Source organism: Rhinolophus sinicus, linkage group LG04 (assembly GCF_036562045.2).
Source record: "Rhinolophus sinicus isolate RSC01 linkage group LG04, ASM3656204v1, whole genome shotgun sequence".
Lineage (NCBI taxonomy): Eukaryota > Metazoa > Chordata > Mammalia > Chiroptera > Rhinolophidae > Rhinolophus > Rhinolophus sinicus.
The window spans coordinates 173,068,687-173,645,402 of record NC_133754.1 but is presented as its reverse complement, the minus strand read 5'-3'; the positions used below and the strand labels follow the sequence as shown (position 1 = coordinate 173,645,402).

At 45.1% G+C, this 576,716-nt stretch overlaps 3 protein-coding genes across 9 annotated transcripts in view; 1 reads left to right on the top strand and 2 right to left on the bottom strand.

Moving 5' to 3' along the window:
• Positions 1 to 307,462, top strand: part of ASTN2 (astrotactin 2) — an 839,920-nt gene extending 532,458 nt beyond the window's left edge. For all 4 annotated transcript variants that reach the window (XM_074330925.1, XM_074330926.1, XM_019731189.2 and 1 more), the window contains 11 exons: positions 899 to 1,087; positions 61,691 to 61,815; positions 65,712 to 65,816; positions 68,760 to 68,939; positions 125,545 to 125,810; positions 155,248 to 155,381; positions 156,840 to 156,988; positions 250,119 to 250,260; positions 292,027 to 292,127; positions 293,780 to 293,963; positions 306,635 to 307,462. In XM_074330925.1, the coding sequence (XP_074187026.1) occupies positions 899 to 1,087; positions 61,691 to 61,815; positions 65,712 to 65,816; positions 68,760 to 68,939; positions 125,545 to 125,810; positions 155,248 to 155,381; positions 156,840 to 156,988; positions 250,119 to 250,260; positions 292,027 to 292,127; positions 293,780 to 293,963; positions 306,635 to 306,872 (1,813 nt within the window). In that variant the 3' untranslated portion in view covers positions 306,873 to 307,462. The remainder of the gene's footprint in view (positions 1 to 898; positions 1,088 to 61,690; positions 61,816 to 65,711; positions 65,817 to 68,759; positions 68,940 to 125,544; positions 125,811 to 155,247; positions 155,382 to 156,839; positions 156,989 to 250,118; positions 250,261 to 292,026; positions 292,128 to 293,779; positions 293,964 to 306,634) is intronic.
• Positions 91,738 to 104,209, bottom strand: TRIM32 (tripartite motif containing 32). Of its 4 annotated transcripts, none has more exons than XM_019731191.2 (2): positions 104,132 to 104,209; positions 91,738 to 94,794 (listed from the first exon to the last, which is right to left on the bottom strand). In XM_019731191.2, exon 2 carries the CDS (start codon positions 94,715 to 94,717, stop codon positions 92,759 to 92,761), a length of 1,959 nt encoding a protein of 652 aa, XP_019586750.1. In that variant the 5' UTR covers positions 94,718 to 94,794; positions 104,132 to 104,209; the 3' UTR covers positions 91,738 to 92,758. The 4 variants fall into 4 exon arrangements, with proteins under 4 accessions (XP_019586750.1, XP_019586751.1, XP_019586752.1 ...); XM_019731192.2 differs by lacking the exon at positions 104,132 to 104,209 and adding an exon at positions 103,852 to 103,984; XM_019731193.2 differs by lacking the exon at positions 104,132 to 104,209 and adding an exon at positions 103,859 to 103,932.
• A 24,308-nt stretch (positions 307,463 to 331,770) lies between the features above and the next one.
• On the bottom strand, positions 331,771 to 566,964 carry PAPPA (pappalysin 1). The gene is made up of 22 exons (XM_019731188.2): positions 566,165 to 566,964; positions 533,647 to 534,709; positions 513,607 to 513,752; positions 509,210 to 509,503; positions 501,635 to 501,827; positions 495,780 to 495,901; positions 486,865 to 487,363; positions 458,624 to 458,752; positions 453,557 to 453,648; positions 426,153 to 426,346; positions 400,394 to 400,507; positions 399,350 to 399,485; positions 396,895 to 397,108; positions 388,320 to 388,488; positions 385,887 to 386,070; positions 379,347 to 379,557; positions 378,514 to 378,685; positions 369,915 to 370,062; positions 364,639 to 364,748; positions 355,480 to 355,551; positions 350,647 to 350,745; positions 331,771 to 337,818 (listed from the first exon to the last, which is right to left on the bottom strand). The coding sequence occupies exons 1-22, from the start codon at positions 566,574 to 566,576 to the stop codon at positions 337,711 to 337,713; spliced, it is 4,881 nt and encodes a 1,626-aa protein (XP_019586747.2). The 5' UTR covers positions 566,577 to 566,964; the 3' UTR covers positions 331,771 to 337,710.
• Positions 566,965 to 576,716: the final 9,752 nt, after the last annotated feature.

Genomic DNA, 576,716 nt, shown 5'->3' with positions numbered 1-576,716 from the left:
TCGTTGTACAGATGAGGAAACTGGAGACTGCTTCCCGGGGTTCAGAGAGGTCCAAAGGATCAAAAAAGATATTTATGCAGGTCTCTCCAATTGAGCAGCCTGCTATCTTGCGGGTCTTATTTATGATGTGCACCCTATCCCTAGTGCCTAGCAAAGGACCATGAACAGGTAGACACTCAAAGAATCCCAGTGTCTGGGTTGATTGTTTTCAACGGGGCTGAGACACTTGCTTCCCTCCTCCCTCTATGCCTCTCCAAGAAATTTCTTTTCCTCTGCAAACCCCAAAATTGCAAATATTGTTTCCACATCCCATTCAGATGCCTGTTTGGTCCATAGAGGAGCCTGCCCTGCCTCAAAGGGATGCCAAGGGCCCTGTTGTTGTCAAGATTGGGTGGTGAGAGACCATCAGAGGCTGCTAAGATGGCTAATTGCTCTGCGTGCTGCCCGTGTTCCTAAAAGGATCTCCTCTGAGCTACAAGGGCAATCAAAACCTTGTGTTTGCAATAGTCTTCAACCTTGGTAGACAGATACACTGGGAATAGATTCCGGTTTGAGAAACTAGTTGGTAATTCCCCGTGAATTGGTCTGTCATGCTTTTTAAAGTCTGTGTGTTCATGGAAAACAGTTTCTAAATGTGCTCTGTGCGTGGATGTGCACTCTGGTTTCCCCCTCGACTCCTCCAAAATGTCACAAATGACTTTCCTTGAATTTACCAATTTGCAGAATTAATGTCCTTCTCTCAAGACACCTGTGCCTTAGGTAGACTCCAGCCAGAATAGCTGTCTCCATTCCTAAACTCTGACCTGTTTTGCGAGCAAAGGGGGCCTTGGGTTTAGGTCGCCCCCGGTGGGGGCCTCCAGCTTGTGGAGCTAACTCTCAGCTCTGTTTTATCACGCAGTTGTGTGGAGGAATACAAGCTGGCTCCTGACGGAAAATCCTGCCTGATGCTCTCAGATGTCTGTGAGGGCCCCAAGTGCCTCAAACCTGACTCCAAATTCAACGACACCCTCTTTGGAGAGATGCTACATGGTTACAACAACCGGACCCAGCATGTGAACCACGGCCAAGTGTTCCAGATGACCTTTAGGTATGGAGCAGACCCTTATCCTTCATTGGCTCAGTCACTGACCCAACATATGGGGTGGGGGAGGGGCCATGGGTACCATGGAATGGTCCTGCTGTCCGGGTCAGCATCCCGCCAAGCTCACTGATGCCTAGCCATGAGGTGCTGGAAGTCAGGAAAAGCTTTTCCATGGACCCACCCCTTATCTATGCCACCCTCCCATTTTTCTAACTCCATCCACATATTTTAAATTCAATCTTAAAATCATCCTGTAAGTACAGTTGATGGAATTTTTAAAATCGTAAATTGATCTTTCAGTCTATAACAAAATGTGTCCTATGTAGGCTATTCAAGCAGTTCAAACATAAAGACATTTAATGAAGTAGAAAGTAAAATTACCATCACCCAGAAATACGCAGAATGAACATTTTCTTGAACACCTCTCTCTCCCTCTTTCTCTGTGTGTGTGCACATACACACACATGCACACACTCTCACACACACACCAAATCTCAGTAAAGCTATGTAGAAATTCATTTTTTTGCTCAACAATATGCCAAAGACCTCTTTCTCTGTTAATGAATACGGAAGTACATGAGAAATTAGAAGATGAGACTATTATCATATAAGAGAGAGAACAGAACAGAGACTGGGTTGGCCAAATTATATGAAGGTTAGACACGCAGTCTAATTGTGAAAGGCTTTTTGGAAGAGTTGAAGAAACTGGATCCATCTGCAGAAGAGGGATTTGGGGTGGGATGTATTCATGCCTCCAAATCTGAAGAACCATAAGATGGTACAGTGAGAAGAATTGTTCCACTTATAGGAAATGAATCTCTTAAACAAAAACAACAACACTATATTGTTAGACACTTTTGCATGAAAATGTGATAGGATGTTATCACAAAGCAGGGTTTTCCCTACTGCTTGAGTTTGTCAATGAAAGTCAGAGCTAGTAAGAAACATCACCAATGTAATCGTCATCATCCTATACCATCATCTAATTAATAATAATGGTGATTGTAGTTGCAATGGTAATAGTGGCTGCTATCTATTAAGGCTTACTATGTACCGAGCTCTTTACTAAATAATAATAATAATAGGCACTAACATTAATTCAGCACACACTGAGGGCCTTCTAAGCACTTTCAATCCGTTAATTCATGTAATCCTCACAAGGGTCCTATGAAGCAGGAGCTATTATTATCTCCTTTATATGGATGAGAAATGGAAATGTTAAGTGACTTTCCCAATTCCCCCTTCTAGGAAGCGAGAGAGCGGAATGAATGCCATTTTAGCTTCATTATTAAAACCCTTTGTGGCACTGTGGCCTTCGTTTTACAATTGAAAAGTCAACACCAGAGAGGTATAGTGAGTTTCCCAAGGTCACCATCTAGTAAGAGAGAGAGAGAGCATTCAGATGTTAAGTCTTGCTGACTCCAAAGCCTGGCTCTTGACCTCTAATCCAACACACCTCATCATTTTCCATTTTATGGAGCTAGAGTGGAAATGTGAATTCCCTAGAACTATTCACCTACATTGTTAGCACATGCTCTTTGAGTACCTAATATGTCCCGGGTACCATGCTGGTTACTTGAGATACAATGGAAAATGAGATAAAAATGGCCCCGTCCCTTGTGGTGCTTAGGTAGGGTGTGTGTGTGTGTGTGTGTGTGATCTTATGTATTTACTTAATTTGTGGTAGTTACTATGGAGTAAAGATACAGGAGAGCAATTAACAGTGGGATCTAATTTAGTTGGATTTAATTTACAGTGGTGGGAGCATACCTGTTGGTTTAGAAAGCAATAATAAGGCTTTTACTTTTGCACGTGAAGTGTTATTTAACTAATACCTGGAAGATGAATGGGAGATAGTACTGAAAAGGGTTTCAAGCAGAGACAGATAGTCTAGCAAGAAAAAAAAAAAAAAGCAAAGCAAGAAGCTTGGTTGGCTTCAGGAAATGAAGAATGGTGAGGTCGAAGCTGAGTAAGTGAGAGGATGGTGGGAGGTGAAGCCAGATCAGTAAGCAGAAGCCGATCATGGGGGTCTCTCAGGCCTAGTCTTTGTTCTAACAGCAGATGGGAGAACTCGTAAGCAGCGAAAGGAGGGAGCCTGTCATGATTGCATTGCCTCTTTCAACCTCATGGGGGCTGCCTGGGAAGTAGATTGTGATGAGGGTGGCATGGGAAAGAATGGCATGGGGGCCGATTAGGTGTCTCTTGTGGAGCCACATGAGTCTGTTGATGACTTCGACCAGGATGATGGGAATAATATTGAAGATAAAAGGGAATATTGGGAGATAGTTGTGAGATATAATGGACAAAGTCCGGAGAACAGTTGCAGGCAAAGGATGAGGGGAGGGAGGGGGCAAAGGTGGGAGGAGTGACTGGCAGCCACACAGCAATTTAGTGGCTGAATCAAGTCCTCCAATTCTCAGCAAATCTTTTTCTGCTACTCAGATGGTTAAAGCAGAGGCCGAATGCTACTTTGCTGGAAAAACTCTGGGAGAAATTTAAGGACAGTCTGGATGAAGTACCCAATACTGAGATTCCGCAAGGCGGGCTTTCTATGGTGTTAAGTCTATGAAGTCCTGTCTTGAGCATCATGATGGATAGAATAATGCTACATGGAATCTGAAAGAACAAAGTAAAGAAAGTGCCCCTTACCTTTGAGAAGGGAATTTACAAGCTTGCAAATGAAACATGTGCAATTGAAAACAATACATGAAACATTTAGTTTGCAGAGTGGTGTTCTGAGGAATGCCAGTGGTTTCCAAAGAGTTTCCTCTGAAGCCTTTTGAGAGGAATTACAAGGAATGATAAAGGGCTTCTCAGAGGACGAGGCTGGTGAACTGGAGTTTGAGCTGCTAGCAAAGAACAGTGCCTCTTGGAGGGATAAGAGCCATAGAGGCATTTTTCTGTCCAGGAAGGAGGCTGCGGAAACCCAGACATATGGATTAGCAGGACCGGGAGTCAGGAAAGCAGATCTCCAGACAGACCTGACTCCAAATGCTATCCCCCACCCCCACCCGCCCAACCCCCCGCATGACAAGCATAGTCCTACTGCCTCCTCGGTGAAAAGGGATGTTTCACCAGACACCAGCCACTGTGGAAGGCACAGTGTATGTTTCATGTAGGTTGATTTCTCACAACAACTGTCAGAGTGGCTGTCATGCGACGAATGATCAAAGGTACTAGTTTCCATTCTCTTGTGCGACAATTAGCTTGGTCCAAAAGAAGGATGCAAAGCGGGTAGTAAATGCTGGATCTCCAAGGGGCTTCATGGAATCCCAGGATCTCATCTTACATATGGAGAAGGGCGTTGACTCAGGTCACAAAGCAAGTCATTGCACAGCTGGTCCATGATCTCAGATCTAGCGATGGCTCCCAGAGCTTGTCTTCCCACTCCCAGAAGACTGGTCAGTAAGAGAGAGCATCGTGCCTTAAAGGCTGGGCTGGGAGTCTCTAGGCTCAGAGAGAACATTAACCCCCTCAGGAGCTTTTGTTCTGCCCCAAGCGCTTTGTTCATTGTTCCCAACCATTCAATTTCAGGTTGTCTCTGAATAGCCAGACTCTGTCGGCCCTGATGCACTCATGGATGGGAGTATAGTGAACAGACCACACTTACTCTTTTGACAACGGCCTCAAGATTTAGAGAACGCCTCAGACTACCATTATATTAGAGTCGCCCATTTCACTTAACCTCTCTCATCCTTGGCTTCAGTTAAACTTTCTTTGTAATCATTTCCATCTCCAGAACATGTCACCTCTTGGAGGCACTTGCCAAAGCAGTTGACTTCCCACCGTGCGAAAGCCAGCAGCTTCTGATGAGTCTAAATTTATCTCTTTCACGTCTCCCTCCCTGAGCCCCAGACAGGGCAGCACTCCGGTGGGGGGAGCTGGTGGAGGCGACTGCTATAGCTCTTTTGTCCTCCAAGTTCCAAAAGGCAGGGCTGCAAAATTTTTAGCATCAAAGGCAGTTGTCATTTTTCACCTCATTTTCCTCCCTCCTCCAAGTAATCTCCTGTCCAGCCCTCCAGAGTAGCCAGCAGGCACCCCACCAGCCATCCTGCCATATGCTACATTTCCTGACAACTGCCTTCCCGTGGATTTGAAGCTCTGCCACCTAAACAGTCTCCTGTGTCACAGTTACAGCTCTGCTTTGTTCTCCTCCCTGGCCCTACCCACAGCCTCCACTTGATAACAGCTGATGGGAGACAGGTCTGCATTCTCACAATCCTCTCTTGAATCTCCAAAAGAGCGACCTGGATTTCTGCGATACAAAAAGCCCCGCATTCCAAGTCTCCAAACTTGATAAGCACTTAAAGATTTACTAGCTCAGACATAACTCCTGGGGGTACAGATGGAGAAACGGAGCCCCAAGAAGGGTTACAACTTGCCCGATGCTCACTGTGGTTTAGGGTCCCTCTGAGACTAAAAGTTAGAGTTTTGACTCCCAAGCAGTGCTCTGTTGTAAGAGATATTCTCCTAGGGAACTTCTGAATGTCCCCCCTCAGCGTGTGGTGAGAAGAGCCACCATCCCTGCTCTCAGCAGAGAGGGAGGACCCTCGTGCCCCAGTGGGATGCCCGATTCACAACTAAGGAGGGACCAGAGGCAAAGGCCACGCCCGTTTGCATGATTCTGCAGGAACTTGCTGCCATTCAGGGCTACCTCCTCAGGTTGCCTCCTGGAGGCTACAGCCTGTCTCTGGGAGATGAGTGTGTGCAGACCTCTAGGACCCTGACAAGTCCAGAAGTTATTAACCAGCCACTGTGTGTGAAGATTAAGTGTGGTCCACGCTAAGAGACCCACACAGAAAGAGAGACAGGGTGAGAGTGATAAAGAGAAGCAGTCAGAAAGACAAAGCAGAGACATGGAGAGAGGGGCCGAGATAGAAGACACATTCAGCAAGAGTCGGCGTGACAGAAGTAGGGAAGGACAAGCACGGGAAGAATTAAAGGGATGTGGAACAGGGACAAGAGCAAAGGACACAGGAGACAGATGGTGAAAGGTTTGGAAAGGAGTGAAAGATGGAAGGGCTAAAGGAGAGACCTACAGCGATAAAGAAAAAAAGGCCGAGTTCATACTAAAGTCACAAGATAATTGGTTTCCAGGAGGGAATAAGGGTTCTTCTAAGAGACCGCGTGGTGCCGGGAGAGAGCTCTGGATTAGGAAGCGGGTGCAGATGGCCGTGAATGGCTATAAAAGCCAGTGGTAAACTGTTAAGTTCTGTGGAAACATGGAGAGTCAAAGATCTCACTTCCGCATTGCCCCCAACCCAGTAAGTGACGCCAAGCTCTGCTGGTTCTAACCCCTTTGGGTGCATCGTGTTGGTCTTAAAGACCCTTGCAGGGTCACCATCAGAATCCCCTCCTCTTAGCTCTTGATCAGTGTGGGAATTACCAGACTGTTGGAGTGAGAGAAAGTCATCAAAGCTCGGTGGTATTTGATGTTTTGTTGATTTGTTTGATTTTTACTTCCTTCCCTCTCCCGTCCTCATCCATCCTACCTCATTCCTATGAGAAAGAAAGGTCAACTTAAGTTATAGATTGCATGGATTTAGAAAAACATCAGTCAGGAACTATTATTGAGCCATGGAGCCTCCGAAATCACAGCGAGGAGAAGTTGCTTAGGACTGGGGGCTGAACAAATGACAGTGGTAGATTTTGCAAAAGCCTCCTCAAAACCAAGACAGTTCTGCTAGCGGGAGGTATGTGTTTATAAGCCCTGAGGAAAGACCTATGAAGAGCGTGGGAAGCTCATGAAAGATTTGCTGGAAACGCACTTTTCAATCTGGTCTGTTTATCAGATATACCTACTGTACAGCAGCGGAGGATGTTTAAGGGTAAGATGTGGGATTTCATGATAGCCACCACCAGCCCATGCCTGGCAAGACACAAGGGCTCTCCATAAGGATCTGAGGAAAGCTAGCTTTTGGTAGTGGCACCCGTTTGGTCCCCAGCTGAAGGTCCTGAGTCACACTTCATTAAGTGGTCTCCAAAACTTTGTGTTTTTCTAGTGCCTTCCTGGGAGATGGTCAGTTGTACATGCTGCTTCTGGATCCTTCCTTTCCCTGTCTTCCTCCTCTCATTCCCCCTCCCCCCTTAACCATGTGTGCATTGTTTAATATGCCAGATCCTGTACCACGTGCTTTATATATTTTCTCATTTAATCTTTCCAGTATCTATTGCAAAATAGCCCTTAACAACTTGGTTTTACAAAAACAAACAAACAAAAAAAAAACCAGGAAATGGGCATGTCAGCCAGAATGCACTAGGTTGTTCCTGATAACAAACAACTTCAACCCCTCAGTGGCATCACAGGAAAGTGTGTGTGTGTGTTGCTCATACCACACACTCCGCACAGAACTGGGAACCTGGACTCACAGAAGTGTCATCTTCATGTGCTTCCATGAATGTTATAGGAGTGAGAAAGAAACTTGGCTGTTACGGGTAGTACTTTCTCCTAGAAGTGACATTCTGCACACATTGCATTTGTTAAATCAGGTCCCATGATCACAGCGCCCCTCGAAAGACTGAGCAGGGACATTCATTCCTATCACGTCCTGAGAAGCAGAGAATCAGAACTACGTGAGACGTCATGGTGTTTACTCCACTGAGGCCCAGAGGTGTTACACTAACTAGCCTAATAGTCAGACTGCTGAAATCCGATAGCAGGTGGGTCTAACCACAAAGCCCATTTGGCAGCGTGCCTCCCTGGCTCCCAGCATTCTCCCACTTCATGTGGCCACCTTCGAGAACTGTAGTAAGACTTTCTATTATCTTTTTGTCAATTCCCTTCATTTAATTCCCAAAGAGCCATAGATTTTATAGATGGAAGAATCTTGAGCCCTCCTGGCCCCCAATTTGTAGGTGAGATGCCTGAGGCACACAGCATTTAAGTGAATTACCTAAAATCATACAATTAGTAAATGAATGAGCAAGGATTTCAATCCCCCAGTCTGTTGGGCTGCTCTATATCGACTCTGAAGGCTTAGAGACATAGGACCCAACTCCTACACTGTACAGATGGTAACGCCAAGGCCAAGCTTTCATAAAGAATTAATGACAGAGCCAGGCCTAGAAGCTGCTTTTCTGCACCCTCAGGCCTGAGTGTTTTGTATAATAATATAGTACCATGATCTTATAGTAATGAGAGAAAGCAAAGGGTGCTGGTGATGGACAGGTTATTAATTAAAACTGGCCTTAGCTTTTGATTTTCCAAGCCATTCCCAAGCCTCTCTTTGCAGTAATATTCCAGCCCTTGGCAAAATCCTCAACCTACCACCTGGAGCCACAGCTATATGTTACCTTTCGGGAAGGCTGTTGGTGAGATCTGAGAAGTGTACTGAGGACAGAAGTTGGAAGCTGGATCATAGGAGTTAAGGCGTGATTTTCCCTGGGGTCCTGACTTTTGGACTGGCTGCAGAAGAGTCTGTATCTCCATCTTTCCAAGGTTCCCTGACATCTTCTGCATAAATCAAGGCTGATGTGTCTGGTGTATCATGGGCCCTGGAATGAGGAAGCTGGGTTTCCATTCCTGTTCTGCCACTTCCTGCTATAATCACCCTTGACCATTCTCCCTTTCTGGATTCTGTTGCCTTTTCTATATATTAAGGTTTGGGCAGAACTTAGATGAAGACTGAGGGCTTCTAACCTGGAATGCAGCACTCTTTCTACTCACCCCCCAGGGCCAGGGGCTTAGTAAAGCCTTTCCTACTCACCTGATCATAAAAATCTCCTACGGCTGTGCCAAGACCTGTCAATCATCTTTTCCCCTAGAGAACGGGCCTGGGAAATTGAACGTTCACTGTCTTCCCAGGTGGCTCACATTGTCCAGCAATTCGGAGATACATTGGCCTTGTGTCTAAAATACCCAGCTCTAGAATTCGAGTCCTAGCTTGTTACTTGTCCACTCTGTGACCTTATGCATGTTAGTTCCTTAAGCCTCAATTTCCTCATCTCTGAATTAGGGAACATAACAATAATTCCCAATTGCTTGTGTGTTGTGATGATTACTTGAGATTGACAGCAGTTCCATCCCTGTTTTCAGCAGCCAGGAAGGATGCAGGTGCCATAGGAGGCAGCCAGATCAATAACTGAGGAGGACTCTTAGGGAAAGGCCATCCCCATGTGCATGGTTCTGCAAGAACCTGATCCCCTTCATGACTGGGATCCAACTCAGAGTATCAGGGCGCTGCCGTGAGAAGTAACAGGTCCAAGTTACACAGCTACCATTTCCTAGCTGTGACTCTTTGGACAGATCTCTTAACTCTCTGAACCTAAAGATCCTCAATAGTAAAGTTGGCTTCTACCTCAAAATAGCCTCAAAAGGTTGTGGTGAAGATTTAACACGCTAATAAGCAAAGGTCCTAGACACAGTCGGCTCTCAGTCAATACTGTTCTCTCTTCCTTCAGTTATATGTCTTTCCCCCCAATTCCAGAAGCATGCAACAGAGTTTTGGTGATATGGTTGCATTCCCCAAAAACTCATCTTTGGACTGGTGCCATGGTCATCTTCCCAACTTCCTCTAACCATGACATGTTTTGGTGGATACCATGCGTTGGTGAAATGCCCAAGGTAGGGGCAGAAATGCAGTCTTCTGTGCTCTGTGGTCTGTGGGTGGTGGACAGCCCAGCCAGCAGGGTGGCCTGGACAGCAGCCCGGGGTCCCTTCTTGTGAGGTGTTCACTCCAGCCTTTGGAGAGATGTATTCTCACTGATGTGTTACATTACCTGTGTCCTAGAGGGTAGCCCTGTTTCTGTCTGAATGGCCTACAGTGAAATACACCTAAAATTAAGGATGTGGGATTTAGATGCTTGTGTGTCCTGTGTGGTTTGATATTGGGTCTGGGCCCTGATCCAAGTTTCCGAAATGTGTTAATCTCCTGCATCTGAGATAATGTTTATTGATTAGCTTAGAAGTGGCATATCCAAATGGCCAGAATGAAGTTTAGCCGGTAAGCCCTGGCGGTCTGCACGTCAGTCTGGCTCACCTCTCCTTCCTTTCCTGATTTCCTTCCTCTTTGATGAACTTATTACATCCTGGTGCATTTCTCCATATCCTTACAAATGGATATTGCAAAACTGTTTTTTCTTTAATTTTCAGAGTCTGTCTTCGAGGAGTGTAGGCAAATGTTTTTCCCAGGGCACATGGAGATAGAGCAGGTTAACTATCTTGTATTTTACATGAGAAAACTGACTCAGAGAGGTGAGGTGCGTCATCCAAGGTCACACGGCCAGTATGTGAGGAGCTGGATTCAAGTCCCTCTTCACTCTGCAGCCTGCAGACAATGTGCACACATGCTTGTGTGTATGGTCTCAAATGAGCTGCTCCTCAAAGATTAGGAAAGCAGATAACAACTCATCATTACCATGCACGAAAACCCTATCTAGAAGTACGATTCTCCATATGTCTGCTTATTGCTAGGACCCAATACACATGAAATGCACCAGTGCCTCTCAAACTCTCACGTGCATAGAAATAGACAAGGGATCCTGCTGAAATACAGACTCTGGGTCAGTGCGTGTGGGGAAGGCCTGAGACTCTGCATTTCAAATGAGCGTCTGGGTCTGAGGATCAGCTTTGTATAGTGAGCTGTTAAGCTCAACTTTATGCGAGATGTGAGCCCAGGGTCTGGCTAAGCCTGGAGAAGGATTGCCACTCCTTCACTTGCCTGTAACGTGGGAATCTCATCTCTAGACCAAGGGCATTAGAGGGCCATGGAGTCCCAGAGGAGGCTCCTTCCAGAGTGACCCAGTGCAGAGACTGTGTTTGCGGTTCGTAGCAGCCGGGGTGGGCAGTGCTCCCCTGCAATCCAGGTACATGATGTAGCACATTTTATTCTCCACGCCCATCTGTCCACACACTCTGCTCACTGACACCTATAGGGACTCTGCTCTGAGGATAGTGCCCGAGATGGAAGCACGTGTCCTGGCAGCATTGTCTCCCAGCCACGTTTGGCTGCCAGATCAGTCTTCTCTTTGTGCCCTGGGTGCAATTCCAGCCATCACTGGGTGCAGCAGAAAGCACTTTTCAGTGGAGAGCTGGGCTGCAGTCTGCTGCAGGCACAGGTGGAAGACAAACTCCTGGAAAAGTAGTGAGAAATACATTTGGGAGGGGACAGTGGTGTGGGTAAGAAGCTTTATAATTCTCAGGTGCTGAGACAAAACTCTCATACCATCAAGTCCCATTAGTTTAATTGGAGACAAAAATAAAGTAGTAAAATTACGACTTAAGACTTAGTGAAAGGCGACTTCTTTTTTTTTTTTTTTTTGTGGATGGGGAGCAGGGAATTGCAACCCATTTAAAAACAAGGCCTCTCTATTGGTTCACCCTAATTACAGTAAGAAAGAAAAACACCCAATTATTTTTTAAAAATTTTATTCTCAATTTCACATCTCTAAATATACCAAGCATGGTCATTTTATGGGGAAAACAGATTATACATAGGCTATTTTGAACGTTCTCCAACTAATATAAAAATGTGTCTCTCATCTGCAAAAGGTACTGAACCAATAAAAGCAACAAGGTCCATTTCCATTGTACTTCTCTTCCCAGTTTCCCTCTCCCCACCCCCTTTTGTTTTGGATTTTATTTTAAATTTTCTGGCTTCAAAATCCCCGACTACGGTTTTTCCTAGGAGGGGAAGCCTATCTGAACCATTGAGGCATCTGAAGCAGAGACAATGTTTAAAGACCTCGATTTCATTACACTCAAATGCAGGCAGTAACTCAGACTGGTCAAAGTACTCAGAAGGCAGAGTCCAAGGGGAAACCTACCCAACAGATAAGGATAGGTTGTAATTAGCACAGTCACTGTAATTAGCAGAGCAATTGTAATTAGCACAGTGATTGTTCATTATGGGTGCTTCTGAAGTGACTCCAGGCAGTTTGTTCTCCTTAGTATCTTCTGCCATTTCCCCAGTGATGGTGATCTTGTTTACACTGATAATTCACTAATGTGCTTAGCAATCTCTTCTACAAATAAACACTCCCAACAAACAAGCCAGCCCAGCCCCTGGCCAAGCATTATGCATCCTTAATTAATGGAGTCCAGGCAGCACTGAAATTTTACTACATTTGCATTATTCTAAGGTGACACCAGTATATTTCTCTCTGAAGAAATGCACCTCAGAAGTCATTTGTTATTGTTATTGTTTTGTTAATTACAGGAGGGAGTGGGGTGACGCCAAAGGACTGCACTTGAGGTCAGAGACTCCAGTCCTGGCTTTAACCACTTATTCTCCTCTGTTATTTAACATGTTTTTGTCCAGTGCCTGTGAAGCACTGGGGATGAAAAGATGGAGATAGTCATGGTCCTTACTCTTGTGCAAATGTGTGGGTAAGAAACAGGGAAGACTTCCTGAAAGAGATGCTGGCTGACACCTGGAGGGTCTAACATTCAGCGAGGTGAGAGAGTGTGTCAGGCAAGTGAGAGCATGGAACATCTGCAGACATGAGCATCCAGGTGGATCAAAAAGGGGTGAGGGGATGGGATTGTAGATATAAACCATGGCGGAGGATGGCCATTCAATCAGGAAGGATTACTTAAGCGCCACAGTAATGGGGTCATTTATGGCTCTAAGATGTTTTGCACAGTCTTATAACCCAGTTTTTTCACCGCTAAATCAGGGGACATAATCATAACGGTCTCAAAGGAGACTTACCATGGGGAGAGAGAGGTGATGAGAAAAGTCAGGGAAAAATGCTTCATAAAGTGTAAAACCGTGTGCAAATGTTAGTGCCATTTTCCTAACCAGAACCCGAGGATCTGTGAGATACCACTTACTTTGAAATGTTGTGCTGGAGTGCGCTGCCTGGCACACTTGAGAGCAAGCACGTGGGTGCAAATTCATCAGCGTTGCTTTCTTTATATTCGTTCCAGAGAAATGAAAAAGTATGTCTATTCTAAGCTCACAATTAATCAGCCTTCGCATGTGTATCAAGAAAATTAATTTTTAGGGAAATATTTCCATTTCAGGGAGAAACCCTGAATAGAGATGTATTTAGTAACAAATCTAATGAAAGATATGATCACAGTTTATTGGATATGAATTAATACAGAAAGCTCTAAGGGTAGTGGCTGGGGGTTTATGTAACATCACCACTGAATAATTACCATTAATGGTAATATAGTGGAACACCTCAAAGGTGGTTCTTAGGAGTCCAACATGTGCGTTTATTTTTATGTCTCATAAGATTCTCAAAGGAGCCCATTAAGTGTGCAATTAATTAGCAGGCACAAGTTAGGAGCTGAAGACACGGCATTTGGGTAGCCCAGTCCTGAGTAATTCAGTATATCCCTGATCACTTTTAAAGAACCTTTACCCTCAAATCAGACCACTGCCTGTTCATTCTCTGTGAGGGTCCTGGTGCCCGCTGTGACCTTGAAGCTGTTTCAGCTTGTTTGGGATGCTTTCAAGAGTAAGAGGAAAGAAATAGGATAAAGGGATTGGTCTTCCTTGCCATCTCATAGTTCAGAGAACTAAAGTTACACCAAGAGATACCCCTCCAAATTTCTATAAATTCCCAAACTACTTCTATTGAGTTAATGAGGACACAACTACAGGGAATATACAAGCCCCGAGGCCATACAGGCATCTTGCAGCTGTATTTGCAAAGGAAATGGAAACCTAGCTTGAAATTAAACTGAATTGCAATTAAATTATCCTTCCGCCTTGTGATTCAGCCAATAAATATACACTGAGTACTTATTTTGTGCCAAATTCTGGAGATGCAAGCTGAACAAGACTCGCAGAATCAAACACTGGTGTAAAGGGCAAAAGAATATATTTCCTTTTGGTATTATCTAAGTCTATTAGATTGGAATAGCCCTGTTGCAATAGCCTTGACTACAGTCAGTTATTCAGATCACCTTCGTTTTTACCTAATGTCCTTTTTTTCTGATCCAGGATCTTTTTCAGTGCTATGATTATCAAAGCAAAAATTGCACCGAATGATGTTGAACAGGCAAGGAGGACTTTATTCAGGACTATTGCAATGGAGGAGAGAGGTCTGAACTCAATTCCATAGAAACAAAGTGCAGGAAGGTTTGCAAGGCTTGTGGTGAAGGAGTGGAAAAGTAGCGGAGGACTTCAGGGGGAGGTTGACCGAGGGGATATATCTTGCACGTTGCAGTTATTTCTGAATGTGCAAATTGTATTTTTCTACTATTTTCCTTGATGATTACATTTCAAAGAGTTGACTCCCAGGTCCTTGAGAAAGACATTGCTGGGTTGTAAAACTCACAAGAGGCTTTTAAAAAGACTTACATGTTAAAGTGGCAGAGAAAGAATTTACAGTGAGGCATTGCTAAAGAAAATGCTCTAAAAATAGGGAGGTCAGGGACCTACTCTGTTTCCCCGAAAATAAGACCTAGCCGGACAATCAGCTCTAATGCGTCTTTTAGAGCAAAAATTAATATAAGACCCAGTATTATATTGTATTATATTATATTATATTATATTATATTATATTATATTATATTATATTATATTATATTATACCGGGTCTTATATTACAGTAAAATAAGACTGGGTCTTATATTAATTTTTGCTCCAAAAGACACATTAGAACTGATTGTCTGGCTAGGTCTTATTTTCAGGGAAACACAGTAGATTCGAAAAGAAGCCTGTCTGAGGTATGGTCAAGCTGAGGGAAGCTTAGTCACTCCCTTATCTTTATTTGTCTGTCTTCTTGGGTTCCTCTTGGCTGTGACAATTTGCTAGGCCATTTAATATATATATATATATATATATATATATATATATATATATATATTAAATTCACAGGGTTCAAAAACAAAAATCGTATAAGACATCCAATGAAGAGTGTAACTTATTTCCCTCTTTTCTTCCATTGCTTCCCCCGCCCCCCCCATCTTCACACACTTTTATTAGTTTCCTGGGTCTCTTTCTACTTTTTTTCTGTATGTCAATCCAAGCAAACAAGATTAAATGTTACCCCCCCATTATTTTACAAAAGGTACATAAATATGTTGTTTTTCACCTCCCCCAACTTAGTGACATTTCTTTTTTTTTTTTTCTTTTTCTTTTTTAATTAAAGTTTATTGGGGTGACAATTGTTAGTAAAATTACATAGATTTCAGGTGTACAATTCTGTATTACATCATCTATAAATCCCATTGTGTGTTCACCACCCAGAGTCAGTTCTCCTTCCATCACCGTATATTTGATCCCTCTTACCCTCATCTCCCACCCCCCACCCCCCTTAAAGATCTTCTTATTGACACAGAGAACATTCTAATATTCTAACATTCTAATATAGGGATCCCACTAGTGAATGCCATGCCCTGTAGAAAAAGTATTGGGCCCCAGGGAGGGGAGATGGGTGATTCTGCCTCTTGGGCTATTGGGCCTCACACAGGCGATTTCAACCTTCTCAGCCAAGTCTCCTCGTAGGTAAAATAAGGGTGCTTGCATCTCACTGTGTTGCTGTAAGACAACTGAGATAAAAATGTAAGGAGCTTAGTCCCAGTAAAAGTAACAGTAGTGGTGGTAGCAATGGTAATAAAATTCGAGCAATGACAAACATACATACAGTACTTATCTTGTACCAGGCACCACTGTACCTTCATTCAATCGAGAACATTTATTGAGTACCTATTACACACCACTCGCTATTCTAGGAAACAGGGAATACAACAAAGCATAGAAACTCTGCCGTCATGATTTAGATTCTAGTGGAGGAGACAATCAGCAATTAACTATATATATATATATATATATGTAAAGTATACACAGTATGGAGGCAAATAATATGGGGCATAGGGTGTGCTAGGCAGGGGTTTCTGTTTAACATAGGCTGGACAGGGAAGACCTCTTTGATTAGGTGATGTTTGTGCAGGGATTTTACTGGGTGAGTCAGTGAGCCTTGAAGATATCCAGGGAAGAGCTTTCAGGCTGATGGCACAGCAAGTTCACAGACTCGTGGCATGTTCCGTGAACAGAGAGGAACCAGGATGGATGGAACATTGTGAAAGAGAGGGGGCAGGAAGTAGGAGAAAAGGTTATAAATAGAAAGGTGATGGATGTTGAGTAGGGCAGTTTGGTAATGTGTTTAGAGTCCCGTGAGTCACACAAGTTCAGTACTTCAGTTTTTACACTGAGCGAGAAGAAGCCAGTGCATGGTTTAAGCAGAAGAGGGCTATGACCTCACTCATATTATTAAAAGACCACTCCATCTGGGGTGTGAAGAATAGACGATAGGGGGCCGGGTGGAAACAAGGAAAGACGTCCCAAGGCTTTTGCAGTGGTCTGGGTGAAAGACAATGGAGCACGATCCTAGGAGTGGACACAGAGAGAGGTGGGCAGCTCCTGGGTGTGTTCTCAAGATCGCGCAACATTTTTCTGATGGGGGGGAGGCGAGGTTGGCTCCCAGCTTTTAGCCTGAGCAACTACACAGATGGAAGTGCCATTGGTGGAGACAGGGAAGACCACCGAGGAATAGGCAGAATGGAGGGGAGTAGAAACAGAGGTTCAGTTTTGACCAGGTTGAAAAACGAATTTGTTTGTGGAAAACTCCAGTCCTTTATAAAAGTAGACCATACTGTAACAAAACCCCAGGCACTCATCACCTTGCTTCCATCACCATCATCTGGACATGTTGAATATATGTCCTCATGGAGCTGTCAGGAAGCCAGTTGCGTATACCCATCCAGAAGAGAGGCCAGACTTGAAATGCAAATTTCAGATTGTTTAGCATATAGATGATACAAGAGAAATGAAGGAGAGGAACTCACCAGGGCGTAGAGGAGAGCCCAAGCCCTGAGCCCAGTGGTTCCCAGCTGATAGGTCAGAGATGTGAAGAACTCGCAGCAAAGGATGAGAAGGAGTCACCAGTGACAGAGAGGAGAGCACAGGGAGTAGCTTCACCTGCTTGAACCTGTTTATTTCTTACAACAGTGTCACCGGGAGGTCTGACACTGATTTTTTTCAACGGCGTTCAGTTTATCAACGCTGGAGCCAGGATGGGAATTGAGGCAGTCTGGCTCCAAACCCATAATCCAATATCCATTCCTCCCCACTCTTCTTCCACACAGTTGCACGTTGCACTCCACTCATACCACTGTGCTAAGCTGAGGGACTTGAGGCGAGTGGGAGAATATTATTAAAAATATGCCCACGTTAAAAGTTAACTCACAAAGCAGGGCATTATGTGTGTGATGGACCACCAAATTACCTCAGTCAGTAATTCAGTACTGGCTAATATAATGATGATAATAATTGCTACTTACGAGCACGTGTCCATGGGTCAGGGACCTGCAAAGTGCTTCAAATGCTTCAATCCTCACAACAAGTCTATGGAGATAATCAGTTATGTCTGTTCTACAAATAAAGACATTGAGGCCGCAGAATTTAGAAAGTGGCGGCGAGGGATTTGCTCTGTTCCACCAATGGTTTTATGATCACGTTGTCCAGAAGGAAAGGGGGAAAGGAAGAACTACATAGGCTTTGGGGTCGAGTAGGTGTGGGTTCAAATCGTAGGTCTCTGAAAGTGGTCTTGATCATTTATCTACCCAGCCTCAGTTTCCTTCTCCATGAAAATAACAATGAAAAAAATCCTATGTCTGGTCTTCGTACTATTCCTCAGAAATACTTGTAAAAATTTAAATTAAATTAATATGTGTGTGATTCTTTAATGTCTACCTTTCCTCCTGAAATGAGACCTGGGACCATCTTGGAATGTTCATTGGAAATCGCCAAGACCTAGCTAAGTGTCTATCCAATAAGTTCTCGATGATTGGTAGCTGTGATTTTTTTAGAGGGTGATTTTTTGTTTTGTTTTGTTTTGTTTTTTTAGGTTTCTGTATAAAGTGTATGAGATTTGTGGGTTAGAGCAGCTTTTATATCCATCTACAGACTTGGGCCCTCTCTCAGTTATGGGACTTTACACCAGACACTACTTTATATTACAGTTTCCCTCTGGGAAGCTGAGATAGTTATCATGGTTTCATGATGAGGCCATGGCTTGGACTCAGGCAGACCTGGAATTGAATTCAACCTCTGCTTCTATTAGCTGTGTGACCTTGATGAAGTCACCTGACCTCTCTGAACTTCATTGTCCTAATTTGCATAAGGTGAATAATGAACTACCATTGGTCACGTGGCTAAATAATACACAGAGTTTAAATTAATTGACCCATAATAGAAGCTCAGTATATTCTACTTGTTTTCTCTATCTATCCTCCAGGCAGGAAGTACATTTATTTGTATGCCCAGTGATCAAAGTAAATAGGGCTTGAGGCATTGAAGGTGACTTAACAAGATGGCAGGCAGGAGCAAAGAAAAGGAAGAAAGGAAAGAAGGAAGACAGAAAAAGTTTACGTATTAATTTATCTTTAGGACTAGTAAAGAAAAGAAACCATTACGTTGATTAATAGAACAAACATTCTCTACTGACTGAATCTTAATCACCATGCAAAGGGATAGATACAAAGAGAACCAGACAGTTGCAGACTATGCCCATATTTATAGGGTGACCATGTGTCCCAGTTGGACTAGAACAATCCTAGTTTGTGCCTATTGTCCCACAGTTCCATCCAGCTTAGCATTTATCCCAGATAAAAGTCACCTGGATTACATGACAAATGAGTCACTCCGCCCACTGAGCTCATAGATAACAAAAGAAAGATGCTTATTCAAGGGAAATTTCATCAAGTGAGCTGCGCAGTGTGACATGTGGAAGGCAAGGCTCTCTGGAAGCAAACGTCAGGGACCCACGGGGGTTTAGAAGTCCAGGTAGGTGCTCCTCAGTACTGTCTAAGCTGAGGTGTAAAGGATGAGGAAGGAGTTATTATACTGTGACTGCCAGTTTGTACTTTCTAATCCCTTCACCTTCTCCCCATCCCTCCAGCCTCCCATCTCACGTTGGTAGTCACAATATAGTCACAGGCATATGAAGTACAGTCTGGGGGATATAATCAATGATGCTGTAAAGATTACGTAGGGGGTCAGATGGGTACTGGACTTATCAGGGGGATCACCTCATAGGCTGGGATCACTTCATAACATGATCACTGCACTGTACACCTGAAGCTGAAGTAGAATAAGATTGAACGTCAACTATAATTAAATCTATTCCTTATGCTGTACTATATATATATAGTACAGCATAAGGAATATAGTCAATGGTATTGTAACAGCTGTATACGATGTCAGAGGGGTAGGAGAATGAGGGGATTATCACTTTATGAGGGGTGTAAATGTCTAACTCTTACGTTGCTTTGTACACCTGAAGCTAATAAAAAAAAAATTTAAACAGAATTACCATGTGAAAAAAAGAAGTTACGAGCTGAAGGGAAAGAAGAGGACAGACTATAGTGAGCTGATAAGAGTTGGCACAGAGAACATATTGCTCCAAATGTAAGATGAAAGGGAACACATGTCAGTGTAAGGAAGTGGCAGATGTGGGGGTCTCTTTCCCGGTCTTCACTCATTCAATAGGTCCCTAAAAGGGAGAAGCATGTCTCTGACTCACTTTGTCATCCAGCCGTGGGTAGAAAATCCCCAGGGAGGTAGAAGAATGGAAGTTTATGAAGCACGCACTCCTGGATTGGCCCAAAGGGACCTGTCACAGAGATACCAAAAAGGCAGAGAGCAGAATGTCTGGCGCCCCAAAATTAGCTTCTCTTGGAAAGACAGAGGGGAAGATTTTGTTCCAACAAAGTTATGTTAATGTTGTCAAGTTGGTGTGCTGGGTCGCTGCACTGGTACTTGGGGACTGTCACAATATTGATGGGGAATTTGGCAAGTTAATTTTAAATCCGTCACTTCACTCGTCTATGACTGTTGCTCCTTAATAAAACTCCACAATGATTGTGGGCTCAGCTGACAGCTGGAGAATGATCTTTGAGTTTGAAACTAGCAGGGAATGGTTCTTTCTCCTCCCACCCCCTCCTTTCTCCCTTCCCCAAATCCTAGGTTGCCAATCTGAAGCCAGAACCCCCCCCCCTTCACAAAAGAGATCCCATTATTGGGGGCAGCATGGGGCCCTGGAAAAGGTATAGGCTTGGCAGTTAAATCAACTGGGGTTTGAGTGCTGATTCTGCCGCTAACTAGCTGTGTGACCTTGTAACATCCACGTGAGGCACCGTGTATCCCCAAAAATAAGACCTAACTGGAAAATATGCCCTAGCATGATTTTTCAGGATGACATCCCCTGAACATAAGCCCTAATGCGTCTTTTGGAGCAAAAATTAATATAAGACCTGGTCTTATTTTCAGGGAAACACAGTATCTGTTCCTCTGGATCCTCTGTTTGTTGCGATATAAAATAATACTTGTCAAAGCACTTGTTATAATTCACCACCTGCCAGGTCTCTTTCTTCCTTTCAACAGTATGTGGGACAATGGACTTGCAGGTATTTGGCCATGAACTGAAATGACAAGTGAGCCAGAAGCTATCCCTCCCCATATACCTTTAATAGATCCAGTTGATAAAAGTGAACGAGCATCTTACGATACTTAACCTGGGAGGACTTTGGGTGGAGCTAGGCCCCTCGTTAACTCTCTAGTCTTGACTTCCTGTGGAACTTTCTGGTAACTTCCAGGGGAGGGACGCGAATAAAGGGGGAAGCCATGTTGGTCTCGGGACCTTTATGCACGTGGACGGCCAGTTGGAACACCCGTTGTTGAGTGTGTGTATACACACTCCTTGGTGGCTTTGTTTCTTTTTTCTTCTCTGGAATAAACCATTCTTTTGGGGGATTTTCTGGAGAGTTATTTTTTGCTGGTCAACACAGTGCTCAGCCTCAAGAGACCCGTGAAAGAATCAAGCAATGCGATTCTAAACACTGCGCGACACTTTTGAGAGCCCCAATGAGTTTCTAATGAGTTTCTGCTTGACAGACGAAACAATTCTAAAACCCACCCCTCTGAAGCTAATACCTTCATGTTCTCCTTACCCTACGATTGTTTACTCTGCTGGGGCTCCTGAACCAATGCAGATTTCCAGGAAATTCTGCAAACAGTAGGCATGTGCCATTTGTTCCTTGGGTCTCTTTTCTATGGCCAGTGTCCTGTCTACTCTAAGGTGATCCTACACACCTACTCAAGTTCCCAACTTTGATCCTTTCCCTTGCTTACGCATGCATTCATCTTTCATCCTGTGTTTGACTCTATACTTTCCTTACCAGCTTTGACTGCACTTATTTTTCTAGGTTTTACATGTCACCCCCTCTGTATCATCAGCCTTCCAGGACTTCGTTGGTTATACTGGCTGCTTGGTGGGCAGCCCCACTCAGCCAACCTACTCCTCCCTCCTGTCTATAAAGAGTGATTTGGGGCGCTGCATGAATTTGTTGTATGCATTTGACATTCATTCTATAGGTGTGTTTATTTGGCGACTCCATTATGGCAGGCTCTGCTTAAGTCCCAGTATTTACAGAAGTAAATGAAACAGCTCACAGTCATAGTGGGGCAAAAGAAATGAAAACAACCAAGGGAAGAGCAATGGAAGAGCCCTGCAATGACAGACATGCCTCTCCTTACTCATGAGACGCTTCTAATGGCTCAGATGTCTACGACTCAGACCTGAGCCCGTCTTCAGTTACTGCCCTCTTTCTCCGTCCTTGGAAGGACACGCTCCTCGGTAGAAACGTGTAATCTCCACTTCTTCACTTTCCAATCGCTTCTCACACCTTTCTCATTGGGTTCCTCGCATATTCCTCCCCAGAAACACTAGTCTAAACTAAGGTCACTCAAGATATTACCAGTGAGTACAGCACAGTGGTTAAGAGCTTAGGGAATGGAAAGAGAAAGTCTATTTATGAAGTAAATTTGGTTTCATCATCCATTACAAGGAAAGGAGCATTTAAATCAGATATGGGGACTGAGGACATAGTAGTAGGTACTACTTGTCATTATTTACTTTTCTATTCAACGTCCTTCCCTCCTCTGCTCTGCCCTGACCACACAGCAGTTGCAATTATTTGTTTGTTTCTTTGTCTTTTTGACTGGCTTGTGAATTTCTTAAAAGCAGAGGCCACACCTTTTATGAATCAGTGTCTTAAGTCAGATCACCCAGTGAGCATCACGGATGTTCAATGAATGAATGAGTGAATGAATGAATGTATGAATGAGAGAATTGATGGGAATGAAAAATGGAATATAGTATTCAGTAGATGAGTATACACATGAATATATATGACTACATATCCATATATAATTAATATACAGATGAATATGTGTGAGAATATGCATGGACCTATGAATAGAAACGTAACAAATGAATGAATGGTAGGATAGATTAGAGACTCCTGAGGGCAGGAATGTTATTGAGGGAATGAAAAAAATGGCGGAATAAAAAGGTAAATGAATGAATAAATGAATTATTGACCCCAAGTGGACGTGGGAGTAACTTGAGCCTGATGTTAACCAAGGAAAGCCATAAAAGGCATGTGGCTTTGGGGGGAATTTGTGTCACTTTGGGAAAATGGATAAAAAGAGGCTGGGCAATGAGAAAAACTAGTGATATTTTTCCCTGGCACTGAGGAACATTAAGAAATAAATCAATATTTAGAATTTGCTGTTGTGCGCCGTGGTCAGGGAATGCTTCACAAAACAAGAAGTGGGTGGGAAGGGCGCACAGATCATGGGGAGAACGGTAGGAATTAACTGAGGCTGGGAACGTGGGGTGGAGATCTGTTTGTTTCAAGTACCTCAAGTATCAAGTTTAAAGTGTAACTGGCTTTTTGGTGGCTAGTAATCACAACAATAATGAGTCATTACATCCCTACCGTCCCTAACAGTCGAGAACAGTCCCCTCTTTGATGTCTCTGTCTTGAGTTTCCCAAATGCTTCCACAGGAGGCGTCACTCCTTCCATGTCCATTAGCTTAATCCATAGGTCAGGTTTAGCCCTTTCTGCTCTCCTGAAGGAGTTTAGACAAGAAGCAATATATCGTATACATATAGCGAGATATTTAAAGCAGAGGGGTATATTTTCAGTTTGAAAATGAGTGACTCTCGAACTCTAATAAAAGCATTATTGATGGGTCCAGGGAAAATCTCAACCATAGGGAGTATACTGAGTTCCGCTTGTGTGTGGAAGGACTTATAGCCAGTCATCAGAGTGAAATTGGAGGCCACATGAGTCTGGGGCTCGTGCTGCCTGCGCCGCTCAGCCAATAGACTGACACAGGAGTTGGGCCATAGAATAAGCGTTTATTATCAGAGCACCGGTGATCTGAGAAGGCAGCAGGTTAACACCTCCAAAAACTGCCTTCTCATTCTCAGACCAGCCTGGGGTATTTAAGGGGAAAATCTGGGCTTTCCTCTAAAGGCTACATGAGGGCTCCAGGGGTCTACACGGAGCCTTCCCTTTGGCCACGTGATTCTCTGGTGGCGTCAGCAACCCAGGAACAATGATGGGATTAGCCCTGAACAGAGCATAGAGATTGTGATCAAAGCCTAAGGATATTAGGCATAAGTTTCAGGGTAATTTTCTAAAACAGGGAACTGGATGGGACAGGGGACATCCTGAGCTCAACCCACAGAGGGATGGTCTATTGTTAAGCTCTAGGTGAAGGAAAGGTGAGGTCAGGGACATTGCAAGGCCTTTATTACGGGGATCCCAACCGGGCCCTGTTTCAAGAGGAGAGATGAGTTAGCCCTACATCCTGGGAACAGTTTTACTCAAGGTCCCCCACACAAGAATGTTGGTACCATGGAGCATTTTTTCAGCAATCATTTTGAGAAGTCCCCAAATATTTTTCGTATGGACATTTTTTAATTGACTGTCAAATATAAGTCTTGCATTAAAGAATAATCGTTATAAGAAGAAGAATAAGTACTGCATACTTTGAAACCAAACAAATGGATCCTTAATGAAGTTAAAGAAATTCCTCTCACCGTAAAGAAAAAAAAAGTAAAGCAAGGGCAACTTTGAACTCAGATCTGCCAAACGGTGTCCTTCTTGCAGCTCATGTTTCTCTTTGTTCTCAAATCCGCGTCCTCCACTTTGGATTCTTGAATAGATGCTTCCGTTGTGGTGCTACCTATCTAGATTTCTCATTTCCCAACATCAAGGCGTAGGTGTTGGCTGCCCAAGGTGTGGTAGCAAGCTAGCAGCGTGACCATCACCTGGGAGCTTATTCGAAGTCCTGAACCCCCCATGTCCCAGAAGATCCACGGACTGAATCCGCATCTGTGTTTGCACAAGATCTCCAGGTGAGTCCTATGCAAATGAACATCCAAGAATAACGGGACTACAGCCGTGCTTCTCACAGTGTGGTCCCTGGACCAGCAGCGTTGGCATCACCGGGGACTTGCTGGACATGCAGATCCTCAGGCCACGCTCCCAACCTCCTGAATCAGAAAACCTGGGAGGGAGACCCAGTGATGTGTGCTTCAAGAACCCTCCCTTACCCCATCCTTCACCCCACCCCGGCGCCTTGTGATTCTGGTGCACGTAACGTTTGGAGAAGACTGGGCGTAGAGAAGAGTACACCAGTCGTTAGAATCAGACACACTCGGGTTGGAACCTAGACTCCTCCACTGCCTAACTGTGTGGTCGCCAGTCCCTCGCGGCCCTTCTGTTCCTTCTAAGCAAAATTATGATGATGCCGAAGAGGCTGATAATAATGAGACCTGCCCCCTAGGGAGACTGTGATAATCACGGTTATCTCTACAACCTCCTTTACCGCCCGATGCTCTGTTCTTCAGCCAGATTCAGTAACAGCTCTAATCCACCCCGCACAGTGGGAATCACAGGCAACGTGGATTCATTTGGCAAGTTGAACATCACATGTGACCCCATGCGATATTTTGCTGGAGCTCAGATCCATAACCTTTACTATATCCCCTTCAACCACTAATTTCATAATTTTGTCAGGAACAGCTATCAAGTTGTCCAGGATGATTTGTTCTGCATGAACCTCCAGTGTTCCTTATCACTCACTACTCCATTATGTCTCCAATGCTTACAGAGTGTCTCTGGGCACGTTTGTGCAATTATATTACTAACTATTGACACCGGGCTTACTGGACAGTGATTTTCAAGATTGGCTCTCATTAACCTCCTTGGAAAACCAGTTCTGCATTTGGTCAGTTTCCTGTCACCTCTCCCTGACCTGCTGTCTCCTTCACAGACCCATCAACTCCTACCAGGTGATATCCCCTGTTGTTTTTCTTGGAGAGTAATCCTCAGCCTTCGCACCCCCAGTGAGTGTTCTAATAACCAAGGCCGTTTTACGTATAGAATCACAGGAAACTAGAGGTGGAAACAGCCTTCAAGAGGAGGCAGACTAGGAAAAGAGGCCAGACACACTTGGACTGCAAACCTGGCTTCTCCACCCAAGTGTTTTGTTACCTGGGGCAGGTGACCACATCTCTCTGAGTCTCACTTTTCTTTTTATCCATCTGTAAAATGGGACTAAGAAAACCTCCAGAGGGTTACGGAAGGGGTTACATAAAACAGATGTTTCATACTTTCAGCCCTGTGCCCACTGAGAATTCCATGTCTTGTTACTGGTGGTCTCCTCTCCTTATTTAATGTACCTTATTTAACGCCCTCCCCTTACAAAGAAGGGAACAGGTCTCGGAAACGTTTATGCAAAAGGTGGCATGAATGTGAACCCCACACAGAAGGCACGTCTCTGAGTCTTTGTTCAGTGTAACTCCCTAGATCTAGCTTCGGCCCCTCCCTGTTACATGGAGGTGTATGTAACCCCATGCAAGGACCAGTTGTCCACTAAAGTGTGGGCTACGTGTCAGCCCCCCCCCTCACCCTCAGGGGGACATTCTTGTACAGTGCACAAGCTGCACAAGTGGATGTACAAATCCTGCATCTCTCCCTATGCCACGAAAGATGAGATTTTAAAGCTTCTTTCAGCCCTGGGATCCAACGATCTGTTTCCCTTCTTTGAGCTATTGTGGACACATATGCCCGCAGTCTTGGCTTTTTTCCCCCTTTTGCTCTTGTGGGTAAAAATAATGGGGGACGAAAGATGGGCAGGTCTACAGGAACGCCTGCATTGACGCACTGGCCGCCTGCATAGACCCAGGACACCTCTCATACAATGGCTGTAGCAAACAAACATAAAGAATGGGCCCACGTTAAATTAATTTCATTGATTTTTGTTGTTGTTGTTTTTTCTTCTTCTCCTTTGAAACCTCCGAGTGTGGAGGTTGTAATTAGGCCGTTTATTATCCTCTGCTGAGGGACTCGGCTGAACTGCCATCTCAGGGGGCCTGGGGCCGGTTGTTTACATATCACCCTTCAGGACCTAATAACGGATAGTCCTCCTTTCCGGCCTGAGTCCCATTCCATTCCTTTTTATTATGTGTCCCCGCAATTCTATTACCTTTTCCAGGTCTCAGTGACTCAGCCACAGCGGCTGCAATAATGATGGCTTTCAGAGCTCAGCTAATGACGCAGGCACTGAGGTGTCTCCAGACCCAACAGCCGGCAGAATCTCAGTTTAGCAGGATTTGAGACCAGGGTGTCATGTATTATGCATAAGCACGTGCCCACCAGTGTGGACCGGTGCATGTGGGTTTGTCAAAGGGAGGCTCGGGGGTACACATTTACACCCAAGACCCTGCATATCTGTGGTTACCAGGAGGAAAATGAGGTGTCTCATCGTGCAGAGCATTTGCTGGGAGATTGGCAGGAGGGGAGGGAAGGATATGTTGGTAAATATGGACAAATCTAGCTTTCACTAGGAAGCTAGAGTGGCTGGCTGGTGAAGAGCTGGGCTCTGGAGCAAGATGGTGGGATCAAATGCGACCGCAGCTGCTTGCTAGCTGGGTAGCCTCATGCTGAGGGATAAGACTCAGCTTCCTTATCTCCATAATGGAACTTGAATCTGCCGAGGGGTGAAATGGAATTATGCAACCACACCTCTTTGCCCTGCACCCAGCACCATGGAACGTGCTCAGTTAATGTGGGCCACTATTATTAATGCTGACCTCCCTGCCAGAAGGAGATCTCTATCTTCAGATGGCACTCCCACACAGGCTGCCTGCACAGACCCAGGACACCTCCTCCATGCTGATGGATATGGCGCAGCCACTGTGTAGAACAGAGCGCACTCAGAGCAACAGATGGGGATTCTTGTCTCGAGGTAATTGGGTAGCCTTGAGTGAGCCCCTTGCTGACCTTGGTCCCCAGTCTCCTCAACCACAAATGAGGGGTCAGAGCCAATCAGACTGTGTTTCATGGAGGGCATGGGGTCTTCTGAAAAGTGTCAGGAGTCCCTTCCAGAAGGGCACAGATTGGGGGGCAGGGCTGGAGAGTATGCCATGTAATATTCGTTCCAAGTGTGGGAGATCCAAACCTAGATGCTGCTACAAGTAAATAAAAGAAATTTGAAAACCACTGCTCCAGCGGATCACGAATGTGCTTATAGTGTTGAAGGCCTGTGATTCTACAGCTTCTTCGTGGAAGGAGCAAGACAAGCAGAGGAGACAGTGACCACCGCTCTCTTAAACTGTAAAAACTAGTTATGCTGGGGGTGTGGGGCTAGTTTGGGGACATCCTGAGTCTGTCTAGGCTAGCGATTTGATTCTATAGGAAGGGAAAATGGCTTTATAGTTCGACAGAGCTGATTCAGTTCTGCACTGTACATGTCCCTTGCTTGGTGGTATTGAATAATGTTCTTAACTTCTCTGAACCTGAGTTTTCCCGTCTGTGAAATAGCGGCAATGGCTCCTTCCTCAATGCATGTTTTCTCGTATTCTGTTCTCCACCTAAACTCTGAATTCTGTGTTTATACCTCATCTGCAGGCCTGTCCTTAAGTGAAGTCCTCCCTTAGGAAAGAGACATGGTCCCACCTACCTTCCCTGTCATTAGCCATTTTCTCTGTGTCCCCTGTTCTTCCTCGTGACCTCTGCACTTGGCTACAGCATTTCCTCCTTCGAATCCACATACTGCTGGGGCAAAGCCTTGACAGGAGACTTCCAGAAAGGGAGAAACTACTATAGCAGGCTAGGAAGTCCAATACAGAGCAAGTACATGTTGGCTCAGAGTCTGGGCCCAGGACTTGGCAGGGGAAACTAGGTACATTCCAAAGACGCAAGGCCCCAGATGTGGGGAAAACATTTAGAGGCAGAGTTGTAGCTTCTAGAGGGAAAGCACCAAGGATCAAAAGAGCATGGCCCTCTGGGCAGGTTATCAAGACAGTTATGAGGAAAATATGATGGAGGCTCAGAGTCCGCACCTGGTTTCTAAAGTGAGAGTAAACACAGAAGCCAGCTGAATTTCTTTCTCTTCCATTCCCCTCTTTATTTCTCCCTCCATTCGTTCATTTTATTTTATTTTTTTTGAAGTTTTGTACTTCTAGGAAAGCCTCAGGCTAGCAGGAAAGACATGTCTTTAAAGAAATAATGACTGTATCATTCCGTGCATGCTTAACATATGTCAGTACCAAGTGCTAACATGAAGCTAAGTCCCCTGAGCTCTGACCTGGAGGTTTCTAAATTTTCTTCCACTGAAATCAGGTCTTGGTGACTACAGCCAAGATGAGACTGCTGGCTGGAGTCACATGCCCAGGTGGAGGGAAAAGCGAGCTGGGGGGGTGGGGGGTGGGGGCGGAGGGGGCGGAGGTCCAGGGGGAAGGCAGTTTCCTGGGAACGGGACTGATCATTTTAACCCATGGTGAACTTCTGGCTGACAGCCTTCTGAGGGGTAGCTTATATAGCAGAGCTCAGACTTCTAATTCACTGACTTAACTAGATGGCTGGCTGGCCTTTGCCTGACCTGAACTCTGCTTCTCTGCTGTTAGCTTGTGGCCACCTGAAGTCTAATCTTTGGGATTGCAATCCTCTAATTGTGTTCTTCATCATTTTCCCCAGACCTGCTGAGAACCTAGCATCCCGATGTTTCAGAGAAAGGGTAACATTGAATGTATTTCATAAGTATAAGGGCAAAGATGCCAAACTATCAGAACGGATCCTGGAGCTATCAGATTGGCTGTCAGCCGTAAACACCAAGAAAGGTCCTATTCATTGGGACCAGTGGAATGTTAGCCCTGAAGCAAGACCCCCGGCACGCCCTGTGACTTAGCTCTCTCCTTGCCTGCCAGCCCTCTTGGCTGCCTGGTCTCTTGGTCTTTACCACTTGTGAATGGATGTGACTGTGTTCCAGTTGGGAATGGCCACCACCACTGTCCATGGTCCTGCCTGGGGGCTGGCACTCAACCCGTAATTCTCCCTGTCATCTAGTCAGTTCTAGGGGAGGCTTCCTGCCCTTTGAAGGAAGAAGATGTACCTTATCGCTCATCTTCTCTCAAAACATCTGGGAACAAAATAGGTAATTTCAGATAATACGATTACAAGGACAATCTGGGGCAACTTAGATTTATGCCTCCATTTATTCATGAGTCTTCACCATGTGCTAGTCTCTGAGCAAGGTGCTAGAGATGGAAACATGAATAAGATGCTGTCTCTGCCCTCGTGGTTACTCATGGGAGGATGGGAAGATCTGAGCATAAATTAAAGTAGTGTTTGACAAGTGTTATAGGAATAGCTATCATTTCTTATGTGCTGAGCGCTATGCCAAGAGCTTTAAATGGATTAGCTCAGTTCTTCTTCACAACAACCCTACGAGGTAGGTATACACCATCCCCATTCTACAGGTGACAAAATGGCAACATGGAGAAGTTAAGTGACGCAAGTAGCAAGTGCCTTTAACCAGGTCTTATCTATTCCGACTAGCAAGCTCACGAGCCCATTTGCTTAATCACTGTCCTCTGCTTGTTCTGTGTCATCACAGAAGAAGCACAAAAGCCAGAGGGCACGTGATGTGGCCAAATCACCTGAAAAGTTTCTAAAAGCGGATCCTGAGTTGAATCTTGAAGGGTGAGTTGTTGTTAGGAAAAGGTAGAGAAATGGTATTTTAGGCAGAGAAATCAACAGATGGAGACACACTCAACTTGGAAAGAAAGCACGTAAGACTGCAAATGGTTCGGTCTTTTGGAAACATGGGAGTCAATGTTTGGAGAGAAGGTTAGAGAGGTGATCACGGCCATGGAATGCTGGGTTCTCCACCCTTGGTTGCTTGAAGGACATCTTACTGGACAGATTGGCTTAGGGAGGAAACTAGATTGAAGCACGTGAAAGTGTCCATGGGAAAAACCCTTCAGAGGGGCCTTCTCAAGAGCTTTTTACTGAGGAGTCTTGGCTTTCCCATAAGGACCTCATTACTGCCTTGAAATAAATGCATGCAAGTACACGTGTGTTTGGGAATGGGAAACTAACAACCTGAAGGGAAGATGGGAGAGTGAGGGTACTGCAAACAAGCACCCATAGGGAAGTGCTCAAAGCCTGGAGTTGTTTATCCTAGAGAAGCTGAAAGTCAAGACTGAAAGTCAAGGGAAAATGAGAGCTGAAGTCAAGTCTGAAAAATTGGGACAAAGTAGAGCGTAAGGGAAAGAGCCCCAGCTTAGGAGTCAGACAGGATTATGAAATCTTGGGAAATGACATCACTTCTCTGGGACCTGAGTTCCTCATGGTAAAAGGGAAAATAATAGGTAGATTTGCAGCATTCTCCTAAGAAGTAGAGATACTGTATGTAAGGCACTTGGCGCGTAACCAAGACTCAACACAATGGCAGCCACTATTGCGGTAGTTATTGCCTCATGGAAGATGCAGGTGAGGGAAGGACTAGTCTTGCGTACACGTAGATCCTCAGCACTGAATCAACCAGTCAGCTGTCTTCCTTCCAGCCTGGGCACAGCCTCATGCAGTTTGCATAATCTACACTGCAATGCAGATTGGCACCAATACCCATGCACGGCCTCCAGTATCAGCTGGGTCCTTAGCACTGGTAGGCAATTCTCTTGCTATTCTCCTCCTCTCCACCCTTTGTAATGGCTGTTTTAAACCTTCAGAGCCCTTATTTAAGCCTCTCTCACGACCTCAGCCTTTCTTTCTCTTCTACTGTTTTAAAGAAAAAATGTGAAACCATCAGGCAAGAAAGGACATAACTCCTTCACACATACCTACATGCGCACCCACTCTTGTCTTAGGGGAAGAGGTGTTTCTTCAACTGCCTACCCCTCCAATCTTGTAAGAAAGCTGATGTTATAAGTAACCCCCTCCCCCATTTGCTTAAATGTCTCCATCTTTCCTATCTTTCCCTTCAACCCATAAATGTGTTCACTTTTCCCCTCCCTGCCTCTCCCTACACTTTGAGTTGCCTTTAGCTACCACCGTATGTCTTCCATTCACAGCCAGCCTTCTCTAAAGAGAAGTCTGTGCAAATGGTCTGCACTTCCTCACTTCCCACTTGCTTTTCCACCCACCATAGCCCGGCTTCTGCACCTGCCACAAACAGCACATGCTTCACCCAAGGCCAAAAGTGCACTTGTTCATGCTTATAACAGGTTCCACTTTTCTCCTCACACAGGCACCATGGTTCACTGTCTCTTGAGGACGTCTTCCCTGGCTTCTGTGTCCAATACGTCCCTGGTTTTCTTCTTACCTCCATAGACACATCCCAGCCTTCTTGGGCTTGATCCTCAGCACTTGTATCTTTTTTACTTACACTCTCTATGTATCCTTTCCTCAGAACCAGTCAGGTATTTCCAACCACCCAAGTATAAGTCTATGGGATAAGCAAACATACCCCAGGGTTGAGTTCTAAACTGACCCATTTACTAGTCCCAAACAGGCAGGTAATTTTTTTAATTTTTTTTATTTTTTTGTAAAAAATCATTGTCTGGAGAAAGGACAGAGAGTGAAAAGAGCCGGGACAAATTATTTAGTGGTGGGAACAAGAGAAGAGTCCAGCCACGGTGACAGAGAATGAGTGGCTAGGGAGGCAAGGGGGGAGGCAACACCTGAGTGTGGGCTGCGCAGAGTCTCCAGAACACACTTCATGAAGAGAATTTGTCATCTGTGTCACATGCTGCTCAGAGGTCCCCTGAGATGAAGATGGACACCTTCGGGTTAGGCAAATTGCAGTGTTCAGTAACCGTGGGAAGGGTGGGAATGGGAATGGGTGTGATAAAAGGCTGGTCACAATGGATTGAGTGAGGATGAGAGGTGAGAAATGGGGATCAACAGAACAACCCCTTTCAAAGAGGAATTTTGCTAGAAAGGGGAGACAGAACATTGGATTTGAGGTGTTCACAATTTACTATAATTGTTATTTTGCCTGTATGACTCCCCTACTAGACTGCTATGTGCTCGAAAACAGGACCATGATTTTTTTCTTTTTCTTTTTAAAAATTTTTAAGTATAGTTGACATTCAGTATTATTTTGTATTAGTTTCAGGTGTACAGCATAATGGTTAGACATTTATATAATTTGTGAAGTGATCCCAGACAAGTCTAGTACCCACCCAGCATTACACATAACTATTACAATATTATTGACTATATTCCCCATACCATCCTTGACATCCCCATGACTATTTTGTAACTACCAATTTGTATTTCTTAATCCCTTCACCTTTTTCACCCTGTTCCCCAACCCCCCTCCTATCTGGCAACTATCAGTTTGTTCTCTGTATCTATGAGTCTGTTTCTGTTTTGTTTGTTCATTTATTTTGTTCTGGAGTTTCCACATGTAAGTGAGACCATATGGTATTTGTCTCTCCCAGTCTGACTTAATTCACTCAGCATAATACCCTCTAGGTCCATCCATGTTGTCTCAAAGGTAAGGTTTCATTTTTTTGTGCTGAGTAATATTTCATTGTATATAAGTACCACGTCTTTATCCAATCGTCTACTGATGGGCACTTAGGTTGCTTCCATATCTTGGCTATTGTAAGTAGCACTGCAGTGAACACAGGGGTGCGTATATCTTTTTGAATTAGTGTTTTGGATTTCTCTGGATAAATACCAAGAAGTGGAATTGCTGGGCCATAGGTAGTTCTAGTTTTAATTTTGGGGGGAACCTCCAAGCCTTTTTCCATAGTAGCTACACCATTTTGCAATCCCACCAACAGTGCACAAGCGTTCGACAGGGTCATGGTTTTTCCGCTTTGTTTTAATTTATTTTTTTCATTTTCAATACATAGGGTTTGACACAAAGTAGGTGTTTAGTAACTTTTGTCTTGAAAAGAGAACTAGAACTATCAACGTGAACACAGGTTGTTTATGGAGGCAATGAACTCTCTTTTACTGTAGATGCGCAGACAAGAAATGGAGGGTGTTTGCCTTCCTTCTCTCCTTCCCTCCCGCCCTTCTTTCCTTGCTTCCAGAGACATTTACTACATGGGCTGTGCTCCCCATCTTTGAACCCCAGAGAGCTCTCAAGGATATATCCCACAGCACCAGCTGCAGGAACCCTGCTTACAGAGGCAGTCTGAGCACAATTTACCAGGAGTCTCTGTCCCTCTAGTGCAGGGGTGTCCAAACTGCGGCCCACGGGCCAACTGTGGCCTACTATCCATTTTTAATTGTCCTGCAGCAAATTCCAAAAATATATTTAGTTTACTTAAATAAACCAGGTGAGGCAATACGTACTTCACCTCGAGTGAGTGGCCCGGATGTTTGTGTATTTTACCGCATATGGCCCCTGGTGAAAAACGTTGAAAAAAGTTTGGGCATCCCTGCTCTAGTGGGACAGAAGATGCCAGAAAAAAGGCCCATGCATTGTCAATATGCCTTTGAAGAAACATGGTCATCTCTGTCTCCGGAGCTGTTCAGCTCACAGACGCACTCTTTATTAGTGTCTCCTTGTTACTGTGCTATTAGAAGCTGTCAGCTCTTCTGTGCCTACTTCTTTCCTCGGCTTTGAAATGTTTTGTCAGGCCTTCATATGCCTAGAGAACAGGGGGCCCAGTTCAGTAGAATGTCTCTTACAGTGCGTCCTCCAAGCCTGTCCCTGGGCATCATTTTTAATTAAACCTGAACAATCCCCCTCACGTCTCCCAAGCCTCCCCTCCCTCTCTTGCAGGAGACAAGGTCTGAGAGCCTGATAGAGCATCCAGAGTCTGTGCAGAGAGGGCAGGGGGCATGCGTGGGCTTGGGAGCAGGGAGAAGGCCGGATGCCAGCTCAACTCTGCAAGCTTGGTTCTCTCCATCTCCTGGCCATGTGTGCTACTGCGTGTGTGTTTGTATGTAAATATGTGTGAATGTGTGTATGTCTGCATGTGCCTGCATGTGCCTAAGTACGTGAGTGTATGCCGAAGTGCATGTGGGTGTGAACGTGTAACTTGTGTGTACATTTCTGTGTATGTGTGTTGGTGTGTGTGTTTATGTGTATTTGAGTATATATTGTGTGTGAGTACCTGAGCATGTGCCTGTGGGTGTGGGAGGGATAACATTTGGCCCATTTGGTTGACATCTCTTTGTCATAACTCTAGGCCATTTGTCCAGATGTCTGCCCTGTGCCTCCTCCTTTACAATCACTATTACCAGTGACCATTGATTGAGACTTGCAGTGTATCAGGTTCTGTTTAAACCACTGAGATACCTTTTTATTTATTACTGAGTAGCCTTGTTAATAGGTAATATTAGTCCTCTTTTCACAAGGAATGAAGGGGAAAATTATTTGCTCAAGGCCACACATTCTTTATCTGACCCCCCTAAAGCTAACAGATATTTCTGTAGAAAATCCAAGCAATATTTTTAACTGATAAGAAGTTAAAAATCCCATAAAGTCTCATCTGCGTATGAGACCCCCTTCACATTTTCGTGAACCTCATTCCAAATATTCCCCCTTGCTTGTAGTCACATATTATGTATAGAAAATGTATATAACTAAGATGACATGTTATATGCTTGTCTTTTTTTTACTTAAAATATCCCCTAGAGACCTCTCTCCTCTGATTTATAAAGATCAGCCATATGTTTTTTAATGCCTGCACAGTGTTCCATTGGCCAGATTTAGAATTCATTTCATCAATGCCCTATTGATAGACATTTGAATATTTTCCACCTTTTCACTGTCATAAACTATATTGCGATGAACATCTTTGTAAATGCAGCTGTGCACGTTTGATTGATTGTCTCCTTAGGATAAATCCAGAAAGTGAAACCTCTAGGGCAACAGGAATGAACATTTAACAGTTGCTACCCAATGCCACATAGCCTCCAGAAAGGTCAGGTCGTTTTCACTTTAAGTCCCTCATATCCCGGGTTGGCAAGGCACTGAGCTAGCCAGAGTGCGTGCAGCTGGAGTTGTTCAGGGCCTGTTGAAGGGAGGAGGCTTTTCACTGCCTCAGGACCTGGCTTGGTCCAGGACTCAGGGGCCAGGAGCTGTCTAGAGATTCTGCTGCAGGGCTCCTGGAAGATGAATGCAGGGACAGCAGGAAAATGGGGCTTTCTCTGCAAGGAAAGTTTCATTAGGCTGCTCTGTCACATCAGATGGTACTCTCAGGTAGAACTTGGCCTCCACTCGGAAGGGACCCTCTTGGGCTGAATTATCCTAATTCAGCCCCATGCTGTCTTGGTCCTCGAATTTATCATTAGCAAGCATGCTCTAGAGCAGGGGTGTCCAAACTGTGGCCTGCAGGCCAACTGCGGCCCACAATCCATTTTTAATTGGCCCGCAGCAAATTCCAAAAATATAGTTAGTTTACTTAAATAAACCAGGTGAGACAATACGTACTTTACCTTGAGTGAGTGGCCCTGCTGTTTGTGTATTTTACCTCATATGGCCCTTGGTGACAAACCTTGAAAAAAGTTTGGACACCCCTGCTCTAGAGGCACTGCATTTCACACTGTGTCGAGAAGATAAGCGGATTGTTCCAGGACTAAATGAGGGGAAAACGGCAGACAAAGCCAGAGTGGTGGGGCTGAGGATGGTGGCACCGGTACATACAGAGGTACAGAGGACTTTCAGAAGAATTGAGGGTCAGATGGATGCCTTCATTAGATTATTATTATTATTGTTGTTAAATTTATACTGCCCTGAGCTTTCAACTAAAATAATAGGAGGCAGTTAAAATGTTCAGATACCTGAACTCACATAAAGGTGGGGAGATTATGGTATCAGAAACAATACATGTAAGTTCCTTTACTCCATGCTTCTGGAAGGCAGGGACGAAAAAGGGCATCACAATCTTGGAAGAGTCAGTGCATAACTGAAGACATGAATAAATGAAAGAATGAATGAATGGATGGATGGATGGATGGATGGCTTGAGTTGTGAATTATCCACAGCAAAGTTACAATTGAGAACCAAGTAGAAGTGATTCGAGTGTCAGCTCCATTACTTACTGGCTCTCATTGCAAGTAGGGTTCACTAAGGCTGCAGAATCTGAGTTCAGCAAGCAGAATGTGTATTAGGGCGTGGCTTTGGGATTAACTTGTGTGGAAGCTGGACCATGGAGAAGTCATGCTTCCCTGCAGGTGCAGAGACAGGCTTAACTGACCCCAGGGGGAGCTCTGGGCTGAAATGGCTCGTCAGTATTGGCCGGAGTTGGGCCACGATGTCTGGGCCTGTGTGCCCATGTAATGGGCAGTCATGCTGTGGCTGCCGGGCAGGGGCTGGATCTTGGGCAAGGCGGCTCTCTGGCTGCCAGCTAGCTGAACTCTGCATGCAACCAGCCTCCCCAGGGTCTGGGATGCCATGTCCTTACCTGGAGGGGGATCTGGGTGGAGCATCACAGCATGTGCCACACTAGCGTTGTGACCTTGGACCAGTCACATAATTTTCCTGACCAGCTTTCTTACCCATGTCATGAAGGGAGTACTCCTCATATAATAGGCATGCTGAAAAGATGAGGAGGTTCTCTCAACGATGTGCCCAGCACAATACTTGGCCCCCAAGGGATCCACAGTGACAGTTCCATGTTCATTTCCCTTCCTCTGCAGCCTCTTACCTTGGCTGGTGCTGTTGTTACCTGGTGTATTTCTCTCCGTCACCCCACCCCAGGCCCCCACTCCCCACTTCGCACGTTGCAGAACAGGGAATGATAGTAGAGCTCACTGACTATCTACTGTTAGCCAGACGCTACGAGGCACTTTCTCTACCTATTACATCCTGTTTAATCATTGCTAGAACCCTGACAGTTGGGCTTTAGGAGCCCCACTTTATATAAAGGAAACTGAAACTCAGAAAGGTAAAGGATCTTGCCCTGGATCACACGGCACATCCGAGCTAGACTTGGGATGAGCTGAGAATCCAGGTCCCCCTGCCTAACCCCACACCCCCAGGCAAACACCGCAGTCCTTCCTCTCAGCGCTCCATCCTCCGTGAGCATTCTCTTGCCCGTTTTCAGGAAGTCTCAGGAACAAGGGTTGCCTGGAGAGGTAGAAATTCAGGATATTTGAAGGTGGCCTGCAGGGGCCCTGAGCCGCTTTGCTGCCACAGGAAGAGGCGGGTCAGTATTGATCTCAGGAGCTGCGTACAATGAAACAGCAGATGCTGACTGCTGGACTCCTGTCCAGAGACGGAACAGAGGGTACGCGGACGTCTCCAAAATCACAGCACTCAGGGGCAGATTTACATTCATTTTCAAAACAGGAAAGGAGTGCATTTTATAAATTTACGACTGATACCTATGGATGCTGGGTGGGAGGAAATGTGATGGAACAGAATGACGACCTCCAGCTACATGTGTCCTCAGTAGCAACAATTATTGACCTACTGCGTGTCAACACCATGATGGACACTGCAAAGAGCATTGAGCAAGGCCCTCTCAGTCTCTGCTCCCTAGTTTACAGTCTGGTGGGGAAGGCAGTCCCTGGACCCATGATTATTGGGTGTTTTCAGAGAAGGAGCAAAATTGGCCCCTTATGGGAGGATTGGATTGAGGTTAAAAAGAGAACGGGCTTTCAAGTAAAGTAGTCATGAAATTGAAACAATTTTCATTCTGTGTGTTTGGGGAAGTGATCCAATTTCTCTAAGCCTCTCTAAGTTTCATCATCTGTAACTAGAGATAAACAAACAAACAAAGAAAAACCACCTCACTGGGTTGCAAGAATCAAATAAGTCAATACATCTAAAGTAGGAGTCAGAAAACTTTTTTCTGTCCATATCCAGAGAGTAAATGTCTTGAGCTTCTCGGCCTCGTAATCTTTGCTGCAAATAACCGACTCTGCTGTGACAGTGGGAAAGCAACCATAAGACAACATGCAAATGACTCCATCTCTCCATCCATCTTCTCAGTGTGTTGTGGATGCATCCCGATCAAACTTTATTTAAGGACACTTAACTTTTGAATTTCATATGACTTTGATGTCACACACAAAATAATATTCTCTTTTTTATATTTTCATTTTTTTTCCCCCAGCCATTTAAGAATGTGAAAACTATTCTTAGCCTACGGTCTTTACAAAAATAGGCAGGGGCTAGATTTGGCCTGTGGATGGGAGGTTGTCACCTGCAAATAGGAAATATGGAGCCCATGGCGGTGCTCCGTAGGTTTGGGTTCACACCCTCTTTCCGTTCAAGTTGCTAAAGATTTATGTTTTCCAAAGCACTTGAATGTCAGCCATCCAGATTTGCCCTCCTGGGAGCCCTGAAAAATAAACAAAGAAAAGCGTAGTATCCCCATTTCAGAGGTGCAGAAACTGAAGCACAGAGATTCAGGGCACTTTCCAAGCTCAGAGAGTAAGTGGAAAAACCAGAGCCTTGAGGCTCCAATATTATACCATTTCCTGTTTCTGGATACTAGCAAAGGGAATGAAAGATAGCAGTCTGCAGACCCACTAGTGCCGCTGTGATTAAATAACTGATAACTAATGTTTCTCCAGTGCCGTAGGCCCTGTAGATCACCCTGACACACGTTATCTCATTTGTTCTTCACTGAAACTCCATGAAGGAGCTGTTATTATTAGCATCTCCTGGTGCTCTGCGAAGTCACAGAGCTGGCTAACTGGCAAAGTCACAGGTCTGCACCTGCCAGGCCCTGGAGAAAAAGCCCTTCTGAGTATTGCATAAGAGCCAGGCTACCTGGAACTGGAATCCTCAACAGCCCTCTACTTACCTCTCAGGCATCCTTCTGAATCCATTCTCAATTGTGCAGCAGAATGATCCTCATGCAATGCAGTTCAGATCATGTTACTCCTCAGCTTAAAACTCTCTGCAGTTCCCCACGCTGCCCGGGATAAAGTCCAGCCTCCTTAGCTTGGTGGAGCAGGCTCCGCTTAGCTGGACGCAAGCCTCCCTCTCAAGCTTCCTCAGTCGCTGCTCCTGACCCTTGCCTTGCCTGGCATCATCCATTTCTACCGAGCTGCTTGTGGTTCTCGGAGATCTCTGGGGTTCCTCTTGCCTCTCACTTTGCATATGCTGTTCCCTCTGTATGGAATGCTCTTCCACGATCTGCCTAAAATACTCTAATTCATCCTTAATTTACATCAGAGGTCTGTCACCTTCTCCAGGTGTCTTCCTTGAACACCTCTTCTCCAGAAGCAGTAGTCCTCTTCTCCTCTTCTCCGCTAGAACCTTCCTTCAACAGGGGGCCAGCTCACATGCCTGTCTCTGCAAGTGTCTGGTGAGTGCCCAGCACACAGTACATGCTTCATGAATAGGTGTTTCACAATTAGGTGAAGAGAGGAATGAATGAGCTTCTCGAGGGCAAAGGATGACTTATTTACCTCTACCCCCTACAGCCTAGGTTTCTGCCTGACACACAGTGCGGTTCAGTAAATGTCTGTGGAATAGATAAGTGGGAGGGTGAGAGGTCGGGGAGACAGATGCAGGTGAAGGAGGATAGATCAATGGGGGTGAACAAAGTCCGTCCAGGACCATGAGTTCACCCTGAATGAGCAGCGTGTGTCAGTTGTAGTGGGTCACTATCTATTTCCCTCCTGTGCTGAGAACAGCAGGTACCTGGCAGAGCTCCCAGCTACCCCTCCAGTGTGTCAGCGCATCTCTTGCCTAAAATTGCTGAGAAGCTGCGTTTCCCCACCTCCTCGCCCTCCCTTCCTCCCCCCACCCCTGAGAGTAGGCTTGGTGTTCCTACAGATGTTTGTATTCTCTGCAGCTGATGAAAATATTCATTATCTTGTTAGCTGCCTCAGGGAAGGAAGTGTGGATTTGCATTTTCCCAGCTAATCAGGGTGGCACAAGTAGTGCCTGTCACCCAGGCCCGTCCCCGCTACCCCCACTCCTTTCTGCATGCCAGGAAGGGGGATTCCCTACCCTACAGACACTACCTCTCTCCTCTCCCCTCCCCCAGGCACAATCTAGAAGGGAAAAAAGAAACCCGGAGGCCCAGCCTGTTTGTACACACTCCCAGCTTCACTCCCTAAAGGCGATTACTCTGTGTCTAGTCCCTGCTCCAACTCTTCCCTGGCTCCCAGTTCTCAGTCAGGTCCGAACTGCTCAGCCCAGCTTTTACCTCCTCAGGTCAGGGCCTTCCATCTGTATGAAGCTTTATGCTTCACAAAGTGTTTTCAAATTAGCTCATTGCACTCTAGCGAGGGCCCTCACAGAGTGGTGTTGTCATTACTTTGGTTTCATGTAAGAGGCAACTGAGTAGAATGACATACTCACTAAATGGTACTGCCCCAAAAGCTGTCCTCTGTGTCCCCATTTAAAAAATGTCTGAACTCTACCTGACAGCCACTTATCTTAGTGGAGGCCCTCATCCTTGGCGTGGCAACAGCTGGGGTTTTGAGGTCAGCCCCAGCCCCTGGCAAGGTGGGGAGACTTGGGCAGTGACCTGGGCTTTTTCGATTGAGCAGGACAAAAGATCCGGGTCCACAAAATGTGTGCACAGGGGTTTTATAATGTTGATGACTTCTATTTCGGTGAGCTCGTGAACTTGTCCTGATAGCCTTTCTCATACAATCCGGGAGGCATCCGGTCTGAAGTCTGTATCTTGTCTGACCGGTGCAGAAACCAGAGGAAGGGAATGGAAAGAGAATGTCAGACATTAAACAGACATTTAAATAACAGACCCAAGGTTATCCGACCATCCTTCCCTTCATTTCATAAATACATGTCAAGTACTTTTATGTGTCAGGTGCCATTCTGGATGTTGGTAATAGCAGTTTGTAAGACTGATAAGGTCCTTGACTTTGTAGAGGTAACGCTCTGGAAAAGGATGGGGAGGTGGAGGCAGCCAAGAGAAAACCAACATATATTTTTGGTGGTAGTAAGGGATATGAAGAAAAATAAAGCAGGGTAAGGAATTGTGTAGTTTTACTGTATGCAAGGTGGTCATGGCAGGCTTCTAGGAGGAGGTGACAGTAATGCGAGGCCTGAATAAACTGAAGGCATGAGCACTATGCAAGTAGAGTGAAATAGCATAGCAGACAGGGAATGGGGGTCTCCTGATGTCTCCCTAGCCAGCTCAACTACCCAGTAGAGAAGTGCATGGTGGGTAAAAAGGGCACTGCAGGCAATGAAACTCCAATTCTAATGTCAGCATTGCTCCTTTGCCAGGCAACCACAGGCAAACCCCTGAGCCTTGTGAAGCCTCAGTGCCCATTATTTCTACATTGCAAATGATCTTCGAACGTTCCTTACAAAGCTGTTGTGAGATTTTCGGGGATAATACACATACAGCTCTTTATACTATGCTTGGATGGAGTCACCGGTCAATGAATTAGCTACTAATACTGTATAGGGCTAAGGGTCTAGGAAGTCACTGTTTTTCTTATACACACGTCTGCTATTTCAGTCATATACTCATCTGGCACGTGCTGAGCCCATACCACACAGTAGGTCCTGTGATGGATATTAAAAATATGATGGTTCCTTTATTCAATCTATATTTGCTTGAGCGTCCACTGGGTTAGATACTGTTCTAGGAACTAGGGATAGAGAGATGAGTAAGACCAACTTTGAGCCTGCTCTAACGAACGTCTGCCCCAATGTGCTGAGGTTTCTGCTCCCAAACTGTCCAGTGACCCCAGAGGGAGCCCCAAGGCCACAGCTGCCAACCGAGCACCTGTGAAGGAATGAGAAAAAGGAGACTTCTCTGCGCAGGTACACCCCGGCGTGGGCACTGAGCGTGGCTTGCAGAGCAAGGCTGGATTTCACCCTCCGTTTGTCCTCACAGCAATGGCACAATCTAGAAAAACATATGTGGGCGTCCATGAGAGCCCCCCAATCGACAAGACTCTTCTGTTCACCTGGGTCAAAGTATCCCTTGACCCTGACTTACTTCTTAGTCTGATGATCCCCAAAGTGGGGGGTCTGTTTCCCTCATGATACCAGTGACCCTGGGGAGCTGGCACACACCCGTCCTGTGAGCCCTGGGACTCAGGGCGGAGCAGCACGAGCTGAGAGGAGGACCCCTGGATTACAATCCAGGAGATACCATAAACGGATTTGTTTGTTGAAGGCCCTGCCCTCGCTAGCAGGAAGCGTCCCCATTTCAATGTAATTCACAACCGCAGCAGCCATGTTTGCTGGGAGCTCACTCCATTCCAGGCCCTCGTGTAAACAATCTATGTAAGTTATTTCTTGTAATCCTCAAGCAACCCAAAAAGTAGGTGATTTTATTGCCCCCATTTTAAGGAGAAAAACTGAGGCACAGTGGGAGGGCAGGACAGATTCTGATCTCTCAGGCTTCTAATAGTACTGACATTCAGTGGCTCTGATTCTATTAAATGGTATAATATAACTTTTGTGATCCATTCTACAGATGAGGAAACAAAGGCTCAGAGTGGTTTGTTCGTTCATGGGGCCAGTAAGCCTCCTTTATTGGATACCTTCTGTGTTACAGGTCCTATCCCTTGTTCTGTGGAAACAGTGCTATGTGCCGAGGAGACAGATATTTGGGGAAGTAACTAAGAGTAGAATTTGAAGGGCAGTGGGTAACCAGAGAAGGAAGCCTGCATTCCACCCTGCAGGGAGGTTGGCCTCTTTTTGTGGATGCTTGCCAGCATTCACAGGTGGGGGACCTGTGACATCGTGTCCCAGGCTCAGGGCAACCACTATCAACATCCCATCCTCTGCTGGCCAAACACGGCCCTCTCCAGCCTCCATTTCTCAACCCTCAACCACCCACACATCCCACTGCCTGAGCCGTGGGTATGGCCAGCAACCCCCATGCCCACCCCACTCCCAGTGGGCCAAGGGCTTCCCATGGCTTCAGTAATTAAGTTCACACATGCCAAAAAGAGAAATAGCATCACAGATGCAGTTGCAAATTTTAGCTAATTAACCATATGGTCTGGATTGCTGACAGTGGGAAGGCATTCTGAGTAAGTGCTAGTTTCCTGGTTTCCTGTGTGTATGTGTGTGTGTGGGGGGGTCGTGAGGGGGATATTAGGTGTGTCACCACATTCTCCAACATAAGGGCTTCCCACCACCTGCCTGGAGCAGTTCCATCTGTCTCCTCACTAGGAGCTGCCCTGGAGAAGGATGTCCCCAAAAGATGGAAGGAGGAAGTCTGGCCTTCTGGACAAGAAACATCGGCACCAGTTCAGGAAGTGTGGAAAGTGCAGAAAGTCTGTTTTAGGTACAGAATTTGGAGAGATGGGCCTAGCCCTGGAAGCACTACAGTGGCATAGTGGATGGCACAGGCCCCAGAGTTGTCACTTATTAGCTGTGTGACCTTGGGCAAGTGGCTTAGCCTCTCTGAAGTTAAGCCACTCAGTCTCCCTTAAGTGCTAAACAGCAGGACTGGCATTAATGATGACCATGCATTTTTTTGTTGTTGTTTTTTGTTTTTATTTTTTTGTTTTTGGATGCCAACTTCTCACAGAGAGTCAGACATACTGGTGAGTGAGAGAAGGAGGTAATTGGCACAAATTCATTGCATTTGTGTCAGAGCTCAACCCCAAAATCATGGTTTACACAGTCCCTTATTGGCTTTGAAAAAAGGAAGTCACATGCACTCGAAACTGTTAGAGAACCTAACACAGTTCATGAGAGCAGCCATTACTATGACTTACTGAGGATATTACACACCTGCTTTATTCTAGAATATGTGGTTTTCCTTTCACCTGTACCCTTGCAAACCCTCACCACCACCCCAGGAGGTGGATACGCTGATCCCCATTCACTAACTACTGGGAAATTGAGGTTTAGGTTGTTGCAGAAAAATGACGAGGACTGAGAGACTCAAGCGGCATGCAGAGATCAGGGAGAACGCAGCTTTATTACGTCGGCGGGCTCAGCGGATTGTTCCCAAAGACTGAGCACTTCCTCGGGTCGGGCGCTTTGTTTTATAGGGTTAGGCCTCCGGGTTGGGGGGAAACCTGGCCAGGGTGCAGGGGAGGTCCGTCCCTAGCAGCTGTGATCGCTCAACATTGTTTTGACAGGGAGGCCTCTAACCATAGTGACCACGGGAGACAGCTCCCATAAGGGGATGGAGCTCTTAGCGGGGCCTGCAGGAAAAAACCGTCCCTACAAGGTGAGCTAAGTAATATGCCCAAGATCACCTAGACTAATACATTTTGGAGTGGGGATTCAGACTTACACCGGCTGCCACCAAAGCCTGTGTTCCTCGGAGTTCCTAGAAATGCATGTCCCATGAACACGCTGCTCTTATTGGGGCAGGACAGGGGTTAAAGGGCTGTCTGGCCCCTGCTTGAGAGGAGGGTGGCTGTGGACCCAAACCAAACCCCACATGGTAGTTATCTGAGAAAATGCACGTATTTGTTTCATACGGCTGCTATGACATAGTACCACATACTTAGTGGTTAAAACAACATGCATTTATTTTCTCACTGATCTGGAGAGCAGAAATTTCAACTCAGTCTTATGGGGCTAAAATCAAAGTGGGAGTAGAAATTCCTTCTAGAGGCGTTGGGGGTGAATCTGTTGCTTGTCTCTTCCAGCTGCTGGCATTCGTTGGTGTGTGGCCCCTTCACTGCAATTTCTCCTCCTGTCTTCACATGCCCTTCTGCCCCCTCTATAGGCACATCCCTCTGTTCCTCTCTTGATAGGCACACAGGTGATGACACTGAGGGCTCGCCCAGAGAATCCAAGATAACCTCCCCACTGTAAGATGCTTAATGGAATGTGGACAGAGCCGTTACACGAGGGTACTATTCCTCTGGAAAGTTCCTTTTGCTTTATAAGGTGTAGAAGTTTTCTAGGGCTTCCATAACAACACTCCACAGACTGGGTGACTTATACAGTAAATAGATAGGTATTTGCTCACAGTTCTGGAGACCGAAGTCCAAGATGAAGGTTTCAGAGAGCTTTCTTCCGAGGCCGCTCTCCCTGGCTTGTAGATGGCCGCTGGTCTTTCTCGTATATCCTGCTGTCTCTGTGTGTCCAGATTTCCTCTTCTTATAAGGATGCCAGTCAGATTGGATCAGAGTCCACCCTAACGTCTCCGTTTTTACTGCATCCCCTCTTTGAAGGTCATATCTCCAAATACAGACATATTCTGAGGTGCTAGGGGGTATTGTAAGGACTTCAATCTATGAATTTGGGGAGAGACACAATTCCGTCCTTAAAATAACAGATTTTAGGATTTGGGACCTGGATATCTCCAGGGGTCAATATCTAGCCTATCACAGCAGTTTTCAGAGCCAGGGCCATCGTTAGGACACCTGAGCCTGGCATTGAAGGTAACAGTTAAAAGCAAGGGCTGAGGGCATTGTCATGAACAGCAAGGCCAGTTACCAGGAAGTTGAGAAGCAGGATGAGATGGGCTCAGGAATTGTGTGGTTCAGAATGAAGGCACTGAGTGACGAGTGCATGCCCAAGTTCAACTCGTGTGCAGTCTCCAGACCGGAAAGAGTGGGCTTGGTGACACAACGGAAGAGCAGAGGGAGGAAGAGGGGCTGATTTCTTATGTCAAATTAGTCTAAGGAGCTGTTCCTCCTGGGATGATACGGAAGCAAGGATGCCAGCATTTATTAAGTAATTGAACTGGACAACTTCTAAATGTATTTCCCAGCCCAAAAGTCTGTGCTCTAATCAGAAATCAGCAAACTATTTTTCTGTGAAGGGCTGGATGGCAAATAGTTTCAGCTCTGTGGGCCACGTGAGCTCTATCACAATGGCTCAGCTTTGCCATTTAATAGGAATGCAGGCAGAGAGGATATATAAAGGAATGGGTGTGACCTTGTTCCAGTTAAATGTTATTTACAAAGGTAGGTGGGGGCCAGATTGACTAGAGAGCTATAGTTTGTCACCTCTATAACAATAAAGTTTAATTCAATAACTTGCCTATGCATATTATTATTATTTTTGCTAATAGACTGTTTTCGAGCAGTTTAGATTTACAGAAAAATTAAGCCGAGTAGTTTCATACACCCTCAATGCTCCCAAACATACAATTCCTACTGTTAGTAACACCTTGCATTAGTGTAGTATATTTCTTAACAACTGATGATCTAATAGTGATACAATGTTATTAACTAAAGTGCATAGTTTACACGTTCTGTTATACAGCTCTTTGGGTTTTAACAAATCTATAATGCCATGTATCTATCATTACAGTATCATACAGAATAATTTCACTGTCCTGAAAATCTCCTCTGCCACCTTTTCATCCCTCCCTGAACTCCTGGCAACCACCGATGTTTTCACTGTCTCCACAACTTTGCTTTTCCCAGAATGTTATGTAGTTGGAATCCTACAGTATGTAGAATTTTCAAAATGCTCCTTTCACTTAGCCACATACGTTTCAATGTCATCCCTGTCTTTCTGTGGTTTGATAGCTCATCTCCTTTTATTGCTGACACATATCCCATTGTATGTTATCTCCTACAATTTGTTTATCCAATCATCTACTGAAGCATAACTTGGCTGCTTCCAAGTTTTGGCAAGTAGGAATAAGGTCACCATAACCATTCCTGTGCAGGATTTTGTGTAGACAGTAGTTTTTCATTTATTTGGGTAAATATCAAGGAGCACAATTACTGAATTGTGTGGTAAGACTATGTTTAACTTTGTAACCACCAAACTATCTTCCAAAGTGGCTGTACCATCTTGCATTCCCACCTGCAATAAACTCTTCCAGGTTCTCCCCATTCTTACCAGCCTTTGGTGTTGTTCGTGTTTTGAATTTTAGCCATTCTAATCATTATGTAGTGGTATCTAATTGTTGTTTGATTTGCATTTCCAGAATAACAACTGTTGTGCATCTGTTCATATGCTTATTTGCTGTGTATCTTCTTTGAGGATGTGTATGTTCAGCTCTTTTGTTCCTTTTTCAACCTGGTTGTTTTCCTATTGTGGAATTTTAAGTGCTCTCTGTACAATGTGAATACAAGTCTTCTTCATCAGATACGTGTTTAGAAAATATTTTCTCCCAATCTGAGGCTTATCTTTTCATTTTCTTAATGATGTCTTTCACAGAGCAGTTTTTTATTTTAATTATCTTTTTTTTTTCTTTAATATGAGTATGTTTTGTTTTTGTTGTGTGGTATCTAAAAATGCATCACCAAGCCCAATATCACCAAGATTTTCTCCTTTTATCTTCTACAAGTTTTATTGTTTTGTATTTTATATTTAGGTCTATGACCATTTGGGGTTCATTTTTGTGAAAAGTATAGGGCCTGTGTTTAAATTATTCTTGTGTGGGTTTTTTTTTCTTTGTTTGTTTCTGTTTTGTTTTGCCATGTGGCTGTCTAGTTGTTCCAGCACCATTTGTCGACAAGACTAACCTCTCTCCATTGAATTGCCTTTGCTCTTTTGTCAAAAATTAGTTGACTGGTTTCTGGGCTTTATACTCTGTTCCATTGAACTATTTGTCTGTTATTGTACTAGTACGGTGGTGTCCTGATTACTGTAGCTTTCCAGTAAGTCAACATCGGGTAGTGTCCATTTTCTGACCTATTTTTTCTCCTTCAATTTTCTGTCGGCTATTCTGGGTCTTTTGCTTTTTCATATTAAATTTTAGAATGAGTATGTTGATCTTGATCAAATAACTTACTGAGATTTTGATTGGGATTACATTGAATCTATAGATCAAATTGAGAAGAACTGACAGTTTAGCAATATTGAACATGAACATGGAATATCTTTCCATTTAGTTAGATTTTTGGTTTCTTTTATCAAAGTTTTGTAGTCTTTCTTATCTAGATTTTGTATGTATTTACCTACGTATATCAAAATTGTTGGTGCCGGTGCCAATGTACATGGTGTTGTGTTTTTAATTTCAAAGTCCACTTGTTCGTTGCTGGCAAATAGGAAAGAATTAGACTTTCATATATTAACCTTGTATCATGCCACATTGCCATATCATTTATTAGTTCCAGGAGGTTTGTTGTTACTGTTGTGAATTCTTTGGGATTTTCTAATGCATATTATATTTTTAAAACCTAAATTGCATCCCAAATAATAATAATGATGATGAAAATAATAATGAGCATTCAGAGCACATACTATGCTGGGCCAGATGTCACCTGCCTGTATCATCTCATTTAACTCCACAACACTTATAATCACCACTGTTTGTTATTTTGCCCCTATCACAAACGAGAAAACTGAAGCTTGGTCAGATATGGCAACTTATCCAAAGTTGCAAAAGGCAGGAGCAAGACTTATGCCATGTCCTTCTTCCTTCCTTTCCTTCCTTCCTTCCTTCCTTCCTTCCTTCTTTCCTTCTTTCTTAATCCCAGTTTCCCATAGTTCTAACAAATAGAGTTTCTGTTACATTTATTGTATACAGGCTCTCTACCGCATACATAGTCTCCATATCCAATTTCTGCTTACTGACAATAAGCCCTGTCCTTCATCCTAGGAAATGCATGACAGCCAAAGTACAGTAACCACCACACAGTTAAATATATGCCAATCTTCATAATTGAGTCTATAGAAGTAGATACTATGAAGAGCCTCATTTTACAAATAGGGTAACTGAGGCTCCTGAAATTACATGCGAGGTAACTTGCTCAGAATCAGGCCCCTAGGAAGAGGTGGAGTTCAAGATCCATTCTCAGGGTGTGGTTGGGGTTAATAACAAATAAACCAGAGGCTCAGCATGACAATCGCCTTGCATATGACAACATGACCAGTAACCAACAAGGCTGGAAGCTAGGAGCAGGGTCTTAGAACCTGGGTTAAATTGCATTTTGGTGTCAAGTTTTGAAAAGACCGAAAATTGTGTTCATTAATTGGATTTTTGTTTTCCTGGCCCTTTTTAAGTCTTGATGTCATTTCAAGGAGCACTTACAAACCATTTCCAACTGTCCTGTAACAATGTACACACTTCACCTTGGCTATGATGTAAACTAATGATGTGAACTAGCGTGGCTAATGCCCACACACTGACTGGGTTTTGGGTTTGGCTGCAACTGATATCAGGTCTGTGGGAACTGAAAAGAAGGGAAATGAGAGACGGTCAGGGCACCTCATGTTGCAGAAGGCACGTGCAAATATTGCTGCCTTTCTCCTGCCTTTGGGGTTTTCTTTCTCCATTGCTAATGACCAATAAAAAAGAGAGAAAAAGAGAGAGAGAATGCAAACAAGAAAGCAATTGCTATTAGAGTTTCTTTCACTGCAGCAGGTTTTTCATTTTGCAGAGCTCATTAGAAGTGGCTATATGGAAAGATTTCCAAGGTGCCCTGGGGAGGATGGGAAAGACAGAAGGGAAGAAACTTTCAGAGATGTGATCCCAGTGACACATTTAGAAAAGAACCACCAGTCCTTAGGTCACGAGTTCTGATTCTAAAATGCACCTCATGGCTTGGTTTTCAATGTTAACATTAAAAAAAAGAGAAAAAAGTTCTTCCTGTCTAACTGCTACCAGGAATGAAGTAACTATAAATGTGTAGACGCTGTGTGGTCAGTTAAACGGTGGCTTGGATTTTTCCTAGTTGTTGCTTTAAGTTAGGAATTTTGAAACATCTTTTTTTTTCTTTTAATTTGGAGTCTGACCTACTGGAGGTTCAATTTCCCAAATATTTTTGAGCATCTTCTGTGTGTCCAAAGCTTTGTTGGGAGCTGGAAAGGAAAGGAGAGAGAGGACACAGCCCGTTCCCAACGTGGGGGACACAGACACACCCACACTGATTTTAGTGCGTGCTGTGGTAGGAAGAGAGCCATTCCACATTTGGTACTGGGATATCGCCTTTAGCATTAATGATTCTCCTAGAGGTCAGGAGTCGTGTATGAAGTAGGAAAGAATCAAACCCACCAGAAAAAAAGAATTCCCATGATATAAAGAAACGAAGTCCAAATTAACAGCCACCTGTCCTAGATTCTCATTATAACTCTAGCATGTGACTTGGATAAGCTGTATATTCTTTCTAGAAAAGGGTAAAAGAAGAGAATTTGAGGTTCATTCAAGCTCTAAAATTTGTATCTTTCTTATTCCTGCTCAAGATGACTTTTTGAGAATCAAGTAAATAAACGTGCTAGAACAGTGCTCTCGACAACAGCAATATGTGTCATTGACGGAGAGTCTGCTATTTACAGCCTCTGCTAAGCAACTCCTATTGCAGACTCTGTTTTTTTTTTTTTCTTTATTAAATTTATTGAGGTGACAATTGTTAGTAAAATTACATAGATTTCAGGTGTACAATTCTGTACTATGCGAGGCAAGAGTGATTAGTATTCAGATTGTTCTGATGAGCAAACAGAGACCCAGAAAAAGTTCAATGTTCAAAGTTCAACCAGAACCACACAGGGAATGAGAGGTGGACCCAGCGTGCAAATCCAGGTGTGTCTGGCTGCGAGGGTGGCTCCAGAAAAGGTAAGAAAGCGGGCACAAAGTGCCCATGGGAACAGGCCTCCCGCCTTGATGACTTCTTCTTCGGCTTCTGTGTTAGAGACATTTGGGGACATCTGGGCTAGTTACAGAAATAACCCCAGGCTGAAAAGGTCCCCAGAGCTGGGACAGGACTTGCTCAAGGCCACACAGAAGGTTAGTGGCACAGCTTCACAGAACTGGCTCCCCATCCGGGGCAGGACTGAGGGTGCATGAGGAGTGGTGAGAACACTCACCAGGATTCAGGGGGAGTTGATAGCCCCAGGCCTTGCACCCATTTGGCGAATGCCTTTTGTGCCCCGACTCTGCAACAACTGTTATGCTAGACCCTTGAGACACAGACACGAATGGCATGTGAGATGGAGGTGCCCTGAGAAGAGACAATGCCCTGGACACCAGAATACGACCATCCTAATTGGGCTTGAAGCATTTTTAAAGGTCTGGGGATATTGGCTTCTGCTCTGGGTTGTGTTAAAATGAGCAGCTAGAGCCCTCAGGGAACAAGGGAGGTAAACTGGAGCCTGCAGGTAGGAGCTGGGGCTGGGTAGAGATTTGGGCCAAGCAGTAACCCTCCATCTGAGGCTCAGCTGCCACCTCAGGCCTGAGGATTCTTCCTGCAGACCCTGCAGATCTGTGTACAGAGGCTTTAAACTGGAATCTCTGTTCGGCTGCATCTGGGCTGTGTGATCCGGGCAAGACTAACTTCCCTCTTCAGATCTCACGTATAGCATCTGAAAAACAGAAATGATAGTACTTAGGAAAATGCAGAGGTTGGACCTAGTAAGTCGAGCTTCCCCCCACCTCCAGCTCTCAAGTTTTATGTCCAGGCCTTTGATACTTTCCCTTGAGAACAAGAAGAAAAGTTCAGGAAGCAGCTCCAGTGACAGCCGCTCAGCCTGTTCCTGGTATTATGACAGGACGACGAATTCCAGTGCTGACACACTCAGGCGAGGCGATGGAGAACGAAGTGGCTGGGGAGAAGACCATGTTTCTCTAGACTGCAATTTCTTTCAATTCCAGGGATCACAATTTCCAGGGCAGGAGTTAGTAGCAGCCATGCCTGGAATGCTTAGTGAGTTTTGGTGGCACTGGTGAAAGCTGTTTTGCATTTAGAGAGGGAAAGCATGTGCAACGTGTAACCCAGACATCACAGTGTGTGTGTGTGTGTGTGTGTGTGTGTGTGTGTATGTGTACCAGTGTATGAATGAGGGTGGGGCAGGAGAGCGAAAAACAGGTCTGAGCATGCTCAGAGAGATGAGTGGTGGAGGGAAGCTGACGACCCTGCTTTCATCGAACATGACCCTAGGAAAGTGATCTCACCTCTCTGAGCCCCCGTTTCCTCACCTTAGTCTGTTCGGGCTGCTCTAACAGAATAGCAGAGACTGGGTGGCTTAAACAACAAACATGTATTTCTCACAGTTCTGGGGACTGGAAGTCTCAGATGAAGGCACTGGACGATTCCGTGTCTCCTGAGAGGCACTTCCTGGCTCCTCGATGGTGCCTTCTTGCTGAGTCCCCACACGGCTGAAGGGACAAGGAGCTCTCGGGGTATTTTATAAGGGTGCTAACCCCGTTCATGAGGCTCCACCTCACGAGCCACGCATTTCCCAAAAGCCCCATTTCCAAGTACTACCACACTGAGAGCTAGGTTTCAACATGTACATTCTGGGGGGACTCAAACAAACATTCAGTTTATAGCAAGAAGGGTAGAAAGAAAAAGCCTGCGCAACCATGTATGGCGTGCATTCAGTAAAGAACAGCGGCCATCGTCTGTGTGGGCATCCGTCTGGGACCGTCTCCCAGCACTGGTGTTTGCAATGAGTCAACCTTCACTTTTCAGCATTTCACTTAGGGGCAACATTGTAATCAAACATTACTAGCATGTTTTCGCATAGTTTTTTTTTTTTTAAGAACATGGTGTTAGACTTTTCAAAGTCCAGCTTACTAGCTTGCACATTTAACTTCTTTATACTTCTGTTCCCTCACTTAAAAAAAATTAGAATAAGCGTACTTACTGTGTTTCCCCGAAAATAAGACCTAGCCAGACCATCAGCTCTAATGCGTCTTTTGGAGCAAAAATTAATATAAGACCTGGTATTATATTATATTATATTATATTATATTATATTATATTATATTACATTACATTACATTACATTACATTATATTATATTATATTATATTAAATAAGACCCGGTCTTATATTATATTTAAAATAAGACTGGGTCTTATATTAATTTTTGCTCCAAAAGATGCATTAGAGCTGATGGTCTGGCTAGGTCTTATTTTCGGGGAAACACGGTACCATGCAGGGTCATTGTAAGTCTGAAATGAGGTACGTTCAAAGCCCTTAGGATAATGTCCAGCCCATTGTAAACAATCAGTACATATTACCTTTAAAAATGATACTTGCTCTGTGTGCTATATGTCTAAGGAAGAAAGGGAGAATTGGGAAGGGAGGCTGACGTGCAAAAGGCAGTGACCCAGGCCCCACAGATGGTCTTCCCTACATTTCCATTCAGCGAAGCAGCATCCATTCATCCACTGAATAAGCATTTATTGAGTCCCTAGTATGTACGTCAGCCGCTGTGTCAGGGCTGGACGCACAGTAGTGAATAAAACAGACATGTTCATTGCCTTCTGTGCCTTTTGTCCAGTGAGTGACCAGGAACAGCAGTCCAGTGTGAAAATGCTGAGGTAGGGGAAGGATGGGGGCTGCAGAAACCCAGAGGAGGGGCATTAAGTCCCAAGTGAAGGGAGAGCCATTGACAAAACCCTACTGGAGGTTGGGGGTGGGGGGTGAGAGACACTAGAGTTTGGCAGGCAGAATGATGGCCTCTAAGATGTCCATGTTTTAATTCCTGGACCCCATGAATAAATGACCTTACCTGACAAAGGGAGATCAAGGGTACAGGTGGAAATAAATGGCTAGTCACCTGAATCTGAGATAAAGAGGTTATCCTGGATTGTCCCAAGTGGACCCAGTGCAGTGCCAAGGACCCTTGAAGTAGAAGAGGGAGACAAGAGAGGAGGTCAGAATGAAGTGGTTCCAGAAGGACTTGACTTGCCTTGACCAGCTTTGAAAGATTCTCAAAGATTCTTCTCTGAAGAATGGATTCTCTTCTGGTGCCTCCAGGAAACATGCAACCCTGCTGATACTTTGATTTTAGCCCTGAAACTCATGTCAGACATCTAACCTACAGAATCATGAGGTAATAAGTTTATGTTGTTGTAAGCCACTTAGGTTTCGGTGATTTTTTTTTTTTTTTATGGCAGCAACAGAACACTAACATATGGAGCTAGTGATGTCTTTGAATTTGGACCATCCTTTTAGAAGATCATTCTGGCCAGGGGATGATAAACGTCAGGGTCAAAGCGGAAGGCGGGCTGCTGTGGTGGTCCCCGGGAGAGGGGATGGTGGCAAAATCAGAAGAGACAGGTGTTATGTGCTGCATCTGTACCAGAACGTGCAATCGGGATGTGTAGATGAGGCGGGTTAGAGGAGAATCAAAGAGCTCCCAGAGAGCTCTGGTGCTTAGTGATAAAGTATTCCGGGGGAGGTGGGGTCCTGCGGGCAGCACTGCCTGACATATCCCATGACTCCGTCTTCTACTCCCGCCATGTCCAACTGATGACGGAGCCCAGCAGCTTCTACTCCCCAAGTCTATCACATCTGCACCTCTCCATGTTCCGCCTTATGCCTACTCCATCACGTCTTGTCTGGGTTGTTGCAAAACTTCAGAACTGGGCTCCCTTCCTCCCATCTTGTTCCTTTTCCAGTCCAGCCCCCACCCTGTCTCCAGGCAATCTTTCTAAAGCTCCAGTTAGATTGCATCGCTCTTCTGCTTAATACCATATAATGGGTCTCCTTGCCCTCAGAATAAAACCCACATTTCTCAGCATCCCTTAAAAGATCTGATCTCTACCTGCTCTTCTCCAGCCCATCTCACCTTTTTCTTTCAAAGCTTATACATCTTAAAGCTTAGCTTCTTTCAGCTTCCATAATGCGCCATTTCTGTAATGCGCCATCTAAGTGTACTAGCTTCAATCTCTCTCTCTCTCTCTCTCTCTCTCTCTCTCTCTCTCACGCACACAGACACCCCTTTGGACATTTGCACATCTTATTCTTCCTGCCTAGACACCCCCCCCATAGCCCCCTTCCTTGCTCTTTCTCTGGGTAGCCCCTCCCAATCTGCCAAGGCCCACCTCCTCCAGGGAGCCTTCCTGCCCTCCCCAGTCTGTGTTAAGTGTCCCTCCTCTACACTCCCTTGGTCTATGAACCTCCCGTGAGTTATCACTCTGCCTTATAACCATCTGTTTGGTAAGTAAACTGTTCACACACTCCTCCACTACAACTCAGTTACGCATGACACTGTAGTCTTTATAATTTTCTACAGGCTGACGTAATTTTCCCCTTAAGCTTCTGTTCCACTGATAGCAACAAAGTACTTCAACTTGGCAATTAAGGCTATGGAGCATCCTCTTTAGGGTAACTGTTTAGTCCATTCAGAGTTGAACTTCCCAGCAATCAACCCTGCCTTTTCCTTACCAGGCCATCTCCCCTCACCTCCACTTGGCCTCAGGGTACAGGTGGGTGCAGATAGGAGGACGTTGGCACAAACGTGGTCTAGTAATCCTTCCTGAGAGTCACTCTGGACCTTATCGTTTGAACGGGACTCTGGGCCCTGGCAGTGGCATCCATTGTAAACATGGCGGTCTTGGAGGTCTTGGGCAGTCTTTTGAGAAGGGCGACATACTGGAATCCACGGTGAAGTCCAAAGTCCCCACACTCTGAAGCCCCCATGTTCTAATCCCACACTCCTTCCTCATCCCTGTCTCCATGAGCACAGGGATATGCCAGGAAGTATTATCAGCTTTAGTCCATCTACCCGGTGGGTACCAGGCTGGGGGGCTGAATTCTGCCGTCTTTTACTCACCTGTTGCTATCCACTCACTGGAGCTCCCATTGGCTTGTGAGATAAAGGGGCTCACAACGCCTCCCCCAAAACTATAACTGATCTGGGGGAACAAGCTGCATCGATCCTGTTCACCTGCCCTGAAATTTCCCCCAAACCCTTGTTACTATCTTAGGAATTTGTTGACATGGCCCTCAAGGTTGGGGTGAGTGGGGAATGGGGGTTGATTTCCAAAAGGCCAGAAGGGAGGTTGCTGATTCGCAGGTCTGAACTCTTGGTGCCTTGGGCTTCTCTCTTCAGCAATCCCACCCAACACTCATGGCAAAAAGAAGGGTTTTTTCATTCCTTTTCTTGTCTGGTGGAACTCCTCTGAGGTCACAGTCTGCGCCGTCTGTGCATTAAAATAAGAGCGCGCTCTGAATCAGTCGGTTTGGCTTTGATGTGTCATGGAACCTTCACTCCCAGCACAGGCTGGCTTCTGAAACTGTTCTATAGCTCAAGACACTACAAAGTCAGCTTTGAGATTCAAAGCTGAGCGATGACCCTCTTTTTTTCTGGATGGCGTCCGCTTTTCTACTGAAGGGATGGATGCCTTTGATTCGTGTGTGAGACGCCATGAACAAATATGATTTATGAGGAATGAAAAATGCTTCCTGTTCATGTTTTCAAAACCATATTCACCTTGCACACTTTCGCATATACATAAGAAGCATTTGGGCATGGGTCTCCTACCAGGCTCTGGGCAACGTGAGGACAGAGAATATCTGTTTTATCATTGTATTCCCAAGGCCTGCCACATCAGAGTCAAGACGTGTTAAAGGGATGAATGGATAAACACTTGAATGAAAGAATGACTAAGTCTGGAGTCTTTGACTATAGAACTTAAAGCTAGACCGTAATTAAGAAGCAGATCACATGAAAACGAACTTTCTATCTGGTCCCCAAGAAGGGTGGAGCTTGGGGGGGCGAGGGGCAGGGGGCTTGGTTTAAACACCATGGAGACCCCAGCACCTACAGACTAGGTAAAATCTAGCCCAATACCTCTCAATCTTGGGAGAAACAAATATTGTATACTAGCCTTTCACCGTCCTAGTTCCAGAGGCAAAGAGTGACTTTCCCAAACCACCCAGCCAGACAGTGACGGAGCCACAATGAGAATAGGTGTCCCAACTGCTTGATCACAGAGGAAGTCACATCTCAGCCAGTCTGTTCCTGTACCTGGCAGAAAGGCTCATTTTCAGTTGGGGGAGAGAGACAGGGCACAGTTTAAACCAGGGGAGATGTCTGCACTGGATTGAGTGTTTGATGCCAGTCTTTTAGGCAGCTTTGGGCAGCCTAGGGAGAGCCAGGGAGAGTGGTCCCCTCCCCACCCCCCCAACACTGCCACCACCAACTAACAGCTCCTAGGTCAAGGCTCTGAGCCTTCCTTCCACTAAAAAAACGCTGCAGACAGTGCTGGCTTCTCTGGTGTGATTCACTTCCCTGAAATACCTCAATTTAAATGCTAATTTCCCCAGAACCAGGGGTGACGGGCTCTTTCATGCTGGTGGCTGTGTATTAATGTATCCAAAACACTCACACATATTCTTAAAAGACAGCTAGTGGCAGGGAAATCCTGGGGAAGGGTGGGGGAAGGTTGCCGAGGAGCCCAGCTTTCCTTTCTTGTGACTCTTGTCAGCCTGGCTGATGGGAGGGACTGGACAAGGTGCATCTCCCGTGGAAATGCTCTGTAGGTGTGTGCCACTTAGAGGCCATACGCAGGGGCCATGGAAGGTGAAGGGACCTGCCCCTCACCTCTACACACCATCAAACATATGCTTCGGGGGGTTATACGGTGAACAGGCTCTGTGCTGGGCTCTCTGAGGCTCTCAAGAGATTCAGAATCTAGAATGGGATTCAGGAAAAAGACTGAACATTAAAGATAATTTGATATGAATCCTCTTCCCAACCCCTTGATGTTCAACTCATTACCCCCATTTTACAGATGAAATCACTAAGGCTTATCAAGTGTAAGTGACCTCTCCAAGGTCACACAGCCAGATTTGGGATCCGTGTCTGTTTGACCTCTGAGCCCATGCCATTTCCACCACTTCTGGAATCCATTCACGAAACAAGATGCATAAGAGAGAAGTGATAGGAAAGATGTATTCCAACTGGGGAAAATTGAAATGGTTTCATGCAAGAGGTAGTTTTGCAATGCGGACTCTTGCATCCTGCTGGACTTCCTCACCCCACCTCTCCCTTCACCTCCACCCCAGGTGGAGGCACACCTTTGCACAGGTACACACCAAGAGGGCGGGGGGAGAGATCACCTTTCCCATCTGGGCCCCACTCGCTCAGAGGGGCCTCTGGCTACTCTCTGAGCTCCCCAGGAGCCAGAATGCCTATGCACATAAGAAAGTTAAAGGAAGACATTAGATTTTTAAAGCTTCTTGTGGAAGAGTTGTAATTGTAGACGCACACCCCTAATGTCCTTGGATTCTGAAGCATGCTAGAACCATGTGCTAAAACATCAGAAAGGACTCTATCCAAGGATGTAGGTCATACACACATTACTTTCACTTCCGCGTTTCCTCCCTTTGTTTCCTCAACACATATTCATTGAACACCCAGTTTGTAGGTCATTCACACTGTGCTAGGCCCTGGGGCGCGGGAGGGGGTCAGCACGACATGGTACAGGCATCGCGTGGTCCCGTGGAGCTCAGAGTCCAGTGGGAGAGGGAGGTATCAGACAAGGCCCCCACGAGCCCATCTAGGCTTAGGAACTATGGAGCCCTTCATGGAACAAAAGAGCAAGAGGCTATGAGAGAAAGGAACAGACCCGCTCCTGGGAAGATTTCTCAAAGGCAGGGAAATAACGTGTGGTCTGAATGATAAGTAGGAATGGGTCAGGTGCACTGGGGGGACAACAGCTTCTCAGAGCGCGGGCAAAGCCTCAATGGGGTCCTTTGTAGGAAGCATGCAGCCTCCATTAGAAGGATGCAGGGACATTGGAGCAGCAGGAGAGCAGTGGGCAGGTGGCCATGGCTCATACGCTGAGGCAGGAGGAGCAGGCAGGGGCTGGCCTGTGAAAGCCTTGGAGACCTTCCTGCAGTGCTTGCGTTTGCTCCTGGTCTTGGTGAATGGAGACACCTCCCCTGACTTCCCGCCGCTGTATCCCTGTGTGCAGAGCCGTCCCGGAACGTGAGAGACCCCACTAAATGTGAGGTGAATGAGGCCTCTCACTCCCGGAACTGTCCTGAGTTCATGGGGCCCAGGATCCACCTACTATCTTACAAATCTGATGAATCGTTTCTATATAATATCAACCGAGACTGAACTGTTTTCATAGGGAGGGAAATGTTTACCTAAAGAAACAGTGGCTCTGTCTGTTTGAAGCACAACATCCATTTATGTGTGTGTGTGCACGCACGCACGAGCATACGTGTGCACACACACAGACACACACAGCCATGGGCACAAAAGCACGTTCCACTCTGCCTATAAACAACAGAACTGCCAGGTCTCAGGTTATCTCAGTGACGAAGGGTCCGTGCTCTGGGTTGACTCCCTGAACCTGTGCTTACAGAGCCCAACTGGTTACAGTGGCGTCTTGGCTACTGTCACTTCCTAACTTTGGACCTCGGTTGGACAAGTTCCATAACCTCTGTGAGCATCCATGACTTCATCTACAAAATGGGACTAACAACAGTAGTTGTCTCAAGGAGTTCTCGTGCAGTTACCATGACACACACACTCATATCTCGGCACACGATAGAACACAGCTGATGATTTATAAATATGATCAGTCAAGATATACCACTCATTCTTCTTCCTATCCTCCTCCTATTATTAGGACTAGATAGTTGCCTGGTAGCTTGTTCTACACACACACACACACACACACACACGCACACACACGCACACGCATGAGCTCTTAGAATCTGAATTGGGTTTCTGACCAACTGAGTTTAAGCCAGCACCCCGCCAGCCTCCCTGTCACCTTTCCCAGGTGAACTGAAGCTGCGCGGCCTGGGTTCCCTCTGAGGATCTGAGCCCAGAGGAACTTTCTGCTAGGCTGTGGTTCCCAACAAGTTTTGCCTCCTGAGAGAGCCCATTGATGCAAAGGCCCTGGGCGCCCCCTGCTGGCAGAGGCCACGCAGAACTGCCATCACCCACGTGGCCTTTGAAGGGCCCTGGTCCTGAAGGAACACCCTTGGTCTTTGCTGTTGCTGTCTTGCCATCCTCTGCTTCATCCTTGCCACCCTCGCAGCCTCCCACACTGGCCTGAGAACTCCCTCCCTTCCATCTTCTCCCTCTTTCTGAGGTGCTTCCTCAAGACCCTCCTTGATTGCTGGAATGTCAGAGGTGAAACCTTCCTCCATGAAGGGGCACCAGGAGCTCCCAGCCCTCCTGACACATTGTCCCTTTGAGGTTGGATTTACCCCCCAGAGGCAGGGGGAATGGAGGACAGAGAAATGGGGGTGGAGACGGTCTCCCTTCCTCTTCGATTACAGAAACACTGCCAGAGAAGATCTGAAATGGGGACTCAGGTTTGCAGACAAATCAAAGGCCAACCACACACACACACCTAGGCAACCACCACAACCACAGGCACATGCGGAGATGAACAAGTAGGGCTCCGCCGACGGACAGGTCACGCCCCCCGAGGCACACACGCTTAATGTACGGGTATTAACAGGCACGCTGACTATAGCGTGCTTCAGGTACAGGTGTGGACCTGCAAACTCACGCACACAGTCCCAGGCCCGGTCCTTACCTCATCAGGTGTGCTGTCACACAGACCTGGGTTCAAATCCCAACTCTGCCATCTCGTCCTTCTGAACGTCGTTTTCTGTCATCTGTGAAATGAAGATAATAACGACCTTGAAGGCTGCTGTGAGAATTGAGGGACAAAATGGATGCAAAGCGCTTAGCCAGATCCTAGCAGATTCTAAGACTTCAATAAAGAAATAGTCAGAGATGACGATGACGATGATGATAAAACGCTGAAGATAGGATTGTGTCGCCTCTTCTGGACTCTGACCTGCTCAGGGGTCAGACACAGAGAAGGTGTTGACTGAATAAAGGAATTGATGGTGAACTTCGCAGGTGCCTGGGGTGGGGAGTGCGGGGATGTGGAATACAGGTGGGAAGGTGACCAGGCTCCCTGACAGCTGGCACAGCTGCTTGTGAACTGCCTGAGATCCAGGCTGCAAAGGCATTGCTTGGCAGCACATGTTTTAGTTTTCCTCTTTCTGATTTTCATTTCAAGTTTGCAAATTCCAGGTGGCAAATGAAGTGATAAGCGTCGCCCTCCCAGATTGTCACTGTGCTTAGTATGTCTAACTCTGAGGGCCTCTGAGTCTGAAGGGACCTCAATACCATCCATGCCAATCAGCTACCAGGTTTCCTACCTGCACGCTCACAGAAACAGGAAGCTCACCACCTCCGTTGGCAGGCTGTTCTGTTTCTCGACAGGTCTGCTATCTAGAAGATTAAAGCCTGCCTCCTTGGGATGCACTATTGCCCACCCCACTTACGACTGCCTTTATTCAGGGTTCAGTTCCCGGAAGCCCCCCTGAGTTCTGTCTTCTGTAGAGGCCCCCAGAGAAGTTAGGGCAAGAAGAGGATCACTAGCCTGCAGGTTGGGAGACGTAGGTTTTGAGTACGACCCACCAGTTGTTGTTGAGCAAGTCACTGCCCTTCTCCAGGCCTTGGTTTCCCCATCTGTAAAAGGGGCAGTTGGATCCAAATGATCTCTTAGGACCCTTCCATGTAAACAAACAAACACCCCTTCTTTCATACCTGCCTTTCTCCAGCTCAACCTTGCCCCCGTTTTCTGCAAGCCTTGCATGCTGTCCTAAGTTCTCTCACAGCCTGGTTCACCATCGTCATTGCTAATACAAGGGGACGTCAGCAGCCACGTATGTAGTTTATAGAGCATCAGACTGTGTCTCAAGCAATTGGCAGTTTTAGTCCATTCAGAATTTACAACTACCCTGAGATCTCACTTTAACGACAAGGAAACTGAGGTTCTAAGTGGACCAGTAGCGTGCGCAGCTCGTAAGTGGTGGGCCAGAATGGGTGGGCCCCAGCTGGTCAGGCTCTAGAGCCTGTCATTAGCACTGTATTCTCAGAGCTGGGATTCAGGGAGCCAGCGGTAATGCCGCAGAGCCGCCTACCCACTCTGAGTCTCTATTCTGACAACAAGCTTCCTGCCCTCTTGCCGCCCAGCTCCCAGCAGCCTTCACTTCCTGGATTTCGCAGTCTCTCTGCTCCTCTCCACAGGGAGAACAACTTCATCAAGGACTTTCCTCAGCTGGCCGACGGGCTGTTGGTGATCCCGCTGCCTGTGGAGGAACAATGCCGGGGGGTCCTCTCCGAGCCCCTCCCGGACCTCCAGCTGCTCACTGGTAAGACATACCTGCGGCCCCTTCCCAGCCTCCCTGACCACACACCTGGTCTCCAGGTGCGTATCAGTCCTCAGCACCTCCACGATGGGCCCCGCCAGGCCTGCCCCTTTGTGAGGGATGGGGTTCAAACGGGACCTGCCATTTCTTGGGCTCCGATTATGTGCTGTGACGTGCAGAGCTAGGGGCTTGCCTGAGACGGCAGACTCGGAGCCCAGGCCAGATCTACTCTCTTAGCAAATTTCAAGCATCCACTAGAGTATCGTTAACTGTAGTCACCATGCTGTAGATTAAATCTCCAGGATTTATTCATCCTGTAGAACTGAACCTTTGTACCCTTTGACTAACATCTCCCCATTTCCCCCACCCCCCAAGCAGTGTACTCTCTGCTTTTACAAGTGCAACATTTTTAGATTCCACATGTAAGTGAGGTCATGTAGTATTTGTCCTTCTGTGTCTGGCTGATTGCTCGAGGTCGTTTTTAAATCATTCTGAGGTAAAATCAGTGGGTCCATACCCAACCAGACGCCTCTCTCATTTGAAAGCACTTCAGTTACACAGCTTATTTTTGAATGTGGGTGCTGAGCCATCCTGCAGGGGTCGGTATTATTTTTTTCCCATTTTATAGATGAGAAATCTAGGTTCCGAGAGGTGAAGGACTGTCCCAAGGTCACACAGAAAATCGGCCAGGACTGGACCCAGGTGCCGTGGCTCCAGGTCTTCTGCCCTTTTCACTCCGCTCTGCAGCTCACTCTCTCCCATACTGAGAAGCTTTTGCAGGCCCTCCGGAGGCTCCGCCGTTTCTACCCCACCCCACGATGCCCTTCTCTCCCAGTTCCTCTCCTGCCCTTTCCTTGGGGACTTTCCTAAGATGTAAGGACTCTGGCTTTGCCTCTGTGGCGTAGTAGTTGGGTATCTTAACCACTTGCCCAGGGAGAATGGTCCGCCTGACGGACGATCGAGCCATCTCACTGGGAGGGGCATTGTCTCCCAGGGAAGACCCTGAAACATCACTGACTGAGGTTCCATTCCCCTCTACCACTTGCAAGCTCTTGGAAACCTTGCACAAGTCATCTGATCTCCGACGGGAGAACCCGCCTGTGTCGCGAGTCTCCTAGGGACCAGGCACTGGGCATGTGTGCATCCGTGTAACCCTGAAAGGGTGTTATTGTCCCCTTTTAAACTGGTTAAAGACATCATTGAACTTGTCCAGGGCCACATGGCTAGCCCAAAGTCGAGTCAGGATTGAAACCCAGTTGGTCTTGCCTCCAAAGCTGATGCTGTGTCCCCTGTCCTATAGCATCACCTCCCTGACCTGTCCTACTTCAAAGAGGGGCCCAGATGTAGATCACAGGAAATCATGGGTGTAGAAGTGCTTTGTAAAACATGTCTAAAATCTGCTGTGCCTTCCTTCATTTTCATTTTTCTTAAGATCATAGAATTGCAGAGCCTACATGGACTGTGAAGGGCATCAGTCTCCTCCTTACTGAGGAGGAAATCAGGTCTACAGCTTCCCTGTTGAGTGATTATTCCTCTTGCATACCCCGAGTGACGGGGAGTTCACCACCTCCTAAAGCCACATTGCTGTGGTCTGGTGATCAATATTGTGCTCTAATGGGAAGGACCCAGGACCTGTCACTGACTGTTGTGTGTGCTTAAGCAGTTCCCCTCTCTGAGCCTCAGTTTGTCCTTCTGAAAAATGGGACATAACAATTATTTTTCTGGATTATGGTGACAGTTGGGGATCGTGGATGTAAAATGCTTGGTACATTGTGGTTCCACGTGAGTGGTAGGAATTGTTAGGATTATTTGTTTTGGTTTGGAGATCTTTGGAGGTGTCCTAATAAAGCAGCTGTTACATTTCAAGAGTTATTTATTTATTTATTTTTTTGTAATTACCAGAAAAAATACCTTCCCCCATCCCAGAGCTTTACTCTACCCCTAATCCCTGGGTGGAGATCTAGGATAGAGTAGGGTAAGATGGGGGTCAGGGATGGGTTATGAAAGTGAGTGAGTGAACCAGTAAATAGTTATTTATTGAGAGCCTGCTACCTACCAGGCTCTGTTCTAGGCTCTGCAGAAGTGGGAAAATACAGACCATGGCCTCAACCTCAAGAAGCTGACATAGCACTGGAATCCAGGAAGGACCACAGATGGAGGGAGTGGGGGTGCAGTGATGAGATATGGGGAGAGGCAGAGAGGATGGTTTGGGAAATTTCTTGACAGCCAGAAGAAGTCGTACTTTTTTTTCTTTTGGATGTCATGCCCCCAAGTGGATGAGCTGCGTGAATAGCCTGCATTCATATGTTGTGCCTCGCCCCTCTGGGGAGCAGTGCTGCTTGCTGGTGCCCCTTCCAAGCCTGCTCTGAATTAGGACAAGCGGGAATAGATGGGCAGAGGCTGCCTGGGCACTGCTGTCTAATCTTCCTGTGTAGACTGTTGTCTCTGCCTTGACTCAACACAGAGCCCTCTCCCTGCTCCCCCAGCCACCCTCCTCCTCTCCCCGGCCTGTGCAGAGGAAAGACAGGCCAGGCAGAGCAGATAAACCCAGAGGACATATTTAGAACAAAACAACCTCCCTCCATTGGACGTGTCTTTGGGGATCATGAATATTTTACTTTAAATGAAAACTTCTCAAAAAATTATATTATTCCTGGAAAGGCTAAGGAAGGGAAAAAAAAATTGACAGTAATGGACAACTTTAATACTGCAATAATGTCCAGGAAGAAATCACTTGTTCCAATGAGATTCTCATTTTAATCTCGGTATCAAATATCTCTTTAAGCGCTTCCTCACCAGGGGGCAAAAGAAAAGCATAGGAAATGTGCCTGCCATTTGCAGAGGAATCATACCAATAATAATAATAACTGTGGATGTGACTAGCCTTTCTTTTTCATGTATTTTTTTTTCCCCTGATTATAAAAAAGAGAATTTGAAACGCTCGGGGTAGGAAATTTAGAAAATGGAGATGAATATAAATCAGAAAACAAAAATCTTTTATACACTCACATCCCTCCCCCAAAGTTAACCACTGGCTAACATTTCATTGTGTTTTTTTTTCTTCGTTTATTTTTTTCTCTATACTTTCGTTTCCCAAAAAATCATTCTATGGAATGTGAGTTGCCGTGGACACTCTGTACAAAATGGGTTCCATGGTCAAAGAAGTTTGCAAAATTCTGCACACTAAAAAAATTGTGTTTAGAGTTGTTCAGCCAGTGTTTCTCCATCCTACTTGAAATGAGAACCTGTTACATATGTGATAGGCATTTTATGTCATGCCTATTGTCATCTCATGTTTCCGTGTTACAAAACAATAGTCTATATACAAGCGTCAGCAAACATAAAGCATCAGATAATAAATGTGTTAGGCTTTGCCTGTGGTCTCTGTGTCATCCTACGAAAGCAGCCAGAGACGACATGTGATAAACAGGCTGTGGTTTGCTGACCCCAGTCTCCACGTGCAGCGTTTCTAGTTACCAAAGGGCTTCCACTTCTATTACCTTCCTCGAGTCTCACCCCCTGCCTATGGGAATAAATTCAGCATAGGTCACCGCAGAGTCAGATGGGGAAACTGAGGCACTGAGATGCCTAGTTTCCTGCGAGAACGTGTCAACGGGGACAGATGGGACCACAAACCCACTCTTGTGTGTAGAGAAAAGTGATCTTGCAAGCTGTTGGGCAGAGAGGAAAATCAGGGGTGGGGTTCATCAGAGGGCAGGAAGAGACCTGGAGTTGGGGTCCAGATAAAGTGCTCGGACCGAGTGAGAGCCCACACTCTAAGGCCGAGCCTCTGTCTACTTAGAAGAGGTGGCCATTACCCAGAGTTCAAGGCTGCAGGGAGGGGCGTGATTCAAAGCCTGAATGCTGGGCTCACATGACCTTCTTATTCCCTCCCCCAGGAGACGTCAGGTATGACGAGGCCATGGGCTACCCCATGGCACAGCAGTGGAGGGTCCGGAGTAACCTCTACCGTGTGAAGCTCAGCACCATCACACTGTCAGCAGGTGAGGACACCTCCTGGGCAGCCAGGGGACTTGGGGAATTCAGCACATGTTCCCAAGGACCGATGGCGTAGCCAGGCCCTGTGCTGGCACTGGGGACACTGCCATCAAGGAGCTTACAGGGAATGCAGATGGACAAGCAGACAGTGACAGCTGCACCCCGCTGTAGGGGCAACACACTGGGACAGCGGTGACACAGAAGAAGGAACTATCCATTCTGGGGAGTCAGAGCAGCTTCCTGGAAGAAAGGGTACCTGAGTAGGGTGCAAAAGGATGGATAGGAGAGAGGGGATACAAGACAACCCAAGTCACATTTATGTCCTTGAAATATGTCAGGTTTGTGGATTGTAGACTCTCAGGCACTGATTCTTCTGGTCTCTCCTGGCTGATATTTTCCCCTGCCCATCTCCTCTATAACAATAACACATCACCTCTCCCAACACACACACACACACACACACACACACGCACGCACGCACGCACGCACGCACATCACCCATACTTAACCACATGAAGCCTGAGCCCCAACAGATGGCGACAGTTTGTAGTTCTCAACATAGGACATGTTCTTTCATGCCCCTGTGACTTTGCACACGCTGTTCCCTCTGTCTGGATCTCCTTGCCCAGGGAACACATGCTGAAATACTCAGACACACCCGCCGCATTCTCCATTCGCCTCAGGATAACTCAAGAAATTCCCTGCGGGCAATGACCTATCGTAAAGCACTAACAAGTGCCTGGTTCGTATCTGAATCTTCTCTGTCAACCCAGCACTGACCTGAGACTGTGGGTAGGGCTTGGGTCCTCTATTCCTGTTTTCTCTACAACTAACAAAGAATCAGCACATTGTTGGTGCTCTTGTTTGATGAAGGGATGGCAACACAGAAATGAAAACTGGAAACAAAGGAACGAGTGAAGGCCTCTGGAAAGATGGAGCCTGGCCCAGGTTTGCTACCCTTACTCATAGCACTCCTGCCATGGAGTAATTGTCCCAGTGTCTCCTAATAATGCACCAGCTCTTTTCTTTTTCAATATCACTTTGCTCATGAGCATCATGGAGTTCTGTTAACCTGGGAAAGGGAGGACTTCACCTTCTGAGAAGTCCAAATAGTAATTATTGCTGACATCAGTCAGCACTTTATAACGTTTTATATCTTAGGACTTATGTCAGTCCTTCAAGGAAGGTATGATTTAGTCCATCTTTTTTTTTTTTTTTTTCTTCAGATTAGGAAATTGAGGGTCAGAGAGGTTAGCTAACTTGCCCAAGATCACACAGCTAATGAGTGGCAGGACAGGAACAGAGCCAGGATTTGATTGCAGTTTTGTCTGCCTGGGTAAAGAGCCACTGGGCATGTCCATGACGCTATTATTTATTACTTACCAGACACCATCTCATCATTAACACTGCTGTATTAATTACCCAGTTGCATGAGTTAACAGGTTGATGGAGAGAGGTTCAAGCGCACGTGCTTTGAGCCCTGTTTCTGTTTCCCCACCGTCCACACTTGTGAATAAGACTATGATGTTCCTATTAGAACTACAAAGGTAGATCCGCTTTAATTAATCAATAACGATGCTCCCGGGAACCCTCTTATAAATCAAATGTTGGCAAATTGGAGCTCGTTTTTAATGTTGAAAAAGAGTTTGCTCTTTTACAATTTACTTTGATGTGGCGCAGAATTGGTTGTCTCGAATAATGGTGATGGTGTGCCTGCCGTGTCCCTGGCTGGGGTGAGGGGGAAGGAGGCCTGTGCAGATAGGGCTTGTGCTTTCAGGGTGGTGAGTGTTACAGTTGCAGAGACCCGGATGGTGAAAGAAGGGCTTCTTGGGGGAGGGGTAGCTTCTAGGGGCCAAAGCATGGGTGGGACTTTGGCAGGAAGTGGAGAGGCCATTTCAGATGAGTGTGTGTGTGTGTGTGTGTGTGTGTGTGTGTGTGTATGTTGAGAAAAGTAAAGAAAGAATGACATAAATGCTATGTCCCATTCAGGAGAAATAAGAAAACTGCCTTAGCTGGAGGTAAAGCCTGATGCAAGTGGTGCATGGGAGATGACCTTGAAGGCCTGGAATGCTCAGATAAGGTCACCGGGCTTTAGCCAGTAGCAGGGAGCTGCCCGGAAAGGTCTTCAGCCTCCTGGAAGAATAGCTTGGTGACCTGTGTGTCTGAGGAAGGAGAATCAAGGGGAGCAGCTGTTGTTGAGAGATTGCTGTGCAGACACTATGCTTGGCAGTGAAGACTAAGGACCACAGAGCTGCAAAGAGGCCCCTGGTGATGTAGGGAGAGAGAAGCTAGGAGTGTGTAGGGCGGCCAGGCTGAGATGGAAAGGCAAGCGGTGTTACAGGGAGCTAAGCCAGGGGTCTGGTCTGAGGACACAATACCTGCTGAGCTGGGGCCAGTGTAGCCCCAGGGCTCCAGCGTGGACAGAACCAGCCCCGGGTCATTGGGGGCAGTGGACAGGGGAGTGACAGCACACTCACGTGGGTTGGAATCCTGGCTCCTCCGGCTGGAGGACAAAGGCAAGTCGTTGACGGTCTCTGAGCCTTGACTTTCTCACCTGCACGGGGGGTTGTTGTGGGGGTTACAGTGTTGGGGCTGAGGTTGGACTAGACAAAGTGGGCAAGACGGTCAGCGGGGTGCCTGGTACTCATCAGTGTCTCAGGAGACACCAGCTTTGATGTCTGAGTTGTGACTTTCGGGTCCTGGTGATCTAGATGACCGAGCATTAGGCCTTCCTCTGCTACCAATTCCTCTGGGTTGTCATGTCCTGTGCGTCCACCAGAGAGAACGGTTCTTGCTGTGTATGTTCCGACTCGTGCAGCCATGAGGCTGACACTATGGTGAGGAATAAGGCACCAAATCCACTCTGGAAAGAGCCCCCTGCCACTTACAACCTGCCAGCCACCAGCCTCCCAAGTCTCACCCCCTCCTCGTGTTCCTCGTCTGTCCAGGCTTCACCAACGTCCTCAAGATCCTGAGTAAGGAGAGCAGCCGGGAGGAGCTGCTGACCTTCATCCAGCACTATGGCTCCCACTACATCGCAGAGGCTCTCTATGGCTCCGAGCTCACCTGCATCATCCACTTCCCCAGCAAGAAGGTCCAGCAGCAGCTGTGGCTCCAGTACCAGAAAGGTAAGCCTGGAGCACTTCTCGGAGGTGGCGGCCAGGTGGGGCGTGGAGGTAAGTCTGCTGGGGAGACACTGAGCTCCTTGGAGCCAAATCCTCGCTCTGTCGAGTATAAACTACGTGGCGTTAGGCAAGTCCCTGCCCTTCTCTGGGCTTGATTTTCACCATGGACAAAATGATGATTTCTGTGATGATTTCTCAGGATTCTTTCAATCGGGAACTTTCTGAAGCCCCAAGGTGGCATTCTGGATTCCAGGACTCTGACCATCTACTGGGGGCTCCTTCTTCCCCACTTTCTCTCCTTGAAACAACTGCTAGGAAGAGGGTGGTGGGGAGGGCAGGGGTGTCTCCCTGACACCTTCTTCTGTGCAGGCTTCTTGGAAGAGCCCCAGCTCCTCAGAGAGTGACCACCTCATGTCTGAGGGGACAGCTTAAACTGTCTCCCAAGGGGAAGCTTTTATCCTCTGGGAGGGTCACCTGATCTTATTTTCCTCAGAGTCTCAGCTACTATCAGACCAGATAGAGACCAGTCTCTGCCACTCACCTTGGGAGACTCATTTCCTCCCCACCTCAGTTTTCCCTTCCCGTGAAATGGGTCCTTAGGTAGCTATGCTCATCTACCTCCACATTAAGGGGAAATGGCGTGCGTAATAGCATTTTGAGAAAGATAGAATTATTGCATGCGTGCATTATGCATTTTAAGGGGTTCATGTGTTCATATCCCATTTTGTAGATGACAGAATGAGTGTCAGCTACACCAAGCCAAGTGCCCATGGACACACAGCTCATAAGTAACAGGGCAAGGATTTCTTCCTGTTATCATTGTTACTGTTACTACCAGTTAACTTAAAAAAAAGGCTCTAGATTGATGGAAAGGGTGAGCAGTGATGTTATAAACATGCTTGCACCTTCTTCATGTGGCTCAACTGTAACTCTTAAACCACCGAATGCGGAGCCAGAGAAGACCTTGCTATTCTCACTGGCCTCAGCCCTCCAGTGTCACAGCTGGGGAAACCAAGGCCCACAGGAAGGGGGAAGCTTGGTCAGAGCCGCATGGCTCCACCCCACCGGGCAGGCTGAGACAGAGTGGGGCGCCCACACTCCCTGGCTAGCACTTCTCCTGCTGCCCCTGGTCCCCAACAGGGTGAAGCCCTGTCCACCTGCCTTTGCCACCTCCAGAAACCCTCCCTTTGGTCCTGGGGGGCTCACACGCCTTGTTGTGGTCTTACCCCTCCCTGCCTCCTGTGAGCAGCTGTGTGGGGCTCGGGGTGGTTTAAAGGTGCAGAGGACGTAATTGAGTTGTCTAGGAATCGCTCCGTTTTATGGCTGTGACAATGATGGTCTTTAAGGAAGTGCATTAAATCACTAGCAGTCTCGTCATGCTACCTTATAAATAATGTGACACATCATTAAGCAGGGCAGTAAGCTTCAGGACTTTGAAGTAATACAATTAGGTTATGTTTATAAAAACCTTCGCTCACTGTGGCCACGACACTCATTTGCCTCGCGTCCTGTATTTGGGGCCTGGGACACCATTCTGATGCTGGATTATCCCATCTCCATCCATGGCTGCTTCCAGGCCCTGGACTTTTGCACTCCAGAAAAATCCTTTTTTTTTTTTTTAATCAAGGATGCGTGGAATTTGGTTGCAAGTAAGATGGGGAGGGGGGCAGACAGAGCGCTACAACAACAGCTGGGGGCCCCCTGCAAGACTCACACCCTTCAAGTTTGCCACAAAGTTGCTGAGTGAACCTGGTGTGGTAGCTTTTCTCTCTGGGCTTCTGGACTCAGAAATAGTTGGTAACCCTTCTCTTCCCAGCCATCAACTCTGTCATTGACATGTGCTAAGCAAGGGCCCACTGGGAACCAGGTCAGGATGCATCTGGGTTGGAAGCTCCTAAGTCTGGGAGCAGAGCTTTGGGAAGAGGACAGATAGTGGAGCCATGTTGAAATGGGACAGATAGGATTTCACGTCCCGATGCCTCTGCTTACATCCCTGCCAGGTAACCTCAGTTAAAGTAACTTCAAAGTAGCCTTTTCCCCATGTGTTAAGTGAGGGATAGTATTTCCCTTGCCTGGCTTTTGGGAGAATGAAATGAGATAATACAGGTAAGATGCCTGGATATAATAGGTACATAAAAACAGTAGCTTAAAACAAAACAAAACCTGTGGGCATCAGCCGAGGGTCCTAGTCCTGGATGCAGCTCTTATTTCTCCCTGTGAAGCACGTACATCACTAGAAGGGACAAGCCTTGCAAATATCCTTTCGATCAGAGAGGGTGGCGTGGAAGGATTCCAGGATTCATTGAAATCTGTGTTTAGCCCCAGTCGGTGGTCTCTCCTTGACTAAAAGGGCCAAAGCTGGTAGAGGAGGTGGGGAGAAGAGACCAAACAGAGCACGGATCATAACCAGAGACAAGTGCACAGCACTTTACAGTTTACAGACGGCCTTTTCCTTTGGTCCTCCCACCGACCCCTTGAGACGCAGAAGACAAGGGTACTCACCCTTCATCCTAGAGAAGGGCAACCTGAAGCTGAGAGAAGAACAGAGGTTTGTGGGGCCACACAGTTTGTTAGTGAATGAGGTGTTGTTTGTAGGAGATGGTGTTTGTATTTCAACCCGAGCCCAGCGCTTCCTTCACCCTGAGCCCAGTGTCCCCAGACACTAGAAACCAATGTCCCAGCCTTTCCATGCTGATGAATGATGGGACTGTGGCCACTGTTGTGGCAACCCCTGCAAAGCCAAGGGAGTTGGGGTGAATGTGCCTGATTAAAATATCTGCCATGAGAGGTGTACTTAGAAGTACTCTCACATGTCTAATGCTTCTAAGAGTGCATTCCACGGGAGGGGGGAAATAAGTCACATTTATCATCCAGTAACTCTCTAGTTCAATGATATTATTTCCTAAGTGCTTCCTCTCTACAGACCTTGCTCCCACTGCTGGGGCACCAGTGGCCGAGAGTGAGCACTGTTCTCACATTGTTCATTACCAGCCTGTCTCCGCCTTCCAACATCTCATCAGTTTTGTCACAGACTTTTATTTTACTCCACTGATAGACAGCTGGAAAGAGGGAAGGGGCTGGCACATGGTAGAGAAATACTCACTATCATATGATGGCTCCTGGCTTTCATTTCACGTACCGATTCTGATCAATTAGGGGTGGCTTGTCTAGTCCATTATGTGGAGGTAATTGGGATCATTGGGAAGAAAGCTATGATCAATTAGCAATGTCTGCTCTAGATACAGAAAACAGGCGTAGTGGTCCATACCCGAGGTACCGTGTTTCCCCGAAAATAAGACCTATCCTGAAAATAAGCCCCAATTAAGACTGTCAGCCAGAGGGACGCATTTAGTATGTTATGACCATGTTTCAGAAGAAAATGACATGACTGTATTTTAATAAATGTAGATTGTTGTACATGAAACAATAAGACAGCCCCTGAAAATACTCCCTAACGCGTCTTTTGAAGCAAAAATTAATATAAGATCCAGTCTTATTTTCGGGGAAACATGGTATTATTTTCCCTGTAATAGAGCAAAATGAAAGTTAGAATAACAGACCCAGCTTCTGACGCTGATTCAAGAGGGGCACTGGGCATGGCAGGGTGGTGGAGTGTTCTACCACCAAGTGGTGTCCTGGACATTCTACCCGTCTGGAGGGGAGGGAGCACTGGGCAAGCCAATGAGATAGCACCTGGCAGAAGCCAGGAAGACCTGGGCCTTAAAAGGCAAGTAGATTAGTGTGGAAGCTGTTGGGTCTGTCGGGTTCTTTTAACCATCACCTCTGGGGCCAGGGCATACCCCAAGTGCCATGTGACGTTGTGAGTCTCTTGCCCCAGCTTAACCCTTTCGTTACATTCTACTGTGCTCCGGATATACCTATATTCTGAAAAGTTACCTTTCTCCCAGTCGCGGCTCCGTTTCACTCTTTGACTGGATAGTCATATGTTCTCCCTAGCTGAGATCTTGATACATGAAGCTTATATCATGATTAAAAGTCTCTGGCGACCTTGGATAAAGACTTCCTCATTTTTAGATAAAGCACAGGTTTTGCAGTTAGGTGGATGCTGGTTCAAATCCCAGCTCTGCCTCTTATCATCAGCTGTGTGATCTTGGACAAACTGATTGACTAAAGTCAGTTTCCTCATATGCAAAATCAGGATCCAATGAGTGAATAGACGGATCGATAATGAGTTCATCTAGTACCGAACAGGACACCTAATCACTGTCTTGATCCAAGCCATTCATTCCACCGATAAGTTGCCATATCTACTCAGGTAACCGTGTTGCCCAGTGTGTGTGTGTGTGTGTGTGTGTGTGTGTGTGTGTGAGTAGGAGAAGCTAGGACTGCTAATCCACTCCCACTCCTTGTTAGTTGACTCAGGACTAAGGACAGGTAGACGGGCCTGGGATTCAGAGGAGCCTGGATCAGTGCAGCTGCAGGGTTGACCATGGAGGGCGGGAGTGTGGAGCTCTGCTGGGGAGGTGTCAGAAGGTCTCTGTGACCTGCACGTTTGTCGTCCCTGTCATTCTCTATTCTGGGTGGGTAGTGATGGATGCAGACATTTCTAGTCTGATAGGTTTCCTGAATTTTCAGCTGCCTGCTCTTTCATGAAGAAAGTGACTATGGAAGGTGAAAGATGTGTGTATATGAAGAAATTGGTCATTCTGGTGAGAGAGAGAGAGAGAGAGAGAGAGAGAGATCAACTGAGGGAGAGACGAAGAGATAGAAACACAAAGAGAGATAAACACAGGGAAACCGAAATTCACGAAGAGAAACAAAGAGAACATGTGTAGAAGAAAAAATGTGTGCAGTTAATATGACTTTTCCAAGTTTAGAGGCTCACTGACCCTGGTGAAAGGATATTCTCCATGTGAAGGTTGTACCGCGCTAAAGTTTAGATTGGGAGAGTCCATAGTATAGAGATGTCCCCACAGATAAATGCCTGTTGCCACCTTTAAAAGATGTTTTATCTCTATTGTAATTTCCTAAGACTGTCCACCAGAATGAATTACTGCATTTCCATTTGAATTACAATGCCCTTTTGAATGTCAGCTAAAACATTCCTAGACTACTCTTTAAAGGAGTTTTGGCTCTTTGAAAGGTACCCCAGGGGTTGGGGTGGGAGGAGGAGAAGGTAGTCAAATGTCACCTCCTTTTGTGAGGACAGGTGTGGCCAAGGGGCTGATGTGAGCTGGAGAACTTTCCAAGGCTTTCCTTTTCCTGAGGGAGCATGTTTCCAAGATGGCAACCCGACACGAAAGGAGTCCATCTCAGAGCTGAGACCTGCATGGGTACTGGCTTATTTCCCCAGCGATTTCATCATCCAGGGACAGTTTTCAGTTCCCATTTGCTTGACCTTCCATTACTATAGGAGGGAGTGGACCGCTTCCTGCTTGAGGCACTTTCTGTGTTTCCTTCTGGGGTGCAGCTCTTCCTGGCTGCCCACTTGCCCTCCTGCCTGTTCCTGCTCTGTGTCCTTTGCAGACTCATCCTCCTCGGCCAGCCCAGTCCGTATGGTTTCACAGGCTCTGTCCCAGAGGCCCTTCCTGCTGGACTGCAGTCTCTCCGTGGGGAATCTCAGCCACACCCCTCTCATCCTACACTGATGACTCCGCCTCCACACTTGTCTCTGATATTTGCTATCATGCTAGCTCCCCTGCCTGCCCAAACTCTGCCCCGTACTCCCTAGTTCTTTTCCGGGGTTCTCCTGAAAATCACCATTATCAGCTCAGAAACCGAGGCATCCCTCTCACCATCTCCCTCTCCCCCATTGCCCCCATTTCCAAACCATCCCAAGTCTTATTAATTTTCACTTCCAAGTAGCTTTGGAATTTACCCACTTCTTTCCACCTCACTCTGCCACCCTGTCCCAAGCCACCATCATGGCTTACCTTGATTCCAGTGTTGGCTTACCTGGTCTGCCTGCATCCCAGCTTGTCTCCCATCAACCCAAACCACACAACAGCCCTGAGGACATGGGTCAGTCAGGTTCTCCAGAGAAGCAGAACCAACCTGATGAGGAGGTAGATACATAGATTAAAAAATATATCTTTATTATATATAATGTTAATAAATATATCTTTATTATATATAATGTTTATATATATATATATAAATCCAGAAAGAGAGAGACATTGATTTATTATGAGGCATTGGCTCATGTGATTATGGAGGCCGAGAAGTTCCGAGCCAAGATGTGCTCAGCAAACTGGACATATATGGCATATTCATATAACATATGCATGAGAGCCAATGATATATAAGTTCCATTTCCAAAGCTGGCAGGCTCAAGACTGAATAAAAACCAATGTTTCAGTTCAAATCCAAAGGCAGGAAGAGACCAATGTCCCAGCTGAAACAGTCAGGCAGAAGGAGTTCCTTCTTTCTGCCAGAAGTCAGCCTTTTTGTTCTATTCGGGCCTTCAACTGATTGACTGAGGCCCACCCACGTTAGGGAGGACAGTCTGCTTTATTCAGTGTGCTAATTATGTTGTCTCAAACATCCTCACTGACACTCTCACAGACACATCCAGAATACTGTTTGACCAAATATCTGGACATCCCGTTGCCCGGTCAAGTTTACACATAAAATAAACCATCATAGGATATTTCTAAAACAGTTATCCCATCATGCCATTCTTTGGGTGAAAACTCCTGGGTGCCTTGTCATTGCCAGGAGGCTAATTTCCAAACTCCTCCCCATGGCACTCTCAGCTCTGATGTGTCCCCAGTCAATCTCTTGAGCCTCACCTGCCCCCATGCTCTCTGCCTTTCAGTCACACCGAGCCTCGTACTCTTTAACTATAACGTGGGTCCAAGATCTCAGCCTGGCTGCATTCGAGTATGCCAGGTCCCAGTATGGTGGCGGGAGGTGGCTGAATACGGCCTTCCCCTCCCCTCACACCTTGGCTTCTGTGCAGCTGCTTGTAGGACCAGTCTAGCTCTGGGGTAATGTTTTGTTTTATTTTTGTTTTGTTTTTTCTTGGAGGGAGCAGGAAGACCAAAAGAGGTTAAATACGGCTGGACACACTCTAGCCTGCAGTGCATCAGAGGAGAGAGCCAACTTATTTCTCCTCAGAACTGTGCAAAAAGACAATACAGGATGTGTTTCATTAAACACAAATGGGCCCATGAGACTGCTGCTTCTCCCAGATGAAATTACCAAAAAAAGAAAAAAAGCAGTTGTTCTCCGGTTTAGATTGAGTCCGTCTGGAACAGAACACCTAGTCTCTTTCCTGTTGGTGCAGACCCAGAATAACGATCCTTTGCCTGTGTTTAGCGCAGTGCATCTCACAAAGCACTCTCACATGCAGTAGTTCATCCAGTGTACTCCTCATCACGAGCCTGTACAGTAGGCGTTGTTATCTGCCTTTCGTGCTTGAGGAAACTGAGGCTCACACGGGTGAGAGGAGTTGTGAGACTTTACCCCAGGGAATTTGGCAGAGCAAGGATTTGAACCCAGGCTGTTGCAGTCACAAAGACCGTGTTCGTCCAACTGCACACCATGGCAGACTCAGAACTCTTTACAAGTTGGCATCAGACCCATGGGAACCATTTGCACTTCTGTTTCTGTTATCCACAGGGGAAAGACTCAGAGTTTACACCCTCAGCTTGGGCACAGGTGAAAATACTCTCTTTACTCATGGATAACCCTCTGCACAACTTGCTTCTCTATCCTAACTTTAGGTAAAGTCAAACTCTAAAATGTCAGACCTGGAAGAGGCCTTAGCATTCATCTAGCCAGGCCTGAGCCTCTCTTTATCTGCCAGTTATGATCAAATGGTAGCAACTGCCTGAAACATTGTATTGAAAGAGATTTGGGGTCAGGACCAGGCTTGGTGGGAAAGAATGCAGTGATCATTTAGCAATGTCTGTCATGAGTGTGAGAGTAAGAAATAGTGACTCATGTGTAAGGTGTTTTCCATTCCCATCTAGTCTAGTTATTCCCATTCTACAGATGGGGAAATTGAGGTCAGTTTACGTAATCAATTAGATTACGTAAACTGACCTCAATTTCCCCATACCTGCATTTGCAAAGGAGGGTATTTCATAACCAGCTAGAAGCATTGCTTGGTCTTCCCCCTCCTGAAAACTTAGAGCAAATTCAAAGACGCCTGGTTGCCAAAGCCCCACACATGCTCATCGATAGCAGAGACATTGGTTGTCAGACTGTCCATTTGCATATTTCCGGGTACATGCGCACATACAAACACATACTCAAAGACAGCTGATCCTTGAACAACATGGGTGTGAAGCATGCAGGTCCACTTATACGTGGCTTTTTTTCAATAAGTACTGTAAATGTATTTTTTCTTCCTTATGATTTTCTTAACATTTTATTTTCTCTAGTTGACTTTATTGTGAGAATACAGTATATAGTGCATATAGCATACAAAAGATGTGTTCATTGATATGTTATTGATAAGGTCAACAGTGGGCTACACGTAGTTAAGCTTTGGGGGAGGCCGAGTTATCCATGGATTTTCAACTGCATGGGGGCAGGGGCGGTGCTCCTGTCCCTGGGATGTTCAAGGGTCAGCTGCACAGCATTACGGAAGCCCTGGAGGCTGTCCCCATTGTCCTTTTACTTAGGGGAAGCAATAAGAGATGGACAGTGTTGTCATCTAGCCACCCTGATTCCATTCGACTGGGGCCAAGTCTCACTGGCCCCCCTATCTCAGTCCCATGCCCAGGCCGGCCGTGCAGGGACTGAGGGAGCAGAGTCGTTAGGCAGGGCCCTTCTCCCTCGTCAGTCTTGCACTCACAGCGTGGACTTTCCCTGGATGTGGATGCGAGGCTGTTGTTCTCTCCATGCCTTCCTCCCCTTAGTGGGAACAGAAGGGGCTGCCGGGCACACAGATACACTGATGGAAACTATTACCTTCCCCAGGTCATTACCCACAGGTTAAACCTACCAACCTGAGAGCAGCCTCACTCACAAACCCCCCGCAAGGGCGCTTTTCCTCTCCCTCTGCCTCACGCCTCCCTCTGGTCCTTTTCACCCCTTGGTAACCCCACAATAGTGCTTCAAGCCCCCAGCGTGTGCCAGGCCCTGTATCAGCTGCTGAGGATGCCGAGGTGAATGAGACACACTCCCTGCTCTCAGGGAATTCACAGCCAAATGGGAAACATTTTCAATGGGTGGACAGATAATTACGAGTCTTTTGCTCCTCTGACAGCAAACCCTATGGTGTGTGTATGTATATGGGGGGTCTTGGGTAGAGGAGACGCGGCTGGGAGAGGGGCCCCTACCCCCCTACACTGGGCTGGGAATGTCCCTGGAGGAGAGATGCCTAAGCAGAGCCTTGGCAGGGGAGGGCATTTGCCAACCGGAAGACTGGAGAGGGCTTCCAGGGGAAAGGATGCAAAGCTGGATGTGTGGGAAAGCCTGGTGAATGTGATTTGTCTCAGACCAGTTGGAAGCCATAGTGGCTGAGTCCCCTGAGGTGTTGCTCAGGGAGGCCATTGGCTTGTGTGTTAGAGCATCACGGGTCTTTGTGCCTCCATCTCCCGAGTAGTTAGAGAATCTGCCACTGCCTCTGTCCACAGCTGGGAACTCGCACGAACGAGAGAGGCTGCATCTCCAAAGTAAGTGAAAACAAGGGCTCGGTTTGGGAGGTACCAGGGGACTTGTTGGAAAGACATCTGGACTTTTTAAGGTTGTTTTAAAGATGATATGAGATCACGTGGTTAATTCATTGGCCTGTAGTAGGCTCTCAATGTAAATCAGTCTTTGTTGCTTGTTCCTTACCAAAGGTGAACCTTTCAACATGTAACAACATACAAATCAAGCTGTGTGGGAGTCATCTGTCCCATCTTCCAGATGTGTGACTTAGGGTTTTCTGAGCCTCAGTTTGTCTGTAAATGGGTATAATAAATGCTTGCCTTACGGTCTCATTATGAGGATTAAGTGAAACAATGTTTATAAAGTGATTATTACTGCACCTGGCATGTAAGCAAAGATCAGGAAATGCTACCTATTATTGTTATCAGTTATTATTACGAAATACATTTAAGTCTTCTTGTATTAGTATTCCAAAAAAAAAAAAAAAAAAAAAGGCCTAATGATGTAGCTCTTGCCAGTCTTGAGTATCGCAGACTGAGATAGGAATGTGCTTCCTTTCAGAACTCCTAAAGCCACGGCTGTTGCTCTCCGGCTAATCTGCCAACCTGTGAGTCTGAGTCCGGCCTGAATTTGAAGGTGTGAGTAGAAGGCAGAGTTAGCAGCAAGCACAGCCTGGAGTCCAGCAGTGGGGCACAGGGGAGCATGTTGACACAGCTGAATGCCAAGCATATAGCAGTCAAGGAGAATGTGTAGGGGTGTTTGTGTGTTGGGGGAGGGGTGAGAGAAGAGCAGGCAGGCAACAATGACTGACTTGTGTGGAGTTCCTGCTATGAGCCAAGGAATCACATGACCCCATTTGTCTTCATAACAACCCTGTGAGGTCTACATTAGTATCCCCATCTTCCACGTGAGAAAACTCATCTGCTCCAGGTCATAGGGCTGGTAATAGGCAGAGGCAGGATCCTATCCCAGGCCTGTCTGGCTGTGAAGTCCACATGGCCAACTGCCTCCCTATAATGACGTGCGTTGTACTGAGAACCACTGTATGCCAGGAGGTCCTCTGGGCACTTCACAGTACATGCTCTCATCTGATCCTCACAGCAGCCCTCTAAAGCGGGTACCTTTATGCCTAGAAAACCGAGACTCGGGGTGGTGTAGCATATATAACTGAAAGGCATAGCTGGCAAAAGATTCTCTCTTGCCTTCTCTTCCATCTTTTCTTTCCCCAGTCGTCTCGCCATCTACAGTTTGCTATTCCCTAACCACAGTGGGCACTCCCAAAGGAGTGTTCTCTCTGAGAGGCGTCTCTCTTTCTCCTGAAGTGATGGCAATCCTTGGTCAGAAAGAATGAGCAAAGAGGCAGACAGACCAGCATGATTCCAGGTTGTGTGATGTTGGCCAGCTGGCTCCAGATCTTGTTTCCTAGCAACACCTGGGCCGTGATTCAGAGTGCAGGCTTTGAGCCAGGACTTAGATTGAGTTGACCCTTGATCCATGGGGTTGGAGCTGGCCTTGATTGTCTTCATGTGACACACCAGCCCGGGACCCCAGGCGTTTCTCCTTAGGGTCCTTGGAGTTCAGACTTCTGTTTTCTCCCATTCCACAGGCGCCCAGGGAGATGGAAGGCTCCTTTTGGAGAACTTGGTCCAAGAAGTCCCTGAGGTCTAGGGCACCAGAATCATTGAAACTTACAACAGGAAAGATCCTTAATTTAATAAATCTATGAATATAGATAGTGAAACATAGTCCCAGGGAGAAGAAGCAACTTGCTCAAAGGGAACCATAAAGTAGTGACAGGATTAGGATTCAAAGTAGCTTCCTCTCCTTCCTCTTCCATCAAGAAAGCGTGTTGAGAGGCAATTCAAGAGACCACGTGCCCAAAGGTATCTCTTTGCTTTGTAGCAACTTGATTGAGATATACGTGTTTCCCTGAAAATAAGACCTAGCCAGACCATCTGGCTCTAATGCGTCTTTTGGAACAAAAATTAATATAAGACCCGGTCTTATATAATATATTATAATATAATAATGTGTCTTATATTAATTTTTGCTTCAAAAGATGCATTAGAGTTGAGTGCCCGGCTAAGTCTTATTTGCGGGGAAACATGGTCGTTTACATACCAAACAATCAAAAAGTATCTCTTTGAGCCTTGTCTTCCAGTGGTGAATTCGTCCCAAGACAAAGTTTTGATTGAGTTTCCAGAAGGGAACACAGCTTTTAACTCTTGTATAGTTGAGCAGCTTCTCTAAGGAAAATGAAATCTGAGGGAAGGACTCTTCCTGCCTTGTAACCACCTCCCATTTGGTGTTGTAGCTACTCTCTGTGATTCAGGGAGGCAGCTGGTGGGAGGGGCCGGAGGTGGCATACCCAGCTGGTGCTAAATGCCACCCAAAGTGTTTATCTTTATCTATATATGAGCTCCGCTGACCCCTGCCCTGGTTTTATCCAGCAACAATTTCAGTGCCTAATGTTCTGGCCACTGTGCTGTGTGTTGCAAGTGCAACAGTAAGTTGAACGTTGCTCTGCCTTTACAGAGCTCCACCTCCTCAGGGGAAAGATAGGTAATGAGGCCATCACAACGCAATGTGATATGGAGGAAATCCAAAGTGTGGCGTGGCCACCTGACTCAGACTGCAGGATGGTTCAGGAAGGGCACCCTGAAGACCTGGAGGGTGAGGTTTAGGTGATATAGATGGGCAGAGAGAGGGCAAGTGTCGCAGGTGGCAAGAAAAGCAAGTGCAAAAAAAGGCCCGGCAATAAGGAGAAAAAAAAAGTGTGTTGAGCAGATTGCCAGGGAGGGGGTGGTAGCAGTGATGAGATAAATTAAGCAAGACAGCCCAATAGGGGGGAACCAGATCCCAGGGCATTGCAGACCATGGTTAAGGAATGTGTGCTTTTGCTAGGAGCAACTTAAGGCCAATTAAGGAGCAATTTAAAGGTTTTAGATGTTATGGTTAACATTTGCATTTTAGAATTTGACTCTGGCTTATGTGTAATAGGACTTGATTTTGGATTGGGAGGACGTGGATGTGGGTTGCTAGAATAAGGGTGGGAAGATCCGTCAGGAAGTTATAGCAACGTTTCAGGAGAGAAATAAGAGCAGCATAGGGTTTAGTAGTCCTGAGGATGAGGAAAGGAACAAGTCGCTGTGGGAAGTATTAAGTTGCAAATCTGATGAGAACTTTCTGATTGAATGGTAGGAGGTGGGAGGTGCGGAAATGATTAGCAATGGGGCCAAGCTTTCTGGCTTAAGCGCCTGAGTCGATGCTGGCCTCCTGGGGTGGAACAGAACTACAGGTAGTGGAGAGCTGAGTTCAGCCTTGAATACCCAGAGTAGAAGGCTCCTAAGGGACATCTCCATCTAACACAGCGACCCCCAGTTAGCACCCCAACTGGCAAAAGAAAGTGGGCGGTTGATATACACTTGTGATCAAAAGAAAGGTAAGACCTGAAAAATGCAGGTTTGGGACCCAGTTGCTTAGACAGTGGAAGTCATAGGAGAAGACGATATTTTCCAGCATAAAAATAAAGTCCCCTTCCTCTCCTTAGGGAGCTACTTGTCTCCTGCCACACCCAGTATTGTCTCTGCTGTTTTATTTAAGAGAGGCTGCCCTGCTGCTCACGTTTGGCCTACTTGTACCAGTGTAAGATGCTGTGGGACACTGAAGACCAGTGCTAGAACATATCGAGTAGGTTGGAATTAATACTCCCATTTCACTGAGGAGAAAAACAGGCATCGCTGGCCACAGTTACCAGAGCGGAAGGGAGTAACACATACTTTGAGTATCATGGCTTCATTGTTTGTACCTTTCATTTCGCTAACAATTAGTCTTCTGTGCAGGGTCTGGGATATGTGTGCCCCTTTGTAGGTATCATTTCTTCCAGTGTTTCAATCGGTGCAAGTTTTATTCTCCCAGATCCAGCCCCTGAGCCTTGGATCAGGTGAGGTAATATGCATGCCTGCTCCCTCCACCCTTTGAGCCAGGCAATTTTTAATTTAACTTTATTTCTAACACTTTTACAGAATCGTTAAGTCTGTCAAACACGTTTCATATCCTGGGGCCTAAGAGATGGAGAGCTTGATTGTTAGGTTTAAATATGAAATGGCATTTCACAGAAACACATGATTTTATTCATGAGGTTGCTCAGAAATTAAGCGAACGCAGTGTCTATTTATCATGTCCTGAAGTTGTTTTCGATATTTAACTCTAAACATTTGTTGTCACTCTGAAGTTGTGGGATGGGCTCCCACCTTATACGTGGTTCAGATGAGACTGGTGATCCCATACTCACACCAAGAGGATATAAAAAGATGTATCACTCATATAGAGACGCTTTCAGAGGAGAGCAGAGATGGAGCCCGAGCAGGTCCAAAAGTGGCATGAGAGCAGGGGAGGAGGCTGGCTAGGCTTTAGTGTAATGGCTAGTGGGGGTGGGTGGGTCCCCACGTGTTGGCTGGGGCTTGCATGGTTTGAACCTCTCTCTCTGGCACCTAAGGTGAGAGCACCTAGGCTTTCTTATCAGTTTGCCCAGAAATGAGGCTGAAGGAGGGGCAGTAAAGGGGTTTGAAAGCTGTTAGCAGTCAAACATCCAAAATGGAGTCAGAATCTTGATTACACTCCTCCCTGAATGTTCAATAACTGAAATGCGCTATGTCTGGTCTGATTGAACTTGAACTTGTTTAAGTAAGCCATTATGTCACTCTCTGAGGCCTGCAGTCTGAGGGTGGTAAAGGGGCTGAAAATTCCCCTAAATGCCTGCACAAGAGCCCAATGTTGTGTATTTTCAGAAGTGAAACGAGTAATTTGGTCACTATCAGCAATGTCTGAGCTCTGACAGGGGTAAGGATTCTCCTCTTCTCGTGGATTTATTCTGCGGGGGGACATGTGTGATCTTGGTTTATATTTTGGGTATTTGTGAGACAAGAGATGCCCAGAGTGCTTTACCCCAAAGCGGCAAACTTGGATCGGGAACGGTTCTGTCTTTGACTATCCAGGATGAGAGGGTGACTGGCATTGGCGCCCGAGCCTGTAGAAAGGTGCAGATGGGAACGACTGCCGCCCAAAGCATCCAGTGCAAAGAGGACTGTACGAAGTTTGCCCGGTTGTGCTGCCTTGGGCCCCGTCCCATTATCAGGAACACCCCAGTAAAGGACAGAAAAGCAGCAGCTCTCCAGCAAACTCCATTGCATAGGATGGTGGAGATGATGCCATCTCTGAAGTATTCTATGTAAAATCCCCATGCTGTGCACTTGGTGGATCTCAAGGGACTCCCCAGATAGCCCCGAAGTGGGGGTCACCTTGTCCAGCACCGTAGCCTTTGACAAACGACTGAGGATGGAAGGAACAGCCCTCCCTACAGATGGGAAATGCCAGAGGCCCCGGGTTTGGCTCTTTTCTGCAGCAAGGAGGCCTCAGTGGCTGTGCTGTTTTCAGGGTATCACTTCCATGATCCAAGGCATAATGGGCAGCTGGCTATGGAGGGTCACAGGCTCAGGGGCAGCACAGTATGCATCCAGGAATCGCTCTGTAATGGCACATAGCATGGACCCGAGGAGGGCGGTTTCTTGCGCCAGAGCCCATGGGCAAATTCTGGCTATCATGCATGTGCCAGAGACTCCGGGAGGCATGGAAGGACCTTGCTGAAGCCTCTACAGTGAAGGAGTCTCTGGGGGCATGAACAGGAGTGCTTTCGGTTTTGCAATTTGGGCAGCTCCTAAAGCCTTTTGTGGCACAGGATCCCCGGTAAGGTGGGCTGATTTGTAACAGCATAAATGGGCTTAATTAGAATTTGTAAATGAGAAATACATTGTCTCTAAAACCCAAAAGGCCTAAGAGAAGTTGGACTTATTGTAACATGGAAGATACTGATTTTTGACAGAGATGGAATGGTCCTTAGCTAAATACTTTTTTTTAGGAATCTAACCAAGGAAGCAGGACCTCGCACTATATGTAGGGCAACGGCCATCCCTTTTTGTGAGCCCTTTTGCGAATGTCAGTATGTCTTCAATGAGTGTGTCAAATGTATCTCTTTGGAAGGGATGCAATACATGTGCTGTCATTACTGTGCTCCTGGAGAAAGTTGAATGCGGTTAAGATCACGTCTGTAAAGATGGTGTATGAAGACATAAGTACCCGTGGGTAACTGGGTAAAAGAGTATTGTGTCCCTTTGAAGAGGAAGGCAAATTGGCTGAGGGGCTGTGGAATTGGGAATGAACATAACGTATTCGCCAAACCTCTGACTGCAAAGTATTTACCAGTTGTTGATTAGATGGAACTAGTCATTTCAGTATTCGGTGTGGGTGCCTCCATGGGTGGGACCTCAGCATTAAGGTTGCAGTAATCCATTGCGACGTCTTATTCATTCTGTCCAGCTTTAAGCACAGGCTAAACTGGGCTATTACATGATGACGCAGACTGGATAACCGCTGTTTTTCCTAAGTAGGTCTTTTATATGGGTTTCACACCTTGAAGGTCCTATTCAAACGGGCCATATTAACTATTTTAACTAATGGGAGGGGGAGGTCCATATGGTCCTATTTTGGCAAGCCAATTCCAAGTGATAGAAACTTATTTCAAACTTATTACTCATTGGGTCCGAGCATCCATGCCCAGTATGGGATATTTTAGGGTAATGGGTGCCATGGCTATGGGGAATGTAGGCAAGGCAGTAGTTCTGATGTTTAAGATGAGCCGTAATACCTATTTATCGTCCTTACGTGTCCTGAAATGTCTTCAGTAACCCCCTCATATTAGAGGGGGTACCTTGTATAAATTTAGGGGAATTCCCACGTATAACTCTGATGTGTTTCAGTGTAGATTAAGGCCATACAAGCTTGAAAATTGGTGCATTTCAGTAGATGTTAAGAGTTCATTCAGAGCCCAGGTGGTAGAGGTGCAAAATCCAATGAGCAACCTTGTGTCTTTTTTGTTGTATAAATTATTTTAGTAAATTTTGGACTTCTAATAGGGTCAAATTGTGGAACTCTGCTTCAGTGTTTTTGTTTGCTGGGTGGGAAGGAGTCGTCTCTACCCTGTTCCTATTTATAAGTTCCTCCCTCCAGAGAGTTGCAAAACCATATCGTCAGGACTAGAGTCTCCTTGATGGCAGTGGTTGCTTTATAGATTTTAAGGACCACGGACTGAAGTCCAGCTAGAATGAACCCCTTAGATATGCCACGGGGGAACCATGGATGCTTTCCCCTGTAACCCTCAAGATCAGGTTCTTTCTGTGGCCAACAGTGACATAGCAGCAATAAGGCATTTTGTAGAATCCGAGTCAGCCATCTGCTTTTACAGGGTGGACCACAGCGTTCCACCTGGTGACCATTCCTCCTGCCCATGTGCAACGACCAGTGAACTCACATTTTACCCAAGGCATCAGGGTTTCCCGAGCGCACACAACCAGTAGTCACAGGGTAAGAGTCATTCAGCCTTGTGTTAGTCACAGCTTGTGCTGGAGTCTAGACCCGCGGTTCAATCTGAGACACACTGATCTGGACTGAGCCTGACCCAGGGCGATGCTTTATTCCTGTTCTTAAATGCCAGTTATCCAAACTTCCAACTTAGTGCGGTTCAATCTGTAACAGACACTTGGGAGGGCTCAGCAAATGTAGCAAATGCAGCACAGCTCAAAGCACAAGCTTGCAGACAGGCAGTGACTCAAGAAACAAGCTAGCCAGCAGCAGCGCCAGGGAGCAAACCCAGGCAAGAGAAGACCCCCCAGAAGCGGTGGCCATTGCCTAAATGCCCTGCTTGTTATACACATCGTTGTGGGCATTCCACAGAGAAGAGGGGGACCCACCCAAGACTGGGTGCAGATGTTGAGACTGATGATGCTATCCACACACCAAGTGGGTATGAAAAGATTTATAATTCACGTAACAAGGCTTTCTGGGGAGAGCAATGTGGGCTCCCAAGGAGGTCCAGAGATGGCTTGAGAGCAGGACAAGGAGACCAGCTTTTTTATGGTGGCTTGGAGGTGGGGCTGGGATGTTTCTTTCCATGCACGGGCTGGGGCGTATGTGGTTTGAACTTCCCACTGGCCTCAAAGGTGGAAGTACTCAAGCTTTCCTCTCAACATGTCCAGATGTGGGGCAGACAATGAAGGGGGAATGGTGGGTCTTGAAAACTGTCAGCGTCAAACATCAAAAAGGGAGTAAGATTATTACAAAGCTATATCGAGATTACAAGACTCATTTGGGTGACGGGAAGCAATTTGATATTATTCCAGGATTTTCAAAAGGCAGAAAATTTATTTCTGAGAAAATGTCATCAGGGATTCCCAGTGAGAAGATATATGAGAATAAGGGGAAGGTGCGTTTTCAAACTTCACTTTCTTCCTCCACCTCTGCCCACCTCGGATCTCCAAGGAGACTGATTCACACCCTGCCACCTCCATAAAAATGAAACCTCATTGAGCCATGGTTACTGATAGGAGTAAGTGATATGGCTTAGGTCAGGAAAAAGAGAAACCCTTGCATTAGTAAAGGCAGGGCTGTGGACAAATGGAGCACTTCAGACCCTTGGATTCCTGTAATGCCCCCTCACTCTTGTGTGATCTGAACTTCCTGCAGGTACCAACTTCTCACTCTCCCCTGTAATGTTGTGCCTCTGTTTCTGATGCTCCCTCTACTTGCAGGGTCCTTCAGCAGCCAGATCTTGTCAACTAGAAGTAATCTTTTCTCAAACACTTGGCACTCCATTTCTCTCTTGTACCCTTTCTTACATTCTTCAGTATATTTGTATTATTTTTTACATACCTGACCTCTCCAGCCAGACCATAAGCTACCTGACTGCAAGATTCGTGATTGATTCATCTTTGCATTCATTACTCATATAATTACTGCTAATAATAATAAACAAGAGATATCTTATACATGTTTAATGAGTGAGTGAATGAATAAATGAACAGAATCTCAGATCTTAACATTCTGTGATGATTTACAATGACTGATTACAGTTATAACCAGGTAAACTGAGTAAATCACCAAAAGAAATTCCTGGTTTTATCTATACAGGAAAGACGTGCATTTGACTTACATACATGCTCATACAAACTCTTCATGTTTTCAGTCAGGATTTCAGTGAGTTACTAAATAATTTTCCTTTTTCCTCGCCAGTTACATATAATCCTATCACAGAAATGTGGGTAACCTTGAGATACATTTAGTTTACTATAAGATAAAAATATTTACCACTACTGAGTCTGTGAAATGCCTGGCAGTCTGCTAAGTGTTCCGCATGCATCGTTTCTTCAGAATAATGCAGTAAGCAGTATTATTTTATTACTAATGAGGAAACTGAGGCTGAGAGGCTAAATGACTCAGTGGTCATAGAACTAACAAGCGGGGGGGCCAGGAGTGAACTCAGGACTTAAGAAAATTTTGGATTTGTAAGTGGGTCGAATCGTGGACCTCTGTGTCAGTAGTTTGTTTTTTGTTTCCTCTTCCTGTACTCATTTTTTTTCTTTTGGTGGTTACTGTATATAGTTTGTTGGTGCGGAAGGAGTCCTTTTTGTCATATTTATAAGTCTTTTCCTCCAAGAGTTGCACATTTTTAACTACTGTATATTACCTCCACCTAATATTGACATTTATGGCCCATTTTAATTTTGGTAATTGTTTGAGTTAATGAATGTTGACCTGAAGGAAAAAATCCTCTTATTGTAGCCATTGACAGTAATAGCTAAACATGCATGTTTCCATATATATATAAAATCTTCTCTTCATTAACATCTCAGTCAAGATGCCATCTTAATTAATTCAGTCAAATAACGCGCCTGAGGTTTGATGTGCAGTCTGCCTTGTGGGATACATCCTTGTGAATGAGTTTCCCTCTGCCCTTCCAGCAATCCCCCTCGTCCTCCAATAGGCTTTTAAATTAAGAAGCTCAGCAGCGCTGTTGCACGTCTGAAATCTCCTCCAGTGTTATCTTGAAAAATGTGTATCAGTTCTCCAGTGGAAATCACGTTTTCCGAGCACCTCACATTTTCTGAATTAGGTTCTTTTACATATACTCTCCCCATTATCTTTTAATTCTCATACGAGCCCTTGAAAACATAAACTGCCATTTCATTTTACCAGGTGAGGAGACTGTAGCTCAACAGAGTGACAACAGCTAGTTCAAGTGACCCAAGGACACATGAGTTGGGGCAGAGGAAGCACCTGGACCAAGGCAGGGCTCATCACCAAGTGTAGGTCCTTTCTGCTACTCTAATGTAAACACAAAATCATAGCAGTCATGCAAAAACATGGGTGAAGCCTCAACCACAAGTCTAGATGATTGAAAAAATGCACTAAAATCATGGAGCCGGAAGGGATGCTAGTGATGATCCAGCCCAACCTCCTTATTTTATGGATAAGGAAACTGACCCAGAGGAACGGGGGTCACCTGAGGCCACATAGCTAGTGAAGAGGCAGAGCTGTGATGCAGACCCACACCGAGTCCAGTGACTTGCCCACCACAGTACATGGTCGGTCCCGGAGCTGCCTCGCCCACTCCGGTCAGCCAGAGTACTATGAATATTAATGATATTGACGAGTTCGGTCTAAGTGTATATGTTGCCAAACAGCCTCGCACCTCACCCCTGCTGTGCTTGGAAAACTCAGCCAGGCATCTCCTGTTTCCTGTGTTTGGAGATCCCTTGAGGGGCCACATGTCCTGAGTGTCAATCAGCTGCCTACTCAGGCAAAATAGAGTTTCATACTAGGCTCTGCCTTCCATTTCCCTCCTACAGAGCTGGGTAACACTTTCCTTTGAGGAGGCCGTTACTGAGGAGTAGATTCCAAGTGCAAGGAGTTAAGCATTTCTCGCCTTACCCACAGGAACACTGTAAGACGGAAGCCAAGGGGGTCCTACTGACTGGAGGAAGGTAGTGCCCTCTGTGGACTGTCCGGCTGGAGTGGACATTGGTCCAACCCTCACAGTCACGCAGGCCTTTGAGGAAGTCCAGGGGCAATGGGACACAAGATTTCAAATACTTCAGACAGGAAAGACTGTGCAAGTAGACGGACACATTCATACCATTTATCATTAAATTATTATTTTCTGAGTACCTGGCACAGTGCCTGCCTGGCTCACAGTAGGTACTCAATAAATACTGAATAAATCATTGCTCCAAAACTTTAAGTTCTCTGTAATTACTCAGAATGATAAAGGAAAGCAGGGCCTTAACCAACCTGTAAGTTATTTGTTTGCCTTTAGTTTATATATATATATATATACCTTATAAAAGGGCTTGCCCGAGCATATCTCTTTATCCAATCAATGGACGGGTGTTAGGAAGACTCAGGTTATGGGCGGGCCCATCATCACCGTGAAGTAAAGTAGACAAACAGCCAATTAAAAACTGAGGATGTACTCGGTATTAGGCACCATAGTACGTGCTCGTAGCTAGGTATTAAAGTTAGCCCTCAATAAAGCTCAGATGTGTGGACCTATAATTTGCAATATAGTTCCTCATACAGTAATAGAAACATGAAATAGGCAGTGAGATGGTAAAAAGGAACAGGTGATCAGATTTACTTGGAGACTTGTGGCTTGGGGGGAGAAAATGTCTGAGAAAGGTTTTGGTTGCCAACTAGAAATCTGTAAAATAAGAAAGAGGGAAGGTATTGTTTGGAGTGGTTGGGCAGCCTCATGCCACTCTTTTGAACAACTCAATAAGGAAGATAGTCTAGCTATTGCTTATTGATTATGCCATGACCCACACTGGGTATTTTCACATCTGTGATCGCACATCTTACACCCTTCCCGGGGGCAGGGGTCACTTTCATCATTTCCCAGAAGGGGAAGGTTAAAGACTTGCCCACGGTCACATGGCTAATGTGATGGAACTGGAAGATAAGCAGCGCCATAGTTCAGTGGTTTTCAGAAAATGTTCTGTAGGTTTGCAAGCGTTTTGCAGTGTTGCATAGGTTAGTGAGGGTTGCTAATGCCTGTTCTCCAGGCCCACAAACTGCTTCAACCAGAGCAGCTGCCCTTTGCTCTGTTTTACATATTGACCCGCACGTAAGACTTTATCTGAATAAAGGTACTGCTACTTCAAAGAAATGCTGCAACTGAGCAAATTAGTTGCTCAGGTTTATACTCTGCAATTTAGACAACATGGTAGATAACTGAAATTTGACTGTACTGAAGGCAGCTTAAGAGTCACATCAAAGAAATGAAACATTCAGAAAAGAAACATCGTTATTTCCATGTTGAGCCGGCAGGTACCTGCCATACTTGCGGGCCGACGCACGAGTGGACTTCAGAGAGGCGGCAGATCTAAATGCTAAATGTCAACAGTGATAGCATTTCCTTCCAAAAGCATCAGCAGCTAGAGGATCCTAGGCCTCGTTTCCATCAAGCCAGCCCGTAATATTCATTCCCCTGCTGAAAACCATGTGCCAAAGGCCTCAGCCACTGTTATTGCTTCAGGAAGTCCCCCACTGACAGCAAAGACAGATCTCCTGCTGCCAGCTGCTAACACAGATAAAGTGGCTCTAATAACTAACAGAGTCATCTGTGATGCACTTTTAATTGGATAAATTTCCTCTCAAGTACACAATCTTTAAAAATCGGATGCAATTTCATAATCAGAACATGGGGCTTTTTCCAGGTGGAAAGCATAAAGACAAACTAGTTCAATATCACGTTAATTGTCTCTTTTCCTATCCTTTGGCAACGATTACAACAGAAGCCAAAAAAAAGTGTGTCGGCTACCACCACCAAAAAAACCCCCAAAACCAAAAAACCAAAAAAAACAATTTTGAGTTAGCTCAAGCTTAGCAAATTTTGTTTCTGTGAAAGCAGGTAACTTTCCTCTGGCTTGCCGTCAGCCCTGCACCTAAAGAGCAAGATATGTTTCTTAGTAAACACCAAAGCTTGAAGACTGTTGTCACAAAGTCCCTCACCCACTTCTGGTTGTAAAAACACAAGGCTTCTTCCTTTTTCTGAACGATAATCATAAAGACAAAAGAGAGACAGTGGAAGACTCAGTTTAGAACTGGGTGCTGGTGACTCTAGAGCTTGGGAGCTGGTTCTCTACACGTTCACGAATATGTGGGAATGAGAGTTGCATCATTGTCACATGATCGTGCTTTTGGCTGAATTTTCACCTGGGGGGATCCTTAATGCTCTCCAAGAATGCCCTGTCAGACATGGAAGCAAACCAGTGTGGTGTAACTTACCCTCTCCTCACCTCCCAAATCCCGCATTTAATTAAAAGATGAACGCCAGTGACGAAGAAACAGTTATGCATCGTTTAATACAGGAATGGAAATTAACCCCAAAACCAAATACTACACACTCACTTGAGGAAAATACAGAATCAGGACCTGACAGTTTTGTTTCACTAACGAAATGAGATGTGTCCACCTCCCCACTTTGCTGGCCCTGGCCTGTGTTGGATAATTCCACAGACCACGCTCCGCACAGGTCAGTGGAGAGAGGCAGTATGAAAAACGATGCGCTCTGGAGACTGTCCAAGAGTGTTCGCTGACTGTGTTAGCATTTGTGTTTCTTTTTTCCCATCTTCCTATGCTTTGGCATAATTCCGACCCATATGCTCCTTCAGAAGGCAAGCAATTTCCAGACTGCAGTCTTCAATACCAACCAACTGGGGTCGATTCATTCTCTGTCACACTGCGATTAGAGACCAATCCAAGATGGCACAAAAGCCCCAGAGCCGAGAGGGACTCCTTCCCAAAGGGACTGTGTAACTCCCTTGGTGGCATTAAATGAATGAGCTTCCACACTGGAAAAGGTGATCAGATGTGAGACATCAGGCCACAAGGATGTCATGTCTACAATGTCACTGAAAGATGGAGCAGGCCCCACTGAAGCATGTACACCGAATGCAGCAGAGCTGAAGAGAAAGTGTCACAGATGAAACACGTTATAATAGGAAGGAAATAATGGAGCAGGGTCATCAAAGCCAAAAGAGAGGAACACCAGCGAGGGTTCAACACGAGGGCAAATTCCAAATTTGGGGCAAAGGTTCTCTCCTGAAGCCTTGGAAGTGCCTTAAGTTCTAGTCAGGCTTCAGCTACTCCACCGTGGGTCTTGTTTGCAAGTCATCTGTTACAGCTCTAAATTTGGGGTGGGGGGAGAGAACGCAAATAAAATACTAAAAGAGCTTCTAAACTTCTAGGACTAGCCAGCTGGAATGCGGACCTAGGCCAGGTCTACTCTACAGTACCGCCAACAACCGAGGGATCAGGGAAGGGAAGTTGGCTGGGGAACAGAAGAAACCGCTATTCCCCAGGCCCTACGGGGTGGAATATCTTCTCAGGTGGTAGCTGTAAATCTTGATGCAGTGATCCCAACAGTCCAAGACCAGCAGCTGCCCCTTCGGAGTGAGGGCGATGCCCACTGGACACGTGAGCCCCTCTCGAATAAGGACGCTGTAGCCCCCACCCTTGGGAAAGTGGAGAATTTCCTTGCGGCTACTATCCGCCACGATGAGGTCACCACGGGCATCCACGCACATGCCGGCAATGCAGCGGAAATCCTCGTTCTCCGAGAAGAAGTGGCTGATCTGGCGACCCAGCTGCCCATCGGGGCCCACGGAGCCAATGGAGAAGCCGCCTTCTAGGTGGTGCTCATTCTGCCGATTCTCCAAATTAAGGCCCAAGCCCTGGGTGAAGTAGACGGTGCCCTCGGCATCACAGGTGACAAACTTGGGGCGCACAGCACTGCAGAGGCAGGTGTATTTGACCACCCCTTCTCCGCGGTCCACGGTAAAGCACCAGAGCTTTCCCCCTTCCACATCGGTTACCACGAACTGGCCAGACGGAAGGGCTGTGATGCCCCAGGGTTTGCTCAGCTGGCTCCTGTGACATGCCACGCAGTGGCCATCCAAGGTGTACACTTTGAGGGAGTTGTCATAGCTGTCAGTCACGCCAATCAGCCCATGGCAGTTCATGGCCACCGAGAGGGGAGTGAGATTGGGCAGGTCAGCCCCCAGGAAGCTCAGCACAAAGCTATCGATGCCGCTAGGGCTGCGACGAATCTCTTTCAAAAAGCCTTTGCGGGTGAAGACCTGGATCCGGTAGTTGCCCCGGTCGGCCACCAGCACCTCCCCCTGACTGGTCACGTAGAGGCTGACGGGAAGGTTGAACATGCCCGGAGTGCTGCCTTTGGCCCCCATCTTCTTGAGAAAGAGACACTGCTGGACGTTCGCCGCTGTCTCGGAACCCCGCTGCTTAGCCGGGGAGGACCTGGGGCTGGCGGCCACTTCCTCGGGGCTCATGTCCATCTCTCTAAACGTAACAGAGCTGGAGGCAGCAGACGCCGCAGCCTCCATCGCCCAGGAGTCTTCCATGTTGACCGTGCGAGGCTTCTTCACAGCCTGCCCGATCTGCAGGGGCCCGACGTGGCCGACCTTCAGGAGCTCCACGTCCTGCAGCGTGAGCTCCCGGGGCAGGCTGGCCGTGAGCTCCGGCTCCTCCTCGTCGGCCGTCTCCTCCAGGAGGGCGACGTCTGCCTGCTTCATCTTGGCCAGGAAGTAGTCGCAGCGAGACACAGCCTGCACCTCCGCGATGTTTAGCAGGTAACTCTGCTCCTCCACCACCTGACTGTTGCATTTCTCCGCCTCGGCCAAGGAGCCCGTGAAGAACTTGCGAGAGCGGGCCAGCTCCTCCTGGACCCGGCGCTCCTCGTGGCCGTACTCCTGCAGAACCGCCTTGTACCTGGCCTGCAGGTCCTTGGAGACGCCCTCCAAGGCGACCTTCCGCCGCTGCAGCTCGCCCATGAGCTCCCGCAGGTGGGCCAACTTCTCGCCAAAGTCACGGCGCCGCTCGTCGGCCGCCTCCTTCACGGGCAGCGTGCAGTGGCCGGGAGGCTGGTGCTCCGCCTCCCGGCACGGCTCGCACAGCACCAGGCCGCAGGTCCGGCAGAAGCGCCGCGGCAGGCGCCGCCCGCACGCCCGGCACATGAGCAGCCCCACCGCCTCGCTGAGCCCGGCCGTGTCGATGATCTTCAGCACGGTCAGGTTGTCTGTCAGCTGCGACAGGCTGGTGATGCGCGTGATCTTGCTGCAGAAGGGACAGCGGACGCCGTTGATGCTGCTGGCCAGGAGCTTCTCCAGGCACTGGCGGCAGATGGTGTGGCCGCAGTGCAGGAGCTTGGGCCGCAGCTGCTCCTCCGTGAAGGACTCCATGCAAATGGGGCATTCCAGCACCTCGCGGAGGGCATCCAGGTTCAGGTGAGATGCCGCCGCCGCCATGGCTCTTCCTGGGAAGGGTCCTGCTAGCACAGCCGGGAACCGAACACCTCAGGGGTCATGCTCCAGAAGGTGAGACTCTGCCAAAGAGAAGTGGAAGCCGTTATTCCATTGCCTGTGTGAGTTACTTTACTCAAGAAGCAGTGAGACAATAGCTACCGTCCCTCGTCCCTCATCCCTCATTCACGTCTTGAACGGACATTTATTGAAGTCTGCTTTTGTTAGGGAACCAAAATAGATGAGGCATCACACGGTGGATACAAATCCAGGGTCTGGAGTGTCCTGATACTTCCTGAGTTGTGTGACTTGAAGGAAATCACCTAAACTTCCCAAAGCTCAGTTTCCCCGTCACCCAGCTATACAATTGGAACAATAACGGTGTCTCCTTTTGATGGTTTTTAGGGGTGTTAAATAACATGAGTACCATGCGCTTAGTATAGCACGTGACAGGTAGTATGCTTGGTCAATGCTACTGATTATTTTTATATTTTGTGAAGTGTACAACTCATGATTTATATTAGGAGACAAGCACAGAAAAAATTACGTACAGGAAGAAATTACACACGGAATTCTGCAGGAATGCAGTGGATGGAGTAAGGGATTCTATCTAGAGGAAGTGGGGAAGGCTTCCCAGAAGTAGTGACACTCCTGAGATATGTCTTGAAAGAAACAAGGCAATGAGGGATAAAGGTATTTTAAGCAAAGAAAACTGTGTGAGCAAAAGCATGGAGGCTTTTTTTTATCGTGTCTGTAGTTTCTTTTGTCATGTCGAGGAATCATCCAAATAGAAAATTATGATGATTAGCAAAACATTAGATCAGAAAAATGTATGTATTTTCCATTCATCTAGCCTCCTAACTACCTACCCATCCCCTCATCTAAGACTAGGTACCATGTACTGTACTAGACACTCAGGTTTTCAGGATACAAATTCTGCCCTTCAGTTGCTAAAACTTTAGGACAGCAGACAAGGCACATAGGTAAATAATAATCAAGGCAGAAAGTGGTATCGTAAGTGACATAGAAACGAAGTTTGATGGAGGCTAAGAGGGATTCACTCGAATGTGAAGGGAAAATGGATTTTCCTGGGGGGCGATGGCATTTTACAGGGACCTGGAAGGATGAACAGATAGGTGGAGATGGGGGACAAGGTGTCCAGGCAAAGAGCACAGCCTTAACAGAGCATAGAAAGGACAGGCAAGGGCAGAACTTCAGTGAATCAGGAAGAGCACAGAGCACACATAGCCTCTCTGGGTTTGTTTCCTCATCTGTACAGTGAGGACAACACTGCCTTCTCAAGGCCACGTAAGCCTTAGATGAGATATGTGTGCTGTATTACATACTAAGGTTTGGATCAGGACCCAAAAGGTCTTAAAGAAAAGTGTTTTATTTCCTCTCATCCTTAGGTAAAAGTGTGGGAGAACATTGGGGGGGTGGGGTGGGTATACTAACTGGTTGGGAAATTGGGGAATGGTGAATGAGACCTTTGAACTGCTGGACATAGTGAGGCAATGCATGATTTGGAGCAGGGAACTGATGTGAGCACCGCTTGAATGGAGTGGGGGAAAGGGCAGAGAAACTAGTTTGGAGGCCACTGCGGAAGTGCTTGGTGCACGTACCGGGGAGCCTGAATAGGGAACAGGGGGTGGGAATGGGAAGAAGATGCATGTGAGCAATACACTTCCAGAAGTATAATCACTCAGAATTATACACTGCGTGGATTAGGGTGGTAGAGCTCAGATAGCCAAAGACTCAAGGCCAGATGATTTTAAAAATGGGAGTGCTTTATCAGGACACTGTATTTTAGGCCTGGAACACCCCCTGCTTCACAGTACATACCGAGAATGCTCCCACCCTCCTCAATTCGCACATGCTCATGAAGTAGAACCACAGAGATTACAGCGCTCTGCAGCCTTATGTCATTGTCAATCTACTCCCCAAATTAGAATGAATCGATTTAGCAAGGTGAGGCACGTGGATAAATTCAGCTCTCCTTGAATGCAAACCCTACAGCTGCATCTGTGCCATCTCGTGATACGCAGATGGTCAACCACCGAGGAGGAGGAGGTGGAGAGTAACTTTGCTTGGTTTTAAAGGCAGTGCAGCCATCTGAGGGAAGCTTTGCAAATGTCATCAACTCTTTTTCCCGGCAGAGAAGAAGGGCAGTCAATGCAGAGATACATATCACAAATTTCCCCCATATTTAGCTTCGGATGGCAATCTGACAAATAGTCAGCAGCAGACATGCACAATTTAACACCAGTCCCACCTCCCTGAAATCTATCCCTTTCACTGGACAGGAAATAGTATACATCTAGTACCTACGACCCATCTAGTGCTGGGTGCCATGCTAAATGCTTCCTCTAATCTCATTTAATCCTCCTAATGACCCTTTGAAGTCGGCACTACTTCTGTTATCCTATTTTACAGATGAGGAAACTAAGGCTCAAAAGAACAAGCTCCAGGTCACACAGCTTGAACATGGTACAACCCTGCAAAACATGTATCTTGAACTTTGCTTAACCCAACATTACTTCAAGCTATTTTTTTTTAACTGTCATATAACACTTATTAACAAATGCTCTCCAAACTGTACTCTGGGAAATGCAGCCTTATAGCTAGAATTTCCTCCAAGTGGAAGGAACTCCACGATAAGATTGTTACGAGATTTAGCTGTTATAACGAGTTACATTGATTTATTAGCTGAGTGACCCACGCCCACACAGCTACTGGTTCTCACTCAAATCCATGCCTCAGCAACGTAAGACATGACCACACATCATGAACCTATGAGATCTCACGTAAATGTCTGAAACTGTGAATACCGAATTCTTAAATGCCAGGGGTCTGCGGGCAATAGTACAGAAAAACTGACAGCAGCCGAACTCAGGATCCACGCAAACATTCTCAGTTCAAAACCAATAGCATAGCTTCAGCCCTCCCATCATCCCAACAGGCTGAGGGTGACATTTGGTGTTTGGATCCAGAGCACGTCACCTTACAACGCGTAGGGACATCTGTTCTTCCCAGAACTGCCACTGCAGATCAGCTCATTACACAAGTCTGCCAACTTGTAAAAATACCAACAGAATTTTTTCCCCAGCTTTCTGCAATATCATACTACTTCCTCCCTTAAAAAGCTTCTTGCCTCCCTGTCCAAGCTGCCCCCTTTAAAAATGAACTTCCTATGCCCACAGCCATAGCCCCAAGTTATCTCAGCTGCCTGCAGCTTCACTAGGCTCTCTGAGGCAGAACACAATGTCGAGGATCCTGCCTCAAAGCTGCCAGGCTTTGCTACGCAAACAGGAGCTCCCATCACTAAAGCATCAGGCATGGAGATAGCCTCAGACCTGGATAAAGCCCGAACCATGACTCCCATTTTTCTGACCTGGGAATACAGGACCCTAGCCTGATACAGAGCTACGTGACAGACGGGGACAGTCCCTCTCCCCCAGAAGGGTGCATCTGGTCGTTACTGTTAATGCTGAGAATGATTCAGATGGAAAGTCAGTTCGAACTCAGTTTCCTTGAAAAGACCAGATGGGTGAAAGGAATTGTCTTACCATCCCAAGTCGCTAAGTTAGTTAGCTGCCCATTTTCTGCCAGCCATATAATTGAAAACCACTCAGAATGAACCTCCAACATGCTGTTTATAATCTTGGCTGCCCTCATGACACTTTGAACATGTTTCCTGTTCATTCTGTGTTATGAACTCCTGACCCCTCACCTTACCTCACATCAGTTTATCCCCCACTCCTTTGATCTCACATTGCACAGGACACCAGACCAGCTTTTCAGCTCCAGATGAGAAGCTACCCCTTGAGCTGTGTTTGTTTCAGCTGCCCTAAGACTCGGGAAAATTTTATAGTCGTACTCTAGCCTAATCTAGTTACTTCTGGCAACACCAGGCTTTCCCTAGTCCATGACAAAAATAACCAGAGTAGCAGAAAAACCAAACCAAAACAAAACAACCATGAACCTTGAAGCCGGACAGAACTAGGATCAAATCTGCATTATCATGTATAAGTTGTGGGACAGGAGGCAAGTTATTTAACTATACGTGTTTTTTTTTTTTTTTTTTTTTTTTACTTTATAAAAAGGCTACTGTGACAACTAGGCATGTCATGCTGATAAAATGCTTAGCCTGGAAACTGGTAGGTGTGCAATGAAAGGCTGTTACTAAAATTAGAATAACCAGCAATCAGGAACAGAGCTAACAATCCCTGGTCCCGGTATTAAGCATTCAGTTTACAAACTGCATTTTGAAAGGATGAAGAATCTTTCTTTTCGTGGCATATAAAGATTAATGCAAGGGACTGGTCAGCTCTGAAGGAACCTGACTGAGAACACTAGAAAGCCATTACTAGAAACTGACACATGGATTCACCACTTCTCTTGCTCCGAAAATAAGCTGCTTCAGCTCCTTGCAGGGACTCAATATGGAATGCTGCAATCAGTAGTGCTCTCCAAGGGTAATGTACATGCGTAAACGAAGAACGGGAGAGACAGCAAGCCCTCCCTAATCATGTGGCAGAACTAGGACTCGCAGGCGAGAACGGCGTGGGCGGTGTTCCCCAGATTAAGACCCTGGGCTCTGGAATCAGGCTTTTTAGATCTCTACCATTTACTGTGGAGACGTGGGCAAGTCATCGAACCTGTCTAGTTCTGTTTATTTAAGGAAAAAGGCTTTAGAATAGTGTCTTCCTCACAAGGTTATTGTAAAAATTAAAAGGCATTATGTGTATGAAGCCCTTAGTACAGCACCAAGCAAGGTATATACACTTAACTGTGCAGTAAGTAATAGTTCTCAGTGGCAGTGGCAGCAGTGGTGGTGGCCACGACCTAGCCAATGAGAAGAAATGAGCAGGCACTTGTCAAAGGGCAGACCCTACCCAAGCCATCAGATACATACATACGTTTCAAAAATAAAAATTCTGAGCCTTTCCTGAACATTATCTCACCTGATCTCAGAATCAAAGGATTGGAGATGACCTAAGGCTTCATCCATCCGATGCTTGAATCCCCACCGCAGGGCAGTTCTCTAGATGCCTCTATTTCCTACACAGGCTTAGGCCATGAGCAAAACTGGAGAACTTCAGGCAATTAAATATTTACTGAGCACCTACTGAGTCAAACCCTGGGGCTATAACTTGGAACAAAAACAGACATGAACAGATCTCTTTTCACCTAAAAACTGGAACACATGTAAAGCGGTACCACATTTCCTTTTCACAAGACACAAAGGTCTGTCCTACAAGTGACACACTGCCCTGGTTTGACACTTCTGCAAGGTTTCTCAGATTTCCTTTCAGGATAGCTTTGTCAACTGCATTTCTTCCTCCTGCATCGGAATGGAATGCTAATTGAGTGCATCCCCCTCTCCAGGCACCAGTGATGGGGGGGGGGGCGCTAGCAGGGCAGAAGTTAAGAAAGTCAGTGAGGCCCCCACCTGACACCCAGTCCCATGTGTAGCAGAAGATTCTGAAGTTTACTCGGGGTGCTTTTAAGGCACCTGCCAACAGCTAGAAGGGGCTCATCAAGTGGGGGTTTATAGGGAAACAGGACTGACCCCAAAGCTGTACAGTCTAGGACACGTGAAACAGCCACGGAGGAAATGCTTGTGGGAAAGGAAACTTGAGCTCAACTATGTCAAGGACAGTTTAAATCAATAATGGAGTTTGCTGGGAAAGCGCGCGTCTGTTCCGTCTTTCCTCTAAAACTGAAGGACCTAGGAAGGTTCCCTTGCATCTTCCACAAATGTTTGGGTAATAGCAATCCTGCCAATGTGACAAGAAATATAGGACAAGGGAAAAACATCTTTTCTCAGGGGCCTTCCAACTCATCTCTTTCAGTTCCTTTCTCTGCATATACAGCACACGTTCATTTAATCGCGAAACACTGCTGAAAGGGTCAGGAAGCGATCCTGGGAAAGGTACAAGAGCGGATGGGAGTCTGGGGGAGCCTAACTGCTCAGGGTCACTAAAAATTGCCAAACCAACACCTAGTTCCCTTCCAGCACCCCTTTCCTCTCGTACCTCTCAGAAAACTACCATTTATTGAATGCCAGGCACCTTTTATACATGATCTCTTCTTCTCAGAACTATGTGACGTGTGTGTTATTCCGCTTTATAAATAAGGAAAGCAAGGCTCAGAGAAAAGCAACCTGGCCAAGGTTTCAAAGCTGGGACGTGGTAGACCTGAGGTTCAAATCCAGGTGTGTCCGCTCCCAGCCATGAAGCCACATGCACTGAAAGGACGTCACAGCTCCCCAGCGGTCTGGCTGAGGGGCTGGTAAAGGCCCCTAGGAAGGAGATTTAAATCCGATTGTTTTCCCAGTAGCCCCTCACGGAGAGTGTCACAGAGGCAGCACAGCACATTGGTGTGCATGGACAGGGAGCCCCTGCAAGGGCCTTGTCAACTTTGGACGACCAGCCACTCTCCAGACATGAGTATGGGTTCTGTAGCATTGGAAAAGGCTCTCTAACAACACTAGTATAATGTCACTTGGGAGTCAGACAGAACCGCGGCTGTATCCCTGCTTTGCCACTTTGCCTCGCTGTACCCTCTGACTTCATAGTTTTCTCGTCTGTAAAATGGGACTGACACCTAGATTGTCGCAGAATCACTGTCAGGATTAACAGAGATAATGCATGATAAGTATGCAATAGGTGGTAGCTATCTGTATTTTGAGTAGATTGAGGCTGATAAGGGCAAGCACTCGTCCAAGATCACTTAGCAAATTAGCAGCAGAGGAAGGATTTTGGACCGCAAGCCTCTGATTCCCAGGCTGATTCAATTTCTATTACATACTGTCCTTAAGGGTGTGTGTGACTATTGCAGCTGTCTCTTGCCTTCTCATCGTCCTGTGATGTTTCTGAACTGGCTTCAGCAATGCCATAGCTAGTCCTGGAGCTGAGAGAGCAAAGACTGTTACTCTGTCCCAGGGGAAAGAAGCCCGAGGTAGATCATTCAGAACAAGTTATGAATGTCTTCAGCCTCAGTCCCTGCTATGACGGAGTTTTTCAAGCCAACGGCCTCCGTACCACACCTTCTAGTCTCTTATACTTCATCCTGTCAGCCAACCTAAAGCTCCTTCCCTTATCTAACCACTGGTCCTGGTCTAAGAGCAAATCAAGAACAAAGTCCGGGGCTCCTCCCTATCTAATCAGACAGATTTATCCCCTTTACAGTTCAGTTCGATATTCAGCAATACTCACTAGGCAATCCTTCCATGAGAGGGGAATCAGCTGAGATAAGACTGCACAGGTCTAGCAGGGACGAAGCAAGGGAAGAGGGAATACATAGGGTTACAGAGATCAGAATATGAGCCTCGCTCTGCCATTCTTAGCTATGGAAACTTAGGCAAGTCACTTCCTACGCCTTAGTTTCCTTACGTGTAAAAACGGAGCCTGCTTAGTAGAGCTGTTATGAAAACTAAGAAAGCAGATATAAAAATTTTAAAAATACTAAATTGGGAGCACCCGCTAGGCACTCTTGATTTACTTCACTGAATCTTCACAATAATCCTCTAAGGGAGTCCTGTTATTAACCCCATTTTACAGATGAAGAGCCAAGGTACTTGGAGGTTAAGGAACTCATTCAAGATCACAAAGGCAGGAAGAGCTAGAGCCAGGGTTTGAATCCAGGATAGCTGTCGTGAGAGCAGGGTTCCTCAACTTGGGCACGATTCACATTCTGGAGCAGACAAGTCTTTATTGTGAGGGCTGTCCGGTGCACCCTGGTGTCTACCCACTGAGGCTAGTAGTACCCCACAGCCTAACTGTGACAACCAAAAATGTCTCCAGACAAAATCGCCCCCAGTTAGGAACCATCGCTTCAGAACTTGGTACAGGAAGAGATGCTCAATACATGTGCGTTCCCCTTTTCTTGTCTGTCTCAGCCCACACACGTCATTCACAGAGCTTCCTGCCTCTTTGAGCTGTAATGGGCCTTGTATAGCATGCGTGCAATCCACTTGTTTAACTGACGAGGGAAATACGGCCTGAGGTCATGCTCCGTGCATTCCCTGGAGGTCTTACATGTCATTTGCTATCCCAGCTTGGAGAGACGGGCAAACAGGAGCTTAGGCAGATGACCTTGAATAGTTTCCTGCTCCATGCCCCCTTTGGCCCCTCTCTCGTCCCCTCAATCCTGCCACGTTCAGCAGGCCTCGGTTCACAGTCAGGTTAGTGGCAGGTACCATGGCTGCCTCGTGACAAGGAATCTTTGATTAATACGGGAGGGAGATTCAGCCTCTCACAAAGGCAGGCTCCCTTCAGGAGCCCTGACCGCTGAAGATGTATGACTTTGTTGCTGAACCCCTGAACTCTGCTGAACTTCATACACTCACAGTGTCATACATTCCTTCTAGGTCCTTGGGTCCCCGGAACTCTCTTTGCTTCCTATGCAGAGACTTCAGGAAAATTCCTTTGGCCACCTATGACACCAACCTACAAATCTATCCGGGGTATTTAATTCTTGCCCCATTATGACATCCCCACCCCACCATTCAAACCACCCCAAATCCAGTTTTCCCAACCCTCTTACACAACAGAATTCAAACCTTTTGGGCTATTCTCACCGATTCTTCACTCATGTGAATCCCTCTGACACCCATCCTCTAACCTGTTTCCAAATCTCTGCAGCCTTCAACCCTGCGTCCCAGTTTAACAGCCCAATCTCGCACCTCAGATCCTTGCCCTCCCTCAGTTCCAGCCCCCAGCTCCTGCATTCCTTCAGGCACTGTGCATCCCTCCAACCCTGAGCCTGCCTCTTTTGCCCACCCCCACAGCATGTGTTGCCATCAAACCTGAGCCAGGTCCCTTTTTGCTAACAAAATACTGCTTCCCACTGAGTCCAGGAACTCACCCTCTCAATTCTCCCCAGATCCCATCTGCAAGATGCCTCCTCGTTAGCAATCAGGATGGCCCCAGACCCTGCTCCCTGATATTGCAGCCCCAAATGCCTAGCGCCCCTTGATTCCCTCAAATCTTACATTATGCATCCCAAATCTCATCAGGGCCCCCAGATTCCTTCACATTTCTGAAACCCTGCGCCCCGATCCCTTAAGGGCCTTCATATCCCCTCCTATCTTCCAGATGCTGCACCCCCGTCTCTCCGCAGGGACCCCACATTACCTCATACCTCCTGAGATGCTGCACCGCCAAGCTTCTCAGAGCCCCTAGCTCCCCTCCCCGAGCTGCAAGTCCTCCAAGCTCCTCAGTCCCATCGAATCCCTCCCGAGCATGCCCCTCACAGCCCCACCCCCACCCCGTCCCTTGGATCCTGTCCCCAAACCCTGCCATTCGGGCGTGAGCTGGCAGCTGCACGCTGGCTCAGCCCCCCGCCCGCCACTCGGCCATGGCCCGCGACTCCTGCCGCGATCCCGCGTCCCCGACCCTCCTTCCCGCCCCTTACCTGACGGCCCGCGGCTCCAACGCGTCGACCGCCACCAGCCCACCCGCCTGCTTACAGCTGCGCAGGCGCCGCCGCGAGCTCCTTGGTGGGCTCCAATTCGCAGAACCACCTGTCGGTCACTAGGCCCCGCCCCTAAGGCATGCTGGGGCTTGTAGTCCTCTAGGCCCAAGCGCTTCGGGCCCAGTGGCCGGTTAGGGAGGGACACGCTCTCAGCTGAGAATGCTGGGCCTTAGCAACAAGTAGTTCAGCTTTCTGTCTCCATTGTAAAAAGAAACTGAAATGAAAGGGAGCTGCCTAAGTTCACTGCCTGTAATGCAGGGACTCAGCTCCCGCTGTCCGCACAAGAACACAGGATACGGTGAGGCCAAATAGGAACAACAACTAGAGCCATCGATAGGGGAGTCATACCACTGTATTCTCCATGGCTGCCAGGCGAGATACAGGAAGTAGGATCAACAAGATCAGCAATCCACAATCTGCTTGCTAACTGCACTTGCTAACCGCAATCCATGCTTGCTAGCATAGCCATGGCAGTTATATACAAAACAATAGTGGCTAATGGCCAAATGGTCACAGCTGATGGCCGTCTGATCACAGCTGATGGCCATCCACTACCTGAGCCAGCACCTTTCCACGTGAGGTCGAGAGCCTGGAAACTGCTCTCTGGGACTCCGTCCCTACACTGCCCTAGTCAGGAGCTAAACCCAACTGCAGTCTGTGTCTTAACCCTTTCTCTAAACCATGACCTCCAGGAGTGGTCCTCAACCAAGCCATGGCACCTCTCTGAGCTTCAGCTTGTCCATCTGAGAAATGGACCGAGGAAAGAATACAATTTCTACTCTGGGGCAAGCACTGAACCTGGACTCACTTAAAAAGGTAGTACTTTGGGGCCCCTCTTTCTCCTTGCGACATACCACCGCTTGGAAACAAGTTTATCTGAACAAATTACTCGTTTGAAGGAGTCTTTTGCCTCCTTGGCTGAGAGGCACCGACGGCAGAGGTCGATATGGGAACACACCGCAACTCTAGTCCCTGAAGATAGAAGGTACCCAGGAACCCAAATCCAAGTCTAGCTCTGGGGGAGCAGAGAAAGGGTAGTCTTCCCAGGTGGAAGGTGGCCTAGCCTACTGGGTAGCTGGACCCAGGGCCCCTTAGGTAGTTTGCGGCCAATTACTGTTTCCTGCATGTGACCATACAGTTTAGCTTAAGAGCAGGAAGAGGTCTGAAGCAGAATGGACTTGGACTAGAAATCTCATGTAGGTATGTGACCCTGCACAGTGAAAAAACAACAAACAAAAACAGTAACAAAAGCGCCGTCTTTGAGCACTATCTGGCTATAGCTAAATACATCACATACATCGCTCACTTCATCCTCATAAAGACCCGATGAGAGAAACAACTGATGCCCAGGTGACTAAATAACAAAGTCACATGTTCATAAATATAAAGCCCACATTGGAACCTAATTCTACCTGAGAACCCACCCTCTTAACCTTGTGTAATCTCTCTGCCCATTTCTTTGTCTAAATGGAAATGGGGTTTGCTATAAGGTCTAAGATTATTAATATAATATATAATGAATTGCATTTAATTAATGGTAACTTATTATAAGTAGCTCTTATACTCTCCAGACTGATGGTTCCAGAAGCCCCAGCTCCCAGCATTTCAGATATTGAGGGCAACGGGAGGCTGGGTTGGTATACTTCATGGAACCCCTTGCACGGGCCTGGGGGCTCTGGGCACCTGGGTTGGCATAGAGCTCTGGGGCTATCTGAGACTTCAAGGATACGCTTGCAGTCCAGGACCAGCCAGGGTTTGATTGAACAGGCTGAAAAGGGAGCTCTGTCAGGGACTGAAAGGCCCTGGGGCAGGTTTTGCTCAAAATTGGCAGATAGTAAGTGTACATAGAACCTTGCAGGCCAGGAGAGCAGGGGTGCTTGCTTCTCCCACTTTTCTGGGCTCCTGGGAACTCCAAGGTGCTCACTGCATGCTTAGCGAGTACTAAGACTTGTACTTCGACGATTTCTCACAAAGCACATACCAGGTTGGAGTTTTTATCCACGTCCTTGCGATCTTCACCAGTGGGCTGTGAAATCCCTGAAGGACAATGCTCATTTGTTGTCACATCTGTTAGCACAGTGCCCAGCACATAACAGTTGCTGAGGAGGTGAGTCAGACTCAGAAGTGTGACCTTAGACACATCACATTCCCCTCTGACCTAGATTCTGCCAAGGCAAAGACACTAGAGTTATTCTAGCTGCAGAAGGACTCAATAGCATCACTTGAATAAGGACCAACCATTTTTTCGACACCAGCAATATACCAGGCACCTCATAGATATTGTTCCAAGTCACAATGAATCCCCTCAACAGTGATTCACGTAGATATCAGTAGTTCCACCTTACAAAAGAGGCAACTGAGGCTCAGCAACTTTACGGTTGCCTCCTGGGAAGTGGTAGGGCAGGGGTACAAACCTAGGCCAGTCAGGCCCACGATCTGCTTTGAACTACTACGTACAGACTACGCACATTTTACGATACCAGCTCTCTTTCTGTTTTATCAAGGTTTGTTTGTAAGAATCAAAAGAGAATAGGAGAGATGGCAAGGCTTAAGAAGTCAGGGACTATGGGTCAAATGATGACTGTCATTGTGAACAGAGCGTGATTCTGCCAAGGTAAAGACACTTACATGAGCTGTTCTGAGTGGTATCACCAAAGAAGAGCAGGGATTGCCCTCCACCCTGGGTTTCTACCATGGTGGAGACTTAGTGTGGCCTGTTTCACCAGAATGGCAAGGAACCTCTCTGGACAGGGGTCTGTACCAGCCCCTGTGTTGCAGGTAGGGGAGATGGGAGAATTGCTGTGAAATAGTTTCTCACCAGCCTTGAGACCTCACTTACACCCTCTTCTCAGGCCAGGTAGGGAGTTTGCACCGTTTGCTGAAAACCACAGTTACCAGCCCAAAGTCTCAATTCAGAACTGATCATATTTTTATGTTGATATTTCCGCAATCATGGAGAGGAGTTCATGGTACTCCTAATAGTCTGGGGATGTAGTCCAAGCATGGCCTTAAACAACAATGACGACAACAACACTTTTCTTAAAAAAAATTTGCCTTTGACTACTTTTTTTTTTTTAAATGTTTGAATTACTTACCAGTTAATTACCGTACTTTGCACAAAATCTCAGAGTAAAATAAACACCCTACGAAAATACTCTCATTGTAATTGTGTAGCTTTGCATACCCTGGCACCATATTAGCATCCCTCATACACAGAGACCATTTAAAAATATTCTTTGTGCAGCACTTTAGATATAGGCATACCTCGCCTCGGAGATGCTGTGGGTTCCGTTGCAGACCACCGCAATAAAGCAAATGTCTCAGTAGAGTGAATCACACACATTTTTTGGTTTCCCAGGACATAAAAGTTATGTTTACACTATACTGTAGTCTATTCAGTGTGCAATAGCATCATGTCTAAAAGAACAATGTACATACCTCAATTAAAAAATACTTTATTGCTAAAAAATGCTAACCATCATCTGAGCCTTCAGTGAGTTTTAATTAGAATAGTAACATCAAAGATCACTATCACAAATATAATAATAATGAAAAAGTTGAAATACTGTGAGCATTACCCAAATGTGGCACAGAACCGCAAAGCAAATGCTGTTGGAAAAATGACACTAAAAAGCTTGCTTGATGCAGGGTGGCTACAAACCTTCAATTTGTAAAAAAAAATGAAAATAAAAACACAGCATCTGAGTAGTACAATAAAGCAAAGCTCCATAAAAGAAAATATGTCTGTATTCAGCATTTTGATGTCATGTTTTCATTTAACATTTAAACCACCTGTATCAGTTTCTTAGAGCTGTCCTACCCAAGTATCACAAACTGGGTGGCTGCAAACAAAAGAAATTTATTCTCTCAAAGTTCTGGATGCTAGAAGTCTGAAGTCAAAGTGTCAGTGGGGCCATGCTTTCTCTGAAATCTCTAAGTGAGGATCCTGCCTTGCCTCTTTCAGCTTCTGGTGACCCATCATTCCTTGGCTTGTGGTGGCATAATGCCAGGTCTGCTTCTGTCTTTACATAGACTTTTTTTTTTACTATGTGTTTCCGTCTTCACGTGGCATTCTTTTCTCTGTGTGTGTGTGTCTTCTTCAGTCAGATTAGATTAAGTATGATCTTCATCTTATTAAAACTCCAGTATGACCTCATCTTAACTAATGATATCAACAATGACCCTATTTCCAAATAAAGTTACATTCTGTTGTCCTGGGGGTTAGGATTTCGACATATATTTTGGTGGAACACAATTTAACAGATAACATCACCCTATAAGCTAAGTATCGTCTTATTTCCAAAGAGGACCTTCAGTTTAACCGCTTTCATTCTCTTTAAAGTGGGAATAACAATAGCTAACTCACAGGATTTGGGGGAGCAACATAAGATTTTGGATGTTAAGCACTTGCATTGTAGGGTGTTGCCTAACAGGTAGTAATGTTCTCTGTGCTGTATTTAGTATTATTGTAAATAAGCTTGTTACATTCTCCATTATGGAGAAGGAAGAGCAGTGGCTTTGGAGTCAGACCCAGGTAGGAACTCCAGTCCCACCCACCTGGAAGATTCTTTTAGAGAATAGATTAGAAGGTAATTTGAAGTAACGCTTGATAACTGGTTGAAAGACAAGCTGTGTAGCCTTGGACAACTCACTTAGCCTCTCTGTACTTTACTTTCTACCTCTGCAAAATAGGAATAATAGTAGTTATCTACCACATGGGAATGTTGTGAATTAGATGACTTAATAGATCTGAAGCTTTCAGAGCTCTGCTTGATGAAGTATAAGTGCTCTATGAATATTAGCTACTATTGTGTTGTTATTGTTACTATCACTATTCTTGACAAAATAGTGTCCCTTTCTTCCCTTATTAGCAACTGAATTCTAAGGAGGAAGGACAATTTTTTGTTTATAAGTTGTAAGGGAGAAAATTCAAATTCAAATTCATCCTAACCAAATTTGTCTAAGCCTACAGGTTTATAATTGCTAAAAATTTCATGAAATAACATAAAATTATATCTGTCTGCCTGTATTACTTATCTATCATTGTATAACAAATTGCCCCCAAAAGTTCACAGTTTAAAACAGCATGCGTTTTTTTCTTACAGTTTCTGTGAGTTAGGACTCTGAGTACAGCGTAGCTAGACCCTCTGCTTCACGGTGTCTCACATTCTGCAGTGAAATTCTTGGCCAGGGCTGTGGTCTCATTTGAAGGTCTGACTAGGGAAGGATTGTTTTCCAACATCACTTATGTAGTTGTTGGCAGGATTCCGTTCTTAAGGGGTTTGGGGGTCTCAGCCTTGATTATTTTTGGCTGGGGACTGTCTTCCGTTCCTTGCCACATGAGTCTCTTCATGACAGTTTGTTTCCTCAAAGCCAGCAAGAGTCTGTGAGCAAGACAGAAGTCACAGTCTTTTGTAACCTAATGACAGAAGTGACATCGTTTCAATGTTGCCATATTCTGTTGTTTAAAAGCAAGTTACTCCTGTGGAAGAGATTATAACAAGCAATGTATATCAGGAGGTGAGATCATTGCAGGCCATTTTAGAGGCTCCTTCCCTCCCAATCACTCCTTCCTCCCTTCCCCTGTCCTCCGTACTCCCTCCCTCCATTCCTCTTTTCTTTTCTCCCTCCCTCAATTTCTTATTCTGTGTATGTATGTATGTATGTATGTATGTATGTATGTATGTATCCATTTATCTGTCTGTCTGTTATTAGTCTACTGAAAGTATTCTGCTGAAACTCTGACTCTAACCTCCATATTCCATACTCAGTCTCTTGTGTTTCTCAATCTAGCCTACATCTGGCACATGGTAAGTGTTTGATAGATGTTTGAATTCAAGTTCAATTTACAGCATAAAAGAGCATTTAAAAACAGTGAATTTTCTCCACCACCTTAATATCACCATTATGTTGGTTATTTTTGTACAAATACAAACATTTAAAAAATTCCCCCTTTAATCTGTTCATGTAGACTTTGATGATGCTGAATAGCCAATAAGTATTTTTCCAATAAATATAAGTTTTTATAGTTTATGTGCTTACTATGGGAAAATATTTGAAAAAAAATTTCCCTGGCCTTCCTAAGTTGTCATGCTAAGTTTATCAAGTTGACAGGCCCATCTTTGAGCACTTAACCATCACAAATGAGACTGCTTAAATGTCCTTGTGCAGGGAAGTTTTGGGTTTGACCTTGTCATTTTGTTCTGTTTTTTATTTCATTGAGCTGATATGCAAACAGCTAGTTCAAAATTTTGAAACTTTATTTTAATTTCACACACGTGTGTGCATTGGCCAGACCCAATTTATAATGGTCAAAGGTCAGCAGGAATCCAACATTGGCCAAGTAGGTGCTTGAAAAATGCTAATAGCACGGAAGGTGTGCCCAGAGAATATCCCATGTGTAGTGACCTCAACTTCAACCCGACTCAGTCCTAAATGAGGACGGCTGGAAATTTTCCCGTGTGCCTTATTTCTGCGAAGCCCCACATCTCAACCTCAAGCCAGACTTCCCATCCTCTTAGCTCCGGGATTTCAGCCAGCCTTCTCTTTATGGGGGCTACCATTACCCTCTCCATCAGTTGGCATCTGTAAGATTGGCTGGCAGCAGACAAAGAAACTGTCTCTTTTCCCCAAACCCCCCACCTCTCCCATACATATTCTCCTCACTTCACTGCTATCCATTATTCCAATTTATTTTTCTAAAAATAGGAACATTTTATTGTTATTCTTAAACTTTTAACCAGAATACAAGTGAAAATGCATTTAAAAGATTCAGAACAGCACATAATGTAGATGTGGAAAATCCTTTCTCATTCTACTCCCCAGCAATAATTGTCTTTAGTGATTTTATGTAATCCTTTTGGCAGCCCTCTTTCCTTAGTGTTTTGCTGAGAAAAGTACCCCTACAAGGAGAGAAAACAGTATAGTGAACCTGTGTGTACTCATTACCTTGCAGTAAATGTTGTCAATATTTTGCCAGTTTTGCTTCAGCTACCCCTCACCCCCAATTTGTTTTCTGTTGCTGGAGTCTTTGAAAGTAAATTCCAGATAACATATCCTTCTTCCTATAAATACCTCAGTATGTATCGCTAACAGATAAATATTTTTTAACATAATCTCAACATCAGTATCACATCTAGCAATTCATATTCAAATCTCCTTAATTGCTTCAAAATATCTTTCTATAGTAGGTGTGTTTAAATAAGGATCAAAATGTCTACCTGTTTCACTTTGTCTCCTTTAATCTTTAATAGTGTCACCTATAATGTTGCCAATGCCAGTATTTGTTGAACACATTGACTTCTTTGTTTTTGTAGAAATTTCCACTTTGCAGATTTAACTAATTGCTCTTCTCTTGGTGTTTTGTAACTTGTTGCTCTCCCCTAGAGATTCATCACTTCTTTCTTTTTAAAAATTTTTTTTTTGTCCCATGGACCCGTTTTGTAGAGTGACGAAGGCTATAGATCCCCTTCTCAGAAGGTTTTTAAATGCATAAAATTAAAGACATGGGGACTACATGAGAAAGAAACTCTATCACAATATAGTTAGCAAAATATAAAAAAAAATGTAAAGGAGTAATATATGTGTTCCTATATTAATGACTAGATCTAGTGGAGAGTCTAATAGCTAAAATAACATCTAAGTGATGTTCAACATAAATAATTAAAATATTTGTGGCAACTGTAATGTGATAGAAATATATGTGAATTTGTGTCAAAGTCACAGGAAGTGCTATACTACTATAGTTTGTTGCCTCAATTCGTAATTTCAGGAAATGCTAAATTGCATTAGAGGATATTGAAAATAAAGATGTATTTTTCTCTACACAAATTCACAGACCCTTGAATTCTATCCAGGGGCCCAAGGAGTGCCAGCTAAAGTATACAGACCATGCCATGCACTTCCTATGGCATCATAACAAATCACTCAATGTCTGGTTTTACTAGCATTAGTGACATTAAGATTGAACAGCTGGTCAGCTGCTATAAGTCTGGTCCATTGATTAGAAATTTTCCTATCAGCCTTTCTCTAAATGGTTTTAGGATTCATTGATGATGACTGTCTAAATCTATTATTTTGTTAGATTGCAAAATAGTAATTTTCTAATTCTATCATTTTTGCTGCTTTTGTAACCTGTGATATTTTCATCAAGAAAAATGTGGTTACCCTGAAATCCAGTTCATATGATGAAAGATTGACTAATACTCGATTCTTTTATTAATTTTCAGAATAATAGCTGGTCTCCTAGCCATCTCCAATGAGCTTTGGTCATTTGTTTTTTGGTTTGGGTTTCAGGAACATTCTGAATTACCGGAAATGTATTTATTTGATCTGTTGCAATCAATTACAGTTATTGCTTACTTTGATGTTCAATTTGTGCAATGTTAGGCCAGTGTGAGCCCCTCTAAATTGGCTTCTATGTTCTTTTGAAATGACCACTTTAATGTTTGGCAGCTATCTTGCTTTTTGGCACAGCAAGGTATCCTAGGCGCAGCTTGTACCATACCTATTCCAGACTTGGGGTAGGGACGTTTTCCAAGAATCTTTTGTTCCTTTTACTGGGAACTGATATTTAAAAACAAGAGTCTGGTCATTAAGGGTAGTTACTGCTATTAGGTTGCTATTACTGCTAGGCCTTTTTTGGTGGCCAGAGCTATGATATTTTATTTTTTTAAAACAGAGAAATAAATTATAAGTTTATGTGATTTCCAGTTGAAATTTCAATGTACATAATTTTTTTCCAATCTCTTTGACTTTATACCTGCTTTGGTTGCTTCTTATGCTGATAATTTTATTTCCTAATGACAAAAACATAATGGCTTGTTTGCTATAGCCCACGATATTCACATAATAGTTTCCAAATAAATGATGCCAATATTACAACTAGCAATAAGTCCAGTTCATCTCCTTTAAGATTTATTTGCAGATTATATTTTTCTTTGGAATACTTCTTACTAAAGCACGTAAAAGCAAAATACTGCCTTTGAAAGGCACTCAAAATAATGATTTTTCTCTGTGTGGTTATGCCAATACATTGATATATAGCTAGTTGTTTTCGTGGTTTTTTTTTCAGTTTGCATAGAATTTGTAGAGATTTTTTTGTCTTTCATGATGTAAAAAATGTATGATAATTTTATGTGGTTCTAAATATAAAACCTATAAAACAAGACACACTGAAAAAATTCTGGCTTGTCCCCTTGTCCCCTTGACTCTGTTCTCTTACTCCCTTTGTGAGTAACCATTTGTATTTGTTTTGGTTAATTGTTTCAGTGTTTCTTAGTGAAAAATTCTAGCTAGCTAGCTAGCTATCTAATCTCTGTATAGGTATGTTTTATATATATATAAATCTCATATATATTTATCTAACATGCATATATATATATATATATATATATATATATATATATATATATATTTATATTGTTTCTTACACACACGAAAGCACTATAAACTAGCAGATTGAGGCAGTTTAAGACAGTGGAAAAGTGCTTCTAAGTAAGACAGGTCGAAGTGGAAGCCTACTTCTCCTCAGCCCCTGATTTCCCCTCTGTGATCTTCCATTTGCTCATCTTTGAAAAGCAAGAATGAAACCTACCTCTCATTGTTAGCTTTGTACAGACCAAATGAGACAATGCATGTGAAGCAAAGAGCAGAACATCTGGCCTGGAATACGTGCATGTAAAGTCATAGCTATTATTATTATTATTAATTTTACTGAGTTCCTCAGCAATAAGACAGGGAATCCATGATGGGTGCTAGCCCTTGGTTTTTGTTTTATTTTAAATTTTAGGCAGGTGGGCTTCTTAGTCCTTCTCCCCGTCCCTAGCAGCACAGCTACAGGGAAGTGGGAAGCTGATGGGAGAAGTAACTCACCTTGGATGTGTTCTCCAGAAGTATTGCCTGTCAACACAGTTAAAGATGATATTTTTTAAATTTAAGTTATTGGGTTGATAATTGTTAGTAAAGTTACAGGTGTACAATTCTGTAATACATCATCTCTATATCACATTGTGTGTTCACCACCGAGCGTCAGTTCTCCTTCCATCACCATATATTGGATCCCCTTTTACCCTCATAAAGATGATCTTTCCACTTGAGTGTTGTTACGATGTTGGTGAAAATAATTATAAGTGTGACAGCAAGACTGGAGCCTCCTAGGAAAGCGGTCAGAGGGTGGCAGTTTGTTTTCTGATGGCTTTTCACACCAATGCCTGCAACTGACCCCACCCCAGGTTTGTACCTGCCTCAATGCTTGACTGTGGTAACCTCCCACCAGCCCCAGGTGGCCTGGTGTGCCTTGTTGTCCTGCTCTCCTGCCCCAAGATCATGTCCAAGCAGGAGAGTCAAGAGTCTCCATGTAAAGCAGGTCATTAACATCTCAGCCGCTCCATCCAGGAATGATTCTTTTGGGGGCATTTCCTCCATGACCCCTAGCCTAAAAAGCTGCTGGAAGGAGGAGGTGGGAGTTGAGGAGGAACTAATTTTGGAACTGTTCCTTAAAGGGATAAGTTTTGAGCAGAGTTTTTAAGAAAGGAGGAATGGGATCCCAGGGAGGAGAAGGCGGGCCTTCCATTGGACAGAAAAGGGGCTTTGGAGTCAGACCCTGAATGTCTAATGGCCTTTGGGCTGCAGCCTGTCACCTCTCAGAACCTCTGTTTTCTCAGTTGTAAAATACAGTTATAAAAATTGTAATATGAGGATAATTAAGTTCGCGAACTCATCCTAGTGAAACTGCTCCATACCTCATTGCTGAATATCACCATGGTCACCTTTGAAGTACTCCCCCTGGGAAACTATGCACTGAGGCCAGCGCCTAGTCCACCCTTCAAAGCAATTCTGGAACTCTCTTTCTGGAATGGTCATCAGAGCTGTCGTCATATTACCCTTGATGTCCTGAATGTCATCAAAATGTCTTCCTTTCAATATTTCCTTTATCTTCGGGTAAAGAAAGAAGTCACTGGGGGCCAGATCAGGTGAATAGGGAGGGTGTTCCAATACAGTTATTTGTTTACTAAAAGGGGCTAAAAACTCCCTTTGCTTTTGTTAATCAGTGAGCTCCTTGGGGACAATTTTTGCACACACCTTTCTCATGCAAATATTTTCAGTTAAGATTTTCCTAACTGTTTCTCTATCAAAGTTTACTTGGTCTGCTATGCTTCTCACAGTCAGCTGACAATTTTGACGTACATCGATGAATTTTTGCAATGTTTTCATCAGTTCTGCTCGTTACTGGCTGTCCTGACCTCTCTTCATCCGTGATGCGTTCTCTCCCCTCAATAGAACATTTAATCCATTTGTACACTGCCGTTTTCTTCATGGCATTATCCCCATAAACTTGGATTAACATGTTGCAGATTTCACTTCCATTCTTGCCAAGTTTAATAAGAAATTTAATGTTTGTTCGTTGCTCTAATTCAAGCCCAGACATTCTCGTGATGACACAAAAAACACACAACAACAATAATGAGCACCACTCAGCAAGACACCGCCACACGTCCACATGAACACAGCAGTGAGACACTGACAGACCAAGGTTATGAAACCTTCCTGAGCTGTTTGTCCAGTGCCGCCACTGTAAGCGCATGGCGGCAAGTTCGCGAACTTAATGGTCACACCTCATCTGCCTGGTATACATCACAGTTATGAGGATTCAGTCTATGAGATCCATAATGTCTTGTGCTTGGCAAAGAAAAGTAGACGCTTAGGAAAGGTAATTTTTCTTTCTACCGTCTCTCTTTTCAAAAGACTTATCCCACCTCATCTTAAAAATAAAACTAGGTTGTTATGACAATACTAGTAATAATAAGAACTAAAATTTCTTGGGTGGCATGGGCATACATTATCTTAAATCCGAACAACAACTTTGTACTGTCAGTGATATTACCATTGCTTTCTGCATAAAAGAGCAGAGGCTCTGAGAGAGGATGTCTGTCAAGCTTGTCCAGGGTTGTGTGCAGAGCCTCAGCTAGCCCAGGCGTCACCTTTTCTATGAATTAGGAAATGGTGCTCTTCCACTTGGATTAAACCCCATGGGCGCAGTAATGGCTCGTGGAGCTAAAGGCTGGATTCCGTCCCCGCTCACCCTCTTGCCTCGTCACAGCTGTGCAGTATGCAACTTGCATAACTACACCCAGAAGCCGTGGTTGCACACATAGAAATTCAAACCCAGACATCTTTGACATTCAGACCACATCCTTTCCGTTGCTACCTGGGAGTTCATCTGTTCCTAGTTCCTTCAGGATCCTGCTCCACCGATTATGTCTTCTCTCTGCCTGGTCTCCAGCCTTTTCCCTCTCCTCCTCTTCTGGCTTCTCCTTCTTAGCTGATACACTCAGTCAAATCTCTACACTTGGGCACCCCTAGGATTGGAAATCATTATTCATAATTTCACCACCACCATCCCCCTCCAATGCATAGCTCTAAACTTGGCACTGAATAGGTCTTCTAAGCAGATGCTTCAGGACCCTTGTACATCACACTAGGCTTCCTTGTGTCATCGCCAAGCCTTTACTGTCTTCCCTGATATCCGCAGCGCCTAGCAAGTTGCTTTGCTCACTGTTAACCATGCTTTGGCATGGAAGAACCAACACATTTTTTCCCAAGAGCAATCATCTTAAGCAGGCACTAGAGGGCAGCAGGAGATCACACACGGGCTTTTTCCAGCCTCCTGTAGGACTGGCTATAGCCCACCTTCTCCCAAGAGGTGGGAGGGAACTTCAATGCTGACTGCTCAGTGAACAGCAAAAGGGATGAAAAGGCTGGGGGCAGACGGGAGGGGAGGGGCGGGGACGGGCGGCGGTCAGGTAAGGAAGACTGAGCACGCCTTAGTCTGTGATGAGAAGGCCCACTTTGCACTCCAATGAGATGCCCTGGAATTCTTCATTCTGCCCCTTAGCTTTCTGTAGGACAAATAAATAACACAGCAGAACTACGTGGGTATTTTAGTACTTTAAAAAATATGTCCATTAAAAGAATTCTTATCTGCAAACAAACAAAAGACATCACCCACTACTGGACTGCTGGGCGATGCCCAGGGGTCCTTCTCTCTGCACCTCAGAGAGTAAGTATGGCCTTTCTCAGAGATTTAACTGCTTTCGCTCGAAACAAGGGTCCTCTTATCAAGTACCCCTCACCTGTAAAAGGGAGCAACAGTCTCCACTTTGTAGGGTGATCGTGAGGACCATATGTGAGCAAAGGTGTAAATCAGCTAGGGCTGCAACTCTCATTTGATGCTCAGAGCAGTTCAGTGAGGACCAGAATCCCCATGTTACAAACGAGGAGACTACGGCTGAAGAAGTCAGGTTAACTTGGCCAGGATTCAAAACCAGGTGGTCTGACTCAATGGCTTTGGATTCAAAGCTATTGTGTCAATTCTACACTTGTCTGCTGTATTCCACTAGGTAGCAAGCAGGTAGCTTAAGGAGAAATTCCTGGCAGTGTGGTTAAAGCACCATCAGGTTACAAGGAGAGATTTACAGGTTCAGACATGCACAAGAATTGAAGAATGCTGAGGTGATGGCCAAGGGCTGGAACAAATAACTCTGATGCTTCTCTTGATGCCCTAGACTTTGTAAATTCCCCACTGGGTTCTGTTTCTCATGAACCCTCCTAATATAACAAGACTTAGATACTAACATCACTGACATCTTATAGATGCGAAACAGTGCCTCAGAGAAGTGAAGGGACTTGTCCAAGGTCACCCTGCTGGAAATGGAAGAGCTGGAGTTCAAACCCAAGCAAGTCACTGGGCTGTCGCTGCCCCTCTGTGATTGGGCTTGTTACTTGTATATCTAAGGAAGAAGCTGTGAATTAGGTTAGATCAGTTGTCTTAGAATTTGGCAGTTGCAGGTCTGTCTTCTTTTTAGTCTCCACTATTGCTTCCCCTTCCACTCTTCAAATATGCAACACACACACACACACACACACACACACACACACACACACACACACACACCTTATCAGAAGCCCCCACAGTCAGTTCCTGGTATGGAGTGTTCATGCACCTTGTTCGTTAATTTTAGCATGACCTCCCAGTAGGGGGCAGGCTTGAGCACTTTAGCTAGGGTGTCCAAATAGCTTCAAGTACGTAACTCTGGGTCTGGGTCCGATGCTTCGGCTGAGAAATGCAGTTCCTGGACGGGAAGCAATCCAAGTGCAACAGAGCTGTCCCCTGATGGAACTAGAGGCCTAAAGAGGTACTGAGTTCTGCATCATTAGAAGTGTCCAAAAAGAAGCTGGAGGATGATTTGGTGGTGAATGAGACATGAGATGGAGTTTCTGACTAAGTGACCTCTAAAGTGCCTTTTACTCATGAGATCCTTTAGCCCATGGAAAGGGGTGGGGAGCTTGGGGGTGTTAAGTGGGGGGTGGCAGGAACAGGGAAGGCTCAAGCGTTTGCAAAAGAGGTGACTCACTGTGTAAAAGTGAAAATCAATGCTGCAAATTTTGGGGAGAGGAAATACGAACAATGGAAGGAATAGTGGGACCAGGTACAAGAAGCTAGACTAGTTATTAGCTGTGTGGCCTTGGACAAATTACCTTACCTCTCTGAGCTACCATTTATACATCAATAAAGTAAGGTTAAGACCAGCTTTTGAGGCTGTAGTGATAAATTGAGATGATGAGTTTGAAGTCTGATAAGTGTTACATGAGCAGAAAGGTTTCAAGGAAAAAGAGGTCAGATCACATTCATCTATTCAGTTATTCAGATATTTACCTGCAAACTGTCTACAGGATATCAGGCAGGGAACTCTGTGTTCAGGATGCAAATGGTCATTAAAACCACCATGGTCCTCACTTTGATGGAGCTCACAGTTCAGTTGGGGAGACAGATATGAATTTAACTAGCACATTAACTGAAACTAAAAATGGGATAAGCGCTATAATGATGATGGTGTAAATGGTTCCATTGACAATACAAACTGAGAAAAATCAAACTACAGTTTATGAATATGCTCAGATGATGTTCAAAAGTGCAGGCAGACCTTGGAGATACCGGGCTTCAGTTCCATACCACCGCAATAAAGGGAACGTTGCAATAAAACGAGCCACACAATGTTTTCCAATTTCCCAGTGTATCGGAGAAGTTATGTTCACACAATAGCCTATTAAGTGTGCAACAGCGTTTGTCTAAACAAACAATGCATGTACCTTAATTAAAAAAAATACTTCATTACTGAAAAATGTTAACCATCCTCTGAACCTTCAATGAGTCATCATCTGTTTACTGGTGGAGGGTCTTAGCTTCAATTTGGAAAACAACACCATATCTGCAGAGTACACTAAAGGGAAGCCCAATAAAACGAGATATTCCTCTGTATATGTGAGTGTTCCCACACTGCTTTTAATGTATTCACTGGGCTAATCTTCCTCTGCTCCTAGATAAAAGTGTTAGCAGGGCACATCTAATCTATTATCACTTTTATGGATCAGACAGTGCTATAGGCATTTTTACACAGTTTCAAATCAGGAACTAGGACGTCCAGTGCAGGATTTTAATCAAATTCCTAAATTTGACAAATCACATCTCTTTGTCCTCCTCAGTGGGGGCATTAAGAGTAGGGCAAGGTTTGCCTTTGTTCTGTTTCTCCACCTGGCCCCTCTTCCTCTCCCTCCAAGATCGAAGCAGAAGGAGAGAGAAGTGGTAAGGCTTAGAAAGGTCTCACTTGCCCTGGTGCCCTTGTACCTGGCTCTGTGTTCTCTGGTCCTGACAGATTTTTAAAGCGAGCCCTTTCTCTTGGGAGCTTTTTCAGGGGCTTTTCTGCAAAACCCATTGCTGGAGACTTCTTCCAAGACCTGAGACAATGTAATTTCTCATTGTCTGGCTGTTGCTGGTCCCCATTCACCTTCTCTGGCTTCCCGCCTCATGGACATTTTCACTGTGGGGACCCCCTCCCCAAACCTCTGTTAGAATTCCTCCCGGTAGGACTCCTAACAGTTCCAGGCCAGCTCTTTCTCCTGTGTGCCTCCCCTCTGGTCCAGGGGACAATCCTGAAGCATTTGTCACCCTGGCTGCCTCTGGCTGTTGGGCTGATCCCCAGGCAGCCCCTCCCGTGAGTGGCCACCGGCCACTAGAACTTTTGCAGGTGGAGTAAGATCCCAGTCCACTATCTTCCCAGGTGCTGAAAACACCGAGAGGCACACTTGGGAAAAGAAGGCAGCATCCTCTACGTGTCGCCCACGGGGCGCTGGGAACGCTGAACGCGAAGTAATAGCTCTGCGAAATAAATCTCCCCCAAATCGGCCCCTTCTACTCTCTGACCTTGTTTTATTTTCTAGTTCTGGCTGAGATTTTCTAGCGTTATGAAACAAGTTAGGATCCATCCCCTTTGTAAATTCTGCAGAGAGGGGCTTGGCCTTGGATTTTCACTTCTGTTTCGTCTTGGTGCCTCAGTAGACATTTTCATGTTAACATCCCCTGACAACAACAGCACTCATAATTACAAGCACAGAAACGACAATAAGAGCAGCTGATACTGACTGAAAGCTTAACCTTTGCCGGGCACCGTATTTCATCGTCACACTAACGCTTTCAGGTTGGTACTATTATGGATCAAGGGTGCTGAGCTATGACTGCTGGGCTGAGACGTTCAGATTGCACGACACACAAGTGCACACCTCGCCGGTGGCCTTTCAGCGAGCTCCTTCCCTTTTGTCCAGGAGGTATTTGTGTGGGTCCTTGAGTCAGGCCTCAGAGCAATCGCCTTCCTCCAACAGGAGACAGAAACTCCTCCTAAGAAATGATCCCATTTCAGCAATTCCTGGGAGGCCACTGCTGCAATAAAGGCCATTCTTTATGATATAAAAGTCTCACCCTCTTCCCCACCCTTAACGTTTCTAATTTGAGCCCCTCTGGTCCCTGTGGAGTCTTTAAATGCTTCAATTGCAAGCCTACTGCCAAGCAAGCCTGTCTGACTCGGAAGGCAGCGCCCTGAGCTGTGGCTGAATATTGAACAAACATTCGCACAGCCTTGGCTCTCCCAGAAGCCCTTAGTCTAATGCCTTTGTTTTGTTTTCTAGATGAGGGCAAGCAGTGCCTTCACCTCCTGCCGAAAAGCCCTGGCTGCCCTCCCAACAAGGAGTTGTCACTTCAACTGAGGCTTTTTTTTTTTTTTTTTTTTTTTGGTGGCAACAAAATAATACCCAGCAGGAATTTGGGAGGAGAAAAAAGAGAGTTCAGTTGGCAGGTTCTCAAATGAATGGGTTGTAGTGTCATTGGAACTGAATTGGGCTTAAAACCAGATATGATCCTATTTTGGAAGCATTGTTCAGAGGGATGGGAAATGTGAACAGAGGATAAGTCTCTTCAAAAGCCCTCTTTATCCTTGCCTGTTAGAGACAGCCTGTTTTAACTGAACTCTCCCATCCCTTCAATGGCAAGGGCTTATGTGAAAACCTAGAGAAGGTCGGAACAACTGGCAAATTGATCAGCTATTCATCTATTAACCTTTCAATGGAGAGAGCTCATTTTACTTTGGGAAGAGGTTGTCACTTGATTGCGAGCCATCCATTTAGTGTCAGTCTTGACACGCACACATCATGGCTCTTAGACCCCGCAATGCTTTGATAAGATAGCACAGGGGTCAGGGTATATAAATATATATTCAGCAAATGTTTATGGAAAGCCTACTGTCTTCCAGGCACTGTGTGAAGTGGATGTGGGGAGCAGCAAGACTAATCCTGTTTTTGCCCGCATGGAACTTACAGCCTGGAAACATTAGCAGGTGACACACAGACCAGGATGCTGTGAGGATCTTCAATGTGAAACCGTAATATAGACTGGTGGCGTGGGATGGACTTCAGGGAAGGCACTGCTGAGGACCTGGCACTTGAACTAACATCTGAAGGACGATCGGGAGTTAGCCAGGAGAAGCCAGGGACTGGGGGGTAATGGGGGAAAGCATTCTGTACAGAGAGAAGAGCACATGCCCAGACTGAGAAAGAAAGGCACAGGGTGCGATGTGTGTAAGGAACTCAAAGCCAGTGTAGCTGAAAGTAAGAGAGTGAAGAGGAACAGGGTAAGAGATCCGACTGGAGAGGCAGACAGGTTGCCTAGATCCCACATTACTTCGCCGCCATCTCACAGATTTTGGTGTTTATCCTAAGAGCATGACATTTTAAGCAGGCAAAGAATATAGGGTTAGCCTTTTCAAAAGATGTCTTTAGCCACAGCGTGAAGCAATTAGCTTTGGCAATTGTAATATCTACAGCGGAATAATTAATGGAATGGCTAATGGTCTTTCCTGTTGCAACTTTCATCCAGATCATAACTTAGGCATGACACAATCTTTAAAAAAAAGGATCATTGCTCATAAATGTGCATGGAACGTAGAGGTAAATTCCTTTCTCCATTGGAGGTCTTGGGCTCCTCACTTGTTAAGCATTGGGGCTGGACCAGATGATACCCAAGATGATACTTTTGCAAAATCAGCCCTTAGGTTTGATTGTGAATTCAATACTGCGACTGCAGGGCAGGTTTCAGCCTGGACTATAGGCTTTTAACCCCACTTGTTGGCCTGACAGATTGAGAAAGCTGAAGATTTATTGGACAAAAGCAAACCAGCCAAATCTATAGCTTGTTTTGCTATTAAATGGGTAGTTATATCTTTAACCCAATAGCTATGAATGTTTGTTTGATCAAGAGGCTTTTTACTCCCAGTACCATGTTACATTCCTCCCCAATTAAATTGTGTGCTTACAGCATGGTGCTCCGAAAAGCAGGCCATCTGTGTTTTAAAATAAGCTATAAAAACAATAGGTGAAGAGATGAATTAATTATCAGCAGACTGGGGCTGTGTGCTGAAAGGATCACTAACTTACCGTGTGACCCTGGAAAGTCATTTTCCTTCATTGGGGTACAATTTCCTCTTGTTTAAAATGGGGGAGTTGCACAAGGTTAGTGTTTTCAAAGGTGTGCTTTTTCAATCGTTTTTGAAAGACTTCTATGGAGAAAAGATGCCCCACTTGACCTTTTCTCCTCGGTGCCTTACAATCCAGGTGTATTAGTGGTCTAATTGATTCTATACTTTTTACTTTAACTGTTCCATCATTGTGCCACATCGCTGTGTAACTATAAGTGGATCCTCAATCTGAGACTCAGTTTCCCCATGTATAATCTAGTGCTAGAGCAGAGGTTTCCAAAATTTTTCTGTAAAGAATCAGACAGTAGATGTTTTAGGCTCTGTGGGCCATGGAGTCTTTGTTGCAACTACTCAATTCTGCCACTGTAGCCAAACACAGTAAAATGAATTAGGGTGGTTGTGTTCCAATAAAACTTTATTCACAAAAACAGGCAGAGGGCTAGACTTGACCCATGGGCCATAGCTTAGACCTCGGGGTGAGAGTGTGGGCTAAGTATGCCCTAATGTCCTTGCAGCATTGACTCCCCCTTCCTCTTCTTTCTCTAATGGTTATTCTCCCCTGAGTTTGAAGTCTTTCTTCTCCAAAACTAGCCCTCTGGCTTGTGCTTCTAAAAGTCATCATCTTCTCTCGATGTGTCTGTATATAGACTGTCTCCATCTCCCCAGCTGCTGAGATGTCTTCTTCACAGCTTTGTTTTGTTTATCTTAGTAACTACCCTTCTTTAATCCCTCTGAAGGGTTGGTTAGCTGGAATTCGCCTGTCTTCCTCCCCCAGAGCCTTTGATCTGATGCTCATAAGCGTTTGCTGACAGCCAGACAGAAAAGGTGGAGCCCAGATCCTGGGCTCGAGGGCCCAGAAAATAATGAATGAAGGCTGCATTTATTTGTATTCCTAATTGGCAAGTCCATTTCCAGATCAGCTGCATGTCATTGCAAGCCGAGGGCAAGAGCAGGAGACAACACTCCTTTTTCTCCCAGGCCTGGGTGCCCAGGGTCCCTGGTTCCACTGAGGCAGGAGCCTTCCTTGGAAGACTCTGTCACCTGGAGCAAGCTCTGCCCCTTAGTCCAGGGCCCCCCTGTTTTGCCACTCAAGCTGTGCATTGTACAACTTTGAAGATACCATTCACTGTAGTATGTGATATAAATGGAAACCTCTGTGTCATACAAATCACTTTGCTTCTTCAAGTTTTTTAATATAACCCAAAACCCCTCTCTTCTTATGAAATCTTATGTAGAAGGCCAGTCTCAAACAGACAGAAGCAGAACCCCTCTATTTGAAGTTGAGGTGTGGGTTTCGAGTTCTGCCTGCTTGGTGTTCCTCTTGCCCCCGGCAAGCAGCTACTGAGATGCTTCTTGGGATTCCTAGAGTTCCTCAGAAAGATTTTAGATCCTTTAGACTTGACCATGATCGTCATTCTAGCTATTTAGAGTTCCATAATCTTCCTCTTTGATTAAGTCTCACATATATTCCTAGCACCATGCTAGGCACTGAAGAGGTGGGGACAAGAGTGGAAGACCTGGCCCCTGGTCTCCAAGAGCTGAGCATATGGTTGAAGAGGCCAGCAGGAAATGGGATGAGAAAATGAGCTTAACAAGAGAAGGTCTTCTAAGCAGAAATGCTTATTCGGCAAGGAAGGAATGGGGCCAGGAGGAAAGACTTCCTGCGTAGGGTCACCTTGGCATGGAGTAGGGATAGGTGGTAAAGACCTGAAGAGGCAGAGGCGGAAAAGCAGGACAGGCAGAGCGAAGGCACAGAAGTGGGAGGTACGAGTCGTAGGGATCAAGAGAGAGCACAGAATGGAGCATGCGTGACTCAGATCTCGGTGTGCACGTGAAGAATGAGGCAGGAAAGGAAGTTTGAACAAGGGGACAGATGAGCACATAAAGAAAGGGAAAATTATATTTTTTCCAGACGGGTCCACCGCCTTCTATCTCATTTATCACTCATAACTATTTAACTCAGTATCATTAACTACATTTTACAGAATTAATCACAACAGGCTCTTCGACGTTAAGATACTTTTTTGTAAGGTTGCATTGCTGTTATCGCACAGAATTGAGATTTCAACTGAAATTGACTTGACTCCAAAACTTGTGTTTTCCCTATTACATGGGACTTCCTGAAAAATAGGGACTGGAGTGAGTTTCTAAAAGAAAGATAGAATTTGTGTAAATTGACAGTAGACAGAAAGGACTTTCTGGTTGGGGGACAAAACCCTTAAACATTTACATCTTGTATAGTCCTTGGAGAATCCTCTGGTCCCCCTACCGTCTTTGAATACGGAGAAAGTGAGAACAAAGCGAGAAAGGGGACTATTTCACGTAGATGGTAGCATAAGGTTCCATTCTGGACTCCACACCTTCAGGCCAGTCCTCTTTCCAAAAAGCTTCTCTAGCATCTTTTTCCCTTTCCAACAGATACCAGCTCCTTAGCACACTGGATTCTTAAATTGATTAAATTCAACAATACTGAATTTATTTCTCCCTCCCCAGAGACCACAGAGCTGGGCAGCAAGAAGGAGCTCAAGTCCATGCCCTTCATCACCTACCTCTCAGGTCTGCTGACTGCCCAGATGCTCTCGGATGACCAGCTCATCTCAGGTGTAGAGATCCGCTGTGAGGAGAAAGGCCGCTGTCCATCTACCTGCCACCTTTGCCGCCGACCAGGAAAGGAGCAGCTGAGCCCCACTCCGGTGCTGCTGGAAATCAACCGTGTGGTGCCCCTTTATACCCTCATTCAAGACAACGGGACCAAGGAGGTGAGCTCCCCTGACACATGCACTAAGTCGAATCTAAGTACCAACCCTCCTACCTCCTGCCCTAAGGGCCCTTTGTCCATTGGGATTGTCCTGTCGTCATCGTCATCATCATCACCATCACAACTAGCATTTGTTGATGTCTCACCATGTTTTAAGTACACAGATAGCTTCATAACAGGAGCTGGTAAAACCGACAAACTTTCGAATCTCAATGGCTTAATTCCATACAGGTTATTTCTGGGTTGTACAGAGTCCCAAATAGATATTTCTGATTGATGAGTGGCTTTACTCTGAGAAGGAGTTCAGGGATCCAGCCTATTCTATCTTGTGCTCCTTCAACCTGATGCTTCCACGCAGGTTGAGAAAAGAATGAACATGGAGGGTTGCACATGAGAAGTGCAGTGGGCCAAGCCTGAAAGTGGCAACTGTCATTTCAGCTCCCATTCCATTGGCTAGAACTCAGCCGCTGGGCACACCTGTCTGCAAGGAGATGGGGGAATGTATTCTATCTATGTGCTCAGGAGAAGAAGATACGGGTTTTGTGAAAACCTAGCAGTATCTAATCAGTACTGTACTTGGATTATCTCTTTCAATCGACCCTTCAAAGCTATGATCTCCTTATAAATATTGGGTTGATTCATTTGAAATTGCTGACCTTTGACCATCTTTTATATATAAAAATGGCAATTCTGTATGGTTTATTTTAATGTCATTCCCACTTTACAAGTGAGGAAACCTCAAAGATGTTTAGTGGTTTGCTGAAAGTTGGTCTGTTTCAGAGACGACATGTTTAATCATGAAATTATATCCTCTCTTTTTCCTCTTTCTGTGTCTCTCACTTTCAATTACAGTAGGTCATGTGCACGATTTGATTCACTGGTTTTCAAACTTGTGTATTCGGCACACTTTTTCCAAACACAGTCTTCAGGAACCCCAGTCCCTAAAATCAGGAGGAGTGATGCTATCCCTTCAGTGAGGAAGAGGAAGGTGGATAAAGCATCTCTATTTGGTCCCCTCTCTTCCTTCCACAGAAACTCCCACACAGCCCTGGACGTCTCAAGGAGACCAAGTCCAGTAGGAAGCTATGGATTCTGTGCCCCTCCCATAGCATTCCACTGGACTAAGTGCCCGTGGGTGGTGAGTGGTCAGGTAGGGCCTCACAGAGGACCGAGAGGGATGAGGATAAGAAAGCAGGAAGAGTATCAGGGAGATGATCTCAGGCAGAAAAGAACAGTCTGTACAAAGACAGGAATAAATTCCCCATGACTAAGATGAAGAGATGGAGAGAGAGCAGAGATGAGGCCGAGGGGTCAAAAGGAGCCTGATCGTTTAGGGTATTGTAAGCTAGGTCATAGCGTTTGGACACTATCTAGAGAGCAGTGGGAGGCTGTGGGTAATAGGATTAGCAGGAGGCCGAGAGGATTCGATTTATGTGGCAGAAGGAGGCTTCTGCACACCATCCAGGTGGCCATCAGTGGGAGAGCAGTGACGATGTGGAACGTGCACCCAACAGAATACTGCACCACAGCCAGGACGAGTGAACTATAGTGACACTGTGAGATGCGTGAACTTAATATAAATGAAAAAAATAAGTGTCAAAGATACGTTTTCAATAGCATGATACCTTTTCCACTGTTTGAAGCTAACACACATACACACACACACGCACGCACACACACCCCTAACACACTACCTTGTAGGGATACATACAGATGCAATAAACCACTTAAACGTGGAATCAAGGAAACAGTGACCGTAGGACGCAGGATGATGGTAATCCTGAGTCAGGGGAGGCAGGGTGATGGCATGAGGGCATTGGTTACACTTACGTACTCCGGTTCCTCGCTGGTGTTCTGGGTGATGGATTTGTGGGAGTTTATCAAAGTGTTAAAAGTCGCTAACTCCCTGACCACTCGTCACCCACTGGCTAACTGGATGAGTGCGTAAAGCCTCACCATGCTGCTACAACAAGGAGCTTGAGTCATGGACCACGCATGGCGGATAGTCTAATTCTATGCGTCCAAGTTCCCCGAAGTAACAATAGCAGAAAAGCCAAATGCGTATATATCTCCACTCCTCTGGCTTCAGGGTGAGAGTCCACTGTGGAAATGTGACAGTGGAAGGAGGGAGGTGTGTGAGGAGGCTGCTGAAGCTTCCAGTGGATACCAGGCTGGGCCTGACCAGTGCCGTGCCAGTGAGGACGAGCATAGTAGCACCTTGGTAGCTGCGTAGGACTGAGCTATGCCTCCAAAGCTACCAAAGTGAGTGACGCTGTTAACATTGCCACTCACTGCTCTGCGGACGTGCCCCAACAACTGTCATTCGGGGCCTCCCTCTCCTCAGCAGTACTGTGGCACAATACCAAGTCCTGGGACTTTTGTGACGTGTTCCTGGCTCATGTGTGGTAGCAGAGGACTGGTGCTTCCTCTCCTCTTTGCTTAGGAGTCAGACGACCCCATGTCTGAATTCTGTGCCAGCTTCCCTGAGAGTCACCACGATATTCAATTCTTTGGCGATCCAGTGAGGGCTTCCTGAGGCCCGTTGATGACGTGTTTAGCAGAGAGGCCCAAGGGTGTGAAAGCAGCCACTAGATGTCACTGTTCTCCTTACGGTAGATCTGGAGCTCCTGAAGCTCTGGTCGTCGCGTCATTAATTCAGTATTTTTCAGTCCTACTATATGCCAAGTACTGTGTCACACACCCTGAGAAGTGAAGCGTATGTCAGGTGGATACGATCTTTATCTACATGGAGTTTACAGACTTGTGGAGAAAACATATTCATGAAACAATCATATAGATAAAGGAAGACAGACTGCTAAGTCCCGGGAGAAGTCGAGGGCGGTGGATTCAAAGCATGTAACAGGAGGCCCTGAGGAAGTCATATGGAAACCGAGTCTTTAGGGGCCAGGTCCATGGGGCAGGGGAGGAGCCTGCACACATGCCAGGTGAAGGTCCCGCTGCTGCAAAGGCCTGAAGAATGAGCGAACATGGCCCATTTCCGTGAAGAACTGAGTGAGAACCTGTGTGGTCGGGGCCTGGACTAAGGGGTAGTTCCCTGGGCAATGCTGAGGAGAGGTGGCAGGACCAGGCCAGGCAGAGTGGTGAAGGCTGTGTTGGTGAGACATTGGGTCCCTGGGGTGGGGAGCCAGGGAGGAGTTAAGGCAGACAGCAGGGACATTGCTGTCGCCTCAGCTCTAAACTCTGCTCCTTGTGGTAATTCCTGCACAGATACGTTAGAGCTGGTTGACCAGAGCTGGCTTCCTCCAAGTCTCCAGTTTCTTTTCCCCCTTTCCTAAACCCCAAGCCAGGCCTGTTTAAAGTTTCCTAGCAATCTAGGGGCTGCAGGGTGTGTTAGGCTTTTCCAAGGGTTCCAGGTGGTAGGAGTGGGTAGGACAGCCTCACTGCAAGTCTGGAAATGATCCTGGAGAAGGGGATGTGGCCACGGAGCCAGGCTGGTGTGATGAGAAAGCAGCCATGCTCATTGTTTCCATCACTTGTTTTTCGACCTTTTCTCAACAACCATCACTCCTTTTCCCAGGGTGTCTCCAGCTCTCTGCCCTTCTCTGCAGCTGGAGACGGAGACTATATGCATAAAGCACACGCACACACAAAGCCCTAGTCTCTGACACTGAGTCATAGCAAGCATGGGGCAAGCCCTTTTCCTTTCTGGGCCTTTCTTCTCCTACCTGAAAAAAAAAAAAAAGAAAAAAAAAGCTGATAGGAGGAGTGAGTTTCTGAGTTCCCTGCAGGAGATATTGTCTAAGTGCAATCAGAGAGTGTAGGCTCTGTGCTATACCCCCGTTGGGTTGGAATCCTGTCTCAATCCCCTGTTCACTGTGTGATGCTGTATGACCTCTCCAAACCTCAGTTTCCACATCTGTAAACTGTGATCTCACGATCCCGATTTCATGGAGATCCCATGAGGTAATGCGCATAGAGCCTGGCTCCTAGCATGTCATGGGCAGACTTTTTCTATGATAATAATAAAAAAGAGTATTTGTCTAAACTGGCCCCTTTCTTTGGTACCTTCTCTTCTAGGTAGTACTTGATAACTTTGCAGATGTCCAAAGTGCTAGGGATGTGACGTTTAGAGTAGGATCTAAATGTTTTGTATGGGAAGGGTCATTGGTTCACCCAAATGGCAGATTACAAATGGAGGGATTTTCAGAGCAGCTCCTCACTTTATAAACATTTCTGGAGCTCATACTCTGTAGGTAAAAGATACCGTTATATGAATAAAATAATGTCCTCTCCTATAGACTTTCCAAAGCAGAATGGAACCATTCTTCTGAGTGAGAACTCCTGACTCCCTGAGTTATTTGAGGTGCCACCTCAACTCCTGAGTCCCATTGCATGATACAGTCAGGAGTATCAGAGAGGGGGTGTGACTCGCTTGAAGTTTGTGGAGGCAGTTCTGGTCTCTGATCCTGTACCAGGGAAAGGGTGTGTTCTGGATAGCCTTGGAGACCATGGGGCCCTAGCTCCTTCGGTGTTTGGGTTCTCCTTGGGTCCATGTCTGTGAATGCACGGGAAAGGATGATGCCTTCTACCCAGGCTGGAAAGGAACCCTTCATTACACTCTGTGCGCCTGGTTTTGAACAAGTAAAGCAGGAAAAAAGTCTTTACAATGGAGAGTTTGAGTAATATGCAAATCTCCTTCCTCCCCCTGGTAAATGATCCATACGCCGCCCAAAGCCATAGAGCTTGGCTAAGCATCACTAGTGCTTCATGTACAAGACTTTGTGTGGCCGTTAATTTAGACTTTGGGTGAAGAAGAAGAGGAGCCCAAGGGGGAGAAAGGGCGGTGTCTCAGTGAAGAGCCGGATTCGAATCCCAACTCTGCCACTGGCTGCCGGGGTGACCTTGTTTTTACTCATTTGTAAAGCAGGCATTACAGTATCTCTCCCTATCCATGTGGCGCTGAGGTGGTTTCTGTGGAAGGACTAGAGAACTGGGGCACCTGGAATCCGAGCCAGGCTCCACCCTTGATTGTTATATGGCCTTGGACATGAATGCTTCTGTTTCGGCCTTTGTTTCTTTATCTGTGAGGTGAGAAATACAGGTTAACCTTACCCATGGTGCCTTCTGGCGCTGTGATAGGGTCAGGTCTAACTCTACCCTGAATAAGGGAAGTATTTTGAGATGGGAGAGGCATGCTGGGCCCTGCAAATTATTTTTTCTCCAGAGTGTTTCCAGTTTTACTCCTTAAATTCATATGGGAAAGAGAAAGATATACATGTCTTATCCTCTATCCCAATGTCGCAGTATATATGCCTAGAGAGGGATATTAAAATTATATCCTGTTTATATTACAGATCAACCTCTTTATTTTACAAATAGTTAAAACTGAGACCCAGAAATGAAGAATGACTTGTCCTAGCTCACACAGCTAAGTCTGAAGGCTACGTAGTCAGGCTTCTGACCTCAGAAATGTCTGTCCTCGCTCTGAGACTTAGTTTCCTCATCTATGGAACTATAAAATGGGTGTTGCTAGCTTTCCTCACAGGGCCCTCATCTAGAAACATTAGGAGATTGCTTGCTATAGTTTTGAAGACTGTAAAATACTCTCTAGATCTGGATAATGCTTTTCTAGTGTTCAGGTCCCCTGGCTTCTGATGATGTGAGAATTTTTTTTTTTCTTTTCATTCTGCCCTAGGAAGAGCCATGTATAATTTTGGTCTTGTTGTGGTTGTGTGACCTTCCAGAAGATTCTCCCTCTCTGCCAGAAAGACTTGTTTTCTCTATTTACACTTCTTGGCTCCAAGTGAGAAGAGAATTCCAAATAACTGCTCTTTGAAAAGAAATTAACAGCCAAGATTTTGCCCCCCCCCCACATTATCATCACCGCCATTATCACCACCACCGTCACCACCACCATAACCCCATCCCCTTGCATCGGTGCTTATGTATACCAGATCCTGTGCTGGAAATATGATACAGAGGGGAATAAGACATAGATTGTGCCTTCAAGGAGCTCATAGTCAACTGGATGAGGCAAAAGAGCAACCTAAGTAACTATAATGACTTGCACATGCTGCATTAATGCGTGATTTATTTTCAAATACTACAATACACATTCCAACCATGTTAGGAAAGAGGGAGAAAGAAACTCTTGAAAGGGAGAATCTGGAAAGGATTTTTGGGTAGAGAAGGTAGATATGGGTAGATAGTAAAATAGCTGGAGGCAAGTCCACTGATGATGAAGAAACTATTGTGTGCCAAAAACTGTGCCAAGGGCTTTAGTGCTTTATCTCATTTAATCATCCAACAACTTACGAGGGAAGTACTATTATTATCCCTATTTAATAGGTGAGGAGACTGAGGCTCAGAGAAGCTTGAACCCAGGTTTGTAGAATTCCAAAGCTAGTCTAGGCCAGAGTCAGAAAACTATGAGTGGCCCATTGGTGAAATCCAGCCTTCCACCTGTTTTTATAAATAAAGCTTATGAACCATAGCCATACTCGTCTGTATGCATGCCTCCTATGGTGCTTTCCTGTAACAGTGGCATTGTTGAGTCGTAGCCACAGAAGATGGTATAACATGCAAAGCCAAAAATGTTTACTGTCTAGTCCTTTACGAAAAAAGTTTGACAAGCCTTGGTCTAGACTAAGATATACTGGAAAAGAAGGGGAAAGAAAGTTACGTCAAATACTATGTGACAAGCATAGAGAATAGAAGAATGAAACCCAAGAACTTTTAAATGTATTTTGTATTATTAAATTTATTGGGGTAACATTTGTTAATAACATTACATAAATTTCAGGTGTCCAACTTTATAATATAACATCTGTGTACTTTTTTAAGCGCTCACCACTAAAGTCTGGTCTCTTTTCATCACCGTGACCCCCATTATCCTCCTCATCCATCCCCCATTACCCTTGCTCTGTGGTAACCGTTATTTTGTTGTCTGCAACTGAGTTTGTTTGTTTATTTTGTTTTGTTTGTTATTTTATTGCTTTTTATTTTACGTCCCACATGTGAGTGAAATCATACGGAAATCCAGCAATGATTGAGTGCCAGCTATACCCCTGGCATTTTTAAGTGTTTTATGTGTATTAATATGTGTATTGGGGGTGCCAAAAATGTATACAAGTGGACACTTTGCTCAGTGTTGCTCAAGCAGTAGTTTGCCGTAATGAGAAGTGTCTGGACGCTGAGGGTAACCACTTTGGGCACCTCTTGTAGTTGCAGAAGTCAAATGTGACTTGTATTCATCTTTTGTTATCAGTATATATTGAGTATTATAATTTTAATACAGGTTTCCTTTCTTAAAATGTGTATACATTTTTTTTTTTTTGGCATCCTCTGTATAAGTACTCTTTGTCTGTCCTGCTACAATGCATTTGATGTATACACACTTATGCCCATTTCACAAATTAAAAAGCAAAACCTGAGGCTTTTAAGAGATAGATAATTTATCTAAGATCACACAGCTGATGACCTGGGGGCTCAGAATTCAAATCCAGATGTGTGTGTCTAAAGTTTACGCGTTTGTCACTCTAGTGACAGGCCTGCAAGATTTGGGAGAGAGAAAACTGGAGAAGTGATATGCGGAAGGCTGACATGTGGGCAACTTTGAATGCCGTGCTGAAGGATTTGGGTACCATGTAGACTGTAATAAGTCCTGCAAGATTTGGGGTCAAGGGAAAGACTTGTCTAGATGTGAGTTTTTGGCTAACAACTACAGCAACAGTTGAAGGTTCAATTGCAGGGACCAGGGCTGCTTCATGGCAAAGGTTATTCATTTGGGGTCTTCAAATCCCTAATGTTAAAGGGTCTTTGGATCTCCATCTCCAGAAAGTTTATGCAGAATTATACATAATTGTGATTTTTTTTTTCCCCTGGGAAAAAGGTACATGGCATCAGCACGTTTTCTAAATGTTCTTGACCCAAATGTTGTAGAACACTAAAATCGCAGGACCAGTTAGTACCTGCAGAAGCCCATACATAAGATGGCTGGGAGACTTCAATTCAAATAATTCTAACAAATATTTACCAAGGGTCTTCTCTGGACCAGGCTCTGTTCTGGCCATTTGGGATACATCAGGGAGCAAAACAGGCATATATTTCACCATCTGGACACGTCATTCTACTGGAGCACGTGTGAGAGACATAAACAATCAGAATAGTAAATAATATAGTACATTAGAAAATGACGGGGATGGGGGAAAGTGAAGAAGTGTAATAGAGGCCAGGGGTGCCTAGTGGGGTGTGGATGCCTGGATCTCAGAGTGACTCAAAGCCCGTCAGAATCACTTGGGGTGGTTATGGCGGAGGCGTTTGTTAGAAATGCAGATCCTTGCTTTCTTCCTACTGATTGGGATTCTCTGGGTGGGGTGGGGGGAGATGCTGGAATCTACATCTTCACAAGCGTCCCACATGATTCTCATACACCTGAGCTTGAGAACCACGACCCCAAATCACGCTTAGTATGTCTTTCGTCTTTCTCATTCTGGAAATCCTTCAGGGGTTAATCCCATGCTAGGGATTAAGAAAGTCAAGCACTTCTTAAAATCCGGTGTAAATCCTCTGTGCTCTTGTGGGCACTTCCTCTTCATCTCTTGTGCGTTCTGAGAAGGAGGTGAGCTGGCCAGGGCCGAGACTATCATGCAATCCTTGGCAAGAGGGGAGATCAAAGAAGAGAGAGGGAAATAATCCACATGTTACTCAACATGCTCACCTCACGGTCCATTACACAAGAGGAACTTAATGCTTGGCTTGCCTACTTGCAAAACTGGAAAACGGAGCGATTTCATGGGACCAGAAGACTCCCAGATTGAATAAAATATACAAGACATGCAGACTTAGCAAATGAAACATTTTTGCATGTCCAAGAGTAGAGCACTTATGGTTCCTGCCCCCACGCCATGGGACATTGAATTCAGTTAGCAAATGTAATAAAAAAAGAGAACAGCAGAATGTCTCCCCCCCCACCCCGTGGCCTTTCAATAACAACCATTGACTGAGCACTTCAGTTGTGCCAGGAGCTCAGCTCAAGCCCTTTCCGTACTGAGCTCACCAAATCCTCTCATCGCCTGGTGGGTACTAACCTCGCATGGTGGGCACTATTATTATCTTGCTTTTCCCAGTATGAAAACTGAGGCAAGGAAAAGTTAGATCACCTTGTCTCAAGGTCTTACAAATAGGAACTGCCAGAACCAGGGTTTGACCTGGGTACCTGAGCTTTTCCAACTTCGCTATACACTCTCCCTACGAGCTACCTCCTTCAACTTCTTAAATGAAGTGTAATAAATGGAAGTCTAATGTGTACTATAGACACTATTGCTGCATGATATTATCTTCTTCTCCAGTTGTCGTATCTTGATGTCTTTACTTAACGCCCAACATTTTTGAAAAATGTCTGCAGTCTGCACTGATTGACCCTCATTCATTACAGGGTTGATTCCTTCCATCCAACGGAAAGATGGTGGCTTCTCCTCATTTGCCATAAATGACTTTGCCAGTCTCCTGATGGTGTTTTCTATCTCAGTTCTTGTAATCCTGAAACCTATAAGACATCTTCGGTACCTCTCATTCTTTCCTGTCTGCACCCAAACGCCCAACACTACAACCCATTAACAAATCCTATAGAATTTTCTTCTGAAGGATTTCTCAAATGTGCTCACTTTTGCCCAGTCTGCTCCAATCTTGCCTGGACTACTGCAGTAGCCTCCAAACTGGCTAACAATGAACGTTGCCCCTCTAATCCATTCTTTTCCTTGTAGCCAGAATGATATTTTCAAAACTACAATTTGTTCACTTCACTCTCCTGATTAAAACCCTTAACTGGCTTCCAGTTACTCTTAGGATCAAAACCAAGGTGCTTACCAAGGGCTGCTTGGACTGGCTCTTCCGACTCCTTCAAACTCATCTTGTACCTCTACTGTCCTGGATCTCTGTGCTGTAGTCACAGTGACCCTCCAGTTTCTTAAAACACTATCTTTTATCATGCCAAAGCATCCTGGCACATGTTCGTCTCTCTATGTGGCATGTGTTTCACCCCTCCCCTCACGTCTTTCCACTGAGTTGACTAACGCTACTCACCTATAGACTGCTATGGCTTCTGGATTTGATAAGGCCCCCGTGTTTGCTTATTTGTTTACTTACTTGCTTGAATCTTATTTTATCCTAGTTTTTCATTGTGCTTTGATGTTTTATCATCGGTTGGTTAATGTCTGTCTGTCCTCCTTCTCATCCTCCACATTTTATTATTTTATTTTGTAATGACTACAGTGCCTGTGAGGAAGAAAGAGCAGGTCAATTCAGGAATGCAGACACTGTACAAACATCTAGTCCAATCCTATTCTACGTCTTGATTCCTTTCCACCGCACCTTGCAAAGTTTATGGAGCCTGTGTTTGAACATTCCCCGTAACAGAGTGCTCAGTGACCCCTAAGCATCCTGGTTCCCTCACTTCTAGAATGTCCATCCTTATACCGAGTCAGAATATTTTCCCATTCTTTAGGGGGTAAACTCCATGGGACCAGGGTCTGGTCAAACTTACTAAGTATGGTACCAACAGCTCCTAGTATGCTACACTATAGTAAGACATACAATAAATATAATTTTAATGAGAGTAAATGAATGAGTGAGAAGCAAATGAGTTACCATCTTGCATGGGTATGTTTACATGCTGCTTTCACATGCCCTGGCTCCTTGAATCCTCTCAATAGGCCTATGCAGGTATCAGTGTTTATCATTTTGCAGATAAAGAAACTGAGTCTCAGAAAAGGTAGGTACCACCCTCTGAACCCCCACAGGGATCCCACATGTCAGAGCCAGGGCTGGAATCCACAACCGCTCACTTATCACCGAGCCATCATTTATCTCAGGGTGTTCTGCAAAGGCGGCTCCAGCCAAAATGGTGCTGGGCTTCCAGGAACAGAGTGAGCTGCAGGCCTTGTCCCTGTTGGAGCTCAGCCCTGCTCACAGGGGGCTCTTCTTGGGTCATTAGGCAACTTCAGTCAGCAGCGATGCTGAAGGCCCAGAGAGAATTCACAAACAATTCAACTCCCTCTGTCTAGTTCTCTCTAGTCGGAGAAGAAAGAAGAGTCGTTCCAGATGTGCCTCGCAATTCACCGGGCAGCTCCAGTGAAAGCAGCATCAGTTCGTACCATTACACAGCCCGTCAATCTGGGCAGTGCCTTCTCTGCTCAACAGAGTCATGCCGCCCCTGTCATTTCGGAGCAGTAACAATTCCAGGCCATACACTCAGGTCCTGAGAGGAGGAGAAACCCTCGACGAGTGTGGCTTGTCCTTGGCCTCTGTGCTTCTTTCCATTTTTAGCTTCACCTGCAGATTTTCCTGTTTGGGGGAGCACTGTTCATCCCTGGGTCTTCTCCTACCCAACGCCCAAACAATTTAGTTTGGAAAAGTATAACAGATGTGAAGATAGAGAGAACAGTGTAATGAATGCCATGTACCTCCCAACCTTCTAGTTTCCACAATGATCATCTCACGCCCAGCCTACATCACCTGCTCTCTCACCTTAAACATTATATAATGTTATATGTAAATATGCAAGTTTGTATTTCTAATAGCTAAGGACTCAAAACATACCCTTTGTACCATCACCTTGTTCTCCAGATTAACGATTCTTCTGTGCCGCCCTACCCAAAAGCCTGTTTGAATACTCCCAATAATACGTGGCATGCTCAGTGACCCCCTAGCAGCCTGTTCTCTCACTACTAAGACATCCTTCTTTGGTGTTGAGTCAATGTTTTCCTATACATTTCCTATTCTTGTCATTTCTAGCTCTATCCAGCAGCGCTATACTGGAAGACACTTATCTATTATTGGTTTCCTAGACAGAGCATGTGTTTTAGAATCAGAGAAATGAGGGCTCGCGTATCAGCTTAACCACAACATTTCTGTGTGCCTTTGGGCACATTACTGAAGTTTTTCAGCTTCTGTTTTCTCCTCAATGAAACGGGATCAACAATGTGTACCTTTTGGAATTGTGTTGCAAATTAACTGAGATAATCCCTGGAAGGTACTTAGCAGCAGTGCTTGGCACACAGATGCAGCTCACTAAACGTGAGTCCTCCCTCCTGCTTCTGCGTGACAGTCTTTCAGGTACTTGAAGGTGTCTTCCTCGTAAGTTTTGGTTGGACTTCTCTTCTGGTAAATATCCGCAGCTCCTTCAATAGCGTTTCATCGTATCAGTCTGATTCTTACCTCAGACTGTCTTATCCCAGCCCTCCCTATTATCCCAGCCTCTGAAAGAACGCAATATATCTGTGGTCTTCTATCATGTGTGATTTATGAAGAAAGAAATTAGAACACACAGAGGCTCCTTCACTTGCCTGCAGAATTAAAGGTAGAATCCAAGTCTTTTGCTTCTAGACTTTTGTGTTTATCTTGAGTCACCATAGTTTCTATCTTTAGTGCACATAGTAGGTATTCAAACATAGCCTTTGGGTGGCTCAAGGAGATATCTCTTCTCAAAGTCACACAGCCAGTAGTTATAGACGCAGGATTGACACACATGCTTTCCTGGTTTCATAGCCTGTGGTCTCAGCCTGTGCAAGTTCTAGAGATTACCTCACCATAGGCTCTCTCCTGTGCACTTGGACATGGGCGAGCCCTTCTACCATCAAGTAGCCTTCCTTGGATTCTAGAGTCCCTTCTGTCACTAGCTTTTTGTTTACCTTTCCTTGATGGCAAAACATCTTGCTCTGTTCTCACTTCTTAGTCACCTCTCAGCCCGTTGAAAGCTGGGTTCTGTTCCACCATCTAATCAGAGTTCTTGTCTCAAAACACAACAGAGGCCTCCTGTTAACTCAATCCAAAACCCCCTTTTCAACCTTTTTTTGGGGGGTGTCAGTCCATCCTTAAAAGAGCTTGGTCTTGGCCACTTCAACTTTAACTTGCCCAGGCTGTATCCTTTTCCAGAAATTATTGCTTCCCTTCAAAAAATCAAGGGGCATACCAGGAAGTGGAAGCATGGTAGCTGCTTGTGCACGTTAGTGAAGCTCCGTCCATCCCTCCATGGTGCTTCTTTCATAGTTGTTGTTTCTCAAATGTGCAGGTATCCGTTTTTAATGGAGTTGGATAAAATAGAGATACAAATATATACCTATAGGTAGATGTACTGTTATACAGTAAGTCCTCATTTAATGCCATCAATAGGTTCTGCACCATTAAACGAAATGACGTATAATGAAGCTAATTTTACCATAGCCTAATTGATATAAACAACAATTAAGTTCCTACGGCATCTCATCAATGCTACAATGTAACGGCATTGCATGAAATGATGTTCTTTGACTACCTGCTTTACTTACATACTTACGTACATTTATACAGAGATACGTAGATTTGTCTACTTTTTTTTATTTTCAGGAGGTTGTTAGTTACATTCAAGGTGAACAGACTTATTAGTGAGATTTTGAAATTTTTGAGTTTTAATGAGATGTCATTTACAGGGCCCAAGTTTTGATGTCAACGAGAAATAGATTTGAATTCCAGATTTTATTCTTACCTTTTGGATGGCATTGTACATGTGACTTAGCCTACGTGAGCGCCATTTTCTTATCTGTGTGATGGGGATAATAAGACCTGCTTTCTAAGATAGTTATGGATACTCTATAAGATGATAGTTGTAAAGAAAAGGAGGTATAAGAATCAGATAGACCTAGACTTACATTCTTATTTTGCCACATACTATGGAAATATAACTTAATCACTCAATCTCCGTGAGGGTAACATGAGGATGGTTTAACTCATAGAGTTTCTGTTCGGTTAAGTAAGGTTACGTATGAAAGGCACTTAGCAATGCCTAGGATGATTTAAAACTTGATCAATATTAGCTGCGGTTTGTTTCCTCTTCCGCCATCTTTTTCATCTTCCCTCTCCTTTTGTTTTTCCTCCTTTTCTCTTCTGCTCCTGCTCTTGCTTCTAATTAAAGCATCTGGCACAGAGTAGGTGTACAATAAATAGGAAATGCCTTGCCCTCACACACCCATTGATTAGAAAAACAAAAAGGTAGTCAGTTCACAGATACTTACCCCAAAGCAAAGCATCTTGTTATCTGATATTTGGTTCTAATGATACATTTTCCCCATTGGAAAAATACAAAAAATAATCAAAATAATTATGAACACAAACGTGTCTACATTTACTTTTGTCTATAAATAATTACAAATTACAACTTGATTACATTCATTAATTTGCTTCCATCTAGAGAACACACAAGTTCAGGGCCTTGTCACTCATTTAATTATCAAATATATGTATCTGTGTGGGTACATATATGGACCTGGCATTATATTAGGTACTTTAATGATCCTTATAGCATTACTTACCGATGTAGGTATTAATATATCCGCATTTTACACATGTGGAAAGTGAAACATAGAGAGTTGGAGTCGCTTTGTCAGTTTGCTTAGTGATAGCACCAAGATTTGAATCCACAGTTTGGTTCCAAAGACCATACTCTTCACCTTCATGTTCTTCCATCCCTCCAGCATGTGTAACACCCTTTGCTGGGTTAAGGGATCTAGACTTCTCAGCAGCCAATTTGCCTTCATGGAAATGTGCCTGCAATGGACCTGATCGAAATCTCCCTTCTCACAACTCCCTCAACCAAACATCTAAACCTCCGTTGCAAAGGCAAAGATAAGCTCAGTCTGGGTCTAAGTTAAGCCTGTCCCCTCCTGTCCTCTGACCTTTCTTTTCCTGCCCCCACCCACAGACCCAACCATGAAAGCCCACCATCTGGAGAGCCTGCCTCCCTCGGATGCCTCTTCAGGGAAAATGGGTGTACTAGAAAAATGAGGTCACCAGTGGCCACAAAGGGAAATTTTGCAGTCCTTGACTCAGGAACTCACCATTAACTTAAGCTAGCATTTAGCGACATGAACTCCACAATCTTGGACAAATCTTCCTCTTGAAATCTTCCCACCCGCCTCTCATCACCAGATGTTCTTACCACAGGGGAGAAGAGTTGTTATCTGTCAAAGACAGGTCTTGTGGATTGGGTGGGGCAGGATCCTTGGCTAAAGGCTTCCCCTGAGAAAAGTGTGTGAGTTCCATCCAGGTTTCCCCTTCCAGGACGGAGTGAGCCAGGAACAATGCCTTGTAGGAGACAGGCTGAGAGAGGGAGCCATTCTCTGAAGAACTTGGATTTGTGTGAAACTAAGAAGCCCTTGGCAGTTCAAGGTCACAGGGCAAGATGCCTTGGGAAGATGACTCACAAATAGATGGATGAGGCTACTGATATGGCTGTGTCTTCTCTCTGGAGTTATAACTGATGTTTCCTATTGCTCATAATTGGTCTGCTATTCATCACTTTCACAATTGCTATCAGCTCAGTGACAGCCAGGACAAATGGTCTGGAGATAGTTTGGAATAACGTAAGCACAATCTATTGTCCTCAGGACTGAGCAGGTCGACTAGGATAACCTAGATTAGACATCCAAAGAGCACCCAGTCTTCTGTTCTGCAGCATTTGCCACTCATCCATGCAACACTTATTCGTGCAACAAACATTTCTGGAGTACCTACTTTGGGTCAGGCCTTGTGCAAGGAGCTTGTGATACAACAAGGCAAAGAACTCCAAGTTCAGTTGAGAGGACAAACATCCAGATAAATAATTCAATAAAAAATATTGCAGTTCACTAACAGATGTGTTGTCCAAAGTGCAAGGGGGCCTTCAGTTCTGCTGGGAAATCAGAAAAGCGTTTCCAAAACAGATTGTAGTGGTAGTGGGTCTTACAGAATGGGTGCTAGATCAATGGCAGAATGCAGGAAAGGCATTATAGGCCGAGGGAAACCACGTGCAAAGATACAGTGGCATAAAAGTGTGTTGCCTGGCTGGTCCATAAGTGGTTCAAGGTAGCTGGTATGTAAGACTGAGGCCCACGGCAGTGCTGGGACAGGAGGTCAGGGAGAGCATTTGGCATCAGCGTGAAGGGCCTTGGGTGCTGGGCTAAGAAGCAGAACATTTATACTTGTTTTAGTTGAAGCCTTTTAGTGGTAAAAAGAGAAACCCTGGAAACCCACTGAAACTTTCAAAATGAGAAAGGGAGAAATGATTACAATGATACAGTGATTCCTCATGTAACTGAAGAACAGAGAGTATAGCTGAGCTACCAGCATCCAGGAGGCCACTCTTAGCAGTAATCCTGGAGCTTGTCTTCTCCCCTTCTCCCTGCACTTAAGCTGGCTGGGTAGTGCTCCCTCTCCCTCTCTCTCTCCCTCTTCTTCTCCCTGTCCCTGTCCCTCTTCCTCTCCCTCTCCCTCTCCCTCCTCCCCCTCCCCCTCCCCCTCCCCCTCGCCCTCACTTTTGTCCTCTCCCTCTCCCTCTCCCTCTCCCTCTCCCTCTCCCTCTCCCTCTCCCTCTCCTTCTCCCTCTCCCTCTCCCTCTCTGTATCTCTCTGCTCCCTTCCACTCTCCTCCCCCTCCCCTCCCCTTCTCTGGCCTCCATGCAGCCCCACAACAGGACAAGCCCACCCTAGCCAAGTCCAGCTTTGTATCTCATACTAGTTGAAGCACTCAGAGTTGCCAATGAATGTGTGAATCTAAATTTCCAAGAAAAAAACAATCAGATTTGCCCAGTTTGTGTCAAATAATCAATTTTGGTAGGGATATTTAGTTCAAATATGATCACCAAGCTGTCCCTTATATCTTACATCCTAAAGGTATCTATTAAAATTCTGTAGGTTTTTATTCTCAAACTGGAGTTCCCTAACCCATGGGGGAATATACTGTGATATGCTAGGACATATCCAAAGCCACAGGATAAAGAGATCTGAGATTCTTGAAAGTGGTAGTACATACGAATCAGCTGGGAGTGTATTAAATCACAGATTCTGGGGCACCTCTCCCAGGATTCCTACTCAGTAGGTCTGACTTTAGCCTCAAAATTCTGAATTTCTAACAAGTGCTTCACGTCATTAATGAGGCAAGAGGTCCAGGGATCACACTGTGAGAAACCTTTTTTTGGGGAAAATATCTATTGTTTTAATATTAAAAGCAGCCCACACCTATTGTGGAATAGAATATGCAATTTGCATAAACATTGAAGAAAGAGACTTCAGAGAAATTTTGCACTTGTCCTCTCTGATATTTGGATGCTTCATATGAAAAGCTTGAAAACCTTTTCATATTTTACTGGAGGATGTTGGAGATTTTTCAGTCCAGAGCTTTGGCTCTTAGAGCTCCTGGGCTGTTCTCAGGAATGAGCTTGGCATCTGGTAGGAGCATGTACAGGTTAAAAGACTCCAAGAAATCTTCATGCGAAGGCCTACACGGGGTGAAGGAACAGAGATATGACATAATTGGGGTTCTTAATGTTAATTAATTTATGATAGACAAATGGATTAATCAATTACTGAGCCCCTACTCTATGTCAGGCACTAAGGATTAAATAGTAAATGAAGCAGACAGGACCCCAACCTCAATTTGCACACAGTCAATTAGAAGAGACAGATAAGCAGTGAAATAGATGAGAAAATATGGCATAGTGAAATAAGTTTTATTATAACAAAATGTGGGGGAAGATGTGTTCTAAAGGAAGGAGTCTGTCCCAGCTTTAGAGGGTTGGGGAGTGCTGTCTACAAGAGGTGGTCTCCCAGCTGAAAGTTGATGGATTAGTCATTGGGAGAAATTATTGGATGGAGGAAGAGTGTTCCAAGGAGAGGAAATCGCATGTAAAAAGCTAGAGGCAAAAAGCATGGCTGGAGTATAAAACAGGTGTTGGTGAGGGTTGCTGCTAGAGGGAGAAGCAGAGGCCAGAGATTTGAGGGGGCCTGACAACAGCACAAAAGCATCGAATGACTCGTAGCCATGGAGTGAGAAGTGGCAGAAGTCTGCGGACAGATAGGCCAATCGTGGTGGGCTCAGGTCGTCAGGGCAACCCAGGATCTGGTCTGGAAGCCAGAGCAGCACCTGAGCTGGATGCCTGGGGATTCAGCAGAAGTTGGGGCAGATCAGTATGAGCTCCTCATACTTCTCGCACTCATGGCATTGCCAGAAGGTCAGAGCCTCAGAAATAAGAGCATTGAACACCCTTGTTTTATGGATGAGATAACCAAGTCCTAGATAGGAAGGCTGACATGGCCAGTAGCATACGGTTACTAACACAGCGGGGATGGGCTCTCTGTCCTGAGTAGCTCTGGGCTGGCCAAGGGCTTTGTGACCAGCCTAGAATCTAGATTAGCACAACCTGGAGAAGACTCTGCAGAGTGCGAGATCCCTAGATGCCATGGGCGGGGGGATATTCATGGACAAGCATATTTGGGAAATGCTGCATTTTATATATTACCTTCTCAGGGCTTCCCAGCATATGAATGGCTCTGGAAGTTATAGGTAGAGCAATCTACCGTATTTAGCCATGTATAATGCAGTCCTGTGTATAATGTGCACCCGTCTTTTTGGCCCAAACTTTCAGGGGAAAAAAGCTTTCTTTTAATTTTTTAATTCAAGTTTTTATCTGTTTACATTTAGGTACTTGGTTTTGTATTATAAAGGAATTTTAGCATTTACTTTTTAAAATATTATGGTACAAGAAATTTTATGTAACAAATAATCACAAAACACAAGAACGATACAAGGTACAATAAATTTTATGTACCGGTAACAAATTTATGATATTTACACATTTAATTAAATGAACTTTAATTAAAGTTTATTGGGGCTAACAAGAAGTCCAAGAACTCTTCATCGTTGCAAGTTCTTCATAAGTTCGACAAAACCGAGTATCATATTCCAGGGTATTATTTTGCATACGGATATTGTTATTGATTTCTAGAGTTACACTTTTTCTTTTTAAGCTTTTTTCTTTTTTTTTTTAAAGTTGGGGAAGGGTAACAGGACTTTATTGGGGGACAGTGTGTACTTCCAGGACTTTTTTCCAAGTCAAGTTGTTGTCCTTTCAGTCTTAGTTGTGTAGGGTGCAGCTCAGCTCCAGGTCCAGTTGCCGTTGCTAGTTGCAGGGGACGCTACCCACCATCCCTTACGGGAGTTGAACCGGCAACCTTGTGGTTGAGAGGATGCACTCCAACCAACTGAGCCCTTCGGGGGCTCAGCGGCAGCTCAGCGGCAGCTCAGCTCAAGGTGCCGTGTTCAATCTTAGTTGCAGGGAGCAGAGCCCACCATCCCTTGCGGGACTCAAGGAATTGAACTGGCAACCTTGTGGTTGAGAGCCCACTGGCCCATGTGGGAATCGAACTGGCAGCCTTTGGAGTTAGGAGCATGGAGCTCTAACTGCCTGAGACACCGGGCCGGCCCTAGAGTTACACTTTTAACTCATAAGCATTAATGAAAGAGTTAAACGCATTTATATAGATATGTAATATGTATAATATGCCCATGTATAAAATGCATCCTTATTTTTTCCTCACAAATTTAGGCAAAAACGTGTGCATTATTCACGGCAAAATACGGTATTTGGTTTTGTTTGATCTAATCTTTTCCAAATTTATTTGACCACGGAGACAACCTCCCCCACCCGACCCCCAGTTTTTTTGTTTTTGTTTTTTGTTTTTTAACTCACAATCCATAAATGTCCTGTTGAACTCCTGTCCAGGAAAACACACTTTGGAGGGTTGTTCTGGAAGAGAAGGACTTGGGAGAGACCAGAATGAGGCCGGCCGGTTACCCTGTCTCCTCCTGAGAATACGTCACGCACCTCAACTCCTACCTAGGATGTGGGGAAAATGACCCGGACAGAGAAGAGGATCCAGTGTTTGAAATCAGTCATGGGTTTGGATCCTCCTTCCGAATCATCCTAGATTCGTGATATAGTTCAAGTCACCTGATCACATGAGCCCAGACTTTTTAAAATTTTAACTTTTTCCAAGCCTGCATGGAGGCAACCTAATAGGCAGGCATATTGTGAGGATTGAATGATCTCCTCGTGGTGAAGCATTTAGGCTTTGGGATTCGGAAAACTTGAGTTTGATGTTTGCTGTGCCGAATACTGGCTGTGCGAACAGGAACCCAAGCTCCCCGGGGCCACTGTCTCATCCTCTCTGCAAGTATAATAGAGGTGACAGAAGTATCCATTCATTGGTGCTGCTCTGCAAATGAAATGAATCTCTTCATGGCAAACATGGAGTGCTATGTCTGGCATATAGATCTACTCGAAAATGCTTACTGTTATTTTTAATGCAATAAAACCCAGCACTTCATCCTCTACGTGAGATGGATGGGAGCTGAAATCAGGGGTGAACTGACAAGAAAAATTGCTCCTTGCCTGGGGATGATATAACCCTATCATCTTGTGTCTGTACATCTTATGAAACAGACAGGTGACAGAGGGCCGTGCCGGAGCGTCTCAGTGGGTTGTATATTTATTTCTCTAATATATTTTCATTAGCAGAGGTAAGTGTGGCAAGAGGGGGGGTTTGGCTGGCTCTAAATATCTTCTCCTTGTCATGCAGATTAACAAGCTATTCTGTCAGGCGCTCATCATTCAGGGGAGAATGGCTTGAAAAGCCAAGTTCATCCTGACAGGGGAAATTAGGTGTCGTTTATGTGATTTATGGAGCTATAGATTAAGCTGCACAATTTCTCACATAGGAAATGGGTCCTTGCCAGTTAGTATCCCTTCAGTGTTTGGGGAGGGGAGCGGGGTCTGACTCAGAGTGAAAATGCAGGTGAGAGGGGAATGGGTGGTCGGGGACAAAGCTTGGGTTTGGAGGTACTCTGCTTGCTCCACTGAGTGCTACCTGGGGAACCCTGGGCTGCTCTCCTCTCTTCTCTGACCTTATACTTGCTCATCTATGAGGAGTACTGCACCGTCAATAAAAACTCCTGCTACACAGGTGGTTGAGAGGCTTCCAGGGGCGAATAGACAGATACCTTAGCACCAGGCCTAGACTAAGGAAAGGCTGATAGGTGTCTCTTCTCTTCATCCCACGCCTCCCTTTCTGCAAAAACCATCAATGGCATGCTTTGCGTCTGTGTGACCTCCTCTACGGAGAGGGTGTCAGTTGGCAGGAGGTTTGTGAATAGGCTTTATTTTTTAGAGCAGTTTTAGGTTCCTAGAAAAATTGAGTTTATTTTTTAAATTTTCATTAAAGTATATTTGGCCTATGACAGTATATTAGTTTCATATGTACAATATAGTGTTTTGACTTTTTTATACCTTACAATGTGAAATAAAGGAAGAAAGAAAGGCAGGGAAGGTGGGAGGGAGGGAGGGAGGGAAGGGAGAAAGAGAGAGAAGGTCTGCGCCCTGAGTTAGAAGCCATCAGTGTCCACTGTCTCTTGACCACCATTGATTTTCCAAAAAAGCATAGATCAAAGTGGTCAACCCCATTTATTAAGAAAAAGAATAATAAAGAGCGTAAAGTACAGAGTTCCCATGTACTCCTGTTCTCCTACCCAACGCACACACTGAGTCTCCTCCAGTGTCAACATCCCACCCAGAGTTTGTCGTAATCAATGAACCTACGCTGACACATCATTGTCACCCAGAGTCCGTAATTTTCATGAGGGTTCAGGCTTGGTGTGCATTCTGTGAGTTTTGGCAAATGTCTAAGACGTGTATCCACCATGACGGTACCATATAGAAGAGTTTAACTGCCTTAAAATCCTCTGGGCTCCCCCTGTGCATGCCTTCCTTCCCCCAACCCCTGCCAAATGCTGATCATTTGACTGTCTCCACAGTTTTGCTGGTCAGGAATTTTTAAAGGGTTCCAGGCAGTGTATCGAGGATGGGAAGTTTGAAAGGGAATGGGGGAATTGTGGGCAGCTTTCAGAAAAAGTGAAATCCAGGACACATCAGAAAATGATCAGAAGGAGGAACGCTCTGAACGACCTGTCCAAGTTGAAGAAATCACTGGAGACAATAAGGCCCAGAGAGAGTAAGGGACTTAACCGAGGTCACACTGCAGCTTAGGCAGAAAATGTTAGCCTTCCCTGGGATTTTTCTCTCTTAGTTACTCTACTCTTTGCATGCTCTATATCCTCTTCTTGTGGGATTTTACTCACTCCTGTGGCTCCTATTACATTGAACCATATGAAATCGCTTACGTTAGACCTTCAAAAATGGCAATTGCTGATGGTATTTTCATTGGTGCATTCCCAGTGATATAGTGAAGAATCTCGATAGAAGCTAAAGGTGGGGGGAATTGGGAATGTAAATAACGTTTTAAAAATGTATTGTTTCTACCAGAGTGTTTATTCGGAAGTTTTATGTTTCAGATTACAAGCTCTAGAACCAGATCAAATCTAGAGCCTGGGTTCAAATCCTGGCTGTGCCACTTACTAGCTCTATGACCTTGGGCATAACTGTAAAATGGATATAATAACCGTACCTACCTCCCAGGTTGCTGGGAAAAGTAAAGGAGTTAATATATCTAAAGTGGCCTGGGTTGTCGTGAGGAGTAATACACGTGAAGCATTTAGAACAGTGCCTGGCTTGTAGTAAGCACTCAACAAATGGTAAGCGCTGTTACTAATATCCTCTAGTTAGTGAGAATATTGCTCGTGATGGGAGTGGCTGAGACAATGGGCTTCAGGCCTAAGGACCTGAACGTACTGAGTCCTTGTTCTCCCACTTTTTAGCTGGGCGACTTTGAATGGGCTATTTTCAGCCTCCGAACCTCAGTTTCCACATCTGTAAAATGGTGATGGTATCAGCAGCATCTTCCCCATAAGGCTATTGGCAGGATTAAATGAGATAATGTGTACCGAGCACACTCTCAGTAAATGTTATTATGTGTGTTTCCTGTCCAACAGTAGAACAGATTAGGGGCTTGAACCCAGGTCCAAAAGTAGGTGCCCTATGCAGTGAATGTCAGCTGATATCCAAATCTCGGATTATTTTCTGCCTGATTCTTGTGGTGTAAACTTGGGCAAGCCCCTCTTTGGGCCTTTTAGTCTGTGAACTTGGGGTGGGGGGAACGGCAGTATCACCTTTCAGGACTCTTGTAGATCTGAAATGCCAGGGGCCTGTGATAATTATACATTTATGTACTTCGGAGCCCTCCAGCTCCTGGGATGTGCATGAGCTTGAGATTCCGACTTCCCTTTGCTCAGCTGCTCCTCAGTTGCTACGTCCTCCAAGCAATCTTTCAGGATTGTTCAGAGGTTAATTACCTGCTGTTCCAGTTATTTATTGCTATGTAATCCCCCAAATCCCAAATCCATTAAAACAACAGCGATTATTTTATTATTCTCTCTAATCATCCTGGGGAGTGACTAGACTGAACTGGGCGGGTCTTTCTCAGCTCTCTCATGTGGTTGCCGTCAGCCGGTAGCTATGGCTGGAGCCATCTCAAAGGCGTCCCCGCTCACATGTCTGGCAGATGACCCAGCTGTTGGCTGGGACCTCAGCTGGGTCTGTTGGCTGGAATACCTACATGTGGCCTCTCCATGTGTGCTGGACTTCCTCACAGCATGGTGCTTGGGTTTGAAGAGCAAGCATCCCACAGACATGGGGGAGCTGCCAGTGTCTTAAGGCCTGGACCCAGAAATTGAAGTGATAGTGCTTCTTTTGGTCAAGCCTTCACAGAGCCCAGACTCAAGGGGAGGGAGCCTAGATCCCACCTCACGATGAGGGAAATGTCAACGATATTTAGCGTTATGTTTTAAAGTCACCGCACCTGCCTTTCTGCTCTGGGAATCAGAAAACTTAAGTCAATTAACATTACCTACTTCTCTCTCCACGTGTGTTCTTACATACGCTGCACAATTATGCAGACACTGATTTGTAACAAGATGGGCTGTTAATCTCCTCACTATCAGGGTACATGGGCATTTCTTATTTCACTCCCAAAGGATGGGGTCTCCAGCCTCTGGTCTCTAGCCCCTGGTAGCTGACATGTCCTGAAGCCACTCGTATGGGGTGTGCTGATGCCTGAATGGTAGATGGCCCAGGTGGGTCCTCGCCCACAGGTCTAGGCTGGACTAGAAACCACTATTTCTGCTTTTGCGCAAGCACTGCTATCGGTTCTCATGCTCCCCAATCCTGGTCCCTCCTGACCAATCAAACACGTGGTCAGCATGCGCTCAGGAATTAGTCTCCTTACAAAGCTGTCAACCACTGTCCTTTCTCCCATCTCTCTCTAGAACCCTGGAAGACCTTCAAGCACGTCCTAGGTTCGACACCATCAACCTATCACTGTCCCCTGACCAGTGATCTCAAATGTCTTCATAAAGCAGTCTACATGCATCCCCCATCCCAAACCCCATTTCAATGGCTTCAAGGGAATTTCGTCTTTTTATGGTGGCCAATTGCACTTCTGTCATCAATTTTGCTGGAAGAGAAAAACAACAGCAAATATACAAGTTTGATCCCTGGTGGCACAACCTATTACATATCTTTGGGATTTAACACATATTTTGGGGACCCTACTCTATATCACCTCTTTTTCCTTGAGCTGGGGACACACATATGAATCCATATATTACTTTGGTCTGGAGGAGTTCACAGTATGATAAGAAAGACACATCAACAAGCAAATTGCAAGGACATGTGAAAGGTGTAAAAATGGAATGAGGAAGGAGAGACAACATCGCCCAAAAGTGGCTGGGTCTTTGTGGACGAAAAGCTTCCTGGAGTTCAGCAAAGAGACGTAAGTGGGGAACAGGCATTTTAGACCAAAGGCAGAGCATGGGGAAAGGTTTGGTAGGAAACAATGCACGACTCTAGGAAGATGGTATGTCCTGGGTCCTAGGGAGGGGGCAATGGGTAGAAGACAGGAGACTGAGCCACGGGCTAAACAACAAAGAACTTTGAAAGTCACGTTAAGAATCAGAGGTGTTAACCAGAAGGTGGTGGGACTTTTGAAAGGACCTGAGCAAGGGGGTGGAATAAGCAGTGATATTTTAGAAACCTGGAGGAGGATATGCTGGAAAAGGTGGCATTGCGCTGGAAGCCAGTTCAGAGGCCTTCGGCTGGTGACAACTGCCTAGAGAAGAGGCATGACTCACCTGCACGCGGGCGACAGCAGTGGGACCAGAACAGAGAAGTTGGTATTTAGACACAGGGCGAGATAAAAGGAAGAGCCCAGGTCGACCCTCAGTTGTTTAGCTGGAGGAACCAAATTGATGGGGTGCTGTTTAATGACATGAGAGATACACGTAATGTTGGGGAAGAGGGCCACACACACACACACACACACACACACACACACACACACACAGTTTCTTTTTCCTTATCATTTCTATATTGGTTTGTTTCAGTCAGCGTTCCATGTGAGCTTTTAATTCAATGCAACAAATATTGACTGTTTCATGTTACCTGCTAGGGATTGTATGAGGCACTGAAAGGGATCCAGGGGATAAAAGGGTCATAACTCTTTTGTCTCTAGAAGGCCTTTTCCCCTCCTCAATTGCTGTGGGTGGGGCATCTACCAAGACCAATCATATTAATACCTGTGGGGATAACAAAATCCATTGAGCTTTGAATGAGGACTTCAGGCCATCATTTTGGTCATACGAACCAGAACCATCTCAGTATCAAAAATAGCAGATCACGTGTCAGCCCCTGAGTAAAAGTTTTAGTGTAAAAGATCCAGTCATTGTAAGTATAGAGTATGGGGTTTAATTCATGGGCTTAGTGATCGTTTATATAGATGGCCCCGAGGATCTTAATCAAATACTGAATGTTTACTCGAAGTTTAAGATTCCTAAGATGTTGTCAAAATGTTTAGTGCTGGAAGGCCCCCGTCCTTTGTAGCCCGACAGCCTTCTGTGTGTATTACTTCACAGCACTTGAACCATATGAATTGTAGTTGTGTTTGTCTTCACCATGGAACGATGAGTCCTTTGAAGTTAGCGACTGGGTCTTGTCCATCTCCTGTCTGAGCATCTAGACAGCACATGGTTTGGAGTGAATGTTTATTGAACTTAATTAAACCTTCAAAAATGGATCTTCTGTGCCCTTATTTTGCAGATGGAGAAATTGAGACTTACAGAGAGGAATAACTTATGCAAGGTCAAATATGAAAGGAACAATAGAGTAAAAAATAAATTCTAGTTGATTGCTTCACATTTTTGTGGCTGTTTTCTCCTCCTGCCCAGTCTGGTTTGCTAGCTAATTAGCCAGAAGTTGGAAGCATTTACAAGTAGTGGAAATGCAAACCTTTGTTATGAAAGCCAATGGCCATGCAAATGTAGCCCTTAGCCCTGTATTAAGCACAGGATTTGTTTCTTAAGTCCCTTCACTTACTTAAAAGCCAGGAGCCAACAATGCTTCCAGTGTAAAGTTTCATTTCCCTCTGAGAACACACACAGACACACACACAAACAACACATAAGCACATGATTCAAGCAGAGCAGCTGAGAAGGATGTTTTGGATGAAATCTTGGCATTTATTGTTCCTGTGCGACCTGGGAAAGTCAGAGGTGCCAGGATTCAGATGGACTTCAGTTCGAATTCCCACTTCTCCATGCTCATCTATGAATGGGTATCAGACACCCATCTCAGAGGATAATTCTGAAGATTAAAGGGAGGAATAGAGTCATTTCCTCACAAAGTGGCTTTGTCACCTTGGACCAGCCAAGTAGTCTTTCTGAGCCACTGTATCTGCATCTGTGAAAATGAATCCAATTAAACGATTTACAGTCTCTTGAAGCTGGCACATTCTGTGATTCTCCTTCCCTGAGATCCAATTGGATTTGGATGGAGTGTTGCAAGGACCGAAGACATAAGGAAAGAGTGATCCTATACTGACAAGTGCGGGCCTCTGCTGCCTTGCTAGGGTTCCTTTTTTGATGTTGGCCTTCTATCAGAGTGTGTTTGTACTCGCTGCAGGGTTTGCCTGGCCAGTGTACCAGTCCCCATTCATTTCCTTGGGGTTTGGGAAAGAGCCAGTGGATGTGGAGACTCACAGACAGGATTTCTTCCCAAGAGCTGGTTGGATGGTGAAACTCACAAAATCCTGAAAGATTTTTCTGTTTTGTTTTCCACAAGCTCAAGTAACTGATGATTACAACACACACGCGTGCGCGTGTGTGAGCGCACACACACACACACACACACACACACACACCGGCACGCAAAAACAAAAACACATACACAAACAAAACATGATGTTCTCTGTCCTCCTGTACTGGAGTCCAAGGCAATCTCTTGCCATCTGTGTCACTTTCACCCATGGCCTTGGATTTCACCATTATAGTAATTAAGACTTTAGTGCTGGCTGGGGATGTTACAGAATCTTGAGCCATGAGCAATTGTGCACATTAATTTCAGGAAGAGGGAACCTGCAAATGGAGAGAGAAAAAGGTCTCTCCATCAGCATGACTTCATGCCATCCATCTGGTTTCTGTCCTCATGAGAGCGCCCCCTCTGATGCTGCTAGAAGAACAAACATTTGTTCCCAGCACAGGTTCTGACTTGTAGCAGGAATAGTGCCATTACTATGTGCCAGACCCTGGCTCACATACTTTATATGCAAACATTGAGTGGGATATATTTATACTAAACTAAAAGTGGTGTTGTTTATCTGAAATTCAAATTTAGCTGGGCATCCTATTTTTATTTACTAGCTCTGGCATTCCCTACCTGGGGTTAATCCTCTCCTCTGCATGGTTAAATAGAAAAGATCAGAGTCTGGGAGTCGCAGAGGTCTGCATTGGGATTCTGCTTCCACCATGAGCTTGCTGTGTGACCTTGGGGAAATTGCTCCACTGCTCTGATTCCTAGTTCTCTTACCTGTAAATGAGGATCACAATGTCTCTATCTCAGGACTGTTGTTTTTAAATGCCCTTAAAGCACGTTATGTTGTGTAATTAGGTGCTTCATGAACATTAGCTTCTATCATAATTCTTTGTTATTTCTTTGGGTCGCTACTCTTAATTCAGGAGCCATTCGATCATTTGTTCATACCCTAGGACAGGGTATGGCTGAGAACATATGGCAGGAATAATTGCAGCCTCCTCATCTGGGGCCCTGGGAGAAATATGATGGAGGCTTCCATCATAGCGTTCCTGTCTCCTTCTACGTCTGTGTCCTGGGGAGCTCAGGAGGCAGACCCCAGACCCGCTGTATACAAACATGCTGTGCTTGAGGCTTTGGAACAATGTGAGATGGAAAGAGTGGCACCTGGGTAATCAGATGTCCTTGGTTAGAGGAAGGGTGAAGCTTTTATTTCAAAAGTGCAGAGAAAGTTAAAAAGAAAAGAAAAGGGAAATGAAAAAGAAAGAAAGCACGCAGAGACTGTTACCTGTCAAAGGTGTAAGAGAACAACATTTCCTGGAAGCCCTGAGTTCATAAAGAGCTGTCAAGCCTCCTGAGTCCCCAGTGCCTTGAAATGCCACTGTGAATGGAGTGGCCAACGCAGGAAGCACAACGGAGCATGAGCTGCTCCTCAGAGTTTCAATGTCCGTTCACTTTTTCAATGACTGTTGGCTGAATAGCCGTGTTCTTTCCCATGAGAATACTAATTTGAATAAGGCGTGGCCTGTGCCCTTGGTGGGATCAGAATGTGTTGGGTGAGACAGGTAAAGGAATATAATAGCAGGTGTGGTCTAGTGTGTTATGTCCAGAAGAGGAGCATGGACCCAGGGCTGAAAAATGGCAAGTTAGGGTTCACAGAGAAAGGAATGTTTTATTTGAGACCAAGAGAATGAATTGGAGCCCAAGGGAAATGTGTGTGTGTGTGTGTGTGTGCATGCAGTGGGGTGCGGGCTGAGGGAGGGTATTCCAGCAGAGAGAAAATAATGCTAAAAATAAAGGCTATGAAGCACATTGCAATGGAACACTGATCGTCATTTAGAACCAGGGTCCGTAAACTACGACACTCAGGCCAAATGTAGCCTGCTGCTGTCTTTGTAAATAAAGATTTATTGGAACACAATCATGCCCATTTAGTTAAAATATTGCTTACGTGGCTTTCATGCTACAAAGACAGAATTAAGTAATTACGGACGAGACTACCTAGCCACAAAGCCAAAAGAATTAGTATCTGGCCCTTTACAGACATGATTTGATGTCTTCTGATTTAGAGCACACTTGACGTAAGCAGGAATTCACAGGAAGATGGATGGTAGCATGCAAAGGGAAGTCAGAGGAGTGGGGAGAGATGAGCCTGGGGAGGTGGTCAGGAGCTAGAGCAAGGAGTTTAGATTTTATCCTGAGGGCCACAGGGAGCCTCGGAAGATTTCTAAGCCGGGAGGTGAGATGGTCAGACTTCTACACAAAGCAGGGCAGTGAGCTGTTTAAGAAGACAGGGTCTGAATTCAGACTGCCTTGGGTTGGATTCCCAGCTCCTTCACTTACTAGCTTTGAACTTCAGGCAAGTTACTTACCTCCCATGTGCCTCAGCTTTCCAGTTTGGAGAATGGGAAATGATAGTGATGATAATTAGAATACTCCATATCTATTGTGTGGGGTGGTGAAGATGGAATAAGCTACATGCAGTGCTAAGGACAGATGCTCTTAAGCGTTGGTTGGCTGCTTTCATGGCCACTGGCATCTTCGCTTTCAATCTCTCCACCAGTGTCATCATCGTTTCTTCTGTCTTTCTTTGTTACAGGCCTTCAGGAGTGCACTGATGAGCTCCTACTGGTGCTCAGGGAAAGGGGACGTGATCGATGACTGGTGCAGGTGTGACCTCAGCGCCTTTGATGCCAGTGGGCTCCCCAACTGCAGCCCTCTCCCACAGCCCGTGTACGTATGTATGGCCCCTCCTCCTTTGGCCACCTCTTCCCATGGCCTCCCCCTCTCGTTCTGCCTGTCCAGGCCAGGACTTGCTTCTGTTCCAGGGCACCTCATGAGACCCCCAGGTCTCTGGGGCCTGCCTCATTCTTTGAGAAAGCAGGGAGCTTTGGCAGAACAGAAGCTGGCTCAGGGGTAGACACTGGTATTGCAGTGTGTGCTATTTTAGTGATGTCACTTGGTCCATCATTACTTCCTTCACTCATCCATTCAGCAAAGGTTTACTGGGCACTGACTACGGCTCTGTCAGTCCCTGGGTTGGACATTGCGGCTACTGAGAGAAAGGAAGAGTAGAATCTTTTCTAGAAAATTTCATTTTATTCCTTACTTCCAAAAATAACGTTTGAGCCCCTGGTGCGTGTCAGACGCTGGGGAGTTCATCAGTGAAGAAGACAGGCATAGGCAGTACACTTAGAGAGCTGACTGTTTAGTGAGGGGGACAGATGGCAAAGCAAAAACCAGGAAACTAAGAGAGAGGTTTTAAAAGTCCAGGAACAAAATCATGAAAGCAAACAAGAAGTGCTCATGGAGAGAACAATATGGGGGTGCTTTAGTTAGAAGGGAGGGAGAGAGTCAAGGAAACCTGTCTGAAGAGCCCAGGGTTAGAGCCAGAGTTCACCAAGCAACGATCATGTTTCAGGAAAAGGAAGACCATATGTGGAAGACCTGACACAGGAAATCCACCATTTAAGGAAGTAAAGGAAGGTCGTCTTGAGTGGAGGAGTGTGAGCAGGAGGGAGAATGGTGTAAGGATCATAGGCGAGCTGCACAGGAGCCAGTCCTGGGAAGCCAGAGAGCCCTGTGTGAGGTGGGGCAAGTCCCATTGTCAGTCAGGTAGTCCGAAAAGAGATGGTGTGGTGTAGTGGGAGGACAGCAAGAAACTGGGCTGGGGACAAGCCAAGTTACCAGGTATCATGGTCCTATGTGACTGTGCAAAGCATTTCCCTTTTCTGGGCCTTACTTTCCCCATCTGTCAAAGGGGGAGATTGCACTTTCTGCTCTCTAAGGACCCTTCCAATTCTAACCTTCAATCATTCTGTTATTTTCTTCTTCTTTTTTTTCTTTATAAAATGATTCCCCAGGATTCCTGCTCTCTGTGAGGGAGTATTGATGTAAGGATATGAAAGTCGACTGGTATATTGGGGGATTGGACAGAATGGCAGAGAGGTTGAAAGGGACGGTGTGTGAAGACACTGTCTGTTGCATCGAAAAGGAGGCATCACTGAAAACATCGCTTACATAAATGGAAAGCTAATCAACTTTCTGTGGGCACATACTGTGTGCATGGATTAGTTTACTGGATACCACATTGATCCATTTTTTACAGACTCTTTTTTTGGCGGGGTGGGGGGGTGGCAGGCAGCTACTACTGGCTGGCAGACAAACAACCTTCCCTGTCACCCCCTCTAGGCTACGACTGTCCCCAACAGTGGAGCCCTCCAGCACCGTGGTGTCCTTGGAGTGGGTAGATGTTCAGCCGGCTATTGGGACCAAGGTCTCTGACTATATTCTGCAGCACAAGAAAGTGGATGAGTACACAGATACGGACCTCTACACAGGTGAGTAGGAAGGCCACGGCTTCCTCTTCGGTTGGGACAGTGTGACGGAGGACGGATTTTCTAATGCCCTTGGGGACTTGGGAAAGCATTGGGAGGTTTCTCTGTTTAGTGATTGTTCCCTGGTGCCCACACCTGTGTGCTTTTTTTGTATGATTTTCAGCCAGGAGAGACAGTACATTGTAGTTGGCAAGAAGTTCTGATTCTCTGAGTTGGATCCTCACAGTCATATAGAAAAGGGTTAGTTCATTCAGAAGAGTATTTGACCTTTTCTATAAATACAGTATCTCTGGGACTGAGGTAAAGAAATTCAAGGAACTGCCTTTTCTAGTGAGATGTACTGAGATAGTTGTCTTCAGCGCTGGGGAAGAGGGATTTGGAAACGATTCAGGCATGCAGGAGAAGATGAGACGTGGCTCTTAAGAGTGCTACATTTGGTTGTAACTCAGAATACCCTCCGAGTTCTTCTTAAAGGTCTGACACAGCCGAGAAGCTACATCATCCTGGAGGTTGGGTCTGCCAGGCCAGGTCTGGCTCTAGGGCAGGCTGGGAGCCTGGGACCCTGGGAACCGGCCATGAGGTTGGAGCCATGGGGGCAAGCCTGGTACTAGGGTAGGTCAAAAGCTTGGATGTGTGGTAGTCAGCCTGGTACTGGGCCCAGCCAGGAACCTGAGTTTCCAGGGACTGATTGGGAGACTGGGCCACAGGGGCTACCTGGTGCTGTGGGAGCTGGTAGGCGCAAGAGTGGGTTAGGGGCCTGAGTTCTTGGGAGCCCACTGGGAACCTGGTGCCATGGAAGCTACTGGGGCTTCAAGACCTACGGGGTCCCTAGAGCCAGCAGCCACTGGAGCGAGCCGGGCCAAGGTTCCCAGGAGTCTGTACCATGTAAGAGCCACCTATAGCCATGGGAGTTGGCTGGAGCTGGGGTGAGGCTGCTCTGGGGTCTTCAGTAAAGTTCAGTGCTCACTTCTCTCTCTTTCTCCAGGAGGATCTCTCTCTATGCACTGGGCTGCCTAGGTTTGGGGGTGGAGTTATGGGAGCAATGTGAATCTATCTTTCCTACCCTCCTCAATGCATCTTTTCCTATTTTTGCACTTTATCCAGGTGCTATAACCCTTCACCTAGAAACCTTAGTTCTTGTGAAGGTATTTTTGGGCATAGATAGTGGTTCAAATTGATGGTGGGATGGTTGGAGGGGGTGGCGGGTGGGGATGAATACTAGAAACGCCTATGCCGCCATTTTGTTAATACTACCCTCTGAGTGATTACCAGCCTTGTGTTATGCTCAAATAAGTGAATCCCAGAGAGATACGTGACTTTTCCAAATTCCGACAAACAGTGCATGGTTGAGCCACGCTTTACCACCAGGTCTGTCTTACTCCCAACACACTGCTCATTCTTTACGTAACATCATACTTAACGGTGCAAGACTGGATGCCAGTTTGCTGGTTTTTGTTTTGTTTTGTTTTCATTAGAACTGTTTATTGAATCTTCTGTGTGTCCATTGACATCATCGTATGGTTTATATTTCTTAGTTGGTTGATATGGTAAATTACATTGATGGACTTTCAGAGGATGAAGCAACCTCACGTTCCTGGAATAAGTGAATCCTACATGGTCATGATGCATTACCTGTTTTATGTATTGTTGGAGTTGGTGTGTTAAGGTGTTGTTAAGAAGTTTTTTCACCCGTGTTCATGAAGGATTATGTTCTGTAGTTTTCTTTTCTTGTAATGCTGTTTTTCTGTTTAGCTATCGGAATATTTCCGGTCTCACAAAACGAATTGTAAAATACTTCCTCCTTTTCAGTTTTCTGAAAGAGTTTGGTTAGAATTAGTAGTATTTCTTCCTTGGTTGCTTCGTGGAATTCGCCAATGAAGTACAGATGCGCCTTGACTTCTGATGGATCGTAGGATGAAAATAGCCTAAGTTGAAAATGCATTTAATCCACCTAACCTACTTACTGAACACCATAGCATGGCCCTGCCCACCTTAAACATGCGCAGGGCACTCACATGAGCCTCCAGTTGGACAAAATCATTGAACACAAAGCATATTTTATAATAAAATATTGAATAGCTCGTGTAACTTATTGTGCATATCGCTTTCGCACTATTGTAAAGTTGAAAAATCGTAAATCGAACCATCGTAAATGGGGAGCCATCTGTAATCTGGGCTTGGAGCTTTTCTTATAAGATGGTTTTAACTACTAATTTAATGCTCTAATAGACATAGGGCTATTTAGGTTATCTGTTGTTTCTTGCCTGATCTTTGGTAGCTTTTGGATTTCAAGGAATGTGTCCATTTCATATAAGTTACAAAATTTACTGGCAAAAAGTTGTTCATGACATTCTATTACAGAATATATAGTGCTATCACTCTCACATTCTGCATATTGGTAATTTGCCTCATCTCTCTTTTTCTGATCAATCTGGGTTATGCAATTTATTTATATTCCCAAAGATTCAGCTTTGGTTTCATCTATTTTTGGTATTGGTTTCAATTTCATTGATTTTTTTTAAACTTTTAAAATTTATTTTAAGTGTGTTTTTCCAGGACCCATCAGATCCAAGTCAAGTAGTTTCAATCTAGTTGTGGAGGGCACAGCTCACACTGGCCAATGTCGGGATCAATCCAGCAAACTTGTTGTTAAGAGCACTGTGCTCTAACCAACTGAGCTAACCGGCCGCCCCATATTTCATTGATTTCTATTTTGATCTTTGCTATTTCTTTTCTTTGGCTTACTTGGGATTTGGTTTGCTCCTCTTTTTTCTGGATTTTTAAGGTGGTAACTGAGGTTATTGATTTAAGGTTTTTCTTGTAATACAGGCATTCCCTCTAACTACTGCTTTTGTGGCTTGCACAGATTTTAATAAATTGTATTTTCATTTTTTATTCAGTTTAAAATATCTCCTAATATTATTTTTGTTTTCTTCTTTGACCTGTGAGTTCTTGAGAAACCTGTTACTTAGTTTCTAAATATTTGAGGATTTTCTAGTATCATTCTGTTATTGATTTTTAATTTGATTCCACTATATCAGGAAACATACTTTTTATGAGTTTAATCATTTTAAATTTATTGAGACTGGTTTATGGACCAGAATATGGTCTATCATTGTGTTCAGTGTCTACTTTAAAATAATGTGTATTCTTTTATTTATGGATGGGGTATTTTATAAATGCTAATTTGATCAAATTGGTTGATTGTATTAAGTCTTCTAAACCTTTCTGATTATTTGTCTTCTTATTGTATCAATAATGGAGAGAATGGTATTGAAACCTCTGACTATAATTTGGATTATTTATTTTTTCTTACAGTTCTATCAGTTTTTACTTCGTGTATTTTGAAGCTCTGTTATTAAATGCATAAACATTTAGAATTGTTATATCCTCTTGATGAGTTGATCCTTTTATCATTTTGAAATGGCCGTCTGTACTCCTGTGAAATGGCCGTCTGTACTCCAAACAAATCTACTTTGTTTGATATTAATATAATTACTCCATCTTCCTTCTGACTAGTGTTAGAATGGTCTACCATTTCCCATTCTTTTACTTTTACATTATTTGTGACTTTATAGTTAAAATGTGTTTCTTGTAGACTGCATATAGTTGGATCTTTTTTACTTCTTTTTTTTAATTCAATCTGATAGTGTTACCCTTAAATTGCCAGTGTTTAGACCATTTATATTTAATGGGATATTGTTGTGGTAAGGTTTAAGTTTATCGTCTTGCTCTTCTTTTTCTATTCCCCCATCTATCTTTGTTCCCTTTCTTCTCTTTTTTTTATATCTTCTTTTGGATTGAGTGTTTTTATGGTTTCATTTATCACCTTTGTTGATATATTAGCTATACCTCTCTTTTGTTGTTTTAGTGGTTACATTAGGGTGTACATATGCATATTTAACAGATCACGGTGTACTTTCAAGTGCTATTATTATACAACTTTATATACAGTATAGCAACCTTATAATAGTATACTCTTATTTCTTACCCAAGCTTTTATACTGTATTGTCATACATTTTACTCATATATATAAGTTCCGTAATTCATTGTTGTAATTTTTCCTTAAATAGTAAAATCTCTTTCAAAGATATTTAAATAATAAGAAAAATAATGTTCTATACTTACTGATGGAGTTATCCTTTTTGGTGCTCTTCATTCTTTCGCATACATCCGTATGTTTATATGGTTTCATTGCCCTTCTGCCTGAAGGATGTCTTTTACTATTTCTTATATTTCAGGTCTGTTAGTGATTAATTATTTCTGATTTTACTTTTGTAAGCTATTATTACTGGATACAGAATTCTAAATTGACAGGTTAAAAAAAATAATTTAAAGGTGTTGCTCCTCTGTTTTGTTTGCTTTGTTTCCAATGAGAAATCTTTTATTCCTTGCATTGTTCCCCTGTATATATACATACCATTTTTTATTTGGCTGCTATAAGGATTTTCTCCTTATTAGTGGTTTTGAGTAATTTTTTCACTTATTGTGTGTGAGGTTCATTGAGCTGCTTAGGTCTGTGAGTTTATAGTTTCATCACAATTGGAAAATTTGGAGTCATCATATTTTTCTTTTAATTAAAGTTTATTGGGATGGTAATTGTTAGCAAAGTTACCATCATATTTTAAAACATGTTTTTCTCCCTTCCCTTCTTTATTCTCGTTCAGTAACTCCTATTACATGTGTACTTGGCCGTTTGAAGTTACCTTTATCTTACTGATGACTTTTTCATTTAAAAAAAAAATTCTTTCCTTTCTCTGTTTCATTTTGTATAATTTCTAATGCTACATCTTCAATACCTTCAGCTAATCTAATCTATTGTTAATGTCATCTAGTGAATTTTTAAAACACAGACATTGTAATTTTCACCTTGAGTTCAGTTTTCATGTTGTTAATATATGGCATGACACAACTTTTTCAGCATATGGAATAGAGTTATAAGTGTGTTAATGTCCTCGTTTGCTAATTCTAACATCTGTGTCAGCTTAAATGGATTGATTTCTCTCCTCATTATGGATTGCATTTTCCTGCTTCTTTGCATGCCAGGTAATTTTTGATTAAATGCCAGACATTGTGATTTTTGCTTTGTTGGGTGCTGGATATTTTTGTTTTCTGTTCTGGGACAGTTACTTGGAAACAGTTTAATTTGGGGAGGTCTTGCTTGTTAAGATGTGTTAGGTAGAACCACAGCAATGTTTAGTCTATAGACAATTACTCCCTACTGCTGAAGCAAAAACACTTCTGTGTGCTCTATACAATGGCCTATGAATTATGAGAGTTTTCGAGTGTGGCTAGTAGGAACAGGCTCTACTTATGGCCCCTGTATAAGCACTGGGTACTTTCCATCTAATCCTCTTGGGTTGGTAGGTTCCTTACATACATTCCTCAATCAGTAATCTGCTGATTATTGAAAAGAGACCCTCCATAGAGCTCTTCAATTTTCTCTCTGTACAGCCCTCTCCTTTCTGTTATTCTACCCTATAAACTTTAGTCACTTTGGTGCCCTGGACTGACTGAGAACTGTTTTCTCAATTTAGGGAGTCTACCATTCATCCTTCTCCTTGCACAAAGACCTGGAAACTCTCTAAAGACAGTAATCGGAGGAAATTTTAAGACACACATTATTTATTTACAATCATTTAGGATCTCTGTCCTTTGTTGCCTGATTTCCAGTTTGAAAATTTGATTTATGTACATTTCTTTTCTTTCTTTCTTTCTTTCTTTCTTTCTTTCTTTCTTTCTTTCTTTCTTTCTTTCTTTCTTTCTTTCTTTCTTTTTTCCTTCCTTCCTTCCTTCCTTCCTTCCTTCCTTCCTTCCTTCCTTCCTTCCTTCCTTCCTTCCATTTCTTAATGTTTTAGGCAGTAGGGTCAATAATTCTGGTCTCTGTTCCTCCATGTAGTCCAAAAATGGAAATCCAAGACTCTTCCTCTTGATTGTCCAAGAACCAGAGCTCTGATCCAAGAGTTGTTTGTTTGTTTGTTTGTTTGTTTTTTGATACAGGTAAAATTGCTTCGTTTTAGTTACATGGGCGGGGTCAACTCACACAGATATTATTTCCTCTTCTTCCTGCTGCCCTTCAGAAGTCTGAAGTTGTAATAAGCATGTCTGCCTCCTTCTTTACGTGTTCTTTTAATCCTTCCTTGTGTGATTGACTTTCATTCTCCCCACTATCCAATTCTTGGATATTTCAGTGGGCTATTGTCTTTAAAGAAACAAGATAATGACTCTTGTGTCTTTATAATTTGGGACCCTCCCATAGTGCCTGACATACATAGATGTTCAGTGTTCACTGGGTTGAATTGTATATGGGTAGGCCTGTACATGTCTTAACCTTTCGACTCTGACATTAATTCCTTGAGTGCTATGCAGTCTTATGGGGTCTTACGTAGTCTGAGAGACTAGCTGAATATAAAGTAGGCCTCCTAAAATGAGTCATGATTAATTGATGCTATAGATGATTTTGGGTAAATACATGAAGCAAAAACCTCATCCCTTTGTCTCTGTGCCACCTTCACAACATCCCAACCATCTGGAAACTGAACTTGGACCAAATTAGAAGATTTCAGCTCACATAATTAAGTTTTTTTCTTGGATGATATAAGCCTAATGGAGGACTATAGAGTTTAGAAAACCTGGCTTCTGCTTTCAGTTTCCACCATGTCTCACTGAGAAATCTAGGGCCAGCCAACACCTTTTCTAGGTCTCAGTTTCCCTATCTATGGAACGGGGAAAATAACACCTACTTTACAACCTATTTTGAGGGTCAAATGTAGCACAGTTCTTGGCATATAGTAATTACTCATAAATTTTAATTGCTTCTCATTTCCATGAATTTTTTAAAAAATGAGAAGGAAAATTAAATGTTAGAAAGAAAACAACAAAATAAGCCTTAAGACTTGTTTTGGATAGAGAATCAGGATTACTCACAGTTGGCCAGGTGAGGCCAGAATAGGGAAATGTGGGCTTTTTCCTTTGATCTCTCTGGATTTTTGCCGGCAGCTGAATCCAGTACTGGAATTGTTTATTTATTCGTGAGCTCACGCTTGCGTGTGCACAGATATACATACACACACACACGTTATCTCTCTTTTTGTCTCTCTTTCTCTCTCTGTCTCTCTCTCTCTGTCTGTCTGTCTGTCTCTCTCTCTCTCTCTTTCTCACACACACACACACACACGCACACTTTATGGCTACCATCTGTTTGACACCCTTTTGAACTAGCTGTTGAAATGCTCACTCTCCCTGTCTCCTTCCCCTGCCCCCAACCCCGTGGGTTTGGCGCCCTCTTTGTTTCCCTTCAGAGAAACCATGGCTCTGTTGGTTCTGGGACTCTATTGGGAAATCCAAGCATAAGTAGCCTCCTGTTCCAGTTGTTTTGAGCAGAAATGAGGCTTGTTTTGGGGGGTGGCTGAATTCCCCACATGCTAATCTGTCATCAATATTAAAAACAGACGTCTGTTTCTCCTGCATGGCCTCATCAGAGCAATTGGCATAGGTTTCAGCCTCTTGGGCAGGGGTAGATGCAGGGGGGATGGGAATAAGAAGAGAGCTGAGGCACAAGTAGATTTAATGACTCCAAATCCCCTGTTTGACCTACAGAGAAAAAGGCTGAGGAAGGGGAGGGACTTGTCCAGAGGTCACACACATGGTGAGTTAGTGGTAGAGTCAGTGCTAGAAGAGGGACTCTGGTTTCTTTACCTGATCTCACCGCTAAATCCAAACGTCTTTCCACCAGTCTGTATTAGCCCTGATGTGGTTTGCTCTGGTTGAGAACGAACCGAGAGACAGATGGAAATTAGGGGACATAAGGCATCTCTGTACCTGGGCAGGATGGGATATCCAGCCATCTGATGGCAGTGGGAGGGCTCAAATCTTATAGGGAATGTAGCCCTTCAGATTCCTCGCTTCTTTGCTGTCCCTGCTTTTATATACGCCAGCTTCTGAGAACCCCCAAAGTTCAGAGTGGAAGGACCTTGAGCATGTGGTTACTTCCCTCATTGTAAGGATCAGAAGATGAAGACAAAAGGGGAAGGATCTCACCCAACCTCATAATCTCCTACCACACTCCCCTGTGTTTTCTTTGATCATCTGCTGAATTTTTGTTTGTGTGTTTGTTTTAACCTTTTAAAAATCAGAGACTTCTCTCTCTCACCACGGGATTCCAAGCTTCAGCTTGTTTGGTTCAGGGCTGGGAGGCCAGCTGGCTCTGTCCTCCCTCACAGAGGCAGCTGGCCCTCTCCACCATCCCCCCACACTTCCTCACGAAAGGCAGCAACATCTGGAGCTGGTCAGTGCCCGTTTCTGCCCTGGCATCTGGGAGCCTGATGGACTCCCGATCAACACCAGCTCCCTCCTGCCAACGCTCGACGCTTGTCTCTGTTTCTTCATTTCTCTATGCTTTCCTGACTCCCACCACCACCACCTCCTTATTTTTTCTCTCTTTATGTGTGTCTCTACTTTATATCTTTCTCTCTCGTCTCTTCTTTTGGCTTTTTTCTCTCCATGTCACCTTCTGTCTGTGTCTCAGCCTACCTTTTGTCTTTGTCTCTACGTGCTGGCTCAGGTAGAAGCTGCTCACCTAGACTCATTTATTTCTGGGTTAAGGCAAATGTCCAGAATGGTCAAGAGGCATCGCGATGCATTCGCATCCCCAATTTCTATCACCCCCTGCCCCATTTCTATTAAGTCTGATCTACTACTGGAAAGACACCCCCTCCCTCACATACACAACCCCCTCTTAGACCTTAGCCTGAAAGACCTCAAGTGAAGGGGAGCAGTTATGGAGGTGAATTTGTGTCAGGATTAACTCAAGGCAAGGGGCAGCAACACCCCACTGCCCCCAGTAGCTGAGGACGATGGCAGCAGCGGCTGTTAAGGGAGCAATTACATTGCAGCTGTTTATGAAAACCTATGGAAATTGCCCCTCTCTTCAAACAGCGCAGGCCGTGGCTGAGCCACGCTCTTTGTCTGAGAAGCTCTAAGGGCCTGTCACCCGCCTGCTGTCTGCTTGTGCTGGACCAACTTGAGAGAGGTGATGTCATTGGAGACTGGGCCCCACTCCCTCAGCTGGAGTGGAGCGGGGGATGGTGGTGAGGGAAATATGTTTTACAGGGTGAGGTACAAACCGACATGACTGCAAACATCTGGAATTGATATTAGGTCCTCAGAAAATGTTTCTGTCACTCCAGCTGCTCCTCGGGTGAGAGGTTTCCAGAGTCAAAGGCCTCCGAAGGGAAAAGGTACTTGGAGGGTCTTAATTTTCTCCATTCCCCCATGCCACCCAGCCTGCCCTCTATATCACAGAGTTTTTTACAGTTCATAAAGCACACTCATCCATCCCATTCATGTATATGGAGCTCTTACTATGGTCCAGACACTGCAGGACATGCTGGGACTGGAATGGTAACAAGACAGGCATGATTCCTGCCCTCATGGAGCTTATGGTCTAGTAGGAGAGAGATGCAATTTAGCAAGAAACTACCCTCTAGCTTAATAAGTGTTGAGGTACTTCAGATACTGTAAGAACACAGCATAGGGGCTTCTAATGGTAGGTAAGTGCCTATCTTCTAGCAAAAGACTTTGTCAAGACTAAATCCATCCTACTTTATGTCCATGAGATTCAGTCATTCCACAAACGGTGAAGTCAAATAGAGTCCAGACGTCATCTTCTTGCCTCAACTGAAGCTGATTCTCTAAGAATTTAAGCTGTTGTTTTCAAGCTTCCTCTCCATCTGTGTTCAAGTCCTCCTGGGTGCCCTGTCCAACAATTCAGTCTCTCACTTTCTTAACCTGCTCATCTCCAGTGAACTGTCCTTCATTCTACCTCAGCCACTCAATCCTAGGCCACACCCTGGGCTCTGTCATCACATGATGTTGTCCCGTCAAAAACCATTATCTCCAGCATCCCACTCCCTGACACTCTTATCCTGTCGGTTGTATTGATCTCCTTCTTCTACCACACATGTCTTTTAACTCAATGGGGCTTCCTGCCCTTGGTATCACTACTCTATCTCCGTCTATCAGTTCTATCTTTTCTTTAGTCATCTACCTAACCATGTACAATGGGCTGAATGTTTATGCCCCTCCCCCCAATTCATAGGTTGCAACTCTAACCCACAAGGTGATGGTATGAAGAGTTAGGGCCCTTGGGCAGTGATTAGGTCATGAGGGTACTGCCTTCATGAATGGGATTTGTACTCTTATAAGAGACGCCAGAGAGATCCTTCACCACTTCTGCAATGTGAAGTTCCAGTGAGAAGAACGCCATCTGTGAGGAAGTGGGCCCTCACCAGATACCATATCTCATACCTATTTGTCAGTGCCTTGATCTGGGACTTCTCAACTTCCAGAGCTATAAGAAAAGAATTTCTGGTGTTTATAAGCCACCAGATATATGGCATATTGCTATAGCAGCCCAAATGCACTAAGACACCATACCATGGTAGAGGCCATATTTGATGTTTTAATCACTGTTATCAACAACCTCCTGATCTGTCTTGCCTTCTGTCCTTTAATTGCCCAGATGCCTGCATGGGACGAATGCAGCTGTCTATCTTCTCCTGTGCTGGCACATGCGGTCAGCTAGAGAAAAGAGAAAAGCACACAGTTGAGAATATTTGATACCGACATCATCCATCACCAACATCAACTGGGCTCTTCCCAGTAATCCTACTAGACTTTTCCTGTCAATTTACTTTTTTCGTTTTTATCATGAAACTCCTGATACCCTATGCCCACCCCCTCCCCCAGCAGATGATCTTCTTCCTCATTCACCAAGAAAATAGTATAGGGAGTAGTCCAACTTCCCTCCGTAACAGTTTTAAATCTGTATGCTTCCTTATGCATCCTCTTCCTCTTCCCACCTGATAGAATGTAGGAGGCACCCTTTCCCCCCTCTAAGGTCAGTCTTTCTAATGCACTCCTAAATTCTTAGGAAACTTTACATATCAGTTATCTCCTTCTATTGTATAATTCCAATATCTCCCTCTTTAGTACACTATTTTTACCACCCTGTAAACATGTCCCTAAGTTTTCTTCTTTTTAAAACAAAGAAACAAACCAAAACATTTCATCTTCCACCATGATAACTATCTCTCTCCTCTTCTCTGTGAACACCCTTTTGAAGGTAGAGTATTCAGTAGCTGACTTCATTTCTTCACTTTCCTCTCTGTCTCCTGCTATCAGCAAGCTACTAAAATGTTTTATCTCCATAAACATGTGTGAACTCCATGTCATGAAATCCAATGACCTTTTTTTGGCCATAAACGTACTTAATATCTTCAAGCATTCTACAGAGTTGACCCTTCTCTTCTGAAACCTTCACTTTTCTTTGTTTCTTTGGCACCTTGCTCTCCTGGTTTTCCACCGGCCTCTCTGACACCAGCTCAGCCTGCCTTGTTGGGTCCTTTAGTCTGCTCTTTCAATGTTAAATCTCCTTAGTCTTGTATCTTCTTCTTTTCTTTATTTAGACGCTCTATAGGAAACCACATCCATGGCCATGGTTATAATCAACGTATTCATTGCCCTTACATGTGTGTTTCCATCTCACTCTTCTGAGCTCTCTACACATACCCAACTGGCTATAAGGACCTGCAATTGACGTCTAACAAGCAACTCAAACTCAACACATCCAAAACCAAACATGGCACCATCTCCCCAGAAACATGCTCCTATCCAACTCTTCATTTACTCTCTCTATAACTGGTACCTCTATAAATTCAGTTCCTTCCGCCAAACCCCAAAGGTTAGCTCTTTTCTCTTGTTCACCCTTATATTCAATTCAAAACCAGGTTATTTTTCTTTGATCTCCATTATCTCTTCTTTTCCAGCTTTATTGAGATATAATTGACATATAACATTGTCTCTTCAATTTACTCCTCTCTTTCTATTCTTATTTGTCTAGTCTAACCTAGCATTCATCTCTTGCAATCGCCTTCTAATTAGTCGTATTAGCCACTTTTATCCCTTTCAGTTCTCAATTCTAAAACCAGAGGTACCCTTCAAAATACAACTTTTGATCATATCGAGTGCCAAGAACAGTGCGGGAATACCATGGACACCCAATAAATATTTGATGACGAGATGTCTGATTTGTAAGTATCACTTTCCTAATTTAAATCTTTTAAGAGCTTTTCATAACTCTTCTAAATGAATGGAAAACAATTTTGACATGGCCTACAAGGTTATGAATCATTGTTCTTGCCTTCTCCAGTCTTCTGTCTACCCTTGACATAATCAATTTTCTTTCCCACTTGGGTCTATGCACTCAGATCTCAGCTTCAATGTCATTTACCTGAATCATTAGATTAGATTTGGTCCTCTCATCGACTGTGTGAATTGTTAGCATTTAACACTCACTTGATCTCACTTATTATAATTATAATGAATGCATTTTGATTTTGGGGGGAGAGGAGTTTAGCATTTGCCATTATCACTAGAATATTAGCCCTTCCAAGGTAGGGTTAGGTTCACCTTTTTCATCACTCTATCCCCAGTGCCTAGTGACATGCCAGACATATATATCTAATAAAGACATAAAGTGTGAGTAGGAACTAGTGACAGGGAGTGAAGGATGAAGGATGGATGAGGATGGAGAGTATTCCAGGTAGAGGGAAGAGCAGTGGCCATAAGGAAGAAAGGGGTGGTGTGACTGCAGTATGAATTTTGAGTAGTGGAATTAAAAGAGAAGGGACTATAGAAGGGATGAGATTATGAGTATGTTTAAAGAATGCTAAAGAGTGAAAGTTTTATCACCCCCCTTGCTCCATTGAAGATTAACTCAAGAAGCTTTGAATCCATTATCTAATGTTATCCATAAATTAATGCTTCCAAGTCGGGGGCATTTATCATCTCCATTTACAGATCAGGGAGTTGAAGATCGGTTTTGCGAAGTTGATAGTTGAAGGTCGCACTTCTAAGAAGAGTAGGGTCAAGAATTGAATGTGGGTCCCTTGACTGTGTAGTCCATAGTTCTTTCCCCTTTTCACAGCCAGTTGAAATGCCAGCCAGAGGCAAGAAGCCTTTGGATCTGGGAATCAAAAACGGCTGAATGGTCTTTTCAATAGAACTTCATTGCCCTAAGAAAGGCTTCTGTGTGGCATCAAGAGTTGGATTATGTGACTCAGTCTGTGGGACTAAGGCTCAGCTTCGTTACTCAACTGGAGGGATGGCTGACATGGGCCTGCACAGAGGCATCAAAGGGATAGCCTAAAGGTGAAAAGAGAAGATAAGCAGAGGAGTGCAGTGTCTCCTGATGTCTGTGGGGGATTGGTTCCAGGACGCCCCCTCGGGTAACAAAATCCATGGATGCTCAAGTACCTTGTATAAAATGGTGTATGTCGCATTTGCATATAGCCTACTCCGTCCTCCTGTAGGCTTTAAGTCATCTCTAGATTACTTATAATACCTAATGCAATGTAAATGCTATGTATTAGGTTGGTGCAAAAGTGACTGCAGTTTAAAAGGTTAAAAATAATTGCAAAAACTGCAATTACTTTTGCACCAACCTAATAAATACTTGTTTTACTGCATTATTTAGGGAATAATGACGAGGGGGAAAAAGGTCTGTACATGTTCAGTACAGACAGGACCATCGTAGGCCTAACTACAGAGTACATGTCAGCAACCATGTGGCATTTTTCCCCCCAACACTTTTGATACATGGTGGGTTGATTCCACAGATTCAGAACCCAAGGATTTGGAAGGCCCACTGTATAGCTATAGGGTACTTCACTCTTCCACTGGACATGAAAAGTGAGAGAGAAGTAGGATTTCCTCCTAAGACATTACCAATTGACTCTTTTAAACCTTCATAAGTTACTTTTCCATTATATCAATACCTCAAATCTGCCCTTGTTTTCTTCCCCACTAAGGCCACTGTAGAGATCTTCCAATATAACTTTTTCACCAGGTTTCCCTTTCTCTAGTGGTACCCCTATATTTAATTTTCCTTATGTTGCCAGAATCTTACCTGTCTGTACCAGTGTTTCCCAAAATACACTCCCCATGTGCGAATGTATTTGGGGAAAAAAATCAGAAATAACCACCAATACTTCCCAGCATTGTTGTGAGCCATAAATGAAACCATTTATGATGGAGGGAGATGCCCAGCTCACAGAGAACATATAAATCACTCATCCTTTTTCCTCTTAAAATATATGTAATGGTCTCTTGCTTATTTGCAATAATTGGTCTTAAACTAGAGGTAACAAACCAAGGGCTGCAGAGTGTGTTTAAATATTTGAAAAAGTTGCTCTCCTTTGAAATCTGAAGGGTTTTTACATGAAAATCTGGATTCCTGACGTCTGCTGAAAAAGAGTAGGTTCTAGCAATTTTGGACATTCCCACATGGCAGTAAGAGATAGGAGAGGTGAGTAGCTGCTGCCCACTTTGGAGAATGCACGTGGACTCTAGTTTGTTATGGTCCCCTCTTCTCAGTTGTCTGACATCCAACTCACTGCATTAATTTGTAGTATCTGCTTTACCCCTGTAAATATTTGAATGTGTCATCTCTAACTTAGGCCAGCGTCAGAGAACAGCTTCCCTTGAGAGTTTTATATTCACCACATCTTGGATTATTTTTTTGCCTGCTGTTTGCTCATATCATGGGCAGGGGTGGGGGAGTGACTGTTAAATAATAACAGAATGCCTTCATCAAATTGCTGCCATTTTTGAGTATTTGCTATGTGCCCCACAAGACTTCGAGCTCTGTGAAGATATCACTGTATACATTTGGCCATCCTCTCCTAGCAGAGGATGGCTTACAGTAGATACCTAATGAGGAGTCATTAAAGGCGTATACTGGATGAGCAAAGCAGAGATATTGTGGTAAACTCATTTAATCCTCACACTAATTCTCTGATGAAGTTCCTATTTTTATTCTCACTTCTACAAAAGCAGAAATTGACTCAGAATTAGCCCACTAGGTCACATGCTTCTAGACTCCTAAAATAATCATACTTACTTACGAGATCCTTACAGATAAGTAAAGCCAGTCCCTTCAATTCAGATGAAGAAACGGAATCCTAGAAGTGAAGGGATTTTCCCGCCATCTCCTGGGAAGTCAGTTTGAGCTTAGCACAGAGGCAGGGTCACCTGACTCCCAGAACAGGATTGGTTCCAATACCCAGTGCCCTTAGGAGTAGCCAGGCTTGGATTTGTCCACAAATCCCATTCCCAGTGTTCATAAACGTCTTGTAATTGACTTTTCTCTCCCTGAGTTATGCTGTCCTGCCTCCCAAGGGAGAGATTCTAGGTACATCTCTAGACCATATGAGATGAGCTCAAGGAGTTGTGTTCATTTGACCCCAGACTCCCCAGGGAGAACTCAGTCACCCTGCCCTGATTCAGCCTCACCTACCCCAGTGGGAAAATGTGAGGGCGGAGTCCCCTGAAAAGAGGGAATTTGGTTATTAACCAACAGTGAAGACTGGCTTATAAGGGAACAATTATGGGCCCCGTTGTAATTGCCCTTTAATCCATAATTGCCAGGTTTCTCTCCAGACTGTTGGAAACTGGAGACTGTTGACCCATTTAAATGTCTCAGGCACAGATGTAGCAGAGCTTTCCAACGCATCAGAGTTCTCTGGGTGTATTTGCTCCATGATTCCAAAGGGCCTTTAGAATCGCAGGGAATCTGGAAGGAACCATAGAGCTCACAGAAAAACCTTTGCGCAAGGTCTCCCGCTCACCTCTCACCTCTCACTCAATCATACCAATGAGGAATAAAACTCAGAAAAGAGAAGTGAGTTGACTGGGGTTCCTGAAAGTTTGTGAATAGATTATGTAGGTCCTAGAAGACCTAGCAAGGGGGGCTGGAATAATCCCTGTCTTCAACACTGACCATTCAAAAGCCAAAGAGTTTGGTCACAATCCCTATGGATTTGGGTTCATTCACTTATTATTTCAGACTCCTGGGCAGCAATCATCCTTTGGGGGAGTCTAAGTTCTGGGGAGAATAACCTCTGAAAAAGGCACATACCATTTTCCAGAAAGATGGAAGCCATACATTCTAGGAGGCAAGAAAATAAATGTCTTTGTCTTGTTATCAGATGCACTGTTGCAGTATTGCTGCGCTTGTGTGTAAGTCACCCTTATTTTGCTTACTAGTGACCCCACAGCTCTAGAGTAGTGATGCTGGCCATTCAGGTATGGCAAAGAGACACGATCAGGTGCTTCCTTTAAGTGAAAAGGTGAATGTTCTCAACTTAATGAGGCATTTAATCATTTTATGTCATCACAAGAAAAAGGGTGAGTACAGTACATAAGATACGTTGAAAGAACCAGAAAGAGAGCACATTCACATAACTTTGATTACAGTATATTGTTATCATTGTTCTATTGTATGATTAGTGATTGTGAATCTTTTAGTGTGCCTAATTTATAAATTCAATTTTATCATAAGTACGTATGTATGTGTAGGGGGAAAACCATAGTATATGTAGGTTCAGTACTGTCTGAGGTTTCAGGCATCTACTAGGGGTCTTGGCCCCATGGATCAGTGGGGGCTACCATGCTATTATCAGAGGTCATGAAACCCGGCAGTCAGACCACTAGTTAAGAAGCAGAAAGGTATCCAACATAAAGAGAGTCAAAGTGAGGCTGAGGCATGAGGTACCATTTGTCGATCACCAGCTCCATACCAGGGGCTTTGTAAACATTATAGACATTGCAAAGCTAATAAAAGGGAAAGGGGAGAGAGCCATCATTTATTGAGCATTTATATACCAGGTGCTTCTGTAGAATATTCAGAATGATTCTGAAAAGTAGTTATTATTATCTTTATTTTACAGATGAGAAAACTGAGGTTTAGAGGGGCAAAGTCACTTACTTAGGGACATACAGTTATTAAGTGACAGAGTTAGGATTTGAAGCCAATTCTTTCTCACTCAGAAGTCCATGTTCTTTATCTGTACTCTTGATAGCTTCCAAGGAACCCCTGAAGGGAAAAGAATTGTTATTATTTTTTTTTTTTAAATGAAAGAAAGGAGAGGAGAATGTAATGAAAAATAAATCAAATTTTAAGGGGTGTTTTTCGTTTGGGGGCATGGGGGGAGCCGGGAATAGTTTTCAAGGCAGAAATCATGGGGAAACTTAAGCTGTGAGCCACTTGGGTCATATCCTGGACCGGGGACTACAGGTCTTTCTGTTTCATGTATTGGGTACAGATGTGCTGTCATCATGTGCATGATGAATCACACCTTAGGAAGGTCAAATATGTCTGTTCTGCAACAGCTGAGCTTCTCAGGGGAGTCCTGGCCCTGTAGCATAGGGAGATGCGGGGCAATGAGACTGAGATTCGATGGATGTGCTCAACTGGCTGAACCTAAAGTGACAGAACAAAACCAAATGTCAGTGAGATTGGACTCTCCTAATATTTCTCACCTAGAATTTGCTATGTTTGGAATGTTTGGACAACTGTCTCGATGATTGTGTAGTTTCTAAGTGCAGCTTTTCTCCACATGCTAAACTGATGCTCGTGGCTCATACTTTTTTTAAGTCATTTCCAGCTGACGAATAATCATGGACTATCCGCTCTCTGCCAGAGTTGGTTTGAGGCACTGGGGAAATACTAGAGACAGGATTTAGCTAACTGCAGAGGACATGCTTTCCACCTGGTTTCTTATTTTGTTTTGTTTTTCATTTTGGTTAACCTAAAAACAGAGCCTGAACAAGGATTAGGAACACGTAGGTTACGTGGTAGGACACCCAAGAAACAGCTGCGAGGGATCTCAGGCAGTAACACCAGAAGAGAAAGACAACACAGGGGTGTGTTCACAGGTCATTATTGAGCTAATACGGACTCCATTCCACGGGGACCTCCTGAGATGCCTCCCAGCACTGTTGCCTGAGGGTGCAAAGCTGGGGTGTGTGTGTCAGCTCCCGTCTGATCCATGTTGTTTGGACATTGCTGCACCCTACACTTCTGTGCTCTGCTTGCACGTGTGAGCTGGGAGCTCCCAGGGCATCCGAGAAGGTGTCAGGGCAGATAGCAGACCCAGACCTGACATGTGTGCCTGAGGCGGAAGTGACTGGAACCATGCAAGGTGAGTCTGAGCTCACACTGGAACTGTCCACTGCACTTGAGCTGAAATCAGAGACTAGGTATGCGCGGCCACCCCGAGCCTTCTCTTACATACTCATTAGAAAATGTGTATATGGAACAACTGACAACACATGCCAAGCATAGTGCTGTGGAGAACATGATAAATACTCTCCCTTCCCTCATCGGCACTCAGTCTGGGGCGAGAGAAATGAAAAATAGACAACTACATGATAACATAGTAAAAATGAAATACGATGAAATAGATGCAGAAACTTCCAACGGAAGAAAGATTAGATTGGGTTGGGGAACTGGTGACCCAGGAGGCCTTTCTTGAAGAGAATGGCCTTTGACCTCAGCCTGGAACGATGAGAAGAGTTTTCATAGTAGAAATGAGAGGAAATGCAGATAGAGGAAAGAGCATAAACCAAGCAAGACATGAAGCTAGAAAAGAAAAGTAGCTGGAGGAACATAACGTAAGAGAGACTGGAGTTTGTGGTCACATGGATGAGTAGCTGGAAGACCAGGCAAAAAGATACGCGGACCTAGTATCTGAGCAGGGCAGAGTCAGAGAAGGTATTTATTGGCCTAAGTTGTGATGAGAATGCACCTACCTTCTCATTCTCGGTGAAGAAATGCATGCGAGTACCATGGGTGGTTCTGGTGTAGAGTCGGCCCCACCAGGCTTGGCTTCCATTGGGTCTTGGCATCAGAACAGAGGCTCTAATTTGGACAAGAGGGATCAAGGTAAAGATATAAAGCAGGTTAGCTCCCTCCAGGCATTCTCTGCCTTTGACATCCACATGGAGAATGGCATTAGCATTCTATTCCGCCAACCAGGACAGTTTGATAATTTTTATTAATGTGTGGCCTGGTGAGTTTCCTCAGCCTTCATCCATCAAACACTGCATCATGCCTTCAACAGTGGCCCACACCCAGTGCCTCGGAAGCCCATAGATCATGCCTCGAGGCAGGGAAGCGGATTCGCTTTTATCTCCCTTGCAAGAGCACAGATGTTTGGAATGTCAGTAAATGCACCCAGCCTTCTCTGGGGTTCAGGCACGGCTTCTCCCTGGATGACCTCTTTGGAATCCTCATTCTCAATGCATTCCTGGCAGACAAGTTTTCCTTTTGTTCCTCTAGAGCTGCCTCTGCCTCACTCTCCCAATCCATGTGTCATGGGCAACACATTTATGTGGCCACGTCTGCCTCGTCTCAGCTGCTGAGGCCATATGCAAGGCAGATATTAATTGGTATCTGAAAAAATGTTATTCCTTGATATCCTGATGCATGGTTTATCTTTAGACTTCACCCCCCACCCCCACCCCCGCTTTATCATCTGAAGAAGGAAAGTGACATTACGAAGGGCTGGGTTGCACGAGACCTGATCTGACGCTGGGTCCCTGTGTGATCCTGGGATTCTCCTCTACGGACCCCATTTCCCCTCTCTGTGAAATGAGGTGGTTGAAAATGATCACCTCTGAGGCCTTTCTGTCTTTAAGGTGTTATGATTTCAAGCCTCTAGGATATTAAATACATATACTATTCTCTCTTCTTTCATTCATTTTTGGCAGAGTACCTTTATTTATTTTTTGAAATTTCTATGGAAATGCAACATTCATACACACAAGTACAATAAGCATAAGTTTACATCTTGATGGATTTTCGCAAAGTGAGCACAGCTCTGTAACAGTACCCAGACCGAGAAACAGGACACGGTGACCCTGGGCCATTCAGGCATTGTCCCTTCCTCAAGGGGAATTCACTCTCCTGACTTCTAGCAGAAATTCATTTCACCTGTTTTCAAACTCTAAAAACAAAACAAACAAACAAAAAAACCCACAAAAAATCATACAATATACATTCTGTTGTGCCTGGGTTCTTTTGTTCCCCATACTGTGGGATTCATTCATATTGTGAGATAGAGTTGTAGTTTGTTTATTATTACTGTTTCTCTGGTTCTCAAGAGAGGCTCCCATGTAGAAAGGTGGCCACAGTTTTTATATTGAGAAACTGCACAGTTATCTTGGAGCTCAGCTTTTTTCTGTCTGAGAATGTTCTTGTGAATGGCCTCCCTTAGGTGTGTAAAGGTAAGGCCAGCAGGTAACCATTGACTACTCTGGAGGAAGGATTGAACAGAGGTATTTTGTGGCCTGAAAAAGGCTACCCTCTCAACAGCATTTCTTATGTAGAGCTCACGGGGAGCAGCTATGAACATTTGATTATAAATCCAGGAGCTGCTGGAAACAAATAGGTAGAAGCCTTTCCTTGGTAAAGTGTAGACCCTCTCGGTGGGTCTACATGTAGGGGAACTCAATATGATGGAGGACAAAGTCTGATCAGACTCAAAGCCGCAGCATGCACAGCCATCATGGCACAGCGAGCATGACCTGAGAATGACGGATGAAACAGAATCCATAGAGTGGTAGATGTGGAAGCCTAAGCTTGGGCCTCTTGTAGCTCAGAGAGTGGGATCGTCCTCCCTTGGAGAACCACTGTGGTCTGTGTAAGGCAAATTTCTAATGCCTTCTTCTCCACCGTGACCTGGCATAGCACCCTTTAGGACTCCTGTTTTCAGTAGCGATATCATGTGGCAGTGACAGGAAGTATAGGCGAAGCAAGAAAGAGGGCCCAGTGGGATGGGATGTAATTCTCCCTTCTCTTTCTACAAGACACTAGGAAGCCTTGACTGAGAAAACCTCTAGAATGCTTTTACAGTCCAAAGAGAGAGGAGTTAGCCTCGTGAGAGACACTGGACTTCTCAGCAATGTGTGCATGGGGGCTAAGAGAACAATTACTGCAAACATTAAAAGAAGTGTTTGCAGTCCAATTCGATGGAATTGTCTACAGATCCTACATCCACTTATTCAACAATTATTTATGGAGTTTCTATGAACTATATATATTTAGTATTTGGCACTTCTAGAAGTAATACTTCTTCAACTGCAATCTGTTCCTTCCTTCAGCATTCTTTAATTCCTTCTGTCTTTCTTAATGCAACTGGTATGCTGACCAATGGTTAGAAGGTGTGTTGTGACTGTACCCCTTTCAGTATGGTTGATGATGAAACATGTAGTGGGGAGAGTTATCTTCCTGGGACATATCAAGCGCTGAATAGATATTTGCTAATTATTGGGAGTATTTTATCACTGTAGAATTCTATTACCCGCCCCCCCAACACACACACATTCTTCTTTCACAAATCAATTCTCTAGATCCACTGAAAGAAGAGAAAATTGTGTACTAGTTCATATATAAGTTCCCTTATAGGCCTGTGTTTCCTAGATCCCAGAGGGATAATTTCTTTTCCTTTATTTATCTTGCCTGTTCTCTGTGACACAGGTCAGCCACCCATGTAAAAATGGAGAACCCAGGCATTTTTCAAAAACATTGATGCATAAACTATGTAATTAAGATCTAGGTATTTTATTGTATGTAAATGAGATTCCTCAATTAACAAAATAGTGTCAGGTATCAGAGAAGAAAACCGATTTACTGAGCCCTTTGGCATAATAATATTCCTGAGTACTAATGAAGTAGAAAGCATATTACCTGTTTCATTCATGAGAAGCTAAGTAACATATCCAAGATCAAAGGTATCCGGTTTTAAACCAGAGTCATTCCAAAGCCTACTTCAATTATAACTGACTCTTCTTTTTCCATGAAGTCTTTCCCGATTCGCACCCCAGGACTCATTACAATTCTGGGTTCTCAGATATCTTTGCTCCAGAAACCCTGACTTAGGCACCGTCTCATCTGCTGTCTCTACTCGGTGAATAAACAGAGATTTTTAGTTCTGAAGTCTGTCAATTGGCCCTACTTTATAAGTTCTAAATTTGCTGCTAAAGTGTTTTACAAGATATAACCAAACAAAAGCAAATCTTTTAACGGAAGTTCACAGTTTTAGGAGGGCCTTTTTGAGTTTTAATACTAATGCAGGACATTAAATTTATCTTTAACAGAGTTGGATTTTTCCTCTGGGTTAGAGGGATGGGTTTTCAATGACCAGTGTCATTTGGGATCCTGGAAAGCAGAGGGTGGATGTTTTTTGGCGTGACTTGTGCCCAGTGCCTCATTCTTCAGTTGACTCAGGTTTCTGGGTGGAGTTTCAGTTTTGTAGTAAGACTCTGGACCTAGGACAACAGTCTGGACAATTTCCCCTCAGGTCACTCTAATGACAGGGAAAAAAAAAAATACTGGTAATCTTTTCACAGGGCAGAGATGTAAATGAGACCTTTCGATTTTTGCCCACGTGGAAGTACAGTCACTTTAAGACTGGAAAAAAAGAGGGTGGGGGGAGATGCAGGAATGCTTCTGTAAAAGGGCCTGGGCATGGCATCATGGCATGAGCATCTCAGCCTCTGGGAATGCCTTCTGCTTTATAAAACTCCTTTCATACGCGGTCTCATCAATGGCTTCCAATAGTCCTTTAATGTAGAGTATCCTTTGCCTCATTTTCCAGATGTGAAAATGGAGACTCAGAAAGGGAAAGTGAGTTAACCAAGGACACGTAGCTGGTAAGAGGTGCCGGAGCACTGGGGACTTCTGCTCTTGTTGCCAACCAGCCGCCCTGTAAGGATGTGGGGTTCTCACGGTCAAATCCGTTCAGTAACTCCCAGATGCTTACATCATCTTCCCTACTATGTAAATGGGAAAACTGAAACCTGCGGGTAGTAATGTGAGTGGTCCAAAATTAATTACGTAACTCAATCCCCAGCAGAAGTTATCTCAGATTGTCTAAGGCTGAGTCCATACCAAGGTCCTAGTAACCCTCCACATGGAAAGAATAGTTCCCTCCCAGGCTGGCCTGACACCTGTATCTGTATTGCTTTTCTAACATGGCCGGTTGATTTTAGGAAAGCAGGTTTCGCCAGCAGTGAGTCGGTAGCCTTTAATAGACAAGTAGTCGCTGAGAAATTAGCAGAATCTTTAACTTGGGACCATGGCTCCTTTCTAAACTCCAAGATTTTATCTGTAAAGTTCTCACTCTGGAAATCAGTCATTCATTAGCAATTGTCTCAAAGAGCTCAGAGTGACCACTATAATTTACTGCAAATGTGTGTATGTCGGGCACAGTTCTGAGGACGTCAGCTATACATTCTCAAATCCGTCCAGCAATTCTGTGGGCTACAAATTGTTATTCCCTTTTTAAGGAAGAAGAATTTGGTGTTTAGTCAGGTGGAATCACTTGTCCAGTGCAGAATTGGAATTTGAACAAGGTCTGTCAGACTCCCTGCCCTTTCCAATATTCCAAACTGTCTTCCAATTACTGAACCATAGACTATAGCTGTTGGAAAGGACCTTAGATATTATCCAAGTCAACTTCCTTTTGAAGGATGTTCAAATGAAAGAGGAGGAAGAGTTGTTTATTAAGAGGAATTTTCCCATTACTCTGCATTAGCCTAGTCAAGTAGGTGTGGAGACTGACACCTTCTTCTAGAATTCTCTGGGCCCAGATATAAAGCTCACTGATGCCTGGCCAGTCATCCAGGAAGGAATCACAACACACCTAGAGATTACCCAGAGATTCAGGGCAAGGGGGAAAGACCCATCCTCACCCCAATGCACAAAGGCACAGGATCTTGCCTTCAGCCTTGTTTTGGGAACATTGAAATTTGGAGGACCACACCACTCAAATTTCCCTGGAAAATTCCCTGTAATGAATGACCCACCCATTCTCTCCCTGCTCCTCTCCGTCTTCCTGAGTGAGACATCATCCTAGCAACTGGCTTATGTCACATCATTTTGTTTGGAGAGGATAAGATTTTCCCTCCTCTTAACTTAGTGATTGGGCCTTTGTGAGCTCACAAATCTAATCTGGAGATGCGGGTGGGTTAAATTTGGTTGTGGAGACATAATAGGAAATAGTGTTTTGGAGAATTTGGGTTAGAGAGAGTGACTGAATCTTTTTTCTCAGTCAGAGGCCGTCTTTTGAGGCAGGTTAGGGCTTCTCCCACGCAGATGGTCTCCTATAGCTCTGGAAGAACCCACTCAATGACTGTCTGAAGACCATGTCTGCCTTCAGTTATGCACTGTTTGTCCCTGAGGCCATATCTTCCTGGCTGTTTCAGACTCGAGGTTTATGAATGGGTGTGGTATATAGCAAGAGTTCTGGATATCACATTCCCTTTAGTTCTGACTTCAATGAAACTTACCAAATTTCTCTGCAGCTTTTGGAAAGCTGCTTCTTCTTTCAGGCTCTGTTTCCCCACCTGGAAAAAACAAAACAAAAAACAACAACACAACAACAACAACAAATGAGGATGGTAAGAATCTGTGTCTGCCACTGTCTCCTTTTGAATAGGTGTCAAGGATCATTAAGGATGATTCAATCTAACCAGAACATATTCTGAATGTCTATGAGTACAGTGTGCCAAGCACTGGGCTAAGTGCTGGGAGCAGAATCGGCAAGACCGCTGCCTTCTTGAAATTTAGAGTTGCATATGGGAGCCAGACAATAAGCCATTGCCTTTAGGCACGGTAACCCCCCGGGAGGGGGAGGATGGTAGTCTATGAGAGTCTATAGCAAGAAGTTTTAACCTATTGTCGAACAACTATTTTGAACTAAAATCAAAATGTATTTAGGGAACCAAAAAAATTCTCTCTTTGTAAGCAGTTATTTCTGCATAATTAGCAGGGCATTGCTAAAAGGTCAACTGCTCATTGACTGAGTCCAACGAGAGCTGCATCATTGTAGGCTCTCTGCGCTGTAAGCATCGGATGGGGTAGGAGACCCTGCATCCACTGGGGCTGGACCACTGAAAGCTTAAGGGAATGCCTCATTCTGTATTAATGTGATAATTTGGTTAATACCTGTAAGCTCCAGGTGAGCAAGGCCTAAGTCTTTGTCACTCAACATTGCATTCCAATACTCCAGTACAGTGTCTGGCATGTGGTTAATACTTAACAAATGTTGTTGAATGAATGCGGTTGAGAGGAGATGAGACAGGAGCCAGATCACAGAGGGATCAGAAAACAGGCTGAGCTGTTTGGACTTCATCCTGTAGGCAAAAGGGAGCCGTGGAAGCCTTTGGAGGAGGCTCAGAAACGTGGTCAGAGTGGCACTGGAAAGAAAGATACTTTTTCAGAACCTCCTGAACATGGTTCCTTGTTTCTTTAGCCAATCTGTGAGCTTGTGATGGGTCTTTTTTCATCCATACATGGAGAAAGTACTCAGGGAATGTTTGTAGCATGTGTGAATGGGTAAGTGAAAAAACAAAGACACAAAAACAGCAACAAAAATGGCTGAATAGATAAAAACTATAGTGTCCAACACAGCCTTGAAATTAGTTGGCATGGAGTCTGAAATCTCAGTTATATCATTTATTAGCCTTGGGAAGATGTATGATTTTCTAGGAAAGCTGCAAAAGAGTCCCTGGACCCCTCTCTCATAGTTTCTCTGCACAGTTTGTTTGCAACCTTTGAGCTGCCGGGGCCCATGTAAATCACCTAGTATAATCCCTCCACTTGATAGATGTGAGACTAGAGCCAGGGCAAGTGGAAGGAGCTGATCCCAGTTCCTGCAGGGAGTTAGAGACAGATCCGGGACTTGAACCCAGGCCCTCTGGTTCATTACTCTTCATTCATGTATGGATAGTGCAGTTATCAATGACATTGGTCTTATGATTTCCAGTATTCTAGAGGTAGAAGGGAGCCTAGGCCCTTAAACATTCACAAGGTCAAGTGAAATTGTTCTTTTATCTTGCATAGTACATCATGTTGGCCTTTCCATTCCTTTTACCCAAAAGGTATTGTGATAGTTTTGGTTCTCTCTCTCTCTCTCTCTCTCTCTCTCTCTCTCTCTCTCTCTCTCTCTCTCTCTCTCTCTCTCTCTCTCTCTCTCTCTCTCCCTCCCTCCCTCCCTCCCTCCTTTCCTTCCTTCCTTCCTTCCTTCCTTCCTTCCTTCCTTCCTTCCTTCCTTCCTTCCTTCCTTCCTTCCTTCCTTTTCCTGAGAGAGATGAGTAGTCACAGGGATGGGATTAGCAAAGATAAAGATAAGATTCACACCAGAGGTTGTTCTTGCTGGGTGACGTATTGTGTCAATAAACTTAAATGTCTCTAAGGGCTCCTGGGCTCATGCTCTGGTTGGTTTCAGAGTAAGAGAGTAAGAAGAGGAAGTGGGTGAAGGAAGATGACCGCCATTGAGTCGTCACACAGTTTCAGAGCAAGGACATGCTCAGAGGCCATCTCACTCAACTTTCCCATTTTGCACAGAGATGGGGCACGATCAGCTCAGATCATGCAATGTCAGTGCAAATATAAAATCAACTCGACCCGGTGTTGGCTCAGATATAGAAGGTGAAGGACAATGAGGGTCAAGGATAATATTTGCCTGGAGGGGGATGTTCTTCCTGGGGAAGTGAACCTGATGAAGGTGGGATAGCCTGAGCTCCATTTTGCAGGCTTTGAATCTGAGGTACTTGGAAACTTTCAAGTCAAGATGTAGCAAGAAAGTGTATATGAAGACTTGAACCAAGGGAGAAGATGTGGCCCGGAAATAGAACTTTACGAGTTAATCAGATAAAAGGTAAAGCAATGTATGCAGATACATTGTCTCCATGAAGTCAACTGACCAAGAGAAGTGGGTTTGGGTCTGAGTCTTGAGTGACCCCAGCAACTAACTTCCAGGTAGATGAGCCTGAACCTACAAAAGAGACAAAGCAGGAGCAACCTAATGGGACAATACGATTAGGGTGACCAGGCAGCCAGGAAAAGAGGTGCAAGGAGTAAGGGAGTGGTCAACAGATTGCAGAATCCAGTTGCCCAGAGTCACTCTGCTGGTAAATGGCCGAGCCCAGACTTGAACTCAGGTTTGTGATTCCCAAAGCCATGCCCCTTCCAAAATGCTATGTTGTGACCCAGCTATGAAACAGCTGAATGGTAAAACGTCCATGATTGCAAGCAGAACTATCCTCCCCCTCCCTGACTCTCTGGCTCCCTAGACCCCAAATGCCCTCAGTAAAGACTGAGGCTTAACGGAAGGAAGGTCAACCAGAACTTGAAACTGACTCTGAGAGCACCAAGCCTCCTTTCTGCCAAACTTTCTTCCCACCCCCATCCCCAGGGAAAGGAGTCCAACAAAACTTCAATTCACTTAATTGCTCCACTCCCAGAATTAGAAGGATTTTTTTGTTGTTATTGGTCTCCTTCTAACACCCTCAACTGATGCTTTTACAAAACTGTTATTTTAGGGCTGTTTGGACTTGTTTTCTACATAGCTCTTGTTTTCTATTATTTCTCTCTTTTTCCAGGGTTCAGACTAATTAAAGGAAGTGTAAATCACACCTCGTTTGCACAAAATACCTTTCATGAGGTCTGGAAGCAATTTAGCTTCTGTTTGCCAAAGATCTTTAGGAAAGAAGAAAAAAAAAATCCCCTTGGTTTAAAAAAGATTAATTTCTTGGTGCCAAAAAAACCCATTAAGTGCACCTCCCATTTCTGGGATCTTTTTATCGTTTTCATGTGAAAATGGTAGCCAGGGAAAAAAGAGAGGGAAGACCAGGCTGGCTCTACAATTACGTCTGGCCTTTCTGTGCCACCAGCTCCTGCAGCAAATAGCAACTTCAGAACACAATCTGTTTTCACAGGGTATCCAGAATGAATGGAAGGTCTGTCACTGGCTGTTTTCTGCTCCCCTTCCCCATCCCAAATTCCAACCAACCTCCAATTGGTGTTCTTGCCAGGGCCAGGGGTCCTTGATCAGGGGTAGAGCTTATCAGCAAGGCTCTAGAGAAGACAGAGTTGTCACTTCGGGCTGCCTTTTGCCCCTTCTATTAAAGACGTATGTCCTATATCAGTTCCTGTCTTCTTTCCTGCCCTTTCTGTCCTGGATATGTTCGTCTTTGCACTAAAAATTGACCCCCTGCCTTTCCTCTCAGGTGTTAATATCCTAGAATGTGAAATCACCAAGGGCCCCTCGTTGCCTTCTAACACCCTCATTTTACAGATGGTGACACTCAGGACTAGTTAGGGGGTGGTTCATGTGTGGACCCACCCCGTGGCCCAGCAAAGCTGGGGTTGGACCTCAGAGCCACACTCAGTTAGCCACTGCTTCCTACAGATGACGCTCTAACGGTGCAATTTCAGACAAGAAGATGGCAGGAGAAAACGTTGTAGGCTTGGAGGGACGGTGTGTGCTCTGTTCATCACATTATACCCTTATGATTTTTGCATCTGCTATCTTCTTATAAAATCAGTCATGGGAAAAGAAAGAGATGCACGAAGGTGACTCTCCAGGTGGATGAGGTGGAATGCAGTAGGAAGAGTAAAAACCTTTTACAGCTCCTGTCTTCAAACCTTACCTCCTTCCATTTGCATCTACATGACAATGGGCAAGTGACTTCACCTTTTTAGGCGCCAATTACCCTGGCTATAAAATAGGGATAGTAGTAGTGCTCTCCTGGGATTGTCAGAATAATTAAATGAGCCAGTGAGCATAATAGACCCATATTAGGGGATCAATAAATAATTGGAGTCCTTGGCTTTTCCCAGGTGCCTTCCTTCTTGAGAGGGCAACAAAATCCGGGCATGTGGCTACTTCTTGGTCTCTTCTTCCTCCAAATGTGGAATTTACTTCCTATGAAAATAAGTAAATAACAATACAAAAATATTTGGAACTTGTTAAAGCATGAAGTTTCCAGGCTGTTTTTCTGCTGATCTGAAGCTTCTGTAATTCTTCCGAAGGGGAGAAAGCACCGTGGACAAAACTAAATTTAACCAAGAATTTATTTCCTGGGTTAGTATATTTTTCTGTTTGAAAAGCCCAACAATTGAAAAAAAAAAAAAAAGGTTGGTGGGGAGGAAGCAGGAGCAATGGTGTTATCTCAGGGATTGGCTGGTAGAATAGGAAAAGCAGGCTTTGTGTTCAAATCCTGCCTCTGCTACTTCCTATTTATATGATCACAATTTTTTTTTTTTCCTGAACTTGCGATTTCGTAATTTCAAAATGAGACTCATAAAAGCCATGTCTGGGGAATTAAAAATATCCTCACACTGTTAAATAGTACAAGTGAGTGAAAGGGAATTCTAGAAGGAAGCATGTAAGCTGTTCCAGAAAGGGCCCTCAGAGTCAGAAGACCAGAGTTCGAGTTGCAGCTCCAACAATGACAGGGACTTACGTTTCTGGATCTCAGTTTCCCAATAATACAATTATCTTACTACGGTCGCCTTAGCACACCGTCCCTTAGCCTTGGGCCCGGGCATCATCCTTGCTCTCTTTGGTTATTGTAATATTTTTCTAAGTACTCTCCATCTTCATCCATCCTCCGCGCTGACTCCTCTGATTTTCACTTTCCTGTCAGTGGGTGGATTCTAAAACCCATCATGATTCTCTTTTGTCTTCACAATAAGGTCCTCATTTCTTGGTGTGGCTCATAAGGTTCTCGAAAATCTTACCCCTTCTTTTCTCTCCAGCCTCATGTCTCCTCACCTCCCATGGCTCCACCCTGCCACCCTTCCCTCTGGCCACTGCACATTGCAATCCCTCTACTGAACTGCCCTGGCACACCTACCCCCTTTCAAGAGCCCACCCCTGACCTGAGACTGTCTTAGGAGCCCACCTATAAATCCCCTAATTAATGGATTTATAACTTAGGTAGAGTGACTCGACATCTCTGAGCTCCAAATTGCTCTTCTGTAAAATGGGGATGCTAATTCCTTCTCTGCAGGGTTGGAAAAAGAATTATAATGAAAGGGGCAAAACAACTTTTGTTCAGCATGTGGCATATATTAAGCACTTTACGTAGGGTTAGCCCTCCTTTTTATTCTCACCATTTGCCTCCTCGACACTGCTTTACACTCAAGCTCTGTTGTCACAAAGCCTAGTACTCGCTGCGAACCGCTGTCATATGTCTTCCTCTTTCAGCCTGTGAGTTCCTTGAGGGTCCTTATGGCTCTGCGCTTGGGTTCTGATTTCAAATCCCAGCTCTTTCACTTGGATGAGTCCATGTGAATCAAATGTCTTATCTGTAAAATGGGACCCATGGCAGCCTCTATCTCAAAGGTTATTGTGGGATTAAGTAAGAAAATGCACATAACACGATTAGCGGCATTCCTGGCACATAGAAAGAACGAGGTAAATGTTTGCTATTATTGCTATCATTATTTCTGTGCCCCTAGTGTCTGGCCCAGAGATGATACAAGGATTGTTGAAGAGATGAAAGTGCTTTTTGAGCAAGGGGGCGTGTGGGATGAGTTTTCTGATAGTTTTCAAAAGAGAGTTGGTAACAGATCCAGGGTGGGGTTTGCTTTGTGTGATTATGGGATCAGGCCAGGACACTCCCATTCCCCTGAGCCTGCCTCCCTCCCTCTTTTGTTTGAGACTTGGGAAGGGGGTGAGAAAGGGAGAGTGCCCAAGCGTTCCTCCTGGGGCAGGCACGGGCACAGGCATAGAGAGAACCAAAGAGGCGTGAGCTGGCAGGGCCATCCTTGCCAATTTATCATAATCCTGTCCTAGAGCATTTCCTGTACTTCTGCCCCAGCCTGGCATCCTCTCACACCCCCAGCAGCCATGCCCACCAGCAGGGCCATCCCTTCTTATCCTGTCCCTTGTAGGTACCACCTAAATCGTTTGGCCTTTTCTGGGTCTGATCGGAAGCTCCCTTTGGGCTAAAACACCATGGGTCCAGGTGGTAGACCACCCTGAGTTTGAATTCCAGCTTCTCCCCCCCCCCCCCCGACCAGATTTGTAATCAGTCCCAGTCACTCAATATCCCTGAGCCCCGGTTTCCTTGCCCATAAAGCAGGGCTATTAATCCCCATTCATGAGATTGTCATGAGGGTTACATGAAACAGTATAGATGGCATGCCTCATCAGCACCTGACATGCAGTAAGTGCTTTTAGGGGACTAGCCTCCTTCCTCTTTGCATTGCCAACACTTGCATCCCGGACCTGTGCTGGGCCAGCCTCCTGGATATAGGATGAATTCTTCCTGTAACTGGGAGTGTTCAAGGCGGGGCCAAACGGTGCCGAAACGTGGACAGAGGTGTTGGGCTCAGAGAACCTTGGGGGTTCTTCCAAAGCTATGATTCCGCTACTCTGTAAAATCCTCCCCAGATAGAGAAGGTCAGCCTGCAGACAAGGGGGCTGCTCATGCCCTCCCCGCTCCCCTCCCCCTTTCCCCTTCTTCCCCATTGTTTCCCCAGCTTCTCTCCTTCTAGCACAATGACAGCCAGTTGCCATTTAAATGGATAACTCCTGGGCATGTGTCCTCGCCCTCAGCGGCTCGTTGTGGAACTTACCCACTTATATCTTCCTGCCTCGCCTCAGCACACAGGTCAGTAGACAGGATGAGGCACTCAGTAGGTGTTTTAGGGGGGAAATGAGAAAGGAATTAATTTACAGGACCATCTGTAGGAGCCAGCCCCCCTGAGCTTTCTACTGTAGACTCGCTCTCTCATTCAATGTCTTTCCTATATGAATAATGTTAGGAAATCCAGTTAGAGGTGTTTTCTCAGCCGAAGACTGCAAGATCAACCTTATATCAATTTAACAAATACACATTGATCACCTACTATGTGTCAAGCTAGGTGCTTAGTGGGGATATGCCATCTGTTGTCTTGCTTTTTCTCCAGTAATCTATAAATCAAGACTCAATGAAACCTACAGAATCTAGGGTGTGTTGGCCCCTGCCATCTCCCAGCCTCATCTCTCGTCACTCCTGTGTAGGGACCCTTTACTCAGCCACACCAAACCAGCAAAACCCCCTGAAAGACTGTGCCGTTCTGAGCCCTTTTCATCTTTTCAGACTTTATTACCCTTCTGAGTCTCCCTCTCTCTTTTTGCATTACAGTTTCTAGAATGCTTGGTCTTTTAAATATTGTATTTTTTAAATACGTTTTGAAAAGTTAGTCTCATTTTGGAAAACAAAGGAAAAAGCAAGCCAAAGAAGTAATACAGCTCATAAGAAACACAGCGTCTGGGTTGTGGCGATGTAGAGGGGGAAGCAGGACATCTTCTCTAAGCAGGAGGAATTAAGAGGCGAGCCCTAAGGTCAGGATGGGACTTGGATGAGAGGAAGGAAGAAGGAGGGCATTCCAGATGCAAGTGCAAAGGAGTGATGGTTGGAACTTGTAAGTCATGCACAGGGACACAGTGACAAATGTAGTTTAGCTGGAGTGAATGCTCGAAAGACTGAGGCTTGAGTCTTAGATTGAGGTCAGATGTACCATGCCTTCAATGCCAGGCTAGAGCACTTGAGTTTGATCCCAGGCCCTGTGCAGACCACTGAAGTTTAATGTGCAAGGAGGAGCACCACTAGGCCTGTGCTAGAGATGGAAGAACAGAGATGTTGCTCTGATATATCACATTTGTTGAGTCCTGGGACTTCTGCAGATGGGCTTGGCGATCTGCAAAGGAGCAGGTGGTCCATATACCGCGTTTGTAGAAACAGGCAACATTTAACATCGGCCTTGACTTCTTGGAAGGAGGAAAGTCCCATCCCTTCTTCAAGAGGGAAGTAGGTTTGTTGTCTTTCTCTGCCTTCCCAACAGGTTACATCCAGGCACAGGTTCACAAGCACCTTCCACTGGGATGGGTGAGTTGTTTGTTCAGCTTATGTCAAAGGCAGGCAGCTTTCTCTTTGCATACGCTTGGGGCTTAGAACACTGTTGAGGTGGGTTTGGAGTGGAGTGGGAGACAAAAGGGGAACAGTTATGAGTAGGCCTGAGGCCTAGCTCGTTGTATAAGAGATTCTCTTTGTCCGGAAAAGCCTCATTTCCCTCTTCCCTCCATCTAATTCAGGGGTTGAGAAGCTAGGGCTCATGGACTGGTTGTCTATTTTGCAAGTCAAGTTTTATTGAAACACAACCACGTCCATTCATTTTACTATCCACTGTGGCTCTTTTCATGCTATAACAGGACTGCCAGGTACTTAGAACAGAGACTGTACTGCTCACATGCAGAAAATATTTACTATCTGGCCCTTTACATTAAGAATTCACCAATACCTGGTCTAACGAACCCTTCTCCATCCTTCAAAGTGTAGCTTAAATTCACCTCCAGGAAGCTTTTCTCCATCTTCCCAGTTCTCACTGAGTGTTCGTGCCGCCTATATGTGATGCCATTTATTATCCACTAATTTTCAATACTATATATTCCCCCCTCTTATTATGTGTATTTTTAAAAAGGTCTCTCTAAGTACAGTGTACAGCTCTACCAGAAGGGACCCCATTTTAAACTTTCTGTCAAGTTATGCTCAGAAATAGTGAGCAAAGTAGAAGTATATGTGTTTTGGAAATGGACATGCCTGGTGTCAAGTCTTGCTCTGTCACTAAACAATGACATGGGACAAGTCACCTCACCTCCCTGACGCTGTCTTCTCATCTGTAATTTAGCGTGAAAGCATACACCTACCTACCTACGTTATTATAAGATCCAAAGAGACACAGTAACACAAACACACCAAAGCAATGTTGTAAGAAGTGGAAATGTAAGTCATTGACTTATGCGATTTGGGACCTTGCTTTGTCAAGGTGCAAATTTAAATTTTCTCATAAATTTCTGAGAGAGGGAAAAAAAAAATCTATTATCCATGTACTTTGAGAAACACTGTATGCAGTCTCCCCCTTTCTTGGAAATTCATGACACGTATCGTTATATTAAAGGCTCTGAGATATCCTGTGGGGAAGAAGTCTGTTTAACTTTATTTAACCCTGTATTTTAAAAATGCATTTGGCCACACCTTGAAATAACTAGTAATGACTCATGAGAGGTAATGTTTTGAAAAAAACACACTTTAGACCAAGTGGGCCAGGTGGTCTTTGGGTCCCCATGCAATGCCGCATACTGAGTTTACAGAAACAGCCACTGCTTAGCAGCCTCCTCTTTAATCACCAGCAGAAGGAATGCAATGAAAATCTACTCTCTTTTTTTTTTGCTCAAAATAGTGCCATTTAGGTCTGTTTGTTCTATATAAGTCAAGAAGTAGTAAATGTGCCTGCCCCCAAACTCCAAGGATATTTGCCAGAAAGGCTGTTTGACAGTTCTGCATTTTGGGGTGTGTGTGTGTGTGTGTGTGTGTGTGTGTGTGTACATGTGTGCCCACATGTGAGCACACAGCACTTTTCTCCTTCTGTGGAGGCTCTTAGAATCATTTACCTGGGGCACTGCAAACCCTGGGCGCATCCATGACTGTTTTCTTCCAATAAATGAAAGAAACCCTCTCACAAACGTGCCTTTGCCCTCCTTAGGTTCAAGCCACTGGAAGCTTATCAGTGTTCTTCTTGCACAGTTGACCCCTCCCTCTTTCTGGAACTAGAAAGCTTGGGTCTCAACCTCGGGTCCCTGTTGCAAAGGGGAAGTTGAGGCCATGGGGTATTATTGGGGGAAGGGGGAAGCATGAAGTCAGCATGTAAACATGGGCTTAAGATTCTAACTTGCCTGAATATATATCAAGAGTAACCATTGCTTTCATCAACAAGGGCCAGCACACATTTTGCAGTCTCCTTCCAGTGGGGCTGTGACCTGAGTAGTGGTCAGGGATGTCTTCCTTACCATCTACCCAGGATGCATATGGTGTGTACCCAGTGTTTCAGTGCACTTAATAACATCTTCTTTCGTTTTCAAAAGTGTCTCACTTTGAATGAGAAATTACATGGTCATTTCCCCTTCAAAGACCCTTTATTAACCAAGCTGGAAGTCCCAGGGGTGGTCTGGATAGGGAAGGGGAGCCCCAGTTGTGAGGGCCATTCTTGGTCCACATGGCCAACAGAGGGCGCTCCCACACCATGCAACACCGGAGACTCTGGGATCTGGACAGGCCCAGGGAGAAGGTGGCCAGCTGACCTTTCTCCAGGCTGTTCTCGGGTTGCCAGAGCAGCGGAGGTGTCAGCTGAGAACGGTCACAGCCTAGGGAGAAGAGGGGAAGGAGGGAGGCTGGGGCACCCGAAGGGGAGGAAGAGCTGGCAGGGGAAACACAGACAAACATTTCGCAGAGACAGGGACACAAGGAAACACACAGCATATGTGCATTGTCCCTACAAACAACAAATGCAGTACACCCTACACGGACACAGGATGCAACTAGAGATTTTTTTTTTTTTTTTAAATCACAGGATGCAGGACCACGGCATGAATGCCATCCATTACACACAGATACACACGACAAGGTCATCTCACCCAGCGAAGCAACAACAACGGCAACACACAGACAAACACACACACATGTAAACACATCACCCCACAGGAACATTCAAGCCATGTCGATACACAAAAGGCAGATAACAAAGACACACATGGTGAGCACACACGCACACACAGTGGACCCACAACACATACAGAGACGTCTGGCATGGGGATAGCACACCATACACAACCACCCCCCACCCCCAGAGGCATGTAGAGAAGCAACAGAAGCAGAGACATAGCTAGCTCCCCACAGGCATACTGTGAAGACATGTGTTATGTGCGTATGTAAAGACATATGCCATGTCGATCCACCCAACGCAAACAGGCGCACATAACACACTCGACATCATCCACTCCTAGCACACACCACACCACGCTCACACTCGCCATATGGCCCGGGTCCCCATGCATCAAAATCACTTGGCATTCAGTAAGTGTGTCTGTAAGAAACAAGGAAGGGAGGCTAGGCCTGGGCTGAGCAAAAAGCAAGAGGGTTGAGGAAGATGGAAAAGGGACAAGAGAGGAACAGCCCAGGGAGGAGGCTGGAGACGAGACCGGGTACTTCGGAGCCTTCTCTCCTCTCTCCACCCTGGTCACTGTAGCAAAAAGCAAGCTGGTTTTGGGTGGTGGTGCCTTTGGGGAGGCCACACATGGCTGTGGCTGGGGTGACGCCCCTGAAAGAGTGAGCCGTCACCCCGGAACCAGGGCTGGGCCTCCATCTCAGCAGGGACCTCAGCACCCCCTCCTTGGCTCTCCCATCTCCACGCCATCCCCAGCACCGACCCACTTCCATCTCAGGTACTTCTGGGCTATGAGTTGCTTACAGTCCACAGTCTGACTTTCCCCAGGCAGCGATATTGCAAGGAAGCTATTACTCAAACTCAGGATAGATTTCATTCCCACCTTTTCACATGTACTTTTGAAAAATAAACTTGAGTGATCCTAAGAGGGTTTGTCCCTCCCGAGAAGACAGGACAGGTCAGGATGGTAAAGGACTTGGCAAAGCTTGCTTATTATGTAACTAAGCAAACAAAACTCACTTCCTGGAATCACAGGGTGTTCAGTGACATGGATTCAAATCAGGAAAACTTCTGGAGCTACCGTCCTGTGCACAGAAAGGCAGGAAACGGGGATATAGAAATAAGAGGCTCAAAACCCACCTTCCGAAATATAAAGTCTAATGAGGGGTAGGAATATAAATGTAAAACGTATAAAAGGGGGGGGCAAAGGGTTACATAAATATATAGAATTCAGGTCTTTTTGTAAGGTAAGAGGGGGCCAAGGTAGTAACATCAATTGAAAGCCTATGATATGTACTGTGCTGGGCACTGGCCATCCACTATCTTGGTGAAAGCTCATAAACAAAGTGGAACGTGGGGATGAAAAGTTCTTTGCTATGAAGAAGTGAGGGCTGAAAATGTGAAGCTACCTGTCCAAGGCAGCACACTTTGGAGTCCAGATTCAAACCAAGGTGGGACTTCAAAGCCCCCTGACTTTTCCAATACATGGTAATGATTAAGTATTTCCTCTGGCTTTTCAGACCTTGAGCCAGAGCCAACAGAAAGGGGAGAGAGAGAGAGTCACAGCTAAGAGTCTCTGAGTTGGATGGCACAAGGGCATACTTAGAACTCTCGCACCTGGAAGAGGAAACCTTGGGTTGTGAAGTTGCTGGTCATTTCCCAAGGGTCTGTGTCCTCCAGTTTCTGGGCCTGGCATCAGGTCCCATCCTTGGCACTGACATGTTGGTTCCCAAAGTTCCCGGGGAGGCCCTCTGTCCTCGTGAGGTTCGGCCCTCCCCTCCATCATCATGTTGCCTGAGGTGTGAGCTGGCCGTCAGGGATGGCTCTCTGGCTTCTTGGGTTTCCCTCGGTGTCGTAGATTGACAGAAGAAGAAATGGCAGGAAAACCGGTGAGCCAGTATGTGGACCGAGACTAAAGAGATCTGAATTCTGTGCTCCAGTTCACTTGGCCTGGAGCCATCTTTCTTTTCCATATCACTGAGTGTCTGTTGTGGGTAATCAGATAACAGCAGAGGGGTAAGGAATATTTGGGAACACCTAGTCTTTTCACAGGTAGGAAAGCTGAGGTCCAATAGCGTGCCTTAATTTATTACTACTATGTTTTGACTAACAATCATACTAGAAACTGTTTATGAAGTACTTGTACCAGGAACTATGCAAAGCGCTTTGCATGGATTGTCTCATCAAATTTTCATAGTGCTTCTGTAAGACAAGCACTCTGTGTGTCGTTTTTACACAAGGGCAATCCAAGGCTCAGAGACATGCAGTGGCTTGCCATGGGTTGCACCGCTGTCCAGTGACAGCATTGAGATGCAACCAGGCCTGTCTGACTCTCAGCAGTGACTCCTAACTGCTCTGGTCTGTGGTCTCCCCGAGCAATTTAAAGACGTGAGCCTGGGCAATTCCTCCCGCTTTAGAGAGGAGAGAACTCAGGTCAGCATCTTGTTCAATGTCCCAGAGCCAATGATCAAGACCCAAAGCCCCGAACTTCTCATCTGTGTTCCTCCCTGCTGCTCCCTGAACCAAGTGTGGCCCCATCACGTTTCTTTCTGGGTTGGTAAAGCAGTTAATGTCAGAGTCGAAAAGGCCTCACCTTGTCCAGAAGGGATCCTTTTGGAATACTAGACAGCGGTGTCCCCCTGTCTTGGGTCTCTTGATCACGGCACCCAGTTGCTAACTGTGTTCCAGTTGGTTCTTTTGTGAAGGTGGACCCTCTACCCCTCGACCACCTGAATCACACCTGGCTCAGTTTGGTCACGTTCCTGCTCCTATTTAGGTGGCCGTAGCTCTCTTATTTCAGGCCTGGCCCCATCTGTTTATGTTCAAGGGCCCTGGACTCAGAGAGGGACCAGGCTCAGGCTGGTGAAATGACCTACCCAGAGTCTCCCCACACAGGCTATATGTGTTAAGAATGGCGGGCTGGGTGGGAAAGCCAGGAAGTCATTGTGTCAAAATATTTTTTATTCTGGTGGGATCTGTCTCTTACTCAGCCAGGGGATTTACGCTGGAATTATCCAGCTGTGTCTGCTGAGATTTGGCCACGGATTTGACTCCCATGATGGGAGGTCAATGGCTGCCTTTGTTCTCAAATAATGTTGTCTCTTAATTTTCTCTCTAGCTGTCCTTGGTCATTAGTCTACTTAGCATAAAGCAACTCCCAAACTCTTGTGTGATGAGTTCCCTGTGGGCTGGTCCATTGGTACATTCCTGGGCTGAATTCCAAGCATCCTTGTACTAACAGGGAGGGCACCCCAGATTTTCCATCTGTAAGACAGATCTCAGAATGATTCCTTTTCACATTGTGCATTTCCTAATCTCTGTCCTCATTCAAGAAGGAGAAATAGAAAAGAGTGTTTCCCTCCTTTGGGGACTTAATCTCGATTTATCAATGGCATCTAGAGCAGGATGCTTAGACCTTGGTCAAGAGACAAAGTGCCTGAATTATAGTTTGCATTCCACCATTTGTTAGTAGTGTAATTACATCTTTAAAATGGGATGATAATAGTACCTTGTAGGGTTGCTGGAAGATAGAGTATACAGTCGAGGCGACTATGTTAGCGACTGCTTTTGCTACCTCTTTTGTTATTGTTATTATTAAAGATGCAATCTCTCTGAGGCTTACCGTGTTTCCCCCAAAATAAGACCTAGCCAGGCCCTCAGCTCAATGTGTCTTTTGGAGCAAAAAGTAATGTAAGACCCGGGCTTATTTTAATATAAGACCGGGTATAATATAATATAATGTAATATAATATAATATGATGTAATATAATACCGGGTCTTATATTAATTTTTACTCCAAAAGACACATTAGAGCTGATGATCTGGCTAGGCCTTGTTTTCAGGGAAACACGGTAGTTTCCACATCGGTAACAGGGAGACAGTACTTTTCACCGTGGCGTTTGGGAGAGGTGTTAAATGCGAAAGTGGTTAGTAGAGACTTGGTAGATAGTGAGGGCTCCGTAACTAGTGACCATGGCCTTCCTTCCCTCTCTCCTTCCCTCCCTCCAGCTCTTCTGCCCATGTTCCCTTCTCTCCTCAATTTCCTTTGTGAAACAGTCCCCACAGCACCATCTTTCATTCGGGCTTTACATTTCTTATTTAAACCACCTATTAGTCTTACTGACTTCTGTCTTCTCTCCTTCAATCCATCTTCCACATCACAGCCAAAAATGTTCATCCAAGGCCATTTTGGTATCACAGGTCTTTTCTAAGAATGCAGCAGATGACCGCTCTCACCTAGCAGAGCCTGCATTTCTAGGAACATGAGAGTCCCCTCCACTTCCTGGACCCACGGGAAAGCTGCAGGTACACAAGGGTTCCAGCACAGTGACCTGCCAGAGGCTTCCAGGGACAGGCTGGGTGCAGGGCCCCTCCTGAGAAGGGCACTCAGGAGTGAAACAGCACTGGGGAAGGCTGTCCAAAGATGCCCAGGAGAGAGACAGAAACCCAGACTTGCAGCCTCGCAAGTCTGGCTGGAGCCAGTTTGCACTGGGTCCTACGGGCAACTGTGCACACCTCTTCCCAAGTCCATGTTCAGTGACGTCACACTTTCAGTGTGACATAGTGGAACTGTGGTGGAAGTATTCACACCATGGAAATCAGCCAACGCTACAAACCACTACCTCGTCTTCCGTTGTTTTTTTTCCCCTCCTGAGAGACCATTGTTAAGCATTGACCAGCACACGACTGAGCCTTATCAATTGTTCACAAGTCATGTGAGCTCTTGGATCCTCAGTTCCCTCATATATACATTGAGGATAGTGTGTAAGTTCAGTTCCTCTGAGAAGCAGAGGCCGAGATGGGGTGAAACATCTAATGATTGTATTGGGGGAAACACCTGTGTGAGAGAAGATGCGAGGTTTCTGTGAAGGCTGGGAGAGCCAGCAGACTGTGGTGCAAATCTGACCCTGAGCGAAGGAGGGAGGTTAGGGAGGTGTGAGGAATATTTGGCGAGGCCATTGAGGAGTCCTCAGACAATCTTCCTTCTGAAGAGGAGTCCTGTACCTCTCAGAAGTGGGCCTGCTTCTCTCTCCCTGCCATGTCTAGTAACTGGCTGCGAGCAGGGTATAGAAAGTGTGGCCTCCGTGCAAGTGTGTGATGGAATTTGGAGCACTCAGACCAGCACTCTCGGTTAATTGGGTCCCTTATAGTTGGATTCCCAAGATGCATTCTCATGGCTACCACAGATAATAACACATCAAATCCCATTGGATGGATCTCATCCAGATCACATCGTACACCTTTAAACATATTTTCCAGGCACCTAAATCTTTTCCCCACACTGTGCAGAAGCCAGGGGATGAAGAGAGGTTTCAAAACATGTCCCTTGACCTTAGGGGACCCATACAAGGCAGGTTGACAAGTAAACAAACACATTCGGGATTCTGTGAAAAGTAAGGGGATGGGGAGGAGGCCTGTTAGCAGAGGCTGCATAGAAAAGTAAGTGGTTTGATGACCCTTCAGTGAGCGCAGTGTTGGTAGATTGGGACCCCAGGCAGAAAAATCTTCGAAAGGAAAGGCTCAGTGACATTAAAAAGCAAGGGAGATTCAAGGACTTACGAGTAACTCAACATGGATTCAGCATACGATACAAGGGTGGAATTAGAGAGATAGGACCCTGAAGAAGGAATCTAGGCCAGACAAGGTTAAAGTATTGGACACATTTATTTATTTTGTAGACCGTAGGTAAGTGAGGAGCATTACAGACTTTTTATGAAATGTACATTTTAGAATGACCACTGGCTGTGATTTGGAGGATGGACTAGAGGGGTAAGACAGGAGGCAAGGACTCAGGACAGGAAGTGAGGTTGGTCCATGTGGCAGGGGGATGGCAGGGACCGTGAGTATACTCGGAAGGAGGAAATTAAATCAAGAGGCATTGGAAGGATAGAATCGATGGCTGTTGGATCTGAAAGAATATGAGAGTAGAGAGTCTATGACGATGTCCGAGAAGCAATCTTGTGTTATACGTGCTTGTAACCAAGTCTCTCTCTAGGTCGTCTAGATCATCGTTTTTGAACTTCAGGTCATAAACCATTAGTGGATCATGGAATAAACTTACTGGATTATGGCCAACATTTCAAAAAATAGTAGAATAGAATAGATTAGATTAGATGACATGTAGCAAGGATAAGTATTATTTCATAAGTCTTTGTTTCAATCATGTATGTACATGTATGTGTTTATTAGGTTAGGATGTGAAATATATGAATCACAGTAAAAAATTGTTTTGAAAGATGCTTTTCTAGGCTATGAACTCTTGTAGGGCAGGGGTTGTATGTATCTTATACATCTTAATTCAGAGAATTATAGAATTAGGGGAAGCCTTTGGTTCTAGCAGACTTAGAAGTTTTGCACATTGAAGACCCCCTCTCTACCTCTTTCAGTTGAAAAACGAATCTTGGAGAGGTTAAGTGCTATTTCTCGACATCCCATACTTCTCATTCGGAATACTCTTTACAATATCTGGTTTGATTAAGAGAATGAGTGAAACAACGTATGCCTTTATGAATGAGTAGAGATTATAAACTAATGTAGTAGCAGCATATGAGTAAATGAATGAATGACTAGGTGAATATATAACTGTATGGAAAACTGGGTGGACAAACAAAAGAAGGAAAGAGAAAGATGGGAGGGAAAAGAGAAGGAGGGAGGGAGGAAGGATACTCTCAAATCCCCTCACCAACACTGTGAGTCTATAGACTCCCAGCCAAAGAGTGAAGGATTTCTGAATGACCCCAGGCAGCGGACCACAGCCAGTTGGAATGAATCATGTGGTCAGTACAGAGATCAGCCAAACTTGACCGAGTGATGACGGCCTTGCAGTAGACTTTGTTACGCGCCCGTTTATAGAGTGAGCTATTAACTGGCCCAGCATGGGGGTAGTCAGGCGCCTGACATCAGAGAATGAATGAGGTGTTTGGGGTGGGGAGAGGTGGGCGCTTTCCCCCAGCGCTGATCTGCTGAGTCATCCGTAGCTTTTGAGGGCTGCCATGCCATTCTTCGTCAGTCCCATGACCAGGAGCCAACTAGTTCCATGTACTCTGGGCCACCACAGAAAGCTGCACATTTAGTTCAGGGGAGAAGTGCATGACGGTGAAGAGCAAGAACACAGAAAGCCACCTGAGATCACTAAAAGTTAACCGAGCCTACGTCATTTTAACTATTTGATTCAGATCTAGGTGTGAATATGACCTTCTCTTTGTGTTTTCCGTCTAAGTCACTTTACCTTTCTGAGCTTCAGTTTATACACCCATAAAGTGGCCATAATATTGATCATATAATATTTCTATGAGCCACATTCTTTGCAAAGAGCTCCTGCTCAATAAAGGTTTATTCTCTCTCTCCCTTCTTTGTCCTTCAACTCTCCCTTACTTTTTATTCACTCATTAATTCATTTATTCAGTAAATACCTGTCGAGTGCTTACTGTGTGCCAGGCACCAAATGCTTAGTATATGTGAGTGAAAGAAAGAGACAAAATCCTTGCTGTTATAGAGCCAACATTCTGGAGGGGAGGGGAGTCACAGTGTTACACAACTCTGGGGCGCCACTTACACAGCACTGAAGGATACCTCCAGGAGGAGGAGGAGCCCGAGATTTAAAAACCAAACAAAGCAGAAAAAAAAAACACACAAAAAAACACACGTTTGAGCAAAGAACTGAAGGAGACGAGCAACCTGGAGGAAGAGTGTCCCTGGCAGAGGGAAGAGCAAATGCAAAGGCCTGAAGTAGGAGTGTCCCTGCTGTATTTGAGGGATGGCAAGGGAACCATTGTCCATGCTGCTGTCTATTTCCCATGCATTTACCTGCCCCTCTGCTGGGATAATTCTTAATCACCTCCAGGTCCTTGGGCATTTGGGCAGAGGAATTGCTCTGTGATGATCTGCTTACATCTGTCCTCCCACTGCAGAATGCAGGTTCCATGAGGTCAAGGTTCACACCGCCCTGGGTCATATCTGTGTCTCCCACACCAAAAATACTCTCTGGCTGAGAATAGGCACTAAATGAATATTTATTGAATGTACTATGAAGTGAGCAAATGAGCCTTCTGAACCTCCCCTCTCATTGCTACCTAATCAGTGCCTTCTCATGTCTTCATCCTTCGAGGTCCTGTACGAGCCTTGTGTTCTCCAAGATGCACTCTTTAACTTGTCAAGGTCATGCTCACATCTTCTTGATCTGAACTGCGACGTTTTCACGGGAGAACGCTAGTTCCGTGGGATTCTAACATGTGAGCCATGGGACATAAAAAGATTTCTGGGATCAATTAACTTAGGATATTGTTGGTTAATCAAATCTAAGTGGGTTTCTTTATTCTATGACTTCTCAGAGACTTTACTATGATAAAGAGATTTGTGAATCTCAGAGAGGGGCTGTAGAGAATGTTTTTGAAATGTACTTGACTGTGATGCACCTTTTCCTAATGGAGCTATCTTTAGGAGCCCACTCTGGGAAATACTGGGTTGAAACTCGATGGGGACTCCCCCTGCTTTTGGAATATTCTTTTGTTTAAACTTCAGTCCACCTCTGTCATTCTAGCTTCATGGCCCAGGCCAGCAACCTTGGTTTTGGTTTCTACCTCCTGCTTGTCTGCTGAGAAAAAGGCTGCTCAGGAAAGAGAAATGACCTCATACTTTAAAATTTTCCTGGCCAGTAGGGAACCCCTAATGAAATATAAAGACTCACAATTATGAAAATTGGGAGAAAGCCAAGGGAATGAAAAGGGGACACCTATGACCCAGGCCATGGAAGAAGAGGGCATGGCTTTCTTCTTCTTTGCCGCCATAGGTACCTTCTCACGTAGTCTCAACAATTGAAGTTTGGCAGGTCTGCTCATGCTGTAAAAATTAAATTAGTGCCTCTATGTAATGGATGCAGCTTGATACCCAAAGGGATGGGATCTTTATCTTCGCTCCCTGGCGCTTGTGGAGACGCCAACGACCCCTCCAGATTTTGACAAGGAGACTAATTTTTTCTCAGCCTCATTTTGTCTGTGTCTCAAAGCCAGTCTCTGTTTCTGTTTTCCTCTTTGGTGGTCTCCGTCGTCTCATAAAGTTGGAACGACTTTTTCTGATCTGGGACCTGATGATCCGGCTAAAGTTTAAAAAGTGCAAGATGACAACGGGTGGAGTAGAGAGATGAGAAAAACGCAACTGATTGGGCCGCAGCTTATGTTATTTCACTTCAGTTCAGTTTCAGTCAATAGACATTTCTTGACTTTCTACCAGCTTGTCCATAATAGGCGTTGGGAGATCAATGTGAATAAGTCACAGCCGTGGAGCACAACAACTTTCCAGTCTAGCAGGGGAGACCAACATAGAAGGTGATTGAAGGTGTCATGCTACACACTGGATTAGAGGCTCTAAGGTGAGAGGAGACCCAGGTGGGGTAATTGAAGGGCTTGTGCTCATGGGATGGGTCTGAAGCAGGGACTGTTTTGTTTTTGTTGTGTTTAAGAGCATTGGTTTTCAACATGTATGATGGCTCTAGACTTATTTCCCCAGAACTCTCTCAGCTTCGTTTTTACAAATGACTCACGGTTCATCTTCACACGTCTATGTTCAGCCCTCCTAGTACATACACATGTTGTTATTTGTGCCGTGTTTGTTTCCTAACACTATTCACGATCTGTGGTTGAAATAACTTTCACTTTTTCTGAGTAGCCTTCTTAACTGTGTGCCTCCCATCCAGGCCAACATAGTAATACTGAAGTGCTGTGCCTCTGAAACAACCTAAGTTCCCATCAATGGATGAATGATTAAAAAAAAGAAAAAAAAAAGTGGTGTGTGTGTGTGCGTGTGTGGGTGTGTGTGTGTGTGTGTGTGTGTGTGTGTGTGTGTAATTTGACTATTATTCGGCCATTAAAAAAAGAAAGGCATCTTGTTTTTTGTGACAACATGGATGAACCTTGAGGGCATTATGCTAAGTGAAATAAGTCAGACAAAGACAAATACTGTATGTTCTCACTGATACCTGGAATCTAAAAAAGCTAAAGTCAAAGACATGGAGAGTAGAAAGGTGGTTGTCAGTGGCTGGGGGTGGAGGAAATGGGGAGATGTTGGTTAAAGGGTGCAGATGTCCAGCTAGAAGATGAATGAGTTCTGGGATCTAATGTATAGCGTGGCGACTACCATTAGCAATACTGTAGTGTAAGCTGGAAAGTTGTTAAGAGAGTAGATCTCAAAAGTTATCAACACACACACATGTAATTATGAGGTGGGGTGGAGGTGTTAACTAACCTTCTTGTGGTAATTTCACAATTTATACATGTATGAAATCATCACACTGTACACTTTAAATTTACATGTGTTATATGTCAAGAATATCTCAATAAAGCTGGAGGGAATGATCAGTAATTATTCCAGGGAACTAAAACTTATACAAGAAAATAAATGTCATAATAGTACACCACTGGCTTAATATTTTAAAAAAATGCTCTAACATAGTACTTATATCTTCATTTATTCAAAAAGTATTTATTGAACGACCCCTGGGTCCCACAAACATTTCACTAGTGTTTGGAAATACTTATGTCAACAAGAAATGGCATAATAGGAAGACAAACACATTAATTAAATTACAAATGTAATGAATTACAGTAGTGTCCCCTTATCCACGGTTTTGCTTTTGGTGGTTTCCGTTGCTCACAGCCAACCATAGGTCAAAAATATTAAATGGAAAATTCTAGAAATAAACAATTCATAAGTTTTAAAGTATGTGTCGTTCTGAGTAGTGTGATGAAATCTCACACCATCCAGCTCTGTCCTGCCCAGGATGTGACTCATCGCTTTGTCCAGCATCTCCACTCTGTAGACTCTCCCTTCCCATTAGTCCCTCAGTAGCCGTCTCCGTTATCAGATCGACTGCCGTGGTGTAGCAGTGCCAGTGTTCTAGTCACCTTTATTTTACTTACTAATGGCTCCAAAGTGCAAGAATAGTGATGCTGGCAATTTGGAGATGCCAAAGAGGAGCCATAAGGTGTTTCCTTTAAGTGAAAAGGTTTGTACACATAGGAAAAACCATAGTACCGTGTATGTCAGGATCGGTACTATCTGTGGTTTCAGGCATCCTTTGGGGGTCTTGGAACATATCCTCTGTGGATACTTTATGAGGAAAACCATCTCTGAAAAAAACGCTCTCATGTGCTAAGGACTTGAGGCTGGAGGGAAGGTGGAATGATAGACTCATCGAAGGCTGATGAGTTGGATGAGAGTGAGGGGGAACAACAGGAAGAGAGGAGGAAAAAGGATGGGAGGTTCAGATCACCTGGGTCTGATGTTATGGATTTCTGCTTTTGTTCTAAATAGAATGGAAATATGGGGAAGAGTTTGGCAATCCACAGGGAGCTAGACTTCTTTTTTCTTTTTAATCACTATCTTCCTGGTAACCAGAAAAATGCCTGGCATGAATGTACTCAACAAATGGTTATTGAATGAACGAATGAGTTAGTGAGTTAGTGATAGGATCAGATTTTATTTTACAACTATCACTATGCTGCTATGTGGAGAATGAATTGCAAGGAAGTAAGAGAGGGGATGTACATAAGCCAAAGAAATGTGTAAATTGTGTAATTACCGCCCATGTTGCACCTTACTGGGCTGTGGCAGTATATAGTACAGTGACTAAGAGTGAGGGCATTGGAGCCAGACCGTCCAGGGTTCAAATCCCAGTCAGGGACCTTAAGTATATTGATTTCAGCCACTGTTTCTTTATCAACAAAATAGGGACAATAGTAGTAACTACTTCTTTGTTTGTTTCGGGGATTAATTTTTAAAAAAAAAAAAGAGTATAAAGTGTCTGGCACACAGTTATTGTTCAGGGAGTAAGAAAGGCAGAACAGTATAGAGTCCAAGGATGCCGGCTTTTATGTTGGACATCAAGGTTTCAAGCTTGATTCTGTTACTTACTAGCTGTGTAGCCTTGGGCAAGTTCCTTAAGTTCCCTGCAGCTCAACCCACAATCCCTTATCCAAACTCCGGGGTACCAGATGTGGTTCTGGATTCAGATTATTATGATGATGATAATGATGATGATGATGACGATGATGATGATGATGATGATTATTTAAAGGAAGGTAACTCAGTGTGTACCCCATGGATTTAGTGACATTCTCGTTGTGTTCTTGGATAGCACCCCCCACACTTACACACTAATCAAACCTCATTGTTTTCTGCAGCTATGCATCTACTTACACAAGCACACTCAGTGGAGTTAAAGGGAAAAGACCACAGACAGCTCACAATGATTTCAGATCAGAATCTGCCTCTAAATATTATGCTGTGGAAAAAACTGGCCGTGTGTTCTGTCTTATTTCCAGCGCCAGCTGCACAGGGCCCAGGCGCAGAGTTGGATGTATTCAGCATGTGCTGTTGCATTTCCCGTCTCTAAGTTATGTTCTTGTCCATCTGGTCTGAGGAGATTCCCAAGGTCTCAGCCTTCTGCATTGTCTGTGGGACGGAGTAAGTTGAGGGCAAAGGATTTGCACTGGAACACAGGCCCAGCATGCAGTTTCCAAGGGTCCTTCTGAGTGCAGTATTTGACGCTAGAGGGAAGAGCAGCGGAGGTCTCCCAGCCCCAGGGCTTGGCCATTCTATTGGAGGCATGCACCTTTGTCACTGGCTGGCGAGAAAGAAGGTAGGGAGGGTGGAGTGAAAACCACTTCCTCTACTCCCCAAATGTAACCTCCACACGACAATAATCTATTGTTTGTTTTGTTGTTTCGTTTGTTCATTTTGCTTGTTTTATTGACTGGTCTGTTGTCAGCACAAAAACTACTGCCTCATAGTAGATAATAAATATTTATTCAATAAATGAAAAAAATGAATATATATGAGCATTTATGAAACCTCTACAATGTGCCAGGCAATTTTGCATAATTTCTTCGATCCTTTTATCTGTCGTGCAGTAGGTGATGTTCTCATCTCTGTTTTACATCTGAGGAAACTGAGGCTCAGACAAGCTCTCACCATCGGGATGCACATCTCAGGCTCGGTCCTGGCTCTTTCCTCTATGCCCTGAGGTATCAGGTGCCCAGTAGAAAACAGGCTAACCTGGTATCTGGCAGGTGCCTCCTTTCAGCCAGAGCAGACCTAGGTGGGGCAGTTGGGCTCCAGACTCAGATGTCGGTTGAGGTGGGTGGTCGGAGAGAGTCCAGCCCAATCAGAACCTTTGGCTCCACTGAGTCATGCAGGTATGACTTTCTCAGACCTGATTTCCTGGGCTGCTTGGGTTCACTTCCCCGAGCTGAACATCCTGGGCCAAAGCAAGGCCAGGTCATTGACCTGTGACTGTTGGCTCTTATCCTGCTGAGAAATGGTCCGTATCCTTTCATGAGCTTCCTTGCTGCACAGGAAGAGGAGGAGGGGACCTTATTATGCAATTCTGGTTCAACCACTGACTGCATGAACTTAGGCAAGTCCCATTTTGCTTCTCTCTTCAATACAGTTAGAAAAAGGGTGGCCATCTTTACCTTGCAGAAGTGTAGAGAGAATCAGAGACAGTAAAGTGTTCAGCCTAGTTTCTGTTGTATCAATAAGTACCCCTACATAATAGGTGCCACGACTGTTGCTATTTGTCTGGTTATTTTATCTGAAGGTCTCCAGCTGGTTTACCATGTCACGGGCTGAATGTGGGACCCAAGAAGAAGTAGGGACTGTGTGCTGACAGTAGTCTGAGAGCCCAGGGAGGATGGCGACAGAGCTCTTCAGGTCACTCCCCGTCACACACTACGGCTCATAGTGAGAGCCCAAGAGTCATTTGCTGAAAGATTGATCAATAGCGGAGTAGACATGGCCATTCTATTTCTGTGCTTTTAGCGCCATAGTGGGACTTCTGTAAAAATAAAAATCCAACGAGGTATATTCAATCATAGCCTTTTGGAATGTGGATAGTGCTTGAAGCAAATGCAAGTTCAGAGCTGTTAAGGAACCAAAGACAAAATGAAAGGGGTGTGTGTGTTTGTTTGTTATAGTGTTTTATTTGTCTGTATTATCACTGTGCCTCTTTCATCCTGGGGTTTATAAATGCTCAGAGACATAGAAAATATTACATTTGTTTATATATACTTAGAAAAAAGTATGGGAAATATACACCGAGATGCCTACAGTGGTTATTTTGAAGTGGAGTGATTGCAGGTAATTTTTTTTTTCCCTCTTTGCTTACATATATTTTCCACTCTCCCAGTAGAGGACCATGTATTACTTAGGTATTTTATGTAGAAACGTAAAGGGACTCAACCTAAGATCTTCTAAATTATAGTTCTTTCGCTTCTGTACCAACCTGTGTTTTCTTTAAGGACGATTTCCAGGTGGCAAGGCCCTGTCTGAATTGAGAGCAAGAGGGGCACAGAGAAAAAAATATGGTGGCCATCCATGCCTAGACACTTAGGAAGGGGCAAAAAAGGGAAAGAAAATATCGTTTATGGACTTCCATTACTTGCTACCCACCATGCGGAGTGTTGTAATTACACTCTTATTTAATCCACCCGAGAAGACTGCCAAATTAAGCATTACTCTTCCCGTTTCACAGAAAAAGAGACTGAGACTTAGAGAGTCTAAGTCAGTTCCCCTCCGCCCCTCCCCAAATCACATATCCAGGAAATAGTAGTTATGCAGACTGAGAACACTGTGATTTTCACCACATCACTGAACTGAACAACACTTAATGGCACCCAGCGGTGTATCTATTTACATATCTCTTCATCAACATTTCTCTGTGTATATATGTTATGCATATGCTATAACCAGAATATGCACATCTACAGATCTGTGTTCATATGCACTAATGACGTCAGCTTTCTAGGTGCCCACAGGAAAATGAAAGGATGAAGTAGGTAATAAATTGTTTCAACATGTGAATATGGTCACAGATATATTTTTCTTTATGACCCTGAATTACTGGGTTAAATGCAGGGACGTTTGTTTTTGGGACTGGAGCACAGTCCTAGAAAGCCGATGCTGGAAGGAATCTTGGTGAGCAGCTAGTAATTGTCAACCTCCTTCTTACTTTCTCTCCTCCTTTCTCCCTCTCTCCCTCCCTCTCTCTTTCCCCTTCTTCTTCTTCTTCTAGTATTAGCAGAACATTTTGTCAAACACCAGTTTTAAAAGCCCAATGAACAAAACAAAATGCAAGCGGGTGGTGGAGGGTTCAAGGCTGAGCCTTTGTTTCGGTGCCCACAGGTACTTCTAAAGAGTCATAGGCCTTAAAAACCAGAGATCTAGACTTCCACACTTGTCACCAACAAGGAAACTCAAGACCAGGGGTGAAAAGACACTTCACATCTCTCAGAAACTTCTTAGCAGCAGTGAGGTGGAATTCAGGCATTCACCTAAAAGCACTCTTCACACGTTATTGCAATTATTTATTCAAATTTTCTCTTTTTCCCGATGAAAAATCAATCACGTGGAGGACAGAGGCAGCTTCAGAACTTTTCTCCACTGTACCTCCTGTACCTCATTCTGAGGCACGCACCTGGTGGGTGTGGAATGAGTGTTGCTGAATGGCTAATCAGAGGGACGGACCCAGTGGCTCCTTTCTGCCCAGCCCCGTGCTGCCATGCTGCGAGCTTATAATGCGTCCACTTGATGGGTCAACATACTCCCAGAACCAGCAGCTCCTAACGGGAGATGCTACTTATCCTGAATAGTAATCTACCCCTCCCCATGCCCCTACTCCCTGAGGCCTCTTCTCATTCCACAGCCAGTAGCCCCTGCCATTCAGCTGTCAGGTCCAGGGTTGAGATTTTTGTTTTGTTTTAATTCAGCTGACCCCATTTTTCATCCCGTGAATGAAGGGAGAAATCCATCTCCCTTCCTATCTGCCTCCCTTTCCCGAGCTGGGGACCTCTTCCTCCCTGGTGTCTTCAGAGCGCTGTGCAATAGCTTTCCCTGAGGTCAGCTGCAGCCAGAAGTCTTGGTGAGCTCTGATGGTCTTGGGGTGGGGGTGGGAGCAGGGGAGAGAGTATACAGAGCAGAAATGAGAGCCCACCCCCATCCTACTTAAACCGTGCAGTTTGGGGTTGTCCTGGTTTCACCCTCTTGATCTGCTATATTTCAAGCTGAGGTACAGGAGAAGGGGCCTGCATCGGCATAGGGCCTGACTAGCTTGGGCTCGGACGTTCCAGCTGCACATGAGTGGGCCAGCCTACGCAGCTGGCCTTGCCTCTCTTCTTGGCCAGGCAGCAGAGAGGCCCAGGCTGGGGAGTGCAGAGAACTCCTAGGGCCTCCGCCTCTCACTGGGGTGGCTTCTGGGCAGCTGTGGGCTGTTTTCTGTGCCCTCGAAAGTCAAAAGGCACGCTATTCTTCCAGAACTTCTACAGACTACTTCTCTCCGATATGGGCAACTGGTTGAAGAGAAGAGATGCTCCCGCACATCTGGACATCATCTTACACACATTAGTTTTCCTGGAAACAAAAACCTGGTTTCCATGAAAACCAAAGTTCGTTTTACCCCCTTTCGAATGTTCTGGCTGGCAGTAGCAGGGTTTGAAGATCACAGATCATTTCAGAGTTCCCTTCCTTGAAGGACCCTGAGAAATCATTAAGCATCATTTCTCCTACCCCTCATTCAAGCATCAGCTGTACAATTCTGTTGTACCTGGGCCGTTAGTGATTGAATGTGTTCTTGAAATTGAGTCATGTCTTTTTCATTATTTTTATTTTTGGTTAAATCAATAATTTCAAAGTGGAAATTTATATTACTACCAGTAAATGGAAAAACAGGATTACTTGCTATAAATAGAAGACAGCTCTAAAAATCAATACAGCGATAATGTTTGAGTTATTCTAAGTTAGTGGGCCTTTGTACAGAGAACACAGATTTATAAAGTCTGGATAAAACAATCAAACTTTAGTGCTGCCTCCTAAGATTGAGTGGGGGGAGGTAGGGATGATTCCTTTTTCAAGTATGAAAATTGAAGGTTACATATTTTTTGTTATATACCAACATTAAAAAAGGATGGGTAAAATTCTTCCAATACCCTTTGTGTCCTCAAAGAGTCTGAGTCCTTTAACCACCAGTTCCAGTGTTTCAAGCTGTGGGGCCAACTAGATATGGTCTTGACTCTTTATTATGTCCAGGCATTGTGAGACTGGGCACAGATAATCCACTGATCCTTGAAAAATATAAAAGTGAAAAGCTAGTCACGTGTTTATATTTTACATGTAACATTGGCATCTAAACTCAAAACTGCTTTCTTATAATTAGATTGCATCAACCAATTTTATAGGTAAGGGCTATAGATTTCTAATTTTCTTAGTCTGGTTACCAAAGAAAGTCTCGTGCAGGCTGGTGTGACTTGGACAAAGACATATTTATGATATTTGCTTGAGGGAGTGTTATAGGTTTCAAAACCGGAATTGTCTCAGGGGCCGCTTACCAAGATAATACTCAAGGAATTTTGGAGAAATTGATGAATTGAAAAAAAAAAAAAGAATCCTGGGCTTAAAAATAAAGAAAGAAACAAACAAACAAACAAATAAATAAATAAATAATCAATACAATGAAACCAAAACAATTTTATATAACTCTTGACAGATGCGTTTGCCTCTGGAAGGTTCTGAGCTGGAGCTTTGTTCTGTCTCTTTGAAAGTGGGGAGGTTGACAGATGTGACAGAATTGTCAAGAGACTATCAGCACTAAACGAAGCCATTCTCCATTGAGTGAATTTGGAGGACTGAAAGAAAACTACAACATTCTTCTTTTTTTTTTTTTTTTTAAATTCAGTGATTTAATTTTGATGTGCCCCACACTTTGGTAAATACCAGGTACGCTCATAATCCAATAGAATGTTTTTTACCAGGGACTGTATCCTGGTCACACAGTAAATCGATGACAATGGTGAGACTCGACCCAGGACACTGGACTCCAGAGCAGGCTGTCCTTGCCCTTTAAACACACACTACCATCCAGGAAGCAATTCATTTTTCAGGAGTGGGGTCTCATCCGGTAAAGATTTTGTCAGAAAAAAAAAAAAAAGGTTGTATTATATTTTTCACCATGACACTCGGCGCCTGTGGTATTGTTAAGGTAGATATTAGGTTTCCAGGAACCTAGGTACCACTTCATATTTTTCTACCCTACTGAAGACGTCCATTGGAATTAAGTGAATCCAGTGACTAGGATAGTGATGAGGTAATCTATGCTAAATTATAAAAATTAAAAAGTAAATCAGTCACAAGCGTGACTCACCTTGGACTATTAATTAATAGTTTAATCGTTCATGCAATACTCACGTTAGCAAGTTATACCTTTAGATACACCCACCTATCATGGGTACAAGGCCCTTTGGAGACTGAGAGCCTGTTCTTCCATGGCAATTTTCTAGACTTCAACTTTTGCTCCAGGTCAAAGAATCAAAGGACAAGCTCACTCCAGATTTTGTTAGAGGGGACAGAGAGGCTGTGACTTTTATTGAGTTCCAACAGCGTGCCTGGGGCCGGGCTAGGACGGTGCTATGATCCCAACCTCATGCACAGAGCTGTGGAGACTCAGCTGAAGCACTCTGCCCAAGTCACAGCAGCCTGCACAGGTAGACGTTTGACTCAGGCTCAACGACTCCTGATTCCAGGAGTCTTTTCACTGCAGCTCAGCGCTACATGCTTAGAAGCATTTTGAGAGTAGGCTGTTTCCCTCACACCTGCTTTCCATCCTATCTCAGGGCCTAACATTTTGCCCAGCACATAGCTGCTGCTCCATAAATATCTGCTGAGGGTAATAGTGATAGGAATGAAAGATGGGGGAGGTTGAGGTCCAGAAGAGAAAAGTAATGGAAAATAAGCACTGACCCCTGGCCTGGTGCTCTCTGGACTTGACAAGCTGACCTCCGGCTTCTTGGAGGTGAATGCTATAAACCTTTAAACTTGCGTCTTTTTTATTTATTTTTCATTTGGGAACTAAAATGAAGTGACGGAAGACAGGTTATTGATCAGTCTCCTTTTAGACTCAAAGGGAGACGATCTGGCATCTTCCCTGGCGTATCTGCAGATTGACAGAATTGTTCTCAAACCAGCACTGTTAAAAAAAGAAACAATAAATAAAAAATGAAACAAAAAAGCAAAGAGGAGGGAAAACCTGCTTTTCAAGAAGAGAGGTGCCTGCGCCGGACTTAGACTTCCTTTGAGACTCTCAGGGGACGCCTCCAACTCTGTGTCTCCTGGCCCCATTCTCTGACACTGCCTCAATCCTCTCTGTGCTGGGCCTGGAGCCTTTAGCCCCGCTGCCCTCTCTCTCTGAGAAAACCTATTTCATTCTCTTCATTACACTAATAATTCCATGGATTTCCAAGTGAAGTTCACCAAGAGCCCCTGATTGTCCTGCAGAGGCCAGGATGTTCACTTGCTGTGCCAGTGGCGGCTTGAACCAGAGTGGCTGGACCCAAACCTGGTCCCATGTGGTGCCAAGTTCCAGGGCACTGGGCCTTGGGTGTTCACTTCCCTTTGAGCCCGGGATTGGGTTTATCACCCCAGAATCCCCAGCAGAACCACTTATCTAGAACACTAATGGGGGAGTTCGGAATCAAGGGTTCAAATCCCACTTCCACGACGGCTGCTGTGTAAACTCCAGCAAGTCTTCCTTTCTCTCTGGTTCTCAAAACAATGAGTTTAGACTAGATCAGTAGTTTAAAAAACTATGTTGTTAGAACCTGAGGGCTGCTCTGAAGCATCCCAGGGGCCATCTAGGGAGGCAAATTAGGCACTTGTGCCATTCACCTCCTGCAGAGTGTCTTACCTTTACCTGTTGGGTTTTTCTCATGAGATTTTCTAAAGGAATAAGTGGTTCTCTTTAAATAAAAGAGTTTGAAAAAAATCGCTCTTTCTTAGCTCCCTTTCAGCTAAGACCCTTCCCCTATATACACATATACACAAACAAACACACAAACACATGCACATACAAAAAAATAATGAAAATGCACCAACCACATCATTTTCCTAGTAGCGTGCCTACTTTAGATGCTAGGTTAACTGAGACATGGGAAGGAAGTTGGCTAAGAAAATGCTTTTCTCACTTCCCTTCACAAATTCCATGAGGGAAGAATCTTAGAATTTTTGCTGTTGTAAGAGTCCAGTTGTAAGAGGCCAAGTTTGGGAAGACAGGGAGCAAAGTCTTCATGGATGTTTTTGCTTTTCTGAAATGTATTGCAATGAAGGATGTGTGTGTGTATGTACACATATGTATGTGTGCATGTGCACATGTGTGTATATGTATATGCATGTGTGTATGTGTATAGGCCTGTGCATGTACATGCACATGTATATGTACAGGTGTATGTGTGTATACGTACATGCATAAGCACATGGGTATGCACACATGTACATGCTTGTGTGTACATACATGTGTGTCTATGGCAGACTTTTGAAAACCTGTTGGCCATATCATTATGGATAGAGCTACAAACTTGGTTAGACATCATCTTCATTTTTTCTGACTCCCCCAATTCTTCACAGTTCTTCCTATTTCTTGTGAACCTGTGACTAGACTTGCTCCAAGGAGAAAGAATGACTGAACTAGACTGACATCTATGAGGGTGGGGTGGGGAAGGGATGCTGAGAGGTAGAATTCATGGGATAGTGGAGATAGTGATAGAGTGTGTGTGTGGTGTGTCTGTGTGTGTGGTGTGTGTATGTGCATATGTGCGTGTGTGGTGTGCATATGTGTGCGGTGTGTGTGTGTTTGTGGTGGCGTGTGTGTATGTGTGTGTGCAGTGTGTGGTGTGTATATGTGTGTGTGTGTGTGAGTGTGTGTGAGTGTGTGTGTGTATGTTTGTGGTGCAGGGTTGCTGGAGGAGAAGGCTGAATGGGCAGAGTGGATACTGACTGAGGATTGAGCCAGGACCACTGACTATGAATATTGGGGCCAGTCCTCCAAAAGGAAAGGAATGGAAGAGAAGAAGCAATTCTGGAGGAAAGGAAATACAGTAACTGATAGAACTAAGTCCCAAAAGAATGAAGAGGGGGCTTCAAGGACCTGAATGCCACAGGCAGGGGCTGGCCTTGAGGTGGAAGGATATCACTGCCTCCCAGACACTCTCCCCCACCTAGGGCCCAGGTGAAGCAGGACAGGAGGAAGTGATGGGTGAGGGTGGAAGAAAGGGAAGGGGTTATATACATTGATTTACTCAGTATTCTCAGGTAATTCTGAGGGCGTGCAAGCGAAGCTGGGAGAAGAAAGAGTTGATTTGGATCAGGGAATGGGCTGTTTGCCATGTATGGTTCATTTATATTACAGTTGCCACGGAGAGCATTTTATAACATTGACTACCGGGTTGACCCCAAAGCCACTGAATCAGAATTTCTGGGAATCTTTATTTTTTACACGCTCCCCAAGTGGTTCCATGTCTACCACTGTTTGAGAGTCACCATAATTGAGACTATCCTTGGGATGATGAAACCAGATAAATATTTTCCCAAAGGCCCTTGGAGTACCCCTTCTGTCCCCACTCCACATCCTGGCTTCCTGTGGAAGGCAGAGCAGGCAGGGTTCCCCTGAGTGTGTCCCACTTCCCTTAGGCCCACAGTTGGTGTCACCATTCCCAAACGCTGACATCTGCTCACAGTGCAGCCAAGCCTGCTTCTCTCCCCTCCAGCAGCAGAGCCTAGAACAAGACCAGGCACCTTAGAGGTCAGGAGGGTCCGACCTCTAATCCACCTTGGCCTTGGCCCAAGCTACCCTCCTACATCAGGTAGGCTCTTTCTCCAATTGTAGGGAATAGGACCTCCTGCCTATCTCACCGGGCTATGAGGAGGAGGGAATGAGATCTTGAGTGTGAAATTGCTTCAGATCTGTCAGCGTCAGTTCCTTCATCAGTGAAAGAGCACAGCAGCGTGCCCGTAGCGGCAGCCATTCAGGGTTCACTCTTGTTTTCTCCTTCTTCTCCTCTCTGATCTCCTCACTCATACTGCTAGGGTGGTGCCCACAGCTACCTAGAAGATGAGAATTAACATCGTCATCTTGCAGATGGAGGTGCTATGCCTTATAGCTCATGGACAGCAGGTGGTAGGGCCTACATGGAAACGCAGGTCTGTCCAGAGTCCACAGCTCACGCTGAGACACTATAGGGATATAAACCTGGTCACTCAGGAACCTTCAATTCTGTGGCCTGATACAAAAGCCCAGGGTGCTAAGTGTTACAGTGGAGAGACAGGATTCTTGGTGTGGAATTAGGGAAGGTGAAAGGAACGATTTGACTATGGAGATCTGAGAGGGCCGTTTGGAAGGGGTGAGATTAAAACCGGGACATTCCATGTGAGATTCTAAGTGGGGTTTTGAGGGATGCCTATGGGTTCAGTAGGATAGGAGAACAGACACATCACAAGCAAAGGGACAGAGGTGGGAGACTTTCAGAGGTGGGAGACTTTCATTCCCGCTTGGGGAAGTGAGTGGTCCTACAGGGAGTGTGAAGAGCATGGAGGTGGAATGGAGAGTAAGGAGCTGTTACAGGAGCAGATGTGGGAGGCCCCAAGTGCTATGCTAGGTTGGGTATCGCTGGGAAACGGCACACCTGTGTAAGTGGGCATCCAACGGGCCTGGAAGCAGGAACAGATGGGCCTCTTTTGGGGTCGCCCAGCTGTGGAGCATGACAGGAGGACAGGGTCTCCTTCCCCTTCTGTTCTCTAGCCACGCCAGAATACTTTCAGAAAGGCTGTAGGGCCCTCTCAGCTGGGATCACCTTGCAAAAGAGCATCCATCCTGCCTGTTGCCTGGGTTGAGCAAGAGGCTGGAAGCAGGGTGAGGAAGCAGCAGCTGTGAGTCGGACAGCCCCCACGCCGCTGCAGCCCGGCCCTGGGGCCCCGGCTGGGACGGGAGCTTTTGCTCAGGTTGCATTTGCCGTATATGTGTTATTATGTGCTGTACAGCCAAGGGGGGCGCAGGGCTGCCCTGGCACACTGGGGGCTCGCAGAGTGCGGGGCCCCTGCTCTTTCTGTATTGCTCCCTCCTCTACACACCCCTCCTTGTCTCTCCTTCCCTCCGATTCTTTAGTTTTACTTCCTTCTCCTGCTCCTCCTTTTAAAAATTTGTCCTCCTTTGCCTTTCCTTCTTTCTTTACCTTCCGCTGCTTCCTCTCCCCCCTTTGAATCCCTTTGTTAAGATCTACATTTTGTTATTTGTAGTGTGACTCAGGACACCCAGGTTTAGACCCGGTTCCCAGTGATTCACTAGAAGGCTTGACACTCACCCCGTCTCTCTGGACCTCAGTGTGCCTACCTGTCCAGGAAGGCAGTTTGATTAGACAGTAGTTTAAGACAAAACGCCGTCAGGATGTCTCCTTCTAGAATTCTCTGCTTCTACCCCTTTACCTCCTCCATACAACTGTTTAATGACAGGGTTCCCCGGGCTCATAGAATTCTTTTTAGGGCCATTGATCTAGACCCTGGCTGCCTGCTGGAATCACAGACTCAGCTGCTAAAAAACTACTATTGCCCAGACCCCATACTAGACCCATTCAAGGAGAATTTATGGGGTGGGGCCCAGGCATTCGTTTTTTTAAAGTTCCCCAGGTGATTCTCCTGTGTAGCCAGGATGGAGAATTACTGATTTAGAAGCAGCTGCCTTTAGTGAGAGAAGAAGGAGGAGGGGGAGAAGCTGCTTCTTGTTGAAGGTGGAGGAACTGAGGCCCAGAGCGGGGAAGGGACATGCCCAGGACCACATGGTGAGTTGGTGCAGACAGAACCAGAACCAAGCCGCTCGCCATTAAGCAAATGCCACCGCCTGCCGTGGGGCCAGGCAGGAGAGCAGCCTCTGACTCTGCCAGAGCCTGGCTTAGAGGCAAGGCCCAGACACAGCCCCATTAAGCCAGGCATGCCTTACGGGAATCGCTTCTGGCTCCAGCTTAGAAAACAAACAGAGTGCTTTGGTTTTCTTTGGCTATCTCCTGTGGTGGGGGAGCGAGGAGGAGAGCACCTGAGGACGCAGGTTTGCTGCTCTTCTCCCAGGCAAAGTGGGGCTGCCAGATGGGGAGGACTGGAGACAGGTGGGCAGGGCCACTTGTTGGGGTGAGCCGGGGAGGGCATGCCTTCAGCAGCTGCCAGCTGGCTGCCTGAGAATGCACCCCACACAGGGGCTGAGGCCTGAGGCAGAGGGAATAGGGCTTGGAACCTCAGCTTGGGTGGCAGTTTACCCTTGACCTTGACCTGCCTTCTCAGGTGTGTGCAAGCTCCACTCCTTCCTCCCAGACAGTAGTTAGAGTGGAAGGAGGGCTCGACTAGGATCTTTGTTGTAGCTGCTGTGCAAGGCGTTAGGATAAGTTCTTTATACTTTACATATAATTCTCACGTAGCTTCTTCACCGCTCACTGGGGTAGGGATGATAAGTTTGCCCACCGCACAGATAAAGAAACAGGATTGGTGAGATGCCGTCCACATCAGGATTTTTAGCCCTGAAGAAACATAGTAGATGGTAACCCAAACTCAGGTTTGCCTGGTCCGAAGCTCATCAGATGATGCAACACTGCATCCGTATGAATCAATAGACCTGGGTGGGTGTCTCTACTCTTAATGGCAGGCCACGTGTCTTCAGACAAATTAATTGACCTCTCTGGTCCTTGGTTTTCTCCTCTGTAAGTTGATGCTTGTTCTGCCTATTTCACGTGACTAGTGTGAGGATCAAATGCAAGTTGGACACGGAAGAGGTTAGTGAACAACAGAGAGATATACAAAGTAAGAGATTATTGCTGTTATCACCAAACGCAGCTGTGTCTACATGTGGAGAACCACCATCACACATACACCTGTCCACACTTGTGACCTTGGCCATCCTTGGCTACCTCTTTGGTTCCCAAGGACTCAGGTGGAGGCGTGGAGGGGGGAAAGGCAATAACAAGAACCTGTTTATAAAACACTTCACATCGCTGAGATGAAAGTTTCTAGGTAATTATCATGGCACCTCATAAGTAAAACCTGAATGAAATAATATTATTCCTACCCTCTCCAGCCAGCATGCCTGTAGGTATTCTCATTGAAACAAAGGACAGCTGGGTACAATCCAAAGGGCAGGGCTTCCGAGTCAGAGAGCCTGGAGTTGAACTCCTGCTTCTTCCACGTACTGGTTACATGGACAAAGCGCTGGTTACTTAAGCTCTCTGAACCTTAGTTTCCTCGTCAGGAAGTTGGGAATAAAACACACCTATCACTTGGTTGCTACAAACAATTAAACAAATGCCTGTACATATCTCTGGTATAGGACTCTTCTCATGAGATACTATTTACCTCTTGAAATGCTGTAAAGTTCCAAAAGGCAATAACTGCTTCATTTAGATATGCTGCTATATACTCAATAAATGTCAACTCCCGTTCTTCTTTAATTCTCTCAAAGTCACTCCATCTTTATACTCCTATCTCAGACCCACTCCTATCTCTAATTCAATACATTCCTCAAGTAGAACAGAGAGTAGAGCTTGGGACCCCTGACTTATTGAGATGTCCGGTCTCTGCTACTTGTCAGTTGTTTGACCTTGGGAAACTCAGGTCACATCTCTGAGGCTCAGGCTCTCCGTCTCTGAAATGACAACCATATCCCTCCTTCCTAGGCCCTGAAGTCCCTGCTAAGAGGATCCAATGTGATACTACCAGTGAAATCAATTTGCAAAGTGTAAAGCATTTGGACAGTAGAGGGGAATGTTATCTGTAATGGGAACTCATCGTCTCTCAGATATATTTGACAGTGTCATTGCTGCTGGGCTCCAAGCACCCAACCCCTCCAGCCCTTTCACACTGTCATCTAATACTCAGTATCTGCAGTACTTCACCTGTCGGTTGGAGCTCTCAGGCCTCGCCACCATCCCTGCTCTTCCCAAGTCATTCTCATCAGTGTCTCCTGGCTCACTTCTCCCATACTCTGCAATGCTGCGCAACGGGAAGGCAGGGGACCAGAAGTCAAGTCTGGTATCCCATCTGGAACTCAGCTTATGTGAGTGGAAAATGAAGAGATTCCAGATGACAATAGTCAGAGCTCTCACGTTAGCACGTTTTGCTTCAGTAGGTCTTAAAACAACAGGGACTCGGAGAGATGCAAGTGGCTTTCCTAAGGCCACTCAGCAATAAGGTCGATTGGGTGATAGAACTGTGTCGTGTTTATGTCTGCATCCCCCCTGCCTAGCACAGTGCCTGGCCTGCACCCTGTATTCTGAAAATGTTTGTGGAATGCATTCAGACACTGACTACATGTGAATTTGTTTTTGTTTTTTTTCCTGTGAAAAATTGGTGATTTTGAAATTGGATTTTAAGAAAGATTAAAGTTGTTTATGTAAAAATCCTCAAACCATGGCTTTCAAGTCTGTTTCTCAGCGCTTAAGGGATCTGTGGCTCGACCTCAGGGGACAGCAAGCTGGGCAATGGAATAGCTGATGGGAGTGAGCGGAGGTGTAGGATACAACCTGTTGGTCCCACTCTCATCTGTTTTCCTATAGGATGTAGGTGTAAGGTATTTGGGAAAGGTGGATTCTACTGCTTTGAAATGTTTGACAAGTAACCAGTTTAAGGGAATGAGCACTATCCCGGGTTAGATGCTGGATATGGAATGGTGGGGAGTACGTGAAGACTCCAATTTGGGTAGTAGCACTTTCTATATAGATCGTTAGGGCACTTCCGCAGGAACATGTGTACAAGTTACAGAAACCCACTGGCATCCAGCCATAGTTAGGGGCCGAAACTCCAAGCCCTCTCAAGTTCTCTGTTTTTCTGAGGATAGCCCATGGCCCCAGTCAGGCGGCCCCCTATGCCAGGTCTGGCATCCCTGGCTGCGAGTTGGCACATCTGGAAGCTTGGCTCAACTCTGGGCCAGGAGCTGTTGGGGCAATCCAAGAACATCGCTGGGAAGCTGGAGGGAACTGTCCCAGAGGCTATACAGGAGCGGGGCACTTCCATGTTTGCTCAGGCATACAGGGAGCTGGTCGCTGGGCCAGGAGCAGGCCTTGGCATTCCCACCAAGGGTCTTCTGGCTCCGATTCCAAAACAAGCTCGGGAGAATGTTTCTGCGCTGGGAGGAGAGATGGGGGAATCCCTCTGAGGCGTTTTTATGCTTCATGACTTTTTATGTCCTTACGGCAGCCACAAAAATGTCTCTCGGCTTCATCTTCTTTGCCATGTTTCCCACTGATTTGGCTCCTGGAAAATTGCTGTTGTATTTGTGCCTGTGGTCTAGAAGCCTGGCCCCCAGTGCCTAATCCGAAGTGTGACCTTTGGCATCAAAAGGATAAGGCTTACGTGCCCTTACAGTGTCCCAGCACCAACTTCTGATCGTCATAAAAGCTCATCAGCTGAATCACCCAGGACCAACACTGTGTAACTGTCAGAAACGTGGTAGATTTCATGTCAAATATACATGAACTCTATGTAAAAAGAGGAGCCTATTCCTTTATTTCTGGGATGGGTACATCTAGCAAGTCACCCATAAAAATAGAAAAATGAAAAGGGGGCCATTTCAGGGAAAGACTTATCACTGTCCTGTCTCAGATCTCCATGTCCTTTGTCAATGACCGTTTTTGATGAGAAACGTGTGTGTGCATGCGTGCGTGTGTGCGTGTTTATAAGGGTTACTGTCATAGGTGAGTCACTTGATTAGACAGGGAGGGTTTGTGGGTTGCCTCCCATCTCCTCCCCCTCACTCTCTGGGGACAATCCATTCTTCATGCAGATATTTCCCTGCTGCCCAGACACTGCCTGTTCCTTAGTATGACTGCCTCAGTGCAAGTTTCAGGGTCGATTCACCTTAGACTACTAGACAGTCGGCCACCTCGTGCCCTTGGAGCATTTTGAGTGCAACCAACACCCTTAGTTTACAAATGAGGTCCTCTTTGGCAGCTCTTTCCCCAAGTGCTTCCTCAGGGAATGTGATATTGCTAACCCATTCCCCAGTCTCTCTGTTCGAACTAGACTCTGTCAAGTTCCCGTGAGGGAAGCAGCCGTGGAGAACTCAGTCCTGCGGTCCAAGTCACGTTGTCTTCGTGAGAGGCAGTGACAAGGTCTGTACTCCAAGTCCTCATTAGTACTTGTCCACTGGGTCCCGTGGCTCAGCAGAAGGTACCAAGAGGAACGTCAGAAGCATCATCTTGACGTCACAGATCGTTCTGGGGCCAGCGGGTTTGTCAGCAGGTCCCAGCAAGGAGCTGGGAAGCTTCTATCAGCTCCAAATTCACATGAGGGAAAAACAAAATTCCATCATAATGTTGACCATCTGTGGGGTGAGGATGATTTTTCAAGAGAGGCCACCGGAAAGGGGGATAAGGAAAGTAAAGACTGTTGTCTTAAGGGAACATGATTTGAAAGGCATGGATGGTTCCGCTAAACAACGGAGCATATGACCTTGCAGTTCGTTATTCTACCTTGCCAAGCTTCTGGTTTTTAAGCAATTTTAAGCTTCTTAATTTTTTCATCTTATTTTATTGTGGTAAGAACACTAAATATGAGCTCCACCCTCTTAGCAAAATTTTGTAGTGTACGGTACAGCATGGTTAACTACAGCCACAACGCTGTACAGCAGATCTGTAGAATGTATCTGTTCTGCAAAATTTAAACTTTAGGCCCATTGGTTAGCAACTCCCCACCCCCCTGCCCCCAGCCGCTGGAAACCACCATTCCACTCTGAGTCTATGACTTTTGGCTATTTCAGGTTCTTCGTATAAGTGGAATCATACAGTATTTGTCCTTCTGTAACTGGCTTATTTCACTTAGCATGATGGCCTGAGGGTCCATCCATGTGGTCACATTGCAGAATTTCCTTCTCTTTTAAGAGTGAGTAATGTCTCGTTGTATACATATTCCACATTTTCTTTATCGATTCAACTAGTAATGGGCATTTGGATTGTTTCAACCTCTTGCCTATGGTGAATCAAAATCACAATGAGATATCACCTCATACCTATCAGAATGGCTGTTATCAAAAGAAGAAATCACAACAAGTGTTGGCCAGGATGTGGAGAAATTGGAGCCCTTGCACACTGTTGGTGGGATTGTAAAATGGTGCAGCCACTATGGAAAACAGTATGGGGTTCCTCAAAAAATTAAAAATAGTACTACCATACTATCTAACAAACCTGCTTCGGGATCTTGAAGAAATATTAACACTCCTATGTTCACTTAAGCGTCTTTTCTCTTTATGACTGTCTGTTTCAAAACTATGTCATAATCAACAAAAGAGTATATCAGTTTCCGTGTATGCTATAATCGTGAAACCCATGAGTATGGAGGTCTCCCCTCACTTCCTGCAAATCTTCCTTGGTTTGCATCAGAAAACTTGCTGGATGCTTCTTAGGATATGTATTTAGATGAGCTAATATTCAACTTAAAATAGTTCCAAAAAAGCTATATTGCTGTCTAACACAGGTATTACATGATTTTTTTTGAAACTGGATGATTCAAAAGATGAGCATCAAGGTTATTCCAAAAATTATACTCTTAAAACAACCCCAATGAACGGGACTGATAATGGTCTTTAATAACTCCAAAATGTTACATGTTTTTCCCAGAATCTATTAACTTGGCTTTGTTCATATTTTTCTAAGTTAGTTTTAAAGCTGACAATGAACTTGCACTTTCTCAGATATTCTTGCAGTGATCTTTGACCAAAAGTAATAAACATAGTAACTTGAATTGATCTGATTTTGAAACACCTTATTGAAATGAAGTGACAGGATTTATGAGGCCCCTTTATAGACAGTGGATCTAGGAGGATCTTATAAACCACCAAAAGTCTATGTCACCTTTTTACTTTATTAAAAATTATGTAATACATATATAGACTCTATTATAGTTTGTTTATTGTGGTGTAAATTAATAAATCTTTCTTAGAGGCAAATTATAAATATGTTATCAAAAGACAACTTATTTTAGGAAACAATGTTCATAAAAGAATAACATGTAAGGATGCTCATGATACTGTAACTATAAAGGAAATGAAAGGAAATCATTATACATTACCATTGAAGAAAGCCAGTTACAAAATTGTATAGGGGATGTCTGAATTAACACACTTCTAGCTATAGGGGTGTGAGTGTCTTTCCTGAGAACCACAGCGAAAATCTTATAAATCAAGAAGACACACGCATAGACTAGGGACATATTGGCAACCATAGATGCTATTCTCTACCTTGCAGAGGCCCATCACCTTTTGCCTCTGCTTCTGGAGTAGAGCCTCTGCCCTAGGCCAGTGTTTTCCCCTGCTGCCTGTCTTCCTAGAGGAATCTTGGTATTGCCAGCTGTCATTCCTGAGACAAAAGTATGGTGGGGCCACCTCAGGTCCAGTTTTTACTCTTGGTCTACTCAGCTATGACTAAAGGGATAGGGTTGCCTAGGAAAACCATGGTTAGAACAGCCCAGTGCTATGTATGTTGGGACCAGTTCTCAGAAAGCGAAGTTATAGGATGGGTAGACCTCACAGTATGTCATACTATCATGGATCTCGTGTGCGTGTGTGTGTGTGTGTGTGTTGGGTATTTATTCAAGCAACAATGACTATAAGAGTATATACCAAAATGCTAGCATAAGTTGTTTTCCTTGTGTTGGGTCTAGCAGATTTATAGTTCCCTCTTTTTTCTTAAATTTTATATAATGAACATATTTTATTTTTGCAAAAAGAAAAATGTTTAAAATTATATACAGTAGATCAATTTTCATGACGGAAAAAGGTATTACCCATTTATTATAGAATGGGAATGAAGAAACAGAAACAAATTACTCAAAATTATACAGGTCTAAGATTATCAGAATTTTTGGCATATTTCCTTCCCAGATAATGCATATTCTTTTATATAATGAGGAACATAATATGTATTTTTTAGATTTTTCTGCTTTTTTTTAAATTACATGCTGAAACCCACATCTTTCCTTATAGTATCACAAACCTTTTGCAAACATTTTAATGTCTGTATAGTGTTTTATATTCCAGACTTTATTTAACATTTCTCCAGTGTTGAACATTTAGGCATTTCTAATTTCTCACTTACTTTGAAGACTGCTAAAATAAACATGGGCTTTTGCATTTTAGACAAAAATAATCTTTTATGAAGTCTGGTAACTAAAAGGAATTCTGGAACCTACCAAAAATGTTGTACTTCTCTAGTGGAGCTTACAAACCAATCTCTTCTTCCATTGTGTTTGTTTTATTTTGTAAAGCCCTGTCGGTCTGTGAGCTCCCTCTGAGGTTAGTGCTTTAAATGTCCTGGTTGGTACGCTGCAGGCAGGTCATCAGGAAGCCACCTACAGGCCAGACAATTACACTCCAAGGAGAACTCATCCAGAGGCCAAAGCTGTTGCCCAAGCAGTTAACTGGGGTTTGACCACAGGTGCAGAGTTTGCCCTCTTGATATATTATTCCGTTCACCCTCAGGTACCTGGGGACCTGGGGCCAGAGAGGATTAAGCAATGAAACTACAGATAATCAAGGGAAAGATACAAGAAATCGTTTTACCTTTTTCTTCCAGTGTATCCATTTCAGTAGAAGATAAATTCAGAGAGATGTGATATTTTCCACTTCCGTATTTTTCAAGCCTGTGAGTCCATGTAGGATCTGATGAATGGTGAATTTCTCACCAGACATGAATAGAAATTTAATTCAAACTAGACCATCTGACAGCCAAGAGGATCCTTAGAAATAAATGCACTATAGAGATATGAAAGCTTCGGAATGGGGGTAGGTAAGGGATATTTCACAGCTAGTCATTCACTGGAAAAACCAACCTCAAGTAGCTGAGACTCAAATGCTGTATTTCCTCACATCCAAATGCCATTGATTTTAAGAGCCACTTCATTTTAGCTGCCATGAAGAAAGAAAAGAAAATGCTGCCAACTGAACCATAACCCAATGTTTTCTTATCACTTAAATTTTTAGACTTATTGAAAGAGCTCATTGATTCTGATTATAATTGTATATAGTACATCACTCTTGTGATATAAAAGTAAAAGCAATGCTCAGATATTCATAAAACGTCTTCACATTCAGCTGCTCCCCTTTCTGAATCGCTTTTTGACTCAAGGTTATTGAATTCTGGGTTTTTCCATATACCATTGTCCTCTTTGCCAGCCGAAGTCTTGGTTGTGTTGCGGTTTTTTGTTGTTCCCCCTCATAGTTTTTTTGTTTGTTTGTTTTAAACAGCTTTATTGAGATATCATTTACTGAGCATACAATTTGCCTATTTAAAGTGTGCAATTTAATAGTTTTCAGTGCACTCACAGCGTTGTAACTATCACCACAAACAATTTGAGGAAATTTTTAATCCCTTAATATAAACCCTCGACCCATTAGCATTCACCTGTCTTCCTCTCCTTTCCCCACTCAACAACCGCTAATCTACTTTCTGTCTCTGTAGATTTACCTATTCCGGATGTTTTCTAGAAACGGAATCTTATAATAGGTGGCCTTTAGTGACTTGCTTCTTTCACTTAGCGTGTTTTCAAGGTTCATCCATGTTGTAGCATGTGTCAGCATGTCACTTGTCTTCATTACTGCATTTCTTAAAAGAAGACTCCGTTGTCAGCGAAGCCTGTCAGACAGCAGTGGGGGCTCATGTTCCTTCCACAGTTCGTTCATAAGTGCTTTGTGGCCCCCGACATTGCAGCTTGTCTGTATCCAAATGACTTACGAGGAATGATAACCAGGTTCACACAGGTACACGCAGTGACGTCTGCTCCCTTGGTGATGGAAACTGTTCCTACGTCATCATCACTTGTAGGACACGTCTCAATTTCAGATATATTTAAAGTATGTATTTTAGAATTAACGAAGCATGGAATCTATCTTTAGTACTTTCCCTTAGATCTGTATAAAGAGAGTTCACTCAGCACCGACAGAGAGACTTGGGACACACAGACCAGGAATGGAAGGGATATTAGAAGTCACGAGTCAAGTGCCACAGCCAGAACAGAAGTCCCCTCTAGATTTATGCTTCTCTGCCCTTGGGCACAGGAATCACCTAGAGAATGTTTTTAAATATGAACTCAACTGGACTTACCATGGTGACCACTTCTTTGGGTATATACACGTTGAATATATATTAGTACACCTGAAACTAATATAATATTGTATCTTAGCTATATTTTAATAGAAATTGTTTTAAAATGATAGGCCAATCATCCTCACGCATATGGATGTATAATTTATAAATAAAATATTAGCAAATCAAAAAAATAATTTAGTCACAGGTCACAACCCTGAGGATCCTTTTCCAATAGGGCTGGCATAAAAAACTTTCTTTCTCTCTCTTTTCATCTTTCACTCTTTCTTTTCTTTCCTTCCTTCCTTCCTTCCTTCCTTCCTTCCTTCCTTCCTTCCTTCCTCCCTCCCTCTTCCTTCCTCCCTCCCTCCCTCCCTCCCTCCCTCCCGCCCTCCCTCTTTCCATCCCTCTCTCCCCCCACTTCTTTCCTTCTTTCATTTTTTCTTAGAAACTCATCCAGGGTCGGGAACCACAGCTCTAGCTCATTCCTGACAGGTCAGCCAGAAGCAGCCTGAGCACCAGGAGGCATTGTTGTAAAGTGAGGTCAGTAGTGAATTTGGAGACTCCAGATCGGGTTTCTAGTCCTGATATGGCCACTCAGGAGCAGTGTGACCGGGGGCCAATTATGAAGCCTCTCTGAGTCTCAGTTTCATCCTCTGGACAATGATAGCTCAGAAGGGTTGTTGTAATAACTATGTGAAATCACGCATGAGAGTGCCTGGTGTTTATAGGTGACACTTCTCCCAGTCCCAGCTGCCCTGGCTCAGGCTTTCTCTGGCTTGGGTCATTACCAACACGCCTCAGTGCCTATGACTTCAAATCTCAGTTTTTAATTTTATGCAAGTATCCTATTCCCCATGTGGCAATTGCCCCCCTCTTCTGATTCTGTGATAGTCAGTGGAGTTCTCCAGTGTGACCCATTTGTTCTTTCCAAAGCCCTGCGCTGTCTTTAAAACTTTTATCTGAGACTCTGCTGGGCTTCCTGGGCTTTGGGAACTGAAGAGTAGTAGGCTTCCGTCAAAGTTCAATGATTCACCCTCCAGGGCTGCCCTACATGTTTATTTGCAGTTCCCCCATGGCCCCACCACATACATACATTACATATGCCACTCTATCTAGGATGATGTCCATAGGTCCCAGACAGAGAGAAAATCTGTGTAGGTGGAACTGTCAAGTGAACATGAATTTGGCAATGTCAATTTGTGAAACCAGAATTTCAGTTTCTTTTGTTTCACCATTGTGTAAACATGGAGACATGTTGGTGAGCAAGAGGCCAGAGAGAAAGAATAAAACACCTCTGAGCAAGCCCAGGGATCTTGAGCTACCTATCAAATAAAACTTCACAGTGGTGGTCATGCCTCGTTGCTGTGTTTCATCACCCGTGGCTGTGCATTTAGGACATAAAGCTAGATGAAGGATGCTTGTATTTTGGGGATTCCAGTCTAGTAGGCGAGCAGACAAGGACACACACAAATGCGATACACTATGACGAGTGTTTTCATGAGGAAAAGTGGAGAAAGCAATGGGAGCAAAGACTGTGCCCCTGACCCAGACTAGGTGATGGGCTGGGGCGAGAAGATGTGTCTGCTTAGATTAATAAGTCGTTATTCAGCAAAAGACTACACTTTGACTGGACCTTTCATCTGGACATGATTTTCTGGTTTTATAAACAAAATAAAAATACCTGTGCATTCGTTTGTATCATATTTAGTGGATGTTGTATGCTATGTACTGACCTAGATGTTGGGTAGTCAGTCGACAAGAGAGAAATGGTCCCCATCATTGGGGGGGAGGTGTAGCTTGTCAAATGCAGCTGAGAGATATTAAATCAACAGACATACCTGGACAGTTCATGTTGTGATAGGTCCTATAAAGGGAACAATTACATCTTATGCAAAGGAACATCAGGAAAACCCTAATTGAGTTGATGGGGAAAGGGCCATTTTCATGTAAGAAGGACTCTTCTTCCTGTTTCCTAACTCTTATTTAATTCATTTTTAAGTGCCTTCGTTAAACATTTTCTAATCACTTGGATTTTCTAATCAGAATTGGATCTGCACCTGGGATGCAGATATCAGACTGGGCGCAGCAGGAAATTAGTCCAGCTAGGGAGGCTTACTAAAAAGTCACATGACAAATTGATCATGTTTCCAAATTTCAAATTTGCTTTCCTAGCTCTCATCACATTTGTTACTCACACCAACTCCATAAGGCAGGTATAATGATTACCCTCGTATTACACATAAGGAGGGAGAAGCTTTTAGAGTTTTCCATGATGTGGCATGCACGCATGTATGAGGTGTTGGAACATCTATGCAAACCTGAGCCTTCTGACGTCCTGTCCTTGGTGTGAATGAAATTAGCATCAGATAATAGGGGTCAACTGTAGATTAGAGAAGAGGGAATGAAGAGGGTTGTGGAGAGGGTTTTGGATCAAGAGAGGCTTCCTAGAAAGGATGGATTCGAGCTGGGCCTTGGAAATGAGTAGGATTTGAATAAGAGGGACTAGGTTGGTGACAGGCAAGGAGATAAGGTGACGGGGTCTACCAAGTAGAGGGAACAGCTCAGGCAAAAGCTCAGAGGTGCGAAATTGTGAGCTCTGTTTGGGGGTGACTCCACAAGGGACGGTTTGTAGAGAGAGTAGGGCTGGAATACTGGTTGGGCCTGTGTTGTAAAAAGCTTTGGCCTTTTCTGAGGCCCGTGGTGAATAATTAAGGACTTTTCAGCAGGCGAACAGTATAGGAAGAGCTTGGCTTAGGGCTGACACCCTAAGCAGGATAAAAGATAAAAGAGCGAGAAGTTTCTCTTGGCATACAGGGAATGCTCAGTGCTTCCTTCTTCTGCCACTGATGTTGAGCGCAGGTGGCTGGTTTTAATCTACTCTGCTCAGTGCCCTGGGCTAGCATCATTACTCAAACCCAAGGACCAGTGGCAGAGATGAGATGACTGGCTTTTGGATACGAGTTTTAATCTGATGTTTGACTTATTAACACGTTACAGTGGCCATAGAGGGCGGAAGCCATCTGGGGTGTGTAGGTTCTCTGGCTGGACCAGGAGGGAGGAGGGGAGGAAATACCACCCCCTGACCTGGGAAGCTACCTGCCCCTGTATTCTGCTGCTTCTTCCTATGTCACCGCTTCCACGTCCACCCTACCCTCCCGTCAGGAGGGCCCCAAGCGGGAGCATGATCTATACCACATATTGTCCACATGTGTTGCAATCGTTGCTTTCTTTTAGTTCTGTCTTGGAGCTCATGCAGTATGGAAGTTGAAGCTTTTGGAGCAGAGTCACCTGGGCAGCTTAGAGACAGAAGCAGGCACGTTTCCACAGAGGCCTGGGACCTTGGCCATGGAGCCCTGAGAAGTGAAAGCCCGCTTTCATGTAGAACTTGTGTAGGGGGCTCACATCGTAACAGATTGGAGAGTTACTAACCACGCTTCAAAATTGTACAGGGGCTTGACAGTTTTCAAAGGGATTCTGCAAACGTTCTTTTCCTTGAAGCTCAGAAAACCCCAAAGAGGTAGGAGTTCTCATGCCTGCTTGACAGATAAAGAAACTGAGCCTCCGAGAGTCCAAGGGTCATTCAACTCATACAGCAGGAAACCTGGGACTGGAACGCATGTCATCATGCTCTAAACATAGCGTTCTTTCCATGACACCATGCTGCCTTGCAGAAATCAGTGAAAGGCTGCAAGGGAAAGGTGTTTTTGGCACCACACCATGGAAGGGAACTCTGACCACATTTTCCCATGGAAACATTTTTACCCATGGTTGTTAAGATCTATGGCTCAAATAGTAAAGCACTGTATTTCAGCCTTCAGTCAACTTAGCTATGTTCCACATAGTACCTACTAGGCGGGACGATAACAAAATAAAAAAGCATTTTTTCCTTCTCGGGGGAAGAACACAGACATTTGCAGAAGTCACTCAAAAACAGGAAACTCTATCTTTCTCCCACCAGGAATCACTTTTATTTTCCTTTCACCAGGGTGTCCAAACCATGTTAGAAATACTCGGTCAATGAAATAGGGAGGCAGCCTCCACAATGGTTAAAATTTTAGAGTGAGACAGACCTTAGTCCAAATTTAAGCATCTAAGCTGTGTGAGTTAAAAAAACAAACAAAACCATTTTGGCCTTTCTCTCCTTGCTAAAAATTCAACTAACACTGGCCAAAAAATGTATTCCATGCATCTGCCTCCCTGAGACAATGCTTTCCTCTCGGAACTCTGCTCTGACTCTCTGCCTGCCTCATGGAGGGCTGGTTCTCGTTATGGGAGGCTCTTGAAACAGCAAAGTAATAATTTGTGAAGTAAGGGCCCATGAACTGCTTGGTTTAGCAAATTATGACTTTAGAAAATAATATTTGAAGCTGGTGTCAAAAGCCTGGTTAAACAGGAAGTGCCTGTGTCTACCCAAGCCAAATCTGCTAGCCCTCCCATCTGTACCTCTTCCTTGCCCCCTGGCTCACGTATGTTCATTCCTAGGACCTCCCTGAAGTATCATCATTATCAAAATCACAAGAGCCTCTGTTATTTAGAGTCCATTTTGCGCTAAGGACAGTTAGGGTCTTTCTGTCTAATTACTACCAGTCTTCACAATTCTGTAAGGAAGGCATTACGTATCACCTGGAATTTTAAAGCTGAGGAGATGTGTGCTGAGAGAGGTTTAGTAACCCACCCAAGATCACTGTGCTCTCTTTTCTGTGCCATGCCATCCCAAAAGGCTGAGTCTGCTCTGCTGGCGTCTCTGAAGCAAGAAGTTAGCTTTTTTTGCAAAGTGAGATGCCCTGGAATTCCTGAATTTGTTTTTTTTCTCTTTCTTATGCATAGTTAATACCTGTACCAACACACCGAAAACATCATGCTCTGCCAGAGCGAATACAGAATGTAATGGCAGACAGACGTGGGTTTGAGTCTCAGCTCAGGAATTTACTTGCTGTATGACAGGGACAAGTGGTCTAGCCTCAGTCTCCACATGTGTACAATGGGACTCATTTGCTCCATTCCCTTCCTTGTTCACCTCCTTCCCTCCCGTCCTCGTCCTCCTCATCCTATTTATAATCTTAGTGATCTCCTCACAGTGCTGTTATGGAGGTTAAATGAGGTGATAGATGTGAAAGGGATTTATAAAGTCTCAGTAATGATGATGATGGCCTTGCTAATGACAATAGTTAGTACCTTTTCGATCTCACAAATATATTAGCTGCTGCCCCCAGGCAGGGGATAAAGACAGAGCCTCATTCTGTTTTATCCCTCAATCACTGTACCCGTGTCCTAGACTCTCTGAGTCTGAAAAAACAGACATCTGGAACATTGGATGCCAACTTTTATTCCCACGGGACACACATGAAGGATGAAATCAATGCAGGACACACTCTCCTAGTTTCCAGGTGCATGACTACTAGCTATAGTTCCACTTCCTTTTTCTCCTGCCCAAGAAATAATATTTATATGCAAATAAGCGTGAAGGACATTATAATCACATGGTCTAAATCACTTGTTCTCAAATTGCGGTCCGGAGACTAGCAGCAACATGAATATCTGGGAACTTGTTAGAAATCTAAATTCTCAAGCCCCACCACAGACTTTGATGAATTAGTAGCTCTGAGGGTGGGGCTCAGCCATCTGTGTTTTAACAAGAACCTCCCACTAAGTGATTCTGGTGCATGATAAAATTTGAGGACCATTGGTCCAGATTATCTAAAAAGCCAAACATTCTTAACTATTTTATCTTTATTATTTGTGGCTAATCACTCCTGACTCCTGACTTAGGAGGTCATAGCACCATTAGTGAGAACTGTGCTGGATCACGAAGCAGGCTGCACATGAGAGCCAACAGTTGGCCTTTGGCTGCAAGTAATAGTAACTTCGAGTCAAATCGATATAAAGGATAAGGAAATTATTGTATTACCAGAAGTCCAGAGGTAGGGTGGAGCCAAATGTGGCATATCAGAGGTCCAGCACTGGTTCCGTGTAATACCCTTGGTTTTGCTCCCAGCTGTGTGCCAGCTCATGGCTTGAACATGTCTGAACATAATGCTTAGCAGCCTTGCAGCAATCTTGTGACCACCATGAGGCCGCCATCTTGCTACCGGCCTGAGCCAGCACACAGCTTGGAGCAAGATGTGGTGATCACAAGATTGATGCAAGTCCTCTAAGCATTACATTCAGACATGTTCAAGAGAGGAAATGGACTCTCTTTCTGTATTCCCATCTTAGGAGAGAGAGGAAACCTTTCTCAGGAGCCCTTCAGCACACTCCACCTTCAGCCGGCTCACGTGCCCACCACTGAAGCAACAATTGCCAAACAACCATTGGCTTTGAGTGTATGCTTAGCTGTTTTCTGAGGGGTTGACCCCTAGTCAAAATCAAGATTCTGTCACCAGAAAAAAAAAGGAATAGATTCCAGAATTATATTGATATCCAAATGGGAACTGTTTAAAAAGACAGCTTACAAGGGAATTTGTTTACCAGTTCAAAGGTAGAGAAGAGGCGTGGGATGGAGATGGCGCAGTAGAGGCTGGGCCTCACACTCTCACTGCCTGGGAGACAGCACCTGGGGGAATCTTCTGGACTCTGTCTTGCTCAGGTCTTTCAAACTCCCTCTTCCCTGTGCCATGGCATGGCTTTTGTTTTCTTCCCAGAGCTTCCTTCTTTGGAAGCACGTCCTTCTTTGCTTTCCAATCATCCCCTTATCTTGGGACTGGAGGTGCTGAGGAAAGGCCACTTGACAGGAAGTCAGCAGAGCTGGGTCTCCATCCTAGATCCTTCACAATAGTTCTACATTTCACACTTAGCCCTGTGGCAGGTCAACTCCCCTTTCTGATCCTCAACTTTCCTCATCTGTAAAGTGAAAGTAAGATCATCTGCTCAGATGTGTTGCTCTAAGGATCAAAAGAAAGAAAGAAAAGGAAAGTGCCCTGCAAACTGTAAAGTGTAGTGCATGTGGGCAAGGGTGTCAGTGATGCCTGCATGGATGAGGGCGCCCCGGTGGTGGTGGTGGTGGGGGGTCTGTAGCGTGTATACACACACACCAACATACACACACCAACACACACGCACACAAACACCGCACACATGCACCCCCCTACCTCACTGGCAGTTGACTGGTCCTGTTGTAAGGGCCATTGGAAGGGAGCTGAAGTTCTAGAAGAGTGAGTGGAGAATACTGACACTCGTACAGGCTGCAGAATTGGGTGAGATGATGAAGCTGATGAGCATGAAAATACCACCACCACGTAGGAGTGTGTAATGCCTGCCTCACGGAACTCACCTGGCATCATGGAGCCTCACAGCAAGTCTCTGGAGACTCTGCTACCATCCCTGTGGTGTCCAGGAGAAAACTGAGCCTCCGAAACGCTGTGGAACTTGCCCAGGTTTATAGGCTGGTGAAGTCCCTCTGCACTGAAGTGGAACATGGAGCAAGAAGGCGATGGCGATGGGTGTGAGCCTTACACGGGGGCCTGAAGACTGAGTTTGCAGGACAGAAAGAACATATCAGACAAGTAGATACGTGTAAACAAAAGTACTGCTGTGGGAAGGTGCCAAGAATAGTGGGAAGAGAGGAGTGACTCTGGCCTGGGAATTTATTCACTCATTCCCTCGTTCATTCATTCATCCTAAAATGTGTTGAATATCCATTAGTTGTGCTAGGCTCTGGGAACTTTGGGGTCCAGATGGGGAGGTTTGGAGGGGGACTTTTTGCCTTTCAGACCTGCAAGCTGCCTACCTTCTCTCCTGGCCAATAATGATGGAATGTGGACTACCACTGCCACATTCATTAGCATTTCCATTCAGTAGAAAAGTCTGGCTTGGTTCTGATTACAGACTCAGCCTTAATCCTGTGGTGTGACCTCAGACAAGTGGCTTTCCTTTCTGTGCCTGTTTCTCTGTCTGGGAAACAGAAGATTCACTTCAGTGTTTTCCAAGGGCCCTGTCTCTGCCTCCGAGGATGTCAGCTGACAATACCCCAACTCTGCATTTGAGGGGGACAAGTTATTGAGGGGCTGGATGGCTCTCAGTTCTGACTCCAGCACTGTTGTTCACCTTCTCTGTGAGTTTAGACATGATCATTGACCTTGCGCTTCCATTTCCTCAAGTGCAACATGAACATAATAATTCTAACTTCACGTGTTTCTATGAGGGTTAAAGAGATCGCGTATGTAGAACACCAAGCACGGTGCCCAGCCTTTACCGTGTTTCCTCGAAAATAAGCCTAGCCCGACAATCAGCTCTAATGCGTCTTTTGGAGCAAAAATTAACATAAGACCCAGTCTTATTTTACTGTAATATAAGACTGGGTCTTATGTAATATGACATGATATGATGTAATATAATACTGGGTCTTATATAATATAACATAACACCGGGTCTTATATTGTTTTTTGCTCCAAAAGATACATTAGAACTGATGGTCCGACTAGGTCTTATTTTCAGGGAAACAGTAGCATGTGCACATGGCATGGGACATGTTTTTCTCAACACCATCTCCCCAGAGCAAACCCGAGAGTTCCTCTAGGTCTAAGAATTATTTTAATAGATGAGAGAACTGGTATCCAGAGAGGGCAGGTGAGTAACAAGGGAAGTCAGAGCCCAACCCACATTCAATCCCAGGTCTCTTTCCTCTCCAGAACCCAAGAGTCACTGAGTCCCTCCCTTCCCTGCAGGACTTGGCTGTCCCCAGGAGGCAAGTGGAACCCTAGGGGCAATGAAGTAAGTCATCACCTCTTTATAGAGCGGAAAGTGTTCTGAAAGGGTAATTGGACTTCTCTGGTCTGACGTGGGCCCCAGCAGTCCCCTTTCTGCCCTCTTCCCACCTTCTCCCAACTGCATAGCCGTCCCTCCCTCCTTTGGCTACTGATGGCTGGTGGAACAGGGGTGCTCTGTTGCCTGCTCGCAGCCAAGGGCCAGTGCTCTGGTTTGTCTCTAGGGTGGCCCTGGCCAGCGTGTTTCTGGGTGGAGACCACATGAGGAGGTCAGTCCTCACACCTCCATCTTCTGTGGCTTCTCACCTAAACAACGCAGTCCCAAGTAACACCCACTTGCCTGTGTATACTCGGAGGGGAAAGGGAGAGGGAATTGGAACTGCAACTTGGTGGGATAGAAAGAACTTTGGATTTGAGTCTGACAGCTCAGCTTGCCAGTCCCACCTCTGCCGCTTACCGGCTGGAGGGCTTTGGAGCTGTTTCTTTACCTCCCCAGGCCTCAGTTGCTTCATGTATAAAATGGGAACCAGAATACCAGCCTGGCTAGCCTCTTGGTGTTTTGTGAGGAACTGAGTGAAGTCATTTAATACACACTTACTGACCACCTACTATGCACCCAACACTATTCTAGAAGCTGAGGATACAGTCCTGAACACAACAAAATGCCTCCTGTCTCAGGGCTTCTGTTCCAGCGAAGGTGGGGAGGAATGAAGATAAAGGAATAGATGTACAATATGAGGTCAGACGGTAGTAATATGAACTAGAAAGGAGAAAAAAGTGGGTACATGGATAGAGGTTGGGGCATGTCATTTTAGTTCAGATGTTCAGGGACTGCCTCTCTGCCGGCATGACTTCAGAGTCATTGAAGTAGCGTCAGCAAGGGGAGAGAGAAAGGGGCTGTATCTTCAGCTGTGGATCACGTAGGTCTTACAGGCCATGGTTAGGAGAGGATGGACATGAAATGATATGTACGCTGTGCAGTTATAGCCCAAGGTGAGCATTGCTGGCCAGTAGCCACTGCTCCTTGCACTGGAAACAACATATTTTACGCACAGAGAGCAAGGATTGGGCCAGACAATTCACATCACGTCAAACCCCTAAACCTCCCATCAAAGTGAGAGTGTTTATTCCCCTTTGCACAAAGGAAGCTGACGGCAGGAAGTGCAAAGACAGTGCAGTGCTTTTCCTGCTGTTGCCGACTCCTGACTTGGATTTTGTTTTGCCTTGCTTTTTTTTTTTTTCCCAATGTCTGATGACTATCCATATTTTGTTTGCATCCATTGGGAGGCCAGTGAGGGAGGGGTGGAAACAGGGAGGCAAGCTGGGTACCAGGTTAAAGCAGGGCTGGAGCCACCATAGTGTCCCCATAACAGAGACTCCGTGAATAACTCGTCCAGATGGCTCCATTCATCAACAGCCGTGGTGTGATTAAAGGCATGAATAGACTGTGAGACACTGGAAAAACATACAGAATGAGAAGTCGGAGAGCTGCTTTCATTCTTGGCTGGTACTTCCTGTGATGTGACTTGAGTCAAGTGCCTTCTCCTTGCTGGAGTCTGATGCCCTCTATACAAAGTAGGGTCTGATGGGCTAGGATAGTCAGTAGTGAGTATGTAAAGCATTTCAGTCATCTTCAGAGGATGGGAGGGTATCTCTGACCTCCACCCTTTCCTCATACAACGCAAACCTCAGCTACACGCTTTGATGCATGACCTTGGGCAAGTTACTGCACCTCTGTGAGGTTTACTATCTTCATCCATAAATGTGGGGAAATTCTTGTGAAGCTGAAATGGACAAAGTACATGAAATACCAGACATAGCACCTAACAGATTGTGAGTTCTCCAATAATAATAATAACTGTAATAATAATTATTATTATTATTAATATTAGTTGAGAAAATAAGGCAGACTTGCAAGCAGTGGTTAGAGATATGTCTCACGTTCGAGGGTGTCTGGAAGCATCAGGCATGATGAAGTGCTTAATAAACACGAGTCAATTATTATTCTTCTGTGACACTTTAATTGAAATGAGTTGTCTTCTTAGACCCCAGCAATCCAGGTGGCCCCTCTCTCCTCTGGCCTTCCCCACCCTCTCTGTTGCCCTCCTCTCTTCTCTGACCTTGGCTGAGCTCCATCCCAGGAATTCCATATGTGTTGCAGTTGCACAGGTATTGCAGTTCAGAATGCTGCCACGTCTAAAAACTTACCATTCCAGTGGTAGACATCATCGATATGCATGAATCCGTGACCAAGAGTCTTCTTCTAATAAACCAGAATGTTAGGACAATTTTCAGATACAGCAGGAAAGTGTCCTAAGGAAGAGATTTGTTGTTTAGTTTAGTTTTGTTTTTTGGTCTGATTTGCACAGAAACACCATATAGGCTAGCAGTGACTCTCTGAGCTTTAGTCTTCCAATCTGTAAAAGGAAGCCTCAAACCTGTGATGCCTCAAGCTCCCCTTGACTTTGGCTTCCCTTGGCTTTGGGTCCTTCAGACGTGGCCACTGCCCGACCCGTGTTCATGAAATCAGTTTGGTGACCGTGGAGAGGGGAACTGTGACCCCTTGGAGACCCCTGGGTCCCTGGGGCCTCTGCCTTACACAGGTGCCCATAAACTAGACACGATAATCGACTCTGCCTACCTCTCGGGGTTAGTGTGACACTCAAATGAGAGAGAGTTCTTTGTAAACCTCGATGAGCTGAAATTAGAGGGATGACTTATGTACCCACAGGCACCCACACGTGAGTATTTCTGCATGTGTGTTTATGTATGTATAAATATATGTGTGCATGTGCAGGCATATATATTTATATATGTAGACTACACTATACTTTATATATACATACATGCATATATGGATGTATGTATGTATGCAAACCTGTAAACTCATAGGCTAGATGTGAATTAGAAGCTTATAAACCATGTTTACTCACTCAGTGTAACCTAAGGCATGTATTAAACAGTAGGAAAAACTGACCAGCCAAATTTTCCAAGTTTAAAAACCCTTTTACAGCCTTCATTGTGGATTGAAGAGAGAGCTTGTTTCCCCTTCTCAATTTAAAGGAAAATTTTAATATAAATGGGGAGTCCGGGGAGTCATTTTACTAGAAAGCGGGGGGGAAAAAAAGAAAAGAAACTGTGTGTGTGCCGGAGGGATGCATGAGAGGGTTTGGATAAAGATGCTCAGGAAAGTCACCCTGGTCAAATGCTCAAGGGCATCCCTTTCTGGTGGAGGCTCTTCTGGCCTCGGAGTATCTCCAGAAAGTCACCCCTGCCTGTGAGATTTGAGTGGGACCCCGAGGCTGTCCTGCAGCCGGGCTGTGGGGAAATAGGGCCTTCGGCGGTCTTGGATTTTGGTCGAAGCCCAAGAGGGAAGAGGGCAGCATCCGTGCGCTGGGCCCAGGGTCCGCCGCCCCTACCCAGGCACTAGGCGCGGCTGTGGGGAAAGGAGTGAGAAGGCGCACTGCCCAGCCCTGGGGACCGGCTCTCTGTTCTTCCTTCAACTGGCAGGGGCGGGTCTCCGCTCCAGCCCTCCTGCTCCCCACACCTCTCTCTGCCTCCGTCTCTCCTATTCCTACGTGTGTCTCCCTATTGTCTTTCCCTTTCTGGATAATGCCCTGCCTCCCACCCTCCTGCCCTCCCTTCCTGCCCTCGCTCTCTGTTCCTTTCTATCGGTGTCTATTTCTACTCCAGTCTCTCTGTCTCTGAGTGTTTCCTGGCTGTGGTTCTGTCTTCCTCTGTTCCTTTCTAGTTCCCTCTCACTCTCTGTCTCTGTCTGTCTGTCTCTTTCTCTCTCGTCTTTGGAAACCTACCTCTCTCTGCCACCTCCCAGGTTCCACCTCCTTCTGAGTGATTCACCCCAGCCTGGTGGAATGGTGTTGCTTGCACGACCAGAAAACCTGACTCATCTTTGCCAGCCATCTCTCCACCCTCCTGGAGGCTCCCTGCTGTATGGCCTGGGCACAGGGATGGAATGGACGGGGGCATCGGTCCCACCCTGTAAGGGGTGGGAGAGGAGAAGACAAATGGCAACTCCCTTACCTACTAAAGATGTCCCAGCTATCTGCTAACCGCAGCTTTGAGGTTTATACCTAGGAACGGGAGGGAAGCTGTGAGCACTCAGCAGATTTTCATCTCTGGGCACACGCTTTGTGTAGTCCTGGTTTGGGGGCAGCAGGAGATGCTCAATTCACAAGGATATTTCACTTTCCCTGGATTGTTGAATTTCTCTTTCCTACTTACACCATACGGAATGTTTCATGACTTGGTATTTTTTATAATAACAGTAATAACAAGAAGAAAGCTGCCAGGTAATGAATGTTTGCCACGGGCCAAGCACTGTGCTAAGTGCTGTGGACTTTATCTACATTAATTGTCAATACGATTGCATTGATTCTGTTGAGAGGGGCAGTTTCACACCCATTTTACAGATGAAAGAAATGAGGCTTTAGGGAGATAAAGTAACTTGCTTAGAGAAGAGTCCTTTAGCAAAGCCAGGATTTAAACCAGTACCGAGCAGCACGCTGCCTCTTCTGCTCCCTTTTTCTCCACAAATGGGATTGGATGGTGGTGTGTTAATAAATGTAGTTGTCTAAATCAGTAAGTGTGTGGAGGGCTTAGGAAAGGTGAGTACCTCACTGGACGCCTCAGCGGGTGGCTGTCAAGTGGGGCTCAGAATCTGAGTTAGGAGACCAGGGCACATGGCACAGCTGCCAGAGCACGGTGTGGGAGTCAGGAAGTGTGTGATCCAGCCCCAGGACCTCCTCAGGTGGACACGTTCCTTTCCTGAGCTTCAGTTTCCCCTCCTGTGAAACGGGAATTGTTACCTCCATGTCATCCTGCTTACCTCACCAAGCACTTATGACAAATCATAAAGGGCTTTACAAAAGGAAAGGGCTGTAGGAAGAGATAGGCGATCTCATTGTAAAGAGAGACAAGAGTCCGAGTGTTAATTGGCGGCCAGTGTGGGTGTTAAGGTGACATGGCAGAGGACGTGGCTAAGCAGAAATACCGCGATTGGGCAGGGATCAAGCAGACACACTATTAATGATGGAAATTCTCTGGGGTGTGGGGGTCTGGCAGCTAAGCAAAGAGCCCAGAGAGGCTAAGACTGAGGAAGCAAAGTGATAGGCACACACAGAGAAAACTCAGGAGGGTTGCAGCGTGGGGGTTAGTTGCAAGATCAAATCAGATGAAGGCTGGGAGAGTGCTTGGAGGCACCTACTTTCCGTTACGGCCATTTGCTTTGACAGAGAAGTGGATTGATGTGTACAGAGTCTCACAGGGAGGGGAGCTAGGGGCGCAGCTTATGTCCCCTGACTCTGGATTCAGTTCTCCTTCACACAAGAGCCGTTGGTCTCATAGGACACAATTCAAAGGGTGCTACACAAGGAAAACCTAGCCCAACCCTCCCCTCGTGGGATAACTTCCACCCAGGAAGGAAGCCATACTCCTTCGTCAGCTTGCTCATTCCACACACCCAGGTACAAGGCTCAGATGGTAACTAAGACAGGCCAGGTCCCTTTCCATAATTCTTCCCCGTCCCCAGGGGAGAGAGACACCAAACAGGTTATCACATTGGGTTAAGGACCACAGTGGTGGAAGCAAGGGTACTGTGGGAAGCCAGTGGAGGGGCCCGGCCCTTGCTGGAGGAAGGAATGGCCAAGGAAAGCTTTTGGAAAGATATCAGGCATGAGCAAACACTTCAGGGAAGAGCATGTTTACAGAGGCACCTCCCCAGCGTCCACCTCCCCCCATTCATTCAGTGGATCTTAACACTCTGCTGGACGCCGGGGAGACCATGCATATAATGGAACACCATGGAAAACTGAACTTATGGAGCTAGCATTGCAGTAAGCAAGTGACAATAAAGAGGTAAATAAACAAATACCGCAACTATAGGTTGTCACTAGTGCTCGGAAGAATAGCACAAGTTCTATGATGGGGGGAGTATTGGAGAGTAGGCAGCGTGGGTCTGCTCTAGATCGGCTGGTGCAGAGGGCTGCGAGGAGGTGGAAGTTCATCTGAAATGGAGGGAGAGACGCCAGCTCTCCAGAGCTGAGAAGAGTTCTGGAAGCTCCAATCCCAGGAAACCAGCCCTAAATTTCCTTGCATTTAGCATTCTCATTCCCCAACCCCTTTCCTGCAACACAGGAATTCCTCTGTGTCACAGGTGGATATGTTTCTATGCCTTTACCCTGGTGAAAGGTTCTTCATCACCACCTTTTGTGTGTCCCAGTGGGTTCTTAGGGCTGAACACCAACATACCTCTCTCCGTACCTCGCCAAGGACGGCCTCCTCGCCTTCCTTCTAACTCCAGAAGCACCCTTCTGATATTGTCGTCATCTCACCTGGCTCTCTGTGGATTGCCCTTAACAACCAACCCTTATATATGCATCGCACTTTCCAGATTACAATGCACTTTTATATTTTTTATGGACTCAATTTAATTCACTCCTCATGACCCCCTCGCAGAGGAGACCCTGACGTGTTCATATTTAGAGACCAGGAGACTCAGGCCCACAGAGACAGAACAATGAGGAAGTATGTGCTGTGGTGGAAAAAAACCCACAGGCTCTGGAATCAGATCAACCCGGGTTCAAGTCCTAGCTTTGCTGTGTCGTCCCTGTGCAGTCGGGCAATCTGCCCTGAGTCCCGAGCGTCTCTTCTCTCCTTGAAAAAAATGCGAATCACAGCCCCAGCCCTGCCAGATGATATGCTGTTTCATCACATTTGCGGTCAGAGGGGCTCTCAGGGCCCACCGTCAGCACACACGGCGTCTGCTGTTTTGCACAGAGAGGGAGACGCTGAAGAGAGTGTTGAGCCCAGAGAAAGTTGGAAGTGTTAGAGGAACTGCGAATCTGACGAGAAGCACATTTTGTACACTTGGTTCTTTCCACTTCACAAGAGTGTAATGCTGAGGATTGAGATTTCAAAAAGGCAAGAAAGAAAAGAAAACCCTCTGTGTGGATGAGTGCTGTGACGGCAGTAAACACGCACTGTGGTCCTCAGAGAGTGATGGCCGGGGAGGGAGGTGTGTGTGTGTGGCTGGGGTTGGGGGTGGGGGGGGCTGGCTTTCCTTCCCTGTCTTCCTCCTCCGCAGTCCGGTCCCCAGACTGGCTGTCCTCACACATGTTAGCAATACCCACTCCAGCCAAATGTATTAGCATCATTTGTCCTCGAGATGGTGGGGATGACGAGGGCTTTTATGGCCCTAATTAATCCAACTGAAGGAAAGGGCAGGCTCTATTAGCCAAGCGCACATTAACGCTGAGGTTAATATTCTTAAATTCTGTATTAATAATAAGTTGCAGGACTCTGATGGCTCACTCATAAAAGCAACCATGACCATTCTGCCTTGCTCAGGGAAGGGGCTGTGGCTGTGTCCATCGTGGGCAGTCCTTTCCCTGGCACTAGTGGGTGTCCAAGAACTGTGTGTGGACTGTTTCAACAGTGGAGCTGACAGGTCTATCCTAGACCTCAGTGAAAAAGGCACATCAGTCATTCTTTCCATAAAGTCCTTAAAGGCAGAGATTGGGTCTTTGTAGCAGACCCCACAGGGGCTATGCTATATCCTCTCGGCCCATGGCTATTTCAGGTATAGCTGTGGTGGGCAGTTCTGTCCACAGCCAGGCTCAACTTGTGCTGCCAATGACCTCCAATGCACGCTTCCAATGTCTGCCCTTTCGCCTTGCACGAGGCTAAGGGGGCTCTCTAGGCCTGTGTACAAGCACCGCTAAAAATAATAATAATAATAATAAAGTGTGGGGAAACTCACACTCCCAGGGAGACTCCCAACGCATGGTCATCAGGAATCAGGGGAGACATGCTTTGACTCCCCAACTTTCAGCCAAACAATTCTGGGAAACATCCCGTTCACTTCCTAGAAGGTCCCTGTAGAACAGACCCCCCATTACTCATAGCTGCAAACCTAATGATATGCACCTCTATATTGATGTGTCCTCGTCTCTGCCTCATTCTTCCCTTTCCCCAGGACTGCTTCTTACAATCACCTCCCAAATAAAGCACCTGCACCTAAGCCCTTCTCTTAGGCGCTGCTTTCCAAGGAACGCAGACGAAGACATTCTTCTTCATGCTGTTCCCAACCATCAGCTCCGTTTACAGTACACAGCAGATCCATGAACTCCCTAGACACATATTTATGGAGGACCTGCAATGTGCAGGCGCCATGGTGAATGGGCGAAGTCCCTTTCTCAAGGGGCTTACAGTGGGAGATACAGACAATATCGAAATTCATCAGTATATGAGAAAACAAGGTAAGCTTAATGAAAAGAAGGAGAGTAGAGGAAAGGAACCGAGTGATGAGATTAGATTGAGGCGCTGGAGGTGGCCTTCTGCGGAAATGACGTTTAAGCCGTGATCCAGATAAGGAAAGGGAGTGAGCCATGCCAAAGTAGGGGAGAAGCTCTCCAGGCGTGGAGACCCTGGGGTAGGAATGTGCTTGGCCTATTAGAGAAGAAGGAAGGCTGCCAACATGGCTGAAGAGGACAAGTGAGGAAGGGTGCAGGGGCGATGTGGTCAGAAGTGAGGTCAGAAGATGGGGCCATAGGAAGCATGACACTGGAAGTACTCGGTGATTTTTGTTCAGTAAGAGACTCTTGGTGTCCCTTGTCATGGGTGGTATTTTATGATAGGAAGCGCTCAGAGTTTGGAGCCTGACAGCTCTGGATTTGAAGCCAGTCTTGTTATTTAAATGGAGTGTGACCTTGAGCAACTTGCGTAAGACCTGTGAACATTTTTTTTTTTAATGTATAAAATGGTAATCCTAAAATAGACCTCATAGGATTTGTATCTCGTAGGCCTCCTGGCTGCAAGTAACAGAAAACAAATGGAAACTAGTCTGGGCAGAAAAGGAAAAATATTGACACATATATTTGAAATATCCAAGGGTTTATCTCTTAATGGTTCAGATACAATTGATTTAATGCTTCAAGTGATGTCATCAGGACTTGGTCTGTTTCCCGGGAGTTCGTCTGATTGAGCCTGGGTCACTTGTTCATCTCTGTGTGGCCTCTTGACATGGAACATCAGAGCACTGATCACATGTCCGTCTCTGGAGGAGGGAGGAGGGCTGCGTGTCACCTCAATTAGATGGACTACAATTGGAGGAGAGATGGTTCCCCCGTGGAACCCTGGGGCGCTATTAGTAGAAGGATGCATGGGTTTAGAGGAAGTCAAACCAACAGATGTCTACCCGGGACTGCCGTGAGGATGAGCCTGAAGTCCCTTCATACAATGCCTGGCACATAGGAGCTCTACGTGGATATTTGCTAGACCACCATCATTGTTTTTGGAGGACTTTTGTCCTGACGGTCCCTTCTCTCCTGTCCCACGGGAGTCCAGTGCTCTCCCCAAAGAGGTCACACAGGAGGCAGGCTGGCTCTTCTCAGGCAGAGTCCTCATGCCAGGTGCTCGTGTTAGTGAGATGAGGGCGGGTCAGGCTTAAAGCACTGAAGTTCAGTTTCACAGAATTCCACAAATATCTGTGTGGCCAGTCTTATGCTGGGTGCTGGCGCCACAGAGGTGACCAAAACACAGCTACTGCTGACAGAATCTCACAGTCTGTAGGTCAATGCGTAGCAGGAAAAACACAGACTTTGAATCTCAAATCCTGGTTCTAGCCTTTACTGTTTCTAGGGGATTTTGTTAGGGAAATTGTTTAACTTTCCCTGAACCTATTTCCTCATTTGTAAAAGCTCAATTAACCTAATTCATTAGGTTGTATTGAATATTAATCAAGACAGGGTTGTTTTGAATGTTTAATGAAGACAGTATAAGTAAAATTGTCAAGCAGTGTTGATGCCACATAATAAGAACTAAATAAACATTTCCTTTCACTCTCTCCTTCCTCCCTTCTCCCTTTCTTCCTTTCTTCCTTTTCCCTCCTTCCTTCCTTCCTTCCTTCCTTCCTTCCTTCCTTCCTTCCTTCCTTCCTTCCTTCCTTCCTTTTAAAAATGACTTCCTTTTGCAAAAAAAAAAAGGGAAGGTTCTAGGAGTTAATTGTCACATAATAAAAGCAGCTGAGTTTGACCACTACAAATTTATGAAACAAACTGAGAAGACCTGACAGGGGAGAGGTGGCAGGTGTGCCGGGGCAGTAACGTTCACAAACCATCCATGTGGCAGGTATATTGTATACATTATTCTATTTCTTCCTTGCCCGATTCTCTGAGGACCATTCATTTTCCAGATGAAGACACAGTCTCTGAGAGTGTAATCACCCATCCCTAGATAACATAGTTCATGAAATGATGTAGCCTGGCTTCAAAACCAGGTCTCTTGTACCCCTCAAACCCACTCTCTTCCCACCACCTCGCACAACCGTTAGGCTAACGGCGAGCACCATCACTCTCCATTTACAATAGCATCTTGTTTTGGAAGAAATGAATCCACAGTAGCTGATAGGTGTGAGGCCCTCCAAGACGCATTTTGTCACTGACAAGTTCTCTGAATGAATGTCTCCACTTGCCCAAGTAAAGGAAAGGTGCGGAGATGCAGAGCCCTGCTTCTCCCTGGGCACCCCAGCAAGGAGTGTGTGCAGGTTAAACAGAGGCCAGCCCAGAGTGGCTTCTAATTCCCCTTGGTGTTTCCTGAAAAGAGTGTGGAGTCCTGAGCTCGGGACCTTTCTCCCCACCTGGGCTAAATAACTCACTGCTCCCGCCCCTTCCATTTTGGAATTTCTTTGCTGTTTTTCTCCCAACCTGTTTTCAATTTGCTCTTGTGGCCAGCTTTGACTGTGACCTCAATCCGCAGGGAGAGGGTGAAGGGAGCGAGAGCGGGAGAGGGAAAGAGGAGGAAGAGGATTGAGGGGGTGATGAACGGTGATGGACGGAGCAGGAGAGAGAGAACTGAGGTAGGAGGTGGGGCCTTTAGAAAAGCTGCTCTGTGCTTGGTGGGGTTGGTTCTGAAGCTTCAGCAGAATCATGATTGACCTTTTCTGTGGATTGTAATGAGAGCAAGGCTCGGGTCTGAGTGGATAAAGAAATGTGTGGGGGTCTGGCCCGAGCCCACTCGGATTACAGCCCCAGAAGAGCCGTAATGGGGAACAGGCACATTCCTGTACAGCGACTCCCAACTCCCTATCTGTTTTCAAGGAAAGAAAAACAGAAAAAGAATGTTAGAGTCTTGGACAGGCACGGTGAGGCGGCAGCAGAGGGTTCTGCCATAGCAATGTCCCAGGGAGGAGGGGACAATGGCAGCCTAGGAAGAGTATCCTAGTTTAAGGCACAGGGATGTCAGATGCAGACTTGCAGTGTGATGCACTCTGCCCCAGAGTGGCTGCAAAGCCTTGAATGGGGCTGCAACATTCCGAAACCTCTGTGTTTCTATCAGGGAATGTGGCAGGGTTTTAGGATTCAAACATTTTGAGCCATAAAACTTTTAAGCCAAGCTTTTGAAAACAGTTTTTTCCCCAACCTAAATAAAACATGGACCATCAGTATATAAAAGAGATCAAAGTGGAGTTGATCTGGCTGAAGGTCAGTGTGGGGATAGAGGAGACAGACTTATCCCCTGCCACATTTGTCATTCCTTCTTACCCCCCTGGAGTTCTAGCTTTCTAATTTGCAAGCCACTGTTAGACTATATTACGGGCTGGAAACCTATTAAACTCCGTCTGTCTCTCCTGGGCTTTCCATCTTTCTCAGAGATTCCGTGTTTAATAAGAGAGCCAGGTAGAACCGAGTGCCTAGGACGGTGCCTGGCACATAGTACCTGCCCAGGAAATACAGCTCAAATGCATGTTGAATAACGTTGGTCAGAAACTGAAGAGGAACAAGGGCTTGTGGGGCAACTTTGGAAGCTCTTCGATTCTCAGCAATATAATCTCATGGGTTGAATGATATGAATTATCTCATAGGCTGTGGGAGTTAAGAGATAAGTTTTTGTTCCAAGGCTACCTCCTGCTCTATGTATGGCTTTGGGCATGCATCTTTCCTTCTCTGGGCTTCCGTTTTGTCACCTGGAAAAGGAACATGTTGGATAAGAAATCATCTTTAAGGGTCCTTGTCTCTCTCCTCAGTTATGACAACAATAATAACATAAATAATAATGGCCGTTGATATATTTTTGAGCTATTAGTGTATGACAGACATTGGGCTAATTGGCGTGTAAACAATATATGCAGCCTTTCATATGATATTCACAACAACACTGTAAGTTAGATGCTATTATTATACCCATTTCACATATGAGAAAATAGAACCTGCCCAAGGCAAGCTGGCAGTGAGAGGGTACCAGGATTCAATCCTAGGCAGTGCAAATTCAGAGTCCAGCCTCTTAACCACTGCATCCTATTACTGTTCATTCAATTGTACTCCTGCCAGATGTGGGACATCTTATATTCTGGAACCACAATACACGTGTTGAATTGCATTGATTTGCATTTGTGCATTGGGAAGCCCCCAGGCCTTTCTTATCCCCTCCCCACCCTATATACACACAGACACACTAGGTGAGCAAGGAGAGTGAGGGGTTGCTTCATTCACCTGCCTCCACCTAGGTTGCATTTAAACCACCTGGAAGAGAGTGACAAGAAAAGCAGTATTACAATTTACTTTATGGGTCTATTTTTATATTTAACAACCCTTCCTGTTGTCAGATTACAAGCTATAGAAGGTCAGAGAACATTTCTTTTGTCGTTTCATTCCTCAAACCCACAGAGCTAAGGGAGTGGCAGGAATTCAATCACAAATTGAACAGAATTGAGAAAGCTCTCTTTCTAGCACTATCATTTTTTAAACTTTCTCTAGGAGGCAGCATAGTATAAAAGAAAAGGTAAGTCTCCAGAGATAGGAGGATATGGGTTCAAATCTCAGCTCTGTCCCTTCCTAAGTCTGTGCACTTAACCTCAGCTGTCCAACAGAGATACCAAAATTTAACTCATTGGGGTTGTGTACTGTGAGGATTAAATAGAGAAAAGAAAGGTTGGTACTAAAAGTCAGTTCCGTGCCTTTAAATTCTTTTAATTTGAAGTTTCTTACTTATAGATAGTCCCAAATAGAATTGGGCCCTAAATATCCTTATATGTCCTTGATTTGATTAGTTATCTACTCTGTATTATCCAGTTTCTTCACGTGAACTAAACCTATAAACCTTACAACTAACTGTGTGCTGGTATTTATGGGGCTTTTGTCCATGGTCTAAATTATTCTAAAATGCATGGAAATGTCTGGAAAGCTATGGCCGTTTGAAAATGAATGTCAACCATCTTTTGGCTTGAAGACAGTTAAGTAATAGAGGCCACAAGCATCCTGAATTCCCTTATGTAGGGCCAACTCTTTCAATGGCTATCTGGAAACAAATTGAAAAGCAGACAGACATGGATCCAAGCTCAAAGAAAACAAATGGAAGCAGCCAGACTTGGAATCCTGAGAAACCAAGAAAAACAAAGCCCTCACTCCATTCAGTGAATAATCTCATGTTTTCTCCTCTTTTTTTTTTTTTTTTTTTTCCCCCATTTTTCATCCCATACATTGCTCTGCTTTGGTACCTATTGGAAGAGACACATCGTTGGTTTTTTATTTTGTCGAGAAAGAAGCCTACAGAAGAAATAGGGGATGCCACAATCTATAATGAAAACGAGTTGCATTTACCTCTTGCTTTTCTAGCCAAAGCTCTGGTTCTAGACAAAGGATTTCTTCCTAGACTCAGCTTTTCTTTCTAGACTCCAAACTCATAAAAGTGTTATTGCCCCCTTGTTACAGAAAGGAAAACTGAGACTTTGACAGGTTAAGGGATTTGCAATAAAGGGTGGAAATCGGAATCAGTCCCAAGTCTGTCTGGCAGTAGCAGCTGACAGCTCGATCCCTTGACAGCCTGATCCAGACATTCACTGTGGTATCTACATATCAAGGCTATGAACTGCATGTTGTCTTTCTAAAAAGCGGGAAACAAAAATACTGCTCATCAGATCTGTCGTATTGGACCACAGAGACCAGTACGTTACAGAATGATTGTTCACCCGGGTCCCAGGGCCATCCAGACAATCAGTTAGATAAGTGTTACATGATTCACTTGTGAGTGAAGAATGCACTTCTCTTTGAAAGACTGATAGGAAGCCATCTGCATATTCTGCCCACGAGGTCCCTGGGAGAGAAGTGCCACACAGCTTCTCTGGGTCTCAGACTCTTGGTCAGCATTGCTGTTCATGACTGTTCCATTTTATTGGATTGTCCTAAGCCCAAGTAGAGAAGACAGAGTTGAATGGACATCCTCCTCTTGTTCATTACTGAGAATATAAGCAAGTGCAGGCATTACAGAGAACAAGAAACCAACAGTTGGGAGGCCTCATAGCATTTCATACTGTGTGGTATAAAATACCTCACATGCCTGTTTTGCTCCTAAATCATCCAATTTTAGAATTGGAAGGGAACTCAGAGGCCATTTAGTCTGGCTCATTTACTTTATCTATTTTTAAGTAATTTTTATTGATTTTTTTTTCCTTGTTACAAAAGCAATATGTGTTATTGTAGATAACTTTTAAAAATAGAGATAAGCAAAAATAAGAGAGAAAAAGTACCATTATTTCACTTTCCAGACAAAGCTGCTATTATGCATTGGCTATATTTTTTTCCTTCCCTTTCCAAATAGATGCACATGTAAAATTTCCACCCCAAATTAGATTCCTCTGTAATAGTGTAACCTGTTTCTAAACGTAATATGTCATGAATATCCTTTCATATAACTTCATATGATTCCACAATATTATTTTTAATGGCTATAAAATATTCCATTGCATCATTGAACTATAATTGATATTGCTGTTTTTACATCGTTGGACATTTTGTTTCTAAATTCTTGCTCGTTTAAATAGCGCTGCCGTGCCTGTCCTCATAACTTAATCGTCATGCACATCTATGTTTTTATTTTTATTTTTTTCCAAAACCCTAATAGTGATTCTAGCACCTCCACTTTACAGAGGGAAAAACAACTAAGGCTCAGACATGGAATTTAGTTGGCCAACGCTGTACGGCAACATTTTAACAGAGCTAAGGGCAGGATCTCAGGATCGATTCCAAAGGTTCCGTCATTCTTTCTAGTCTTCACCTGGTCTTCTTCATTACTTCTATTTCTAGTAAATGTCAGCTGCTTTCTAAAATCTGATGGCGAGGTGATACAGAAATCGTGAAGTCCGGGACCTTGTTCTTCCACTGTCCCTTTCTGTCTCATGCCCTTCGTCACTGATCAATCATGGAATTCTTACCTCCTTAGCTAGACCAGGCTTCTGTCCATCTCAATATAACACTCCATAAATCTAGTGCTGGTGCATAAGAGTGACCATGTGACATGAAACCTCCTTTACATTCTTAGTCCAATTTCTTCCTTACACCAGAAATGGAAATGCAATTCCAATCAAGAAGGAAGGGACATGCTTAAACAGTTAAGAGGAAGTCAGTGGCAGTGAGAGATCAGAATACTTACTCTAGACAGAAAGCACTGTCCCCCCCGCCGTTGCCTTTTCATGCATTTTTATTACACAATAGTTTGCCTCAATTGAATCTTGCTACAAGTTTATAAAGGTAGGTATTGGTACACCCCCTTTACAATTGAGAAAATTCTGGCATAAATTTAAAGAGGTCGGACAATTACGTTCGCAAACTCATCCTAGAAAAAGTGCAACATACCTCATTGCTGAATATCACTATGGTCACCTTCGAACTACTCCCCTTGGGAAGATATGCACCAATGCCAGTGCCTAGTCCACGCTTCAAAGCAATTTTGGAACTCTTTTTCTGGAATGGTCATCAGAGCTGTTGTTGTATTACTATTACGCTTGATGTCCTGAATGTCATCAAAATGTCTTCTTTTCAGTATTTCCTTTATCTTCAGGTAAAGAAAGAAATCATTGGGGGTCAGATCAGGTGAGTAGGCAGGGTATTCCAATACAGGTATTTGTTTACTGACTAAAAACTCCTTCACAGACAGTGCTGTGTGAGCTGGTGCATTGTGATGCAAGAGGCATGAACTGTTGGCGAAAAGTTCAGGTTGTCTTTTTCACACAGCCTTTCAGCACTTCCAAATAGTAAACTTGGTGAACTGTTTGTCCAGTTGGTACAAATGCATAATGAATAGTCCCTCTGATATCAAAAAAAGGTTCGCAACCGCATTGCAACAAGTTCGCGAACTTAATTGTCAGACTTTGTAGCTATCTACTAACCTGTGTCATTGTCATATCTTGTGCTTATTCTGTCTGCTAATCCTCCGGATAATGATATACCAACATTTGATGGGTTTGGACAATAGCAGGAAAGTCTGCTCACCAAAACCTGAGCTGGAAACCTCATCTTTCTTTGTCTCCTTCCAGGAGAATTCCTGAGTTTTGCCGATGACTTACTCTCTGGCCTGGGCACGTCTTGTGTAGCAGCTGGGCGAAGCCATGGAGAGGTCCCTGAAGTCAGTATCTACTCAGTGATCTTCAAGTGTCTGGAGCCCGACGGTCTCTACAAGTAAGACATGCTGGGTGCGTGGGGATTGTGAAGCAGACAGGACGGTTTTCAGCCTGGGAGGAGGCAAGGCATGAATGATCTGTCCAAGCTAACCCAATGTTTTGTAGACCAGCCTGTGTGTGCACTTTGAGATGCTAAGGTTTAGAAGTGTCCACTGGACAAGTGTGGCCACAGTGAGTCTCAGAGTCATACATGGTTAGTGCTGAAGGGCCCAGGGAGGCCAGGAACTCAAAACCATTCCTCCTACTGATGAAGAATCTGTAGCCCAGAGAAGGAAAATGGCAAGTTAGCAAGGAGGGCTGTGACAGGAGCCCCTGCTTTGTGTTCTTGTCTCAATTGCATGATATCACCTCTGATGAATATATACATGCTATGCATATGTATATATGCACATACATACATATACACATATACATAGTAGATATACGTATAATTAGTTTAGTACCAGGTGTAGACAGTCCCTTAAAAATAGCACCATTATCACGCTTTCATAGAGTACATTAGTGCCATTGCATCCAAACTTCTGGAGATGCAAAAGGAAGTCATTCTAAGACTCATCTGTCAATCTCAGAGGAAAAAGGCACTGATTTTTCTTTAGTTTTCCATCTCAATGAGTGTTGCCACATCTGGAGGCAGCCATCCTAAGCGATAACATAGAGTTCTAGAGACTAGTTCTCTTCATGTACCCTAATTATGAAACTATAGAACACCTATCTTACCAACCAGAAAGCTGCCGTTGGTAATAAAGTCAGCATTATTACCACAATTATTACAGTTATTTAGCTCATTCATTTTTTCCTTTATCCACTCACTCAACAATTCATTCGCATATCCATCTACCCAATCAATCATCCATCCCTCTGTCCATCCCTCTCTTTCTTCCGTCCATCCATCCATCCACCCACCCACTCATCCCATTCATCCATCTAGCTATTCCTCCATTTTGTACTCCATCATTCATTCACGTATGTACCCATCCATTCTTTCATTCATTTGCATTTTACATACTCATTTATTACTCATTTACTTAGCAGACACATTCTGAGAGTGTCCTGTTTCCTGGTAGTGTGCTAGGGAACGCAAGGACACATGTGGCTAAGACAAAGTTGTTAGCCTCAGATCACTTATGACCTAACGGTGGTATGAAAGGCCACAGACCGTGGATGCGAATCTGGCGGTGGCATTTTAGGTTATGTGACCTTAGGTAAGTCACTGTACGTCTACGAACCTTCGTCAAACAGAAATAATAAAACCTAGGTTTCAGAGTTGCATGAGAATTGAATAAGAAACACCCTAGGAAAGTATCTAAGCATGTGCTCAATAAATATTAGTCCCTCCGCAATCTGTGACTCTCCCTTACCTCTAAACACATCCCACCCCCACTCCCTCTGGAAGGCCATGACTTTTCTAAAAACCCTGGTGCTCTTTTGCACTCTTGACATATTCAGGCTCATCGGTAACAACCAACACGTTATGCACTAAAGTTCGGAAAATCATTGTAAGCTGGAAATCGGGCTTTCTGACTCCGATCTGCCACTGTCTCCTAGATGTTGGGGCTCAAGTCTTGTTTTCTGCAGAATGGCCAAAAGTCATTGGGGACAGTGAGAGTTCTAGTCAGGGAATCCCCAAGGTACAGTAGACTAGCAGGTCTCTTCCAGTGGGACATCAGGCAAACTTCCCAGAGGTTGCATTTGCTCCGGGTTTAAATGACAACTGTGGTCCGGAACTAGGGAGCATGACTCGGTAGCTTCTTAATGAGTAAGAACTGACACCAATCCCTTGGGCTTTAGGGTCACTGCATCTATGAGATACAAGTATGTGACTAGATTAAGAGCTGTAAGGCCCTCTCCAACTCTAAAAACTACGATTATGTGAAGAAAGCAGCGTTTTTGAATGATTTCCGGATGGCTGGTTTCTAGTTCCTCGGTCCCTTGTTAAAAGGCATAGGCTAGAGACAGACAGACCCAGGTTCAGATCTCTGTCCTGTACTTGGTCAGCCATGTGACGCTGAGTGAGCTTCTCAACCTTCTGAGCCCCCATTCCGTCCTCTGTGAGAATGTAGGTGACACAACGTCCCGCTCCCTGGGACTCCAAGAGGTTTTCATGAGATAATGCACAAAAGCTCTCCACCTGGCGCTGAGCTGCCAATAGGAGCATACGTGGTGTTAACCATTATCACTATTGCCCTCGTTGTGGTGATAATTAATGTCAACTCCCTCCTCCTCCATTCTCCAGCTGCTGGGAGAGAGAGCATTTCACAGAGAGGGACAGAGCCCTGGTAGGTGGTTCCTTATCCAGAGACACCGGTAGTCGCCCTTGGGTGACATTGTGGCGAATCAGTGTTAGCCAGGCTGGAATCCTATACCACCGTTATGTAGAAAGCAGGGAAATGCTTTATGGTACCCAAAAGCAGTTAACACCGAGAGCTGACAAGTCAACTGCCATCTTTTCAAAGTGATAAACATTTTCCCTCGCCTGTTCTTTTCCTCACTGCCTGACACCCCCTAATTCGCTTCCCACTTCGAGAACTAGAAGAGGTTTTCTTCTTCTGTCCTGAAAATGTACTTGTCACACATTTGTCATCCCTAACTCTGAACTCTTCTTTATTTTATTGTTGAACTTGATTGTGTTAATGGCCCTGGGATCTGGGCCGTTCTGACAAGGAGCCAGGATATTGTTTGGACCGGTCTCTTATCCCACTGGCGGCTCTCCTCCCATCAAGTCTGACCGACTTGGTCTCGAGTTTTAAAATAGTTCCCGTGTCAGTTCTTGGGGTTTCTCATTTTCTGCTTGCTTGTTCCTTACCAAAATTAGTTTTATTCCTCTTGAGCCAAAAAGGTTGTTTGTGACAGTGGAAAGAGCACAGGCTTGGAGGACAAGCTGAGCTGGGGGGCAAATCCCGATTCTGCCCCGTGCTCATAACCTGCCCTGGGGAAAGTCATTTCTCACTGCTCTGCAACAGTATCTTCCTGGGGGAAAAGGGCCTGGTAATGGGTTCCTGTGTCAGAGGGCTGTCAGGAAGAGCATTAAGTGAGAAACTCCACAAACAGGATGTCTCAAAATGCCTGGCCTCTAGGAGGCCTGCAGGAAATGTTAGTTACTTTCTTCCTCCTTCATTTTCCTTGACTCAGTCGCTAGTCTCTTCCAAGGACAATCCTGGGGAGCTGTTCCCTTTGGGGCAGGTTGGAGTCCCACTAGCCCCAGAGAGAATGACCATCTGGGAGCTTTTGGGGAGAAATGGGATGAAATGAAAGCATGGGTCCAGACCCCTGAGTTGTAATTAAGCACAGTTGGCACCAAACTCCTCATGCATGCTGGGAGAGGACAAGATGGAATGATGGAGGGCACAGGCATGGAGGACCCGTCTCTCAGGCAGGACATCTGGGCTCATATCCCACTACTGCCACTTCTGCCTGTGGGACCTCAGGCTACATATTCGCATCTTGTCCTTGTTCTGCAATTTCAGCATCTTCAAAGTGAAGGGGCTTTAGACTGACCCCAGCTTGAGCATTCTGGGAATGCATACTTCTGCCACAGGATTTCTTTCCATTCTGTCTCTTCTCCTCCCGAGGTCCACCCAGCCTTTCCAACTTTTCTACCTCTCTCACTTGTGTTTTGCCCTCCTGTGCCTCTGCATGGCTGTCCATCTCTCCTTGCCTTTTATTCCCTCTCTGTGTAACTGTTTTTCGCATAGCTTGCTGTTTGGGTCTATCTGTCATGCCCCCAATCATTCCTCCTTTGCCTTTGTCGTTCTCTTCATTTATGTTTCTGTGTGTGTGTCTCAGTGTCTCTGTCCTATTTCTTTGAGGTTTGCTCGCTCGCTCGCTCTGGCTCTCTTTCTCTCTCTCTAGATCTGTCCCCCTCCATCCCAACTCCTTGTGGCCCCCACACCTAGAAAGGCAACTTGCTGTTGCCGCCCCTCCATCCATGTACTTTTGCACAGTACCACAGGGCTGAGACCAATTGGAGGAGTGAAAGTCAAGGCAGATTTTCTGTCCTAAGCTCACCCTGGTGTAACAAAACAGAAACATCAGACACGGCCCCTGTTTAAATTGAATTTCCTTGTTTGTTTCCTTTGTTTGGCTTTTGAATGAAAACAAACAAAGAGCAGCAAAGGGAGAGGGTCCGCAGAAGGTCTGACAGTGTAGCCAGCTCCTGCACCCTTGGGTTGTTGGAATCTGAGGGTGACCCTGCACGGGAATCTCCCCTTAGGGCACAGAGGTCAGACCAGGCTGGGCATCCATGGCCCCTGCCCTTGCCTGGCCACAGGCCGAGACACCCTTCTTTTGCCACTCCCCGATTTCCTATTACCCAAGGTAATTAGCCTCTGTCTTGTGTTGGCTGCCTTGCCTTTTTCTCCTCGTGGATGACTGCCAAAGGGTCCTGAGCAAACACGCAGCAGAGGCCAGGCCTGATTCCTGGGGTGGGGGGCTCATTCCCACACATTCAGAGACTTGCCCCAGGCCCACCCTCACCTCCCTGGCCTCGGCTCTATGAAAGGAATGCCAAGGGAGCCTGGGTACCGCAACCATGTGCCAACACCCGTGGTGGGACCAGAGGTTCAGGAGGAACGCTCCTTTTCAGCAGGGGTGGGTGACGTTGGAGGAGAGCAGCAAAAGAAACAGCAGGGCCCTGGAGAAGGGAAGGCATTGCGAAGGAAGAGCCTGAGGTCAGGAGGCAGACAGCAACTTCCACGCGTGCTCCCAATGCGACCTGGGGCCAGGCCCTCCCTTCCTCTGGCCTCTATGTCCTCATCTGTGAAATGGAAAGGTTAAACTCTGAGACTTGCACACAGGGATGGGAACGCAGACTGCACACCACGGTCTCGAGTCTCTGTGCCTCCAATACTTCCTGGATAATGGTGGTTCTGAGAGCACTCGTTTATTGAGCAGTCACTACGTGCCAGGAAATTTGTGAAGGAGGTTTCATGTGCTATCTCATCAAAGCCTCACCATAGCCCTGTGGGTTTGGTATCATCATCATCATCATCATCTCCCATTTGATCGATGAGAAAACTGGGGCTTCAAGGAGTAAACATTTGGCCCAAAGGCACATGACAAGAAGAGGTAGAGCTGAGGTTCATACCCATGTTGACTCTAACACCTACCTGCCCCTCCCCTCACCCTATGTACTGCCCCTGTCCTGTCCGCTAACACATGTGGAGTTGTCCGAAGTACCTGGTGAGGGCGTGAGTAGCAGAGGGCCTTCTCACTGCCAGCAACCCTGTTTTCAATGGAAAAAACCCTGGGGATGGGAAGACCCAGGGTGCAACCTGCCGCCCCCTGAGAAGGTACTTCGCACCTCATCTTTCTTATCTGTAAAATGGAGCTAATGAATCTCATCCGCAAAACGGAGATCATTAATTATACCTCCCTAAGTTGTTGCAGAGATTAAGCTGGAGAGTTCATGAGAAAGGGCTTTTAATTTTTCATTAGGTCACGTGCACATGAAGGCGCATTGCGATCACTCTGTCAAAGAGCAGCCACCGGAAGGGCAATAGACGTATTTGAATCCACAAGCCTGTCCCCACCCGCTGTCACACATACACAGCCTGAGTTAGGCCTTAGAGATCAGCAGTCGGTTCCAGCACCTACCCACTCTGTGGCCTTGGACAAATTCCTTAACCTCTCTGAGTCTCAGTGTTTTCATCTGTAAAATGGAATTGTAGTAGGCCCTACTTCATAAGCTCATGGGGAAGGAGCACAAGATAGTGTCTCAGTCACTGTCAGTACTTAATGAATGGGGGGGGGAGGAGTAAGCACGGCTGGACTCTCTGTGATGACATATTATACTTGACTTGAGCGGCTGCGCTTGGGGTTGCCACCATTGTGTCCACACCAGTCCAAAGCCCTCCCCTCTGACACTGGCCCCTTTTCTCATCACTCCCCAGGCACACTTGCTAGAAATGTACCAGTCTGTTCCTTCCTCAAGGTCTTTGCTTCTACTGTTGCCTTTCCCCAGAATGGCCTTCTCCTGGCTCTTCCCATGACTGGTTCCTTACTCTCCTTCATGTCCATGATTAAATGTCGTCTCCTTAGAGAGGACCTCTCTGACCACATTGTCTCCTGCCACACCCCCCCACACACAAAGAGAGAGAGAGAGAGACAGAGACAGAGACAGAGACAGAGAGAGACAGAGAGAGCCAGCCACGGTGCTTACTAAAGCTGCATTGATGTAGTATCTGTCTACTTGTTAGTTGTCTGTCTTTTCTCACCAGACTGTCAGCTGTATAGAGCAGGATCTGTGTCTGCCTTCTTTATCTTATATCCCCGGGACCTAGAATAGTGCCTAATGCCAATGAAGAATCCAGTAAATAGTTGTTGAATGATTTGAACACATTTCCAAGTCAGTGCAGAAATCGGGAGACACTGACTTCTCCCTTTCCCTCCCTCACACCTCTAACTCACTTCCTCACCGTATATTCAGGGGGCTGCCACTGTGTGCCACGCTGCGGTCTAGTACCCTATCCCCATATCTACATTTGCCTCTCTCTCTCTCTCTCTCTCTCTCTCTCTCTCTCTCTCTCTCTCTCTCTCTCATAAATCTTACCTAATTCAATCCTCAAAGCAGCTCTCTAAGGCAGTTACTATCATTTTTCAGCAGAGTAGGCTACTAAGACACAGAGAGGTGAGATGACTGACCAGAGCCTCAAAGTTGGTCAGTGGAGAAGCCAATATTTGAACTGAGACAATTTATTTTAAGAGCCTGAACTTGACGTGACCACATTAGATTATGAGAAAAAGTGAACATGTAGAAATGATGGGGTCAGGGGATAGAAGCCATTTAACAGGATCTGTTGTGCAAAGATCCATGCCCAGATGAGTTGGAAACAATATGGAAAACAGATTTGCAGTCCTGACACCAAAAGCTACATGGCTGCCACTGAACTCCAAAGTTTGCCCTGCTCCCGCAGTCCTGGCAAGTGCCACACAAACAGTTGAACCCTGAGTCTGTACAAGGACCCCTGCTCCTTCTAGGGATGCATTTCCAGTGCATTTTTGAGATGCCCGGAATCCCCAGCTCTCATCTGCTGAATTGTTTCCCAGCGTCTCCAGACTGCCATGTGTTTCTGCAAACAAATCCCGGCTCCTAGCTCAAAGACACTATTCCAAACGCCCAGGGGGCTAGGAGTCTTGGACAGAGCATTGCTGGGTTCCTCACCAGCTCCAGGACACCACCCCTGCCCGGGCACAGCCTGGGCAGCACATTGCAGAGACAGCCAGGGCCACCGCCATGGGTACTGTAATTACATATTAGATGAAATCCCAAAGTTTCCCTTTATTTACATTCCTACCCTACCCTCTTCATTTCCTCTCTTCATGCCAAGAATCAGCACAGAATTTACTGGAAACAGGAGCCCTCCAGGGCCGCGTTTGAAAAGTGGCTGCCCAGATAATGGGAGGCGAGAGGCCTGAGGCTTAGCCTTCCTCTCGCCTTAAGCAGCTATGTGTCCTTGGGCAAGGAGTTTCCACCTTGGAGGCCTCTGTTAGAAGAGGGATTGAATGGGACCATCCTGAAGGGCCGTTTCATGATTCAGAGGCTTTGCGTCTCAAGAGGTGATAGAAGCCAGAAATTGGAGAGAGAAGAGTGTGACTTGGGTAAGGAGCGCTCCATTCAGTTTAGGGCTCCATATGTCTCCCCTTCTTTCAGTCTCAGTGACCCAATCTGTTTAGTGGGCCTCCTGTGACAAGTCCCCAATATGAGCAGACCATCTTCTGCGGGGACTTGCAGCTCCTGGGAGAAAGGAGATGTGCACAGAGGAAGCCTTCCATGCTGACCGGGGCCCTGGGCTGCAGCCTCTAGACCAATGCGAGCTGAGGCTGAGGCCCAAGGTTGATCCAGGACACACCAGGGAACGGAGCCAGGCTCGGCCTGACAATTCCTGTTCTGCTCTTGACTGCTTTTTATTCCCATTGTGAAACTTTCTTAGTCCTTTTTTTTTTTTTTCTCTTCAATCCTCCCTCCTTCTCTTGCTCCCTCCCTCCCTCCCTCCCTCCCTCCCTCCCTCCCTCCCTCCCCCCTCCCTCCCTCCCTCCCCCCTCCCTCCCTCCCTCCCTTCCTTCCTCTCATCCTGCATTTCCTCCCATTTTTTCAACATCTCCCCTTTCCTTTCCCCTTTTGTTCATTTTTGAAAATTGTTTCTGTCTGGCTCTTTTCTTTCCCCCCCCTCTTTCTTCCCTTGTCCTCTCTCTGTCCTGTCGTGGAGTGGATGCTGCCTCTCTCTCAGCGTCACTCTGAATTCCCGTGTCTATCTCCATCTCTTTGCGTCTCTGTGTGTATTTCTCTTCTACTTGCTGTCTCTGCATCTGTCTCTTGTGTCCTTTTCTCATCACTGTCTCTGTGTCATTCCGTCCAGGACTTCTCTTCTTCCATCATCCTGTACATTTTCCCTCCCCCACACCGCCCGCACACCCAGCCTCAGTAAAAGGGACTTAGGCTAACTCTGGGTGTGGCCAAGGGTCCCAAAGCTCAGCAGGGCCAGGGGCCTCTAATGTCTCCAAACCCTGGGTGGAATGTGAACTTTCCGTGGCTGTGGTGCCCTGTCCTGTTGGTCAAGGGGGTGGGAGGTAAGGGGGGCAGCCTAGTGACTTAAGACTCAATTCCATCTAGCATCAGGTCAGGCTGACCTCTCCAAAGTGCACAGTTGGGGCCCCACAGAGGGGAAGAGCTGTCCACAAGCCAGAAGCAAACACAGCCGTGTGTCCCAAGCCAAAAGAGACTCGTAGAGGAAAAATAACCCTGTTTTTCAGCCGACAGACAGTGAGGCTCCTAAAACCTGCTGGGGACTCTCAGGCAGGCTGTTTCTTTCCTCAAACTGCGTCAGGATTTCATCCAGGAATGGGACGCCAGCCAGGGTTCCAGAGGGACAGGGCACAGACTGCTCATGTGAACTTGGGGAGTGTGGAGGGATGGGAGCTGAGGCCACGTGGGAGAGCTGGGCCTTGAATGCCGGATGCAGGACTTCATCCCGCAGGCAGTGGGGAGCCAGGAAAGGCTTTTGAGGAGGAGCAGTCCATATGGGAACCTGTGTTCTGTGGTGTGGAGATTAGGCTGGGTTGAGCTGAGAGTCAGGGAAGCCATCTGCTGCAGGTAGAGAGGGAGTGTGGGATCCTCACACATTTGGGGACTCAGCAAAAGGCACAGTGAGTGGGGCACATGCTGGAACAAAGTGGAGAAGCATGGGCTCAGCGCAGTTCTGGAAACATCCGGAAGCACCTTTTCCTGTTCCTAAGAACTGACTGCACTGCAGAGTACTCAGGAAAAAGATGTATTTTGGGGGTATCTACCATATGTCTCATGTACGCTGGGGGACATGGGGCAAACTGTCAGCTGGGCTTTGTAAGGAGGAACTTGCCAGTGGCAGCAATGGGACAACATGGAGATGCTTGAAAATAGGGAGCAGTGAGACGGTGCTCAGCTAGAAACGGAGCGGAGAATACTTAGCTCCAGCTAATCTGTAATATGGGCGAAGATAGACCCAGCGTTGAAAAATCTTCTAAGCCTCAAATCTAGGTGTTGAAGTGAAATCTCCTAATTAGTACTTTCTGGCAACCAATTTAAAACTGGTCACATAAATCAATTTTGTAGTTCACAGTTAGCCTGGGGCATTAATTTAGAATCTCTAATCTGGATCCATTCTCTCAGTGTATAGACAAGGAGGCCGAAGTCCCGATAGATCCAGAGACTTCACAGTGGAGGCAGAGCCAGGAGTAACACATAGAGGTCCTAACATCCAAGACAGGGCTCTTACGGGTAGGCTCCGACCCTCACCTTTTTCCTTAGGGTCACCTTATTAGGAAGAAAGAACAGAGATAGCTCAGCATGAGGAGAGGGTCCCGGGGTGGGGGTCACAGGCCATACTAGGCTCTGTGCCCAGCTTTGCTGCCCACCCACCAGGGGTCTTGGACAAAGGGCTTCCTCTTTCTGAAGTTCAGTTTTTTCCTTATTACAGCGAGGGGATTGGAAGGAGAAACCCCTTTCCTTGCTGCTGTTCTAGGACTCTAGGAACTCCTGAAGCTAGGAATGGACCCAGCTAGAGGCCAAGCCTCCTAACTTTTCCCTGCTCCATTGTCTTAGCTGTGGGTCTATCCCTGCCTGCTGAGGGCTGCCCGCCCACCCCATCCCCCCCCACCCCATCCCCCCCCCCACCCTGACTCCCACCTCCATCTGTGAAGGAGGCTGTTGATGTTAATAGTCTTGAGGTCATCCCTGGAAAGGTGTTAGCAGACTGCAGGGGGTCACCATGAATGATGTGTAGAAACTCAGAGGCCAGAGAGAATCCAGGTTTCTGTCATTTCTTCTTGTTTTTTTCCCTGCTCTGTTCTCCTTTCCCCCAAGGACAGACTCCCCCATGTGCTAACAACCCCGTTCTGCTTTCATATTTGCATCATAGCTTAATAGAGCTTGAGGCTTCAGATATCAGTGACCCAAACCTTCTCTCTTTATAGGAGGAACTGAAGTTCAGGGAGGGCACAGGGCCTGCCCTCGGTCACTCAGAGAACCAGTGTCAGAGCTGGGCTGGACCAACCAGGGCTCTCGACTCCACTATGCCTCACCTGCTGCTCTCACGTCCTAGGTCCGAGCACACAGGTGCCCCTGATCCTCTGGAGGGTCTGAGAGGCTAAGAGTCTGGGGTCTTGAGTCAGATTGTCATAGGGTCAATTCAAATTTCAGACACTCTCTGGGTCTATGAGCTACTTATTTTCCCTGGGTCTCCATCTTCTCATCTGGAAGGTGAAAGTCTTTCTACCTCCTAGCCTTTTGTTGTGAAACAAATATAGAGTAATTAACATATGCAAAGCTCCCAGGCTTAGCATGTCCAGCGGGCAGTAAGTAGGTGTTCAATAGCAAGTGCGTGTAAGATGGTTCTTTAGTAGGTCTTCATCAGGGAGGACCAGGAAGGGGACGTGTATGTGGGTAACTGTCCTGCCCACTGAGAAACTGCTCACATTGCTCTGTTCTCTCGGAGCTTCTCCCAGGAGTCCTTTGAACATGAAATGTGGCAAATTTGTGATTGTTTTCCCCAAACATCGGACGCAACGAGAGATGCCTTCCCGTATTCTTTTTTTTCTTCTACTGTTCCTTAGCCCATCCTCAATACAGTTCGCATGATCATAGCAAATTGTCAGTGATCCAAGAGTAGAAGAGATTTTAGAAACCATGGTTTAGGAATCTGAACCTCTAACACACGGCCTGGCATCTAGTACGTACACAATTCAGCAAATACCAAAGGTCAGTAACAGGTATTACAGGTTGAACGGATGGAGTCGGTCCTTCATGTAAACATCTGCAGCTGTTCGCCAAGGACATGGCAATGACATGACCCCTGCCCGCCAATCACAATCACCATTGGCCATTTATCAATTACTGCCTGCCATGTATTGTGTTAAGTCTTTTATGTCCACTAACTCTTTAAACCTTCACAATATGGTACCCTCTAAGGCACATACTATAGTATCCCCATTTTATATACAAAGAAACAAAGACAGAAAGTCTAAATGGCTTACTCAAGCTCACCTAATCAGTAAAAGGCAGAAACATATGTCTAACACGAGATATCTGGCTCCAGAGTTTACTCTTCACATAGGCGGTAGTGCGCTGAAATTTGAAATTGTGTGTCTCAAATTAAAAGAGCTTTGCCCAGTGTTGGGGATGAGCAGCTACTTATCCTGGGGTAGAGGGTGATCTGCCCCACAATGAAGGCATGTGAGTTTTGAGCAGCCGGTGTACCTTGGAGGAGGTGCATTTGGGCTGTGTCTGAAATAATGGACAGCGTTGACCATTTAGAATTCGGGAAGTCACTGCATTGCAGGCAGAGGCAACGGCTGAAATAAAGACCAGGAGGTGGGAAGTTGAAGGTACACATTAGGGAGCAGCAGAAAGTTCAGGATAGTTGAGATATATGGTCTATGATGTTGGAGAAGCAGAGTTTGCAAGGCCTTGTTATACAGACTGAGGAACCATTAATTCGTCCCGAGCAGCAGTAAGAAAGCCGAATTTGGGTTTTAGAAGGATCTTGGTGGAGTGTGGGTTGGAGCCCGGAGGCTTAGGGACCTGTTATTATAGCCCTGGTAAGAGATAATGAATCTGGAACTAGAACGATGGCAGAGCAGAATAAAGAGGAGAAAGTGGATGAAGAGAGTCATAGGATGTGGGGTTGTTGTATTCAGTTTTCTTTGGGAATCTATCAAAAGACAACCAATAAGCCAGCTTCATCGAGAAGAAATACCATGGAATCTGAAATTTTAAAATCTAGATTCAGATCCTGACTACCATTTCACATTTGTGTAACCTTTGAAAAAATGCCTAACTTTTGAGACCAAGCCTTTTCCTACATCCAGAGAGTGGGAGTAACGAATTCTACTTAAAATGTGTGTGTGAAATTTCGAAAAAAAATGTACTCTATAGGTCAATTGCTGGCACCTAGTAGGCTCTTTATTCATATTAATGTCTTCCCTTTTTTTCATTTGCTTCATTCTTATTGCAGTAAGCATTCATGTTCATTCTCTCTCTCCCTCCACCCCTACCCCCAGCCCCCCTTACTGCCCAACTTCCCTCTCTCTGTTCCTCTTTCCCCAGGATGCCAGAAATGAAATAACATTCTTTGCATGTTTGTTCTAAAGCTCCTGGCAGCCTTCCCACAGACCCCTGGCTGGGTCAGGACTCATTTGCATTAGCATGTGTGAGGCCAGCTAGAAGGGGAGGGAGAGGCCTGTTTTCAGGGAGTTTCATCAGGGGCCTCTGCCAGAAAAAGGAGAAGTTACTATTTCTTTCTGGGAAACATTCACAGATTCATACAAGCAAGGAAGGCTGGGGCGCTGTCTCACTTGTCGAGAGGTTAGTGGGTGGGTGAGCTGCCTGCCTGACTCCCACGACTGTATCCAGCTTGTCTCATCCTTATCACAAGCCTACCCCCAGAAATCTCTCTTTCAATGTATGTAGTAACTTAAGACCATAAATAGATCTTTCTTAATCATATCTATGGCTTGTAACACGGAGAGGAGCGAGAACACAGGGGGTAAGGAAGACACTCAGAAGCTACAGGATAAATAAACAGCAATTTTGCTGGCTTCCAGCTGGATAGTAAATCAACAAAAGCATCTTAAAAAAAAAAAGCAGAGGCAATCCCTGGAGTTTTTTTTTTTTATTTGTTTGTTTTTGCTTCAATCCTGTGAATTTTTTTAAATAATATGCCGCCTTGGAGTTACGCTTTCTTCCAGGAATCTCAATAACCTTGTCCAAATCCAGATAACCAATGGCAGGCCAAAGGGAGTCCCCTGGAGGCGTCTCAAGAGAGCCCGTGGCACCATGAAATGTGCTGACCCCAGACACAAGGACCATACCGTTGACAGAGAGGCAAACCGCGTTCTTGGTTCTGTAGTGGACAACCTCCCACATTTTCCCTTCATTACTTTTGAGTTTCTACCCAGGATCTGTCTTCTTCAGGCAAGACATTTGCCTTCTCCTTCCTAATACTAGTCATGTAAATACTGCGGAGGAAAACATAAAAGAATCAATGATACGATTGACAATTATTTAAAGAGTGCTTTTCATATGCCAAGCCCTGTTCTAAATGCTTTACATAAATGAACTCACCCCTTCCTCGCAATAACCCGACCACGAGGACAGTATTTTATCATATCCATTTTGCAGATAAGAAAACCAAAGCCCAGAGAAGTTAAGAAACTTGCCTAATAACTTGCTCTAGTCAGTAGCAGAGCCAGGATTTAAATTCAGACAGGCTGGCTCCAGAGCCCAAGTTCCTAACCATGAATTAGCCCAGCCTCCTCGGAAGCGCCTGAGCAGTTAATGAGCCTACGGCACATCAGGTCTTGTGCTCTCACCCATCACAGGGCCCTGGCACACGCTGTGTCTCTTATTCCTTCTTGAGTTCTCAGACTGAATGCGGTTCCTCAGAATGGCATCCGCACAACTCATAATCTAAATTATGTTCCCCATTCCTTTCCTGTATTGCAACTATTAAACTTTGCAGTGGCATGTTTAGCTGTGTGTTAATATCTGTCCTCAATTAGACTTGACTGTCTATCAGGGTAAACATGGCATCCGTTTTGCTCATCTCTGTATCCTCAACTGCACACACATGCAGACGGCACGCAGTAAATATTTATTGGATAAATACATTGATACGTGTAACATTATATTTAATCATAGCTATGAGCCTATGAGACAGACACATTTTACTCCTCACATTAAGGGTAAAGAAATAAAGACACCCCCCCCCAGAGGTTTCATAAATTGGGCTAAGTCACTGAAGGTGTAAATGGCAGAACTAGTATTTGAAAGCAGGTGTTTTCTGACCTCGGAGCCCATGCTCTGAACCTCTGCATTTATTCCCTCCTGCGAAGCCTTGTAAGTGACCAATAGCAGGAATGAGGCACTGTGTGTGCCCTAAAGAGCTCCCTAGTCTATGGAGAGGAGCCAAACGTGTATACCAACCACCGTATCATAAGCCAATTAAAATTGATGCACTGGTTGTACAATATCACACAGATCAGCTAGAGAAAAAAAGTGGGAGAGACCAGGAAGTTCTCGGCAGCCAGGAATTACCTCCTCTGACCTTTCTTTACTTATCCAACACACACTTATCCTCTAAGGGTACGCTTAAATGTGGCATCCTCCCTGTGAGTATGGAAGTTTGTTCATTCCTGTCATTTTAGAGTGTGTGTTTCTGTCGCTGTGAGGCTCTGCACTCCATGTTGGGGGCCCAGAGGTGAACAGCACATGGTCCCTGTGGCATGGAGCTCCTGATAAAATGGCCCAGGCTATGACCGCTCAGAGGACAGAAGGCGTCTCAGCCCAGTGAAAGCTGTCCAGAAAGGGTGACATTTTCGTTGAGTTTTAAAGGATGAATAGAATCCGTAAGATGAAGCTAAGGAGAGAAGGGAAAATGGTTTTCCAGGAAAAGGGAGACATATGTACAAAGTTATTGAAGAACAAGGCAACATAGCAATTTACAAACCCTGCTCGAGTCACCGTGGGTCCAATGTGAGTGATAAGGCTGGAGAGGTTTGTGGGGCTCACATCATAAAGGGACTTGTTTTTCTGGCTAAGGAGTATGGGCTTTATCTCGAGGGGAAAGGGAGCCCTTAGGGGTTTGAGCCAGTTGCTCAGTAGACATTGTCAGATGTGTACTTTAGGAAGATCACCGCTAACATACTGGCAAGAGGTTGGAGGTGGGAGAAAACGGTAGGAAGCAAATAAGGGAGCTATTCTCAGGGCCTGGGGAGGGCCAGTGAGGCCTAGTGTAGGCCAGCATTGGGAGGAAGGAGGGTGTTTGCAATCTACAGTACAGATGAACGGGATGACATAGGGAGAAGGATGAGCCAGAGACGACTCATCGACAGGCATGGATTTATCCAGCCTGATGCTTATGGGTAAGAATTCTACTTCAATCCCTTGCCTCTGAGGCTGGCGCAAGGTAGGGCAGGACTGGTGACAACCAGAAAGCGTTTTCCAAGCACCTAGTAGGGACTACCACTGCCCTCTGGAAGATGTAAAATAAATAAGCCTATGGAGGTTGGCAAAAGTCCCCATGATTCCCTTTCTAAATTTTAAGAGCATTTGGCTCTCACCTGTTTCTGAAAACAAAGAAATTCTTTAGTGGTGTCACTACCATGTGAGGGGCTGACGGGGTTGAAAGGAGAATGAGATGTGGTTCCTTTCTCCCAGAGAGCTCACATGCAAGTGGAGGTGACAGCAGTAAAGGACAGGTGGGGACAGAGTCACCCATGGCTTCATGTCCTAGGTACTAAGGCACTCAGAGGAAGGAGCAATTAGCCCTCTATGAACAGGTATAGGCCTTTTCCACAGCCTGGAAATTTGGTTCTGGGCTGGGTCATGCAAGGTCGCATGACCCAGCAGTGGGAGAGGTTTTGTTTGCTGTCACTAGATTGAAGTGCAGAGCCAAGCAGAGGTCCTGTCCTTCTGGGACATACATCCACTACAGTTCTGCTGACAATAACAATTGTGCCCCCCTTCCAATTCTTAAGCACTTAGAAATGCACCAGATACTATGTTAAGTGAGTGATTAAACATTATCTTGTTTCATCTTCACAACTTTCTGAAGGATATTTCTGAAGTATGCGAGTATATGAGTCCGGCCTCTTGGATGCAAGTGACAGAAACTCAAATCAAAGTCACGTATAAAAACATGGAATTTGTCCACTTACATAACTGGAAAGTCTAACTGTTATATAGACTTTCAACCGCACCAGAATCCGGAAGTTCAGATGATAAGGACTCTGTCTCTCTGGTCAACTTTGCTGTGTGTTGGCTGCATTCTGAGGTGGATTTTTTCTTAGGAGGGGTGGGTGGGGAGACGGTCCTTGGCAGCTGTAGGCTTTGATCATCCTCACGCCTATGATCTCAGAAGGAGACACCGTTTTCCTAACATCCCTGTCAAGGCCAGGAAAGGGTTCTGGTTGCCTTACTTGGGTGATGTCACCACATTTATAGGGGGACGCAGGGACGTCAGAGAGACAGTCCTGCCCAAATCACACTGAGAAGTGGAGAAATGGTTCTTAAGTGGATGTAGGTACCATGCCTCCCAGAAAAGGAGTTAAGAAAGGCTAGGCACAGGAAACGAACAAACCTGAACACAAAATCGGTTTTCCCCGAGTCTTATCATCCCCATTCTACAGATGAGGAAACTGAGGCTCACGGGGGTGAAACACAGAACAGGGTCCACATCTAGGTCTTTCGGATGCCATCCCTCTAGATCCTTCACCACTGCACTGCCCTGCCTCACTCCACAGTGAATGTTCTGTGTGAGGAAGATGGGAAGATGGAAAACCCCACTCAAGTGTAGCAACCAATCTCATGAAAAGGGAATGGGCAGGAGGGCCGCAGAGAAAACAGGCTGGTGTGGATGAGAAGCAGGGTGCTGTGGGGAAGTGCCTAGAAGTCCCAGCCTCATAGTCAGGCTTTGGGAAACGTTTGCGGGACCAGTGATGTCAGGCTCGTTGTTAGAGCGGGGAGTGATGTGGAGACGGTGGATGGCCGACCATCTGGAGAGAGGTGTCTCGGTGCTGCCTTAGTCCTTGGACCTCTCCAAACGTCACAGAGAGTTTTCTGCAAGAGGGAACAGTTTCGTCTTCAAAGTCAAGGTGAATGCAGCACCAGGAGCCCTCCACCAAGCCGCTGATTAAGTGCCAGCTCTATCACTCTGCCACTATGTGTCTGTCCTTGATTAAAACGCCCCCTCCCCAGCCTCCTTGCAAACCTCACATTCTCTGAATGCAAAATGTGGGCAATAAACCTGCTTTGTCTTGCTTTCAAGGTTATTTTTGTAATAAGCTTTGCAAAGTGTAAATTGATTGGTGTCAGGCATACGTTCATTTGTTTGCTTTAATCATGAAAACAAAAATAAAATGTAGAAAGTATGGAGACAGCACAATAAGCCACCATGTGCCCACCATGCAGGATTAATACATGTCAAGACTCTGTCACATTTGCTTCTGAGCTCTTTCTTTTCTCCTAGGAGAAATTAAAATTAAACATACTCTTGAAGATGACTCTGTATCACCATCACCAGCTTATTCTGCCCCCCTCTTCCCTCCTAAGATACAACCACTATCCTGAATTTGTGTCAGTCTAGTCTAAAGAGCAAAAGGAGTTTAGACTTCCCTTTTTTTTTTCAGTTGCTTTTTTGCTTTTTAATTTCCACCATCATCCCCAGTTTAATACATTAGCAATTGAAACTGCAGCTGCTTCCAGCTGACACTTGGAGCTTTTGTTATTATTTATTGTTAATATTTATTTAATTTCTGTTACAACCATATATTTAAAACCCAGGCACAGAAAGTCCCACTGGGTCTTATCTCTCCTGGGAACATTTTTACCCCTTTTTTTTATGTCAATACCTGTAAGAATACAAATAAATATTTTAATAATGTATTCTTCTAATCTCGTGCTTACGCAAAGTCTTACGTCTCTCAGAGCTTGTCCAGCCGTGGCGAGGTCTTATCAGGGCTAGATGCCCCAACTGTGCCCAGCCAGCTCTTTGCCCTTATTCTAGTAGCTCAAGGTTTCTAAGGCCACTGTGTCCAGTCAACCAGAGAGGCTTATCTTCATGGGGCTAAGGGAGCCGGATGGTGGCAGAGGCTCTGAGATATTAGACAAAAGCTATGTGGGGTTGCCTGAGTTCACAGCAGTGGTCAGACCTACTGGCTGCACAGTGAGAAGCATGCAGTTCTGCTGGTGGAGACAGACAGCAGACCTGGGTTCGAATCCTGTGCTCCACCATGTTTCAGGCAGGTGTCCTTCCGGACTAGCTGCTAGGCTCTGAGCCTGCTTCTGCAGCCAGCATCTGGGGGAGCGAGAGGCACCTCCCTTGCAAGTTTCTGGGGAAAACAGGGATCAAGCATGTGGCACCTGTAAGTGCCTGACTTACCAGACATATAGACATAGACATGGATAAATGTCCACACTACCTGCCTTACTTACCTGACATAATGGCTGACGGGAAGACGTGGTAAGTTGGGCCATATGGGCAAGCAGAGGACCGGACTGTGTAGCCCAGAAAGCAAGCATTAAAGGAGTGAGAGGAGGAAAATAACATTCAAAACAGAGCAAAAAATTGCAGAGTATTAAATCTCTCTGGGGATTCCACTGACAGCCCATGCTAAGTGGAGGGGAGGCAAGGTGACACCTTTGAGGAAGGGTACCCCACTCTCAGCACTGTTGTTAGTCTTCACTGTGAAGCCACTCACCTATGTTCAGTGTCTGTACAGCATCCTGCCTTGGAAGCAGGATTCAAATCCTGAAGTTGCTTTGAACTTCCTGTGTGACCTAGGACAAGTTGATTGCCCTCCCTGAGCCTAAACAAAGGGTTGAATGAGCTCCTTGACAAGACCGTATCCTGGTGCTAACAATTTCTCAGCTTGTGAGAATGCTGTGAGTTCTCTTTAGGAACTCAGGGTGGACGTAGGCAAGGCTTTCGTTAGGGCTTTCTGAGCAGCTGCTTCCAGCTCCTCTGCAGCTCGCCACCACCACCACCATTGGGTAAGTCCTGTGTGTTCTCATCACCGTTAACCTTTCAATTGGCAGCCTGGTTGGATAGTCAGTCTGTTAGTCATACTATATGCACCACATAGCTTTACTCTCTATTGCGCTGGCTTCCTAAGTTGGTGAGGGTAACAGCTCCAAGGTGTCACCTAAGGAAAGACTTTGCCAACCTCTCACCCCTTCTCTGAGTAGTTTTACCAGTGTGTAAGTTCTAGCCTTTCTTAGTCACCATCAGTTCATGTGGATATGTCTTACCTGTTCATGTGTCTTTTGGATTAGGACTGAAATGTTGTTAATTCGTGGTGGGGGTACTTACAATCCCAGGAATGCAGACTTGGGGTCAGGTAGCCTCTGGGATTGGACCCTGCTCTGCAACTGACTAGCCATGTGATTCAAGGATGGCATTTCATCTCTCTGCCACTCTGTTTCTTTATCTGTAAATATACATGAATATAAGTAATATGATCTACCTCTTAAGGTTGTTGTAAGGAGTAAATTAGCTAATATGTAGCCAATGATGGACAAAGCTGATATGTGCACATGAGATATAGCTTACCTCGTTAAGTAAATTAGGAGCCCCTTGAGAGGGAGGAGCCGTGTTTTTATATTTCTTTTTAATCTCATCTCACATAGTGTCCACTGGTGCAAAGGGTTGCTGGGCTGCTCTTGCTTTTGTAATAGCTACAGCCAAGGCACTTGGGTGCGCATAGGTTTCTACAGATACTGTGAAGTGAGCAAACAGCTGTTTAAACAGACACAGAGGGCCTAGCCTTCCTAAGTCTTCGAGCTTGTAAAAACTGTAATCTTTCTCCTTCTCCTCTTCTCTGTCTGCCCCCTCCTTTCCCCAGCTTTCCATGCTGAGGATGGGAAAAAGGATCCACCCTTGGCCTGGAACAACACACATGTGATTTCTCATATTCTACTCCCTGTCCACACACACACACATACACGCGCACACATATACACACACACACGCACGCACAGACACACGGACATATATCCATGTCTGTATCTATATCTATATCTTCTTTTGTTCAGTGAACATTTATTGAAGACTTACCATGTGCTCTAGCACAGTTTTTGCCACTGTGGGTAAATCAGTGACCGAAAGAGAATAAACATTTATTTTTATTAATTTGGTATTCACGTGGGAATGACAAACCAAATCGATCACTACAAGAAACAAGAAAATTATATAATGTATTAGAAGATCATACAGATTATGAACAGAAAATAGAGCTGGGTAAATGGTATTCTAATATACTCGTAGGTGTAGCAGTTGAGATGTAGTTGCAATTTCAAAGGGAATCTCATTGAAAAGGATTTGTAGACAGCAAGGAAAGGCACTGGAGAGAGGACATCCAGGCAGAGAGAAGAGCTATGCAGGTTGTTGGGAGTTTGCCAAAGGTTCAAGGTGAAACCACACTGTGTTGAAAACAGATGTTTAGCTTTGTTTATCAAAGAAACAGAAAATGCAGATGAACATCTTTAAAAATAGTAATTCTAACTATGGATTGAGCTGTCCCCATTTGTCAAGAATTTGGCTAAGGGCATCTTACTACTAAACGTTGTTAGGGGAAATCTCCTAACAACCCTGTGAGGCAGGTGGAACTGTTTATTTTATTAACAAGGAAAGTGAGGCTGGAGGAGGTAAAGCACTTACCCAGTGTCACATAGCCCGTAAGCAACAGAGATGATACTGAAACACAGAAATTGACTCCTAAGCTCTGAAATGTACTGAGGTTTGGAGCAGTCCTGCTGCTGTCCCCAGACTCCTGCCTTTACAAGTAAACCAAAGCCATAACTGCTACCCCACTAAGGATTCATTGAAGGCCCCCTGTTTTCCGTTTAAGTAACCCTGTCTACTCACATGAGGAAGAATGAGACAGAGGGTGGGGCAGGAGATTTTGTTCAAACTCAGAACTCAGAAAGCTGCAGACATAAAAGACTCAGGCACCAAATTCCTGCCATGGCCACATTATGGAGGCAGGATCCTTTTAGACTGGCATCATGGGTTTTGCCTTTTTTTTATAGATCTCTCTCTCTCTTTTTTTTTTTTTTTTGACGATCTAATTTACATACCACGAAATTCACCCTTTTAAAGTATTTTAGGATATTCACAAAGTTATGAAGCCATCACAACTAATTCTGGAACATTTTAATCATCTGAAAAAGGAACCTGCTCTCCACTAACAGTCACCCCCATTGCCTCGTCCTCCCAGCCCTGGCAACCACTAATCTATTTTCTGTCTCTAGGAACTTGCCTATTGTGGACATTTCATATTAATGGAATCATGCAATATACGGTCTTTTCATCTGGATTCTTTCACTTAACATAATGTTTTCAAGGTTCAGTGATATTATAGTTTGAATAAGGACTTTGTTCCTTTTTATTCAATTCTACAATAATATTCCATTGTATGGCTATACATCATTTATGAAAATTTGTGTACAAGTTTTTCTATGGACGTGTTGTCAATTCTCTTGGGTATATACCTAGGAATAGAATTTTTAAACAGACTATTTCCCTATTGAATTGTCTTGGCACGCTTGTTGAAAATCAGTTGGCCATAAATGTATGAGTTTATTTCTGGACTTTCAGTTGTACTACATTGATCTATATCTATCCATACACCAGTATCAGACATTATTGATTATTGCAATTTTCTAGTGCATTTTCAAATCAGGATGTGTGTCTTCCAACTTTGTTTTCTTTCTCAAGATGATTTTTACTCTTCTGGGTACCTTGCATTTCCATATGAGTTTTAGGAGTTGCTTGTCAATTTCTGCAAAAATATCATCTGGGGTTTTCATAAGGCTTGTGTTAAATCTGTAGATAAATTTGGGAGCATTTCCATATTAACAATGTGAATCCTTCAATCCGTGAACATCGCATGACTTTTCATTTATTTAGGTCTTGTCTAATTTTTTTCAGCGATGTTTTATAGTTTTCAGCTTATATGTCTTACATTCCTATTGTTAAATGTATTCTTAAGTGTTTTATTCTTCTTTTCTTTTCTTGTAATTTCTTTTTTTTTAATTTATTGGGGTGACAATTGTGAGTAAAATTACATAGATTTCAGGTGTACAATTCTGTATTGCATCATCTATAAATCCCACTGCGTGTTCACCACCCAGAGTCAGTTCTCCTTCCATCACCATATATTTGATCTCCCTTACCGTCATCTCCCACCCCCCACCCCCCTGACCCTCTGGTAACCACTAAACTATTGTCTGTGTCTATGAGTTTTTGTTTCTCATTTGTTTGTCTTGTTCTTTTGTTGTTTTTGGTTTATATACCACATATCAGTGAAATCATATGGTTCTCTGCTTTTTCTGTCTGACTTATTTCGCTTAGCATTATACTCTCAAGATCCATCCATGTTGTCACAAATGTTCCTATATCATCTTTTCTTACCGCCGAATAGTATTCCATTGTGTATATATACCACAACTTCTTTATCCATTCATCTATCGAAGGACATTTTGGTTGTTTCCATGTCTTGGCCACCGTAAACAAAGCTGCAATGAACATTGGAGCACACGTGTCTTTATGGATAAATGTTTTCAGATTTTTTGGGTAGATACCCAGGAGAGGGATTGCTGGGTCATATGGTAATTCTATTCGTAATTTTTGGAGGAACCTCCACACTGCCTTCCATAACGGCTGCACCAGTCTGCATTCCCACCAACAGTGTATGAGGGTTCCTTTTTCTCCACAGCCTCTCCCACACTTGTTACTATTTGTCTTGTTGATGATAGCCATTCTGACTGGGGTGAGGTGATGTCTCATTGTGGTTTTTATTTGCATTTCTCTGATGATTAGTGATGTTGAACATTTTTATCATGTCTATTTGCCATTTGTATGTCCTCTTTGGAGAAATGTCTCTTCAGGTCCTCTGCCCATTTTTCAATTGGGTTGTTTGTTTTTTGTTGTTGAGTTGCATGAGTTCCTCGTATATTTTGGATATTAGCCCTTATCGGAGGCACTGTTTGCAAAAATCTTTTCCCATTCAGTTGGTTGCCTCTTTATTTTGTCGATGGTTTCTTTTGCTGTGCAGAAGCTTTTAAGTTTCATATAGTCCCATTCGTTTATTTTAGCTTTTACTTCCATTGCCTTTGGAGTCAAATTCATAAAATGCTCTTTGAACCCAAGGTCCATAAGTTTAGTACCTATGTTTTCTTCTATGCAGTTTATTGTGTCAGGTCTTATGCTTAAGTCTTTGATCCATTTTGAATTAATTTTGGTACATGGTGACAGATAGCAGTCCAGTTTCATTCTTTTGCATGTGGCTATCCAATTCTCCCAGCACCATTTATTGAAGAGGCTGTCTTTCCTCCATTGTATGTTTTTCACTTTGTCAAAAATTATCTGTCCAATTTATGTGTTTTTATTTCTGGGTTCTCAATTCTATTCCATTGTTCTATGAGTCTGTTTTTCTGCCAATACCATGCTGTTTTGATTATTGTAGCCCTGTAGTACAAGCTAAAGTCAGGGAGTGCGATACCTCCAGTATTGTTCTTTATTCTTAAGATTGCTTTGGCTATTCAGTGTCTTTTGTGGTGCCAAACAAATCTGAAGAGTTTTTGTTCTGTTTCTTTAAAAAATGCCAATGTGATTTTGACGGTGATTGCATTAAATCTGAATGTTGCTTTGGGTAATATGGCCATTTCAACTATATTGATTCTTCGAATCCATGAGCACAGAATGTGTTTCCATTTCTAGTTGTCTTCTTCAATTTCTTTCAAAAATGTCTTATAGTTTGCAGCATATAGGTCCTTCACATCCTTGGTTAAGTTTATTCCTAGGTATTTTATTCTTTCTGCTGCAATTACAAAAGAAATTGTTTTTTGTATTTCTCTTTGTGAGATTTCATTGTTAGTATATAGGAATGCAATGGACTTTCGTATGTTGATTTTGTAGCCAGCAACTTTATTGTATTCGTTGATTGTTTCTAATAGCTTTTTGGTGGAGTCTTTAGGGTTTTCTATATATAGCATCATGTCGTCTGCAAAGAGTGATAATTTAACTTCTACATTCCCAATCTGGATTCCTTTTATTTCTTTCTCTTGCCTGATTGCTCTGGCAAGTACTTCCAACACTATGTTGAAAACCAGAGGTGATAGGGGCAGCCCTATCGTGTTCCAGAACGTAGAGCAAAGGGCTTCAGTTTTTCACCATTAATTATGAGATTAGCTGAGGACTTGTAATATATGGCCTTTATTGTGTTAAGTTATTTTCCATCTATACCTATTTTATTAAGTGTTTTCATCATAAATGGATGTTGTACCTCGTCAAATGCTTTTTCTGCATCAATTGATATAATCATATGATTTTTGTCATTTATTTGGTTTACGTGATGTGTCACATTGATGGATTTGAGGATGTTGAACCATCCTTGTGCCCCGGGGATGAACCGCCCTTGGTCGTGATGAATAATCTTTTTAACGCATTGTTGTATTCGATTTGCTAGTACTTTGTTTAGTATTTCTGCATCTGTATTCATCGGAGATATTGGTCTGTAGTTTTATTTTTTTGTGTTGTCCTTACCAGGTTTTGGTATCAGGGTAATGTTGGCCTCATAAAATGAGTTAGGGAGTACTGTCTCTTCTTCAATTTTTGGAAGAGTTTGAGCAGGATTGGTATTAGATCCTCTTTGAAGGTTTGGTAGAATTCACTGGTGAAGCCATCTGGTCCCGGACTTTTGCTTTTGGGAAGGTTTTAGATGACTAATTCAATTTCGTTACTGGTGATCGGTCTGTTTAGATTTTCCAGTTCTTCATGGTTCATCCTTGGAAGGCTATATGTTTCTAAGAACTTGTCCATTTCTTCTAGGTCATTGAATTTGGTGGCATATATTCCTTCATAGTATTCTTGGATGATCCTTTGTATTTCTGTGGTTTCCACGATAACTTCCCCTTTTTCATTTCTGATTTTGTTAATTAGCGTCTTCTCTCTTTTTATCTCAGTGAGTCTAGCCAAGGGTTTGTCAATTTTGTTAATCTTTTCAAAGAACCAGCTCTTTGTCACATAATTTTTTCTATTGTCTTTATGTTCTGTATTTCATTTAGTTCTGCTTTGATTTTTGTTATTTCCTTTTTTCTGCTGACCTTGGGTTTCACTTGTTCTTCCTTTTCTATTTCTTTAAGGTGTAACATGAGGTTATTTATTTGGAATTTTCATTTTTTCTTGAGATAGGCCTGTAATGATACAAATTTCCGTCTTAAAACTGCTTTCGCTGCATCCCAAAAATTTTGGTAGGATGTATTTTCATTGTCATTTGTTTCTATGTATCTTTTGATCTCTCCTCTAATTTCTTCTTTTACCCAGTTGTTCTTTAAAAGTATGTTGTTTAATCTCCATGTATTTGTGTTTTTCCCGCTTTCTTTTTGCAGTTGATATCCAATTTCAAAGCCTTGTGATCAGAGAATATGCTTGGTATGATTTCAATCTTCTTAAATTTGCTGAGGCTAATTTTATGTCCCAATATATGGTCTATCCTTGAGAGTGTTCCATGTACACTAGAAAAGAATGTATAGTCTGATGTTTTAGGATGAAGTGCTCTATATATGTCAATTATGTCCATTTCATCTAATGTGTCATTGAGGGCTGCTATTTCATTATTTATTTTCTGTTTGGATGATCTATCCATAGCTGTTAACGATGTATTTAAGTCCCCTAGTATGATTATGTTTTGGTCAATTTCTCCCTTTATTTCTGTTAGTAGTTGCTTGGTATAGTTCGGTGCTTCCTTATTGGGGGCATAAATATTGATGACTGTTATGTCTTCTTGTTGTATAGTCCCCTTCACCATTATGAAATGTCCATTTTGTCTCTTGTTATCTTTATCACCTTGAAGACTGTTTCATTTGATATCATTATGGCTACACCTGATTTTCTCTGGGTACCATTTGCCTGGAGTGTCAATTTCCACCCTTTCACTTTGAGTCTATGCTTGTCTTTGTAGCTGAGATGTGTCTGTGGGAGACAACATATGGTTGGATTTAGTTTTTTGATCCAATCTGCTACTCTGTGTCTTTTTTTTAGGTGAGTACAGTCCATTTACATTTAGGGCGATTTTGATATGTGAGGATTTCCTGTCATTCTATATTTAGTTTTCTGATAAGGCTGTGTCTCCATTGTTTCTTTGCCTTTTTGTTGTTGTCTATTATTTCTGTTTGGTGGTATCCTATGATGTTTTCCTCTGTTTCTTCTTTTAGTACAGTATGTTTTTCAGTTCTGAACTGTTTCGAGTGGTTACACTTAAGTTTATGTAAAAGAAAGTTTGATATTTAGAGTATTCCATTTTCTTCAACACGCTTACATTCTCCATTCCCATATTCCGATTCAGGCCATTACTCTCCCCCTTTTTATCTTTTGGTTGCCATAAATTGTCCCTGTTGATGGTGGTCGAATAGCCTCCTTCAGTATTTCCTGTAGTGCAGGTCGTGTATTAGAAAATTCCCTCAGCTTCGGTATGATCGGAAAGGTCTTTATTCCTCCTTCATATCTAAAGTATATCTTTGCTGGATATATTATTCTTGGCTCATAATTTCTCTCTTTCAATAGTTTGAATATTTGGTTCCACTCCCTCCTGGCTTGTAGAGTTTCTGCTGAAAAATCTGATGATAATCTAATGGGCTTTCCTTTGTAGGTTACCATCTTCTTTTCTCTGGCTGCCTTGAGGATTCTTTCTTTGTCGTTGATTTTAGACAGCTTCAATACAATGTGCCTTGGAGAAGGCCTGTTGGGATTGAGGTAATTAGGTGTTCTATTTGCTTCTTGGATTCGAGGATCCAGTTCTGTCCACAAGTTTGGGAAGTTCTCATCAACAATTTGTTTGAATATATTCTCTGTTCCCTTCTCTCTTTCTTCTCCTTCTGGTATGCCCATTATTCTTATATTGCTCTTTCTGATGGAGTCAGAAAGTTCTTGTAGAGTTCTTTCATTTCTTTTAAGTCTCAAGTCTCTTTCTTCTTCCATCTGTGTAATTTCCAGGTTTCTATCTTCGATGTCACTGATTCTTTCCTCCATCTGGTCAACTCTACTACCTAAGCTGGTTATTTCATTCTTAATTTCTTCTATTGAGTTCTTAATCTCCAGAAATTCTATTTGGTTCTTTTTTAAAATTTCAATCTCTTTCGTAAAATGCTCATGTTGTTCTTTGATTGTGTTTCTGAGTTCATTAAACTGCCTTTCTGTGTTTTCTTGCATCTCGTTTAGTTTTTTCAGAACTGCAATCTTGAATTCTCTGTCATTTAAGTCACATATTTCCATATCTTTAAGTTCCTTTTCTGGAGACTTTTCACTTTCTTTCTGAGCTGTCTTGTTGCCTTGGTTATTCATGGCAATTACTGATTTATTATTTCTCTTCCTAGACATCTACAGGAGTGGCTTCTGCAACAGGTTGATAGGAAGAGGTCTTTCTTTTGTTTTCCAGTACTTGTTGGTAGAATGTTTTATTTTCTCTCCGACTGCAGCCTTTTTTTCTCTCTCACACGGTAGTGCTATGTTTTCTCTGCACTATTCCAGCTTCTCACACAATGGGGGGATTCCCTGGGAGATGGGCTTCTCCTCTGTTAATAGTTTGCCTGGGTCACAGGGCACAGTGTCCGTGTGGGTATGCAGAGAGCTTTTGAAGTTCCGAAGCTCTTCCTGCACCAGATTCAGAGGCCATATGTTTCAGCAGTTCTGTTTACTCCTGCAGGGATCCGCCCAGATAGGTGGGGTCAGGGGTGGGGTGAGTTGTGAGAGGTGGCCCAGAGCAATGTCAGTGACCACCACCACAGCCAGTCCTGCTTCCACCGCTCCCTCCCCTTTGCTGGAAATAGTTGGGCTGCGAATCTGTTTCTGTGGTCCCCAGTTCTCAGAACAGCAAATATTCTGTTATTTTGAGCTGACACTGCTACTGTTCTGTTTCTAGCACCAGGCAGGTGGGGGTGGGGTGAGCTCTGGGAGGGTAGGGAGGGGGCGGCTAGTCTCAGTGCCTAAGGCTTCGGTTCTCTGCTCAGCAGTGAGGGCTTAAACCACCGTTTTCAGCCTTCTTCCCTCAGTCTTTTCTCCGAGGTCTCTGCTGTGAGCATTGGGTTCAGCCATGTTATATGCTGCCCCCTCAGCCCTGTGGGCCATAAACGGAGCCCTAGCAGTCCGAGTTCTTCCCTCTCCCGCAGCTGCGGTAGTTCCGGGGTGCAGCGAGCTCGGAGCACTGAGGTATGTCTGCATCCTGCACCCGAGCAGCTCCGTCTCCGCACTTCTCCCTTCCCTCCTTCCCCGCTCGTGCGATTCGCCCACCTTTAGGTGAATGCAGTAGTGGGCCGCTTCGTCTTGACTGTCTGCTGTGCAGGGAGTCCTTTGTGGAGTTATTGTTGTTCGATCAGTTGTAAATTCCAGGGGAGCTTTACAGAGGCTCACCTCACACCGCCATTTTGATGACGTCCTCGCTATTCTTGTAATGTGTTTTATTCTTCTTGATGCTACTATAAATGGAATTATTTCTCAATTTCATTATTTGATGCTTCATTGCTAGTACATTGAAATACAATTTACCTTTGTATTTTAATATTTTAACCTATAGTCTTACTAGGCTGGTTTTTGTTGTTGTTGTTTAAGATCTATCTTTGTGGATTCTTTTGTTCTTCTGTATAAGATCATGTCATCTGCAAACAGAGATAGTTTCACATTTTTCTTTACTATCTGGATGACTTTTATTTCTCTTTGTTGCTCAATTGCTCTGTCTAGATCTTTCCGGACATTGTTGAATAGAAATAGTGAAAGTGGGTATCCTTGTCTTTTTCCTGATTTAGAGGGGAAGCTTTCAGTCTTTACCATTAAGTATGATGTTAGATATGGTTTTCCACAGTAGCCACTTATCAAGTTGGAGAAGGGTCCGTCTATTCATAATTTGTTGAGTGTTTTTATCATGAAAATGTTTGGGTTTTGTGAAAGATTTTTCTGCATCTATGGAGATGATCATGTAATTTTCATCCTTTATTCTATTAATACGTTGCATTATATTGGTTGATTTTTATACGCTAAATCTTGCTTTCATGGAATAAATCCCACTTGGTCATGCCATATAATTTTTTTTATATGTTACTAGATTTTGTTAGTATCTTGTTGTGCCATATATATGTAATTTATATATATAAGAGATATTCTACTTCCTTTGTGGTGTCTTTATCTGGTTTTGGTATCAGTGTAATACTGGCTTCATACAATTAGTTGGCAGTGCTTCCTCCTCTTTTGTTTTTTGGGAAGAGATTGTGAAGTATTGGTGTTAATTGGCGTTAACATTTGGTAGAATTCACCAGTAAAGACATCTGGTGACCCATTGTTTTATAGGAAAAGACAGCAAGGTCTGTGGGGAAGGACTTCACCCAAGGTCAAAGTGTTGATCGGGGGCAAAGCTAGGGCAGCCCAGGGTTTAGACCCAGCTCAGCCAGTAGCTTACTGTGTTTGTTGTCTCTAATTCTCTTACTACTCCTGAAAGCAGGTCTTGTTGTCACAGTAGAGCTAATGAAGGAACTGAGGCTCAGAGGATTGCCGTTGTCTAGTGGTTTGAATTTCCAGAAGCATTGTTCCCACTTTATCTTACTTGAGTATCATGAATAAGCAAGATAACGTTAACTGTACCAAGCACTGTTCTAGATGTTTCCCATTTTCTTTCTTACAATAATCTCGTGAGTCAGGTATTGTTGACTGCATTTTACAGATGTGGAAACTCAGGCTCTCAGAGATGATAGGAAATAGAGACAGGATACAAACTGAGTCGTTCAGACTCCAAGAGCAGGGTTTGTTCCTTCTCCCCACACCCATCCTTCCACCCATGGGAAAGCACAACTTACATACGAGGTGGAGACTGAGCTTAGCTTGAAGTAAATAAGAAACATCCTGCCCATACTGTTCCCTAACTTAATGAATAAATCCAAGCCGGTGGCCTCTGCTTGGCCTCCACTCCTCTGAGCTTGGCTTTGTCAAAACACAATTTCAAAAGGCACCCTGTAAGAAGAGAAAGACATCGGGGTGGGATGTGGGATGAGGAGCAATGTCAGTGTTGAGAAGGGGTGACGGGTGTTGGTGTTCCTGTACTGGGATCTCTTCCTTGTCAAAAGTTGGGAACATGGAGTGCATCCTCCTAATAAACTACCCTCCTCTGAACTGTGACTCAAGGCCCAGTTGGGACCAATGAATACCTAATAATTCTATTTGGAAACAGCACTGGACTTTGAGTTAGGAGACCTATGCTGGCGCCTGGCTGAATTACTATCTGTGTACTCTTTGGAAAGTCAATTCAAATTTCCATGGCTCACTTGCCTCCTTGTAAAATGGATTTAATAATATACACCCCTTAGGCAGTTGTAAAGAGAACAGAAGACGACTGTATTAAAGCTCCCAGCATTGTGTCCGATACTGAGTAGGTGCCCAGGAAATATGTGTGGAATCTCTCAGGCACTTTGCACATCCGTAAGACCATTTGGTCCTCACAGCATCCCAGTGGGGGTATTGATTGGTACCTGAGACACGGAGAGATCAAACAGTCTGACGAAAGCCAGCTGGTTAACCAAGAGCTGGTTAGCAACAAGGTTAAACCTACACGTCAAGCCCTCTCTCTCTCAGTGCAACATACTCCCAAGCTATGCTTGTCTGCAAAACATTTCTATAACTGAAGTCACTTAAAAATTATTGTTTTTATCTGGGTTTCAGAGAGTTTATCCAGTCTACAATAAAGATATAAGAAAAAGGCCACAATTTGCTTTAGAGATCCCAGGAATATGTGTTGAGGTGGGATAACCGAGCATTCCGGTTTAATTCATTCCTTGACTTGGAACCATAAAATTAGTCTGTGTCTGCTTTACCCTAAAACAACCTATTAGGAGCTGAACATCCTGCAACTAAGCACTGTGATCAGTGCAACTATGTGTTACCATGTAGTCCACTCCCTGAAAACAAGGAGGATGAGGCGGGGCCTGGGAGGCACAGAGAAGGAAATGAAGGTGGAGGATAAGAGCTACTGCTAAAGCCAAGTCAAGTGCCAACTTAAATTTTCCTTTCCAGAGGGGTCAGGTTGTACTTGGTGGGTACAGACCATTTGCATAGTATTTGTATATTAAAATCCCTTGGAATGTTCACTTCTCCAGGGCTTTCTGGGTCGGGAAGGTAAGGATTGTCACCTTTTTTTTTTTTTTTTTTTGTAGGATAAAAATGAAATTCTTTTAGGTGGTGGACAGTCCCTGAGGTTATAGCTGACGCGATTCGGGTGGCCCATGAATGTATACCCAAGGCTTAGACCAGTGTTTTAAAGAAGGAAGAAGGGCCACACCTGAAGCAAATATAGGGGCAAGAATACATTTTTATTGAAGTGGCACTGCATTCCACTTCTTGTTCACTTGACCATGTCCTTGCTCTTGTGTGAGCCTCCTGAAAGCAAGGACCACCCTCCTTCTTCTCCATGAGTGTTTCTCCCCTTAGTAGAGTGCCAGGCACCTGGCAGGTTTTCCGTTGGGGACAGATACCCCTAGAGTGGGGCTGCTATAATGATCACTTATTCTTCCTTTGGGTATAACATGTTTTTAATTGTAAATCAATGTATATTTATTGAATTTTAAATATCAATCATTATATAATCATTACTTCTGAGTTCTGGTGTTCTCGGCTCTGTGAATTTTAGAGCAATGCTCATATTCCGTTGAATTTGGGGGGACTTTAGCAGGCAGAGGGGTGGATGGTTCCAAATTGCTTTTGCCTCTGCCTGAGCTTAGCACCATCGTCGGTTTTCAGACTTGGCCCTCCCCCAGAGCTCTCTCTGCTGCCCCCCTCAATTCTTTACCTGTTAGCTCACGCTGGCGGGGTTGAAGGGAGTGCAGTTGGGCGGAGTGATGTTTGGAGTCCAACCACAGACTGCCTCACCTTTGTCCCAGGCAGGGCCTCCCAATCAGACCTCAGACTAGGTTGTTTTCACAGTAGAAACCAGGACTGGAGTCCTTAATACTATGACGCTCTGTCTCTCTGTGCTGGGCGCTGGAATTAAATATTTATGTTGGTAGAAAGCACGGGTTGTCAGCCCAAGTAGGGAGATAAGAAAGTTCTTTTTTTGGTGCCAGGGAGTGGGTGGGCTGCCTGTGGGACAGAGCAAGGAGATCCACAACAGGCCCCCGCTGTCTGTTCTCTCGTCTCACTCTGATACTCCTGGACGAGAGGAGAACAGAGAGATTTTGCCTGGTGGCCAGCACCCAGCTGGGGGAAATACTGGATGTTTGAAGTCTGGCAGCTGGTCCACACCGTCTTGCCCAATGTCCTCATTTCACAGGCTGGGAATTCCAGGGCAGAGCTCAGTGGTACTTGCCTGAGGCCACACTGCTCATTGGGTGTCTGAACCTGTCGCCAGAGGCTCACGGGATGTCCAAGATGGGACTCAACCCGGAGCAGTGGTGACCAGGTTCTTGTCTCCATACGAGAAAGAACTCGAGAAGTGTGACAGATGCAAGAAAGCACAGGAAGTTTATTGAAATGAAAAGTACGCACTTGAGAGGGAAGTGCAGGCGAAGTCAGAGAGCAGGTCATGCTGAGGGCTTCCTAACCATGGGTATTTATACCTCCTGGGGCAGGATTTGGTGACGTCCCATTGATATAGCGCGTCAGTTTACTCCCAGGTAGGTGAGCTCCTCAGTTTCCCACTCTTCCTTGTTTGGCTCCTCTGGAACTGTCATGGCGTCAGATGCATGCTGGGAGTCATAGTAACTGCAATGTAAATGAAATTATAATAACATTATAATTAGCTAAATGTCAGGTCCCGGTCAAAGAGATTAGCCTTGCTGGATGAAACTGGGTCTTGTTCTCCAGCTGCACGTGCCAGATACAGCCCGTTGTTACTCATGTAACCCGTCAGAAGCCTCATGTTGTGTGCTGGAGGGGGTTGTCAATGTCCTAGGTTACCTATCCTGCCCTAAACCCGAACTTGAGTTCAGATCTTCAGCAGGTAGTTGTGGCATTTAGACCTGGGGTCAGAAGAGCTGTGTGACCTTGGATAGTCTCCTGAACTCACTGATCCTGTCTGGAAAACAGGAACAATTTCTTACCCTGGCATCAAATGAAATAATGTCAGCAAACACTATTCTGTTAAGTACTGTCAAAGCTCTAGATCAGGGTCAACAAACTTTTCCCTAGAAGTTCAGATAGTGAATATTTCAGGCTTTGTGGGCTATATGGTCTCTGGTACAGTTACTCAACTCTGCCCCTATAGTGTGGAAACATCCACAGAAAATATATTTTAAGAAAATGAGTCTGGCAGTATTCCATTCAAACTTTATTTACAGAAAGAGGCAGCAGACCAGATTTGGCCCGTGGGCCATAGTTTGCTGATCCCTGTTCTCGATGCTTAGAAGTTGTTACAGTTACTATTGATGACATAACAAATTACTTTAAAATGTAGTGGCTTAAAACAACCATTCGATGATGCTGATGGATTTTGTGGGTTGAGTGTTCAGACAGGGCACAGCAGGTTGGGCTGTCTTTGCTCCGTGAAGTCTGGGGCCTCAGCTTCAAGCCTTTAAAAGCTAGGGAGTGACGTGACTGCAGGAGCTGAAATTACCTGAAGGCTCCTTTGTTCATCCCTCTGGACGGAGCCTGGGCTGCGATGAACTGAACACCAGGATCGCTGAAGTGCCGAAAGCAGCCTTGCCATGTGGCCTGGCTTCCTCACGCCAGGGTGTCTTGCATGGAGGCTCCGGACTCCAAGAGAGAACATTTCAGTGAACGAGGTGCAAGTTACATAGCCTTTTATAACTCAGATTCAAAAGTCACTCAGCGTCTCTTCCGCTGGGCTCTGTGAGTCAACATACTCTTGAACCTTCCCACATTCAAGGTGAAGGGACGTAGAACCCCCGCCTGTCAATGGGAGCAATGTCAAGGAATTGGGACTGGGGGGGGGGGGGCTCATTTTAAAATCATGATAGAATAAATTGATAATGTAAACACATACACCATTGAATAACGGTAAATGCTTACTTAGCACTTACCATGGGCCAGGTTCTGTTTGAGTACTTTATTCCCCCAACAGCCCTTTGAAGGTGGTAAGAGTATTAGCCACGGATTAAAGACAAGAAACACTGAAGAACAGAGAGATTAATGAACTTGCTCAAGGTCATAACTTAGTAGGTTGTAGAACCAGCATTTGAACTCCGCTATTGAGGCTCCAAAGACTGTTCTAAGCACGCCACGCCCTGCTTCCCTGTGGTCATGAAACAATAATGCTTGCTTTGCTCCTCCAGCAGAGCTGGATTAACACCCCGAGTCTTTGGATTGCCGGGTGTCTAGCAAGTCCTCCTGCCAACAATCAATTACAAACATCACTGCACACCTGCTGTGAGTCCAGACTGTTCTGTACACCATGGATAGGCCAAGGAAAGAGGGAAGGGACTCAGTTTTGCTCATAAGAAACCCAAAATAAGAGTGGAAGGATTGAATTCTGATTTAATTCTCACAACCCCATGCATGCAATGGAACCATTGTCCCCACTTTACAGATAAGGAAACCAAGGCCCAGTGGTTAATGTGCCACTTGCCCAGTCGCTGATGGAGTCGAGATTTAAACCCAGAACAGTCTGATAGGCAAGCCCGTGCTCTTTGCCATCCACTCCAGTGGAGAAAGATCTGGAATGGATAGCACCATCTCTTTCAGAGGGAAAAATCCCCAGTCCCTAGAATATCAGATATAGACTATCCGTGAGAGGTGACCTTGGTTCAGTTCTCTCTCTCTACAGAGATGGGGTGGGGTGGGGGACTGAGACCCAGAGAAGCGTGTCCCTGGCCATCCAGCTGCTGAGACCCAGAGCTGAGGTGGGACTTGGTGGTTTTCCCACCGCCCCCAACTGCCACATTGTGCTGGGAATGGCAGGGAGGGGAGTGACGCTTGTCAGAAGGAGGGGGTGGCGAACCGACGGGAAGTTGTTTGCCAAAGCTGCGTGGGGGAAAGGAGCATTTTACAAGACCAGGGCCTCTGGCCTGGAAACATCTGTTTCCCTTCAAATCAGCGAGGAGACTTTTGCCTCCCCTGAATGCCTAAATCATGTGCCGGCTGGGGAAGAGCAGGCGTTGGCCTGGAGACTTCAAACGCATTCTCCGGTGCTCTTGGGGACCTGGTCCTGAGCTGGGCCTCTGGGGCTTTGTCCCTGCTCTTACCCCCTGTCAGATCCGTGAGAAGCTCTCACCGCCAATTAACTTCTCAGTTTCATTCTCTCACCCCTGCTGCGAGGGGTCTGGGGGTCTTGGATGGGACCAACAACAGCTTCCTCTCTACCTACCCTCCTCCAATCTCCACAAGGACAACTTACCGTGGGTGGGGGGCGGGAGGCAGAGCCCTGGGCAATGGCGTAATGAAGATGCTATTGAGAACAATACCCACAGCGCTCTGTCATGGATATCACAGGCCAGGTGTCACGGTGACTGAGCACTTCCATACCCCATCTCTTTTACCCTAACAATGACCCTACACAGTGGGTTTCAATGTTATGATGCCTATTTTATAGGTGAGTAAATTGAGGCAAAGCCTCATACAGCCAATGCGTGGAGAGACAGAATTTACAACCAAATTGCCTAATTCCAGAGCCATGCTTTAGCCATTGCATTCTTTCATCTCCTGTAATAATCCTTCAATCGAATCGCCTTTTGTTCAGTTTACAGGTAAAGACACTGATTTCCAGACAAAGGAACTACTGCTTCTTAGTTGATTGAGTCCTTCGTTCAGTCATTCATTCACTTGGGAAAGTATTTGCCTGGCTCCACAATTTAGGTGGCTGAGCACCAGATGTAGGTGACTAGAGATGGGCAGAGCCATATTCTGGTTCTGAAGACATTTACATACTCATGGTGGCAAGAGAGAAATGTATGGGCACTGACCTAATCATGTGACATGTGCTGTGACAGGGCACCTTGTAGGGAGAAAGGCTTCCTGGAGGAGGTGAGGTTTGATTGATGCTCTAAGAACAAGGTGGAGAGGGTCATGTGAAGAAGGGGAGGGGTGATCCAGACAGAGGGTACAGCTCACACAAAGGCCAAAATGTGGAATCCATGTTCTGGAATCGTTAACAGATGGATATGGTCCTACTATGAAACAGAGTAGGAAGCAGATTGGTAAACGATGCTGCATCTGTGGCCAGAGTTCATTCGAGGCTCAATGATAGAGTCCTGTCTGATGAATGACCCTCAAGGAAACATTTAAAAATACTTTGTATTTCAGTAGTCAATCCCAAGGCACTTCCCCACACACTGAACTCCCAATACTCTAAGACCATATTGCTTTAGGCATCCAAGATCTCACAGCCCACTGTCTAGAGATAAGCTGGGATGTGGACTCAGGTTTTCAGCCACCTTAGCCAGTGTTCTCTCCCCTGAAACAAGGTCAGAAGAAGAAATAGCAAGAGTTTGAGCCTGGAGCTCCAGGTTCCTAAAGAGCCCATCCCACTTCATCCTTGGCGATACCTTTCTAACAATAAAAGTACCCCATAGATGCAGTTGGACCTAAGTTTGCCAGCTGTATAAGGAACAAGGTAGTGTCTAGAAAAGGCACTGGAGGAGGAGTCAGAAAATCAGTGTCTTTACTCCGAACTTATTGGCAGTGGGTCCTTGTGCAAAGTCTCTTTCCTCTCTGGGCCTCGGGTTCCCACCTGTGACATGAGAATGTGGAGTTTGGTGGTGGCTCGGGAGTCCTAGTTCAAATTATCAGTGGATCTCAGCCTGCCTCGATGGGCAAAGAAAGGATGAAAGAACTGAGCAGAAGATAGCTGGTACCCTGCTTGATCCCCTGAGAAACACAGAGCTCTGACTGTACCCTCTCTCAATCTCTCCCTCTCTTTTTTCCACTCTGCTCCATGGGTGTCTACAGGGGTCTGCTTCTCAGTCTCGCCCTCTCTCTTCCTCTCTTCTTTCTCCACATCAGGGCTGCCACTTTCCTCCCCTCCAGGCCCTGCCCGGTCCCCTAACAGCTTTCAGATGTGTCTCTGGAACAGTTCTACAATTACAGCTGAGACAGGCAGAAAGTGTATGGCCTTGTGACTTTTGACCCAGGCCTGTGAGGTTGACATCTTCCTCTTTCTCTACCTCTCCGCCCCCACTGGCAGGGTGGCCTGGGGCCTCCTCCATCCTGAGGCCTCCACTGACAGGTCTGGATACTCTAATAACACAAATGGAAGCTACCTTTTACAGAGCAAAGATTGATTAAACCAGACCTGTTCCAATCATTATATCATTGAGTCCTGATCCCCAACTTGTGAGATATGGATAATTTCACCCTATTTTACAAGTGCAGAGGCTAAGGCTCAGAGAAAGTGAAGTGAGTTCCCAAGGAATGCTCAGCCAGCAACTGGGGAAAGCAAGGATTCTGCCCAGGTTTTTATAACTTGAAAACCTAAATCTACTTCTTCCCAGCATGCCGTTCTTCATGCTGCTTGGCTAAGCAGAGAAGTAACCCTGGAGCCTCTCAGTGGAGGAAATGTCCTACAGGAGCATCATGGAAACCTACGTAGCCAATGGGAAAGCAGTGTTTAAAAAAAGAAAAAGCCACTTCCTCATGTGTTCAGGCTCATTCACATACTTCATTCACAGGAGCCTTTCATGTTTCTCTCAGTTGAAATATATCTCCTTCTCTTCCACTCCAAGAAAGCACTTTCAACATGTGTCCTCTTGCACAAATAAGTGCTCTTTATATGGCCTTTATCAAATCTGCAACTTACAAGCCACTTCTCATGCGTCAGTCCATGAAACCCTTGACACAGCCATGCCCTGTCTCTACAATTATCCCCATTTTGTTGGCTCAGAAACTGAAATTGAAAAATAAGACGTGATACACTCGAGTTCACTCATTCGCTCAAATAGTTAATGAGTGCCCACGCTATACCTAGTACCATGTTAAATGCCGGGGATATAGCTGTACCCACGCTGAAGTATGCACGCTTTAGGAGCTGCAGGCTGGGTTTGGGTCCTGCCTCTGCCACATTCTAGATGCGTGGTTGTGTGGGGTAGAAAGTGCTTACACAGTGTCACCCAGTGCTGTCCTTACCTCCCCACTTTGCCACTTGCTTATTCTCACATCCTGGAGTTTCTTTGTGATCTTGCTTTCAATCCCTGAGCAAGACTTCCCAATCGTAACTCCTGTTGTACATCACGTATGTTTCACATGTGTCCGCACTGACCTGAGGCTGTAGGCGCTTCCCGCCCGTTCGTCACGTAGTAGCTGTCTTGATGAGCAGATCGACTGCTGTGGCTTCGCAGCGCTTGTGTTCTAGTCATGCTTATTTCACTTCATAGTAGCCCCAAAGCCCAGAGCGGTGATGCTGGCAATTTGGAGACGCCAAATAGAAGCCATAAGGTGCTTCCATTAAGTCAAAAGGTACAAGTTCTTGACTTAATACGGAAAGAAAAAAAATTGTACATTGAGGTTGCTAAGATCTGTGGTAGGAACAAATCTATCCATGAATTTGCCTAGAAGATCATATTATAGGTGTGTATGTATAGGAGAAAAAAACCTTTGTATGTATAGTGTTCGGTACGATCTATGGTTTCAAGCATCCACTGAGGGTCACAGAATGGGGCCCACAGATAAGGGAGACTGTTGTATTGTACAATGTGGTTACAAACATAATTTTTGCATTCAGGCAGTCTTAAGTTCTGGTCCCCTGCAGCCACTTACATGATATGTAATAATAAGTCAATTACTTGACGTCTTTGGAACCAATGTGCTTATTGGTAAGATGCAAACAATCATAGTACCCAACTCATCTAGTGTGAAGGTTAACTGGAATGAATAATGCAGGTGAATGACCCAACAACACCTGTGAACACTCATTAGATGGTTACCATGGCTATCATTACACTCAGGAAGTGTGCCGGGTGTTTGGTCCCTGAACTTGAACTGACAATCCTGCAAGGAGGGACTTGTTTTTCCTGTTTCACTTATGGGGACACTGAGGATCAGAGAGGACAATCAACTAGCCCAAGGTCACACAGCTAGTGAGCACCAGAACCAACGTTTCAATGAATGCCCACTGGGCACAAGGCTCCTTCTGCTTCCTCACAACATGCCAGCAGAGCTCTGGGTGACCGGTTCCTGGTCTGACCCTTCCCCAAAGTCCCCTTTGCAGCAGGACAGAGCAACAGCTCACTGCTGACATTCCTGCACTGATAGAAGGTGTCTCCATGGCTCTGTCATGGGCCTCGTGGCATTTGTCCCATAGCAACAAAGAATGTGGAGCATATGTGGTTATGGGGCTTGTTGCCAGCCGGGCTCGTGGCATCACAAACACAGACCCGGCATGACCGATTGATGAATTCTTTTGTGCGCCAAGAATATCAACTTCCTATTGCTTGTTATTTCAACCGAGGAGGAAAAGACAGGATGGTACTACTGTGTTGTCTTAATTACAGTGAAACTCAGAATCAGTGTCAAGGAATAAGTTAGAAACATTCTTGGCATGAGGTAAGTACCTTTACCAATTCTTTAAAAGAGAAATTGTTTATTTTTAAGGAGAGTTTTACACACACACACACACACACACACACACACACACACAAAGACAAAGGGTCTTTTCTCCAGAAAGATCCTGGCTTCTGCTTACTGTTACCCTTGTACCAAGAAGTTTCCTGGTGCCTTGTGTAAAAACAACCTTTGAAGCATCAGGGGATGAGGTATCCAAGATGGGACGGCCTGTGTAGACACTCATGTTCAGACCCGCTAAGCCAGTGAGCGGTAGAAATGGAGCAACAAATGGCAGCTGCGAGCAAAAGGTGTGGGTTTCAGAGTGAGACAAACCGTGGTACAAGTTTCGACTCTTTTCATTATCTAACTCTGTGCCTTTGGACAAATTGCCTGATTTTCTGATCTTCAGTTTTCTCTTCTGGAAGATGGAGATAATAAGGTTCGTTGTTTGAGCAGGTTTTCCTAAGATTAGAAAAACATACGGAATGGCACTATCTCAAAATAGTTGGAAGTAGGCAAGTGTACCTAATGGGATTATATTTGTACAGAGCTGATGTCCACAGACCTTTGGCCAGGAGACAGTAGCTGACAGATTTTAAATTAATGGGCTTTGGAGTCAGACAAACCTCGACTTAAATTGCCAGTCCCAGGCGTTGCTGTGTGGTTCTGGGCAAGCTGCCTCCCCTCTCTGAGCCTCATATAAGATAAAGACAGTAATAGTAGCTATCTAGGATTCTTTGGGGGAATTAATAGTTATGATGCAGGTAAAATTGCTCAGCTCAGTGCTTGACACATATTAAGGTCTTAGTATATATTAATTAATTTGTACAACTAACTCATATTTATTAAGGGCCTAATATGTGCAGGCGATCAGGACCCACCATTCTGAAACTTAGAAATTATACTGTCATGCCCATTTTATAACATGAGGTGAGCTGAGGTGTTGGGGAAACAGGAAAGGAAATAGGGCCCCTGGGACTGCTGTTTCTTCTACTTGACCCAGGCACCCCTCTCCCCCACTCTACACTACGGCCGTTATCCTTGAAGACTGATGAAAGAAGAAGGCCTGACAAAGACGAGACATTCAGATGCTCAACTCTTCTCTTCAGACTGCGCCTGAACTTCAAGGCCCACCTCTTCTTGGAAGTCTTCCTTACTCACTCCTTAGGCTTTGTTCCAACACAGAGCTTAGAGACCTGGGGTATGAAGGGTCAGAGACCCTTCTCCAGGTAGGCCAGAGGATAGTGCGTGCTCTGGACAGAATTCTGTGCCCTCGATCAGAGCTGAATCCACCAGGTTTGTGGATTCTCAAGTCTCCCCTTCTAATGCCACTCTGGCTGTCTCTCCCCCACAGCACAGCACGGAGCTTTAGGTGACACCACAGAAAGGTAGGGCATACCTTGTACCTAAAATAACTCCAAGATTCCCTGTCATGGCACACAACGGCCCCACTCAACCTTCCACCACATCTCATTTTGCTACAGCCACACCAGCTGCCTGTTCCTCCAAGAGTCCCAGGTCCCTCTCTCTCCTCAGGACCTTTGCACTTACTGCTGTCCCTGTCTGGAAGGCTATGCCCCCAGGTGTTCCTCCCATAAGCAGTTCCTTCTCATTATTCAGTTCTCAGCTCAAACTTTCTCTCCATGAACAAACCTGTCGAAAGCACCCCCACCCCCCTCTACATTAGTCTTTTTAACATTATCCTATTGTATCATTTTTCACATTTACCATTATCTAATATTTTGTTTACTGTGTCATTAGCTTTATGTGAGCAGAGACCTCGACTCTCTTGCTCATCTTTATAACCTTAGCACCTAAAATAATTCCTGGAACATAGTGAAGCCTCATTAAGTATTTGTTAAATAAGTGAATGGCATAATATGTAAGTGAGTATACCCAGAGCTACAGGACAGCACTGAGGTTCACTTCTCAAGCCCTGCAGCGAGGCTGCTCTGTTCCTCAGTAACTATCTATGAGGCCGTGGAAACACAGCCTAAGTCTCAGTTTTCTCATTAGTGAAATGTAGGTGATAATATCCCAGCTGTCTAGGCTTGCTTACCTATAAATTAAGAGATTAAGTGGAAAATGCCCAGGAGACAGTTGGTGCTCAGTAAATGCTTTGTAATTATCATTCTGTTTTCCAAGTCATTTCCCTGCAGCCTGAGTGTTCTCCACCACTACTTCGCGATGAGTTTTCGTTCCTCCTTGTGTTGACTGGCCAGGGCCTTCTCTGAACTCACAGCCCAGGGCTCTGTTTTCTTGCCGTGCTACAGGTTCACTCTGTATGCTGTGGATACACGAGGGAGGCACTCGGAGGTCAGCACGGTGACCCTGAGAACAGCTTGTCCGCTGGTAGATGACAATAAGGCAGAAGGTAGGTGACGCATTTCTTCACTTCCCAGGTAACTCCCATGTTGTGTCTAAGTGCTGCACCCAATAGTCACGAAACACCACCCTTTTCCCATGCCCCACACATAGTGGTGTTAACGAAGATAGTGAAGGGACTGAGGGGGAAGCAGGAACGCAGAGCTCAAGTAATCAAAGGCATGAAGGACATCGAGAATGGCCAGCGATGCCTTTGCCAGTGGAAAGACTTGCTCCTCTTTTATAGAGTTTCTCCAAGTTTTGCCTTAGAGGCAAGGAATGATGGAGGGCCAGAGCCCACAACTGTATCCTGGCCCTTGGCCTAGACTTCTTAGAGAACAATCCCACTTTCTTTCACTTCAGTGTACACTGGAGCTGGCAAATTGGTGGCACCCAGGAGACCACTGCACCTTGCCACACCCGTGCAGACATCATTAGCTGATCACAGCACACTTTCATCTACAGCTCAGGGATGGCCTCTGGATTCTCAGCATAGAGCTACAGTCAGGGACTCTCAGTCAAGAGTTTAATGAGCAAGATTAAACCTGTTTTGCTGCCCTTGGTCCATGAAGTTGTCAAATCAGACAGAACACCTGAAAAACACAGAACCATTCCATCAGATCCGCCTTGCACTTTGTTCATGGGCGATGTGTAGATGCAGTCTTTACATCAGGACTGGCAACGGCATGGTAAAGCAACACAGAAGAGATACAGTCTCTGCCTTTTAGGAGTTCACATTCCAGAGGGACAGACGGACTTTTCTACAAAAGGCTCAGTCATAAGCTGGATAATAAGTGTGTTTTATGCTAGTAGACAAGAGGAGATGGTGAGCTATTGAGTTTCAAAGGCAAGGGGATTTGAGGCATCTTCCTGATAACTTATTATTATTATTTTAAAATGACACATGCACATGGTTTAAAAAAAGTTTAAAAACAATAAAAGTCACAGTAGAAAGTCGTACAAATTAAATGCTCCTCTCATCCTGACCCCAAGTCTCCCAGATGCTCCTAGAGGCAACTGTTGTTGACTTGAGGACATATGTAAGTTTTGACCAGAGTCATCAAAGATGAAAAAAATAAATGTGCTTTTTACTCAGGAGCGCAGCCATGATGAATTTCAGTTTCCCTGACTGTAGGAGTGGCTGAAGGCGTGTGAAGGGCACAAAGTGTCTGGATTTTCTTTGAAAAGATTTTTGAAGGAAGACCTCTCAGACATGATCACAAAAACATGTTGGAAATATGACAGAGGGGAGATAGAAGGAGACTGTTGCGATGATTCCAACACAACTTACTTAAGCCTCTGCACTTGTTTGAAAATTTATATTAAACCGTGGACACAAAACTTATGTGAATAATTAAGCTTACAATTATGAGAGTAACTTTGTGCCAGGCCCTGTGACAAGTACTTTACATATACTTTTTAATTTCGTCCTCTCAAGGCATCTCAGAATAGGCAGGAAATAGACAGAAGAGACAGTTAATAGATAGGAAAACTAAACACAGCTAGTCAATGAGATATGCAGAATGGAATTACGTTTTTCTGCCCCCAAAGACCATGCAAGTGAACTCCGGTGCAAATGTGCCTTCCTTGTTCCAAGACATGTTTCCATCTTCACCTTTTCTTACTGTCCAGTGATCTGTGTCTGCACTTCTTCCCCCTCAGAGATAGCTGACAAGATCTACAATCTGTACAATGGGTACACGAGTGGAAAGGAACAGCAGACCGCCTACAACACGCTGATGGAGGTCTCCGCCTCGATGCTGTTCCGCGTTCAGCACCATTACAACTCTCACTACGAGAAGTTCGGCGACTTTGTCTGGAGGAGTGAAGATGAGCTGGGGCCCAGGTATGAGCATGTGAGAGTGAGTGGAGGGGTAAATTACTCCCACTTCCATTTGACTTTACTGAGCCCTGTTCCCCATCGGCTGAGAATGGGCTTTTTCAAATCGATAACGGTGGTAGTCACCTTAGTCATGTCAGGGCTAAAGATGAGAAATGGGCAAGGAGAAAGAAAGAATCTTGGCATTTTAGCTTCTTGGAGTCCTGAAATGTCAGATCACAGAGACACATCACTCTTTCAATCAATCACACTCTTGCTCAATTTCCGCTTCCAGTTTTAGAGATGGAAACCGTAGGCTTCTTGAGGGGATGTGTCCTAACCAAATCACGGAGGGGCACAGTGGGAGGGTCATGGCCCCTCACCCAGGGCTCTTCCCACTCTTCCATAAGAAATCTGAGTTTTTCTGGAATGAAGTCCAATAGTGACCATGACTAAATGCATTCATAAATTCAACATGTATTAAGGCATGCTGTTTGTCACCAGCAGTTAACTATGCAAACTATTGTTGTAGGTGCCACGGAGGACTCAGCCATAACTAAGACAGAGATGATATCATCTGAAGCTTAATAAAATAGTATATGATTTCATGCCTTGCACCTAGCAGCAGTCATTCATTCGCTTACTTATTCAGCACGTACTTAGTAACACCTTCTGCATGCTGGTTGAGACCATGCAGCAGTGAAGAGGCAGAAGTGAGCCCTACGTGGACATAGTTTAATGTTGCAGGTAATGAAACAAGCAATTGCAAAGAATAGGAGTAGTGAGTGTCATGATAACAGAAGAATAGGGCTCTTTGTGGCGGCAAAGCGGGGACCCCTGGTGTAGGTAACCCAGTGAAGGCTTCCCAGAGAGCTGAGATTGAGACCGAAAGGATGAGTAGGTGTCATGCAAGTGGAGGGAGAGGAAGATGGGAGAGTTTTGAGCAGAGGGACTTGCCTGGGGAAATGCCAGAGGAGATAATGTTTCATTAAACCAGAGTTTTAAACTCTCTCAAATTTTGGTTGTTTGCCTGTAACATTTATGATTTCCTCCATATCACCATACTATATATACTTTTTTCATCTGATAGTTCTTTCTTAGATTCACTTCTTATTGAAAATTTGTTTGAAAAGAATGCACTGTATTATAAAGAGAAATGTCTCACCATCTAACTTCGATAGAAAATTACACCTAAACAATCAACACAATGCAAAAAATGAAATGAAATGAACTTAAAATTAAAATGTTGTTCAATTGCTGCAGAACCCAAAGCTCTCCCTTTAAAAAGGGAGACGAGCAAGTGTTAGAGTACTAAAGACACAGCCCCAAACCAAAACTTTTTTTTTTTTTTTTTTTTTAAGTAATCTGGTGGAAGGCAAGAGAATGCAAAAGGGAATCTAGCTGCTTTTCTCAGCGTGAGTCATTGTTGTTTAATATTGGGTCTATGATCATATTGCTGCCCCCTAAACTCTTTTCCTCTGCCCAAGGGAACTCCTCCACGTCGGTAAACACTGTATAGAGGCACTGAAAGAATCCCCATGTAGTTGGAGCAAAGAGTGTGACAGCAGGGATGGTAAAAGATAAGAAGGGCAGGTCAGCAGGGGCCAGCCCTGAATGCCAGCTAAGTAGGGTTAAAGAGTTTGGATTATCTCCCCAGGGTAATGGGAAGTTTTTCAAGTGTTTTTCACCAGGGGGGAGAGGGGGGATATTATCAGATCTTGAAGAGAGAAAGATCCCCCCTTCCGTCTGCACCCAGGAGGGCAGCAGAGAGGCCCTGGAGGCTGTTGTGAGAATCAGGAGGGACTATGTGGTCTCTCCATTGTGGTTCTAGGCCAGGATAGTGTCCGTGTCATGGGAGAGAATTGCATGAGTTCCTGAAATACCTAATGAGCAACACGTTGTACTTTAAACAGCTTTAAAATTGCCCTGTAAGTTGGACAAAGTAGGGTATCCTCCCCATTTTATAAATGATAAGGCATTGGAGGCCCAGTGGGGTTCAACAAGCTGCCCAGAGTGGCACCGTTTTTTGTTTGTTTTTTGTGGAGCCTGGTTGTGCCCTGAGCTCTCGCCCTAAGCCCTTACAACACTTGCAATAACCCTCCAAGAATTTGAGGCCCTCAAGGAAAGAAATGAGGGCTTGGTCAAGGAATAAAGAAAGAGATGGCCTCCTGGGTTGGTTATCTGTTTTATTGGGTCCTGGACTGTAACTTTCTTCCTTTCACATGAAAGGAAGCTTCTTTAGATAAAAGCTTAAGGAGGGCAGACAGACAGGCAGAAGCACAGAGCCCCAGATGAAAGCTGCCATGTTGCCCATGGACAGGGAAAGGCATTCCACTATACGGAGCTTTCCCCCAGGGCTCGGGCAGTTTGTGTGGAAGCTAAACCAGAGCTCCCTTTCTGACTTTGTCCTTATAATCTTTTGGGATCCTTTATGACCCTCCAGGACATAAATCTTCGGGAAAGGCCGCCTGGCCGCCCACTGGATGGCCCACCCAGTAATGGACTGTGATAACCCGCTAACCTCTGGCCAACTAGTCACCAGCCACTGTCTGCCAATCCCCACCACAGCTTCCTCCTCCTTTGGTCTTTCCAGTCTCTGGAGGGCATCTGACATTCCTCCAACATCCCACACTGGCATGTCAGCAGGAATCAAGGCAGATGCGTCCCAATTCTTCCTGGCACTGCTGATACACTCACTGAAGAATCTTGGACACTGTTTCTCTCTGGCCTTCAGTCTCCTATAAAATGATCAGATGAGCTAGTACAGTGGTAGTTACATATATATTTCAGCTGTGAACAATTTGTTTCCCAAACAAATCTTACGTAGAACCCAGGTCTTAACTGGAATGTCATCTCCGTAGAATAGCCTTAATGTTTCGCTCTTTCCCTCTATCACCTCCTCATGTTTTAATTTTCTGCACTGCACCTACTAGTTTTAGTAGCCTATATTGCACATGTCTTTACTTATGTGTCATCTCTCTTCCCCACTACAATGTCAGTTTATGTTACAGCTAATGATCCTTTATGTCCTATTCACTCTTATAAGTAGGCACTAAATCATTACTTGTTGAATAATTGGATAATGGGGTGAGTGGATGTGTGGACCAGATGACTACAGAGTTGCTCTGGGAGAAGCTACAGTGGGTGGTTTGGAGCCTCACCTGCCGGGTCTCCTCTTCAACTCCCCTCCAATACCAGGGGTCCCATAGGTCTCGCTGAGCTATCAAGGATCTGTAGATCACAGTGGGAAACAACTGAGTTCCATGAACTCTGAGGTCTTTGTAGCTAAAAACAACAACAACAAAAACAAATAAAAAAACAACATAGCATTCTAAAAACTCCATTTTCCTTGCAAATAGTGAGAGACATGATGAGACTTCACTTCATTAATTTATTGATTCATTGATGCATTTAATGCGCTTACTATGTGCTGGATGCTGTGCTGTAGGCTGCAAATACCTGAGTGAAGAAGACAGCCCCTGCCTTTACAAGACTCAGCATCTAGTGAGAAAAAAACCAGTCAGCAGGTAGTTGCAGTGTAACATGGCACAAGAAGCATGTGATACAAAGAGGTTGGGGAGTATGTTAATGTGCCTGAGAATCACCGGGGGGCTTATTAAAAGTCAGATCCACTTAGTGGTCTGGGATGGGTCTGAGATTCTGCGTTTCCAGCAAGCTCTTAGGTGATGCCAAAGGTTCTGGTCCAAAAGCACACTTTGAATGAGAAAGTTCTGGATGCCGAGAGCTGGTGCAACTCATCCAGACCCGGAACTCAAAGGAGAATTTCTGGAGAAGAAAGTGAAGTGCATGCTTAGAATTAAAGGATGGATAGGCGTCCTCCAGGTTGAAGATGGAGAGTATTCTCCTCAGAAGGAGCAACCAGTGCAAAGACAAGAGAGGGCCTGGCAAGAGAATATACTTCAGTCAAGATGTACAAATCTCACTGGGGCAGAGAGTTCAAGGTGAGAGGGAAACGTTAAAAAAAAACAAGGCTGGAGAGTTCAGCAGAGGCCACATCATGATGGCTCCCGTTCTGGAGTTTGTTCTTTCTCTCTGCAGCTGTGTAAAGGTTTTAAACAAAGAAGCAATTTGGGCAAATGCGTCATGCCTCTCAAAGGTTAGATAGTGTGCAGAACCTCAAAGTGTAAAGGAGACAGAGTCAGATTGGCCTGGAGCCAGGAGTCTCCGGTTCATGTCCTGGCTTTGGACCCGCATACTGTGTGACCTGGCACAAATTTCATCCCATTCTGGGCCTCGTTTATTACATAAAAAGACTGGATTTCCAGGTCACTTCCTGCAGGAAACCAAGAAACCAGCAAGCCCTGAACGTCATGGAGACCAGAGAACAGGCACACCATGGACGTCCTTTCACCTCCAACCCAGCACGTCCTGTTTCTCAGGGACCTAGGGTGGCTAGGCTGGTAAGAGCATTTCCCAGGAGCATCCTGAGGGTTCATACCATGGGATGAGCTCGAATGGGATTCTCTTGTCTGTCATCACCAAATCCCAGGATCTATGGTCACGTACCGCCATAAAATTTAGTGACAAAAGAGCATCTCTTACCTCTGCCTAATAAATCTATCAGGCCAATGTCCTCCAGAGCCTGGTTCCCGTGGCAACGACAGGTTACTTCAAACAGCTGCTCAGAGAAGACTTGCTGGCACCCAGCTGTCCCAGCCATGTGGTTCCTATTAGGATACTTGAAAAACTGAGCTCATAGGTAGCCAGGAACCAGAATTTTCTCTCGTCAGAACATCCGTGACCATTCTTGGGCTTCTCAGTCCGCTCAGTTATATTTCGCTACAATGGTAGAGTAGGGAGAAGAGAGTAAGCACTTGAAGAGGTTTTGTTTCAGTGGAATTGATCTGTCTAGACTAGGAATGGTATATATATATATATACCCCTCTTGCTCCCATGGCAGACATTGCTACTAGATCACAGAAATAATCACAGGCTCAGTTCAGCCTGGCATCTTTCTTAACATAATCAGACAGGAAGCTTTGCCCATCTGAGGAGCTGGCACATTCTATGAATATAGTTACTGCGTCCTTAGTGAAAATAGTCAAGCCTGGGTTGTCACTGTACATTCTTTCGGTCCAAGATTACATGAGCTCCTTCCTTAGATATCTTGGAATAAAATCTCTTGGAATTTCTAGGGCATTGGGGAGAAGAGCAAACTCAGGCTTCCAGGGCCATATTCTTATAATGTCAGATGCACTTTTCAAATTTTTTTTTAGCATATTTTGATATTTCTGAAATCAGGATGTATTATGCACACGGGATGTGCGCATTAAGTGTTGTATTCTTTTCTCTTGATAAGCGGTTATTAAATCAGTGTCCTCTCTTATAACTGAAGATGTCTTAGAATGGATAAATACAAACAACACACACTGTGACCTTGAACAAATGTCGCATAGATCAGTTTCCCCACGGATAGTATCGCAAAATTGGTTATTGTCCTGAAATCTCTATTAGTTCCAAACTGAAATCATTTTGAGTTAGTTGAGATGCAAATCATCCTTACCATCAGTTTAGGAACGGATTCTTGGGAAAGTCTCATGGTTTCTTTCTTTTTATTTTCATTAAAGTTTATTGGGGTGACAATTATAAGAGAATTAGGAGGAGACAAAGCCCAATGTAAATATTTTCACATTTCAAACCTAGTGGTGAGGATATATATACAGGGGCGGTACCTGGCCTTCCGGTTTTCTGTTGAGTGGGGGTGGTCTGAGGTTACATTTGATGGGGATCAATGCCAGTGAACTACTGGGTTTCATTGCACAGACCCATCTCCCCAGCTTCAAAATATACGTGTACAGAAACATGTTTTCAAAGTGGAAAGACCTTTACTGCATTTTGTTCTAAAGATAATTCTTGCTCATTCTCTAACATTCAAATGATGAATGTTACATACAATGGAAAGTGAGAAATTTGCACCACTGAACCCTCTATCCCCGTCCCAGAGATAAAATCGTTAACAGTGTGCACATATCTTTCCAGATATAGATACGTGTGTAGAAACATGGATGTGAATAGGGAAACGGGAACAGGCTTAAGGATAAGTTCACATCTAAACCACAGCTCCATCGCCACCAACTCTGCTTGTGTAACAGGTATACACACTAGGTTCTATTATCTGACTGTTGACACCAAACAGTGCAAGACTTTTCCCATGGATGTGCATGGAAGCATGGTGTCTTTTTGAAGGGCCCTTTACTATGCTAGTATATGAATTTAGTCCTCTGTTAAAGACCAACTAGGTTTCTTCCAACTTCTTTGCTATTATAAGCAAATCTGTATAAACATTTTGCCCACTTGCCTGGTTATTTTCTAAGGTCCACATAATTCTCTTATGACATTTAATTCCCTTTATCAACCCCTGCTAGAGAATTGCTATATTTTGAAAGGTAAGGATGAAGAATTTCCTCAGTTCAAGTCAATTCACCCTTCTTGTACAATCAGGACACCCGGGGAACTGTACACTAGGAATCAGGTGGGAAATATTAATTGAGCACCTATTATGGGCCCAGTCATTTATATCATTTCATGTGAACAACTGACTTTGTCGTTTAAGCAACAGAGAGTCAGTGGAGCCAAGTAAATTGTTCAAGGTTACACAGCTAATAAGTGTCAGAACCCAGATGCAAAACATTGTCTTCTGATAGCAAACCAGTGTCCAGTCCATTTTAACACGTTGCCTCCCAATATATGTGTACAACTAAGGGAGAATGTACTATGAGTCTCAACAGAGAAATAGACAAAATGCTTCAGCAGCAAAGTGAAAAACATGACTTATGAGAGCTGCGAAGATCCGAAAGACCTCCTGAAGATGAAATTTTAGCATGATTTCGAAACATGAATAGACCTCAATGAATGTGGGTCTCTCGTCTCAGGAGCTCAGTGCTTTGGCAGTTGTGTCACAGCAGGTCCTGATTTGAAGTGCTACTCAGATGCTCTGCAGATGGTATTTCTCTGTGAATCAAACCCGGATTCCTTTTAGATTAAAAACATATAAACAAAAACAACAAAACTCTGCTCCAACCCCCACTACCATTAGACTCTGCTATGGTCTAAATGTTTGTGTCCCCCCAAAATTCATATGTTAAAGCCTAATCCCCAATGTGATGGTATTAGGAGGTGGGGCCATTGGGAGGTGACTAGGTCATGATGGTGGAACCCTCATGACTGGGATTAGTGCTCTTAAAAATGAGCTCCTTTGCCGCTTTCACTACGTAAGGACACAGTGAGAAAGTGCTGTCTATGAACCAGGCAGCGGGCCCTCACCAACCACCACACTGTATCTGCCAGTCCCATGGTCTTGGACTTCCCAGCCTCCAGAATTGTAAGAAAATAATTTTTCTTGTTTATAAGCCACCCCATCTGTGTGGTATTTTGTTAGAGCAGCCCCCCGAATAGACTAAGACAAACCTCTGGATTTGGTCATCTCCAGTGAGGCAGAGCCCACTGGAGATATGGAAGGACTCATTCTACATATCCAGGACTCTCGTGTTGAGTTTTTTTTTATTATATTGAGTCAAACTTTACCTTCTGTCAATTTGGCTTGGTCAGTTGCACTTGGGTGCCTTGTAGCAGAGATCTGAGATCCTGTTCTCTCACTCTGTGAACCCGAGTCAAATCATATGACCAGCCTCAGGCTCATTTTTACCATCTGAAGACTGGAAATAAAGTACACACTTTAGAATGGTGGTGAGAATTATATGTAAGATGATGTGGCAGAGGCTTCTGGCACATAGTAGGTACTCAGTCAATTCTAGTCATTATCATCCCGGACGCTCAGTTTTTCCCATCTCCTGTGTTCAGTTACTGGAACAATATAAGCATTTGCCTAAATACCCCCTTCAGTGGACATTCCATTCATGCTTTCAGCACTTCCTCTGAAGACTTGCTTTGGAGATGACCTTCAGCATCATGATCTGGCTGCAGTTTCCCTAGGTCGCTCTTACCAGAAGTGACCGTGGTTCTCCAGATGTGGCCTGAAAAAAGTCCTGACTTCCCTAATCTGCCCTCTGCACTCCTGGGGGTTGTATTCCAGTTTTCTGCAACCACGTCATGCCCTTGACTCTCATGGAGCTGGAGGTCAGCTAGCACAGAGACATTTAAGCTCAACTCAGGGAGGCAGGGAAGAGGGAGAGAGGCCAATAGGAATGTTTCCTTATGGCCTCTTCTCTTTCTCTCCATCCCAAGGTCCCCCTGGAAATTAGGTCTCTGTCCGATAACTGTGTCAACAGCTGATTGGGTAATAGTGCTGGGAATAGAAGAGTTGGTCAAAGGTTCTACAATTCCCTGCAAAGTAACATTCGACCCCAGCCCCTGACTCCTTCACAAGTAATCCCAGTCTCAATCTCGCCTGCTAATACAACCATAAATTAATGTGTGCTGTCCCTCCTTCCTCTCTTCCTTTCTATCCCAACAGGCTTGAGTCCTGTCTTCAATGAGGCAGATTTCATTTCCGGTTTTTGTGAAAAGTGGTCACACTGACCTACGATCTCTCCCTCCAGGGAAAGCTTGGAGCATGCCCAGCCTTAAATTGATGGTTCTCCACTACCTGCAATTTATTACCCATCACTTCCGCCTTTGGTCTCTCACCTCCCCCCACCTTCTCTCCAATCTTTGAGCACCCCCAGTCCTTCTCTCCATGGCTTTACCCTCTGAATTCTCCTATCTTTGTTGTCTCAATGCAAACCAAGGTGTTGAGGCTTTGTATATGGTGCAAAAAGCTGGGGACAGTTAAGCAAACTGACATTGGTGTCGTGCCTATTATGTACATATTCCTGTGCTGGGTCCCTATGGCAGTCATTTCATTGCAGCCTAATAACAGTCTTACATCTCTGTTCCATTTTACAAATGAGGAAACTGAGGCTCATAGAGGAGAAATGACTTGCCCTAATGTGCTCTGCTGCCTATGTGCTTTCTCTTATCATATGCAATTCTGAATCTCGGCTAAAATTTAGTGAGAACTAAGCAAATTACCCAGGTTGTCTGATCTTCCCCCCAACCACTGTTATTGTTCCCATTTTACTGGTGCGGTAACTAAGAGTGGATTTGAAGAACTCGCTCATGATCCACATAGGCACTGAGTTATGAAGCTAAAATTTGAATCTTCAGAGCCAAATATTTCATCTCAACGCTATACAATGAGGAGCTCTGGTTCTAGCTTTGCCTTTGTAACTAGTTCCTTCACGCAGACTGTTTTCTCGCTTCCAAACCTCAGTTTCCCTGTCCATACAAAGGAGGCTTGGTCCAGTTGCATTCCAGGATTCTCTTGGAGGAAGTGTCCGGGCCTGTGAAGACAAAGTGTTTGGACCTGTTGGAGAAATTGCCCTTTCCAATCTAATTTGTGTTTGTAGATTATTTTCGTGATTGTGTGGATCAGACAGTGACTCGCCATTGCCCCACAAATAAAATACTTCACTGTGGCTTAGACAATTCTGGATGGTCTAATCTCTGCCAAACTGACTGGTCATTTACCCATTCTTTACACTGACCATTTCCAACAGTTGATGGTTTATGTTGTCTCTAGTCTAACTTTGGAGGAGCTATTCCCTCTGCTTCCCCAGCTACTTCAAAATTGGTTTAATCATTGAAGACCTAGCTTAGATGTTACGTCCTCAAGATTTCTCTGAGCCCCAAACTAATGATCAGGTGTCCTCTTTGTACATCCCCATAGAACCCAGCATGTGCTTCAACCCAGCACTCTGCCCCTAAATTAGAGGTTATTTTTGTCTGTCTGTCTCCCACCATTGGCTTATAAAGATGCTCAAGGCTGAAATCTAACAAATGATGATAGTATTTGTGGTGGTGGTGATGATGAGATGCCTACTGTGTGCCAAACACCGTCCTAAGAGCTTTACATGTATGTAACGTATGTAATCCTCACTGTAACTCTATGAGGTGGCCACATGTCTTTCCCCTTTCATAAATGAGGAAATGGAAAAAGTAAGTAGCTTTTGAAAAGCACAGAGAGAAAATGCAAACCAGCACCCCTAAGAATGATGATCGGAAACACTTAACACCTGGATGTGGTCTCGGCCTGGTTTCTTGCTGCCAGTCTTGCCTTCTCCCAGTTCGAGTCTCCTCAAGGAAGCCAAGAAATGGTTTTGAACCCTCCAGCTCTGAACCTGTTACTTTGCTACTCAAAAGCCTTCGATAATTCCCCTATGTACCCTCATACAATAATGATAGTCATAGATAACATTTATTGAGGGCTTGTTAGTGCTTTATTGAGATTCATTAGTGCTTTTTGATTCTGAAAACCACACTTTGGGGTAGATACAGTACAGTTATTATTCCCATTTTATGAGTAAGGAAACTGAGGCACAACAGGTTAAATAATTCTGTCAGAATCACAGAACTCATAAGTGGCTGGGCCAGGATTTGAACCAAGCAGTGAGGCTCTAGAGCCTGTATGGTACACCGTTACCTTATACTCCCAGTTTCTAATCTTCAGTGGCCTGGCCCCAGCCACCTCTGGCTTCCCACTATGTTCCCACTTGCACACTGGATTCCAGCCATTAATTCTCAGAACCTCTGTACAGTCCCCTATCTCTGGGTCATTACGTATGTCTCCTATTATGTCTTTGCCCATTACCTGACTGCTACTCATTTATGAGACTCAACACAAGTTCCCCTCCCCCTAGCATGTCTTCTTGGATGTCCCCAATGCTACCTGGGCACCTTCCTGTTTTCCCATAGGTCCCATGCCTCCTTTTATCATTGCTCTTGCCACCTCTGTGGTAACTTTTAATTTGTCTGTCTTTATGCACTGGGTGGAGAGCTCAGTCACATAACACATGCTCAGTCAATGAGCAACCAATGACTTTATCCCCTTTAACTTTCCAGCAGCCCAATTTTTCAAGCAGTGTTTGAAACGTTAAGTAAGTTTCCCAAGGACATGTGGCTGTTAAGGAGCAGAGCAAGAACTCAAATGAGGAGGGGTGAGAAATAAACTCATCAGGCGCCCGCTGGAGGGGAGCGAGGACTGTGGGTAGAGCGGCAACTCAACTTGAATTAAGAAGCTAGGAAATTCTTGGTGCCTCAGGAAATATTCCCCCCAAGTGGGGAACTATACAAAGAGGACTTTTGGAAAGGCACCTCATAAATTGTGCCCACAAAACATATACACACATAAGCCCGGCCCTTCTCCTGCCGCCACACAGGTGTGTAACACAGTCTCCCGTTTGTGGGGTCTGTTGTCATAAACCGCCCTACCTCCTGGGCTCTCCAAGGGGCATGGAGAGGACAGCAGGAGAGACCTGTCGTTTAGCCTCTCAGGACGCCTTGGCAGAGTGAAGATGCTGAGATGTAGAGAAAAGTAGATTCCGCATGGAGACAGACACATTGAAAGCGACGCTGACACGTGGTATGACCCAGGAAAAGGACATTCCTTTCCTTCTCTAAGCCTGTTGCCACATCTTTCATGGGAGTAGATCAGACGAGGTCATTGGTTCTCAGCTCGGCTGACTTTGCTCCCCAGAGGACATTTAGCAATGTCTGGAGACAATTTTATTGTCGTGACGGGGGTGGGGGTGCTATTAGCATGTGGTGCACAGAGGCCCAGGGATGCTGCTGGACTTCCTACGTGATAACACCCACAACAGAGAATTATCCAGCCCAAACGCAATCGTCCTGCCTTGAGAAACCCCAGACTCCGTGATCTCGAAGTCCCTTGCTAGCTTTCATTTTCCCTCCAGCCATCGGATTGCCTCCGGGATCTTCTCTGTGGCACCGGACAGAAGGCTCTAGCTAAGTGACTAATGATGATTGCCATAGTACACAGAGATTCTTGCCTAGCCTAGTGCTCAGTGTGACCTTGATCCTGAGACATTAGTGGAACAATTCTTTATTATAACAGTAGCTGTTATTTACGGGGAGCTTCTTCTGTGCCAGGCTTTGGGCATTTCTCATCGTTACTCACAACTGACTTAGGAAGGTAAGACCATCATCACTATTTTAAAGATCAGAAAAATGAGATAAGAGAAGTTCTGATTTGGGCACCTGGGTGCTAATGCTTTAACATGAGATTTCCAAATTGCCGGACTGTGAGCAAAGAGTCCGAGAGAACTAGAGAAGCACGGAAGCAAATAGAGAGTGACTTGTGGGTGTTGAGGTCTAGATCCAAATGCCCAGTTCTAATGGTCAACTTGACGTTTTTACCTTGGTTGAGTAATAACATTTCTCTGAGCCTTGGGCTTTGCACTTATCACGTGAGAGTGGAAAGAACGATGTGTTTGGGCTGTTGTAAAGATTAAATAAAATTTTTAAAATGTATGTAAGCACTTTCCGAATTTCTAGTACATGTTACGTATCAATAAATTTTAATTGTTATTTGTTATTGTTGTTTATCGTTACTGTAATCATTTTTACTTGGTCGGAGTCCCAAGGCTGATGACGTTATCAATCCTAGGACTCTCATATCTTAGAAGTGAAAATGCTGGGGCAAAGGGCATACCTCTTTTTCAGTTTTTACACATCGCACGGTCGAAGAGGACAGGTTCTCAGGTGATCTTTAAATGGATGCTTTGAGTAGGGAGAGGCAAGGGCCTTCTTCAGATCAGGAATGAATAGGAGATTATTGGGACAAGAAGTTCCCATTTGTCGGTTGACCTTTACCGGCCCCTCAAAGGCCGGACCCTTGGTCTGGGCTCCTTCCTTCATCACTGTCTCCTCCCACCTTTCAGGAAGGCCCACCTGATCCTGAGGCGTCTGGAGAGGGTGAGCAGCCACTGCTCCAGCCTCCTGCGTAGCACCTACATCCAGAGCCGCGTGGACACCGTGCCCTACCTTTTCTGCCGCAGTGAGGAGGTTCGGCCTGCGGGGATGGTGTGGTACAGCATCCTCAAGGACACCAAAATCACGTGCGAGGAGAAGATGGTGTCCATGGCCCGAAACACGTATGGGGAGTCCAAGGGCCGGTGAGGGAGGGCACCGCCCTCCGTGAGCACAGAGACGCTACGTGGGAGGGGGCGCAGCACTCTCCTGGATCCAGGGACCTGGGTGGGCTGGGGGACAGCTGAGGATGGGCTTGGCAAAATGAGGCTTGCCAGCAAGGCCAAAGCAAACTCTTTCTCTTGTGGATAGCCAACAGAGAACTTTGTAACCACTGGAATTATCCATTTTGCTCTTTTATTTTTTCTAAGATATTATTTGACTATCAAAGTCTCTCCTTTTTAAACTTTTTCTTATGGATGGTGGTCAATTCCGAGGCAGGAGCTTTCAGGTGGAGACCAAGCGGCCTTTCCTCTTCTTCCTTCCTGCTGCCACACTCGGCTTCCTTCCTGCCATGGACCCCTGGAGGAGACCAGTGGGGAGACAATTGGACTTCTTCAGCGTGAGAAAGGAGGCCCCTAGGATTGTTGCAGTGAGGAAGCTTGGGTCTTTAGGACTTTTTTTTCTTTTTTTTTCAGATGTTATTGAATTTGCAGGACCCCTGCGTCTTCCTGCTACCTGTGGGTCTGCCCAGAGTCCCTGCAGGACTTTCCATGCATTAAAAATTCCTATTGTCTCTCTTTCTGCTTGGGTAGTGTTTCTTACCAATGGTGGACCTCTGGTTATTCACTCAACAAATGTTTATTCATTACCTGTTATATGCTAGGCATTGGGCATGGAACTAAAGACAGAGAAGCTCCCTGGTCTTGGGGAACTTACCAGCCAATGGCAATTATAGAGAAGCCATCTGGTGATTTCAGGCTGTAATAGGGGAAGAATGGAGGTTCTTTGAACTCATTGTTGGGTCGTTAGACAAACTGGAGGGGTCATAAAATGCTTTCTTGAAAAAGTGACACCTAAGCACAAAAGATCGGGAGGAATAAGGCAGACAGAGTGAATTCAGGATGGTGAGATTTTCTCCAGACAGACAGGACAACATGAGCAAAAGCCCAGAGATAAGAGATAACATAATTCATTGAAGGACTGAAATGAAAGCACTTTCATTGAGAATAGAGATTGAAGTAGGAAGTAGCAAGAAGTAAGGCTGGGAGCTAGGCAGAGCTTCGGAAGCCTTGGACAAAAAGCTTGACAGTATTTGAAGTAGCTGAGAGCCACTGCAGAATGTTAACAGACGAACGAAATAGTCAACTTGCTCTTTAGGAAAAACCATTCCAGCTACAGGTGGAGGAAGCTCCCCAAAAGGGTGACTATTATCATTTTCCAGGCAAGAGGTAATGGTAGTTTGGATCCTGTGGACATGGGGGAGACAGTCCACCTTTGAAATCTTTTAAATGTCCATTGACCAGCTTCCAGTGTATTACCTGGGAGGGTAATGAGTACCGAGAGGCATTATAGATCCCTCATATCCTGGCATTAAGTCACAGAAGCTAGCTGAGTGGAGGAAGTGGGATGTAGGTCAGGTATTTCATGATGCAAGGATGACAAGTCTTAAAGAGAAGAGAGGAGGGTACTATGGAGATTCAGAGAGAAAAAAGATACTAAATGTAAGTAAAGTCAAGCAGTGAAGAATTTGCCTGCTTCTCAGTATTGATGAGTGCTGATGAGGTCAACAGTCTGCTTCCTAAAACTCTACATACTGAAGTTATTCTTCCCCTGTCCAGGACTTTAATCCACATGGGAAACAAAGCAGGGCATTCTTGCAAAAGACCCAGGTGCCTAGAGATCTGCTCAGTTTCCAACAATCTAAGCTCAAAGGTGCTCTTTCAAAGAACCGTATTATTATTGGATTTATGTTTCTGCAAGGACCTAGGTGGTGTTCGGCTGAATAAATTCTCCCTGCAGTGTTGACGAGTCTTCTCCGCCCAGGGATAGTATATTCAGAGAAGAACCAGTATCTTACAGAAGGAAAAAAGAAAAGTAATAGTCACTATTCATTGAGTGCTTGCCTATGCGTGTCAACTGCATGTTTTAGTCAGTTGTAGTATAAAAGAATACCACAGATTAGGTGACTTATAAGACAACATAATTTTGTTTCTCACAGTTCTGGAAGTTGGCAAGTCCAAGATCAAGGCGCCAGCCGATTTGGTGTCTGGTGAGAGCGCTCTTCTTAGTTCATAGATGGTAGCCTTCTCCGTGTATCCTCACCTGGTGAAAGGGGAGAGGGAGCTCTCTGAGGTATCCTTTGTAAGGGCACTAATCCCATTCACGAGGGCTCCACCCTCATGACCTAATTACCTCTCAAAGGCCCCACCTCCAAATACCATCACATTGGGGATTACGTTTCAACATATACATTTTTCTGGGGAGGGGGGTGGAACACAAACATTCAGTCTATAGCATTGCCACGTGCCAAGCCCTGCTCTAAATTCCTCTCATTTATACCCTTTCTTGAACCCTAGGTCCCAGGCTTTTGCTGAGTCACCTCATTGCTGTAGCTTTCCATTGTCTTGACCCAACCTGAAGAAAAATTTAGCTCAACAGATGCAGAAAATTAAACTTCCCAATGTGCTGGGGCTGTGGTCTGAACCTGATTAAGTCTGAATCTGACTGCCGCCATTCACCAGCCATTACTTTGGGTGAGTAATTTAATGTCTGAACCTCAGTTGTGTTATCAAAAAAATGGCGTCAATGATAGTTCCACCTAATGGGGCTTTTGTAAGATGTGAGTGAGATAGTAACTATAATGCGTCCAGCACAATATATAGTAGTTCTGTTTTTTGGGTTTTTTGTTTCCAGTAGACACAATATACACAATGCCGTGAATCTTGGGGAGATGACTAGGAAACTTGGGTTGGGAAAAGTCTAGAGAAGCCGGATGAAGAGATGGAATTAATAACGAAGAGCCTGTGAGATATATGAATATTAAATAGTATCGAAAATGTAACTCAGACATGGCCATGATGGTGGAACTTAATGCAATATCAAGAACCCCAAGGAGAAGTATGTGGTTTTCTCGGAGGCTCTCACAGAAAGCTGAGACTTCTGGATAGCTGCCCAGTTGGCCAAAGTTAGCTGGCCCCTGAGAGTATCTGCCATCAGGCTGTCTGTCCCCAACTCATACTTCTGTCCACAACCCTCTCTGGTTTTACCCTATTTTTCCTGGCTCTCCGGAGCCTGTTGCCCTTCCCAGCCACCATAAGGCAATCCAGAGTGAGATTCCAGAAGCCTGGCTAGACAGGTGTGTGTGCGTGTTTGCCCTGCCATGACAGGAAAGGAGATTAGACCAATATTTGCAAGATGTTTCACTGGGAAAAGAAAATTCTTGAAGTGGAAATGAGACTACTGGGTACAGCACCCTCACCTCTGCATGGCCAGATGGATTCATGAGCTGCCACGGAAAATGCCAGGGGAGCTCATGTCCCACTATGAAGGCAAAGATGGGACTTTTCATGTGGTCTCCACTGTTGAAAAAAGAAGTTGTGAACACGCAGTGGTGTGTGCTAGGGGTGCACAGGCAAGTGTCCCTAGATGACTCCCATCTTCTGTAGGGTCCAGTGTCTTCTCTGGGTGGGCTTGATGATAAAGAGTGGACTGCATAGACAAATGCTGATAATGACCGTTTAGGAAGTCCTCATCATAGCAATGACTGTACATGCGGATCTCATTTCACCATGTGTGAAGCAGCCATGTGTTGTGATGACTACCATTTTGAGAAACTGAGGTTTAGGCAGATTGAATCACCTGTTCCAAATCCCGGAGCTAGTAGGTGATGCTGTTGAGATACTGAGATCTAAACTTGGGCAGACTAAGTATTTCAAACTGGTAAGCACGGTGCTTACTACCTCCTAGGGCAAGTGGGTGTAATGCTCCCCTTCTTCGTCGTAAGTCAAAAGTTAAGTGCCTCTAACTTCCAGCCAACACCTGAGCGCTAATTTCCAGGTTTGGGGTACTGAGATGAACAGGACCCAGATCCTGCCCTTAAGGAGCTCCCAGAACTTAGCTAACTAAATGCAATGTGATGAAATCAGACATTTTGGAGTCAAGCCAATCTGGGTTTAAATATTCTCTGTGCAATTTACAGTGAGGAGGGGCTGGATTCTGAGAGAAATTTATAAGGCAAACTCAGCAGGTCTTGCTAATTAAGAGGCTCAGTTTAGCTCACATTAACTTCAGGTCTCTAAGCCTCACTTTCTTCATCTATAAAAGGGATAAATACACTACCTCAGAGGGCTGTTGGAAAGATTAAATTAGATAATGTATACAGAGTCATTGGCTGCTTGAAAACAAAGGCTTTCAATAAGTAGTTATTGCAATAGCTTATTTACACGAGAAAGGATAGGTACAATAAACGCTACCATTGGAAGACAGGCATCAGGAAAGCCTTCCCGGTCAAAGGATGTATAAGACTTCAGTAAGCAGAGCAACAGGGAAAGGGCATTATGAGCAGAAAAACCAACACGCCGTGAAAGAGTGCCATGTTTGATGGACGGTGAGCAACTGGTGCGGGCTGAGAATTGAAGGCTGTGTTTGGAGAGGTTGACAGAGCCAGACCACATTGGCCACTAGAAAACATTGAATTGAATCCAGGGATGATACATGGTCAGGTAAGCGTTGTGAAAAGAATCCTCTGAATGCAGAGTAGGGTAGTGGAGAAAAGAGAGCCAGTGGTGTGGAGACTATAGGGTAGAATGGATAGGATAGGATAGGATAGGATAGGATAGGATAGGATAGGATAAGATAGGATAGGAAGCTGGTAAGTGTTGTTTAAGAGGGAGATGAGGATGCCAGAGCCAGAGCCATTGCAATGGTGAGGCTGGATCTGAGTGGTATTAAGGAGGTTGAGCAATAGGAATTGCTAACTAAGAGGGCCAGGGGCTTGGGTCTTCCCTTTCCCTTCTGGTGTCTGAATGTCAGACTAGGCAGAACTAGTTGGGGCATGAAGTGGATGATAAATCACATGGTCTCAGTGGACAGTGCATAGATGAGGCGTGATTTACATCATGCAGGTACCGTAATTAGAACATAGAGAGCCAAGAATATAATTTAACTTGATGTGGAAATCATGCCTGGGCCTGTGTGTAACTCTGCACAAGTGTGTTACGACTCCACATGCAGGTATGGGAACCATAATGAAGGACTGTAGAAAGCCAGGGTAGAATCTCGTGGAAGAATGAAGTACTAGACTTGGGGAAAGAGTAGTGGGTTCTTTATCATCATCACCTTCTCCCCTTCCACCTTCTCCTTCTCCTCCCCCTCCCCCATCTTTTCCTCCTCCCCCATCGTCATCATCATCTTCATCGACATCATCATTGAATTTATTGATTGCTTGCCACATGCCAGATTCTTTACATACGTAATATTTTCTATATTCTTCACAATGTCTCTGTGATATATAAATATCACCCCATTTTATAGATGAGGGAACTGAATCCCAGAAGTTTTAAGAAATGTCCTGGTCTCAGGCAGCTAGTAAAGTGTCAGAACCAAAATTTCAACCCAGGTGTCATCTGACCCCAGAATTTTAATTACGACATGCTATTGCCTCCTGAGGTGGGGAGCTCTGGCTTCTAGCCTTGCCTCTAAATACAGGGGCCGGATGACCTTAAGCAAGCCATTCACCTTCTGTGGGCTTTGGCTTCTCCCTGTGCCCCCACCACACTGGGGAAGATGTATGTGCCGTGGACGTGAGGGATTATATTCGATGATGAGTCGTGTACACAGAACATCTTTCACCTCTCTCTGTCTTTTATCCTCACTACCTCCTTTTGAAGTCGACAATGGCCGAATGAATGGCTCCAGTTGGCCAGTCTAGAGATGGCGAAGGTCCCAGCAAGTCTTGAGCAGAGCATGGATCTCCAGCCAACTCTGTTGCCCTAGAAACAATCCCAGTCCCACTCATAGTCAGAGAAGCCACTGGTTGCTTAGGGCCCATCAGCCTTGGGCAGGTGACAACCTCTGCGTGCTTTGATTTTTTCTTCTGCCAATTGGGGGAAATAGTAGCCCCTTCATAAAGTTTTAGTGAAAATCAACTGGGTCAACCTATGTCAGATACTTAAAACAGTACCTGGCATGTAATAAATACTGTGTAAGTGTTAGTTGTTGTCAGTCCTGTGCACGTTGTTTCATTGTGGTCAATGAAAAATCTCAAACACAATGAAAAATCTCAGAACAATGCTCTCGCACGCCGTCCCTCTCAGCCTTCGCGTGTGCTCCTCCGTCTACGGGGAATGCTCTTCCAGCTTGGGCAGATCCAGCTGAGTCCCTGAGAGCCACTGGGTCCCTGAGACCTTCGTCTCTCCCAGAAGAAGTTGGTAACTCTCTTCTGTAGGGTCTTATAATAGGGACTCTTTGCCTCCATTCCAGCATTTTCCTCACTCAATGTCATTGTTCCCAATAAGACTGTGAGCAATGAAAGGGTATGGACGGGGTAGGATTATCTCTGTCCCTTGGAACCTTTCATTGGACTTAGTTTTTAGTAAAATGAGCTCATTCAGCAAAATTGAACGTGACGCCTAGAATGAGTGGACCCTGAGGCAGGACCCCAGAGAGCACATCAAGGCCCAGAATCCCTGAGAAGAGTGGCCCTGCCAGTGTGTACTGTCAGTGCCACATACGAGGGGTCTGGAGAGAAGGTCACAGCCGAACAACGTGCACAGGCTTTGTGTGGGGGTGCGTTTTCTAATTGGCCTCTGCCCGTAAAACGGTGAGACCCTGAAAGGCGCTCAGTGTCTGTCTCCCTTTGGAAACTTCGCTGCATGTATTTGTACGTGTTACGGCTGAAGCCAAGCTGTTCTGTTTTAAAGGAGTTGGCAGCTGGGGAGGGCAAAGGGCCACAGGTGTGCTCTGATGGACAAGCAGGGGTGTGTGTATATGTGTGTGTGTGTGTGTGTGTGTGTGTGTGTGTGTGTGTGTGTGTGTGTATGAGAGAGAGAGAGAGAGAGAGAGAGAGAGAGAGAGATTGTTAGTTCTGGTAGCAGCACACTCCTCAAATGGGAGGTTAAGAATTCAGATTCCGGACCCAGCTCTGACACTGACAGGCTACAGGACCCTGGGCCAGTTTCTTCCTACTCTTGCCTTTAGTGTCTTTTCATAAACAGATCGGTGGGACTAGAACTTCATTGAAGAATCCATCAGCTCTAATAGTCCAGGATTCCAAGCCCTCAGGGCCCCCAGCTGGAAGTGGAAGTAGTAAAGAATTCTATATATTAATATTTGTAGAGGACATTGAGGTTTACAAGGCAGACTCCCAGAAGAGACGTGGTACTTATTCCAGGAAAGCTGCTCAGACCATATCCCCCACGTTCAGGATAAGGGCTCCTGGTTTTGGTTCTCACAGTCCCCATACTTCTGTGATACTTCAACTTACCCATTGAGTTCTCCTTGTCCCTTTAGGTGTCCTTTTCCCCCTAAGATATAAAGTCCTGGGTAGAGCCATGTTGAATGTGCACAAGGCAGGTCAAAACATATGGCAGGCGGTCAGAGAATGTGTGCTGACACAGTTCTATGTAGTCTCAAAGCTACTTTTATTTGAGTCTTCTAGGACAGGGCTCGTGATCTGTACTTTGTAGACCAGGAAACTGAGGCTGAATCTGTGTTCACACAGGGCCTCCAGGCCAACACAGGCCCTTGGGCTTCTTTCTTTGGACCCACAGAGCAGTCCCCTTTGGGCTATGCCAAAAGGTCCATGCATGGGATTGCCAGTGGACCACTGGGGGGTTGGAAGGTCATCTGTACAAGAAAAATCTGAACTGGAGAAATCTATCCAAATGTAAGGCCTCAGTATTCTCCCCCTGGACCAGAGAGGTAGGTCTCTTGGGGATTCAGATTAGAAGGACCAATTTCGGTAACAAGAAGAGCAATAATTACCATGTGTTGAACACTTTCCATGGCCATGGTCTGTGCCAACGGCACGAGTTGCAGTGTTTCATTTAGTTGTCACTCGTACCCCATGATGTAACGGTTGATGTCTCCATTTTACAGACCAAGTCCTGAGGTGCAGGGAGGTTAGGGATGTGTCTGGAGTCACACTGGCAGTGGGGGCTGGGATAGAGTTCCAACTTCAGACACGGTGGCTCTGCAGCTCTGCCATTTTAGAAATGGGAACACTGAGGGACACAAAGAAAAGTACCTGCCCCAGGTCATGCTGCTGGCAGAAACAAGAATGGAATATCCCCTGATTTGATCTCCAGTGCTTTCCTGACCCCTCGGTGACCCCAAGCCCATGCCCTTTTCCTCACGTCTGGGTAGGTAAGGAGGGCAGGGAGGAAAGCCTTACCTCTGCTCGGGAAACAAGGCCAGTTCCACATCAGGCCGGCCTCCCCAGGCGGTTCTGTCGTACAAATACCAGCCTGGTTGTGGTTCCCTAGGTTTTATGATCAGGGATGACGTAGTTTCTTCACTCACTTGCAAGCCATTCAGCTCCACAGTCAACGATCAGCCTTCCCGGGCAGAGTAAGAAAGAGGCATGTGTTTAGAGGGGCCGCCTGCAGGCATCCGCGTGGCTGGCCTTGCCTCATCAGAAAATGAAAACACGACCAGTTGGCTGTATGGCCTCGGCAAATTTATTCTCCTCTTTGGATCCTGATCTCCCATGTAATATAATTTGGAGAATTGGACTGAAACTTCCTAATGACTTGGGAGCTTGGAGCAAAAACAGATTTTTAGTCCCCCCAACCTCGACCCCCATTGAGATTCCAATGTCTTGGGAGAGACCTGGGAATGTGTATGGTTGCAGGTGTCCTAGGGGGACTTGCACACATGCATGTGTAAGAATCACAGATCTAGATGATAGCTGAGAACCTTTCCAACCAAAGCACAGAGAGTTAGTGAGTTTACGTGGTGAACACACCAAGGCCTGATGTCATGTTCAGATATTGCAATGGTAGGCATGCAGCTGAAGGAACGGAGACCTTTGTTGGGGTTCAAGGGAATAGAGTGGAGATGAGAGGTATGTCCAGGTAGACCAGTTTTGTCTCCACATCACGGGTGTTATAGGTGTGTGAGGCGGCGAACTTTCCATCACTAGACAGGCACAAATTGAGAGCCAGCCACGTTGAAGTTCAGTTCCTGTGGCAAGGAAAAAACTAACTACAGAAAGCACCACTAAAGGATAGAGTAAATCTGAGGAATGAATATCAGTCTTTGGAGCCAGACAAACTTGGATTTAAATCCCAGCTTCCCCAAATATGGGAACTTTACAGACCTGGAATTCAATTTTCCCACCAGAAAAACAGGAATTACCAGATTCTTCTACCTTACTGCGACATTGTAGAGAAGGCCTTATAAATAAATAAGAAAAGGCCTGGCATAGAGTCTGGCACACAGTAGGTGCTTGTGGTTTGCTTTTTCTTAGGTTTTTACTTGTCCATTCTTTTGGCATCACTGTGAGTTCCAGGAAAACCTAATTTCAGGGAGAAAGGGCTTCTCACCCAACCATATGTTCTGTTACGTAAGACACCGGGCTTGTACTAAAAACAAAATCAACAAACAAAAACAGAACAAAGGATGATTATTGGGCAGCAGAGGGTTCAGTGGTTGGCTGGGGGTACGGGGCATGGGCCACAGATGATAATTTTTTGCCCTTGTTCCTTTTAAGTGTTCAAGTGAAGCTTCCAGTTGGGGATGTGCCAAGCTCAGAGCCCTCTCTGCACATCTGTAAGTGGGTTAATGGTATTTGGACTTATTTAATCTATTTGTCCCAGTGTCAGTGGGATGTAACAGTCACGGAACACACAGCAGCCTTTGACGCTGGGCAAAAACAACACACTATTTCCAAGCAGCAGTGACACAGGCAAAGGGTGGCACTGGATTCCGTAGCCTCCTTCATCATCCTCATCCCTGCACAGTGCAATGTCAAGTTTAACCTCACCATAGGCAGTTACAATGTCTTTTTTTTTTTTGTCTTTTTTTGGCTGTTGAACAACAGTTACTCCTTCTCAGCAACACCCTAATTTCTTGGAAGGAGAGGGTGGAGAACCCATTGGGTATGTGTTGGTGGAACTTAAGTCAAAGTGTTATATTCTACCACGGCAGTCCTCTCATTACCCACGCGTTTGACCTGTATGTGCCCCCTGGAGTCGCACTCCCAGGGCTCTGAGTCTTGAGCAGCGTGATGCAGTAAGGGAACAGCTGGGCTTTGTTTAGCTGTAGAGCCAGGAGGAGACGTTTTAGCTCTTCTTGCTGCGGAGCCCCTGAAAGGGCCTGGCTCCCCCAAATGCTTGCAATAAGTTCTCTTTCTGCCAAATGACATTGCTGCTGCTTGTAACCTATGAACCTTTGACATAAATATTCAACCGTGATCCAAGAGCATTTGGGGCTTTTTTTTTTTTTGAAGCCTTTCTCGAACTCCCAGATATAGGGCTCCTGTATTCATTCATGTTATTCCTATGGAGGACCTACTGTGTGCTTGGTCCTGTGCTGGAGTCAGGCAACACACAGACTGGGCACCTGCCCTTCCTCAGAGACCCCCAAGTGCCAGGGGTCGGTTCTATGTTCATCCTACCGTAGCAGGTCAGAAAGCTCTGGGTTCTGCGACTGTCTCCCCCAGCGGCTGTGCCACGTCCAACGTGTTCTTCCAGTCACCTCTGGGCCTCCAGCACGGTACCTGGCACATCTTTGATGCTAAATAAGTGTGTATCGAACTGAATTGACTTACTTTTTGGGACTCCCTACAAAGCAGTCTCGGCCTTAAATCCAAAACCACTTCGTGAAGTAACCCAGACAGTGTTGTATTTGGGAAAGCAGACAGGAAAAAAATGGTTGGGGGAAAAAATTGCAATGGATGTGTGCTTCAATTCAGTGAAGCATTCTTTGGCTGTTGGCCTATTTTCTTAAAAAATTGCATTCTAGCAGTAGCCATGTCCCACCGAGGCTTTGGTGACTGAATGGAAAGATTTCATCTAGGGGTGCTAATAAAAATCCCAGTGAAAGGGATTCCCATTCACACCCTCCTGTCTTCCCATAAGGAGCCTTAATGGACCCTCAGTGCAACTCTGACATGATGGAAATTGCAAAGAGATGGAATTTCCACACTGGACAGAGAACAGAAGAATGTTATTCTTCTTGCTCCAACCCTGGAGCTGGCAAGCCGCCCCTGGGTGGGAGAAGGGGCTGTGTGAGGAAAGGAACTAGAGCAGGAGGGAAAGGGCGGCAGAGGTTGAGATGATGGAATGCCAGGCCTCCAGATGTTTGCTCCTTGCAGATGTGTCCACGATGGCTTGGCCCGCACATCTGGGAGATAATCATCACCATGGCTCACATCTGGAGAGTACTTGACAGGTTATGAAGTTCTCTCACTGATGTCTCTAATCTGATTCCCACAGCAAAGTGGGCAGAACAGATATCACTGTCCCCATTGGACCAATTAGGCTCTAAAGTTGTCACATATCCTTGCTCAGGCAGTGACAACAGTAGCAACGATTGATACTAATGATCACGGACACTTGTAAAGCACTTGCTATGGGCCAGGCACGGGTCCGTGCATTTTGCAGGTTTATCGTATTGGTCGTTGAATGTACACGGCATTTCTACAAGATGGGAGTTTTTAATCCCCGCTTTGCAGACAAGGAGAGCGAGTCACACAAGGGGCTAGCGGTTTGCCAGGATCACCCAGAGAGCCTGTGGCAAAGCCAGGATCCAAGCCCAGGCAGTTTGCCTCCAAAATCTATGTTCTTTACCGTTACGTCATGCCGGCCTGCCCCTTAAAGCTGGGAATAGGAACAGGTCTGACCCCTCATTTCACCGCACCACTGACTGCATCGTGTAAAGACACAAGTGTGATCCTGGTAAGAGATTCATTCGTTCACAGAGACATGCCCTGGGTGACTGACCCCCACGCGCCTGGCACTGGGTGGGACAGTGAGGACACAGACTCGAGGGACAGCACTCTCACTGCCCCGTCCCATTGGGCGCTGTGACTGTCTGTCTTCAGCTCCTGAAACAGTGCGTGGCACATGTGGGGTACTTACTAGATATGTGTTGATTGAAAGTGTTGCCCTGCTCTTGAGCAGTTCACAGTCTAGAGGAGAAAGACTCGTAAGTGGATATATGTATAGGTGGACATAGATTCATTTTACTTTATATTATGTAATTATAATTACATTTATTAGAGAGTGTTGAGAGCTGCTGGGTAGTCTGGAGATGGAATAGATGAGCATGACTGAGGGAGATTTTCTGGTAGTGCCAGGATTCAGTTCTCCTGAAATGGAGAGGTGCTGTAGGCGGAATAGCATCAGATAAGGCTGCACAAGTAAAGCAGTGATGTGTCCTGAGGAGCTGAGCATTATCTTATAGGATAGGAGTCAGCAAACTTTCTTTAACGGGTCACATAGTAAATATTTTAGGCTTTGTCATCTACACAGTCTCTATCGTAATTACTCACCTCTGCTTCACAAAAGCAGCCATAGATGGTGATGGTATGTAAATGAATGAGCATAGCTGTGTTCCAATAGAATTTTATTTATGAAAATAGGCAGTGGGCCAGGTTTGGCCTATGGGCTGTAGTTTGTCAATTCCTGTTATAGGATGTTGGGTGCCGTGATGCAGTACGATCAGATTAGGTTTCCTAAGCATTTGTTGGACACCTACTATGTACCATGTATAGTAGCAATTCGCTCTTGTTGCTTATAGCCTACAGAGGCACAAAGCGTCAGTCGTAGGGGCCTGACAAGTTCTGTGACGGATGGAAACAGAGGGGGGTCATGAGGTCACAGAGAGGGGCCCTTAACCTAAGCTTGGAAGCTGAGCACACACTATAGCACTCCAAGAAAGTAATATCTGAACTCTGGCCCAAAGGATAAGTAAGAGTAATTGAAGTGAGAAAATGTTCCAGATAAATAAAGGCTGGGCTGTAATAAAGGATTTGCCAGGTTCGCAGGCCTAGAGGAATTCAGTGTACCTGGAACACAGGTAATGATAAGAAGAGAGGCAGGAGTTGAGGCTGAAGGTTAAGTACCCATTAAATCAGTGCCGCCCAGTAGAAATATAGTGTGGGTCCCATGTGTCATTTTAAATCTTCTAGTAGCCACATTTAAAAATTTAAAAAGAAACGAGGGAAATTATATTTAATAATATATGGTACCTAACCCAAAATGTCTAAAATCTTATCTTTTCAACACGTGATCAATTGTGAATGAAATTTTACCTTATGCCTTTGATACAAAGTCTTTGGAATCCAGTGTGTATTTTCACTTATATCTCAATTCAGAACATGTTTCAAGTGCTCGGTGACTACGTATGGCTGCTCCCCATACATGGGACAGTGCCGGGCTACATCACGCAGAGCCATGGGGTCATCGATGGAGTCTGGGCTGTAGCATAAGTGCAATGACATTTTTATGTATCGTTTTGGTAGCAGAATAGCCTGTTATCTTCAAGTTTATGGCTTCGTTCTGGCCAGTTGCCTTGGGGAAGGGAGCTCAGAGAAGAAAAGCAAAACGCAGAAGAAAAGGAGGGGAAATGCCCAGCTTTGGATGGGGCAGGGGAGGGTGTATGTGTCTCTGCCAGGAAACTTGTGAAAATTGAAAGTAGTGGAAACAAATGTCTAAGTGACTTAGAAGATGGTGGAGAGGTCCGATGTCTGGGTGATCCTGGTTATACCATGAGGGAGTCTAAGCTGGGAGTCCCACTGACCGTCAGCTCTGTGAACTAACTCATAACCAGCAACCCTCTCAATCGGAACCTTAAAGTGTCAAGAGAGGGAGGGCAGGACAATCCAGGAAGCCACCTTGGAGGTTCAGGCTGTAGAGTCCACCCTTCCCAGCCGAGGCAGAGGAATTTGGTACTTCCTCACATCTGAGCCTATGAAGACTGAGACCCATCTTCCAACTGAAACTCACTAGACCTCCTGGGTGGGGGAGCTAGTTGTGGTTACACCAGCCCCTTCGCTAGTGTTCAGATGCCCTTCTGTTTGCCCAATTCTGCACCTGGCATCAAAATGTTAAACACAGCTTTTACTCAATTAGCCAAACTCTCATCCGTATTCGACTTGTTTATCCAAATACAAACAAGTGGGATGTGCTGAGTGTTGCAATTTCTGATTTGTTGTAAAGATTAGATTTTCTATCTCTAACCCCATGCTTATCTTGGTTAAGCTTTAGCAAAGAGAGGTCTTTGGGGCACCTTTTTTAATGAATGAATGAAAAAGATTGGTAAGGAACATATGATTTTTATGTTAGCAGACATGACCAACATGCTGAAAATTTCTGTCTTCGTAACTGGTTTAGTTACAGCCTGGAGTTTGTATCTGCACGTGTATTCTTCACAAATAGACTTAACTCAGACTCTGTCCAAATTTACTCGTATCTTCTTCAAACAATTACAGAAGACCTACTGTGAGCCCACTGATACTAGTTGAATGAAAAGCAGCTTCTGTGTGTTCTTGAGGCCTGGATGAAGTCAACGATGAACGTAGTATGGTTAAGGCTATTTTAGAGGAAATAGGCTGGTTGGGACTCATGAGCCTGCCAGGCGTGGTCGAGACTGGAGAAGGTTTCGAGGCGCATCACCAGGCATTATTATGTCCAGGGGTTCAGAATCAGATTCCCTGGGTTCCAATTCAAATTTCACCCATTACTAGTCATATGACCTTGGGAAAATTATTTAAACTTTCTCGGCTCCGTTTCCTCACTTATAAAATGAGAATATTGATAATTATTTCTATTTCAAGAGGCTATTGTGTATATGAAATAAGTGCGTGTAAAGTACTTCATTTCGAGTCAGGGATGTAGCGAGCCTACAATCAGTGTAAGCTATAATAACAATTATTAATATGCTTATCTAAGCCAAGACCAAAGAGGGACTAGGAGGGAGCTATGTGTCGTTAATGGAGGCTGTTCCAGTTAAAGCACAGAGCCTGATTTCAAAGCTCAGAACTAAGAGAACATGGAAAGTGATGGTAACTGAAGGACCTGCAGTTTGGCTGGAGCAGACAGTGACTGGTGGGTAGGTGGTTGTGGGGATGGTAGCAAAAGGTAAGTCTAGCAAGGTAAGCAGAATCTACGTGAAGGGTGTAGGCGAGCTAAAACTTTGGGCAGCTGTGTTCTTGAGAACCGAGCTTGTTTACAAATCTCAGGCTCTGAAGACAACTTAAATTTACAGGTGAATGGAGTCCCAACAACTGATGCTTTGTATGTGTTAACATGAGTTACAGGAGAACTGCAGATGTTTGAGATGAAAGCATTTGGCAGGGAGCTTCGTGGAAAATATTTTAAAAATATCAACACAGAGAAAAATTTGTAACAACTCGATGGAAAGCCATTCCCCTAGCGGAAGAGAAATATCAAGGTTTGGGTTTAGGTCTTGGACGGTGCACTAAATGTCTGGAAACTAAGTTCTCTCTTTGGATCCTTGGAAAGAGATTTTGAAATTGGTCCTTGGGAATATCGCCTCCCTGGCCTGTGCTGGTAGAGGGTGTGTGTGTGTGATTGGTGTGTGTGTGTGTGTGTGTGCACAGATGAATGGATGGATAGACACATTGTGTCTGTGTTTCAGGGAATGGAGAAAATGGGACATGTAGTCACTTCCCTTCCTATGTGTGGGCTATGTTACCTTGCTGTGTTTTCAATCTTGGAAAGGAACATGTTCTGTACGGTGAAATGGTATCCAGGAAAATGAGCTACTTCTTTTTGGTGCAAAGCCCAGACTGGCTTCTTATAGGAGCCACAGAGAAGGCCCCTATCTTCTAGACCAACTCTTGTCAAAGGATACCACCTGTATGGTCCATCATACATTCAGAGGAAACAAGGAAGACAGTATAGAGTCCTTGAGGTCGTATGGACCTGACGTCTTCTCAGCCGCTACACTTCCTTCTAATGTCTAAAGCCCTACTTGTTCTCCAGGACTCATCTCAAGTGCTACCTCCTCTAAGAAACCTTCTGGGTTCTTCTCCAGCCCTACACCCTGTGGTTGTCCACGTGTAGATAATGTTCTGACAAAAACTAACTGCTTGCGGTGCTCTAAATTCATCACCGTGAATTCTCCCACCAACATTCTCTTCCCCCCACTGTTCCCTCTCTCCCTTCGTGATCTGGCTGACTTGTATTCATGTTCAAAATTCCACTTGATCATCACATTCTTATCCTCAAGCCTGAGTCCCTCTCAGGCTGGCCTGTGACGTTAGAATTTAAATATGTATTCTCTCTGTCCTGTGGTCACCATAGATAGGAAACTCCCTGGGGCAGGGACAGCGTGCTATTTATTTTTACCCATTTAGAATGTCTATGGCCTGGTGCAGTAGGTGTGTGAACACATGGATTGTTGAGGGACTAGATCCGTGGTTCTCAAAGTGTGGCCATCTGACCAGTAGCAACCATAACTCCGGGAAAGTTCTTAGAAATGCAAATTCTCGGTCTCTACTCCTGAACTACTGAATCAGAAACTTTGGAGTGGGGCCAAAAAAATCTTCACAAGCCTTTCAGGGGATGCATGCTAACATCTGAACACCACTGGTCTGGAAGAAGGTGTCAGACGGCTATGATGAGAGCGCCCTTGTTCCTAGTAGGTTCTGCTGACACTGGCTGTAAAAGGATTCAAGGGCATCATGAGTGATGGACAAAAAGTCCTTCAGTCTGTTAGGAGGCTAATCCTGGGGTCTCTCTGGGCCGTTTTCTGCGGATTTAAACTGTTAAAAGAGCTCATGCAACTGGCCATGGCTGTCATGACACATTCCCAGCCCTCAGTTCCCCTTTTCTGTGAAAAATGGATTGCTGTGGTGTTGACCTAACCACTCCCTCCACCCGGCCATGGCATTTTTACCTGTTATGGCTATTTTTCGGGCCTAAACACCCTGTTGCCCGTGGCAAATATGTGAATTCTACATAAATCATACTAACTCGTTTTCCCCTAGTGCTCAATATCAAATTAATCGCTGGTGACATCCAGCTGCTTCCTATAACTCTCTAGATCCCAACTGCTGTTCTCCACCATTGCCCATCACCACCAGGTTCTTTCTCACCTGGGCCACTGCCCCAGCCTCCTGTTCAGTCTCGGTACCTCCTGGTTCTCCCTGGCAATCCTTGTTCCCCATTAAGGACTCTACCTAAAAATGGCAATTGGTTCCTGGCATCGCTTTCTCTACAGGCGTCCATGTCTATCCATCACCCTCAGAATAATGTCTGAACATTTCAGTGCTCTCGCAGATCCCCTGAACCCTGCCTGTATCCCTTAGCCTTGCCACCCTACAGTATGCTGGCCTTACTTCCCATAGCCAGTACCCACATCTTTGTGCCTATGAGCCTTTCCTGGTGGTCCGAGTCTTTCTTCCTGCCAGCAGGAAATACAATGCGCTAGAAGACAAATGCCCCAGGGAAATCCCTCCATGGCAGTGTCTAGGTAAAGACCCCAGCTCCCTAGCATCTCAGGTAGAGGAACACTGAGGAGTGTGAGCTCAGAGTCCCCCAGGGGATTAAGCTGCCGGTGCTCACCGTACTGACATGTTCGATGACACGCCACCCTTGGCTACCTTCCCAATCTTGTTTCACATCCCTTCTCCTCTACTGGTAGCTATTGTATCACCATCCAGGCAATCTACTTGCACTAGAAGCCTTGCCTCAGGTTTTGCTTTTGAAGGAATCCAAACCAAGACACATATTTACAAAGTTCTTGGCACTTTGCTGATGACTATATACTCTCTGGCATTAGCTGGCACTTTTCTTCCCCAGTGTGGTTCCTAAATGACCCTTATCCCCAGTGTAGATCCCAGTGACCTGAGCACTTGACATTCCCCAAATAAGCCATGCCATAATTCACCCCCTTGGTCTTTTCACACCATGTTCTGTGCCTGCAATATTTATAATTCTCCCTCTGGGATGGCGTCCCCCATTTGCACCACTGCAGTCCCATCAGCCAGTTTCGTGTTTGTCTCTGTATATTTGGATGGTAAACTCTGTGAGGGCAGCGACTGTGACTGTCTCAACTACCACTCTTACAGAGCTTAGTCTAAAACACTGCACATGGTAATATTCAATAAACTGTTGTTCAATGTATACTTGAATGAATGAATATATTTAAAAATTAATAAATGTATTTCGTGAAGTATTTAAGTGGTATGTATATGGAGGGAACTATTTGGTACAATGATTTCAGCAAGCTGACACCCATACATTGCCCAAGGGACATGGTCACCCTCTCTGCAGCCTTTGAGAAGAATTACGCTGGGCTTAGAGAACTGTGGGTCAAAGAGGGAAACAAAAGCCATCAATCAGACAGGTAGCCCAGGCTGGCCGATGAATGGTGCAGCCTCACAGCAATATGGAGATAAGGACAACAATCCATGTGCTCACACGCCTGCCTACTGGGCTAGGCCATAGGCATGCTGAATGGATAAAAATCCACTGCTGGAGTGAACCATGGCTGGGTTACATGTCAGAAAGAGGGAAAACAGAGAATGTCAAAAAATCATAGGGCTTGGCTGCCTCCACGCCTCCCCCTTTCCTCCTTCCCTGCCCCCCCATTTTATCCCTGGGCATGGAGCCCAGGCTTCTAAGACCTCACAGATCACTGCCTCCCATCAAGACCTCCTGTCAGGAGAGTACAGACACCACCAGATAGCAGCACACAAATCAGTCAGCAATGCCACTCTCTCCTCTGCTCGGGGGCTCTGGGCAAGTGACAAGTTCAAGTTCAGACTGAGCTTCTGTCAATTTCTCCCATCTGTAGAATAGATTAAATCAGTTGCTTTTATGTCACGCTCTTTGGAATCCCAAAGCTCTGGAACATTGTCACTGGGATGATCCTGGGTACGGTTAGAAGAGATAGAGATGGGCTGACTAGGAGGGTCCCTCATCCCCCCTTTGATTAGATTCGATTGGCATTTCGTGTACTGTTGTACTTGAAGTGTGGATTTCATGGCCAAAGTGTTTGAGAATCTTCGAGTGACCTGATTACATCCTAGACAGCCTCCTAGAAATATGAAGCCCAGGGAAGGGAAAGACAGCATGAAAATGGGCATTATCACTGCTTGGAGGCCCCTTGGGTAAAGCAGACTAAAAACTGTTCTAGCTCTGTTTAGGGTTGGATGAGGTTCCCAAGGAATGAACCCCATTCTGTTCGCTTCTTCCTCACCCACTTCTTCACGACATTTCTGAACAGTGTCATCCTGGTATTCGATTTGAGAGCAACAGCCCCAGATCAGCTCATTTCATCTCAACCTGGTCATCATGCTCCCCAGTGACCCAGGAATCATGAGGTTCAGATGTGACGGGGCTTGTCCACGGTTACAGTGCGCTAAAGCGGAACAGCACAACTGGAATCCAGGGCCCGAACTATTTGTTCTTCCACAATACATATACACATTGCTTTCCCTCCCTGCTCATCGTATGGTCAAGCTTTGCTGTGTTTTAAAGAATCATCACTAATGTGGGGGGAAACGTGGGTGCCAATTCTTGCTACTGAACTGAAGTGGGGTCTTATTCCACTTTCAATTGCTCTAGAGAAACGTCTTTCTAATGGAGCAGTTGTGCCAATGAATCTTTTAAAGAACTTTTATATTGTCATACTATACATACAGAAAAGTAGGTGCACTTATGATAAGTGCTTGAGGAATTTTCATAAATTGATCAGACTTGTGTGACCAGAACTTGAGTCAAGAAACAGGACATTGTCAGCATCCCAGAAGCTCTCTCTTGTCACCTTCCAGTGACGACCCTTTCTATCGCTCTTAACGGTCCCACTATCCTAACGTCTAAGGAATTGAACTTCTTTTCCTCCTCTCCCTCCTCCTTCCTCTTTCTCTTACCCTCCTCCTTCTCCTCGTTTCTCATTCAACAAAATTAACCACTTTAAAGTGAGCAATTCAGTGGCATTTAACATAGTCACAGTTTTGCGCAAACACCACCTTTATCCAGTTTCCAAACAATTCCATCACACCCGAGGAAAAACCCTTGCCCAGTGGTCAGCTCCCTGTTGGCTCTCCCCCTCCCCACCCCACGTCCCTGGCAAACATCAATCTGTGTTCTGTTTATATGAATTTATCTATTCTGGATATTTCATATAAAGGAAATCATATGATATGTAACCTTTGAGGTCTGGCTTCTTTCACTTAGCATAATGTTTTGGAGGTTCATCCACTATACAGAATATATCAGTACTTTATTCTTTTTTACGGCCAAATAATATCCCTTTGTGTATACCATAATTTGTTTATTCATTCATCTGTTGATGGACATTTGGGCTGTTTCAACTTTTGGCTCTTTTGAATAGTGCTGCAATAAACATGTGTATATGTACTTGTTTGAATATCTGTTTTCAATTATTGGGGGTATGTATCTTGGAGTGGAATTACAGAGTCTTGATAATTCAATGTTTAACTTCTGAGGAACCAACTTGCTGTTTTCCACTGTGGCTGAACTACTTTTAATTGAATTATTTGTGTTTTTGTAAAGGTTCTTTATATATTTTTGATAAATAATTTGGAAATACTTCCTTCAATTTCTTGATAATATCCTTTGACACATGAAAGTTTTTAATTTTGATATACTTTGCTTGTTTGTTTCAATGCTTATTCTTTTGGTGTCATATCTCAGAATCCATTGTCAAATTCAAGGGTATAAAAATGTAATCCTATGTTTTTTCCTAAGAATTTTATGGTTTTACTTTTTATATTTAGGTCATTGATCCATTTTGAGTTTGTCTGTGCATATAGTGTGAGGTAGAGGTCAAACTTCACTCTTTTGCATGTGGAAATCCAGTTATCCCAGCACCCTTAATTGTGCGTTGCTGATTTTTGTACCTCATAACATTGAAATCATGTAGTATGTGTTTTTTGTGTCTTGCTTTTTGCCCATCATTATTTTCGTGGGGTTCATTCATGCTGTTGTGTAAAGTTGTAGATCATTTCTTCTTATCGCTGTCTAGCATTTCAATGCATTAATGTATACTACGTATTTGCCCATCATACTGTTGATGGGCATGGGAGAAGTTTCTAACTTTGGACTATCACAAGTAGTGCTGCTATAAACATTCTAGAACCAGTCTTTTGGTGAACACGTGCGTGCATTTCTGTTGGGTGTCCTTCTAGAAGTGGAATTGCTGGATCTTAGGGCATGCTTATCTTCAGCATTAGATACTATAGAAGCATGTTTTTAATGAGGAAAAAACTAGGAGTTGTTTTTTTTTTAACCTCTCTTTATGAATAGGTATTCTAACTATTTTTATTGAATATGGGAAGTAAAGCAATGGGAAAGGTAGATATGTAGAAACTGAGTGAGCTAGAAGTAAACCTAATATTTCCCTATCAAGTGCTTTAATTGGCAGCCCAACGTTCCCCTCACTGGGGATTATACTTCTTTATTCTGCTTACCAACACTGATCCTTTCCAAAGATGGCATAAAAGATGCTCTCAAAACCAGCAGCCCTACAGGTGAACTGGATGGTTTACGCACCCCCTCCCCTTACGTCAGGTAAACTCTATCTTTATATCCCACACTATCCACCCTATCCATCACAGAATAGCTAACCATAAGAATGTTGTTTAGATTATAAGGGTTGTCTTTCACACCCTAACTGCTCAGTAGAAGATGAGGTAGACAGGCAAGTGAATGGAGCCTGGGTTTGTGCCATTCCAAGAACCAAGCCTGGAAAGTCTGGAAAGGCAACTTTTGGCCAAAACAGTCCCTTAGTACCAGTCATGGTACAAACTGGTAACTTGTTCAAGGGGATCAGGATAATACAAATGATTATACCTCTAATCAAGGTGGACAAGAGGCATCTTAGTCAAGGGAAAAAGTACCGGTCAGGGAAGCAGAAGTGGGGTTCTGTGGCTGACGTGATGTGTAGCCCTGGCGACTCTCCTTCCCAACACAGCCTTCAATTTATCACTTGACAATTAAAGAAATTATAATAAACATGAAAAAGCACCTGGAACATGTGTACTGCCACCGTCCTTTCCATTTCCATGATAGGCAGCTATTGGGGAGGAAATGAGTTCAGAGAGAGGACTTTCCAAAGTCACACTACCCTTTTCCCTGGAGCCTGGATGCATTATAAAAACCTTCTGTGACCAAGCACTGCTATTACTACCAACCAATCTATGTTGAGATTAAGTTGAAATAATTGCCATCCCTGGGGTATTTAAATAACAATGAATTTGGCCCATTTAGGACGGAAATGATAAATCCCTTTCTCTAGATGAGGCTACTGAAATTCAGACAAGTAGAGAACTGCCCAGGGTAACACAGCACAGAAATAGCTAGGCTACCAGATCCCATCCGACCCCATTCTGACCCCTTCCCCAAAGCCTTCCTCTCTCATCATGACAAACCTAGAGAGGGGTCAGCAGGACTCCTACTTGCATTTCCAAACCTACACACATTATCACATGGTTTTCTATTTTCCCGGTAACCGATCTTAACAAATAGCTAGATTTCCCCATCCCCATATTTTATTAATTAAAATGAAACAAAAATAAGGACACTACTTTGTGCTTAATTTTTCTGTAAACCCAAAACTTCTCTAAAAATAAGGTCTATTAATTTTTAAAAACCTAAAATCAGTCACTAGCAGTGGTGTACAATGTTTCTAGAATCACAGAATTTTACACACTAAAGATCATTTTGTCCAGTCTCACCATTTAATAGATGGAAAAAGAAAAATCCTCTGCTCACCCACTGTTATCACTTTTGTCCAACTAGCCATCGTTTCTTTCCTGGACTACACCACATCCTCGAACTCCCTACATCTTCTCCTATCTTCTTCAGTGTTCTCCTTCACACTGACATCTAAGGGATCTTTCTCAACCAAAAATCTGATCACGTAAGGCTCGTTCTGAAAAAAGCATTCAACAGCTCCCCATTGCTGTTAAGACAACGCCTGAAATCCTCAATATGGTTCATGATAACCTCTCCACCCTCTCACTGGTCCACTGTTACCCTCTCTTTATGTTTTCTAAGTGTATTGGCCTTTTATTCAGTTTCTGGAGAGTGCCATGTTTTTTTCTTACTTAAGATGCTGCATCTGCTGGTTCCATTTACTTGAATGTATCACCTGCCTTTTTCTCATTGCTGACTCCTCCTATCTTAAAAGAGGTAAGTGGCTTACCCCAAGTCACAAGGGGCAGATGTCACTTGTCTCTGGTTCTCCTGATTCCTAACTCAGGCGTTTATACAGCACTGCTATTTTCCACCCCAAGCCTCCTTCCTGTAGAGAGTTTAAAACATTGGCCCAAGGAAGCAAGACTTCTCCAGGACTGACGGCTAAAGAGGCTGTGCTTTTGTCCTAGGTGCTTATTGCTGACACTAAAGGTTAAGAACTGGATACACTTACCAATGCCAGCATAGCATGATAGGAAGCCACTCCTTTTATTTTACTAAAACAAACTTTAAAACCATTTTCCTTGGTTAGACAAACTCTAAACCTTGAATGTTTCTGCCTGTTTTAAAGTGAGAAACAAGTAATTTTCCCATTTAACAGATTAAGCAGATTAAGTCCAGTGAATTTTTCCACTACTATTGTGTGTGTGTGTGTGTGTGTGTGTGTGTGTGTGTTTAAAAGACACTAGACCTAATATCTCTTATCTTCCAAGAGAAGTCTCTTTGCCCCATGACTTTCTCTGCAGATAAAATCAAGGAGTACAAAAAGTCATATTAAGACTTTCTCTCTTAATTTTTTCTATTTGGGAAATATTTGCCTCTTTTCATGAAGCTTTTCTTTACATTTTGTTTTAGTCTTCATAGTGAATTCAGTGGAACTGAATAAAATCTTCTCTTTAATCATTTATCTTACTGTGGAAATAACCAGTTATCTGGCAGAATTTAGCAATGACCTTCATTTTATTTTATTACTTGGTGCCCTCCCAAATAAAATAATAAAACAAAATGGGGCTGTGTTTGTAAAGAGTCCGAAAACTCTGCTATGGGTAGTCTTGACTTCCTTACCCCTGCCCTTCGATGGAAGTCACACTGATAGTGCCAAACTGCCCCTTTGTGCAGAATCCAACATTTCGAGTAGCCCATATTTTGGCCTGTCCTGTGGTGGTATGCTAGCTACCAGCTCAGTGCACAGTGCTAATAACTTGACTCCATGGCAGTGCCTGGGCGACTGAACACTGTAGTGCACCTTGATTTTATTCTTATAAAAAATAAGCAGATATGTCTAACCACTGCACTGCACACCTGAAGCTAACTTAAAATAATATTAAATGCCAACTGCAATTTCAAAAAATAGTCCTGGGGTTATGAAGTATAGCATAGGGAATATAGTCAATAATACTGTAACAATGATGTACGATGGCAAATGGGTACTGGCCTTATCACGATGATCACTGTGTGATGTATATAAATGTCTAATCACTGTGTTGTTTTGTGCCCCTGAGACTAATTAAAAAAAACAAAACAAGCAGATATTAGACAATTAGTATATTATTAATATTGTCATAAGCAGCCCATCTAATAATAATCATAACAAGAGTTAGTATCTGTCGCAGTTCAAGTCACTTTGCATATTTGTCTTGTTCTAGCAACAACCTCGTGACGTGGGTACTTTTAATATTTCCATTTTACAGATGGGGAAACTAATTCTTAAGGCAGTTAAATAGGTTTCCAACAATCACATAGCTACTCACTTAGTGATAAGATTTAAAAAATGAGATCCAGTAAGCAGATCAAAAACAGCAAAACTTCATTCTCAGTTGCAGGTTCATTTGATGACTTGGATTACTGAGTATTCAATTATGAAGGGAAAAAATGAAAATAATGAGTATGTTGGAAATATATTGTCGACGATAGCATCCAAAAGACTAGAGACTAGAGATAGCTGGTGGTGATATTCGTTTTCATGCCCTGAAAACTAACTGTCTTATAGCATGTAAGAATGTTTTTCAGTGTTTGCATTTGCAAAATGTAGATGCTTTCCTGGAATTATTTAGGCAGAAGATTGCGTATATATTGGATTTGACCTCACTGAGCTTCTAAATTTAGGCCCTGGGGTTCTTTTCCATTAATGTGTATATATGCGCGTCCACTAGATTTCCACAACAGACAAAAACCACACCACTACATATTGAAGCATACAAGCTATTATATATTTTCATAATATAGAACTTTAAGGTATAGTAATCAACAGTGGCAAAATATTTCTGTCTTTGACATTAGTTTTTTTTGTGAGATCCAACCTGTAATTGAGACCAGAGAAAACAGTATGGAATAACAAATCCATGAGAACAGGATAAAAATATCATGAACCGCAAAATATGTCTGAGTATTTAAAACCGTATAGAAAAAATAAATTAGATGAACAATTGTGTAAATATAAATTAAAAAAGATGACATTCTTAATAAATAAAGTTTACTATTTACATTTTTTATATATTGCTGAAAGACTTAACTTAGATCCATAAAAACACATAAACAGGAAAAAAAAATAAAACCCAAAATAGGAGCAGCAAATTTATGCGCGTGAGGTACAGAAAAAGGATTGGAATTGTGTTTTATTTTTGGTGTTTAGATTTTTTTTTTCCTTTTTCATGGTAGGCCAGTAGAATTCTCATGAGAACAGATTTTAAGCACTTCAATGAAGAGTCATTTTTGGTAGTTTCCAGAAGGTGCCAAACAGATTTCAACATCATAATAATTAGAAATACCCATAATAATTATAACAATAATAAAAAAGTATAATATGATACATAAATATGGAAGAGCAGTTTGTAATATGAATACATTTTCTCTAGACGAGATCACAGTTTTATTTTGTAAATATTACATTTAAGTATATATATACACACATATATGTACAACTATATATACATGTGCATATATATGTAAATTTATATTTATATATAATATCTTTATATAGATAGATATCTGCGGACAGGTTATTGATTATAGAGACCCAAGAAAGCAACTCAATAATTGTTCAAAATCCTCTCACTGACTGCTGGTGTATAGTTTAAGAAGCCCCAAGTTATTTGTACTCAGAAAGCCAAATCTTCTCTTAATGAAACACACAATGTGAGATTTTAAGTCTGAGAAGAAGAGAATTCAAGGACTCTCTTCCTCTATAAAGTTGGAAATGGCCTGGAAGTATTGAACAGACAATAGTAAACTAACTTTTACACTGTAGGAAGTAATTGGCTTTAAATCAAATTATAGAACTGGTGAAGGCCAGAATAAGGGAGGAAAAGTCCAATTTACCTAAGAATGAAATACCCCTAAATGCAAGCCTCTCTCTTAACATGGATCATAACGCAGGAGCTCCAGCTTTGTTCCTTGAAACATCCAACGAGCACTCCGTCTTTGTTAAAAGGCCAATGGGCCTGGGCATTCTTGAAAAGTAACCCACGGACTCTGTGTCCAGCCTCGGCTCTCACAGATGGCCACAGCCTATTTAAAACCTCAGGGCCTCACAATCCCCTGGCCTCCCACTGTGAGGTAGGTAAGTAGTATTATCTCCACTTTACAGCTGGAGAAACTGAGGCAAATGGAGAGGCAATCTGATGACTTATTCAAGATCACTGAGCAAACTGCTGTCTGGAGTCAGGAATCGTAGGTTCTTATTCTAGGGACATAATTCCTCTCTTGGCTGTTAAACATTTCTTTCAAAGATCACACAATTGGTAGGAATTTGGCAAAACTGGAGTAAATGAAAAAAGACTAGGCTCTTTATTCATTTACTATTTAGTTCTTCCGTTGGCTGTTGGCTTGGTTTATTTTGTTTCTCAAAAACCATGGGAATTACCTGTCTGGTCATGTAGCAGCTTTTTAGGAAAGTGGACTGTGCAGCGTGGTTCTAAGTGCAGTCTTTATAAAGCCCAGTGCTCTACGGATCAATGCAAACGTTTTATCATGTGAAAAGCACAACACAATCTGCCCTAAATATTTGGTGAAACCAATTTCAACCCCTCCCACTCCCTGCTCTCACTGATTGCCACCAGACAAACCGCTCCCCCAACAACAATTACACATCAAGGGGGTAGATGCCTTATTTCCTGGACCTACCACAATGCACGTAAAATAACAGCGGTATAATATCCCACTGTGTCTCCTGTACGCTGGTGTCTACCTACTCCATCTGCAGAAGAAACAATTTCCTTTAGGAAGCACAAAAATCGTTTCTTTAATTCTTATTTTTAATCATGCATTTTTATTTCCTTTTCATCCCCTCTCCTATTAATTTCTATCTGTACAGTTTTGACCCCATCAATTTCTTTTTATTTTCCCACTTGAAGTAGTTCCAGAAAAAAAAAAAAAAAAAACACACACCAAAAAAACCAAAACATAAAACCTCAAAACTGTTAACTTGAATGTATAGTTTCCTTTCTTTCTTCCCTCATTCCTTTCTTTTCCCCTTCCTTCCTTCCTTCCTTCCTTCCTTCCTTCCTTCCGTCCGTCCTTCCTTCCTTCCTTCCTTCCAACACAGGTAAGACCTATAACAAATTGACAGTTACAACCAAGTTAAGTCAAACCTGGAAGAGAGGTAGTTGAAATCTGTCTCAAAGAATTATTTTCAGCAAATAGCATTTAAGCATTGGCCAAGGTGGGAACAAGACCAAGAGAACTGTCTAGGCAGTGACTCAACATGCTGAAACCAGGAGTAGCAGCTCCATCTTCAGAGCCCTGCTACTTGTGACCACTGATCTCTCCTTTCCGTAACACCCAATGCAGCCACCAAAATGGCCTTCCCAAGGACTGTCTTCCCGTAAGAGGTGATTGGCACAGAATCTGGGGGCAAGGGGTCATGCAAGTCCTCTGGGCAGGCAGTTAGGGTTGTGGCTTGAAAAGGCTTCCCAAGAGAGGGCTGAGAGGACTATCTATACCAGGGGTGTCCAAACTGCGGCCCGCGGGCCAACTGCAGCCCGTGATCCATTGTTAATTGGCCCGCAGCAAATTCCAAAAATATATTTAGTTTACTTAAATAAACCAGGTGAGGCAATATGTACTTCACCTGAAGTGAGTGGCCCGGCTGTTTGTGTATTTTACCGAATATGGCCTTTGGTGAAAAACGTTGAAAGAAGTTTGGACACCCCTGGTCTACACCATCTTTTCTTTCTTGCTGCTAACGTGCTAATACTTCTTCATTCCCAGAACACCCACATGCTCCAGGTCCCCTCAGCTGCTGACATACTAGTGCTTCAGAGTGCCTTCTTGTGAGTAGTCCACTGTCCTCAACAGGAGATGACCGAAGGGGTGAGACAATGAATTTATTCCCAGCAGGACATTGAAACTGGGTATTCGTGAGTGGCACAACTAGAGCAGACCCTCCTCCATTAAGGTCTGGCCAGGACCTATTAAATTCACCTTCCATGTGGGCACGAGGCTGGCTATCAATCAAGTAGCCTCCCTTGCCTAGTAGCCTTGGCAAACATGCATGTGAGTAACAGAATGGAATGATGGTAGGGAAACTGTGGGTGGATCTTGACTTAGAAGGGCTCAACTTAATCTGTGAATCTGAAGATAGAAGTCAGCCTCCCGGAAACTTTGCTCAGCTGGAGAGTGTGGGGATAGACAAGGGTGAGAGTGAAGGAAGAGGACGAGGGTCACTTTCAGGGAGGCTGGTGAGGTTCTTCTGTGGCTCCTGCAACCCGCCATTTGTAACGCTGTCTTTGGGTCTCCAAGGCTTTTTGCACTGATTGGTGTAATAAATGAAGCTTTCTTAGTTCCTATCTTCTAACTAACACCACACAGGATGATAACTCAGCCAGGGCAAGAGAAGGGCTTTAAGAGTTGGCAAGAGTTCTAAGATACTAGAGAGGGGAACACAATGGGATCAATTCTTCTAGTATTAGTATTATTACTTTGCTAACAATCAGCCCTGCTAATTACAGAAAAAAAGGAACTGAATATAAACGATATGAGTTTGTAAGGAGGACACATACAGGATTTGAACCTGGCCTTAACAATGGTGGCAGCCTCTCCACTCCGGCATTCAATCTCAGAGTTTGTAATACAGTACCAGCCACACAAAGCTGCCTAAGCCCTGCATCCTCATTTGTGGGCACCTGTGCAAAAAGCACCTTGATATATATTTTAATGTAACAGACCACAGATGGCCAGTAAGTGTCTCCTCAAGTGTTTTTGATCAGCTGGTAATTGCTGTTGGGAATGATATAGTAAGAAGCTTTCTGAAGTTATTTTTGGTCCCCGTAGGAAAAAGGGCGATAAACGATTAACAATGCCTGCCTCAGATGCAGGAACGAGGAGGGTCAGCCGACGTGCCTGGCTTTGCCCATTCCTATGCCAGACTTTGTTTTCATTGGTTGTCTTCTCTAGGCTTGAAACGATTTGATTTACTGCAATTTTTGTGCGATACACCTAGTTTAGACCTTCCCATCCCCTCTTTCTCACTTCCAGGCCTCAGAAATGATGTCAAACGTAACCATTCTCTCCACCTCATTCTGTATTAATCTCTTCCCACATTAATGAAAAGGACTGGCCAGGTAACTGGCTTAAAAGAGGCAAAGAGGACCCCAGAGAGGTGGAGGCTTCCACGTGTGTTTGACTAATTTACTCTGAAACTTTCGGAGGCTGAACATAGCAGAGGGAAGGGTGACCCAAGCCCAGGTGTGGATGGGAGTACTGGAGGATGGAAGACTATGGAAAACATGGTGACCATGTTGGGTTGTTGGGGACTGAGGCTGTGAAATCTGGGGCTTCCCTCCGATGGCCTCTGAAACAGTCTAGATTGACCACATCCGAGATAATTCTCTGTTTCAGAAGTGTAGCCACTGTGAGGTCCTCAGGACCAATGCCTGCTGCAGCCTGGAGAGGCAGGGAGGCCTGTTTAATGGTAATAACTCAAGACTTCCTCCAATTCTAACAGTCTCTGGGTGGCTCCAACATCACAGAACTTTAACACTGTTCCACTTGATTATAAAATCTAACACTGGCTTAGTTAGACATTCCAGACTCTCAGTGAAGGCTCCAGCATCTTAAGTCCCGTGTCTCCCTTCCAGAATGAGAAGCCCAACCACGGGGGACTTACCTTCTCACCAGGTGGGCCACTGAGGGTGTTTCTTTTGCAGAAGTGCTAGAAAGTGAGGAGCTATGGGACAATGCGGGTTGCTTTTAAGGCAGACTGTTTGGTTGTGTGGGGTCTTTCCTAACCCAGACCTACCATCTTGGGGTACTCAATGTATAGGATAGAGCAGCAGGGAAAGTAGCAGCAAATGTGGTCCCAAGGCAAGATGTGGGGAATGGGTAGGTTCGGGAAGGATTTTATGGCCTCAAGCCTCAAGCAGGGGGCTGTTATAATACCTTGACATTGCAATTATAAGCCATTTCCAGCTTGGCCTCAAACCCTGGAGTTGGGGTAAATCCCCCATGGCAGCGGAAAAATTGGGGGGCTTTGTATACCTTGGATTCTTTACCTCTTCCTGGGTCCTATTTCCCTAGAAGGGAGGTGATAGGTGATCAGAGACCGTTTCACTTCTAATCCCAAAGGACCACACCACTGTGTGTGCCCTACATATTCCAAGCCTCAGGCTGGGAGCTATCTTGGCATCTCAACACTTGGTCTTAGCGGTTTCTACAACTCTCTTTTTCCCAAGGACAGTGTTAGCTAGGAGCTTGGGAAAGGAAAGATTGACTTTGTTCCAGTCTAGTTCTGCTCAGTCTCCAAAACTGCCCTCACACAGATGTTTGTATGGGTGTGTGTGCATGCATGTGTACTAACCACAGATGTGCACACTCCTAGGTACAGGACATGTTTCTTGCTGTGGCCATGTGACAAATGGTTAGAATTTTAGGAGGCTCTGGGGCTGCACACTGTATGTATAATCCATCTAAGACTTTGGGATGGGATTCCATTCCATTCAACATGGCGAGACTTGGTTCATGCGTTCCCCATTGTGAGTCCTTCCTGGGTGAAATTAAAGGCAGACCGGTTGGGTGCTAAGGATCCCTGGTGTGGAGAGGCCATTCCGTCGAGCAGCTGACTGTGAAATCAATACCAAAGGGATGCGGGTCCTGGCGTTGGGAATTCTTTGACCACTGCCTGTCCTTCCTTAGCCATGGCTGTATCCCCGGAGGTCTTTCCGGCTATGTTCTTGGGCCTGGGGGTCCCGACAAGCACAGTCTCCTTGTAGGTCACAAGACATTGGGAAGGGGGTGACCTGCAAAGACAAAGAGAGAAGAGGTGAATCAGGGGGTTGTGTCAGAAGCAGGAACTTTCAGAGAGGCATTGCAGGATGGGGACAGTCATTGGATCAGGGGTACAGCAGAGTCAAGGTCGATTCATGGCCGTGCCTCTTCCTTGCCCTGTGATAACTTTCATCAACGTCACCACCGTCATCATTATCGCATCTTCCATTTTTGGTGGCATTTCTCATGGGTCAGGCAATGAGTTAAACACTTTTCTGAGCCCTTTGACAACTCTGTAAGAGTTTAGTACCTAAGATAGGTACTAAAATAATCACCCTTTTACAGATGGGGAAACTGAGGCTCAGAAAGGGGCAGACAATTTGCCCATAATGATAAGTGACAAATATGGTATTTCAAGTCGGACAAGTTACCTTTCTCTGAGCCTCGGGCTCCTAGCTGTAGAACTATGATAAGACCCCCCCACCCCTTGCGCTGTGAACTCTATGGGCTGAATGAGATCATGGGTGAAAAATCTTAATGTACCATCCCAGAGTCGGTTGATAGCATTGTACAACGGAATAGTGAACTTACAGGACTGTTGTAGTGATCAAGTAAAGTAAGGATGTGTCTTTAAAGAAAACGTAACTATCTGCACACATTGGAATTTTGGTTTGGGGAAGCAATGATGAAAACCACAAAAGCATGTCTCAGCAAGCCGAGACACCTTCTAAGGGGCCTGACGTTCTCCTGGTAGGGAACATGTCCCAGAGATTTTTGCATAAAAGTTGGTTGAAGGGACTAGGGAGCAGATTTGAGCATAAGAAAAAGCGAGAGGCATATAATGTGTCATCTGCATATATTACAAAAGCTGGAGGAAATGAGAAATAAAAATTAAAATATTTTTTAAATTAAAAAACAACAACAAGGGAAAATGAGAGGCCTCCGTTTCAGCTCCCACTCCGTCCCTCCACGTGCTCTGTGACCTTGGGCAGGCTTTTCTTTCCAGAAAAGAGCCTAGCAGAGCAAATGTCTTCCCCATGCAGGGGTTGACCTGTCTTTCCCTGCGTGAGCCCAGGCTGGGCTCACGCAAGCAGATTTCATTTCCTTGCATCATGACATTTGCATATAACTTTCCCCAGAGGGTCCCCCATCTGCGCACATGGATTTAATGACCTCATTCACCTCCTGCCGGGGCAAAGTGGCCAAATGCTCACACAGCCTCAGACAGCATCTTTGTCTGTAGCCTGTGGGCTTGTTCTCTATATCTACCTCTTTTTCTCCCTGCCTCTTTGCTGGTTCTCTATATCTACCTCTTTTCCTCTCTGCCTCTTTGCCCTCCCTCCCAACCTCGCTCCCCCTGCTGCAGTTTTGCAACAATTTAAAATGTAGCAATGAACAGGAAGATGGAAGTATCAGCCCCAGCAGCTCTGTCATCTAACGGAGGTGTGACCTGGAGCATGTGACAATTTCTCTGAGCCTTAGGTACCTCACTCATTAAATGAGAATAGTGAATGCATACACCTCCCTGAGGTTGTGACGAGGGATCAGTGAACTAAGTGACCAAAAACACTGAGCACACAATGCTTGGCATGCGCTCAGCTCAACCATGTATATGTTGGTCTTGTTTGTTCTTGTTTTCCAAGGCCCAGACACAGAATGAATGAGTGCCTCTTTGTTTCTCCTGCTCTCTGACTCTTCCCTTGCACTCACGGCTAGCGTCTCTGTTTCTCGTTTCAATTTAAATACATAGGTGCTTGATGCTGGGTAAGCATTCTCACAGCTGCCTTTTCCAGGCAGTGCCTGCCTTTCTGCTCCCAACTCCTTGCTGTTCCCAGTTTAGAACGTTTTCTTCCCAGACTCCCTATCTTTGTAGAGGCTGTGCCTTCCCTAAAATATTCTTTCGTAACCTTTCCACCTCCAAGAGAAGCACAAAATGTTAGAATCACAAAAGAAGGAGAGAGAACCCTCCAGTCCAAGCGGAGACACTGAGGGCAGAGCCAAGTCCAAATGTAACAACTGAGGCTGCGGGGGAAGAGTACCATCCTGGGAGACAAAAGGCCGGGGTTGGCGTCCTTGCTTGCCTCATACTTGCTGAACAATTTTGGGAAAATCCCTTCACTGCCATCACCCAGAGTTTCTACATCTTTAAAAGAGTGATTAAAAAATATATATATATATATATACTGTATTTTATATGGTCTTAAGGATCAAACAAAAGAAATATGCAAAAGCCCTAGCACATGGCCTAACACTCAGGAGGTGCTTAATACTAAATACACGTGTGCGGACTCCAATTCCCTACCAGCTCATATTTCACCATCTGTGACACCTTTCCTGCCTGTTGTCCCCTCTCTCCCACCTCCCAGACTTGGGCAGCCTCTTTGTCCTGAACTCACCTATTCCTTTATCTGTCCCCTTCCACTGCCCTTGCCCACATTCTAACTTTAGAACGATCCAGTTACATCTAATGCCTCCTGCACAATTCCCTCGGTAACTCTTTCCCATTGGGCTCTGTGACCCATGAGGGACAGTTTCACATCTGATTTCTCCCTCCTGCTTCTTGTCGCACCTCACACAGCAAAAATTCAACAGATTCTATCTCTTCACCTAAGACCCAGAGTCCTTACCACACGTTCAAAGCTTTGCAGGCTCTCATCTCCACACGCTTCTTAGACCTCAGCTGGCTCCCTTCGTCCCCCTCAGTGGCTTACTTATTGATTTCCTGGTTCCTCAAATACTCCGGGTGCTTTCCTACTTTTAAGTCTTTAGCCATTGAGTTTCCTCCATCCTGCTGCTTTTTCCTGACTAGCCCCTCTTCATTCTTCTGCTCTTGTCTCCAGCACAACCTGCTCCCTCATTGGTCTGACCAATAACACTCTCACCTTCATCCCATGGCTCAGCATCCTACTCTGGTGCCCTCCTCGTACTGACTCACTTCCATGTGGGGATGCCAGGCCAGTCTGGGCAGCATGTCTGCTGTGGAACTGAGCCCTTATACCACAGAACAGGCATTCAGTGGACCCATGAATGGAGGGACACACGAATACATGAATATACAGGCAGAATACAGTCAGGGAGCCCCTGCTCTTTTACTCCCTTGCAGGGTGACTTTGTACTAGTTCCTTCACTTCTCTGAGCTTCGGTCTCCCTAGCTCTACATTCAGATTTGATGTTAACGGTCTCTACCTTTCCATCTGTCTGAAAATCCTTCTCAGTCTCGCCAGGAAGGACCTAGAAATGCACATTCTCTACAAACCCTGCCTCGCATGACCTTCTGCCACTCCCCCATTCCATCAGCTTCTCCCAAATCATCAGCTTCCGGAGCCCTGCCTCCAGTTAATTTCCCAGGCTGGTCTGGCCACTCTGGTTCAGCAGGCAGAGTAACAATCTGCCTTCCTCCAGGTCAGCCCAGGCCATTTCAGCATTTCCCAGAGAAAGGTGTCTGGAACCTGAAGTAAGGAACCCCAGTCAGAATACAGCAAAGTCTGGGAGGTTTGAGCTCAGGAGGCAGATCTGGAACCTCCTTCTCTCCACCACTTGCTTGAAAATGCAGCTGCGTTTCCTGAGCCCTCGCAAGGCATTTGGGAGCAGACCAGCCTGGGTTCAGGGTGGGCTCCACACTGGTACTGCATGACTTTTGGCAAGTCCTTGGCACCTGGTGGACCTCATGTCCCCATCTGTAACAGGAGGGTCGTTATAAAGGCCTCACCGGGTTCTGGGAAGGAGTCAATGAAGTAATGCTGTCTCCACACCAGCTCCCACTGTGCCCAGTGCAGAGCGATGCACAGCACTTGTTCCCTCCCTGGCCCCTCCTCTCGCCTCTTTGAGAACTGCCTGTTCAGAGCCTGTCCTGGGGTCTCCTCTTGCCACGAGCTTCCTGCTGATCAAGGGCCTACAACTGGGAAGAGAAGGGTGGAGATGGCTTAGCTCCATCCACCCTCCCAGATGTTCCTAGGTCTGACCTGGAAGAGACTGGGGAAGCCTGTTCATGTAGGCTCACAGCAGGGAACACTACTTTACACACACACACATGCATACACACATGTGCACAGCATTTCCTGAGGGCCTGCCACGTGTCAGATGGTTTCCACGTGCTAGCTTGTTGACTCTGTACAACCTTGTGAGGCTATCATTAGCTACCCATCTTGCAGATGAGAAAATAGAGGCTTCAGAATGTTGCAACAAAACAAACTTGCCCTGAGCCTCTCTACCAGCATGTGCGTAGATGATGCAGAATTCTAAAGCCCACTCCAAACACAGAGTTTTCAGCAAGTAGGAGTAAGGGGCAGGTACCTTCTTCACAGCCTGGCCGGGCTCACTGCTGATTGGTCTACTAGCCAACAGCCTTTTGTCCCTTATTAAAACTCGGGGCCTGTGAACTCAACGTGCATTGTCTTACTGTTCCCAACAATCCCAATAAAGCCGCTATTCTTCCTATCCTGGTTTTACATCTCAGAGGAAACTAAGATGCAGAGAGGTGAGTCATTGGGCTGGCAGGTGCCCTGGCATCTGCTTCCTGTTTGTAACCATTCCTCCACATTGTCCCCCAAAAGGCGGGCAGAGCGGGAGTCAGGATCCCCTTTTCATAGAGAAAGAAACTAAGGCCTGAAGAGAAGAGCCACATCCTGAGAAAGTCTTCTCTTAGCAGGACTCCCAGATTCCCTGACTCCCCCGAGCAGCTTCCCACCTTCTCCCACAGATGGCCTCCCAAGAAAACCTACCACCCACGGCACAAACGCGTGTGGTGGCCAGTTTACATGTGGGATCCCCAGCACCGTGTGGCTAGGCTGTCCCACACATGGCTTGGCCACCCACTCTGGGATTCTGTCAGCAAGCCCAGGTCAATGACCACAGGCCAGGATTATCTCCTTTTCCCCTCTGGGCTGGAGAGGTTGCTCAGCTCCAGGCCTTTCTTCCTCTGGGTGAGCTGCCCAAGCTGACACCTCCATCTGCATGTGTGAGCGGCTCAGAAATGCAGGCCAGGCCAAAGCCCCACAAGGCTCTGGCTGCAGGTCTCATCTGAGGCTGGGAGACAGACAGAGGCTGGATTCTGACCCAGAATCAACAGGGAGGTCACAAGCAGAGAGTATGCCCTGGAAGGTCTGAAAGCCTTGACTGTTCCCTCCCACTGTGGGACCTGGGGCAAATACCATTTTGCCACGCTGAGTCTCAGGATACTCAGAGGGTTGATGGAAAACTGTAATGAGCCCAAGCAACAAGGTGTGATGCTGAGTACGAGGACCCCCTGGAAGCTCCTGGCAGGGAGGGTGGATTGGTGCCTGGCAGAGGACAGGGACCAGTCAGTGAATGCAGAGGCTTGTTGGAATGTGCACAAGTGGGAGATAAAATGGGGGGTGGGGGATGTCAGTAAAATGGAGAAAAGCAGCAGCCTAGAAGGAGATGGGTTTGACTTCTTGCCCTCTTACTGACTCAGCGCTTGCTATCCAACCAGTTACACCCCTTTTGGGAGTTTCAGTTTCTCTATCTGTAAAACCGGAGGCAGTACCAGTCCTGTCACAGAGAAGTGTTTTGGATAAAGTATACAGTTTAAGTAAAGCGCTCAGCACCAGTGCATGGCTTATAATATGTGCTCATTTAATGAGGATGGTGGCGGTGACAGTGATGGTGACCTTGGTGTTGGCAGTAGTGTTGCCAATGTGGTGAGAATGGTGGTGATGATGCTGACAATAGTTATGGTGGTGATAACTTTGGGGGATGGGCGAGTCTGATTCCTTCTCAGGAACAAGCTAAAATGAGTGTTGAATTCATCCACATGAAAAGTCAAAGCTACACCCCAAAGGAGGATCTCATAACACTCCAGAAGCCAGTGCTTTTCGACAAGGAGGAATTCGTCTAATCTGTTTTGCCATTTGCCTGTTATCTCTTACTAATCTTCCAAGTTAAGCACATCTATCACCTCTTCCAGGAAGCCTTCTAGGATTGTCTCGGCTGGTTCAGTGCTTATAATCATTGGATACCCCCACTGCTCTGTGGATAACATTCAAATGTCCTGGTTTGGCTTATAAAAGCCTTGCACATGCCGCTAGGCTCATCTCTTCCCCCTTCCCATCCTTTCACGGTGCTCTAGCCACACTCAGGGAATTATATAACTGCCTTAACACTCTCCTTTATGTCTGGGTCTTTGCACAGACTGTGCCCTCAGCCAGAAAAACTCTTTCCTCGCTTATGCTTACGTCGGGTCATCGTCCCACTCCTGTCACCTGGGTAAGACCTACTGTACCTTTCACATCTCCCGTCTGGTGTTGCTTTCCTCAACTCTGCTAACTTGCTGTGTTTCCATTAGCACTTCCTAGACTCTCACTGCCTGACCAAGAGTCCACAAGACATGACCTCAGCATGGCTACAACCAGGTCCGTCTTGCATGTGGCCAAGCACAGTGTTTATTACGCAGCCTCAAAACCTGGAATAGATGCATGTTCTGCCCTCATGAAATTGTCATTCTAGCAGCAACAGGGGTAAGGATTGCCAGCTCATAAGTAATCAATACATTTTCTAGCATGTGCCCAAGCGATAAGTGTTGTGGAAGGAACAAAAAGTGGAAGCCAAGGTAAATGGGCGTGGGAGTGCCAGGAGGGCGGTAAGGTGTGCGGTCAGGGTGGGGATCATTGAGAACATGACACTTGGGTGAAGACCTAGAGGAGGTGAGGGATGAGGATGGATGGGAAAGAATGCTCTCACATAAAAGAACAGCCAGTGACACAGGCTGTGAGGTGGAAGAATTCCTGGCCTGCGCAAGGGACGTCAGGGAGTCCAGAGGACTGGAGTTAAGTGAAGGGGGGCCTCAGTAGTGGGGGGGTGAGGTCAGAGAGATAATGGGGGTAGAAAGAGCATGTCAAGCCTGATAGGCCATTGGGAGAACTGGTTTTACTCCGAGTAAAATGAGGGAGACACTCTAGGGCTTGGCACAGAGGTCTGACACCATGTGATACATTTAAAAGGACTGTTCTTGTTGCTAAGTCAAGATGTAAGAGTCACTGACGTACATCCCTGACTCTGGCCCTCAGCATCCAAACCTTTATCATGGCCACTCAGCTAAGAAGGCTGCTTTCCATCTAACAATTTTGATTCTCTTCCTATATCCTATAGAATTACTAGCCTTCGACCAATGGGCTACATTTAGTTTTAACATCCTTTCCTAAGAAAGTATGTTTTCACTTAGACTTCGCAAGTAAATACCCCAAGCCTACGCTCAGTGTCATCAGTTGGGCGTGCCATCCTGTGCTAAGACATGTTTCTAGGGTTGACGACCTCTTACTCTCTCCTGCTCCCAGCTATGACTGGCCTTCAATTCTCGCTCAATGACCACCTCATGCCGGAAGCCATGTGGGGAGTCCCGAGACCCGAATCTAACCCAAATATCAAGAGATAAAAACCTAAGGTGAACTCGACCTGCCCAAGGTCACAGAGCTAAGTCAGGGAGCTGGCACTACACCTCCACTCACTCCCCAGACATCTTCCAGAATCAGCCTCTTAGCAGCTGCCTGAAACATGACCATAATTATTGTTCCAGGCCACCACACTTTAGAAAGTTTTGGCATGTTCAATGTGTTCAGGTGGTTTCTCCTCTCTCTGTTACACCCCCAACGCATGCTTACTTAGAATTATTCCAATTAGAAAGGAATACTTCTTCTTGTTGTTAGGAGGGGCATGTGTTACAGCAACCATTCTGGAAATCTGCTCTGTATTCAAGACTCCTCAAGGCTCCAATAGAAAAATATTACTGCTGAGAAGCTGAGCCCTGCCCCTTCCTGTCTGCCTTGTACTGCAGACAGGTGTCTGGGCGGGAAACTGGTCACCCCTGTCAGACAGAGTTTCCTGCACTGTCTTGCTCTTGTCTGTCAGCCGAGTCCAGGTCACCCCACAAGGCAGATGTGGGAAACAGCTGGTGTCTGTAGAGACAAACAAGGGGAGGAAGGATGGAGGAATCAGGCAGACATCATTCTGGGCCAAGTGACCGGGGAGGCCCCAGCCCTGGGGACTGGGAAAAGGTTTAAGTGGAGAGTTGGCAAGAACGAAGTCTGGGAGAAGATGCTGAGAGTGTAACCCCAGACCCCGAGGTCATGCCCACGACTCCTGTCCAGGAGGACTATGAAACAAGAAGCCCACTTGCCAGGGGAAGGGGAAAATGAAACCTCACTGCAACAAGATGTTCAGAACAGGGGTTAGAGGCAGGTGTTATGTGGGTTAGACTCACTGGGTTTGCGGCTCATCTCTACCACTTCCTAGCCAGTGACCTTGTAAGCCTCAGCTGCATCATCTATAAACTGAGAATAGGGGTGGCCGGTTAGCTCAGTTGGTTAGAGTGCGGTGCTATATAACACCAAGGTTGCTGGTTCGATACCCGCGAGCTATGCCCTCCTTTAAAAAAAAAAAAAAAAAAATAACCTAACATAAAATGAGAATAAAACACCTGCCAACAGGGCTACTGTGCTGTTGAAATGAAATGGCACATGTAAAAGCAGTTAGCATTGCACTTGGCAAATGGGAAACTCTTGATACATCGTAGCTACTATTATTTGTTTGGAGTTAGAAAACGCTCAATCCTACACACAGCTCTGTCACCTCCACAGCTCTGTCATCTCGAACAAATGATTCCACCTCTCTGAGCCTCAGCTGTCTACCTTGGTGGGAGGTTCTGCAGTCCAGGTGAGATATTCTACACAGAGATTACAGCCCATAGCCAAGCACATATGTAGTATGTGCTCAAGTCATGGAATTACTCTAATGGAGAAGGTACATGGGGCAGGTCTGCCCTGTCCGTGAGTTTCTGAGTGCCAGGCTGGGTGCTTATGGCTAGAGAACCTCCCATGATCTGTGTCCAGGGTCAAGAGTATAGGAAGGACCAGTAGGTGAGGGCTGAGGGGTGAGAGGAAGGAATCTGGACCTTCTTCTGCTCCGAGGCCACCTGCTGTGGAAACTGGACACAAGACATTTTTCAGCTCAGGGAAAACACCTGTCTGGGACTTCAGCGGTGGTTGGCAAGGCTGGGAGCCTCAGTTACTGCCCACCCCGTCTTTGCTGCTGGGGAAAGCTGCTTTCACCTTTGCCAAGGGGAGGGGTCCCACAGCCAAGGTTCCCTGGCAGTCTGGGTTCACAGTGAAATGTCTCCAGCCAGAACTGGGAAGGTCATGCCCAGGTACTCTGAGGACAAGGTCCTACCCCCACCTGCTTTTCTCTTCTGAGACTCAGCCCCATGCAGGAAAAAGAACTGGACTTGTGAGTCAGACAGAACTGGGTTCCACTTCGGGCCTCGGCATTTGCAACCCCCATGAGTACTCTGAGCCACAGTCCGTTCACCTGTGCAACGGGGTCATAGCAACCTGTCGGGGCTGAGATGAGGATTAAAGGAAGTCACGGAGAACAAGTATCTGACATACAGCAGCTCACGTAGGGGTATTTTATAGCCCTGTCTCTACCTACCGCCTTTATAAACCAGTCTAACCCACGGAGCAGTTGGGTGTGTGCAAGAGAAAGGAGAAAAGTTTCAAGACATTGAAGTTTCTGTAGAAGTTAGACTGCAAAATTTAAATTGTAGGAAGAATGATTTGAATTTGAGATTCCTTTCTTCTCCAGAAGTCAGACTTCCAGGAATCTCGAATCTGAAGAAAGCCCCAAACACTTCTTAGCAGCTAATTACTACGGCCAAGCCATCTGCACCATAAAGAGGCCGTTCAGCTCTAATCCATACGTCACACATGGTTCTAACAGCTCTCTCCAGTCTGCCCCAACCACCATCCACCTTCACCAGGAAAACACGGCTCCATATGAATGTCACTTCCTCGGGGAACATGTAAGATCTGGCAGCTCTTCTGCATTGACCCTCCCATGAAGGGAATTACATACATAGTTGGATACCTCACTGCTGAATGTCTGCTTCCCTTAATAAGCCACGAGCTTTACCAGGGCAGGCACCACGCCTGCCGTGCACACACAGCCTGGGCCAGTGCTGGGTTTCCTAGACATGCCCAATGAACATTCATCTCGTTGCATGAAGGAAGCTTGGCCATCTGCATTCTGCAGCCTTGGCTGGCCGGAAGAACAATTTAAGGTGGAAGAAGACAATCCTTTTAACACAAAAAGCCACAATTTATAACGTGGGTAGAAAAGAGGGGAAAGAGGACTAGGAAGCATATTCAGAGCTAGCAAAGAACTGACTCTGGGTCCCTTAGAGAAGAGGAAACACTCATCTCAGGGCCCTGCAGCCTGAAATTGCTGCAACTGAGCCCAGTATAGAAACAAAGTCAAAAGGCCATTTGGGTCTGTGTGTGCGGGCACGCATTCACGTGACTATGAGGTTCCAGTGCAGATTCGAATTTATCAATCTCATGACTTCATGTCCTTACCAAACACTCTCTAGAAATAGCACTCCGTTTCAGGAAGTTTCCCATTAAAAAATAAGTTTAGTTTTATTTTGTATGTTTTAGTATGTGAGTTGTACTCAGTGGTAGTACAATTCTTTTAATTTGAGCTGCTCTTTCACCAGATGCTGGTGTCAGATGAATCACGTGTCATAAGTTTGTACACAAACTTCTATTTAAGACACAAATTTCATTGTCTATTCACTTTCAAAAAGGGCTGACTCCAGTGGAGTGAAATAGACACTACTGTGCTCTGTACTCATTTGGAGACAGGTACCAAGAGCCTTACAAATATTCACACCTTTCATCCTAGCTATTTCGATTCTAAGATTCAATTGTAAAGGAATGAGCAGAGTTACAAAAACATTTTTTGAGTAAAGATATTCACTAGAATTATTACTTATCATTGTGAGAAACTGAAATAGCCCAAAATAAAAGTCGCAGGTAAATCGTACATCACAACCATATGGTAAATAAATAATAATACAGCAAAATATGCAGCTGAGAAGCTTAATCTAAGATCAGGTAACTCTTACGTGCAAGCTGTCCTGGGCTTAGTAAACAAAACAGAACAAATCAAGAATCCAAATTGGAGATGCAGATATATACGTAGACACAAATACCCACATACTTTTACACAGAATAAAAACGACCAAAGGAAAGTAGCTGTTTATCTTTGGGTTGTAAGATGATCAGTGAATTATTTTGTTATCTTCTACTTTCTGGATTTTCCCAAAAGTGGAATACATATTGTTTCATAATTGGGAAAAATAATAAAATTTGTTCATAGAAACAAGACAAACAAATGAGAAACAGAAACTCATAGACACAGACAATAGTTTAGTGGTTACCAGAGGGTAAAGGGGGCAGGGGGTGGGAGATGAGGGTAAAGGGGGTTAAATATATGGTGATGGAAGGAGAACTGACTCTGGATGGTGAACACACAATGGGATTTATAGATGATGTAATACAGAATTGTACACCTGAAATCTATGTAATTTTACTAACAATTGTCACCCCAATAAAAAAAAAATGTTCATAGAAAATAAATTTTATTCTCCTGTAGTTCAACAGAAAGTGTATACTTTCAGTGTTTTAGCCAAAAACATACAAAATAAAAAAGAAAGGAGGGGGAAGCCATGCTGAAAAGTGTTGCCTATACAGGACCAACTGATAGAAGCGAACCCCATCACCCTTATTCATCGACCAAAAGATACAGTAACAGTCCTCCGATTTGAGGGTATCCCTTGGGTCTGGCTCTATCCATGCTGCATTTTAGCGTCAGATCATCTTTCTTGAAAGAACTAATTCTCGTAAGGATGTTGCGATATAAAGGGACGTGGCTGGGAGGCCGGGCGTCTTGCTCTGTTTTTGTCACTCACGCTGCTACCTTGGACAAACCATTCCTCCTTTATGGGCCTCTGGGTCCCCGTCAATGAAATGAAAGGTTTAGACCAAAGAATCACAGAGGGCTCTTCCACTAAAACTGACTATGAGTCTTTGCCTTTTTGGTCTCAGGAACGCAGTTCCCCTTCTTTACCATGAGAAAGTAGATCCAATGATATTTGAAATCTTTCAGCTCAGATTGTAGATGAGTATAAAAAGGGAAATAGCTGCCTATTCACTCATTCATCACAAGAATACTTCTCAACTCAGGTTGCCCAGGTTGATCACCTCTCTCCTGGTTCTTGGCCGGGGCCCAAACTCTGGTCCCAGCCCTGGACAGGAGGCAGGTGGACGTTGAGGTGAATTTCAGTGGAATGTTTTGGGCTCACAACACGTATGCACACCTAAATCACTCCTGTTGCCTCCTAATACACAAAGGAAGAAAATCACCACCAAGACCACCCCCCTCAATTCTACAGGGGTGAACAACAAAAGAGATGTTAAAATGCTCAAAGGCTATGACTGACCTTGTTGGGAATGCGCCATCTTCTCTCTTCCCCTCAACTGTAGCCCCACCGCTTAGAAATGCATGCTCTCTAGGACTTTAACGCCAGCAAACGTTCTGCCCCTGACACTCGTCTCCTGGCCCCCTCCCCACGCCTCCCCCTGTCCCTTAAGTTTCAGCCTTGACTGTCGATCCCTCCTCCGCGCCTCCTCCCACCCCATGACCGAGCGCCACCGGACTCCGTCCTTCGCTTCTAAAAGTATGTGTTGCACTTTTATTTGTCTGCTTCCGTATTCGACTCTAAGCTGTGTTGCTAAGGGACCACATCTGCAAAAGTTATCCATGAACCTCCACACCTTGCTCAGGGACGAGCATGTGATATTAGCTCAACTACTGACTAAAAGAATTAAAAATATAATACCGTACCGTACCATACCGTACAATACAATACACACAACACAATACAGCTTGGAGGCGAGCGCTGACACAACCAGGACAGTGAGTTGTCCAACATGGAGGGTGGATCTTGGCCCAGGACACCAGAGAGGCCTGTAGGAGGGGCCTGCTGGGGAAGGGGGGACACTGCCTACCTTTTTGGTCTTCACCGTGGACGCGCAGCAGTCCCCACCGTCGTAGTTGCAGAAGGCTCTGTTGTTGATGGCGTCACAGTAATTGTCTCCCATGAAGGGCTAGATGGGGGACAGAGGCAGGAAAGAAAGGTGCCTTGTTAGCATCCCAGAGTGAGTGGGGATGGCCTCTGTCATCATTTAGCTGTCTCTCAGCTAATTATTTAGCTTCTGGCTTCAAATCCCAGCACCCCCTTGAACAAATTCCCACTTCTAACATTTCTCAAGTCATCTCTAGCCAAGCGTTTCCCAACTAAAGTATGGTCACCCTGGGAGAGACACTCCTGGATGCTGGGGAGTGCAAAACCAGGGGGCAGACCACTTACGTCTTCTTAAAGTTGGGGGCTCATTTAACTTGAAGAAATGGTAAGAAAATTTGAGCCCCTTTCCCCCATTCTTCCTGATAGCAAGTAATTAAAAACATAATTCATAATAAAATATATGCAAATATATTAGCCACCTGAGTGTAAACTGCCCAAGAATTGTAAAGATCTAACGTTGAAGAATTCAGGCATTTGTCTGTGTCTGATTATGGGCTCTCTCTCCTGTCACACAGGAGTACAGATATACTTGATCTCACATGCTTTACATCTTTGTTTTCTTCCTTTATTCTCTGAACAACATGTGAGGGCAGGCATTGCTCTTCTCACTTTATAGATGAAAAGCTTGCGGCTCAGAGAAAGAAAGGGACCCAGCCAGGATCACACCGAGCAGAGGCAGAGGAGTGATATAAATCTATAAATCTAACTTGGTTCCATATTGTTTTCTTTACCATTCTAGGCTCTCTCTAGCACATATTGGTTTCTTTCTTTTTTCCTGTGTCCCTCCGACTCTGTGATGCTCCAAAGATGATGGGGTTAAGTCATTACTTATTGGAACCCAGAGCCATCTTAGGGGACAGTCAGGAGTCCCTGCAACGCCCTAGCACTTGTATCTTCCCACCGGAGCACTCAGCACACTGTCTTCTATGGTCTGTTGCTGTTCCTGTAGCTGGTGCAAGACTGAGAGCTGCTCAAAGGTTAGGACCACCTCCAGTTCATGTGGTCTCCCAATCACGTAGTTTGACAGTAGGCACAACTTTGGCTCTTAGAGATGTTGTTGAAATGGAATGCAACTGTACAGGCATAGTGAAAAGGCAGTTGTCAGGGCTTTAGAAAATCTGTTCTAGTCTTCCAAATCGCAGCCAGCTGGGTGGTTACTTGGTGGTGTTGACTAGGCAGCTTATGTTCTCTGAGTCTCAGGACTCCCAGTAATGAAAAAAAGAGGCAGGGTTAGTCCACTGATTTCTCAAAGCAGTGGACATACCCTTTCTCTCGTCAAAGGCAATATTGTGTAATGCTTTAATACATAGAAAGCAGATAAAAGTGAAAGCCCTCTGATTAAAGTTCGGGTTGGGGTCTTTAATGCTCAGTGACTCATTGATGGGAAAGAAGACGTCATCACTTTGCTGAGATCACTGCATCTGGACACAATCCCTGAGACCCAGTGGTCTCTCTTTCCCATCCTGACTTCTCCATCCCAGTCCCAAGCTCACAAGGAGTCCCCGTCCATCCTAGATGGCATCCCGGCCTTCTGCATCTGTGTTCCAAGTTCATGCAGTCTTTGTTACCCCACTCATGATGACAGATTCGATTTCATCACTGCCCTATAGTGTCTAAAAAAATATCGTAGCAAGATAGCCAAGAATAGGCTCAGGTGTGTGTGTGTGTGTGTGTGTGTGTGTGTACATGTACACGGCTGTGAGCACAATTGTGACTGCCGTAACAGACACATGACTACAGTTATATTAGAGCAGAGAAGCACAAATAACAAATAAAGGATAAGCTCTTTGCTTTTCTCTGTGCCTTAGGAGATCTGCTTGTGGACTCTGTTCTTTATGGTTTTTCTCATATATGTAAGCAGACTAACGAAGGAAACCAAATGTCCCTTCCTTAGAATGAAAGGAACTGGCCTGCTAAAGGAGTAGCTCAGGAAGAAGAGGAAGAAAATAAATAAGTGAACTTTTTAAAAATTTGTCCCATGAAAAAATCTTGTCTCATCGTTAGCTACTTTCCTCTATGTGCCATTTCGTGCAGCCACATCCATCCATCCATTCATCGATCTATCCATGCATCTACCTATCTGTCTGTCCATCCGTCTTCTAGTCAACCCTATTTATTGAATGCCCACTACACGTGTGCTAAAGAAAAGGGCGTAATAGTGAGTCAATATAGATAGAGCTCCTGCTCCTCTGGACCTTACAGTTCTGTGAGGAGACTTTAATCAAATAATCACACATCTAATTGGCCAATTTCACCTCTAATAAGAGCTATGGAAGAAAGGTGCAAGAGGCTGTTTGAGTAAAGAGTAGAAGGATTGAACTTAATCAGGGAGCTTTGTGAAGGTGTCCCCAAGGAAAGGACGTTTCATCTGAGATCATAAGATGAGTGGGAATTAATTACATAGGGGTGAAGAAGGAAGAATGTCTAGAGAAAGGGAATAGCATGTGAAAAGACCTGTTACTTAGAGATTTCTCCCTGTCTTCGGTATTTCTCATGCTGCTACTTTTACTAATAATGTGTTCAGGTAAGCAATTCATCCTTCAAGACCTAGCTCAAACGCTGCCCCTCTAACATGCCTTCCCTAAAACCCCCAAGATGTTCAGTGCTTCTACAACTTCCTGACTTGTTTTGTTACAGCATATTTTGGTTATAGCATACATAGCATGTCTACATAGCATATAGACAGAGTTGTCTATTTCCTGTACTGTACTATGAGTTCCTTATGGACAGGAACGTGCGTCATCCATATTTTATAGTCTAGATTTCCTAGCAAAACATCTGGCCATTTGAGCAAAACTTTATCAAATAGATACTCCTTCAGTGTTTATTTAGGAAACCGGTGGATGCACAAACGGATTCATGGATGGATGGGGGGCAAGAAGATACCACAGATGACTCAGAGAGAGCATAGTTACTGTTTCCACTGGACTAAGATCATGTTATTGTCAGAACCTAGAATAGTGTCGGGCACAGAAGAGGCACTCAGTGAAGCTTTGATGTCTGAGTGAGTGAATGACCACTCTGGATATAGCTTGGGGTAGACGGCTGGTGGCGCAGGGCTCCCAAAACCCTTTCTCAGTCTCGGCTACCTCTACACATTCCAGGTGAATGGCTCCTCTGTGGGCCCAGCATTTGTATAATCTTCTAAACATACTTTGCAGCCCCAGACAAGAGACAAGTTATTAGCTCTAAGCTAGGAGGACAAGGAGGCACCTGCAAGAGCAAAGGTGATAAGCATCGCTGGCAGGGCCCAGAGCCTGACAGGTGAGGGTCTCTTAGGCCCCAGTGCTGAGTCAAAGCAGGGATCGAATTCCGCTGTCACACTGGTTGCCCAGACCGCCGACTCAGCAGAATGAGTGCCCAAGTAACCCAAGCTTTCTTTTCTTGAAATGCTGGACTGATCCAGAGAGATGGGAGGAAGCAACGGCTACATGGCCCTGGCCTTGGTTTTGTCATTCCTGGCTGACTCCTGGGAGAATGGGGGTTCTTCATGACTCCAGTGTCAAGTGCCCCGAGAAGATGCTGCAGAAGGTCCCTAACCAATACACAGGAAGACATATGTGACCCAAGGACTGTCTGTGACACTTATAGGTCAGGGGATAGTTCATGGGCATGAGGTGGCCTAGTGGAGAAGAAAAAGCACCTGCCTGGAAGTCAGCAGACCTGGGTTCAGGCTTTGGTTTTGTGTCTATTATGCTGTGCAACCTTGGGCCAGCGCATCCCCTCTCTGGCCCTCAACTTCCAGTCTATACAATAAATGAATAGGGTTAGATCACACTCAGAAGCTTTCCAGCTTTGACAGTCCATCAAATTTTAGACCAACCATTGTCTCGGTCCCAGTTTTCCCATCTTTAAAATAAAAGGTCAGGTTTAGAGCATCTAGAAGAACATTTCTGGTTCCAACATTCTAAGAATTTCATCAAATACAACATTTTCTACAGCACAATCTATTCCATTTCATCTGCATTTTCCTGAGTGGGCTCTGGGGGGACCGCAGAGATTTGGACATGCACCTGGATGAAATTTGGGGCCTCCTTCTCACTGCCAGCTGAGAACCACAGGAGCAAAGGGGTGCACAGAAACGTCTTTTAGTTGCATGAGCAGCGCCCCCTTGAGACCACAGATGACATCCCAAGTACCCTGCCCTTGTCCCTCCCCAAGCTTGTCACTGATCCACAGAAACAGATCTCCTTAATGCCAAGTTCCAGGACATGGCTAAACCGTGAAGTCAGAGAACTGAAGGGTCAGAAGGCATAATCACTCTCAGCGCAATGTTTGGTTCTAAGGTGTCCATATTACTGCTTGGGTTGAAGAGAGAGTGAATGACAAACGTGGCAGAAGGAAGTGATACATAAGACGCGTATCAGTAAAGGGGGGATGGAAAAAAAACTGGTTTGTGTTGTTCATTAAAGGTTAAATGTGATAATCTTGGTAAAATGCCTGGCATATTATAGACGCTAAATCAATATGGCTCCCTCCCCCCCTCCCTTCTAGGTACAATATGCTGAGCATAGGCTTAGGAGGAAGAAACACCTGGCTTGGCGTCCTCTGTTACCCACTGAACATATTTTGGAGTATGTTTGTTGATATCTCTATGTTTCAATCCACCATCTGTACAATGGGATTGTTGATACATGTCCAAAAACTCAGATAAAGGTGTATTTACAGCACTTAGTAGGTACAGTAAATGGTAGCCATGATTAATATGATGATAACAATAAAAATAATAACTGTAGAATCCTTTCTGGGAACTCACCTCACAGCCTTTCACACAGTGAATCAGAGCAGGGTGAGGATACCACTTGAGACCAGCCGTGCACACAACTCTCTGTGGAGAGAAAGAGAGAGAGGTCAGACGGGTTTAGGGCAGGGAGGGAGGCATCTGTCCATTGGCATCACATTCAACCACCCTACCTCTTCTTGGATCTTCCAAGTCCTGACCTCACCTTGGCATTTACATGGGTAATTTGCCCAGATACTGGCAATAACAGGAGCCATAAGATTACAATACCATTTGTGTTTGCTGTAGATGTCAGGATTCTCTATTTCCTCAGGCGAAATAAGGGCTAAAGAGAAGCAGAATTAGGGGATGAAGACAGTCAGAAAGGCCCTTCAGAAAATGTGTGGTGATATTTGGCCCATGGATGGAGTTGGGGATAAAGCGGGAGGAAGAAGGAAGGACAGAGTGTGTGTGTTTGTGTGTGTATGTGTGTGTGTATCTGTATGTGTCAGTGCAGCAGGGAGATGGGAAAATGGTGTGGAGCAGGGAAAACACTGAGGACCACTTTCACAGGATCACTGTGGGAACATATTAAAAAGGCACATTCTTTGGTGTTGGCTTGGATTTAATGAATCCAAATCTTTGAGATCAGGGCCTCTACATTTTAAGAACAAGTCTCCCAGATGATTCGGATACACACTGCAGTTTGAGAGCAGTGGGCAGGAGGATGAATGAACTAACCTTTGGTGCGGAAGCCTTGGGCACACAGAGGACCCTTCCTGCCTGCACCTGCCACCCTGCCCTATGGGCCTGCGCACAATTCCTTGAGGGTGCCCACACTTTCCTACCTTATCCCTGTGACTTTGTTCCTACTACTGCTCTCCTTCACTGAAATGTTCTTCCCCACCTTGTCACCTGGAGAAACTTTAGTTATCTTCTAAATTTCTGCTCAAGACTTACTTTCTCTGCGGTGCCAGGCAGAGCTTATAGGTCTGCATATATGTGTTTATTTAAAGCCTCCTTTAATAATAATCATTACTGTTATGATAATGACAACTAAAATGTATTTAGTGCATTTGTGGTGCTAATTAGTTTATGTATTATCTTATTTATTTTTCACCACAGTGCAGTGAGGTGGGCATTAATCTCTGGTCGCGAGGACAATAAATTCCCCAAGCTCCATAGCTGTTAAGTGGCAAAACCAGGATTGGAAACCAAGCAGTGGTTTTGGAAATGATTGAAGGCAGCTAATAACATCCAACGTGATAATTTTTAAAGTAGGTGAAAAAAGAAAGATAAAATAGCATCAGGAATGGGACTAACATAACCATCCTAGCAAAGCTCATGATGCTTTCTTTGCTTTTCATGTCAGATTACAATAATTTCTTTAAAAATTCTAAAAAATAAAATAAAAATGAGCTGGAGGTAAAAGCTTAGATTTGCGACGATAAGTAACTGTGTCAGGGACCATCACGGAAGTCTGTATGATCAGGGCTTACTCTCCTGGCTGAGTGCCAGTTGATTTATTTTAATCAAGAAATGAACAGTCACATGGGCCAGAATGTGGAAAATGCATGTGACCAGCCCATTCTGTCCCTGAGGGCCGACCTATATGGGAACCAAACTGTAACTAGGTGTCTTGGTGAGCCTAGCACAAAAGGAATCCCCTGACTTCAAGATCTGGCTAAGATTCGGTTGGGTGACTTTCTTCTCTGCCCCATGGCATCTCTGGTTCAGTCTTGGATCTTCCGTGCCTAGAATGGTGCCAGGCACATGGAGGATGCCCACTAAATATTTACATTTACATGAATGAATGGATCCCTCTCAAAATAGACAGGATTTTATCAATGGACAATATTTTCTTGTCTTCCTTTCTTTTGGAGCGTCAAACATTCATAATACCTAGCCAGTGTCTAGTGGAGAGGGCCAGTTTAGTGCAGTCCGAATTACATTAAAAATCTTGGACAAACAACCTCCCTTGAAGATCTGCCAACCCATCTTATAATGCGAAATCCACTATCTAGCTCTCCTACTGCCTCTATTGACTTCTCCAATGCACATAATGCAGTGTAATATATGGGAAAGACTCTGGGTACTGAGGCACAGCAGGTGTCGTTGCAATTCTGATTTGAAATTGCTTTGTAAATTTGCACAAAGCAAATTTACTTTGAGGCTTGGTTCTCCCATCTGTGAAATGGGGACTGAAAATGCCACAGGTTTGTTATGATAATGCATTGAGATACATGTTGTGGAAATGGTTAACCAGGAACTATTCCTTAAGGTTCTTGAGGGCAAGGCCTGGGTTTTAGACATCTCTGTCTTCCTCCAGGACCAGGCATGGAGCACAGCCAACACGCGCATGTTGACCAAATGAAGGAACGTGAGTACTTCCAGGGTTCCTCCCAGCTCAGCTACTTTCTTATCCCCTGCTTCCCAGCTGTGGGGCCAGAAGTGGAGAGAATCACCTGCTTTCATTTTCTGGGAAACTTTAACCAGACGTTCATCTCTGGGTCTGAGCGTCTGTTCCCAGCCAAAATTCAGGGATATTGGAGGGGCACTTGGTAACAGCTCAAATAGTAGAAAACAGCAGGGTTAGGCTCCACTAGGGATTTGATGCCCATCCCTCCCCCTGTTTATTTGAGAGCTAATTTAATCCGTCTGTAGGAGTGTCTTGGTGTGGTTGTAAATGTTTCTGTCAGTTGAGGTTTACCTGACGTGAGTTCAGAAAAGGGACTTTTATACTATCGGCATGAGTCTATTTATCTTTCCAAGGTGTTTGGATTTTCCACTATTCCTCAGGGCTGCACGCCCCACCTGTCTCACTACAGGGCCCCTCTGTATGCGAGGAGAAGTGAGAAAGGGGACAAGCAGCAGGTCTGAAGGAAAGGCTAGGCTGTTTATACCAAAAGTTGGGCGATCCCAGATGGGGCCCCTCAAATGTCAGGCTTGTTCCTCTCGATGCCAGGGAGACCTCTAGCCCAGTCACAGCCCTTTCAGACCAGATTTTGTAAGACAGCTTTCATTTCCTGCCTTGGTGCAGAGGAAGAACATACTGTCTTTTCTTCTTGACTACAATGACCGTCAGCATCAACACCACCATCACTAGTGTCAACACCACCAGCTCTATTACCATCACCTCCACCAGCACCACCAGCACCACCGCCATCAGCAATCACACCAGCACCACCACCAACACCCCCCCCACCACCATCAACAACACTGCCAGCTCTATTATCATCACCTCCACTAGCACCACCAGCACTACCGCCATCACCTACAACACCAGCACCACCACCAACACCCCCACCACCACCATCAATAACACCACCAGCTCTATTATCATCACGTCCTCCAGCACCACCAGCACCACCGCCATCACCTATAGCACCAGCACTCCCACCACCACCACCACCATCATCATCTTCATCATCACAAACCCCATCATCATTATCTATATCCATCTCAATACAAAACCCTCTATTAAGCAAATATTATGGTCCAAGCCCTGCTGGGAACTTTCATCTATTTAATTCTTGCCATAACTATGAGATAAGTACTATTTTTGACTCTGGTTTACACAAGAGAAAACTGAAGCACAGAGCAGTTAAACAGCCTGTCCCAAATCACACACATAGGCCATGACAGTCAGGAATTAAACTGATGTCTGTCTGATTTCTAGGTCTATACTTTGAACACTACGCTCTCCTTCAAATTCTCCTAGTCCCTGGAGCTGTAAGTATAAAATAGCTTACTCTTTTGACCGATGGAAAGGCCAAGGTTCAGAAAGGTTTTGAGACAAATATAGGAGGGGGAAGAGTGTCTAAAAGATAAATCCCAGAAAAGATGGGCCCCAGCCAGAGCCAGATATGTGAGAAAGCATCTGAAGAGAAGCCCCTCATCCTGAGGCTCAGCCTGACACCCCTCCTAATATTTTCTAAGGTGAAAGTCTTTTGTCCTTGATTTTTTCCCTTGATTTATAGGACCCTTTGAGTGAATTACATCATTTAACTTATTTTTGCCTTTTGTTATCAGTTACTGAGGTTTTGGCTTTCTCTTGGGTACGCTTTTTGAAAGCCTAGGCATTTTCCACCTTACATCCCTTGTGTTTGAAGAATACCTGCCATTTCAATGGAGGTACACAATCAATGTTTTTGAATGGGTGAATGAACAAATGAGCAGAGGCATGAATGTATGAGTGTGTCCACGAGTGGAGGAGAAATTGCTGGACTTTGGACACATCTCTCCATCTGTGGGTTTCCCCGCCAGGGCACACAATATCTCCTTCTATACATCGACTATTCACTCTGAACCATTAGACTCTTGGTAGCATTTTCCCTTTGTCTGTAAGTGTTGCCTATGTTTATGGTCTATACTGTAAGGTGGTTGCTTTGCAGGACGGATGCCGGAAAATTAGCCCTGAGTTCAAATTGTGTTTCAATCACACTTGTTATGAGAATTGGGCAGTGACAACCTTTCAGGACTTCAGAGTCTTCATCTAAAATGGTGATAATATTTAACTCATTGAAGTGCGCTCGAGTCAAAATGAGGTGGTATATATGGAATTACCTAAGAAACAGTGCCTACATATATATTATAGATACTCAATAAATGGTGATTTCCCTTTTTCCCCCATAATTCTCTCCCTACATCCCTCTCTCCTTCCCTCACTTCTTCTTTTTCTCTCTTTCCTCCTTCCATCCTTTTTCTAGAAGCCATTATAAAATCCAAGGTCCCACTTACCTAGAGGAATTATAAGCCTCTGAGGCTGTGAGCTGCGTTTTCTATTGGGAAACTCCCCCAGCTCCCAAGAACAAGTGGAAGTGCAGGGCAGATTGGGAGTACTCCTGAGGGACTGGAGGAACAGACTGCACCCTGAATTCTAGGTGCCCACGGCCAGAAGAGTCTGTCTCATTCAAGGGTTGCAAGCCAACAGCTTCCAGGCTACACAACCCACAGAAATGTTTGGTTTGGCACACCAAGACCTTAACAGAAGTCAAACTTATTTGCCAATATATATAAAAAAAAAGATTTCATATTTCAAAGACTCCATATTTTTGTACTCAAGAGAAAATGGAAAACCTGGCCACCCTTGCCACCTTGCCACACTCGGCTAGAGCCGTCCCCTGTGGAAGCAGCACACGCTCTCCCCAGTTTACCACATTCCACACCCTTCCCTGCCATCTCTCCAGCATTGAGCCTGAGGGGCATTTCAACATATCCTTAAATTTGTATTGTTTAATTTATTAGATTGGAAGACGAGTCCTCTGTATCCTTATCACCTTCAAAAGTGTATGGGTGTGTGTGGGGTGGGTGGGGAGCCTCAAAGGGGGAATACTTTACAAAAAATAAAAGGAAAAAAGTGTTTTTTTCTTAATGAAAGGAAATCTAAAATGGTTTAGTACACCCCAAACTAATGTAATCTTATATGTAAATTATACATCAATTAAAAAATAAATAAGCAAAACCAACAAAGGGGCACTGCCTGGCATGGGGAGGGGAGGACTCTCTGGGGAGTTGTAAATATTCCCATCCCAACTGGATACTGGTTTCATGAGTGGACACAACATAAACATTTATCAAGTCTTATGCTTAAGATTAGCATGTTATGTTTAAATAAAAACTACGGAACCCCAACTGTATTTGCAAAGTCTTATTTGTTAAGTTGGGTAGCGTGTTCATGAGTGTTTGTTATATTTTCTTTAAGTTTTTCCAAAATATTTATAGTAAATACTATAGTAAGTACAAGTAATACACCTAGGTATTTAATGTTAACAAATGATGTGTGTGGCCTGCTTCACCCATTCAGCCCAACTGCCTGGTTCCTGTAGGCATTTAAGTCTATGACTCTTGCTCTAGGCCTAGCTCTCGTTTCACAGATGGGGAAATTACAGACTTGAAAAGGGATGAGATTTGTCCACGGACATACAGCAAGAAGGTGCCTGGGCTTGAACTAGAACCTTGGTCACTACACTCAGCATCCATAAATATTCAGTGAGCATCTACTGTGTGCTAGGCTGGGAGGGGTGTACCACAGTAAAAAAGATGACCACAGGCCTGCCTTCACAGAGGTCACTGTTCTGGTTCACTAGTCATAACACACAACCTCAGCGGTGATATTCCACTCATCTCAGTAGGCATCATTCTCTCCACACGTGCCAATAGATGCCAAGTGCCTAAAACAGAGCCCATCATGGATGAGAGTGCCAGTGGTGGGCTGCAGCCGGCTGGCATGGGCTGCAGAAGCAACAGTGCTTCTCTCTCCCCAACTTTGTGTGCAGTGATGCAACTTGGAAAACTCGACATCTGCCAAGGTGGCAATAGTTACACCACAGTAACTGGCAAATGCTACAAATCAGAGTTTGTTTTTTGTGGAGAACCAGTTGTTAACCATGTACCAGCACATTCCTGGGAAGCAATCAGTAAATGTTTTGCCTTTATTATTATTCCTGTACATTCAAGAGAGGCTGGAGAAAACTGCAACATTAGACTGTCCTGGGTTCCCCTTCAATTCCTCTTAGTCAAGTGGCTTCTGTCTCTGAGATGGAATCTCTGAGATTCCATTTCCTACACCGGAAAAACAAAGAGACCAATAGCCACTTCATAGGGGTGTGTGTGTGTGTGTGTGTGTGTGTGTGTGTGTGTGTACGCGTGTGTGTGTGTGTGCATGCATGTGTGGTGGGGGTGGAGGTGTAAATAAAGGATGGAAAATGCCTGATCCAATGTCCGATTCACAGTAGGCCTCCATTAACTCTCAGTTCTCGCCTCTCACTTTCTTACCCTGGGGACAAAGGTGACAGGAGTTGGAGCAGAGCTTTGCTCATACCGTCTCCCTCGCACTGGCACTCGGAGGCAGACCCTCAGAAAGCGGAACTACCCAGGGCCTGCGTGGGCCTGGCGATGTCTGCACCACCAGCTCCATTTCTACAGCTCTCACCACACAAGGGGCAAGGGTGCAGCAGAGGCCAGCTTTCCTGCCGTATTCCTGGAAATCATCAATCTCTGCCCTTCGCCCTCCTCCCTTTTTCTACCACATTTTTTTCCTCCTGGATAATGAGGCCTCCGGAGACCAGTGGAGGTCTGAACCTCGTTATGGCTCTCTCGGTAGGCCGGCATCAATAAAGGACAGCAGACCAGGGAACTGGGTGGGGGCTGGGGCAGGCAGGCAGCGGGTGGGCAACCGGGGAGGGGGGCTTGCAGGCTTTCAAATCCCTGGATTTATTTCACAGTGAATTATAACTGAACTCTTTAGTGCCCGGGGCTCACAGAGGAAAGGGTGGGAATTCACCCAGGGTGGGGGTGGGGGCGGCAGAGAAAAAGGCCCGAGTGGGAGGTGGGCTGGGGGTACATGGCTGGATCAGGCAAAGAAGCCCTGCAGGACTGGATGTGAGGGTGGTGTCCTGGGTCTGTCCTGTGTGGGGGTGTGTTCCCCTGCCTTTGGGTATGTGAGAGTCAGGGTAGGGTAGAGCGGAGGGGGGGGCCACAGCGAGTAAGGAGTCACAGATCAAGATCCTGACTGTTTCCTGCATGCCCCTAGCCTTGTCCCCTCCCTCTCTGCTCCTCAGTTTCTCTAGCTGTCAAATGAGGGGCTTCAAGCTGGTGATCTCCAAACTCCTTGGGATTCTGACACGTGGGTTCTGTAGATGCCCCGGGTAAGTACAGCACACGAGCATTCACTGAGGTGTGTGGTGAGAGTCTATGTGGGACTGTGGGTTACAAATGGGGAAAGGCAGACTGAGGGGAGCAAACGGATGAAGGAGCATGAGCTTAGGGAAACAGGACTGTCTCCTGGATTCGGGGGGAAAGTCAGAGGCAGAGAGAGAGGGAGACAGAGAGTGGGCTTGAAGGGGAAAGGGGGCAAAGGGAGGCAGAGCAAGGTGACAGAGGTGTTGGGGGAGGGAAGGGAGAAAGAGGGAAAACAGAGGCAGGAAAAGGAAATCAAGTTGGAGATGGGGCAGACAGCAGTAGACGAGAAAGAGGAAGGAGAAATGAGGGGAGGAGAACGGTGGGGCGCATGGGGGAGCAGAGGGGAGCTGGCCAGGTCCAGCGCCAGGTCCATAGGCCCAGAGTGCTGAGTAAGCCCTCACAATTGTGCCCTCAGCTCATTTGAGAAACAGGACACCCAGTATCGGGTTCTGCCCAGCTATCCGGGCGTGATCTGCAGCAGGCAGGCAGACTGGAGTCCTCCCAGCACCCCAGGTGGAAAGGTGGGTGGGCAGACACCGCTGAGCCTCACCCTGCACCCCACGCCTCCTTCTCCCACTTTCTCCAGGGTGGGGAGCCAGTGCCCAGAACTGGTACATGAGGCCTGAGATGCACGCTGCCCTGGAGGACAAGAGTGTGGTCCCACGTCCGTTCTGGGGACCCCTGACTGATCAGGAGACACAAAGGAAAGTAGGAGTGGCCAGCCCCAAACTGAATGTGACAACGACACTGGCTTCCAGGAGGCGACGCCTCCATCGTCTTCCAGCCTGGGCAAGTCCAGCATGGTGCTGAGGGAAGAGTGTGACACTTGGGCTCAGGCTCGGGTTTGAGCTCTCGCTCTGGGCCCACCACTCCCTGCTGAGATCTCACTGTCCACAAGTCGAAAATGCAGACAGTGCCTCCCACCCCGCTCCATAAACTATTCTGAGGTTCAAATGCAGTCTTGTGTGCTAAGTGCTAGGCCCAGGCACATAGTAGGTGCTTCATAAACAACAGGCATGAACAGTTCCCCGTGTCATGGATTAATCGCTTTCCACCAAATCAGTAAAGCATGGAGAAAGAGACCAGAAATCCAGGCTATGGAACGTGGAAGGTCTTCCAAGAACGTATACTAGGGAAGCCCCATAGCATCAGCCTTATGACAGGCTTTCTGGTCAGACAGACACAAGTATGCAGCCTGATTCTGTGCTTTCTACTTATGTGTTCTCGGTGTCTCCGTTTCTACGGACGTTATTCGCCTTATTCCTAGGCTGTCATCAGGATTCAGTGGGACAGTAAATAAAATGTCCTTCGAACGGGGCCTGACAAGAAGAAAAGGACTAAATGCTTAAGGACTAGAGAAATGACGGAACAAGTCCACACCCCGCAGGGAGGTGTGACAATTTGATGATGATTTAACACATGTAAAGGGACTACTGCAGGACCAGGGCACAGTAAGTGTTCCCCAAGTTCATTTCTCTCCCCTTAGCCGTGTGGGCAGCCGCTGTCACTCACCTCCACCCGTGTGGGGTTCAGCCAGTGGGGGATGTCACGGACGGTCACGTTCACTGGCAGGATGATGGATTCGCTGTTGTGGTCCAGGCACGAAGTGGCACATTCTGACCCTGAGAGGAAGCAGAGTGTGAGGGAGCAGCTCAGCACCCCCGTCTCCTGATGCCTAGGAACTGCTCTCACACAGTGTGGGCCCTGCCACTTCCTGGTCCCCAGGGAACTGGGCTGTCCCACCCTTGATGGCAGTGAGAAGCAGTGAAGTGTCCAACATGGCTGCCTCTGGTTTTTCTGACTCTGTTCTCTTGTCCCCAGGCTGGCACCCATGGCCATACTCATAGGCCCTGAGCCCAGTTTGGTCTTGTTCCTCCTCTGCCTGAAACCTTTCCAAGGTTCCCAACATCCAGGAGAAAATCCAATCCCCTTTGCCTAACACACATGGCGTCCCGTGGTCTGGTCAATCTCATCTCCCACTAACAACCTTCACGCTTTGGTTAGTCTAACCAGCCCGTGCTTGGGTTTCCATCTGGGTCCCATACCTCCTCGCCTCTGTACTTCTGCTCCTGTTCACTCCTCTTTCTAACATCCCGCCATCTGCCTTTTCAACAGTCAAATCCTAACGGTTCTTCAAAACCCAGCTCAAATCCCCCAAGAAGTCTACCCTGATTTCTGCAGCTGTGTGAGGGTAGCATGTGAGCACTGAGTCTTACTCCAGTGTTGGCCCTATGCCCCTGTGCCTCCTTTCCATGGTTATGGTGACACCATGGGAGGGCAGGTGGTAGGTAGGTTCATCTCTCAGCCTAACCTGGCACACAACATGCAAGGCTCTGGGTTTGCTTAGTAAGCACCAGCCGGTGAATGGCAAGCATACGAATACACAACAGCTTCTGCACCCCACACTTTCTCCTTGTACAAGGCTTACATTCACGCCCTCCCCTGTGCCTTCAAGACCCTTCCCACTCTTCAACGAGTGCATTACTAAGGACCCTTCCCGTGTCACCTGGATCCAGTGTCACTTGCTCAGAGAAGACCTTCATGCTTTCCTAATAGAGGCACCCATCACAGCACTTGTCACGTGACCCCTTCCCATTGGTTTGGTGACTGTTTTGTTATATCAATAGTTGTATCTCTTGCCTGCTGGACTGTAAACTCCATGAGGCCGACACCCTCTGTGCCCCCCAGTCTATGCCCAGAGCCTAACACTGTAGATGGCAGATGGCAGGCACTCAATAAGCATTTTGAAATGAATGAAAGAAACCATGAGTGAATAATGAATAGATGGATGAGGAAATGAGTGAGTGAGTGAGTGAGTGGCACAATGAATAGGTGTTTAGGTATCTTAGAAGTGGGTATATAAACGGATGAGTGAATGAATGACTGACTACATGGAAAAGAATACAAAGAAACGGAAAAAAAAGAAATGAATCAGATAATGAGTCAATGAAGACACAGATGACTAATGGGGACAGGGGAGAGACACAGAAGCCCTCAGGCCAGGGATTTCTGGGTGAAGATAGTTCACGTTCAAGCTGCAGGTTGGCAAGTTTAACCACAATTCATCTAATTTATTCTCTGCCCTGAGCTCACACATTCTAAAGTCTCCTGAAAATCAAGCCCATGAGATGACCCCAGGACTCCAAAAAGCTGCTCAGTCATGTGAGCAAAGAACAGATATCAGAATCTGAGCAGGGCCTTGCAGAGGTCGTTCCCTTATCTCAGTGCCAAGACCGCCCTTGAACACTGAGTGGTTCACAGGAGACAGTCCAGTCTTCTTTTAAGTACTTTATTCTATTAGCCTTTGTAAAGGCTCCATTCCAAATGTGTGCATATATGTGCATGTGTAAATGTGTGACCACACACACACAGACTTGTACACGTACACATATACTTATATGTGCACATAGAGTTTATGTATCTAATGCCCTTCCTGTTGCCATCTTGTCATCTTCTTCAGTCTAAGAGACTCACCAGCACTGAAGATGGGGAGAGAGTCGGGTTGCAGGTGCAGGACGATGTTTAGAACCACTTCACTTTAAACATAGGGACACTGCGCCCAGAAGGGGAGAGTCCTGCCCTGCCCAGTGGTTTTCCTGTGTTGCTCATTCTTCTGCAAACCCAGCCCTGGGAGACAAGTGTCATCGCACCCATTTCACAGGTGAGAGAGTGAAATACACAGAGCTCAGGTCCCAGGGCTGGCGAGTAGAGGCCTATGAGTTAGAACCCTAGCTCTCTGACTTCCAAGCCCCGCGATGAGTACGATGGAGCCACACAGAAGGAAGAGGAAGGAAGGCAGCAGTGGAAGGGGACAGAGACGGGTAAAGGACCAGAGGATAGAAAAGAAATGGGGGGAATGCAAACAAATAAAAAACAATGAGTGATGAGAATAAGGAGAAAAACCGCTAAGCCCTCGGAGAAACTCAGGGCTGTGTGTGTGTCATGACATCAGTTCTGAAGGGGTTTCTAGGGAGCAAGGATGAAGCAAGGCGGCAATGATAAAATTATTTTGAGCAAAGAAGGTGCAGCCTCTGAGAAATAGACAAAAGCTGTCTTATCCCAAGAGGCTGGACTAAAAAGGAAAGCTCTGGTCGACAGGAGGCCACCGCTGCCCTGTGCAGCAGTCCTGTCTTAATTTCTCTTTCTCTGCACTCCCCTCCCCCACTCCTGGGCAGCTCTGGGCTTCAGGACCAGGCTGCTGTGTTGTGATATATGAGCCCTAATTGGCATAATTACAGAACGGTGATCTCACCAGGCTCCCGCCTCTCCTTCCCCAGAGGAGCAGGGAGGGTGGCAGCCTTGGTGGCAGTAGCAAGTTTCTGAAGGCTCCCAGCTGCCACAGGAGCCGGCTTGTGCTGTGTGGGGAGGGGCCCAGAGGAAGCTGCCCTGGGTGGCTCCAGGCGTGCCCTCCAGCCCCCAAGCCCACCTCATGCTAGCACGTACCTCACCTCACCCCTGTTGCACGGCCGGCCTTTGATCAAGGCCCTCTCCTTGGCTAGGTGGGCTCTCCCCTGGGAGGGGCCCAGCCTGGGAGGGGGATCTGAGGGGCCTTTGGAGCTGAGAAGGGAGAGGGAGCTGGGAGTCCTGAGGGAAACCTGCCTTCCCTCTTCCTGCTCCCTCAGCGTCCCCCATGTTCCCTCCCCACCCTGGATGACCATATTCTCAATAGGGGTGTCGCACGGCAGTGGGAGCCTGGGGTGCAGGGGAGGGGAAGGATATTCCGGTGTCAATGTCATACAGAGTTCTGTCCCTTTGTGCTTCGACCACGAAAAAGCTCAGTGGTCACACCTCTGGACTGCCACACCTCTGGACTGGACTGAGGGCAAGTCCAGAGCTGGGTATTACGGCTCATGTGTGTGTGGGTGTGAACGCATGTGCAAAGTGGCCACGTGATGTATTTGTGTACGTGTATGTGAGAGAGAGACCTGTTTGCCTTTTGTGCATCTCTGTGTGTTTGATATGTTTGGGGGCATGTGTTTGTGTCTGTGATGTATGCGGCTTATGTGTCACATTCGTGTGCGTTCTGTGTGTGGCTGTGTGTTGGGGGTGATGTATCTGTGTGGCATTTGGCCGATGTGTACATGCTAAGCATGAGGATATTGAATGATGGGCATGTTTGCGTCTCTGTTTCGTGATTTAGCATCTGTGCTTGTGTTTCGGCATGTGTGAATATATTGGAATGTGTGCGTGAATGTAGACATGAAGAAAGTATGTTTTCATAGTTTTCTGGGTTTTTTTAAACACAAGTAACTTAATGAGTATTTTTCTCCTGGGCCTGCTTAATGCCAGTCATGAGTATGACTGAACATTCACTTGTATGTCCTGAGCGACGCCATCACAGATGTACGTGTCCAGAGCCACACACACCCATCAACAATGATGGAGAGAAGCGTTGCCTTGAAAGGATCAGCTAATGCCACTCACAGTTGCTATACCTGTTGCCCCAACCTTCTAGAATGTCTGTATCGGCAAGCCCTACGAGATCCCACCTTTCTGCAGCCCTCCTGTCAGGGTCCTTCAGGTTGGTGACTCTGTAGAATCTTAAAGTACCTTCTACATCTTCAGAGAGGGCAACCATGAACTTTGGTGTTTTCTGACCATTGCAGGAGCAAGTCCTCTAGACGAAATGCAGGAGGGAACACTGATCCCCCCTCTAAATTTAGATTGAAGAACCACTGTGCCCTGAGGCTACGTGTTTCCATTTTGTAAAGGCAGTGGTCAGGCCCCAGCCATCTCCACTGTCTAACCACAGGCCTCACTTCTGGTCCTCAAGTGGTAACTCTCATTTTGCTGGGTGTACAATGTGTTGGCTCAGTGTGACTGAGAGTGAGCGTGTGCACAGATAAACCTTCTGCTCCAGACATCCCTGGTGATTGTCCCATAAATCACACCGGCCATGAGAAAGGACATTCAATTCCCCGGGCTTTTCATCATGGTCAATTAGGGAATCAGCCCAAAAGGTCAGCATAACTGTCCTCAACTGAGGTCAGACTCAATGCACGGCCAGCTCCCCAGAAAGCCTCGGAGCCTGTGATTAATGCCTCTGTCCAGACGCCTGGTTTCTACCAGGCAAATCCGTGGCATTGAACCCCAGGGTGTCTCCCCTCACCATGCGTACTTTGCAAACTGGCCTATCACCACACAGACAGCATTCTGAAACTGCTATTTCTCCTTAGTTTGGAGGCAACTGAGACCCATGGAAAGAACTCAGGCTTTGGACTGGAAGAGATCTCAGGCTTTGGGGCATGTTCTGTTAGCCCTCCAAGTCTCAATTTTCTCAGCTGTTGAAGGTTATTGAGAGGGTAAGATACAATGCCTCTAAAGTGCTTGATGCAGGGCCTGACCCTTACTAGGCACTCATCCTGGTTAGTATTATGCAAATTTTAACATAAATAATAAAGGCAGCCACACTGACCCACGATTGCTTTCCTAAATATGATGTGTGCTCTCCTTCCCCCACCACATGGTTCCTTTTGTCTAGAATGTCATGTCTTGTCCAACAAGTTCTTTCAAATCCCTGTGTAAGTGTCCCTTCCTCTGAGAGCCTTCAGTGTCCCCTGAGGCACTGACCAGCTCTTCTGTACTCCGTGACTATGTACAATGCCTTATCATTGCTACGCCCACATTCATGCCTTAACTCTCTCTGGGAGGACAGGGTCTGCTCTCATCCATTTCCATTTCCCAGTGGCCTCACACGGGAGAGGTACCCAACTACCCAGCAAAGCACTAGGCTGAGTTTCCAGAAGGTCTTTCCCCTCCCACGGCTCACCGCCGTGCCCACATCATACCTATGGCATAGCCTTCGGGGCACTGGAGTTTGAGGTTGCTGTTGAGCTGGTCCGGGGCTGAGCACTCGCCTTTCATCTCCTGGCAGACATGGAAGGAGCCACTCCAGGTGCCATCTTTCCGGCAGTGGATGACATTGTTCCCACGGCCCTGAACACCACAGAAACACAGTCAGGACCAAGACAGAACCCCCTTCTCTCAACATAAAAAGCCTCTCAAAAGAAAAGAGAAACCATGTCTCATCTCCCCAGAGATCTGAAAGGATTCCCAAACAATTTCTTAACAATGGTGGAAACCCAATCACCCTAAAATAGAGACATTGTTAATATCTCCATTTTATAGAGGGGGAAACTGAGGGAGGACTCGATGTAGGGAAAAACTGGCTCAAAGCTTCCCAGAGAGCCTAACTCCCAGGTTTCCTAAGTCCTAGCTTCGTGTTATTTTAGAGATTTCAGTCAGAGGGGTTTGTTTTGTTGGTTGTTATTTTTAACAAGGTAGCTTGTGTCCTGGAGCTGTTCCTGAGGAGGTAGGTACACACCAAAGCTTGCTTCCTCTCAGCCAATGAGGATGCAACCCATGGCAGGGCTCTGCCATACGCTAACTAGGTAACCTCGGGCCAGGTGAGAGCTTTCTCTTCCAGGGCCTTTCCTTCCGCTCCTTTCCCAGCCCTTTCTTCCTTCGGCACCATTCCATTCCATCCCATTCCACTCCATTCCATTGTATTCCATTCCAGTCCATCCCATTGTATTCCATTCCATTCCATTCCATTCCACTCCAGCAATAATGGCACCAAGAGGGTGGTGTGGGGGTACTTTTATCTGGGCCCTCCCTCCAATTCTTTAAAATAGGCAGCATACAGTTCCTCAGTCTTCTGCCAAGTGGTAGGCAAAAGCAACTCGCAGACACGGTCCTTTCTCAGAGCCTCCTTTCAATGTTTAAGATTCTAATGGGAGGTCTGGCTCTGTAGGTATTTCAGAACTGCCCCTGAATTCAAAGACCATTTCTTAGGCTCAGTCTGTGCCCAGCTCTATGAGGTCCAAAAGTAAAGCGAGCCAGCATCTGCCTCGGTGAGCCAGGCAGAAGGACAGCCATGTGAGCTGTCAGTCAGCCCTGTCACTATGACTGCTCAGTGGCCATGCTGTGGGTACACAGGGAGTCACCGGCTGTCAGGGGGCAAGCAGGGAAGGCCTCTTAGGGGAGGTGATACATTGAAAAGAGTTTTCAAGGATGCATAGAACAGGGATGGACATTTCTGGAAGGCCAAAGTTCATGTGCAAATGCAAAGAAGTATAGTTAGCAGTACAAGGCCCCCTACACACACACACACACACACACACACACACACACACACAGTTCTTGTCTTGTGACCCAGAGGGGGAAAACGGGGGAGGATGAGCTATTAAGGCCAGCAAGGTGGGGGGGACTTAAACTTCAGCTTACATTTGGATTCTACCCCTCCGAAATGGAGAACCATGCATGGTTTCTGCACAGAGGGTCCAGCTATCTGAAAGCAAGCTGTATATTCTCCCTCTTTCAAGCTTGTGATAAGAAGAGAAATTACATGAGGCCAGAGGAGCTGACCGTACTCTACTAGTGCAACAGTATGTGGAATGGCACCCATGGTCTCCAGAGCCCCCCACCACCACCACCTTAATTCTGCCTAATTCTCCTGCTCATTGCTCCCTACAGCACCTCACCAACCTTGAACTTCAGTTTAAATTGCCTGCATTCTTGAATGCACCATAAGCGGTTTCGCACCGCCATGCTTCTGCTCTCATTGCTCCTTCTTTCTATTTTCTCCTCCTTGACCTCTTGCCCAAATACATGATCTGGCACAAGCCATCCTGTCTTAATGCAGAGCGTTCCACCGTAAGGCCTCTGACACACGTCACCTCTCTATCATCGGTTCCCACCTAGATGATGAGTTCCTTAGGGCCCAGGATGGTGCCCTGTTCAGCTCCATGCCCTGGGGGCCTTCCACCATGGTCAATGGGTCCCAGTCACGAGGTCCATTCATTCATCTCTCAATAGATATTTTTGTTCATTCGAGAACTGTTTGTTTAACAAAAGATCAGTGAATAGGAAGAGAGTTATGGAATGAATTTGTTTAATAAACAAGAAGATAAACGCATGCATGGATGCGGAGATAAATGAATAAAGTATGCACATGTACAAATGGGTGAATGAGGGAATAAATGAATGAGTGCAGGCATGAGGAAATGAATAAACTCTTCGAAAGGGCTGATACAGGCTGAAGCTCCCCTGTCTGAGAAAACAGCTGCAAAGAGGCAGGATTCAGAAACGAAAGGGGCCCCCTCTCCGGGCCTCTCCTGGGCCAGCATGAGGAAGGTCCAATAGCAGTGGAAACCTCTGTGGCCATGGGACAAGGGTGGCCTATCCTGAGCGTGCAGCTGTAGGACTCCTTGCAGAGTCCCCCCCGAGAGGTTCTGTGTGAGCTCAGGGAAAGTCTAGGCAGCTTCATGTGGCTTCAGAGAACCCTGACTCTCCCTCCCAGCGCCCCAGGCCCCAAGCCCCATGATTCTGCTGGGCCCTCAAGGGAGTAGGAAATTGACCCCAATTTCCTGGAGCCTTGGCCTGAGCCTGTGATGCATTTGGCCTCCAGCCCCTGAAGGGCTGCAGACCTCAGCACTACGTGGGCCAGAACTGGCTGGGGAGCTCGGTTTGCAGCAGAGAATGTATTAGAACTCGCTGGAATCTGCTTGGGGAATTTCAAACTGGGAAGGCTCCACCATAAAAGGTGGGAGCATAAACGCTCTGCTCTTGCTGCCTCCAGTCTCTCTCCCTCCTGCCCAGTTCATCTGGCACTTTCGGCTGTTGACTAAATCTGCTTTAAAAAAACTCCTTCTGCTAAGACGCCGTGGCCTTCCTAACAAGGCATGCTCATAGGCTGGCAGCCCAGGGCTGCCACAGTGGAACTCAGACGACACGTCCAGCCCTGTCTCCTGCTACGCACATGTCCTTCCTTCTGGTCTTGAGGTCACCTTGCCTCTCCTGCATGATTCTCTTGCTTCCCACCTCCATACTTTGGCTGTGCCACTGCACATCGCAACCTTTCTGGAACCTCTCTGGCTTTTCAAAACCTCCTTTAGATCGTGGTGCAGTCAGGGCTTGCCTACCACTGAGAGCAGATCCTCTGGGTAGATCCTGGATGTTGAGTCTAATTGGACCACAAAAGACCTGACATAGAGCATACCATCTGGGAAGACCAGGCAGGGAGCCCACTGAGGTATTTGGCTCTGAACGCATAACTCGGTACACTAAGGTGAAATCTCACTCAAGAGGGCTGAACATCCCTCAGCAAAACATTTTGCCTCTCTGTGCTTGTGTATCCATCTACAAAAAAGCATGTCGGGCTCTCTTGAACTCTTTAACTACACAGGTGCACAAAAAGCTGAAGGCTTATAATAATTATGTGATCAAATACCTATTATACACCCAGTGTTTTCCGCACATTTCAAAATCCTTTTAACAATGCAGTCAAGTCTAAATTATGTCCCTTTTACAGATTTGGAAACTAAGGCTCAGCTAGGAAAGTTAAGTATTGAAATAATGCTAGTGTAATAGTTAAGAGTATGGATGTAAGCCATACTGCTGAGGTTCCAGTCCCATCTCTACAACATGCTATCTGTATGCCTTAACTTCTCTCTGCCTCAGTTTCCTCAACTGTTAAATGGGTATGGCATCCACTACTAAAAAGTCATTATGAGGATGGAGTGAGTTAGTGTATGTGAAGCATTTATTGCTTAACACACACATCAGGTTTTCTAAGTAGCTCGGGCTCTTAACTGCTCAACTGTACTGTCTCTAGAGGTACCTCACAATCAACCAAACCATCACCCACATTTTAGAAATGGCGGCAGCCAGAATGGGGAGGTAACATGCCCAGTCGTGTAGGGTGCCAATGCTAGAGCCGGATCTCTTCTTGACTGTCAGCCTCTGACTTTACTACCATGGAGGGGAAAGGAGAGGCAGAGAGGGGAGGGCGGCGGAGGGGAGACAGAGAGTTCGACTTCTACTTAGCAGAAATGAAAATGAACAAAATAATGACAGGGAGAAACACGACAGCATCAGGGCAAGGCAGAAGCAAGAAGTGCAGTGCAGAATATAAAGAATTAAGCTTTGGAAGCAGCTCGACCTATTATCAGGAACCTCAGTTCTGTCATTTCCTAGTTGTATAAACACGGGGCAAACCACTTTACCTCACTGAACCACAGTTTGCTCATCTGCAAAATGGGACAGTAATGCCAGATGCTGTGGGGCTTCCATAAAGTAGTGTGTGTAAAGCATTTAGCCCAGCAACTGGGGTGTAGTAAATGCTCAATACATTGCAGCTGCTGTTACTTATTCACCTCTATTCCCAGTCAATGCCCTCACGGGCATTTGTTTCCCCTAAGTTAGGTACAGGGTTGACATGTAAACCCAGGAGTAAGAACAGGCAGAAAATATGGCTTGTGTGATGACTTGGTGAGGAGATCTGACACTTTAAGATCTGACCCTGCTGGTAACTTGCTCTATGACTTGGGGTAAGTCCCTCCCCTCTCTGGGCTCCACTGGCCCCATCTATAAACCAAGTGGGTTGCAGTGGGGGATCTCTTGAGATGCTGCACCGCACTAGTATCATATGGGTCTGTAATGTTTCTGACTTCCTCTAGGAAGCCCTGGGTGCAACCCTGAAACTGGAAGCGGCCTCTTCTTGCGAAGGAGGCATTGTACCTGAGACCCATGCTGCGTCCACAGCAGAACCCATAAAGGCAGGGCCAGTTGCCCACCACTAGTGGCAGAAAGGTTTTTACAGGCACCCTCTGTGATCCTGTAATGAACTGGGTGCCTTATTGATTCCAGCCCCACCCTTCTTCTCTTCTTCTAGCTCAGCTGCCGAAACCCACCATGGAGTGCATGACTGTTCACAAGGCACCTACTAGCCTTTTCCTCTCCTGCTGCAGCCTCTGTGAATTCATCTCCCACACACCCTTCCCCATCCAGAGATGGCCCACTCCCCTAATCACCTCCAAAGCCCCCATGGTGCTTCTCACGCAGAACTGAACCCGAGTTATCGCCTCTGACAGCTCTGGAGCATCTGAGCTGGATTAACGCTGAGACAATTAGCACTTCTCCCCAGTTGCCTGGGGCGGGAAGCCCCGCCCTTTGCCACTAGATGTCTGGAGGCAGCGGGAACAGCAGGGCTGGGCCATCAGTCAGTCAACACTCCCTAGAAACTGGGAACCTTGGGCAAGCACTACATCTCCCAAGCCTTCTTTCCTCATCTGTAAAATGGGCATAGGGTTTCTTTTACAAAGTTTTTCTGTGATTTGTCAAAATTAGAGAAAGTCTGCAACACCAGTTTGGCATGAGGGAAATGCTTCAAAATTTTTAAAAAGCTATTATTATTAAGGTTCTTTGTCTTGGCTTACAGGGATAATACTGGATCGTACTATAAAGTCTACAGCTGAACTGTCCAATATGGTAGCCACTATACAAAGGTGGCTGTTTACATTTCAATTTGAGCTACTTAAAATTATATAAAATGTCACATTTAGCTGCTCAGGTACTCTGGCTGTGTTTCAGGGGCTCCACGGCCATACATGGCTAGTGGCCATAATATTGCATAGCAGAGATATGGAACATTTTCCTCACAGCAGAAAGTTCTACCAGGCAGTGCTAGTCTAGAGAATGTATGTATTGAATAGGTTTACTTGAGTAGGCGATCAGATTTGCTAGTGGTTCATGCTGGTCTCCCAACTACACATCCTGGGCTCATGCGTGATGGCTGCCCCCACTTCTCTGACTTTCTGGGGCTAATGTTGAAGCCATTACCTTTGTTTTCAGGTTCTATAGGAGACCACATGGAGGACCAGGGATTATCTCCACTAGAAGTGAACTTAAAGGCGGGCTAGTTCATTTGTGCCTTCCCCAGGGCTGCCATATCTGGTGGTATAGGTTGTGCACTGCACAATTCCAGGGGCTCTCATAGACACACCTTACGTTCATTACCTCACTTAATCCTCACAAATAAACTATGAGGTAGCTGGTGTTATTACCACCCAGCCCATTTTATGTATGAGGAAACCGATGCTTAAAGAGTTAAATAACTTGCCCAAGTCCTCCAGCTAGTAAGCGGTGGACCCAGGATTCGAACTCAGACACCAGATGCAGCATGACACTGGCTCCCAAGGAATGAATAAAGTGGAGGTTTTATTTGTTAATTTGCTTTTAGTGGCGGTGGGGGAGAGAATGTGAATCTCCCCTGTAATAGCCTCTGTCCTCTCTGCCAGGATCTGGATCTTGTTTGGAAAGCAAAGAATTCCTGCTCCCTACGAGCTGTTTGATTCAAGATGCTCTGGGCCATGCGTTTCTGCTGTGTTTACAGGCAGCAAGAGGGGATCTGAGGTGAATACTAGATTTGGCTCTCCATCCCTTGGTCTGAGGGTAGAGGAAATTCATTTGCAGTACAAACTAGCAACGTCAATTGTATTAGGAGCCCATTTGGCACGCGTTCCCTCATTCTTTGAGCCGACAAGCAATACCCTGCTCCTTTGCGTCTAGCCTCTCCGCCGGTTGCCAAACAGAACTGCTTGAGTCGTCTGATAAATTTACATTTTCCTCTCCTTTAAATACAAACTGGCCATGAAAGGTACTTGGCAAGCCCCAGGCAGACTGGGTTTCAGTTTGATAACATGACCACGGCCAGAATATTATTTGGCTCAGTAGTCGGGGTAACTGTTAGCAACAGTTTTACGTAAGGGAGTGAGAGGGAAGTTGATCAGCCTGTGTGAGGCCGTGGTAATCTCTGGCCTTTGCTTGTTCCAGCATGGGCTTCTGCTTCCCTGGCCGTCAAGCATGGGAATGACTCAGGTACACAGACATCCATGAGTGTACCTGCTGGATTCAGTCTGTCCACAGTCGGGGGGACCTGGGTTCTGATTCTGACTCAGCCCACACCAGCTGTGTGACCTTGGGTGGTTGAGTGACTTCTCTGAATCTTAGTTTTCGGAACTGGAAAATGAGGAGATTGGCCTGGATGTTCATGCAGCTCTTTCTCACGCCGTCCCTTCCTGAGCACCTACTAGGTGCCTCGCCCTGTCTTAAGTGCTGAAAACACAGGGAAGATTGAAGACGTGGTCAAGGATTTCCCAGCCTGTGATGAGGGACATAAAAGGAACCGTGTCCAGTGCTGTACAGGGGAACCCTGATGAGGGACACTGAGCCCGGCAGTGGAAGGGACATCAAGGAAGGGCTCCGGGAGGAAGGGGAGGCTGAGCTGAATTGTGAAGGAAGTGAGGCAGCGGGAAATGGTGAGAGAAGCTCTTAAACAGAGAATGCAGAAGAGAGATCCACCTTATCGGGAATGGGGGTGAGGACGGAATGCTACGCTGAGGACTAGGGATTTTATCCTGAGGGACATGGGAGTCGCTGGTCACAGGGGAACTGCCATGATCAGGTTTCTGCTCTAAACAAACCAGTCTGGCAGAAATGTGTCCTGGAGACAGGCAAGGGTACAGAAGCAGGGAGGTGACAGGAAGCTGCATGGTGGCCCGGAATAGAGGTGCTGGTGGCCTGAGTTCGGGTGGCAGCTTTGGAGACAAAAGAGACAGCTTCAGGAGATGTCTCAGAGGGAGACGGGGTAGAACTTATTAACTGTTTGGATGCGGGAGTATTGAGTGAGAAGCGGTGAGGATGGTGGTTTGGCGGTGCTTGGTGTTTGGCAGACACGAATAAAGATGAATAAGGGTTAACTGAGGGTGAAACCTGCACTGGGGCCCGGCTGGCTGAACTTGACCTCACCTGGAGGAAGACCTTGCACCCTTATGAGACATGGGGGATCAACCCTGATCCCCTGTGAAGGTGAAACTTGTTATAGATTTTGGTCTTTGGAGCCAGCTGGCCTCTCATTTCTCTTTCCCATTCTTGACTCCTCACACATCTTATTGGGTGTAGGGGATGGTTTGTGCGTGGGGATTAAGGCAAATTCATTCACAGAACTCCAACGAGAGCAGGCAGGAGTGCTGGGCTTTCTCTCAGTTACACGTGAATTAAGATAAAATGCAATCCCTGCCATCTCCTTTACTCCCTTTTTCCGCAGTATTCTCAAAATTGTACCTCTCGTCTAAATATGGCTCCCTTTCTCTTTCTGCCTGAGGAGCTAATTAATGTCTTAAGATAGCGGTAGTCCTGGGATTTTAAATACTTCGGGGACCAATAGAGAGGTGATAGTGGTAGAAAGTTGGCAAAAGAGCCTTGGTCCTTCCCGTCACAGTAATGTAACTTTGATCAAGTTCATACATTGGGATTCCATGTATGATTTCCTTCATAAGGGTTCCAATACTCATTTTTGTTTCAAAGCTAAGAATCTCGGAAAAACTACAACATGGTGTTATAGGGAGGAAAAGAAGGCTGAGCGAGATGACAAAGGAAGATCATTAGGACCCAGTTTCTTAAATTCTGCGTGGGTGATACAACCATCATATAATCCTGGCATCTGTAGAGTTTCCTGGAGGAACCGGTTCTCAACATATGCGTTGGTCTTTGTTAAGCAGAGAGGATAGGGACCGATGCATTGATCTCAAGTTCACGGAGTCTCACCTGGGTGGTGTCACTGTCTTCGCACTTGATCCTACACTCGCTGTTGAACTGGAAGCCACTAGAGCACTGGTAGAGCCCGTGGAATTTCGGTGGAGGCGGGTCACAGGTCACAGGAACACAAGCTCCTTCCTGCCAGCTGCCATCTTGGGTACACTGAGTCTTGAAGGCTCGTCTTCAAGGAAGAGATTAAAAAAGAGACATCTCAAGGACCCAATAGCTAGACCCGCACTTTAGCAAAACACCCCCGTTTCTCTGTAGCCCCTGGCCTCCCATTTCTCCTTCCCATTCTGGATCCCTGACCTGTCCTATCTGGCGTTGGGGAGCATGGGTAGGCATTAAGGAAAACTCATTCACGGAACTCCTTCAACAGGGGCAAGCCAGAGCTTCAGACTCTGTTGTAGTTACACGTGGATAGAAATAAAATCCAAGCCCTGCTCGTTCTTGTCCTTTCTTTCAGAGTGCTCTGATGGGTGCTGACACGCGATGATATTAACACCCACCGTTTATTGAACAATTACTATGTGCCAGGCACGTTGCAAGCACTTCACATACACACCCTCATTTATTCTTCATAACAATCCTACCTGGTAACTTATTATTATCTTCATCTCAGTGTTGAAAACTAGAGGCCCGGAGAAGTGAAGTCACTTGTCTAAGGTCACACAGCCGATAGGCAGTCACTAACAATGTCCGTCTAGATTCCCAGAGGACAGAATAGGATGAATGGTGGGTATTGCCTCCGGGAAAGAAACGAACACTTCCTTCTCATCAGACAGCCACACCTGGCTCTCCAGCTCCCCAGAACCTGGGAGGTTGTTTGCAGCCCCACTTACTTCTTTGATTTCCGAGAGGAGCTGGGCACATGATATCCAGGTTTGCACTTGTACTTGCAGAAAGCGCCCACCTTGTGCCTGTTCTCTCGGCACCGGGCCGTCTGGAGGTCTGCGTTGGGCACCGGGGGCGGAGCGAGGCACATGAGCTCACAAAGGGCTTCCGGGAAGGACCATAGCCCGTCCTCCATGCAGGTCAGAAGGCTGTTGTTCCCTGGAGGACACAGACAGGCAGGGTTAACAGATGGGGGATTCCGGAGAGTCACGCCAATTCACCGGCTGCCTGGACTTCAGCCAACTTGAAGAACCAGAGGCTCTTCCACATGTAATTCCAGACCCTTCCACTTACAACTCAGGAACCTAGGGAGATCCAGAGAGCTGCCATGAAAAAGAGATATAGCTTGGGGAGTGACTTAACCCCTGTCTCCAATGAACTAAAACCCAAGTCTCCTGACTCCTGCTCCTGAACTGTGTCCTCTGTGACCTCAAGCTGGCGGTCCTCTCGGAGCCCTGCACCCCTGTATGGATCCTAGTTCCTCTCGTGCCTGGAAGTGACAGCATCGTGGTATCTGAAGGGCTGACTTCCTTTTCAGGCCCCAGTTAGTGAAGCTTTGCCAAAGCAGCTGAGAGAGCAGCACTTCCCCCGTAGCCCGTGCCAGCTCTGACAGACGTGCTGATTACATCGGGAAGCTGGCCTGATGGGGAACGTTGCAAATAAAAGTAAAACACGGGGAGTTAGGCTTTTCACTGCCAGGTCGTATATTACCGACACAGCCTGCCCCAAACCTCCCCAAGACAATTAGGAATGGACCTAAAACTTGGGTTTCTCAATCAAACGCTCTCCTTCCTGGTTATTACTGAATGGTGTTGACAGCCAGGGCTGGGAGCACGTGGGAGGCTCTGGGATTTGGAGTTTGGAAGGTCTGATTTGAAGGTTGGAGGGGTGGAGTGATAGGGACGAAACTGACATTTACTATGTACTGAGGGCTTTTGATGTGCAATCTCATTTATTCTCGTAGCTGGGCTCCTAGTGTGACACTTTGTATTCGGAAATAGAGACTCGGAGAGTAAAGTGACTTGACCAAGATCTCATAGTTACTAAAAAACAACACTGAAGCTTAAAAACATTGTTGTGTCACTACAAAGATAGTTGTTGTTTTTAAGAAGTTGGCTATATAAACTCAACAGAAGCTGTATTCTCTATTCTGAGAGAGTCAAACTCCAACTCTCTTATCTATAGAAAGGAAACAATTGCTCCTGCCTTTCACCGTGATGAGATACAATGAAACAACACTTATGAAAAGGGTCTAGGAGAAATGCTGTCAAATTCCTTACTTGCTTCCCTCCCTCCTTAACGTCTTCCCTTCCTCCCTTCCTTCCTCTCTCTCCCTTCTTCCTAACCTTTTGCCTTCAGTAGATCTGAAAGGACCATGTGAGTTGCACAAAGGCCTTCATTTATTCAACAAGCATCTATTTAGTGTTCATTATACGCCAGCTACTCTTTTCTATATTGGGACAAAGCAGGGGACAAAGTTTGAAAGAAAAAACACTTCAAACCCTGCCCTCTTGGAGCTTATATTCTAACGTGGTGGGTAAGAACATGGGAAATTATACCAAGAGGTGAATTATTTCATGTGCTAGAAGGTGGTCAGTACTGTGGAGAGAAAATAAACAGGAGAAAGAAGAAAGTACTGTGCAATGTTCACGTAGGCTCCTCTCCCCTTACTCATTGTCTTCTTCTTCTCCTGTGTCAGCGTGATTCATCTGGTGAGCACAAGACAATTTAGTGTCTGTAAACCCCACAGAGGATTCCATGTTGATAAATGGTGATATTACAAAACAAACTAGATATTTCTATAAAACAAACTAGATATTTCTTTACTCAATAAAAGGAGTAAAGGGTGTGGAAGGGTGATGCATTTGGTTTCCATAAAGCACAGGCTTCCAGAACACCAGAGACTACAAACTGCTTTTTGTGCTGCTTTTATGATTCGGGCAGTGTTTTGGGGCGCCCAGGCACAGCAAAAGCTTAGGGGGAAGGCGCGTTATAAAAGGTGTAGGGAGAACACCCTCTCTAAATTTTCCAGGAAGGATAACATATCTGTGGAAAAAGTGTCGAGACTCTTAAAAGTATACCATATCCGCTATGCAAATAGTAAACTGTGAAGTGAGAGTCACGGTTCTTTGGTGGCAAGATAAGCTAACAATTGCAAAATGGGAATCAGGAGAGAAAGTGCAGGCAGAAATGTAAATTCTGGGAGAGGACGGATAGGAGTGAGCTCTGTACCGCAGTCAAAAGAAGAACCACGCTAAAGCAGGAACTGGGGATTCAGGACCATGGACATGCCCCCGCCCCTCAGCAAACAACATCCAGGAGACACAGACACTGAACTGTGCAGAATCCGGATTTCCAGGCCCCAGCTGCAGCCACTACTGTGCACCCACCAGGAGGCCCTGAACAAAGGAGGGCATGACACATGCTGTCCGTGCCCTGCCTACATCCCCTCGGTACCGACCACTCTGCTCTGAAGGATGCTTACTGCACCTGCAACCCTAGCCGGAAGCCCTTTGTCCTGGTCATGGATGCGTGTTCTGCCCGCACCCAGGACAAGCTCACAGTCCTGAGGTAGCAAGGACCCTGGAAGTAGCACTCAGCCAGTGATGGAGTGGGTAGATTCACATGTCAGTTTCCAGAGGTGCAATAACTGTGAGGAATATTCTACCCTGTCCCACCGAGGGACTGAGCCCTGCTTGCCCACAGAGACCACTGGCTTTAGAAGAGACCTTTGATGCTTCTGTCACTTCCACACCTCCCTTTCTCACTCCCTCACCTGTGTTTACTAGGGAAACATGACTGAGGATACTGGTGAAGGCATTTCTGAGCCTGGAGTTCCTTGATGCCGGGAAGTGTGCTGGTGTCAGAGATTGGGCTCCAAAAGGTTATGTGAACCTGACCTTCATTTATTCATCTTTTAAAGTCAGGAAAATAAATCTTGCTGAGCTTGTCTACAAAGGTGCCTAAAGAAATTTCAATCTCTAACGAGTATTAAAATAATTGTAACACTGTCAAAAGAGATGTGCCTATTTTTATTACTTAATCTAAAAGATTAACCAGGAGACCAAGACTTCTTGGGAGCATCTTTAAGATAGAAATTAACTGAGGGCAGAATCCAAAAGGAGGACGATAAGATGAAACATTCTTTTAGGAGTTGTATGAAAATTCCTGTTTGTGGGAAGATGCCTGAAGAGACCTGTGGGATAAAGCTAAACACTCCATGGCCTGGCTTATATGCTTCTGAGAAAGATGCAAGGGCCTCTGTCTGAGAGAGGAAAGAGAATTTGGAATTCCTAGAGGGAGGGAGGCTGTGGCAGGATTCTAAACGGAGAGGGTGACGGGTGGTGAAAAGAGCTGAGGGTAGGCAAGAAGGTTAATTGCTGGGCACTGGAGGATGTGGCCAGGCTCCCTGCCCACCCAGCTCATGTCCCTGGCTTCAGTAACGTCTAAGAAGTCAGAAGGTGCTCAACAGTATTGGGTATCATATGGAAACTAGTGAATAGACCACGTTTTAAATCTGAGGTTATTAGAAAGGCAAAGCCGGCATAGAAAAGGCAACAAGAGCCAGAGTAGAAAGCAGGCCTTTGAAAAAGGTCTTTGTAGCATGAGGGCATGCTTACTTTAGAAACCCCCGACTCCGTAGTCAATATCAAGGAGACCCAACACGGTCAGGTTGAAGTGAGGTGACGTAAGTCATGTTGCAGTTTTAGCCATTCCATGACCCATTTATGATGTTGATTTTGAATTTTTTTTTTTTTTAACTTGAGCGTATGTTTTTCCCACGTGCGTTTTTGTACGTTCTGTCTGTGCTGATAGCGTTCCTTTGATAAAGGACCTTAGCAGAAGTGATTCTAAGGCTGTGAATTGTCCAGATGTTTTGCATACATCTTGAAGAGGGTTTGGAGTGTAAGTCAAAGTCAAGAAAAATTCACTTGGAATAGAAGACGTAAGTGGGTTTGTGGTGATACCTGTGTTATACCAGGTTCCCAAGATCTACAGTTGACAGCCTGTGCTGGGTGGTGGCTGCTCACCCAAATGACTGACTCTAAACCTCTGGGTCCTGGGAGGAACAAGGAGGACAGAGTACGTCTGTACAGCTCCCAGGATTGAGGTCTCCATGGGACAAAGAGATCAGGGGCTTGGAGAGCAGCCACTGCAGCAGTCCTCACAAGGATGCCTCTTGGAGAAGATGAGTACTTACTAAGCACATTCTCTGGCTCTGCATTCTTATACTCCTCAATCTGACCCTTCCATGGGCACTGCTAAGCCTATTTTACCAACGAGGGTATTGAGGCTCAAGAGATGTGAATTGCTCACCTAAGATCAAGCAGTGGGAACAGAACCAGGAGTATAACCCTGGTCCATCTGATTCAAAAACTAGTGTTCTTTTGGCTTAAACCATATCGCAGGGAAAAGAAATACAGAGGCAGGAAGGGAGGAAAGGGAAGCAAACAAAATAATGGGGGGCAAATTGTTTTGATCACCTCTTCGCCTCGCCTCTTGAGATGGTGGGCATTAACGAGCTCAGGAGAAAGGAAACAGGATGCCCCCAGTCCTTGCTGCCAGCAGATCCAAGCAAAGGCATCCGACCTGGAGTCTGAGCCCCAGATGATGCTGAGAACCAGTGGGTCCTAGTGGGTCAGTGTGGGGCCTGGGAGTTGCGTCCCAGAATTCTTGAGGGAAGAGCAAAGTTCTTGAGGGGAGACTATCAAAATGATGGCCTCCACAGCAGGGTCATACCCCTCCACCAAAGTCAGCAGAGAAGCAATGGCAGAAGGGTCTGAATCCCTTTGATTAAGAACTACTATCAGTCGCAGTGAGGGTTGTAATGATCAATGCAAATTTACATACACCTGCTTTCCCCAACAGCCTCTGATTGAGAGAAGTGTAATTCCTTCGTCTGGAGTTACTAATACACCCCGCATCTGGGCCAATGGGGTCAAGTGAAGGGCTCAGATAGCCTGAAAGATGGACAGTTTGTAATTTCCATTGGTCTCTTCACCTTGCTCATGTCAAATCTTTGTATAGTAGCTCAAATAAACTGTCTACAGCTTTTTGCTTTGTTTTTTTAAATTCAGATTGTCTTGGGTTAAAAATGAGGGGACCTACGGGATGCATCCCCAAAGTGCTCCCTGCTTTCCTTTTGGGACAGTGTAGTGAGATTGATGTCTTTCATTCATTTCTTAAAAGAAACATTTCTTGTGGTGTTACTGTCATCAATTCATCCAGCCATCTAGTCAATACAATACAGGTACTAAATACATTATTGAGTCTCACTATGTGCAGATCCTGGGGTTCCTGACAGCAATGTTAAAAGGAATTAGACACAGCCAACTGCCTTCCAGGGATTCAGTCCACCCATCTTTTGAAGTTATAGATCCCCTTGAAATTCTGGGGAAACTGTTGACCCTCTCTGATCATCAAGATGCCTGAGATTCATGAATATATAATATTACATCCAAGTTTAACTGAATTTACAGACTTCCCTCCAAACCCCCAACACCCCAGAGAAGTCTACTCTTGCACACTGTGCACAATGGTAGACCTCCAAATAGCATCTGTGCTTCAGTGAGATATCATTTTTGGTATCTAATAAAGGGGTGATATTTCCTCTGATATACCAAGCAAAGGGAGAGGGTCCTGGCACCTCTGAGAATTGGGTCTGTTGCCAGATCCAATAATCGGTCAGAACCCAAGAGACTTCATTCAGATAATGTCGTTAACTTGCTCTGTGATTTTGTACAAATTCCTTCCTTCCTCTTACTGGACCTCAGTTTCACCCTCTTTCCAATAATCAGTTATTCCTGATGAGCTCTCAGAGCCTTCTAGTCCTGACATTCTAGGACATCCAGGCCAGCCTGTCACTCGTTTCCAAAATGTGGCCCCTTCTTTAGCATTACAGACGATGTCTTATTCAGCTCTCCACTCCTAGTGCCTCGCCCAAGAGATGCTAGTAAATGCTTCCTACCCACACCCGCTCCTCTTTCTCAAGCTAGCCTTTCTGTAAAAGTAGCTATTGGCTTTGGAGAAAGGCAAGACCTGGGCTCCAATATGAACCCCACTACTAATGAGGTGGCGTTGGACAATCTCCTCCTCTGTGAAAATGGGAAAATAATAATACCTCTTAGGCTTACTGGGCCCTAATCCAGTGAACTAGTCACATGATCCAAGTGTTATTCTTTTTAAATTTTCTTCCCTCTCTCCCTCCCTACAACCCTCCCTCCCTTTCTTCCTTTCTCTCTCTTTTCCTTTTTGCAAAATTTGCAAGATCTTGGAGGGGATTCCTTTGCCATACTTATCCACACTCTACTGTTTCTTTAGCTGCTCAGCAGGGAAGTTTTCATAAGCACAATTGGTGGAAAGAAATCAGGAGCGCAGTTAAATCCATCTAACACTTGGTTGGGAGGCCCAGGAGAAGAGCCTGAAAGCAGCCTCTGGGTTCCCCAGATGAAGTGGAGCGGCAAACCAAGCCAATGGGCCCTCTGTACCTTTCAACTGCGCTGGGTGACGACACTGGAAGGAGCATTTGCTGCCAAAGGTGGTGCCCTCGAGGCAGGAGAAGGAGGCAGCATAGACGTGGTGCTGATCCGGCATGCCACAGTCCACGGGCTCGCATGCCACCTGCTTGTTCCACTTGCCCTCAGTGCAGGTCACTGTGACGCTGGGTCCCGTCTGGAAGGCAGAGGTGTGCAAAGTGAGTGGTGGCAGACTGCATCCCAGGTATGGGGAAACACCCTTCTCCCCGATGCTACATCTCAGGGTCTTGTCTGGGCACCAGGAGACCAACGCTTAGTGTTTAACTTTAGCTCACTTTTAATGACCTCAACAACTGTATGAATTAGGCATTTCAGTTCCCATATTACGATGCAGAAACTGAGGCTCAGACACAATAAGTGATTATTTCCAAGTTACACAGCTGGAAAGAAGATCAGTGGCAATTGAACCCAAAGGCTATGTTATTAACTCTCTGTACTCTCCAGTCATTATTTCCATTGTATTGGTGAGATTCTTGACACTCAGAGACCTCTGGGGCATGACTTCTTTCACAAAGCAGCCTCTGAAACATGACTCAAAGTTGGGGCCCAGGCTGGCAATCTTTGTGTCTTTCTTGGCTCTGGAGGAGGTTACAGGGAACCTACGTAGTATCCGGCAGGGCGTGAGCATCGCCCGGGGATCTCGGACACCAATCCGTGTCCTCTGTGCTATGAGACCAGGGGCAAGTCTCGTGCCTTATTTGAGTTCTCTCATTGGCACTGAATCCAAGGATTGATCTAGGAGCCACTCCCTACTCTGAAATGTGATGGGTCCATAGTTGAGAGAGGTAGTTGTGAAGGAGGCACAGGCTGGGAAAAGTCATAGGGTCAGCAGCAGCAATTTGAAGCAAACTGGAAGATAACAGGTCTGCAGGCGTGGAAGGGCGCGGTCATGCTACATTGCCAAGGAAGGGGCCAGCAGCAGCAGCCCTGGGGGCTTCCATTCAAGGAGGCAGCCGCCAAATCGCAGGGGATTAGCGATGCTAAATGTTGATCTGGGACTTTAAAAGCTGAAGGACATCCCCCCCCCCTTTTGAGCACACATCAAAGGCATAGAGGTCCCTCTCTGCCAAAACAGCCTAATTGTTTCCACAGGAGTTCAGACCTGCCGTGTCTGACACTGGGAAATAGGTGTCTAAAACAAGCAATGGAGAGCTTCCAGAAGGTCTGAACAAATAGATGCTCCCAGCAGCAAGGAACCTGCCCTGTTTGTTTACAGAATGAAGGTAGTCTGCTGGCAGGGCCCTGCATCTGGTGACAGAGCTCTGCATCCTGCATCTCAGGGCGTCAGTGCCACCGTGCCCCACACCCCACACCCACCTGAGACCCCACAGCAACATCTGGCTGAAGCAACATTCTGTCACGTCTCAAATCGACTCACTGCCACTCCCCTCATGCATGACACATGCCTCTTCCTGACCTCTTCTTATGACTTCCTGAGGGCTCTCCGTGCGGCCAGTCTGACTGCCAGACTCCAAGCCACACCCAGGTGGGCTGCCAGAAGGACCTTTGTCAACCATGATCAGACCATGTCATTTCCTTCAACAGCTCCCTGTTGCCCTAAAGATAAACCTCGAACTTCCTCACCTAGCTAATAGGGCCTTGTACCAGTGAACCTACTTGCCCCTCTAGCCCCATTGCTTAAGAGAGCTCAGAAAAAAGACAAATCTCTGTGTGGCCTGCTCTTCCTCCCCAACGGGCTTCCACGTACTGAGCCAGAGCCGATCTTTCTTCCCTCTCCCTGACACACACCCCTCTGCCTACCTATCTAGTTCTCCGTTTTCATGTCATTGCTTCCAGGGCACCTTCCTTGAATCCTCCTGTGTTTTCACAACACCCTACACTTCCCTTTACAGTGCTTATTACTCTGTGAGGACATTAGTCATTCATTGTCTGGTCCCCATCACAAGTCACCAAGCTCCTTGAAAGGAGAAATGAGGTCTACCTTAGTTACATTTTATTTTTCTCTAGCATCTAGTATAGCCTCTGGTTCCCAGTGAACAGATGTTTCGGAATGAATGAATGAATGAATGAATGAATGAATGAACACCTTATGACAGAGGGCTTACCTCTTCCTAAAGCTACCCATTTAATTGTAGAGGAGTTCTGACTACAAAGGTTTCATTCAAAATGCTCAGCCTGGGGTCTTCCAGATTTGCGACCTGCACTGAGACTTTGATACACATTGTGTGAAACACCCCTGTGCACAGGAGCCATTATTTTAGAAACTCCAGATCGATGACTGATTCATTCAATCAACACATATTTATTGCGCATCGACTATGTGACAGCACTATTTTAAGAGCTTGAGATCCAGCAGAGAACACACTCAACATCTGTCAGCCTTTCAGACTGGAGAGGGGCTCTCGGTGCAGCCCCTGCACATACCTGGCTCTTTATCAGCTCGTCGTCCCGCTGTATCTGGAGCACATAGCCCGTCCGGCAGCTCACGGTACACTGGGCACCGTGGTAACGGTCACTGCTGGAACAGTTGAGAGAAGCGTTCTGCACAGCCAGCTCTGGGCAGTCAGCGGCCTCACATGCGAAGTGCACACAGCTGGAGAGGGAAGAAACAAGAGGCTAAACTCTCCAGGTACAAAACAAATAAGTCCTGGGGATGTAACGTACAGCATGGGGAATCTAGTCAATGATACTGTGATAGCGTGGTACGGTGGGTGTCAGATGGTTGCTGGGCTAAGAGTGATCACTCCTTTAGGTCCATGAATGTTCAATAACTATGGTGGACACCTGAAACTAATATAATATTGTATGCTAGCTATATTTTAATAATAATTCCTTTAAGGGGGTAAGAGGGAGTTTTCTTGCAGGACCACTGCAATCCAGCTGAAAGATAAAGGCTAATGGCCACCCTCTCCAAAATTTCAGGAGGCCAAGACGGAGGTGGGGAAGAAGAGACTGAGGAGGGAAGGGAGAGGAGCTGGCTTGGGTTAGGAAGATTCTGGAAACAGTGGTCAAAGTTTATCATTAAGAGCACAAGTTATGACCCAAGGTTCAAATCCTGCCGCCTAAAAGCTTTATAGGTTATTGTGCTTCAAAGCTTGCAGAGTCTCAGTTTTTCCATCTGTGAAGTGGGGATCATTCTTATTACAGTTAGTATTCATTGTGTTTCTTATCTGCCAGGCACCAACTTGAATGAAAGCCTCTTGATATGGTATAATAGTACTCACTTCTGAGGGTCGTTGTGAGAATTACATCGCATGGGGTTCAGAGAAAGCACAGCGCAGAATTCCTGGCACATAAAAGCCCTCAATAAATGGTAGCTAACAGTACAATTTAATCTCTGCTCTACTACCTAGAAGCTGCGTAACTTTGAGCAGAGAAGGTACATCGCCTCTCTGACCTTCAGTGTACTCTCAAATTCAGCCAACCCACAGACTCAACTGAGGTGTTGAACGTAGACGTCTTTAATAAACTGTAACGTGATTTATGAATTGTGAGTAAAGCTGTACAGAGATCATGCCTTGCGTCTTGCTGCAGCTGCTGCTCCAATCTTCCTGCCAATTTGAATTCTACCTATTCTTCAAGTCCCCGGTACACGTCCATTTCTACGGGACGCTGTCCCTGTGTCCCCAGGTAGCTCCCACACAGGCATTTTGCCCTCCTTTCTCTTAATGCCGTTGTGTCCTGCGTCAGGCACTGAAAGCACAGGTCCTGGGTGCCCACCAGAGCTGGAAGCTGTGCTAATCCTCAAGGAGGCAAACGGATATGACATGACATCCTCATGCTCGGCACAGCGATCTTTCCCCTTATGTTAGAGTTACAGCAACACTCAGGAACATTAATGACTATTCATTGATTGCTTATATCATGAGCTCACTCCATCCTCACAACAACCCTATGAGCTAAGTGTTATTCATTTTACAGTTGGAAAAATCGGGACCAGTGAGATTAAGTTACTTGTTTAAGTTCCCACCCAGATGTGTGGCTCCAAAGTCCTGTGGGGAGCCTCTCCCTACACCTGAACTAGAACTTCCCTGAGGGTAGATAGAGATAATGCCGCTTCATCTTGGTACACTTTGCACTGGCAGGAAACACGCCTTGCATATAGATATTTCCTAACCAGCAGGACACACAAGGCCACGGTGTCCTGCAACAGCTCCTAAGCATTTAATAGAGGTTCAGATGTTGATTCCTAACACTGAAAGCTTCTAAGGAGGCATTTTTCTCTCACTTCTGCCTCTCTGACTCTGTCTATCAACACCTAGCAGGCATACAGTATACACAGATAGCTCGATTTGTATTCAGGACCTCAAGGCTTTCATTTTCCTGTTTTTATTTAGGGGACAGGGAGCAACTGGTGGTCAAACCAGCGTAAGAAATCCCCAATTATGTTTTTGGTGCCAGTTTCAGGATACACTGCTGAGGGTTTTACCCTCATGGATACTGCCCCGCATGCTCCTTCCCTGAATGGTGAGAAATAAAGCGGGGGGGGGGGGGGGGGGCAGGGAAGGGAGGGGCTAAAAGTCTCCAAAACATATCACAAGAAAATTCACTTTTGTTGTTGCTCAACCAAACTCACTTTTGAAAACAAGGGAAAAGGACAAGTGTTTGACTTCGGTCTCGGACCCTGCACTGATGTGGGCTTCCCTCTCTCCACGTAACCCCCTCTGAAATGCAGGGCTAGTGGGACCAAGTGACACTTGCTGAGCTCCTCGGATTCTCCGCCCTCCTTCCTGCTCCCTGACAGCCTCGGCGTTGCACTAAATGGAGACCTCGAAGAGACGGGAACTGTGGAGTCAACCCAGGGCTTTGACACCAGACAACGCATCTGTTCACATTGTGTAAGCGCTGGGGGGGGAAGAGCCACATGGTTCCCATTTAAGTAGATTTACTCTGTAAGCTACTAGCTTCTAGGCTGGTCTGCTGTTGTACGCCTTACAGATTGGTCACTCTCGCTCTGCACCCCTGGGCTCATGCCTGACGGCCACCCAGGGGCCTCGGGGAGCCCTTTCGAAAGACAAGGGATCTGGGCTTCTCTGGGCTGCGGGGCCATCAGAGTAAAAAGAACGCCCTACCCAGTTCTGTGCACAGTCGTGCTCTTCTCAGGAAAAGGATAAATTGAAAAACTTAATTTCCTAGAATGGAAAGAGTAACAGAGCTTAGCAACTGCACAAATCCAGGCCTAGCTCTGCCACTGGTCAGCTGTTCGACCTTGGAAAACTGTATGACACCCTGAGCCTCAGTTTCCTCATGTGTAAAGTAGAGGTAACAAAATGATTTCTCTCGCAAGGTTATCAAAAGGGTGACGTGTCCGCCACTCATTCATCTATTCAATAGACTTTGCCTGAGTAGGATAGCATTAGGTTAATGAGACCAGTCAGCTTGCTGTATTGTATTGCAGGACTTCTCAGAACCTTGAGTGTTCTAAAAAGCGCATTGTAGATTTCCAGAAGAGGCTAAGGTGCACATCATTCTCCAAACTCGGAGGACCTTTTTCTCTTGGGACATTTCTTAGGACTAGTATCTTGCAGAACACACTTTGAGTAGTAAGGCATCCCCGCTTTTTCAGCACATCTGTCTGCACTTGGCTTGCAGGCTTGAAAACAGAAGAAAATGGGAAGGGAGGTAACGTGTGCCAGGCATTGGCTACTGTGTTTTAGCTGCATCATCTTATTTGCATCCTTGTGGTAACTCCTTGAGGTCGTGTTATTAACCCCATTTTCAAGAAGAGGAGACTGAGAACAGGAGAGTTTAAATGGCTTATCCAAAGGCACGCTGTATAGACAGAATTCAAGTGTGGGTCTGCCTGTCTGTCCCCTAAGTCCCTGCTCCTTCCTCTGCTTTTTAGATAATTAGAAAGGGTTATGTGAACACATTGCCCCCAAATGATAAACATTACCCCAACTGCCCCTCCCAAATAACTCCCTGACACAGCCCTGTCATTTCTGAAACACAAAAACAAAAATTAAAACAAGGAAAACAAAACAAAGAAAAGCCTCTGGCTTCATAAAAAAAAGGGGGGGGGATTTAATACTAGTGATGGATAGTCAATTAAAATAAGAAAAGAAAAAAGATGCTTTTCAGAAGGGAGGACTGTGGCTGATCAGAGGGATGTGGGAAGGAATGCAAGTACTGTATTGATGAAATTCTCACTTCTGGGCAAAGGTGGAGACAGCCCCTCCCCCAGAGGCAGAGAGAATCGGATACTTATGGACTTTCTTTTTTTCTTATCTGTGTTTTAATTTATTTACTTACAGACTCACGGTTCCAGGTGGAGGTAAACCTTAAGTTATCTGACAGTCAAGCCCCCAACTGCTGCCCCCACTACTAATTATTGAAATGGCCCTAATCACACATAACAGAGGATACTTGGGTGGTACTGAAACCAGGACAGAGAAAGCCAGAAGTTATAGGGTAGATGAGGGCTCCCCTCCTGGCTCTGCCCCTTGACTCATGGCTTCACTCCTGTGCCGGCTCCTTAGCTGCAATTATGCCATGGGGAAGTGGAGATAATAACAGGCAGGTTGTTTATAAACCATTCTGGGTTACCCAGATGAGGACAGCAAAAAACACAGCACACTCAACACTGGAAAGCTTCTGTGCTCCTGGCACAGACGCTGCAGGGTCACTTGGGAAGTGACACCGATCAAGAGTTACCAGGACAGGATTCGTTTTCCTGCCAGGAAGTGGAGCGACCAGGGGTAGACAGAGATCCTAAAGGCTCTTGCGCCCTAGAATTCTAGAAGCCAGCGATGTGGTGGAACAAGGAGAGGTTCTGCAGAGCAGGGATGCAGGGTCAGCGGCCTGCAGGGTCCAGGCAGACAATGTGACGGCCAGGGTGAGCTGGGAGTGCCAGTGGGAGGCACGTGTCTGGCCCAAGCTACGGCCCTTCTCCACTCCAGTCCCAGGTTGCCGAGTGGGACTGAGGCTCCGGTATTTCCAAATCTCCTGACGTATTTAAGAGGAGGAAGAAGTCCGTGTATTTTAATATCACTCTCCTGGTATTTAATCATTAGCAACTAACTAAAGAAGATAATTAGTGAGGGCCACACGAACACACGTGGTTTGTGGCCTAGGCTGGCCTGTGGGACAGCAGAGGTGAATCCTCTGATGAAAGGAAAGAGCTCTGCCCTGGAAGCCCTGAGAACTGCATTTAAATGGCAGTGTCGTCCCTCACGACTGGGTGACTTTGGGTGACTGACTTCCCTCACCTGGACCGTCCTTCTCCTGTCCTCCAAGGAGAGAGCTGAACCAGAGCATCTCTTAGAGCCCCCAGCTCTCAGGGATGGTGGTTTCATGAGGATGAAACAGAAGGATATCATGTCAGAGCCCTTTGGAATGGGGACAAATAGACTTTGATAATCCCAAGTATTGACAAGGGTATAGAAAAGTCGGAACTCTGACAGAGGCCGATGGGGGTGCGAGCTAGATAACATTTTGGAGACGAGTCAGGCCGTGTCCAGTCCAGTTGAAGAAATACATATGCTGAGGCACAGCTGTTCCATTTGCAGGCATAGCCCCCAGACCAGCGACCCCCGTCCCAACAGATATTCTGAGAGGTGCTGGTCCCTTTGTGGGATGGAGAAGTTCGGTGAGCCTGTGGACAGCATTCTGAGGCCAGGGGTCTCTGGCTGTGAGCAGCTTCATTCTGGCCTCCAAATCTTACATATGAATTCCTATATAATCACCTAAGAGAATCTGCCTCGCATGGGCTCCTGTCCGCGCACAGACTCTAGGACATCTGGGCTTCCGCGTGTAGGCACCCCTCAATCCCCACCCGGCTCCAACCACAAAGTCCACCCTGGCTGGAGGAGGAGTGAGTCTGGCCACACGAAGAACTGATTCCCTGCTAATGTTAGCCTTCTAAAAGTTAGCTCCCTATGAGAACTGCCTCTCTCTAGATGGCCTGGCATGGAGAAAGTGGGAAGCGTTTGATATAGAGAAAGAAATAATATAAATAAAAGGGGAAGGAGGAGGGAAGGGAGGAAGGAAGTTAGTTGTTTAAACACATGACCCACTGAATTTTATAATAAATTGCTCAATCTCTGCTTAGAACCCTAAGGATGGAGAGAGGCAGCGTGTGTGTATGAGACAGACACACTGGAGCCTCCATTCACGATGGTTCCTTTTCTCATTGAAGAAGCCTCTTAATTCCCCCGTCACCATCACTATGCTGCACCCCCCCCCATCTTTCCCCCTTCCCCTATCTTGGTGTGAAGCTGGGGTTTGGCTAGAATTCCACAACTGGACCTCTCATTTGAAACCTGATCCTGTTTTCTCGGACCTCTGAATTAATTCCAAGTACAGCATGGGGATTGGAGACCCTTGAATCTAGGTCAGAACACACTACCTGAATTGATTTTGCTGTAGTGTTGCTTCTCCTGTGGCAACCCACTAGATATAAAGCTCAGGAAAAGAGAGAGAAAATGAAGAGGAAAAATAGGGGAGAGAGAGGAGGGAGAGGAGGAGGAGAGGGAACAAGGAGAGAAAGCAAGAAAAAGATTAGATGGGGAGAGAAAGGGGTGTGGGTGGGAGCAGGAGGGGAGGAGAGAAACAGCACCTTTCACTACCTGGGAAACAGCTGGGAGCACAGTGGGGTATTCTACTACAGCCAGCTGAAACTGGGCTATAAAAAGTGATGCTATTTACCTTGGTGTTTTTGAGAATGGAGAAAAACATCCTGTGGCTTTTTACAGTTGTTGCTAATTTTTCTTTTCTTTCCTCCTGGTTTGTTTGTTTTAGTGCATTTGCACATTTGCACTGTCCTGCCTGTTTGGGTAAAGGCCTCCTCAGATCCCCAGGAGCAGCTGGTGTCCTTCCTTTCCCCCCTCCCACCCTCATTCAGGAGGGGGTCCTGCATCCAGGGGGCTCAGCCTGCCCCAGCTCGGAGGAGACTTAGGGCTGAGACAGCCAAGGCCCTGGGGGCTGTGGGGCTGCCTTTCCAGCACTTTACTTAGGTTCCAGGACTACATGCTCAGATGGAAGAAGCCGTGAAAAGGTCTCTACTCCCTGAGATGTGCCTGGCTCTGGAGGGCAGAGCGTGGCTTTTAGGGGCCCACAAAGCAAGGTTTTGCCTCTGACTGTCTGGGTGGATGGACTCACTCAGTCTGTCCATACCTCGCAGGACAGATGTGATAATGAAATAAGATAATAAAATAACAAATGTTGGTTTCGTCTTCTTCCCTCTCTCCCCTCCTAGCTCTTTGGGAATCACAGACTGTTGGAACTGGAAAGAACCAGGGAAAACATGCAATCCAGCATCATTTCGTAGGTGGGGAGACTGAGGCCCAGTGAGGACGAGTGCCTGGTTCACCATCATACCACCCGTCAGGGCTACACTTTGCCCCAGGTCACTGTTCTTCCACCAGAAGTCAAAGAACCCAACAAATACGTATGGATTGATTTGTTTCTGAGGTTAAACCCTTTCTACTGTTTACTTCAGGCACAGGAACTGTTGATTAAGAATTCAAAGAAGTCAGTGCCGGCCTCGGTGAACTCGGGGATGGTGCCGGTGCCTGGGGAAGGACGGAAAGCATTGTGGAAAAGGCCGATGGATTTGCATTTTCCATCCACATTGTTTCTCTGGGTTCTGAGAATTAAGTTATTTTTATAGTCTGGAGAAGCAGGGATGAAAAAGCCCTCTTAGGGTGAAATATAACAATGAGTGATATTTAAGGAGCTCTTTGGCCTCTGTGTGATTGCAACAGACTTTACACAACAGAAGCTAGAGACTGCGGCTGCAAAGCAATGTGGGTTTTGCAACCACCTTTTGTATCCTCTGTGGTCAGGGGCGTGGGAAAGGCTGAGGTCCCCTCTCCCCACTCCTTTTTCCTCTCCTTGCTCCCAGGTATAGGGGCAGGGTTGAATGGCCTTTCAGAGGGCTTCACTCTGGGGGAGCCCACCAAGACCCCAACTTTCTTTTTTCTTCTGGATCTCACTAAACACACATGAGAGATGCTGTGTGACTCTGGACCAGTCCCTCCCCTTTGGGGAGGCGGGGGGCTGGAATTCCAAAGGGTAACACAGAAGCTTAGATACTTTGGATGTACTAGGTGATCTCTGAGGCTTCTTCCAGCTTAACTCTGAGAACTGTATGTGGAATTCTGTGCTAAAAGGCACCACTGCATACAGAGATAAATGTTCTTTATCAATAAGTTGTCTTTTCAGGGTGTCTACCTGTGTGCGAGAGCACCTTCACTTACAGCGTCCCATTTAACTCTCACGGCCACGCTATGGGGCAGCTATTATCATCAGTGTTTCCCATGATAAAAAATTGAGACTCAGAAAAGTGAAGTGACTTATTCACGGATACATAGTCAAGAAGGGGCAGAGTCAGATCCAGGAAGAGTATGGCCACAGCTCGGATTCTTTCCAGGAAACACCTTCCTCTCTTAGCCCCAAACTGAGTATATTAACAGAAGCCAGGCCAAAAGCACTGAAGAAGTGATGTGATGCAACTGACAGACAGGTTCCTGGAACACTGGGGGGATCTCAGGACATAGGCATGGGGATGGCGTGGTGATTTCACCCATCATGGAAACACACAGTGAACTGGGATGAAGCAAATACCAGTTCCCATCCATCCCCCTCAATTTCAGATGCCTTCTGTCTGCGCTACTTAGGAAGCAGAATGTTCTAGTATTTAAGAGCTGGAAGAGAGCTAATCCACCTACCCTGTCTTTGTTCAAATGAGGAAGTTCAGGACCACAGAGGGAAAGTCGTGATCCTGGGGCCACCCTGCAAGCCACTGTCAGCTGGGGGACTGCAAGCCAGGTGAAGGGGGTCCTCTTTCCACCACACATCCCTGAATCCCTCCCTCACGCCTGGAATTCAGAGACATGTGGGCCTCCCAGGCCCAAAGGTGGAGCCGATCAGGGCCCAGACGCTGGAGAAGGGAGACACGCAGATTTTTTGCAGCCACACACGGCTACCCCGGTCCAGAATTCCTTCGTCTCCACTGGCTACAAAACGGCCCAGGGAGAGCAGACTCAGGATACCTTACCTCTGCTCAGCAGAGCTGTAGGTCTCCCCTCTCTGGCAGCTGCTCAGGGTGACGGGGTCAAAGCTGTCGAAGGAGCGGAGGGCCACCCCCGAGATGGCGACCAGGGGTGAATTGAAGCTCACACGGACCGCCTGGCTGTGGTAGAAGGGCTGGCTGAGGTCATGGATCACAGGGATAACCAGGGGATTGTTCCTGCAGCTGAGGACATGGAGGCCTGTCAGGGAGACAGAGGGCCAGGGGGCCAGGCTCATTACTCAAGGCCAGTCACGCCCTCCCCAACGGGCCCTTCCTGAAGCCCCCAGACCCTTTCATGTCACTGCACAAAAGCACCATTGGGTGGCCGGTGGGGATTTTGAGTTTGATTGAAAGTTTCTTTGTCTGCCTTCTTTTCTTGGTTCCAAATCTTTCCAACCCCCTTGCCTCCCTGCCCCCGAAGCTTTCCCTTCACCTAGCGCCCACAGCCCTTCTCCTCCCCCAAAGGGCTACCCCTCAGCCAAGCATCGCTGGCCCTCACCTCCCTCCCACGTTGCATTGGAGCTTGATGGTCTGAATTGCTAGTTTTCAGGCTGCCTTCCCAGAAATAATTCACAGCCACAGGCCATTCTGGGAGTGGGGGTTGGGGGGGTACCTACTCTAATTTTTAATCTAGGAACCTGGGAGCAGCCTCGCAACCATTCTGCAGACAGAAGACAGAATTTGGCTTTCCAAAAGGACACAGAACAGCCAGCAATATAAAGTTCAAGTAGAATCCAAGTTTGTCTCACTCAAAAGCCCTCGGTTATTTCTAGAACAGGGAACAGGTCCCCAGGTTTCAAGGCTGAAGGGAGAGGGGCAGGGAGAAAAGGCCCATCCAGAGAGAGAGGGAAGGGAATGATGGGGTAGGATGGAGCGGGTTAAATAGAAGCTGGCTTTGGTGTTGGTGGAACTTGGTTCAATTCATGCTTTAGCCACTTCCTTATTATGTGACTCCAGCAAACCCCTAAATCTCAGTTTCTGCATCTAAGACATGGCATAATCCTAACCATGTCCCAGCAGGCCTGCTAGGTTGGGCTGTGAAGCTCCCACTCCAGCAGCAGCCCCCGCTCTGTGGTCCACTCTCTTTGAGCTGCAAAGCCTCTGCCAGGGAGGTCAGGATGCTGAGGACAGAGGACAGGTACCCGGTGGAGAGGGACAGGGACACGTGGAAGTCTCAGGCATCAAGTGGTGGGACCTAAGGAGTGTCCTTGGAACCAGATGCTGCCCCATTGCACTGAAAACCCTCTGCTCAGAGTCTGGCTGTGGTATTGTCTGCCAGGACAGCTATGGAAATATTTGCTTCCCACTTAGGGAAATTTCCCAGGAATCCCGATAAGTCCACAGGGGTTTTCTTTCTCTTCCTCATTAATATGTCCTCCCTTGCCTTTAAAACGAACTAAATAAGTAAACAAAAAGCCCTCCCTGATCCCTTGGCTTCTGCTCGACCTTGCCTGACCTTTGCCTGCCTGCTTCCTAGGGGTCGTTGAAATGGGCTCCCTGTGGAATGGTGCGGGCATAGCTTTGAAGCCTGGATTTCCAAACACCTGGAATGACTGCCCAGAGGTATACTGGGCAGGCTATACCAGACATGTAGGGGCAGATAACAGGACTTCCTGAGTGCCAGGTCTTGTACTAGGCACGGACCACAGCAGGCTCAAGGAACATCTCATTTAATGATGTCACTCTGCCTGTAAAGTGGCATCGTTGTCACCAATGTGCGTAAGAGGAATGTGAGACTCCGAGTGAGGCACTGAGTGGTCGAGAAAATCACTCGCGTTATCAAGGTGAGTGAGTGGCGGGAATGGGATTCAAACCTTGGCGATCAGCGCTGCAGCTGGGCTCCTCCCTGTGCACCATGGCTCAGGCGGGGATGCAGAGGTGGGGTGGTACACGTGACAACTCCAGCCCTCGTCCTCCCTCTGTGTCCTGTGCTAGGACAGCTGATTCCTCACCTGCCTTCCTACCCCTGAATCCAACCATCTCTTCTTCCTACAATCTGAAGCTTGTGCTGGACACACAGTTGGCCCTTGGGGGGCGTTCACAGGCAGCTCTGGCTATAGGGTAAGAGCAAGGGGCTACTATTCTGAAAACCTGGCTACTCTACCCTCTAGCTGGCTGTTGCCATGTAACCTGGGGTGTCTCAGGGCTTCTCTTTGCTCTCAGGTGCTGATACATACAGCGGGAAATGGCCTATGCTGTCTCCTTCCCAGGGTCTTTTCAGGATCAGATGGCATGCCTGAGGTGAAATGTGTCTGGCAGAAGGGAACGATGGAAGGGAGGCTTCTCTAGTTATACAAACACATCCTGATCGGAAGACAATCAGAATGCCACCAGGAGAACAAGCAGGAAAGGGGAAGGAAGGGCTCATCCTTATAGCTGCCTGTGGGCAGATGTGGAAACGGGTACCAAGAGCAAGCCAGGCCCAAAGGGTTATGCTTACCTAGATCGTGGCTCTGGTCTTTGGTATCGAGCAACTGGACACTAATGGTTTCCTGCTTCTGGTCCCCATAATAGGTCCCATCAGTCACCAGGTGGACAATGACAGCTGCAGCAACCATTGGCTGAGAAAAGTATGCCTGAAACGCACATGACATAAGAGGGTCACTCATGCCCTCTGTCACATGGTGGGGAAGTAACCCCAAGGCAGGGGTTTCAAGGAGAATCTTCTATTTCAGGAATTGGACTACTCATCAGGGGCCTATGATGGAAGAAGGGAGGTAGTGAAACCTCATAGTGAAGCGCACAGGCTCTGAGATCAGAAACTCTCTTCCAGTGTTGGGTCTGCTCCTTCCAAGATGCTCCTGTGTGACGCTCGGGAGGCTGTGTTGCTCTGGGCCTACATTCCCTCACCTCTAAGTGGTAGATTAAGTAAACAGCTACATCACAGGGTAACTATGAGGCGCAGGAAGATAGGAGGAAAGTGTCTGGCACTTACAAAAACCACACAAAAATGGTCCTTATTATTAGGCAGCGAAGAAAACAAAGCTGAATAAGACCTGGCCCTTGTATTTCTGCAGACTGTGGAGTTCAAAGTAGGGCAGTGACGTACAAGTCAAAATTCGGTACAATCCACAATTCTGAGTCAGGAAGATGGGCTCCTAGACAGCTATGTAATATCATGTGACGAGTGCCATCCAACAGATAATCAAACATGTACAGGACTAGAGGGGAAAGACACGTCACTTTGTTCTGTGGGGATCAGTAAAGACTTCAAAGAAGAAAAGACAATTTTAAAAGGCCTTGAACAATGAATGGGGCTTTCTGGGCAGACAAAGGTATCCAAACTCTTTGCCAAAACAGGAATGACGGGGCGGTTTTTCACAAGCAATGAAGGGATTCCGTTTCAGAAAGCATCCCACCGCTAAGTATTTTGTTCCCTGTCCTTACAATTAACGCCTTCAGTGGGTAGACAAACCATCTCGGGAAAGGGTCATCCGTGGGGACCACTGCTAGAGAGTCTAAGGCTCTCAAAGCTTTGGCTTACCCGGAGCCAGAAAGTGGTCTGAGCCAGCTGGGAGTACGGGTAGCTGATGGTGCAAGGATACCAGGCATGCTGGGAAATGCCTTCACTGAGGTCAATCACCTTGGTTCGACACACCTGGGAAGAGATAAAGAAACACACATGTTGTAGAGGGTCTCAGAGGTTGAATTAAATTCAAATTGATAAACGATTACAATCCACATATTATGTTCTTGGCACCGCAGGAAGAAACAGGGATGGAGAGATAAGAGTCTATTCCAGGAGCCCACATGCTGATGTAAAAGAGGACACCTTCACTGCTATTAAGGAAATAACAGAGAAGATGTTTTGGTGGGAGAGGTGACAGACTAATTCTCATGGGGACAAATCCTAGAGGAGTTGACATTTGAGTTGGGTATGGAAGAACAAGGTAGGAATAAGGGGAGGGGCATTACAGGTAGAGGGCACGGAAGCAGAGGCTCAGAGGAAAGCAAAAACCCAGAATGGTTAAGTTGTGATAAGCTGCCTGGTATTATTAGAGTTTGGGGAAAGTGGCAGAAACACGGGCTGAGGGGTTGGATCTCATAAACTCTTGAATATCAAACAGCGTACTTTAGAACAAATCTGTAAATTGTGCTCAGAGCTGTATTAATAACAGAGCAAAATATAAGATAGTATGAGCATTTGCTTCCCCCCAAAGAAAATCAGCTCCACCACTCCATATATATATAATAATAAACATATGTACATATATACACAAACACATACACACACAAATTCATTCTCAGTGATAGATACACCAAGAGGTGATAAAAGAAACACAAAGCACGTATAGACAAGTAGAATTCTTCAAACTTGGGGGTTTCTTGCGTATTCAAATGTCATTTCATTCATTGGTTCATTCATTTACTCAAATAACATTTATTGAGTGACTGCTAATTGCCAAGCACTCTGAGACAAGGTGGAGGGTAAGACATATGCTGAGGATCTTAGAGTGACAATGTGTGCAAATATTCATCAAGTAATCACATATGCATACATAACCGCAAACTGTAGAATAGAAAAGCACTATGATGAAAAAAGATAGGAAAAGCTGAGTTGTTCTTGAGATTGGTCAGAACTTTTGCAGAAGGTCATTCCAAATTAGTGACTTTCCTCTGAGTTCTAGTGTGGCCCTCTCTGAAAACTTCCCTGTGCATTTGGGCCTGTCATTCTACATCTGCAGGTCTCAGTCTCCTTATCTGAAAAAGTAAGGCTGACCTAGAGAGAATCAAGGTATTCAAGGATCAAACACATCCATTCCGGCAACATCTATCATAGCAAAAGATTGGGGATAGGTTTTATGTTCATCTGTTGGGGAAGGGAATGCATAAAATACAACATATTCACATGATGGGATTCAAGAAACAAAAGAATATTAAGAAAACTGAATGAGATTCATATACACGGATGATACTAACAATATTTAACACCTGTTCAGTACGGGTCCTGGCCAAACAAAAGGGAAGCCCTACTTGTGAGTTCACAGATGTCATCCTGGAGAGATTGCAAAAACATAATAACATTGAGTGAATTTAAAAGAACGAGATGTAAGTGCATAAGTACATTATGATGTCATTTATAAGAATCACGCAAAGCAAGGCTATATGCAGGGATTTATACAGATGAGAGTAAAAGAATTAAAAATGGAGTGGAAAACTTATACATCAAATTCACTAATCAAAGTCAAGATAAAACACATGGCTGCATTGTAACGTACAATTGCAAGCATCAGTGCTTTTTTTTTTTTTTTTTTTCTCTTAAGCTTTTTGTTTTGGAGTAATTATTATTTACAGAAAAGTTACAAAGGTAATACTGGGAGTTTCCTAGACCCTCCATCCAATTTTCGTAATGTTAATATCTTCATCAGTTCACTCTTGGAGCCTCAAATAAAGGGACAAAGTCACTTAACCAACTTTGGAGAATCATACATGGTAAACTCAAGAGTTCTGCAACGGCGAGCTGGCTTTGGATGAAGGAGACCTGGGTCAGGTCCGAGCTCCCCGAAAATGTGATGTGCAATTGGGGACTAGTTATCTCGCCTCTTTGGACCTTGGCTTATCTTTCACATTTGAATGTTGCATTGGGTTATAGGATGTCAAGGTGTCACCTATGGATTCCTACGGTTCCTTGGAGGTGTCGGCCTGCGAGGTCAAAATGTGGGAAAATCTGCTTAGTGTCTGCTCCACTGTTTCAACCAGAGTGTCATCTGAGCATCATCTGTTTTATATATCGAGCTGCCTTGTAATGTTTCATTTAAGAAAAGAGCTTCACTGTTTTAAAAACATTGAAAAGCATTGAAACTCATTCATTGTCAAAGTTCCCTGCCCCCCTCCCCACCCCAAGGCATCAGTGGGTCCTGGGAATACAGTATGAGTTTCCTGAATGTCGCAGGTAACTTCTTAAGGAGAGTAAAGTTGCCAAGAATCACCCATGTCATTGGCCAGGAATTAGGTGATGGCTTCAGTTATTCAAAACTCTAGAAGCCTAATACCCAGGAGACTATGGGTAAAACACAGTAACTTTAATGGGCTGGAAGACGTTTTCAAGTTTATTTATTTTTCTCAAAAACAACTGGGACCGAGCTCAGGCAGATCTGCCAGTGGATTGTGTTACATTTTACAACAGTGTGAGACTTTGCATAAACTATCTATGGCATTTGAAATCCAGGCCAGCAATTCGACATGTATCGTTTTGGAATTCTTGCCTCTTGTGTTCTTAGCTGCCTGTCCCCCAGCAGAGCGTGGTGGAGGACATCTCTGGAGGGCGGGAGTGGGGGGCTTATCTCTGCATCTAAAGCACTCACAGGCAGAGAAGTCTCCAAAATGAACAAAGCACTCTTATTGCTTAAATACAACTTCCTCTTATCTCGTCAGCCCTATCAGCACTAGACGGGGCTTTAGAAGAACATTCTGCTGTTATTTTACTCTTCTGTTTTCCTGTTTAGTTTTGTGTTTGTTTCAAGCTGGCTGGGATCCTGACCAGGGACAGTCAAAGCAGATCAGAGAGGAACAAACAAATTCAGCTGAACCTTTGCCCAAAGTCCCAGTTGATCTTAAAACCATCTATGTTCCTGGGGAGGTAGGGGGAGGCTGCAGGGGAACAAACACTCACGTGCCTCCTGCTTTTACAGACCTTGCATGAATTTGCTCATTCAGCAGTCATTCATTGAGAGTTTACGGCACACTGGGCTCCAAACCCTGGGAGAAAAAGAAAAATGCCTTGCCCATGGCCACAAGGTGGGTCACTAAAAATACAAGTGTGATCCCCAGCTGACTACTTCTAAGGGGATGCTCTGTTTTCATCCACCCTCTTTGTTGCACCTTCCAAAAGAGCAAATCCAACTCCACAAGGCGTTCCTGAGCAAAGTGGGTTTTCCTGAACATTTTGAAGAACAGGAGAGTTACATTGCACACTCCATGCAGACTCCGCCTCTCGCACCATCACCCCAAATTCCTCTTCACTCATCATCCCCTTTTCTCCAGTTTCTTCAGTGTCATTGGTTCCAGTGATGTTCCCAATCTCTCCCGACTTTCTACTCCTTCCAATGTGCGCCTCTCTTAAGTCTCGTGCAGAACTATTCTGTTCTCCCTTAGACTCCCTACGCTTGTGCACACAAATCCTTCTGATGTTGCCAAGGGCTCTGCCCAGCCCCCCAAGCCCAGCGATGTCAAGGGTTGAATTCAGTAAACTCTTCACCTTCTTTGGTATGAACAAGATCTGATGCCTCCCTTCACATCACGCACTGCCTTATGGCACACATCAAAGGGGCTCTAGAAGCATCTGCTGCCTCTAGGCTTCAGGTTCCCCCAGAGAGAGAAAGGGGAGGCTTCCTACAGCGGAAGCCCATCGTTCTGCCTTGCCCACTTGTATGTTCATTGCATCGTCAATCACAATGGCCAAGGTATGGGAAACAACCTAAATGTCCATCCACAAATTAACGGATCAACAAAACGTGGTATATACACACCGTGGAATATTATTCCGCCTTACAAAAGAAAGAAACCCATCCAGGTGAGGCAACATGGATGAACCTGGGGGACATGATGCAAAGTAAAATAAGGCAGTCCCCGAAGGACAAAAACTTCATGATTCCCTTTAGATGAGGTGGCTAAAATAGCCAAATTCATAGAATCAATGAGTGGAATAGTGGTTACCATAGGCTGGAGGGAAGGGAAAAGGGAGTTGCTAACCAACGGGCGTGAAGCTTCAATTAGACAATATGATTAAATTCTCGAGATCCGTTATACAATATTGTACCGATAATCAACATGCATTGTACACATGTAAGCTTGTGAAAAAGGTAGATCTCTTAAGCGTTTTGTCACAATAAAGTGACATAAAATAAATATTACTTTGAATGACCAAAATATTGATGTTCACTGAATGAATGAATACACTCATAAATAAATGATCTAGTGAAAGGGAAAAGGGAAAATCATACAATGTTCCTAGGCAAAGAGCAGATGTGGTTGGGCTGGCAAGCACCCTCACTTAGGTCTTGTCAGTGTTGGGGGTGGGAATATCCAGCATCTTCTTGATTGCTTCATGGACAGAGAACTCACTTCCATGTATAGACAGCCCAATTTACATTCGGAAAGCTCTTCCCAACAGCCAAGGGGAGATGTCTGGCTACACTGCACTTGCTCCTACTCTTTCCGGGAACGTGAATAGGTTCCCTAGTGAGACAATTCCTTTTTCAGTGGTTAAGGGATATAGGTGTCCTGCACAATATAACACAGCAAGTAAGTGGCCAAATTGTTACGCAAATGCCAACCCTGATGTCCTTTCCTCACCTATATTCTGTACCCTCTCAATCTACCATGTTTCCCCGAAAATAAGACTGGGTCTTATATTAATTTTTGCTCCAAAAGACGCATCAGGACTTATGCTCAGGGGATGTCATCCTGAAAAATCATGCTAGGGCTTATTTTCCGCTTAGGTCTTAGTTTCGGGGAAACACGGTACCTTTGTTGGGTAGAACCAGCTCCAGTGAGATTTCTGCCTCTTCCCCCAAGAATTCATGGCACAAATCAGCATACAGGAATTCTGCTGCCCATGACTCTCCCTTCTCCAGGAGGTCCAGACCTAGGTCTTTGAAGGAAGCCAAGCAAGTCACTGCCTCTCACCACCATCTTAGCACCTCTAGGATCCAAGAGGCAAGCAACCATTTTCCTCATTGGCCTTGAGGGGAGCTTCTTATCTTTAGGACAATCCCTTAGACTCCCCATCATCTTCAGATATATCTGTGCTTACTTCAAATACCACCCATAGGAGACCTGGGTAAGTTCTGGCTGTGTCACTTATTAGCTGGACATCCCTCCCACCCTCAATTCCCTCATCTGTGACATGTGGTGGTTGTACTGAATGACCTCTAAGTGCCCCCAGGTGCCCTCTAAGGACACCCACAGCAATAATACCCACCAAGGGTCTCACAGTCACAATACCATTTAATCCTCACAATTACTCTGCGAGGCTGGACTCATCATCCCATTTTTCTGATGAGGAAATGGAGCATAGAGGCTTTAAATAACTCCTTCAAGGTCATAGATCTAGAGTCGGAGCTTGAGCCCTCTGATTCCATGTTCTGTGCGGTCTATCTCAAAGTACCACGATTTCCGCTTTTCCTGCTCAAAACTTCCACTTTCTCTGATGGAAAAGAGGGCACCAATTGCCACGCTCTTTGCCTCCAATTGTTGCACACGCTTTCCCTGCTCCAAAGGGCCCCATAATGAACTTCCCAAAGTGAAAAACGAGTCGTATCACCCCGCTACTTATCACTCCCTCCATGGCTGCCCATGGACCACAAGGTGGAAAGCTTCCTAGACAGAGCTGGTTTCAGCCATGCCCTTGCCTTCACCACCAGCTGTTTCTCCTCCACGAGCAGCAAGCAGGTGTCCACATATATATATATAGTGGTGCTCCCTTCTCAAACTAGACAACTCTTTCTCCTGCATGCTGCGGATGCTACCCTGATGCTTATGGCCAGACTTCTCCCTGCACCCCGCGACTCCCCTCCAATGCGCTGGACTGACCTCTTTGTGAAACACTACACATACTTCAAAGCCAGTCTCAAATATCACCCCTCCTCTGAAAGCCTTTACTCACCCCCAAGCAGAATTAATTGCTCTCTCTTATGTCTCCACATAGTTCTTTATATATACCTTGGTTATAGCACTTGTCAAGTTGGATTAGAGTTGTTTAGAGCCCAGTCTTGTCCCTTTAAACTCTGAAGATTTCCAAGGTGAGAACCATGTTTTATCTTCAAATAAAGCCTAGCAGATCACCCAGCATGCAGGACACAATAGGTGCAGGAACAATAACAGCAGCAGCTGCATAGAGAGAGTGTCTGTTGTATTCTGGGCACGGTTATAGGACTCTATGTGTACTCAGTCATGCAATACTCATGACAACTCTGTGAGGGTGGTACTATTATACCCATTTTATGGATAAGGGCATTGAGGCCCAGTTATTTGCCTAAGCTCATACAGCTAGTTAGTAGTACCAGGATTCCAATCCAGATACAGACTCAGCCACACTCTTCATCCTTGATGCTAGCTTGGAAAGGGCCTGCCTACATATCTTTCAGGGTTGTTATGGAGGATGGACTGGGCATTTCTCCTTGTTACCTTCTCCTGGGTGCCTGAATAGACACTGCTTCAGCAGACCAAAGCAGGCCCTTTATAGGTCTGCCCTGGGCAGATGTGGTCGCGAAAGCCCAGGATAGCCAGGCAAGGGACCTGCCTCCTAGGACTAACTCAGTCACCCACTTCTTCTGACATTCATCCTTCCCACTTGTAGAAGGATAAAGTAAGATGACTCCCCAGAGGGCTTTTCTGTTCCGGCATTCTGCCAGTGTTTGATTTCTAGCCTCTTCCTAGCAACTGCTCCTGAAGAAAACGTTGACTCTGCAATGAAGTGATCATCCTGTTGGCCTCTGAGTTGACTCATGGATCCCATGTCTCTGACACTCTGAGGTGGAAGCTCATTTCACAGCCACCTTTTCATTCTAAGACAACTGGAGGAGTAACATAAAAGTTTACTGCATCCATCCCAGCAATGTGTTTTCTGTTTTGTTTTCTTTTTCTAGTTTTATTTATTTATCCTTTTTTTTTTTTTTTTTTTTCATGTGTGTGTGGCTGCAAAAGAGCTGAAAGTTCTTCCCCCATAGCTTTGAGCACAATGGATGTTTGAGTTGGGATGCTCCTCAGAGATGTGATTCCAGCCATCGTATCTGACACATAGATGGGAACAGAGCCCAGTGGGGAGAAGAAAGACAGGCTTGAAGGTACACTGTAAGCTCCTCTGGGATAGGCCAGGATGTATGGTGGTGCCTGGGGTTGCCCAGGCTGACAGAGCAGAGACCTCTGTGGCCCCAGAAGTTGGGGACTTTCATCCACTCCGCACACTGCCAGCCATACATCCAGGTCCCACCTCCAAACCCCCTCCTTTGCCGAAGACTGCTTTCAATTAGAGGAGTTAACGATGTCTTGCTTTCAAAGAGTTTTTTAAATCCAGTTTATCTTCCACCCACACACGATGTACACAAAGGCGAGGAGACGGAGGGAGAACAGGGAGAGCTCAGGTTCGGGTGTTTTCCCACACGGGGGAGATGCCATGAGGTTTCTATTGAATTTCGCTTTTACAGATTTACATGCCCTTTTGTCAATCACAGGAGGGAGGAAGTGCTTGTCAAACCTTTAGCCCATCCTCTCCAATTTCCTCTTTCGACCCAAAAGGGGCTTGGGAACGAGCCTCATAGAGAAAAAGAGGAAAAGGAATAAGGAAAGGGGAGGGTAGGGGCTCAGGCTGACAGTAACAATACACATTAACGCACACGCGCACGCATGCATGCACCCCAGGCCGTGTTTCCCAATATTTCTACTTAGGCCACACATTTCAACCTCAGCCTTGCAGGACCAATGCCAACTTATTTTTGCAAGAATTACAAGGTTGCAAACAGGGCAGAGTTCCTTGATCTGATGACTGAATGCAGGAGGGAAAGTCTGCTGGAGGTAGCACATCGGACCCTGGCTGTGAAGGGCCTAGGGAGGCAGGGACACAGAGTGACCCAGGTAACATAAAGTCACCGCTGTGAAGTCAGCTTGACTGTTCCTTACAGAACATGTATCTTCCTCCTCAGTGCTCCCATGGAGGAGGGAAAGGGCACCAACTCTCAAAGACAGCTTACCAATATGGATGCGTCCCGCATGTGATGTCATCTGGCCCTCATAATAACCCTGAGGAATAAACAGTTTTGTCCCCACTTTAGAGATAAGGACTCTGAGGTTTGGAAGGCCTTGGTCACTCCCTCATGGCTGAGGAGTCAAAGCCAAGTGGCCCGACTCAAAGTCCGTTCTCTTCCCACCCTGCGACTGGACTGGTAACTCTTGGTTATACCCTCTGTGCAATGTGTTTGCATTGTGGTTTCTTGTCTGTCCATCTGTCCTGTGCATGAGCTACTAGAACAGTGCTAATGTCTGATTTCCCTCTCCTGTTCATTGGTGTCTAGTGCAAGTCACTGGGCAGGGCTGAGTGCACATTGCCTGTGTTGAACTGACGTGGCTTTTCCAAGGTGACACATGTGATCCAGGGAGATGTATCTGACCCAGAAGATCAGGTCTCCATAGGCTGAGCCCAATGTGCAGAGATGACAACTGCTGCCGGGGTTGGTGCCAGGAAGTGACCAGGAAACCCAGAGTTCATGCACAAGTACTAATTAGCAGGCGTGACAGCCAGACCCATCTACCACCCAGGCCCACGTGGCCTTGCTGTGCAGTAAATATGAGGACGACAACAATAACTGGCATTCATAGTGATTTCTCATTAGTGTGTGCACGCCAGAGCCTGTTCGATGCCATTATTTCATTTCATCCTTAAAGCCATCCGATGAGAAAAGTGTTACCATGACCTCTACGTCCCAGATGAGGAACTGAGGCTGACAGCAGAAAGAAGTGAAATGGCCCTTGAGCCCACTGGACCCGTTGAGGGGATGCCTGGCATTAGTGCTGCCATTCCGCTGTGTCTTGCCCAGGACAGATATCATGAATCAGACAGTGCACGCTCTTCCGCAGGGTAGAACTGAGTCCATTGCAATAAAAGGCTACCGTGAACCACTCACGATTGCTCAGCACTGGCCCAGGAGAGGAACCTACTTGCAATCCTTGAACTTGGCTGTTAGCTCACTGAGGGCAAGAACGGGGTCTTGTTACATCTTCAGTATTAAGAGCAGAGGAAGACCTAAGGTGCTCACTAAGCAAATATCAGTTGAATAAAAGAATGAACTACCAACAATAAGTGTTATTGACCCTTCACTATATACCAGGCTTTCTAACAAGTGCCTCCCATGCCTTATTTCAATTCCTGCATCTACAAACACAGGCAACCCACACGCATACACAAACACAGGGCCGCTCCCACTGGCTGCAGAGTGCCGGGGTCCTCTCCCACCTGGGTTACCCTTCTCCCCACTCCTAGGCCCACCCTGACCTCTGTCCTATGCTCCTTGTTCCAAACTGACCCCCTGAACACAGAACATTTAAAGGGCAGCTGAGGGTTAAAAGATACACAACACACATACACACCTTCAATCCCCCCTCCAACCTCCTTTTTACACACGTAATAGCAGAGAGAGAGAGAGAGAGAGAGAGAGAGAGAGAGAGAGAGAGAGAAAAGCCAGGCTTTCTTTTACCGACCATTAGAAACAATTATCACTTTCCCCAGGTCTCCAGAGCTTTCCCCTTTGACGCCCGCCTTAAAGAGACAGACGGAGGGGAGAGGGAGGAGTGGATTGCTTTCTTTCAATTTCAGGATTTAGTATTTGGCATAGACAGACAATCAAGCAAACAAGCATTTCCTGTGTATAGGGCCAGTGTGGAGAGCTGAGCGATGCTTCCTTTCCTCTCATCCAGAGTTCTAGAAATACCAGCATGATCTCACGGCCTCCACCCAGGAGACACTTCCAGATAAGATAACTTGGCATTGGATGCCCTCCAGCCTCAGGGCTCAGCCCCGGGGTGATTAGCACCTCAGAGCTCCCGGGGTCTGTCCCTGACACATTCAGCATCTCACACACCTTAGGGGTCTAAGGTCCGCCAGGCCTGCACCTTCTCACCTCTGTAGTCCTGTGGTTTGAGGTGTCCACCCCTGGCCTAATCAAATGGTCCTGCAGAAGAGGTCTAGGCGGTCAGGGGGAAAGGAACAAAGACAGCATTCAAGATACTCATTCAGCACGCTAACACTTTTTCCAGGTGTGGAAACAAAATCTCTTAGAGTTTTTGGGAATCCTAGGATTGATTCTTGGGGATTGCTCATTCAATTGCTTAATCCCACAGACAGAGGCTCAGGATTTCTAGCGCACAAAAATGGGATGTCCCAACCCTCTTCAAAGGAAGTGTTGATACAAGAGGCCTGACCAAGCGCCCATGGTAGGAGGCAAAGCCAAAGTATTTTCTGGGGCATCATTTCAGCAACTGTGCTGCAAGTACAAATGCTCACATTCTTGTGAGGTGGGTAGCACCATCCTGACTTACTCTACAGGTGAAGGGCCTAAGGTTCAGAGAGGTAAGCAGTATGCCAAAGCCATATCGGTCAGGGCTGGTCCAGTCTGGCTCAGTCTCCCATTCTACAGACGAGGCCACTGAGGCCCACACAATGTAAATTGTGGTTACAATGAGGATGGTGACATAGGGATAGCGCCCAGCTGCTTTCACCTCCGTTTAACTCCACCCTCAAGTCATTGGGAAGGGGAGGGGGTGTCATATTACCCAATTCCAGACAGAGAAACTGAGGCCCAGGGAGGGGAAGAAATAATCACCATAGCAGTGGTAGCGATAATTAAAATAATGACACCGGTCACCAACTGACATTGGATGAAATGTTAGTTCTCTCAACTGTACCCTATGAGGTCAGCAGTCTCTCCCCATCTTACAGACAGACAGTAGGGCCAGGCAGTGGGCATCAGGGAAACCCAGACGCCTCCTTTGAGGAAGCGCTAGGCAGGGGGCTGGGGCTCCTCCAGCTAGTAAATCCTCTAACAAGGGAGAGTGATGAGTGTCGGATGTGGCAGTCGCTTTTGTGCTGCTGACAACCCCTCCCTTGAAAGGCCTGGCTCGGCTCATTTCACATGGGCCCTCTGCAGGCCCGCTCCAGTGTCTGTAATTATGCCATTCACTAGGCACCCAGGCCCGCCTCTGAACTCCTGACCCAGCAGTGAAAGACTCAGGATCTCATTACTAATCTCTTAAGCCACCTAGTCCTCCCAAATACACCCATTTAAGTTGGAGGCCAAGGCTTTGGGGGTGGGAGCCGGGGAGAGGGAAAACCCAGTGCAGGGACTTCTCATGACATGGCCATGTTCCCTTTCTGGAGCCTGTGGCCCCATCCAGAGGGCAGCTGGCCTGGCTCTCTGGCTTAGCCCAGGGCAGGCCTTGCCGAGGGCCGGCTGCTCTGCTTAGAGACCAGGAGGCCTTTGGAGGGGAGGGCATGTGGGCCCACCTGTTTGTAATTTCAGGGGTGCCGGTAAGGGATGAGGCCTGTGTTTGTTTTAATTATTATTATTGTTGTTGAAAAGGGAGGGGAAAAAATGAGCAGAAACTGCTAACATCTGGAGGCTGCTGTCCAGCTTACGTAATCTCCCGTAGCAGAGGAGGGACACGGGATCTCCAGCCAGATGGTCCGTGGGTGACTTCACGGCACATGTACCTTCTCCAGCCGTGAGATGCTGACGGGCGTAGGAGAGTGGGTTGTGGGACCCCCTTGAAACTCTTAAGGGGTAAGAGGCAGAGGTCTGGGGGGCTCCCAGAGATCTCACTTGTTTTTTTTTTTTTTTTAGAAGACTCAGATGTCTTTTCCAGCCAAAGCTCAAATGTTTCCCTTGCATTTCTCTCTCATTCATTCATTAGGTCATGCATTCATTCATTCAGTATACACCTACATCGCATTTATTATGTGTTAGTGTCTTTGTTCCCCATGGTCTACATGAGAAAATGGATCCCAGAGGGGGGAAAAAAGGCAATAAAGGTAAAAATCCATTCTCCTGAAGAGTTCTCAAACCCAGAAAGGGGTTGGGTGGAGGGTAAGACATTATGCAAGCAAACACACTCATAGAACAACGGGGTAGGTTCTGTGTTCGAGGCACACGCAGGCTGCGGGAGGAACTTGGAGGAGGCGATCGCCTGGGCAATCTATGTCTGAGGAGCAGGTCTGAAATGCGAAGTCTTAATGTCAAGTGGGCTCTGGAGAGCAGGGGCTGGAGGAAAGAAAAAAAAATAATAAAAGGGAAGAGGAGGGGAGAAACTGGGCCACAGCTGAGCCATGACAAACCTAGTTTCCCAGATGATGTCAATAGCAGAAGCATGAAGGCTAAAGTTCGAAATGCGAAATCTTGCTGCAAACAGATTTCTGAGCAGATTGTTTTTTAAAAACACATCGCTAACTTTCTGGGTTTCCAAATCTCTCTGTTTTTAAACATTTATACTGAAAGCAATTAATGCAATTTCACAAATTCTAGATGAGGACATAAAAGCTGTGTACACTGTGGATCAGATCAAAAGGGCGCTGTTAGCTTCAACGAACGCATTCTCTCAACTCTAGATCAGAACACAGAGATACAGCCAGTATTAGATGGAAATCCTGAGGCATTGCCAGCTCCAGATATGAATCCGGAAGCATCATGATTTTTATTTCAGAGCCCAGAGGCATCGCCGGTTCTAGAGAAGTATGTTGCACCCGGAAATACTTCCAGTTCTAGACTAGAATGCTGATACCATGATTCTAGAACAGGACCAGGCAATGCTGCCTGCTCTGAATCCAGCACCCCACAACTGCCTGAGTACAGAATCACATATCAAAGACCCAGAACACAAATCCAGTTAGTTTGAACCCCAAAGGACTCGTCTACTGGCTCTAGAACAGAATTGGGAAATACAGCCAACTCTGGAGCAAAGTACTAAAACATGGAAATCTCAACCACTCAGCTCAGACCTCTTCTTGGCCTTTCACTGGGAGCCCTGAGATGTTTATGGGTTAATCAGGAAAGCGGTGACCACATCCAAGCTTTGTGCCTGGTCACCGAAACCCTTGGTTGGGAATAGTTGAGCAGTGGGTATTGGCAGTCTCAACTTCACTGGCCTATTGAAGAAAGGTCAGAGGAGTGATTTTTCACTTAAAAAGATCTCTGTGTTAAAAGAACAAGACTTTCGCAAGTTCATAAAACTAAGAGCTTCCAGGCTTTCTTTTTTCTCCCCTCCCTTCTCCTGCTCTGTCTTTCTCCAGGTTTCCTAATTCAGATCTGTGCATTCCAAGTTGTGTCCAAGACAAAGTGTGAGTCACATTACCTGCAGGGAACTCTAGTCACTCTCAGGATGATGACACAGTGTGTACTGTCCCTGGGTATAGCGGCAGATCTCAGGGTCTCTGATCCACGCCTACAACCTGAGTGAGCCAAGGCTGAAAACCACTGAGTAACTTTTGCCTTTCTCCTCTTTGCTTTTGAAGAGCAGGTGGTGCTCTTGCCAAAGCTGCATCCAGCTTGATTTCTTCTAGGAAGAGGCTCCAAAGTGTGCAATGCACTGATATATGCAAAGGACAAGAGGACACGGATTGCTTCTGCTTTTAACAGTATCCTGCTGACCTTGCAGCTCAAACAAGGACTCTCATTCTTAAAGACAAGGGTGGTATTTCTCTCTGGCCTGCCTCCCCGTCCCCCCAGAAAAAAAATTCAGAAGTAGAGGTTGTGATCATGATATGCAAACTGGGGGATTTGCCCCCAAAATGTTCAATCAACACTGCTGACTTACATGTCCACCACCTCATCAGCAGATTCCTGAGACGGACAGAGACCGTCCAGAGTGATGCTTTCCCCCAGTGGCGCCCTTGGCCAAGGCAGCCCACATCTGCACAAAAGAAGGGTGTTCAAGCAGCTGTTCTGAGATGAGGTCCCTGGGAACAACTGCAGCAAGATCTGAATCCGAAATATGAACTCTTCAACAATCACCTGCCACTTTCCTGAATCTTCCTTGGAGCACTGGAAGCCCCATACATTTAATTACAGTCAAAGGGATGTGGGCTGGAATCTCAGCTTCTGCCACTTACTGACAGCATGACCTTGAACCCTTCAGGAAGCCTAGATTCCTCCACTGCAAAAGGGGATGGTGCCTACTATGGAGGGCTGATAGCAGGATTAAAACTATTCTGAGACACACTAGAAACACACAATTAACATTTCCCTCCTTCCTTCCTCCCTCCTTCTTTCTTCCTGGCTCGAGAGGAAGACAGTTGTGGGTTCAAATTCTAGATTTCCTAGCCCCACCCCTGGGACGGCTGCAAAAACTTGGATAAGTTACTTAACCTTTGAGACTCTCACTGGATTCCTCTGTAAACCAGTGAAAGTTAGTCGCTGCCTTATAGGGTGGCTAGCAGGTGTAAATGTGCTAAAACAGTGTGAAACTCTGGAGAGAGCTGTGATGCAATGACTCTGATAGGCTGGCCATTCCATGGCTCTTGTCTTTATTGTCAACTCTTGTGACTGCAGTCATGGTATTGTCATTATGTCATGTATTATTGTTTAGTCATTCCTTTACCTCTCTCCCTAAATTCTGTATTCCTCTTCTCCCTCCACCTCTTCTTCCTCCCCTTCTTGCTTTCTCTTGCTTTTTACACCCTCCGTGGCTGGGCCTCTCTTTGGGAGACCTCTCTGAAGGTGAACCACACTAACAAGCCAGAAAGACAGTCCTTTAGGTTTCCAGCAATCTCTGTAGGAATCTAGTCACAGGGACACGACCCAGACCCTAATCATTCCCAGAATAATAAGCGGCAAAGGGGTAAAAGCTTTATTCAACTTCCAGAAGTTGTTTCCTACTTTTTGTGCAAAGCTGCTAACAGAGCAAAGTGCAGATTTGGTTATAAATATTTCTCACATGCCTCCTATGTGCCAGACTTTGTTCTTGATCCTGAAACACACACAGCAGTGGACACGGGAAAACAACAAAAAGCCATCCTTGTGCAGCTAACATTCCGGAGCAGTAGAAAGCCATGGAGGCAGAGTGGAGCAGAAAGAATTCGAGGCTGGGGCTCAGGATGGGCTTTCAGGACCTCTCCTCCCGACTCACACGTGGCAGCTGCCTCAGTTGTAATGTAGGGGAAGAACCAGGGGCCTTAAGAAGGCCCTACTCAAGCTGGTCACCTATTGTGAATTAACAAGGGAATGTATCCTGTCCACATAAGGGAATCACTTAGAAACGCTGATTTGTATATGTAAGCCAATCATAAAGGAGAAACCACTCAGCAGATACTGTTTGTAACAGCATCACCCAGTGAATCCGTAAACATTCTCTGAGTATCCTGAAGGTAGCCAACCCTGGGCGAGGCACTGGAAATACCTACAGGGATAAGATGGAGCCCTAATCCTTAGCTGTCCCAAGTCATTTGGTATGGAAAGCCATGGACACAGGCAAATGCAAACTCAAAGGCAGCTTGTGCTCAGGGCCACTGTATGATTCCAGAAGGACTGGCTATGAGATATCAGAAGAGTGAGGGCTGCATACGGGGTGCGGTGGTCAGAGGAGGCCACAGGGAAGAGGTGCCATTTGAGCTGGACTTTGAAGGAGAGTTAAGCCTTAAAGAAGTGGAGAAGCGAAGGATGGATCTTCCAAGCAGGAGAAATGGGAACCCCCAAAGCATGTCTGGGGATTGCATGGCAGCCCATTCTGCCAGGAACGCACCCATAAGGCCAGGGGCTGTAAAGAACAGCCAGTGCAGCTCATACGAGGACCAGCCTGCGAAGGCTATTGGACTGCGTAGGCCCTGGGGGACAATACAGAAAGCTTCACAGACAGCGGTCACTGACAACAGTATTCATTGTGAATTATGGAAAATAGATTCCAAAGGCAAAACTTCTCCACTGAACATATATGCAGACTTACAGAGATGCAAAGCATCGTATCACAAAAAGAGTAGTGTGTCACATCTCATTCTCAGAAAGAGAGACAAATTATTTAAAACTTTTGTTGCGAGAGGTAGAAAGGGCATGGGCTGTGGGGCTAACACAAATGGAGTTACTCCTGTTCCACCACTTGGAGTAAGGGACCCTGTGTGAAACTTGCGGTGTCCTCATCTGTGAAATGGGAACACAACTCCTACTACACAGGTTGGTTATAAGGATTTGATGAAACAACTAAGCTGAATGAAGTTAGGTACCAGTTCCTACTTATCAAGCCCTGTTCCAAGTGCTTCGTGGAACCCTCACAATGACCACTTAAATTTCCTAGTTTACAGATAAGGAGACTGAGGCCCAGGGAAACTCAGTAACTTGCCTGAGATCTGACTGGCGGAGGCGGCACTGGGATATGACTTCTTCTAGGTCAACTCTGTCCAACAGGAAGCCCACTACCCCCATGTGGCTATTTACATTTAAATTCATTAGAATTCAAAGTTCAGTTCCTTAGTTTCAAGAGCCACATTGTACGGGTTCAATAGAAGAGGTGGCTAGAGGCTACCCTATAGGGCAGGGCAGGTACAGAACACATCAGCTGTCACCGAAAGTTCTACTGAGCAGCTGATGTGGAGCCTGGGCTCTTCACATGGACACAATTCTACCTTCTCTGGAACATTAAACTCTTGCCCATAGCTCCCTGAGGCGTGTTCGGTCAGCTCCTTCCTTGCATCTCACAGAATTGATACTCTCTCCCTGGCCCCTGGCCCCAGGCAGCTCCAGTGCAGACCTGGGCATGGCTCAGGTAACACTCATTCCTGAGGGCGGCAGGTGTGGAGGAGACCTGCCAGCAGACCAGGTCTCCCCCACCCTTGTGCCTCCGTCCCAGGATGGAGAGAAATGCAGACACCGGCCAAACATCCCCTTCCACTAGCTGCACAGACGGGTCCAGTTTGGGAAGGGGTCCCAGGGTGGGCAGGAGCCCAGGGAAGTCTTTGTTGGACCACCCTGGCAAGAAGCATGCCTCTCAGCAGGGGTCCCTCTCACATGCCTGTCTGAGTCCATCTCTCCCTGGAAAAGGAATATGCACAAATATATCCAGGACCTCCTGGCACTTGGATCTCGCTGAAGAATTTGGAGAGTTTTAAGAAACCCATAGTTGGGGTGGAAGAGAGGGTAGAAAGCGCTTTATGGTCTGGTTCTATAGATAACACACCCTGGCTAATTCAAAAAGTTAAGAAAGGGGGATGGAGAATGGGGGTAGGGGACTTGAAAAACAAATACAAACACAAACAAAAACAAAATTCCGTGCACAGCCAAACCCCAATTCCCCTCGGAACCCCATCCTTTTGGGCCTGGCTTGAGAAAGTTTACTTTCAGACTTAGAGAAATGAGCGTGTGGTTTTGGGGACAGAATTCAATGCCGTCGAAGCAGCGGGCTCAGCAAGCTCCACAAGCTCTTGCTTCCTAAGTCCGTTACAGCCTCGCAGAGTGAATACTGTTTACATTTTTCACATGTTTCCTGGGTACAGAACATGAAACTAAATTACACAGCAAAAGCCATGCTGGCTACACGCCGGTGCCCCAACTTAAAACAACAATCATTTTTAAAAAGAAAACGAAAGATGAGAATGGAGCAGGGTCTTCAGGGAGCCTGGGTGAATGGCAAGGATGGGAGAAGGGGTCTGGTCCTGCATCTCAGAGAAGAAAAAGGCGACGGGGAGAAGACAGACAATGGGATGAGAGCGGGTTAGGCTTGGAGAAGAGGGAAGACAAGAGCCCAGGAATTCTTCCTAGAGGGGCCGTGGAGTGGGTTGGCAGGGCCGTGTCTGCTCTCTGTGGAGAACTCGTGGAAGCAGCCCCAAACCACAAAGCTTTGCTTGTTCTTGGGCTCCAAGTCAGGACTCCACTGGCAAGCAGGAAATGAAGACTCGCTCTTCAAACCAGCCTCCCCTGCTCCACGTGGCACCTCTCCTGCTCCGCGAATACATTCTTCCTGCATGACTACAAAGGCTCGGCCCAGCCTTTGCCTCAGCCTCACGCTACCCCTCGATGCCCGTCCCTCTCAGGGTCACTCCGTGTGTCCGCGTGTGACGGCTGTTGCCCAACATTTGTCTTTTCTTATTAGAAGTCCCTAGCTCCGTGCTCCCTTTCCTCCACGGACACACAGACTGCTGGAGGGCAGCGCTGGAATTATTCATCTCAGCCCGAACCCACTGCTGGAAGGGATTCTGTTGGACACAGTCCGCTCACAATAAGATTATATTGATTGGGAATCCAAATGTCAGAATCACTTTGTAACAGATAGGGGATTGAGAGGTGGAGGGAAGTTGTTTAAGTCAAATCTTAATGAAGGAAAATAAAACCAAGGGACTCTCAAAGTCTCTCTCTCTGCTTAGATTTCTATGGCCCAAAGAGTATTCCTTTAAAAAATAATAAAACTAAAAAACAAACAACGAAAAAAATCCCTCAATTGTTTCTAACTGGATCCCTCAGTTGCTAAAACTTCATACGCCACCAAAAGCATTTCTTTGAAATATTTTCAATTGCTATCAGAAGGAAAATGACATTTCTGACTCAACTGCCCTATCCTTGACAAGCACCTGCCATAATAGATGTCACTACTCCTATTTTATAGATAAGAAATTGGACACGGACAAAGACAATTGGCTTTCCCAAAGTGACAAGAGCTACTAAGGTAAGTGGTGAACCCTAGAACTGGAAATTATGTTGATCTGATCCTACATCTTTTTTTAATTTTTTCTCTTTAAAACCCTCCTCACTCCAAGTGTTCAAGGCCAGTCACTGTGCCCGGCATTTCATAGACATGAAAGGGTGAATGAACAAATGAATGAATGAGGGAGGGAACGAGAGGGTTGCGAGGAGTGTCTGCTAGACTCCTTTGCTGGGATCCTGAAAAAGTCCATAAATGTAAAGTCCTTCCCAGCCCAAGGGTCCATGAAAAGTTCAGGTGGTTATACCCACAAGCTCGGGGTCGTGGGGCGGGGGGTGGCGAGGTCCTTTCTGATGCAGGCATCACTTTATACTCTTCTGGAGAAATTTTTGTGGACCATGGGACTTTCTGTTCTGTCTCCTTAGATGACTCGCACATGTGCTCTTAAAAAATTTTTCAGAAACCACCAGGAGAAAGCAGATCCCTTGGGTATTTGGGAAAACTGCTTGGAATCTTCTCTGACGTTTCAGTGTTCCCTTCCCTCTCCTCTTTCCTCCACCATTGGCAGATGCTGTCCCATTTCACCAGTGAGAAGAGCTGCATGCTTCAGCAGAGATATGTGTGGGGAAGGGACAGTCCTTAGCAGTGACCTCAGCACTGGGCGTTGAGTCCCAAGATTTTTCTCTCTACCCTTTGCAAATAATATCATCGAAACAGCATCACAGAATTACTTATCCATGCCAAATTTCTGAGTGAGGCTATTTCAGTGCAATCCCCGTAGACTGGTAGAAGAAAAGAAAATAGAAGAAAGAGCACCACAGGTGAGGTGGTTCATCTCCCTGAGACTCAGTTTCTTCGTTAGGAGAGACGAGAAGTAAAATATCTCAGTTTCATAATGTGCTTCAAATCCCCAGTACGGGTCTGGCATACAGGAGGTATTCCACAGATGTCGCACCTCGTCCTCCAATGGACACCGGATCCTATAGCCTCCTGCTAAAAGCTCTGAGAAGCCCCCCCCCCCCCAGGATAAAGTCTAAATTTCAAGCATCAGAAGGATATCCCCGTATACCTTCCTAGCTCATCTCTCTTCACTTCCCCCTTATTTCCTATTGGCCTTTTGCTTGGATCTCCGTCTGTCTGTCTTTCCCTCCATCTCCTCTCTGTCTCTCTGACTGTTCTTCCATCCACACTCCTCTCCTATCCCCCAGCTTATCCTTTTAGCTGCAGCTTTGCAACCACTCTGACCCTCCTCTAGGTCCTCCTGTCTCAGCAGTTCCTACACTGCATTGAAAGTGCCTGTGGAAAGATTTCTTACCCTTGTGTCCAGAGAGCCCGGTGAGTATCGGCTCCCTTCCTCTAAACACAAGGACGAAGAAGACGCATGTAAACGGCCTGCCCTCCTGGCTCAGAGTTAGCCGCCACCAAGCAGGGCACACATCTTGCGACTCTCTGACTGACATTTCCAGGTTTCCCGTGTAGAGCACGTGGCTTGTGACAAACCTATTTACTGAGTAAAGTTGCCCCGTCCCTTTACAAGTGTCCCCTGTGTGCTTTTCTTCCTTTTCCTCATATAACCCATATATCCAACATCTAACATCTTTTTTTTTTTTTTTTTTTTTTTTACACTCCAGGGTTGACAACTGAAAACATTTCCTATGTTTTTCCCATGCTTTCAGACTCACATTTTAAATGACTTTCTGGAGACTCAGGCAATGCCTAACCTTAAAAAAAAGAGTGCCTCTATATAGGTGGAGAGTTAGGCAGGATGGCAGAAACAATGCGGAAACATTTGGGAGGACGCTCCTGCTCTCCTGGTGTTTCTTGAACGCATAACACGTATGAAAAGATGCACGAGACACCAGGTCCCCAGCTAATTCTCCTGAGTCCGTCACTGAAGCCGGTGAGAGCTGCCTCGTCCTGCCCCTGGGCCCTACTGTGTTCAGCGGCCTGCATCGTGGTTCTGTCCCTTCCACACGTGAGCCCCAGAGCTAGTCACTGGGCTCTCTGAGCCTCACTGTCCTCATCTGTCAAGTGAGAACAGTGATTCCTCTTTCTGGAGCAGATTTGGTAGGATTCAAAAAAAAAAAAAAAAAAAGGATGCAGAGCCTGGGGAAACTTGGTAAATGTTATTTTTATAATTTGTCCAGAACCTTCTGAAAGGAGGCAAAGGACTTTTCCACCCCTACACGCTGGCTCTCACCCCTGCTGGCTGAGTAAGCTGATAGCAGTGCGGTTTCTTCCTGAGGGAGACACCCTCTGAATCTCACACTCCTGGGTCTTGGCTGTGATTTCTAGTTGGACACACCCCTCTGATGAAACGGTGAGCTCTTTGAGGGCAGCAAAAAGGGCCAGAGCTTCTCTTGAGTTTCTCAAAATGCCTGGCACAGCCCTGAGTATGCAGGAAACATTTGCTAACACAACTGTGTTTAACTCAAACAAATGCTGACTGAGCTTCTGTACTGTGTGGGGTCCCTGTACCAGCTCTGGGTTGAGGGTGTGGAGGGGAAGCGAACATGAATGAAAGAGGTAATTAACATTGGTGCTACCCAATAAGTGGAAAAAAAAGAAAAGAAAAAAAAAAGTGCTAAGATTTCCCCCTGCATTCACTCCGTTATTTGCCACCAGGTAGATGCTATCATTCCCTATTTCCAGAGGAAGAAATTGAGGTTCCCAGAGGGGTCATTTGGGAAAGCAAAGCCACATCAGCATGGTTCCCATTTCACCCCATTAGCACCTATGGTCTCTCCCTATTCACACGCCTGAGTGTAGGCTATAAATATATTTCTGTTTGCGCAAATGAATTAATACATAAATTACTGTAACACAAGACAAATTACGACTTGCCTTTTAATAGAGGCACCGAGTTTGATGGGCAGGCCAAGGAACTCCTTGCAACTCCTCGTGAAGCGGCAAAGGACTGACCTACCAATAACGGACTGATGGAATATAAAGTCAGAGACTCGGTTACAAAGGAAGCAGCGATGCCTCCATCTGAGTGCAGGAGTCTCCCGTCCAGCCACCAGCACTGCTGACCGCCTCAAGACTCAGGACAGACAGCTTCCTGTATCACAAGGCACTCCATCCGACTGTGGATAGTTCTCATTCTTAGAAAGGTTTTCTTTACTTTGGCCCTGAAACTACTGCCCTGGAAATGCTTAGTCTAAGTTTTACCCACAAAGGATTGACCACATAAATTGGTTGGTTGACGGAAGGTCCATAATTCCTGGGAGAGCACTGCAGATTCCCGATGGTCTTAGTGTTTCTATTTCTTCCTTAGGCCACTGCAGGAGAGAGATGCCTGCTTGGATAAGAGGAAATGGACTTTGGTAGTAATGCTGGGGGTGGGGGCCGGGTGGAGGAATATCTGCATCTCATTTTGGCAGCCTTTAGTATAAAGCATTGGGGAAATGCAAAACATGGAGACAAAATAAGAACAAGAGGAGATCTTTGCAGGCAGTTAAACCAAATCATTTCTGGGGTTCCCAGAAGGGAGAGAACTTGATTCTTCCAGTTCATTTCCATTTTTGTTCTGTCTCAGGGACTTCTTGAATTCCAGCTGGGCCCGGAAGGTGCACGGCCAAAATATCCAAAGAATGTCTCTTATTATAAGATGTTCAGCCCATTTGCACAACCAGGAAGCTTTGATACTTCTGATAATATTTGGATATAACACTCAATGTTCAGGGTGGAGTAACTCAGCCCTAACCAAATTTGGAAATCTTGCTTAAGGAGCATGGATGAGAGAGACTGGAAACTATTAGAAGCGGAGAGTTTATATGAGATCGAAAATGACGTTTCAATCCATTTTCTAGGCTCATCTAGCACAGTGCAACACGGTGAGTGTTTCTTCCCCACAGCAGTGACAGTGAGAACCCGCCAGCTGACTCTGATAGGGCTGCTCCTCTTGATAGAATGCTCACGCCTACATCTTGCTCACTGACCAGGTCAGAGGTGGGGTCTTTCACTTTTTTGGTGTCTTCCCCAGACTCTAGCATAGAGCTAGACATAGAACAGCAACAGACACCAACATGTATCAAGTTTACAGCATCATGGAAAGAAGGGGACAAAACTGGTTTGTAAAGGGGAAATGGGAACAGCTGTAGTCATTTCATCACTGCCCAAGTTCACGCATTTCCTAGTGAACACCAGGGGACCGGAAAACAGGCCCACCTAGACAGGGAATGGGCACAATCTAAACTCAAAGGCATGGCAGTGATCAAGAGTCTGCCATAGGAGAATTCAGATACCTCAGGGAGTCTGTATAGTGACACCAACACTAAGATCTAGCCACTTATGATCCTTTCTGCTTGTTTCCCCGTGACATTTTTCAGGAATTCATTTACTTCCAACTTATGCACCTGACCACATATTCCCAATCTCCCACTGTCATCTTCCATGAGATCCTTCCAATCCTAGATTCTCCACTTCTGGGCTGTGTGCCTTTGGGGAAGCCACTCCACCTCTCAGTTTTGCCAAGGTGGGTCATAATTCTTACCTTGAAGAATGGCTATGAGCTATACATGAGCACCTGGTACGGTGGCTCCTGAGCCTGGAGAACCACTGGTTCTCTCCTCCACTCCCCTCAATCTGCTTTGGTTCCCACATTCTGGACTCATGCACCTACACGGCCTGTTCCTGTAGGAACATTCATGTATGTTGACGGGTGTGTGTGTGTGTGTGTGTGTGTGTGTGTGTGTGTGTGTAAGAGACAGAGACAGAGACAGAAAGAGAGAGGGAGAGGAAGAAGGAGGAGAGGATAATTGTATAGGGGGAAGGTGCTTTGCAAGCCATGAATCTCCTCACTGGAGTCCCTGACAGAGTGAAAATTAACTACCAGCCTCCTCTAATCACAGCACAAGGAAATGAAGACCATGACTACACTTCCTCCTCTTCTGCTCTGTCGTCAGAAGGGAGATAGTTTCCACTCCAGAAAGAACCTTACTTAGAATTACACGGTGTGTGTGTGTGTGTGTGTGTGTGTGTGTGTGTGTGTGTATGCAGGATGGGGGCACGGTGTGTGAATGATTTTTCTAAGCATTTGCTTTCAGAGGGGAATTCAGGGGACTTTTGTTCAACTGCCCTCCAAGCCATCCTGCCTGGCCTTGCACCCAGCCTGCACACACATCCCCTCCCCTGACCCTGTATTCTCCAGTGAGTTGATCTCATTATGGCAAATTTAGTTACAGCTGAAGTCTCCTTGTAACAAAGATTATGTCCAAGCCCGGAGTAATGGAACCTAGTCGATTTCATTAAAATAAAATTGGTTACAATGAATAATTCAATAGGATGATTTTGTTTCCTCATCTCCTCTTTGTAGATCGAAGAGCTAGTATTTATAATGATTTTTGTTTTAAATTGGATTTTTGTTTAGGAAAAGATAATCACCCATAATTCCTGACAGCCCCCTCCTTGCAAAAGTGGAATAATTGCTCCATGAAGTCTCTTTTCAAATGCTAAGACTGGAAAATTATTTCTCTCTTTTTCTCACATTAGTAGCAATAACCTTTGGGTGATGTTTAAGCACAGCTGCTACCTCAGTTCTTCTCCATGTGAGATTCTGAGTGTGTTAATAATTTCCTTGTTTAAATGATGTTTTTTAAACATTTCTAGGAACTGGATGCCAGTGTTGAATTTGGAACCCCTGGTTCTACTGCCACCCAGCCCTGCTGTTCCTGAGCTGGACCTTCTCTGTCACAGAGAGGTGATTACTGAATATTTTCTCTTAGTGTTGTTCATTTGTATGTAGCAATATATGTGTGTGTGTGTGTGTGTGTGTGTGTGTGCACTCGCCCATGTGAACGTATCTACAGTCAATTAAACATGCATTTCCTGAGTACCTAGCCTTATCTAGATCTTGTGCTTGGAGATGAGGGGACAGAGATGAATAAACTCAAAGCTGTTTTCAAAGAACTAGCAGCCCAGTGGGGGAGACAGACACACAAACAGATCTTTGGCGTTCAGCACAAGAGGCAAAACCCAAGATGAATTCAGCAAGTACAGAGGTGGCCAGGGGGAGGATGAACCTTAGACAGTCATTCATTCACTCACTCACTCATTCACCAGGCTGGCACTGCACATGAGAAGCATCAGGGAACACCACGTTTCCATTTATTTCCACTCTCCGCAGGGCAATTAGAAGCAAATGCAAATCAAGAAATGAAGCGTCTAATGAATGTAAACATAAGCAAACAGATAAATGAGAAAAATGACCAAATACACACTGTAACTTAGAAATGAGATGGTCCCGTCTTGTACCTCATCCGCTGATTTTCACTTATACGAGGCCCCAGAAGAAGGTTACATCTCTCTTTCATCTGGAAACCCAGCCTACCCTCCTGACCCTGACTCGGGGAATGGCTAGGAACAATGGCTCATCTGCATGGCCAGGAGGCAGGCTGGCCTCAGAGATGGCTGGTGGGCCAGGAGGTCACAAGTACTGAGTCATGTCTCTGGGAAATGGGAGTCTCGCAGAAAGCAGGTGCTTGCTCAGCAGGATAATTGGAAAGGGGGCCCTGGGGACAGCACCACCACCCCTAGAAGCACATAAGCTCTGGTGGCCCCAACACTCTTGCTCCCTCAACGAAGCTGTTAGTCCTTTGGGGAAGAAGCCTGGACCGTAAATAGTGCATTAGGGGACTGGGAGATGAGTCACAGCTTTTTAGAGCTGGAAAGGTCCTTGGAGTTCAAGTTCGACTACTCTCTCATTTAAAGATGGGGTGGAAGTGGGGCCCAGAGAGGTGGAGAGACGGGTCCAAGGCCACACAGCAAATTCACAGGAGAATGCTCAAGGAGCACACAACTTGGCACCCTCCACAAAATGTGGGGCTCCCCAAAGAATGTGTTCTTACCGTGTTGAATTCAGTAGTATATCTAAAATGGAGTTTCTTCCCTAAATATGAACGATAACAGGTGGACATAGGAGCAGTCATTACCTCTCCTGTGCTGATGTGCGCTGCACTTATCCATTGCATGTCTACTCCCTGACAAATGGTATTCATGAGGCCCCGTAAGCACATTTGGCTAAAAGTATGGTCACATGGCCATGTCCAAGGGCACTGCCTTTGAGGTGGGCAGCCTTGAGGTGCAGAGCAGAAATTCAGAATGTCTGCAGGGAATGCCACCCACGGCTGGGGTCTTACCTGGGACGCTGCTGGCTGGCCAATGATGACCCAGCCTGGGCATTGCTGGTCTTGATGGGAAACTGACGCATTGGATGCCCATTGATCCAGGAACCCCTGGGGCGTGTAGACACCACAGTCCTTGATGCTAGTTTTCTGTTCAAACTCCTCACATACCCCGTCACCATCATGGAAGTAGCACCGGCTGGGTTCATCTGCAGGAGATGGACATAGGAGAGAGAGGACAGATTGGTATCTGTTCTTTGGTGTCAGTTATCAGCAGCAGCTATGGAGTCATCAGCACTGGTAACGCCATCATCCACAGGCACAAGGGAATATTATTTAGCCTTAAAAAAGGAGGAAGTCCTGCCATAAGTGACAACATGAATGAACATGGAGGACATCCTGCTAGGTGCAATAAGCCGGTCACAAAAGGACGTATACTGTATGACGCCACCTGTATGATGTGTGTGTGTGTGTGTGTGTGTGTGTGTGTGTGTGTGTGTGTGTATGTGTGTATATATATATGTGTGTATACATATATGCTTATATATATCAAACTTAGCAGAAGGAGAAAGTAGGCTGGTGGCTGCCAGGGGCTGAGGGGAGGGGACAATGGAGAGTTACCGTTCAATGGTATAAAATTTCACTTGTGCAAGGTGACTGAGTTCCAGACATCTGCTGTACAGTATCGTGCTTATAGCTAACGACATTCTCCTATACACCTAAAAATGTGTTAAGAGGGTAGATTTCGTGCTATGTGATTTACCCACACACACACACACACACTCACAAGCACTTCCACCTTCATTACCCCAAGTGAGTCCATAGCAACCTTGTGAGGAAGGTGTTATTGTTTTCATTATTATTTTCATCTTCCAGATTAGGAGACAGAGATTCCACGTGTCATTAATAACTTGCCCAAGGCCACACCGTGTGACAATGTTAGATCCTAGTTTCAAACTCAAGCTTCCACGTCCCAAGTTCTGGGTACATTATCCAACACCATAGAACTCCATCATCACAAACTGAGGTTTATTGAACTCCAAAGAGGATTCTGGTTTCACAGGAACAGTGAACTTACACACCAGAGAGGCTGGCATCAGTCCCAGCCCTGTAACTAAATCGCTCTGTTACTTTAAGACAGGTCTCTTTTCCTCACCGGGTGCAATCGTTGTTATAGAGAAAGGGTTAGACTCCTGGGTCCTCCCAGAGCCCTTGTTGTTTAATGCTCTAGGTTCTAAGGGCTTGTTGGATAACTTAGGCATTTCATGTAAGGCCAACCAAGCCCCCATGTAATTCAGATCACAGTCAAAATGTCTGCTTGGGATAATTTAAAGCTGCAGCTGGCTGCAGTGGTTGTCATTCTGCTGCAAGGACAAAGATCACAGACGCACAGAGCTGGTGGGGTGCCTTCTAAGTAGGCGGGACCTCTGCATGTTTCTTGGTACTTCACATGGAACGATACCAGGAGAAATCTAGATGTAGCCATCTGAAAGATATGACTCTGCCCGTGTTTTAATAACTCGAATGTCAGGTATTGTGTGCTATTTTCCCAACTCTTGTAGGCAAAGTTAAATACCCCATTCTTGCATGGGTTCCTAGTTTATCAAGATCCCCACCATAACACGTATCACTCTGTGCTGCCATTATGTCTACGTGCTATAGCTATTCCAAAAGACCATGAGTTCCTTGAAATCTGGTCCCTACCCAGGGTCTTAGGGTGATCATATAATGTGCCATCCACACTAGTGCACTTTGAGATTCTATTAAATACTATGTCCAGACAATAGGCACATATCCTGGGGAAAGCTGAATATCCCAGGCAAATCAGAATATAAGGTCACCCTAAGAACCCTGCCCGATCTAGGGCACCCTTCCCCTATTCACCCCAGAATAAGCAAGTGGAGCCCTATTTCAAACCAAGATCTGACTTGTGTCCCTTCTATTAGCTATGGAACTTCGCATAAGTAGCTTTCCTGCTCAGCCTCTGGCTTCTGTCTACAACACAGAAATGACTGTCCCATCTGAGACAACCTTTCAGAAGAGCCATAGGCCTCTCATAGAAAATGGACATAAACATGTTTTGCACATTCTAAAACAATGGTCAAGAGAAAAGATACTCTTCATTTTTTAAGGGGTCAATCTATCTCTAGGTGACTGAACTGAATCACCTTGTGAAATCAGGACTCACTTGAAACACTTTCAAGAAGCACCCCCCCCCCCAAAACCCTAAAGGAAGAACCCGGGTCAAGTAGGAATAAGGCAAGGATTTCTATGATGCCAACTATCTGAAAAAGGAATCACTGCATTCAGGGGCAGCAGAATGTTGAACCCTTTTCGAGCTCCAAAATCCCTTGTTTATTTCTGCAAACCGTTTACATAGTGAAATACTATCAGAAGAGCCAGAATAAATCAATTCATTATAATTCAATTATTTAAGGGTGAGTTTGAGCCAGCTCAGGACTCCGGTGACCAGTAGCACGCCTGGCAGTTCAAGCACGGAAAGAACACAGGCTCAGCGCTTCTCAGGAGCTCCAACAGCTTGGTCAACCTGGCCAACTTACATATAATAAAACTCAGGCCCAGCCCAATCCAAGAGTGACCAGCCATCAATCCAGACTTCACTCGTTAGAAACCCAATAAAGGGAATTGCAAAGAGCATAGGTTTTGGCACCAGGTGAAGCTAATTTGCAATCCTAACTCTGCCGTATATGTACCCTGTGGAGGACTTAAATAAACTAACTTCTAACTTCTCTGAACAGCCTTTCTCTCATAAAAAAAATAAAAAAAATAAAAAAGGAGATAATAATATGTATCCAGTGTCGCCCCAGTGATTTCATGGGACGATGTGTACCCTGCCAGCCCTTCACCCACTTTACCTAATGGAACACTAAGAGCCATAGGAGGTAAGGAGTCCGCAGAGCTAGAAGTAGCAGCCTGGCCTTTTTACACTTGGCAGAGAAATCACACCCCCTACATGTCATATCCACACAGTGATGAAAACATATCCTCTTGCTGATAAGACCACAGGGTTGCCTGCCTCTCGTTACCACCTTTCTCCTCCTCCAATATGAAGACAACTAGGGTAAGATTACAATAAGATCAGAGAAGGTCTATTTTCTAAGATGACTTAATTTATTTCCTCAGCAATGAGACCTCACAGTGGCAGGAATTGAGGCTAGAGTTGAGTTCTCCTGAAGCCTAATTTCTTCTTGATTATGTTTAAGATTTTAGTAAAGACCTCTGCTTGGAATCAGTGGAACTGGGAATGAAGGAGAGGGAGAGGGAAATATAGGTAGGTAAATAAGTATGTAAATAGGTAGATACTGGATAGATAGACAGATTGGCAGAGACAGAGTTCAAAGAGCGATAAGAGAATGAGAGAGAGAGAGAGACAGAGACAGAGAGAGAGAGAGAGAGAGAGAGAGAGAGAGAGAGAGAGAGAGCGAGCGAGCTTGGTTTCTCCCCCAAGATTTTGCTGACAAAGCTACTCTGAGTCCCTTTTTTTGAATAACATCCCTGGACTCTGCTACTCAGTTTTTCTTGCTAGGAGAGTCCCAGAGGCCCTTCAGCTATATCTGCCAGTCTTCATCTGGGGAATTCTCTGTCCCTCTCTACTCCCATGCCCCACACACTGAAGAGAACAGGGTGAGGAATGGAATACAAATGTGTGGCCAGGAAAAACAAAGACAGCAACAACAAAACAGGAAAATAAAACTGGCCTTCCTGTTTTCATTACATCAATTTACTTGGTGCTTCTGGAATGCTTTATGCTGGGAGCTGAATAGTTTGCAGTGAAAAGAGTTTGAAGTCAAATGATCACCCTGCCACTTGGCTTCCATGCAGTAGTTAGGTAGCATTCATAATAACACATCCCATTGGGAGGGGTATGGTGAAAGCTTATTAGATTCTCAATAAGTATTTGCTGGATGAATGAATGACTAAAATTTGGCACTCCCGATGCACATACTCTTGTCCTAATATAGTTTAGACTCTGCACCCTTTGAATTTTTTATTTTTATTTTTATTTTTTTTACACTGGGTCTTAGGGTGAAGGAAAAGGAGCAGAGACACCAGTGGGGAGTGGTGATTGCACTGGGCAATGTGATTTCTCCATCTCAGCCCACCTTCCCCTGACATAGGGAATTCCTCCTTCCAGATTCATTCTCTTTTGTGCCGTGACACATTTAGAAATCTGCTCTATCCAGGTAGAAGTCTTGATGTGGGTGGGGAGGCACTGCTAAGCCTGTGTTCTTAGGTTAAGCATTTATTTTCAAGATACTTTCTTTGCCTTTTGGAAGAAATGAGCTCAGCTCCAAGAGCCCAAGGCAGATGCACTCTCTGCAAGTGGACAGACACAGCTGATGTCGCTTCTCATTGACTTACTTTTCAATTACCATCTGTCTGGAGCATGGAGATGAAATGTCATCCCTCTGCATTCCTGAGGTACGTCTGAAGGACATCATTTGAGATAGCAGGTGTTGTTACCCTTATTTGAAAGCTCAGAAAGCCATGTCTTAGGAAAACAAGACGAGTTTACTTTAAAGTATAAGCAAAGTCTGTGGTTGGAGATATGATATTGTTCAGAGTTCTTGCTCTTGAAATCAGAAAACAGGTGATTGTCTCTCAAACATCTTCATGATGCCCAGCTGAGACTAAGAACTAGTCACTCATTTGCAATCATTTCAGCAATAAATGGGCAACAAATCAGAGGTACTGAAATTTTCGGCAGATTTTAGGAGTGAGGGATGCTATCATCCCCAGCTAAGATAGACTCTAACCCACAAATGAGAATTGGAAGACTGTCAATTCATTTAACCAGTAAGTACCAAGTATCTGCTGTGTCTGTGCTGGTGCTGGGCACACACTGATGAATTGGATAGGACTCCTCTTCTGCAAGGGGAATCAATACTACTTGAGAAAATGGGGGAAGGTGCTCTGGGAAGATGGTTTGGGGGCAGCATCTTGAAGGATCAAAAGAATCTGAGCATGTGGAGGAAAATGTATTAATGAGCTTTATCCGCAGGTGGGCATATGAGTCACCTGGCAAAGTTATGATACAGGAAGTGCAATGGGTCCTGGAACTGATCAACCGAAAAGCTCATCAGACACCCAACTGAGGAAGGATTGCAATGTTATGTGAAAGAATTTTATCCTGTAGAAATGGGGAGACTGTGAGATTCCTCTGATCAAGAAAGTCATGTTATACCTGTGATGTTCACACTCTTAGAGGCAGTGAAGTGTCACACCTGATTTTGCTTAGCACTGTGCCACTGACTATTTATGTGATTTTGGGCAAATTACTTAGCATTTCTAAAACTTGGTTTCCTCATCTGATTCATGGTTGCGGGACTGAATGTTTACTTTGATGCTCAGACCACTTAATAAGAACAGGTGATCAATAAATGGCTTATGATGGTGATCTTGGAACTGAAAGCAGTGATTTCACTTTACAAACGGGAAAGCGGAGGTTCCTAGCGTTGGAGTGATTTACTGAAGCCTTTAGAGAAAATTTCCGGTAGAGACAAGACAGACTGCTGGTTCTTGAACTCATAACGCAATGCCCTTTCGACAGCACGATGCTGCCTCATCAGACTGGGTTTTCAGGATATAATTCCGGCAACAGAATAATTTGTACTCTTAAGTAAGTTTCGATATTACTTTTGGGACTCTCTGATTTCACTTTTCACCACAGACACTAGTATGGCCTCAATACAACTAGTCTGAGATGCTATTGGGGTTACGCAGTCTCCAGCCCATTAAGAAAAGAAAAGAGAAGAAAAAAACTATCTGCAGATGGGAGATGAGAGTTTTAAGTAATAGTAGATTTGGTTTAGAACTCAAGGAGGAAGCAAAGAATTTGAATACACTCTTCTTAGATGGGCTACCTTCCAAAGGATGGGTAGATTTACCTGTCTTTCTAAACTTCCCGTTTATCAAGATGGGTCAGCTTTAGAGACATTCCAGCTGAGGAAACAGTGACTGGCATTAGGATACTCTCTTTTAGTCCAGTGATTACTTTTTTTTTTTTTTAAACTCTAGCAAAAAAAAATAGTATTTTTCAAGTTCAGCTGTTTGTTTAGGGGTGGGTCCAACCACAATAAGCTTCATTCCACATAACAATTCATCCAAACAACAACAACAACAAAAGACCAAACTATGCACAATCTTTGTGTCCAAATAATAGCTTCTTGGAACAGGGGAAATTGGAATGCTTAACCCCTGAAGGTTTTCAAAAGGGAAGTTTGGGATGTGTATATGTTGGGGGGTGGGTGGGTGGCTATATTGGCATATTTCCTCTGGAACAAAAATATCTGGACTTTACATTGCCTATCTTTCAAAGGCTCCACAACAAACCCACACTGCTGACCTAATTTAATTCTATTCAAACTGGGGTTTGTTCTTATTCTCCTCAACCCAATCAGCCTGTCCAGAGTACAAAACATAGGGTGACAAATGGGTCCTAAAAGACCATGAATCTGTTAATAAGCTTCAGATGCCGATTAGGTCTACTGAATCTGAGGAGCTGAAGTTGGTTTCTGGTTCCTTCTAGGGTTGGCCACATACCAAAATGGGCCAGAAATTCCTTCTTGTGTTTCATTGTGACAACCAGGCACCATCTAGCAAACCAAAAGCAGTGGAAAAAGAAGAGTGAATGTGGATGTAGTCTCACATTACTTCTCAACCCCATGCGCAAGCCTACCGTGTTTCCCTGAAAATAAGACCTACCCTAAAAATAAGACGCAGTTAAGATCATCAGCCAGATGGATACATTTAGTACGTTATGACGATGTTCCAGAAGAAGATGATATGACTGTATTTGAACAAATGTAGATTGTTGTATATGAAAAAATAAGATATCCCCTGAAAATATGCCCTAATGCGGCTTTTGGAGCAAAAATTAATATGAACCTGGTCTTATTTTGGGGGAAATACAGTACGTGAAGAGAACCCCCAGGGGACAGCCTCGTTCTCTGTCCACTTGGCCCTTGCAGCACAATAGTAATTGACTTTGGGACTTGCCCACTTCGATCCCTTCTCACAAGGCAGCCTATGAGCGATTAATCTAAAACGTAAATCTGATCATATTTGAAATCCTTAATGGACTGCTGTAAAAGTTTAACTTCCCCACCTAGTACTCACGTCCTTCTGTAGTCTAGCTCCGTCTTTCCTATCTAGTCTCATTGCCAACCACACTTCCACTCTCAAACACACAGACTTCCTTCCCAGAGCTCAGACCTCAGAGCTTCTGTCCCTATTTCCTGAGCCTTCCTTAGAAAGGCTAGTTTCTGCCTTTGAATCTTCCATCAAGACAATTCCAGCATCTGCAGCTTCATGAAGACTCACCTGGCACTCTTTTGCATCACACCTGTCTAGCACAAACTAATCCCCTCTATTTCCTGTATGATTATTCTCTCCTTCCAAACCAACAAAACTGGATATTGCCTATATAAAACTTTTAATTTAAAAATGAAGTAACATAAATTTTAAAAATTAAAAAAAGTCCCATCGTTCCATGTATCACCTTACCACTATGTCTCCTACTTCACGTTTCTCTTTGCACCCTTCACACTAAAATTTACTGAGAGCTACCTAAACGTATGTGACCCACTTTCTCTCCTAACAGTTCACTCTTCAGTTCTCTCCAATCTAGTTTCTGTATTCACCACTCCATCTAAATCAATCTTGTCAAGATCACCATTAACCTCAAGGCTGCTAAAATGGACCAAAGTATCAAGCCATCTTGAAGCATATAGAGAAGTAGCCCATTCCTCTTTCCCTGAGGTTCTCTCTCTTGGATTCCATGGCACCGTGCCATCCTAGTCCTTTCTGGCTCTCAGCTCTTCCCACACAGAAGCATTTGATGTCTTCTGCTTCCCTAGCTCTCTACTACATGTTGCCAGCTTTCAGAGCTAGGTAGGTCTTGAACCCCCTTTTTCTTATCTACCTACATCCTCTCATCCAGTTCCAATTTTAAAATAAAAAAAAATTAGATAAAAATTTAAAAATATCTATGTACTAATGAGTCAAACATTTCTCCAGCTATGACATCTTTTCAGAGTCCCAACTGCCTACAATGGCATCTCTACTTAAACATCTATTTAAAGTCATTACAAAATCAACATGTCTAAAACAGAAGTAATGGTTTCTCCCCACATTCCTTTCTTCTTCGTCTTTGTAACTGACAACATTGCTCAACGATGGCCAAACCAAAACCTTCTGGTGCATCTCTCCTCTTTTTTCAACTCACCGCCCAACACCACAGAATGCCCGCCGTCCTGTAGACTCTTTCATCTCAGAATATTCCAAAAAGATCCACTTTTGTTCCATCACTGCTAGCGTAACCCAAGCCACCGTCACGATTGCACTGTTCGTTTAACCAGTCTCTCTGATTCTTCTGTCTGTTTCCTAACCCTCTCTCCAAGAGAGCACAGCTAGAGTGCTCTTTTAAAAACATAAACTACTCATATATCAGATCACTCTTTGACATAAAGCTCTTCAATGTCTTTCCATGTCACATGGAACAAAATCAAAGTCTGTATCCCAGCCTACAAGGCACCACTTGTAGTGAACATCTCCTATCACTACCCCCTTGCTCACTGCCTTCCATCCATTTATTCATTCAGCCATAAATCCAGACATCCATTCATTCAACAAGTATCTATTCCTTACATAAACCAAACGTGTTATTGCTTCAGAAACTTGAACATGTTGTTCACTTTACTGGGAATGCTTTTTTTTTCTTGGATTTTCTCACAATTGCTTCCTCTTCTTCATGTAGGACTCAGTTCAAATACTCCTCCCTCAAATAACAACCCTGTCTAATTACACTAAGCTCACATCCTATCCCATCTCCAACAGAGAACAGCATACAATCTTATTTTATTTCATTAACAGTATTATTCACGATCTAAAAATAAATTTTTATGTATGATTGTTTCTTCCCCCAATATGACATAAGTTTTAGGGAAGCACATTTCAAAGTGAACGTCTTTCTTTAGTATCAAGAAAACTGGCTTACCATATTGTGATTGATATTTAAGAATGAATGAATGAATGAATGAATGAATGAATGAATATGTACAGCTCTTGGATTGTAAGATACTTCTGGGCTGGTCTCAGTCTTACTTCTATTTACATCCCTAATACTAAGGACCATGTTAATCTCATAGCAGGTACTCAGTGAATGATGAATTAACAAAGTTCTTCTGGAGTTTCAGAATCTCTGTTATTGGTTGTATTGAAGATGGCTCAAACCTGATTTGAATTTGTTTCAGCAGACTGTACTACAGATTTTTATGAAAATAATAATTGTAAGAAGATCATATTACAAATGCAAGCACACATTAGTGGGGGAAAATGCAATTCTATCTAAACCATTCCGTAATATTTTTTTCCCATGAGACACTGTGCCTCACCATCTGTCCTAAATATAGTTTTATTTTCTTTCTTAACTGAATTTGCAAAGAAATGGAATATTTGGATTGAAATTTAATAAAGAGATTTGATGGTCTTATGAATTGGAACTTGAAGATACATTTACATCACCTTGAATTTAGTATAGTTATTTGAATGGTCTAAAAAGATTGTAAGCAAAGATAGTGACCCTAATAAATGACAATACAGTCAATAGAAAAGAATATTCAAAGCCCTGGATGATTTTTAGCTGGGTCTCTTTTGGGTTCCAATGATGTTTCACGATACGGAAGAGGGCATAAAATTCAGTCCGACAATGAATTCTGTAGTGGCCACAAAATAAGACAAGCATTCTAAGCACAGCCAGGAGGGATAGTGACGCCTAGGACCCAAAGGCCTTGAAAAGTATGAGCAGGAAATAATAAAATGAGATTTGTCTTGGATAATATAAGCTAATAATAAATGGAGAAATCAATCTGAAACATATGCAGAGAGTATGCAAAAAGAGACCAAAAAAAGGTTGATAAAAGATAGCAAACTACAAATGGAATGTCAGTGGTTTTAATGTGATTTCATCACCTCCAAAAGAAATAAATACATATAGATTAAAAAAAGAAAAAAGACTAAAGCACGGGACCCTGTCTCAAAATCAGCAGCTTGGTTAAGAGACCTGGAATCCAGAGAAGATGGCCTCTAATCTATCCGTGTCTTTGGACAAGTCATTTTCCCATCTGGGCTGCAATTTCCCCTTCTATAGAATAAGATACTTAAATCAAGTAGCCTTTATGATCTCCTTCAATTGAGTCACTCTAAAATGCATTTGGTTCTTGACATATATTTTCTTTTTCTTTTAATCATTAAACTAGATTTTTAGTCTGGAGATGGGGAAATGTGATTTCAGCAACACGAAGACTGATAAAGGTGAAGATGAAACCATTCTGAAAAACACAGAAGAGGACTATAATGAAAAGCAGAGGGAAGAAGGGACTGGGAATCAAAATTTGAAGCTCAATGCTGTCACTAAATTACTCTTTGGTACCAAGCAACATACATCATCTTTCTGAGCTTTATTTTTGTCTATTAAAAATATGACAAAATTACTTTTCTTACCCAGTTTAGAAAGTGGCTGTAATGATCAAGTAAAATAATATTATGGAAAATACACAAACATGTTATAATCACAGACATACTCTAGAACTCATCTTCCAAATCATCAAATTTTTTTGTGTGTTTTTTTTTTTAGCTCAGTGTTTAAGCCTCAGCTGGACCGTCACCTGCCCAGTGAGAACTTTTTAACCACACCATCTTCACTGCAGTCTCTCTCTCCCCAACTAGTCTATTTATTTTCTACAGAACATTATATTGCTTCTTCAAACATTCACTTGATCACTGAATTGTTTCTAAAAACAGAATAGCAGCTCCGTGAGAGCTGTTTTGCTCACGATCGCATTCCAATTCCAGGACATAGAAGACAATCAGAAAACCTTTGCTGAATGAATGAATAAATGAAGGCTTAGTGCTGCAAGGGTCTTAGAAATTATCCCGTCCTCATGTTTCAGTTTGCAAATATCACAACCGAGACTCAGAAAAGTGAAGTAACTTGCTGAATGCTGCACAGTTGATTATTAGAGGCCAAGGGTTTGGGTTGGCTAAATAAGGCTCATTTGATAAATATTAGGAATATGAAATACTGCCAAATAGAAATCGGTCTGTGAGAGAGAACATGTATGTGAGCATAAAGAAAAACTATGCATTCAAATAAAAGTCAGTATGTAGACACATATGCATATCGATTCTTTAATTCAGAAAAACGAGCACCCCATCTGTCTGCTAAGACATCCTCAAGGTTCCGGAGAAGAGAGATTTTGGACAAGTGGATGCTATGTTAACAGTAGCCAAGGAATCGAAGATGAATCAGGACGCCACATGAAAGCCAAGACAGTTGCCTGTCTGGCACAGCTGGTCATGACTAAGGTGACCACAGTGTGGTGGGTTCTTGGAGGGAACCCTATGCAAGAAAGTAGAGTGTCAAAATGGATCCTTCAAATCTGAGCCCCGATGGTGTGGCCCACACACCACAAAGACTGTCTTCCTGCCACATGGGTCACACAAGTCCAGAAAAATGAGGTATTCAAGCCACAGTGCCCTCCATCTCCTAGTCGGTGAGACATGCTGCAAGGCTCTAAAAATGGGCAGGCTTGTACTCAGGTAAGTTTTCTGTATTTCACAATGATGGGTGGGCCACTCTTCTGTCTTCGGAAGATGATTTTATGTTAGTTTTAATCTATGTGCTCTTTGATTTGTATTGTTGAATTGTAATTCGTTCTTACAGAAATGTGTACAAATGTCTCTCTTTTCCCAATGAGGAAAGAAGAAGAGGAAGGAAGAAAGGAAGGAAGGAAAGGAGGAAAGAAGAAAGGAAAGGAAGGAAGGAGGGAGGGAGGGTGGAAAGAGGAAAGAAGGAAGAAAGGAAGAAAAGAGAGGGGAGGAAAAATTGGTCCTAAATTTTAAGAGTTAACTTGGAATATTTGAAACTATCAACCAAAACCACTGTGTTTTTATCAGAGATGAAAAGGGTCAGCATAACTATTTATGTTCAAAATAATGTTCCAAGGATTAGTGGTCACCCTGAGATTAGTTTCCACCAACTGGAGAAGCCGTTGGCCCAAACAAGAACATGAGATTGCAGATTGCATTGCTGGATGTAGATTCCAGAACAGAGGACAGAGAAGTCCCCTCTGGTCTTAATGATAGCAGCATAGACCCACTCTGGGCCACTGATGACCTATGGGGCCCCAAATCGGCACTATCACTAAGCAGTGTTCACATAGGTATCGGGATGCTTAACCTGAAGAAGAGAAGGCTCAGAGGGGACACAACAGAAAACTCCTTTAACGAACTAAAGTTGGTCTGAAAATAAAATTGGCTGCCTCAGAAAATACTGATACATCCAACATTTTCTGACAGAGGCTTGATGATGATTGACAAGGAGTAATCTGGTCCCTGTCTGTTTCTGGAACCCCTTCTTGTTTTCTCGAATGCACTCCAGTCTCAGCTCCAGGCAGGGGACATTGTGGCCACTTCCAGAATGTACCAAAGTCCCTCTCACTTTCCCACCTTTGCAGAAGCTTCCCCCAAATTCCCAGCCCGGCTTTACCTGAAACAAGTCTCCACTCATCCTTTCTCCACATTTTAACCAGATACTTCTCTGGAAAACTCCCTCAATCCACCCCAGAAGGGCTAGTTGTCCCTTTCTCTGTCTTCCTAGAGCATCATCCACTTCCCCAATTAAAATTATAGCTACCATGTCATAAATAGATTTGCTAAATGAATAACTGCATGACATAGTATGTGCTGGGCACTGTATTAAATGTTTTTAAATTTGTAATGTCATTTAATCCTGGAAGAACCCCATGTGTTTGGTGTTATCATTCTCCCCATTTAACAGACAAGGAAAATGATATTTAAAGAGGTTAAGTCATTACCTAAGGTTTCACAAGTTGCAGAAATAAGAATCAAACCCTGGCCAGTTTGATTCCAGAATCCACTCCCTTCCGCCTTCCCCTGCCGCCCAATGTGGATATGGATAAAGAGGGGCCTCTAATGCGACAGCAGATCTGATTCTCTCCAAGATACCCTACAATTTTGCAGTACTTGGGGGCTCAGGGGTCTGATGGAGCTGTGGTCACAGCTCTGCTCTGCACGAATTAGCTGGGTGTAGATGAGCAACCCACTTATCTCTGAGTCCCAGTTTCCTCTTTGGCAACTTGGTGAAACAATGACTCCCTTCCCAGACCTTGGGAGGACGAAATGAGAAGCTGTATAGAAAACGCCTAGCATGGCGGCCAGCATGAAAAAAGATTCTGTGAAAGATCAGGAGTCTCCCTTTTCCTAAAGGAAGCAATCTGTCTCTGCTGCCTTGTGCCAGAGTTAAAACGCAGAGGCTCAATACCTTATGTTTTGGTTAGAGCTTTTTGATTTTTTTAAAGTAGAATCCGAGTTTTTGTTGGCAAGTGGTTGAATGCACAGGGGCCGAGCCTCCAGGCTCATAGTCCATTAGGGAATTTACTAGGGCAGCTCAGAACCTTCAAATCAAGTGCTCGCTTCAGAGGCAGTACTTACAAAGCCATCAATTTCCTTAACAAAGAGCGTTGGCTTAAATGCCCCCTTAAAGCAGTGTTATTTACACAGTTCTCCACTTCCTTTTGAATTCTCTGCCTGGGGGGCAGCCTACCTGCCGTCCTTTCCAGCTAGTCCTTAATTAGGCTCTGTGCCCAAAAGGAGGCTCGCTGAGTCTGGGACTTGCTTTTTGAAAAGCAGCTCAATTTTGGGCTATCAGAGAATCCTGTTGGGTGACTTAAGTAACCACCAACATCACTGGTTCTGTCCTTCCCCTTCTTCTAAAATTGGGAACTGTGTGGACCTTGTCAAAACGTTCTGACCACAGTCACTATTGAGATAGAGAAGGAGAGTCGCTCTCCCCTTTACAGGAAGGTAAAATCAGGCTCAGAGGACATTAATGCCAACACCGCCCTGGTGAGGTGTATTTCTGTGGCATATCAATATGGTGATAGTGCCATTTTATAGACGAGGAGACTAAAGGAGCCCCCACCCTTTTTGTGGCAGAACCAGGATTTGAACACAAGCAACCAGCCTCCGAGGTCTGGGCATGAAACCAGCACTCTGGGCTGCCCGAACTGAGGCATCTTGCCTGAGATGACAGCTCAGAGGTGCAAAGTCTGTGATTCAAACTGCCGTTTGTCAGACTCTAAAGACCAAAAAAGCTCTACTCCACTTTGTTGCCTAAAAAATAAAACTTAAGAACGTTATCCTTAAGAAACATCCCTTTAGAAATATATCCTTCCATCACACGTACTCTATATTTATTGAGCCACAAATGATTTGCCAGGTCCTGGATCAAATCCTGGGAATCAGATGAATTAAACTGGGTCTCAGCGTGCCAGGAACTCAGGCTGGTGAGAGGGGCAAGTAAGTCAATTATTGACTGCACAGTATTTTGCTCTGCGGTACGAGATGATGTGGGAGCACAAAGGAGGGATCTCCCAACTCAATCTTACCCGGAAGTAAGAAAGCTTCTTTGAGGAGGTAGGTGAATCTCAGAGGAAGAGGAGTTAGTGGGGATACCCTGTGAGCAGCAGAAAGGAAGCTTGAATCAGGGTAGAAGGTGTAAAGCGCAGAAAATGCTGGAGCATAAGGTGCACGTGACTAGATCAGGTGCCATGGTAAGTAATTTCGATTTATCTCAAGGGCAAGGCCGAACCACCTGACGCTTTCAAATGGAGAGTGGCAAAATGATGTTTGCATTTTAGGAAGGTTGCTCTGTCTCTGCTGGAGGATAGATGGGGCCAGGCAAAGATGGGGCACCAGGAATCTGGCAGTGTTTTCTTGCAATAGTCCTGGGTGGAGCTGAAATGGGGAAGGGGGCTGAGGCAGAGAGCAATAAAGGTAGGCAGAGAGAGGAGGGACTGATTTGGGGGAAGGAAAACAGTTTTCAAAGTGAAGCAAGGGAAGAGTAAAGGAGATTTCCTGACCTTCTAGTTTAAATGTCTGGTTGGCTCGTGGCCCCACAAGTTGAGAATGAGAAAACTAGGGAGTGCAGCAGGTCTGGAGAGAGAAATGGTAAGCCTTGTATTAGATGTGTTGAGTTTGAGTGCCTGGGGGGGGAGGGCATCCAATAGAGTCACTAGATACACAAGTCCACAGGGCAATAGGGCATGAGACAGATTCCAGACTGAAGATGGGGATTTTGGAGTCTTTGGTTCTCAATGATGGGATCGGAGAGAGAGTGTAGGATGGAAAGTGGGCCGATGATGGAACTCTGGAGAGTGCTAATATTTAAAGGAGGGGCAGAAAAGGTCTGTGTAGGAATGACAGGAAAGATAAGGATGGCTGTAGCGAGGTTAAAGAAAACTGGAAGAAGATAACACTTCAGCAGCCCTGGGAGTTCAGAATTTCAAGCAAGAACTAGATAAGCTGAAGGAGAAAAATACTGCAATCTGTCTATTGAATCATGCTATTTACTAGAACCCCCTTCATGACTTCCCAGAGTAATGATTCTCAATTTTCTGCTTGTTTCCTTCGAGAGGCAGGGCATTCTCTACCTATAAGAACTAGATTATTGTTTTTAATAACCAAGTTATCAGTATTTATTGGTCACTTTCTGAAGGACGGGAAGTGTCCCAAGCACAGCAGATCTGGCCCTCTCAATGCCTAGTGTGGGCCTGACACATAAAAGGAGCTCAATACATATGTGATGAGTAAGTTCATAAATGAAGGAAAGACTACATTATAACTCCCATTTCTCACATGGGAAAAGGGGTTTAGGGGGCCAAGTTCCCGTGCTCCTGGATCAGGCCAACGGGCTTGTCCTCTCACTCTTCCCATTTAGGAGTTCTCTTGGCAAAAGGCACAAAGACAAATGGGCAAGTCAAGGCTTTAAGATGCTCGTGCAAACCCTCTTGTTGGAAATGAGGCTGAACTCAAGTTATACGCGTGGTTTTGGGCTCCTGAACTGAAGGACCAGCTCCAGCCAGGACCTTTTACAGTCCTGCCAATGGCAGTTGAAAAGTTGAGTTCAATCTTGTGGATAATTTGGGCCGGGTTTCCTACTGGTGTTGAAAGCCAAAATCACACTGATTTCTCTTCAGGTCAGTTTGCCAAGAGTACTTTGCCCTTGAAGAGCATCCCACTAAGGAGAGGTTGATCTTAAAACACGGCTCCTAGCACGTCATGCTTCTACCAAAAAACCACTGCTTGTGACAGGATCACACCTATCCACCCACCCATGTTGCAACTCCCATGAGTACCTTTCTTTGGGACTAGTTTACTCGTGGTACCCCCCAAACAACCCTGACTCTGGACCTTTCTAGCAGCAGAGCACTGCACTTGGTTGTACTGAGTCCGGCTGTCCAGGAAGCTGTCACAGACTCATCCACCTCCCACCAGGTGCTTTCCCACTCCTCCTGGGGATCCCGCACTTCAATCCATGCATATCCTTAATGACCAAGGTCCTCTGAAGTCCTCCAATGAAGGACTTGTTCTGTGGCTGCTTGTCACTCCCATCTGCACCCTGCCTAGCACAGAGCTCTATGTATGCAGCAAGTGCTTAATATAGACAAAAAAAAAATAACGAGCGTGAGATTGGTCACATTGGCATCCAGGCACAAAGGCACAAAGACCCTACGGACACAGTCCAGGGACAGAGGAGGCAACCTTAGCACTTGTGAGCTGGCCTGCAGACATGGGGTGCAGAGTATTTTATCTTTCTGTCTGGCAAATCAACACTGCAAACCTGGTGCCTTCAATATTATTATAATTTCAGATTTGCTTTATCTTAATTTCTCCTTGGTACTTAATCAGTAGCAGCCAAGAAAAAGTCGCTTGTAGTTTCATCCTCTGTTAAGTCGTTAATGATCTGTAAACAAACACTTCAGACAAGTGTTTCTTAAAGAGACCCTGGGATCTTTTCATTCTGTGGAGATTCCTTTTGCACAGTCCATTGCTTCTCCTTCTCACTGCCTGTTTGCTGAAACTGTTCAGCATGTGCAGGCCCACGTTGTTGTAGTAGATAACCTCAGTGATCAAGAGGTAGCAGAAATGACTGCTTCAGCCTGGGGGCTGAAGAGCCAGACTTCCAGAGCCCCAATCCCTTCTCGGAGCCTTGAGTACATTACTTAACATCTCTGTCCTTTTTTTTTTCCCTATCTAGAAAGTCAGAAAACTATGAAAGCTACCTCTTAGGGTCAATGCAATTAATCAAAGGACTTCACAGGGGAAAAAATCATTAAATTAATAAAGTCACAACTAACTGTTTTTATTATTATGGAAAAAGGGTGGAAATCTATGTGCCTGTCTCATCACTGCCACTTGCTCTGAAGGTCTGGTATTTTGGAGGAGGTCAGGGCTCCTCCAGTTTTGGAGTTAGGCAGATGCTGGTTCAAATCCCAGCTCTGCCATGTCATAGCAACTTGCTCGGAACAACTTACTGCATCTCTTCCAGCCTCAGTTTCTCCTTGTATAAAATGCAGGGAATGATCCCACCTTCCTGTAGTCTCATGATGCTCAAGGGAGGAGACATAAGTGTCGCACGTGTCCTACAGGGCATGTGGCATTCAGGAAGGTTTGCTTCCTCTTGTGGTGGATTTCCAGCTCAATAAATATTTCTTGAATGGAGGCCACTTTCTCAAATGTCACTTAAACCTTTGGGGAATCTGTTGTGTCATTTGGGAAGTGTGGTACTAATGCCTGGCAGCAGGCGTACCGTGGGCTTGCCGTGAGATAACGCATTAGGCTCACCATAAATATCAACCCACTCCCTTCCACATTCCAGGGGGGGTCCAGGCTGCTGGCAGTAGGTGGTTTGGGCTCCTCTGGCTACTCTTTCTGCCTCAAAATGTCATTTGGTTCAATTCACTAGACAATGACTGGCTTGGGCTGGATGCTGGGGACCCAGGGACGCACAGGATGACTTCTTCCCTCAAGGGTGACGAAAACTGATGTGTAAACAGAAAATGTGGGGAGTCAACACAATCACAGTGATGCTGCTATAGGCCCAGGAAGGAGATGGATGAGGTGACAGGCTCACCTCCCTACCTCTCGTCTGCCTGGATCTCTCCCTAACTGGGTAATCTTTCAGCCACTGAGAGACGCATCCATCTATACCAACAGTGGGTTGGCCTTTTTTTTTTCTGTACAGGGTCACAGATAGTAAGTATTTTGGTTTTGTGGGGACCATACAAGGTCTCTCTTGTAACTACTCAACTCTGCTTCTACAGTGGCAAATATCTAAGCCAAAGGGCATGCTTGTGTTTCAGTCAAACTTGATCCACCCAAACAGGCATCAGGTCGGGTTTGGCCACGGTCAGCAGCTTTCAGACCCCTGACTCCTGCAAACACGCACTTGCCCACTGTGCCTAGTGCAGCGGTTGGCGCTGCGTGCAGAACGCATACATAGGGGGGGCCTTCTCCTCCTTTCCTGCCGTAAGCAACAGCCTCACTGTGGTCTTCAAGGACCTGCAGGATTAGAGCCTGCGAGGCTGGAGGCTCTTCTCTCTCCCTCCTTCTCTACCGTCCGGCCACACTGACTTTCTCTGACCTCTTCAAAAGCTCCTTTCTGGCCCATGGATTTAACAGTGTGAACTTGGAATCCTCACGCTATCACCCTGCTCCCCATCTCCCTCATTTGCCCACTTCCTTTTCAGCCTTCAAGTTTCAGGTTCAATGTCATGTCTTCACGGAGACCTCTCCTGACCCCTCAATGTAAAGGAGGGCCTTCACTTATTACCCACCTCCAAGTATTTCCACTTAGTGGCGTTCTCAACAACTGCTTTTAAATAATTACGAGTGTCATTTCCCTGGCCTCCCTGGCCCTCCCTGGTCACTGCTGGTTTCCTTGCAAGGAGCACAGTGCTTGGCACACAGCAGGCATCCATACATGTGTGAATGGATGACCTGACATGACGCAGCAGCCAATTTGCACCATCTTCTGCCTCGTTCTGATGGCATATGTTAGAGCCCCCAGCAGCAGGCTACAGCCGTGGGGTTTTCACACCACCCTGACTGCCTATCCATCATTTTATTTTAAGCATATTACTTCTCTGTCCAAAAAGAAAAGAAGGATACAACTAGGTCTCTATCTCTTACTTGCTTAATACTTCAATTTCCCCCCAGGGCACCCCCTTCAAGAGATCACACTCATGAATATGAAATGTCTCTTCCAATACAACATGGGCTCCAAGGCCTCTCCCCTCTCCCAGGCTACCTGGGACATGACTGCTCAGATGCATCGCAAGGCACATGTGTGCACAGACAGGTTTCGGGTCACTTGAAATGCCACAAAGAGGTCCTTGTTCTTGGCTACCCAGACTCACCTGCCTTGGATTGCGGCTGCCTTTCAAAGGCACGCATCAAAGTTCGGTCCTGATTTCTCCAATTCAGACAAGCTCCAAGTTTTTCTGAGCTGGACCCCCTCCCTGAGAGTCAGGAAGCCAGCCGGGGCAGAGGGCTAGAATCGCTCCCTTCTGGCGTCAGAGGCTGTCCTGTTTCTTTTCATTCAAGCCCGACCTCTCTGTGGGGTAGGCCTCCCTGATTTCCAAAGGAGGTGGTACGTCTTGGTTTGAGGCGAGATGGCAAGCTTGATCCTAACCCGTGCTGACTCAAGGGTGTTTGAATGCATCCATCAGACCTCCCTGTAGAGGACTTCAGATCTTTGGTCCTGCCCCACATGGCAGCCTTCCGCCCCATCTCCTCCTTTTCCTGAGTCTTTGTCCCCTCAGTGACCCCCTTTGACCCTCCGGGTTAAAGGAATTCCTTTCTCCTCCCCAAGCCCTCACTTCTTTTAAAATGCACAGTTCAAAAACGATAATGACTTGGGACTTAAATTCTGGAAGTCAGAGCTGAAAGGGGCCCTGGCAGCTCATCTAGTTCACTCCCATCACTTCATAGCTGGGGAAACTGAGATCCAGGGGGTTCAATCACTCTGCATACGGTACCACCACATTTTAATGACAGGATCCAGTTCAGGACCATTTTTTTTTGCCAGAGATAGATTAGCAGTCTTTGCATCCCTCACAGTTGAGATGGGAAATGAGAAAAGGGATGAAAAAGTGTCATTAACTGGCATTCTTGAGTGTTCACAAACTGCCATGCCTTGTGCTAAACACCGATGGACATCATTTCCAGCTTTCCCTAGACAGAACTCTAGGTGTTTTAATTATATCCACCTTCCAGAAGAGGAGACTGAGACTCAGAGAGAGGAGGAGAGATACCCAAGATGAGCCAGGTAGTAATTACAACCAATATCCATTTAAACTCAGGCTCCTCTGTCTCCAACACACTGCCATGAGAATGGGATGAAGTATCAAACTCCTTTCATGCTAAAAATAAAAAAACAATGTGGCTACTGTCAAAGGAGGGTGAGCTATGAAAAATGAAAATACAGCCCAAAACATACAACAGCCGTATGTTGGGGGCCTGGGCTTTATGCAGTGGAACATTTATAGGGTGATAATAACTGAAAATGGTTGTCGTCACGACTCATGAAAAAGGCACAGGAAGGACATATGTGCTCACTTTTGTTTCCTGCTGTGAGTCAATGGCAGCAACGCAGAAATAGTGAAAAAGAGAGGCAAGCTAGTGTTTTTCGGGGGGTTCCTCTGGATATTGACATGGTCTTTAAAGGTGGGCTGATGGGATTTGAAGTCTCCTCTGATGTACTTGGCTGTATTACTTAGGGCAACTCACTTAATCACTCAGTGACTCAGTTTCCTCATCAGGAAAATGGGCATTATTATTCTGACTAAACACAGTTGCTGGAAGGATGAAAGAAATCATTTGAAAAAAGGTTATTAGAACAGAGGATGGTACAGTTGGGTGTCTAATCAATGAAATAACTTCACACCTAAGTGTCTAGACTCTGCCTAGATACTCTTAATACCTCCTCTGCTATTTCTAGCTATGTGACCTTGGGCAAGTTACTTGACCTTTCTGAACCTCGGTTTCTTTCCTCTATGACATGGGGATAATAATATTATTTATCTCATAGGGTTCGGAAGGATTGATACAACTTCTTAATGAATGATATTAATAACAGTAACAACAGCAGCAGTAACAAATACATATATAACACTTTCCAGGTGCCACTGTTTTAAAACGCGTTACCTACATACCCTAATTTCGTTCTCACAGCAACTGTAAGTAGGAACTGTCACCCATTTTACTGATGAGAAAAATGAGGCACAGATAAACAGTGTCCGGGCCAGGCTTTTCCTCCACAGTATCACGGGTGAATACCCACACCATATTAATCCCAATGAATCATGACGCCATATGTCATTACGCCAGTGCTAATCTTGCCACGCATCCAGCTGTCCGACTATCACCACCACGGTCACCTTTGTCACCACCACCACCACACCTGCCACTACTATTTCTCTTTTCTTCTTATAAAGGCTTGTCTTCAACCCAAGGGCAGCTTTATTTCCAGAAAGCATTTTGACGAGAGTTACGTCTTCCACAGAGGGAGGTCTGAGGGAATACATGCAGCCAGGAGAAATTTTATTTTGTTTTTGTAATTTTAATTTTTTTTGCAAGGTGAGAAGTGGGTCGTCTGTTATAATTTCACTTTGTGAGGAAGAAAAATAGTAATAACTGCAACTCCCAGCCGAGCCTATCCTTCCCATCCCCCAACTCTCGCCCCTCCCCCAACCAGATGCTGTTTTCCTTTTTTCATCATTGTTGTCCTACAGTCTCATCAGAACATCCACCAAGAAGACATGGCAATTCATCTTTTTGTTTTCCTTTCTCGCCTGGGCTCAGAGCAGGCCAGAGAGGCCTGACAGAGGGGCCCCAAAGCTGGGTGACCCTCACCCCTCCCAGTGACTGGTGGGGAGGCGAATTGATCCCTCCTCCTCCCCTTTCGCTGCCTCCCAGATAATTGAGTTATTGGCCCTGGCTCTAGGACAGGGCTGGAGATGCTGTGTGGGGACTAGAGACAAAGTACCGGTAATGGCAGAGAATGCGGGAGCAGAGAGGAGTGAGGTGGGAGCGTGAAAAAGAGACACACAGGGAGTGTGTGTCTGCCTGGAAAAGACAACGTGGTGGTCCCTTTGCTTTGTTTTCTTAACTATATATCAGCATCGAGCAGAATTTGAAACCCTAAAGTCTCTAAATAGATGTTTGACAAATGGAAGATTCCTGTATGAGACAGGACAAGAAGCGTTAGAGCCCTCAGCCTCATCAAATTCATTTTACAAAGGGAGAAACTGAGGCCCTGAGAAGCTAAGCTGCCGCCCAGGCTTGAAAGTCTAAACTGGGACCCCGACTCAGCTCTCCTGAAGAACACTGGATGGCAAATCAAAACAGAGCATAAGGAGGGCTCCATCATCACTTCTCCAATAACGGATTAAACATCATCTCAGGAGGTAGCACTTTTCCAGAACCAGCTCAAGATATATTACCAAGTATCAGCCCTTTTGGTGATGCTTCACATTTTGTCTGACTAATTTGACCGTTACCTTCCCTCCTTCAGCTGTTATCAGCAGCCTGTCTGTAGTTTATGACTCAGTTCTTTAGCAACAGAATTCCCAAGCTGCTGAACAATGCCTCCAGCCAGTGCCTGTTGGGGGCAGGGGGGAGGTTATCATTTCACTGATACCACATTTTTTAACTGAAATCTCAAGCCTGGTGTATGTTATATTTTAAAAGGAGTGGGGGGAGGACAAGATAATTTCCACATTGCCAGAGATGTACATGCATTGCCTAAGTGGTCTTGTGGGTGGTGATCCTTTTAACAAGCAACTTATTATGTGCTGGGGGATGAGGGCACTGGGGGTGGGAAAGTGGGAAAGGGAAGTCCCAGGCTGTTGCATAATAACACATTGGCACCTTGGGAATACTTCCGGATGTGTGGGCTTCTGACAAGTGAATGGGAATGCCACCATAAATCTGTCATCCACCCTCACACTACTGTTACCAAACCCAGGGAAAACATTAGCCCTATGAAATGGTCAGTGACAAAAAAATTTAAAAAAAAAGAAGGAAGGAAGGAAGGAAGGAAGGAAGGAAGGAAGGAAGGAAGGAAGGAAGGAAGGAGAGAAAGAGAGAAGGAGAGAAGGAAAGAAGGAAGGAAGGGAAATAAATCATTCAGATGGGGAAGCAATGCAGCAGAATAGCAAAAGCAGGGGCTCTCTACCTAGTCTGGAGATGAAATCACACATCTATGAGCGGCTGTGTGACCTCGGGCAAGGTAAGATATCACTCTAGGTCTCAAATCTCTCTTCTGGATATAAGAGACATCACATAGGCTCACATTAAACAAAGGTGTGTGACACATGGCATACACCTAGAGAACATCCATAAATGGTTGTTGTTGCTGATATTCACCCCCTACACACACATAGACGTACCCACACACCTACATGCACACAAACACACACTGAGAAAGGTAATAGTTAATGTGCTTCAAGCATGTCCCACTTGCTAAGAATAAGCCTAAACCTCATAGCATCTTGTGGCAACAATTTTCAGTCAGGATTCTAAGTGACAATCAACAGAAACTAACTTCGGCTAACCTAAGCAAAATAAGCAAACAAATAAGCAAAATAAGCAAAAAAGAATACTGGGTACTGATGGAAGACTCTCTGGGAGGGCTGGAAAGCCAGGCTCGTGTGCTCTGAAGCCCAATTTAAAGCTCAAGGTAGACCCCAAGACTGGTCTTGTGAAGGCATCTCAGAATAGTGTCATTTGGTACTTTGGAAATACATGGGTTGGGGCCACACCCACCATCTTTATCAAAATGGTTTCTGCAGGGCCCCTAATGTCTTCTGATGCAGAGTGCTGGTGTGTCTGATGAGGGTCGGGGACAGTGTAAGTCTTATGCCCACACTCAGCTACAAGGGAGAGTAGAGAAGGACATGCCTGGGCTTTCAACTTCCATAGTGGGGTTAGGGATCTTCCTCAATATTGTTATAACAAGGAGAGTTCTTTTCTAAATCTAGGGAGAGGATTCAGATGGTTAATATCCAAAAATATTGATAACTAACCCGCGATTGAGTCCCAGGACTTTTACCATTTTCTGGATGAGAACACTGACGCTTAGCCAAGGTCACATGTCTAACCCATGTTATGAACCCAAGTCAGTCTCCTGCAAGCCTGTTCTCTTGGCCACGGTCTTGACCACTGTCTTAACAAATGTAATGATGAGAAGAACACTGTCCACCTTGGCAAAGCCCTCCGCACTCCAGTCCCATTTCTCTGACTCACTAAAGCTGGATCTTCCAGGAGCCCAAGATTCATGTTTATTCTTTAGCTGTTTTTCTTAGAGGACGATGGTTTTCTAGACTCAAAGCCATGGAGTTTAGTTCCTGGGATCTGGGATCTCTGGGTAGACTCCCTTCTTCCTGGAATGCCCTGTGTCTCTGTGAGTCTCCATCATGGAATTCTAAATGGTGAGAGTGGGAGGCACAGCTGAGGTCCTTTCTCTAACACAATACACACTTGACATAAACGGGTAAGAGTGAAACTTCCCTGGACACCATCCACACCACTGACAGTTTTGTAGGCCATTTTATTACTAATAATATGCTCCATGAAGTGTTCTACAGTAGTATGTGCCTCATTCACTCCTTGAAGCCCCACAAAACCGAGAGCTATCTTTTTGCAAGTAGCTGCCCACAGTGAGCTCTGAAGTCTACGTTTGAGTCCCAGTTCTACCATTTGAGTTCTACCCTTGTCCCTCTTTTGTAAAAGCAGGACAAGAAAAGCATTGATATGAGAACGCGAGTTTATAAATGTGCTGGATATATAACAGGAGTTCAACAAATATATCATCTGCAGCAGAACACTTAGAATCTAGTAGAGAATGACAATCTATAAAATGGATCTATGCAGATCTAAGTCTCTCACTCTCAAGTAACTCTCTCATCTTCACTCCTTTCAGTTAACACAATTTGAAAACCACTGATCTAATCCACACCAGTTATTCTGGCCAAAGTGTACACGGGGAAGTGAGGCCCAAGGAGGGAAGGCAAGCTAGGGCTGAACTCACTGTCCGGTGCTGTTTCTAACAGTCTCCCAGACCCCACCACTGAATGCTTAAAAGTCAGTTCCTCTGCTAAGAAATGGTGAACCATGCCATAATTTTCACTTCCTCTCTGCCCTAGTCTCCAACCACCAAGAGCATCAAAGACTCCAAATCCATGGACCACGGCTCAGCAAGTGTGGTTGGTAAAGGGCCAGGCAGTAAATATTTTAGGCTCTTTGGCCTACAGGGTCTCTGTTGCAACCACTCAATTCTGTTGTTGTAGCAGGAAAGCAGCCACAGACAATGTATAAAGGAAAGGGGGTGCTGTGTTCCAGGAAGACTTTATTTACAAATATAGGCAGTAGGTCAGTTCTGGCCCATGGACTGTAATTTACAGTCCCGTTCCATGGATAGTGAGCTACCTGTAAGGGGCCACCTTATTTTTGTGTATTGCTGCATCGTTGCTAAAGTGACATAGAACAGGGACCCAAGCATCTCTTTTAGGGCACCATGTCTTACCTTCACTACATCTTACCTTCTTCCCAGAGGCACTTATGTCACATGTCACCTTAGTGCAAATAAAACAGGTAGATACTGTCCCACATGATCTTAGAGCAATTTGGGGTGTCATGAAAATGACGACAAAGGTGAGGGTTTGGTTTAAGTAGAGCTCTCCATCATGAGAAATAATAATACACCTTGCAAATCACACACTAGAAGTGCAGGTAAGACTCTTAAAAATGAATTAACCCAATCCTTTCAATTGACAGGAGGTAAACTGAGGCCCAGACTAGGAAAGTGACTTGGTCAGCTTTATGCAGCAAGTTCTCAGCACAGCTGGGACCAGAGCCTGGATTTCTTCACTTTAGTCCAAGGCTCTTTCCACCACAACGCTAGGCTAATATCAAGCTTTTATTAGAGACCATACTGAAATCAATGGAGGACAGGGAGGTGGAGGGAGGGAGGGAGGGAGGGAAAAAGAGAGATAGAAAGAGAGACAGAGAGACAGAGACAGAGAGAGAGAGACAGAGAGAGAGAGACAGAGACAGAGAGAGAGAGAGCGAGAGAGAGAGAGAGAGAGAGAGAGAGAGAGAGAGAGAGAAAACTTCTGCCATTTAGAAACCCAAGGTCCTGCCTAGACACTCTCCTGTCTTCCCTCCCTCCCCATCTTCCTTTCTCCCACCCACCAACATCGCGGGACATCTCTGCTGTGTCGTTCAGCCCCTACTTGGTGCCAAGGAGAGAATAGGTGCTCAATAAATACGTGTTGAAGATGGAATACAAGGTGAATGATACCTGGTAAAGACCTCATGGAGCTCAGAACTTACTGCGAGAAGGTCTAAAAGCACCCCTGTAACGCACTGCAAATGTGAGGACCCCATGACATGTCCTCCCCTTCAGTCCTAGAAAACTGCCTTTCAGTGAGAAATCTTCCCACCAGTGTTTTCCCTGCATCTGTAGCTGCCCCTTTTCTCTTCAGAGAGAGCACCTCTGTCTTTTGTACTTGCAAATGAATTGTGATTAGTTTTCACCTCCAGCCCAGGGGATTAGCCTGGGGACCTTTGATCTTCAGGTATCGATTTGCATCTTAAAGGAAGTATGAGCTCATCTGGGCCAGCTCAAAATTCCATCCCTGCCCCCCAACCCCTGTCTGTTTACGGGCCCCAGGCTGGCCAGGGCCTCCCAAGTGGGGCTGAAACAACTAGATCCGCCAGAATCGGAGAGAAGGTAGAAGAAAACAAATTTCCCAACTGACTCAGTGAAGGTGGGAAAAGAACATTTGATTTCTAAACACAGGCTGGTCTGCTATCATCCTTCCTCAAGTTAGAGAGACTGCCCAGGGTTGTGAGTGTGCAGTGGGGGCCCTGGCGGTGGTCCCTGGGTCCTGGTGGGAGGGTGTGCAGCAAAATGAACGGAGCATGTGCTTGAGACTCAGACAAAATGAGGTTCCAGTCCTGATTCTGTCTTCAATCACTTCTAACCTGTGCGATTCTGGGCAAGTTTTATCATCTCTGACTTTTGATTTTTCTCATCTCTCCAGTAAGAAGAAAAGCCTGAAAAATCTATACCAATCACCATCCTGGACAGTTGGTCTGCAGAAGAGCGATAATGTGTGTAAAGTAAAGTTAGATCAAAAAAGAGGTACCAGTCATCTCTGTCATCTATAGGATGGTGCAAAAGTAACTGCAGTTTAAAAGGTTAAAAATAATTGCCAAAACCCCCATTATTTTTTGCACCAACATAACAGACTCCAGGAGGGCAGAGATATCTGCCCTTGTTTGTTTCCACTGCATATTCCCTAGTGCCTAGAACAATGCCTGGCCCATGGGAGGCGCTCAATACATATTTGTACTATAAAGGAATGCATCACCCTTTAGTCATACTATTGCTCTTATTGTAACTGTCAAACTACTGCTCACTGTCCATGTCTCCAGCTAGGCCCAGGGAAATGACAAAGACTTACCAATGCAATTGAAGGAAACTTCCTGTCTGCAGAAAAGGGAGCAGCCATCACCGTTGATCTTATTCATGTCATCACATTCTTCACCTTGGCTTCTGTAGAATGGATATAGAAATGTGTCACATCAGCGTCAGAACCACAGCTGGACATGGAAAAGTCCCTCCCTGGGCTGTGAACGTTCCATGAGGCCTCGGGCAAGTACCTTTCCCTTTGTGAGGCTCTGTTTCTTCATCTCCAAAATGTGATGACTAAAAGGTATAAATTCGTAAGATCCCATTACATTTGCCTTGTTGTGTGTTTCTGATGACAAAGCAGAATTTCTGCTTCAAACTCATTCGCTGAGATCTTGTCAGTTAAGTTAGCAAGTCAGATGAGAGTAAGAAATGGATGAATGAATGAACGAATGAATGAACAGACCGTGCTGCCCTGTGTGTTGTAAATGTCACTGCCATTTTAAAACGGTGGATTTAAAACAAATGTCAGCGTTTTTAAAATATAAATGCTGTTCTTCACTACACCCTGCCTGAACCTCCTCCCTACATTCCCAGCCCTTAAAGGTCAAGATATTTTCCATTCACATGGCTCAGGTTTGGTCTTCATTTTATCAGAAAGCTTTGCCATCTCCGTTGGGTGTGTCATTCCATGGTGTTAAGAACTCCTAGGCGTGTGGAACTATGTTTCTAGGAAATAAAAATGCCTCCTCTTGTTTATTTTAGGCATTATTTTCATCACCTAAGGATGATTCTGCAGAGGTTAGGATGGGCAGGAAATGAGCAATGCTCTCTGAATTGGACCTAGTAGACGAGAAGGAGGAATAACAACTGAAAGATGGGATGAATTGCTGCTTTCCAAAAAAAATCTCAGCCTTTTAGAATAATAAAACTTGATCCCCATGGTCCAAATCACCCGTGTGATCTCTGACACGTCATTTGATCTCTCTGTCCAATCCTTCTATCTTTGACAATTTAGATCAACTAAAATTAATAATAATTCAAAATTCCACTTCTCAGCCAGAGTAGCCACATTTCAAGTCCTCAGTAGCTAGAGGTAGCTAGTGGCTAATGTACTGGACCATACAGAATGTATGGCCATCATTCATCCATCACTGCGGAAAAATCCACTGGACGGTGCCACTCTAGATGCTGATTCTCACGGGTTAAAACGGAGATAATCATACCACTCCTTAGAGTAGGCGCAAGAATGAAATATGACTTAATGTGATTGGCACGGTATGTGACACATACGGTAGTACATGCTGAGGGAATCCTAGTTCCTGTTCCCCCTTTGTCCTGGGAGGTCTCTGCAAAGTGTGTGGCAGCTGTCCCTCCCTCCCCAGAGACCAGCTGGGACCTGTCACAGCATGGAAGAGGCCTCAGACTTTTCCTTTCACCCAGGGCAATTAACACTGGGAAATGTTTGTTGCTTTTAGGAGGTGTGAGAGTAGCGGGATGGTTCCTTGCAATCAATCCTTAAGATGGCCAGGACACTGCATTGATCTCTGAGGAGCCACCCAAGTTCTCTCCTGTCTGCAAACCCATGAGCAAAGAAGAGTCCAAATTCTAAGCCGCACCCATATTCTGTCCTGTGCCAGTAAATCTCGTATATTGGAAATCTGTGATGGCCGTGTGCTTCTCAGCTATTTCATGGGTTATCTGGGGAGAGATTTTTTAACCTGGGCTAGATTCCCTAAGCCACAAAAAACACTTCTAATCCGCTTTCCCTCACCACCTAAACAGTGTGTTCTATTGGTTCAAGCCAAACATTAGGATCACCACAAACATCTTCTACGCATGACAGATCTATCATTTGATAGAGAGGTTCTGAGAAACCTTCGACTTCCCGTGCTGGAGTGAGTGGTCATCTTCTCTGTGTCCAAAGACACTGGGCTCCATCTATCACAGCATTTGTCACACTCATTGTTTTTGCCTTTACTCAACAGCCCCCTATACTAAGCTCTAAGATGCCAAAGGAAGTGACCGAGTCTTTGTCGTCCTAGCACCCCAGGGCCTGGCTGGCACAGTGCCTGAGACTGAGACATAGCAGAGAGCATATAGCTACTTCCTCACTTGTTCGCTTTGCACGGCCGTCAGTCACACAGGCAACGGTGAATCCAGATGAGAACCCAAGCCCTGGCCTCACGTCTTGGTTCTTCTCCTCACTGGGTGTGTAAGCTTGAGAAAACCATTTTAATCTTTGTGTGTTGGTTGTCTCTTTTGTAAAGTATGGTAATAGGACCCATCTCATGTGGTTGTTGGAAGAACCCAAGGAGATGATGGTGTAGCACAGTGCCTCATGCTTAGTAGATGCTCAATAAATACTTAGGAACATTGTTATCATTATCATAATATCCATCCAGTGTTTTCATCCATTAAGGGCCCCACTAAGTGTTAAGTCTGTCTGCATTTCTTTGTAAATTCTCTTATACATACATATAGCAAATTAGCATGTATCATCTCATTGAAAATCCAGTTAGCTAAGATGTCATCTCTCCTTTCCTTTAAGCTTGTGTGTTTTATTGTTTTTGTTTTGGGGCATTTTTGTTTGTTTTTGCTTAGGGGACCATTCATAATGGACATTCAGTTTCTACAAAGCATGTCAACAGTTATTTGGTAACTGCTGATAACGGAAGTATTTGATATCTCTGCAGGATACCAACTCTGGGTAAAAACACTAAAAAATATTACGCTAAGAATACTATTTAAATGAATAATAATAATAAAGTTTTAGATCAGCAAAAAGAATAACATTTTGCAGTGTTTTACCAATGTGTTTATATCTCGCTCGGAAATGGACAGACTGAGTTGTAGTGAGTTTCCCTTTTTATCCATTGTGCCAAATTAGAAAATCCCAAATCACAATTATGGGTTGTGAGCAATGACCGCAAGTGTTTCCTGGATATCTTGGATACGCTGCTCCATCTTGGGACCCACACATGATGGGACATTTTCCCTGGAGACTGCCTTGCTCAGTTCTCAGGGGCCCATTAGACAACATCTGCATCAAAAGCTGGGTTGATATCTTAATGTGGGAGAGAACAGCGAATGGCTTCCCTCTTCCCAGTTTTGTTACAGCAAGTATCAGAAATTATATCTTCATGTTTGCTTTTGGCATTTGAATGTGGAACTTAGAGACACCTAACAGCACACCATCGATTTCGCCCTCTGACAAGGGAGGAGCTTTATTGTCTGTGTTTGAGGAGTCAAATTCTTGGCAGACAGGTGGTTTGCACCCTAATTCAATACTTAAATCTCCTTATATTACCTACTCAATATTAAAATCTTGACAATTCAGCTTTGAAATCATAGTTGCAGCACCTTTAAGACAGGAATATATATCCCTGAAACACACCACTTCAGCAAGCCACTTAAAATTGTGCAAAAAAATCAGTATTGGCCTTATCAGTGTCAACATTTAAAAACAAAAATGTCATTCCTTATTTCAAAAACTTGAATTAGGACCTTTCTTGTACATCAGTGTCTGTGCGTGGGGGTGGGGCATGGGGGGTGCAGAATCTTGTACACACTACCATCTTTTTACACAGCAAGTTGAAAAGTTGTCATTCAATGGCCCTTATCTGATCCCATTCGCAACACTCAGAATTCCCTTCTGTGCTAAGTCACAGTCAGAAAGTAAACTGCTGGCCAGTAGCTGACATCTGTGAGAACGGGCATTCCTTTGCACACTCTTGACTTGCATAACTGTGTCATCCTTGCTGTGCTCCTAGCTGGTCCCTTCATCCCACTGCAGGTTTCCAGTGTACATTCATTACATACTACAAAACCATCAGTGCCAAATTCAATCACTCTTCGCCTCCAGCCCTCGTAGTGTCAATGATGAACTGAAACAAAGTCATCTAGCACGTCTCTTTCATATGTGTCTACACCTATGAGCTGATTCCTGGACAGCAGTGGTTTCATTCAACTGTGAAATACATTCTCTTTGCAGCACCCCTCCCCCCACAGAAATAGTCATTGCAATTCCATGTTGCACAGATATTATGTGACCCCCAACAGTGCCATTTAATGAAGGAATTTTGCCAATAGCTTATTTTGCCATCTTCACACATAATGTTTATCATTACATTTGCCGATACTTTTAAAAGTCTCTTAGCAATAGTGTGACTTGCAATAAGGAACACAATTTTAGCAATAAGGAACTTAATTGTGAATGATTTTTGGTCTGTTTTTCACCTCTAGGGACAAAACTATTCGATTTTGTGCCAGAAAACATTTTTGTGCTTATTCTGGATGAAAACACTCAAAAGTTTTACTTTTTTTTCTTTTCTTTTTTTCTTTTTTTAACAATGTGAAAGTCTTGATGGCTTCTTGCCCCTATTTTGCGGTTGCATAACATCTTGCCCTGTGGACAAGGGGATGAATGGACTGATGATCCAATTAAATCCATTTTTCAGACATGCAGCTTTAAATTTTCTAATCACACTTTTCCTTTTTGGCTGTTCATGTGGAATCTTTACACTCACTGATTAACGTGCCTCTCTGTACTTATATTCACCTTCAATAGTCACTCTGGAGTACGGTTTACATTTTACGATTTCAACATTATAGTGAGATAGAATATTTTGTTATTTTTATGAGCCTTTGGCCCATTTTGTAAATTGTTGATATAACATGATACCACCGAAATAAATAAATATGCAATTTTTAACAGATGTAAATGGTAACCAGCAAAGAATGTAAAAATGTTATGACCTAGATGCACTGTGACCTGTTAACGGAAAGTGGGCTGGGCTGGAAACGACTAATAGAATCCTTGTGGCATCCATAAATCAACTAAGAACAAGAGCACACTGGTAGTAAGTGCGTGATGGTAGCTCTGTCGAAATCATATATTGTATTACATACTGGAGGAATGTATGTGTTCACAAAAGAATCATTGCTTTTCTTCTGGGACCAGCAAACAGCTTGCAGACATTGATAGACTGCTGGGGATTGCTGGTTACTCAGCTCACACGTTGAAGAGAATCCCAATAAGCATTCCTAGTCAGCATCCTGACCATCTCTTTGCCTAATTAGTATCCCCCCTCCCTTTTCTTTAGTTCGGTCTACTTACTTCTGGATAATGCCATCACCACAATACCCACTCCCATGGATGTATATGGCAGCAGGTGACGGCTCACTCTCTTCACTTCCCGAAACAGTGATGACCCGGTACTGGTACACGCTGCCAAGATTGAGGTCCCTGGAAAACATAAAGAAGACCATGAGCTATACGGACACCATGTGGAGAGCAGACAAAATTGATCCCCTTGAGTACATTCTATCAGTCTTGCTTATTTTTGAAATCCCATGCACATTCAATTATCCAGTCATTTTTATTGTCTACGCTGGTTGAGGCACTCACTCATGCATGATGGACGACATGGAAACGTACCACGATAGTAACTAGCATCAATTGACAGATGACCGTGAATATGATTAGGTACTTTTTATTTTAATGTAATCTTTACAATAACCTGGTGGGTAAGGATCAGATGGTATATGGCGCAGAATGAAGGTGTTTGGGAGAATGCCATCCAGGAAAAATAAAAGGGATAAGAAAGGCACAGAAATAGGTAAGTCCCAGGGCTGATTCTATGGGCGTGGTCTGATCACTTTCCCTCATTTTAAGGCCTGAACAGAAACCCCATGACATGCGAGCAAGACCTTTCCTTACGCTGCACACCCAGCCATTTTCTTCTTCCCCACCACTAGTTCCTCCCTGTCTCTCATTCTTGACTAAAATAATAATAACAGCAGCATCCATTAATTGAATGTCAGGCCTGGGGCTAAGCAATTTCATGTATTTTCTCATTTGAGAATCAAAACAACCTTACACGTGTACTCGTATTTTCATGTTTATTTTACTAATGATGAATCTGAGGCATAGAGAGGTTAAGCATTTTGCTACAATCATAGGCTATTAAATGACATCCTGCGTTCTGCTTCCCTAATCCCTCGCTTAGGCCTGTTTTAATAATCTCATCCCTGGCAAAGGAGTATCTTGTCCCTGAATTGCGATTCCAGGCACTGATTCCTGCCAGATTTCCAATTGGCCTAGATGGCCTCTCTCCTCTGCTCTCAAGACCTCCTAGTTCAATGCCTGTTCTGACTCCCTTACACTCAACCTTATACCAGATCACTTCACTCCCTTAGTTAGCCCCTTTCCCCTCCCTGCTTGAATACATCCTGCCATCGAACAAACCTGGCTACTGGAAATCATCTTCCAAGGCACAGATACATTTACGTCAACTGTACATGAGTAAATCACCATCCCCATTTCCTTTTTGACCATTTTCAAAGACAGATGTCATTCCTTTCTTTCATCTCCCTCTGCGTCAATTATTCACTTTTTGATAATAAAAAAGTGCCATGGAAAAAAAAAAAACACACACAAAATGATAAGGAAGAGAATTCCTACCAGATTCCAGTACTGGGGGAAGGGGGATTTCATAAACAAAAGCACGATGTCAAAAAATCTCAAGTTCTCCTGCCCATCTCTTGTCTCAACTGTTGTTAGGGCTGGGGCTATTTGGATAAGGCCAGTAAGATACCAGGTATGGGGCAATGAACAGACAATGTCTCCTGACTCACAACATAACAATGAACTGGAGTTTATAAGCACTGAAGGACCTGATGAGAAATACTGCCTTCTTGAGAAAAGACTGGGCTTACTACCCAGAAGAGAGTTTGTCGGAGCAGTGCTGGAGCAGATAGGAATGGTGGGGGTAGACCAAAAGTGCCTGGGGATTCCATTCGTGCTCTGTCAAAGAAAACTAAGTAGGTGAAACGCATACGAATCTCGAGATATGGTATGGATGAATGTATGAATAACTGTTGCCTTGTAAACCTCGGGAATGCTAATTTGTCGCTCTAATTATATATTTTCTTTTCTTTCTTTTTTTTCTAGTTTATTGGGTATTTCATCCACCTCTAGACTTACGAATGTACTTTTTTTCTGGTGGTGCTTCTAAAACTGGAATACTGTGGTGGGGGAAAGATTATTTTTTTTCTCAGGGGATACATGAAGGCACAGGAAAAAGAGGCATGTATTCTATAGTACATTCATTTTGCTCTAAAATACGGAGGCATGCTTTATATTAAATAAACATGGCCATATGAAGGAATAAAACCAGACATTTTCTTCAGGGTACATCCCAGGCCACTGGGGGCACGTGATCACTGTCTGAAGCAGATGGAGAGCTTCTGTGAAAACTACTTCTCTACATTGTATCTTTATTTGTAGTATGTATCACAGATCCTTTACAGTTGATGATATTTAAGGTGCTCTGATAACATCTGTGAATGTTCTCCTCCTCCCCTCTACCGTGTCCTCCCTCCTGCCCTCTTTCTCCTCCTCCTTCTCATAAACACAACGTTGAGGCAAGCAACCATGTATTTCTATCCTGACTCCATCACTCACTAGCTGAGAAGTCATAAGCAGGTGTTTAACTGCTCTCAGTCTATTTCAAATTAGTCACAAACCTGGTCTCACAACATTTTCTTACAGATTAAATATGAGAGCATACATAAAGCATGTATGTATGTATGCCCAGCCTATGATAAACAGTTAACAATATTAATTCATTGATTTTAATGCTTAATTATCAATAGTCTCATTCACTGGAGTTGCGCTATGTTCTCTTTACTAGAAGAAATGGGGTAAAGATAACTACATGTAACCTTCGTTAGGTAAACCCATGAATATTAGGCCACCATCTACTGTGCGTGTCATAGCTTGACAGAAAGTCTCTTTTCTATCACATCATTTGGCTAGAACACCCTCTGTGGTTGCAGCTTGCTCTCTCTCCATGTGGCTATTCCAACTTCTGAAAATTCTGGATCTCAGAAGGTTTGTCGTTAGCCTGGGGCTAAATCTGTCTCCGAATAACTTCCACCCACTGTCCTTCTTATCCACTAGCATCACATAGCACACATCTGATTGGTCGAGAAATCTTAATAACCCTCCTTTTTCCAACTCTGTGTGCATGGCTCATGTATCATTATCTCAGGGAAACCTGACAGCAGCGCTCTGAAGGAGAGGCTGTAATCCCAAGTTTTCAGATAGGAAAACAGAAGCCCAGGGAAGGTAGGGAACAGGGTACGACTGTTATTAAAAAGATTATGTTTTCCCACTGAGGAATTTTTTTGATAAAAACTACGTTTTCTCCAAGTTCAAGTAAAAATAAATGCTAGCTATGGACTCTTTTCTCAAGAACCTAGGTAGGACAGAATTCTCTCCGGACAAGCGAGTGGCTTCTGAAGGCTTTGCTGGAGGTTAGGACCTATTTCATGGTTGGTCTAAAAGTAGGACATTTATTTCAAGTTGTTCCTTTCGGATGCTCCTCAAAACATCTGGAAAGTCTTACGCTGCCTCTCGAACTCCTTCTTCTCCTGTGCCTCCCACATCCAGGCGGACCCTAAACCTGTCAATTCTTCCCACCAAAAAGCTTCCACGCCATTCCCTCTGCATCCCTGCTGCCTCCAACATCTCAGCTTTGATGGCTGAAGCAGCCCCTGGCTCCCCTTCCTGCCGCCTCTAGCATCTCCCTTTTCCAGTCTTGCCAACCCCATGAGAATATTCTTAGACCCAAAGCCACCCTCCAGCTCAAAAATCTTCTCAGCTAGTGCACGTGCAGTACTGCACTACCAAGCTGAAAAACTTCCTACGCACGCATTGTTTGTAACTAAACTTTTACCATTTCACTTGACGCATGCTTAGCTTCACCACTTCCGATTCCTTTCATAGAATGCTGAGTGCCATTTTACATTTAAAACATAAAAATAAAAAGCTAGCCTCCATTAGTATTTAATCATCCGTTCTTCAAACTGCAACTCAGATTAATTTTATATTTCTAGCTAATAAATTTACGTTGCAGTATTTAAATGTGATGAGATTGTTTGGCTGGTGTTGAAGGGCTGTTTTGTGCATCCTTTGTATGATTTAAAAAAACAAAAGAAAAACGTTTTTAACATTTAGCCATCATTCTTTCAGAAATTTCTCAAATGACATACCTGCCTTAGGTTTGTGTTTCTGGCAAATAGAAACAAAAATACTGAACTTCTTAACTGGTAGGATATTTCAGTATTCCTCCTCAGAAACATATTGATAGTAATATGTATCACATTTGAGTGTGATTTACAGTAAAATTTAGTTATAGATTATAACATCTTAAGAACACAAACACACACATGGAGTCTAAGCACTTATGACTTAGCTTTTGGTAAAAATCCATGTTTCTTAAAGTGCTGGTGTGTAGTTAATATGGGAGATCAATTAAAACCTGCAGACAAGTACCTTCACTTCTTTGGCTCTGTTTTCTACCTTTCAATTAGAATATATGTTTCTTGTTTAATACCCATATAAAAATAAAATGAGAAATATTAAAGTACAATAGGAGAAAAAAGGGAGAGAGGGCCTCACTGCACGATGGAAACATCCCACTTTGTTTCTTCCAGGAAACCGTCTCAGGGCCTCTTGATTACACATTATTGACCTCCTCTTGTTTCCATATCACAGCATTCATTTATCACACTCCATCTCCCCAAACAGTCTGTGTAACTGAACTGTGTTATACGTCTTTGAAACTCCTTCTGTAGTAATAATAGCAATTGCAGTTTCTATTTGGTGACTATCATATGCCAGGTACTATGTCTAATACTTTCTATGAATAATGTCATTTAATCAAAACAACAGTCCCTTGAATAATTATTATCTCCCCTTTCAGATGAAGAAACTAATACTTAGGGGAGTTAAGCTACTGCCCATAGGCACACTGCTTTGCCACGGGCCAGGGACTTGAGCCAGGTCTACCTAACTTTATCCCAAGACACTGCTTTCTGGAAGTGGAAGCTGTTATGAACTCAAAAAATACAGAAGTTACAATACCTAGGTTTGAACCAAGTACAGTCTGAATTCTAAGGCTAGTTAGAAAGTTCTAGAAGTCAAGAGAAACACACATTCTTGTAAACACTACCACTACCACAGCCATTTCCTCTCTCTAACCATCTATTTCTTTATCTATCTATGAAATGGGAATCGGGGAAGTCTGTGATGACGTGCTCAGCACTCCATAGTTCTAATTTAATGAGGAAAGCATTGTTGAATCTTTCTGTTAGGAGCTTTTCCACAGGCTTTAGAAGCTGTTTCAGCTATTCAAATTCTGCACTGAGGATGAGTAAAGCTCAGGATCTGTCACCCAGATTGTCTAAGCTGGAAGACACGGTGTGGGGAGCCACCTATGATGCCCCTGGCACAGGAAGAGCCCAAATATTCCAGCTCTGCTTTGGGCTAAGAATCAGAGGGTAATGCCTGGGCACTCTGTATGCCTGCTTTGAGCCAAGAATGGGAAGAAAACAATCATCTTTTAAGCCTGAGGCGATGTGCCAAGGGACTTTCTACATATATTATTGTTGTTTTAATAATTAGAAAAAATGTCAATTACATTGAAAGGTATAGAAAACATCATAACAAAGGTTCTTAGACTTACAACTCAACTGTATCACATTATAACATTTTACTATACTTTCTTTGTATCTTTTACTTTCGATGTAAAAGAAATTAAATATCTTGTTTTGTATATTTGTTTTCAACCCACCTGTGTGTTCTTCCTGCATCCCATTTTCCTCTCTCCCAGGAATGTTTTTACACTTTTTATACATATGCATTGCTTTGTATATTTCAAACTTCATAGCCTTGTTAATACCGTATTCTGTATTTATTATTATGTAGCTGGCTTTTTAATTCAGCCCCCCACACTCCAGGATAGTTTTTGAGATCACATATATTGATACATGTAGATATAGCTCATTATTTTCACTGGCGTAAGTATTTTACTGTATGAAGACACCACACTTTCTTTGACCATCTTCTTTTCTTGATAGACACCTAGGTTGTTTCTATTATTATTATTATCATTATTATTTAGTCTTTTGGGTTGTTTTTCCAATAATGTTGCTTGAAACGTTTGTGTTCATGTGCCTTTGTACACATAACAAGAGCTAACAATACTACAACTAGAGTAGTATTATTAGGTTGAAGGTAATTTCATCTTCAATATTATTAGACATTGCCAAAGTATTTTCCAAAATGGTTATACTAATTAACATGCCTACCAACAGACTTCCCATTGCTCCAGGTCCTTGCCAGCACTTGATTCTGCCAAACATTTAATTTTTTGCCAATCGAATTAGTATTAAATGCTATCTAATTATTGGTTTATTTTGCCTTTCCCTGATTACTAACAAGACTGGATATCATTTCATGTGTTTGTTGACCACAGAGGTTTCTAACTATGTTCATTGTTTGTTTATCACTTTTGCCTGTTTTAAAATGGTTCTTTTTCTTTTTCTTTATTTATATATAAGTGTATTAACATATACTGGATTCTAATCCTTTGTAATTACAAGTACTGCAAAATACCATTGCCAACTCCCTGACTCCTTTTTTTTTTTATTCTAGAATCTTATGCTGCTTTGTTGAACAGAATTTTTTATCATTCCCTTCATGTTTTGTGCTTTTCATGTCTTCTTGAATAATGTTCCTTTATTCCAAGGTCATAAAATAGTCTCCTCTATTTCTTTTGAATAATTGTAAGATTTTTATTTTCACATGTATGGCTTCAATCACCTACACAGTTTTAAAATGATGTGTGATAAGGATTGTTTTCTCCCAAATATGGATGAGCCATTTGTCTATCATTATGTATGTAGTAATTAATCCTTTCACTAGTGAATTGTAATGCCGCCTTTGCTGCATATCAGTCAGGACTTAGGCAAGTTTTTTTTTTGGCTTATCTTGTTTCATTGGTCTATTCTTTCCTATCATTTTATCAATCACAGTCTGTTTTAATTTCCATGGTTTTATAAAAGCCTTGTTTTATGCTACATATCTATTCTATACTTTGGGTTTCTCCTTCAAAAGACCTCTTTACTCTTCCATGTGAATTTTAAGTTTCATTTTTTAAATGCCTTTTGCGATTCTGATTCCAATTTCATTGAGTTTATAGATGTATTTGAAGAGAAAAGACATCTTTGGAATAAGGTATCTTCCCATTTATACACACAGTTCATCTTTTTATTTATTTAGGGGATCTTTTATGGTTTCAGTAAAGTTCTAAAGCTTTCTTCATAAACATTGTGATTTTTTTTTTAAAATTAGGAATATAATGTATTCCTAACTCAGCATTTTATAGAAGTGAGTGTTATTGTAAATGGTAGCTTTAATCGACCTATCTGTCTACACACTGTACATGTATATCTATATTTGTATTATATTTTTGGGCTGATAAAAATTGAGTTTTATAAGCTGATATTCTATTTAGAAATCCTCATAGACTGTTTTATTAATTCTAATAATTTGTTGATTTTTATGAATTTTTCTATGTAGTCTGTTACAGATGAGAATAATGATAGTTTGTTTCTTTTCAAGTCTCAGAATTTTTGTTTATACTTCTTGTCTAGCTGTGCTAGATGGGATCATGGTGTTACTGGGCGTTCTTGTTAGATCCTGGGATCAGAAAGAATATTTCTTATATTTTACCATTAAGCACAATGCCCACTGTCCTTTATTAGATTAAAGATGCTCCTTTCTATTCCCAGATTACTTCCTTTTTTTTAATCATAAAGGGATCTGATTTTATCAAAAGTTTTAAAATTCTGAATTCTAGTCAAGATAGTAGAGTAGGTAAACACTATGCCTGACATGACCACATCAGAATTACAACTAAACTACAGAACAACCATCGTTGGGAAATGCCTGAAATCTAGCTGAACAGAAGTCCTACAAGTAAGGACATATAGAAGAAGCCACCTGGAGACTGGTAGGAGGGGTGGAGATGTAGAATAAGCTGGTCGGATATCGGGAAGGATGTCTCAGCTGTGGAGGACCCCCCAAAAGGTGAGGCATCCCAGGCCCATACCAGGCTCCCTAGCCCAGGGTTCCAGTGTGGGGAAGGAAAAGAAGACCCCACAAATTCGGGCTGTGAAAACCAGCAAAGATGGTGGCTGAGTGACATGGAGTGCTGCTGGAGTCCCAGACATTCCTCTTAAAGGGCCCATTCGCAAACTTACTCGCTGTTGGACTCACTCACTCTCAGCTCCAATGCAGGGGCAGCAGCTTGAAAAGAACCAGGGACATATGAGGAGGATCTGAACTGTCTGGCCTCAAGGCAAGGGCAGGAGGGGCAGCTTTCTCCCAGACAGACGTTCTGGCAGAAGGCATTGTTCCTTTGTAGAGCCCTCCCACTTCCCAGCATGCAGACTTAGGTGAGTGTCATATCTCAGTCTCCATCAACCTGGCTAACACTGTTCACCCCACCCTGATGATTCCCTGGGACCCCACCCCACCCAACTTGCAGGCCCACTCAAGCCACTTCCAGTGGCCTTTCCATACAAACAACCTATTTTATCTCATGCTGTGGACTTTCTTAAAATCTCTCAAAGTTTCACAAATTCCAAACAAGTGGCATCTGGCCTCAGTGTGCCCCATAACTCTTGCCAAGCAGCCTTAAGTCTGGCACTAGCAGCAGCTGGACTTGGTTCACAGCTTAGCCTCTCCCAGGCACCTCTAAGCCCAGTGCAGGTGGTGGCCATCTGCATATTGCTTTGTGGCTCATACTCCAGGTGCCCCACCACCCCACAGGGCACAGACTGAAGTTGAGCTTGGCCTGTGACAGAGCCTCTTCCCCTGCAGGAGACCCCAGAACCGGCCCTCCCAATGGCCTGCTTCAGACAGAGCCAGAGTACCACCTGGCTGCCTCCAAGGATGACACACACAAAGGGCAGACTGAGCAGGTACCCAAGCCCTGCTAAAGCAAATACTGCTTCATATGGTCAGCCCCTGAAAAGCAGCTCTTCCACTATAATCAAGGCCAGCTTTCACAACCAATAATCCCAAGGACAATCCCCCCTATTGACGTGCAAACAGCAACCAAGACTCAATTACAACAGGAGGACACATACAACTCACACAAGGGATACACCTGGAGCACCCAGCTCAGGTGACCAGGGAGACTGTGCCACTAGGCCCCACAGGACACCTATCATATAAGGCTACTCTACTAATACTGGGAGACATAGCAGCTCTACCTAATACATAGAAACAAACACAGGGAGGCAGCAAAAATGGGGAGAAGAAACATGTCCCAAATGAAAGAACACAACAAAGCTCTGAAAAAAGAACTAAACAAAATGGAAACAAGAAATCTATCAGATGCAGAGTTTAAAACACTGGCTATAAGGATGCTCAATGATCTCAGTGAGAACTTCACCAAAGAGACAGGAAACATACAAATGGAGATAGAAAACATAAAAAAGAACCAGTCAGAAATGCAGAATACAATTACTGAAATAAAGAATACATTAGAGGGAATCAACAGTAGATTAGATAAAGCAAAGAATCGCATCAGTGATTTAGAAGTTAAGGTAGCAGAAAACACCCAATCAGAATAGCAAAAAGAAAAAAGAATCCAAAAACATGAGGATACTGTAAGAGGTCTCTGGGACATGAAGCATACCAACATTCACATCATAAGGGTACCAGAAGGAGAAGAGAGAGAGTAGGGTATTGAAAACTTCTTTGAAGAAATAATGACAGAAAACTTCCTACTCTGGAGAAGGAAATAAATGTACAAGCCCAGGAAGCACAGAGTCCCAAACAAGACGAACCCAAAGAGGCCCACACCAAGACACATCCTATTAAAATGCCCAGCTTAAAGACAATGAGAGAATCTTAAAAGCAGCAAGAGAAAAACAGTTAGTTACCTACAAGGGAGTTCCCATTAGACTGTCAGTTGATTTCTCAACAGAAGCTGTGTAGGCCAGAAGGGACTGGCATGAAATATTCAAAGTGATGAAAAGCAAGGACCTACAACCAATATTACCCTACCCAGCAAAGCTATTATTTAAAATCAAAGGACAAATAAAGAGCTTCCCAGATAAGAAAAAGCTAAAGGAGCTCATCACCACCAAACCACTATTACAAGAAATGTTAAAGGAACTTCTTTATAAAGAAGAAAATAAAAAAGATAAAAAATATGAATAATAAAATAACAATAACTACATATCTATTAACAATTACTTTAAATGTAAATGGATTAAATGCTCCAATCAAAAGACATAGAGTGGCTGAATGGATAAGAAAACAAGATCCTTACATATGCTGCCTATAAGAGACTCACTTCAGATTGAAAGACACACACAGACTGAAAGGGATGGACAAAAATATTTCATGAAAATGGAAACAAACAACAAAAGCTGGGATAGCAATACTTAATCCAAGCCAAATAGAGTTTAATACAAAGGCTATAACAAGAGATAAAGAAAGACCCAGTAATCCCACTTCTGAGTATTTATACAAAGAAATCCGAAACACTACTTTGAAGGGGCATGTGAGTCCATACATTCATTGCAGCATTATTTACAAGAGCTAAGATAAGATATGGAGGCAATCTAAGTATCCATCAATGGATGAATGGATAAAGAAGAGGTATTCCATGTATACAATGGAATATTACTCAGCAATAAAAAAGAATGAATCCTTGCCATGTGCAACAACATGGATGGACCTAGAGGGTATTATGCTGAGGAAGTCAGACACAGAAAGATAAATGCCATATGATTTCACTTATATGTGGAATCTTGAGAACAAGATAAATGAACAAACAAAACAGAAACAAACTCATAGTTACAGAGAACATTTTGAGGGTTGCCAGATGGGAGCAGGGCTGGAGGGAGGGTGAACAAGAGGAAAGAATTAAGAAGTACAAATTGGTAGCTACAAAATAGTTATGGGAAGGTAAAGCACAGCATAATAAATATAGTGAATAATATTGTAATTTACTATGTATGGTGTCAGATGGGTACTAGATTTATTGGAGTGATCACCTCTTAATTTATATAAATGTCTAATCACTATGCTGTACACCTGAAAGTAATACAATATTGTATGTCAACTATAACTGAGAATTTAAAAAAATATTTAAACAACAGGAAAAAGTTTTAAAATTCTGTATCTAGTAAGACAGCCTTGTTTTAAAAACTCATTTAATGTTAGAATTGTGAGTTAGATTCATGTACCATATAACATTAAAATCTCCTCTCATTCTGGGATAATCCAGCTGTGGCAGAATGTATGTGTTTGCATACATGTGTGAGTTTTAATACATTGTTGAATTCTTGCTGCTAATGTATAATTTTTTTACTTCTTGTCATACATTTAATTGACCAAACAGTTTTATATTTTTCATTTATTTGTTTTTTTTAATGTGTTGTTTCATGGACAAAAATAATGTTCTATGTGATACTAATTCTTTGATATTTGTTGGGATTTGCTTTCTGGCCTAGGTAAGTTTAACAAAATGTTCGACATATCCTAGAAGAAAATGTTTATAGTTTAATTTTAGTAGCAGGGTTCTATATATTTTTATCAAATGAAACATTTTTTGTATTGTTCAAAATTTTAGATCATTACTCTGTTTTAGTTTGCCTGATCTATTAGTTATCGAGAAAGGTGTATTGAAATATCATAACATAATTATGAATGTATCACTTTTTTAAAGTAAGAGTCACATTTGACTTACATATTTTCATGTCATGTTATTTGGTCTATTTAAGCTCAAAATCATGATATAACTTCCTTTTATCAATTATATGGTGGCCTATTCTTCTTAGTGATATTTTTGCCTTAACATCTCCTTTGTCTGAAAATAATATTAATTTGTTTTGGTTAGGATTTGTCTGGTAAATATGTTTCATCTTAACCTTTCGGTGAACTTATCTTTAGTTAAATCCAACCTGAGAATTCCCATCTCCATAGGTAACTTTAATCTGATTAGTATAATGACTGTTATTAGATTTCTTTCTCCTATCTTGTTGGTGTTTTCCCCCTTTTTATTTGCTTTTTTATTTTCCCCTTTTCTTGCCTTACTTTGGATTTGTTGAATTTCTTTTATTTTACTCTTTTCCCCTTTTTAGTCCATGTAGTCTTTGGGGATTATATTTTTTAATTGTAGTACTTTTTCTTGTTTACCCTCAACTACTAGTATGCATACTGGTTATCAAAATCAAAATTTAATAAAAACCCTTCAGTTGATTGTTAAGGTTTTCTCTTGATGTCTTCTTTACTGTTGTGTTTGTTTTAAATTTGACATGTTTATTGGGTTTTAGCCTGTGGGAATCCTGTGTCCCTTGGGTCAAGTCTTTGTTGGCCTCCATAGCGATTTTCTCTTAACTTCTAGGTACCCTTGGAACCACTTCTTTTCTTTTTTTCCAGTTAGTTTCTCAGTTCAGGCTTTCCTAGACCATACTGAGCAGTATAAACTTAAATGTCAAATCTTTGTTAGGTATAGGACACACACACACACACACACACACACACACACACACACACACACAGAGGGTGCCCAAAATTGTACACATATTTTTAAGAAAGGAAACTGTATTAAAATTGTAATACTCAATATATACTGATAACAAAAGATGAACACAAGTCACATTTGACTTTTGCAATTACAAGAGGTGCTCAAAGTGGTTACCATCAGCATCCAGACACTTCTGATTATGGTAAACTGCTGCTTGAGCAACGTTGACCAAAGTGTCCACTTGTATACATTTTTTTGGCAACCCCTATATTTTCCCTACTACACCCTTTCACTAAGCATGTAGATTTCAGAGGCCCTAATCTTATTTTGAAGGCTTTAGTTACAATCCTCCACCTTGCACAGTTGCAAGGCCAAATCTCCTCTCCTGGAATAAGCAAGAATATACAATTGCCAAAACTTATGGTTCCCCTTTATACAAACTACGTCAATTAAATGTTAGATTCACGGCTTATCTGTCTAGTTCTCAGTTTCATTTTATTTATTGCTCCTGGCAACATGTTTTTCTGATCTCAGTCATGCATTTTAAAGGATGCTAGTTATATCAGTTATATTTTATCTAGAATATCTAGATAGATGTTTGCATTGGGAATACTTTTGATGAACTAGTCCACCAAATTCTACATACTATTTCTAATATCAATCTGAATGGTAGAAATCGTTTGCATTGGTCAACTGAGGTTCAGTGAAGTTCAGTAATCTGTCCAAGGTCAGGAGATAATAATTACAGAGCAGAATTTAAACCATGTGTTTGACTTTAGTACCCTTGACCTTTCCATGACATTGAGCTGACCCCTTGGATAAGCACACATTAGTGAGCAATGCATTAATATCCAATCAACTACAGAACACTAAAACTATTTGCAGAGAAGACATAGTCCTAAAGTCTTTTAGGTAGCTGCAAATCCTCCTAAATTGTATTTTTTTAATGTGGAATTTTAGGGAAAAATAGCTTCAGCTCTAACATATAGTTAGGGTGAGCTGACATTTTTCTTAATTGAGGAGTAACAGTACATTATCATATTATCTTTATTTTTTTTCTAACCATAAAGATCACCCATGCTTATTTTAACAACTCAGAGCTCTATGTGAAAGACTTTAAAATAAAGCAAAATCATTTCAAAATCCATCACTTTGTGGCAGCTACCAAGACTATTCCTGTCAGCATCCTTCATGTATTTTTTTCATGTATAAATACATACACACACACACAATTTTCCATGAATATAAGATTGTAAGTCTGTTAGTAATCCTTCATTTTTAGAGGTCATGAAAAAACAAACAAACAAGAGTAAAGGAGAATTAAAGCCAGCTCCTTATCTTTATGCTGGCTAATTCTATGTCTAGCTTTGACCACTTCTTCAAATTCTGGATAAATATATTGATAACATTTCATTTGTTCATCCATCCATTCATCTAAATAGTCTCCATGGATTCATACCAGCTTCCCTTCGGTTTCTGGGATTCAAAGATCAATCAAATATGGTCTCACGTTTAAAATGCTCATAGGCTTGAGGGGGATAAAACAAACAAACAAACAAACAAACAAACAAACAAACAAACATTAAAATGGATGGCTGTAGCACAGCCTAAAAGGTGTAAGGTGGGGTTATGGGAACATGCAGAAGGATACCTGACCCAGGCTGAGGAGGAGGGGGTCTGAGAAGTGGCTTGACCGGAGAAAAGTAAGGAGAAGCCAAGTCAGGGGAAGTAGGAAAACTGGCTTTCTCGGCGAAAGACATAATCACATTTGTTTTGTGGAAGAGCATCTTGGTAGCAGTATAGATAGATCATTGTTTTAGGGGGAAAGGGAGACTAAATATCCCCCCATGGAATGGAAGGTGCAAGAACAGAGTACGTACCAAGTTTTGGCACTAGGCTGGATGTGTTCATGTTCTATTTTGTGTAAAGAGAACTACAACTTACAACAAAATATCCTTCCCCACGGAATGACTCTGGCGCTGTGCAGTCTCCTCAACAGAATTTGTTTCTTAGCATTCACACAGTAAGGTTACATACACTCAGTATTTTCCTCCATGTGGTAATGATATACTCAATTCCAATTACATCTGTGTATCACCCTGAATTCTTATTTTCTCGCTATTTGTGTGGTAGTTTAATTTTTTTTATTTACCCGGAATTCTTAAGACAACACATTGTTTCTGTTTTAGGCTAAGAGGTACTTTAGTCTTACTTTTTTATGGGAGAGGGTGGCTGTTAAGGATTTGGGATGGAGTGCATCACATGCCCTTGGAAGGGGCACCTTGAAAGGCCGTCTGACGTCACTATAGATGTCACCTTGATCACATGTCAGGAAAAATGGTTGTGGCTCTTCTATTAACTTTGGCTGTGATTTTGGAGGAATCAGGCCTCCTTTCTGGACCTCTCTTTCCTTGGGCCAATTTCTGGTAAGGGTCAGGCAGTGTGGTCTCAATGACCTTGTGCAAGTCAAATACAAAGCATGTGGGACATTCTAGTAGGAGTCATTCTACAGATGAGGAAGATACCATGAATGGTCTCGCACAGTTCAAAGGGCAAAAGGGAGGGTAAGTCAAGTGCAGTATGTATGGTTGTAAGACAAGGTAGAATTTAAAGCGTACCCACAGAAGGGAGGACCAACAGGTGGTTGGAAGGATGAGAAAGGCTCAAGGTGACTTCTGACACCTGGATTAGGCTGATGCCTTGTACAGGTGTCTCTAGCACCCCGTCCTGTATTATAAAACTCAGCACACTTTGCTGCAATCAGATGTTGAATGCCTGATCTTCCCTGATATAGGTTAAATGCTTCAAGGGCTGAGAACACGTAGGCCTTTCATTGCTCTGTCTCTGGGTCTAGCACAGTGCCTGGCATAGAATGGGTTTCCAACAATATCTGACGAATGAATTACAGTGTGAGACAGTGCACCTGGGCAAATGTCAGACGGCATCATGATGAGTATGGGCATCTGAGCAGTAGGGACAGGGCAAAGCAGGACACAGGTAAACCTTTCTGGAGGAAGAACGTTCATTGAGACTGAGCTTCAGTCTAAGCCAAAGGAGTGCTACAGTTTTACTAGCATGGTCAATGGAGAGTGTGCAGCAGACAGCAGGAGGCTCTGAGGCAAGATGCGGGTCACTGAGTGACAGAGAGCTGGCCACAGTGACTTCCCAAGCCCCTCTTCTCCTCCAGTTGTAGAAGCAGAACGAGCTGTGTGAACAGTAGCCCAGATACTGAAGCAGCATCCCAGGTCCTTATTCCCATCTCTCCCTCCTTCCAGGCCCCAGCACTGGGTACATCGCAGCACTTTCCACTTCATGTGCCCTTTATTTAAAGCAAAGCTGCGAGGCTGAGAGCCCCTTGCCAAGAATCGTTGTTTGGGAAGATGGAATTTTGCCTTGCAATACCCCTCTGCTTATTCCTCCTGGTGACCACTGTGAGCTGTGACCCATTGTCTGGATGAAAGGAATGAAGAATGAGATGACAGGGGTCTGAGAATCCCCTGGGCATTCGGATCCCTCCCAGTGGGACGAAGGCCCACTCCTCTCGCACAGGTAACACAAAACTCACTGTTTCCATACAGATTATGCTGCCCTGGCTCTGTGCAAGGCTCAGGAAGGAGCAAATGTATACATGCAACTGATGAATTCCAGCCGCCTTTGATAGAATTGTCCAAAGATGTGCCCTGGTACCAATTTAAAACACAGTAGCAAATTTAATAAAACTAACAGTTTGCAGCCAAGGCCTTTGTTATTTTGTTTTAATCATCTTTTACCACCAATTGAAATGATTTTCTACTTTCTTGGTGCAGTGAAATACAATACAAGGGAAAGAATGAAGGGAAATTATAAAAGGTGCTGAGCTTCAAATCCTGGGATAAGGTAACAGCAGTCCTGAGATTTAGCTGGTTGTTTGAGTCAGGCGGAGATGAGAAGGGAAGACGTTTACCAGTTTGGGGGAAACGCTACACCTGGATAGCATTAAAGAGCGGAGAAAGGAAAAGATCTACAAGGGACTCTTGTTTTTCCTGAATGCAACCAAAGGCGAAGTGTGACAGCTTCCCCCAAACACCCCTGCTGGTGATGGACAGGTCTCTTGATTACCAAGCAGGGGCTTCTGACAAGCTGACTGGTCCCCAACGCCTCTGGGAGCCAAAACACCAGATACAGTTGAAGGTAAACAAGGCATGAGGCATAGTGTGAAAATCGAAGCCAAGTGGGGCCAGCAAGTCCAGCGGAGGGACACGGTGACAGCTGGTGATTGAGCTGCGCTAACTGAACACAGTTGTTGAGACCAGGGGCCAGTGGGGAAAGCAATCTCCTTTCTCCTCCCTGTGGCCTCTCTGGGTGGCCAGCAATTTTATTACTGGCAGAGGGCGAGCCCAACAGCATTTTCGAATTTGGCACCACATCTAAAACCATGTGGGGGCTGGGCTTCTCTTTCTTCTCTGCCCCCACCGCCCCATGAATGCTTTGGGTTCGGTGAAAGCCGGCATGCAGTGAGCAAACTCCATTTCCCCTCAAATTTTGAAACCCATGTGCACTGGGGAAAATGTAATCCTTATGTTTCTGATTCATTTACACTTAACTCATCAAAACGCTATTTTGTAAGAGCTATTTGATGTCTGCGAAGTCTTCTGAGCTCTTTTGTAAGCCTCGCTTCTTAGAAGCAGGAAGTCACGTTTCTGACGAGAGGGAGAATTTGAACCTAAAAGGTTGAGTTTGTTTTGAAATGAGGGGCTCTTGGAGGGTCACGTGGATCCTGAGCTTCGCCAAATGTGTTCTCTCATTTCCTATATACCAGCTCCCCCCACCCCCTGCCCCCCCGCACCAGCTGCCATGACGTTACGGATGTCAGCTCTCTATGATTTCACTCTGAGCATCCAGCAGAGACTTCTCCATGATCAGAGGGAGCCGAACCCATATTTGAGTCCCAAGGTCTGGCCACACTCCAGCACTCCTCTATGTGGGGGAAGGAGCACCTGGATTGGGAATTAGGAACCCTAGGTTCAATGCCGTGTTCTGCCATCAATAGGCTGTGTGACTCTGAGGAAATGGCCTCCCCTCTCTGGGCTCCATTCTCTCATTTGTAAAGTATCAGGGCTTCAATGCTCCTTCCAGGTCTGAGAGGTTTTCAGTCTAATTCCTAGACAGTAAGAGGTTTACACACCTCAGAATCTCTCTGCTTAAAAATATTGGAGACTGAGTTTGTATACCAGGAGCTCAGCTCAAGAAGGAAACACAGAAATGTAGACACAGAGCTGGAGAGCTTCAGAATCACTTACCCCCAAATTTCTCTTTGTGGGATGGATACCAACACCTAGAGAAGGGGAATAAATGGCCCCAAGTCATACAGAAAACAAATGGCAAAGTCCAGCTTTCCTGGTATTTTTTGACTAACATTCTTGGATGGAAGTTTTTAAACTTTTTAGTTTATAGGATATTGAAGCTGGGGCAAAAAACTAACCTCCTTCCCACTCTGACAACAAGAATGTGAAAACTGGCATTAGAATGGCAGAGGGGGAACTGGCATTTCTGCAGGAGGCTCAGTGAGGTGGTGTCTGGCTTGTATTAAAGCCCATGAGTGAATGATTAATCCCGGGTAGAAAACAAAGCCCATGCCTTGTAACGTTATAGGTATCAGTGCTACGGAAGATTAACCCCACAAGACCCCCCAGGGGACCTTTTCAGAACACTGGACTACACTTTGAGACTCGGTGGATGATGAAAACAGGTGGTCTCCCAGGTCCTGTCTGCACACACACACACACACACACACACACACTCCTCCATGTTTGTGCACACACATGCACACATGCTCAAGCTCACCTTCATTGCTCCTGAAGCTTTCCACAGGGAAGAAACATTGTGGCTCCCAGTGAATCGTAGCTGTGTGCCTGTCCCTCATAGGCTGACCATGAGAAGGGACTTCTGAATTCGTCTTTCTTTGCTCATCCCAACCCACACACACCTCTAACTCCACATGCTCTGTTTCAGCCATGCCAGTAACACAGGCATCTTCGTGACCCACTCCCCAGCCTCCTCCCTCTGATCAGACATCAAGTGCTTCCGTCCCATTAGAGCTGGTCAGCCGCGTCTAATTCTCTCCATTCCCCCCATGACTACCCTAGACCAGGGCCATCATCTCTTACTTTAGTTTTGGCAACATTGTCTTACTTCCCATACCATTTACCATCTGTACCTCCATCCCTACATCCACCTGGATAGCCACACAAAGACAGAGAGCTGTCCTAAAACCAAATCTAATCGGGTCTTCTCTTACCTAAAGGCACTCAGTGGCTCCCACTGCCCTCAGCATGAAGTCCAGACCCTGGAATGTGGCCGTCGAAAACCATCATTACTTGCCTTCTCTCAAATACTCTGGTCTCTTTGCTCAAACTTCCTTCCTCAACTTTTATCCCTCAGCCACCACGAGCAAGCAGGGTCATCTCCTTTCCCTGGCTCAATCCCCTGGCCTTAGCTTAGACGCTACTTTTTCCTGCAGGTTCTCACTGACTCTTTAAGATGAGTGAGGAGCTCCAAGCCCATGTGCTTTTCTTATCAGAACACCTTTCTCACTGTTTTGTTACCATTTGTTTATGCGTTCACTTCTCATATTAATTAGACGAAAGCTCCTAGGGGCCTGGGACTCCCTGCCTGGTTTATGTATAGCCACTGCCTAATACAAGGCCTGTTACAAAGACTGTGCTAAATAAACACCCGTTGAATGAATGAAAGACTGACCTACATTATCTGATCTAATCCCTTCACTTTAAGAATAAGAAAACTGAGGACCCAAGACGAGAAAGGACGATGCTGTAAGATTCTCTTTTGTTCTTTTGATTATGTGGTAACTAATCCATCTTGGAAGTTACAAAGAAAGATCGTCCATAGACCAGATATCATCTGTATTATCATGTATTTCTGACCACTTATTGATCTGCCACACATTTTACTCATTCATTCGTTCATTCACTCATTCATTCACTCATTCATTTATGCATACATTTATTTACCTCCATTTATTGACCATCTACTTGGTGCTGGCCTTGTTTGAGAAGCTGTGGTTAATGTGGCAAATACTAAGTAGACCCCACCTCTAGTATCTCACTGTCAAGTCACAATGCAACTGAACAGGAAAGATACACCCGTATATTCTACATCTATCACAAAGGGAGAGCTTGGTAAGCCCTAAGGGAGATAACTTATGTCTGGGAGGATCGCTGAGTGTCCCCGTGTGCCTGGAAGTCTTTCATTAGAAATGGCCAGTCTCCAAGCTCACGTACTGCCAATGGGACATGTAACCTGCTCCCTCCTCCATTTCAGAATTAGATGCATTCAGTGGTCTGAACAGAATGTCAGCACTGGGAATGGCCTTCAGAGTCACCTGACTATCCCTTCATGTTATAGAAAGGGAACTGGGGCCCCCAGTTGGGGCGTTAAGGACCAAGACACAGAAAAATTTCAAGACACAGCAAAATTTTCACTCAGTACTGTAACCCAGGTCTCCTGATCCAGGGCCAGCATTTTGATGGCTTTCTTCTTTTTTTTTCTTTAGCTCAGCCATAGAGGTTAAAGTGCCATTTATCTTTTCTTTCTTCTAATCCAACACCGAGCCATAGTAACTCCAGTTAGAGTTTAACGGGAAATGGTTTCATGTGTGTGTCTGTGCGTGTCCGTGTGTTTGCTTTTCACAGTTACTCTCCAGCCTGGCCCTGGCCAAGAACAAGGCTAATGAAAACCAAACAATAGAAAGAATCATGAACATTTAAATCTTTATAGTTCCCCTGACTGCATCATGGTTTTGTAAGTCTATTATCTCGTTAGTTGCTTTCAGGACCCCCCCTTGTGGGACCGTATAGCCAGGAATCGCCGCCTGCTGTTTCCAGGGAAAGGAGTTGAGGCTTGTGTGAAGGCCCTGGTCAGGGTTACACAGCAAGGCAGTCCTGTGCTGGCCTGGGAATCAGCTCTCCCAGATCTGAATTCAGCACTTCTAAAGGAAACGGCTGAGGTTCCTGTTTTAACAGGCGCAGCATAAACCCGCTAAAACTGTCCTAAGGAGTCTCAGCATCCCCGAGCACAGCTGAACGGATCTGGTCCACTCTTCTTACCCGTGCCCAGTGTGAGATAAATTGCTCCATGCTTCCCACATCTGTAATTACTCTGACGGCTGTTAATTTCCTTCTCTTCCCTACTCGTTTATTTGTTTTCTTAAAAATCAGGAATTGGAGCTGTACAACCAAGTCCCGTCCAACCTACCTGCCCCCAGGGTGAACAGCAAAAGAACAAAGAAGTAGGTGACATCAGGACACCACTGCAACCTAATGTCACTAACTCCTTGCTTTCCAAAGGAACTCTTGATCTACCCCACCCTCTAATCAAATACTAAATTAAAATCGATTCCTCCGTTTCAGGAAATAACATTTCTCTCATTGCAAGTTCTCCAACCAGAAGTGAGAATCACCGGACAGCTCCTTGTTAAAACACTTGCATCCAATACATCACCAAGTCCTGCTGATTTTACCTTTGAAACACACCTCCAATTCACCTACCTCTCTATGCAAAGAATCCTAATCTCTGCTTTGGACTTTAGCAATCACCCCTATGTGGACTTTCTCACTCTTCCTCAATCTTTCTTCACAGAGCACCCAGAGCAATTATACATATATACATATACATACACACACACACACACACACACACACACACACACTTGATTGGTATAGTCTTCTATTTCCTAATGAATAAATCCAAAGTCAAAAACGTAAGCCACAACCCCTTCATAATCTGGCCCCCATTTAGCTCTCCAGTCTTATCTTCTATGTAGTCCCCCTTCACTTAGGGGAGAATTATACTCTAAAACCTCTTGTAATAATAATCTTTAGTTGGTCATTATATTTTTATTTGGGTAATTATTCAGTGCAGCCCTCCTACCCAATTATAAGATTGAGAATCACGGTGCCAGCAATGAGATTGATACTCTGTAGGGCTGCACTGAATAAATGAGTGGAGGAAGGAAGGAAGGGATGAAAGAATTTATCAACAGAGCTTTGGGTCCATCACTTTACTTCTGTGGGTCCCATTTAGTAGAAGAGACACTGCCATGACCCCCTTGCTTTAAAGTTCAGTACTGCATCAGACTGATCCACAGACATTCGTAAGGTAAGCGATTCCAGTGGTGTCGGCGTCCAACAGGGGCGCTTCCCACTTTCCAAATCATGAAGATCCTTGGAAACTGTCAGCATTTCGATGGCTGCTGCTGACGCTAGAGATCTGTTGATTTTGCTAAATCCTTTTGTTTACCCTCATGTTCTCGGAACCGTATTTCATCCTGAGAGGTACTTGGCCTGAGACTGGTGAGAGGGAGTTATAGGTGGATGATGCCCAGCTTCCAGAAATAGAGTAAGATTGTGCTGACTATTTGCCCCGCTAGCTTGGGCTAGGAACAGAGGTCTCTACTCTGGGCTTGGAGAAACAGCTCTCACTCCTGAGGCTGCTCGTCTGCCCTTGTGACCAGGACCTCAAACCACAGGCTAGACCACTGTGGGCAGGCGTGGAAGAAGCCCCTGCTCGGGAGGATGTCTGCTCTGGAGGATGCATTTCAGCAACAGGTTACTGAAAACCACGCTGGTCTGACAAGGTCCAGCCTTCGTCAAGCCTCTTCCTCCTTATCTACTTCAGTGTTCGAAAAACAAATGAAAAAATGTGTTCGCTTTTGTGTTTATTCTATTGCTTCTTGGAAACAAGAAAAGCTAGTTTGGACACCTATTTTCTCCATCCATCAAGATACCTGCCACCTCATCCTTTGCCTGTTATCGTAGTAATGATTGTGCTCTACAGTTTGCCAGGCACACCCTTGGGAGGTCAGGCAAGGAGATGTAAAACTCGACGCTAGCATCTACTAACTGTGGATCTTAAGTGAGTGCTACCTCTTTGAGTTTCAGCTTCCCCACCTACAGAGAGGGCATACTGATGCCTACACTTCCTTGGTAGGCTTATAAAAGATACTGAGCATATATGACGTATTCACAACATGGCAGATATTACTAGTAGCGGTGTTAGTACACGGCAGATATTACTGTTAGTGGATGCTACTAGCATATGTGAGGGTGGTTAGCACAAGGACTAAATTGAGTCTCCGCCAAGGGCAGAAACCAGGTCTTTATTACCTATTTTGTGTTCAGAATGTGGCATATTTCCTAGCATAGAAAGCATACTAAATTACCATTTGGTATATATATCAATGTATGCAAGATTACTCAGAGTAACTTCTTCATAAATGACGGCACCCTCTGGACTACCTGTTTCCCTCTAGATTCTAATAACATTGTTGGACACTCAAGAAGGCTAACATTAAAATCCCCATTTAACAGATGGCAAAACTGAGGTGTACAGAGATTGATGACCAGACATAACTTAAAGATGTGACTAGCAAGCCACAGAAAAGGCAACGTAAATAGCTAGTAGTAATATTTGAAAGATGCCCACTCAAGGTGTTCCAGCACAAGAACATCAGTGAGAAGTCATGTTTTACCCATCACATGATCAAATGGCCAAAGACAAAGCACTTTCATTTTGTCAAGTTCTAGTGATGACGTTGAACCCTGCTGTTGGGGTGTGAGCTGGTTCACTCTCTCAGAATCCATGAATGAAAAATACTCCTATTTTGGAACCCAGCGGTTCCATCTCTCAGCATCAATCTGCAGAAATGGTCAAATGAACCCATAAGGAAGTTTATGTAAGAGTGCTCACTGCAGCATTTGTTTAAAATAGAAAAATGTGTGAAATAACCTAATTGGCCAGTATTAAGGGTACGACTATTCCTACTACAGAATACTATGCAGCAGGTAAAAAGAATGAAGTAGATTTAAGAACCATAGTGATCGATAACCCAGATTACTACATTCCCTCCCCTTCAAAACTTGTTCTGCAATGGAACACGCACTTCTGCTGTGAAGTACAGTATGGTGGTTCATTCATTCATTCGTTTAGTCATTCATTCATTCATTCATTCATTTATCAATGTTTGCTGAGCAGCCACCTGGTTTCAACCATTTGTACTGTGGCAATTTTCTCCGATGCTGAACTCTTGTCCATCCTTCAGGTTTCAGCTTCGACACCACTTCTTCCAAGAAATCCTTACCCACCTCAAGTTGTGTTAGATGCCCTTCCTATGTTTCTTTACAGCCCCCTTCCGCACACCAGAGAACTCTTTATGTTGCAGTATAATCACCTGATTCCTCACCTGTTCCCCCTTTAAACTCTGTGCTCATAATGCCAGAGATCAGGACTCTATTCCTAGTTCTAAGTTAATTCCTAGTTCCCAGTAAATATTTGCTGAATGAACTGATGATGGATGGATGGGCAAATGAAGAGATAAATAATGAGAGCGAGCCGCTATTCACTGTTCCTGGTTTGCCTTATACCTCACTTACGCTAAGCCAAAAAAAAAGGAGGGGGTCGGGAATCTTATGTCATGTGGGGACTCAGCTCCCGCTCCCCACATAAGAACGCAGGACATGGTGAGGCCAGAAAGGAACACCCACGGAGCCATGGATGGGGGTCATACCACTATAGTCTCACTGGCGGCTGGGTTGGAGACACAGGAAGCAGGAGCCACACGATCCGCAACCCGCCGTCCACTTCTCTGCTAACCAACCAACTCCCTTGCTAGCTGCAATTCGCTTGCTAACTGCACTTGCTAGCCACAATCGGCCGTCTGTTTCTCTGCCAACCAACCAACCAACCAACCAACCAACCAACCAACCAACCACCAACCAACTCCCTAGCATAGCCACGGCAGCTATACCAGTGGCCAATGGCTAACCAGTAACAGCTGATGGCCACCCAGCCACAGCGGACAGCCATCTGATTACAGCTGATGGCAATCTAATAACCGAGCCAGCACCTTTCCACCTGAGGCCGAGAGCCTAGAAACTGCTCTCTGGGACTGTTCCCACATCTTAGTTTTGTGGAGTCCTTACTTAGAGAAATCCGAAGATTCCATGCAGACCCACACAGCACAGTGTGCAGTACAGAAGCAAATCAAGCTGACAGTCAAGTTCAGAAACAGAAGCTTCCCTGCTCTTTTCCCCAGCCAGACCCATAAAGAACTGGCTGTGTAACTTGTGCTGCTGGGCTCCAATACAGGGTCAGTTCTTTGACTTCGGACTAGGGGCCTATGACCAGCAGCCTGTCTTCTACTTGCTGTATCTTGAACGTTAGCCAGCTTGGAGGCATGTCTGAGCTTTGCAATTCTGCCTTTACATTACGGCAGCACGCGGTATTGTGGTGTTGTGGTTGAGAAGGTGGAATTTGGAATTAGACCCGGGTTTTACACCTGGCTCTGGTGGTACCAGCTGTGGTAGGTTGGGTGAGTAAATTTTCTGAGTTCTAGCTCCTTCTCTGAGCTTCACCAGCCTCGTAAATACTAGTACGGTACTTAAAATAGAGTGAGTATTCAGTAAATGGTGATTATTATTGTGATTATTATTAATTATTGTTATTATTATTATTGTCATCAAGATTGTTGTCCACACACTACACATTTCACTAGGGCATCCACGTTGGGTATTGATTCTTACAGACAATCTCTTCTGAGTCCCTTTTACTATGAAAAAGTGAATGAGTCATGCCTCACCTAAGAACAGTGTCTATCCACATACAATTGCTTAACATGTTTTTCAGACAGGGAAATTGAAGTCTAAATAAATGATACAATATGTCTTAATGCCACATGGTGAGTTAGTAGCAGTGTCGGCATGGCTCCCCTTATCCTCTGCTTGTGTCAGTTCTCATTCAATGAAGGGGTCCACTTAAGGAAGACGTTGCACAGTTCCTTCTTGTCCTGGCCAAAAGTAATCAGTCTACTGGAAGCATCCATGGGTAAGCACAGAAGCCTCTCCCTTCACCAATGTCATACCTTGGGACACTATCTCCAGTATAGATAACAGAAAGAATAAATATTTTTGCTGAGAGAAAAAAATGAAGACAAAGGTCAAAGGGGATCATGTAATGGGTTGAGTCAGGGAAGGAAAAAAAGCATTTTTTTCCTCTCTCCTCTTTTTCTCCAAAACAGTCTTTATATAGAACTTGTATTAGAGCCAATTTATTTGATATGGAAAAAATGTGAAAGCAGCAAAATACACACGCGCGCACGCACACATACACACACAGAGACAGAGAGAGAGAGGGATATATTTGTGTTGGAGTTCAGAACTTGAAATACTAAGAGATAAAGGAGTTGAAATGATAGGTTGACTCGGAATGATGTTTTTCTTTGTTCAGAGTCTCAGAGAACATTTGGGTCAGGAAGCCCAGCCCAGCCCAAGTCTCCAATAAATTCCTTGGGATTCAAGAAAGACAAAGAAGAAGGCCAATCAATGCCTCCGTTTAGCGCTTGTGCTTGTCACAGAGTAGGGACTAAAACATTTGTTGAGTGAATGAAAGAACAAATGTTGCACACAGGCGTGGACCTATGGTGGTTTGGGAAGCCAACTGGCAGAGGAGCAGGCATTTTTACTAAGGACTTAAGGTCTTCGGCACTGAAATGTGAGTGTCTGCAGGAAAGGGCCTGGGTCTGAGTCATCCCTCTAATCTCCGCTTCCCATTACAGACGCTGGCTCACAGAAAGTTCTCAATACATATTTGTAAATTGAACAAGTAGTTGTATGAGTGAAAGAGACCTTGCGGATTCCTAGGCCTTTGAGATCATTTAGAGCAGTGGCTGTTAAACTTGAGCCAGCATCAGAGTCATCTGGAAAAGCCCTGTACTCAAGGAGTTTCTGATTCAGTCATCTGGGCTGGGGCCTACGAAACTGGCCTTTCTACGCACCCATTGATGTGGATGCTGCTGGTCAGGAGCCACACTTTGAGCACCTGATTTAGTGCGGTGCTTCTTCAACTTAGCTGTCCATTATAATGAGATTTTACAAGTCCCATAGCCAGACCTTATCCTTACCAGTTACGTCAATACCTGGGAGGGGAGGGAAGGGTTCAGAGGGTCGGCAAATGAGATACAGGCATTTTTAAAATGTCCCAAGTTTTCCTGTTATGCAACCGAGTTTGAGAACTACTAATCTACTACAACCTCCTTTTGTGGAGGAGGCCTCTGAAGACCAGAAAGGGTAAGTCACTAGCCTAAGGTCGTACAGCAAGTTAGTGACTTAGCTGAAAATAGAACTCAGGTGTTTGTACTTCTTCAGTTTAATTCCCACCACGCCACACTCATCAACCCATGTCAGCTCCTACAGGCTCATAACTTGAGGGGGGAAAAAAAAAGCGGTGTTTAAACTGAGGTTTTAAGATACCTATTATTTATTATCTCCATTGTTTTATAAAGAAATATTAAGTGGATGCATATTTATAGGACTTTACTACTCTAGACAAGTTAGGAGATAGAAGAGATGGGATCATGGAATATTTTCAAGGCAGGACGATTCTTTAACAAACACAAACCGAGTGCCCCCTCCGAGCTCTTAAACAGGTGTTCTTCCTCTCCGAGTCAATGAAGAGGGACGGGTTTGCTTGTGATGTGCATGTTAATTGCTGGCATGTAAAAGGAAGTGCTGGTAAAGTGTTTGAGAGTGGTTCTGTCTCTTCAAAAGATTGAAAGTTTCCTCCAGGACTTGGTTTCTATTGCTGATTGGCTTAGTAAATAGTCTCAAGTAGACAGAGCAGAGAGATTGTGTCTTCTGTCATCTTAGGATCAAAGAAAGAGCCACAGAAGACCCATAGAAACCACTGACTTCAATATCTTCATCACACAGAAGAGGAAATTGAGGCTCAAAGAGATTGATTTATGTAACGTTAGTAAGTGGACTGGCTGGAACTAGACACAGGCGTCTGACTCCTGAGCTATTGTTCTTTCCAATACTCAAAGTATTCCCTACCAATGTCCACTGTACAGATTCATACTCAACAAATGTTTGGTGGTTGACTTTATAGGCTCTTGGTACCCAGATTCGATGGCTAAGGCTCCCTCATTTCTTAGGTTAAAGCAGAATTTGGAATCACATTGTTAACTGAATACGGGTGAAGTGCACTGGCTTCGTAGACAAGATGGAATTCCAATCCTGATCTCACCACATCCTAACTGTGTGATCTTGGACATGTGACTTCACGTCTTGAAGCTGCTATTTTCTTCTCCGTGAAATGAGAAGGGTAATAGGGCTATGGATGTAGAAAGGATGACACAAGTAAAAGACCCAAAGACCTTAGCCCATTGTCTGGCATAGAGGAAAAGCACTAATGACTTCATTACAACGTGGCTTCTCTCATAAAACATAAATCCTGAGCAAGTTCGAGGAAGGTGTAATAGATAAAGGTGGCTTGAGAACTGAATATCAAGGACAAATACTATGTCATATAAAAGCATTGAGTATCCAGAAGAATTATGGAGACCTAGCGCTGCAAGGACCCTTGAGGATCAAATGTGTTTCACAAAAGAAAACAAGGACCATGAATGGTGATGTTCACCTTCCAGCAAAATTCTCATGCAAATACCCAGGAACATGGCCAATTCCCAGCCAACTTGCTATCATTTCACCTTTTCACCCACTAAAATAGCAATCCAAATGCATGAATCTTCTTCTTTAATAACATAAAAAAGCAATCATTGGCAAACTTCAATTCTTCCACTTTCATTAGTAATAAACGACTTCCTTACTGCTAATTTCATCCAACTGTTGGGAAAACTAAGTTTCAGGAAGGTTGAAACGCTTAGAGTCACACAATAGAGCTGCCACCAAAATTTAAGTCTCCTGTTTCCATGTCCATTGCTTTCCCCACCAAACCCACTCTGCCTTGTTAAGATAATTCTATACCCAATGCCAAGCTATAAATCGCTAGAAGTGAGTCTGGCTGTGATGAACCTTCTTCCCGTCCAGCTGTCTCTGACCCTCCTTTTATCCCTCCATAGCCCACCTACTTGGTCCTCTCCCTATCTAGAAAATGCACTTACATGTCCGTGAATCTTCTATGGAGATGTAGGATGGAGGCCACGTCCACCTGGAGAGGAGGGTCCCGGACCACTTTGTACTGCAGGGGCTTACACTCTAGGCAGAGCGGGCTGTCTGCAATGGAGGTCAACATGGCAGCATCAATCTCCAGGTGCTCATCCAATGTGTAGATCTGAATGCCATACACCTCCTCACCCACATCCCGGAGTTTAATGGTCAGTGGAACATCGCAGAAGACATTCTGAGGGCCCAGGGAGATGTTCTTCCCACTGGTAGTCAACAATTTGATGTCATTGACAGCCCCACTAGAGTCCCAGTCAGTGGAGACGAAGGTCACCCAGATCGTCAGAGACTCAGGGACCAAAGGGTAGCGGAATTCCAGTTCAAGGTAGCAGCCTTGTGGCTCAGGGCAGGCTGGAGGGACCGTGTGTGGGTTGACAGCTGAATTTGGGCTCCACGTACGGACACTGGACTTACAGGGCTGTTCAACATCTGGATGACCTATGGAGAAGAGATGAGGATATGAGTTCCTGAATGACCTTCAGTCTGGTCCTCAGAGTTGCCTGCAGACCTTAGGAGAGGTTGGTCTGACTAGAACTCAGACAGAGGGGAAAAAGAACTCTCAGTGTTTTGGTGAACCTTCTGTATGTACAGCAGCCAGCTCATCCCCACCACTGTAATACAGATCTTGAATGAATCACCAGACATTTGGTCAAAACTATATTCAAGTAAGCATCTTACTATTGAGTGAATGCCCAAACCTTCCCTCCTCATCTTCCACTTTGTAGGCTTTGTGCCTAGGATGGAAAAAAGAAGAGGACAAACATTTGTCAAGTGCCTACTATGTCCCACAAACTTGTTTATCACTTGCAAGGACTCACTTCAGAGGTGAGGGAATGTGGAGTGAAATGACCAAAGTCTCACAGCTTTAAGTATAAAAGGTCAGCATTAGGACTCTACTTTGCCTCTTCCGGAAGTTCACAGTCTGTTTTCACTATCGGATGCCACTAAAACAAATTAGAATCCCTGTGGCATTGCCTTTGCTGCAACCTGTTTGGAATGACAGCCCTGTCGGAAACCTTCAGCAAAGAGGAGGTAAGCACGGATAGCTTCTGCCCCTTGGACTGAGGATTCTAGGAGGAAACTGTCTAGAACAATGACTGACAGAGCTGGAAGGCAGCCCTGGAGCCACCTTATCTCTCCTCCTCCCCTGCTCTACATGAGATCATTTCATACCACTGAGCTTCTTCATGCTCTGTCCCGTCTGCCTCAGGAGAGGGAGGGTTGGGCGAAGAGAGGGGAGAAGGAAGGAGGGATTCTTCTACTCTTTCCTCAAGGAGAAAATGCCTAATTCCCACTGATCTCAGACTGCAGTGACTTCCGAGTGTTTCTCTGCTGAGATCATTAGTCCTACTAGACCCTCAGAGAGCTCTCCTGTGCACTGCTGAGAATAGTAATCAGGACTCAGTATAGTCATTGACTCTAATTCGTTGAAGGGATCTATCAAGAGCTATAGATCAGCTGGTGAGGGTATGAAGGAGGATTTCAAGTTGTCCTGTTTGCCACATTTTTTTTTCCCTTTAGCATCCGTGGTTGGTAGAGGGTGGGGATGCTGGGCATTTCCAAAGCAAAAAGGAAAAATCCATCTTCGTCTGAAAGGCTTTGTGGTGCCGTTACAGTAGAACAGGAATCACCTCACCACAATATGAAAACTAGAAAGTCATTTTGGGTGGAAAAGCTATTGCAGTGAAGGCTGTAAATGCCTCCAATCTCCTTGTATCTACCCAGCCAAGGGACAAGAGAGAAAACACCAAATGGAGGTGGAGAAGAGAAAACAGAGAAGGAAGAGGGGGACAAGGAAAATTCACAAAGACCTTTTAAGACATAACACATCAGAGCAAGGAGAGACGGATGTAACGACAAGACCCCCTCCACCCCTCCTTGGCTCGGTCCATTCATCACTTGTAGCACATGCTGGTTAGAACCAATCAGTAATTTAAGGCAAAGGCACCAACCAGTAAGACTCCCCACCTAGAAGGAAGCCTTTCTTGCCATCTACTCTCCATGCCACTGAGTTCTTGATTCTCTTGACTTTGTGGGTTGTTGGCACACATACATCACTTACTCATTCAGTAAGCTTTACTGAACATAGCATTTTAATATATATGAAGCACATTCTGTAGCCATTAATTAATTCATCTGAGTGTCACCAAAATCTGGCACGATCCTTATCATTTTTGTTGCCCTGTTTCACTCAATACGTATAGCTTTTGCTTAATACAGTGCCTGGTTCAGAGACAGTGAACACAGTGAATGCTCAGTAAATATGTGGTAAACAAAGAATCTTCTATCTTGTTAGCATAAAGTTTAAAAAAAGAAGTTAATGCTCCATGGAACAATGGAGCCTGCTGCATTATGGTGAGTGCCAGGCAAACATGCCACCCGCTCCACGGGCTTTCTCCTGGAATTGGCAAGCAATAGAGCAATCTTTCTCCCTTCCTTGGAGAAAACGACTGTCAGTGGTGGGAAGCCACAGGAGAGCAAAGGTGACAAATCTGTTTGGCTCCTGCTTTCTCCCTGGTTCCTTGTTAATCAACAGAGGGACCGAATGCTTTCCAAAGGACAGGAAGGTGAGCCTGGTCATTATGCCCAAGGAAGTAAACAGAAATAGAAATCTTAGCAAGGTCTCTTCTTGTCTGGTTATCAGAGACAAACTTTTAGATGTAAAAAAGAGCCTCAAGGGTTCCTGAGTCCATCCCATCACCAAAGCAACGATCCCTTTAATAACAACAGGCTTTACGAATTGACCATCCTCTGTATGCCAGGTACTACGCCAAGCATGTGATATGCCTCAGGTCTTTGCATACTGGCAATACATTTATGATGCAGGTCTTACGAAACTCATTTGAAGGAAGAGGAAACTGAGACTCAGATGGTTAAGTAATTAATTCCCTGATGGGGAATAGAATATTATATGATACTGTTGGTCCAGGCAGTGTGCCAGGTTTTGAAGCCATGCAAATTGGGTAAAAATATCAGCTATACAGCTTCTCATTGTGTCACCTACTGTAATATTACCTCACAAGGTTGCTGTAAAACTCAAATGGTATGAAATATTTAATAGATGCTCACACGTATATTAGCTCTGTTCTGAAAAGTAAGGAGGAATTAAAAAGGAAAAACTTGGGAAGAGGAGGCATTCCAAACAAAAAGAACATCTGATAGAGAATGTGAGTTAAGATGACAACAGTTGTAGGGCGGCCGGTTAGCTCAGTTGGTTAGAGCGCGGTGCTCTTAACAACAAGGTTGCCAGTTCGATTCTCCACATGAGCCACTATGAGCTGCGCCCTCCACTAGATTGAAACATCTACTTGACTTAGAGCTGATGGGTCCTGGAAAAACACACTTGAAATAAATACAAGTTAAAAAAAAAAAAAAAAAAAAAAAGATGACTATGGTTGTGAGCGCAATGAGAGAACAACAAGTGATGAGTGTGGCAAACTAAGTAGAACCCACATTATGAAGGGTCTTGTATGTCATGTCATGGGAACTGAACTTTCTATTGCGAGAGATAGGGAGCAAGTGAAATTTGTCTTTTAGGAAAAAAAAAACACTGTTTAGAGACACCAATACTATCCATCCACTCATCCCTCTTTCCATCCATCCATTCAAAGAGTACTTATTGAGTACCTGGTTTGTGTCCAGAGCTGAGCTAGTTACCGAGAAAACAGGTTTGTAAATATGTGATCTCTGCCCTGGTGGAGCTTCAAGGCTAGTGAATCCAGTTACGAGACGGCTATACTAACGCAGACAATACAGAACTGTGGCTTAGAGCAAGGGACCGTCAGAGGAGAGGAGAAAAAATCATAGTCTCTGAGGAGAAAACTGGACACAGCTAGGAAATTGACTGAATGTGTGGTGGTGAGGCAGGGAGCAAGTCTGAAAATAGGAAAGAGGGGATTGAAGAAAGGAAGGGAAGGAAGGAGGGGGAAAGAAGAGTGCAAAAGTACAGTTACTTCATTATTAATACATATCCTTTCATATATATGGTGACTAAATGAGAAGTTACATGTTTATATAAGCTGTCAACTAGCAATGAGGCCATATATGTGTGTAAAATGTATTTATACATACTTATGCGGATTTAACTTTACATTTATGAAGGTCTATACAGACATTATATACATCTATCTATCTATCTATCAATATATATACACACACTGAAGCTGTTGACACAAATATAGTTATAAAAATTTGGTGCCAAGTTTTTTCCAGATGCATACTTCAGCACACCTGAAATATTCTAGGCAAAAAAAAGGGGTAAAAGACACACACACACACAAAGAAACCAGTTAGTGCCATATGTTAATGTCTCATGGAAAACCCAACAGTTAAAACGTATTATATGCTTGCACAAGTCATCTTAATTGGGATTTGAGTTAGTCTGACCTAGCTATGTAATTACTGGGCTGCATATGTATCATGGTATCGAATAACCCGGGAAAAAATTATCTATGAAATATAGTTTTTGCTAAAGAGATAGGAAAACAGGGTTTCTTTTGATTACACCCACTTTCTATGTACAAGACAAGAATTTCTGTGACTGCACTTACCTGAAGTTTAGGGAATGGAGTTAATGAAACACAGTGGATACTCAATAAATATTTTAAATGTTAAATGAAGAATCTCCTGTTTGTTAACCTTTTCATTGTGTTAACTGATTTCAAGTTTGTTCTCCAAAATGTGTAAAAACATCCACATAAAATAACTACAGTATATATATTTTAAGTAAATACAGTTAAACTGCTACATTGTATTAAAATAAATGATTACTTTAAAGCATAAAATTTTTCTATTGTTACTCACTCTTTTTCTTACTTTTTAAAAAATTTATTGGGGTGACAATTGTTAGTAAAATTACATAGATTTCAGGTGTACAATTCTGTATTACATCATCTATAAATCCCATTGTGTGTTCACCACCCAGAGTCAGTTCTCCTTCCATCACCGTATATTTGATCCCCCTTACCCTCATCCACGACCCCCACCCCACTTACCCTCTGGTAACCACTAAACTATTATCTGTGTCTATGAGTTTTTGTTTCTCATTTGTTTGTCTTGTTCTTTTGTTGTTTTTCGTTTATATACCACATATCAGTGAAATCACATGGTTCTCTGCTTTTTCTGTCTGACTTATTTCGCTTAGCGTTATACTCTCAAGATCCATCCATGTTGTCACAAATGGTCCTATATCATCTTTTCTTACTGCCGAATAGTATTCCGTTGTGTATATATACCACAACTTCTTTATCCATTCATCTATCATTATTCATTCTTGAAAGACACAAAAATGTAGAAAAAATGTACATCTGCTTTCCTAAACGTCCTTTCTGGAAAACTGAGCTCGTGGGGTAAAGTCGAAATCATAGTCAGTGGCATGGAAATATCATTCGACTATAGACAAGAGTGTCAGTGAAAATGTTAACATGGAGATAAAAGACAGAAGTAACAACTCCGTGGAATATTAGAGCTGGAAAGGACATTCATTCTGTGGATTAGATGCTATCTTCAAAGAACCCGAGTGACTCCCTCACCAACACAGAGCTCACTGACGGCCAGGCTGGAACCCAGATCCATCCTCTTTACCCCCCACCCCCACCCCCCATGCTCTTTCCCCAACCCCAAAGACACGTCTGGCATCGCTCATGGATTTGGGAGTTTTATGTTAGTTTGGGAAGTCCAAAAACTTAAACACGCAAAGATAAATAGGATGAAAATGAGTTGAGAAATAAATTGCCGAGTTTGGCTCATGGAAAAGTTTATTTCTTCAAGGATATTAAAAAGGGTCTGAGCCAAACGGATCACAGAGCCTGTAATAGGATGCTCTAAAAAAAGAACAGTGTCTTTTCCTGGCCTGCATGTACTAAATTTACATATCCTAAAGGAAAACCCCAGCTGCTGGGGTTCCTTGGAGGCCTGAGTCACTCAGGGAGACAGGGGGCTCTGCACTTCCAGCTGAACTCATTTCGACATATGACGTTTGAAGAGGGTCAGGGACAGACCAGGAACAGACTTAACCAACTGACAGTTGGGTTGGATGGAGGTGTGGGGAGATGTCTGGAAATTATTTCATTTACACAAGTGGTAGAACAAACCAAGATGATTTTAGTCGGAGAAGTGTCAAGGGAGAGTCTTGCTGATTCTACATCCCAAATCTTCTCAATGTCTTTGACTTCTCTGCATTCTCACTACCCCCGACCTTATCCAGGCCACCACTATACCTCTCCTGGATTGTTGCAACAGCCAGGCTGCTGCTCCCTTTCCTCTCGCACGCTCCTTTCCCACTTTCTCCTCCACAGAGTCACGCAAGCATTTTTAGCACATGCATATCTCACCATATCCCAGACACTTGCCAAGGCACATGACCTCAGTGTAAACCCAAACCACCCCATCTGGCCGTTACCTATCTCACCCAGTCCAACTTCTCTCCACTCCACACCTTGCTCATGCTCCAAATCCAGCTCTTCTAGCATTATTGTTTATGTGGGTTATCTGTATTAGCAGTTACACTATCGTAAATTAAAACCGAGAAACTTTAAAACACGAGAACACATAAGCATGTGTCCCATATGCTATCAGAGTAGTAATAACATCACATTCCATGTAGCTACCAGAAAGCTCTACTACTCTCCTGAGACAATTAAGAATGAAACAGGTAAACGATGTCATAGCATTATTACAGACAACATTTTAGACTTTGAGGATAACCTCACGTCTCCAGGAACCTCCTAAGCCTCCAGATCACCCAAAACACCACTGCTCTAAGCATACCACTTTCACAGTTTCAAATGCACCTTGCTCGTGGGTGTGGTGACATTTCCCAGGAAGCCCGAGTCTCCAGCTCTGGGTGAAGTCTCATTCCTCTGGGTCCCCCAGTGCTCTGTACTTCTATAAGCACGGGAGCCCCTTTACTGCTCTGCCTCCCCTAGCACGGTCAGCTCTGCCTTGCCGCTACACCCAGCACGGTGCTTGGCACACAGTTCCTGTGGTGGTCATAGGTGAGACTGGGGCACTCTAGTCTGCAAGCACAGTGTTCAGTATGGGGCACACGCTTTCCTCTGTGAGAGCCCAACATGGGTTAGGTTTGGGTGGGAAAGTCACGACTACAGATTTCAGGAAGGAGTTTCTCACACATGGGGCTAGAACAGGAAGCCCAAGGAAAGACATGAGCTGGTGCTAGAAGATTCTCCGTGAGGGAGGGCAGCAAGGGGAGTCCTGCCCTGGGTGGGAACTGGGGCTGGCTGACTCCCAGCGTCCCTTCCAAGTCGGACGGCCTGTGATGCTGTGAGGATGAAGTGAGGGCTTCTCCCAGGCATCCCTCTCGCTTTACATTCCAGATGGGCTTGTTTAGAGTTCCCGAGGTTGACTCTCATTTTTATTTTAAGATACTTTAGAAGATAAAATATAGTGTTGTCATGTTTTTCCCCATCACTTTTCTCTCTGATCCCTCCGCCTTGCTTTAGTCTATCTTTGGCTTTTTCTTTTCAATCTTCTTTCGAGAAATACAGAGGAAAATGGAGGCGTTCTCACTGACCCTCAGTGAGGATTTGGATGCCGCTTCCTCTGATGGATGAGTGGTCCCACCCAGTGACTGCTGGCCTGAGCTGACCTGCATAGGAGCAAGAGGACTGGGGCGGGGGTGGGGACGGGTGTTCTAAGTGTAAGTCTCTGGGAGCAAGAGAGGGCAAGACAGAAGACTGAGAAGAAAATATGGGGTCTCTCTCTGCTAGCCTGGCTTTAGGGACTATCTCTGAGCCCTAAAGCAGGAGACGTTCCAGAAGGAAACCGAATAGGCAGTAGCCCATGAGATCCTCAAGGTTCCAAACAGCCTCGCTTCAGGGACACAGTGCAACAAAGCACTGGGGAAAAGGTACTCTCTCAACTTCTATAGAACAGAGGATCTAGCAGTGAAGGTACCGTAAGGGGGCACAGAGACCACCGGCCGCTGGGAGGCCTGGGAGCGTCCTCCGAGCAGGGGAGTCTGGTCATGGGTGGAACCCACAACAGCAGCGATCATGAGGTGTTTTCCTCAAGGTATTTCCTGCAGATAAATGGATCCCGCAAAGAAGCGCACATGGCAGAGACTGAGAGGAAAAGTTATGACACATATGAGAGTGCCCTGGGCATTCCCAGAAAAAACTGAAGGAGAATCAAAGACTACTGATGTCTTAAAGCCTCCAAATATGTGTATTGATTCTAAGGTGACCTTGTTTGTACCTACAGGCCGTCAGGGTCTGGAGGTACATACGTATAAACACACACATGTACTGTGTCTTTATCAAGCGTGGGGCCTTGGGTACTTATTTAATATCTCAGTGCCTTTGCTTCCTGTATGTAAAGTGGGATGGCATACCTAGGACAGCACAGACGCTCAAAAGACATGTGCTGAATGAACGAATGCGTGAACACTTGCCTGGATGTTGGACAATGGGTACAAACCTCCAGTTTTCAGATGCATAAGTTCTGAGGTTCTAATATGCGGCATGCTGACTATCAACAACCCTGTATTATTGCTAAGAGTAGCTCTTACATGTTCTCACCCCCCAAAAAAAAATGGTAATTCTGTGAGATGATGGACGAGTTAACTAACCTGACTGTGGTAATTACTTTGTAATAGACCCATGGATCAAATCATCATGCTGTATACCTTACATATCCACAAAGTGATATGTCCACTATCTCTCAATAAAGCTGGAAAAGAAGACAAACATTTTTATATTTTAAAAATGCTGGCCTCGCAGAGCACACTTAAGATCAAATGAGAGGGTATGTGGAAGAGACCACTGAAATCTCTGCTGCACTGACAGACTAGTTTTTTGCACATCCAACCGGTAAAAGGGTTTCCGGACTGGCTTACCTTCGGCTTCCCGGGGACTCCAGTGCCCGGAGGGGCCACAAGGCATGGGGGAGGAGGCGTTGAAGGCAAACTGCACCAGGATTCTCCCTTCCAGGCAAAGGTCACATGCTGATCCCAATTCTCTAGGAGGCCAAGGAAAGCAGAAAGAAGCACCGACTTAGGAACAGTTGAATGAGCCTCTGACTTGAGGAAGCCAAAGGCAAGAGAGTGGAGGACCCAATTATTGTATGCTATCCCCTTTTCTCCCCATCCGTGCCAAAGCTTCCAGAATATGAAATCCCTAACGGAAATCCCTCGCCATCGCCCAGCAAGGACCCTGTTTGGGCCTAAGTGGCTTCTGCGTTGATGGTGGATATACTCCTTTAACTTGAAGCAACACAGAATCAACAGGCCAAAGGCTTACTCGCTATCTGCATAATTTTAATTTCATCAGCTATCCAACACTCTATGGAGAATCTGATTTGTGTTTGTGAGAAAACTCTTTGGCCCCATTTGACCTCAACGCTGATTCTTTTACTCACATTTATCAGGTACCTGCCACGTACCAGGCACCATCCTGTGTCCTAGGTATTAACCAGGAAGAAGGCATGGCTTCGTTCCTTCATCTGAAAAATGAGTGGGCTGAACTAGATGATGCCTAAAGAAGCTTCCAGCCCTGACATTCAGTGGATGGAGAACACACTCCTTGATGTAACAGTCAAACGCAGTTTCTTCACCACGCCATCTAATTCTTTTTAGAAGCTTTCCAAGGGGTAAGCCAATCCCTCAAAGGGACCAGTCCCAGAAGTCAAATAGTACAGGGGCTTCCCCTACCATCTAGTGTCTTTTGTATGTGGATTCAATCTCCCTTTAGCCACCATAGACTCTGGGATTCTACTTGTTCTCCAGACTTGGCATATGTTTAGTAGGCAGTTGCCAGGAGAGCAGGGAGATGGGCCCTGTCCTCACCAGTGTGGACCCCAAACTACAAATCTGAGTGACCTCTGCAGAGAGACTGCAAAGGGAAGAAAGATGTCAAGAAATGTGCCAGCCTAACCCATTATTTCTCAAGATGCATCATTCCTAGAAGAAGCTCCATCCTTTGGCTCCCTGCAGTGATGTAATGGAGGAGCTCTAGCTCAAGCCTTAGGGTTTTCTTTTCACAGGGAAGCTCTGTAGCCCTGGATTACATGGTAAGGGAGAGCACGCTTCAAGTATCACAGTCTGCTGGTACTTCCCCATTCCTTCTCCACACAGCTGCCAGGGAGCTCATCCCCAAACCCAAATCTGAGCAAGTCATGCCCCTGCTTATCTGGTGGTCAACATGTATACTCAGATAGATGAATTGATGGATGGATGGATGGATGGATGGATGGATGGATGGATGGATGGATGGATAAATGCCAGTCACTCAGACATGTTGCTAAGACTCATGACTAACCTAGTCTAGACCCTCAAAGTTCAGATTTTACATCCTCAGTTTTAATATTGTAAATATGAAAGAAACCACACCTAGCTAGAAATGTCGCAAGCACACTAATATTCAGTGATAGGAGAATGATGAAATAAGCTAAGGTTACTCTGCCCAATGGAGTAGTAAGCAGTTATTACAAAAATATTTATGAAGATTATGAAATTTAATGGAAAATGTGTAAACTACAATGGTAAGGGAAAAAGTCATAGTCAGAACTGAATCTACAGCAGCATATCAATGCTGTTCAAATAACATTAATGTGACAAAATATTATTGGCAGTAATTTATGGGTGGTGGAACATAGGAGGATCCCCCACCCCTATTTTTATTCCTCCTGGTTTTCTGAATTTTCTATATATTTCTGAATGTGTATGAATTACTCTTGGACTAGCAATAATAACTAATCATACAAACATACTTATAGGCAAGGAAAGAGGAATGGAGAGAGGGATTTCCTCGGCACCACTCTGGAGGGCAGAGTTCCATTACAATGACCACAATCCATGCGTAGCAGTTCTGAGTCACATGAATGGCTTTATGATGACAATGAGATTACAAACGTCCTGGGATGGAATCAGGAACCACACTGACTTTAAGGGCCATTGAGTCTTTCTATTTCTTTAGATGCTTTTGTGTGTACTTCACTGAGTTCTTGACACATTCTAGGTTCCCAATAAATCTTTGGTGAGGGAATAAACCATCAACCACCGGACAGTAAATAGGTCTTGTTTGCACAGAGCTCCACAAAGTGTATTCCCTCATATTCAGTCACTGATTTACATGTTCACTCATCATTTCATCTATTCATTCACTGGATGGTCATTGAATAGCCAATGGTTGCTAGTGCTGTACAAGTATACTAGACATTGATCATTGATCATCCAAGGATGAGTATATTTGATGTGATGGTCCCATTTTACAGATTAGGAAACTGAGGTTCACAGGTATAAAGTAATCATCCTAAGGCCATCGTTTGGAAAGTCATAGAGTAAATCTGGGCTTTCGCAAAATCAGGCAGTGTCCTACACATCTAGGGAGTGTATATATGTGTTTCTTACCTTTGGCATTTATTTTATTTTTATGGAGACCTGTATCTACACAATCAGACACACAGGCAAACACACACATATGCACACGCCGCACTCACTCACACACACACTGAAATCAGAGAAATGCAGCATAATGCTGAAAGAGATCCTCTTCCTTACCTGGTATCCTGGGACTCAGTGCTGAAGTCCCAAGTCTATGCTGCCCAATATGGCGGCCATCAGTTACAGGGGGCTATTTAAATTTAAATTAATTAAAATTAAATAAATTTAGAAACCTAGTTCCTCAGTCACACTCGTCACATTTCAAGTGCTCCACAGCCACAGTTGGCTAATGGCTACTACATCGGATTGTGCAGAGGGAGAACATTTCCATTATTGCCGAAAGTCCTAACGGACAGTGATTCTCTAAGGCATCCACTATATATAATGCATTAATTTCTCTTTTATGAATCTAGAATGGTGTTGGTTATGTACCACACTTGGGAGAATTAAGAAAATCGTTATTCAAGTAGTTTTCTGTGGTCTGAGATTTGGGAGAAGAACCTCGGTTGAGAAAGGTTAGAACCCCTTGCCTTCCATATCAGAACACAGACTGAGGAAGAGGGAAGAGATGAGGTCTCAAAGACTTCAGAGCCAGGTCTCTTGGTTCCCAGTCCAGTGCTCTTTCTAATACACCACAGCCAGTCATTCAGAAAACTGAAACCATCCAGTCAACACATGTTTGCAAGACTGATAAAAATAAAGGAGTTAGAAAAGCCGAGGGTGGCCTTGAATTATTTATTCAGTTGCCCGTGTGTGAGGACACAGGCTGGGGGAGGATCTGAATATGTTTTTTTAAGGAAAACCCTTGTAGTCCCTTAGACCACAGATGTGAGGAACAGCAGGAGGGCATGAGGATGGCCAGGGGCAAGAGGTTGGCATTGATGGATGTAGTGGAAAACACCAGAGATTTTGCAAAGAAAGAATATTTTCAAGTAGCTAAACAGCTCTGGAAAACTTTGTACAGGATGGGAGCTAATGTATTTTGAACATAGAGTGTGCGTGCTAGGTATCTCACAGATGTCATCTTGTTGAATTCCCCCACAAAAGCCAGCTGAAGTGGGCATGATTAGCACCTTTTTCCTGAAGACACTGAGGGTCAGAGACGGGAGATGTCTTGCCCAAGGTCCTATAGACTAGGAGTGGTGAAGCTGAGAATGGAACACAGGCAACCTGACATCAAAGCTTGTGGACTTTGAACTAAGCCAACATGCAGGACTATAAACTCTGCACGTACAGGAGAGTGATATACATAGGTCTGTTTCTTTACAAGTTATTGAACTTGTGGACTGACTTCCTTTAGCCATAGCCTATGGTCTACATAGCTGTTAACCCTAATTAGACATGTTTCTGAAATGTCAGTTTTAATTTAACATATGATAACTCCGTTATGAAATCTCAAACTGAACAGAATAGCTATTGTATGAGCCTCAAGTACCAACTGACTATAGGTTATTAAAAACATATTGATTGAAGCTGAGGGCACTATGTAATAGAGACATATCTCATTACACAACAATTAACCCTCCAATAGGTTTCCAACAATCAGATGGTATTTATTTAATGGACAATAACTGCTTTATGAAATACAAATTGAATACATACACAGGAAGCTTCATTTACAAAACTTCCATTTTTAAGTGGAATCGAGGCCAAGGCTTGACCAAAAGTCTGATACTTCTCATTGCCACAGAAAAAATAAATAAATCTACAGGCTGCTGGAAAGCCTGCTCTGAAGTGTCACATGAGGTTTCCCAAACCCAGCTCTGAGCTCCCAGTGAGGGCAGCTGGGGCAGGGGAAGGGGGGTTTCTACAGAGGGGCTAGGGAGCGCATTTCCTTCCCTGCGATCACATTCCCCCAGCTGCCAAATGAAGGTTCTAGATCAGGGACTGATGGTAGAATGGAAAATTAGAGCCCAAATTTAATATGGTGCCATGAACTGATACATTTTCTCACACACACACACACACACACACACACACACACACACACACACCTCCTTCATAATTCGACTTTTGGAAGCACTTACTGAAAACACATGGAGTCTGAGACCAGACATTGCCAACTATGAGTTGCAGCCTAGCTCCCACCACCTCCTATGGGCTCTCGGTCAAATCTCTCAGCTTCTTTGAGCTTCAGTTCCCTCCTTATCTGGAAAATGGGGAAGATGACCCCCCTTTTATAGAGTTACTGGAAAGATTATATGAGAGTCTGTATATAAAGCATTTAGTACAGAATCCAGAACAGACAGAGTCAGCACTCGGTAAGTGGCAGCAAACACAACCATTGAATAATATCAATTAATGATTAGTTGATTATTTTCAGCAGCATCAATGTTATAGCATCATTTTTGGATAAAGAGGGACTGGGGGGGGCGAATATGCTAATCTGTCCTAAATTTTGGCTAAATGCCAATAGAGGTGTTATCATCTTAGACCGTTTTCATGACCTTTTATATTTTTTTTTTTCCCAGAGAATTTTTGTAAGAGTTTATTTAAGCAGAACTGATGCTATATGTTGGGGAGCAAGATCTCAAACGCTCTCCATTTCCACGACCCTTTAAAATCTGGTTCCCTTAACACCTGAGCTCCTCAGGCGGACTCAAAGCTGAAAGGTACCACAAGGGAATGTCTGAGTCAGGTCTCCACCTCAGGCCACTGAGGCATCACATGACCCACTTTTCTGGGGAGGAGAGTAAGACCCAAGGAGGGAAAGTGACTTGCCCAAGGCCATACAGCTAGTACATGACAGAGAGGGGAGCAGAGCTACGGTATTCTGTGCCTCCATTTATCACTCCCTGCTCTTCTAAAAATTCTACCCTTCATCCTACAAAGAAACACGGGGCACAGTCAAAGATTCTAATTATATGTTATACATATGCGTGTTGATCCATGTGTAATGTATGAATATATACCCTACACATACGTACACATTCATAGATAATATTTCTATGAAAGTGTTTGCCAATTTCAAGTCCTGAGCTCATGGAGACCAAACCAGTATCTCTATCCCAGAGGAGGTTCTGGCAAAAGAAGTTTCCAGATTTTTAACAACAAATTAAAGCTAAACATTCATTCACTTAAAATGTTTTATTACTTGTTAATTTCTATTAGTCATCATTCATCTATTCCCCGACCCCCAAATTTATAATGTGCCTATATGGGCCTGTCACTGTGCTAGGTGGTGGGGATCCCCATTAAACCAGAGCAAAGACAAAAAACACAGCAAAATCTCCAAGTTTCACTTGCTTTCCAAGTTTCCTTTCTTGGCAGGAGAGAGAAGGGGGAATCAACACTGCACAGACCACACTCACCTTTCAAAGGAGTGGCCGTCGATGGGCGGGAACCACTCCAGCGTCACGGAGTCGGTTGTGTGGCCCACAATCTGGGGGGCCAGGGCGACAGGCGCCGGCTTTCTGGAGGGCTGCCAGCTCTGGTACACCAAGTCCAGGTAGCAGTGCATTCTGGCCACTTGATTGGGCGTGAAGGAGTCAGTGCAGTCGTCATCTGCAAGCGGGCAGAGGGAGAGATAAGATCCTGGCTGCACAGGCGGGCGTGCAAGAGAATTATGACGTCTCCTGGCGGCTGGAGGGCCAGCCACCCAGCCCTTGCCAACTCAGAGCTGGCCTCTTCCAGTGCTCAAGAGTTAATGGTCTGTGAACAAATTAGTGTAGTCATCACTTCTGGAGACAGGTGAGAAGGAACAGGAAGAACGGGAGGGTGGGCGGAATGAAAAAAGTATATCCATGGCTGGAGAGGGAACAGCCCAGAGGTCACGGCTAAGGACAAGGCCAAGATAAGCTGCTTTCCATGAGCCCCCAAATCCACTGGTCAGTAAGTCACACATTCCCTTATCTGCTCCCTCCCTCACCACTCATTCACTCTCTCATTCCTTCATTCAGTTACTCATTCACTTGTTCTTTTATGCATCAACTTGTCCATTCATTCCTTCACACTCATTCATCTGCTCATTCATTAATTCTACTACGTACCGATGCAGTGATATTGTCCTTCAAACAAACCTTCTGAGCATCTATTACATATCCTCTGCTCTGTGCCAAGGGCCAAGGTGCCAAGGTGAAAGTCAAAACATTCCTGCCCTTGAGTAGCTACCAGTCTAGATAAAATGTGAAGGTCAGTTTATTGTATGAGTCAAGGTTGTCATAAGGCTGTTAAAGTTTGCCATGCCGACCACTGACGAACAGAAGGAGACAGCATGTTGGGGAAGGAGAATGAACAAGAGAGACTTCTGAAGGAAGTACTTGAGGTCAACTGGCTAAGACTGTGAAAGAAAGTCGAGGGACTGCAGGAGACGGAGCTCCAAGACCACAGAGGCAGGGGTCCCATGCCGTGAGCACAGGCCTGAGAGACAGGCAGAGCTAGCAACAATCCAGGCTCAGTATCCATGCTGGGAACATGAGGAGAACCGCAACCTTCACACAGCACTGACACTGGGACGTCTGTCGTGTGCTCAGTGTGAGCCAGGCCACGGGCACTGTGCTTTGGGCATTTAACTTTCCCACTGGTTTTGGAACAAAGACTATGGGTTTCTCCATTTTACAGAGGAGGAAACTGAGGCTGAGAGAGGTCAAGCAACTTTTTTAAGATCACAGAACGAGAGACAAACCTGAGATCCGAACCCAGACAGTCTTGACTCCAAGGCTAGGCTTCTACTGTGTTTCCCCGAAAATAAGAACTAACTGGAAAATAAGCCCTGGCATGATTTTTCAGGAGGACATCCCGTGAACATAAGCCCTAATGCGTCTTCTGGAGCAAACCTTAATATACGATCATCAATATGAGAAATATGATAATCATTACGGGAACTTCTTTCTGAGCATAAATGAGACTTTGTGTGGCTAAAGCAGCCTGCAGGTGCCTGATAAATAGGAGTTGAACCTGAGTCTGAGGGGGCTGGGATACAATCTCTTAAATGTCTTTAGATGGAATGACCTTCAATCCTATTCTCTCTTTTCTAAGATGGGGACTAAAGGCGGTGACCCAAGACTCAGCCCCCAAGGAAGAAGCTTGCCTCCCATCTCCTCCTTCAACAGCTTTCTTCAGCTTCCCCAGGGACAGGGCAAGGCACTGTTTTGGCTTGCTTTCCAAAAACACCACTTCCCGGAGGTGTCCGTCTGCTCAGGGTTTCTGCAGCTGGGCCCCAGACGGAGGAGCACGGGCCTCGCCAGATCTTAAAATAAACCCACCACTGGGAATCCTACAGCATAAACTCACTTCCCCTTATCAAACAAACAGAAAATAAGTTTGGGCAGGTGCTGGGCAGTTGGACGTGACCTTGAGAATCCAGCTTGGGGAAGGGACAGGGATGCAAGGAGGTTATACACAGAAGCTGCCTTTGATCCCCTTAGGAACTTTGACAGTCTCCTTTCCACTGCCCTGGGGAAGCCTTTCCTACATCTGAAGGAAGCAAAACGGCCTGATGTCTGTTAGCAAGCTCTGTAAAAGAATGACTAGCATGAATCTCTCTCAAGCCCCAATGGTGCCTTGGATACCAAACATTCTATGACTCCCGACTGCCTGCAGAATAGAGTACAAATGTCTTGGTCTGAGAAGAGCCAGGTCATCGGGTAAATTTTTCTTTTTTTACTATGAACTTTGCCCTTCATCCTGGGAGCCTTGGAAAAGCCACTGAAGAAGCTAGAGTCAGAAGAACATGATGGCTACGAAGCATGGTTACATAGTTAGTTTAGTGCATGAAGGACCTAGAATCAAATGGGCAAGTGATTTCATGCCCGCAGTTCCCCATCTGTAAAGTGAAGGTGATGACGATAAGGGTGCTGATCTCAGAACACAGAGAGGGAGAAGGGGAGTGGAGTACCAGTAACCATGATAAATGCTCAGTAAATGTTCACCGCCACATGACAGGGAACGGCACGTGTGTGTGTGTGTGTGTGTGTGTGTGTGTGTGTGTGTGTGTATGCATGCAAGTGTTGGAAAATGGGAAGCCAGAAAAACACAGAATAGAAATTATTCATTCTGTTCGATATAGGAGTATCACACTTGGGAATGCAATAGATATGTATTCATGAACAAATATGGGGAAAGATACGTACAGGGATTTTTGAAGCATCATTTATAATAGTAAAAATATTAGAAATGACACGTCTCTCTATTAATAAGGGAATGGCTGTGTTCGTTAGGCACAGGCATAGAACAGAATACCGATCACTCATTGCCAAATAAAGAAAGTAACTTTAGAACTCAGGACCCTCCTGTATAAATGAGTTATTTAAATCAATCCCACTACATAGAGTTGTTATGAGGATTCAATAAACTGGAGCATACAAAGCATTTATCAAGATGAATAGAGAGGAAAAACAGCATATGTTTTCTTCTAAACCCTCTGATTTGTTTCTTGTTTTCCCCCAAAGAAGCGTATTTTCCTTTTATAACTTAAAAATTAGCCATTTCCATGTTTGTCAATTAAAAAAAGAGTTTAAAACATGGGTAAGTGATAGAACCTGACAGGGAAACAGAAATGCATCTGAGTTTTAATGCGAAAGTCAGAAAATGAAGTCTGTCCCATTGTGCATTGCTGGGAGACCCGCTGCTATCAGAGTGGGTGGGAACCAAAGGGTTTCCATTTATCATGAACGCTCTATCTGAGTTAGAGGGTATCTGCAGTCAGCCCCTCTTGGCTTGCAGTCACCACACGCTTCCCCTCCTGACGACTGTGGCCACTCAATCCTGCTCTCCAGGGCCAGGTGGCCCACTTTGTTCTTCTGTCTCCATCTTGTCCCCTAGCAGAAAGAACTTTGGGGATGTCAGCACGTTGGGATTGGGCACCAGTCGCCCCCCATGCTGTTGCTGTCCTGCCTGAGTTTGCGAAGGGAACTTTGTTCTTCAGAGACTATCTCCCTCTGGGCCTGGGAGGCCACAGAGCATGGAGGTGAAGGGCATGCACAGGGTGCTTCCGTTCCCTGTGGAACCACAGGCAAACTGCAGACTCCCAACAGCCTCCCTTTCACCCAGGGTGAAATAGGGAATCACCATGTTACCTGCCTCCGAAAGCTGGTGGGAGCATTTAGCAAGCAAACCCGTATCTGGTGCATGGAGAACTGAGTTGCTCTTTGTCAAAGTCCCTGCCTTTTTGTTGTTTTAAAAAAGAATGATAATGACAATAATAATAATAAGAGATGATGAAAGTTACAGATATTCATTGTACAACACTTGTAATATAGCAAAAAAGGTTGCAAAGAAATAAATATCACCCTAAACTCATTACCTAGAGAAAATAAATTAATATTTAGTATATAAGTATGTGTATATGGATATAAATATGTATAATTCTCATCACACACACACACACACACACACACACACACACATTGCCGTCTTACACTAGACATAAGATTTGTGGCTATTTTCACATTAAATAGCTAACGAATGATCCTACTAATTGTCACTGATTGAGATCTAATGATATTACCAAGGATAGTTCTGAGCCCTTCCCCTGTACGATGACACCTACTGTCACACAGGTAAGTGTGATTATTCTCCATAGTATCGATGAAGTAACTGAGGCTCAGAGAAAAGTAAACTGCTTGGCTCAAAGGCATGGAGGGCTCAAGCCCCAAACTTCATGCCCTGAACCACTGCGTCCCTCTACTTCTCTGTCTGCACCCCTCAAGCATCTGCCACATCTTCTGTAGTGACCACACCACGCTGTAGCCTACGGATGCCTTATTTCAGCAATCCATTCCCTTTGGACTTGGAAGCCGCTAATTTTTCACACATAGAAGCATTTTTCTTCTATGCCTCGCAGGTAGTAAATGCCTAATTAATATTTGGAGAATACATTTTAGTAAGAACATTCGCATGACTAAATCTTTAAACACATTAACTGACTTACTTCCTTAGGATATAGTCCTTAGAAAGACGACTGCTGGCTCAACGCGTATGTACGTACTAAGAGGCCCTGACACTCAGGAATTTGGTAGCAAGACATCTGCTCCCATAGGCGGGAGAAGGCCTGGTTACCACACTCAAGGAGGCCCTGACTCTTGGTACCTCCCCACCCCCACCCTGTAGCCTATTATCTTCAGGAAGTAGAGTCCAGGCTGTCGCCTTTTTATCTACCAGGGCTTATCCAGCAGCTCAACGTGACCATGCGCTCCTATTGTTCAACGAGGCTTGCCCCCATCACCTCTCTGCTGCCTGGTTGGTAGCACTTGGGACCCTCTTAACTTTCCCTAGTTTCAGAAGGGGAGCCAAATAATTATTGATTAATAACACAGGCTGTGCAGTAAGAAAGGTTTGCCTTGGCTTTGCTGTGTGATCCTGGGCAAGCCACTGAAGCTCCCTAAATCACACTATCTGCATCTGTAAAATGGGCGCAATAATAATAGCCGTTACCTCCCTGGGTTATTTTGAGGATTCTCTGAGACAAACCTCTGAAGCGTTTCACACAGTGTCTGGCATCTTATAGGCACTCAGCAATTATTATAGACCAGCACTGACCAATACGGTAGCCACCAGCCACGTGTGGTTGTTTCCATTTAAATTCATTAAAATCACTTAAGACTAACAATGCAGTTCCTGTCTCACTAGCCGTATTGCCAAGTGCTCCACGGCTTGCATCCTGGACAGCAGACACAGAACATGTCTATCTTTGCAGAAAGTCCTATGGGACAGCATTGCACTAGATTCTTTACCCAACCAGTGGCCAGGCCTGAGGAAGAAACACCCAGGAAGGAAGGGACTGGAAGTGGCTGACCTGGTAAGGTTTCCGCCCTCTTGCCTTGACTATACAGCCCCTGTGCATTGCTCTCCCCAGCCTTGAGAACCCGGCCCTGTTCTGTATTTTGAATTTCATCCAGCTGCTTTTGTCACCTCATCTATCAGAGATCCTAAGGAAAACAAACATTTCAAAGCTCGTGGTCGCCTTGAATATGCTTTTGCGGGTGTAAGTTTGTTATCGTAGCTCAGTGAATTAGTTCTGCTGTTAATGGGTCACTGAGCTGAGGGGTTCCTTTAAAAAAACAACAGTAAATCAATCACCCTTTAGATCTGTACAAAGGGGAACAAAAAACAAAACAAAAAAAAGATTTAGTTTATGGGGGTCTGGTAGCTAGTGGCTGCTCCTAGGCCCTTAAGAGGCCGGCAAACTTCCAAACTCATGTTATTGTTTATTTTCCATGTGCGTCGAGCTGGCCAAGGAAAGGTGCTACAGAAATGGAACGTAAGCAGGACTATGTGAGGGGACAGGGCACCGGATGTGGGATGTCGGCTTGGCTGGGAATGGGAGCCCAGTGGGAATCTGCTTTTGAGGAAATACCCAGCCCTTGGGTCTTTTTAAGAGATCTAAACCTAAAGACTCTTGGTTATTGACACTTCAAGGGACCTTAGGTTTGCACTGTATGAACCCGAGGCCCCCAGAGGTCATCAGCCCAAATGGGAAAGCAGGGAGATCCACTGGGGATCATCGAATTCATAGGGTTTTCATAGAAAAATCCTCTCCCCACACATAATCTGAAGCAAAACCCCAACAGAAATGAAAAACAGTTGGAAGGGGGGCATCCCTGTTCAAGCAGAGATGGGGGCCCACTCAGGGCAGCCCCCCGAGGCATCTCTGTGGAGCCGAGTGTGAAAACCACCCAGGTTGCTCCATTTCCCACTCACCCATCATCCACTTCCCTTTTGAAGAGTGGTGCGATTATAGAACAGAAAAAATGCCTGGAGTCAGATATGTGCCCTGGGGCAAATGACATCAGTAGTCCTCAGTATTGTCATCTGTATAATGGGAACAGTTCCCACTCCATAGGTTTTTCAGTGAGAATGCAATGAGATGGTGTGTATTAAAGTCCTTTATGGACAATAATCTTTCATATAAGTAGAAATACGATTATGGATAAGAATCAATTTTATAGACCTGTTATAAGAGCATTTACTCCTTTTTGTCCCTCCAGGACTCTCTCCCTCTCTTTCTTCCTAAGAAATATTTATTAAGCCTGAAGGCCCTGTTCCAGGTGCTAGGAATACAGTGATGTATTAAAGGCAATCTCTGCCTTCATAGAACTCACTTGTTCTGGAGGGAAAAGAGACACCAAAACTGAATATTATAATAGAATTTGTGCTGGGTTACCATATGCAGCTTTGCAGATCTCACACAAGGACTCTCGGCTTAAGGGGTCAGTGGTGAGGGCTGTGGACTGCTCTGAGAGAGGGGGTATCTTATTCTAATTTACCAAAGATGAGGGCTTAGAAGTGGCCTTGATACATGCTAAAAGGAAATGTAGGGCATCCTAGAACCCAAAGAATGAGTCCTTAATACTGTTACTGATGGAATTTAAAAGGGTTTTGATAGGATATACGCAGTTATAGGAAAAGCACATATTGATCTCATGTAATAATTTTGTATTTGTAAAACCAAAAGCATTCTTTGTTTTTCTGTTTGTTTGTTTTTTGTTTTTGTAAGGAAACAGTAGAGGAGGGTGTGAGAGTTTTATGTTTAAAAAAAAGTTTGATCCACCCCTGGCAGAGAAAAATACAGATGGACAAGTAGGAGAAACGTAGGAGATACAATCCAAAGAGTCCATTTTCTTGAGAAAAGAGAGGGGACACTGTAGTGTGAAAGGCCTCAGGTGACCTAGTGGCAGAGGCAGGCCTTCTACTCTGGTTTCCTGACTTTTGGTCCTGGTCTGCTTCCCATCATGGGTCTTCCTGAGGCGATTTCAGATGCAACATCTTTCTCGTCCCCTAAGGGTGTCACGGAAGGGATATTATCCCTATTGTGTGGGGTGAGGAATTGTTAGTAGGAAGACGAATGCTTAGCAAAGGTAAGCAGCTTGCTCAGAGCTCCTCTGCGCCCGACTGAGGCCCATGCCGACACCCAGCCCCCAGCCCCCCGGCAGAGACTAAGGTCCTACCTGCGTAGCTCATGAAGTTGTTGTAAGGAGTATTGAAGAAGCTGTGAAAGCCACAGGTGTCGTTTCCTGGGCCTGGGTCCCCGCAGAACTTGTGTTTCGGGGCTGGGTTGGTGTCACTGCAGAGGTCTCCAGTCTCAAAGGAGGGCTCGGTTTCCATGCAGGGGTCACTGCAAGACTGGATTTCCGAGATGCCTCGGAAGATATGATAGAGGCCCAGGCTGTGCCCGATCTCATGGATCATGGTGTGGGTGTGCCCAGGGATGCCATAAAAAGACGGGTTCAAGACAATGCCACCTGCAAAGGAAAAACCAGAGCATTAGGCGAGCTGGACACTTGGCTTCCTGGTACAGGAATCTCTTAATCAAGGGGGTGCTGCCCAAAGTAACCACAGGCTTCTCCACCCTATGACTCCACGGCCCTGGGAGCTGTTATGACTTGTAATATGAATCACTGATGGTGTAGGAAGGAGTCTCAAAAGTCATTTTATGCAATGCCTTCATTTTTCAGATGAAAACACCAATGCCTAAAGAAGGGAGACAACTTACCCAACGTGATTTCAAACTACTTAAAGGAGGTGGCATGATTATAACCTAAGGACTCTGATTTCTGGGCTCGTCAACATTTCTGCTGCAACTTCTTCCTCAGAAAGTCACGCCCTGGCTTATAAACATTCGACTTGCTTTTGTTGAAATGAAGCCCCTCATGCTTCGGACACGTTGGTTCCAGTTCTCATTTTGCCTTCACTAACCTGTGACGTTGAGCAAGCCGATTACCATCTCGGAGTCCCGTTTCATCATCTCTAGAGTCTATGAGAGTGAGACACTCATGAAAGCCGGCACCACGTTACACTCACCATTATAACAGTGAGCGTAACAGTCAACATTTCTTGGGCACTTATTACATCTCTTCAGGCCTGTGCTGAGGGTTTCTTGTATATAATCACACTTAATCATTCACAGCCCAACGAGACAGGCACTGATTTACACAGAGGTGAAGTAACGCCTACGATCAAGCGTCAGTCCATGTGGAGCAGAAAGTTGGACCAAGACCCTTGGGTTCCAGAGCCAGGGCTCTTAATCTAGTTCTACTGTAATGCCTATCACAGGGCCTGGAACACGGCGCCTCAGGAAATGTGTGCTGAATGTTTGCTGAATGCTGACCCAACAAAATAAGTTTTACCAGGTCTAGCCACATGTAAGGAGCTAGCATAACACCTTACTTACTGTCTAATCACTTGCTACCCCAAGGGTAGCTCAAGAACAAGCAGCATGAGCATCTCTTGGAAGGTGATTAGAAATGCAGAATCTCAGGTCCCATTCAAGAGCGACAGAAGCAGAATCTGAATGTTAACAAAAGCCCCAGATGACCTGTCTGTATGTTCTAGTTTGAGAAGCAATGGTCTACACTGCATGCCTTAAAAGACCGAGCATTGCTTAGCTTGGGGAGACAGATGGAATGGATCTCAGGAGAATCAATGGATAGCATTGTTCCATGTTCATTTTAGGCATTGGAGAAATACGTATTGGCTAGTAGAGAGATATTTAAACTTTAAAATCTAAGTGTGTCTAAGGGAAAGTTAAAATTCAGGTCTGAGCTCCCTGTAAGTTAGTAACTTTAAGTGCAGTTTTATAAAAGAATGGTAAGGAGGCAGAGCCTTGTTGATTTGTCCTGGCAAGCCTGGTGAGGGCAAGGGGGCGGGGGGTTATCTCGGACTGAACTGCTGGGAGGGTAAGCTCGCTCAGTCACGGGGCTCACAGAATCTACTAATTCTGAACTGCTCAGAGCCTTCTAGCACAAAGATAAAGATGTATGAGAAGGGGTGTGTGTGTGTGTGTGTGTGTGTGTGTGTGTGTGTGTAGAGGCAGGCAGAGGCAGGGAGGAAGAGAAATTGAGACAGGAAATCTCTCTCAATTATTTTCTGTCAATCATAATATGAAATATAATCTCCTTCCCACCCAAGACTTTTTCCAGGGATCATAGTGCAACAGCAGAATTGTAATTATATATAGTTCTAATAAATTGGGTTTGATTGGGGCTACTGCAGAGAAACTGTTTATGATCAATATCTCAGAGTGGGGAGGCGGCAGCCTGGAGGCCAGCTGGAGTTAGCCTGACATAGGTTGCAATCCTCCATCTGCTTCACGTTGGCTGTGTGATCTTGGGAAAGTGGCTCTGCATCTCTGGTGAGCTCTCCAATCAATAGCAACACAATGCCTGTGATGCTCTGCCTTCCTGAAGCTTTGACACTGAGGTAATGTGGAGGGGACCCACAAGTATTTCCAGGGATACTGACAGGATTGCAGACTTAATGTCCAGGCTGGTTCTGTTTGTTTCACCTCAGTCCCTCCCAACTCATCCCTTCTCACAGAGCAACAGCACAGAGCCCTGAGTCCTGTTTCATTGCTTCTCTTAAAAGGTGAAATAGCTTGCGCCTGACATCATCCTGAAATACTATAACATGCCATGGATTTATAGCCTTCTGTATTCCTGGTCCTGAGCCAGTCTCTGAAATTCATGGAATTATCAGGAGTATTTTTCTATAACTTTAGAAGCCTGCTGTTCAACTCCTCTAAGACTCTGATCATGGCCTTTTCGGTTGCTTTGCCAATAGGACAAAATTTCAGCACTGAGAAGAGTCCGTGGAGGCCGGCCTAGTTGAACCTGTTCACTTAAAATCTGAGGAAACTGAGACCTGGGGAAGGAAAGAGACTTGTCTAGGGCCCTACTAAATAAAGCCACAGCTGAGCACAACCATGGATTTTGGCTCTGGACCAGCAGGATTCCCATAGGTAATCCTAGGTTCGTGATACAAGCTGATTGACTTAAAAGTTTGCTGAAGTAGCACACTCTCTTCTGCCAAACCCCTGTCTGTCTGTGTCTGTCTGTCTACCTGTTCATCGTCAATCTCAGGGTTTCTCAACCTCAACACTATTGACATTTTGGACTAGATAAGTCTTTCTTGTGGATATTGCAGGAGATTTAGCAGCATCACTGGTCTCTACCCACTAGATGCCAGTAGCATCACCCCATTTGTAACAAAAAAATATCTCTACACATTGTCAAATGTCTCCTAGGAGATAAAATCCCCCCAGGTGAGAAGCACTACATATTTATCTTCATATTTATCTCTACACACACACACACACACACACACACACACACACACACACACACTGGTTTCATCCTCTTAAAAACAATTGAAAAATGAGAGCAGTGTAAGAGAACTAAGTCTGGAGTTTGATTCAGCACAATTTCATCATCCGAAATTGCAAAGTTCCTCATCTCCAAGATATGGCAGGTGTACAGCAGCTATTGGACTCTGGGCATATCGCTGGGGGACCAGGCAGGCCTGGCGACACATCCAGCACTGTCACTGCTGAGCCCCAACGTTCTCATATGAAGACACTCACTGAATCATCGCTGTTCATTGGTGTAAATAATGGCAACATCCCATCACAGGGGAGATATTTAAATAAACTACAGTGCCCTCACTCCATGGACTATTATGTGGCCATTACAAATCTCGTCTTTAGAGAGATGGAAATAAACCAGAAAGACAGGCTTTTCTCTTGTGATGTCAAGTGAAAAAAAATTGGATGGGAAATAATTATGAAGACTGCTGCAACATGGAAAAATGCAGATAGCATAATATTAAGTGAAAAAAAAAGAACACAAACTTGCATCTATACTATGATTTTAAATATGCACAAGTTAAAAAATGCATGTCTACATTGAGAGAGCATGGACAAATAAAAATTGGACAACTACAATGTCTGCTTGCAGGGCCTGGTTCAGAAACCACTGTCATCTCTGACCTTGGTGCTTGCTTTGTATAAATGTATGTCTGTTTATGGATATGCATAAATTGAATGTACGAAGAGTTCCTGGCGTTGTCGGTGGGTAGAACATGGCGGAACAAGGAGATCTTACAAACTCACTTTCTCTTGCCTCTTTGGTGTCTCTCAAGCCAACCCATGACTGACGATGCCAGCACAATGTGGTTATCAGGCTGAGAAAATATCTGTATGACCAAAGAGGTGGGGAATAAGGAGAAAGCAACCAATGGGCAGAGGTGGAAACTTGAATTCAAAATGTATCTCTGCCACTGACTTGTGTATGACCTTGGATAAGCCCCAGTCCCTCTATGAAGCTCAGTTTCCCCACTGGTAAAACCAGGTTAATAATATTGTGCTCTTTTCTTCAGAGCATTGTTTGGTGGGTGAAATGCGATAAGGAATGCTGAAGAGTTTCAGACATTAAAAAGCGATAAACAGATTGTTCCCCATCCCCACTACCACCAACCAGCACCATCATGCTTGGTCACCATCTTCCTCATCGATACTAAATTCATTCCTGTACTAATCCCGTTGCCGCCTGAAGAAGTTTCTGATTCTCACCTAAGTGCATGAGGGCCTCCTTGTCCCATGGCCAAGTGGCTACTCCCGCCAATTCCTCCTCTGAGGAGTTTGCAAAGAAGATATTGAGGTGTGTCGATCCATCCAGTCTAAGAATGTTCTTCAGTTCATTAACATCCAAGTACGCTCTGTAATAGAAAAAGAACCTTGGCTGTCATCACCATCCAAAAACGTTACGATTCACATAACAGGTACCGCTAATTAAGTGAGAGCGACTATGTGCCAGGCACTTTCCTAAGCACTTTATAAACACCATCGCATTGACTTCCCCCAGGAATATTATACGGTAAGTGATATGATCCCATTTTACAGATAAGAAAATGGCGTTCTTATGGGTTTAAGAGGCTTGATAAGGTTACTCAGCTTATAAATAGCAGAGTTCAGTTCAGAACCCAGATTTATCTAAAGTCAACATCTGTGCCCCTAAGGACTCTGCTATCCTGACTGATGACAAAGCCACATAATGTGGGTATACATCAAGAACACAGACCATGGAAGTGACTCCATGTTTTCTCATCTTGGCTTCTTTCCTTCTTTGCTTATTCACTATGGACCTCGGATCATTTATTTGGCCAATACAGAGCCGCACTAGGAGGCCTCCTTTGCATCTCTACACTAACCTTGCAAGGAGGTGTTATTACTCTGTTTTCAAAATAAACAAACACGTGGCCCAATGTTATTATACAGGTTGTCCAAAGTTGCAGACCTGGGTTTCAAGGCCAATTCTGTCTAGCTTGGAAACCTATCCTCTTTTCACTGGGGCGTCATGCTGCCACCCACAGCATATGCTTCTGCATTCTGTAAGCCTCTATGTCTTTTTCTGTAAAACATACTAGAGAGGGATATTGTATTTGAGGTAGCTGCCACTGTAATCTCGACATATAAGTGAATTAACTCCTCATGCGACTTGTCAACTCTTTAATACATGGAACAAACACATGTGGAAGAGAGAAAGAGATGGTCTTTGGACAGAGACTGGCATATCCTAGGTGCTTAATAAATAAGAGTTCTTCCCTTGCAGAGTAAGACTCTCTCATCAGAACAGAAACACTACAATTTGCATCAGTCACAGGCATATTATTCAACGGCTCGCGGTAGAGAGAGGGAGCCGGCTCCACCCTCATGTATTTTTCAGCTCCCATTTTATATCTGTCATCATTATCTTAGGAATCTTGTAACTGATAATCATTTCTTGAGGAAGGTTGGAAACAAATCAATGAATAAATTGATAAAAACATACATAAATAAGCAAGCATGCAGCTTGATGTAGTTAGTAGGTGAGATAAAGTCTATGAATAATGGTATTTAATGTCTGTTGGGCCCTTCCATGTGACTTGACTTTACATGGATTATCTCTTTGAATCTTCTTAATAACACTGAGGTAGGCAGTATTATTATCCCCATTTTTCAGATGAGAAAACAGAGGCTTCTGTTTCATACCTTGTGAAGGTCATACAGCCAGTTGAAAGTATTTTCCTTTTTTATAATGTTGTCTCTCTACAAGAGGTTGGCATAGAACCTGGCACGTAGAGCACATAATAACAGTTCCCCTCTCCTTCTCTCCTGGAGTCAGAGAAGGGACTCCCCACATGTGAAAGAGTCACATCCAAGCTCCTCAGCATGGCCTGCAAGACCCTGCCTCCCCTTTCAGCCTCATAGCTCTCTGTTTCCTCTCTTGAATATCCCACAGTGCACTGGCAGCATCTACCGTGATGCATTAGCCCCAGTGCCTTTACTCATGCTGTCCCTCTCTAGGACACTGCTTCCCATTTTGTTCTCTGATGAACAAATCCAAAGTCCGTTCAGGTGCCATTCCTCCAGGCAGACTTCCCTGATTTCCATCTCACCTCCACCCCCTTTACCATCTCTGTACTCATCCACCTCCCGTGCGTGCGTGTGCTCTCACACCATTCCACATAATCACTTCACCTGTCGCTATCTGCCATTCCTTGTGGCTCCCTGGAGACAGGGAACATGCCTTCCTCATCTCTGTTTACCCTGTCCTCAGCCTAAGGCTTGACACCCTAGGAACTCTCAGTGAACGTTGATGGAGTTAAATTTATATTGGGAATGAAAGAAAAACTAAAATAGTTAGGGCCTACTCTCAGTTTCAGCACTTCCTTCCTATGAGGCCTCAGTTTCCTTATCAATACAATAGGTGCTATCAAGAACATTTCTGTGGGTCAAAAACCTATACCTCTACTCCAACAGGAATAGGACACGTCTGAGACCCCATGTGCCCTCTTGCCCACTCAGGTCAAAAGCCCCCCCACCCCCCAAAAAATAAATAAATAAATAAATAAATAAATAAATAAATAAATAAATAAATAAAGGTTAACTTGATTTGGACACAGGAAGGGCCAGGAGAGGTGCATCTGTGTTGACCAGAACTAGGTGGAACCGAGTAATTGCGAAGATAGCCACACAAGCTCACGTACTGACGTGAAGTCTTGCTGCTGTGCCCTTCTCTCCTCTAAAATCCCATCTTCAGCTTCTTAGACTGGAAGCCTCACAAGGAGTTCAAACCAGTCTGTTCTGTGATCAGAGAAGGAAAGCCACCGCTTATCAAGCCCTTGCTGTATGTCAGCCCCTGTGCTTGCTGCACACGCTGTCCCACCTGTGCGCAGGATTTGAAGTCATATGGGAGAGTGGGTAAGAAGGCTTGTTCTCCAGCCAGAGTCTTGGGTTTGAATCCAGCTCTTCCACTTGCTGTTTGGCAACGTACACAACTTCCCCTGCCCCTGTTTCTTCATATACAAAACAAGGGTATTTGGGATGAGCCAAGCTGGCTAGAGGATTTGGGATGTTAATAAAAGAAGTGTAAAGGGCTTAGCATAATAGCTGGCATATAGAAAACCTCAGTAAGTGTTTAGTTATTCCTATTACTTATCCCTATCTTGCAGATGAAGTAACAGGGGTTCAGAGATCACCTAAATAGTGACACGGTCAGGTGCAAATCTAGATGTGTCCAGCTCTTCCCACAGGGCCATGGCGAAAAGGGAAACAACGTGTGGGAGGAGAAGCTGAAAACACCGAGAAGTTGAGGTTTTCCTGTCAGCCCTTTCCATACTACGTATTATTTTCTAATTGATTTGTGCATTTCCATCAAGCGTTCTCTCAGGCAGAGAACACAAATGTTATTAGAGAAAGTCACCTCTTTGCCCCATTGCTCTAGGCTGAGAAAGCTTCATGAGAGGGCGAGAAGGGTGGGGTAAGGCCGGGGGAGCCATTTTAATTGGTTGTTTATTCAGTTGTAATTGCAGAAGCAATCTTTTCAGAGGGTGGTATTCACTCTGGCCCAAGGCAGTGATGTGGGATGTTGGATCCATTCCCCTGCTTGTATGTTTGTTTGTTTGGTGTTTTTTTTTTTTCGATTTTCTTTTTTCTTTCTTTCTTTTTTTTTTTTTTTTTTTTTTCATACTTTGAGAAGTCTCAGTTTTCCAAAAAGGAGGAATCCATGGTAGCCATTCAGGCTTCTAGCCCCACTGGCCTCTCTTTTCTCCATCTCTGTTTGGGGGACCCACCCAAAGGAAAAGCGCTCTGTGGCTAAAAGTTTCCTTCTGCTGGCTAACATCTTCACACCAATTCAGAGCCAAGCTGGGTATCTCCCAAATGCATCAGGGGAAAATCTCTGGGACAGGAGTTCACATGGGTATCTACCTCCTTCCCCCTGTCTCTCTAAGATATTGTTTATTCCTTTCAGCCAACGGATGGAGGAGAAATCACAGAAGGTCAAATCGAGAAGAACCCTGAGCGTCTAGAGAGATTGAGGATGAAACCTGCTCAAGGGACACTTGCCTTTCCATTTTGCCACTGTGGGAAGGTTGGCCCTGTGTGTATCTTATAAATTGATCAAATTTATTTGTTTTTTAAAAAAATCATTAGCCCAGAAGAAAAAATCAATCTAAATCTAAAACTCTGTATGTTTATTCATTTATGAGCCAGTACTACCCAGAGTGGGACAGACAGACCTATGTCCAAGGGCACACTGCTTCACGTCTCCGAGTCTCAGCTCACAGGGATACCGGCAGGATTAAATGAAACAGCTCTGCACAGTCCCGGCACGCACTGCCCTCCATATCCTGCTCTCCTGTTTTCTCCTACTGGGGAAAACCTAAACTGACAGTTTGCTTCTGGGTGGCTCTCCCAGTCTCAGCTTTTAGTGCCTCCTCCCCACCACTCAACCTTCTTCCTCCCACACCCTCCCTCTCAAGTTCTCACACTTCCCTCATCTGAGAACCTGTGGTTTTCCCCAATTATGCCCATTCCCTAAGCATGTCCATTATTTCCCATGAATCTTCAGCCTTTTAAAATCTCACCCTCCCTGCTAAGTTCACTTACATGCGATGTACTCCAGGTATACGCTCGGGACCACCCATACCTATAAAATGGGATAATGGTGTCCTCTTCTCAGGGCTGTGAAGAGGATTAGAACTGGGTGGAACTGGAGCCAGAGGCAACGCAGAGGAAGTTTCTCACACAGTGCTCGGCACACAGAAAGCACTCCAGCATTAGCATTGGCTCTTTTTATTGCACTGTCATTATTATTACAATGATAATGATTAGCAACACCAAAATCATCATATCACCTCTAGCTGAAAATGATTTCTCCCTCCTCAGAGCCCCCTCCCCCACTTCTGATTCTAGTGATTCTACTATCACCCTCCTCTGTGTTATCGTCACTGTGTGAGTACCTGTCTTCCCCACCAGGCTATGAGCTTCAAGCAGGTGGGGCCAAGTCTTTATCATCTCTGTGTCCCCTAAAACTTTCCTTCAAGACAGAGAGCTACCACTGATTGGCAGAGAGTGGGCACCTTTCTCTTACATTGCATAACTTCAGATGAGTGGCCCGGGGCTCAGGGAGGTGCAGTGACTTGCCCAAGGTAACAACAAACCTCAATTTCCTAGCCTGTATGGCAGTGCTTTTGCACCCATTAGTAAACTCACCTCTTCCTTTAGGGAGACATAGTTCCCTGAAAGGCAGCATGGCTTGGAGAGTCAAGTACAGGAGGGATTGCAGCCCCCAGCCCCCCGCCCCCTCAGCTGGATGCCTCGGTACAGAACCTGCATTGCCTGAATGTCTCGCCTGTTCCTTCCTCCCTCTGCTGCCTGGTCTGCAGCTCAGGGTTCCCATCTGATCAGTGAGCTTGTGAACTAGTTCAGTGTCTTCCAAATCCTTATCTATAGAAGGCTAAACCCACAAGAAGCAGATGAATACTTAAGGTAAAAAAGTTTCCGAGTCAAAGGGGTTGAGGGCATGCTCTGTTAAACAAGGTTAAACACATATACTTTTTAACCGCAAGAGTTTTCAGAGCTTTTAATATACAAAATGTGAGTCGGTCAGATAGTGTATAAAGTGTTCCCAAACATATCTGACCATGGTCCCTTTCCCCACCCCACCTCTGCCTTTGTCAAAAAACCAAATAATATCATCACCAACAGAGCTTGGGAAATGTAGGGCTGAATCGGAAAGTCCCTCCTAACTTAGATCCTCTCCCCGAGCTGTCCCTCAAGAGAGGTGTGTTGGTTTCTCTTCTTCCTGCGCAGCCTGTGCACTTGGACCCTACTGGGAAGGTTGCGGCTCCCCTGGAATGTCAGTTTCAAGGGACCCAGCCCCAGAATGCCAAGGCACCCAGACTGTACCTCTCTGCCAGAACTGCATTTCAAAGCCATGAGAGCAGTTCTGGAGGGAGATCAAAGCTCTCTCAACTCAACTGTCATTAGAATATTTTCTTTCTGCATCTCACTTGCTGGTGAGTGCCAACAACATATTTCCTAAATGCACTGGCCTGAGATGGTACAACTCTGTAATAATCTCAATGAGAGTGCTGTCAGGGCCTGTTTTATTGAAAGAGAAGCAAAAGAGAACTACAATCAAAATACAGAACAACAACAACAACCAGTCCCTTAAGTACAATCAAGGGAGGCTTGAGTTTTTCCAACTCTAGACGCATAATACACTGGCTCGCCCATTTTAAAGATGGCTGGTCGGAGGCATGGGTGTCAGTGAGCCCAGATCAAGACCGACCAGTCTCAGGTTTTATTCCCACTCAAAGCAAACTGACTTTCCAGCTACAGAAGTGATATCTGAGGAGATCTTTGAGAAGCGTCATGCCAAGGTTCTGCTCCCTGGGCCCTTGATATGGGCAGGAGGGTTATGGGGATGGTGCTGGTCATGTGTCAATGTCCTCAATTTGAGGAGGATTAACCCTGGCTGAGAGTGAGTGGGCCACTTCCAGGCTAGAGGCTGGCAACAGTTCTTTCAAGTTAAGAGAAAAAGTAGCAGAGTGCTAAAGAAAAAAGCCCCACATTCAGAGAGAGACAGACTAGGGTTCAAATCCACCCTTTCCTACCAAGCGGCATTGTGACCTTAGAGAAGTGACTCAATCTCTCTGAACCTCAATTTGCCCATCTGTAATATGGGGGTTATCAAATTCAACCTAGAAAGGGGAATATAAAAATTCAAGGAAGCAGCACATAAGAAAGAGCTAGAAGAGTGTTGAACCCATGAAAAGGCCTTAAAATGCATAATTCTCTTTCTTAGCTTACTCAAGGAGCTAAAGAAAATAGACCTTAGCTCCCAGGGCCTGTTGTGTCTGTCTCCCTTCCATCAGCGAATTCTGGTTCTTATCACTGGACCAATGTGTTTATCTTCTTCACAGGCAGATGCCCTGTTTCTACAACTCATAGAGCAAGTCCTGTAACATTGCCTAGTTCCAAATTCTGATTGCAGCCTGTCATTCCCAGAGAGGACCTCAAATCCAGGAACCACTACTCCCCTTTCAGCACACACTAGACCATTTGAAAGTGATTATCAAATGTAAAGATCAAAGCCACGCAGGACAAGTCATTAAACAAGATAAACCTCAGAATGTTTATTGCATCCATATCCTTGTTCCAAATAACAAGCTTTCTCCAAGCTGTGACCGGTTCTAAAACCTGGATTTTGTACTTTATCCCAAGGGCCCTAATGATCTGGACTTTATTCTCCTGCTTAGTTTCATTGTCAGAAGTGCTTAAATACGCCTCTCTTGTCTGTAAGGAGAGGCACAGGGGGAAAAAAAGTGCTTATTAAGAGTTTATTAAATTCTCGGAATCCTGGATGATTGGTTTCCAAAATAATAGCTTTTGTATAGAAGCTTGACACACAGTCTAAGAAAAATGGAACAGACCCAATCAAAGATCAGTTGAAAAATCAATCATTCTTTCATTCATTTATTGAATAAGTCTTTGTTTCATTACCTCTCCTTTTCCCATCTACCTTCCTCCCTTTCTGCCTGCCTTCATTTTCTCCTTCCTTCCTAACTCCTTTCCTCCCTGCACGTGATTCATTCAGTCTTTTCCTCTTTCATTCACCAACATTTATTGAGATGCTCTCACATACCGTGCTTTAAGCTAGAAACTGGGCGTACCAATATAAAAGAGAAACAATTTTCACTACCAAAGAGCTAGCAGTTTTATGAAAGAAGTGAGACAAATAATCAGATGATCATAGCATAATGTGCTAATACTAATAAAACCTACTATTTGGGGAGTTTACTACATACTGGCTCTGTGGAAGTACTTTTTAAATATTATTTCTTTGAAGCTTTACAAACGCTCTATGTATTAAGTATGAGTATCCCCAATGTACAGGGGAAGAAACCAGGGATCAGTGAAGTGACACCATTTTTCCAAAGTTCCTCCTTCCACAGATCGCTGTCAGAGGTGAGAGATGGCCCTTAGTCTGTGGGTCACTGTAGACCATCTGCTTCACCATTGCCTCTTACCTTCTCTTACAATATGTCTTATGATAGAAGGGGTACTGAAGGTGATGGCAGCACAGAGTCACGACACTTCCCTAGCTGAAGGTGGGTAAGATATCATTGCAGTTTTCACATGAAGGATAAACCTTGATTGGATATTGGAACAAACACAGGAGACAGAGAAAATGGCAGAAGCTCCAGAAAGCCAAGAGGCATGAAAGAGGGAGAAGAGTGAGACACTGCAAGTCCTCTGGTGTGACTGCAAAGTTGAAAACATGGGAGCCACTCCGCAAGATGAGGCTGGAGGGGTTGGCAGTGGCCACACTGTCTGCCAGCTTATGGGACGGAGTGCCCTGAAAGCTCCTAGCAGACCCTGGCAGATTTCACGGGAGAGGAAATGATCTGGTTGATGTTTTCCAAAGAGCTTTCCTTCCTTTCTGGAGGAATGTGGAAGATGAACCAGAGGAGGGAACAAAGTGGATAAGAAGGCATTGGCAGTGGATTGCAGAAGAGGGGGTGGGTCCGAGACTATCTAAGTAGAGAGGTATTTATGCATGGGAAACAATTTGATGCTGAGGGGGGGTGGGAGTGAGAGGAGGTGAAACGATGGGCCTGGCTTCTGACCTGGTCTCCTGGAGTATTTCTCCTTTATCAGTCTCAGATTCTACACCTCCATGCCTCACCCCCTTGTTGCTGTCCTCAACTGGAGGCCAGCAGGCGAGTTGTCTCCTGGGGCTGTGCCCTCCGCTGAGTCACATGGACGATCAACTCTTAGGAAAATCACTGTCTGCGGCTCTTTGCTGGGTAGGATCACAGTGAGACCAGGAGATGGGTGGCATGAGGAATCCTGATGATGTGGATGCGGGGAGGGGAGCTGCTGATTTACAGAAGCAGGTTGGGCCAGTGGAGAGGTTCTCAGACCTTTGGATCATTTTAAGATATTGAAGTGGAAGTCGCGATTTTGAACTTGGACAAATAAATGAAGCATTTGAAGATGACCCCCCCCCCCCACACGCACACACCACTTATGACATCCCTCATATAATACAACAAAGGGTACTACAGCAGTGCTCCACAGGAAAGAATAAGATCATCTCAGAAGAAAGGACACTAATTTAAAATGAATATGCTTTACTAGGAACTACTCAGCTCCTGTCTTTCTCATTTGCCTTTTTGCAAGTGGCTTTTAGGGATAGCTGTGGCAGAAGGCAAAGTGTCAGAACACCTGGTTCTTGGCAAGCTCAGCTACGCTCACTTGGTGAATATGACTCACCCTTCAGGACTCAAACTAGAAGTGCCTCTGACCCCTAAGAAGTCAAGTGCCCATCCTCTGTGTTTCCTCAGCACCTTGAAGTTCTCCATGAAGCACTTACCTAACTAGCTGCTTATCTACCTACAGGAAATGCCACGAGGGCAGAATCACACCTATCTTGTGAATGTTCATTGTTGTGCTCCCAGCACCTAGAACTGTGCCTGCACATAGTAGGGGTACACACACACACACACACACACACAATGTCCAATGATCAGTCACTTCCTAAGATCTCTGTTTGGGGTTCTACAATCTCTGCCTTGATAGTCCCAGAGTCTCAGAATTTACTTATTTTCAGGGAAGCCCTTAAGCATGAAAAAATCCTGATAAGTAAAGAAAAGTAACAATTGAAGTACAATGTGTGTGGAAAGTACCAGAACAGTCATGTGACTATCTCACGTCACACTACTGCTTTCACGAGAGAAGCACATACAGTTCCAGGGCCCGCAGCTATCTCTTCCCACCACCTCACTTTCTTCTTGGAGGATCAAAACCACAATTGATAAATAATACAACTGACCACATTGAGTAAAATATTCACAGATCACCGACAGCCCTGTGGTTTGTGTTACACTTGAAGCACAATTAAATAAAGACAAATCACCGCTATTTCATAAGTTGTAGCAGCCACAGTGTTCGAGGTACAGGCGGTGTTTCACTAGACTGTGTAGTTTGGCTACTGTGTAGTTAGCCATGAAAACCATGTAACTGATGTGAAGACTGTGAACAACATTATGTTTGGGAAGGATACAGCAAGAATTACAACATCATCACCAATAGCTTCAATATGGCAACTTCAAGATTTTAGTCTGGACTGGAGGCCCATACAAATCACCTAACCTTAGGCAAATAACCGAATGATCTGAAGTTAGAACTACACAGCCATTACGGTAAATCTAGACCTCTCTGGATGACCTTGAACAAGTCTAACAACTTCCCCAAATTTGGGTTTCTCCTGAGGTTAAAAAAGAGATAGCTCTCCAAGGATCTTGTGACACAGAGTTAAAGCATGGGGAAATGGTGCTTGCTGGAAAGCATGACACTGTATGTCAGGCTCTTACAAGTAGAATTAAATTCAAATTGATTTTTGGAAAGGGGATGCCACATTCAGGGCCTGAGGGCCCTGAATAAATAAAATAGTAGACACACAGACTGCTTGAGATGGAGGACCGTCATTAGGTCACTGCTGGGACTTCAGTAACGAGAGTAGGATTTTTTTTCAACTTGTCATAGAGTATCACTGTTCCTTCACTGCTATTCCAATGCATCATTTTCAATTAAGATACAGGGGCTGGTTAATACTTTGAAGGCAAGAATGTCTCTTATTTCCCTGGAAGTCCCCACTGTCAGTGTGGGGCATTATTTGTACCTTATCAATAGTAAGCTCCCCATTTGTTCTCTAGCCCTGTACCCACAAACCCTGTAACCAGCGTTATTCTAGTGTCTGATTTGAAAACATCTGAATAGGAAGAGATCTTGGAAATATTCTACCCAAACTGTCCCATTTTACAGATGAAGGATTTGAAGTAAAAGAAGTGACTGACTCCATGTTGGCTAAGAAGTTACTGGAACTATCTAGTCACTTCCTTCCTCATGTTGTGCCAAGCCACAGGCAAACTGTGTTTTTCTCCCATGAATCCTCATGGGAAATAGCTCTCATGTCTGCTTTCCACCCTCTGTAAGATTTTGAGATAGTTCGTGCTTTTTGGAAGTTGTAGCCACCATTGCCCTCTGTGGCCGTAAAAATAGTTCAGTAGCCAGAAGTCAAGCTCAAGGCTAAGTCCAACTGCAGTTGGCCGTTTGAACTTTTAAAAGGCTGCAATCACAAACATCGGAAGTTTGCAATAGAGACAACAAATCCCCTCCGCTTCCATCCTTCATCACCAGGGCACCAAAACAAACTAGAACACGGCAAAAAAGAAAGAGAAGCAAAGAGGGAAGGAAAAAGACAGAGAAACGCCCCTCCCCCCAAAAAAAAAAACCACCAACAACAAAATGGGGGCATCGGAGCTTGTTCGACTTAAGCAAACAAACCCAAGAGCAAAACACACTGCTGTTCACACACTAGTTTTGTGTTTCCAGAAAGTAAGAGTGAAGGTTCCCTCTCAGGAGGTGGAAAATTGGCCCGCTGTGAGTTTGAAGATGCAAGCTGAGCTGTGATCAATTTAGGGAAATATGGTTTACTGAAACAAAATGTACTGGTGTCTGTCCTCTGAACCCTCCCTCACACCCGCACCACTTTGTTTCCTAACCTGAAAGGGCGTCTGATCGAGAGCGCTGAGGCTGTCCTGAGTGGTGAGTGTCACCAGTGGATGAAGAAAGGCAAATGAGCGTGCTGACTATGCAAAACCCCGGGTGGAAAAAAACCCAGCTGCCTCCTGTGGAGGCCCTCGAAAGGGCACTGAGTGCTCCCATCTGTCCAGGGAGCTAGCGATGGAAACACACATCTAGGAAAGGGGTGAGAGAGGGAGCGTTTCAGATCCCGGCAAGCCGGGGGGCCTCTCTGGCTGTCCCCCCAAAAAGATTCCAATTTGCATCTGTAAACTCAGAGATCCAGTGTGCTGTGGCAAGAGTCTCGGCCAGGAGGGAGTTTGTTCCACCCCTTACATTGCTCAGAACGGCCCTGAGCGTGTTAGGGCACCCTCCTCCCCTTACACATGCGTGAACCACTCAGTGAGCCCCATCCAGGGAGCCCAAACGTAACTTTGCTTTTTCTTGGAAAGGTATAAACCTCAGTGTGGTGCGCTGCCTATCTCGAGGAAATGGATACTTTAGCATTTAATATGTGCAGGGCTTTTGGAGTAAAGAAACTCTTTTAAAAATGAAATCTGGCCAGACCAAACTAAAAGGGCTCTTGGTAGTAAAGAGTGATTAGGTCTTCTCTAACCCCCATGCGAGTCCTGAGGTTCTAGTGAGGGGACTAAGGGTCAAGAGGGGGCTGGGAATTAAGGGCTCTATATGGAAGATTTCCTGCCGATGGAAAATCCCCAAACAACCACCGCTGTTAGTTGGAGAGTTCACTCAGCGCAGGGTGCTACTCTAAAGGGTTGACTGTGCATTATTTCATTGAATCCTCTAAACCCCCAATGCTGTAGACTGTTACTTTTAACCCCGATCTTACAGAGCAGGAAAGCTGCCCCTTTTGATAAAGGAAGAGACTTGTTCAAGGTCACAGAACTGTGGAGGACCTTGATTCAAATATGCTCTGACTGCTTCCAAAGGTTACAGTCTTACGTACTTGCTGGACTGTTCTGGTCCTCCAGTGCTTCTCACAGGTCACTGCTCTGAGCTCCGTATTCACGTCACCGACAGGGGCCACGAGCAGTTCTCCTGCTCTGCATTCACCCCTCTATTCTGCTCTCAAAGAGCAAAGTCACATATACACAAGGGTCACAGGTGGGACCTGTGAGTAAACATGGGCTTTGTTCAGAAGAAAAGTATGAAGGAAACCCAGACTGATTCCAAGAGAATGGGACCGGTGGACAAGTGTGGCTGGTGTGTGTGTTCGTGCATCTACACTCAGGCAGGCCTGTGGGCTGGAGATAGTTGAAAAATCTAGGAACTTCGACCAAATTGGCATACCACCCATTATGACCAATCCCAACACAGCCTGGGATTGTTCCATGAGGAAATATGTCCTGTAACACAGTTAGACATTTGGGCTATTTTCAAAATAAACTAGTGTGCAAGCTCAATGAGCTTGATATAAGTTATGTGGTCTTTATTTAAAAAGGCCAATTCTGTGGCCAGTCTTTAAAAAAAAAAAAAAAAAGTTAGTATTTTAAGAATGAAAGTCATCTGGATAAATGCTCTGTGTGTGTACTGGTTTTATCCAGGCCTCCGTTTCGACGCTGCAGGAAGGCATCTCTGAAAAACAGTGCTGACAAGGAGGAATCCACGTGTGTACTCGAGAAGGGAGGGAGCGTTTCTCCAGCACCTATTGTGTGCCAGACCCTGTGCCACTTAAGTTTCCTGTCATGTCCCAGGAGAGCTGTTCTCACCCAATTTTTATAGATGACAAACCAGTGACTCTTAGTGAGGACTGGGCCAAGGTCAGTCAGCGAATGAACAGTGGATGCAAGATTCAACCCCTGGTCAGTCTCCAACACACATCATTTTTCTACTATACCAGGCCTGACTCCTGTTATTGTTTTAATGACTATTAGTCACGTTAAATAAACTCTGATATTCTGATTATAAAATTCCAAGCTATTTTTCTTACATGATGACTGGAAAAGAATGAATAAAGTTACTGAAAAAAAATATATAACAATGCGCTCTTTCATCTGCAGGCTGGTTAACTCTTCCCAGAACTCTTTCTGGGATATTATTTTATGTGACCTTCAAGGCGGTGTGATCCAGGCGGTCAGATGTTATTATTATTCCCTTTTGGAAGATATGGAAATGGACGCACAGGCTGATCAACAGACTTGCCCAAGATTGCATAGCTAAGAAGCTACCGAGTCATAACTAGACTCCGTTTCCCCTGCATGACGTCCCACGCACACTCATCCCTTTCTCATGCTTTCCCTACAGAGCCCCCAATCCCTTTGCTCTCACCCACCTCTTTTCTATCACGACAAAGCCAACTAATGCTGCAAGACTGTATGCCTTCTCCACCAGAAAACCTTTCCTAATTTCTCCAAAGCACAGGGAGCCTGCCTTTTCTCAGAGTGCAGGGAAGCTTTATCATTGGTGTGGTTCATTTGTAAATTAATCATCTTGCCATCTCTTGAATGACAAGTAAGCAAAGGTCATTAAACCACAGCTTACAAGCACTTTCAGGACAGAGATTACATCTTAGATCCCTAGGGCATTGATCACAGTGCCTCGGATATTGAAGTATCTTAACAGAATAGGGATGATGGGTAAGAACGCGACCATACTAAATAGAATTTGTCTACGCTTCATATGGCCAGCTTGTGAGATACCAGGACAAAGTAGAGGGGCTGAAATGCCTTGGGACTACAACATGAGACTCTGGGTCTGGCTCTCAGCTCAGCCCACTCTCGGTGTGAGGCCTGGGTCAGTGTTTGCCTCTCTTGGGAGCCCAGTCTCCTCGTCCACAGCAAGAGGGGGTTGGACCACTCCAGTGCCCCTTTCAGCTCAGAGTCCCTGAGTCCACACACCTTTTCTAGATTTGGAGATATCGTGGGTGAAAGAAATGTATGTTCCCTGAAATCACCCCAGAAAAGAAGTGAGAGACCCCAGTGAATGAAGGTGAACCATTGAATGGAGTCTGGTAAGGGGCAGGGGAAGAGGCTGAGGGGAAACTACAGAGGCCCGCAGAGGGGTCAGGGAGGCTGCCTCACTGTACCCTTGCCAAAGACTTCCAGCGATGTCAACCAGGGTCCAATTAATCAATCAGTCAGTCAATCAGGCAATCAATCAAAACATGGCAATGGGAATACCCTTGTTACATTAAAAATAATAATAAAGCGAAGACAAAGAAAATGTTGGCTCCAACAGTATATAAGGGGAGTCTCTTTTTTTTCCATCTGCCCCATTCCACATGAATAGATATTCATGGACAAAGGTGAAATAACCTAATGGTGCCAGAGCTGGCAGACTGGGGCGGGGGGGGAAGGTCCAAACAGGAAGTTGGTGGGTTTATTGCAACATCTTGCAGTGGGGTACATACAGACTAAAATGCCAAGTGCCCCGGGATTGCCTGCTTCTGGGGATTTCTATCAGTACCCAGGTTTTCCATTTTATTTATAAAAAGGCATGTGAAGCACATTCTGACTTATTTGTAGACATTGCTGACAGCTGCAGATGAAGTTCTGCCTACCTGGCGTATCTCCACCACAGTAGAGAATGGCCAAAGAGCATCGGAATGTCTGTTTCTGACTGACCAGTCTGATGGAAAGACTATTACTGCTCACACAGACCGTTCCTCCTGGCTGACACAGGGGTCCTTTCACATCGGTGATTGCAATGGCCTCTTTACTTGTCTGTCTTTCTCCACGAGATGCTGAGCTCCCAATGGGCAGGGACTGGGCTGGCACAGAGGGAGCGTTCAACAAATATTTACTGAGAGAAGGAAAAAAGAAACGGAGGGAGGGAGGGAAGGAGGAAAGAAGGAAATGAAGGAAGAAAGGGAGGAAATAAGAAAAGAAGGAAATAAAGTAAGGGAGAGAGGCAAGGAGGAAGGGTTTAGCCTGATACTAGAGTTTTCCATGGGATGAACTACACCTTCCTCTGCCTCTCGTCTGCACCCAGCCATGCTATGGGACTCTGTATTCTCCAAGCCCTTCCTCACCCACTCCCCCTCCCCATTCTCACGCGGTACCCTCTGCATGGACTGGCTTTCTCTGTGTTTGGGACGTGTTCCGTTTGCTTACCCACATCCACTGCCCACCCCTCTCCACCCTGCTCTGTGATCTTGAGAGGCTGGCCTCTTTGAGTTGCTTTGGCTTGTGGTTACCAGTCTGGTTCCCCAATGGGAAGCACTGGCAGGAGACTAGAAGGCAGGGAGAAGTGATGTATAGAATTTAATCTTCTGGCTCCCGTCTGACCAGCGGGTCATAGATTGGCTACTCCTCTCTATGGAGAGTCACAGGTGCCAGGAAGCTCCTCTCCACACAGCCACTCTCTTGGGGTTCCATAACCACTCCCCTCCTCTTGCCTCTACAGGCCAAGGATAGAAACGGCTCCCCCAGATTGCTGACCCTGGCCTTGCCGGTTGTCCTAAACCCTGCCTACACTGTTGCAAATAGCTTCTCCTTCAAAATAGGCCCTCCTTCAATGCTCCTTAATTGTTCTTTCCAAATGCGCCATCTGTTTCCCGCCAGGACCCTGACTGGTGCAGACTGCATCTCTGTCTCTCAATGCACTGCCAGTTCCGCGACGCCTACTTAGATCACACCTGCTCCAGCCAACTTGTCTTGTTTTCCCAGAAGAATAAATCTCTCTTTCTAGGTCTCCTGCCCCACTGTGTGCCACTAAAACCACAGATCAGAGTTTCTTATGTTTGACTATGACTCCCTTACTTAAGTGGAAGGCCCCTCAACGGTGAGAAAAGTGTCCTACTCATTTCAACACCCCCAGTGAATAGCAGGGAGGCCGGCAGGGGTAGACGTGCCCAATAAATGCCCATTAAACAGGACAGAAACAGTCACCATTTGGTTTCCTAAAATGATTTGGAACAAGGTATCGTCAAAAAGTTGGGCTGTGTACTGCTCACTTCCAAGTCCATCAAGGCTGCCTTTCCCTCCATTGCTGTAATCCTGGCTACCACCTCAAGGTGCGTGCCTCAGGTGAGGGGGGGCTCACTTCCCTACAGAGAAGCACTCCCCTGGAAGGACCATTCTGATTAGGGATGACATTATCTGTTACTCAATTCAAAGCTGCCTCCTGTGGTTGCCACACGCCGGTCCCAGCCACGGCTTAGAAACCATATTGAATAACTCTGCCCCCTTTTCCACAGGACATGCTTTCTGATACTTGGAAGTGCATGTGCCATGGTCCTGTGGTCACAGCCCTGTGAGAATTTTCTCACCCAGCCAAACATTTTCAAATGATTATACGATAAGGCTCCTGGCCCCCTCACTGTCTGTCCCAGTCCCCCCCTCGGTGCACACCTCAATTTGCTGTCCTTATCACAGCCTCTTACTCACTGCCAATGTCGCTCTAATATAATAGTGCTTCAATGACTCACAGAAAGATTCTCTTCCCAAATCACTCATTCAGGACTTCATAATCCCAAGCTCTTGAGGACAGCAGGCAAAGAATAGAGCGAGGACAGAATGTGAGGGGTAGGTACCGGTGGCCTGCAAGGATGCCAGGGCAGTGCTGGGAAGCTGTGCCACAGCGGACAACCAGGATGCAGAAATCGAGAGCACCCCTAACCCTAGTATGGCCCTAAGGGACTGGGTGAGATTTGTCCGCAGTGTCCCTCTAGGGAAGGGAAGGATTTTGGACCTAGTGATCTCCAAAGATGTTTCTAGGCCTGACATTTGATACCACTTTGATCTGCAGTCTTAGATCTGCTGGGGCTGGGTGCTCTCCTACAACGTAAGAATTCTTGAGAACACGGACTAAAGAGCCCAAGGTTTATTAGGTAAAGCATGAGTTTAAATGAGTTCAAAGAAATGGCACTTCTCTGATGGCATCTGTCAATGTGCCTGCTGCATTGCTGGTGGATCTTATTTTACTCAAGACACTTTTATAGAACTCTGACACTGCTTCCCCACGCTCACAGTATTTCATTTTATATCCATTCATTGTTGCTGCATATTATAAAGGTGTTGGTTTGCAACATTTAGGGGGAGGGGGGAAACCTGGTACTTCACCAGAGATTGAAAACGAGTAATTTAAATATTATCTTTACCGCCTTTACCCATTAAAAAAGAAAAAGAGAGAGAATGGAGAGAGACAAAGAAAGAGAGAGACAAACACCCTGGGTGACAGTTAAGTTCAGCTCTTTATTAAAGATCGCCTAGATAATGTTAATCGAATGTTCACTGCTTCTATCACAGGTGCCTCTCTTCTTTCCTTTTTTCTCTCATTTCTTCCTCCTCCACTTCCTCCCCCTCCTTTTTTTTTCTTTCAATTCAAAAAGCAAATACTTCTCTACAAAGTTTCACAGGTTTCTCTCTGCACACAGGAGAGCTGATGCTGCCAGAATGCTGTCACCCCCAGCCCCGTGAGGAGATGACACGTTGCCCAGTGGGGCTTACCCAGGGCACACGACTTTCCCAGCCAGCAAACAAACAGGCCCTGGCGTGAGTGGTCACAGCACTGGCCCAGGGCCACTCACAGACATGCTGGGCATGCAGCCCCATGACTTAGAGAAGAGGGAGGCCACTGGAGCCTGCCAGCTCTGTCTGCTGATAGTGAGGTATTTCGCATCTGGGGCCCCCAGCCCCTCCACATCAGCACAGCGCCCTGCCCCAAAAGCCAGCTGCCCTCGGTCCTGACCCAATCATACTCAGCAGTTTCCCCCCAAGGCTTTACGAAAGCCACCCTGACTGTCACTCCTGTCCTTTAACTCTGCCTCTTACTGTGCCTTCAACTTAAAAATACCCTCCTTCAGTGAGCGCTTTGGAGTCAACAGACCTGGGTTCAAATCCGAGCTCTCCATTTGTTAGCTGAGTGACCTTAGGTTAATCCCTTCATCATTCCGAAGCCTGCATTTCCTTCAGCAAAATAGAAGTCCGGGTACCCATCTTCCCGGCACTTGGTAGGTGCTGAATAAACACGTGTTGCATGAATGGATGGATGAATGAATGAATGACAAATGGGTGAATGACTTCCAGCCATTCGTCCTCTGCCATGCCCAGGCTGCGTGGGCACGTAGGTAACTGCTGGGAGTCTAGTTCAGCAGAACACATACGAGTGCTGCATTAACCTCGGAAAACCTGCATTTGTGACTTAACCGAATGACTTTCCTGACCCATGACCTTGGCAGAGTCATTTTACTCTCGAAGGCCCTCTATTTCCCTGTCCATCAAATGCAAATATTAACCCCTATCTTGTCTTTGTGCCAAATTCTGTCAAAGCCCAAATGAGATTAGAGATGAAAGGGCATTGTGACCTGGAAGGAACTGGCCACACACCAAGGCTTCTTCCCCCATGGGCTGTTCATGTGTCTCAGCCAAGGTGAGAGTCCAGGGGCCCGCCTGGTGCCAGGAAGCTGAGCTGACGTGCTTTCTGGCTTGCTGCCAGGCATGACATTCTCTTGCCAGCATCGTCATTCCTTTGCACATAGGTATTTTGTCTGTGCAGGGGAGGCCCTTGCTCTTTTGAGAGACACATAAAGAGAAGAGTCAGCAGAAAAGCTGCAGAGGTCTGCAAATATGCTCAGGCTATCAGCAAATCCAGGGTCCGATGTGTTGGACAGAATGGAAAAGTTCAGTGTGAAACTGGGACATCAGAAAAATGGATGTGAACTGTCTCTCTGGCTCGGAAGTCGTTCCTCCAGGTCCCACATCGAATACACATCACCCATGGGTCCCCCCCTTGGAGCTCCTGGTTAGAGTTGACAACACAAGGCAGAGGCTACGAGAGACATTAGACAGAAGACCCCCCTTCATACCCTCTTCTCAGCAGGACACGAGAAGCTCCTCTGCCTCCAGGGTGTTCCATGCTTCCCCAACCCAATCTCTGAGGTCCGAATTGTACCAAAGCTCGCCCCGAGGTACTCAAACTGCAATTCAGTCCTTTTTCTCTTTGATCTCCCATGGCACTCCCTTTACACAGCACACGCTACCTTTCATTATACAAATAATGACAAACACACTTATTTAGAATTAATTGTCTGCTAGCCACTATGAGAGAGACTGTGCTTTATATGCCTTCTCTCACTCTCAACCCTCCGAGCAGCTTGACAAAACAGGTACCACGATTATTACTATTTTACACATGGGGAAATAGCATCTAAGAGGTCACAAAGTGAGGAAATAGGATCCCTGAGAGCTGAACCCAGGCTGTCCGACCCCAGGTGGCCCCAGCTTTACCTGCTCTGTCTAACAGACCACATTGCTTCACCCAGTATGGTAGTCGCTTGCCCCATGCGGCCACTGTGTACTTGAATTGGGGTTAGTGTGGCTCAGAAACTGGATTTTAAATTGTATTTAATCTCAACTGATTTTAATGTACACAGTGAAACGTGGCTAGGGACTACGTGTTGGATGGCACAACTCTGACCCACTCTACCACATACATTTCAACAGCTGCTTGTTCTCTGCTCTTGCCACCCAATTTAGACTCTGAGGTCTTCGAGAAAACAGGGTTCTGAGTTTTCCTTCTCAGCTCAGAGTAGGCACTCAATAAACATGATTGTGATGAATTATGCTTGCATATGGTCCCCGTGATTACGTGAGTAACAGACTGGCCTCAGTCACGAAGCTACTGTGTAAACTGGGAAATTCCCGAAACCCTTATGGGCCTCAGGTGACTTGCCTATAAAACGGGGGACAAGTTCAGCTCTGAACCGGGCATCATCTGCCCAACAGGTCTTACCTGTGTGGAGAGTCGGGATCGAAACAAGTCTTGGTGACGTCGGTGATGTCGGGGTCACAGCACTCTCCGCCGTCAAAGTTGAAGCGCTCGTAGTTACAGTCCATGTCGCACACCCCATTCTGCTGCTTCTTCATGAAGGCGGGGTGGCGCAGGTGGCGGCAGTCCCCCCCATCGTGGCCAGTCAGCGTGTGGTTGCACTCGGGGTCGCAGTTCTCGTCCCCGATCTTGCCGATGTCGCAGTTGGCCAGGACGAGGCGGCGGCGCAGGGAAGAGTTGTTCACCTCCAGCACCTCCAGCTCCCAGGAGATGTTGTAGTGCTTGAAGGCCTCAGCCAGCTGGCGGTGCTGCACGTCGATCTGCTGGCGGCTCACGGTGGGGTTCTCGTGGCCGTCGTCGTGCAGGTTGACCACGCGGTAACGCACCACCTTGGGCCGGCGGAAACGCGGCAGCTGGTTGTAGCTGGCGATGACTTCGGCGTTGTCACACAGCGTCTGCCCACACAGAGGGGGCTCCAAGCTCGTGTCCAGCAGGAAGCTGTGGGCAGCGCTGAATTCCACTTGAGGGCTGTTGCCGTCCTTCATGGGGGACCAGGTGCGCTTCATATTGTCCCAGTTCTCCTGGAGGAGGAGCTGAGGTACAGGCGCGTGGAGGCCATGCGTCTCCATGTCCAGCAGCACCTCCCGCTGCGTCCTGGCCACCTTCCACAGACTGAAGCGCTCAATGTAGCCCCGGTAGTTGTGAGTCAGGGTGCTGCCTCCCAGCATGAGCACCTTACACTTCTGGGTCAGCGGGCTGAAGATGCCACCCACCTGCTCCCCAGAGGTGGCCACCTGGGCACCATTCACATAGAGCTTCATCAGCCGCCCATCATAGGTGGCAGCCAGGTATACCCACTGGCCTGGCAGGTAGCTGCGGTGGGCACTGATGGTGGTCACTTGCCGGGCCCGGTCTGTCTTCAATGAGAAGAAGTAGCGCGGGTCTCTGTTGCCTTGGTCACTGACGGTGTGAATGCCCACGACCCATCCTCGGTCACGAGAGGTATAAGAACATTTGTCATACAGCCCTAGATGGCCCCAAAAGAGAAAGATGAATAAATAAAGGATGGAAGAAGAGGGGTAAAATATTTATCTCCAATACATTTCTACCAGGATGTCTAGACCCAAGTCTTCACACTGTGCTCTGTGGGATCCTGGCAGTTACTGAAGGGGCCTCGGGGACCACCCTGAGGGCAAGGCGAAGGCTAGAGGACCTGAGGGGACAGTGAGTTGGGTTTGCGGGGAGGGGCTTCTTACCACAACTGTAACCCAAGCAGTTTCACTTTTATTTGCTTTGAATATGGAGCATAGAAAAACAAGTTGTTGTTTGAAGAATCAGTACTTGAACTAAACAAAATACCACCTCCACCAATGATGGTAATTGAAATCTGAAAACCTTTGATTTTGCAAAGCTGTGAAACGGGGAAGAAGACTTTCTAATGAAGTGGGTATTTTAAGTGTAGGATGATACAGGTGAGAGAGAAACAGAGGGAGATAGCAGTGAATAGAAGCTGTTCCTTTAGCAGAACCATAGCTTTGAGTGTACATCAGCTGTTAGTGGTCATCAGATGACCCGTGGTGGTGATTCGTCGGGAAAGTTGGCCTGAAGAAGCGAGCATCAAGCAAAGCTAACCCTCTGTCTCTAACAGGAGTCCTGGCAAGCCCTGACAGTCAGTCCCAAAGTAAGGCAGGCATGCTGAATATCTGAGCTGGAAAGGTTTTTAAAGACCACCGCTTTCAACTCCTTCCCTTGACAAGGGAGAGAGTTGAGATCCAGAGAATGGAAGGCATTTGTCAGGTCACATAAAGTCATTGACAAATTTCCTGAGACCCAATTCAGTTTGTTTTTCTCTAACACTAAAGCTAATATTAAAAAAAGACAAAAGAAACACACACACACACACACACACACACACAAACCCCCAGCAGTCTCTTAACATAAACAGATGTTGGGGACTCCTGCATAATAGCTAATAATAAGTAAAAACTACCAAACAACTAATGGCAGGTCAAGCATTGTGCTAAGGTCTGTGTGTGCATTAATTCATTTAATCCATGTAACATCCCCAAGGTGGTGACATTAAGTTTACAGGGGAGGAAATGGAAATTAAAGAAGGTAAAGAGATGGGTTTACAGTCAACTGGTTGGTGAGTGGTTCTGGATCCATCACACCCTCATATTCACTGTCCTCTGCACTGACGCTACACATCACCCTCTCCCTCATCAGTGCCACTATGGATCAGGATTACACCATCTGCCTGGGGGCGTCACAAGTTTTAGTTGGGTGTTTGGGAAAGTTCCAAGCCAGACTTCTCTACACTTACCCTGGGAACCCCAGGAAGTCACTTAGCAGATTCTCTTTGGATCCAATTATCTTTACACTCACCAACCCCTACTCCCCAGCCTTTGTGGTATATACCCAGTGTCCTTGGCACAGACAGGTCGTTGGACGGGGAAGGGGACTTTCTACCTAAGAGTGTATTTTAGCTCTCAGATGATGCATCAGGCCAGGTGGGAGGAGAATGAGACGGCTACGAGGATGAATAAAAGATGCCATTTACAAGGATGGCCCCTACGTTCAGCTGAGAATTGTCGCAGTCACAGTAACTTTGAGTGTGCGTCTGCCATGAGCACTCATCAAATGATCATGGAGAGCTTCCCGAAAAATCAATAGAGGAGGCCCACATCGTCTTTACTCCTTTGTGGGCACCAGGGCCCCGGAATTTGTGTCCATCTCTCTGTTAGCAGCTGACGTGGAGGGCAGTTTGGGTCAGGCACTTAAGTCTGCCTACACTTCTCTTCCCACTCCCAGGCCAACAGTCCTCCATGAAATGGCCAGAGTATCCTCATAAAATCAACCTTTTCTCATGGTCTGGGCAACCTGGTGAAGGACCAAGTACCTCTTCTGGGCCTGGGTTCTCCACCATGTGGCAAAGAAGGGGATTGAATGAAATTCCCCTCTCATGCTCCGTCCAAGTCTGCTTTTCTGTGATTCCAGGTTTCCCAACAGCTGACACAGAAACCACCTCTTCCAAGAATCTCTCCCTGATCATTCTCTTCTCTGTAAGGAATGATCATTTTCTTCTCTGAATTCATTTTACTTTTAGGAAACTGGACACTTGCTCTCTGGTTTTAGAGTCATGCCGTCCCACCCCCTCCCACCCCAGACTGGATGCTTTCTGACAGGGATGACCCGTCTGAGTCATCTGCACCCTGTGTCGCAGCTTGCTCCATGACTTACCTACAGCAGGCACTCAGTGTCTCATGAATGAGCCTATGAGTTATTCTGAACAGACAGAGAGAAGAGAGGACAAATAGAATCAGGGGCACTGATTTTTATCTTCACAGCTAACGAACAGAGAGAATCAGAAGGCAGAGTGTGTTCTTGGTAGGGTAGAAAGTGCAGGGTCTCTGGACTCAGGGTCATCCTCATGACGACCATCACGAGCTATATATCTGGGGCAAATCACTTCACCTCTGTGGATTTTAATTCCCTCATCTGTATCTCTCTTTAAGTTGTCATACTTAAAAGCAGTGTGGCTCTTGGCATACAGTCTGGCTCTCCAAAAGGAGTTTCATTTTTAAGATGCTGGAGGATCTGGGAGTGAGGTCAAGGATGAAAAATAGAAAATGACAAGAAGCAGAAAACGGGAAGGCCAGAGAGAGAAGGCATCTTGACCAATACATCAAGAGCAGGTAAGAGGAAGGCCCGAAAAAGCACCCTTCCTCCTCCCACTGCAAACCTTACTTAGAAATCCTAAGTTCCCATGGGCTTAGCTGCTAGTAGGAGACTGTGCATAAAAACTACCTCCCCAGTGACGTTTCCAACGCCAAATTTTTGACTCCAGATTTGGAATGAGTTACCTACCCTCTATGAGCATCAAGGAGAGCAATGGTTCCTGGAGCTGATACTCTCGTACCCCCCACCATCCCACCTCTCAACTCACAGTCTCTCCCTTCCCTGGCTCACCCTCCTACCCCCATACACTGAAGCAGAAAATTCTTCTAATGAGGAAATTAACATCTGAAATAGGGCTCTCTCTCTCTCTCTCTCTCTCTCTCTCTCTCTCTCTCTCTCTCTCTGCAGGTTTTTATTTTGCCAGGGGCTCCCAGTCCCTGGTTTTCCTGTTGCCTTTGGAAGGTGGCTAGCTGGGTTAGCAAGGTAAAATGTTTACACATCTGTAGGGTGCCGTCAGTTCAGAACCTTCCTGGGGCTGGGGACCCTGGCTCAGGCCACCTCTGTCTGCAGTCAAGAGAGAAGAAGGAAACAGTGAGAAAAGGCCAGGCTCTGCACCACTGCGCAGGGCACTAAGAGGTGATTTAGCCCCAGGAGGCAGAGAGGAAGGGCAAAGAGAGGGTTTGCAGTAGAACCAAGAGGAAACACATTAAGGGAAATGAGAGCCTTGAAGCAGTCGCTTCAGAAGTTCAGAGGGAAATATTTACCTGGAGTGTAAGTGGCGAAAGGAAATCACTGAACTTCAGTAGGGATGGGGTGAGGCATAGAATGGTGACGGGGACCTATTTCTGTAGGAAAATATTTTCATCAACAGAAGTCACATTTCAGGGGGTAGGATTAGGGTACACTGCTGTATCACCAGCCCAGAACCGGGGACGTGGAACCATATATCTGGGCTCAGCTTGCCAGATGAACTTGCCTAGGACAAGCCACACCACCCCTTATGCTGTGGGGCTCATTTCCCTTCTCTGAAAAAGGAGGGGTTCGGATTAAATCATTCCCCACTATAATCTAAGAGGTCTTTTATTCTCTGTTAGAACGGTTCCTTCTAAGTAGGAGGTACTCTCAAATATGTTGATTTGATCGGAGGCCTCGTGCCATTCCCGATTCTGGCATGCTTAGGTCCCCTCTCTTCTGTGTCTCTGGAGGACATGGGTATATTCCCAACACCTCCACCCTGTCTCTCCCCATGGTTCTCCAGGAAGATAGAGACATAGTGGAAGAAACAGTGAGAGTAGGTCTGAAGTGAGCACCATCTGTGTGGTACTGGAGGTGGATCCCAGGGGACGTATCCCCACCTGGCAAGATGGAAGGCCTCAGGCAATCCTGCACACATCTACATCTAATTAACACAAGGCTGTCTCCAGGCTGTAAATACATGGAGGCAGACAGTACAAGTGGGAGAGAGCCCGTTCCCAGGCCCATGTGAGGTGTCTGGGCCTGCTGTACAGATGGAGTGTCATTCGAGTGTCATCGGTCACTCGAACCCTGGTCAGCTGGCCTTTCTAACATGTCCCTACCTTCCTGCAGGTAGGCTTGCTGTGAAAAGGGCTTGCTATCCACACCCAGAAGCTTGATGTTTACTGTCATTGCCTCTTTTTCTTCTCATCTACTCACTACACTTCACCCCAGAGGTGAAGAGCATGTATAAGGAGGCAAGTTTGATGGCAGAAGGCTAATGGGGCGTCTCCCGAAACCTTGGCCAGGGTTAGACTGGGAGAACCTCCAGGCTGTGGGGTTACCCTCTAAATATCACTTTAAACAGTACTCCAGGACAGCTTTGTCTGGCCACTCCATTCCACCCCAGCACAGACAAATCTTTCTCCCACATATTCACCCTGCTCCTCCCTGTCCGAAAATCCACCACTTCTGTACATACAACGTCTGGGTTTCCCACCTATGTGTCCATTTGGTTCCTTTCAAAATGCCTAGCATCCAATGCAGAGCCCGGTGCCTTGTAGGTGCCCCACAGAGTTTGTTATTAAAAGAAAAAATAAAGGGAGGGAGAGACACTTCTCTACTGCTGTCTTCTTTAAAAAGCATGTGGCCCTTTATTTAGAACTTGCCAGGTACCATGTGCTCTGCATTAAGCCTCTTACTTAATCTTCACGACAAAATTGTCAGCATTGCCCATTCTTCAGAAAAAACTGAGGTTCAGGAAGGGGAAGAGGCTTATGCAAGGCAACACCGCCCATAATGCAGGCCTGCAGGATTCCCAGCCCAGGCTCTGAATCACATCACTGCAAGAAGTGCCAAATGGGGGCCGTTTGAAGGCACAGCCCCTCCAAAAATATTTCCGTAAGTCCCATAGCACCAACGCAAGCAAGGTAAACGGAACGGCAAGCCGGGGGGCTGCTGCCCATGCCATTCTTCTGCCTGAGCCTAAAACACTAAGAATCAATGGTTCTTTATGACTCGTGTTTAATCTGTTCTACTTGGTTCGCCCCACTTCACAGGGACCCAGGATTGGGCCTGTTGTCTCCCTGGCATTGGGAATACCTCCCTGAGCTCATGCTTCCACATATGGACTTGCACTGCGAGATTCCTGCCTGTTGGTTTTGGACCCACATTTTTGTTTTTTGTTTTTTCTTCAAGGTTGCTGTCACTGGGCTGCCATCATTCTTTCCATGTGTTATGAGCTGAATCGTGTCTTCCCCAAATTCCTGTGTTGAAGCTCTAACCCCTAGCACCTCAGAATGTTACCTTATTAAGAGATCGGGTCCTTACAGAGGTCATCAAGCTAACATGGTTCCCGAGGGTAAGCCCTAATCCAATAGGATTGGTGTCCTTATAAAAAGAGAACATTAGGACACAGACACGTACAGAAGGAAAACCATGGGAAGACACAGGGAATGCAGCTATCTACATGCCAAGGAGATTGGCCTCGGAGAAATAAATCACGAGAAAATAAATCTCTGCTATTTAAGCCACCTCGTCTGTGGTACTCTGTTATGATAACCCTAAAAAACCGTAACACTATCATTCACCAACTTTTCTAAGCTCTCCCACCAAAACTTCTCCAATATTTATCCCATCTTCCACTGCTTTGTACCCAGTTCAGAATCCTTCTCTGGTTACGTATCATACATTGCCTCAGTTTACCTGATTCCTATTGTGAACAGAGCAAGGTGTATTAGGAAGATACAAAAATCGGTGGTGTGGTCACCACACACAGGAAATGTTCTTCTCAGGGGAGGGGTGCTTCTGAGTTTCAGCTGCAATGTGCATGTCTGAAACACCTGCTGTGTGCTGAGCAGGTATATAGCTGCTTCCTGGCCAATTTGTCACACATAACCCTCATAGCAACCTTGTACCATAGGTGCTATTTACAGATGAGACAACTGAGACTCAGAGAGGTGAAATCACCTGCCCAAGGTCACACAGCACTAAGCAGTAGGACAAACTGGAATTCAAGACTTCCTGATGTCAAGTTCAGTTTCCCCCTCAGACAAGCGGGGCCTCAACTATGCCTCTATCCTGTGTTTCTTTTTTTTTTTCCCTTGAATGTTTTCCCAGGCTCAACACAAAATTAGCTCTGATAACATTTGGCTTTCTTTCACCACTGTCTAGGGAGGACAATTAGCAAAGGATGACAATTTACATCAAGGTCCTGTTATTATTTGTTTTCTCTCATTGGGAGAGCGGAGGTGGGAGGAGAGAAAACTCCACCCGGGTCATTCCTGCCTGTGACAAAGCAGCATTTTCAAATAAATAATGATAATAATAATGAATGTTTGTTGAAAGCGTCTATGTAGCAATCTCTCTGCTAAGCACAGACATCTCATTTAATGCTCATGGTGACTGACCCCGGGAAGTGGGCTGCCCTGATAGTCCTTTGCCAGAGAAGGAAACTGAGGTGTAGCAAAATTAAATGATTCCCCCCCAAAGACCTCAGGTAGAGAATGCTGGAATCACCACCGGACTTACTCTAAAGCCAGAGCTCTCCTGATGCTTTTCATCCGCCTACCCAATGAGATAGGAGGGTTACACCACAGTTCCCGTTCCTCTCATACTGCCTGTGACTCTGAGATCCCAGGCCCTTCAGCCATCCCAGCCTTGGTTCCCACTGTGGGAGATGGAAGGTCATGCAGGAGGGAGAGGGAGGAAAGGTAGGCAGGTTCAGCCCTTCCCATTTAAGGATGCCCACTAGCTGTGGCACATCTGCCAGGGGGATCCAAGCAGAGGTGAGAGGATGGAAAGGGGGAACTTGAGGTCAACAATCTCCTTTCTTTCAGGAGGCTAAAAAAATCAAAAGCTAAAGGTTGGAGCTGGTCCCTTTCTTTGTTGTGTTTTGTTTTGTTTTCCTTTCCGTGATTTAATGGCTGGTATCAAAGCTACAGAGGAATGCTTGAGAGAGCAATCCTATGGAAAGCTTTTATCTCTCCAGAGGAGAGTGATTAAAACGGACATATTTGGGTTATGTGTCCCTATGGTCCCCACACTTGGTGCAGTCAGGTGGAGGCTCACCAAAATGACCCCAGAAGACTCGGGAGCCCCCGGCATTCAGAGGAAGGCTAGGATGTCACAGAGATAGGTACCTGAGTACCAGAGGGACTGCTCTTCAGTGTCCTCATCTCCGAGGACACCTTGGCTCAGACGATTGAGCTTAGGCTCAGTGGAAGGAGGAGGCTTGAAGTAAATCATACCTGGCTAGAGTCTCATCCCAAACTATACTGAGTCCTGGACACCCCTCTCTTCTGGTGTAAAAGAGCCTGGAGCATCAAGAAAGACTCTTTGGAGCAATTCACAAGGTCAAGATCAGCTCAGGTGTCTCCTATGTGTTGACCATGCAAGTGGATGGGTGGGGCCAGATTTTCTTTTGCAGGACTGCGTGGAGTAGAAAGAATGTCCACAGTGGCATGTGTGTCTGCTCTCTGCCTGTATTTTTTTTCCCTGTTGGGAGCCATTATCTGAAAGTCCCCTGACTACATGAATCCACTTGCCTTTTTTACTAGCTGTGTGACCCTGGATGAGTTCATTCAATTCTTTGAGCCTCAGTTTTCCCACATGTACTCCAGGGATTAAAAATCTTATCCTATAAACTTCAATAGATCATTTTTCAGACAGAAAGGAGATAAACGTACGTCTATTTCTTTGTAAACTATTTAAGGTTATCCAGATGTAAGGCAAGGTTGACAAAAGTGTGCCTAATGGTTCCTAAAACCGACAAGCTTTATTAGTACACAGACTTGTCCTGTGTTTGGGATGGCAAAGTGTTCTTGAGGACTCAGTGTGCAGCCGTGTTTCCTTCTGGCTCTTGGCTCCAGCATGCCTTGTTTGCTTCTATGTAAGCAGGCTGTGTGGACATGGAAAGGTCAGGGTCTTACAGACCAACAAATGTGCTTTCAAATGCTGACGCTACCATTCGCTAGCTACGTGACTTGGAAAGTTGGGGCATCCCTACTAGTATCAGTCTTCACATCTGTAAAATGGGGATGATACTATCTACCTCTGATGGCTGTAGGGAGAACTAATGAGATAATGAACGAACCAGGACTTGGCACATGGTCACTGGCAATATAACAAGTGTTAAACATGTATACTGTGGAGTCTGATCTGTGAGAATCCCAGCTCTGCCACTTGTTAGCTCTGTAGCCTTGGGCAAAATCCCTTCACCTCCCTGATAGTTTCAACTGTAAACTGATAATAACAGTACTTAATGCATAGTGCCATTCTGAGGATTTAATGAGAGAATGCAAACACTCATTGGCATAGCACGTCATAAATGTTAGCTACACTTTGATATTACTGACATTAATTTAAGGATATTAAATATAAACGTCCGCTCTGTTTTTCTCAGAATTAGAACCATTTGTTTTTTGTTTTTTCTCCCCTTCCTTTGCGTTGTTAAATTTGATCCTTTCTGACTTGTTCTCTGAAATAGAGAAACATGTTTTTTGTTCTCTTTTTCACACATTGTCAATGAAATTGGTGCATACAAACTTTAAAAAAAGGAAGTGAGAGAAGGAGAGGAAGAAAAAGACAAAGATAAAAGAGGAGGGAGAGTACGAGGGAAGAAAGGAAGGAGAAGGGGGAAAGGGGAAAGAGGAGGAAAGGGAGGAAGAGGAGAAGGAGGAGGAGGATTCACGCATTTTCTTTTTGTTCACGCTTAAAGGTTGCTGTAGCATGAACCAGACCCTGCTAGACTGAGTGGGTGCTGGTGGTGGAGCTGCCCTGGAGAAGGCAGCCTACCCTTGGTCCTTTGGACGAGGGGGGGACGTACGAGCTCTCCCAGCTCACTCATCAAACCTCAGAGGCCATGATACCCCTTCCCAGCAGATTGTGAAGGACCAGTGCATCCCGCCACCAGCGTTCTTCCCAGCAGCCCCAAGCCCTTCCCCTTCATCGTTCATGGAGTTCGGCCTCGTCGGAGCTGAAGTTGCCCTGGAAGTCATCCCCTTTGACACCCCACCTCCTGCTCAAATCACCTGTGTCACATCTCGACCAGTGACTGCTCACATTTCCAGAATCAGAGAACTCCTATTGGTTTGAAGAGGCCTTTGCACCTTTGGCCATGTCTCAGTTCTCTTCCAGTGTGAACCTAAAGCACCTCCCTCTCCTTTCCACTCAGTGCTCCAGGAACTGGTCCCCGGCAACTCATGGAGTTATTCTGTGTCCTTTACCTCAGGACAACCCCGGATATGTCTGAGGCTTTTGATCATGTTATGTTATTCCTGACTCTCCTGTTCTCCAAATTAACAAGCCCAAGTCCTGACTCATTTAATCTAGTTGTCTATTCACCAATCCATTCAACACGTATTCATGGGGCATCCTCTGTATCAGGTCCTAGCTGGTCATCCAGGGTACGGACCAGACATAGGCTACAACCTCTGACAAGAGACCTGCTATTCCCTAAGTCTAGTGCCAGCCCTTCTGTTGACACAGTGTAGACACAATAGGAGCTAATACTGTGCAATTCGAAAGACCTATTATTCCCATACCTGCCTCCTTACATTGCCCCTAGGATCACTACTCTGATTTGTTCTAATGCCATTCAGAGCCACATGAACCTATTGAGAAAGAAACAGACCCATTTCTGGCATGCCACATACAAGATCAAAGAATGTCATGTGCATCACCTCTGAATTATTACAACTACGCTATGAGATGTGTTCTTTTGGTCCCATTTTACAGATGAGGTAAAAGAGACTCAGAGTGTTGTGCTGATTTGGCAAAGGTCATTTGAGTTGAAACAACATAAATAGGATTAGAAACCAGCTCTGTGACTCCAAAGCCAGGTGTTTAACAAAGGCCTTATTTTTTTTCTATGGTACTTCTTCACAGAGCCAATTTTTAATTTCCCCATATTGATTATATACTCTATTGGTTATAACAACATGGGAAACATGCTTAAGTGTACTTGACATTTGAAAGCGTACAAAGCATCTTAATTATTTCATTTGTTTCTCCCAGATCACTCTAAAGGAGGCAAAACAGAAAGTGTGCTTCTGTTCACACACATGGGGAAAGTGAGGCTCCGCGAGGGTAAAGAGTACATGTCTGCTTCCCACTTTGCATCCAGAGTCCTCTGTATGGCGTCTAGAACATAAATACTCTGTAAACATTTGTTGAATGGATTGATGGCTGGCTGGCTACATAGGAGGGGGAGAGAGAGAGAGAGAGAGAGAGAGAGAAGAAGGAGGAAGAAAGGAAAGAAGGAGGAAAGGCCCATGCTTGTGAGGAAACCTGATGTAAGTAGATTTTGAATTCTCAAACCATCTTTATAATACTGGAACAAAAGCCTCAATTTGGAGGCAGGAGGGGGCATCTTTGTGACACTGGGTCTTAAAGCCCCTTCTGCTCGCTTGCTGGCCCTCAATTTCTCCATATACATAGAGGGGAGGTTGGCATCAGTGATCATTACGTTTGTATAAAGTACAAAAAAAAAAAAAGGTAAGGAAAGCACTGCTTAGCTGAGTGCTGGTGTGAATAAGCTGTGTGACCTGAGGCAAACTTCAGCCTGTCTCTGGTGCCTTTTCTCCATCTGTGCAAGGAGAAGACTACAGTGAAATCACTTCTAGGGATTTTCTGGAACATGTAGGGAAAAGACTCCTAAACTGGGGGTGATAAGAAATGAACTTTTGCCTTGATTTGTCACTAATGTATTATTGATCTTGGGCAAATTCCTCTTCATCCACGACATTCATGGGCTCTGGGCACTTTTTCCTTAATATATATATATATATATATATATATATATATATATATATATATATATATATATTATATATATATATATAATTGTATTTCATAATTGCATTGGTATAAAGATTTATATAATCAAGAATCTGGGTTCATAATTGCATAGAAATTGTTATTATTATTATATTAACATTTTTTCTTCTGATTTCAAAAGAAATCAAGTCATTTTTATGGGCCCTTAAAAAGTACAGTGGATTTCAGGCACTTTGCCAACGCTGCCTAATGGATAAGTCAACTTTGGGTCCATCTCTGGACCTCAAATCCTCACCTACAAAATAGCATCGGGCGGGAAAACTCAGCACCTGTAGCTAATCCAAGCAGCTCCGAGGCGGGGGGAAGGTTCCTACATGGGCAAGCTAACTGATGTAAATTTCATAACTGACACAGGCCCACAGCAAATAATGTAAAATCACATGCCAGACAGTGTGGGCTGAGCTCTGGAAACGAAAGCTCCTCTCTCGGGTGAGCCTGCCATCATCTCATCCTGGCCCACACAGCCAGGGGTCAGCCTTGCAGGGAGAGAGATGACAATGGGAGATAAGGAAGGGACAGGGCCAGACAGGCAGATCCCTACTTCACAGGACCGGTGCCATCCGGAATTACTCTTCTGTGCAGGGCGAGCAGTGAGAGCTGATGGCTGCCGAGCATTCCGTGTGTGCTAGAGGCTGTGCTAAGCTCTTTGCATGATTAACTCAGGTAACCTTCACAATAATCCAGGCAGGGAGAATTGCTATTATCTCCATTTGACAGATGAGGAAACTGAGACTCAGAGAAGCCCAAATTACTTGCCCAAACCTGAGTGACAGAGGTGGGGTTCACACCCAGGCAAGCAGACTCAAGGGTCCTTGTTCTTACCTTCTACCTCTTGCTGCCCAGCCAGAGGAAAGCTGACTACATGAAGGCAAGGGGCAGATTTTAATTATAAATAAATAAAGCATAATAGAGTAAGTGTAAGCACAGCTACAAGCAAACAGAGCTACTTGATTTGGACAAGAAAGCTCAGGGAAATTTTCCTGAATGAGGGACATAAGAACTGAGCCTTGCACGAGGAACAGGAACTTAGTGGGGGGACCTGGGCCAAGACCCTGTAGCAGCAGGTGACCTATGAGCCAAGGTCAAGAGCTGTGACGTCTGCTCTTGATGTAACTGAAGGGGCCTAGGAATGAAGGGAAACAAAATAGCAAGAGCTGTCTGAGGCCAGATTGCAAAGCACTGTGAACGGCATGCCAAGAGATCTGAAGTTTATTCCCTAGACTATGGAGAATCTTTGGTGGTTTTTCAGGAAGACAGTCCATGGGCGTGGGGATCATTAGCTAGGGATTTCATGTTGTTGTTATTCATAGGGACACAGAACTCAAAGAACCAGGACTCACGCCTCAGGACTCCCTGTCTAGTGCTCACTGGCTAGCTGGAGTCATTGAGCCTTGAGACTTATAATGAGAAGCATGGAATGTACGCAAAATTTTGAAGAAAGAGGGCTGATAGACTTCCGGTATTAATTTTCTGTTGTTTTACTATCCGCTAGAAAATTGTGAATTATGACTCAACTCACAGGAGCGTCTTAAGGCTCTAGATGAATAAGCAGTATTTAGGTGCTCACTGGGACTTCGGAATTTTAATTTTATTCCACCAAATGAAGGACGATCTAGCTCAGCCTTGAGCTTGGTCTCTAGTTGACCTTGATCAAATACCATCTCCTTTCTGGGGCTTGGTGTCCCTATCTACTCAACTGGGAGAGGGTGGAGAGTGGATCTCCAAGTTCCTTTCCAACTCTGATAGTCTATCACGTAAACTCTTGAGGTGCAGCTGTTGTATCTTCTTTGACCTCATACTCTGAATGCTTAGCCTGGGACCTGACACAAGGTAGACCCAATGAACAACTGCTGCATACACGGAATGAATTGAGCTTTTAACTCAGACTCCTGTGGAATCTTTAGGGGATTTTAAATGGAAAGTTCAGAATCGGTGATGATGTTTTAAACAACAAAAGAACACATTAAAACAAGAAGATCAGTAACCCAGACAAGCCAGTGTTTCCTTTCTGGCTATAAAAGACGTTGAGGAACTGAAAGACTCTGTAAGTCTTTTAGAGAAGACTGATGGGGAGGAGGTCAAGGACACTGCAAGGTCAAGGGAGAAATGAAATGTGAAAAAAGCATAGAGATGGGGATATGTGTTCTCGGAATACCAGATAACTCTATTTAATCAGAAGAATCCACGTAAGCCAGTGGTTCTCAACCAGTGAACATTTGGTAATGTTTCTGCAGACATTTTTGATTATCACAACTAGGGAGGGGGGAGTGCTATTGGCATCTAGTGGGTAGAAGCCAAGTAAGTTACTAAACATCCTACAGTGCACAGGACAAACTCCCACAGCAGAAAATTACCCATTTCAAAATGTCAGCAGTGTTGAGGTTGAGAAACCCTGATACGTATAAGGAACTAGGAAAGTTACAGAAGGAAACAAGGTTTGGGGGGGGAGTTGAACGTGAGGCTAAGGAATTCTGACCTGATCTAGAGAGTTTTGTGGAGGAATAGTTAGAATGTGGACTCTGGGGACTGATTCTACCATTACTGGCTGTGTGACCTTGGGCAAGTCACTTAACCTTCCAGTACCTCAGTTCTGCCGTTAGGAAAACTGGGGTTATAATAGTACCTATTTCAGAGGGTCATTGTGAGGAATAAAGAGTTAATGCGTGCAGTGTACTCAGAAGAGTGCCTGGCACATATTATGAGCTAAATATGTTTGTGATTATCATTACCACGCGTAGGTAAAAGGGGAGCTACAGTAGACTCAAGTTCAAGATGGTGGCGTAAGAATTTCTGCAGCTGTTGATAATCCTAGAAAAATGGTCTACGGCTACACAATCATCAGGGGACTATTATATCCACCCAATCAATAATCCTTCTTCAATCAGCTTCTGCTTCAAATGACACTGCAGGCTGGACACATTTGGGTCTGTCTTGCTGCCTGCCAGCAACTCTCTGTCTGGGCTCTGTTTTCCAGGTAGCCCCAGGCCCGAGCCAGCTTCCAACTGCCGCTCTAGCCCAGGCTCCTCACGGTTTTACAGAATAAGTACAAGGAGCAGAGGAAGCCAGACATGGAGACAGATGGAAAGACAGAAAGGCAGGGAGCCTTCCACGAAAGCTACTGCCCGTGATACACACTGTTCACAAGGCCTTCAAGGGCAGAGTTGGGGGCACGTTTGAGAGGCTTGTTTGAGCTTCTGATACTGTTCTCTCAGAGCCCTTGTTTGTAAACAGATATTTCTGCTGACACGGGGCTTTGGAAGGGCTGACAGAGTGGGGTAGGGAAGGGGAGGGTGTTGGGAGAAAAAGGCAGGTTGTGTCCGCGAGTCTTAGCCCATGTGTTTGTTGTTGAGAATACAAAGACCTCACTGTATTAAATGAAAATGCTTGTTTTACAAGGCGAGTGGGAATATGATAGGTACATGTCGAAAATGCTTCGGAAACTGAAACAACCCCATGCCATGAGGGCTTCCTGCTACATCCTGCATCCAGGAGCACACATGGATCACGAAGGCTCAGAATTACTATATGAGGGATTTGAGGGTTGTGGGCAAAGACAGTCCCAGGAGCCAAGTGGCTGTGGCTCCCTTCCCTGCTCACTTTCTGAAGACTGCACTTTCCCAAAGAGCCTGCTTCTATTTCAAGTTCTCTATTGGTTTCCCACCACCTGCTGACCTAAGGGTAAGGCTGCTATTGATCTAAAATATTAGTTTTGATAAAGGAGTCTCCAGGAGTCTAGACCCAGACTCAGAACACTACTGGGAATACTTATAATTATGTAACTATGCAGGCAGACCGCTTTAATTTTTCCAACGTAGTTTGCAACTTCTGAAGTGGGGTTTTCACACCAGTATTCTAGTAGAAGCAAAGGTTTCAAAGGGGGTTTCTCAGGGGATATTTTTCAAGGAGTCACGGTGGCATAAGAGCAAGCACTGGAGTCTCCTAACTCTTGCCCCAGTCCTAGTACAGAGCCTGGTAAATGGAAGATTACATGGATGGAAGAGTGGAGAGATGAAAGGATTGATGGATGGATGGATGGATGGATGGATGGATGGATGGATGGATGGATGAGAGGGAGGGAAGGAGGAAAGGAGGAACAAGGGGGGGGGAAGAAAGCGGGTAGGTGGGTGTATGGTTGGATGGATGGAAGAATGGATGAATATTTGGATTCATAGATTCGGGATAAAATCCACAGTGAATAATTATGGTCAGGACCACCTCAGGCCGCGTTTGAAATGAACTTGCCAATTTTAAAAGTCAAAGAAACTCAGAGACCAGAGTTTGAATAAACAAAGTTGTAGATTATATTTCTAAGGAATAAACTAACTTGTCCTCAGAGGAAAAAAAGTCCCAAATTCTATTTACTCCAACAAGGGTACAGATGAAGGAAAGTGCAATTCCTCAGTCTGATATGACAATTCAACATCAACATTCTCATTTTCACAGATCTCCGAGAGTGTGCAGATTTGAGAGCTGGGAACGGGCTTCAGGAAATGACCTCTTATGCCCCCTGCTTTTCAGCATTTAAGTCATCATTTGGAGGCCACGGACCCCTTTAAGAAACTGATGAAAACTTTGGACCCTCTCCCCAGAAAAATATGCACAGTTTTTACACTAAATGTCTTGGGGATCACAAATCTCTTCAAGTCCTCCTCGACCAAAGAACAAGAAACACGCCCCCTCCCCTGCTCTGTTGATCTGAAATATAAGTGCTAGCCAGGTATTTCAGTGGGTAATGGTGATAGTCAAGAAATGGATGGTAATGATATGAACCAAAGTATTAAGTCACAAGTAAAATAATAACATCAACAATCGATTCACACCGTGATCATGGTATAACTGAGATTCTACTCTTGTCCTCACCCCATATATTCTCCACATAGAGTCACAGTGACCTGTGGAAAATATACAACAGATACTGTAACTTGACTTGTTTGCAACTTTTTGATAACTTCCTAGTTCATCTAGATTAAACTCTAGATTCCATGACCGGGCTGCCTTCAGCTCCAGACACACACATCTCCAACTGGCCTGTACATCTGCTCCTTTAACATCCTGAAGTAAGCCTGTGTCACGGTCTGTGTGCTCGCTCTCGCTCTCTCCCTCTCTCCGTGGCCCTGTCTCTCCCAGCTCTCTTCCTCCTCCTCTTCCTCTCTCCTCCTTCTGTCTCTCTCCTTGTCTATCCCTCTCTCCTCCTTCTCTCTCTCATTTTCTCTCGTTCCACCCTCCCCCCCTTCACTTACTGTCTTCCTCTCCTCACAAGAATATAGAGTCTGCGAGGGTAGGAGCCTGCTATCTCTGCTCACTGCTGCATTTCTAAAGGTGCCAGGCACATACGACCCATTTGTTGACTATATGGAGACATAGAGGGCTTTTTGCTGTTGTCCCTACCTCACTGTGGGGCTCTGAACAAATCTGTCCCCCTCTTTGGACTTCAGACTTCCCAGTTGTAAAAGGATATTTGGGTCTGATCCAACTACAGGATCCAGTGATCTGAAATTTTGTGACCAAATTCAAGAGAGCTGGGCCCCAATCCCAGGACAAGATGGCTGGATAGAAAAAATAGCATAACTGGGCTCTAGTCCCTTTCTGTCCCCTGTATGGGATGAACTTGGGATAATTTCCTTGCTTCCTCTAGATGTCAGATTTCCCATTTGTGAACTGAGGACACTGGACCAGATGCACTGGATATTTACATCATGTATTCATCCAGAAATCCGCCCATAAATATTTGTGGAACTCCTGCACTGTGCCAGGCCCTGGGAAGGTGTAGTGAGCACAGCAGACGCGATTCCTGCCATTGCTCCGCTTTCATGTCCTCTGGGAGGTCTCCACAGCACAGGTGAGTGTGGAGCATGGATGCATCCTGCACAGTTACACCTGGCTCTTTAGCAGCTCTCTCCAGGCACGGGGATGGAGAAGCAGAGACGAAACCAGGGGAAAAGTACATAAATACCATCAGAATGGTTCACTGGTTCAGCAGAAGGAAGGGAGTGAGAGGGATAGAGAAAAGTGGTAAGAATGTATCCAGGTAACTGGTCAGCTCAGAGACACCAGGGCCAGCCATATCTCATGGTTAATGCCATTCATAACGTGTTTGCTTTCACTGCCTGGCTCCTTCTAAGACCCATGATACCTTTTCTCAAAGCACCTTTCCTTCCCAGCACCCACTTTCAGTCACCCTGTCTTCTCCCTCTTTGGAGCCATCTCCGATTCATTTAACAAAGTGGACTGAGCCTGCCCAGCTAGGCTGGTAATGTGCTAAAGGTAGGAATAAACCAGAGATAAAAACAGAAATGGTCGGTGCTCCTAAGGAGCTTGGAGACGAGTGGGGAGAGACAGACAAGCTTGAAGGCAATCACCACAAAGTGATAAAGGCGATGGGGACGGGGGCGATGGAAGGGGTGATTGGACTTGATTCAGATGAATTGTCCCATCATTTCCTACTCTCATCCTCCTACCCTGTTTCCCCGAAAATAAGACCTGGTCGGACAATCAGCTCTAATGTGTCTTTTGGAGCAAAAATTTATATAAGACCCAGTATTACATCACATTATATTGACTCAGTATTATATTATATTATGTTATGTTACGTTACATTATGTTATATTATACCTGATCTTATATTAAAATCAGACCAGGTCTTATATTAATTTTTGCTCCAAAAGACGCATTAGAGCTGATTGCCTGGCTAGGTCTTATTTTCGGGGAAACATGGAAAAAGCTACTCTGGGTCGATGTCCTCAGCTGAGCTATGAATCAAAAAGTGTGTATCATTCTAATTTGATCTACAGCTCTGCATTCTAGATGACGTGCATGATATATCCACATGTGATGAAGGCACGCACCCCACATGTGTATCCCTGCCACCTGTTTCATGAACAACTCCCTAACCCTTCCAAGTGGAAGGGACCTCTTATGTCTCTGAAATCTCAGCGCACTTTCTGGCCCCCATAATAAACACAGGTACTTAACGACAGTGTTTCTGCCTGTGTGCTTGCCCAGGACTCTATTAATGGCTTAGTTATAGCGGTTACCATGATGTCATGTATCTGTTTACCAGTCTGCTTCCGCCACTAGGACTGGGAGCCCCTCAAGGGATGGAACTGTGCCCTGTTTTTAATCCCCATATCCTAGCTCAATGTATAACACACAAAGACATAAAGAATTCTCTATAACTAATTAAATGGATGGATAGGTGGATGGATAGAAAGATGGAAGGAAGGAAGATGTACCTCTCCTAACATACTGCCATTTCCTACTGAACCTCAGAGAATGCCTAGGACAGAGGTTTGGCATGTTAAGAAGTGCTTAAGGAAAGCAACTTAACAGCTGTATGATGTTTTCACTAGTGTGAACCTGCAGATAGAACTGGCATCTCACACTGTAAAGGAAAACAAAGGGATCCAATAAAAAGAGCACTCATTTGGGAGTCCAGAGATTTGAATTCCAGTTTCAATTTTGCTGTCAATTCGTTGCTTAAGCTTACTCAGCTTAGCTGAATTTAACAAGTTAACTTGCCTGGACCTCAGTTTCTCCATCTGTAGGCTGAGCAGATTTCCTAAAGCAGACTTTAACATCGTTCCAGCTTTAGAATTTGGGAAAGGGATGTAGAAGACATTGTATTTGTTTTTAGCACATCAGACCTAAACTAATCATCCTTGTAAAGGATGTCATCCTGAGAGCTTCCTACTGCTTCTACGGAGGCTTCATCAGCTCCAATGACAGCACATCACCCATCAGCCTTGTTACTCCAGAGCGATTTTCCTACTCAGAGCCCTAGCGTTCACGCAGCACAATCACCTACACACATCCCACACTTGGCTCAGAATGGACCAGGGCCCTCCTCAGAGGGGGGCAACCTCTCTTCATTTAGCTTATTTGAGGGAACATGCCCCAGGCTCTGATTCCCCAAAGAGAAACCCGGAAACGTTTTTTTGACAGAGAACATCTTTGAAATAAGTGTGTATCTCCCAATAGACTACTTAAAGTCGGGAAATGCTCTCATAGATGTAAATGGTCTTTTTTGTTCAAAAGTCACCTGCAAATAAAATAGATTTTGCATATCAGAGATTTCTTAGCCAATCTCTTAATGTCTATTCAAAATTTTTCCCCATCTCCCCCGCCCCTTCCTCCCTGTCTCCCTCTCTCCCTTCCCCTTTCATTCTATAATCTCTAAATGTTTGCATTAGCCATGGGGGGCACCATCATTCATTCATTCATTCATTCATTCATTCATTCATTCATTCATATAATTATCCTCTCATGGAACATTTATGGGACAACTGTTGCATTCCAAGCAATGCACTAGGCTCTGTGGATAGAGAGAAATAAAAATGTCCCAGATCTGAACCCCAACTCTACCACCCTTTAGCTGTGGGGCCTTCAGTGAGTCCTGTAACTTTCTAAATCTAATTCAGAGGACTCAGGAGAGTGCCAGCACATAGTAAGTGCTCATTATAAGCTAGCTGCTTGTATTAATGTTATTACTGTTGAGAATGTGTATTCTCCCCCAAGGGTATATCAACAGTTAATAGAGGATTCCAGATCCTGAGGTCACCACAAGGTCTCACAAGATCAAGGGAAACAGATGGAAAGCCCCCCCCCCCCCCATCAAGAAGGAGTGAAGTGGATGAAAACCCAGGCAACAGATATAACTGCCTGGACACTTGAGGCCCAGAAAGAAATTGATAAGGGGGAGAAGGGGCAATCTGAGAGGAGAGCAAAGCTTGGGATTCTGTGTTGCAGTTCACACACAAAACAAATGCTTTGCAAACAGGCCAGGGGCTGAGAAGGGAAGACCAAGGCTAAAATGTGGCTTGGATTAGGAGGGCCAAAATGTGAGTCGAGGAGGCATTTAAATACACTGCCTCCTCCCTCCTCTGTTTTGGAAGACTGGATTTCTTTTCTGTTCCGACTTCTTTGCTCCAGGGGAAATGGAATTAACCACTGTGTAATGTTTTTGAGTGTGACGCACAGAGTAGGTCATGTGTTTTGGTTACGTAATGCAACATGCCTGAGGTTCCTGAGCTCTTTCTTCCAGGATCATTAGCTATTTAGCTGGTTCTCGTATACAGTCATGCATTCATTAAGCAAAAATACATATGACTCCTCTATGAGCCAGGCACTGTGCTAGGCAGTGGAGAACTTGAGATGACCTCAAGTATGCACACCATTCAATGTGGTATAAAGAATGCCAGGCCTTTTGATATACATGTGTGGAGGCTACAGTGCCGATGGATGGTGGGGGGGGGGACCATTTATACTTGGAGAAGAGTCAGGGAGGGCTTCTCAGAAGAGGGGAACCTTAAGCGGAATCTTATAGAGGCTTAGGTGTCCTGTAAAATGGTTCATGGGGAAATAGGAGGCACCCTAAGTAAAGGAAATGATGTGGAAAAAAAAAGCCTAACGAGTCTGGGGGTACTGCAAATAATTCCAATGCTACTGAAGGGCCTCTCGCTAGAGTCAAATTTGCATTTTAGAAAGACATGACTGTTAGATATTGAAGGCTAGGTTGAAGGGGGTACAGAGGTTGAGGTTCAGAGACGTGAGGATTACAATACTAGGGAAAGAGTCAAAGCCAGAGATGAAGAGGGCCTGAGCGAAGAAGAGGGAAGACTGGATATAAATAGGAGGCAGGATAGACAGGAAGTAATGACTGAGTGAATACGGTGAATGATGTATTATATCTAGAGTAGGTGACACTAGATGAGGACGTGATGAATTTTAGAGGAAAGATGATGCAGCTTAGACATGTTGAGCTTGAAGTACATGTTGACATTTCCAGTGGATATTTGGATCTCTGGGTCTGGAGTCCAGCAGAGTCTGGAGATAAATGACGCTCATCAGCAGAGAGATGGAAATGATTCCATAGGGACGGGTGCAAAGTCAGGAGACAAGTAGAACGTGCTGTGCCTAAGACTCAGAAAACAGAGGCTCTTACTCAGCTTGGTCACTGATTTGGACAAGCCACTTCTATCACCAACCTCAGGGCCTCATCTATGAAATGAATGGCTTACGTGAGTGTTTCTTATTCTCACACACCTTGGTTCTTTGGACATGAATGTTTCTTCACAGAACAGAATACAATATGCATTTATTTCTTATGTTTTCTGTCTGAGTACTTTGCACCTCTTAGAGTAAGGGCTACTTGCTTCTGATTGGCTTGTTATCATATCTTTCTCTGTTTTCTTATCAGCTTTTGTATCTGAAAGATCTCCAGTCTCATTGGAGGGAAATAACCCCTTCTACACACACACATTTGTCATATTCTGCCCAGCCCCATTTCATGTTTATAGAGCAATAGGAAGTAAGAAAACACGGATATGGAACACATAGAGGAATGACTCCTTGACTATGAAGATGATAGGTACAGGTTAGACCACAAACTTCTCAAAGGCAAAAGGCCAGGGCTCTGTATTTAGTCACATGCACTGCCCCCGTCCCCACACCTGGATCCCAAGCTGTGACCTCCCACCTCCTAGATTTTGTCTGTTTCCTCCAAATGGGCTGGAACCTGGGACCTTTTCATGTTCCTTAAAATTGAAACCTCCTACTCTTCCAGATTCTACGAATCCTGGGTTTGTGGCAAATAATAGTGGAAAACAATTTTCTTCTTCTTCTTTGAAGAAAAATGTAAGTGGCCAAAGTAAACGTGGTAGGTATAAGAGGTAGGAAGACAGAGAGAAGGGAGGGGACAGAAGGAGCAAGAGAACTTCACAGGTGACAGAACTGGGGATTCCAGGAAGGGAAACAGATTCACCGATGGCTACGTACTCCAGAGTTTTACCATTTTAATTCCTGAAACGATCTGATTAAAATGCTAAGCAAGACTGAAAGGCCAGTGGCCTACTCTGATGTCCAAGAACTTGTCTGGAACGACCTTTGTATAGTAAGAAATTAGGACATTTGAGTACGCTAACCGTTAGAGTGATCATTGGGTAAGTCACTCGGAGTTTTTCGAATATGCATGACAGCTAATATTAGCAATATTATTAACGACATGGCTTCCAGCTATTGGGGAAGTACCAATATTCCCTAAACAATGTCTTCAGTCAGTCTTTGACTAAAATTCTCCCCATTGGTACTTTGCTTTTTGAGTCAAGGCTTTTTGGGGAGATATTAAAGTATGTAGGTCTCTGGAAGAGTAACAGTCTAAGTTGTTACCAGTCAATGATACCTTAGCAAGAAGGAACACCACGTCCTTTTCTGAGAATGAGCGTTGCTGGGAGAGAGGAAGCAGAAAGCGTGTGGGCACTTGGCCCCTGAGGGATACAGGCACAGGCACCACCTAGTGGAGGAAAATGCACCAGAAGAGCAAGAAAAACAGAACTAATGTCAACTTTGCACTTCTGTCTCAGGACAATCCTGGCTAGGATTATGGAATCCTAAGAGAGCTCTGCTAGGAAGTTCTCCAGGACAAAGAAAAACTCCCTCCCCTCGTTGTTCGGATGAGGAAAACGGGCCCCAAGACACAGAGAGAATTGCCCAAAGCCGCACAGCAAGCTAGTGAATGACGTAATGGTCTAAAACTGACATCTCCTTGCTCCTCTGCACTGCTCTTCCTTCTCCAATATTCAGTGGTCTTCTCTCGATGGCCTTGGGTCTGCTCTTAGAGCTCTTCCCCGGTGACACTGCTCAGGACCGCGCCCCCTGACCACCCCGTTTAAATTTTAATCCCCCTGCAACCCCACCCCCACAGTGGTCCCTAGTATCCCTTCTCCACTTTTTCTTCATAAATGTTCACCTGACATTAGGTAATATATTTGCTTATTCATGTATCCTCTGTCTTCACCTGTCCTCCCACTTCCCTCCAATATAAACTCCCAAAGGTGGGGGCCTTTTCCTCTTCTGTTCCTTGCTCTGTACTCAGGGTCTAAAACTGTACCTGGCATGTAGCAGTCACTCAATAAATACTTAGCGAATGCCTGGGCAGGGACGGTCAAATTTTACTTTGTCCCTTGTTTTCTAGCTATACTTCATAGATTCTCTATAACGAGCACACGTTGCTTTTGTAATGCAAAACAATAAAAGTGTGTATTCTGTTTGTCTTTCATTTTAATGGTTGTTTTATGTTAAGATGATAGCAATAAATCTTCCCTGAGTGGTGAAGGAGGGAGAGGCAATTCCCGGCTCTACTAAAGGAGAGAAGCATGTCTAACTCACAGTGTGATTGAGAGAATTCAAAATAATGTGTGGCAAGGGCTGGACACACATAATACTAATATGAGTTAACGTTTACTGGGTGCTTACCCATGGTCTAGATTCCATTACTAAGCATTTTCCACATGGAGGCCCAGTTAATCTTCAAAACAACCCCATGAAGTAAGAGCCAGTCCTATCCGCATTTTACAGATGGGAAAAGTGAAGCTTGGAGATATTAAGTAACTTGCCCAAGGTCATGCAACTGGCAGGTGGGAGAGTCAGGAAATCAAACTCAGGCAGTCTGACTCTTAGTCCCATGGTCAACCACTACAGAATATTTCCTTAGTAAATACATGCTTCTTTTCCCTGTTTCCTGATGGTGTCCACTCTTCCTGAGATTAGATGACTGCAGATCACTTCCCCCAGGGCTCTAGAAGGTTCTCGGAGGCTCCCAAGGCAATTGTAGATGGAGAGAAATAAGGAGCCAGTAATGAAAAATGGAGGTGTGTGTGTGTGTGTGTGTGTGTGTGTGTGTGTATGTGTGTGTTCACAATATATTTTGTATTGTCACAATGACTAGCAGATCCTAGGTGTTTCTTATGCACAGAACCAAGGATGCTACATGTTTCACAATGTGGGGGACAGCTCCATACAAAGAATGTTGTTACTCAAAAGCTTCTTATTGCCCAGTGAGGTTCTACCTGCCCCTCCGAAGGCTCCTCTACTTTTTCCTTCCCCTTAAGCTCTCCCAGGATGGTCAGTCACCTGCGTTTGCAGGTGTGCAGGGAGGAGAGGGCTCCTAGTGTCTGAAGCCTGACTGGGTTCTTTCAGTTCATCTCTGTGTGACCTGGGCAGAGTCCTGAACCCTCTCCCACTCACCGCCTCTGTATCTGGAAACCTATGAGCTCATCGAACACACAGGGACTGAAGAGCTCAACTCCTCCTGTGGCTCTCAAACTCTTAAGTTTTAGAACTTTTTATTATGGAAATCTTCAGTCACACACAGAGGGACAGACAAAAATGGATTGAAGCCCGACCTTTCTGTCCCCTGGTTTTAACAATGTTATCAGGTCGACAATCTTCTTTCATCTACAGCCCCCCACCCCCAACTCCCTATTTTTTTCTGGAGAATTATAAACAAATAAAACAGACATAACGTTATTTTACCCATAAATACTTCCGTATGCATTTCTAACAGATTGGATCATTAAAAATAGATAACACGACCATCACCAGTCCTGGCAAAATTAACAATAATTCCTAAATGTTAATCCATTCCCATTTAAATTCTGTAATTAAGGAACTTGCACATTCCTTCAAATGGAACCTTGCAGACTCACACAATTTAAGCAGAGTAAGGTGAAGGGAAGGTGCGGGGAAGCAGATGCCTCCCCTTCAGCCTCTCTCTCGGGTCTCCATAAAACTGTGGGGCACAGTTTAAAAGTCCCTACTGTATCCCTAGCCTTCATTGTGTACCCTCAGAACACTGAGGCCCAGAGAGAGGCAGTTAATTTGTCAAGGTCACACAGCAAATAAGTGGTAGGTTTAGGCAGATCGGTGAAGTCCAAACATCAAACGACTCCAGTGAGGTTACGGGTATGAAAAGATTTGCTAACTGGATCACTACTTATCACTTGCAGTGTGAATAATGATAACAAAGGCACCTCTCAGGAATGACCTTGATGGCACAAATCCCTCACATCTCTCACCTTCTGGCTCCTCTTACTACTATTGACATGTGGACTGAGTTCTGACCTTGGCCAAGAGCTCTGTCACCATTGTCTCGCCTGGTTCCTGTGACAACCCATGGGGATGTTGAGTGTAACCACACCTTAATCCCCCTCCCTCAAGGCCCCAGCAGTTGAGTAAGAAGCCCCAAGTTACCAGCTCAGAGGAGGCCAAGCCTCCACTTGAACTCCGAGCTCCTGAGTTCGTTTCAGGTCTGAGAAGGAGCCAAGGGGCCAAGATCCACAAGTCAGATCGCAATTGAGCATTTCCAGTAAGTGCATGAAGGCATGGTACGGGAAGTTCAGTGCATCGAGAAGAAAGATAAGGGGGCACTGAGGAAAAGAAAGTTACATCCCTGGGGAGGGGTGGCAGGTGAGGGGAAAAAGGCATGCGCTGAATTTCTGAGCACTTGGCCATAGGGAGACAAGGCACAAGCTGCCTGTCGAGGGAGGCCTCCTACCTGGGGTACCCAGGGTCTTCTCTCTTCCTCAAGTGAGAAGCCTGCAGTAGTCAGTGCTGGTTTCAGAGTGATGGAAAAGTGTGTGTGTGTATGTGTGTGGTGGTGGTGGGGGGACTGAAGTAATAGGAACATGCCCCTTTCTGCAGGACTAGCCCAGAGCAGACTGGGGATGCCTCAGAGCTGAGCTTCCCTTTTTAATATTCCTTGTTCCTGCTCAGACAGGATCCCCTCCCAAGAACCTGGAAAGATTCATTTAAAATCAGATGCATAGAACTCAACATGTTACCATCCTACAGGAATGTCTGCACTTTAAAGGCAGCTCCAAAAGGAGACGATGTGGCTTCACACACGGGAATAGCTCTGGAAAAAGGGAATGTCAGGGCCTGGGCACCGAGGGGTTTGGGGTCAGCAGGGAAACAGAGAATGGAAGAAGGCTCTTTCCTGGAGTTTGGCAACTTAGAATTGGGACAGCTAAATATCTCTAGAGGCTCAGCCACAAACCAGCTCAATAAGCAGGGGACAATGTTGCCCCTTTGGACCTCAGTTTCCCCACCTGCAGAATAGGGAGACATCAGATTGGATCAGTGATTCTCCCCTTTGATGGTTCTTCCTCGTTACCTGAGAAGACTTTGAAAACCCCCAGTGCCCAGGCCAACCCCACACCCATGACCTCAGAATCCCTGGGATACAGCCTGGGCGTCAGGATGTTTTAAAAGCCGGTGATCCCAAGTGCTGCCAGGGATGGGAGCTACTGGACCAAAGGATCTCCCCAGCCCCTTTGAGAGGGGGCCATCTGTGAACATAGTTTGATTCTTAGCTCCTGTGTGACCCTGGTCTTCACTTTCCCTGTGGCACAACGAGCTGCTGGTCCCACTCCGTGTCCGGGCTGACCATGCACAACCCACGCTCCTGAGCCCCCCCGGCTCTAGCCTCAAGTTTGCCTTCCTCTGTGTAGAGGGGTAAGGGAGATACAGCCCCCATCACCCCATTTGTCCACGTGAATGGCTGCTTGGGGAAATGTGAAAGTTGAACAGCAGCTGGGGAAGGAGCAGGAGGCCTGTGACAGTAGATCTGTGACCTGGACCCCACTGTGACCACCGTCTGGCTTCTGTTCCTGGGCATGCATGCTCCCCCTTGAGGCTACTGGTTTTCCTGTTTACAGGTCCTGTGGTCTGGACCTCCTCTGGCTTTTACCACGAAGGGGTCATCCAAGTAGGTCACAGAAGAGGAAATCCAAGTGCCAGGATGAGATGTGAGGAGGTCTAACTCTTCCCCAAGATACACTGTCTATGCTATTTAGATAAACTCCCCAGCAACTCAAGAAGGGAAGCCCTAACAAGGCACAAAGGGGGCCACTTTCTGCAGGTCAGACTAGCAAACTGGGAAAGGAAATGTGGTTACGTACTACATCCAGCTACTGTTGACTGAGGCCCTAATATGAGCTGAAACCATGCCAGGTACTTTCTGCACATTTATTTTATTGTAATATCCTGATCTCATTATGCCCATTTTACAGATGAGCAAACCAAGGGATAGAGAGATGAAGTGACTTGATTAAAATCACATAGCAAGCAATTGGCAACAGACATTTCAAGCCTGGTCTGTCTGATAATTGGGCATTAAAGAAAAACAGGTCTGCTCCTTCAAATCCAGGGTTCCACATGGGGTGTACATATATTTTTTAACCTCTTTAGTCTGTAAATGGATGGTCAGCACGCAGAGAAGCAGAATGAGAACATGCTGTAGCAGGGCTAAGCAAGGGAAGGTGAGTCAGTTCTTCTCTCTCCAAAAAGACTGCTGAAGAGGAAACAGGCACTTGGGACTCAAGTTCACATCTGTGCTCTGCCCACCCAAAGGCCTGTGGGACTTTGGACTAGGTCACTCCCACTCTTCGCGACTCTGTTTCCTCATTTGTAAAATAGAGGTGATGATGCTCACATCCCAGGGTGGCTGTAAAGGTGAAATGTGCAGGCACAAAGCAAGCACCTAGCACAGGGCCCGGCACCTTGGAGGCACACAGGAAGAGTTGGCTTCCTTCCTGCCTTTAAGTATCCTCAGACCGTAAAGTCAAGACTGAGATGGTTGAGAAATCATGTGCATTAATAAGAGTGAAGTTTATTGAGCACTTACTATACACCAAATCCTGTTCTGAGCACTTGCCACATAGGAGCTCATTTTATGGATAGGTACTCATCCTATCCTGACTTTGTAGATGAGGAAGCTGAAGCCCAGAGGAGTCAACTAGCTTGTCCAAGGTCACACAGCCAGTTAGGGGCACAGATGGATTCCCACTTAGGTAACCTGACTACTAAAACTGGCTTCTAACCATTGAAATATTCCAGACCCCAAGTATGACTACAAATGTTGGGGGAGAATGGTGTTAATGCAATGTTCCTTGAAACCTAGCCTTCCCTGTTACAGCAATCCTGAAGTTGGAAAAATGCAGGTACTTTTTTTTTTTTTTTTTTTGGGGGGGAGGTTGGGTAGGTAGTAAGTAGTAGTGGCTATAGAGAAGAGGGGAGAAAAAGACCCTTCTGAGTAGTCAGCAAAATCAACAGTCCAACATTTAGAACAAAAGAAGAAGGCATGGCAAGAGGACATGCTGGATGGGGTTCAGGTAAATCCCTTCCTCCTTCTGAGTGGGGATGCTGGATCACTAAAGGAGGGGCTGGGAGGGGGCAGCCCTTGTGGGGTCCACACTTCACTTATCTACAGGTCAAGAGAAACTTTAACCAGATTAACTGCTGCGCAGAGCCTCTGCTCCATGGAGCAAATTGAGTCTATTGTTTTCTTTTTCTTCTTTCTCTTTCAAACTGGAGGGCACTGAGGGATGGGATGCTTGCGGATGAGGGACAGGGGTCTGGATCCTGCCTGGTACGGTACAAAATCAAAGGGATGTGTCAGAAAGCCCCCACCCAGGACTTGAAAGAGAGCCCAAATCGCCGTGCATGAAGGCTGAAGGCTGTGCCTGGGTGGTGGATACGTGAGGGGCGAGAGGTAATGGTGTTTATTAGACACGTTCTCTCAGGGGTATTGGGGGTAAGGCCTGGAAGTCAGGATGCCCCGGGTTAAGTCCTATTTTTCTGCCTTTGAGGATCTGTGTCATCCAGCACATTCCCTTCCTTTTTCCTTCTCTCTGTTTCCCTATTCAGCCAAAGAGTGAACTGGTCTGGGTAACCTCCCAGAACTCTTATCCCAGTAGCCTTAAAGGATTCTTCAATCCAAAAGACCCCCCATTGTTGGTGGGTCATCCAGAGAATCCTCCACACAGGCATTTTCTAACTTTAGCTTTGTTTTTGCTTGTACTAACCTTTCCTTTTATGTTTATAAATATATATGTGTGTGTGTGTGTGTATATATATATATATATATACACATATATATGTATATGTATCACACACACACACACACACACACACACACATATTGTTTTTTACTCCTTCCCTTTTGGAAAAATAAAAGGCATATTTGCTGAGCTTCAGAAGCAAACTGCTCCTTCATTCCTTCCCTCTGCCTCTCCAAGCGCCTGTCTGAACTGGTGTCAGTGAAGTTTGAACCAGGGCAGAAATAGCATCCCGGACAGATCTGGGAGCACAGCCCGCCTACCAGGAGCGGCAAGGCCTGCCTCTGCCAGACGACAGACCCGGTTAACAGCACCGTAAAATTAGACCTTTACGAAGCCCAATTGAATCCTGCAGCAAAGAGTGATGTAAGGTAGCCTGGCCTGACAGCAAGACAGCAACCCTCTGCCTGAAATAGCAGCGTGGTCCCTGCTGAGAGATGCCTGCTCTCTCAAGATAGGTGACCAGGGATTCCTACAAAAGTGGCGACGCCCAGATGAAGAGAGCCACCAGAGGTCAGGCAGCAAACTGGGCACCCGAGGTCACAGGCAGTGGGAGGGCATGGCCTGGCACCAGCATCCCTGCTGCCCACCTCATTCCTGCTTCTCCCAGCCCAAACTTACACGAAGGAAGAAGCTGAAAAAGTGCTTCTGCAAAGAACCTCTGTTTGTTTGCTTTTTAATTCAAGGAAAAGCAGGTTCTTTTTAGTCCAAGTCTCTACCGTATGGAGGATACGCAGAATGACTCTTTGCTGGCTCAGGGCCAGGTGTTTACACACCACCAAATCTGGCTCAGGCTCAACTAGGGGAGGGAAAAAAAATCCACCAGTATCCTCCGGAGGAAAGCTCCTGGCTTTCTGGTGCTACACGACAGCAGTGCCTTTTTTTTTTTCTTTTTGAGAGGAATGTTATTTCCACACATAAAATGGACCAGGCATTTTATACAAGCAATAATAACCTAGCGTCCCCCATCCAATTAAAGTATTTTACTGCACAATCTTTGTGTGAGAGAATGAATTGAGTGCTCAAGAGAACGCGTGCGAAGAGAGGTTCCTTGTCTGAATTACAGACATTTATAAAGCAGGCTCCTGTGGAATCCCAGGTGTTTTACATACATGTATATGTACATACATATCTATTTGTAAATGCATTTGCTACTTTTTCATTGATGAGACCTATACATCCCTGGGCTTTCCTCTCTGGAGGGGAAGCCTTCCAAATCACTGGTTACAACAGGTAAACACTAGGAAAAAACAGACCTACTCATTTAAAAAAAAATCATCTCCAAGCAGCAGTCTTTGTGCTTTTCCTATGTTCCAAAAGAGAAGTAAACATACCACAGCCCTGAATTATCATCATTATCATTACTATTATGAATAACATCACTCCTTTACCCTACATTACACCCAGCTCTGGGTGAGTAGGGCTTGGGGGCTAAAAGTGAGTGAGCTCAGTTTCCCTCTCCTTCCTGGGGGGGGGGGATAGCATGTGATGACATCAAATGTGGGGGAAAGTCACTTTCTTGCTCTCGGTTTGGTAAGGAAGAGGGGGAGCTTTGGGGGCACATTCTTGGTATAGCAGCAGAGTTTGGGTCCCCCGAAATGGACTTCATGTAAATAAGACAGAGTTGGCGCAACACTGGAGAAAGTCTAAGCCAAGACAGAAGGGAGCAGAACTGCGGAAGAGCTCAGAGCTTTTCCCTCTAAGAAAGTATGTGTGTGAGGGGGTGGGATCGCAATATGCTTCCCCACGTTCCTGGCTGCAGGGAAGGGGGAACCCCTACTCTCACTTTAAGACATCCTAGGACATGGCACGATTGTGCAGGAAGGGAATCTCCCAGCCAGAAGAGGCAAAACTTTCCTTCTCTCTTCCAGCGCAGTCCCCCTCCCCGTGCCCCCCAGTTTTATTAAAAGCATTGCCACAAATTCATTTAGAGGGGGGAAAATGGATGTTGGAGCATTTCTAAGGTTTGCAACCCTCGCAAAGTGTCCGGTTTCACTATGGGCTTTGCTGTGGAACAGCGAAGGGGAGAGAGAGGGAGGGTGAGGAGGGAGAACTCAATTTCATTACGGGCTATAAAAGTCCCAAATGAGAAAAGCGCCCCATTCCGAAGCTGAGTCGGGGAAGACTGGCGGGGTGTGCGTTAGGAAGGTCTTGCCCCAGCCCCGAGTGACAACCAACAGGCTTTAAAAGCAAGGACAGGAGATGGCTCTGTGTGTGTGTGTGTGTGTGTGTGTGTGTGTGTGTGTGTGTGTTTTGTGTGCGCGCGCGCGTGTGCTTGGCTGGGAGGAAGGGGGTGAATCCCAGAGGCAGACATCAAGCAGAGAGCAACTTTGGGGCACTTCAAGGACTTCTAAGTCTAGGAGATCATAATAACCTCGTCCTTACAAGCTTTCAGGGTAAGGGGGTCAAGTGAAGGGGGATCATTTCCATTAAAAAGTCCAAGAAATCAACAGTCTCCTAGCCTCTTTTCACATGCATCCCAATTGAGTCATCCTTCCCTCCATCCCAAAAGGAGACAGTACTTCTGACCATCCCGAACACGGTTTACATGCATGACGCTCCTCGGACCAGCCCTTACTGATTGCGGACTCCGGCCCGCCAGGAGCGCTCCCTGCGCTCCTCCCGGGGGCTGAAGTGGCGATGCCTTCCGAGCGCCCATTCCGCAGATGGGGCAAAGTGAGTCTTAAAGCTCGCCCCGGGTGCCGCCTCGCCTGTGGCGGGGCGGCTCCCGCAGAGACACACCCGCCAGCCCCGGACCAGCCCGCCACCCGCGCCCAAGCACCCGCGCGCCCCTGGGGACGCCGGGTCGGTGCAGCGCCCGCTAAGGCGCCCTCGCCTACCTGTGATCACTGCCGGAGACCTCTGGCCCCCCTCCGCTCGCAGCCACACTTGCAGCGTGAACGCGTCCCGGGGCAGCTCGAGGTCGGCCCGGAGGCGCAGCTGCTCGCCTCGCCCGCTGAAATAGAGCGCCCGGCTCGGCGGGCTCGGCTCCTCGGCGGCGCCCCTCGCCTCCCGCTGCTGCCGCCGCCGGGGGACGCGCACGGCTTCCCAGGCACCGCCCGGCGGCGGCGGCGGCGGCGAGGCGCGGCGGCCACGGGCCGCCCGGGTGGCGCAGGTGGCCGGGCCAGCGGCGGGGCGCGGGGGACGGCCGGCCCGCGGGTCTCTCCGGGCCCGGCGGGGGCGCTCGGCCAGCCCGCAGCCCAGCGCGGCGCTCAGCAGCCCCAGGCGCAGCACCCAACTCCAGAGCCGCATGTCCGACGGTCCCCCCCGCCCCCCCTTCGCCCCTGCACCGCCGCCCGGAGCTGCCAGCTTTGGGAGCCTCCGCACCTCGACTTTCTTCGCTTCTTCACCTCTTGGGCGAGCCCCCCCTTCCACTTGCTTTTTTCTTTTCTTTCTCGCTTTCCTCCTCAAGGTGTGTGCTCCACTCCCCCCACCTTTGAAAAATACAACCCAACTCCTCCTGGCTGGCAATTAATTTCTCTCCCCGCTCCTCTATCTGCCTTATTTCCCCCCTCTAACAGCTGGTTGCCTTCCTCCTTGTTTTATTTCATTTTATTTTATATGATTTCTCGCTCTACCAAAAAAAAAAAAAAAGCTCTTCTAAGACACTGCTCCGCTGAATTCCCTCCCCCCAAAAGATGCTCTAATTTATTTATTTTTTGCGTCCTTTATAACACAAGCCACAGCCCCCTTCTCCCCCCCCAGTCCCCCCTCCCCTCCCTCCTTCTTCACAAAATGAAAGGAAAGAGGGGGAAAAAATCCCTCAGAAGATGAGTAAACAAGCGTATGCTAATCTGCTCCCGAGCGCTCCACCTTCCCAATTGAATGAGTCCCTGTTAAAACTGCGGGGATCATGACTAATCAATCAGTTTGAAGAGGCCGAGCTACCCAGCCTGCTTCCACTTTGCCGTTTGCCTCCTTCCCTTCACTCCCGCTTCTCCACCCCCTCTTTTTTTTTTTTTTTTTTTTTTAGAAGACAATCTTAAAGTAACAATTTAATGAAATTCTGTACACACACCCCCTTACGGTCCTCCCAGCTCTCCTCATTCCTGTTCAAAACACACATTCCTGTTTTTGTTTTGTTTTGCTTTCTTTTTTCCCTCCTTCACTCCCCCTCCCCCTTATTATTTTTTTTCCCCTCCTGGCGGGAGAAAAAAAAAAAAATCTATCTCTTCTCTCAGGATCCCCTTTGCACTTTGCTGGTAAACCTCATCCTTCTGTATAGCACATAAAGAGTCTTGAAACTTGATTCTCAGATTTCTTTTTTCAAATGCTGTCTTTTTCTCCCTCTCTTTCACTCTCTCTTTCTCACCCTCACTCTCCTATCTTTCTCTCTCCCCTCTCCCTCCCTCCCTCCTCCCGCCCTTACTCCCTCTTTTTTTCCACTCCATTTCTCTCCCTCTTCCTCCTTCCCTTCTCTCCTGCCTTCCCTATCCTTTTCTTCCTTTCTCCTTTTCCTTCTTAGAATTCCCTAAAGTTATGCAATGATTAAAATTCCCCCTTTCCCTGAGCCCCAGTGCTGCTGGCTTCAGCTAGTCCCAGTGTTGTCTCCACAGCCCTCATGGATCCATCAGAAGAAACCAGAGGAAAGGATATTCCAAGGCATCTGCCTTTCAGAAGCTGTGGACTCAGCACAACCAGGTCTTGGAATTCTCCTAAATAGTCTTAAAAATATTTTGTTGGTTGTTAGAAATTATTGTAGTTTTATATTGAAAAATGAGAGAAAAATATTAATTTGCCTTCCCCCCCCCAAAAAAAAAAAACCCTAAGAAATTCAGGTCCTCTGACATTGTTCAAGTCACAGGTAACGATCTGACCAATTTGCTGCTTTGTATATCTGTTTTGAACTGGGACACACATGTAATATATTTTTGTTCTTCTTTTTCCCCCTCTTTGTAGAACTCAAAAGCTCCCCCTTATGGCAAAACAGTTCTTTTTTTCCTCCAAGTGTTTAATAAGTCAAAATGAGTTAGCAGTGGTAGATTGCACATTATTAGTTACCAGTCTGTTCAAATAATGTAGTCATAAAAATATGCTGTGTGAGGTTTGCATGTGGATAGCGTGCTGGAAGCCTGGGGGGGAATTAACTCCACTAATGTGTGACTTTCCTGCCCACCAGCTCCTGTCCTCAGGGCTGCTCCAGATCCTGTGTGAGAGCTGGGATCATTCCTATACACTTCAGGGAGAGGGAACACCAGTAGAGAATAAGTGTTGGTGAAACTATTCAGATTTGAGGAAGGAGCAAATGAATTTGACATCTCCCCTATAAGAGCTTGAATGTGCTAGGCAGGGATTATGGCCCCATTCTGAAAACGGGAGCCCAGAGTCAGATCTTGGTTTGAGAAGAACATGCCATCTACTCGTAGTCTTGGGCCAAGAATGTTTGAACTCAGTTTCTCCAGTTATAAAATGGTAATGGCATCATATCCTACATGTGTTTTCAGAGACTGGCTGTAAGAAGTGCCCAATGCCATGGATAAGGCATTTGCCCGAGTAAATCTTGCAATGTCTGCAACTCCAAGTCATCTAGAAAAGTCATGAGTTTGCCATTCAATTAAAAAAGAAAAAAAGAAAAAAAGACATGTTGAACTACACAAATTATGTCCCACAAAACGCCCCTTTCCCCAGTAGAGATTGGAATATGACTACTAATTCACTTCAATTGTGGTAGTTATGCATTTGGAAATGTTATTTCTTCCAGGGGCTTCTAAATCATTATATCCAATAGTTTTGAATATTCCTAGACGTTTGGGATTCTCAGCTCTCCCGTGGAGAGTCAGAACATGAGAGCTAGAGTCTTAAATCCCCACTCACTCCAACACACATCACGGCTATGCCCTGAGTGAGTCGCTTTGCTAGCCCTGCACTTTCTTACCTTGAAAATGGGAATAGGTATTTCCCAAAATGACGTGGAGGACAAAATATGTTCTCAGGAATAATACTTGGTAAAATATAAAAATGCTACGTAAATACCATTTGGTCTGTTGAGCAAGTGCTCCTTGGCTTCTTAAAGACAGACCAAATTCCGGGAGGCCATGTTTTCATTTCTCTCCTTTGGCAGGCACGAAGAGGAAGGGATAGAGAGATTCAAGTCTCAGCTCCTTGAGTTCTGGACCTCAGTCCCTAAGTGCATTGGGAGCAATTGGCAAAGCCTCTGTCTGGTGGTTCATTGAATATACATGTGTTATTCTATCCCACCTGTCTTGGAAGCCGCTCTTACTTTTATGCCAGTAAGTATCTGTGCATGTATGTATGTGTTTGGTTAACTGAGTGAATAGAACTGGATGATTTGTAACTCTTGGTACATGACCCACCCTATTCGTGGGTCTTATTTACCTATGTGTAAGAATCATGTCTATATGCTGCGATCCCTCTTTTACTCCATCCTTTGACCTTTCATGGATTTGTCCCCCTTTCCTTTCATGATTTGTAGTCAATGAGCAACCATCTGAGAGTTAGGAAACGGGTTCTAATTCTGACCTGTGTGAGATTTTTGACCTTAGTTTGCTCTCATGTGAAATGAAACCATAGGCGTTGAAGATTCCTAAGATCGTTTCCAAATCTGAAGTAGATCGGAGTCATTAATTCTTGCAGTACGGCAATAATTCTCATCAAATCATCCCATATTTGGTCAATTCCCTCTCACCCACTAAGGAGTCCCTTGTTTCTGGAGATTTCTGTCCTAAAAACGACTTTTTAAAACAAAAGTATTTCTGTTCCTCCACTCTTAGGATATGATCCTTCAATATTCATTTTATGTGGTAATAAGTAAAAGCAAGGTGTTTTGCCAGGGAGGGTGTAAAGGTCTAGTAGAAGTTAGGAGAGTGATACCTAGGTGGAGTCCTAAAGTTTGGGGAGGGTTTGCATGAGTGAGGGTGCTTCTAAGTACATATTTCAGAGTCATCCTGACCTGGGTTCCTATGACCTAAGTTGCTTAATTTCTCTGAGTCTCAGTGACCTTATTATGGATGGGCCCTGAGGATAGTGTGCTGTGTAACACATAGTAGATGCTCAATAAATGAGTATCCTCTCTTTCTTTCCAGGGATCTAAATTTTATGACCCTCTGGGCTTTTGTCAGCTTTCATCTAGAGCTGGAGTTCTACTTACTTCTCACTCCATGCCAGAAAGATTATTCTCATCTCAGAATTCCTGAACAAGCATTGTCTGGTAGAATCTGGAACTCAATTAGATAGGATCTTGCATTGTTCTTGGTGTCCTATTTATGTCTTTCCTGTGAGATTAGAACCCTTCCAGGGCAAGGATCTTCAAAGGCCAATTCTGTCACCAGGTCTCTCCCCCACCTGTCTGAAGGGCTCCCTCCTCTGGGCTCTCACAGAACTTCCTCTGAATTTCCCGGGGCACATGACCAAAACCAGCTATCATGCCTAATTACCTATCTGCTTGTCTCCCCTTTCCGTGTGGACAGAGATTCTGTTGCATTCATATCTGTGTATCCCCCAAATGCCTAGCCCAGCACTTTGCATAGCTGCTGGTTCAGAACCATTGAATGTAATTACACACACACACACACACACACACACACACACGGGGGGGGGGGATAATTTGTAAATCTATATAGATATTTAAACGTATGTATATATGTTTTGCTTTAATTTTTCCTGTGATCCAATGTGTTCAATGCTATAAACATTAGGTTCTTAATAAATACTTAATTTCTTCATTATGTCAGCCTCCCCTTTCCCATCTATGGACACCCAGACAAATACATTGAAGTTCGTTGGCTGCCCAGGTGAGGGTCTCTGGAAAGAATGTGGACTTTGGAGCAAAATAAATTAGATTCAAATCCTATCTTTGCTAAATAACAATTCTAATAACAGCTTGCATTTATTGAGCATGCACTATGTTCCAAGCAATATTTAAATGCTTTTTATAGGCATGAGCCCATCTAATCCTCGTAATACCTACAGAGGGGGTCCAATAATCATTCCACAGAAGGTGCCAAAAAAATGTATACACATTCTAAGGAAGGAAAAAACTGTATTAAAATTGTAATTCTCAATATATATCGGTAATGAAAGATGAATACAGGTCATATGTATACATTTTTTTTTTTTTTTGTCACCCCAGTATTTTATAGGAGAAAGAAAACTAAAACCCGGAATCACTGAGACTAAATAAATAGTGGAGAGCCCCGCCAATCTGGATCTAGCCTTCTGTGTCCTAGCTTCCAGGGAGGGGCTAGGAAGAATCACTTAACCTTTTGAATCCTGTTTTTCATTTTCAAAGATTTCATGGGGTTATCTGGGAGATTAAATGAGGTGACGAATGCCATGTTGCATAGTGACTAGTACATATGTCAGTGGGTGTTGGGTAAACATTAGCTTCTTTACTTCCTCCCCAACAGTAGTTTAATTATATTAATTTAACACATGTAGGAGAGTTGTCAGTTGTAAGACTCCTGCCAGCAGTAATAACGACTTGCCTGCATCGAGCCCCTACTATGTGTTAGACGCTGTACTAAGTTTTTAACTTTTCTCTTCACAAGACTAGGAGGTAGGTTAGAACGCAGTCTGTCCGAATTGCTCAGCAGTTTTCTGTCTATCCTTCTACCTTCTTAACTCATATTAAAAAAGAAATTTCAGCCCTGAGTACTTTTTAACATCTCCAAGCCCTGTCCGAAAGAAAATTAAGTCCTTGATTTAATAATCGCCTATTCTACAAAGCCGAGAGAGAGAGAGAGAGAGAGAGAGAGAGAGAGAGAGATTGGTTAGCCTGAGGTGGGGTTGGGGAGATGGAGGTTAGGAACCACTCTGGCTGGAGTTAGAGCTGTTGAGCTCTTGGTGTTCTCCTCTGTATTTTTTGAACATTTTGTGTGCACAAGTGGGCGGCTCTGGAATGAAGTGGAATCCTCGCTTAGTCTTCCTGCAGGCCTATGACTAGGGAGCTGAAATAGCAGCTTCTAGATTCCAACCCTGGTGCTTTGACTCATGCCAAAGGGCTTCATTTTGTTCAGTTCAGGTGCCCAAGTCACTTCTTAAATGTAGAATTTTAGTTGAAGATGAAGATCGCTGTTTGACACTGCATTTTTTTCATTTGTAGAAAAAGATACAGTTTTATGAATTTTATTATTTTTTACTCTCTTTAGTAGTAGTAATAATTAGCTATAATTTGAGAGATACTGTCTTGGATGCTTACTGTACTATTTCATTTAATCCTCAAAACTATAATCTGTAGGTTTTCTTATTCCCATTATGGAGGTTTTTGTTTTTAGTGGAGTTCAGTAAAGTTGGAGTTTATGACACATTTGAGCCTACATCTGTGTCATTCCAAAGGTCTCGTTCTTAACTGTTTGGCGGGCCTGCTTCTAATCGACCTTTAATCTTTCTATTGTTTTGAATTGGAATCAGGGAAATGTCTCTCTAATTTTGTGGAAGAGGAAGCTTTGTGAGAAATCAGCAATGGCAATGGTGGGTGTTCTCGTTCCTTTCACCATGTTTTGTCGAATGGAAAATAAAACATTTGAGAACCCCTTCTGCTTAATTCCAGGACAAATGTATTTCGCGGCTTATTTGAGAAGAGGCCTTGAGTCACATAATGGACAATGCTTTCAAATCTCTTTTTTCCAGAAATTGCAGAATCACCCACTGTCCAAGTGGCCACTTTTTGTATAAACTGAGATTGAAGACATGCAATTAATGTTTCTTCAGTGAAGACCTTTCCATGGGAAACTAATCCAGCAATGCTTTCTGATGAACTTAATCTATACCAATTAAGGATAACATGACTCGTTGAGCACCTTCTGCATTCAATGAATGGACCTGAGGGCACATATTCTCACAACCAATTTGTGAGATTTGTTTTGCTCTGTTTGTTTTAAAAGGTAAGGAAATTCAGGTTCAGAAAGAGGGAGACATTTACTCCAAATCACCTAGCTAGAAGATACATGTCCAAGCCAAAACTCTAACCTATGTGCTATTCTCCAATCTAGTATAAATGTCACCTTCTCTATAACATTCTTTTTATAAAACATTGAAATAAATCATTCCCAGAAGATTATTTAGCTTTTCTTTTTGTCTCCTGTGTTGTTGGATTTGTGTCTTTTGTCTTCCTTTCTGTGCCAGATCTTAAAGTTCTCGAAGATGAGACCTGAATCTTCTCTGCCTTTTGAGATTCACCCATGGGGTTAACCCTCTATGATTTATGCTGAATAGAAGCTCGGTGAACTCCTGGGGACCTCCGTAACTCCGAGCTATGTGTGACTTCCAGAATAACGCCCTACATCTTTCATTTTATCTTAGCTTGAATCCTTTGAATTCTTAATTCTTAAAACCCAATTGAAGCAAGTCCTGGCTCTTTCAGAAAACCTTACTCAAGCCCTCCCCCAATCAGAATGAATCGCCCCCTCCTCTGAAACTCTCTTGTCTTATCTTCAAGCCATTCTCAGCCAGCACTGTCATGCATAGCCTTGTATCACTACTTACCTTGTCATATAGATGTAACAATACCTGGGTGGCATATGGGGATGATGTTAATATGTGCTGCACCAGTCCAATGTCATATATATATATATATATATATATATATATATATATATATATATATATATATATATATATATATATATATATATATATATATATATATATATATATATTTTAAAGCAGAAAGTGCTTTATAGCCTGCGAAATCTAGCACTCTCGCTTTATAGATGGAGACTCACAGAGGGGAAAGGATTCTCCCAAAGTTCCTTCCAAACCATTCCAAAATGAGAATTCTCTGGTTTCCTGGTTCCTAAACCAATATTCTTTCTACTATAATGATACCTCTCTTCTGCAGATGATGACAACTCATTTATTAATTCAACAATTACCTATCGGTTACCAATTTTGTGCCCGGCATTATGCCAAGGTCTGCCTAGCTGTCTAGCACAATTTTTCACTCTCGAATTATCATTGTCACTAATAGTCAAAATGTATTGTTTGCTTAGATGTGGTGAGTGCTTAGACATTTTATCATTTAATCTGTATAACAATCCTAGGAGGCAGGTGAGAGGACTACTTCCATTTTACAAAGGAGAAAAGGAGCTTTAGAGTAGTGCATGAATTTATAAAACCCAAAAACCAGGTATGCCTGCCTTCAAAGACCACGTTCTTAATTTTTCGGATAAACTACAGCAATGAGAAATTCGAAAGTTTCATCCAGATAATTGGAGATTCATTTGTGCAATGTCCCAGTGTCCTAAAACTCATGGATATAGAGAACCAGCAGTGATCAGATTTCCACAGTGAAGTCAATTGAACTTTTGGACACTGAACAGAGAACACCACTCAATCCTGGGAGAATACAGGCCCTCAGCTGACTTGGACTACATGTGAAATTTTAAACAGTGAATAAATAACAACAACAACAACAGCAATCACCATAACCTTAAACAACGGCCCTAGTATAAGTGGAGAAATTTGTGCTCCTCAGAAGAAAAAGGCATTTAAACTTACTGTGCTGTGTCATGTTGAGAAATGACCGATTTCCACTTGGATCTTTTCCTGTGGTGTTCAATAAGGACCCTGAGATAGATTAGACTGACAGAGGAGCTCGTGTAGAAGCCACGAGTCCAGGCTCCACTCTCACTTCTGCAACTAAATCCCTGTGTTGCCTTAGACACGTCCTTTGCCTTTCCCTTGGAGAGTCGGTCATGCATCCTAAGGGAGATGGACAAGTACTGAGCCCCTGGACTGAGAGCCAACACACACGGGTTGGTAGGCTGTGCTCTGGGACCACTGGCCATTCTGTTTCCTGGGGCCAGTGTTGTTTCTGACGGGTTGGTGTCTGTGACCTTCCCGTTGTTACATGACTCTGATCATTACCCCATGTTGATCATGCACTTCTGACTTGAGAAGGCTGAGCAGCAGCATCCTACTTGCCGTGGGAATCCTGTTAAGACGCCTGCATGATGCCCCCCCAAGAGTCCTACCCACTCAGTTGTTCCCCTGATTTGCATGCGCATGCTCAGTTCCTCCACATTACCGTGTAACACGGTTCACAGTAGTGGGCTAGCTCGTGAAGTCAAATGGGTTGTAAGGTCAGAAGTGGTTGTAGGGCCAGCCAGGCTGCCACCCACCAAACGGTCTCGACACCTTCCTGAAACTGTCTGGGCCACCTGGCATACTCCTTCTCAAAGGCAATATGCACTTACCGGCGTGTACCATATCATTATCTTTACCACTCAGAGGGGAGAGGAACGAGCACTGTCAGCCAGAAACATAAGGCAGGAAAACCCTTGGTGACTCTTACGGGCCCAAGTTACTCAGGGTCTTCATGCTAAACCAGTTAACAAATGCTTTGGACACAGAAGCAAGGCTGGAGAGAAATGAAGAGTATCCACATTGGGCCCACACTGGCTGGATTTGAATCTTGACTGTGTGACTGCCGGAGACCTAACCTGTTTGCCTCAGTTCCCTCACCAGTAAAATGAGGCCAGTGACAATAAGATCTATCCTTTAGGATTTCTGTAAGGGTTAAATAAGTCAGTATGCATTACGCATGCAGGACTTCTCTGTGCAGAGTAAATGCTCAATTAGTGCAAGCTATTCTTATCTTAGTAGTCTTTCTACTAAGCTTTTCCCACTCCTTAGCATCTGCAGATAAAAATGAACATAGCATTCTTCTAGGAATTTAAGAAATATATGTCAATCACCCATTGGGTACCAGGTACTAGACTAAGTGCCAAAGATTCAAGTATGACCCATGTCTTCATGAACTTACCTGACTAGTAATAATACTAATGAACATGCAGAGAGGACCACAGGTGCCAGGAGGTACTCACCTGTTTGCTGCATTAACCTTTTTGATCCTCAATGGGCTCTCCCATTGCCAGTCCTGAGTTAGGTACTATTAGTGCCCTCACTTTGCAGAGGAGGAAATTAAGACCCAGAAAGGATAAACAACTTCTCCACAGTGTTAGAATATGAAGGAGCCCCAATTCAAACTCAGGCAATTTGGGTTCTGAGCCTCGTCTTCAAACATTCAGCTACATATCTCATTGGAAAGGCAAAACATGAAATAATGACACACACACACACACACACACACACACACAATGCACCATAAACAAAAACAAATGGATTGAAATGGTTGGGATGGTCCACACTTGGTACCTCTGAGGAAAGTGATGGGGGAGCCCAGGGCAAGCAAACAGGAACGAATCAAGAGACTTTGTGTTGTTTGGCTTCTACTTTTACAAGGGAGGTATGCTTGTGCATGAATTTTGATATTAAAAACAAGAGGAAAATACCTAAAGGTGAATTAGCACTACAAATTCTTTCTATACCCAGCCCACTGTAGAGTTTGCACAAAGGGTTTCTCTTCCATCATCTCACTTGAAATCCGGGACCTCCTTGCCGGGTGGGTGAAACCGCAGGACTCTTGACCAA

Excerpts from the sequence above, each read along its gene's own strand:
- TRIM32 (XM_019731191.2), bottom strand. The coding sequence starts at position 94,717 with ATGGCGGCGGCGGCATCTCACCTGAACCTGGATGCCCTCCGCGAGGTG.
- PAPPA (XM_019731188.2), bottom strand. The coding sequence starts at position 566,576 with ATGCGGCTCTGGAGTTGGGTGCTGCGCCTGGGGCTGCTGAGCGCCGCG. Across the intron at positions 458,753-486,864 it reads CATAGAAGATTCACGGACAT|GGACCTCAATCTTGGCAGCG; the intron begins GTAAGTGCATTT and ends TATGTTTTCCAG. Across the intron at positions 400,508-426,152 it reads GCCAGCCAGCAGCGTCCCAG|GTGTGTCGAACCAAGGTGAT; the intron begins GTAAGACCCCAG and ends ATCTCTTCCCAG.